This window comes from Zeugodacus cucurbitae, chromosome 3 (genome assembly GCF_028554725.1).
Source record: "Zeugodacus cucurbitae isolate PBARC_wt_2022May chromosome 3, idZeuCucr1.2, whole genome shotgun sequence".
Lineage (NCBI taxonomy): Eukaryota > Metazoa > Arthropoda > Insecta > Diptera > Tephritidae > Zeugodacus > Zeugodacus cucurbitae.
In genome coordinates, this window is record NC_071668.1 from 77,080,223 (window position 1) to 77,618,283 (window position 538,061).

Genomic DNA, 538,061 nt, shown 5'->3' on the forward strand with positions numbered 1-538,061 from the left:
CCCAAAGTGGAAAGAACTGATGACGGAGAAACATGCGAACCGATGAAGGCATCAAAGGGAGATGGTGCGAATTGCGGTGCAGTGAGGTAACCACGCGAGCCATCTAATGGGTTTGGTGATGGCTGACGTCCCACATATTGCAAACTCGCCGGCAAAGTCGCCGATGACTTCAATGGGTGACGATATTTTGTATTGCCTGCGCCATTTGTGAAATGTTTGCGTTTCGATTTCGAACGCAACGAACTGCGGCGCACCGACGAGAGCAAATCAAGTAAGTCGAGACCCTCAGATGGCGATGGTGGTATGAGTACGATCATGAAATTCTCCAAATCGGCACGTATGTTATACTGACCCTCCTGACGCTGATCGTAGGTTATCACACGTCGTTGTGGTGTATCCGTATCGCTGTCGGGTGGCAAAAGCGCTATCGGTGGTGAGGCAATGGGCAGCTCGGTTAGAGTTTCACTGACTGCTTCCTCAACCTTTGCCGTGCTGGAAGCTGGGGCCGCAGCCGGAATCGTAGTTGGTGCGGCTTGTGTGGTGGTAATGGCACCGCTTTCACCTGCAGCTGCGCTCTCCGCTATGCCGATTGACTCAGCGGTGGCGATTGTTGTTGGCGATTCTTTTATGGAGCTAGGGCTTGTTGCTGTTGTTGTGCCAACACTACTGGCACGCGATGCAGCAGCGGCACTAGTGACACTAGCGGGCAATGCATAACTGGCGGACGTTGGTAAATTGCCATATCGGTGACCCGCTGCCGTACTGACAACGACCACGAAAATTAAAAGCACACAGCGCATAACTTTTCCGTTGACACTTTGCTACTTGTTTTGTTTTTCAGGGCAAAAAATTGTAAACTTTTCCCGAGTTCAACCTTTTACTGTTCAATATTAAGTTATGCAAGCACAAAAGCAGAAGCGCGACTGACGAACGTTCTTAACTCTCACGCGTTCCAAACGCAACTGTTCTGTGCTGCGTGCGAGCGTTTACTTAATACTTCGCGTCCGCTGCTACTGTGGTCTGCTCATCTCCACGCTTCGGACCATGAGCACTAATGCGCTCAATTGGTTGCTTTGAGAATGTCAGTTTTCAGTTGCTTCTAATTTGTTTTGTGTTGGTTATTATTATTATTTTTTTTGTTTTTGTTGTTCACCTGTACACAAACGCACCTTGTTTTGGCTCTGGCATGAAAGACTCGTCTCAGCTCATCTGCTTTTTGCTTACATTGGCTTTCTTCTCTGTCGTCAGTGACAAGGCAGTGTGGCAACTTTTCTTTCCAACATGGGAAGAGGTGCAATCTTCCATTTGGTCTCACCTATTTAACACTATTTACTGTTTTTATTTACTTTTTCAATTACATAGCTGTCGTCGTTCTATATATGCTTTATTTGGGTTTCTGTTTGGAATGATTTTTTTTCTATTTTGTTAGCAGTCGATCTTGTAATTAGCTGTATGATTATAAAAAATTTTCACATGTACAAGTAGAATGTTACTTGTTAATTGAAAACTATATATATTTAACGGTAATTTTATTTATTTATAGATTCTGCGATGATTTTTCATTATATACTTCGAGGGGTTAGTTTTATATTACATTTCGAGTTTATTTTAAAAAGATTATAAAGGCTATATAATAATTCTAAAAATTTAGGAGACGCTACAATCGAGATCTTTGAAATATCTCCATTTATGGAGCAATTTCACTGAAATTCAGAATATATATCCGATGGAACTACCCATTTCTAGATCATATAAATAGTGATCCATTTCGAGATTCTTTACTTGTTTAAGGAAAAAAAAATACCCAGAAAATTCAGATTTAATGGGGCCTTTATTTTTTAAATATTATCTATTTCAAATGTTAGTCGAGGCAACGTCTCAGATGACCCATCCGTTGAGTCAAATTTTCGATGACTCGTTCGAGCATTTCGACTTGTAACTAGCGTGATGTTTTGCTCCAAGGCCAGAATCGAAGCAGGATTGTCGGCATAGATTTTCCATATCCCCACAGGAAAAAGTCTAAGGGTGTAATATCACTCGATCTTGGTGACCAATCGACCGGCCCAAAGCGTGAAATTATCTGCTCACCGAAGTGTTCTCTCAATAAATCCATTGATTAATGCGATAGTGGCGCCGTCTTGTTGAAACCAAATGGCGCCGAGATCACGAGCCTCAATTTCAGGCATCAAATAGTCGGTTATCATGGCTCGATAACAGTCCGAGTTGCTGTGAACGGCGCCCAATGGACTCTCCACAGTCTTCGTGTACACTTTTAGCTACGGATGCTATATATTCTTCACTGTGTGCTGGACGAGGTCTATTCGGTCGAATATAATACAATAATCATTGCTGGACCTCAAGATGGGTGATGGTGTTGCGAATAGTACGCTCAGTAGACCGATTATGTTGACCATAATTTGAGTGCTGCGCATTATTTACAGATCAGAAATTTTCGTAATACAGTTGAACAATTTGTAAACGTTAGAGTAAGTCTTTTTAGCATGAAATACCAAACAATACTGAACAAAAATAACATGACATCTCGACAAGACAAGGGCATGATCTGTCAAAAAAAAGGCTATTGAAAAAAGTATCTGTACTCATATTGGAAATAGGTTCTTAAGTTTGACTTTATTGTTCTAACGGGTGTATGGGGAGATCATTAAAACATTAATTTTCGACTTCATATAGAAACTAGCAGTCGAGACAACGTTCGTAGATGAAAATATGGACCTTTGCTATATCTGTTAAGCGTATATCGAACACCACAATCTTGAGGTATTGTGAGTATTTTGAGAAAAATATAGATTTTTACTTTGTAAACTTTGTACTTAACCTGCTGGTTTAATTAGACAAATTGTGCTTTATATCACTAAAAGAGCACGAAATGCAACCCTGTATTCAAAAAAATCCCAAATGAAACATCTTAACCTTCAACAACATGACGTTCCCCAAAGGATACAAAAAAACATTATAAACAACTAATTATATCACACCATCACCACTCCTCGCATCAACAAATTTTACGATTCAGTTATGTTAGTTATATAGCGTATAATCTTCATCTTTATCGCCGCTAAGAAAGCATTAAGATTTCAACTCCAGCGTAAAAAGTGAAGCTTTGGTGCGGAAGGTCGTGTCGGTTCTACCTTGTTGCTGTTGTTTATACAATTAATATTTACTAAGCCATATACGTTTTACGAGCACTATAAAACGCATGTTGACGTTTGAGAAGACGCTCCTCAAAAAATGTGTCACAATAGAATCATTCACAGCGGTGTTGATCCATTTTAGTGTGTTTTACCGTTTAGTAATTATTCGTTTGTTTGAAGTTGAAGGTTGCGTTGTTTGTAGATGAAAATGTACATGAGTGGGTCTTAAGTAAACACGACGATTGTGAGAAAACAAATATTATTAGAAAAAAATATTAGCACTAACACTAATGTGAGATAAGCATATACTTTTTCTAATATTTTTTTAAAAGTATATTTAGTTCATTGGCCCAGTTGTTTTAGTGTAGTAAACAAAAAATAATAATAATTAAAAATAAATAAAATATATTTCTTATGATTTTATGTATTATATTATTTTATTATTTTATATATTTAATTGTAATTTATATTCCCTTTCAACCGTTGCGAGAGCATCTCCAGCTTTCCATCGTAACGTTCAGCAGCCATTGTAAAGTCCCTTGCATTTGACTCACGCCTCAATGTCGCTGGGCTTGCATATGCATTGCTCTGCACATTTCTACAACGTAGAATATATAGAAAACTAGTAAAATGCTAGCGGGAATGAAATATTCTAAATTTGCGCGTCATTTCGTCTGTAAACTCATTTGGTACGTGATGAGCATGCGAAACGTGATTGAAATGCTGTCGAGTTCGTTGTTGAAGTCTTTTGTTTTTTGCGCGCACACCTGCGTTGCGTGCCATAAACATACATACTTACATACAGATATGGATTTGTAATTCACGCGAATTATTATTTTTTGTTTTTGCTTTTGAATTTGTCAAAAAATTGGGGGAAAAGGTAATTGAACTGCGCTTATTACAAGCTTATCTTATGATAATTCGTAATCATGCGACAATAATGAAATACTGGTTTACCTCTCTTGAATGTTTTATTGTCGATTTCGCTCGCTTATCTTTTAATTTAATTACTTTATTAAAACTTTTAATTATGATTTCGCGGAATTGTGTCTTTTTTCGACTCAAATTATTATTATTATTTTTAATTATCGAAGGGAAAGCAGTTTTTATTATATTTTTTAATTTAATTAAAATAATTTTATAAGAAAAATCTATTAAAAAATGTATTATTTTGCTCTGATAATCACAATAGATATTATGGACCAGATGAAAGTTGTTAGCGTCTCAACTTGATTTAGTGGAAAGTGAACCAATGAAACCATTGAAAAATTATGTTGATCTTGTTATCGTAAATTTTGTTGTTGTTAACATTAAACAAACGTGCCATTTCTACAGAATTGTTAGTTGAGGTTAGAATCGACTGGCAAAGCGGTGTTTAGTGTCCAGCAAGGACTGTTATATAACGGGATAGTGCTCATTTGGTCCTCTTAAGTATGTAAAAGCCTCATTTAAGGGGGGGGGCCTGCTTTAGAGGCTTCAAAAAATCGATTTCTTTTGCGTAAATCACTTCCTAAACTATCCAAGAATATGTCTCCAAAATTTCAGAACAAAATTCGGATTATTTCCGGAGATACAGTCGAAATAGTGAGCAAGCGTCGAGCAGGTATACGAGCGACCGGACCGCCTGGAGCCCGCTTACTCCACCACTTGATCTATTATGTATATTATAATGAAAAGGGACTAACGGTCCTTCGAGACAGCTTAACTGTCTATAGAAGGTCTGTGGGGGTAAAACTATGTTGCAAGTCAAAATGCGTTGTATTTGGAATTAAATTCTATTCTAGGTGAACCTTAAGAAAATTAACATTAATCCGGTTTTTAAACGATTTAAAGTATTTTTTTTTTAATCTGCGAAAAATTGTTGAATTTTCTTGGTTCACCTAGGTATTACTCTATTGAAAATTAAAAATTTCTTTTGTTGATGAAAATTGCGACCTGCATCTTGCCCGCCACACAGAAATTACACACTCGAGGCGCCTCCGTAAATTTCTTCAAACATGAAGAATATCTAATGTGTAATAATAAAAAAATTTGAGAAGAATCTTCAAATATATAAGAATAAATCCTAAAAGTTTCATTTCAATCAGACATTTCTTTCCTTTCCAAAAAAATCCTTGAAAATATAGATTTTTTGAAGCCTCTTAAGCAGCCCCTGAATTATCTCACATAAAACAATGGCTATACCAGGGCGACATTTTAAAAAAATCGATTTTTTTTTTGCTTATTCGATATTTATTACTTTCAAAAATATACTGTGAAACCACGATATTTTTACCTAAAAAACGAAATTTTTTTTTCAGAACTACGCCATTTTGTTAATTTTTTATATTTTTCAAAAAGCGTTGGTTATTGTATAGATAATACCTTCAACTACTTTGAATTTTTGAATTTTTTTTTGTTTCTGCTACTCATTTTGGAACTTTTATTTTGGTATCTCCCAAGACAACACATAACTCTGATATTTTTCAATATTTTTGTAAAAAAAAATATTTTTAATATAGCTGAAAATATGCCTTACTATGCCCAAGAAACTTCGAAACATCCATCGAGTACTTTCTTAAGGGGTAAAGGGATCAATAGGAAAAAATAATAATAGTTTTATAAATAGATAGTCCTGGGCCTGAACCAAACTTTTTTTTCAAAAATTAACAAAATGGCGGCCTCAGGAATTTTGTTCTAGATTTTCGGTAAAATATCAAAAGTTAATTGGTCTTAAAAAATCGAAATTTTGAAACAAAATCTCTGGTTCAGGCCTGAGTTTATTATGCATTCTAAAAGCCGTAGAAATTTCATTAAAATCTACAGAGCGGTTTTTGAGTTACAGTTGTCACTAGTTCAAAACAAACAAACATAGTTTTGAGAAAAAAGCATTTAAAGATTCACCTTAGCGTGTTGAGTGCCCGAGCGCTCGTTGTTATTTGTCGAATAACTCTAAAAGCAATTATCGGATATACTTCAAATTTTCAGAGCAAAAAAAATGATTTTTTGAAAATCCTGACTACCCCTTACACCTTAAAAAAACAAGAAAATTGCATAATTTTGCATGGGTTACACTGGTATAGCTCCTTAACGCTGTAACGAACTTAAATTTGAGGTTAGGTTGAAACTTCCAAAGCTTACCCAAGCATTTTCGAAAAAATGTCGTACAAATTAATCAAATAAAGTTCACAATTTGTATCAGCAATGTATGTTTTTTAATCTCATTAGTGTTTGTTTGTACATGTACATATTTATATACAATACATAAATCAAAGTACACATGTACTTATGTAGTTATATTCTGTACATCTGAATATATAATGCATAAATAATTAACATTTCAAGTGTAGTTTACGTTCGAAATTAAATTATGTGGTATGTCTTTTTAGATTACAATGTAACTGTGGTGTGTCTTCACAAATTATTTAATTAGAGTATTGCATGTATGTAGTATGTTTTGGATTTGCACTGCATGTTACACAAAGTTTCAAGTGATAAAAGAGAGCGTTTTTTACTTGATTTTTTTAATTTTATTTTTTTGTAATTAATTCAATTGGAAGTAGCAATTTTCACGCACAAAAATTATAACATTTGTGATAACTAGACCTTTTTTGATAAGCAAATGCATTTAAAACTAATAATTTTTTACGCAAATTGTCATGAGTAAAATTAATATCAAATTGAATTGTTTTCTGTTTTGCAAACTCGATTAAAGAAATTTCGAATAAAATATTATATTTGCACAAAATTTGTCTAGACTTAATAAGATGTTGTCTTGTGTTATGCCCTAAAGCTGTTTACAGCTTCATTCAGTCTAAAACACTATATATTTTCACTTAATTATACAATTTATTTATTTATAGTAGTTTAGAAGACATACGTATGTTTTCGATATATATTTATTATATATATGCACATACACAATATTCGGAAGTGACTAATTTTAACTAACTAAAAACTAAATTAAAACGTACGTCATAAAGCGCGAGTTCAAAATTTTTCACGAACACAGTATGACATATTCACATTTCACTTTTCTATATACACAAGTACACATATGTATATATTGTATGTATGTATGTTTGTTGTATATTTTCATTTAGTTTTGTAAAAATAAAATTTATGAAACTTGCATTAAATTAATATTAATGTAAACAAAAATATTAAGAGGTTCAAGCGGTTATAGGTAAATCGTTTTTTTATAACTTCATTTGAATAAATTATTTTGTTGGCAATAAAATAATACACAAAATAAATACTATGAACTTATGACTAACTTAAAGTGATGTAAAATGAAGCGAAGATTTGTAGGCGAAATAATAGAAATAATAAAAATGGCAAGTGATGCGTGATGCTGAATGAAAGATATTGCACACAGCAATATGTTAAAATGCATTCGGTCATTTTGCAAATAAAATGCATACACTTGAGCAAAGCGCGGTATTCAGTTTTAAGTGAATAAGATTTAGACATAGAAAGTTCTTAGTATTTCAGCACACACTACACTTCGACAGCGAATACGCACGAGAGAGAGAGAGACAAAAATAATAAATTAGAATAAATAGTTTAAATTATATGGCTGTTTAAAATTATTAATTATTTACTATTTATTACGATTGCATAATAAATAATAGTTTCACTCGAAGCCTTTTAGAATTTAATATGAACTTATATGAACTGAGCTGCCAACTAAACTGCCGCTGTTTTATCTGTATTTTATTGACACTAAATGGCATTGCAGTATTCAAAAACTTGTTGTTCCACTTAAAAAAAAAGTTAGCACATTTAGTTATATGGTCTTCACTTTTCGATTTTCCATAGAGAGCACAAATTTACTGCACGCTTTGTAAATGCACAAAATATAAAATAGAATAAAATCTAAATTAAAGTTTAGCACAGTGACAGCACAAGACAAGTTAACCGTACATATGCACCCGCACTTTACCGTTGCAAATATAGCTAAAGATGCTTTGGAAAACACCTTAACATTAGAATATTAAGTAAAGTGTTGAAAAAATTGATATCGAGCCTCCTGTGTTGCTTTTGTTGTTGTTGTTGTTGCCTAACTGAAAAATATGTATATTTTTGTGTAAGCACACTTGTCTTTTTTTTTTCTTTGTTTTTGGTTTAGTTTCAGTTGATTAGTCGGTTTTCTCCATGTCATGCAGGCGTACGTCTTCGGCATGTCGCACAGCTGGTTGTCGCATATTCACGCTGAAGCAAATGCGATTGAAATGCTCACACATTTCATTCACCACATTTGTGCCATAATGCCAGTGTGTTAGTGTGGTAACGATGAACAGCACGTAGAGCATTAAACGTTCGAGCAGCGGTATCCATAAGCCGATGCCGACGAAGATCAAGAATACGGGCATCATATAATGAAAGGCATCGCAACGCGTATTGGACATTTGCGCCACAATCAGACGACACTGTTGAAGAAGAGAATGAGAGTTTCAGTATAATAAAATTATGATTTATGTATTATCTAATTATAGATTTCTTAATGACCTACGTAAGTCTTATTTGAAGTGCCCAAATCTGGCACTTATCAGTTTGCTTGAAAAGCCACAACAAATCAACTATGCTTATCGCACCGCTTATTCGCAATAAGTGTGGTTAGACATATATATATAATGCTTATAAAGCAAAAAACCTCACCTCATTTGCACAATCTAGTTTATCGGATAAGCCATAATTAACGCACTGCAGTGCCAATGACTCAATATTATTGATGTTTTTTATTTGAATTTTTAACTCTTTCGTGTTTGTGTAGAAATGTGAGTGACATTTCAGACATACACACTCAACATGTGCCTCAACGCGCACCAGATAACATATCAGCCCTCTCGTACTCAAAAGAAAATGTAAAATTAAAATAAAGTAATACTATTTGCCATTTAAATGTCTATTTAGACTACCTAGATGATGTAAGCATATATTTTCAAACTATGAAATCAAAATAGAATATTAAATGCAATGCACATATGTAATTGATAACCGCCATGTAGGTCGCATATGAATACGCTCAGAAATGTTCTAACTGACCAGCGATTTCGCATTGGCAATAACACTTGTTCGTCTGTAGTTTCAATATTGAACGCTAACAAGAAAAGGTAAAGGCGCGACTACACTGCTCATATGCAATACAATACAACAACAAAACAATAAATCGAACTATTTAAAGCATTGTGAATGAAGTCAAGTGTGCGTTTGTGATTGTTATCATTGTGGCGATAAGATAGAAAGGTATTACTGTAATGTTAAACACATATATATGTATATATGTATATCTGGGACTGTAAAAATCACAAGAAATTGTTCAACTTTAAAAATCATACGTTAACGCATGCAAAATTAATGCAATATGAATCATCGATAAACGCGCAATCAACAGTTGACGCTAACGAAAGCAATTATTTCCCACTAAACACAAATTTAGTCTGAAACTGGCTTACGCTTTCCACATTATTCTACGTTATTACTTAATTTCCATACTCACACTTATATTCGAGAATATTGTCCCGCTCAACAGAAACATTATGCGTGGATCTTTTTCCATAATATCATTCGGTGAGATGTAAGGCCACAGCAGCATTATGACAATGAACGCCAAAAGTGGCCATAATGGACGCATTGCTTCACTGAAGCAACGCATTTTTCCCGTGCGCTGCACGTAAGAGCTATTAAAGACAACAAAATAATTTAAGAAATGTCGGGAAAACATATACAACTTTTGTCTTACTTGTACACATTAATCACCACCATCGGTGTATTGGCCATTGCGCTGATGTGCAAAACGAACTCCATCATCAGACCGAGCGTGATGCCGAATGGTAGTGTTTGTTGCCAAAATTCATAGCCGAACCACCATGTCAACAGGTACATAGCTGTTGAGCCCCACATGCTCAAATCATAACCCCAGGGTAAATACAAAACGCCGGTATTATACTTTTCCCAGTGAGAGACATAAAAGTTGAAGAACACCATCCAACATACGTAGTACATGCGTATGGGTGCCACAGAGTACTCGGGACTACGTCCAAAAATGCTATACAGGCAAGTGGGTATCAGCACTGCTGTATATGAGTCGAGCCCATGATCGAAGAGTTCACCCAGCGGCCCGGATAAACCAATGCGGCGTGCTTGTTTGCCATCGATACCATCCAATGTGTAGGCCAAGAAAATATTGATAGCGCAGCACAGCCACACCCAATTTGGTATGGGGGTGGTGTTTGGTAAGCCAGAACTCGCATAGAAACTCCAATCATAATAAGATAGCAGCAGCAAATTCACCACCGTACAAAGGAAGCCAAGAAAGGTCATAACATTCGGTGCCAGCCATCGGGGAAAGAACTGTAAATGATATAATATTAAGGTTACATTATGGGTAATATAATCATTCCACATGCAAAGATAGGTTATATTGTATTATGTCACAATATGATATACTAATATTAAATATTATTATTATTTGATGTTATGCTATACTAACACAACAGAAATATTTAAAATACATATATTAGTTTAGTATAAATTTTGTTAAATAGTGCTCTCGACGATTGAATGGAATTTATTTTAACTGTTTGTAGAGCATTATTTTTGCCACTTCATTAAAACATATGATTGTAGTACACATTTTCCACTATAATTCTATTTTTTATCACATGACATTGAGCTGTGTACATACGGCTTTTGTCCAGCAAGCGGTTTGTTTACGATTATTGATTTTCCTATCGCCAGTTAATTACACTTGAACTGTCGTAGTTTTCTTAGACAAATTGATTTTTTACAATTGCCGGCGAAGGCTGGTTCTTGTTACATTAAAATATTTAAACAATTTTTAACTTTTGTGCAAATTGTGCAAAAAACAGCTTTCAATTAAGCTGGTTACTATATATGGGATTGAGCATGTTTTCAATTGCTATTTCACCTTACCTTGACAGTCCAATTCCAGAATGGGTGCATAACATATACGCTCAGGGGCGAGGTGTCGCGTGCGCTGTACTGAAATTATATTTAATTATTATTTGCATTCCTAAACATTTGTGGTTTTAGGTACTTACTTTGTAGTTGTCAAAGCCATTTAGTTGCTCCTTGGTCAGGTATTTGTAATTCAACAACTGTTGTAACGTCATTTTTACTTAGATTTTAGTTTTATGATTCTCTAACGCACTGCAGCTCGACGATCTGTCAGCCAAGCACTGCTAAAAAGCGAGGAAGCGTGTATTGCTTGTAAGCGTTTATGTTATGGAAGCGTTTAGTACTACAAATAATCTGCACTCTATTAAATGTGAAAACCGAAATGCGAAGCAAATTTAATTAAAAGGAATGTATGCAAATAGCTTTGAACACACTTCCCATTTATATTGTTGCTGTTACAAGCACTTTTTGCCCACACACACAAATAATTGGCGGCTTGGTATAATCAAGCAGTTCATAAAGATGCGTTTGAAACTGGCAAGGGATGGTTAATCAACAGCAGGTATGAGGGGTTAGCGCAACAATAGCGCACACACACACACATTCACGTATATATGTATGTAGAGTATGTTGACTTCTTCACTAATCTAAATTCACAATTTTTCACTTGTTCTTAATCGATATTATTTAATTATAATTACATTTTGCGCTTCTGTAGCGCAGTTTAGAAATGATTTCGAGTTGTAGAAAAACCGGATTTATGCACGATTTTATTCATCTAATTAAAAATAAAAATGCGTACGTAATATCACTCGCCGCAAAATCGTGCAATTCACCAGAAAATACAACACACAACCGACCGCTCAACTCGTGAACAAATGAGTGGAAATCAATTTAGTTCCTTCGCAAGCAACGCGGCGATTTTTGACATTTCGCATGAATTGAAGTGAGTGAAGAGAGCGAGAGACGACGATTGAGTGCTGTCAATATTGCCACAGTGATAAATATTACGGAGAGCATTGTAACTACAGTGTTTTTCAAACTGTCTCTCTTTAGCATGCCAGATATAACATGCTATGTTTATCAGCAGTGAGACTATTTTTGTATGTGCGTTGGAACGCATGCTTAGTGCATAGCATTTATTTAAATATTTAGTATTACAATTTATATTTCGTAAACAATAAAACAGCAATTCTTTGTTTACATTTTGATTTATTTATTCAATGAATACTTTATTGATTTTTTCATCACTTTGTGTAGCTAAATTGAATTCGTATAAGGTTTCGCTTTATGTATTTTTGTAGTGTAGTTTTGGATGGTTTTTTAATCGTTTGGACGCAATATAAAACTTATTATTAAATTTAGTAAGTTTCACTTAAAAAGCAACACATACATTTTTGAGAGTATAAAAGTTAACAAATTAGGAATACAATTACCATTTTAACTAAACAGAATAAACTAATTTCAATAAATATTAATTAACAATATAAATATTATTTAAAGGATTTTCTAAACTATACTATAGGTATATACATACATAAACTAACTAGTTTACAAAAAAAAAAAATGTTTAAATTCGTTTACAAAAATTATTAAGTAATTGCGTTTGTAAAAAAAGAGCATATTTATGTGTATATATTCTTACAAAAGCGGTTATAATTAACTTGTTTGTTGTTTTAAAAACGTCTTTTTACGCTTTCGAGAATTAGTTTAACAATTATTTTGCACAAATCCCTAATAGAGTGTACGTACGTAGGTATGTATCTATGAATACGCGCTCAGTTGCAACTGTATGTGTGTGTAAATACTTATTTCGAGTAGTTTTAACACATTTCTTTTAACGATTATTAAATCCGATGTATGAAGGCATTCAATACATACCACTAAATACGAAATTTCGAAATTATCTTTTTTTGTTTTTCTCTCTTTCTAACTTTTTGAGAAAGAGTTTTTGTTTTTATAGTGTTTAATTACCTGCAGTCATCCCTGCAATTCTGCCATTGAAGGGTAGTTCATAATTTTCTTTCTAAACATCACGTAAACTACATAGTTTTGTATGTATGTATGTGTGTGTGTGTGTGTGTAATACTACTAAAATTCGCTAAACATTAAAGTTAGTTTGATTTTTTTGCACGGCGTCTAGTGTTGCCAGGACAACCAGTAGAGCTGAGTAAGTGTAGCTTCCAGCCACCATCCAAGGGCAGATGCACATCATCGTGGCACAGTGGGCAACGCGCTGCGCCTGTCTTCAATTCTGTAAAGCATACAATAAAACAAAATGTTGTTGTTGTAATATTTAATTTCACTTAATGTTACCATACCACGGCAATAATCTTCCATCTGATGCAGGTCATACAACTGCTTGTGCACCGATTCCGTGCAGCGTTCACACATCACATAGCTATCCTTTGCCTCGCACTCCTCTGTAGCATTGATATTTTATGATTTACATTAAATAAAGTAGCGGAGAGTATTTCGATTTTCATTACTTACTTGTCAGATGATAATTTAAGGCCGCCACTTCCAGTACTTGGCTGCATTGAGGGCACTTGGTTAGGAAAGGACAAGACTTCCAGTAATGTCGATCCAATTGGGACTGATCACTGCTGCTGCAGCACCAATCGCAAAATGGGCAATGGCTGAAAAGTCAATGAAAGCACTTAATATAGTTCCAAAGCATAGTAGACGTATACTACAATCGAGATCCAATAGTTCTCGTCATAACAGATCTGTTAGCTGTAATAATTTGATTGAGTACGAACAACCTTCGTTTCACGAGCCTAACCTGATACTCGAAGAATCTATTGGTTCAATCTAAAAGTATTATTCGATTGTAAGAGTCCGAAAAGTGAATTTCTTCAAAAATGCTCGATCGTCGAACCCTTTAGATGTCTATTACAATATCGTTCTCTTCTCATTATCTTTTCTGGCACAATACTCACATTAAATCGGGTGGCTCTTCCAAAGACTCCGAGTTGGAGTTCGAATTCGAGCCCTTCCTCGAGTTGCTTGCAGATATCATCGAACGCTTCAGTTGTTCATTGTATTGTTGCTTGCCATTGCAGTTGGAAAATGTGCTTGCTAGTCCGCCGGCACTACCACTACTCATTCCATTACCGCCGCCACTGCTACCGCTCGCGTAACCATTCGTGCCGCCCAATGCATGACCACTTTTACTTTTCAATATGCGCGTCTCAGAGCGACGCATCGGACTGGATTGCAGATCCGGTGATTTTGTGCTATACATGTAACCATAAGGACTGCTGCGGCTGTCGCTGCCACTCCCAGCACCACCACCGCAACTGCTACCGCCTGCGCTGCCGGTGGCTTGCTGCAAGTGCTCTAAATCATTACGGCCACGATTTGGTGGTGGAGTTATGGGATCACTGTTATTGTGTGCGGAATATTTATTGGCCTCTAGCATTTCTTTCTTACGCTCCAAGTCCAACTTATCGAATTCCGTGAACAATTGACGATAGAGCAGATTACGTCTGGTTATATCATCGTCCGGTGGTAGCTGCTTGCGCACCAAACGTGGATTTACTTTATACACCAGCAACAAAATACGTTCGGCCACCTTACGCACCGGCTCAGCAGGATGATGTATGCCCGAGCAACCGCATTCGGAAAGTGCGCGACAGGTTAAACCGCTATGCTTATCGGTGCCGATGCCTTGACTGAGTACCAGCTGCTCCAGCATTTGCATGCGACTTAGCGCCAGCCGTGGATGTGTGCCCGAACTAACGCTTCGTGAAAGCGCTGGCGCCACCAGATGCTGCTCAATCACCTCTGGACAGGCAGCAATACTGAGTATGGTGTGTTGGGCCAAGGTGTGAATGCGCGCTGATGGATCACCAGACTTAGCCAAGAGTTCGGGCAGCAGACGGTCGACACAACGTGCCACTTCGCTTTGTGACACACGTCCAGGCACATATTCGAGAAAGAGCACGCGTACCGTTTCGGTGGCTTGACTGAAAACTGAGTAGACAGCATCGCGTACAGCGCGGTGGAGCAAAAGCGCAGCGCTGCGTGCCACCTTGTTAGGACCGGCCGTACTCTCGCTACCCGAGTTACAATTCGGAGTGGGGTTTGTACTGGCGTTGGTATTCGATTGTTCGCCATCGATGCCCTTGAGAAAATTTCGCAAACTAATCAAACCATCCTCCCGATCCTGAAATTGACGCGAATAGAACTGTTCAACCTACAAGAGGCAAGTGAGAAAAGAGAGAGACCCCGGGATCCTTTTGTAATAATATTTAAGTGATATATACTTTGAGTTCGTCTTACCATATCATTGCCGAACACGAGTATCGGCAGTGCAGCCTGTCGACGTTCGCGATCATTCAAGCGCGAACGTCCGCGATTGGGATCGGCCTCCAGTAGAGCTGTACCTTGACATTCCCTTAAAAATTCATTAGTATTTGAACTACAGTACGAGAGTGTAATGCAAATACATATGATGGGTACATTGCAACAAACACCGATATAGGATTTTTTCATACAGAATATGCACAATTTTTTACATAAAAAGAAAGGAAGAAGAAAGAACAGAAATCAACTAAAAGTACACCGAAATGTTCATGAGATCGCTCGAGCATAATCTATACGCTACAATATACATAAATACAAAAATATTTTACATATTGATATATACAAAATATCCGGCAACAAGTTGGAGATCATGTCTATACCAAAATATCTCTAAATGATAAGGGAATGAATCGGATGAGTTTTAATTAAATAAGTATCATGCATAAAATTTCCTATGAACTACAAATTATGAGATGATACGGATATCCTTTCGTAAATTACATATATGTTTAGGAAGAGCACTTCAAAATTGCCAAGGATCAAAGTAGTATTGCATAAAACTAGACACATTCGGACCACTTTGATTCTTCCTGAGAAATCGTCTCTGAATCCGGCTCGGGGAGTAAAAGAGAACGGACAAAATCCAAAAACCCCATCAGAAAGTCTGTTCTTTTTAGTGGTCTCCAGTCAACCATTTATAGAGACTACTGGTTTACGAATGTAACCGTACAGGGTTACTTTTCCAATTGAATATTAACCACACATTTTTTTAATACTAAAAGGTCTATAACCTCAACCCGAAAGGGTGCTACTAGCCTACGAAATATTTACTTAACATATTTCAGAAGAGTCTACCACTACAATGTTCTACAATAAATTCCGCGCTATTTACGACCACACAGCTAGTAGAATACCATCAAACTTACTGCCTTAAAGCGGGCACAGCACGCTCTTCATAATCTTCGTAGGAATTACGGGGAGCGCTTTTGTTTCTGCGGCGCAACGAACCCTGACGGCTGGACATGGGTGAACTATGTCGACTGGGACTACGTCCTTTCCCCAATTTGGGCGAAACTGGTATGTCGTCGTGTGATTTCCGCAGATTCACATTTGATGTGAGTGAGAGACTATCATTGGCATTAGTTTGTGCGATACCAGCTGGTGTTGAATTGACGGTGCCACCACAGCCTCCACCACCGCTCGAACTACAACCATCTAGGGAGGAACGATCGTCTTTTAGGCTCTTCGGGCTCATTGTGCTTGTTTGGTAGTGCGCTTCGGCTAGCGCTTGTGCGACGTCTTGCAAACTTGGCGCTGGTGGCAATATCGGTTTACTGGCATACACTTCGCTCGCCAAATCATTCGAAGCATTCAAACCGTTGGCTTCCAGCAAATCGTTGACCAACAAGTGCTTCAGCACAAGCGACTTGTACATTTCGATTTGCTCTTTACGCAACTTAGCGGTAGTGAAGTCCTCCTGTTGCACCGCCTGGCGTTTAGCCAGCGCATAACGACCCAAACGCTCGCCGGCTGTGCGCAGCGCTGTCATACAAAGCTTCAACTTGCGCGCATATTCAAAGCGTTCCGCACCGACCGCCTGCAGTTTCTTCTCCTCCATTTCACGTATGATCTCCGCAATTGATTCCTCAACATACATGGAAAAGAGCAAGTCATCGCAGATGGACACTAAAGCCGGCTCAGCCGCAGACCCAGGCGGAGCTGCCAACTCAGTATTGTTTTGCTCACTGCTTACAGCCGCAGCAGCGTTGCCATTCCCGCCGGCGTTCAGCGACTCAGCTTGCGCGGCGCATTCAGTCACTGCAACCGTCACATTCTTATCCAACTCTTCGCCCAAGACGTTGACTGCAATCAGTGCAACTTGTCCATCTGGGTTGTAGTCGTTGCGGTGCGCGGTGCTTAAGCGCAGCTTCAGATGCGTACCCCGTCGCGGATTCACCGAAACGCTCTGCAGCTCACGCGACTTGTAATTCGTGGCCGCGTTGTCGGAGAGTGCAACAAAGCCGAGAAAATCGAAGCACTGTGAGGATGGTGTGCTCGGTATGCCCTTCGGCGAGTAGTGCAGCCATAGCTCAACTTTTTCAGCTGAAAGAGAAGATTCGGTTAAATTTTTAAGAATAACAATACGTAATCCCATTACTACTTACGTATAAGGAACTGATGCGCCAATATTTGTATGCGGCAGATCTTCGCGGGTCTGTGGAAACGCAGTACGATGTCGTGTGGCGTGATGGTACTACCGGGGGCGCTGCGCCAGCCGTGCACTGTCGGACCATGTGTGTTGAGTTCGCTAGCAGGAAAGGCGGGGTCTTCATCTGCAACCAAAAATAATTTAAATTTTATTAAAAATGTTGGATAACTCAAATCCCTAGCAATATATTGCATACTTTTAGGCGTTTATGGTATATATATCCACTTTATTAACCCAACAACTTGGAAATTAATAAAAGTGACCTCCAACATTTTATGGACTATTAATAAAACAAATACTAGCGATACTGAATTTTTTATGAAAACGCTGTCAGATTAATTATGCATCGTCAGTTCTGTTTATGAGCCTCATTTCCATAATTAAAAACATAAGACCTTATATTACACAGTTGAGATAGAGACAAAAACAATACACTCAGGGGGGCTGAGCGCCTAGCCGGCAAATTGAGTGACTCCAAAATTGAGACTGACACAAACTGCACGAACAACAACAAACTAAATAAATAAACAAACAACAAACGTGTTGAGTTGGCAACATACATATCTACATACGAATAGCAGCAACAAAACAGAGAAACCAGTCATAAACAAAAACTAAACGAGTTCTAGAATCCATGTAAATATGCGCGTGTGGCTGTGTACACAATTTTTCTACGAATACTCAACGCAGTGATGCATATAGGGATGCCACCTACGTTTGAATGTGCACATTTCTAAATAAGGCAGGTAATAGCTCATAAAATGTTGCAATGCAGAATTTCAATAATTTAGTAATGTGATTTTTTTTTATTTCCAACTATTCCGAGCTAACTCGATAATATTTAAGAATTTAATGATGCCTACAACAGATTAACGTAAACTGCTGGGGAATACGTGATGAGGTGTTGGGAATTTTTTTCAAAAGGGAGATTCACATATTTCATATTGAAAATAATCTTAAATATCAATTATCAGGCAAGTTTTGCAATCCGGGTGAAAGTGAAAATTAAAAAAAAATGTGGAAATTGAAGAGTATAACGGATTGAAAGTGAATTTGTTTGAATTTCACTCGGTAGTGAATTACAGAATCTGTCTGTATATTTGAAAAAAATTGAGCTTGTATTTGTGGAGATAATAATAATAGGTGGTCTACTTATATTTGGTGTTCTAAATATGGTCATTACCTATCAACTCTTGGCAAAGATACCCGAAAGATTCGTTCAAATAGTAATAATTTGTTTTGAACTAAAAAGTAAAAGCACCAAATCTAAATGAAAGCAGAGTAAAGTAGAGTTGGCAACCCGGCAATCAAGACTACTGAGCGCAATATTTGTAAACCCAGTAAGAAAATTTGCCATGAAATTACATCCAATGCCGCAATAAGTGATTTTTATTGTTTAACGTAACCAATTAAATGACTAAATTTTTGAACGCAGAATTCAGAAGAGAATTATTATAAAATTCAGAGAGAATTATTTATAAAAACATTTTTCACTATAAACTAATAAAGGGTATCATCGTTTTAAAGATACAGCAGAAAAAAGAGCTGTTCGAAGAGCTGACTTGGCAGCTGGAATCTTGAAATGCGTTTTTCTCACAACAGTGTTTTTCAAACTTTCCTCCATCGTATCTCAAAAACGGCTTGAAGGCATGACTTGCAATTTTTAGGGTACTCTAAGCACATTTAAACGTATAGAATGAACTATTATCTATTAAAATTCCGAATATTTCGATTTTTTATAGCAAAAATCAAGAAAAAAAAAGATTGGAATTCGCTTTTTTTTCAAAATTCCAACAAAAGTCCAATTTTAAGTATATTTATTTGGCGGTAGTTCATTCCATATATTTAAACTTGCAGATCAAAACGCCACAAATGAAAGCCCGTTCTTTCGAGACGGGTGTGTTCTATTATGATATATTTAGTTTCCTAAATTTTTGAATCAATACCCTACTGGTCCGTTTAACACTAGTGCAAACACTCTCTGCAGGGCACACAAGCATTTATGCTCATACGTGGACTTTTTCATATTTGTACGCTCTGGTGCTCTTGATAACGTAACCACACCGCTCACGTTCTCCACCACCTCATCCTACACGCAATCAGCTGAGCAATAAGCAGGCGAATGTATATTACTTATCAATGCCGCACCGCTGACACGTTAGTTACGCTCCAAACACACATCGCTTCTGAACGAACGCGGCGTCTTGCTGACGAGCATATCGCGATTATTTGACACTGTAAATTAGTTTTGATCAAATAACTTTTTTTTTGCTAAAAAAGTGTCTATTTGAAGTTGAAATTCTTTAATTTTTTGCGCATTTACATAAGATAGTTGCAGCAAAATGTCGGTAACAAGTGCAAAAGTGAGCAATGCGGGAGTGGCGCAGTCAGCGTCGCGAAAAGCGCCCTTCTCCATTTGGCTGCAGATACAAAGTCTCCTAAACACTATCAATCACATTTTGATCGCACTAATTGGCATTTACATCACCGCCTTGGGACGCAGTCTGGACTTCCAAAACACCGCTATGCATGCCTTCTTAACCACTATTGGGGTATGTCGGAGACCAAAAGTTCATAAAGAGTGTTGGATAGTTTTCATAGCTAATGTGCTGCCGTAGTTATTGCTTATTAAATTTTGTGTTATTTATTCCAAAGCATGTGAAAACGCGTTGACCTTTGACCTCGTGTAGTTTCTTAGCAGTCATATCTTATCGAGTTATTGACTTTTTTATTTATGTTAGCGGTTTATTGAGTAAGACGTGTGATTACATTCGAGTTGTCACTTGGCATTTGTTTACAATCTGTCGGTATGTAGGCAGGTTAGTGTGTGTAACTACATAAGTGTGTTCCACTTCATTCAAAATCGAAAGATGACGTATACTTATTACTTAATTATCTAACAAAGGTGATGAAATTGCAATAGAACTCATTGTCTGTTTATAAGTGCTTTTTTTGAGTGCTTTTTAACTATTTTCTTGAAGATGACTTGAATTTATTAGAACACACTAACTGAGAAAGCTTAAATGGCCTCAAACCGCCTTAGATATACAGTTGAACTTACCTAACTCGAATCACCATAATCTACAAAAAACTTCGAGTTAGAGAGACTTTGAGTTATGGCAGGTAATTTGTATGAAATTTGACTTCTATTGCCAATTTAAGAGTTCGAAGTTCGACTGTATATAGTATAAGTTAGTTATTTCAGTTGAAAATAATATTTATGACTTACGTATATCGGTTAGAATGAGCAGTAGAAAATTGAGCTTAAGCCCGGCTTTTAAATTACCAAACATTTGATAATATTTATTCTCATATTTTTGGTGTGAGCCTTTGTGTTCTGTGAAAAATGGGTTCTAATATGTTCTAGAACACCCGTGAGGAGCTCGTGGATTTTTATAATATTTTTATCATAATCAGAAAACATGTTCTGGAGCCTTCAGCAGATTTAGTTATTCCAACGAGAAAGGTTAGGTTGAATTTCCTACGAGTTATTCGTAATATTTTGAGAGGTTTTTAGAGTTAAGATTATAATGAGTGAGACTATATAATAATAATAACATAGGTAGGAAAAAATTAGACACCAAAAAGAGTAAATCAATCAGGAATAACAACACATATGTATATCATAGCTCTCAAGAAGAAGTTTTCATAAAATCTATTTTAACCTCAAAACACATTTAATACAAATTCCAACCCCACTTTTACATATATTCTCACAAAACAAAAAAAAAAACAGTTCCACGTCTTAATGGCCGAGGCGCTCATGTCACATTATCCAATCAACTTCGTAACGAATCGTTTCGCACACCGCACTAAATCAAAAATTCACGGTGTCCTACAATTGGTGGGCGGCGCAATGGCTTTGCTGGGCGCGCTTGGTAAAATCTCGCAGACGGAAGTGCACTTCACCACGTTGCATGGCAAAATAGGTAAGAGTCAAGGTTGCAAGTAATAAGCAACCGTTATTGGTATATACACACACACACATAGAAATACCCATTCAATAGCGCCAAAGAGTGCAAAGAATTCTACAATTTCATTGCAATTTCCAGGTCTTGCTGCCACATTCTTCTGCTTCGCCAGCATTACCGGCGGCATTGTCAACTATTTCCAACCGAGTTTCGTGCACAAATTCTATACACCGGCGGTGGTGAAATGCAGGCACAACTTCTTCGGTATGGTCACCTTCACGCTGGGCATGCTGGCCATACTCATCGGTTATCGCACAAAGTTCACCTATAAATATGTGGATCCCGAATTTATTGCCGCCTTAAGTTTGGCGACGCTTTTGGTGTATATTCTGACAATGATTGCGCCGATGCGCTCATTTCTAGATAAACTTAAATATAGGAAGCAGCATCGCAAATAAGTATGTATGTATGAATGCTAGTAGTTTATTTAAGGGTAATTAGTAGATCCTTTCCAACAAATTTTCGAGAAATTTCGAAAGAAATCGACTTCGTTTTTGTATTTTATTTTAGTTAATTATTTAGTTTATTTTATTTAATGTACAAAAATAAAAAAAGTTTATAATAAATTTTTACGATAAACTCTGACATTTAATGTCAAACTTAGTCGAAATTATTTACTAGTAACTGGGCCTGATAAAGGTGAGTGTGAAGAATGATAAATCATGAGACGCGTTCTTGGACTAAACAAAAAATATTATGGAATCCTCATAGGAAGCTAAAACAAAAGTGGCGAGCGAGGACAACTCTATATATCGGTTAGAGAAGTAGCGAGGGTCTTTAGTATAAACGTCCAAAATTGAACTTCCAGTCTATAAAACCATCTATAAATACATTTATACATATAATAATAGGTCTATAACTTTGCTTCCGCCGTTTTCCTATAGATGTCTCTAGGGTCAAGCACTGGTCGATTAAATCGATTAAATCGTTTTATATCGATGTTGGACATTTGTGTCAACATTAACCCAACAAAATTTTTTAGAGATCTGTTTGCATCCCAAACTTATACTCAACTGAAAATGTCACTTTATGAGCCGAATTCATTTCGACATTTGCGGGAAATTTTGCTTTTCTTTTTTAATTCCAAGAAAAGTGCGCTGAGGCTCATCGACATTTGTAACATCGATATTTGTAACCATTTTTATTCAAAAAAAACTTAAAGTTGTAGACCTAATAGGTACATTTCACAAAATCTTCATATGCACTTATATTGTTGGTGAGAGTCTTCTTAAAGGTGAAGAAACTTTTTATTGCTGAAAATACCAAAAACAAAATACCGAAATCGCGATTAAGAAAAACTTGGCCTACGTCCAGGCTGCATTGTCAAATACAAATTACTCAAAAACGATAAAGACGATGCACTTTTTCTCTGCAAGTATGCGCTTTTCATTTTATACAAATTATTCTGTGACATACCTTGCGTATGATTGTGTGTTACATAGCATTACAGTTCCCTCAAAGCAGGCAGGAAACGCCTGAATGTAGGCATAGGCAATGAACTCTCGCAGAGCAATACAAAACTTCCGCTTTATGTACATATATGAATTCAATGATATTACTAACAGTAAAAAACTAACAGTAAAATAATGATACAGCTGCAAGCATTTGAATGTGTGTGTATAGAATGGTATATAAATGACAACGCGCCGCAACTTATGCAGCACTTTCGGGGTAAAAAAGCTGTCTGTTGCATGATTTGAGGCGTAAACAAGCGCATTCAAGTAACATATATGTACACACAATCACATAAAAATATTTCATAATTTAGTGCTTTTGCTGAATGCAAAATTAAAGCGCAGTTTTATTGCATACTTTGCGGCATTTTCGAAATGAATTGCGCACATGCAGTCGCTCCCCGATATCAAAAGTTGGCATTCGTGGCCGCAGAGTGAGTGCAAGTGGATATGCCAAATAAATGGGCTTTAAGTGCCAAACTAACTTCCTTCATATAATGCAGTTTCGTTTTTGCCGCGTGCCCTTAAATGGAGATAACTGCACTTTTTTCGCAGTTTTTTCGTTTTTAACCCAAACCTCAAATCTAGGACTAAAAGGTAGCGCGTTATAATTTGTTTTTGTAAAAAATCTCAAAAGCAAATAAATATGCATTACACCACTAACTAAGGCGTGCAATAGTAGATGCATACATTTAGGCGTTTAAGCTCTTAATAAATATTAAAATCAATTTTTTTTCGTATTTGAACTATTGAATTTTGTTGTTATTCAACTCATGATGGATAAGATTAATATTATTAAGTCTCCAAATACAAAAAAAAATTATATGACAAACTCTCTTATGTTAAAAAAACATTCAAAGATTCGACATAACCTGCAGAAGGGCTATGTGTCTTCGAAAATATATTTCGCTGCAACTGAGACGAACCTACTCAGCCAAAAATATTAAAATTAAATTACTATTAAATTTTGTGTAAGAAAAATGTCTTAAATTATCATCATTTTCCTCCGCCAAAAAATCGTGATTAACTCCTACGTATAATCCACAAAAAATGGAATCCAAAAAAAATATACAATTTGTGCCAACATTATTGAATGCAACATGAATACTGAACCAAAATGCATATACAAAGCTACAAAAGAAGGCCTTGAGCGCATCTGAGTGGCCTTGTTCGGCTGCCTACAGCAGTGACTGTGCATTTACGCCACGAAGTATGCTACGCCCCACACACAATTACCAGAGCGCCAACAAATGACATGTTAATAAAGGCTAATACGAGCTTAATGTTTTCAATTAGGAATTAAATCAGTCTTTTGATTACAAAATTTAGCATTTTCTGACACAAAGCAGTGAATTATGCGGTCGATTTGATTAATATGATTATTATTATATTAAGAGTGTGAGTGGCTACAATGAAATCAAAATGGCTTGCATATATTGCTCCGTTCTACATGTGTTTTTTGTAGATAGTAATCGAATAAATGCAAATATTACACGCACACACACACTCAAAGGCACATACATTTGTTATGAAGTGCTTTGTTTTGGTCGCGCATTCTATCGTACACAAATGCGCAAGCAAGGCAGTCACAGGCACCGCACAGCAGGCGACAAAACAATAACCTAGCCCACTAATTGGCAACTATGTCGGTACCTACGAGTACGTACATATATCAAATACCGTTAGTCGTTTACACCGTCAAGTGGCATTCGATTGCATGACTGCCGTTACACAGAGGCACTTACAGTTATTGCTTTACTGTGTGTTATATTATTTTATACATTTTATTTAATTTCCCACTAAGTGCAACGCTACATGGAACGGAAAGTGCCGTCGGATAAACAATAAAACTGTCATTTGGTAGTAATTGCACAGTTATTTGTAAAATTTCTTATTAATTACAGTGAATGCTTAGTGCAATGAAGAGACCTGACCACATTCAATAACTGTAATACTCAAAGTACTCAAAATACAGTTGAGAATGTAAGAAATTAGATTAGTTAAAGCTTAATTAGTCTGGGAATAGTTCAAATTGCAATTAAAATTATTAAATAATATTTCAGTAAATTCAATTTTAGTACCAAGAATCTCCTGTCATTTTCTTAATAAATTGTATCCAATTCAGTAATTTTTTATAGAATTTTCGACGTTAAAGAATTTTTATTAAAGCAGCCTTTAATTCAGCCATCTTTATCTCAGAGATGTCCTCACATGCGAGTTGTAGTCTCTAAAATGATTAATAATTAAATATTTTCTAGTATTTTCTGCGAATGAGCGGGTTTTTGGGTATCTGAAATATAAGTCCCGTTGAAGCCCTCCATGAGTACCCCTTCCTTGTTGATTACCTATTTTGCCTTGTTATAACCGATGAGTTAAAAATCGCTTAATTCACTTGGCATCTTTTAGGCGCATTTTCCCAGATTATACTTGATTTATCAGCACACTTAGAGAAATGTAATCAAGCAAATGTCTGTAGAATATAATTACAACGTAACTGTATTAACATAAGAAATACTCCAAGGATATCCAATTATCTATATATAAATATATCTAAACACATATGTATACATTATATATTGTGTAAGTGCAATTTGGAAGGGATTGATGTCTACATACGTAAATACATTGAGCGCAAGGGACAATCATACAAAATCAAAAGTTGTGCAATGTAAAAGCCTTATACGAAGCATACAAAGCATTCGTTTTGTATTTGACCAACTAAATTATTTATTTACCGCTGCTACCTTACAAAGGATACAAACGTGCAGGTGCAAGACAAACAGCAGGTGTGCAGAGACAGCACTACCAAATAAATACATACAATTAACTGATTGCATACACATACATATGTACATTTGTCACAGCACTTCCAACGTTAATGTGTTTCATACAAAAAGGTAATAAATCAAAAATGAAATTTGTGAGTGGGTGAAGACTTGCACTTCATACAAGAGCAAACATAATTAACTATTAAATCGAAATCCGTTGCATAAAAGCATTTTTATGTGCACAACAATGCATTATCAAGTACTAAGTGAGAGCGTAAAAACTCTTCATGTGTTAATAAGTGCAGTGGCTGACTGCTGTTAGCCTGAATAACGGCAGTTGCGACAGGAAGGCGTGATTTATCGATTTCTCCAGTTACGAGCGACTCGCTACCATACTCATAACCAAATGATTACGCATCGCGGAGTTGATCTATAGGAATTTTCCGCATAAATGTCGTGTAATTAATTGCTAATCTTCAATGCAATAAGCAAAGCGTTTCAGCTGGTTTTTCAGTTAATTTGCAGTACTCACCGGTGGCGAAAACAACATTGAATGGTATCTTTTTGGCCATTTTTCCTTGTCTCACTGAAATGTTGCTCTAGGCGGAGAATCTTTAGCTAATTTTTAGGGATCTTAATTATATTTATTAGTAAGAGATTTCTTTTTATTTGCCACACTTTTTAAAAGAACTTCTTTATTAAAAAAAAACTATTTATTCACATTGTTGTTGTTTTATTGTAGAATTTTTAAAGCCTCCTGCTGGAATTTTACCGTGCACCCATGCAAGCACTATTTTCTAATAATTTCGACCGTTCCGTAGGTATTAATACGTATCCGCTCCAAATGCAACTACCCGATTGTGTCCCACTGTTAATATACTTTTACCGTCAAAAAGCACGCATGACATTCGCGTAACAACATAATTGACGCATGCGTGCTGTGCGTTATGTTACAAACAGCTGTTTTTGTTTACGTTGTCGCTGTTTTGCTGCTCGCTTCGCACTAGTATGCGTAAAATACAAACAAATAGTGTTTTATAAACTAATTTTATTTGTTGTAATTACACATATCTTTTCGTATATAATCATTATAATTATATTCTTGTTTATATCTGAATTCCAGATATTTAAAGCTGTTTTCATTTTATATAGTTTATTATATATTTTATCACAAATCGCATAAGTTGGCAACACCAGCATTTGACATTCACAAAACACGTCAGCCGGTGGGATTATTTTGTATTTTTCTTCATTAACAACATAACAATCCCCTAAAATTACTAATTATAATTTAAATATCAACATATTATGTCTGCAAGTGAACATAAATACAGCATTTTGCTTCCTACATACAATGAGAAGGAAAACTTACCAATTATCATATGGCTTATTGTAAAGTATCTCAGCGAAAGGTAAGTGCCATACGAAATCGTATAAAAACTGTGCGCTGATGCATTTTTCTCACTTGCAGTGGCCACAAATATGAAATTATTGTAATTGATGATGGTAGTCCCGATGGCACTTTAGATGTGGCTAAAGATTTGCAGAAAATATATGGTGAGGAGACCATAGTGCTTCGACCGCGCGGTTCTAAATTAGGTCTTGGTACTGCGTACATACACGGCATTAAGCATGCGACAGGTGATTTTATTATCATAATGGATGCAGATTTAAGTCATCATGTGAGTATTAGAATTTTATAAAAACCAATTGATTCTAATCTAGTTTCTTATTTGTAGCCGAAATTCATTCCAAAGTTCATTGAACTACAAGCAAAAGAAGACTACGATATTGTTTCTGGTACAAGGTATAGCGGTGATGGTGGTGTTTTTGGTTGGGATTTCAAGCGCAAGCTGATTTCGCGTGGCGCTAATTTCCTTTCGCAAATCTTACTACGTCCAAACGCTTCCGATCTGACGGGGTCTTTTCGCCTATACAAGAAGAATGTGCTTGAGAAATGCATTGCCAGTTGTGTTTCAAAGGGTTACGTGTTCCAAATGGAGATGTTAGTACGCGCTCGCCAGCACGGATACAGTATTGGTGAAGTGCCGATAACATTCGTAGATCGTTTATATGGCTCTTCGAAGTTGGGTGGGACAGAAATTATACAATTTGCCAAAAATTTGTTGTACTTATTTGCTACAACGTGAGAATGTATTAGTAATATATACAATTTTCGTAATAAAAGCGTAAAACTTTAAAAAGAATTCGTTCGTTTTATACTGTTTTTTCTTTTATATCGTAGAGAATATGAATAGTACTATATAATGCAGCCCTGGTTTTATATTAACATCCCTGACTGTTTTAACCTATATGTGTCAAATGACGGAATCACAAGAACAACATAAAAAATTGAATATATTGGCAGTCGCACAAAAATCTAAAATTTGCGAAGTTCAGACATATAAATATAAAATATTTAGATATCGTGTGAAAGAAGGCAACTTTCACGTTTGCGTACTAATTACTAATTTGGGTTTTGATAAATAACTCTTAATATACCACTAATTACAAATACATTCGACTACAAAAAGTCGCGAGTTGTTGCTTTGTTAGCAACAACAATAACAATACTGCGTGGTCGAACACAAATACACAACAGTGAATAAAAAGCACGCGAAAACGAAAATTCGCCTGTAATCTAGAAAATTAATATTTTAATTTCTACCCGCCCAACTGCATTTAAACTCACGGCTCCGGCTTGGATAACGAGGTACTTCCAATTGCCAAAAAATTAAGATGTCTGTAGCAGAATTTCTCAAGGACCTTCCCAGTCACAATGCACAAAACTTTTCGCAATTTAATATGGAACACGGACTGCGTACATCACAGAAAAGGCCTTCCGTATATCTACCTACAGAAGATGTTCCATCGGAGCAGCACATTGTGATGGACAAGCGATGCGTGTTGTTGCGATATCTGAAACAACAATGGGATAAAAAGACATTACCTCGGAAACGTGATCACAGCAACGGCGATGCGAACGTAGGTAATGGTACAGCGAATAATAGTTGTAAAAAACGTCCACGATTGGATATAAACCAGCTTGTTTAAAACAACTTGGACTATGAGCTGTCAAGTGGGTGGGGCAACGAGCGCAGCACGAATAACCAAATTGTGTCTGGGATGCGCTTAAAAGTATGAACAACTTGCTGTTATCATTACTAAAAATTGAATTTCTTTTTGTTTGTATTAAAAGAACTACACTTGAAGAAAATTTATGTTTTAAAATTATATGTTTGTATAGCATTTTCTCCAATGCCGTACAAAATCAACGAATTATAAACGCTAACACAAACCCTATTTTAAATCAATATATTCCTGAATAATTTTAAACCCCCACAAAACGGGGATCCTGTATAAAACACACAAACAATAGTCTGCAGCTTGTTAAATATGGTGCAAATATGCGCCTAGCCATTACACATTAGTTGTTAAGATATTATTTTCTAAATATTTGAATATAAGCAATTTTGTAAGTCGCAACTCACATCAACAGAAACTTGGAAATAACTTGTACTAAACATAAATTTACACATGCACGCATCAACCAGATGAGTTTTATTTGAAAAATTAATGGACACCAAACAAAAGTATCCCTGATTGAATTAAATTATAATTTTGTAAAGAAAATACTGACTCAACATAATCCCTAAAATTGTTATCTAAATCGAAATGTGTGTCAAATACACTCTTGACACCATTAACCCATTTCCAGCAATCCATTTGAACCACCAATTGTTAGTCGATAATATGAAGAAACAACTTCGTTTTTGCAGTTTTTATTTGCTATTCTTAGATTACCATTTGCAGTATATCGGTACTTATTGAACTGAACTTTTTCGTTTTTGCTCTCAAGATTTAATTCAATGCATATTTAATGGTGGCCCAAGTCCTTTGGATCGGGTTTGCCGTACTGCTTCTCCCACCAAGCAATGAATTCCGTTTTGCGTTGTTCTCGTTTCGCAAAATATTCGGGATACTGCGCTTTCTCCAAAGGATGCCAGTAGTCGATAACCCAATCTGGTGGTATTACTTCACGTTCGAAGGCGCAGCCACCAGGACTGTTAGCAACTACAAAAACAAAACAATAATAATATCTTACTTATACATTTCCATCAACGTCCCACACTTACAGTATTTAGGTTGGAAGTGTTTGGTATCGAACAACTCCTGTTCTCCAGCGGCTAGCAAACGAGAGGCTTCAGCCATATCAGATACACAACGATTTTTATCAAATCGTTGACGCAGTAACACCGCTCTATACCGGAAAATATTTCTGGAAATCGCAGTTTAAAAGGAAATTAGAAAATCTGGTAAATTACATAATATTGTTTTGGATATTCCTGTTTGCATTGACACTGGGCACAAACATACTTGCGGTCATACCACGCTTCCAGATTACGTAGTGCTCTCTTGTATAGACTGCATACTTGGCGTGAGTGCGTCCGCACGGTAAACGGTACCGACATTTTCGAAGAAACGCGTCTTTAAATCTTGTGTTTTCAAACCTTCGTAAAAATAGTCTACTAAACTCTACTTTTCACGGTTGTCCAATTTGACTTTTGGTGTACGAACAGCTGACTGCAAATGTGGATTGCCACATTCGTAGTGTTAAGGCTGGCAATAATGGTAAGAGCGTACGTTTTCGGTGCATCAAATGTCACTGAGAACGTATAATTGGTGGTCCAACTATTTCAGATTTACGGTCTATGCATTATTACCGTAAATAAGTGTTTGTCTTTGCTAAAAACGGTCAATGGATTACATTCCATCCACAATCAATTTTGCCCAATATCCACAATCCGCATCAAAAATGAATATTTCCACATTTTTTCCAATTTGCCTCTGCACATTTTCTCTTCCGTGCGCTCAGACATCAGCAACGTCGGCGAATACTACAGATTTCTCAATTAAATTCTGGTGAGTATACACTACAAATAAGTGAAATTACAGAATTTTAGAATTTGTTAACCCTTGAGAAAAAGGTATCCATTGTGGAATAAATTCGCCCGGGTTGTAAAAAAGTGTATTTGCAAACTGCGTTTTTGTGTTTGGTGCCGGCTATGGGCGGGTAGCGTTCATCCATGGCATCGTGCTCGCATTTTTCGTCAGCAACAACGGCTTGGCTCTTAACCGCTACCATAGACTGTATATTATGTTATGAATGTGTTAATATTTTGTTTTAATACATGCATAATTATTGTGTAAAGTTTTGCTGAAAAGTTTATACGAGTTCATATGAGATATAATGGGGTGAATTGTGGGCTAAAGTGCGGAAAATGGCGCGCAGTTCAGTTATTGATGTACTTGATGATAAATCACATTCTCCTTTTTAATGGCATTTTGCTCATCTTCCGTTCTCGTATTTCCTTTTTGTGTTTGTTTTTCTTTTTTCTTCGTGCTTGCAGTGCTTCGTATTTTACATTTCATTGTTTTAATTTCTTTGCAGTTCATTCACATTAAAGTTCGAAAAAATAGCCTAGTCCGCCTGGCTATTTCGAATTGACGGCGTATTTTGTGTCTGTTGTGTCTGGCATTTGGTGTGGCATTGGGGTGTGAAGAAGACAGAAAATTCTCATTATAACAGCACAGCGGAGAACCGACAGAACAAGCATTTAGTCGAACATGTCTTCGGCCGCAAATTCGCCTGCGACCAATTCGAATTCAGATGACGAACAAAGCCGGTAAGTTGTAAGTTGGGGAAATTGTATTGTTTACCGTAGAGAGAAAATTAGTTGCCCTCATCACGGAATTCAAATTTTGTAGCTAAAGATTGAAAGGGTAAACAATTATTTGGTTGGTTTCTTTACAAATAATTAAACATATTGATAGTAAAAACGTAAAGCCAAATCAATGCTACATATATCGGAGTATTATTAATTTAATTTTAAGGGGAAGGGTTTGTATAGCGTTAATGAGCGTGAGTTCTTATATGTTCGCATTGTTCTGTTATGTAAGTACTTATATTAGGAAGTGTTGCCAACTATTAACATTTGAAACTTAAAACTATGGTTCGGCGGGCTTTAAACTTCTTTAGCCAGCGCTCTTTGAGATCATATAAAACATAATTTAATCATTATTTGGATAGACCCTTAATTTGTAAATGTTTTCCTCGAAATATGTATTTGGAATATGAATGAGATTAAATAAGATTATAAAAAGCTTTTGAAAAAAATTTTAATTGTTTTAATTATTAGTTCGAAATGGAATATGCAACTCAATGCGGATACGCCTTCACCAAATTCAACCACACCTTTATCAACGCCCACTTCATTACATTCCAGCGCGGGTGGTGTCAGTGGAGCATCAAAACGCAAAAGTGCATTTCTCCCGTATCGTCCACATGCCACTGTGCTGACAAATTTACAGCGCGGTAATACCGAAGCAACCTTTTGTCCAGTGGAAGTAACATTACCCTTCCACGAACGTGCCGGTCAAGGTGAGATCACCGATGATCAAGTGCGTGCCGAGTTCGAGCGGAATGCACACAATATCGATTTTAAAGATGCGACTGGGTTTACTGCCCTCCACTGGGCGTCCTACTACGGTCAGTTGGCTGCAGTACGTTTACTTATTGATTCTGGTGCTGATGTGAATGCAGAAGCACCTGAAATGGTGACTCCACTTCTGCTAGCAGCCTGTGGTGGTCACAATGAGGTGGTGCGTTTGTTGCTGGAACATGGTGCACGCTCAACACATATGGATATTGTAGGTAACACGGCCTTAATGTATGCCTCAGCTGGAAATCATCCACATACCTGCAACGAATTATTAGCCAAAGATCCAGATATGACGGCCACTAATGAGAACGGCGATACGGCATATTCCTTGGCTGTAGAGAATGGAGCAGTTTTGGCGCAAGCGGTGCTGGAGCAATACTTGAGTGCGTTGTTGTTGCTATAAATCACAATTCAGTGGAGGCAATTAATTCTGAAAATTATTCGGTAAGTGGTCTTCGATACTACCTTGTTGAACTTTTGCAACGATTACTTTTATAAATGGTTTGAATAAAATATTGACTGGCTATCGAACTAAACGAATTTGAGGTTAATGTCACTCATTCGCACACCACAGTTCTACAACTTTTAATTCACATCTTTCTAGTGCCCCATATTATTTACAAAGACCCATCTGCCGTTAAAAATATATACTAATGGTAGAACAGATTACAACAATATGACCTCCAGCTTACAAATGTATGTGGAAAGTAAAATCGACAAATCAAATAGGCACAAAAGCTGATTAAGTGTGCAGAATACTTAATATACATAAATTGAGTTTTCGTTCAAATAGCCGTTTCAATAAGTAGGAATGATCCAAATAAATCGTGACAGGAAGTACATTTTACTTCCATGAGCATACTTGTAAATTCATCTCCGACGCACCCAAAATAACACATCGAAATGTTTTATATTGACTTATTGGCTATAGTGATGAAGATAGTAGTGGCGTTAGTGAGGGAACCACCCATAAGTGCCACTTCCGTTTATCCGTAAAGAACGCAGACAGTCGTTGTGCCTTGACACAGCATCTCCGTTCGTTTCGTACGAGCACTCATCAGTTTGAGAGTAAAAATACCAAGTATTTACGCATTCTATGGCACGATTATGAGCATTCGCAAACTATACACAGACGATTCCAATACAACTGCATCTTCATTTACATATGAGAATGCATTTACGCCACCTCACTGCACTTCTCTACTACACTGTGACCACTATCTAGTTGGTGGATCTCAAGCGAGAGTTTGTAGTATTTATTCAATAGTCTATCGCCACCACCCACATATACACATACATATTTGCACATTGTCTGCACTTGAGGTTATACATTCGTTTTAATTCATTCATTCATTTCTGCATATTGTGCAACCGCCCGCTCGCCATCTCATCCAAGGCTACATGCTAAATATAGTAGATCGCGTATGAGTATATGCAAGTCTCTTCTGATTTCCATTTACTTACTATTGTCTGTACGGAAACTATCTCTCCTATCCGTGGACGTCAGCGGTTGTCCTCTCTACTTCATGTAGCCACTGCAGCTACCAAGAGCTTGTCCGGGAGTTGAATTGTAATAGTGATCGTTTGTAATTGATGAAATGTGTATTGCTAAACTGATTCTATATCTTCGGATGTGAAGTACTGCATATTCAGATTCTGTCCGTTAAGCTGTCTACAATTTATACATATAAACATGGAAATATAAACCAAGACAGGGATTATATTAATATTAAAGTTAAAGCTAATAAACCATATGCTTTGTAAATTTGTTTATTTTCTCATACTTTTTATACTATCACTGAAGAATTCTATATTTCAATTTCTATTTTTTTATTAATGTTGCTTATTGAACCAATCGCTATATTTCTTAACCATGAACTAATAGAACTTATTTTCCAAATGAGAAAGTTTTAGCAGATATTTTCCGCTTGTGGTGGTTTAGTTGGACTCAAAAACAAACAATATTCGCCTTTGCATTTAATACCTACATTTAAAATCTAGTCGAACAAAATAAGTGGCATCAAACATCAGACATGTACTTTCAACTGAACGCTCGACAAATTTGATTTCTGTTTTGTTTACATATTTCTCCTCTTCACTTATGTTCGTTCAATATTTCCCCCATAAGGTTTGAAATGTTTTCTCATCAAAGAGATTAGAGAGAAAGAGAGGTGTTGCCGACTGTTTGTCTTCCGTTTTCGGTTTTGTACGGCTACTTTAAGTTTTTTACGGCGCTCACTGTTTGTTTGGTTCGAACATTCATTTAGGGTGGACGTGTTTGTTGCTGCTGCTCTTGGCCACCATTCGCTTCATTAGTGGAGAGGAAACTCAACTTCACTGCTAGTTGGTAAAATATTGGCTGATTGCCACAGTCACCGCCACCGTCACAGCGACAGCAAATAAGCGTAAGCGCAGCGAAAAATTTTGGAAGGTGTATATCACAATACAGATACTTAAACTGAATTTGTACATAAACAATAAGATTAAGATATGTGAAGAATATCGGTAAAATAAATATTAATATACACAAAAATTGCAAGTGTGTAGCAATAGAAATACCAACATATACCAAAAAATAGATAAACTACTTGTGCTGTGAAAACTGATTTCCAAAAATTTGAAGTAATAACAGAGAACACGAAACTAGAAAATTCGCTACGCAATTTATTATGTGTATATACCAACAGTGCGCGCTGTTCCAGAAACTAACATCAGAAAGCAAGGAAGTGCGTGCGGTTTTACACCATTTACGAATTGGACAAAACAAAATTTCATTGTAACTTATATGAAAATAATTACCAAGTTCGTTTATTTGTTAATTATTCGAATTTAAACTGTTAAAGGAAAAACTTGTGTCGAAGCAGTTGAAAAGTGCGGATCGACTTTGCCAAAGCAGCAGTAGTTCACGTCGTGATCACACATCTAGCAACAAAATGTAAGTTTAATACAGTTTTCCCATACGTTTTTGCTGTTATTTACTGATGTACTCTATATTTTGACACATTTCATATATCTCGTGCTATCATGGCTTAACTTACAATGTAATAATTTTCTTCACTTACCGCAAATATACATACATACATATGTACAAAGGCATTAACGTTTTATTTGCCATAGTGGAAAATGCTCGCTCGTACCGACAAGAACCAACATCTGTACATGCAAAATGTATATTTGTGTATACTAAATACATGGCAGTTGTCTGCTACATACTCTTTCACATCCTATCAAATACCACCCTAATAAAAGAAAGTGCGAACGCAAGCGCCTCAAGAAAATATAAAAAAATGTAAACTCAATTCTCATTTGCGGGTTTTCAGTGGATTTTTGTTGAATTTCAAGAATTGTTAGGCAGTTATAAGGAAAAGGAAAGGAAGACCGCTTTAAACCACAAATTTACTTATATAAAGTGTAGAAAACTGTATACAGAAGTCCAAAAAATATAATTTAAAATGTATAGTTTGTGAAGTTGTTTCCATATTTTTGGTAACAATGAAAAAAACTGTTCATTAATTAGCATTCTTATAATAGTTTGTCATATCCAACTAGCAACAGTTTATCAACAACTCCCACAACAGCCGGTTCTTCGATACCTGAGTTGATCCGAATTTTTTTCCGGTCAAGGGCTGTTATTTTGGCGATCTAACATGTTTGGATCGGTAAGTCATAGATTAATCTTGTCATATCATTTGTTTATAATTAGAGATCTTTGTCAGTTTTACATCTACAAACTGTTAGAAAGTTACTATTGGAATATTAGAAAATAAGGCGACTGTAACTGGCTCAGAAACAAAACGAAAATACTAAATTGTCAAATTAATTTGTTTTGGTTAATTTTCGGTTTTAGTTTGTTTACACCGGTAATAACACTGTAGTTCTATACAAAGACTTATTTTCGAAATGTTATGTTCCCCGTTATAGTCCGTCTTATTTGTAGTATACTAATATTGAAATTTTATTTTTATTGCATTAGAATATTGTTTATTTTTTTATAAATCCCTATAATGAGGTTAAACACGATACCGAGCCCCTTAAGATCCCCTCACGCATATAAGTGTAACGCCCCTGCTAATGTTATTAGCTTTATATGTGTATGTGCAACTCATTTTGCTACGTTCTTTTTCTTGCATTTTGGTATGTGATATAGTTTTTGTTGTTTGCTCTTCTTATTTAGCTCGCGCTGAGTTTGCTCTGCTCATTATGTATTACGCCTTCGTTTATTTCGTTTCGTCGTCGGTTTGGTTGTTTTGCCTTTTTTGCCGTTTTGTTGGCCTTTCGGTTGATTGGTCGGTCACAGCGTAAAAAGTAAAAAAGTCGCTTCGCAGCCGCAGCCGCAGCAGCGGTTGTTGGCTTTTCTGTATTGCTGCATTTTTACGTTTCTCTAAAAGAATGCCAACAGTGGCAAAACACATGCTTGTCATATGTATATATGTATGCTTACGGAGACTGAGAAAATGAATAAATGGCAAATAAAGGAGAATTTTGTACAGCGTAAGAGAGGAAATGTGTCAATAAATGAATTGGGAGCATTTGAGAATATTTAACGACGATTTCGCGTTGCCAATCTCATTTTTTTACATTGCAAATTTTTATTTTGATCATTGGTCCACTGTTGATGTGACTTTTGTACACATTCCGCACATAAAAATAAACTAGCAACAGTCCCGCACTTAGTTCTTTCGTATAACCGAGCTGCTATACACCCCTTTTAGTTTACATTTAAAAGTTAAAATATTTATTCCACAAAGTCAACAGTGATGGCCAATAATAAAGTGAAACTTAAGTAAATTGCCACAGCAGAGATAGTTGGCAACTAAATGCTAATAAGAGTTCGAATACTACACGCTCTCTTTTTCATGCTCGCTGTTATTTGAAAGTTTCTCTCAACTCACTCTCTTATTTATGTGAGGGGAATGATTTATCTAGTATCTTTATAGCGTACGCGACTGCATGCGTATGCGTGTGCAAAGGTGTGCACCGCATGTGTAGTGGTTGAAATCGCTCGTTGGTGTACAAAATACGTTGCCACACGAACAACAAATTTCATTCAGTACTGGTTTCGGGGGGAAATTAAATACCAAATAGAGTACACAAATGAGCAGAAACAAAGTCGTAGTAAAACTAACGAACGGACAACAACAGCGGCGACAACGACGACGCGAATGAGCGTGTTGTATATGTTCTACTCAAGTTCGTACTTATTTTCACTACTATTTTTTCTTGTATTCGTTAATTTAAAATTAGTTCGCCGACCTCCCTACCAACCAACCAAGCAAGCAAGCAACGACCGATTGGCCTGGTCTTCGTCATAATAAAATCGAGACAGGGCGCAAAGAGCGTGTGAAGGTGCATATAAAAAGTATTCAAACTGAAAAGAAAACGCACAGGAAATACTACTCGCATCGTACTACTCTATAAATATGTACGTGTGTGCGAGTGTGTTTATGTGTATATGAGTACACAATAATGGAAAGGTCGTTCAAATGGAATTTTTCTTGCAATTTCAATTTGTGTTGGTCTTCATCGCTGTCTTCCGTCTGTTGGCTGCTACGGATGTTGGTGTGGCAGCGGTTGACGTAGACGCTAATATTGGTGGCAGCGGCGCTATTATATTTATTTAGCGCATGTCTGCTCTGCATCTGTCAGCGTATAGTTTCGAATTCGACGCTGGCGTAATGGTTTGAGGATGTAGTCTACAACTTTTTTTTTGATTCAATATAAAAAATAGTACCCATATTTTGGTAGTTTTTTTGAGAAGACAGATGTTTTGACAGGTGTCATGTATGAACATACTACAGGCGCGTTCGTAATATTGAAATCAATATGCTACATTTTAAATTTAAAAAGTGTAAAATTTACTTTCGGAAATTAATTCATGACGTTTCACGTTAGTCATACGTTGCTGCATAAATAATGTCCATAAAGCATTTATTGAACATAAATTAATTTCAATTTTTATAATCAAACTACTTAATCCAAATTCTCAGCATCCGCCAATGATAGTTTCTCTACGGTCTAATGGCGCAAAATATGAATGCAATATTATCTCCTTCAGTTGAAGACATATCCGAATCACAAGATTGAGGTGATTCGATGTTTAAGACTTGTTAAAACTAATATAATACAGTTGAACTTATTGTTGTTGTTGTAGCGGTTATCTATCCCTGCCTGAAAAGAAGAGCATAAACAGTTGAACTTCCCTAATTTGACTTCTATTGCCAATTCAATAGTTCGAATTATGTAGGACTTCGAGTTATGGAAGGGAAATAATAATAATTATTTTATTTTTCATAAAACGAAGCCTCAACGTTTTGAATTATAATCTTCTTTGTATTATAAATTTGAAATATACAGTTGAACTTCCTTAACCCGAATCACCACAAATCATAAAAAAACTTCTATTTATAGAAGTTCGAGTTGTGAAAGTTCAATTGTATTTTCCTTCTCTCCAGTGACTGTAATTTTGGTAACACTACTCGTCTTCTGTTAGACATCTGTTTTTGACTCAAACTTTACTTTCTTTCTTGAAATAAAATTTCTCTTCTAACTCATAGGAAAAGTGAATACGATTTCATTGTTTAATTGAAAATACAATGTATTACTGTTGTTGCGCTGCGTTAAAATTCTATTTCCTGTTTATATTTAGATCTGTCCCACACTATTTAATGTTTCCTCCAGATGCCGGAGATTTGGTTACTTTGTATTTTATTTGAAGAATAACTGTTGGTCGTAACTAATGTGTGGCACAAATTTGTTGCATCTGTCGATTTGACCAAAGCACGTGTTCTTGAAAATATTCGAGACAAAAAAATTGAAAATGTGAAAACACAATTTGTTTAGTACATTTACAAAACTACAGACAGACATATGAGCATATGAATACCGACACCTTACAGTTTAATCACTTAAATAAATATCTATTTATCTGTACATTTTTAAATGGCGTCCTGTGCGCTTACATTTGTTGTATATTATACATATTATACTCTGTATTGAGTTTTGTTTTGCTTAGGATCTTCGGTCGCTTTATTTTGTGTTGGGTACTGTACGTAGAATCATGTTGTTTTTCATTTCGAAAATATGCTGCATTCCCAGCCAATGCATTCAACAAACAGCAAGCACCGAGCAAGCTAGCAAGCGAGGCAAGGCAATTCCAATAGCGCAGTCAGGCCAATCGACGTCAACAAACCGACCGGCCGTGCATCGAAACAAACAATGGTGCAGCTAGCAGCTAGCTTAACTGGTGGCATCTGGTATGCTACATACACACATACAAACGTACTAGGTAGCTGATGATGAGGCAGATGATGATGATGTTGATGATGCGCATACATCAACAAAAACAAAGCAGCAGGCTGCAGCGTTGTGCCAGTTTATTTGTTGCAGTCGTCGTGCTCGAGCACTGTGCGTTGCATTGCATATGTTTTCCCCGGTGTTCGTTGCAGCCGGCATCTGAAATGTTGTTGACATCTTTGTTGTTGGCATTTTTTCGCCTATTCTCACCATCTCTCTCTCATTCACACTCAATTGTCCCGTGTACGGCTGTCCTGCCTTTTCGAAATTATTTTCTCTTTTACGAACCTATTCGTTAACCATCTGCTTTCGCTCTTTGCATGTTGTGCATTTGTTTTTATTGCATTTCTAAAATTTTTCCTTTCGCCGTTGATTTCCTCATTGCATATGCCAATGCAGCTAAATGTATATAGTAATAGCAACAACAACATTGTCATTTGCCTATTTTTAAGGTATTTGCCTTTTCCGTTGTGCATCTTTTTCTATACATATCCCCCGTTTGTGTTCTTCCTGATTTTTTGATGTTTTTGTTTTGATTTGATTTTTGCTGTACAGTTGCATACATAAAAATATAATAGTACATATGTACATATGTGTAATAAACGGTATTGGACTTGCTCTGTACTGTTATAAAAAGTGCGAAAGTTGATATTACGGGTGTATGTATTTTTATTATTTTTAATATCATAATTTATTTCATTAATTTTATAATTAATTATAAATATTAGTTTTTTTAATTTTTGATTATTATATATTTTTGAATTTCAAAATGGTGGCATCAGCTCATTCGCTCATTTATCCATTTACATGACAGTCGGTTCGAATTAAGCGGGGCGCACTCGGGTTCTTATCTGGATAAAGACGGTCAAATAGGCAGCATTCATCATAATTATTTGTAAATTTTTTATGCCACTACAACAACAACAACATTTACTGTCTATGGTGTTCCGAGTTTTTCTTACGTTTAATAAGCAAAATTATACAACCCTTGGATCTATTGTTGTTTATTAAAGCGTCATAAACCCACACTCAAATAGCTTTGTGTATTTTATGTGAGTTGATAGACTCTGGCCTGCAGTATTTGTCAGTTTCTATTACATAAGCCCGACTATCGCGGCTACGGAGTTTTGGTCCTCAGAGACATGAGCAAAACGTTAAGACTTCCACGCAACGGCGTTCTACAAATGAAAACATCAATTTCTTCTAAACTGAAATAAGTAGCAGATTTGAAATAACTAAGCGTAAATATGGGCTATTACACGTCCTAGTGTTCCTTCAGGATCTCCTTTACATAATGTACAACTAAAATCTACCAACTGAAGTATTTTTTATACACTTTTGTATTTTCTCTTATCCTTCTATTATCCTATTATGTACGTCTATGGAAATATCCTCAGTAGTGCGATGTTTTTTTATTTTATTTTATTTTTTTTTTCATTTCGTGAAAACTTAAGTTTTCGTTTGACAGCGTTTGACAGTCACGTTCCGTTAGCTATGCCATTTTTTGTTTTCCTCCTTGGAATTTATTAATTTCAGTGTTAACAACTGTCGCTGTAATTAAATTTAGTAACAATGTCAATTTGTCTGCCATTATTAATGCTGTCACCAAAGAAAGGGAGTAAAAAAGTCTAGGAAGGGTTCTTACTAACTTTAGCATTAGCATTTTTATTTTTTCTTTTCAGTTTCGATGGAAAGTAAATCGTTGGTTCAGCCAGATCAAGAGGAAACCCCACTTTTTTTAAATACAGACATTTTCAAGCTTATTAGAATGATAACGTGGGTTGTGACAATTTGGAGTTGAGCATTTCAAGCAGTTGCTGGGTTCTTATTCTACTGGTACCAGTCGAATAACTAGCTGTGTGCATAGAAATAAATGCGGAGCAATTTCTGACTTCTGACACAACACATGCTACCGCCTCGGAGTGAGATTTCACACCATGTTCATGTGATCGATTTTAAAATGGGTTGTTGAACTTATTTGAATGTTAAGTCAACAGCGGTGGCGCGGGCAGTGAGTAGTTGCCACTATATATTGGATTTTTCTGCAAATGTATATGTACGTGTGTGTATGTGCAGCAGAAGAACAGCGTTAGTGTGAAGTAATGTTCTTATTTGCCCTGCTACTTTGGCGTGGCATGCCAATGCTGCAATGCTGCTATGGCTCGAGTGTCAGTTTTGTCCGACACACACACATACTTGTAATGCTTGTAAGTATTAAAGTTGCTCGAATGACGGCGATGATGTGAAAGATGTGTTGAGCTCGGTTTTACTTGTATGATTATTTGTAACAAAAGCTTTTCACAACTTGGTTGCTGTTGTTGTAAAATGTAATAGTATTTAATATTTGTCATTGTCACTAACAACAACGCAAATACGCAAGAATAAGTTGTCGACGACGACGACGACAACACGATGACACTTGCTTCTTTTCTTCACACAGCGAAGAGTGCCAGAGTTCCAGCTTACACTTGCAATGTCATGTCAGCTGAGTTTTACGTCTGTCCATGTGTAAAGTGCTGGTGTTGCTTTTAAAATGCTCGTGTGCACGTATTAAGCAAACTTTTGATGTGCTATGGTTCTACTTACAAGCTACAAGCTTTTTACGTTCACTGCTATTTTGACAGTTGCCGTTGTCACTGCTTTTAGAATTATTACATCGAAGCAGTAGCAGCGCGACCTGGCTGCCCTTTGCTATGTTGTTGAAATCAATTTTCCACTCTCTCATCATCATCAACATCATCACTGTCATATGGTCACACCCCACTCCCTTTTTGATTTTGTATTTTGTATTGCTTCAATTGATCTCGGTGTTCAGTGGTGCGTGTACGCCAGTGACCCCCTCCCAGTTGCAATAGATCTATGATTGGATGTGTCTGTATGGAATCCGCTATGTGGAAGTGACTAAAGAAGCAACGAGCGAGGTCTCCAACAGCAAGCAACACCCAAATTGCCCTTATAAAGCTTTCATTATATGACAATATGGGAATTTATTTATGTTCCATTGCGTCTGCGTTGGTGTGATGAAGGGTTAGCTGTTTGGTTGGTTGGCTTATGTGCTGTGCTGTGCGTGAACTTTAAATTCACCAGCCAGCATTTACTGTTACTCATAGTTTTAATTTAGCTGCTCTATTTTGTAATTAGTTTAGTTAGAGCTAAATGTTTCTTTGGTGCGAGTGGATGGAGTGGTGGTTCACCCGCGGATAACTTCCGTTCGTTCGCTTCCTCTACGACTGATTCTTCGTACATACATATGTATATGCTAAAAGTCGTATATACCCACGATGCAAGCGTTGTACACATTTTACAACAACAGCATTTACTTAATGGTACCACTCCCAGTTCTTGACATAGCAGGGTATAACCTGGTTTGTTTGTTTGTTTGAAAGCCTACTGGGCTGTCAGACGCTTGGTTGCTCGGTCGGTCGGTTTGTCTGTCGTTGGCTTGCTCGTCTGCAGCAGCAGCAGCAGTATATCGTCTTGTCTGCGCGGCGCGTTGTGTGTGCTCGTGTGGGAAGTGGTGCTGTGTTTATGAAACCCCAAAGTGCGGCTGAAAAGTGGGTGGCTGTCTGTGGGAGTAGTGAGTCGATGATGAGAGGTCGCCAGTGGCGAAGGCGTTGCGGTGCGCGACTCCTACGCTTTGAACTTTGAAAATTGATTTGTAGCTGCTAAAAGGCCCTGCCGCTGTTGTGTTGTTGGTGTGTGTCGGCGTGCTTCGTCGGTGTTGACAGCCACTTGCTGCGAGTGCATTAAAGCAACCGACCTCAACGCGAGCTTCATTAAAATTACTTCATTCGCACACAGTCACACGCACACACATACTCACTACGATTTACCGCTATATTCGTTGAAAGTGCTCGTTTACTTTGTATCGCATTTAGTTGATTGGTTGTGGGTTTCTTTTAACGCCTCTTAGTTTCTTTTTCACTTGCATTTCTCAATATACATTCTTAGTGGTTTTATAATTAGATTTCATCGCTGTAATGAGTTTTTAACGTGATTTTAAGATTTTATTTTTTGTGGACGGTTGGCATGCACTCCCTGCAAGTGTCATAAGTTATTAAAACATGTTGATTAGATTTATTCGTAATGTCATTGCTGAGAGCTGCGCTAATTGGTTTATATTTAAGATCAAAAGTTTCCGTGACGTTTGCTAATATTTAATAATTTTAAAGAGGTTTGTCGACTAAAGAATAATATTTTATTTTGGATATTGATTAATTTGATATATAATATATTTTAAATATCTTGTCTTTGATTATTTCTGACTTCTTCGACTTCGTCACGAATATACATAGTTGTTTTATAGATCAATAGATCAGATCGTTGATATTTGGTACAGTGGTGGCCATATCATATGCAACTAAAACACGATTTTAGAAAAAGTATGTATATCTTACCGTTAAACTGTTGAGACTGTTGATTGATAATGAAATTATTTTAATTTGGTATTTTTACTATTATTTAGCGCTTATAAACCAAAAGATTTGCATTCTTAAAAAAAAATACGAATACCATTTTGATTTCACCTCTTAAATTACGTGGACAAAACATATGCAACTTTTTGGAAGCAATAGTAAAAAAATAAGTTTTACTAATATTTTTTTGCAAATCCATTGTTTTTCTATCACTTCACGACATCTTCTTGGCATTTAGTCAATTAAGTTATCAAAGATTTTCATTAGAATCGATTTTCAGGCTCCTTGAAGTCTACTTAAAAGTTATCGGTATTTTCAATGTTAGTCCTATCTATGCGCCTTTTAATCAGCTTTTACAAGTTCCCAAAAGGTTTTAGATCTAGGGCTATTCCAAAACATTGATAATATTTGCTTAAACACAAGATTTGGCATATTTGAACGTGTCATTTGGGCCGTTTTCCGGTTCGAACACCCAACACAATGGCATTTCCTATTCAGAAAAAGGTAAAATTAAACTTTTTTAAATTCATTTGTACTCGGACTGACACATAATTTCATAAATTGTATATAATAACCCAACTCAGTTAGCAGAAAAGCAGTCCCACACCATTAACTTATTTTTATATGGCCACCACTGTATATTAAAATCCAACTTTGAGGTTAAAACTGAAAAAAATTTTAGCGCCCAAAGAAATGACTTCGTTTCAACTTCTTGTCTATTACTTTTGCATATTTCCTATAAGTTTTGTTAAAAAGTAATAGTTCCGATGTGAATACCTCTACCAATAACATATTTTGAAAATTGGAATGAAGATGTCTTGCATGATTTCCTAATAGATTTGTTATATGTGATCAATTTCATAGAATTCGTGACTTGCTTTTTTGATCTTAATTTGAGCGCTTCTTTTGCTTTCTTCTTACTTGGCTTCTATTACAATATATACGAGACATGACTTCACATATTTTTTTGTTGTAGTTCATATGCGTACGTGACGATTTTGGCATACGAAATCATCATATAATTCTACATATATTTTTATATGTACATATTGGCCAACAAAAAACTCGTTATTTCATGTATTTATGTGTATTCTGTTTGATTACATAAATAGATGAAATATGAAAAATCTAAAAAATCCAGTCACAGCGTAGAGTTTTATACAACAATGTATAAAATAATCACCAAAATAAATTGCGCAAAATAGTACATGAGCTCTCAAACTGTTTTCATTCACTACCGCGCAAATATTACTCACTCCGAAACAGTTCGTTTGAGTTGTGGTTCGCTCGTTTGTTTTTTTTTTTTTAGCAGAAGTAGACGTTTCTCTTACTCGAGCGCTCAAATTGTATGCTTCTCTAAACGCAATGGCGATTTTTCGTTTTTCCTTCGTTCATGTTACATTTCGGCGCAGTTATCGTCATTTCTCTGTTAATGTTGTCTGTTTTCAAATCATAACATTACTTCTGTTCAGCTCCTTCCAGTATATGACTGCGATGGTTTTATAAATAAAGTATATGTTTCTATAAATATGCATCGGCATAGCTTATAATGTTAAGTTTTCCGATTGTGGTCGTTCAAAAGACTCAAAACCGATGGCGACTGTGATTTTTGGATTTTTGTCCATTAACAACAGTTTGCTATTCTTGAGAAGTTGATATCAAATCAAAGTCAAAGGTACTCACTACTTAGTGTTCCTTTCTTCATCCTACACGACCTAACCTAACTCCATACCGTAAATAGTCAGCTAGGTCTACTTGCACTACCTATCAAACATTCCTTCAGATGACCTTTTCTCCTGTCGTAACTTTAAGTTGGTCGGTGATTTCATATTAACAGTCCTAGATTCAACTTTTAAAGTTTCTCTGTTCAAAAGGTTATGAAATATATATTTTCGATAAATGCGGTACATCTAATCCAATCCTGCCTTACTTTAGAATTGCTAAAATTTTTCAAATAATTATGCTGGATTCCTTACACATTGCCTATCGTGAGATTTTTGTTGTTGCAGTACAGCATAATTTTCCTAAAAGAGTATCGCATCCCATATTCATATAAACTGAAATGGGAAGAAGTCTGAATTCCTTGAAAACATTTCCAACACGTTTTTTTAAGACACCAGTTGAGCAGCACAGTACACTTTTGGCGCCAATTTTGCGCTTTGTGCCGCATCTTCGAAAACAAAGTCATGCTAAGGCCAAAACAAATAAGAAAATATACGCAAACATACATATATATCTACGTTGTAAATATGTATTTTGTTTATGTCTGCTGCAGTGTCCTTCATTGAGTTCAAAGAATTCCTCGCTTCAAAGGCATTAAGTCCACAGCGTTCCTTGAACCCATTTCTCAAAGTCATTTATAAAAGTAACAAAAACAGAGCGAAACTAAAAAAAAAACAAGGAGCATACCAATACCAAAACCAGACAGACAGACAGACAAACAAACAGACAAAAGAACTAATCAAGACTTTGTATGGTTAGTTCGGTAATGGCGGATAACTTACCTATGCGGCAGAGCCAGACAAACATAGTAGTCCTCGTGGGAAGGAATTTCATGGCGTGTTATTGCGATGATGCCTGTGAACTCCGCCTTCAAAATGGGCATTTCACATTGCATACCGCATTTCGCATTTCGCATAGGCACAATGCGCGCTCGTATCATAACAGGAAAGGCAATGTTGCACTGTGGACGATCGTACAATCGTGTGTATGTGTGTGTATCAATTCGTACGCATGCGCTGATGCCTGTGTGGCATTTAGATTTGTGCGCGCGGCAAAGTATGCTTTATAGTAGAACTAATCGGAATCATGCGTTCGTCGGGCGGGCGATCGCGATCTGCAGTCAATGCCTTCTGTCTTCTGCACCACAGCAGCAGAGTACAAAGCTTGTTGATGATCATTTGTCTCCTGTTTTGTTCGATTTTGTTGTTTTGATCACTCGCCTCCTGTGCCGTTCGTTCGGTATGGCGATGGTGCAGGCATTTATACAATTCATGGATTCCATGAACGAATTCCTTTATGCGCGACACACACACACACACACTCACACCCGAAGAATGTTGTTGTTCTTATTGTTGTTGCTGTTGCATTCTTGTTGAGTTGTTGCAACTTCTGCTGCAGCTGCCGACTCGACTCGACTTTTTCTTATTTCTTGTTTACTTCGGTGTGCCAATCGGTGCGGTCGTTGTTGCTTTTGTTGTTGGAGGTGGTGGCTGCTTCGTTTAAAAAGGCAATAGACTTCTTGGAATGCCAAAGTTGTTTACTTGTGTTTTTGCGGCATTTTTTCCGTTTGCCATAAGCGTCTGTACATACATATGTATGTATATAAATTCGATCTGTTTGATGCTAGGCCTAAAAACTTTCTTATATACTCGTATGTGTTACGTGTGTATGCAAGTGGACGCGAATGGTTTTACGACTTACTGATCCGCCTGGTATTAATGGATTTATATTACCATAAACTAAATAATTTTTGCATGCTTCGCTTGCGCTGCGGTACTGTTAATTAGCTTTGATACCCCACTATATAGTCCGTTTACCTTAAGTGATCTATAAAAATTTGGTATGAAGACGTCGCTTTTATAGTTTTTTCACTCCATATTTCCTTATTATATTTTTTTATTGCTACCTTCTTAATTATTACGACGATAGTTCGAAGCCTTTAGTAGCGGTTCTGCAATTTGGTATATTTTTATATTTTTAATGATATGCTGCTGTTGTGCTCTCCCCCTTGCTAGACTTGATAAGTTACTCATTAAACATATCGCGTGCACTTTGCTTTGCATTTGTCTCCATTTTTTCCAACTGGCAGTTTTTGCGGTTAGCTGGCTCCCCTACTTTATTGCAATGCAAGTTAGTTATATTTTTAGCGGCTCTTCTCATTGCGTTATTCGAGTATGAAAAATTAAACTATTAAAAACTGTGCACCTTAACACCGCCGATCCATAGTAGGCACTATATAATTATCATTAAGCAACAAGCTTCAAGCCGCTTTTGAAAAGGGGGAAGTTGATTTTCCAGTACTCCACTTTGCTTTTGCCATATTTTATGTTTTAATGCTGCCACACGCCAAATAGAATATGTGCTGTCAATGTGCCGACGTCGTTGACCCTTCTGCACATGTGCAGCATATTCTTAGCCGCACTCGAAATTGCTTTGGTTGTGGACGGAGTTGCTTCATGATTCCAAGTTAATATTATAAATAAAATAAAGTTGAAGGAACCGGCGTTAAATAATAGTTGATTTTTGAATTTGCCACTTTCCCAAGCAAGCAGTTAATGCTTTTTTCGAAATTATAAGAATAAGAATTAGAGTTATGGCAGGTACGGACTGCTTACGAGAGTAAGGAACAATGCATTCCTGATTCCTATAAGCAAAAATCAATTTCTAAGAACGGCATGTGTGTGCAGATTCTCACATAGGGCTCTCTTGAAAGGATCTCAAACAAATAACTTTACTTGCTTTTCTACCTGGTATTTTCAGAATTGAAGAATTGAAGAAAGTAACAAATTCAATGAGCTCTTATTGTCTCCATTGTCAGCGCACATTTCTAATTTTTCCCACACAAAATTTTTCGTTAAGGAATGTGGTACCTCACACTCACAATGCAATCAATTACCGTTCCATGGTCAATACCAAAAAAATGTTGCGAAAATTCCTCAGCCATTGAATGTGTGTCCACAAGAAACACGTTTTTTGCTGCGCACAACAATTATTTGGCTTGACTTGGCTTAATGGAAAAGTATGCGGAAAACCGTTAAATCGCCACAGCGTGTGCGCAACCACGTCTCTCGATGTGTGGCGAATTGCGAGGTAAAATGCAAAATAAAATTTTTATATTTTGAGTTCAATAATAATCTCTATGAACCTCGTATTAGAAAACATAATTTTAGTTTATGTTCGTTTGCGATTTTTTGAGCTCAAATTATGAACAAAATTTACCATTTATCTTATTAAATTGGTATAACCTTATCTATTCTCACTTTAATTTTTAATACTAGTCTGTTTTAGTAACGTCAGTTGCTTGAGAGACCATCTTGAGAACCGTTCAGATCTGCTTGCTCCTAAAATTATGCTTCTACCAAAGATATTTTATACACCCTATATATGATGGTATTCATACTGGCAGACAGATTGCTATCGGCAGTCAAGTTTGCTGCTATATCTACCGCCTGCTGCCCACTAGCATGCTGTGGCAAGCTTATATCTATATATGTAGCTGAAGAAACGTGTATTTATGCTATTGTGCGAGCATCAAGTCGGATGGCGAGCACTTGTATAAACCGAGACATATGTATGTACGTACATAGGCATGTGGATGTACCTGACCAGCGATCCAAAGTCTTCGTCCCACAAGAATTCTCAGAATTCTTGACAACATTCCATGGAGTGGTCGACCAAGCGTGCTTCTGTTACCACACACACACACACATGTAGAGGCTTTAGCACAAAACATTACCGCTATCAGCACCTTCTACATACACCATACTCATCGCGTCGTCGTCGTCGTCGCTTGTATCTACATCTCAACGGCTCGTTCGACGACATCAAGCTTGGTGTCTTTGATCGCCGATCAGTAATACGCGTGCGCGCACAGAAAATTACCCATAAATATGGCAAAAGCGCGATGAGCGTCATGCGCGCCGAGATAATTATCAATTCGCTGCTTTTTTTTTTTGGCGCGCGCGACAGAATCAAAGTATGCTTGTAAATATATATATGTGTGTGTGTTATGCGCGGTTCTGTAGGGTGTGGAGCCCCCACAAAGTATATGCGCTGCGCATGTGCCGCGCTGAAATGTAAATAAACCTGTGGCGGCGCCTTGTCGATGCTTATTGTTTTTGTTGTTGTTGTATTCTTAAAGCTGCAATGATACTCTCGGTTTGCGGGTAACTGAGTATATTCTTAGTTTTTTACTTGAAGTTAGAATTAATATTTTGAAGCTTTAGCAGGTTTTTGAATCTCAAAACTACGTTTCTCTTCTTCTTATCTCTGCTATAGTTTACTTTGTTAATTTCGAATTTGAAGTGACATGAAACTCTTGGTTTATTCCAGCAGTCTATCCTTCCCGCGCCTTTTAGCTTAATTTAATGTTGTTGTTTACCTTTGTAGTCCAACTGGAGTTGTATATTTTTCCACCAAGCGCGCTGACTTTTATGTTTTACTTGGTGTTATGCGCACTTCTGCTCTTTTATGTGCAATGTTTTTGCTTTGGAGTTCACTTGTGTCTCGGTTTTTACCTTTTCCCCTGTCATTCGCTGCAGTTTTCGCTTGCCATGCATTACTGTTTATTTATTATACACACACACTCTCAATGTATGTATGTGTGTGTGTTTATTTAATTCATTTTTTTATTTTTTATATTTTATTCTGTTGTGTCTTTCATATTCGCATTCGCTTGTGTTTTAAACAAGCCCTTCAACTGGTTGCCAACAACAACTGCATTGCACAACAACACACATCCGCCGCACACACGTGTCTTTCTGTCTGTTTGTATGTATGTGAGTGGTGTATTAAAAACATGCTCACCAAAGTCAGTCATCATCATGTTATGCTTCACACGTATGTATGTACGTTTGTATGGAAATGTATAAACAACATTACCTTGCATCATTATGAACGACGCCGGATTAACTTCATTATGACGTTTGTACAACGACCCATTGCTTGAAATGTGGTGCCTTGTGTTATTTGCCTTGCCTCCTTGGCGTTGGAACAGCAAAACAACAACCCGTAATGGAAGTTTTTTGGAGGGAAAAAATCTTGGCGTCGTTTTTCGAGTTTTGCTTTGTGCCGTCTTTTGTTTTTGTCAAAGTTGCACTGAACGATTATTTTGTTTTCATTTTCTTAGGCTCGCCTTTAATGTTTTTAATTTGTTTTTTTTTTTCGCATTGTTGTTTTATACTGTTCGCAGACTTGGCTTCATGTCTTTGAGTTTGGCTTTCTGTTGGATTTACGGTTGCAAAGGAGGAATTGCAGCAGTTTGCAAATTGAAATGAGTGGATTTTGAGTTCAGTTGCTAGAGTATGAGTTTATATATTTCATGTGGTGATCGTTTATGAAAACCTCGTTGACTGAAAGTCTCATAGCATCATGATAAACAAGATTTCAAGTTTTGATTTGGTAGAAAAAATTGGAGATATCGTGCTAGTAATGATGTTTTGGGTTTTCAAACTGTAGTTACCATAATTTTGAGCTTATAGTTTTGTACAAAAATACTTAATTTGTTTAAAAAAAAAACATACTCAAAACCCAATATATAACCAGTACTATAACCACTTATGCATGTGTCTAGAAATCATGTCAAATTGCGCTTGAGTTACGCCATTTTGTGTCAAATTATACGGAATTATATTAATCTACACATCCTTTCCCCATACCTAGCTCATTCGCTTCTGTTCCCGCGCTAATATACACTGTACATCCGTTTTATGCATTCTAACGGTTGTCATATGTTGAAATATTCAGCTTTCACATTTTATGATTGCACTTGGCTGCCATGTTGATCACAGTTTCACTACAATTTTCCGCATTTTCCTTTTTCTTTACAGTGTCACCAACAATAACCACGCAACATTCCGTTCGATGAAGTGAGTCGAGCGAGCGGCGCGCTGCTGAACATATAACCGAAGGCCGTAAAGTCGATGGCGGCATAGAGAAAGAAAGAAGGCAAGTAAAATAGAAAACATTTGACCTCAGTGTAGACGATTGTTCACTTTGGAAGCCGGCATCACATAGTATGGCCACGCAAAGTATGCTAGCTAGCTACCAAAGTAAAAATACCGAGCTCAAAAAGGATGCTATAAAAATAGCATACAATAAAAACAAAAACAAAGAAGTAGAAGTAGACATACGGGGGAAAAACAAGAAAATAGCAAGCAAGCGAGCAAACAGCGCAGCGGCATTAACAAAGTCAACAACACATTGTTAACATTTAGTACAGTGTTGCACAAAGTTTAAGGCTTTGCGCGTTGCTTTGCGTTGTGTTGCGTCTTCAGTGGCGGCAGCAGCAACAGCACCGGCTCAGGTTTACACTCATTAGCGAGGCAGCACACGCTTCTTTGGCTTCATTTCGCTCGAAATAGTAAGCAAAAGAAATCTAAAGTCAGCAATCGAAGACACCATCGCCACCACCAGTACCACTACCAGCGCTACCAGCCGACAAGTGACAACCGACAACGTAAGAATACCGACGTCTGGCCCGTCCGTTCATCCGTCCGATACAGATAGACAACAACGCTTTCTTCTATGGGTTTCATTGCTTTGCTTTTGCTCACTATGCTCGTACTATAAAAGTGTTGGCGTTCCACGTCTCGTACGCCGGCCGACAACGGTATGTGCACACTACGCACCTCTCTACCTTACTTTTTTATTTATTTTTTTTTTAGATTTTTTTTTGTTTAATTTGCTGTATGCGTGCGTGCCCCCCAAAGACGAACGTCGGCCATTGACTGGTGACTGTCTGTCGTAATTAATGTGTGTGTGTGTGTGATTTGTCTGCGAGTTTATTCTATATGTATGTGTGTACGACTTGAACCTGTGATGCGTATGCGTGTGCGTTAATCGTACTTGTAGAACCCAATGCGTTTTAGTACAAACTCACTGTATTTGTATGCGGTAGAAAACTAGTCTCGCCTGATCTATGATGCTTGTGTGTATCTCGCACGGTCTGTCTGTCTGTCTGTAGGTCTGCTTTGTATTGGTGCGTCTGGTCTTACTCATTTATCTGTGCATCTCGTTTGTTTGTATTGTTGTTGGCATCGCAGAATATTCGCTGCGTGTTTGGCTGATCTAACAAGCGAACTTTTTGTGTAATTACTAGATTAGCATGATCTGCGCTCGAAAATATCCGCCCATAAATATTGCATTGACCAACATATTCGGTAGAACGCAATTTTGATTTTTATCAAATGAATATGAATGCGCAAGTGAGGCAATTAATTTTTATTCGTTTTCTTTGTGTTGCACATCCTTATGTGTTTTCGCAACATTTTTAAAGTTCAAACAAGTCTTTGCGAGTGTTTTCTTGTTTTCAAAATCCAAGGCCTCATTAATAAAATCTAATAAATCGTGCATTGCTCTTTAGAATACGAAATCATGTTCGTCGTATTTCCTGTCTGTGTGATTCATATGCGTTATCAAATATGTTTTCGAAACGCAAATTTCATTCTATTTTTTTCGCGAAATTTAGTGATAAATGCAAATTTGCGAAATACTAAATAGAAATAACTGTACTTAGAAACTAATAACCATATAAAAATTGCATTTTCCAGCAAGCCACACAAGTACACAGGACCCATTTGCATTGCATTCCGAAAATGCGACGCGCAACAACAGTCAAATGTTCGAAAACGAGTAATAATTGCGTAGGCGCAGCGCTTACAACGGAAACAACAAATTTTATATTCGGTTTACAGTTGTATTCACATTTTCGTTTATTTTTATTTTTTCGATTCATTTTACGGACACCACCACTACAACAACAACTCGGCCGTTTTGTCTATGCACTTAACAGTTTAGAATACGCCGCTGCTTGCTGCTTGCGCCTCCGTCTTCGCCTCATTGGCTCTGTGTGTGAGGTGAGACGTGAAGTACGTTGTTATGGGGATTTATTTTTGGTCATTCCCCACTTCCGTTCTCCGCTTTTATGCATTCGCGTCGAGTAAATAGAGCCGAGGCATTTTCAATGCGTCGCCTCACCATTTACCCTGGGCCCTGTGCTATTCCTCCAATCGTTTCGTCTCATTGAATCGTCTTGTTGCTGCTCTTCTGTCGCTTGCGGAGCGGAGCGGCTGAGCGTTGTTGCTGTTGCTCCCCTTTCCAAGCTGACCGGTTGTTGTGCCTCTACTACAACTTGACTCTTTGTGTTGGTTTGTTATTGGCTGTGACGGTGACGGTGGCGGCGGCGGTGGCGGGTGCAGAGACTCATTCATGTGTACGCTGTGACGGTCGCCGCCGTCGTCGTCGCTACTCATTCATTCATTCATTAATCCGTAACTTGTCATAGCGTACACATCGTATTGTCGCGTGGCGCGGTTGAAAATAGTGAGTGGGACGGTGGTGCACCAATGGGGCCGCAAACAAACGATCACTGTTCAGTGTCTTATTTTGTTGTTTTGTTGCATAGCTTCGGTGCGCAAACAAGCCGCACCTTTTAGCGCGTCGTTCGCGTCGCATTATTGTTGTTGTAGCACCAAAGTAAGAAATTTCCGTTATGACTGCATAGTTTGAATTTTATACGCGCGCTGTGCGACCGACTTCGTGTGGCGTTGCGTTGCGTTGTGTTGTGTATCTGAAGTGTTGGTGTTGTTGTCAATGTGTGCGCGCGTGCGCTTGGCATTCCAACGATTCGAGTTGCTCATTCAATACGCATTTTGTGCCGTTTCGTTGGAAGTCGTCGTAAGATTGTGCGTGTGTGTGTGTATGTGGGGTCACAATTTCCTACACCTGAACAACTGCAAAAAAAAACTAAAATAATTTTTAACTAAAAAAAAGTGCAGCAAATTGTGTGAAATAATGTGTGCTGTTAAGCAGAATATGCGAAAGCGAAAAAAATTTTCGAAAAAAAAAATTTTATAATATATTATATTTTTTAAATTTTAAAATTTTATAAAATTGTTTAACAAAAATTAGAAATGAAATTTGTTAAGAAAGTGGAGTAGATCATCAAAACGCTGCAAAACAACAACAACAAGCAAAAGTAGAAAGTGTCCAACTAGCAGCACCCTGTACGAGTACACCTGTCGCTGGAATGTGTGTGCGCCATTAATTTACATATATACAAATATACACATCCCCGCATGTGGTATATTGTATTTCTCGCGTTTTTTGCGTTTCAAATTAATTGAATTGACATTATTAATAGACGTCATTTGTCTACACCTCACCTCACCTCAATTATAATCGCTACGGCTAGCTGTATACGCGTCAGCTATTTAATTAAATACGGTGTGACGTCTATTTTATGCGCCATTTTCGAGGCATTTCGGTGGCTAAAGCAGGGGGGATGTGTTTTCAAGCAAATAGAATTCCAAAATATGCATGCGCGTGTCGCTTTATTAGAGTCGCTTGTTAACCACAAAGCAAAATATCAATGAATATATAGAACAACAACAACAACATTAGCAATATTTGTGTGTCAGTTTTTTTTTTTTTTGTATTTTTCTTTAAATATTTGTTTTTATATTTTTGTTTCTTATTAGTAATTTCGGCAAAGTTCCAGATGCGTGTGGTTTTCATTAGACTATCTGTATGTGTTACATGTATTAATGTCGATTCGTGTATAACTGACTAGCTGTGCTAACAACACGCGTAGGCTACGTTGTTGTTATGAAGAAATAAATATTAAAAATTCATTGAATTAATAAATAGGCTAATGGTATATCTTTTTTGTTTCTTTCGTTGTGGCGGTTTTTGTAACACGCGTTTCATTGTGGCGAAACTACTTAATATGCTGTGTTAAATTTGTGCAAAAACAAAGACGGCAAAAGCAAGGCTATATTAATAAAGTTGTTGTGAAAAAGAAAGAAAGAAACAGAAAAAGACATTAGCAAATAGTTGAGACAGATCATCATCAGCATAAGATCATTCCGATCAACGTGAATTCATACATACATAAATGCCGAGACAACAAGACAAATATGAAGCGTTGGTGAAAGCATGTACAAATATACATACATACATACATACATACATGCATATGCGCGTGTTCGCAGTACAGTTGTGCTGATCTTGACCTACACACACATACATACATGAAATAAATTTCTAATTGTTGCTAAGGGACGCATTAATTGCTTTACTTTATTCATTAAATTAATTTGTAATTTTTTTCTATTGAGAAAAATAAATTTTATTGCTTTGAGAAGCGTCATTGATACGAATTATTAAGTGACTAATCTTTAAAATATATATATTTTACCTAACACGCACTCCATCCTCGTCATCCACACAGCAGCAAACCGAAATTGCGCTAATGACCCAGGTAAATCTGGAAACTGTGACAATTTGCTCAACACATGTTGTTCGCTGGTGCTATGAGTCAAACAGCTACACATTTGACTGAACGTCACATCAATAAATTCAGTTTCTTTTTTCATTCAAGGCGGATGAACAATTCGTTTAGCACATGCACAATCTCAGTCTCTTTTTATGTATGCCTGTATGTATGTATGTTTGGATGCTGTTTGCACATTTAATATGATTTCGAAATCACCAACCATCGCTTGCACGCATTCAGCGACTGTCATGTACGCCTGCATGGCTGATGGTAGGTAGGTAGGGTCAAGTGATGCTTGCTGCCACCGCTCGTGGAATTTGATTGATGCCCGCTCGATTTCAGCTTTACACGGGTTTCTCTCTCTCCTCTCTTTTCTTGCTATCATAATTCATTTTATGGCAAATCATATGGAACGAAATAATTTTCGCTATCGTTTCGGGAAATTGCCTAGCGCCAGCTTAATTATTAACGCTTCACCACCAACCATTAAGCATTGAACATCAGAAGTTGTCTGGCCAATCATACTTGCTCTGTGTTTCTGTATGTTTTGATGATTTTAAATCTTGAATGCATGCAGTATCAGCTTGCGAAGCCCTCTAAATCTTAGACCGTTGTATCAATTTATGTATGCATGTCAAAATGTATGTATTTTTATGTTTTAACGCGCCTCATTACTCGCCGAGTCATGATAATGCCACGAGAGCGCATGCTTCTCATTTTTGAAACAGTGATGATGAAATATTCGTAATTATTTAATAAGAAATATTTAGCATATTTTGCTTTGATGCAATTATTCTTAATTACATTTGTGTTCAAATAAATTGCAGTAAATGTTTGTATGTCGTCATCGAGCAACAGTTGATCCACTTAGACAGACTCCACTCCACTAAGTGGTTCTAAAATAATGCTCCTGTTCGAAAGCCAATAATTAAATATTATTTAATCTATGAGTTTATCAGGACTTTAAATATTTATAAAACCTATTACTAGTACAACAACAATAATAATATGATATTAAGATGTAATTAACTAAAATTATAATGTGATTGTCTGATAAAATTATCTATAGAATATTTTGATCTGTATGTATGTATGTCCAGATAAATAATCATATCTTCTTAATCATCCATCCTCTAGAGCTATGAGCTAAAGCGAAATTGCAAGTGAAATTGTGGTAGTTAAAAGAACCTCTTTTGCTTTCTCTAATTTTGTCATCCTCATTTATGTATGTACGAGTATGCCGCTGACACTCGGTGCGTTGCGTTGACTTGTTGAGTGACAAGCGAAATAATTCATTTTTGTGGTTGCTTTACCCTGGAGCTTATTCCATTTTTTTACTTATCAACTGAACAAAAAATTAAAAAAAAAAAACAGTAAACAAAATTATTCAGACGCTGCGCAGTGAAATGCTGAGTTACCAATTTCTTTTTTTAGAAATTCTTATTAATTTGACTCTAACCTTGTTGTGGAGCATGATTAGGTAGCATTTGCATTCATTTGTTGTTTTCTAAAGTAAAAACTCATCTCAGTACTTTCTAATAGAATTGTGTCATTCTTCAAAGTGGCTGCGAAATGTTGACATTTTCTTCTTAAAATATATTTTTGAAATTCATATCACAGCCAGCTTTGAGGAGCGTCGCGATTCTAAAGCATTAACGGAGACACTAACAATGATCATCGATTTTTGTGAAATTAAAAAAAAAAAATTTAATAAAAAAAATAATTACTTGCAAAAATTAGTAAATGTGAAAAGTGCACAATCAGCATTGAAAATTATATTATTATGTTATCAACAAAAACTTGTGAATTGGCTTGGTAAAAATTAAATATTTGTTTTATTGCTCATTTCATAACCGTAATTCACCATAATCATCATTACAACACACACACACACACACCGAGTAGTTTAAAAGCCTCTTCTAGTTTGTAATGTAACACAACAATAACAAAATACGTTTGTCTAAATCTCACAAAGTGGTTGTGAAATGCTCTATTTGCAACTGCATATCACAGCCAGCTTTGATGAGCTTAGCTGGACGTCTTCTTAAGAGCTGCACCAAACCAAAAACAAAAACAAAATAAAAAAAAAATTAAACGAGCAATCATGAAAATCTGTCACTCAAATAACATGCAATTACATAGTACCTCCATACATTCATACACACACACACATGCGAGTAGTAGTGCGCGTACACACATGAGAGGGACCATTAGAAGAATGCACGAAACGCTGCAGGAGGATATTCCATTCTACATAAATTGCATAAATGTCAACATCATCAACCATCAACTCGGTTAGCTGGCGCTTGCAGCTTGATCATGTCAACTAAAATAATAAGAATGCAAAAACAAAAAACAAAAATATAAAAAACCAAAAACAACAACCAAAGTGGCTATAAAATGTTGCTTATCTAAGCCTCATCAAGTGGTTGTGATATGGATTCTCAACGCATATCACAGCCAGCTTTGATGAGCTAGGATAATCAACGGGGGACAGCGCTATACAAAAATAACAAAAAATGAAATTAAAAATATTAGAAAAATATGTGATGATAAAGAAAATATACAAAATTGGTTTCAAAATATGTGCAAAATTCTAATAAACTGGGTATTTGAAATAAAAATAGAAAATAATTCGCTAGTGATTTGTACATGAAATTAAAAATTAAAAAAAAAAATGACAAGAAAATTTCTTAAAATTTCGAAATACTCATCTCTGCATTTTCATCACACAGTCATCGACACTTGTGTTATTTACAATTCATTCTTCAGTGTTTTTTTTTTGCTTATCGCACATGTGCAATGCTGCTCATTCCACACACATACATACGTCATAACTTAGTCATTGTTAATTTAACGTGAATCGCTGATTGTGGCGCCGAAAGTCTTGCTGCACTTTGCCCCTAAATGCATGAGTTCTTAGTCAGTCGGATGATACACACGGTACTTTCTCTATGATATATCTGTAAACAAACCTATTTCAATGTCAATTATATGTCTATGCCATGACGCATATGATTTTCTTGAAAGATCCTTTACTGCATTATGATTGTGCAAAAATAATTAGTAAATTGAGACTTTAAGCAATTATTACTCTCTATTTGATCTCGTCTTTTTGACATGACATCATCAAAAATGCATTTGTAAATAAATTAAAATAATAATAATAAAATTTAGAATAAAGTCGACAATTTGAAGCCCATCAATTTAAAACGATGAGTTTTAGTATGCAACAAGTGTTCAAAGTCTTGTGCTTTCAGTGATAACCCAGTCTTGGTACCTTTTTCGGAACTTTCTCCATTGAATTTGAACATTTTCAACTTTCACGGAAAATTTTACGAACAGTTTGTTACAGCTCTAAATAAAATGTGTATCAAGTTGTTAATTCTTAAGCATTCAATTTTTTTATTGATTTTCATTTTACCTTTTTTTTTATTAATTTTTAATATATTTTATTTTACAGTTAGTTTTTTATTTATTATTTTTTTTTTTTAATATAAGCCTCTCACTTAGTTTGTTCTATACTTGTTACAGATAGCTTAAAAAATGTAATTCGTTTCATCTTATTTTCGCAGGTATACCACAAGAGCGACAAGGACCAACTGATTTTTTAAAACTTTTCAACAACGAATTTTGCCCGTTTTTTACAATATTTAATAGTTTTAGATAATCTAAGTTTAAAGTGTTTTGTAAACACCTCAGTGTGTAGTTAAGTTCGAAAGTTAATATTTTGTGTGGAAATACCGTTGTACCGTTATATGTGTGTACATGTCCGTCAATTGTGATAGCAAGTTAGTGGTTTAGCAACTTGATTTAACTGTTTTAAATAAAGTCATTCGTTATAGTTACACTACGTACAGCTTGAAGTGTAGAATTTTTTAAACCAAAAATATAATTGTAACAGAAGCGAAAAAGCTGTGAGAATCGTCAACAAAAAACTTTGTATTATTTGTGGACTCGTACATTTTTGTAATAACTGTAATATTAACCTCGAAGCAGCAACTGAAATCAAAGAACTTGAATTTTAAGTAAACGTTACATAAATCTCTAAGTTATCAAAACATATTTAAGTTGTCTGGTATGTTTTTTTAAGTAATTAAAACCAATAGCATTAATTGAATTCCAACTCGAATATTTTCCATTCCAAGAAACAGTATTTTGTGAAGCGAAAACCGAAACTGATACAAGTTTTCAATTCACACATCCTACACACACACTCCCTCGCTCTCTCAAGTATTGAACACATTCTTTTAATTAAGTTACTACTTCTATAAGCAAACTAAACGCAAACTCTCAACATCATGTCTATGCTCAAGCGCAAATGCACGCTACTCTTTAGTGTCTGCACGATGACGCTAGTGCTCGCTTGTCTTTTGAAGCAGCCGAACGCGGTTAATGCATGCTCTAGTCGCTCCATACCGAAGCCACGCACACTCTCCTCGGCAGCCTCATCGCTTTCGCCACAAAAGTCGACAACATCCGCTACGACCACGACCACTACTACCACCACCACCACCACAGAGCCGACCACCACTACCACAACAACACCGCGACCAAACATCACGTTCCCAACGTACAAGTGTCCGGTGAACTACGACGCTTGGTATTGCTTGAATGATGCCACCTGTTTCTCGGTTAAGCTGGGCGATTCGGTCATGTATAATTGCGAGTGCGCAAACGGTTTTATGGGGCCACGCTGCGAGTACAAGGAGTACGATGCATCCTTCTTGCCGAAACGACCACGTCCAATGCTCGAGGAGGCGAGCATCGCAAGCGGCGCCATTTGTGCGCTACTCTTTGTGCTCTTCATCTGTTTGACGCTCTATTTACGCTATGAGCAGCGTAGTAAATTGCATGCGGAGGACTACAAGATCACTGACTCTACGGAGGACGATGAAGAGTGTGAGAACACCTATTTCTCAACCAAGGCATGTCGCTACTGCAATGAGCCGCAATGTTGCGGTGCAGCTAAGGTCAGAGCTGTTGGTGATGCCAGCGGTAACGGCTTGCGTGGTCGTGTCTATGGCGCTGCCGAGGGCGGTGCTAGTGCACCATCGTTGCGCCGTTACATTGAAGCGATTTCTATGTCATTCGCTATCAAGCGCACGACCAAAATGTAAAATTGGAATTAAACGTATATGAAACGTACTTTATATGAAAAAAGAAAGAAAAAATAGATAGTGTGGTTGTGGTGTTGTATTCGTTGAATTTTGTAAATAATGTCGCAAGATAAATCTAAAATCGGTCTAGAGAAATATAAGAAAAATTGAAGAAATAATTAAAATTACTAAATACTAAAGTTAATATCGAATTGGAAGTACAGTTAGAGAGAGATCAAGTTATAGAAGGAAATTTGTAAGAAATTTTACTTCTATTGCCAATTCAAGAGTTCTAATTATGGAGAACTTCGAGTTATAGAAGTTCAACTGTACTTAATTCCAAAGCAATGATTTTATCTGTACTTAAAATTAACAGCTCACACTGTAGAAATAAAAATATTATTTTTCGCAAATACAACACTGTAACCCACTATAAAAATTAAATTAAAAATATTAATATTAAATAAGCTTTGTTAGACATTAAGCTCAGCTAGCAAGCCAATTACATTTTAACTGTACCGTTTTCTGAAACACATCAGTTTTAGACTAGTGATGACTAAATGCCTTCGAGTGCTTTATATACAACACTTACATATATACTCCTGAAATATACTAATATTTCAACTAAAAATAAAATCCTATTTCATAAATCCATGACATCACAGCACATTTACATACATATAAACAAACAAGTATACATTGAATCCATTTAAAACATAACAATTCTACAATTTCACAACTTAACTCCGAAAAAACTGAATTTACGAATTTTTTTTTATAAACATTATTTAGGTCATACGTGATATTTATTTATTTATATATATTGCAGCGTATTTTATGAGAACTCATATTAATTTATATTGCGGCATTCAAAAAGTATTATTTGTGACAACTATTATACACACATTCTTATATTAAATAATATGCAAATTAAATAAAACTGCACAAAGCGATTGCAAAAATAAAAGCTAAACCGTTTTGTTTTCATTTCTAGTGGGCAGGGATAATTAACATTCACTTCTTGCATTGTTTAGAGTTTAACAGCGTTAAAGTAGATGATTTTGTTGTTGTTAATGTGTTTATGTTCGTATGCAGTGTTTTTGAAACTGTAAAAGTCGTGTTAGTCATGCTAACACCATGGAGTTTTCAAGTTTTTTCCTCAGAAAAATTCTGTTATAAATTTCTATTTGTAAAGCTAGAATCTTCTTGTCATCTTTGTGTCACTTTCCAATCTTCAATATCACTAACTATCCCTTCGTGTACTACAAACGACTATAAAACAAGCACCACAAAGGCCCGTAGGCGGTCAACACGAATATAAGAATGGTGATAATCTCCAAGAGCAAACGGAAGTCCATATAAGTCGAGGCATCTAACGAGTAATCGTTAAATAGTTGTGTCTCAAAGGAGTAATACATGCTTAGCATGGCCAATGTAAACGTAATTAGGCCAATAATATTGTGCAATGTTTTGTTAAAACGTGGCTGTAGACGACCCTTCAATTCGGTGGCGTAAAGTGAGCTGAGCCCGCTCAATAAGCTGATGAATAAAATGACCATGGTCGCCAGACCTGGAAGAATAAATGTTTGTATACATATCATTGTTTGTAAATCGGCTCTCTTACACACCTATGATGCCGTGACGCGTGTGAAAGTGCACCTCTTCCAGAAACATTTTAATCACAATGCCAATGAGACCGATTATGGCGCCGCACAACTGTAACACCCAATGCAAACGCGCCTTTTCCGGCCGATGACACACTTGGGTCCAGACGTTGCCGCGATAGTAGGCCATGAGACCCTCGGACATCAAGCAGAGGAACTGTAAATGGTAAATATTTGTATTTCCTTACTAATTCCTCAAGCGATCTAACCACTTTTATCTTTACTTACACCCAGCGTACAAAAGACCGCATGCCACGGAATATCCTTGCTATCCAAACGCAGACTCATCCAACACAAGTAAATTGTTATGAAGCCGATAAGCAAACGATTAACGAGCGTCAATACGAATTCGAGCTTTTGTGTAAGCGTGAGCGTGGGTGGCGGCGGTGGCTGTGTGGCACGCCGTACGCTACAACCCACCTGCGCGGGTGCGCTGCTGCTCACATTGTGGCAGTGTTGCGGTGCTGCTGGACCTGGTGGTGCTGGTGCTGAGTGTGCGTACCTGTTGAAATGTATTCTGGCATTGCTCACTTTGTTTACTACAAATTTGCCACGACGTGTCATTTCGTTGACTACTCAGCTTTTGGTATTTATCTAAAAAGATTTGTGTTTCACTGTAATTTTCGACAAACCTAAATGGTGCCCCGCTTGCGCTCCGGCTGAGAGCTCGTTTCGCTTATTACTGTTTTTGCAAGTCTTCGCATTGTCTTCTATCCGAAATAATATCTCAATATGTAAAAACGCGTTTCCCCGCATCATCGACGCCATTGCATGTGGCTGATTGCGTTCCCACTCCACTACGACATCGACTCGTGATTAATATGATTGTTTTCTTATTTTTGTTTTGTAATTTTTATCTTTGCTTCTCAATGTCTTTATCAGCGTGTCAAGCTGAAGCTCTATATTGGCTGGCATATTGCAGCGCTGATTGATTTTGTGTACAGCCAGAAACTTTGCTACCAACTTATCGGGGGTTGCACCTTTGCCGCTGTTTAATTAGACCACTCTTCCATCGCTGGCGAAATGCTTCGATGGTTTTGTATTTTTGTATAAATAGACCATGCCTTTGAAGAACTTCAATGGTAGAACTTCTCTCGCGGTCGGTTGAAGAACTTCAATGAAAGCTAAGACCTTTAAAAGTATTGCTTGACATTTTTTGTGGGTTAATTTAAGTCCCCACAAAGTTTTACTACAGAAATCAACAACTAGCTTTGAGGGTTACAAGCCAAACAGAATAGTTCGTATCATTCTCATTATCATTATGTGAGATATCCACTAGATTTCAATAGAAATGTTTTGAAATTAGATCTAACCTTCAAAAAAACTAGTATAACTTTCACAGCGTTCGGACAATTCATGACTCCATTAGCGTTTTTAAATGTCGTTTTTTTAATATTTAAATTATAAAATACATGGTCATTCGTATAGTATTAACTAGTTTAAATGGTAATAATAAATACAAATTCATCGAGAATATTAAAATCAGATTATCTACAGATATTATACTTGGTAAGCCAATATGTCTTCTCAACATACATTGTCAAGAAAGTATGGATCATATTATGTAATATTCATGTTTACAATCAGCCTCTTATAATGGTACGGATCTTCTGAAGCAACGCCTTTATCGGTCCAATACAAGTGAACACCAGCGAAATGAGAGTTATGGCCTTCATGCAAATGGGGAGTGTGGATCCATCTTTGTGTGCTCTTTTAAAGAAACCTGTCTCATAACCATAATATTGACTCAGTAGCGCTAGTACGAAGCAAGCGAATCCGATCAAGTTGTGGAATGTGCGATTTAATAATGGACGGACATAATGCTTCAATTTGAGTTGATAAAGCGCAGTCAAACCCGTTAACCAAGACACCAAGCAGAGAATGAATGTGGCGAAACCTGAGTAAAAGTGAAAAATTTGAAAAATTAATAATTTATACTTATTATGAATTAATAAATAAAATAGAAAATAAAATAAAAATTGTTTCTCAATCGCTTACCCAGTTTGCCATGTGTGCTCGTTAGCAGGAAACCCTTCTGTATGCATTTATATAGAGTACCGCCCATGCCCAGTCCACCGCCTGCCAGTTGCAGCACCCAGTGTATGGTGTGTTTCTGATGCCGTTTGTAGTGTGACGTTAGCGGGTTGGCATTGTAGTGTATCATCACCGCTTCGGCCATCAACAACGAGTACTAGGTGAATAGAAATGATAAGTGGGTGGATTTTGCGCAGAGCAATGAAATTCATAATGCGTTTGTTGCATACTTTTAGGCATATAAAAGTGGATGACTATTTTACGCGATCTTTTTTAAGCGCTAACCAAGTACAGGGTGTGAATTAAATGCACTGCTACATAGAAGAGACTTAAACTTTTCTGTATATACCCAATGAACATTTTTGTTGATTCTCAAATTGAGATGCGTTTGGGAATCAGTCTTAATTTCAAATCTAAAATTTTTGTTCTCAAATGCATTTTAATTTAAAAACATAGCCATTCTCAAACTAAAAGGCACATTTTTATACTCTCGCAACAAAAGAAACACTACAGAAACACTAAATTTTGTAGAAGAAATAGCAGAAGGGAGCTGTACTCAGATTTTTTACAAAATGTAAAATGGGCGTGGCATCGCCCACTAATGGGTCAAAAACCATATCTCAGGAACTACTCGACAGATTTCAATGAAATTCGGTACATAATTCCTTCTTGACATCCTGATGACACATGTAAAAAATGTATGAAATCGATTCATAACCACGACAACTTCCCATATAACTCAATTTTGAATTCCATCTGATTCCTTTACTTTATAATATATACATAAGGAACCAATGAAGATAGCGGAATAAAACTTTACACAAATAGTGCATATCATCTCTGGCTTCACTTGAGAAAAAATTGTCGATAACGGACTATAACTTTTCAAGGCCCCTGTTATCGAACATGTTGAACTCTGCGCATAAGGGTAAATTTTAACCGAAAATATGGATAAATCTCTCTGATAATTTAATGTAATTCAGAGGAAATTGTTTTCTTCTAATAGTGTGTCTCTGTTCCAAAAATAGTCTTGGATATAGTGTACCTTGCTGGTGAAAATGAATGAAATCGGTTCATGAATTACCTCAGCCCTCAAAATGCCTAATTTTTGTGTAAATTTGTATGTTATCTTAATAAAATTTCTTCAATAAATTGCGAGAGTATAAAATGTTCGGTTGCACCCGAACTTAGCCTTTCCCTACTTGTTAATATAAAATTTCCCTTTGTTCTCAATTTGAGAATGTCAAAATCTCAAACATTGTCTCAAATATGAATCGAGAAAATATTTTTTCTCAAATTGCAAAATGATGGAAACAAATTTGAGAAATAGCCTTTCAGAAATTTGAATTAACCTTTGAAAAATAAATTAAATATATTTTATTAAGAAAAATCAATTACTACAATACCGATATCAAATAAGAGAGTTTAATAAAGTCTGAAATCAGAAAAAACTATCAAGGGAGTTGTCAACTATTCATAAATATTAATTCTGTAAGGAGTCCCTTTAAACGGTTTTAGCAATATGGACATGAAGTTTCAGAGATTTATGAAGGACTTACGATAAAAAATATTTTTCAGAACCTGTTTAGAAAATTAAATTCCATAAAAAGGACTATTTAATCAATTTATTACAATACGAAGGAACACCGTTTTTTGTCCCAATTTTTGAAGATTACTCCGTCGAAAATTATAATTATAACAAGAAAATTCATTATTGCAAATATGGGCTGCAAATGGAAGGTATTTGCGAAATGTTTGATAAACAGAGATAAATTCAAGAGTATTCTATATATCACACATCAGTTATCACAAGTAATATTCAAATTGAACTAAATACATATGTATATATGAGAACCCATAGAAATTTCACCGAAATCCAGAGATTCATCTAGCAATACATTTTTGTGAAATATTATTCAGAAGTTTATAGAACCTGGAAATTCTGCAAATTCGAATTTTCGACCTCAATAAAACTTCTTTCTCCTTAATAACTTTTATTAAGTGCTAATTATTTCAGCAATCTAAATTGTACCATACTTTCAGATTTCATTTAATATTCTCCGATTTTTCGTAGTAATGTTTTTCATTCACATTTTAATATGGGTTATCTGTGAGGGTTTCCAAAAAAAAACAAAATATGCCAAAATTCCCCACTTAACTCATAGTCTCATTAGGTCACTTAGGTTATCCAAGTATATTGCGTTTGCAAAAATATTAAATATTATCAATCCAAGGGGCGGTAAAACCGCAACATAACATCACATGTGTTTAAATAATTAGTTTGTTAGTTGCACTATACAAAAAAACTAACACAAACGAATGAACAAAGCTCACATATCCGTGCTTTATTCACTACACTACATATTCAGGTAAATCACTTTGTTCACTTACTCCGAGTGTCACCAGCCACGCATGCAACGAGGTCTTCTGCAAGCCGGTGCTGAGGCACAGCCAGTTCATGTAGATGGTTACAAAGCCGATGCACATTTGGTTCAAAATAAACAGAAATGTTTCGAGGCGCTGAAATGCAACCGACTTCCATATGGACTTCTGTCCGGTGGACTTCTCATCGATGTACGTCTCCATTCTACTGTAGGCGTAACGTGGGTAACGTGAGTTTCGTATTTGAAAACGCGCTGCGGGGGAAGCTTTACTCGCAGCTGCGAAGAGACTTGAAGTGTAAGTCGTCACCGGGTTGGAGGAACTCTGATAGGCGATATCGTGGCCACTAGCTGCCGCGCTGTCACTGGAATGATACTGCTCCGCCGACTGGTCACTGCCGATGTGATCGCTGTTCTTCTCGCACGATGCCAGTGAAGCTGCGTCTATGGCAATGGGTATTTCCGCTGTTGTCGATTCTTGACCGTTAGTTGTCGCCGCGCGATTCTTTAACGTTGTGCTGCCATAGTCGCTGTGCTTTGAACTGATCGTTGCCTCGAGGCGTTCCGTTGAAGTCAACATTTTTTGTGTAGAATGCATTCGCTCGTATTTAAATTTCTATGTACGAGTATGTGTCTTTTTAACGATCGTTTATTTTGATAATTTATTTATTTGTATTTTTTATTTATTATTTTTTTTGCTTTTATTTCATACTTATTGTTTTATTGCAGCGCTTAGTGTTCTGTCCGTCTGTTGTGCTTATCAATTGAAAATTTCAAAATTGACGTGTAAAGTAATTCGAATCCCAACAACGTCATGGTGTGTTGATAAGATGTGAGTTCTGGCATGCTTAAATTCCCAACATTATTCTAAGCAACAGTCAGAATAATTTAATTTTGTAGAGAACACCATTTATCTGAGTTCGTACATATTGATAGCTACAACACATACTTCATTCGAGTGGGTTGGTCGAAGATTTTAACTATCGACGGGGATCTTTAACTCTAAAAATATCTCTAATATCCTCTTTTATCATAATAACCAAATTTTGCTGAATAAACTATTTATAAAATATCTTCTTAGTGCCCCTTCCTAGTGGGACTGACCTCAATGTTTTAAAGGTTTCGAAACACTAGCTCCTGAATACGCAAGAAAATTAGATCATCTTAAAATAATTAATAAATAATGTCTTTGTATAAAATACTTTATTTCAATCAAAAAAAAAAAAACTCATTCCACAAAAATCGAATATTGTCTTGAAATTCTCAAAATTTTTAAATATTCCCTAACCAAAAAAAATTTTTTGAATTTCTTCAAAGCTCTTTCTTGAAAGTTTCCATAAATGTTCAAAATTGAAAATTATTTTAAAATATATATTTTTTTTAATATTTTTTCATAAATTTGTTACACAGTGTATGCCTACACACACCCATCATATTCTACTGCATGAGAATTGTAAGCTTTTCGCGTAAGATTTAGCTGTTTTTTATTGCTTTTTGTCATACTAAAGATGTCACGTTTTTTTATTGTTGTTGCTTTGCAAGTCAATATAACGAAATGAATACAATTAGATAAAAGTAATTGTGGACGCTTCTGGGAGTCGAATATCTACAGACAGATGATGTATGTATATATAAACATTGGCGTCTACGAGATGCTATATAATTGCTATTATTGTTGTTGTAGTTGAGTTCTACGAAATGGGCAGCTTTCGAGGCGTCATATGCTAATATTGTGCTACATATAAATGAAAGGAATATACATACATACATACATACATCAATGCTCTCTGTATATCGTAGTACATAAATTTGCATATTTGTTTATCCAAATGCGAGGTGTGTTCAAAAAGTAACGGGAATTAAGATTTCCAATTGCCCAAAAGTCTATATTTTACTGTGTTACTTTTTGCTATTTTCAAAAAATAAACAGTACCTTAAAGAGCCATCATTTTACAGACCTAAACGTTGAAAAAGCTTAAGGCTTTCTCAAAAATTGAGTTTAAAAATGTTTCGACGTTTAGAAGAAGCGCTGACATAAGTCCATAATATCGATTGGATACTATTTTGAAGGAAACTACTTTAATGTAGATGAACGAAAAAATATTTTTCAAAAAACGAAAATTCCCGTTATTTTTTGAATACACCTCGTACACAGTTGGTTATCTAAAAGATCTCTTGATGTTTTTCAAAAACCAAAAATTCCCGTTATTTTTTGAACACACCTCGTACACAGTTGGTTATCTAAAAAATCTCTTTATGTTTTTCAAAAACCAAAAATTCCCGTTATTTTTTGAACACACCTCGTACACAATTGGTTATCTAAAAGATCTCTTGATGTTTTTCTAAAACCAAAAATTCCCGTTATTTTTTAAACACACACCGTACACAGTTGGTTATCTAAAAGATCTCTTTATGTTTGCTGCTAACTTGCTAATTTCGTACAATATTATTCATTCCATTTCAATATGTAGTTGATTTGGTTTTGAAATTTCAAATAACATATGTAGAGGAGTCTCACTATTTTTCCAACAACCGGCGCGCGCACATCGTTTTCCGGCATTTCGAATATTCGTAATTTTAAATGTGCTTGTGATATTGAAGGAAATCTCTTCGAAGTGTAGTGAAAGGTAATACGTTGAATATTGGAATATTTTTGAATTTCTTAAAAAATTTTGAAAAAGTGCTTTGAGTTTATTTTATGAAAATTTACTATTTTTGAGACACTGTGATTTAAGAACTTTGGCTCATTTCGTGAAATGACGCACAGGAGTTTCCAACAAATTAAAAAGTTCTTGTTAAGTGACAATAATAACCAATTCAGTTTGCCATCACAAATTTTAGTTTGAAATATGTAAATAATATTATTATTAATATGAGCATATGCATCTATTTCTGGCATAATAAGAATTAGATGATAACAATTTGCACTAGTTGGAAACGTTTATGCACTCCCCACACACACACACACCCCCAGACATATTTGCTGGATTGTGCAATCCCATTGAAATTCAACAAGTGTGCATATAATATACCTAAATATATAACAAATATGATTCCACAAATCCCATACAAGTGATATTTCCACAGAATTTTTGATAAGCTCGACCGAAGCTTGAGGATTCTTCACATTTGCACGCAATAAAGAGCACTCTTTGCACGTGTTTGTATCAAAAGTGTTGATAATGAAATTGTAGATTTTTCAAAAGCGGAGCAAATTGCATTTACAGTACACAATGAAAACACAAAGAAAACTTGCATAATATTTATTAATGTAAATATTAGTTATCCACCCGCCGAGACTGTCGCGAGAACACTGACAAATGAGCAATGCATCGTACGCCAGCCGCCGATCTCTCTCTCAGCAAAAGGCACACGATGCGCGTTTTTGTTAACTTTATTAATTAAAATCAAAACGGGTTTTTGCAAAATAATAACAAGAATAAAGCACATAAACACACAACCATACACATAAATATACTATGTAAACAAGCAAGCTTACTGACATTATACAAATTCTACAGAATTCAGCTGAGTGGGGATCTCCCGCCGCCACTTGACGGTGTGCATCACAATTCTTTTTACATTAGGTGTGTTGCGATTGTCAATATTATTGAGAAAAGATGAAGAAAAATGAAGAAGAAAATACCGTAAAGTTATTCACCGTGGGGGTTTAAGGAATATCGCAGGGATCCGAGGCTTGTTTACCAATATAATGCTTAATATTGGCCTAAAGATCAATCCCAGCAAACATTTAAGTTAGACAATGATTATATAACTCCAATCTCCAATGTTGGAGAACTATTCGTTAAACAATAGAGAAACATATTGTGCTCAAATAACAGGGGATATCATTATCCACATAGATGTGGAGCTACATATAATGTGTTCAGTCATATTCCTAAAACAAACTATAGACAGTATTCTCTAGTAAAAGCGGTATACTTTTAGTAAAAACCGTTAGTCGTTAGAGGACTCTCCCATTTATCGAGTAATAATATATAATTATGTATGCATGTGATTGGCGTTGAAACCGTTTAGCCGGCTATAGCCGAATCGATGATAGCGCAGCACTTCTCTCTTTCCTCCGCATTTGGAGATCCCAAGTGTAACCAGGTCGCTCTCCACCTGGTCCCTCCAACGGAGTGGAGGCCTTCACCTTCCTCGGCTTCCTCCGGCGGGTACTGTATCGAACACTTTCAGAGTTGGAGTGTTTTCGTCCATTCGGACAACAAAACCTAGCCAGCGTAGCCGCTGTCTTTTTGTTCGCTGAACTATGTCAATGTCGTCGTATAAATCGTACAGCTCATCGTTCCATCGCCTGCGGTATTCGCCATTGCCTATGTTCTGAGAAACATATTGTTCTCAAATAACAGGGGATATGATTCTCCATATAGATGTAGAGCTTTAGATGAATGTGTTCAGGTTGGGACTACCACAGATTTCATATAAAAAAATGAAATGAAATGAGTCCTCAGTCGTTAGAGGACTCTCCCATTTATCGAGGATTGATATATAATTATAAGTTGTCGTTTATAGGAAAGGTTTTGTCATTCAAGAAAATACTAATCATCCAAAAGTATGATATCAGTCAGAATTAATCATCTAACAGTCTAAAATTATAACAACTTTTAAATATGAGCTTCTAATACTAATGGCTAAGTTGTTAATGTTGCAAATATCACTTTTAGGACCTAGCTTTAAGTATTCGTTAGATTTTGGATGTTAACCTATAAATTCATATTATTTTCTTGTTTCTTATTTCACTCTTAAACATACATATTTAAATCTATGAGCACTTGTTGGCGATATTGGAGCGTTTCAACCGCAAAGGTTATTGCAATTTCTTAACCTTTATAGTTCAGTTGCATTATCTCCTAAAGCTTATAAATTAATGCATTATAATCTAGGTCTTTTACTCAAGGCAAATTCACATACAATATCTGTGGTTTCTGTTTTACATTTGTTGCTCTTTGGCGGCAATATTGTTATATTAGTAAGGTAATTCAATATATTAATAAGAGTAAGGAGAGCTAACTAGGTATAGACTTCTATCTAAACTATAACAGCCCCTTGTAATTATTGTTTGTAACTAGCGTGATCTTCCAGAATTTATTAGTAGGGTCGAAAAGCGAACGCCCGAACTTAGCACTCCCAAACTAGTTCAACTTGTTGTTGAAAGTAATATAATATAACGTTCGAGAGGAACAACTCGATGTAAGATCTTGATCACCCTATTTCTACACCTACTAAGTTGGTGTGCCTTTGTTGACAATGATTCACGTTTAGTAAACAACAACTAAGCTATTCTTTTTAATGATTAATCAAGTAAAGTGTATGTGTAATATGAGCAATTACGAGCTGAGAAAGTATTAACCTCAAAAACTGGTTTACATGCACGTGCTGGTTCAATAAAAAATAATAACATAAATGTTCGCAAAGATCAAGGAGATTGGGTGTGAACGTATATGCTTCTGAACTTACTTTTAGTAGTGAGAGTAGTTCGTCTCTCTTGGATTATAGTTTTTTTAGTCATTTTTCCTACTCATTGTCACTGCTTTTAGGTATATGTTTCTATGATCAATGAATTCACTTGATAGTCAGTGTTTTATACAGGTTTCATATCATCAGAGTTTCTGAAATTATTATTTGCTTAGTCAGCGAACGGAAAATCACTTCTCGTTATGTAGATCAAGTTTATATCTATGTTAATTATGTTATCTCTAACAATAAAGCGACAAATGTTGCGAGGCCCATAAGTTGCTTTCGGTTATCAAAATCATAAGAGAACCATTAAGATTCCTTCCTTGACAAGTGAGTAAGCTCCATTCAGAAAAGGTTTTAACAACTGGTCGACGTGTCTGCCGCACGTTTTTTGATAAGATAACAACATCCGTATCGGGGTTTCCTTTGCTAATCGCAATCGTTAAGTAGCACTAAAAATATGTATATCAAAGGCAGGGGGTGGTAGAATGATGGAATTTCAAAATATTCAAGATACTCGAGTGTTAGATGTACAACTTGAGATAAAGGCAATTTATGCACTCGCAGACATACGCAAATTGCAAAATTCCTGAATTAGCATTTCGAAACGAATTGCAAAACTGTCACGTAAAGCAGAAATGCAAAGGAAAAAGCCACGGGCGGACTTCAATTGCTTGACGGTTGAGATTAAAGATTTTTTTTTATTTTGGGGTATAAAGTTTGAAGATCCGGGAGCTAGAGGAAATATTGACCTGATTTTGACCATTTTTAGATCTACTTATCTGAAAATAAATAAGTATTTTTTGCTTGAATTTATTGTATTTACTCCAATTGTTAAATTCTGTTTCTACACACATGATTATAATACACATATAGCAGCTCAGCTCTAAATATGGCTTTTGAGGTCTCTAAACTAACTATACCGTTATACAGTTTTAGCAAACAGAATTAATTGCGTGTGCTTGTCTATATGAAACTTTAGTACAATTCAAAGCACTGGTCGAAATAAAGTGATATATTTTAGATACACAAACAATTCCACATACAAACATATATATATATATATAAATATGTTTGTAATGTTAAGAATATAGTTAATTTACTTTCAAAATACCGTTTACTCATATAATGCGAATGCAATTTGACATTGACGGAGTATTTTGCCTCCAATTTTTTTCTTCCATGTACTTATACATATTATGCCTTTTGTTTAATTTTCGCAATAATTAGCAAATTTCGAAAGTGTTGTACTGGGCACTTGTAAATTTATATGTATAATATATTTGCTTATAATTATTGAATTGCTATCTCACGAAACATATGAGCTTATGAAAACGATTTGGCAAAATCATATGCACAAACATACCATCATAAGTTAAAATGAAAAAATTAAAACTAAAATCGAAAACTAAATAATAGAGCTCTTTTGAGTCCAAATAATTATATATATCATATTATTTGCTGTAAAGTAGATAAGTTTAGAAATATTTAGAAAACCTCGAGACCAAAATAGGTACTTTTCAAAAATGTTATAACCGTACCAAATTTTGACGGAATTATATATAATTGAGCTCTTCTTGAAGGAACAAATAATAAATTTAGTAATAAATGAATAATATTTTTTTAATTATATACAAGGTGTGTTCAAAAAATAACGGGGATTTTTGTTTATTGAAAAAAATAAGAGTGCATTCATTCATCTCGGCTATAGAATAGTTCCCATTCGATAGTAGTACATACGTACGCTTCTTTCAATTGTCGAATACATTTCTCAAACTCGATTTTTGGGATAGCCTTTGGATCCTTTAGCGATGATGTAAAACGAAGCTTTTACCAAACGGAAATGTCAAACTCATATAAAACGTCTAACCTTAGCGGGTGCTACCGACAAAGTAAACAATGAATACAGCTGAAAGTTTTATAGTATTTCTGGAGCATGTATTTGTATCATCTAAATTAAAAAAAAATTGACAATTGGACTCTCTGACCCGCGAAATTCGAAATTTCAAAATTCCTGTTATTTTTATACCCTGAACAGGGTATATTAAGTTTAATAATGTAAATGTAAACATAAGGAACCAATGAAGATAGCGGAATAAAACTTTACACAAATAGTGCATATCATCTCTGGCTTCACTTGCGAAAAAATTGTCGAAAATGGACTATAACTTTTCAATACCCCAGATATCGAACATGTTGAACTCAGCGCCTAATGATAAATTTTAACCGAAAATATGGGTAAATCTCTCAGATAATTTAATGTAATTCAGAGGAAATTGTTTTCTTCTAATAGTGTGTCTCTTTTCCAAAAATTATTAAATTGGGTCATAACATCTCCATATACCTCATTGTAGGTTTTTCAAAAATACGGTGAGCTTTATTCCGCATATATGTATTGGTTAATATATGAGCTATCTTAGCAAAATTAAGTGAGCGTATCCTCTTGGATATAGTGTACCTTGCTGATGAAAATGAATGAAATCGGTTCAGGAATTACCTCAGCCCTCATATACTATATATGACGATTTTCGTTATTCTATTAAACTTTATGCCGAATTTATGGGTAATTTGTATGTTATCTTAATAAAATATCTTCAATAAATTGCGAGAGTATAAAATGCTCGGTTGCACCCGAACTTAGCCTTTCCTTACTTGTTTTTACTTACTTTTACTTACGTCTTTAGATTTGCTTAAACACATAGTTACTAAAAGAAATGCACCTTTGAAGGGTATATTAGCTTCGGTACAGCCGTTAGTTAACGTTTTTTCTTGTTTGAACACACCTTATATACTGTTCCTTTAATTTCTATGCGCTGTTTTCAATTGTGTACAATTAAAATGCAGCAGAGACTATTTTGTGTTGTGAAGGCTTTTATAAATTTGTTTAGGTTAAATCTAATGACTAAACGTAAACTTTATACCTTCCTAAGATTTCAATCTAATTTTTGATGTTGGTACTGGTATTACCCGATAAATAACTCTGGAAATGAATTTTAAGAGAAGCTTTTCATGTCGGAATATCATTATTGACTTTTTCACATTTCCTAATCTTTGATAGCTAAAAATTAACTTAATAACAGAAGTCTTAATACAATTGCCTAGAGGAAATAAAATAAAGCTTAGATCAGCAAACTTAAGGCACGTGAATTAACCAGAATATACGAGTCATCACTTCGTACCCAACTACACATATACAAATAAAATTGATAAATATATCCCGATTTTATTTTTCTGTGCTAATTTGTTGCACACTTTTGCTTATTCATCGAAATAGCTTGGGGTTTACCAATGCCGCGCTCACTGCTCGCAACGAAGCTGACTTGTGACGTCACTTGGTAGCGCGAAATTCTGTGTTCAAGTTTAGCCGATTCTTTGAAACTGTTTCATGCATACAGCATGGTTGTGACGGCAGTGAGCTTTTCAAATGAGGCAAAATTGTTGCTTTTCATTTCTTATTTTTTTGTTATACATGAATTTAAAATGATTATTTGTGGCTTGAAAGGAGCGCTTAGCCAGCTCAGTCGTGTTTCAAACTCAATAAGGGGAAGTCGTTGCTGCGCGAAAGCGTTTAAACGTGAATAAAAATTATATTTGCGGGTGCTTTGTTGGTGTAACAACAAAAATACTGTGATATAAGCAAATAATTTAGTTTAAAATTGCGGAAAATAAGGGTAGATTGCCAAAAAAGTATTTACTAGAGGAGTCAGTCAGCCAAACCAGTGGTAAGTAGAAAGGTTAACCTTGCCTTCGATTGTGCAAAAACAACAAGTGATCGTGCTGTGGCGCTTTAAGTGTGTGCTTGGTAGACACGTGCATGTTATAGAATTATATTCATTGTGTTGCCAAATTTGAAAGTAATTAGCAGCTGACGATTGTCTAGATACATTAAGGAAGTGTTTAATCGACGATCGCTGATTGAACACAAACTATTTGTGTGTGTGTGTGCGCGCGCTTAATTATATCCGTATACGGAGACTAAGGTATTAATGAGAATACAGAACTGTGAAAGCTTCCAAGGTTGGTAAGGTGATCAATACAAGAGAGAAAGTTCCGTAGGGATATTACAATGAATGATCTATTGATGTAATATTATTGATATTGATTTAAAAAACAAATGTATATTCCTTTAAAATAATATTAAATTAATAATTTATTATTAAAAAACACAAGTACACTTAAGCTGCCTTACAATAAAGACAATAAATACATACAAATATTGCAGAATAATATACATAATACTTATTAGATCTTCACTTTCGAGTTACTTCCTTGAGTGCCACCGATATACACTGAGCTGAGCATTTCATTCAAAATAACTCGTAATTTTCTGATAAAGTGCCTTCAGCGGACCAATTGAAGTGAGCACTAGTGAGACCAGTGTTACCACTTGCAAAACATTGACGAAGGACCACAGTATGCTGTGGTGAAAAAACTCATAGCCGTAGTACTGCGCAAGTAGTGCCGTGAGAAATGTGCCAAAACCTACCACATTGTGGAAGCCTTTATTGAGTAAAGGACTAAGTATGCGACGAAGGTTGCGCGAAAAGAGCGCGCTTAAGCCTGACAGCATGCTGATGAGACAGAGTATAAATGCGGCGAAACCTGTTTGGAGACATAAAGTTGCACAATTATTAAGAACTGATTCGCATATAATATTTCTCACCTAAACGATTGTGTATTTGATCCATTTTGAATTTCACTATGACAATCATAACAAGACAACCGGCAACGCCACAACCACCGCCGAGCGTCAGCAGCACCCAATGAATGTTGGTTTTCGATTTACGTTTGAAGCCATTCGTCAGCGGATTGATGCTATAGTGACACATTATACCCTCGGCCATGAGCAGGGAGAACTACGTGGATTAAAAAAAAAATGTATTCACTTTTGATATCACTAAAGGTTCAACAAATAAGTTGGCTCCTTTGTTGAAATAAATTTACAGTTTGCTTACCCCAATGGTCACTAGGAAAGCGTGCAACTGCATGGTATCCATGTCTTGGTAGATACATATCCAGAACATATATATCGTCACGAAACCAATGCAAGCCTGGTTAAGCACCCAGATTAGAATTTCCACTCTTTCCAAAATCTTTGCCCACAGCGAGCTTTCTTTAGCATCTATTGCAACCATTTTAAACTAACTAAACACTTTGCTGTTTTTTTTGTAACAAATATAGATTCTTCTTCACTTAAAAAAAACTGAAAATTCGGTTTTTGCAAGGACTCTCGCGCAGCGACACTGTATGGTGACTGATGAGGCGCAAAGTTAATTGATTTCTCAACTTGTGAAAAGGCACAATGGCTTTTAAATAAAGTCTTAGGTGGTTGTCTGCTCACGTACGTGATTAATTGAAGACTTCGATTAAATAATGATAGATATTAAATAGCGTATATATATGCATATATATTATTGTTATTATCATTTTTTTTTGTATTGTATTGTTACCATTGGCAAGTAGCCGTGCTTATCAAAGATTTCTAAGATAAAATTTTACACAATATTTGCTTTCGAATATGTGCGATACATATAGACAAATATATCGACACTCGTACTAAATGAATATTGATAATTTGCAATGTTAAGGACGTTATCGCAATACCTGAAAATCGCATTAAATCGTTAAATATATCACTAAATTAATCCCCAAATAATTTAGCGGTGCATATTTATATATAAATAATGAGTGTCTGCATTCATTCCGATTGTGTGTATATTATTTGAATAGACTGTATATTTCGATATTAAAAACCTGGAATGATAACAATGTTGTTATTGTTTATACTACAAAAGAAGCAGGCTTTAGCATTTTGAGGATAGACAGAGCGCTTAGCGAATACCAGAGGGAAGCAAACAATTTGTCATACATTTGTGTAGGGGAGTGGTGGAAACCTAAATTTGAAATCATTTTTGTGGTAGGACGCATTCATAAAATATTCACTGCAACACCAGGTGTTGGAGTGTTCGCTACATACAATTGGTGTGCATAGTTTAATTTTATGAAAATTTTACTTTTACTGAATACCGTGGCTGCATGACTAATAGTTTTGAACTAGAAAATCAAAATAGTTAACATTCTAAAATGAAAAGTCAGCACCAACGGCCTTGGCAACAGATTTTTGAAATCAAAACGGTTTTTATTTCCGGTTTTGTTCGAAGTGTCTTTGGTCTTTGTCAGATTTATTTTGCTTACGATCATGCTTGAGAGAAATTTCCAATGAAGGTACGATAGTCATACGGATGTTCACTAAATACCGTACTTTATACATGTAAATGTGGAATAAAAGGTTGTTATGTTACCGTTACTATGCACGAAAATTGTTTCATACTTTTCTCGTTCGTTGTACAGTTACATTAAGAATGTGCATAGTAAATATTTATATGTGCAAAATCAGTTTAGTGGATCTTTCTTACTGATAGTGTCGAATCAAAAACTTTTTTTGTTAAAATTTGTTTTCAAAATTATTGTAGGTGCATTAACTTAATGAATTATTAAACATTTGATTACATTTATTTAACTTTAAGCCTAAAATGCCTCGTGGTACTAGTTTATCAGCCGAGGAACAAGTAATAATCATTGGAATGCTTGAAAGCGGTTCCAAAATGGCTGTAGACCAAAGCGACATCGGAACTGTATCTCAAAATTTCTTTAAAACCCCACTACTTATGGTATAGTGCGACGCAGCGGACGAAAAACCACATTGATGAGCGGTGCGAAAGGATGATTCGACGGCTAGTAGTTGCGGACTTTATAAGCAGCGATCAAAATATGAACCTAGTTAAGACAGAAAATCACAATAAATATAATTTTTCCAATTATACATAAAAAACAGTTTCTGAAACACACCTCCATGGCACCTAAACAACGCTAAAGAAAGACACAATAAAGCACATTTGAGGTTTGCAAATAAATACCAATTCTTTGCCGATGAGTGTTAGAATACAGTCTTTAGTGACGAAAAAAAGTTAAATTTCGTCGGCCCAGGTCATTGCAAGAAATATTGGAGAGATTCGCACAAGGAACGACGGTCCTACTACAAGCGATGTTTTGGAAGCGGTATCTTGATTTCATGGGCTGCATTTTGCTGCTGTGGAAAGCTATCTACTTGTTTTATATTCACTCAAATGAATGCTAATATCAATGTAGATCTTTTGGACAGCGAGTTAATAAAATTTGCAATATTTATGGCATATAACTGGACATATCGAAAGGATAACGCTTCAATCCACACGAAGAACATCTTTAACGACCGGAAAATTCCGGTATTACAATGCACAGCATTGAGTTCGAACCTAAATCCTATTGAGGATCTCTGGGGGAACCTCTCTGCTCCTGTTTTCCAAAACGGAAAGCAGTTTGAGACAGTACGTCACCTTAAATTGGCCATAAAGCAAGAATTTGCCAATATTTACATAACTATTCTACAGTCAGTAGTTAATTCTCTGATTAAGCGGCTTAATTTAGTTTTAAAATATAAGGACAATTCTACTGACTATTAAAATAAACATTTCTTTCAGTTAAACTCAAATGTATAGGCTTTACTGGTAAAAATAGTAAAATGCACATATAAATATTTACTATTAGCCTAAACTTCAATTATGTTTTATAGTTTAAAAAATATTTTTAAATTTGTTATTTTTTTTATTTTTTATATCGTATACATCAATTATAACAAACCTGCATACTCAGAAATATTTTGCAATTTTGTAATCTTTAATTCTTTTTGCAAAAAGTTCATGCACATATAATTATTTGACTGAGGTATTTGAAATAAATCAAAATTTTTTTTAGTTCATAGTTTCTTATGAGTATGTATGTATGAATATGCGCAAATGCAATGTCTTATCTTCTTATCTATTTAACCGTCTAACGCCAAGTAGTTCGGTACACTAGTTATTACATATCGATATGAGAACTAACAGTTATCTCATTTTCATTTCAGCGTCAGTGTGGAATCAACAGTGGTGAAATCGAAACATACGGTTTATTAGATTTGGCGAATTGGAATAATAATTTAATTACTAATTAATTACTAATAAACGCACAATGGTCATCAGCAGCTATACGTGGAATCTCGCCAATCAATGCTTCATTTTGGCCATAACCGTTTGTCTGTCGGTGAAATGTGCGCAAATGAAATTCCAAAAGACCGCAACACATGCCTTTCTCTGCACGCTTGGGGTAAGTACATACATACATATGTCAATCAATGGAAATTAACTTAGCTGATCATGTACATAACTGTACCCATTCCCTTGCAGTTTGTTTTTCTCTCCGCTGAGGGCATGATGGTGCGTTGCAACAACAACTGGCTAACGCGCTCCTTGCATCCGAATACAAAGACAATGTTGCATTTTTGGTTGCAACTAATCGGTGGCATTTTAGGGGTGGCTGGTACGTTGCAGAAATCGCTACCTAAAGAACACCATTTTCGTTCGTGGCATGGAAAACTAGGTATGCACGACGATACGAATATATACAAACAAACTCCGAGTCATTAATCATGGATTATTTACAATTTTGTTTCTAGGTTTAGCTGCCTGTGTGTTCTTTGTGATCAACTGCCTCTCAGGCTCTTTGGGTCTATATTCCTGGAATTATCGTCAGTATGTGTCGCCGTTTGTGAATGACTTTGTACACAATTTTCTTGGTTTGCTAACATTTGTGACTGCAATGCTAGCGCAATACACCGGCTATAACACAGGCTTCTTCCGCCGCAACTTAAAGGAGCATGAAAAGTTCTATAAATACCTAACGGCGGCCGTTTTGGTGCTGACTACATGGGGACCATTAATGATATTTCTGGGGAAACTTTATTAGTTTTAGATAATATTTAAGGATTAAGCAATAAGTCTACCTTTTAAAGGATATGTGATTGTACAAAGTTCGAATTTAGAAGCGTGCTTGTGGCTTAAATTATGAAATAGCTAATGAGTTTGTAATTTTTTATTTTGTAGCAATTGTATTTTATTAGTTATCGTTGTTGAGCATTGTAGTGGTTTCTGTGTATAAGATCTAAGCTAACTTGTTCATATTTTTATTTTACTAAAACGATAGTAAACTAACCTAACAATTGAAGAAAAAAATATTTTAATGAATTAATTAAATTAAATGAGAGAGATGCTCATATGAATGATACTAATATGAATTTATGATATTTAGAATAACTAGACAAATTATTTTTAACACATTGAGTGCCAAGGGGTTTTGACGAAAACCTTCCCCGGGTGCCTAGCACATTTTTTTCTATAAACTGGTGTAAAAGTAGAAAATATTCAGTTCTGCGCCAATTCCGGATGATTTTATGGTTTATTTTGGATTATATAACGGTTTTTTTTGTCGCATGTTTCCTTACGACATGGCACTGCATGATGGAATTGCAAACGTAAAAATCGATGTCGTACGAAAATGTGCGACGCGATTTTTTTACTATTTCTTATTTTTTTCTTTTTACACATTTTATTTAAATTTTTTATCATATGGCTAAAACTGTTTGCGAGATCTGAGAATCTGATTTGAAAGGTCAGGGTCGATCTTTATATGTAGACAACTTTTACACAAGCTATGAATTGGCTCGTTCAATGCTAGATCAAAAAACACATGTGGTCGGTACACTCCGTGCCAACAAGAAACATTTCCCAAAAGAAGTTATGGTTGCTCCTATAAAGAAAGGCGAAGTAGTGGCTAGAGAAGATCCCTATGGTATAGTTGTTCTAAAGTGGAAAGATAAACGCGACGTCAAAATGCTATCCACGAAACATGCCCCGATAATGGTATCCATAACAGATGGAGCACTATTTATCCTGCACAATCCTGCAGAGCCTTCAACTAGTCAAGGAGCGAGACGTAAAAGACGAGCAACAGAAAAGCCACTGGCTGTGGTAGAATATGGGGAAATCAGGCATTGATCTTTCCGACCAAATGGCTTCATACGCAAATACCCTTTGCAAAGGGTTAAAATGGTACCGAAAGCTGGGAATTGAACTTTTACTTGGACTTACCGTGGTATATGCCTATACTGTGTATAAAGCAGCTACGAATAGAAACATTAATATACGAACATTCCGTGAACGCGTTGCTATGGGCCCACTAGATCTCGCATCCCCGCAGCCTGTATCGCAATCATATATTATCACAAAAAGAGTAGATGAAAATAATAAAACCATCCGACGTGCTTGTGTTTTATGCTACGCTGAAGCAAAAAGAAAATTTAGTCGAAAGGAAGCAAGAAAGAATATCAAAAGGACAACTACGTACTGTCCGCAATGCCCCAACACTCCCCAATTGTGCATTGATTGCTTTCCAAAATATACACATCTAAAAAATTAATGTAAAAAATCAATGTAATTGAAGTTATCATATCCTAATTTTAATTTTTCAATATCTTTTTTATACTTTTCTTCCGAAATATCGAATGGGTTCCAATAAGTTTTCAAAATTAAAAAGAACCTCCGAGTTTTTATCATAAAAACCGCAAAATTGAAGATATCTCTATGAAACTTGGACCAAAATTTAGGGCAAACTTTAGGCTACTAGAAATACATTTAAAAACCAACCAACCAGCGTCAACCAAAAACACATGGCAATACCTAAGGCCAGACAATGCCTGTCGCACGAAAACGTGTAGCCATGGCACTCAATGTGTTAACAAAGCCTGTTTTCCCTTCCTCCACATAAATGCTTGATCCAATGTCCAATAAAATGACAACCCTGTTGTGTACAGCTACCATATACGCTCGTATAGTAAGCGTTGGGTCACCAGGTACAAAAATGTACATTATTCATGGCGACCGACTAGTAATCACAGACAAATAAGCAATCCAGTGTTTATTCATTTTTACTATCTCTAACTGGCATACCTCTTCTTCCAGTATATAGAATTGTCAAAATCAAGCTATTGGTCGTGAGTGTTATTGGTTCTCGTACTCGTACAAAATGGCGCGAGTAGCGCTCTTTGAGCACGGAATGGGATGCACTCCTAGCTACCTACTCGTAAGCAAAAGTAATACACCACAGTAGATCTCAAAGTATAATAAAACAGTTTTCATATTTTTTTTACATTTTTATTTTATTAGAACCAAACATTCCTTTATGGATAGGGTTTATCGTAGTTGGTATACATATATATATATATAGTAATTGAGAAAACCATTTTAAAAGCCATTTATAAAGTAAAATGTGATTGTTTGGAAAATGTATATATGTATATGTAAATAATATGAAATATATGATATAGTATATGAAATAAATGAAATAAGAATATATATATATATATTTGTAGATATATTTGAATACGCATTTCAATGTTCGAAGAGAAAAAAAATATAGAGATCTAAAAAATCCTGCTCATGAAAGAGAACACTTATGCGTACATAACGTTTCAGCAAAGAAACGAGTGCATACGAAATTATAGTGAAATTATGATGATTTTTGTTCAGAACGTTGAATTACGCATTATAGAGAGAAAAATTATACTACTATACTACTACTACTAAAAGAGCGACAGACTGTGCTGCTATTATAGACATCTCAATTGTTGCCTTGGCTCTGTGCCGGTGGCATCAAATCCAATGCGGCCGAAATATTGCCATTGACCGACTGCAGTAACTGTGTTAACCAGCCGCCTTCATTGCTAAAGCCCATAGCTACCATAGCATGTATAGCATTATTGATAGTAGGATCTGTTAAGGATGGAAGAATTAATACCAAAAACTATATACTACTTTTGCATTTCAACCTTACCTTTGTGATAAACGAGCACAGCTATATTCTGGGTTTTTGGTGTAGCGCCAGTGTTAACAGATGGCATGGTATTGCTGTTAGTCTGCCCATTTAAGACATCAGAAATTTTAATGTTTCTGTCGATTTTGTTACGCTCCATTTCCCTTACAACATGTTTCTTCAAGTCCATGCTGAGTTGTTCAAAATTTATGTCGGCATTTGGTTTTGCACTTTGTACAATTGGTGTTGATGCAGGCGTTGTCGGTGTTATACCTACTGCACCAGGTAAATCAATTTTCTCAATAGTTTCTGTCGAGCTAGCAACAGAAATATTGACTAAATTTGTTGTGGACTCGGCAGTTTGGTTGTCAATCATTTGCCAGTCATTTTCCTCGCTTTCTGAACGTTCACGCCTTGGAGCACGTGCCTTTTCAGTGATCTTTGTTGTCGTATCAGGATTAGTTGGTTCAACAGTTTTCTCAGTATTTTTGGCTGCTTCGTTTTTATTTGATTTTTCTGCTTCGGCAGACTGCTTACCATTTGCGCTCATTTGAGTGCTTGTGGAAGCTGTTGAGCCCATTGAACTTTTAGCTGAAGCTGAAGAGGTTTTGCGTGCCTGATAGCCTGCACCAGAATATGCAGATGCATAACTGTTGTCATCAGCTCCATCCATTGGATCAAGCATTTTTGCGAACATACCACTGAAATTATTAAGCAACTGTATTCCTGCTTTCATAAATTTCGGATCAATGAATTGAGCGAAATCTTCTAGAGTCGGTGTAACCGGAACCGAAGTGTTGTCGTTTGATTTGTTGTTAGTGTTGCTTGAATCAGTTTGAGATGTAGGCGTTGAAGTTCCAGTAGGTGCCTATATATTTTAGGAAATATAATTTACTTATATAACATTGATTTCTTCACAGAAACTTACCATATTAAAAGTTGGCCTTTCCCCAGCTGTTCCTACATCTGCGTTATCTTTAGCAGGAGCTCCAGCTCCTGTGTTGAACGTTGATTTCAAAAAGTTTGCTGCAATTTGCTCTTCAACGGTTGCTGTTATTTCTGCAGCCTGCTTGTTTACTGTGTTTGCTACTTCAGCTGCTATTTTAGCGGCTGTTTCACAAGCAGCAGCTGCCTCACCGGCGGCTTTAGCCGCTTCGTTTGCAGCATCAGCTTCCTTTGCCTTTGTTGTGTCTTTCTCCCTTGGTGGAGTAGGAGCTGTTGGGGTAATGGGATCACTTTCATCCATTTGCCTATAAGTAGCACCACCTTCGGCGAGATCGGACATCATTTCATACATGTTGGACAAAAAGCCATTGCGCATTTGACGGCGGTGATGTTTGCGTTCGTGATGATGATGTTTCTTAGGTTCTGCCTCAGCATTAGTACAGTTGTCATTTGCTGTAGCAGTTGCAGCTGCTCCAATATCAAAAATTGGACATCCACCTGCAGTTGAACTCTTACGTTCACGCTTTGCACGGCGGCTGTTGCCCCGTCCACATGGATTACTTATCCAAGCTTCAATTACACTTGGCGAGTTCTCTTTTGGCATTCGTACCATCATATGTTCCGGGTGCATGTGTTTGGCTTCACAGTTTTGGCATAAATCGTAATTCGGGCACTGAATACACTTGTAGCGGAAACCAAAAATTGGGGACGAACCACAGGCATCACATTCTACGCGAGCGTGTAATACAGAGAAGGTCGGATCGTCATCGTCATCGGCTTCGGCTTCGGCTTCGGCTGCGGGTTGGGCTTGAGCATCGCATTTGTCCTGAACATTGAACGTTTCCTTCCACTGCTCCAATGGTGTGATGTACAGTTGTAATCTATCCATTCGTTTGAAAAGGAACAAATCATAATCCTCTTGGTTGCAAATGTCAATTTCATCGCCATCTTCATCTATTTAAAGGGAAAATAAAAACCAAGTCATTCCCTATTCTTTACTGGAAATATATTTTTGAGAGCTAAATTTAGAAGCAGTGCACAAATATACATACAAAATATGAACTGAACATCTGTAAATGAGTCATACTATATATAGTATGTATACTTGTTTTGTTATGAAATTGTGATAAGAAAAACGAGGCATACATACACACTTCATTTACACCCGTTGAAAAACATCAATATATGCTAACTTTTCTGTGTGAATCAAACAATTTTACGTTTTTCTAAGAAAAATTTAGAATTATATGCTGAAAACATCTTCAGTTTATGAAATAAAGGTTTTATCCTAGGAATTTAAGCGTATTTTATTAAAAATAATATCTAATGGCTGAACTCAACATCGTTCTTAAGTATTTTTCAACGGCTGTATGTATACGCATTTGTATAAAAAACAGATGTTAACTAGTAGTTCCAAATTTTAATTGCAGCTGTATGTACTCACCAAACCACGCAGTACTAAATTGAAACCTTGTTAAGTGGCGCTCCTCAAACAGTTGTTTTGCAATGGTTTCTTTTAACTCATTATAATCTGTAGATGGATTCTGGATATATATATTTAGTTTATTAGTTCCGTCATCGTAGGTGACTTTCAATAAATTAGAAAAACGTTCCATTTTTTTATTATTTGGTACGGCTTTTTTATGTTAAGGATTCTTTAATAGCACAATATTTTCCTTGGTCTTTTTTTTGGTAAACGTTTGTAGAATTTATATTGAAAATATGAACGCTGATTTGCTGTTGTAAGAAACACTTCCTGACGGATCGAATTACTTTCAAATTATGTGCGTATCCCAGCTCCTTCTGAAGTTTATATACTGCGCAGTTGGGTTCTTGCAACTGAAAACTGCCTATACCTGCTGGTTTTTCTTGATATGTATACCTGCGAGTATTTTCGTGAATGTTCTTCTGTTCAAATTCTGCAACTCACTGAACAATGTTCAAATTTCTCTCTCTTTCTAGTTCAGTATACATATATGTAAAATAACCAGCTTTAAATATGCAACTTCATTTGTTGAGAAGAAAACTATACCGATGATTGTGAAATCGTGTACGATGACGATAATATCAATGACTGCCAACTTAAAATACACCGATAGATATATAAAAAGTTGGTACGAATGTTACGAAGCAGCAGATAAAAGCAAAACATGAAAATGGCTGTTTCAAGCACACCGATTGTGAATGATAATAAAAAACAGAGTTGATATGACGGAGAATTCTGAGATAACAAGTTCACAATAGTACAATATTCTTTTTTGTAAATTATTTAATAATAAGCAAATTTGTTTACTATATTTAAGAAACATACATAAGATCAGTAAGTTAGTATTTCTAAATCCATGAGTGAAGTAAATAATACAAAAAGTTTTCAATAGAATTATCTTTTAAATATTGCGGAGGGTTAATATAAAGCATAGATTAATAACTAATTCATTGTATTTCGGAGGGTTAATATAATTCATAGGCTAATAACAAATTCATGTTATTTACGTTTATTATTAAATATTTTTTGGATATATAAAGAAGAACTGTTTTATAAAACATATAGAAATTATTCTTGTATTCTCGTTGAAATCTATAACATCAAAACATTGAAAAACCGATCGAAAATTTTTGAAAATAAATTTTACAGTGTACAACATCCATAGTGCGAAAATATACATTTCCGGCTGTTAGTTGTTATTGTATTAAGCATACAAGGAAGGAACGGTAGATGCCGTTAGATCGACTATGATTATTTTTGTCATGGCTTTCGTTCTCCCCCAGAGAGGTGTCCGCCTAAGAGAGGTTCATTTGTTTAAAAGTTTAATTTAGTACATGAAAATATGTCCACTCAAGGGAAGTGTCCGTTAAGAGAGGTTTCTCTGTATATACATTACGCCTCTATTGTGGCATTCTATGTCAAATTAGAATTTAATATTTTAGTTCACTGCCGACTGATTTAAAATACCTCATGATTTTTCGAATAATGCCATTTTGTGGGCAATATAAATTGGATAGATTTCGCACATCTCCTCAGATGTGTCAAGAAACACGGAGTTTGTCAGGATGTCCATATTTTTACTGCAGTTATATCTTACACGGATAGACAGTACTCTGGAATTCAAGTTGTCTTGTCATCTTTTGATGTATCGGGGTACAAGTGTTCTTAAAAGGTTTCGGACGGGCGTTGGACTAACTAATTTTTAGTATACAGTTGAACTTCCCTAACTCGAATCACAGTAATCCACACAAAATTTCGAGTTATGGAAGGTAATTTGAATGAAATACTTCTATTGCCAATTCAAGATTTCGAGTTATGGTGCACTTCGAGTTATAGAAGTTCGCTTTATGGAAGTTTAACTGTATATCAATTTAAATAAAATATAAAGCCCGGTGTAAATATTATTTTAAGTTGTCTATCAAAACGTTTTTAGGATATGAGCTTTATAATTCCTAGAGGATTATATTATTAAGTTTGTTTTCCGATTCATATTCACAACTAATTTAATTTTCACATTCGAAACATTTCAAAACAAAACATATTCGAAACATTAAAAAAAAATTAAGCTTTTAAGACAAGACGGAAAAGTAAAGACTGCGCAACACCTTTTGCAGGTGTTTTCTACTATATTCAGATCCTATTTATACAAATACTTAAGTTTAGGCATGTACCACACATGTGGCAATTATAAATATCGTATATAATACTATAAAGTGTCGAAACGTTCATTCCTGCCAATCGTCAGGCAGATGTCAGTTTTTTATATACTGATATTTATATATATACCATATACTGGTATATGAAATGCCGCCTATTTTATTTAATTTTTCACAAATGCCACAGAATGGAGATAAAAAGCTTCTTGTGTAGCGTGAAAATTTGTCCAGAGAAAAAATATATTTTAATGGTATAATCAGTTGGTTGCAGGGGTTTCAATAGCGAGGAGGTTCTTGTATAGACTTCGAAAATTTTATTTTTCAACTTAGGTGTCTAATAAAGTGTGCTGATAAAGTAGAATTGATCTCATAAATTGCGAATTGGCGACTCTTATCAAAAGAATGCTGAAATGTTGCAAATAAAGACATTAAGGTTTGTTCTGCGTTCGCAATCCGGAGGGCGTTACTCTGATTGTATTGAAAAAAGAGAATAAGAAATAATTAGATTATTAATAATGGTAAAATCGGTTTTCAGAAATTTTTTTATTTTTGGAAGTTGCTTTTTAATTGAGAAAAGTTACTGATAATAATGCAGAAATCTTCCAATTAAGGAGAGAGAATAAAAAATATAAATAATGAGAATTAAGAGTATAAATAAATATAACAAAATTGTTTATAGTTTAAATACCAAAAAAAGTGAAAAAAAAAAAATTAAAAAAAGAAAAATACAGATAAAAGAAAAGCGGGGTTATATTTCGCTAATGAGCACAATGAACTCTTTTGTGCGTAAATACTTGTGCAAAAAATAAAGAACTTGAAAAAAATAGATAAATTTGCAATATGCGAAAATTAATTTGGGCGAGGCTGGGATGTGATCATCGCCATGGGATTTGAATACAAACAATTTGTCAACAATTTCCGCGATTTGAGCAAATTGTTTGATTTAGGTGATTACAACAAAAGCTAATTGCATACAAATGAAAACAAAAGTATATATTAATTAAATCGCATTTGTTCACATAAAAGGGTTTTATGAGTCATTTGAATATGTCAAATTACGTTTAAAATTTATTGTTCGCGTTTTAAGATGTGTGAATTGGACATAATGGATTTATCGCCTTTTTGGTAGAATAAAGGCAATTGACTAATTAGAGCATGTAAAAGCAAAATTAGTGCAATCAATCAATGAGTGAGTTTCATAGAAAATTCTTTACTTATTTCATCAAAATAGTGCAACAATGTAGAAGAAAATTTTAAATTATTGACATACACATACTTTATTCGATGACTGTAAGTAACAGCTTGCATTTTTTCAATTCCCATTAGTTTAAAACTACAGCTCTTGCTGTTTTCATTGGCGCTAGTGAGCTTCTCGTATGGCGCCGAGTTACCGTCCTCCCCAAACCCCTCTGAGTCCTCCATAATAGCTAACGGTACGGAAATTTTGAAACCCCTAAGTAGTGGCAATCGAATGGAAAGCTTGAGAAGCGAAAATGTGGAGGAAAATGTGGATAACGATTATGACGAGGAGCAGGATGACGATGATGACGACGATGACGATGAAACCACAGTAGAAAGACCGAGGCACTCACGCAAAAGGCTCATTAGTATAATAAAACGGGTGGGCACAACATATACTTGGGATCGCTGGGAAAAGTGGACTAAATGCAGCAATTCCTGTGTGCAAATTCGTCGCAGAAAATGTATTGAACGGTGAGAGAGAAGAGGGGTCTGAAATTGTTGTATAAACTTTATTATTTTACTTTCATAGATATTCAGTTCCACATCTTTTGGAATTCAAGATAAATATTACATCCACATAATATAATTACCGACCCATTTGGATCGAGATCTCAGTTAAATTTTTGTTGTAATATACAGTTGAACTTCCATAACTTGTAGTTCCCCATAACTAGAACTCTTGAATTGGCATTATAAGTAAAATTTCATACAAATTACCTTCCATAATTCGTAGTCTCCCTAACTCGAAGTTTTTTTTTGTAGATTATGGTGATTTGAGTGGAGGAAGTTCAACTGTAGTTGGTTCAAACCTCGTAAAATTTCAACTTCTAGATTCTTAGTTCTAGTTTTATTATATTTTGAGTCAGAGAAAATCACAAAAGGATGAAAGAACACATTTCGACTAAGGTTCTAGTTTTAATCCCTATCGTAAATTTGGGTATCTGTGTTTTAATATTTTCATCAAGTATCTTATTTTTTAGCAAACTAAATTCACTTGATGCTGCTCCAATTGATCGAGAATTCTATCCAGAACCCAATGGCCCCACCGGCTGTCGAGGTATTATAACACGTTTTCGCCTTTGCAAGGACGAAAAGTGTAAGGCGAATAAAAAGCGGCAACGCGATGAGCAATGCGCCGCCTTCAATAGAATACCATATAAAGACAAGTTCTACAATTGGTTGGGTTACGAGAAAGAACACAACGAGTGTGAGCTGTTTTGTCGTCCAAGTGGTTCGGACGTATTCGTGAGCATGAATCAATCGGTCACTGATGGAACCACCTGTGGCAGACCGGCAGTATATTACACACACTATTATCGACGTAAGGCCGTGTGTGTGGAGGGTATTTGTCGGGTGAGTAATACTAAAGTTTAGTCTTTTAGTATAAGATTAGTATAAGAAAGAGTCCGTAGAAAAAATCAAAATTGATTCCTTAATTTTCCACGAATTTCTAGTAGTAATATTTTCTTATTTAATTTTGACGTCTAATATATCTGTGTACGTCTCCTCTGCCTTCTTAACTAAATTTTGTTCTCACATTAAGTGTTGGTTACAGCTTGGCTTGACCTTTTACACCGTCTGACCTTCGCCGCTTTTATTCTATGGTTGATGAGTTTTCTTGATAAGAATGAAATAACATAGATTATGCTGTAATCAATACTTTAATGATTACTGTATGCGAAATCGATTCATTCATCAGCTAATAGTCGTAAATATAATAAAAATCGTGCGCCTCATTGTCGGGTGAGTCGCCTTGGTCAAGCGATTGAGCTTTGACGCGTTTGATCGCTCCGATCGTTTTGATGATCTCTCAATTCTTCTACACTGAATGAACGTGTAAAAGTTGCTAAGGAAAAATTACACACTTGATTAAATTTGATTGAATTTGGCTGATCGATCAGCTGGTTGAGTCTTACAACTTGGCGTGTCTTGCTTGCCGGCTGCATTCTAAGCATCATTATCATTGCCAGCGTCATGATGCTGAGAGTTTCCAATGCGACATCGGCCTTTGTTGGTGTCTTTTGACGGCCGATCGTCGTGCATCGTCACAAAGCTATCACGATCTGGTCGGCTCATTTGCGCAACGATTATCTCTAATTTGTTAAAATGTACATTACCGTGTACGCTGTGTGGACATGATAGCGTTGATAAGCCACAGGCCGTTTGGTGCAGTTGGTCACGCCGTGGCCGCTGCGGTTGCTGGCCATTCTTTGCGCTACAAAACTGTGCGAGCTGCCGTTGCGTTCGCAAATCATTTAAATGCGGTTTATGATGTGCACACTTTTTTCTTTTATTTTTCCCTTTTTCAGTTTTATTTGGTGGCACTTTGGCCAATTGGCACTTAGCTGCCAGCCGCTCATTTGTTGCGATGGTGCTGATCTCGTGCCGTAGTCGGCAACTAACAAGATCACCCGTCCAATTTCAGTGGACTAAAAGAATATTACGAATATTTTTTTTAGAGTTTTGAACTTTTGATCTCATTGTCGCGTGCGAACGTGTCTCTCGTGGTGTGAAGTTAAGAGTGCTGTGAGTTGGTTAAGTATAAGTGGGTGCAGATTTATTAAATATACATCTGTATGTATTACTCACCGACAAAGCACTACGGCGAGGAAGAAAAGGAACCAATCTTTATAAAATATTCTTCTTTTTAGACTGATTTGGTAAGACATTTATCTCTTTTTCGAGTGGGCTAGATAAGGTTCTATATAAACCTTCTGCCTTTCACTGATTCATTCTTTTACTACTTTGTTCTGGAGTTAGTTTTTACAGTTCGTAATTCAGCACTGAATCAACTTTTCGAAAATTTCTCAGGAATCTCATTTTTTTCATTCCGAAAATTCAGAAGTCTACATAATGAGTGAAAATGCAAACTTGTAACTCGAAATATGATTTTTACATCTTAACTGTAAATGTAAGCTTCAAAATACAGTTGAACTTCCATAACTCGAACTTCTCTAACTCGAAGTTTTTCATAACTCGAACCCTTGAATTGACAAATTCAACTTTCATACAAAGTAACTTCCGGAACTCGGTAGTCTCTCCAACAAGAAGATTTTTTGTGGATTATGGCGATTCGAGTTAGAGAAGTACAACAATCTTTGGGCGTTTTCGGTAGCGGCGACATTTATGTGTACAAGTATACGAGGTGTGTTCAAAAAATAATGGGATTTTTTATACTGTCGCAAACTGTTGCACAGAGTATTATAGTTTTGTTCACATAACAGTTGTTTGTGCCACCAAGAAAGAAAAGAGTTAGATATGGGGTTATATATATATAAATGATCAGGATGACGAGTGGAGTTGAAATCCGGGTGTCTGTCTGTCCGTGCAAGCGATAACTTGAGTAAAAATTGAGATATTTTAATGAAACTTGGAACACATGTTCCTTGGGACCGTGAGAGGGTTGCTTTCGAAAATGGACAAAATAGGTCCACTGCCGCGCCCACAAAATGGCGAAAACCAAAAACACATGCAGTGCCATAACTAAGCCATAAATAACGCTATGGAAATAAAATTTGGGACAACGGATCGCACTATGAAGGGGCATATTTGGATAAAATTTCTTTGGGTAAGTGGGCGTGGCCCCGCCCCAAATAGGTTTTTTGTACATATCTCGCAAACCAATAGAGCTATATAAACCAAACTCTCTGCAGTCGTTTTTTTAGCCCCTTCTTAATACAGTCCAAAAATGAAAGAAATCGGATAGTAACCACGCCCACCTCCCATACAAAGGTTAGGTTGAAAATTACTAAAAGTGGGTTAACTCACTAACGAAAAACGTCAGAAACACTAAATTTCACATAAGAAATGGCAGATGGAAGCTGCACTCAGATTTTTTTACAAAATGGAAAATGGGCGTGGCGTCGCCCACTTATGGATCAAAAACCATATCTCAGGTACTACTCGACCGATTTCAATGAAAGTTGGTTTGTAATAGTTTCCTTACATCCCAATGATATGTTGTGAAAATAGGCCAAATCGCTTCACAACCACGCCTACTTCCTATATACCAGAACTTTGAAGACGATCTGAATCGTTTACTTTACAATATATAAAGCAAGCACTAGTGAAGATATCGGTGCAGAACTTTTCACCAATACTACGTTTATAGTGTGGCAGCCCCATTCAAAAAATCGCCAAAATCGGACCATAGGTTTTCAAGGCCCCATATATCGAACACGACGACCTCGGTGCTTCTAACCTAATATTAGGGTTTCCAACTTTCAATGGACTTTATACAATATATATGACGAATATGTGGGTCAAATAGTTTGTTATATTAATTAAGTTAAATAAATAAATTGCGAGAGTATAAAATGTGCGGTTACACCCGAACTTAGCCCTTCCTTACTTGTTAAATTTTTAATTGTCCAAAAGCTCTAGTCATTGATTACTTTGTCTGTAGGAACCGCCACATTCGCCAGAAAAAGGCTATGCCAAAAATCGAGTTTCGACGTTTGGAAGAAGCGCTGGCATAAGTGCATGATATCGAATGGGGACTATTTTGAATTAATATACACGAATGCAATAAACTATTTTTTTTGAAAAAACGTAGGCTTTAATTTCTGCAAGAGTGAAAGACTATGCTTTACTTGCACTCACAGATTGTTCAACAACGAAGATGCTTGTAATTAACTTACTTATTGTCGTTGCTACTTAGGCCTGATTTACAATAATAACACCATTGTGTTTGTTGCTATTGTTGTTATTATGGTATTATTATTAATGAATACTTTCGAGGCATCTGTGAATTACACGCACTACTTTTTTTACGACTTTTCAATATCATTGTTGTTGGCTTTTTCACACAACCAACACAAACTTGACCTCACCACCCTCTCCCACAAACGGCGCTGGCACTTCAAGTTCACTTGGCGCTTTTTCTCGCTGCTTTTTTTCTGTTAGCTTTGTATGTCTTTCTTTTAGCAGGCGTTGTTGTTTTGTTGTTGCTTTTCGATTTTTCACTCATATGTATTGGCCGCCAATAATTGTTGTGTTACTTGGCTATTGTGGCATGTGCGCTCAGACATACATACAGTTGTTATAGTTGAGATCTGCTAGCGCCTTTGTTGTTGTTGTTAGTTGTTAGCTACAATAGTTTTGGCATCAACTACATACTATGGGATGCTGCATTGCTGCGCTGCGCTGCTCTGCTCTGCTCTGCAAGCGTGCGATTGCGGCTCTTCATGAAGATTTTTGTGTTGTTTAGCCATTGTTGTTGTTGTTATTGTTGTTTTTATTAGTTTTTATGTATTTCTGTTATGATTTGGTTAGCCATTGCTCGCGCATTACAATTGTTATTGTTTTTGCATTTATCTTATGTGTGGATGTATGTATGTATGTATCGCTTTGTGTTTTGTGTGTGTGATTTTTTCGCTTTTAATTTTCTTTCTTTTTTTTATTTTTTCAACGCGCGTAGTAGATACTATATGTTTTTCGTGTTGAAAAATTCGAAATCATAAATTTTTCTCGCAGCCCAACTCATTCGCTGATGTTTTGTCAACCGCTCAACAACGTGTTGTTAGCCAGTGTTCGGTGTGTGTTCCGGTAAACTGTTTGACGGTATTTAGCGGTCAGTGGGTGAACTAATGAGTTATTAATTGAGTTTAGGCGCTAAAATGCAAATGCTGCGAAGAATTAAAATTTTGTGTGTGTGTGTGTGATAAATTGCAGAAATTAAAAATCTCATTAGAAGTCGTTAAGAAGACGACACATTTTCGTTAATAATAAAAAAAAAATGTGATGAAGATTTGAAAAATATACAAATTGATTTTTTCAGAAAGGAATTTATTATTAAAAAAAATTAAGTCATGAAAATATTTCTAAATATTTAATTGCTAAAATAAAAAAAAAGTATTTTTTTTTATAAAATACATGCATATGTACACATAAATATTCAAACGCCTAATCAAATCCAGAATTTTTTTGCTCACGCGATAAAACTACTCTCACTGTGTACTGCTCTGTATATCATATGTGTATATTCAGTATAATAAGTGCAAGCGTTGCGTGCACTTAAACGATCCATTCAACTGTTTAACAGTACGTGCTAACTGACACTAAATACTTCTTTGACAGTTTGATTTCATTATTACATACATACTTCCATACATAGCTACATGACTCTATTTCGATATACGAGTAAATATAATTTTATTCATTAGATATAACTTGTGAGGAGAAACATTTGCATTTTTGTTGCCAGATTTTGTTCCTTTTGCTAAGAATGTTGTTAAATAATGTTTCCTGTCAAGCTGATGCTCACTTCAGAATCACAACACAATGAGACAGAATAGTCAGCGAAAGTAATTCAACGACCAAGTCTAGACTTTAGAGACTTTTAAAGTCCAGCATCAAGTCCAGGCAAGGTTTTAAGCAATGTAACTGTATGATATATATCTAACTTTTTGACTAAATGGGTTGAAATGAATAATATTTGAAGGCGATAATACTAAAAATGTTTAATTTTTCTCATCTCATTCGATATTAGCCGCCTCATAAAATGTGTGATAGGCTCAAAGCTCTTCAGCGTTGTGTAAGGGTCTTCTCTGTGATCTATGTTTAGGAGCATTACAATGGACTGGCACCTACAGTCAGTCCAACGCGAGACTTCTAGTGAGAGTCAACCTTTGCATAACTTAGCCGCCTCATAAAATGTGTGATAGGCTCAAAGCGCTTCAGCGTTGTATAAGGGTCGTCTTTGTGATCTATCTTTAGTAGCATCACAATAGACTGGCACCTTCAGTCAGTCCATCGCGAGACTTTTAGTGAGAGTCAACCTTTGAACCTAACTTAGCCGCCTCATAAAATGTGTGATAGGCTCAAAGCGCTTCAGCGTTGTGTAAGGGTCTTTTTTGTGATCAATGTTTAAGAGTATCACAATGGACTGGCATCTACAGTCAGTCCATCGCGAGACTTGTAGTAAGAGTCAAACTTTGAACCTAACTTAGCCGCCTCATAAAATGTGTGATAGGCTCAAAGCGCTTCAGCGTTGTGTAAGGGTCTTTTTTGTGATCTATGTTTAGGAACATCACAATGGACTGGCAGCTTCTGCTGTCCAAGTGGGATTCATCGCGAAACTTGTCATGAGAGTAAACCTTTGAACCTAAGTTAGGTCCTATAAAAGATCTTCGTTTGGAAAGAACAACACTAGAACTCCATTATAGAGGCGCAAGTTAAATCTAATACTCAAAATTACTTTCAGTTGACAGCAGTTACAGCTAGCAACCAGTATCTCATCCGAGATCTTGGCATTAAAATTCGATTGGATAATTAAAATTTGCTTCAAATCAGATTTAGGTTCCGTTTAATTTGGAAACACAATAATTTTCTTTGTTTCTCGAGTCCTTCTCTAAGTTTAGAGATTAAAGAAAGGCGCCTGTTATCTAATAATTCTCTAGATATTGTGCTTACTGTGTTGTGTTGATGTTGAGGAAACTCTTTATTCGCAAATGAAACTCTCTGTTGTCTACAGAAATCCATTGATTGTACGTATAATAAATATAGGCAGTTATTAATGTGAGCTTTAATGCAATTGCACTAGCAACAATTTTCTTCGACAAACAATTGATATTACAATGGAAATAAAAGCAACTAATTCGACTCGCCCACAATGGAAAGGCGTTCAAATCGGCATCAAAACGCACAAAAAATTTCTTTTTTTACCAAAAATTTTATTTTTCACCTACCACTTCGACAGCGTCTTTACCTTTCGCTTTGCAAGTGAGATTGAGTGCACACATGTACGTACACATAGTATATGTGTTTATGTGCGACGTTGCAATTGAGTCTGCGTGTGTATGTATTTTCGTATAGCGGCTAATTGTGTTTGGTTATTATCTGTTGCTAAATTATCTGTTGACGTAACATCAATATGTTTGGTGAGCACAAATAGCAAACAGACAGAAAACATAAGACAAATGGCTAAACACTTTGACCCACGGCGCAGTTTCACACTCATGCCTATACTTTCCGATATACAAATAAACATTCATCATCTTATGTTGTATAGTATATGTATATATTTAAGTGTCGGCTAACAGTAACAGTTTATCTGAAATATTTATTTCTATTTACCGTTACATTGCCATTTTTACTTCAAGTCTTGAGTTATAATAATAGTGAAGAGTTGAGCTAAGTGCGTTGTCTACTGCTTAATATAGTCTGAGTTATCAGTGCAATCTGTCTGGGAAATTTGTATAAACACGCCGAAAAGTGCGTAATGAAAATACAAAAACAAATACAGCAACAAAACATTAATTCACCTCGATTTAAGTAACATGAAAAAGTAATTAGCCAAATTTTAATTTTTTTTTATTTTTTTAATTTTTTATATTTTTTTTTAATTTTTATTTTTTATAAATTCGTTTAATTTTTTTACCCCAAGTTAAATGCATGTAAAATGTATATCCCGGAACAAACGTTTGTTATCTTTAGTTTGTTGGCAGGTGGAAGCTTAAATATTTATTTGATGGAAAAGATTAAATAAATTTCATATTTAATTTGGCGCGATTGCCAAAATGCCAAAATGTTTCCAATTCGTTTTCGTATAAACTTGCATTAACTTGAAAGCATCCGGGAAGTGGGCCAATGTATGCCTAATAAATTTCATTATTTCTTGTCTAAAAATACTTAAAATATATATGTATTTATTTTTTCGAATGATTCTTATGCTGAAAGCTCTAGAATTTTATCAGTGATTGGTTTCAAATTTGTTGAAATATTCAAAATGTTTAAAGAATGGATAAAAGCCCAATAGATATATAGACTCGATATTATGTTTGCCTTTACTTCAATAATTTCAATCAATTTTGTTTTAATAAATTGCATCAAACCTTTTTGACGATTTTTTTTTCAAAAAATAACGTAAATTTTCGTTTTTTCGACAAAATATAGTTCTGAGAGCGCTTCTTCCAATCGCCGAAACACTTATCAAACTCGATTTTTGAAGTAGCCTCTTGACTCTTTCAGCGATTTCGCGTAGGCTTTTAAAACGACGGCTATTTAAGGTTTTCTTTACTTTTGGAAATCAGAAAAAATCACACGGAGCCATATCTAGTTAATACGGAGGCTGGAATATCGTTACCAATGAAGATAGTATAAAATTGTTTCGGACTTCAGGGAGAATTGGACAATTGGACTCTCCAAACCCGTGAAATTTTAGATTTCCCACTAATTTTTGAACACACCTTATATGTAGCTGAAAAGCTCCTCTTGAGTTCATGATCTCATTCATTGAAGGAGCTTTAAGCTAAAGGAGCTTCTATAAACATAACAACACTGTATAGCTGAGTTGAACGTTCTCGGAGTGCTTTTGCTGAGACCATGTGGAAAATATTTGAAATCATTTAGCATTACTCTAAAGGCTTTTCTAAATCTTTAGGCGTAGCAAAGTGTTCTATAACCATTTCAGTATAATATTTTACTACTTTCTAGAAGGTTCGGTTCTACTGAGAACGATACCATAAAGCTTTACTATAATCTAAAGTAAACGGTAGACTCCATGTCTCTATTTATGAAATTTCTCGCCTTGTAAACATTCTTAAACTATTATAAAAGGATTATTGTAAAAATAGTTCGCAAAATAGTGCTAACAGCAGTTGACATTAACAAATCCCATGCTTAAACGTTTTTTAATCTCCGCAAAGCGAAAACAGCAAATGTCAAATATTTCGAAAACCTTGAAAGCGAAACATTTCTCACATGTTGAATGAGATAAATTTAAAAATAATCTTTATATTAATTCATAAATTTCTATTAAAATACCGACACAACGCACAGAAAGCCAAATGTCATTGTCGAGATGCCAGCGCTGCAGTGGCGGTGGCCGGTGGCGGGTGGTTAGCTCATCACCACCAACCGCTGCGACAAGCGAATTCGGGCGCGTTTGCCGCCTTTGCTGTGCGTAAAGCGGTCAATTTGAATTAAGTCATGCGTATATGCGGCCCGTTAGTCTATATGCCGTTATTAGTTTCAAATATTATTTTCTTTTTGAAGCAGCTAGCCAAAAGTGTTTGGTGAATGGCATTTTAGTGGGCAAATATTTATGCTAAAATTCGGACATTCTTTAGATTTTCGAGACATGAAAAATTAGACAATTTGCTTTAAAGATTTGTATTAAAAATAAACTATTAACATCTGTTGTGTAGTATAAGCCACTTACATATAAAAATAGGAGACAAAAACAAAAATAATTAGAATTTCATTTTTTCCAGAATTTTTTCTATATTAATTTTTTTATTGAATTCACTAAGCTGTAAAATTGCATATTTCAGTGCACACTTGATTTTGAACTAATTTTTCCTTTTTCACTTTACAAATCAGAATTTTTCTATATGGATGTAATATCCAAAACATGCGTGACTGCTAATTTTGTTGACGGAAAACCTTAGTAGCGGCATTTTATGGGCAGCTCATTGAACTTTACGATCGTTGCCGGCTAAAAGCCGACATTTTTTTATTCACATAATTTTATTCGGCAACCATATGGTATAGAAAGAACAACTGTAAACACACAAGTGTTAATATGTACATTCATATTCATCATATATTAAATATGTATGTCCATTTGTATGTATTCATATGTGCGCCATAAAATTGTAGAATTTGTGTTTTGTTTTGAGGCATTTTGAAAGCTTATTAGCTAACAATGTCAGGACAAATTTTATTTTTGAAATTTACGATTTGTTTATATTTTGATGAAATAGCGCATTTGTCATATGAAAATATGGTCTGTATAAAAAAATTAGTTTATTATTGTTTGTAGGGGGTCTTGTACGCTCAAAATATGTCAAATTTTTGTATTCAAGAAATTTTATATTTTTTGTGTCATGTTTTTTTTCAATATTTTTTTATTTACAGATCAAAAAAGTTAAGCTTCTTTGAGAATTTGGATTAAACAGAAACATAGTGGATTGTTTAATTGCTCAAAAATTAAAATTACTCATACGCCCTGTCATCATAATTTTGATATCTCATCCTAAGGATAGGGTCCGTATAATTGCTATGAATAAATATTTTAAATGCGTACGAATGCAAGAGATTTTACTATTTTTTTGCTTTTTGTAGCTGTTGGAGTGAAAGTAATTGATAAACCATAAATTCGAAAGAGCTGAGTTGCTTATAGAAGTGTTTAAGAACGTTTCAAATGCAAGCGAAATAATGAATGTCATCTTTAAGGATAATTGAGAATTTTAAGAACAAAATTTTACTACTGATTGTATTTTCCTTGACATCTTTCACAAGAGCGCGCTCTTCAAAGTGCTTTTCCCACAACAAGTTCGATATTAATACCCTCCATACAGCACTTGAGTTGCTCTATTTAATTACTGTTTAGTTGAACTCAGAAATTTATGAACATTTAGCTCACAGCTGCGTGTCTTAGAATTTGTAATTGAAAACTAAAATAAAATAAATTGCCTATATGACTTTGCTGCCACCATGAGTATTCACTTTCATTTACTTTCAATTAGAAATGCTGACTTCTGTCTAAAAACGCTCCAACTGCGGAGCAATCAAAGAAATTTCGTATCTCGCATAGTTCATGGCACCTTTCAGCGCATGTAAGCACATATTTTTGAATATTTGGTTGTTGTTAGTTAGAAGGAAAGCTTTTCGCCGGTTGGCCCACAGCCAAATTGACTTTTACTCTTAACACAAAATATACATGACCGATAAGTGGATCAAACACGCTGAAAGCAGTACAAACAGACATAATAGTACTCATATAGCTATCGCTAACATACGTTTGGCAAAATGCTTCCTGACCAACGTGCAACGAACGATTGAAATCAATCAAAATTCTATTGACAGCTCGAATGGACATATGGCTGGGCGATCGGTGATAGACGATCTGGTATGCGTTGAACGTGGACTGGCATTTCGGCTAAATATTTTTGCAGCGGCATAAACTATAAGTGTCTGTGGACTATTTTTTGTTTTGCGATATACTCGTATGTATCATACATATAAAGTAATGTATGTGGTAGTGTTTGTGAGACCACTCTATTGTCTCTTGTTGATTGACTTATCACAAGCAACGCATATGAAACGTAGCAGTGTAATATTTGTAAACTTGTAAATTTTGCTTTTTTCATCATCACTCAGTGGATTGAGCTTGAACATTTCAAAAGCGAAAGGTGACTGCACACAACTATTTGTCAGCGCTGTCAAAACAAAATTTGATACTTAAATACATGTTGTACGAGCTACTTACGTACACTTGTAAGTATACAGTAGTCTACATATATGTAAGTATGTCTATTATATTGCATTCGTCGTAGCATTCACCATTTCAGATATTTTGACGGCCAATATTTGTGATACCACCAATTTATGACAAAATATATTTCTGTCACATTTCACTTTGGCCGAAAGGCAGCGCGCGCTCAAAACGGTAACAAAAGAAGAGTCCCTGTGAGAAAAAAACGACAACAGATGTGAAGCAAATATATTTTCATATTTCGAATTTTCATTTTAAAAAGTCTTGATAAAATTGAATTAAAAGTAAAAATTTTGAAAGATTGCATAATAAATATTTTATTAGGTCTACAACTTTGCTACTGCCGTTTTCCAATAGATGTCTTTAGGGTCAAGCTCTGGTCGATTAAATCGATTAAATCGTTTTATATCGATCTTGGACATTTGTGCCAACATTAAACCAAAAAAATATTTGTAGAGATCTGTTTGCATCCCAAACTTATTCTCAACTGAAAAAATGTCACTTTTTGAGCCGAATTCTCGACATTTGTGGGAATGTCGATTAAATCGATTAAATCGTTTTATATCGATCTTGGACATTTGTGCCAATATTAACGCAACAAAATATCTGTAGAGATCTGTTTGCATCCCAAACTTATTCTCAACTGAAAAAATGTCACTTTTTGAGGCGATTGAATAACATTTTTGTAACCGTTTTTATACAGAAAAAGCCTTAAATTTACAAAAAAACGGCGGAAGCAAAGTTGTAGACTTAATAATATTTTAACAATATCAATTAATAGTTACAATTCTTTACCCACTGGGTCCTTGAAATCTCGCACCATTTCAATAGCAAACATGAAAGCACACACGACCATAAGCATCATTAGAAAAAAAATGTCATTGATGATCGTGACATTATTACAAACAATCGCTGACAGCAATGCCATGACATGCCTGTTGTTGTGTGACAGCTGTAAAGCTTTTGATGTCTTCATCTTTTGAATTTCTTCTTCTTTTTTTTTGCTTTTGCTCGCTGCACTAATTATGTGATTGTTGTCATGTTGTTGTTGACGATGATAATGCATATTCGCACTAATCATTTAATGACCTCTTAAATATTTTGTAACACACACTTTTTTCACAAAAATTTCGTTTTTTTCACTTTTTTGTGGTTTTCTTCAATTAATTGTGTGGGCGTCGAAATTTATTGGCGAAGTGGTTTTTATGTTGTGAGAATTTTTTTATTCGACATTTACTCCATTAATTTGTGGGCTAATTGTTCGTAATTAAGTGTGAAATGTGTTAGCGCATGCTTTTCTCGGAAATTTATGCCCGCTTTGATGGATGTACTACTAAGTTGTACTAATAAAATTTATTAAACGACTTAAATTGTTTTTTTTTTTCTTTTTCAAATGCGTTGGAATAAATCTGTTTTCGAACAAGTGGAGAAGTGCGAAACTGCACAAATGCATTATATTGTATTCTTAAATATTCTCCAGTACCAAACCAAAACTTGAGCTAGATGGGGTAGTTATGAAAAACAGTGCATTGTATTCTGCTATCCACATTTCGATGAATTAAAACTCGTTTTGCTTTGCAGATTTTGGACTAATTTTAATAGATTACCAGAGTACATTAGTACTTTGTGCTAGGTTACTGTTCATAGTATTGGTCTACAACTTTGCTTCCGCCGTTTTTTTTGTAAATTTAAGGCTTTTTTCACTTAGGAAAGAAAGCATTTCGATGAGCCTCAGCCGCACTTTTCTTGGAATTAAAAAAGAAAAGCAAAATTTCCCGCAAATGTCAAAAATTCGGCTCAAAAAATGACATTTTCAGATGAGAATAAGTTTGGGATGCAAACAGATCTCTACAAATATTTGGTTGGGTTAATGTTGACACAAATGTCCAAGATCGATATAAAAAAAATCGATTTAATCGACCAGTGCTTGAACCTATTGGACATCTATTGGAAAACGGCGGAAGCAAATTTGCAAAATTGACGGTACAGTGAGTGTAATGAATAACCTTGTGAAGAAGCTTTGGTTGCATGAATTGGAACAATTTGAAGAAAACATTGAGACTTAAGGCGTTAAACGGGTCTAGAACACTCATAAAAAGCGAAAAATGACAATTTATTCTGGTAAAAAAGGAATCTAACTTCACTGATTCAGGTTTTATTAAATTTTAAAATATTTTGATATAAAATCGGGCCTACTAGAACAATCTCCGAAATAATACTTTTCAAAAGGGCTTTCGAGTTTTGCATTTTCTAGAGAAACTGTATGACCTGAATGCTTCGGCACCAAAACGGTTTGAACAGGTATTTTGTCTACTAATCTACCAACTGAATGATAGTTTTGGGACCCTCAAGTGTACTTTAAGTAAAAAAAATCGATTTTTCGAAAATTCTAGGCTGGCGTAACCCTTTACCTTGTGGAAATGGATGGGTGGATTTTGAAAATTATTAATTTTTAATTTTTAAGGAAAAAACGAATTATTTCCTCCGATTCCTCTTAGATAGGTCATATATACTACATATTGTTCAATTTTAAGACTAAAACTCCAATGAGAAATTTTGGAAAATTACTTAACTTAAAATGTATAAAAAATTCGACTGCGAATGTTTTAATTTTCTATGCTAATGTGTTTTTAATACCCCCATAAAGCCATTAAGTATCTGTATGTATGTATATGTCAGTGATGTTGCAACAAAATACTGAAGATGCTCTTACTCTAAGAACTACAGCTGTCAACAATAAAAGCAAATATTCGAGTGTAAATGTAGATGTATATGTATGCATGTATGTTGCCCCAATGTAATCTGAGTTGTAAGTTCACTTGCACTTTGACATAATACAATTTATGAGCAATAATAGCGATATTCAGCGTCAATACTTAAAAGATACTTAGAACTCTTCGACGGTATTGAACTGCACTCTTGGGCAGATATTGAGTTAAATACGAAAAAAAATTGAAAAAAATTAGTAAAGAATTTCAAAATTTCAATATCAGTGAACTGTGCGATGTGCGCATCAATGTGGCATGCTTTTCTGGGCTAATTAACAAGTGATAATTGGGTCAGACCGATTTGCTGATAGGCGGTGGCTTTGCAACAAGTGCCATGGAGTGCCCTATAATGGGGTCACAAGTGGTTGTTGGTGATTTGTTGCTGTTTGGATGTAGTGATGAACTCAAGTGCATATCTATTGCTACAACACCACACTTGCCAATGTTCAAACGTTTTTATTGCCTACAAATTGAATGATATTTCGGCACTTCACGCTTGAGATTAGAAGTAACAAAAGCACTTCGGCTCAAGTGCACCACTGAGTTGTGGACAACGCCAAATATAGGAAGTAGATATTTCCTTACATTTTTTCATATTAGAATCTCTTTGCTCAGGTCTATGAAAATATGCTGAACTGCTGGAAAATATACAAATTTACCTCATGGCATTGCCACCAAAGCGATACTTAATTGAAATGTTAACGTAAATAACTGTATACGCGTTGCCTATAAAAGTCGAAAGCTCCATGCACAATGATTTCTTCGGTGGATGTGTAGCAATTCATAAATTGCCGACTGCTTGTGACATGACAGTCGCGCTTGGCGCTGGCAGTACACCTACCTATTAGAAGAACGTGTCTGTTTGTATGTAAGCCAGTGTGCCCAGCTCTGCCAGCCGGCGCTAAAAAGCGAGAATGGTTTAATTAAGATTTATGCGATTTGGCAAGCATTGGCGCTCAGCAACGCAACGTCTGTTTTTTTTCTTTTCGGTTTTTGCATAACTGAAAGCAATTGAAATACATATTCATATATTCGAATGCGAATCGATGAAATGCTTAAAAGCATACCGCAACGCCGTCCATATCAGCGAGTTACTGCCTCAGCGCTGGCGTGTGTGTGGTCCACACACCGGCCTATGTGGACTTGGCAAAGAATTTGGGGAAGTAGGCGCATTTTAGTGATCACTGGTGAATGCGGTGTGTGTGGTGTGTTGAAGGCGTTCACTGCTGGCTGTTGCCAACTGCGGTTGGTTGGTTGGTTGTTAGGCGGCCTAAGTGAGTTTCTGCATTGTTTTTTGTGCGAATAGTTAATTCATTTCCAACAGATTGCTTAGCGTAATTAATTGCCACCATATGCCACAAGCATGCCATGTTCTCACTTACTACGTACGCGTATAAAAATAATCGCATTTCGTAGGCCAATGTTGGAACATGAAAAAATAATTATGCTATTTGGGTCAGTCTCGATAAGTTAATTGAACCTTTGGTTATATTCACTAAATGGGTATATATTTATAGATTAGCTATATACATTGCATTTGAAAAAAAAAAATTAATGAAAATTTATTTTCCAATAGTTTTAGGAATTTATTAAAATAATCATAATTTATTATGCTTTCATGTGTATAGAAATTCCATGCAAACAACTCAAGCAATCTTAACTTTGACATAGAAGAGGAATGTACAATAGATATAGAATTTCACTGTGACATGAAGAGCCATGATTTCCAAGTTTCTTCTAAATGAGTTTTTTAAAGCTTCAATCATTTAAATCATGTAATTGATTTCATATATTAGGTCTACAACTTTGCTTCCGCCGTTTTTTTCTAAATTTATTTTTTTGGTATAACATCGGTTACAAATGTCGATGAGCCTCAGCCGCAGTTTTCTTGGAATTAAAAAAGCAAAATTTCCCGCAAATGTCGAGACTTCGGCACAAAATGTGACATTTATTTTGAGAATAAGTTTGGAATGCAAACCGATCTCTACAAATATTTTATTGGGTTAATGTTAACACAAATGTCCAATATCGATATAAAACGATTTTATCGATTTAATCAACCAGTGTTTGACCCTAGAGACATTCCCGCAAACGTCGAGAATTCGGCTCAAAAAGTGACATTTTCAGTTGAGAATAAGTTTGGTATGAAAACAGATCTCGATTTAATCGACCAGTGCTTGACCCTAGAGACATCTATTGGAAAACGGTTAATCATATGTTCTATATGTTGTGCCAGTCTTTAGTTCCAAACTGATCTTGTTTGGATCTCTATCCATGAATCTAGCGTTGAAACGAATCATAACACACATCAAAAAGAAAATGTGCTGAGTCTATCCAACAGAGTGGTTAGGCTCTCAACACCTAGGTAATAGGTATACTCGTATATTTCTAATGCTATCCAATTGTTGAACATCTCTAGCAGAGGTGGATTTGGGTGAATACTTGTACTCGTATGAACAATTTTATTCAAACTTCACTTAAATATCAATTGGGATATACCATCCTTTCTAAAAGAACACTTTGATAAAAACTTTTGGCTCCAGTTCAGTCATTATTGATTTAGAGCAGATAACAGTTCGCGATCTCTATATTCTCTAAGTCAAATCAACTTAAATATTTAGTTATACAATTTTCAGAAATTACTTAATTTTATAAGGATAAGTTTAAAGAGCAAAAATATATTCGAGACTTAATAAGGAAAAAAAGTGTTGGAAACGTAATATGATAATTTAAATACAACAACTTCGAAATGTGGAAATTCTTGGCAGTTGTTTTAGTTTTAAACTTGGTAAGTTCATAAACATATATATTACTCGATTATGCTTCTTTAAACTAAATATACTATGTATATTGAAATATTTCTGAACTCACTTGTTTAACTGCATTACTCCCAATTGGTTTTCTAGGCGGTTCATGAAAGTGGTGCCATACGCCCGGCCACCACCAGCGACGCACAAACAAAATGTGGTTCAGTGTTGTGTGAGATGGTCTCTGAGGTGTTCAGCAAAGCCAAGTTGAGTTATGGTTACAATTATGTGCACACAATACCAGCGGGAGCGATGAATTTAACGATCAAACAGCTGGCACGAAGTGATAATTTACTGGGTAAAACAAATTAGAATTATATAAAAACCGAATTTAGAAATTATAGATATAAATAATAAAACAATTCAGATATTATTAAATAACTTAAATCTAAATTTTATTTCTTTAGCACTCAAAACTACCGACGATATGTTCCTGATTAACGGTAACAATCGTGCTTCGGATAGTGGCATATTCGAGTATAATGATGACAGCTATGATTACAATCGCGAATTGAGCATAATCACTTCGAAGGGACCAATAAGCAAATCAGTTGTTCTACTGGTAAGCCTTTAACTGTAACAACAGACTCTTAGAAATAACTGTTATATTCCCCTCACATAGCTCTTTGTGCGCGGTCACAATACCGGCGTCAAATATGACTATACGCTTCCCGTACCGTCGGCTTCGATAACCGAGGACGAGGAGTTGCAGTCACAGTGGAACGAGGTGGGTCAGCCGCTGGACGACTTGGAAGAAAACAACATCGATGGCTCAGTTTCGGCGCAGATCGCACGCGCACGCGAACGCAAACGTCGCAAGTTCTCATGGAAGCTGCTTGGCTTCGGTGAATGTAATCGCTCTTGTGGACCCGGTGTACAACCACCTATTTTCCGTTGCATACGCGATTCACCGACGCGTTACTACTCACCTAAGCGCTGCGCCTTCGTCGAGAAGCCAGTCTTCAGTGAGGATATCTATCATTGCAATCGGGGACTGTGCGCCGCGTATTGGCGTGCTGGTGAATACGGGGAATGTAAGTGTGCTGACGGTGAGGCCGAGGGCGTACGTTCACGTTACGTGAATTGCGTGCAGGAGCAAAACAATGGCAAGGTGGAGGTAGTCTCCGAAGATTTGTGTGAGCAGGAGAAGTTGCCACAGTTGAATGAGACCTGTAATTGCCCGAAACTTAATCGGCGTAAGATCTACGCACGCGGACCCGACAAGACACCACGTGTCTTCTCGCGCTTGCTAGGCGCGCCGACTATGGTGCGCAGCATTTACAACTCAACCACGCCATTGCGGCGTCATCTGCGCGACGATCGTGTGGACAAAGCGGGCGTGTGGCTGATGTCGGGCTGGAATCAAGAGTGTTCGACCGATTGCGGTGCAGGTTTTGAGCATCGCTCGATCTACTGCGATCGCACGCCACCCTATACCGATCTGTGTGATTTACGTTTCACGCCAGAGCAGAAACGTATCTGTAGTGGGAGCCAACAAGCTGCCGCATGCCAGTATGGCACATGGTTCGCTTCCGAATGGAGTAATTGCACCGGTGATTGCTTTAATCTGCAACGCAAGCGTGCTGTGCTTTGCCTGCGAGATGGTGTGGCGGTGGATGAGTCGGAATGCGATCTGCTATTGCGACCGCGTGCTGTTATGAATTGTACACACAAGGAGGTGACGTTCTGCGGACCCAAGTGGCATTACTCCGAGTGGTCGGAGGTGAGTTTTTGGTTTTTATCGAAAGCATAGTGAGCTTAAAGCTCAACTTTTTTGTGTTTACAGTGTTCCCGCTCTTGTGGTGAAGGTGTTCAACGACGTTATGCCAAATGTCTGGAGTTTGATTGGAAACAAAAAGCAATGGTCGAATCGAGCAATTGTAAATATTTGGAACGTGAGCCGGTCTATGGAACGTGTAATGTGCAGAAGTGTGAAGGTAGGGAATCTAAATATTAAAGTCTTGGAATATAATGAAGTCGAAGTGATATAAGGGAGCTAACCTCCAAAGGTTTTTGGGAACGTGATTTTAGCTTGACTGGAAAATAGTCTTTCCAGCTAACTCAACAGTTTGTGTTAAACAATATTTTAAGTTAAAAACTGCATCGGAGCCCAAAATATGAGTTCAAGGTTCAGAATTCCCGACTACATAAATAGTTTGATGAACTGGTAACAACACATTCTCCGACTTTGTTGTCTTTCCTTGCCTACAACTAAGCCGGTACTGATAATCGAGAGGAAAGAAAACCCTCCCTTAATTGGCAAGAATTATACCGTCTCTTGTTGGCCCACACACAATTTTTACTCACGATTTGCAAACTTTACTTTACTTTTGACTTGAGATTAGTTACTTTTACTTCAGTTATTTTTTTCCCAGAATAGAGTGTAATTAATATACGGTCTAGACATACAAATTAAGAGTTCTTACTTCAATTTTTATTGCTTTCATTTAAACCACATGTATCTCTCTCTTCATTCTCTTAGAACTCAACACACTGTTCGATGTGGAGCGTGATACTTTGAAGCCAGTTGATCCACCTGTCAATTGCAAAGATGATGTGAGTAATTGTCAGCGAATAAATCGACAACGATTGTGCAAATTGCACTACTACAAAACTTACTGCTGTGCAACATGCAGCGGATTTGCTTAGTAAATGCGTGCGCCAACAACAAGTAGTGGAAATGTGTGGCAGTAGAGGAGTACAGACGAGAAAGTTTTGCCACAACAGCTGCGGAGAAGCACAACGCATTTAATTGTATTTAAATTATTTGCTTCAACGACAATAACTATAACTCTAACTGTAACAATAACAGTAACTATCATAACATTAGCTTAGCATTTAATGTAGTCAGTTTAGTTGGTAAGTTGCAAGAAAAGTTGAAAATAGAGAATTTTAGCCAGGGTAACAAAATTAAAAGAAGAAATCTATATGAAGCACATATTTGAAATTTTCATATTTAATTAGTATAGTTCAAAAATTGTTTGAAAAAAGTTCTTGAAACGCTAGTAAGTTTCTTCATATTATTAATTCTCGTATTCTCACTAACAATTAGAATTACAACAATTTAAAATGTCTTGAAAAACTAAATGTATGAGTACTAGCCTGCCGTAGCGGCAACTGTACAATCGAATAACTGCATATGTATTTATGTATGTACTTACTAACCCACAATAAGAGCCATACCAAACATATTTATTGCATTTTTACGCGTTTATTTGTAATAAATCAAATAACTGAATAAACAATAAATAAATAAAAATAAAAATATAAATAAATTTTAAAGACTTCTTTCACTTTCTGGGCAGCGACGAAACAATTTGCGACCGCCTTCGCGGTGGTCCGAAAGTGTGGCAAGTACTTTGCCAAATTGGCGCGCCAAAATATGCTTAGCGGCGAGGTTAAGTACCGTTATACGGTTAGTGCGTCGCGTATATTTGTTTTAATTGCTTTTCGCTTTTCAAATTAATATGCAATTTGTTGCGTGCAATTATTGATAATTTATTATTTTTTGCTGTCACAAAAGCAGCGAGCAACAAAAACTGCAACGCAAGTCGTCGACGCCGTCTGAGCGCAATTATTTAATTGTTCACGCGTGTCTACGCTTGTCAGCGAGGGTGTTGCTACACAAAAGAGCCAACAAATGCAGTGGTTATGATGTGACATATTCATGTCCGTATGTACATATGTGTGTAATTTGGATTTGTGCTGTCAAAGTGGGAAATTAAAAGACATTTGAAGCTATTAAATATCAAGCCTGAAGAAAAATACAACGATTATAAAGGAGTAAGAAGAATCTATGATTATTTTTAAACTCGATAGTTTTTTATTTCTTATAATCAATTTATGACATGTTAAAATCTTCGATCGCATTAAAAAATATGTGTGTTCTCTCATCTATGACCTTTTAAATTGATCTTTATTACCATTACACCACGGTTAACTCAGTTTAGATGGTGTTAAATATAATTATTTCATGGCGATTGAAAAATAAATCTATTGAGATGAGTGAAAAGGCATTCCTGAAAAGAGGGGAACAAAGAGAGTATGTAAGTCACAAATGGACGACAGCGCAGATGGAAACTTGAATGTTTAGAATATATCATAAAATAAGTTTCGAATTTTAAATATCCTTACCAATGGCTATACGAGTTTATATGCTAAAACCAGTATTTGCAAGCATAAACGACCCGAGTCGAATTAGAGTCATCTGCTCGAGCGACAGAGTCGGAGTTAGCTAAGTTTAAGCTAAGGGGTTATATACAGTTAGGAGGTCGAAAAAAAGGCATTTTTCAAGAATTTTTTCTAAGCAAACTATTTGGTTTATTGATTTGAAACTTGGCAGGTATATTATGACAACCTTAAACTATATTCATATTTTTTATTGCCAAAAATAATTATCGGGAACGTTAATATTACAAATTTTGCAGAGGTCCGCAAAAAAAAGCCTCTTGACAAAATGGCGGCTACTCAAAGCAAAAGGTTCAATTTTCGACCAAAATTCGGGTTTTTAATGGTTTATAAAAATAAGAAATTTTCATCGGATGAGGAAATCCTTCGATTAACTACTAAAAATTATAGTTAAGAAGCTTGTGTAAAAATTTCCGTTTCTGAGAAATCTTGCTCACCGACTTTGAAAACGCCGTTTCGAGAAAAACGAGTTTAAAGTTTTGAAAGCACTTTACATGTAGTCGGCGCGCCTTCACTAATGTATCTATAACTTCGAAAATATTCGTCAGATCGACTTGAAATTTTGTGTGTGTATACTCAGATATATATATATCAGATATATTAAGAAAACGCAAAAAAAATCGAATTTTTGAAAATCCTAACTGTATATAACCCCCTAAGGTATTGGGCAGAACACTGTGATAAATCCATAAGAGATCTTAATACCACAGCTAAAGTCTACTAAACTTTGTGATTCTACAAACTCCTCGTAATGGATGCCAAAGACCCTAAAGAGCTTGCAAAGCGCTTTGAGGCTACTAATATGTATTCGGAACAGTTCAACTGATTCGTCGAGTTGGGAGGTACTCTTTGAGGAATTAAATTACAATACTCGATTTACATATTTTTGCTTCTACTAAAGGGTGATCCATTTCGAGTTTCCCTACTTTTTATTGTAGGAACATTCTTTGGCATTTAATTTTTAAAGATTATGTCTTTCAAATGTTGTCCGCGGCTACGTCTCAGATGGTTCATCCGTTGAGTCCAATGTTCGGTGACTCTTTCGAGCATTTCGACTGGTAACTGGCAATTGACACGCGTGATGTTTTGCTCCAAGGCCTGAATCGACACGGGATTGTCCGCATCGACTTTACATATCTTCCAGAAACAAGTTTAACGGTGTGATATCACACGATTTTGGTGGCCAATCGACCGGTCCAAAACGTGAAATTATCTGCTCAAGATCAAGATGGGTGATCGTGTTGCGAATAGTACGCTCAGTAGGCCGATTATATTGACAATAAGTTGAGCGAATCGCGCGAACACATTCTTTACAGAACTTGAATTTTCGCAATAAATTTCAACAAGTTGTAAACGTTGTTCAGGCGTAAGCCTTTCCATGATGAAATGCCGAACAATACTGAACTAAAGTAACATGACAGCTTGACACGACTCACGCGTTATATGTCAAAAAAAGGCTATTGAAACAAGTACCTCTACATTGATCACCCTTTATAAATACTAGGAAGAATTTTATGTGACCTGGCAAACGATTCGTATGTGTATTAAATCGCTTAAAATCATCCAAATTCTATCTGGGTAAGAGTTAAGCTAGAAATTTACAAGCAAACCATGATCATTTTAAAAAACTCATTGCATACATTTAGGATGAAAAAATTGAAGAAATTCTTTAAGATAATGTGCATGATAAATATTTTGTCAATGTTGAAGATTCTCAAAGTAGTAATGGCATTAGTATTTGAAACATCAAAGTAGTCAATATCAATATAGCCATTAAACACATAATAAACGAAGAAATAATCATAAATGTACTGTTATTTTTATTTCAACAGATACTACAAGTTGTCTACGCATTCATTGAATGCCTTTATGCGTGTATTCTTGCGAAAGCGAAGAAAACGTTGTGCAACCAATAAAACTTTTCAGTCATTCGCCATTTTCCAGACCACCACCCACTAACCGCAATCTGCAGAGTGCAGCAGACTTCCTTATCACGCGGCGTCAAAAGTAAAAGAAAACAAAATCAATAACAATAGTAATAACAGTTTAAAGCAAGTATTCAATAAAATTATTTTCGCTGTTTATATGGAATAAATTGAATGCGCTCCAAAAAGTAAGTGTTCGGCTTTGTATTTGCAAATAAATATATAAATATATAAAAGTGCAATTTCCTGTGTATTCTATTTTTGAATGAATTTCCCGTGCATATGAGTTGGAAAATGCAAATCAAGTGTCATATCAACACATAACAACAGCACATTTGAGCCCATAAAAGCATGGCGTAAGTCTAAATGCCAACGGATTCAACTGAACGCCATAAGGGGTGGATTGCAGACAATAAATATAAATAGTGGCAACACGCAACATTTACCAAAAACATTGAAAAGAAATTTTAAACGAAATAATTCGAGTTGTGGAAAGCGGAAAGTCACAGCAAACGCACCCACTTTACAAACACACTTGGACAATAGTGCGTTCAATGAGCGGCTAAAACAAAGAGTCTTTTCAAATGAACCAAAAGTTTTGGAATTTTCATTTTTATTGTAAACGCCAAAAATATGCGCCAATCAAGTGTGAAGCATGAAAATGACTAGATATGCCCAGGCGCATTCAGCGTACGCTGTCAGCAAATCGAATGTGTTTAACATATGCGGTGCTGTCGGCTGTCGATGTTATGCGTAACAGTTTTTCTAGTTAACAGTGCACTGTAAAATAATATATGTTAATTGGATTTTGCAGAATTATGGTATGTTAGTTGAGCATGCAAACAGTGGTGGCTATAAAATTAGTGTTTGTAAAATTATGTAAAACTACAGTCATGAAAAAAAAATAAAATAAGTAAGGAAGGGCTAAGTTCGGTTGTGACCGAACATTTTATACTCTCGCAATTTATTTATTTAACTTTATTTATATTATATAATACACAATTTGACCCACATATTCGTCATATATATGGTATAAAGTCCTTTGAAATATGGAAACTCTAATATTAGGTTAGAAGCACCGAGGTCTTCATGTACGATATATAGGGGCCTTGAAAACCTATGGTCCGATTTCGGCGATTTTTATAAAGGGGCTGCCACGCTATTAATTCAGAATTTGTGCAAAGTTCTGTTCCGATATCTTCACTAGTGCTTACTTAACATATTGTAAAGTAAACTATTCAGATCGACTTCAAAGTTCTGGTATATAGCAAGTAGGCGTGGTTGTGAAGCGATCTGGCCTATTTTTACAACATATGGGTGGAGCCCTTCTGTAAACGGCAATTCTCGATAAAAAAAAATTAAAAATACTTCTTCCGTCGTCTATTCGATATTAGGCACTTATGGCAGGGCTTTTTCGATCGTCGAAACACTTCTCAAACTCGATTTTTGGGATAGCTTTTGACTCTTTCAGCGATTTCTGATATATTTTTAAAATAACGGTCCATTAAGGTTCTCTTTACCTTTTGAAACTGGAAAAGCCACACGGAGTCCAGTGAATATGGAACCTGGGTCATCGCTACAGTATGCATTTTGAACAAGACTTCATGAAAAATCAAGGAAGTGTAATCATTTAACAAACGAAAATCGATAAGTTCATAAAATGTAGGCTAACCTTAGCGGCTGCTACAAACAAAGTAACTAATGAATTCAGCTGAAAATTTTATCGTACTACTGGAGCAATCAACATAATCATTAAAATAAGTAATAAAATATAAAAATTTTCACAATTGGACTCTCCAAACCCGCGAAATCGTAAAATTCCCGTTATTTTTTGAACGCACGTTAATATGCACATAAAATTAGGAGAGTTCCTTTATGCCCCCAAAATCGTTTAGTCACTAGTGTAGAACGCTGGAATCAGATTTGAATTGAAGTTGAAACTGTTATGTTAACATCATCTCTAACATTCAACATACTGTAATCACCGATTAACGTTAACATTATGGCTTCTGTTAACCTCCTCAGTCAATGCTCCACAGCGCGACGCAACATTCGTTTGCAGCACTTCATTGTATGACTTTGTTTGGCCGTGCGACTCCAGCTGACTTTGCCACTAAGTGACTTTTCGATTGCCGCCGCCAACACAGCTGCCGCCACTGCTGCTGTTGCTTTTAATGTTGCTGATAATTGTGCTGTTGCCAGTTTGTTGCTTGGCTTCCCCAAACGCATTTCCCGCAATTTCAGTTTTGATTTGCGTACAGCGCGGTTAAGACGGACTTTCCTTCCCAGCATTTTGCGAATTACTACGCAGGCAGCAGACAGCACATACTATACGCCGATTAAGGCTTTGGGATACGTGCGTGCCGTTGTATTAGCGACAAAGCGTGCGCGTAAGTGACACATGTGGAAGTGACGTAGCACAGCACACACACACACACAAATATAAAATACACGGAGACATCATAGATCGTTGTGTACTTAGTGGCGAAGTGTTTATTGTCTTGTTGTGGCGCATTGTTTTTGCTGCGTACGGTCGATTGGTGTGTGGTGCCTTTGTAGGGCGTTTCGTTCGTGTCGCGTGTTGAGGTGCAGAGTCAGAAAAGTCGGGAAAAAAGTTTAACAAAACAAGCGGAGATTAACCGGACACGCGGGAAGTTGGCGCGCCAGTAGTGTGCAATTAATGCAGCAGAAAGTGAAGAAGTGCGAATCGAGCGATATGTGCATGAATGGCCCTTTTTTGTGGCGTTTGTAAAAAAGGGTTAATTTAATGATACGGAAGACTAATAATATAATTTGATTGAAGTGATTTCGAATATTGAACTGTTAAGTGCGAAGTGTAGTTAATATACGAGCAGAAAATTATGAGATTATAACAACAACAATTTGCAATAAATAATTGTTTAGTGCTGACTCATATTTAATTGAAAACTAATTAAAAGTTTATTTGTTTAATTTCAAATATTTTTATAATAACAAAACTACTAAATATACAGTATTAATTAAAAAAATAAGTATTTACAGTGCTTGTCAAACTTTTGTTTTAAATTATTAAAAGGACTGTTAAATTGACTTTCGAATCTGCAGTTAAAATATTAAAAATAATATAAATAATAATAATAATAATAATAATAATAATAATATTAAAAATAAAAGTGCGCCACTCGAAAAAGCTTTTTCATTAAAGGTAAGTTAATTCACAATAATACAGAAAAGATTTTTATTAATATAAAAAATATTTTTTCTATATATCAAAGTCTGTGAGATCTATTTTTTTTTTCCATTTTCTTTGAAAGCTATGTTCACTTAACCTTATAGAAAGATTTTAGCTTTTTATGGGTGTGTTTGTTAATTAATTATACCCTGAACAGGGTATATTATGTTTGTCACGAAGTTTGTAACACCCAGAAGGAAGCGTCGGAGGCCCTATAAAGTATATATATAAATAGCTCACAGATAATTTATTCTCCGAAAAAATTGTTCAGATCGGTTCACTATAGCATATAACTGCCATACAAACTGAACGATCGGAATCAAGGGCTTGTTTTTTACTTACTTTTTCTTACGTATTTAGATTTGCTTAAACACATAGCTTCGGTACAGCCGAAGTTAACGGTTTTTCTTGTTTTTTTTTTATTTTTTTAATATTTATTTTCGATTATATATTTATTTAATTTCCAGTAAAATATGTATAAAAAAAGCCTCTCATGAAATTCCTCAGCGCATAGGACATATGGATATATCTCCATTTTGTCGAATATTAGGTTGATTCTCTGATATAGAGAGGGGTGAAGTTCAGCTCGACTCCAGTTCAAAGCGTACAAATGCTAAATGTAATTTCACGAGTGTACTTGAATGACTGTAGTTATCACTATTTACATGAAAGTCGGCGCTAAATATAATTTATCAAAAATTTAAACGACAAGGTCGCTATTGCACAGTTTTCCGCTGTAGAGGCATATTAAAAATAAATAAATAAATAAGAAAAAAAAATTAAGAAAAAGACTTGTATGAAAAGACTGTGAGAATGTTTGAATAAAACGAAGTAAAAAAATCTCGCAAAAGTACATAAAACAACGTGCTGTTTGTTACTCTACACACAGGCGAATTATTTAGAAAAAATTAATAACAACAAAATTGCTTTAAAATTAGTACTCTCAATACTGTAAGCCGCGTTATCGCTGTTTCAATAAAAATAAAAAAAACAGCGCGACAGTAAAACTGTGACACAAGCGCAAAATTTTATAATAATAATATTGTTAAGTGCTCATTGGAGAGCGCTAAGGTTTCATGCCGGCTCTAAATGTATAATTTTTTTTGAGTTTGAATTTTTCAGAGTTTGTGTCTACTCTGAGGCCTGTGCCGTTGCTTGGCGACAGTTGAACGTGTTTAGAAAATACTTTTCAGCCAAAATAGATTTCGAGTTGTTCTGCTTAACTGTTTGCGAGACACGCAACGAGTACATTTGGTCATAACGATTACGAAGATAAATTTTGAATTGTGTGTAAATATGGTGTTACAGTTGAGATGAAAATAGTTAAGGTGACGCATGGATATTGAAAATCTAGAAATTATTATTTAAAATTAAATGCTGCTGTGGGTTTTGAGTTCATAAATTTCTCCTCCACAAAAAAACGAACTAGAGAAGCTCGGAGAAATTCTATAAATATTTGAGTAGATTGATTTTCTATTTGAGACTATGATAATATTATTATTTTTATTAGTATAAAAATGTATATGCCATGAAGCACACCCACTCTTTAGTAATATCCATATTCTCATTCGATTCTGTCAAATAAGTACACGGAAATTCTCATTTTAGATTTCCCCGCTGAGAGTATTTCAACATTTTTTGTGAATTTCCGGGTACTTATTTGACACAAACGATAACTTCATTTGCTATTGCTCTTATTTCCATCGCCAGTGTATTACACACGTAAAAGTACTTCCAAAGTCATGTTGCTTGTAGTATAATATGCAAAACATTACGCGGTGACAACAATAAAGAAGAAGAATAGTGTGGAAAAGTATCCATAAAAGCGCGTTTAACGAAGAAATCGCCTAAGTGGTAATAAAACAAAAAACGCAAATAAAAAATTTAAATAAAAATACAGAAACAAACAAATTAAAAGTTTTGCTTTAATGTGTGAGGCTCACACAGTGACAATTAAAATAGAATACTTGAGTTTAAGCAATATTTATACTCTCGCAACAAATGTTGCTAAAGAGAGTATTATAGTTTTGTTCACATAACGGTTGTTTGTAACACCCAAAACTAAACGAGTTAGATATAGGGTTATATATACCAAAGTGATCAGGGTGAAGAATGGAGTTCAAATCCGAATGTCTGTCTGTCCGTCCGTCCGTCTGTGCAAGCTGTAACTTGAGTAAAAATTAAGATATCTTAATGAAACTTGGAACACTTATTTCTTGGCACCATAGGAGGTTGAAAATGAGCAAAATCGGACCACTGCCACGCCCACAAAATGGCGAAAACCGAAAACACATAAAGTGCCATAACTAAGTCATAAATAAAGCTATGGAATTAAAATTTGGTATGAAGGATCGTACTATGAAGGGGCATATTTGGATGTAATATTTTTGGGAAGTGGGCGTGGTCCCGCCCCTACTAAGTTTTTTGTACATATCTCGCAAACCAATAGAGCTATATAAACCAAACTTTCTGCAGTCGTTTTTTTAGCCACTTCCTAATACAGTCCAAAAATGAAAGAAATCGGATCATAACCACGCCCAACTTCCATACAAAACTACTAACGAAAAACGTCAGAAACACTAAATTTCACATAAGAAATGACAGATGAAAGATGCACTCAGATTTTTTTACAAAATGGAAAATGGGCGTGGCGTCAAAAACCATATCTCAGGAACTACTCGACCGATTTCAATGAAACTTGGTTTGTAATCCCAATGATATGTTGTGAAAATAGGCCTAATCGCTTCACAACCACACCTACTTCCTATTTACCAGAACTTTGAAGACGATCTGAATCGTTTACTTTACAATATATAAAGTAAGCACTAGTGAAGATATCGGTGCAGAACTTTGCACAAATACTACGTTTATAGTGTGGCAGCCCCATTCTAAAAATCGCCGAAATCGGACCATAGGTTTTTAAGGCCGCATATATCGAACACGAGGACATCGGTGCTTCTAACCTAATATTATGGTCTCCAACTTTCAATGGACTTAATACAATATATATGACGAATATGTGGGTCAAATTGTGTATTATACAATATAAATAAAGTTTAATAAATAAATTGCGAGAGTATAAAATGTTCGGGACACCCGAACTTAGCCCTTCCTTACGTGTTTCTTTTTATTTTTACACTCTTTGTCAGTGATTTTTTCACGCTTTGTTTTCATGAATGGTTACTTGTGATTTTGCATTTCCAAGGGCTGGGTATATATTTTAATTCTTATTTATGTTCGTGAATCAATTGTAAGCTCTTTTCCATTCAGTTCCGTTTGAAAGTGTATAAAGCGTGTAAAATTAATGCGAAAGTACCACAATTAAAATAATTTTTTCGTTGATCTTAATTAATTAAGCTTTACAGTTGGTTTTTGTTTTTGGGCGTTAACGGTTATTTGCTTTTATTTTTTTTAAATAATGAAATGGTGATGCTTCAACAATTCTTTTATGCTCGTTTTTTATTACTTTGCTTTTATTACTTTCGTTATATTATAATAAAACGATTTTTGGGGTGAAATATGAAAATGATGAAATGGTGTGGAAATACGGAAGCACTGCGGACCAGTAGACCTTCAATAGAATATGTTATTGGATTTCCAAAAATTACTATAGAAAATTTAGTGAAATTATAAACCTTTCAGAAATTAAATTTTGTTTGAATGAGAATAAAGGTAAATGTTTAAAATTCCAGTTTGCTAATTAATAAAAGTCAAATTTATAATCAAACGTGCATATAAGCATCATTACAGCAACTGATTGAACTTAAACCTATATAAATTCTGATATTTTTTCACTATTTTATTCTGTAGAGGAGTATCGAACGCTTAACTCTCATTGCACAACAACAATGGGCGCCATTAAGTGCTTACCCACTGATTGAATTTCGTTAATTTCATCATCACTTCCATTAGCAACATTATTTCCACGATAACAATAGATAATAGCGCACAACAACAACAACAACAGCAACAACAACAATAACAGCAATAATATTGAGCAAAAAAAGTCAGTTACGAACAAGAGTTCTTAATTAAAAGTGTTTGTGTAATGTAATTGAAAACCTATGAACTCACACACACGCACCCACCCACGAGCAGTGAGAATGCCAAGCGAAATGTATCTTTTTTATCAGCATCTGTCGTAATCACCTTGTATGTGTGTGTGTACTCACATTGCAGTTTTAGGCATATATGCATACATATTTGTGCTTAACATACAGAAAACAAGCAAATTTATGAGAACGCAAGCTCTTATCTGCAAATAGTGCGTAAGCAAACAGTTACAGCCTTAGCAGCGCTTGTAAATACATAGTACACTAAAAACAACAACAACAATAACAATGTTGTATATATAAATAAATTTGCATGCAATACCAAAGGCGCATACGAAAATAACTCGGATGTTAGAATAAGTATGCCACACTTTATCATTTAAAAAGTAGAATTCTGTTCTCGTTAAAATAAAATAATATTTACCATTGTGAGTAATGAATTAGACGTCGACTTGGTACATACATAGTTGCTTGCCATTTCAAGTACAAATATTTAGAAGCTTTTGAAATAACTTCATATATAGTCTACAGGCATGTAGCGCCATGCCGAAATCGGAACTTTTCGTAATTAAGTTGTACGATGTCGCAAAGCAAATTGAGAAGAAGGGAAAAATATTAAACAAAATGCAAGAGATTAAAGTAAGAAGTTGAAGAAAAATATTTAAAGAAGCTGCAATATTATATATTGTATAGAATGACATCTCCCCATTTTGGAAATAGCCTTAAGGGGTTACATAGGTTTCGTGGGTTTAAAAAATCGATTTTTTGTTTTTAGGCTTATTAATTTCGACAACATCTCAAGAATATTATCCTAAATTTTCTAGTCGATCCGAATAATAATTTCGGAGATACAGCCTTTGAAAGGTGTGCGCACCAAGTCAAGTACTATTGTTACTCAAAACTTTAAACGCGTTTTCTCGGAACCGATCTTGATGAAATTTTGCTCGAGATACAATTTGCTCGTGCTTGAACGAATGATTTTATTTTTTTTTAATTACAACTATTAAAACAAAAATGTTAAGCATATTTGACTGAAATTCTTATTTTTTTTGGAAAAATGTCTGCCAAAATTCCAAATTTTATTTTTTTTGTCTTTCCTTCGTTCAAGCACGAGTTTATGGTCTTACCTAAAACACTTATTTTTGTTATTTTCATTTTGGATGATCCTGTCAAGAGTTATGTTAACCACGCGGACGCACCTTTTTTCCGCGGGGTCACCGGAAATGTAATTTTTTTTGTAAATTTCAGAAATTATTATTTTAATATGTATCTATAAGACATAAAAAAGTTTGAATTATTTAAATAATTTTTTACATAGAAAAAAAATATTGAAAATAGTCCATTTTGTACGCGACGAAACCCATGTAACCCCTTAAGTGGTGCACTTCACCTGTTACAAAAAATTATCTTTCCTTGAATAATTTCTTCATTCAATTGTTGTGTCCAAAATTGTGCTGAGTGTGACCCCACAAACTATTGCAAAGCATCATCTTAGCTGTCGAAGCTATTTATTTTGAAAACTTGTTCTGTTATTAAATATTCTTAGAAACAGGTTATGAAGATCTCTAGATTGTCTCGACGTATTGCTGAATCTCTGCCGCATTTTCCATCTTTCTGTTTTACTATCTAAATTTTACTCGATACTTTCTGATTTTTCAGATTATTTTACTATACTTTACCCTCAAAGTCCCTCATATTCCTCATATTCTTTCTACAGTATTAATATGACACTATTATACATTTCCTTTTGTAATACCCCGCCTTTGTAAGATCTAGGCACACATTTCTTGAATCTCACTTTTTTGAACAAACTCCCGAACCAGCGGATATAGAAGTAAACAAGTAAAGAAGGACTAAGTTTGGTATAGACGAACATTATATACTCTCGCAATTTATTTATTTAATTTTATTAAGAGAAGACACAATTTGATCCAGATATTAGGAATAAAGTCCACTAGAAAACAAAAAATTTTATATAATATATAGTACATGGAGACTGGGTAATTCCTGGACCGATTTCAACAATGTATTTTTGCCACCAAGCTACATTATATCAATTTTTAAGTTTACTTAATCTTGGTAAAATATTTCATATATTAACGGATATAGACGGTATAAAGTCCACCGGAAGTTTGAAAATCCGAATATGTGGTATATGGGAACTAGACGACAATTGGCCTGATTTTGAACATGGAATTGATCTCCTTTGAATTTATTTAGAATATCTTGAAGATTTACCGATATTTACAATATAAAATTTGCCGCAAGCTTCGAGGATCTCTTGTTCGATATCTGAGGTCTTGAAAAGTTATAGTCTGGTCCGAAATCTATTGATGATTTTCAACATGTTGCGAGAGTATAAAGCTTTGTCGCGTCTTAAATCTAATTAAGACTGTAATATTTGGCGTCATAAATGGCTGTTTTTTATAGTCTAAGTGTATTTTCTTCGTGTGTGGAACAGCCATAGAGCCTAATCTAACCTAATAATATAATACCAGGAAGTAAAATGCTCATCAACACTTTGCTGTGTCTAACCCTTGTGTGCTCTTTATAATTACTAAGATCGCCTGCAGTCATTTCTTATTTGAACACTATTTTTTAGGCACATACATCTTTACTTCATATCCACATATCAATCAATTTCCATACGCCCTTACTTCATTTGAAAATCCCTAAAAACGTGCAAGAAAAATAAATTTCATCGGTGAATCATCTCGGCTCAACAAATTACTATTTTCAACACTTGAGCGCATTTATTATGAACATTTGTTTATTTTCTATGCATTGGCCAGAGAAAAATTGGAAAATTATATAGTGCATAATAAATAATAATAAATCAACGCTGAAAAGGGAGGGTTTCGTAATGAGTGCAGATCAAAACTAAAATACAAATAATATTAATAATTGGACCAAAGAAGACCTACTTTCACGCATTCAACACACGCACGTTGTTGTTGTTTTTATTAATAATTTTTATTGTAATTTTTAAGTTGCTGCATGTCAAGGTCAGCGTATTATTTTAGATAAATTACACAGCACTCCAGCGTCAATGCAATGCACCGACAGCTGCCACCGATTGTCCGACACCTTCATTTATCACACAATAGAGATGTTTATATTATCGCTTGGCTGACTTGGCACTTATCATTTAATCCGACAAATAATTATAATGAGAAGGCCTGCCACATTTGTCTATCTGAGCGCAATTAAAATATGACGCGGTAGGGGGTGGCGCACACACACACACGCCACGGCTGTCATACTTATGTAAATGTGAAATATTATGCAAATGTTTGTGGATTAAAGAAATCAACGATACGAAAAACCGGAAGGTACAACAGGTAAATTTGAGTATTTGTATGTGTGTGTGTGTGAAACGCATGCAAAGAATGGTGAACTGAAATTTGTAATTTCAATTATTTGCCAAGTCACTGTTCATTCACAAACGCAACACATAGTTATACTATAATGATATGATAAAATCAAATGATCAAGCCTGCTGCAGCGCCTGCGTTGTGTCATAGACCTGCGCGTACACGCTCGTTCTTCGCTGACAATTTAATGCATGAAGTGTTTATTTTCATTTCAATTCAAATTTCGCTTTCAATTTCGAGTACGAAGTGCCACAGGTGGCGACACTGAAGGATTGAATGCGTTATGTAGCGGCTTGTTGTTTTTGTGCTTGTTTCACTCTGCCGCGCATGCGCGCATGCATCTATTTAAGTAATCAAACAGTCAAAAGTGCGTACTTAAATGTGAGATTTTGTGATTAAGATTTAAGAGATTAAAAATTAAACTATTCGGTGGCGCTCAAATTGTGGCAGTCGACAGTTTTGACTCTTGAGTGATAATCCATTATTTATGAGTGACCTTGTGACCTTCATGTTATTATCTATAAATGAATGTAAATATAAAGAGGTGAGAGCATAGAAAATTATGAATTTTTTAGTGTATTATGCAGATAACTCGAAAGGAGAAGAAGACAGAATTATTAAAAGTTTGCAAAGTCAGGTTATGTGAATAAAAACAACAAAAAACGTTAACTTCGGCTAATATACCCTTCACAGGTGCATTTCTTTTAGTAGCTATGTATTTAAGCAAATCTAAAGACGTAAGAAAAAATAAGTAAAGTAAGCCGGGTTGTTTGCTAGAAACATTAAGGTTATATAGTTAACCGATCTGAACAATTTCTTCGGAGATTATATTATTACCTTAAGCAGTAATCCATGTCAAATTTCGTGAAGATACCACGTCAAATGCGAAAATTTTCCATACAAGCCATTGATTCCGATCGTTCGGTTTGTATGGCAGCTATATGCTATAGTGAACCGATCGGAACAATTTTCTCGGAGATTAAATTCTTTCCATGAGCAGTAACTCACACCAAATTTCGTGAAGATATGTAGTAAAATGCGGAAGTTTTCCATACAAGCCCTTGATTCCGATCGTACAGTTTGTATGGCAGCTATATGATATAGTGGTCCGATATCGGCAGTTCCGACAAATGAGCAGCTTCTTGAAGAAAAACTAACATCTGCAAAATTTCAAAACGATATCTTAAAAACTGAAGGACTAGTTCGTATATATATAGACGTTCGGACGGACAGACAGACAGACAGACAGACGGACATGGCTAAATCGGCCCAGTTAGTTGGGTGTTACAAACTTCGTGACAAACTTATATACCCTGTTCAGGGTATAAAAATATATAGAAGACTCTTCATGAGTAATTTAACAAATATTTTTCAAAAGTTAAAAATAGTTCGCTATCAATATTCTCGATATAACGCCAATAAACCCTTGTGTTCGCCAATTTAGAACAGTTAATGGCGTACCAACAATTGCCAGCAGCGAGCTTTTATGTCGCGTCATTACAATCAGTTTTTATTACCACAGCTATTCCCACAACAAATTTTCACAATAAACTAATCTGCCTATTGTTATTGTTATTTACATATATATACATATTAGTTTTTTCAAAATTTATTGTTTTGGCTTTGAATTTGAACTGACGCTTTCGTTTTGACACCGCCCATTTGGGAGTAACCACATAAATATTTTAGTCATTATATATGACTCATTCTCATATTCGACATGCCTATCTCATATGTCCATACTAATATGTTTTTAACACTTGACGTGTCGCTGGCATTTGTTGAAACGATTTCATGTATTCCCAGCACATCGCTAGCAGCATGTCCAAAATTATGGCAAACACTTAAAATTCCCAAGATATCCTTAAGACACACACAGTAATTACTTAATCAGCGTAATTTCTATAAATTCTTTTAATTAATCACCATGCTTCGAAATACCACGCGTGCGCTGTGTAGCAGCTCTTAAGCACCTCATTCCATATTCCGCGCACGCCAGAAGAGCCGAAATTATGAAAACACAACAAGAATTTGTGGCGCACGGCCAAAGCTTAAGAAGCACCAAAGAACGAACCGATTGAACTAGTCATAAGTCAGGTTCATTTATGCCGCTTATTATGGGTCGCCGGAGTCGCTATGCTCTCATTGCGATTATGATAAATTTCATTTCAAATGCTTTCTGACACATTCGAAATTTATTTCCGTTTGTTCTTTAAATTAGTGCATAATTTCTTTTTCGTTTTTGTTGTATTCTTTTTTTAAGTCTTCGGCGTTTTTTATGAACAACGCTTTATTTATGTGTTACGCTTTTTAGTTCAATTTTCTTTTCTGCTTGTTATAATGAGTAACTTTTTGGTTTTATGGGCAATTGAATGCAGTGAATTATTTTATGAGGAATGCATTTAATGAATAGAAAAAATATTGTGGGAGAATTGTGTTGAATTCGGGCATAAAGATAGAAATTTAAGTGAACAATTAACGGAATGCCGTCATTGAGGTGATTCCCTTTATCTTGAAGCTTTCACAGAGCTTTTGAAGACTTTTTAAAGTTCAATTTTTTTTGAAGCTTTCACAGAGCTTTTCAATAATTTTCAAAGCAGGGTATTTCCTCTTCAAGCTTTCGCAGAGCTTCTGAAGACTTTTCAAAGCAATACATTTCTTCTTGAAGCTTCCACAGAGCTTTTCAACACTTTTCAACTATCCTCATGAAGCTTTTCCAGTGCTTTTCAACACTTTTCAACGGAGTACCTTTTCTTTTCTTCCTCAAATTATAATATAAATTATTGTTGAATACCTTTTAAATCACTATATTTCCTTTTGAAGCTTTCACAGAGATTTTCAACACTTTTCAAAGCAGTGTATTTTCTCTTCAAGTTTTCACAGAGCTTCTGAAGACTTTTCAAAGCAGTACATTTCTTCTTGAAGCTTCCACAGAGCTTTTCAACACGTTTCAATTTTCCTCATGAAGCTTTTGCAGAGCTTTTTAGCGCTTTTCAACGCAGTACCTTTTCTTTTGAAGCTTTCTACGTCATAAAGCGGGTATTCACATATCTTTTTGACAAATTCTAGTTTCATTTCTCCCTCAAATTATAATATAAATGATTGTCCTTTTGATAGAAGCTTTTACTATCTACCTCAAAAGAAGTGGCAAAATTTTGGAAACTCCTATATTTTCTATCAACAAACATTTAAAACGAATGTAGTCCAAATATTGTGAGAGATAGATAAAGATAACACTTTTGAGAATATGTTGGCCACACAACCCACTCACTTTAGCAACACAATAGAGATGCATTGTTCCCAGTCAGTCAAGTCAAATATTTTAACGCAATGCAATTTGAACTTTCTGATAAAACTGCGCTGCATTTAACCACAAATTTCACTAATAACAACAACAACAACCCAAGTAGTAATAACTACAACAAAAGCAAAAGTTTCCACTGACCACACAAAACTAAATTTGAATAAGACAATAGCGGTACTGCATTGTTGTAATTGCAGCTATGAACGGGAAGCGTCGGACGAACTTGCTGGGCAATCGCTTGTTGGTCTGTCAAAACTCGAGTGCATCAATCACTGTGCTTGACGTCTGTGCGCGCCGGTGGAGAAAAGTTCAGCAGAAAATTTGAAACGCTGACAGCCAAAGGTGACAGGTCGCATGCAAAACGGCGTAGCAACGAGAGCAGAGCAAAATATGAAATATCCGATACACTAACAAAAACAAAAACAAACATAAATACTGATTAAGTGCATCATTGCTAAATGGCTAAGCGTAACTTATAAGCAAGTTAACTTAGCAGAAGTTGGTGGAGCTGGAGTTCAGCTCATTACGTCAGCTATTGTGTAATCATAGCTGGATTGAAGAGATTTGCTTTGGTATTTATTACCGATGTTATGCTTAAGTTGTCTTTATTAGAGTTAAGCGATTGGATAAATAAATGCTGTAGAAGATGAAGATTAATTGTTGTATAGAGAGGCGTGTGGCTGTGGTTTTGAACCGCAGTCTTACAAATTGCTACGTAGACACTTTCTGCACAAAGCTATTGCAAGTCTCCTTGCCATCTCATTGCAATATTCGATTAGCATTTCACTTTGTTTATTATTTATCTAGCTATAAGCATTTAGCACATCGCAAACCTAATCTCATTTGCGTGCATTTATTAGGCGCACGAAGATCAAAAGCGAATCCACACTTAAAAACGTCAATAAACTGACAGCTCGCGTCTTTAATTACCAATCTTGCCAGCAAATAACTTTATTGATTGCAATCGCAACAACACTGAAGGCGGTAGAGATTTTAAAGCCTGTTTCGAAAGGTAGAAAACAAACTGACAATTTTTTTCTGTATAGTTCATAATAACTGATGAAAGATAGCTGTGTGGTTTCGTGATAGAAATTCGACTGAAAGAAGAATCGTTTGAATAATGAACTTAAGGAATGGGTATAGAAATTATTTAATGGAGGAACCAGATTATTTACATAAATGGATTTGGTGATACGAAAACATAGCCTATCCCTACCAAATTTCAACTTCATATTCACGTGGAAACCAATGTTTATTACGAACGAGGGTCTGTTGACCGGGTTATAATCATATCATCAGCGTGAAGGAAATTCCTATGCTCTCCCAGCCTAGAGGCAAAACTCGCAGCACCGGAACTAGGCTCTGTTGCAGAAGGCTAATCTAGTTAATCTACTCATCTTCAATCTATTTATTACTGAAACCGATGCGGTCCTAAGTACCTTCTATGAACTTTCGGAAAATAATTTTTAACTTTCAAAAACACTTTGAGGCACCCTTTATAGAGAATTACAATGCAGAACTACTCTAAAGGAGTTGCATTTATGAAACCAATCACTGCACTGCATGAGATAAACACAACAAAATAATTCAATTCTCAGGCGTATCGCTTTAACTATTGTTGTTATTATGCTGATGAATAGGTTATGATTGTTGACTGCGTTACAGCGCTGATGTGGAGTCGACAAATGGCTAGCTGTGCAACATATGCAGGCAGAAGGTTTGCAAAGTAACGCTTAAGAAAGTATTAAAATACAATTTCGATCTACAAATTTAACACTTGAAAGTGTAAGCGCATACACACTTTTGCTTTCGTTTCGAAAGAAAATAAAATTTCCATTGCATCAACCCACATTGCATAATTTCTCTGGAAATGGCACTTGACGTTTTAATGTCAAAATAATGACTGTCTTCACAAGCAAAGACTATGAGAATACAGTCTACTAAAATGTACAAACACAAATAGTAGCATAAGTATCTGATTCATTTCTCATTTTCTATTTGTGTACTTGGTAGACAAACATATTTGGGGGTTTCTTACGCTCTTATCAGTTTCCCATCTTGTATACTCTTGTTTTCAATCATTTCGTCATTTATTTGTTGTTGTTGACAAGTTGAAGTGTGTTTTTAATTTTAGCCTTTTAAATATTGCATATTTCTTCAATGACTCTTCTGTTTTTTGTACCCCCTTACGCTGCGCAATTGCCTTGTCGTATCTTTGATAATTTTCTATTTGAACTTGGCCGGTTTTTGTGAGTAGGTGCACTTATGATATAGGGTATATATGCTGGGGAGCTGAAAGTAAAAGCACTTCAATTACATATTTTTTTAAGAAATACTTTTACTCCAGTTAAGTATTTATTCACACATAGAAATGATAATACAAAATTTATTGTATTTGCATATATTGAGAAATATCTCCTAACGGATACCGCGCTTGAGTGGACATTTATTCATGCACCGAGTAAATTTTTAGAACAAATGATCCTCTTAGGGTCATCGTGGGTGTGCTTACTGCACATTGTCCAATGGGTACCCATGCGATGAGACTTGTGATCGTGACAGATGCAAGTTGCCAATGCTTTATGGAGGAAGGCGAGATGGAATCATCTACGCATTTCCTTCTTCATTGTCCAGCTTTTGCCAGACTGAGGTTGAAACACCTCGGAAGGCCCTTTTTCGGCGATCCTAGCGAATTGGCTAGAATCGATATTAGCCGTCTTAAGAAATTTGTAACGGATTCCAAGCGTTTTGCTGAATCCTAAAGGTCTTTGATCCACAGGGAGTTTTATTGGTACCACAATGGACAGCGCCAAAGCTGTCTAAGTGAGATCTTCTGTTTTTACAGAGATCTGCCTACAAACATAACCTATCCTCTTAGGCAGATACCTTTTGGACGGACAAAAATCGCTTGACGATGAGTGTTCTTCCAAGAGAGGAAAAATGAAACTACAGATGAATTTATCTAAATCGAATCACCATAATTCACAAAGAACTTCGAGTTATGGAAGATATTTTGTATGAAATTTGACTTCTATTGTCAATTCAAGAGTTCGAGTTATGGAGAACTTCGAGTTATAGAAGTTCGAGTTATGGAAGTTCAACTGTATAAGGAACACTTTTAATACATAACGGCACTAGATTAGCTAGCTTAAATTAGTAGTGGTTTGCTTTAGGATCTTTACTACACACACAAACACATTTTCATTAAAATTTGCTTCAAATCATCTTCAAGTTATCTTCATGCTCATATAAAATAGCTAATTTGTCAGATCTATCGAAAGCGGAAGAGTAAGAATTCTAACAGAAAATGTTGTCTTCCAACGTCCATCGAACACAGAGTTCAATAGCAAAAAGTAAAACTTAAATCCATACATATTAACAAATTATTTAAATATTTGTATATATATTTAATATAGTTCAATGTGGATGTGAGCTCAGCTCAAAGTCAACAATTTAGAGTTGTTGAGACGATATAAATATTTCTACATACAAAGACGATGCCTTCATATATACACATGTATTGCTACAAAATCTAACCCTAAGCTATTTTATGTTGAACCACAGACGCCACTGCCACTTCTGCCCCACAGCTGCTGTGTGGTGGCGCGAGCTATCAAAAATCCAAAAACAAAAAAAATCTCCCACATGTTGCGCATGATTAAACAGCTTCTACATAAGCTCATACATGTTTGTTTGTATGTCCAACTGTATGAAAATGCCTCTTAATAAAATTTTTTTTTTATTTTAGATTTTTTGCTTGAATATTTTTTGTTGATTGATTTGCGATGTGCAGTGAAGACAAAATAAATGAAAAAATTGGAGCAAAAAATTGGTTGCAGGAATTCAGCGAATTCTGGCGGACAAAAATACATAATTTTAAGTAACAAATATAGAGGTCTTTAGATATGAAGAAGTCTTTTGCTATGTAGCATTAGCATATTTTAATTCAGTAACCGAGAAACTTTGCTAAATAATCCATTTTGAATCTATATATTTTCACTAAGAAGTCTCTCATATAGTTATGTGTGTTGTGGGTGTTTGAAAAAAGGTCCAACACTGTTTCGTTATCGGTACGAATCCGGTACTATAAAAAATTTCATTCAATTTAGTTTTGATTTAAACGCTTGGAACAACTTTAGAACTACTAGTATTCACGTAGCTTCCTCTGTTACGGTTATACTATAATTCCAACGCTCCTACACCTCCATTAAAAAGTTCCCAGCTGGCGTGAGGTGACGTACCTTTTTTGCCACTTTTTTCTGGATTGTTTGAGTTTTGTTTTGTTTTGTCTCTGCTTTTGTGCTTCACTTTGTTAACTAATTTCAGCGGGAGGGAGTGTCATTCCATAAACAACTATATATATATAGTTATATGTGGCATATAGAGATACCTCTGATGTTACACGCACAAATATCAACAGAGTTATCTACACCACTGTATCTACGGCCACATACCAGATACGCATATCTATCACAGTTTGCCGACTTGACGGCTAACGACAGCCAGACAGTCGATTGTTTTTTGTTGTTAATTTTTTTTTTACCGCTGGACAAATAACGGTTTTTTGCAAATTCTTTTCGTTCGTTTTCATCGTTTATCTAATAGTTGCATTATTTGCTATAAATTCTATGCGCTGATTTCATAGTAAATTAGAAAATCAAATTAAAATGCATGTTTTGAGAACTTATCTGAAATTGATCTTCATACATGAGCTTGCAATACCGTTTAGTTGGTAGAGCTTTTGATAAAGCATTTATTTTTTTTTTTAATTTGGTGTGTCTATTCATTGTCTACATAATCGAAAATTAACTTTTTTGTTCGATATTTAGTATATATTGTCGCTAATATAGGTTCTAGCACAATGTTTCGAAAATGTTTTTAGTAGACTTCCAATTAAGAAATTGTTCGATTGCTATTTGTGTTAAAAATTTAAGATTCAAATACTCCTTATTTTATATGATTGACTTTTAGGGCTCACGAGTGATTCTTTGAAGGCTATTTTATCGATAGTTCCCGAACAAGTTTTTTTGCACGCTTCCCAGTTTTCGAATTCGTCCAAGTACTAGATCGACTGGATAGTGTTGGATTGATTGTTCAATCAATTTCTTGACTTTTACTTGAATGACGCCATGGCACTGAAGGCCTATTCAGCTGCTTTATGATTACGTAATCTTCTCGGTCTAAGTCGCAAATTCTAATATAAACATACTTTTAGTCTACAATGTATTCTTAATTTCAATTACATACCCTTAGTCATCGTGAGAAGTAAACTATCAATAATTATATAATATTTTTTTTTAATACTATCAGTTGAAATTCTAAAAGTCAATGAAATGTGAAAGTTTGAGATTTCATGAACATATGTATGTTTTAAAAATAAAGATGAATTAACTCGCACTTGAGCTGTAATTAGTATTATCAGACAGCTTTAGCACTCAGCGCGATAAGAGATTCGTGTTTGACGCAAAAAAAAAATAATATTAATAATTTTAAAAATTTATTTAGAAAGCATGTAAGCGATAAGGTTTTTATAAACACACGCTATATAACTATATATGTTGGCAATAAAAAAGCCACGCATTGAACCGTTGAACTTTTCTCAAATTTCACTCAACACAAAAGTGCGTTTGGCCCATTTTAAATTATCTATTAATTTAATTCCTTCACTGACAGATGACTAATTTACAAATATTTCGCTTTCATTTCAGCTCGAACGCATGCCGGTGTGTGCGCGTGTGAGTACATTCCGAAGCCAGGCTCAAGAGGTCCCTCGAGTGAGTCAAATAAATTGAACAAAATAAAAAAAGTGAACTCTGTGGCAGCTAATAGAATTGAATTCCAAATTATTATTGATTGAATATTAAAAAAAAAAATAATAAATAAAAAAAAATATTTAAAAAATTCTCATGAATTTAGTGCTGAGTGCGTGACATTAAAGTATTTCCTATAAATTGAGCAATAACTTTACAAATAAATAACAAAAATGTGGTTAAATTGTTGTTGGAATATGATGGGACCAGCGCGTTTACTGAGGTGAGTACAATCTTTAGAAAATAACGGTAAATAATTTTAGATTTGTATTAATTATAACGAAAAGCGTGATTTAGTGATGACACAGAAAATATATAATTATATTAGGTCTTTGGTTCCGCCGTTTTCCAATATATGTTTCTGGGTCATGCATTGGTCGATTAAATCGATTAAATCGTTTTATATCGATCTTGGACATTTGTGTCAACATTAACCCAACAAAATTTTGTGGAGATCTGTTTGCATCCCAAACTTATTCTCAACTGACAATGTCACTTTTTGAGCCGAATTCTCGACATTTGCTGGAATGTCTCTAGGATCAAGCTCTGGTCGATTAAATCGTTTTATATCAATCTTGGACATTTGTGTTAACATTAACCTAACAAAATATTTCTAGAGATCTGTTTGCATCCCAAACTTATTCTCAACTTAAAATATCACTTTATGAGCCGAATTCTCGACACTTACGGGAAATTTTGCTTTTCTTTTTTAATTCCAAGAAAAGTGCGGCTGAGGCTCATCGACATTTGTAACCGTTTTTATACAAAAAAAAAAACTTAAATTTTCAAAAAAAAAAAAACGGCGGAAGCAAAGTTGTAGATTTAATATTTCAGGCTGTAAAAATTTATATAAAAATGCTTTAATTAGTTCAATTAAAAATTAAATAAAAATATTTTAAATAACTCGACGACAATAAAAAAAGAATAAATACACTTTTTTGTAGAGTTATTAAAATTATTTTATGATTTTTTTTATTGTTATTGATTTTATGTTAAATTTTTGTTTTTATTGATTATTATTCAAGCCGAAAATAATTTCTTTAAATCTTTGGTTGACAAAAAAAAAATGAAAATAAAATTATTTGTTCAGCATTAAAATTTATTTATTACTGTATATTCTGTTGTCGATCCACATATAATCAACGACTCATATTGATGACTTAATAGTTGAGCAAAAACAAAAAAAAAAAACATCGCAATAATACTTTCTAAGTAGTTTTATTTTTTTTTTTAATTTTCGACAGCAAACCCAAATTCCAATGACATGTCTTCAATCTTCAGCGAATTGTCGATACTGTTTATGTGTGACAACGGATTTTGTACATTTTACGACTAATTTCATGACTTTTATGATTATTCTATAGACGTGTTGGTGCACTCGTTTAATACTTGTGTGAGCATGCGGTACAATAAATACATAATTTATTAATTATAGCCTACACACCCCGGTCGTGACAAGCAGAGTGCTGTCATAAATCATTGTGAACATCTCAAAACATAGAACCAAAAAAACCAAAAAAAACAACAAAACACACACATCACATACATAAGAAGAAGAGTTGTACATACATACATATATAAAAAAGAAAAGGTTATGCAATGCTAAAGGCAGCTCGAATTACCCAATTGAGAATACCAAGAAATCGCATCATTTTTGAGACACACTTGGAGCACTACGCCCAAAAGTAAGCAGCGAGTTCAGCCTCACCCCCACATACATACATATATGCTCATCTTCTATGAGTATACGAGTATTATTGGCAAGTCAGTGTCTTATCAAAGCTAATTACCAGCAAAGAAGTTGCACAATTTCACAGTTTGGAGAATCCAACCCATCCCTCTCCATTTCAACTGCACCGCCGGCAGAACTTAAGCGCTTAATTGTCTTCAATTGCTTAATAGCGCTGGAGTGCGCTGCATTTCAAGTGGCTGCCATTTCCTAAGCTACAGTTTCCAAATTGCATTTTTGACACTTGCCGAGCTGTCGATAGGCTGCTTGCTGACCGCCAGTCAGCGGCGACCCAAGCTGCCACTGATTCACCCAAACTCTTCATTGACTGTCGTAAGCCCCCAATTTGGGCGCTTTGTGTTGTCTCTTTTTTCTCACAATCCCATTCTTGGATGGTTTATGACCAACGCAGACTCACTTAAAAGCAATCGTGGAAGCTCAAAAGCGTCTTCTTGTTGTTGTTTCAATAATTTATGTGCCATACATTTATGGGTTTGCTAAGCGTTTAATTTTTTGTTAATTTTGCTCGAAAGCGCGCCACAACTCGGCGGTGGGTGGCTTCTGCGGGCGTATTTTGGAATTCGTTAGCACGCGCCTCTTTTTCGGTTGCTTATTTATGAATAATTCTTCATCCAATATGAAATGGGAAACATATTTTTTGTATTTGTTTAAATGTTTTAAATGAATTTATGGCTTCTTAATATGAAAATCGTAGTTGAGTTTTTTGTTTAATTTCGTTTTAATTGCTTCGGCAGTAAGGGCGTGTAAAGAGTTGGGTTAGCAGTAGGTGTGTGTGCGTGTGTTTGTTGCTGTAAAGAGAGTTAAGCTGCTTAGCTTTGTTATTTATGGTTGTTAGTTAGATAAAATAATAAATGTGCTCTTATTTACTATGTCTCCGTGAAGATAAGCGTGGCAGATGTGGACTTCATACGCGTTCATATATTCAATTTAAATGAATTATTAAGAAAGTTGACCCTCGTACGTCAGTCTGGCTTTAAAAAGGTTAAAATAATATTAACTCACTATATAATGGGTTTTAATTAAGATTAGAAATAGAACAATAATTTGAGATCTAGATTCTAAATTCATATAAACCAGCTTCGATAGATTTCCATAATAATAGAATAAAAATAATATTTAACTTTTTTTTTTATTCTGTTGAGATTTTCTTATATATGACAAGTTTGAAGGCCTGATAGGCGGAACTTAAAAAGGGTCTATATCTCAGAATTTTACTCGGATTGATTTGATATTTTTATATAAATAATACTATTTTAAACAAATTGTCAAACAGTCTTTGGAAGGTGTGCGCTCCAAGTCAAGTACCATTGTTACTCAAAATCCTTCTCGGAACCGTGTTTTCAAAGACGGTTGTCAAATTTTATCGAAAACTACTCAACCGATCTTGATGAAATTTTGAACAGGTGTTCGAGATACAATTTACTCGTGCTTGAACGAAGGATTTTATTTTTTTTCAATTACAACTATTTAAAAAAAAAAAATGTCAAGCAAATTTGACCGAAATTTTTATTTTTTTGGAAAATTGCCTGCTAAAATTCCAATTCACTGTTTTGTCTTTTCTTCGTTTAAGCATGAGATTAAGGTCTTACCTAAAAAATTATTTTTGTTTTTTTTTTTTCATTTTGGACGATCCTATGAGGAGTTATGCTGACAACGCGGAAGCACCTTTTTTCCGAGGGGTCACCGGAAATGGCGTCGCGATGGAGGAGTTTTACTTTTTTTTTGAAAATTTCAGAAATTATTTTTTAAATATATATTAAACTTGGGTCATAGTTGAGAGTGGAATGTTGAAGGAATGTCGCCAACTGATAGACCAGCATCACAATAAAATCATTTAGAAGAGTGTGTCATTAAAAACAAAAAATACTTTTGAGGCTATACCTGAAATAACTAAGCTAGACCTCATCATAGGACTCTGAAACAATTCGTAGAGCGTGCTAAAAATATCAATATTGTTTTAAACTACGTGTTTTATGTTTATTAACATCGAAACGATCAATTTTCGCATAAAGTACAGTTTTTCTTGTTTTCTGATAATATTTTTATGAAAATTTTGCTTAAAATGTACTTAAGCACATTTAAGTATTTGCGTTATGTGATATTTACCTCAAACCCAACCCATAAATTCTTGCACGCAACTCATACTTACCATCATCGAGAGTGCTAACCAAGATCAATATCCGCGGAATTCGCGGTTGCGGTCAAACGTCAAGCGGCACCAACTGTCAGCTGTCAATAGCGACAATAGAGATAGACGCAACTTACGGTATGACAATAAGTCAGACTAAGTACACTTAGTATTAGTATTAATTTATCAATGAAAATATTTCTAATATTTAAGCATCAGTAACCAATTGTTTCCCACACACACACATACAATACGCCACTGGCTGCCGATTGCATCGGTTATCGGCTTTCAGCTTAACCCTTTGCATTGCCAAGTGGCATTTTGTGCACACAAGCAAGTTGTACGTGCCAGCGTCAGTGTGTCGCTTTAGTTGTGGTTTTCGGTTGAACATTGCGTGCTCACATGTCATGACAGTGATTTTTCACGTTTCATTATTTCTTGTTGCTATGATTTTTCCTAATGGTGTCTATTCGCATTTATCTCGTTGTATATTGTTGTTGTTGTTACTCTATGTTGGTTTCGTCAAATGTCATAATTCTAACGGTTCGTTTGATTGAAGGTTGGCATAACATTTCCATTGACTTTTGGTGGTCAATAGTAACTGAACATTGCGTGTTCGTCATGCATCTATTGTATGACAAGTGAATTGAGGAGTACTGACGGCAGTCAAGTCTACAAATGAGTGCTAAATATATGCATATGAATCTTAGAGGGTGGGTAAAGCATTGTACATGACATCTCGAAGGAATTTATTTTTTTATATAAGAAGTGTTTCAAAGTGATTTGGAATAATAAATACCCTTTACTATGTCAAACTGACCCTGCGGTTATGAAGAGGGTAGTAATATTTGGAAGATCCACTTATTTAAGCATTACTTACCTTTGAACAAAGAATTCGGAATGTGTTGGAATTTGTATAAGAAAACCGGAGATCCGGAGACGGAATTCTATTTTTGAATACGATCTTCTTGGCAGGTTTTCAAGAGTTTTTTTCGGGGTTTTTACTATTAAAATTTACCTGAAGTACTGCCAGTTTATTTCATCAGATTTGATTAAGTAATCATTTCATAAGTCTATATCTCTGTATATATGTATGCACCAAAGAAACATTTGTTTAAATATTTAGAAAAACAATTTGTTAACTTTATTGTATAATCATTTGGACTTTTTGAACATTTGTCATAACATACTCTTAAATATGTGTGATTTCATATATATATAAACAAATGAATGACGCTTTAAATACACTTATCATATAGCATATCTATATAAAATACTAACACTACAAACTAATTAAGCTATAAATACTTTAAAGTCTTGTGCTCTCAACAGAGTTATCACTTGCGCCAAGCTCTTCTTTCTTCTCATTTTGTACATTTTCTGAATGTTCGATTGCTTTCACTTCGTTGACTTGCTTGCGCACTGTCTTTTCGGCGTCCCTTTCTTGCTGGAAGTCAACGGAGTTCCACGACTGAGTTTCCGAGGTGCCCCAAATTATGTAGACCAGATTGCCCAGGAAGAAAATGACGGCGGAGATGGCAAAGATGATTTGCCATTGTGTGCGATTGTGCTACAGTTGCAAAGTAAAAAGTTCAAGTTAAAATATTAACTTTTATTAAAAGTGGTATTAGTTACCTTATCTGTCACAATGACGCCGACCAGTAGTGGCGAGAGTACGGGCACAATATTCACGATAGTATTCGACAAACCCATTAGTATGCCCGCGTGATTCGGCGCCAGATCGATCGTGTTCAGTGTGCAGCCGATGGTAGAGCCGCCATTTATGCCCACATTGAGTGTCATTAAGACAATGGCCAGTATGGGTTGCGAAGAGTCCAAGAAACCAATAGCAATGAGTAAGAGCGCCGGTATCCACAGTGAGATCGTGTTGATCGTCTTGCGCATCGCTGTCAGTGAAAGTATATTCCTTTTCGTCAGTAGATTCGCTATCGCCAAGTAGACATACAATGAAAGCCACATTGTTAGGTAGGGTAGTGCCGAGAATAGACCGTTCTTCTTGATTTCCATATTCAGTACGCCATTCATATAAGACGGTATTTGTGCTTGTAGTGTGGTGAAGCCCCAAGCTTCGGCACAACGCCCCACGAGGAATGCCAGAAATGGTATTGAAGTGAAGATTGCGCGCCAGGGTACTGGTATTCTTTGTTTATGAAAGTCATCGTGCCGCTCCAGTGATGTCTCAATATATTTGCACTCCTCTGCCGATATAAACTTTGAGGAAGGCGCGTTATCTGAGGCGAACACCAGCCAAATTACGCACCAAGCAAAGCACAGTGACGCAGACACATATGAAATACCCGGCCAGCCCAGTGAACTGCTAGCGATCAGACCGCTTGACGCCAGCGCTATAACTGTGCCGCAGTCAGTGCCAGACAGGCTCAGCGCGCCCAAAAGATTGCGTTCATGCAGTGGCGACCACTTGGCGAGGTGGTCATGTATGGCAGGGAAGATAACACCTTGGAAGAGACCCTGTAACAGACGTATGGCACAGAAGACGGGCCAGCCGCCGAGTCGCACACACGCAGGCGTTATGAAGCTGCAGACAGCGGAGGCGAATGTGGCGACGAGTATGGTTATTTTGGCACCAAAACGACGGCTCAAATAACCACCGGGAAACTGTGTGAGCACATAGCCCCAGTAGAAGCTGGACAGTATGTAGGATTTGTGCAGCTCTTTCCAATCATACTCCTTTAAAAGTCGGTAGAGTTTTTGTCTGTTAGTGGTTTAGTCGAATTATTTATGTGCCGGCACTTACCGGAAAATCTGGATTCGTTGTATTCGCATTCGTCATTGCTACTATCGCCACGGATACATTTAAACGGCTCACATAGACCACAACTATATTTAGAAACAGCAGCAGTGCCTGCAGATGGCGTATTCCGAAGAAAGGCGCTGAAAAATTATTACTGAGTTAGAATCTACACATTTTTTTAATTTTAGAACTTATATTCATTTAGAAATATTATATGGGTTATATCGGGATTTGCACTAAAACTTATGAGATTTTAATATCATCGCATCGCTGTTAGTTAATTATTGTGTAACTAGAAAAAGGTTTAAACTGTCTTGTAGGGTCATCTGCTACCGATATATTTGTAGAAATAAAAATAGTTTTAACGGCACTTGTATTTCTTTTCTTTTAATGAATATCTTATGCGGTCGTATTGATTGTTCTTCCTGTACTGAGTTCTTCCCCAATATTAGAACGATTTGGAACATTAATGAAGTATTTTTGACTTTGTCATAAGATTTCCAAGAGCACACAATGAAAAAATATGTAATTTCTATATGATTACCGTTATTTGATTTAAGAAGTATTCACGGAACACTTCATGTAAATATTTTTATTTTCGCTTACGAACCCTTTGTCGAAGGAGTCACCATTAGTTTAGTATTTTTGGGAACTTTTCACTCTTTGATTTGTTTCAACACAATTTTTCGGAATTTTAAGCGTACTTTTCAACACTGGAATACTCTCAATCAATCATGTTACTTACAAAACATAAACAATTGCAAACGGTGCAAGAGTTTTTAAAAGACTGACGACCGGTCCATGAAATCACAGCCGTGCGTCATTTATTTATTTTGATAAAATTCATTTACCAACGACATGTTTTTCCTGTTAGTACTGATGCCTTTATTTAATTAACAATTATTGTAGAACAAATGTCGTTTGCTTGTTAAACAAGTTCTCAGTTCGGACGAAACCCATTACCACACAATCTCGGAGAATGAGTGACTTTCGAAGCAGTGTAGAAAGGGGTGCACTTTAATAACAGCGTTTATTATGCAGATTCTAATTTTTTGCACTCATTATTATAAACCCAAAAAATGCTTACGTTTTTCCATAATTTAATTTCACGTTCTCTAACTGTAAACCGTTCTGCGTTTGGCGTGTTCTTTTCGCGGCCCCGTTTCGAAACGTTTTAAGTCAAGCATCTGCATGGATGAAGTACTAAAAGCAAGCGTTTGAGCAATTTAAACCTCTTTTAATAGCTAAACATTTAAACAGCTGTCTTAAATCACCAACACTTGTGGGTACAGTGTTCTGCGAAAAAGTACCGCAATTTGTGGTTATAACGTCATTTTATTTTGGTAAATATTAGTACAAAAAAAAAAAAGAAAAACAAAAATAAATTGACAGGCCTCTGTTAACTTTTACTTTCGAGTGGTATATTGCGACGTTTGGATTAAATATAGAGAGTGTCTAAGTATAGCTTCTTCTCCTTTCTTTTTGTTTTATTGAGTCATCTCTTTATGGCAAGGAGTCATCAATGTTTTGAAGGAAAACTTAAATAATATTATATGCATAAATAACAGTTTCCGTTACATATCGGTACAAGTACAGCTCGTCATTAACTTCAATAACATGCGTCATTACTTATAAACAGTTTCATTATTTTTAGTGAGCAAATATTTTTTTCGTAGTTCTTGATAATAAAGTTGTGCTATTAGATAGTTGGACCTATACATATATATACAGTTGAACTTCCATAACTCGAACTGCTCTAACTCGAAGTTCTCCATAATTCGAATTGACAATAGAAGACAAAATTCATACAAATTACATTCTGTAACTCGAAAGTCTCTCTAACTCGTTTGTGGATTTTGGTGATTCGAGTTAGAGTAGTTCCACTGCATATATATTTTAGTTGTTCTATTCAATTTGCGACAACAATTTAGACAATTCTTGCGTAATGCTTTTAGATCTCGAAAAGAGTAATGGGTCAGAGGAGCAGTTGACTAGTCATTTTCTGCAATCTTTGAGCTCGGGATTGGTAGATTATGTCTTGAAATTTATGCTATGCAAAATATCTGCCATAAGGTATGCTTCGGATCTTTATCTTAATATGTGAAACTAAATAAAAGTCAATTCAAATAGTTGGTCTATAAAAAGCGAGGGTTGTATGAAATCGCCGCTAGGAATGATAGACGGTTAGATAGGGTCACACCTAGTGTAATGACATAAAAAAGTGATTTTTGGAAATTTTTATTAAAAAATATACTTTATCAATTATTTCACAATTTTAAGAATATATTTATACACGTTTCAAGAATAGCAGAGAAATTTTTGAAGAAAACAATTAAATATTTTTTATGTTATAGTCGATCTCCAACGGCGTGAAAAAAAGGTCCTCCACTGCTGCAGCGATTCCGGCCTTCTCCGTGGATGAAATCTAAAAAAATTAAATTCTCCTTAAACTAGATAATATTGTCTGTACAATGACCTACGATAAAAAGTATCAAAAATTAACAATATGGCGGCGTTTAAAAAAAATAGTCGAATTTTTCCCAAAATTTTGGTCGTTTTTGGCCAGCCAAAATTCGATTTTTTGATCAGATTAAAAGTCGATAGGTCATTGTACGGAGAACTATATATTGGATCGGATCATTTGTTTTTGAGTTATCACTGCAGCAAATTCAGAAAATGCAGTTTCGAGAAAAACGCGTTTAAAGATAAAATGATCGTTTTCACTGTTACCGAGCGTCTGCTCTTTAAATTGCTATAACTCAAAAACTATTTGAGGTAACGATTTGAAATTTAATATGTTTTTTTTTAAAGGTGTAATCTACCGAAATATGAAACAAACAAATTTTTTTTTTTTTTTTAATTTCACACTACGTGTGCTCCTTAAGACAAGAAATGTATTTGCCAATAGGCAGACATTCGGTATTGTCGATTTCTCAGATTGTTTCGGAAATGGAAATATTGTTTATGGTATCAAATCCGAAGAAGAAGACTTCTAAGACTTATCGAGTAGAGAGAGATTATTTCAAGAGCGAAATCATGTGGGAATGTTACGGTAATGGTTGAAGGTATTTATTTAACACAGAACACTAATTATGGCATGACTTCTTGACTTTTTAAATTAAAAAATTCGCTTAGAAACTGGCTAAATTGTGTGATTTTTTGAAACCAGTCATTTTGAATTATTTTTTGCAACCTTTTCAAAACACATAGAGCAGATATATTTACACATTCTAGATTATCTACGCAAAAGTGAAAACAAATAGGTGAAATGAAAACATTTAAACAGATGTGTGGTGGATACACTAACACCAAACAAGCTTTCTTCTGACTCTATTGCATTTCAATGTGAGTCGCCTGATTTTAGACAAAATATAACAGCATTAACCTCCTTGCCTCCTACGAGTTATGGGGTAGTACAGTATGCGCCATTTAAACATGCTCAACACCACATTAATGGCCGTTGAATTGCTGTGGAGCAGCATAATTTGTCGAGTTGTGTTTTCTACTTGTAGCGCTTGCCATTAGCCCACTTCGTTTCGGCATATTTGTTGCTACAAAATCGATTTTTCTTTTCCGATGCGGAGTTGTGAAGAGTGAGGGAGCAGCTACTCTATTTTTCATCACTTCATTAGTCCAATTCACTTATGATTTCAATTTGCATTGCAACATCTTCATTTTCAGCTACAGCGGCGCATACAATATTTCAGCAGACATTTTTCAAAAACTCTACGCAGCACAAGCAATAAGTAGTTTCTATATATTCATATACATATGTATGTATGTATATAGAACTCCATATATATTGGCATTTATGCTTTGCCGCCGCCGTCACTTGTTGCTGATGATTTTGCAGTTCATTTGCTTGCTCTGATTGAGCGCCTCCGAACAGCTTCCAGCAGCCAATCTACAATACAAACATATTTATAGCGCCACTGCATGCTCCAAAATACCGACTGCAGCTCGGACGTTTTGCAATTTTGGTTATTGATGCATATCTATAAAGCTTATTTATTCATCGGGTCGGAAGAATTCTCATTAATGTCGATATGTCGTTATATACATAGTAAGTAGATAATCTCCGGATGGCTGAAGTGCGGTAGTTTTAAAGTGAAGTTTTTGAATTGAATATGTAGTACAAGTATGAGTACATTAGTATTTGTATTTCATATTTTGCTTAGGTCTTAATACAAAATATTCAAGCCTAGTGGAATACTTTTTTAATATGTCTTATTATAAATAATTTTTTTTTTAATAATAAAATATATTTATATTTTTCATTTCAGATTATGTCTCTTTCTTCTGCTGATCATCACCATAGTTAGCGCAGACATATCGACTGTGGAACGAATACGGGTAAGTGTTTAGAAAGTTAAAATTCAAGTCAATTATTTGGATCTATGGAATATTAAAGGTGGAGACTCGACTTCAATTTGTATATATATTGGGTTAATATATGATATATTATGAAATACCGTTTACCATAGAAGAGAGTGGTCCAATAACCATAAAAAAACGAAAATTGTGGAAAAATCTAGCGATGGTTCAACTTTTTTAACTCATTTTTATCAAGCTGTGAAGCGGATGAGCTAGCTAGACTAGGTACCACTTTACAAAAAAATTTTAATTTAAATAAGGAAATAAGGAATAGATATGCCTCTGGCTACTTGTAGATATTTATACGACAAATATATCATAGTCATAGCCGAGTCTCGATGGAAACAGTCCTTGACTTGCTCAACAAACAGAAAAACGTGGCCTGAAATTTGAAATTTAAAAGAAAAAACGTAAGAACTCTAGTAGGAGTGTTAATAGAAAAGAAAGACAACGATTTGTCACGATTTTCTTGACGATCTCTCCGAAGTTGCTTATATAAAACTTGTTGGATTGTATAACTTCATTAAAACCACAGGATGGTTTAGAGAGGCTATGGTAGTGTGATGGAATTCTAGTACCGGTGAAGTCACAATGGGCCCCATAAAGGCCTAAGTTCGGCGTACGACATCCACTTTACCCACCTACTGATCTAACTCATCGGAATAATAAGTTTTTTGTAGACCTGTAGAGGAAACGTATCCGCCATATCGTCAATTGACTCAAAGAAGTCGCAAGGGTTCGTCGGTTCAGAGAATGAGGTGGATGGGACAGTAGGCTTTTTGGACAAATTTGATACGGCTAGAGATGTTGGCACAGTAATTGAACAAAGTAGAGAAAGGGTCTCAACTTTTGTTTTCATTGTGTTTCAAAATCACTACTCAATTTCTCTTTCAAAATCTTGATTTAATCTATCGACCGATATTGATCCAAGACATGTCCGCTTTCATAAGCGGTGTAGACCAAACAGCAATTCCGATTTTGGCGGAATTAGTAGTCGTGTATGAGAAAGTATATGATAACGTAGTTCTTTAACTATAATGGTGTCAACGGGTGGAAATCTAAATACTTAACGGACTGATCTGATATTAAAAACGATATTTTTGAAAAATTTCGAGTTTGTTTTCAAATAAAAATTTTAATTTTGCTAGTTCACGTTATTTAACTATTCCTAATTACATCATGTATTAGCTTAGGAATTTAGATTCTTCTAATCGAGACTATGTACTCAAAACAAAGCCCACCAGAGTTTGGTCAGGTTTCTTAGTAGTTCGAAACACTTACAAGTCTTTAAATGTCTAGTTCATTTTATATTCCCAAAAGATGCTTCAGTTAAAAATATTGAGTTTCCTAAAAAACTGAGAAATACACCTTCGTTTAATGCTTTCCTAACTAGTTTAAAGCTGCCAGGTAGTTTGACGGTGTTCGTGTGTCAGCATCAGCACACGATCGCTTTACTGTTACTTTTCGTCATAGCGAAACACAAAAGGTGTCGTATATAAGAAACGCTGCAGAATAAGTAGATATAGAATTATTGATCGTACACTTAACTGTTCACAGTTTTTTGTTACATATTTTTAGGCAGTTTCATTGAGCTGAATATTGTTAGCTTGCTTCATATGGAAAAAACTAATACTGTTTATAGTATTTTATGGGCGTATTTGATTTTAATTAATGACTCTGTCAAACGTCTTAATTATACAAAGTTACGCAATTATTATTCGTTTGCTTCTTTTTTTGTTTGTTTGTAGATGTAATTTTACGATCCCATAAACACTTGGCAGTTGCAGTTGTACCTATTACAGCTGACCTTCTCCCACAAAATTACTGAACCTCAAAGAATTCTTGCCACACAAACACAAAAATCGATACGTACATGTGTGTGTGTGTGTGTGCAAATGCATTGGCCCAAAAAGTTTTTGAACTGTGAAAAAACCGGTATAGCCGAATTTAGTCGAACTTTTCCCATGGGTGTGACTGTCGTTGAACAGCATGATATTTCACTCAAAAACGAGCTGAAGCACACACGAACAGCAACAACAATGCCGCAGAACATTACGATCAATATCAACGCTGAAACGCGCCTTGCTCATCTTTCATTGCACGCCCGAGCACATGTAACGAAATCAACTGAAACAACAACAACAACAGAATACAACAAAAAATAAACCAAATAAACAAAAATGGAAAATGCAAATCAATTTGCGGCTAAAATTAAATGTGAGATAAATCGAGCGACAAGTCATTTACAAGTCAATTGACCTTCACAAATATTTACAACAACAACAAGAGCAACAAACATTACAAGAAGCATTACACTGCATATGTTCGTGATGTTCGCATTCGGAGCCCTCTGTATGCGTGACATTTCGTCACAACGTTCAATGATCCATCAAATTTGTTCCAAATTTTGATAATCACTGTCAACGCCAGTCGCTCTAATGGACGCCAAACCCCTAAAATGTTGATATCCAATCTGTTGGCTCTCCGCATTCTTTTGTTGTTTTCATTTGTATTGTAATTCTATGTACCCGTCGTTGTTGTTTTTTTTTTTTTTGCTCGCCAGTGAATGTACTTCCGTTTATCATTAAGATGCTTTGAAGCTCAGTGAATCCAGACATAAATATGTACATACCATGTTGAGCTATGAATGCTGAATGAGGAGCGATGATTGATTCCAGCGATATGTTGGCTGTTGGCATTGAATAAGTTGAAATAATAACTTAGGGGTTCTGGTAGATTTCAATTTCGAGAATTTTTGAAAAATTAAGAAGAAAAGAATTAAGGCGATTTCTGAAACAAATTTATTCAATTTACAAATTTAAAGGAAAGATTTTGATGAAGGGTTCATACAATTCTTCAACTTCAGGTATTTTGAAAATGGTTTTTCACGAAAAATAAGGCTAATACAGACTTTCTGCTTTCATATACTTACAAGAAATTTTATTTCTTCCTCAGAAACACAAAGAATGGCTAAATCAACGAAAGCAACAGAAGAGCGATCGTTTGGCGTTGATCGTGAATCAACCGAAATCTAACTACGAAGTGGCTAATCTGTGGCGCTATCCCAAACAAGGTGTAGAGCCTGTGCTCGAAACGAGTGCAAATGAGGTGTATCCAGAGAGTGAAGCGGTTGCAAAGGCCATACAACAACAACCGCCTACCACAACAACACCGACAACTTCAACGCTACGCATAACAACAACAACAAATGGAGTGGAGACAACACCAGTTGGCACTACAATCGACAACACCGAGCTTCAAACAGTATTAGCCGCCACGCCCACCACAGCGGCAGCCACAACCGCAACCGCAACACCTACAATGCAGCAGCAATCAACAACAGAGTCTATTCAATTTTTAAATGACTACAAAACAGCAACAGCAACCAATGAAGCAGCGGTTAATACGACCACCTCGCGAGTGTTGGTGAGTGGTGTACCTGAAGCGCCTATTATTAGCGATAATGCGGTGACTGATGTACCTAAAATTGTATTGAGTGCAAAATCCACTACTACAGTAAGGACAACAATAACAACGACGACAAGTACTGAGTCACCACCGCGCACAGTGGTTGGCAATGTGTCTGATTTGGCGACAAGCGAAAGCTCAGCGGTGACAACAAGCACGAGGCGTCCAAACACCGGTCCACGTCAACGTGCCTATCCGCGCTGGGGCAACTGGGGCAAATGGAGTGACTGCTCACGTAGCTGCGGTGGCGGCGTACGCTTTCAGCAGCGCAAATGTATCAATCGGTGAGTGACAAGCTTTTAATAGGTATCTTAATTTAGTTTTTCGATCTAATTGAGAATGATCATTGATTTTATTTTGAAAAATGGTGGAGCTTTAGTTAGCACAATTGAGAATTGTATTGTGTGATATGTGATATTTAAAATAACTTAATATATAATAAACAAAAGTATATCTCGAGTGATGCGTCCGTAACTTCATCAGTCCTCTTTGCGAAGACTTTTCAAGATATTGATTTCTTTATAAGCCATATCTAAAGATAAGAAATCATTTCACCTTTCTTGTACTGTATGCAAATGTAGTGTGGGGGAAACCCAGCAATCATAGAAAGTGTTTAACTGTCGCTACAACAACAACAACAAGTATAGTAGAGACCAAAATATGCTTCTATAGATTTTGGAGATGTACTAGTAAGAAAAATCGAAGCCGATTTTAAAAATCGAATTTTAATTATGAATAGCTTGATGTACATATGTACACGTGTCTACATAAATATAGCTGAAGTATATATGCAAATAGATTTATTTATGACATTGCCTCTACACAACCGCAATATGTGCTAATAAACATGCGCTTATATGTACAAATATATTATATTTATTTTTCCAGTGAAAACCTTCAATGGGTCATTTTTGTTTATTTATTTCATTTAATCGCTTTTTAAACGCGGCTTTTGTGGTCGAAGTGTTTTTGCTTGAGCCATAAACGAAATATATAGGTGATCTCCCGCCCGGTTTTGTTAATTGGCACAGTTTAATATATGTATATACATATGTATATAATATATATGTATGTATGTATGTATGTACAAATCTATCAGTTCTATAAATTTTTTATGCAAATACAAAGCATTAATATTCACCGTCATTAATGGTTTTGTTGTCTCGTCATCATTAGTGTTGATGACGCGTATATTCTTTTGTTGTTCTACCACCTCCACCACCATCAAGAGAATCAGCATCAACAGCAACAGCAGAACCTAAAAATCTCTCATCATTATAAAGGAAATAATAATAAAAAAGAACACAAATAAAAATGAAAATAAAAACAAGTAAGGAAAGGCTAAGTTCGGGTGCAACCGAACATTTTATACTCTCGCAATTTATTGAAGAAACTTACAAACATACAAAATTTACCCAAAAATTCGGCATAAAGTTTAATAGAATAACGAAAATCGTAATATATACTATATGAGGGCTGAGGTAATTCTTTCATTTTCACCAGCAGGGTACACTATATCCAAGACTATACACTCACTTAATTTTGCTAAGATATCTGACATATTAACCAATACATATATGCGGAATAAAGCCCACCGTATTTTTGAAAAACCTATAATTAGGTATATGAGAGATAGGAGATGTTATGACGCAATTTTAATAATTTTTTTAACAGAACACTATTAGAAAACAATTTCCTCTGAATTACATAAAATTATCTGAGAGATTTATCCATATTTTCGGTTAAAATTTACCCTTAGGCGCTGAGTTCAACATGTTCGATATCTGGGGCCTAGAAAAGTTATAGTCCGTTTTCGAAAATTTTTTCACAAGTGATGCCACAGATCATATACAGTATTTGTGTAAAGTTTTATTTCGCTATCATCATTGGTTCCTAATGTATATATTAAAGTGTAATGTATTTGTATAAAGTGAAGGATTCAGATGGAATTCAAAATTGAGTTATAAGGAAAGTAGTCGTGGTTGTGAACCGATTTCGCTCATTTTTTAGCCGGGGTGTCAAGAAAATAGTATATACCGAATTTCGTTGAAATCTGTCGAGTAGTTCCTGAGATATGGTTTTTGACCCATAAGTGAGCGATGTGTATTTCTGTGAAATTTAGTGTTTCTGTCGTTTTTCGTTAGTGAGTTAACCCATATAACCGATTTGTGGGCGGGGCCACACCCACTTCGCCAAAAAAACTACACCCAAATATGCCCCTTCCTAGTGCGATCCCTTATTCCAAATTTTTCTTTTATAGCTTTATTTATGGCTTAGTTATGACACTTTATGTGTTTTTGGTTTTCGCCATTTTGTGGGCGTGGCAATGGTCCGATTTCGCCCATTTTCAAAGCAACCCTCTCACTGCCCCAAAGAACATGTGTTCAAAGTTTCATTAAGAAATCTTAATTTTTACTCAAGCTACAGCTTGCACAGACGGACAGACATCCGGATTTCAAATCTACTCGTCACCCTGATCACTTTGGTATATATGACTCTATATCTAACTCGTCTAGTTTTAGGTGTTACAAACAACCGTTATGTGAACAAAACTATAATACTCTCTTTAGCAACTTTGTTGCGAGGGTATAATAAAAACAAATCGGTAAACAGATGACTGACCGCAAAAGCTGCGTCCAAAACAGTTCGCAAAGCGCGTGTCTACTACTCTTGTTGTTGTTGCTACCAGTTTCATAGTGGATGGCGTCTAATTGTCGCTTATATCCAGATACGCTTTCAAATATATCACGCTCGTAAATCGCCCAAAGCCGAACAATCTGAGTCTTTGTAGCGAAATCGTTTATTGGCTTTCTTGAATGTGATTGCTGAAACATATGTTTTTACACGATTTCTATGAAAAAGACTAGGAAAAACTTCAAAACTAAGAGATACATATACGAGCATTGTGTGCGCGCCGAAGTGGAAAAAATTGAATTATAAATGCTAATCGATTGGTCAACATTCATACGAAATTATGTGTTAATTTATCTTCAAAGAGCGTTAGAGCCGGCGAAATGTTGTACCTGACTCCAGCACTCATATGTCTGTCTGTCTGTCTGTATGTATAGAAACATATAAAAAGAGAACCGTAAAAGTACACTTGAAAGTTCAGGTGCTTCCAGTTAGGCTGCTCAATCGCTTCGATCGCTTTTTGTTGCAAACAATATTTATTCATAGATATTTAGTCAAAATAATCAATTCAATTCTCAATTACTTCTCAGCTGACTCAGTTTATTTGCACTTAAATTGAATTAATTAGCTATTATTCTACAATAAATTGCATCATTATATAATTAGGCCGTTACTATGCTCCGTTTGCAGTTGATATAATTGTTGTATACTAAGTCTCATTTGAAAAACTAAACGCACTTCCTTAATTAAACTAAAATAATTAAATTGATTAATTAATTATGGGATGAAGATTAACATTGATTAATCGGACTCATTTGAAAAAGTGTTTAAATAAGAGATGATAATTGAGAAACTTCCTTTATTGAACTAAAAAATGTAACTGATTAATTATGAGATTGATTAATCGGACAACCAGTCGAAATAATCGACAAGTAAAAACATTAATCGCAATAGATTTACTCTAAATATTTTAGATGGACTCAGAATCTAAATTTATTTCAGGGTGTATTTAATGTTTTATTGTACAATCTCACAGTTCTAGGTACTTCTACTCAATCATTTGAAGAGTAAACATTTATTTTTATGTATATTGAGGAGGGGACAACAATTTAGGAACATAGTCCGAGAAAAATGTGTTCCCAGTTTCCTTTTCAGGGACTCATGACAGCTTTATGACAACCAAGTCACTAAGTCATAGAAACTAGTGATCTATTAAGTTTTGTTTAGCTCACTGAGGAGGTTTGTGACACACCCCACGCAAAAATCGGAACTACTCTCTTGAAAGTTTTGAAATTAGATTACGTGATGCTTTGAAATACATAATTAAATCAGATGAATTCGGAATTTCGCAGATTTTCATACCAATCTATCATTTCCTCAACTTTGTTGTATGCCCCGAGTTCTGTGGGGACTCTTATTAGAAACAACTTCACCAAAATTAATACTATTTCATACAGTTCTAGTAATATTGTGAACTCAGTTAGGTTCGTTAAACAATGTCTCTTAAAATCTCTGATGAGTTAGAATGGGTTCCGAAAACAAATTGAAAGTTCTTGATAAGTGGTGTTTAGACCTTACTTCAAAAAGCCTGTTCCCAACAAAACAGAGCTTGAAAAATATAACCCTCTGGTCAGTGGTTCAACTTTTAATTATTTACTTAATAAGCCTTCGTAATATTTGTTGCTTTCCCCAAAGATCTAGCAGTTTTTAAAACACAATTTATCACCGAAATTTATTAAAAATATCGATTTTATACCGTGTAGCGTTAGCTTTTTCCGGGGGTTTTTACGATTCAGTAGAAGCTGACACTTTATAGCAAAAATAAATGTAAATGTGTTTACATAGTATCGAATATGATGATCATCACAACAATGACATTCACAAAACTTCAGAAGTTATAGACCCATAAATATGCAAATGAACGGCAAAAGATAGAAATAAACAAACGGTGCAAAATAAAATGGAGAACAAACAAACCGCAAAAATAAAATAAGAGCGCTGTACAGCCAAGCCGATCTCGAAAATACAGAGTTTGGCAGAATAAACAGTTTGTTTTCTTATTTCTACGATTTCTCAGTAGCGAGACCACATAGATGCGAGTACGAAAATAAAGTTTATAGCCGCTGGCACTATACCGTTATAGGTATAAATAGAGGCGGCGGCTGCGCAAACGATTGTGAGTCTCAATTGAGCTGGTCAAGCGTGTGGACGTACTTAATAATAATAAAATAAAATAAAATGTCGAAATTTTTCCTTGCTGCACTTCTCTGCGTCGCTGCGTGCGCACAGGTGAGTAAAGCGTTGCTTCGGAATTTTATAAAGCAGAGTGAAACAGTAAATTAACAACGGACATTTCGCATTTCTCTTACTTTCGCATAGTTGTCTTTTGCTGCCAGCATTGCCGAAGCGATCGATGCTGATCTGCGCGTAAACCTCGAGGGCTACAACAAGATCCTCGCCGCAGTCGATGAAACACACAAAGCCAATTTGGAGAAATTGATCGCCCAGACCGAGGCTGCGCTCAAGGAGGCCGACCACAAGCAGAAGACCAGCATTTTGGATGGTCTTGCTGGCGCTTTCCCCGAAGAATTCAATCAGTATTTGCACAAGAAATTGCAGGAATTGAATGTTGATGGTGAAATTCAACAATCCGTCGATTTCTACAAGGGTTTGTTGGAAAAGTCCGAGTCCGGTGAATTCAAGGCTGACATTGAGAAGTCCATCGAAAGATTGAACGCCATTGCACAAGAGGCTGATGCCGCTAAAAAGGTAGAAAGCTATTTGCAATTCACCCAAGACCACCGTGCCGGTTTCCAGGAATACTTGAAGAAGCAAACCTTGCCACAAATCGAGACCTCCTTGAACGGTGCCATCAAATTCTTTGACGGTTTGCTCGCTCAAGCCGATATCAAGCACAAGGAAGAAATCACCGCTTTGAAGGTAAAGGCTGAGGGAGGTTTGACCGCCGCCAGCTTGGAAGATAAGCAAAAGATCTACTTCGAAGTTACCAACCCCGAAAACAAGGACGTGTTCAACTACTTGAGAGAGAAATACATCGAAAAGCAATAGAACGTTACTTGACTCAAGTGTTGTGTATCAAATATTTGTATGGAATCGTAAATTTAATTTATTTCAAAGTTGAAGAATGTGTGTCGTTAAAAGGACCCGTCTATTGGCGTACGTGTGAAAATAAAAATTGGAAAAGCATATTGCTAAAATGAAAAAAAATCATTGTTTTGCTTTTCGCTTTTAATGAAGCCTTATGAGCGTGTTAGTGTTACGAATTAATGGCTGATTGAGAGACGCTCAGACATGTCTTTATGCTTATTAGACAAGCTGAAGCTACTGCTCATTAGACAATTTTAATACCATAATATTTATTGAGTTTTTATTGTAGAATGGAATTGTCTTGTTTATTTTTTTATTTCCTTATATTTGTATTGGGTGATTCTCAAGATGCTACTGTCTATTTAAGTATACTCTTAACCTTAATTTGTCTTTGAAAACAAACGTTTGACATTTAATTATGCAAAACAATGTGGAATTCCATGAAATTGGTTTAATTTTGTTGATTTATTTTGAATTAATTATTAATTAGCTGTTTATTAGCTCTAGCAGATTTGCTAAATTTCTCCTCATGTATTATTTGTTGAAATTATTTATTTAAATTAGCTGGAGTATAATTTCTAATCATTTATGAAATTAATTTAAGCACAAAAACCGGTTAAAGATACTGGCGCCAATTTACAGAATAATTATGGCTCGGTATCTGTCACCAAAAAGTTTATTTTGGCATTTCAGTCAATTAGTAAATTGTCTACATTAGCGTGTGTGAATAAAAAATTAATGACTGACTCATTAAGGGGTCCTCTGAAACTCTTTTGGAAAGTTATCGAATATTGTATCTCAGAGTATAATATATATTTTTTGAACAAAAATGATTTCAGTATGTTCTACAAATGTGTTCTATATCTTACGTTGTATCCACATCAGTGATCATCCATATCGTCTATGTTAGATCTCTTAGCTTTCGTAGTACGTGAAATTGTCAATTTTCTCCCGTTGAATTTTTCTTCAATTTTTCAAGTAAGAAAAATATAGGTTATCTTTCATGCTAGACTAGTTACACTTGTACACAAATCAAATAAATATTCAAAGTCATATTTTAAGTAAGCAAACCACTGACTGAGTTCCTGATTGTTTAACTGATGAACGAAATTGCATTAGGATATAGTTGTTTGAGTAACTATAATTTTTTGATTAAGCAATCGGTTGTGTTGTAACACGAATCTTAAAAGCGTTTTGATTTTTAAGAGCGTGCCTTGCAGGTTGCGTGCTTTTGATTGCGTAGTCTCCTATAAAATGAGTAATTAGATATAATTCGAAAAGAGGCGGTATTTACACGTCTCATAAGCGAAAAGCGGAAGGTCCCATGCACTGTGAGGAAATAAAATTAATAAAATTGTGTATGAAATAATTTAATGTTGCATTTAGTTTATATAGCGAAGCAGTGCATTTGTCCTCATTTTGAGTTATAGTAAATCTCCTTAATCTCTTTCAAGTAATTAATTCCATTAAACTAATTTGTATGTGCGTTTGCCCCTACTTGGAACTCATGGAGCAGACAAAACTGAGTCACTTCAATTACTTAGTAGATTGCAGAGACGTTTACCTCAATTTAATTAATTCATAGTCTTCTATGTATATTCACATAGAGGGTGGTTCAGAATGATAATTTTTAAAGACTATATGAAATTTGAAATAGTTTTGGACAACTATTGAGGTAATAGTTGTTGGTCGGTTACAAACCCGAGTTCATGCTTACAAGGTAGATGTCACAGTCCAAGATATAGCGTGATTTTGGTTATAGACTTTTCGGTGAGCCGAAGAAAATGGTTCTCATAAAGCTTGAATTACAATTAATTAGAGTTTTTCTAAACATAAATTGGGTTGCCAACACTAAAAATACATCTATTTATCTTTCGGCTCAGCCTTTATATAGATTAAATCGGATTACCGCAGCGTACTCAAAATATGCATTTAGTGCGCTGCTCTTACAATTGTCATTGAAAATTCCGTACTAGATAAATGTAGAGCTCCGTCTGTGATTAAGACGCACCAAGTTTGATGCAAATTGCATTTGCATGCTGGAAGTCAGTAATAACTTAGCTATCGACCTAGACCTATGCGCTTGTTGAGCAGTTTTTGAGGTGATTTTCTTATATGAAATACTTCCACGGTTTTGAAATAAGTTTTTACGGTGTAACTGGCAATAAAATTGGCTTGCATGCACGCCAAACACACTTTAAGACGCTTGAGTGCATCAAGTCTAGCAGTAAGCAATAAGCTTCGCAATTAGAAAGTTAAGTAAACACAATGCTTTGGCAAAAGCTGCTGCTGATCAATCTTCAAATAATCCTCGCACTGCAGGTATGAAGAAACTGAAAACTTCTGTGAAACTAGATTGAGTAAAAAGTGTGTCTTTCTACCGCACAGTTAATCGCCGCCAACTCAGCCGAAGTGGATGTGGACGAACTGAAGTCGCAAATTAGCAGTCATCTCAGCTACACAGCGCGTCGGCTGGTGCGCCTACAGCAGGACGTCGACGAAAAGTATGCCGTCGAGTTGGAGCAACTGCTGGCGCTTTACTTAAAGGCCGCCAACGCCGAGGATCCGCTGATCGAAGAGAAGCAGCTGCTGGAGTACGAAGGTGAGCAACGGCAGTCATTTATGGCCTATCTAAATCTGCAGTACGACGAGCAATTCCTCAACGAGGACATACGCGTACAGGAGTGGAGCATGCGCACACTGATGACGGAGGTCAGTGGTGCATTAGCCGAGGAAATTGAAAAGGTATTGCCAGCTTATGAGAGTGCGCTGAAGATTGTTGACTTCGATCAGAAATATGCTGCCTTCACGGGTATACAGGAGACATTTTCGCCGGAGTTGTGGCAACTGATCGATGCTGAACCAGAGGGCAAGGCGGTGCTTAATGTACAGCTGAAGTTCTTCAAGGAGTTTTTGCTCTACCTGCAGAAGCAGGACGACTCGCGGCCCTTCGCTCCAATGTTAAGAGATTCATTGAATGTAGTGGAGGCCGCATTAACAAGTGCGGATCTCAAGGAAAAGTTGGAGGTGCTAGACAGTTTTGACGATTTGACGACGAAATTCAGACGGTATTTGGATTATAAGATATTGGAGTTTCAGTTCGATCGATTTGGGCAGTGAGTTCTACTGATTTTGTGTTCAATGTGTTAAATAATTATCGAATAATTTGTATTGAATAAAGTGCGGGCATGAATTTGGATTGATATTCCCATAGGAGTTGTCTTGTTTCAGTGGCATACTCAGATTTCATATTCTATAAAACTGGGTCAGTTCACCCAGAGTGTTTGAAAATCAATCGTCAAGTGAATTTACACATAAGTTCACATTGTTAGTGAAAAAAAATTAAATAAAAATTTCCTTCAAGATGTGGACCAAGAGCACAACAAAGTAATAGTATATATACAACTTTAGAATCAGTACGGAACTGAATATCCGCTTACATTTATGTATGTAAAAGCCACGTACATATGTACATATATTTATATCAATGTAGGGATTATAAAATTTTCCAATTAAATACAAATATTGGCGTATCAGTTGAATATTTCAACCCAGTGACGCAGCTTTATATTTATTTACTTTACTAGTTAATATATGAAAGTGCTTAAGTCGACATAAACGAAAACTGAAATAGTAGAAATTAATTAATTATATTTTTTATTATTTTTACTTGTTGAACGTGAATTACTGAGAAAGGTCGAAATTTGATTTGTTTTTCTCTTTAAATGACTTCCATTCCTCAGTAGACAACAAAGACCAACTTGTTTTGCCAGCTAACTAAAGTTCAATAGATTATGAAGGACTGAATGCGAATATATGAAGTTTTTGTAATATATGTATTTACTCTCATATTAATGAGATCTGGAAATGACTCATATATAAATATAAATATATCTAAATAAAGCGTACGAGAGAAAAAATGCTTCATATAATAGTAGATAACCGTAGGGATAACATAGACGATATTTATTAAACTCTGCGAAAAAAATATTGAATAGGTTGAGCTATTTAAGTGAAGTATTATTAGCTATGGTGACGTCACAATAGCTATATTTCATTTTTCGCACATTTAAAGACTTTGTTTGAGGGTATTATTACCTATGGTGACGTCATAATAGCTATATTCCGTATACAACATACATAGTACTAAAAGTCTTTGTTTAAGGTTGAGTTTGAATAGTATTAAAAAGGTCGATAAAGAGAAGTTAAGCACTCAGCTTCCATTAAAGCTTCTTCACAACTCTTATTTTCCATCTAAACTCTATCGTCTGCTTAGCTTAATATATCTCATTTGTTCTTAATAAAATTCCAAGTAAATTTTTTCCGCTTTTTATTCCGATATATCAGCTTGTGTGGTTCATAAGTAGTAATTGAATTTACTTATATTTATTAATCCTACCATTTGTTGTTAAAACATATTTGCAACACCCATAATAATACTATTTAAGTAAAAGATAATTATAATAAATTAGTGAACAATAAATATGAAAAGAATGTGAAAAGAAGTGCGCCGTAAGTTTTTGGAAGAGTATTTTCGATTTCCTGTCAGAGCATGTCTAGAGGTAACTGAAGAAAACACTATCGGAGTATACGTACATACTACATTAAAACCAACTAAATTCATACAATAAACTTTACAAAATCATTCAAATTTTCGTCTATTCTCTCTATATATTTCGGAAACCCTTCATAGTCAAATAATCCTCCAGATCTCTGGTGCGCTCCACCAGCCAAACGGAGTAGAAAAATTGTCGTTGCATCTCATTGTAGTCGTGCTCCACCAGCGCCGAGCTCACTAAGTTGTAGAGTTCCTGCAGTTCGGCTGCGAATTGCTCATTCTCCTCCTGCAACAGATTGGCGAAGAAGTTGCGATATTTGCCGAGGTTGCGTTGAAAGTGCAGCATCGATGAGCATTTCTCGCTGGGTTCGAGTGTCTCGTTATCGCTGTTTTTGCAGTCCGGATCGCGTGGTATGAGGAAGGCGGTCGAGCGTGCGAACTGACAAGACAAAATATGGGTGGTACAAATGCGATTAATTCAATTGCGTAAATGTGGTTGCTTATGTCTAAATGTATTGCATTCATATGTGCAGTTAGTCAAAACAATAATTGTAAACATATTTTTCGTGTTTTTTTTTTTAAATTTAATGTGGAATTAAAACAAGAAGAATATTTTTTATATATAATACATACACCAAAGTTCAATAAATAATATTTGTATATTATTTAATTTGAAATTTCAAAAACTAATTAAATTGATTTCATAAATTTTTTTTCTTATTTATAAGTATTTTTTAATTATTTATAATAATTTTATGTTCGAATAGAATATTGTGCGAACTTAAAAAATGATTTTACAAAGATTATTTAACTTAATTTACGATCAAATTAGTTTTGTAGTGAAAATATAGGGTGTTGTTTTAGACATATAGTGTTCAATGAAGCAATATTTTTTTCAGAGTTGGTATTTTTGACAGCTGTTATTCGATTTATTCAACCAAACTGAGTTCGCCATTTCATTACACTATACGTCAAAATCGAGGTTTTTCTGAGTATTGAACCAAACTAATTTGTTCCGGGAGATTGAGTCATTAGTAAAAAAGTGTATTCTCCGGTATTCTCGAAGTTAGCCTGCAAAATCGAAATATTTCGATTCGAAGTTCGAAAAATGACATAAAAAAAAGTATTTTTAATTACAAGATACAGGATTAAAAATTCCAAAATATAAATAAAAATACAGTGGAACTTCCATAACTCGAACTTTTGAATGGGCAATATAAGTAAAATTTCATACAAATTTCCTTCCATAAATCGAACTTTTCGACCAGGGCATAATACAAAATTTGAATTTTTGAAAAATGTGTGTTTTAATGAAAATTTCTATAACTCGAAGTCTCTCTAACTTAAGGTTTTTTTTTGTGGATTATGTTGATTCGGGAAGTTCCACTGTAGATCAAATCTAAATTTTCTTCTTAAATCAAAGTTAAATAAAACTTTTGCTCAAGTGGTCGAACGTTGGGCCTCTCGTGTGGATTTTAGTTAGGTCACTTGTCCGAAATTATTTTTAAAACATAATGACAAACCCCTAACTTTATAACAAAACTAAATTCTTGACTATAACATTTAATTATTAGCATTTTATTCCGTCTTGAAAACCACATGTCAAAAAAAAACACCCTTTATTTTAATTTTGAAAATCGAAAGCTCGTATCAATCAAATGATTGTGTAGTATAGCAATAATCTTCAGAAAAAATGAACTTTTCCACAACTTTGAGTAGCACTTTGTTCTCGCGATAAAGCTATTGTTTTTCTATACAAAATACTTATATTAAGTCATAAGTCAATATTTATAAATATTCATGTGTCACGTGCTGCTGCTTTACCTGTTGTAATAGCAAAACACTCAACAAAAACGTTTGTAATTTATTAGCCATCGTTTTTTAGACTTTCCACTATATTATATAACCGTACTAGATTAAGTGCTGCGCCGAAAAGCTCGACTTTTATATTTTCTGTAGAAAAATCCACTCGCGTTCGCTGTTGTTTCGAAACTGAATTGCGTTTTATAATGAAATATAAAATTTGCAGTACCTAAAATCGATTTCTACAAATATATCAGTAAACATATGCCATATATATATAATATAGAGCGTATGGTAGGCATGAGTTATCGCTTAACTTACAATACTATTGATGTGCTGAACTATGTACTTGGAAGACACAAATACACAGCAATAAAAATAAAATAATTACATACATCCATACGCGTATTATATATAATTACAAGTGTATATAAATTAAAAAAATACGCCTTTTAATTTAAAATCAACCACTTGCATGCATTTACGGACATACAGACATACATGCAGAGGCGTATATGTTTATGTGAATATTAAAATGTGATGAGATCAGTGTGTAGTGAGAAATGTAGAACTTGCGGCGCCCCATAATGATCGTGCATAAATCTATATATATATATATATATACATATATCAACACATATTTACAATTGGTCCTTATCAGCTGAAAATGGTACGCAGCTAGTTGGGTATTTTTTAGTCATTAAATTTTTTATTTTTTTTTTATATTTTTGTTGTGGTTACAACACTACGCATTCAACATGCGTTTATAGGAACTACAAATTTTTTATATATAAATTTTATTTTATTTTTATGTGGCAGAGGCTTATAAATAGATTTATGAAGAGAGGTGCGACTATAATTTTCTCATGGCGATTTAAAAATAGGTTGAGTTAGGTCAGAGGTGGTTGTCCCAAGCGTATACAATTAAGGACAAGTATATATTTGGAAGCACTAGATCTTTTATAAAATAAATATCGAATAGTAGTATGGATATTTTTACCGGAAGTCGGAGTTATTCAAAGCAAAGGTTAGAGTAAGTTGAAAAAGGTACGAGTAGAAGTCGATTGTAGAAGAACATGAAATACGATTAAACAAATTTGCGTCAGTTTGCCTATTATTTTTAATTTAATAATTTAATAAATTAATTTTTGTGAAATTTTTTTTGAGATTTCTTTCAAAATAATATATTTTTAGAAATTTTAATATGTGCTTGCATATGTGTAACAAATTTTCTATTCATCTTCGCGAAAAGTTTCGATCGCTTTGCATTTACATTCCCACCAATTATGCCTAATAAATATGAAATTGCTAGAAATTTGTGTCAACAGTGACCAGCTGTGGCCAATGACAGAATACAAGCAAAAGTTGGCGGACGGCTGCTGACTGTCGGCGCTTAGCTTCAATTTCAATTACACTTGACATTCTCATTGGAGAACACAAGATAAAATATGCAAAAAAAGAAAACAGAAAAAAATAAAAATAATAAAAAATAGTAAAAAAATAATAATAAAAAATACAAAAAAAGGAATAAAAAAAAAATAAAATAATGAAAATAACAATAAAAAAAAACAAGTAAGGAAGGACTTAGTTCGGGTGTAACCGAACATTTTATACTCTCGCAATTTATTTATTTAACTTTTTTAATATTATATAATACACAATTTGACCCATACATTCGTCCGATATATGGTTTAAAGTTCATTGAAAGTTGAAAACCCTAATATTAGTTTAGAAGCACCGAGGTTCTCATGTTCGATATATGGGGCCTTGAAAACCTATGGTCCGATTTCGGCGATTTTTGGAATGGGGCTGCCACACTATAAACATTGTATTTGTGCAAAGTTCTGCACGATATCTTCACTAGTACTTACTTTATACGAGTATATTGTAAAGTAAACGATTCAGATCATCTTAAAATTCTGGCGTGGTTGTGAAGCGATTTGGCCTATTTTCACAACATATTATTGGGATGTAAGGAAACTAAGTTTCATTGAAATCGGTCGAGTAGTTCCTGAGATATGGTTTTTGACCCATAAATGGGCGACGCCATGCCCATTTTTCATTTTATAAAAAAATCTGAGTGCAGCTTCCATCTGCCATTTCTTATGTGAAATTTAGTGTTTCTGGCGTTTTTCGTTAGTGAGTTAACCCACTTTTAGTAGTTTTCAACATAACCTTTGTATGGGAGGTGGGCGTGGTAATTATTCGATTTCTGTCATTTTTGGACTGTATAAGGTAGTACCTAAAAGAAACAAATCTAGAAAGTTTCCTTGATATACCTTTAGTAGTTTGCGAGATATGTACAAAAAACTTAGTAGGGGGCGGAGCCACGCCCACTTCACCAAAATAATTACATCCAAATATGCCCCTTTATAGTGCGATCCTTCATACCAAATTTTATTTTCATAGCTTTATTTATGGCTTAGTTATGGCACTTTATGTGTTTTCGGTTTTCGCCATTTTGTGGGCGTGGCGATACGATTTTACTCATTTTCGAAAGCAACCTTCCTATGGTGCCAAGATATAAGTGTGCCAAGTTTCATCAAGATATCTTAATTTTTACTCAAGTTACAGCTTGCACAGACGGACGGACGGACGGACAGACAGACATACGGATTTGAACTCCACTCTTCACCCTGATCACTTTGGTATATATAACCCTATATCTAACTCGTTTAGTTTTGGGCGTTACAAACAACCGTTACGTGAACAAAACTATAATACTCTCTTTAGCAACATTTGTTGCAAGAGTATAAAAAGAACAACAAAAAATTAAAAAAAAAATAAGCGAAAGATGTGAGTAAATGCAGTATATATAAATATATCTGCGAATATTTGTAATTAATTGTAGCAGAGGAAACTAAACTCAACTCTATAGTTTGTATAGAAAAAAACATATAACAAATGTATGTATGTATTTGCATAAACAATTGCATACATACTAATTAAACTGTTATTTGCTTTGATAAATAATTACTCATTGGCGTTTGTGCCTGGTTTCAAAAGAATAAAAAAATCAACAGGGCGTATACGCAACTTAAATGTACCCACACTATTGCATATACCCAGCAGCATGAGTATGTATATTTGTACACTATATACATACATATATGATACAAGAACTATATTTGCTTTAGTCTACTCCGCCGTCAGCTTAGCAGTCACTTCCACTTCCACATCTGCTCATTAAATGCGTGTCTATTTGCGAATTCCACGCTAAAATTCTACCCATCAGCGCTGGCGCCTTCGCATTGTTCTTGTGAATTCCACAATTTCATTGCCCAACTCTATCGTCTACCATTGCTCGAGTGTTAGTAGTGGCAGTGCAAATTTGCTGCTAAGTTTTGTCATTAAACTTTTGTGCGTCTATTTGTTGTTTATTAAACATTTATATCTAAGTGCATGCATATACTTGAAAATAAAAATGCGTGTGTGTGTGTGTGTTCATTCATTGGCTGCCATCTCAAGTGTGTTTCCAAGCGCCCAACGCAGCTACATATAGTCTGACTGAAGTTCTGAGTACTGTAATGCGTGAGTATTGTGCTAGGCATGCGTGGTGTCTGTGTGTGCGTGTGTTGGTGCGTGCGTCAATGGGTCAATTGAAAGTAAAGAAATAAATATAAAGCTATAAAATAATAAATAAATGCCTACAACTGTCACTGTGCGAGACAATGAGCTGTGAATTTGAGTCACATTAAATAAAGTCGGCGCACTTGTGTGTGTTTGTGTTTGTGTGGTGTCTTCGTTGAAGTTCATTCAGAGTTCAGTTTAATTAAAATTGCGAATTTTATGCATACGCAGATTTTCAAGGTTCCACTGTTGATTAACACATATGCGCACTGAGTATATACCATATATATATAAATTAATTAACTAAATATATATATCTATATATATATTGATATATTTATTTACAGTTAAACATAAAATTACAAAATTACTCCATATTTATTTATGCACTTATTACTTTACTACTCACTTACATTATCTTTATGCCGTCTTTTTGTAAGTAGTTTTCGACCCATTTAATATTCTTCTCCTCTTTTACTCTTTTGTTCTTCACATAGCAACTCCTCGACTGGCAAACGTTATATCAGCAATGCGTGCATTGGCGTCTACAGGCGTTATCACATCTGCAACGAGCAGGTATTTGGAGCGGTCATGTACCGCCTGCACTATCATACTCTTTAACATACATACATATTTCTATATTACATATGCACTTGCATATGTGTGTGTGTGTGTATTGTAATCAGTTTGTGGCTTATAATTATTATTCGAGTAAATTTCCTTTTGATCTCTTCATAGCCTTGCCCTGCTGCGCTCGCGGACTTTCACGCTGTGCAATGTGCCGCTTTCAATGAGGTCGATTTTCAGGGACAAAAATACACGTGGGAGCCATATATCAAAGGTTCGTAATTAAGAGAAAATCGTTTTATTTGATTGATAAATATTTTTAATTCATAAGTTTAGTCTTTAGCTTTAGCTGATTAAAAATATATTTTAACTATTCATATTAACAAATTTATGAAAAAATTATGAAATATTTATTAGTTACCCAAAATATTAAGACTTATTGAGTATTGGACCAAACTAATTTTTTCCGCGAGAAAAATTTTGTCCATAAGTAAAACACGTGTATCCCCAAAAATCAAAATATATCACCTCAAAGATCGAAAAAAGGCATTTCCAAAATATGGCTAAAATCTATTTTATTCTCTGAATTCAATGGTGTATACAATATTTTAGTCAGGCAGATGTGATGACGTTAGATCATCCAAAAATAAATAAAAAAAATAAATATCGAAAAATACTAATTTTTATGAGCTTTATTTCATTAGAGTTGAACATTTTTTATATATCGTCCCCTCAATATAACAATAGCGTATAATTTTTTTTTGGGTTTTGAGAAAATCGAGTTTAAAGTTTTTGTCAAATCAGAAAACATGAACAAAAAACATGAACATGAAATTATACACCATTTTTTTCCAATGACAGATTGACCCACTTTGTGGAAGTAGAATTTGACGAAATTTTGACCAGACATAGAATCAATGATGGAGATTCTAAATATGCAATAAAAAAATAATGGCGTATGAGCACATATGCTATTGTTATATTGAAGGGACTATATAAAAAAGATTTAAAAAATTAACCTTTTTTATTATTTTTTAAATTTTTGTGAGTTTGTACTAAATTCAATTTCACAATTAATTCACTGATAACTAAAATTTCATTTTAATATTATTCCTGCCAGATGATGCCGAATGTGAGCTGAATTGCAAGCCGATGGGTATGAAATATTTTGCTACGCTGAACTCGTCGGTCATCGACGGTACGCCATGCTTTCGTCCAGCTGAATATTATCGCTCCAACTATAGACAACGTGCGATGTGTGTGGATGGCGTTTGTAAGGTGAGTGTGGAAGATAAAAGAATAATAGAAGTGTTTAAAACTGAAATACTGAGGTTTTTGAACCATTTTGTGGTTAGAAATATACAGTTGAACTTCCATAACTCGAAGTTCTCCATAATTCGAACTATTTAATTGGCAATAGAAGTCAACATTTATACAAATTACCTTCTGTAACTCGGATGTCTCTCCAACTCGAAGTTTTTTTGTGGATTAAGATGATTCGAGTTAGAGAAGTTCCACTGTATCTCAACTTTGTAAATATAAAATATTGGAGTCTCTTGTTTATATTATGTATTATGTATATTGTATTATAATGTTGGTTGTAACCCACAGTTGAATACCATACATCCAATTCGGCTTTATGACCGATCTACATTTTGTAGACACAACAGAATGTAGTTATTGGAATTTAGAATTTAGATTTCGAATTTAGCGAAAAGTGACAAAACAAAAAAAATTTAAATTGAATATTAATTTGTATAGATATAGTAGAAACATAAATTTAATCATCTAAACTATGAAATTCAGTTAGAATTAGACAGACAGTCAGATAAGACAAATTTCTATGATCAAATAACATAATTTCATTTCATTGCATACTTTTAGGCGCGTTAAAAGAATGCTTGATCGCCGAAAAATTGCTGTTAAATCAGAAAATGTTAATGATCCACATAACATTAACATTTGCGGCTATTCATTTTATTAACATTCTCTGCTGCGGCTGTTAGATAACAGCAACATTTCCTACTGTCTGTTAACATAGAGCTGCGAATAGAGTATGTTAATAAAAAATTCAGACGAAAATGTTGATCTAAATTTCAATTAACATTTTCTGCTGTAAGCACAAATCAGCTGCTCTGTTACTAACAGTAGTAGCTATCATAGCTGCTGCTAATAAATAGTAAAAAATAATTCTGATTTTTGGAGTTTGTGGGCAATTAATTGTTAGCATATTGTGGTACTTGAATGTTTTCTTTTTGCATTGAAAATTAATTTTGTTGCAGTTAAATGTGTATATTCGCGGGACTGAAGAGCCGCGTGACCGCTACTATTTATACACACGTTAAGTGCTTAGCCAAACAAACTTCTAAATGAAAAGCAATCGAGATTTCAAAGTGCCAAGAATTGGCTGTATTCAACTAGAAATTTCTAACTTATGGCGCTGCAAAAAATATGCATGCTTCTTCTATATATACATATGTGATCTCATGAATAGAAAACTTCTTTACTTCTACTTTATTTACTTGTGCCAAGTAGACACTTCTTCAAGCCAGCTTGTGTTCGCTGCAGCTGTTTTCAATCATTTTCCAATTGCATAATTTGCCGCAGCGGTGTGAGCGCTTGTCACTTTCGCCGAGCGCGCATGCAAGTCAAATCAAGTGGAATGGAAAGTGTTTGCCAGCCATTTCGTTTGCGGAAATGAAAAGCGCACAACATACATACATACATACAAACACATATGTAAAGACAATACACGCCGCTTAACCATTTGACCCATATTTTTGTTTGATGAAGACAAATAAATCAATAAAATATCTTGCGCTGCAATTCAAACTCAAATTACATGATTTAACCGCAGATTTTCATTGCATCAACGCCTCAATGTATGCCACACACAAGCGGAGACAAACAAACACACCGACTATTGCGCATTCAAATCAAAATAAATCTGTTGAGGGCGCTCGTGCATGAGTGTGTGTGTGCAGACATTATGTGCCGAGGCGCGCATAATTTGCCATTTTGCGGTTTAAGTACTTTGCAGGGGTTGTCTGGCTGCTTACGAAAAATGGTATAAGAAATATGCAATCACGCCGATAGGTGCCTTTGTCGTCACCTTTGTTGTTGCTTGATTACATTTTAATCGTTTTCGATTTTTTTTATTCAATTTCATAAGCCACAAAAATAGTGGGTGAGGGAGAACATAGATGTGTATTGGTGGGCAAGGTGAAATTAAATTTGTTAAAGACTTGAATAACATTTCGAAAAAATTTAGAAAATTATTATGATTACTTTAAATATAAAGAATATAATAATGTAAATTTGTGGGAAAAGTTGAATAAGATCAATGCGACTGAGACTTCGGTCAAGGTTTCTTAAAAAAAATAATTTTTGTAGAGTATGGGTATCAAATTGATTGACCCACTAAAGCTTTTTCCAACAACGGTATACCTCAGCAAGTAACAGTGAACGTTTGAGCGTATTTTGATCACGAACGAATTCAGTCACGGCATTAGTGATGTCTCCATCAATCTTTATTCAGATCAATAAGCTTCTGCTCAAATATAATATCATTCGAAATCATTAAATATGTACTCATAGAAGTAATTACGATATCCCAGATTGATTAGCGTATAAAAATTATTTTACTAAACAATTTTTTCATGTCTTTTTGATGTCTTTTCGCTTTATTCAACAAATTCCTTAGCTTCTTAACATAATTTAGTCAGCCGCCACATTTTTTCCTCCATTACCTATATAATGATACCCAGCATCGACAGCGCATTTCATTAAGTGTCTCTTTGTGATAGATAAAGTGGCAGTTGCGAAGCGTATACTTAACGAAGACACGTACGTACATGCGTACCCACATATGAAAATCACATAAAATAACCGCAAGTAGCTTTCGCTTTCATGCCCTGTTAATTGTTTCTTCACCTTCAAATTCTTATCGGCAAAAGTCAGTGCAGCAATTTTATGAGGTTCCCTGTTGGCGCTGCTGCATTTTATACACTCTTCTTCGGCTGTGCTAAGTGGGTATATTAAAGGAGAATTTTGTTGTTGTTACTGTTTTTTTATTTTCTTGTGGTTTATGTGTTCTTTTAACTCTGCAGAAGTGTGACATCATCGTGGGAGTTTCTTTTTGCATACAACCTGGTACCATCGGTGTATGTGTACGTGTATGTAAGAAGAGTTTTGTTTTGAAGAAGCATGTACTCGATAAAAATAGATTTTGAATGATTTAATTCATGGGTGTTTATATACAGTTACAATTAATGTGCAAGAATTTTCGTTAAAGCTTCATAGACTATGCGGTTATGGGATTTTGGAACTAGCGATTAAGGACCACCAGATGGAAATCGTTTTTCTTGTCTATATGTTCAGAAGAAATATAAAGAAGAAATAAGTAGCTTGAATCCTTAAACTCACTACAACATTCAACCCATATTCAGTAGGCTGAAATCATATAACTTTTTCAGATTTTTTTTAATTCAAATTTATTGTTCAATATACATTAGTTTGCCATCAGTGGTCTGTTTATAAAAATATGAGTCATATAACCACAAATAGCGTATCTGCGGCTTTCTTAATTCACTCAATGGTCTCTATCGAGGAGTGATGTGCGAATATGTATGAACTCAGCCTTCGCAATCTAGTATTTTAAAGGCAATACGTGACTTTGTGTAGAGGGTATGTTGAATCATTTGCTTAGTAATACTTTTAGGGCTCTCCAAATAATGACCAATATGAAGAGGCATTCCAGAGTAATTGTGGGTCTAACGCTCAGATATGTTATATGAAGGTCCAAAAAATAATAAATATATAAGCGAGGGAGAGTTAAGCTTAGAGGAGGTTCGAGAGTTGAACTCTAAGTGCTTAGACATACACGTATGAATGAATAATTTTTCTAAGAACGTTCAATTAAGGATAATTATATAGTTGACTCTAAGTCAATTTCGAAATCCAGCGCAGAATCACTCTTGCCAACAGGTGCTACTTTGGATTGAGTAAGCAATTGAAAAGTAAAGTCCTCTCTCGACGATCCAAAATTAAACTCTACTAGTCGCTTATCATTGCCGTCCTGCGTTATGGTGCAGAAGCGTGGACGATGTCAACATCAGATGAGACGACCTTAGGAGTTTTCGAGAGGAAAATTTTGCTTAAGATTTATGGTCCTCAGAACATTGGCAACGGCGAATACCGCAGACGATGGAACGATGAGCTGTACGAGTTATATTACATTACGACATTGACATAGTTCAGCGAATAAAAAGACAGCGGCTACGCTGGCTAGGTCATCTTGTCCGCCGGAGGAAGTCGAGGAAGAGGATGGGCTCCACTCCGTTGGAGGGACCAGGTGAAGAGCGACCTGGTTACACTTGGAATCTCCAACGCCGAACAGCGAAGGAAAGAGAGGAGTGGCGCGCTTTCATCGATTCGGCTATAACCGGCTAAACGGTTCAACGCCAATTACATACATACAAGTCAATTTTGTATCTAATATATTCTTAAGTCTTATAGAGATTTGATGCTGTAATAGATAATCTGTCTTATCATTATATTATCTGTATGAGGGATTTATTTGCGGGTTCGGCGCTTGAGATTGACTAGTCCTAATGTACATCTGTTATGAATTTCACGACATTACTCACAACAAAAACACAAGAAGCTAGATGAAATAAATAAAATTGTAATTTAACTTCAAAATTACAACAAAATAAACTGCACTTGCCATCACTAAAGAAACAAGTGGCAAGATCAGCAATGACTGAGTCAGCACTCAGCTAAGGGTGCCCATACTCGCACAGCTGACTTCACAAAAACAACAAGTGTTCGCCTTTAAGAAGCCACTATTCATTTTACGGGCTTCATTTACTCCCTAATGCCAAATTGAGGCAACGCGCGCTCGGCAGCCTGAACGACTTGTGATCAAGTGAATGGATTGTGTGCGTCGTGTGTGCGTAAACCGAAAATCGAATGCTTCGCGCCGTCAACGCTGCGGCAGCGAGGCGCGAAGGTGTGCAAAAGTTGTTAAACGCCTGTGCGTCTCGGGCAATCAGTACGACACTGATAGCGGCGACAGCGCCGCGTTTGCTAGTCCACCGCAGCGCAAAGTGTTCTCCAGCGCCGCAAACGTTGAGCGGTTGTTAGGTCGGCTAAATCGGCTAGATCGTAGAAGCAAACGATTTTCAATTTCAATATCAAAACGAGACTAGCGCGTGCTGGACGTGTGTGTTTTTCGCTGTGCCGAATCGAACGGGCGTGTATTTGTAGAGTATATTTTTGAAAGGCAAATTTATTTTGGCGGTAATATCGAAATTCTAAAGTGTTTGTGTTGGTGCGGTTTCGAAGCTATACCGTTGAGCAAAACTTAACGCAAACGCCAGCTCATGTGGCTGATTGATATACAATTGCTTAATAGATTTTATAAATATGATGTGTGTTGATTGATTTGATTTGATTAGACAGTGATTTCATTGAGGAAGCGTAACTTGATTGAAATAAATGTGATCTGCGGCCCCTCTGCGGTTAACCGACAGTTGGAGAGTAATGCGTGTGGAAGAAATAAAGTGGCATTTTAGAACTGGGTTACGATCGTAAAACCTATTTGATGAACTTAAGTGTTGGAGAATTAAAATTCTAGCAAAAACTTTGGAGAATAGACTCAAGTTCAGTAAAAAACGAAAAATATGATAAATAGATATATGATATCTAGCCTGAGAATCTGTTGATCGTTATAAAAATTTTTATGAAAACATCTTTAAAATAGCCATACTTCGTGTGAGATTTAATTATGTGAAATTTAAATTTTATTGAGTTATTTGCCGCAGTATGAGCCCGAATTAAAAAAAAAATCAAAAAATTTGGTGGCTTGCATTTTTTTTGCTTGTTCCTTGAGATATTTCGGCTTAGTTGTCCAAATTTCGGAAAAATAATTAAAATAATTTTTTGGCTGATTTTTTTCAAAAAACATTATTATGTAAAATTATTCCTAAATATAAAATATTAATATTAAAATATTTTCCATCGACTTTATGCATTTATTGTTATTTTTTAATATTTTTTACAAATAATATTTCCCCATTTTTCCAAACCATTTGGTGTCTATTTCATTTACCTTCCTGCCATTTGACTGATTCTGCGACTACAAATGTGCGTATTTTTTTTTCATAACAATATTTTTGTCAACAGCATGCTTGTTGTTGTTGTTGTGGTTTTTTGCATTGGCATTGTCAGTAGCAGACATGTCAGCAGTTAATTGAAATTTGTTCCACCTTATTGGCAATTATGTTACGATTATTTATATGCTCCCTTTATGCACAACTCGATATGTGCGTGTATTGTTATTGTAGTATTTATTGTTGTCATGTTTTCGCTATCGAAAAGATAAATTGCAACAATGAGAACATCAAGTGTGTGTTTGTGGGTGTGTGTGTAAGTGCGTACTCGTGCGATACACGCACTTAAATGCCACAGCGTACGTAGAAATAGTGCAAGAATACCGGGTGGAAAATATAACGGTTGGCGAAGAGTATATTTGTTCAATATTAAATTTAAAAATTTTCAATTTTTTTTTAAATTTGTATTATTAAATTAACCCTAGAGCAATTTTTAGTCTGAGAAAAATCGGTCTTGTTGGCTGCAGACCCTTTCAACTGAACTATGCTAAACTGATGAACAGAACTTTTTATCTAGTCTGAAAATATGTTATTAATTATAAAAAGTTTTTATGAAAATATCTTTATATCAACTATATTTCGTGTGATATTTATGCTCCCTTTTTCCTACTGGCCATCAGTATGCAGTAATTTTTCAACAAACTACAGTTAACGCGCAACAATTAGTTTATTGTAAAGTATGTTGCACTTTGTGAATAAACACAAAATACCGATGAAAGCATACAAATGCGCTACAATGTATGAATATTTATGATTACGCTCATATTGTGGCAATTATTATACACATTTGCAGTTGAAAATACATGCGGCGTGTCATTCTGATGCATTTGTGTAAATATTTTCTGCTCAAACACTCCAGGGAAGTTACGGGATGTATGCGAAATGAGGCAGAATCACTTAACAGTTCCATAAATATAATTTTAGTACTCGAATTTGCCCTTAAATATTGAATATTTTTCACTCTAGATAGTGAAATAACTCTATTAAGGTGTTTCACCAAGCACTCCGGGTTTATAAGACGGCGATTTCATATCTGAAAAAATTTTTGTTGAAGGTTGGTTTGAATAATTATGGCTTGTCGTCCAGCGAGCGAATCGAATCAACGAACATTTCGTACGAAAATCATATCTTAATGCGTCTTTCTTCGAGAATTCCATCTTAATTTGTCCGAAGCTTGAAATTTTATTAAGCACTTTTTATACTCTCGCAACAAAGTTGCTAAAAAGAGTATTATAGTTATGTTCACATAACGGTTGTTTGTGTCACCAAGAAATAAACGAGTTAGATGTGGGGTTATATATATATAAATGATCAGGATGACGAGTGGTGTTGAAATCCGGATGTCTGTCCGTGCAAGCGATAACTTGAGTTAAAATTGAGATATCTAATGAAACTTGGAACACATGTTCATTGGGACCGTGAGACGGTTGCTTTCGAAAATGGGCAAAATCGGCCCATTGCCACGCCCACAAAATGGCGAAAACAAATAACGAAAAACGTCAGAAACACTAAATTTTACAGAAGAAATAGCAGAAGAAAGCTGCACTCAGATTTTTTTATAAAATGGAAAATGGGCGGGGCATCGCCCACTTATGGCTCAAAAACCATATATCAGAAACTACTCGACAGATTTCAATGAAATTCGGTATATAATATTTTCAACCAGGGTGTCAACCTGATAACACGGACAAAAAATCGGTTCACAACCATGACTACTTTTCTTATAACTCAATTTTGAATTTCATATTATTCCTTCACTTTATAATATATACATAAGGAACCAATGAATATAGCGAAATAAAACTTTACACAAATAGTGTATATTATCTCTGGCTTCATTTGTGAAAAAATTGTCGAAAACGGACTATAACTTTTCAGGGCCCCAGATATCGAACATGTTGAACTCAGCGCCTAAGGGTAAATTTTAACCGAAAATATGGGTAAATCTCTTAGATAATTCAAGTAATTCAGAGGAAATTGTTTTTTTCTAATAGTGTTCTGTTCCAAAAATCATTAAAATTGGGTCATAACATCTTCTAGCTCCCATATACCTAGGTTTTTCAAAAATACGCCTTTATTCCGCATATTTGTATTGGTTAATATGTGAGATAGCTTAGCAAAATTAAGTGAGCGTATAGCCTTGGATATAGAGCACCTTGCTGGTGGAAATGAATGAAATCGGTTCAGGAATTACCTAAGCCCTCATATACTATATATGACGATTTTCGTTATTCTCTTAAAATTAAAATTATTCTCTTAAATAAATTTGTGTGTTATGTAAATAAAATTTCTTCAATAAATTGCGAGAGTACAATATGTTGGGTTACATCCGGACTTAGCCCTTCCTTACTTGTTTATATTTAATTCAAATTATATACAAATATAAGTATTAAGACACTTATAAGCTAGCATAACGAATACGCGAAAATATGCCAAGCTCACTAACAACCAACTTCACTTACTTCAAAAGCCTTACTGGCCTTTACATGAGCGTATATTTGTTGGAAAACATATTTAAGCTGAGTTTAATAACACAAATCTGTGCGGCAGATTTCAATCACTCAACATGATATAAGCTGTCGTATTTAGATTAGTTTACAAGTCTATACAAAATGGTGCAGCAATCGAATTGAGAATTTCGAAAAACTTAGCGGCTTTCGTAGAGGTTTGTGGGACTAGTCTTATCGAAAAAAAGTATAAACATATGCAAATCAAATAGTTAGTATTGCTTAACAAATTCAAAAAGCAATACTAAAAATATCCGTTGGATATTTTATGACTCGAACACGAAAATTGCGGTAATTAAATAATAATTTTGTTTTTTATATAATATTAAATTGTGTTTACCAACAAGTGGCCGTGTGTAGGCGCAGGCCACACAGAATACTTTTGTATTTGCACTAACTCGAATTGATTTTTGTTGGCTTTATGTTAATTTAAACTTTTATTTAAATTATTAAAACGTTTTCAGTTAACAAAACTATGCATATTACATAAATTACTAATGAAATGAGCTGAGTGTGAATACAAAGTAAATTTATAAAATATTTATGATATAGATGTAGGCTCTTCAATGAGCGGAGCTGATTTGCATTTTTATGCGCATTTAATTTTTCATTCAACCACATCCACGGCACGACTTATGACGCAAAAGAAATGCATTAAAAACCGTCTTTTACTACACAAAGTCTAAATGAAGTCTACATTAAGATGATACGTTTTATATTTTTAGTAAAAAATATATTTTTTTCCATTCCAGGCTGATTTGCATATGCTCTTTATATTGTAGTATTTTTAAGTTATCTTGCCCAAAAAAAACTTCAACTAATAAATAAGCCAAACAAGCATATTAAAATTAGCTTAGCGTTGTTTGTGGCATTTTTTTTCAGTAAGCTTTCGGTGTTATTTATGGCTTGAGCCTAAGTATACGAGTATATGTCCATTCGTAGGAGGTGTTAATAATGCCGAGGTGTTAAACAGCCACTACTTATGTGGCTGTGCAGACAGAAATGAAAAATGCCCAAAATGTATATTTAGTTCAAAGTATAGATTATTATTTAATTAGCTCTAGACGCGCTAAGCTTCAGTTTTTTCGTACTTTTGGTATGCGATGAACTAGAATTGTCTGGTTATGCTTCCGCATTGATAAAGTCTTTTAGATACATTCAAATATATACAAATGTATATTATTTCGGTTTTGGGAGGACATGTAGTTGTGTAAATAGCATGTTCTTTAGACTAAGACATCTACACTTCTTAGCTTTTTGATCAAAGAAGACTTGTTGCCAAGTTGAAGGTACCGAATTATTATTTTATATATGGTTAACATATAATAGATTTCCAATTTTATTAGCTTTAAGATCGGAGAAGATTTCTTACCAAGTTGAAGGTAAAGCATAATCGTTTTAAATATTACCGTTAACATAGTAGATTTCCAGTTTCTAGATACGAATAATTCTATCAACTTTACTTTCTGTCGGCTTCTTTGAATAAATATTCTAGATCTAGCTTACTTCATTGAAAGTCGGACCAGGTATCTACAAGTCTCGAGCAAAGAATTTAAATGACGCCTGAAGCTACTTTAAGACATTACTTTATCAACGGATTATATTAGGTCTACAACTTTGCTTCCCCCGTTTTTTGTAAATTGAAGTTTTTTTGTATAAATACGGTTACAAATTTCGATGAGCCTCAGCCGCACTTTTCTTGGAATTAAAAAAGAAAAGCAAAAGTTCCCGCAAATGCCGAGAATTCGGCTCAAAAAGTGACGTTTTCAGTTGAGAATAAGTTTGGGATGCAAACAGATCTCTACAAATATTTCGTTGGGTTAATGTTGACACAAATGTCCAAGATCGATATAAAACGATTTAATCGATTTAATCGACCAGTGCTTGACTCTAGAGACATCTATTGGAAAACGGCGGAAGCAATGTTGTTATCCTAATAGAAAGCATTGCAACCACTTCCTGAGATATTTTTCATTATTCACAAAATTTTCGGGTTTAAGCCTAAGTTTTCGGATTTAATTTCTTACTAATCAAATATTAGTCTCAATGCTGTTAGTAAAAAGAAAAATTCTTCAACGATTTTATTTTATTAAGTATTTTATTTATCATTTATAAATGATCATACATGTGGGTAGCATTTTAACGAAGAAACCTCTGTAAGAAGTACCCAGGAATTAGCGCATAATTTGCGATGGCGCCAGCACTTCAATGACGTCAAATAATTGCCAACTTTTCAAAGACGCCAAAAAGTATTATATTATGATAATAGTATTTTATTATAATAATTGTGCTAGTATTTAAACCGCCCAATAAGCCGACGATTTGCGCAAAGTGCCATGCTAAAAATGGCTCGTAAATTGATAGCTTAGCGTTTAACCATAAATGTTGGCATGAAAATGATGAATGCAGACTGCTAAATGCTGGTGATGTATGCTGAGTGATGAATGATGAAGATGTAGATGTGAACATGTGTGTGGTTTTGTGGTTGTTGACAGATCGATGTTGTCTCCACATTAGCGCTTAATAGCAACTCGATATGCCCGCGATTGGCCATGGCAAGTGCATTGTAATCAAAACCATTACGTTTTACGCAAATGTCACAACCAAAATTGGCGTTTAATGCATTTGAGATGCTAGAATTATTACAACAAAAGTTGAGTTTATAAACGCCGCTGTGGAAAATGCAAATGCGGCTGGAGCACCCTTTCCAGCGAAGCGAGTAATTAACCCAATTTGATCTGGTAAGCGTTGCGAAAATGGTAGAGCCGTTGAATGGGGACCGGCATGCTGCCTACTGCCTTGTTTGGTGTGCTCAGCGCCTCAAGTGGCGGTGACTTATTTGTGGAAGTGTATGCCTTTGTAAAAAGTTATTTTGTAGACAAGCGACTGATGTCGGCGCTGCGTGGGGACTCTGCTATTGGTAGCCTGTCTGTCCGCTTGACGGCCTGTCAGCAAAGTGGCATACATTTATGGTTGATTATAGATAGTGATCGAAAGTATGCAAATAGAATCATGATATGTCCAAACTTGGACCTTTCCATTTTTTGAATTTTCGATACTTAGTTTGTAGAAGGAAAGCTTATACCCAATTTGTTCCAAAACGAACTCCTCAGTGTAGCTTATAACATCCATTCAGCCTCTCTGTATTGAATTAGAACTTTGATAATGAGTCCACAAAAATTAGTTCACCAAGTAGTGTTTTGTTGTTTGTTACATCATTGAGTGATGAGTCAACCACCGATGAGTCAGTCTTGCTATGTTTGAATCTTTGAATTTCGATGATCTCAGATAAGCTGCTGACAACAAAGGAATGCGTTCTAGTTGAGGGAGCACATTGTCAGCGCCTTTCAATTATAAAATGCTTTACATTTACTGGAGATATTAGAACTGGTGATGACACACGCATGGGATAAAGGACTCATAGCTAACGATAATTTCACATAAATTATCTATTAGAAAATAAAATAGTTTTACTAATTAAATGCTTGCGAAACTTATTGCGCATGGAAATCGCTAATTAATTAAGTATGCAAATCTGAATTGAGTGCATTGTTGAATTGTCTTGTTGCCAATAAGCAAATTAAAGTCATAATGGAATTGTTTCAGCTATTATACAATATTAACCGCTTGTCCATCCTTCTGTTTGTATATATTTTCGAGATAATTTATTAACCGTTAAATTTAATATGCCAATTTGGTTTTAGACTTCAGACTTTTAGTTTGAAAACTCAAGATACATGCAGAAAACTATCCACTTTGTGCGAATTATATTATACAATGAATGCTATAAATATGTATTCGTTTATAAATGGTTGTTTATGCAAATATACTGCAGAGTAAATATTTCAATTTGTATTTTGATTTGTTGTTGCAATTTCAAAGAGTTGAAAAGACAATAAAATATTATGACCAATACCGTGGCTAATTAAAATTAATGTGGTTATAAAATTATACTGATTTGTTGGATAACATACCGATAATTCCATAAATAATAATTTCTGCATATTTCTTTAATTTCTTTAATTATGAACGGTACATAAAGTAGCAAATTTATGAACTCAAAGTCGGAAATATGTTCAATTAATGTCTGAATGTTGAAGGAGTCTACAAATATGTATGGGTTGCAGGGGAGCAATTATGGTTTTCTGGTGAAGCTTTCGCTGAAATAGACTCCAAATGGGAAATCATAAACAGATTTTAATGTTTATGATACGATTTGAAGAGTTTGGCTATCACTATTATTCATTTCTCTGATATATATTAGGTCTACAACTTTGCTTCCGCCGTTTTCCAATAGATGTCTCTAGGGTCAACCACTGGTCGATTAAATCGATTAAATCGTTTTATATCGAACTTTGACATTTGTGTCAACATTAACCCGACAAAATATTTGTAGAGATCAGTTTGCATCTCAAACATATTCTCAACTGAAAATGTCACTTTTTGAGCCGAATTCTCCACATTTGCGGGAAATTTTGCTTTTCTTTTTTAATTCCAAAAAAGTGCAGCTGAGGCTCATCCTCATTTTTATACAAAAAAAGCCTTAAATAAAAAAAAACCGGCGGAAGCAAAGTTGTAGACCTAAATTTGTCCATAGTTCCTTGATAGAACATAGGGCCTATCTGTAACGGAACACTGCAAATTGTAGAGACCTGGAATAAAAGTTGTTTTGAAAACCATTAAACTCATCCTTTTACTACTACTACTACTGGTATTTGCAAATTTAAGACGCAATATAGCATAAAGTTAGCTTCGATAATACTAGGAACACTTCTTGGAAAATAATATTCATTTTGGGGATTCACATCAACCGCTATACCTGCCTTCAAAACCAGGGGGTCAAAAGGCAAGTAGTTTAATAAGAATTCTTAGAAAAAAATATAATTTAAAAGAGAACTTGAAATATATGTGTCTATGAGTGCTGCTTTGACTATCATAGATGACAGCATTTTTGTAATCAAACAGAATACCAAATAAGCTATGACTAAAAGTTAAAAATATGTGAAAGAAGACACATATATAAACTCATAAATGGGTGTATGGAAATTTCAATCATAAAAAACAAAACAAAAACAAAAAAAAACGGGTGATAACAAATAATAGCAATAACATATACATATAAAAGAAACAAATATGTGGTTGAAAGGTAATAAAATTTAGAAACCGCTAAGTAGTGTGGAACATTTCAAAACGTACGTAAAAATTGGAAGTGCGAAAATTAAAAACAAAAAGTCATAAATTTTTTTGCAAACACGAAGTGATGACAGAATTTTGTATGCTAAGCTCAAGTTCATTATCGCGCGTTAAAAGTAGACACGCTGCTTAGCATAATATTACATAATTTTTGTTATTACCCGCACTTAGTAGTCGCCGTGCATACTTCTGTAGAAGAATGGAAAGATATGTTATGAAGAAGCATCTCTCTCTCTCTCTGGGGTATAAATATGTCTTGAGTCATAGGATACAAAATTGAAAATGAGTTTCAATATGAGTCAAATTACGTGCTATTTTTTTGTAAGATAATGCCCGGTTTCACAGTTCGAGCTTAAGTTCTGCCCAAATAAAATCTTAGCTAAGCATTGTTGTATACTGAGTAGTCGTTTGCGTTTCACAGTCAACGCTTATTTTCTATAAAATTGTATTATTAAATATGGTAACACAATTGAAAACATATGTTCTACGAATGCCATGTATAAAATTATGTTTGGAAAATTGAAATTTCTATTGATAAAAAATAAATTTGGATTGAAAAAATATTAAAATGAAAATTGAAAATGAAGGTAAACAATAAAAGGACACCGAAATGGACAGCATGTGATTCGGGGCACTTATTATAACTCGTTGGAAATCATAAAACCGCCTTGGAATTCAAGCGAATCCATATTTTCTATTTCAGTAAATAATTTATTATTTTATTCTTTTGACAAATAATACAAAATTCTAAGCATTTCAAAACAAAAATCAGCTGTTACTTAAGCACTGCTTAAGTCTCACATTTTCAGTACTTAAGCACAAGCTAAGTACGAACTGTGAAACCGGGCATAAGTGTTCAGAAAGCAAAGCAAACTGGTATAGAACCCCATAGAAGCTATTGAACGCAATTTGTTTCTACAATAAATCCTTAATTTAGTCAATTAGTTAGTAAATTAAAGACAAAATTAGCTAATTGACTAAGTAATATCTGAAATGCCTGTTCCTCACTATTGAAACCCATATTCTTTATCATCCACACAAAACTCTTTTCTTTCAAATATGGAACCTTAGCTTCCCAGCTTAGCTTTTTTCCTACACTTCATTTATTATATCATATATTACTTTTCTCTAAGTCAACAAAAAGTTCCCTGTAAATGAGCTATTATACTACTAAATACTCTCTCCCTCATTGACAATGAAACAATAAAAGCAAATAAAACCGCAAGGTAACAGCTAACTTAATGCCTTCGTAAACAAATCTCTCGGCAGTTTTATGCTCACACTTCAGTAGTGCAAATAAAAGATTTCGATACACAAATGAACGCGCTAATGACTTTCAACTGCAATCGAAGTATGAAAAAACAAATTTACAGGTAAACAATGGTCCAAACTTGCAACTACTCGTGGAACAAAAAGCACGTGAGCGCTATAAAAACAGTGGCAGAGAGATAAAGGGAGGTGGAAGGGTCGAATGAAGTAGCCAATTCATGACGTCCACCTGCCAAAAATACACTTCAATAAATACTATATGATACATACATACATATGGTACTTGCGTTATTGTTGTTCTCGAGTTAAGCAGCAAGAGCTCGGAGTTTAAATGCTCAAAGTGTTATCGCACTTTAAAATGTAATTGATGGATTTATTATTGTCGATTTTCAAACAAATAATTCTCCTATTACGCGTATTACCTTATTTATGTATATTAGGGTGTGTTGCTAACATTACGTAGCAGAAACAAACAAAAACAATGCCGCACTTTTCATTCACAGTTTCACACACACTTCACCCTCCAAATGGTATTCCATTCTTAAATAGTTTTAATAGGCTTTATAAACAGCTAATTAAAATCAAATAAATTCAAATTGTTAACGCTGACTCTTGTGGGTCTATCAGTTCGATTTTTGTTTTAAATTTCCTATACAAATTAATTCAAGGTCGGTGGTTGCTCATTCTTTAATAGAATTTTGTGTATGGTATATATTTGTAAATGCTTGCCGCATATTGTTGTTGTAAATTAACAGAAATCAAGTGAAATTTACTTAATTGTAACCTTCTCACACTGACAGCTGCCACAATGTCACTGCTTTCATGGTATTCTTGAACTGTTTCAGATACAACCGAAACAAATTTCATTGCTCTGGTTATATTTTAGATCAATAGTAGCTCGCACAAGTTCATAAAATTCCAGAGCATATTTATTATTTTTTCGTTTTGAAAAAAAAAATAGTTGTTTTTCCTTAGAGGTTAAATCGCAAATGTTTACAAATTCGCGAAATAAAAATTTTATAAATTTTTTACGAATATAATTTGTTGACCGTTTATTTTCTTTATCATCCAAATAGCAGCAGTTTCTGTGTGATTTCCTGAACTATTGATTTATGAGGGAAATCGCATATTTATTTGTTGGCAGTATTTCACGCATTTCAGCACCTCCATCATTAGACGATTTTATTACATGTAAATATTTACAAAATCGTTACAATGTAGTATGTTATAGTTGGCGCTTGTGGCATCCGCGTTGGCTAGCCAGCCAGTCCACGATATCCATTAGCGCCGTTACATGCATGCGGCACGTTGCCACTGTGGCCCTTCTGACATTTACATGACAGCTCCCGCAATTGTTGGCAATTGGCGAACGGCAATCGTTTCAATGCCCACAGACGGCTACCACTAAGCAGACATGTCTATCGGGCGATCTGCCTTTACAACTGCCAATCAGACGCGACGCCTGCCTATGCGATATGGTTGATGTGCACGCGCACGTATGTTATTGTTGTTGATTGTTTCGATCGGGTGGCAGTAAATAAAAAATACGCAACTGTCAGTTTCAATGTCAAAATTGACACATAAAAGTGTTACTTTTGCGGTTATGTTTGTCAAAGCCTTTAGTATGCACTTCCTTACATATACCTACTGAGTTCACAACTATTTTTTTTTGCTTCTAAAATGCAACAGATGCTGCTCAATAGTATTGCATGCCTAAGCTTGAAATTTATCACCCATAACAGCATATAGACTTACAGACATCGCCGGCTCTCAACACAATGAATGCGTCGCCACACAGACTGACAGTTATTGAGCTGTAAAGTTGTTTGGCTGTCATTGATGTTGTTAGCAGCGATGATAGTTGTCGTGGAGGTGTCGGAGAGTTGTCTTCCATTAGACAGTGGTGACTGTTGACAGTGCGAGTCGTCAATGTGGGTGCTGGGAAAGTGCTTTGATATTGGTAATGATAATCGACAACATAAAATGTGCTCTAAGATATGTCTAGAAGCTTTGGCTTTGTATAGCAAATTATACCAATACCTTTCATATTTGAAGATCTCTGAGGGCGAGAGCTCTTAGCATTCAAGCGTAAAAAGTAAGAGTAGTATCCAATCGAGAAGATATTAGTTATACCTGAGCGATACTATTATTGGACTAATATACCCTTTTTAAGCCGCTTTCGGTTTCTTCGATCTTTATCATAACATATTTGTACCATGGATATTAGAATGACACAGAAACTTCGACAGCGAATGTACAACTCGATTTCTAACTTTCTGTTGGGATTCAACGTTCATAATATTAAAATGGGCCCCTGGTAGGAGGGTAAATTAAGGTATTTTTAGTACTGAGCCTCAAAAAGTTTCACTAATCGACACCAAAGACTTTAACGTCGGGTAGGTCATAGCTGAGTTCGCTTCTACTGAATATACAGACTCGTGAGTAGTTAGGGTCTCTGTCATGGAGTACCAAGAGTAAGGCCTTCAGGCTACACTTTCGCTGACTTAATTTTGAATCTGTTTTGCAAAATAATCCGTTGCTTTTACAAAATTATATTGTTATATAAAGCTCAAGGATTATTAACTACTTGCTAGCCTTTTACGCAATGGGGCAAATATTTAGATCGCCGTTAAATTAGCGAACCCATAAGTTAACAAGATCGTAAAAATCTGTTGTGCATGTTTTCGACAAGCGCATTCGCGAAACCTCTAATTATGTTATAAATCCATGCTAAAATGCTAATAAAACTGTTCGAACCAATTTAATAAGAAATCAATTTGTAGTTATGTGATATGCCGCAGGCGCAAAGCTATAAAATTGCGCGAACAACTGTTCACAGCTAATCAACAAGCGCTGAACGGCCAACTCAAAATGTAGACTCTGGTTCCAACGTATATAGTATGTATGCCTGTGTGTGCGCGAAGAAAATGAAAACAAATGCTTTGTTTTTAGTCGAAAACTATTAAAAAATGGAACACATTTACGTGACTTACTAAATATAAAGGTCTCTTGAGGCACGTCTTAACAACGAAATTATGCAAATATTTTCAATAATCATAAAAACCGAAATGGAACTAGCTGACTATATGGATTCACCGCTTTAATGTTCATATGTAGATTAACATTTATAGCGCAGAGAAAACATATTCAAATAGAAAATCAAACAAAAATTATTGTAAATAAACATGAAAGCCTCAGCCATTATCGTTGTGGTCTGAAAATGTCACATTCGATTATGGTCAACAAAATTGAAGATGTTATGGCCGAAATGTGGCAGATGATGCATAATATTAAGACTGTGATTGGAGAGTATTGCATTGTTGTTGCATAGAAATCTTATTTAAAAGTCGTTGACGATTTCATGGAGCTCACAAAAGCTGGGAGGGGTCTAACAAGGCAGTTGTTTGATTTCTGAATGAAAAGTTACTGAATGAATAGCAGAGAAAAACTGGATTTTGTGAAGCGGAAATTCACTTTGCAGTACATTTTCGGTTCAACAGATATTTAAAAACGATCTTGAGTTTCTCAAATGGTTACATGCAGTTTGGGTACCCGGTCACCGCGGGATCGTTGGTAACTGTATAGCGGACAAGCTTGCAAGGGAGGGTACCCTAGCTACATTGACGTCGGAATGGGAGCGCGTTGGTAGTCCATGGTCCACCTGCGCAAGAGCGCTGGACATGAAGACTACGTATGAGGTCGTCAAACACTGCTCAACTACCCGTACTTGTGCAGTGGCGAAGTCCTTTTGGCCCTCTGTGGAGCGTAGGCGGTCCTTTCAACTGCTTTCTCTTGGCAAGGCCCATCTCAGCGCGATCATTGCTGTACTTACTGGACATTGTCCAATGGGTACCCAAGCGGTGAGACTTGGGATCTTGGCAGATACAAGTTGCCAAAGCTGTATGGAGGAAGGCGAGATGGAATCATCTAAGCATTTCCTTCTTTCTTGTTCAGCTTTTGCCAGACTGAGGTTGAAACACTTCGGAAGGCCCTTTTTCGGCGATCCTAGCGAATTGGCTGGAATCGATATTAGCCGTCTTAAGAAATTTGTATCGGATTCCAAGGCTGAATTTTAAGGGTCTTTGATCCACCGGGAGTTTTATTGGTACCACAATGGACAGCGCCAGGCTGTCTAAGTGAGATCTTCTGTTTTTGCAGAGATCTGCCTACAAACCTAACGTAGATGCAGTTTTCTGGAACTATCATATAATTATCCGAAGCGATATATGAGCTATAATCTATACTTCCATGAGTAAATTCTGCTCATAATGTCCGCTATCTATCAATATCATATCAAGAATGAATCTTATTTGAGTAATAACGAATTATGAATTAAGGGAGCTGTTCCCCAAGAACTATTCTCAGGAGGTTTTGAATTTTCAAATTCTATTTAACTTCTTTGGAGTATATTTTATCGAAATATTTTTCGATTTGCAGAGTGTAAAACTAAAAATTTTCTTGGTCAAGGCTCTCCTATATTGAAAACAAATGGGAATTTGGAACTAAAGTACTTGCATTTAATACCTTTGTATCACACTGTATATGAGAGGTCTTTAATATTCCTTGGCCAATTGTAATATTGAAATAACAATAAAAATCATCTTTGACAAACCGTCAGTCAGCAACAACAACGTAGTAGTGTTTTCCAATAAATGTTTGTATTATTGAAAAATTATTCCAAACCATTATATTCAACTGGTGTTCAATATGAATGCCTACTTCTTTATATGTTACATGAAACCATAAAAATGTTTGAATGTCATATGGCAAATTGGCCAATAAAGCGATATCGACGCATTCAATGAGCCGCAACATACAACAACAACAACCACAACAATAACATTGAAGTCGCTAGTCAAGCCGAAAAATGCACGAAACGGCAGGAAAATTAAAAAAACTGTATTCTCATACGTGTGTGTGTCTGTTTGTATCGGAGTATGCAAATGTAAATATCTTGTCATGCACCGATTACTTGTAGATGCAGCGATAATCTATTGCAAATTCACAAGTAAACATAAACTGACTAAAGGCCAAATTGTGTTGACGTCAAAAATGCAACTGCCGACCGGCCGACGGATCGATCGCACGGTGTTGGCTGTGCCGCTGGTCAAAATGAAAAATGTGTAAATACCGGTGCACTGCCACCGGGCGCCAACAACAACAATTACAGTAATATTATTACAATCAACCACTATACAACAAGCGCAACAACAACAACACCAACAACTTACAGTAATAATAAAAATTTCAGACAAATTATCAAATACAAACAACAATAATAACTTCAACAGTGGCGGCGGCGGTGCTAGTTTTAGTGCTTAAGTGGCTGATGATAGATAGACGGAGACACGGTCGAACGGATGGACGAACGCATCTAACGTGTGAGCGTCGGCGCAGTCGGATGTGTGAACAGCCAGACAGCTGAGCTGCACAGTGGCAGAGGAGGAGGAGGAGGAGGAGGTGGTGTCACACACGCGTCGTTAAATGGCCACTGAAGCTGCCGTTTTCGTAATGTGTTTGAGTGGCACTAAAAGTTTCTCGCGAAAAAAACGTGTCATATTAGTTAGTTTGTTGTTGTTGTTGTTTTGCTTGAAAATCTCAAGTGTGCGGTCGTTTGTGCGGACAAGCTTAGTTAGACGTGAGAGTATCTACCGCTGTGGAATACTAAAAATGCTCATAAAGTTAACTATGTAAACAAACCATTTTTCGGTGTCCCCGGCAATTAGCTAAATGCTTGGAAATTGTTTTTTTGTCTTTTTTCTAGATATTTCAAATTCGGAAAAAATTCCTTTACCGCTTGGTGTGAATTTGTTGAATATGCGATTGATTGCTCTAAAATGTGTGAGTTTCCTTTAAGCTTGTTGCTGTTGTAGAGTCATAAAACATTCTTTAAATTATTTTGAGAAGTGCTACCGAGTTGATAGTTCATGGCCCTATAAAAATTTCGGTTCGTTCCGGTAATGGAGACCCAACTGCAGTGGTAGCTGTAGTGATCATTCTGAAGTTTAGTAGAAATGATAGAGCATACAATTGTATGAGTTAGTTACAGGCTAGTTCGGCATCAAGGTCTGACGTAATCGATGTTGCAAAGAATCACCTTTACGAGAGAGAAGATAATCTTATAATTAGGTCTACAACTTTGCTTCCGCCGTGTTTTTTTTGTAAAGGCTTTTTTTGTATAAAAATGGTTACAAAATGTTATTCAAAATATTGCTCGTCGTTAGCTACTACTTTTGACCATCTTTCTGGCAGCATGTGTATTCCGTGCAAATGTCGAGAATTCGGCTCAAAAAGTGACATTTTTTCAGTTGAGAATAAGTTTGGGATGCAAACAGATCTCTACAAATATTTTGTTGTGTTAATGTTGACACAAATGTCCAAGATCGATATAAAAAGATTTAATCGATTTAATCGACCAGTGCTTGACCCTAGAGACATCTATTGGAAAACGGCAGAAGCAAAGTTGTAGACCTAATATTTGTCTAATATTCGTAAAGTTGGATAGTTGGAGCTCAGTCTGAGTCGTCTAATAGTTCATAAAATCTCTATTGCGTCCTAAGTAATTCAAATTTATTTTATTTTGCGTATTCCCGAATTTCACACCTAAATTTCTTACTTCCTATACCATAATATTTTTACAACTTTTTTCTTTATTCGATCAACCCATGTTAGTTGCCTGACTTATCAGCTGACCTCACCTACATTTGCTCTGTACCAAACAGACCTAACTGTGCAGACGAGTGTTTCAGGCGCTCAAGTTTGGCGTGTGGCTCAGAGAACATCACTTTCTACGCATTTCTTTGCTTGCGTTTATAAATCACAACAAGCAACAACAATTTAACTGCTGTTAGGTTGTTAAGTGTATCTATGAAGATGTAAATTGCCGGCAAACATACTGTGTGATCTCACTGATTAATTTGTTATGTGTGTGTGGAGTGGATCAAAGTGCAAATGCGGAGAATAAAATGCATTTATCCACACGTTGGTGAGACATTTGTGAACTGTAAAAATAGGCATAGATCATTTTTTATGTGCGATTTATTTGCCATAAAACACAGATAGCGGTAATAAATTCAGCGATTGCGTGAGTGATCGCGCATTGTGTGCGTGTACAAAGAAATTTTCGTGTTCTTTGCGATTTTATGCGAATATTTTTATGACTCCTATTTGTGTGTAATAATTGTAACGCTTCATTTGATGTTCCTAGATTTTTTTCTAACTTTTTGGAAAGGTATACTATATATAAACCATTAATACTTCTAGTCTTCGAATTCGGTAGCGCTTCCTGCTGTGACGCTTGAAATGCATACATTCCCCATTCGGAGACCGTTTATGTAAATTTCGGTAACCCAACATCTATAGTCCATAGTTAAACTGCCTAAATTATGAATGAATAAATATGCGTATTTATAATCTATCTTTTAATTATGCGCGGTTGAGTGCCGAAATTAACACTCTTAATTAAAATGACAATACGTGTGCGCGCAAGGTACCCCCATTGTCCCACCTAGTATTATAAGGCAATAAATTAGGCTGAAACCAAAAAAACCGTCATTAATATTTTATAATAGTTTTCGCAGGCAATAAATGAAAGTATGCTACACAAATACAGCGCCCATGAAAAGCTATAGAGACATCATTTGTGTAGATTTATGTCGGATTTCAAGGGCTCCACTCGCCGGGCTTCGCATTAAAGCCATTAAGTTGTACATGTTACATTTTATGGGCGCTCATGTTTAACATAAGCTCGGCATTTGTTAGGAAATGTTGATTTCATTGATAATGATCTTGCCACGCCAGATTTTAAGCTACTTGTCATTTAATTATAACTAAATCAATTTTCAGAATACGCACAACATAAATTGAAGCGCTTCTTGACAGTTCAGGTTTCGTGAGTCTTTAATATGCTAATAGTTTGCTCTATTCAATGGCTAAGCAAGATTTATTGTATATCTTTGTGAAACTGCAGACCATCGCTAAACGCCGTCGATTTTAGTACGATTTGTGTTAGTTTTTAAGTCGTGTTTTTTTTCTATTCAAACAACTTATGTACGAACATAATTTTAGAAGATTTCATTGACAACATACACAACTACAATTTTGAATCTGAATTTGAAAAGCTTTTGGGCGGTTGAAAATGTTGGAGAAGCTTTTGCTGGCTTACTTGGTGAGTTAATATCTAAGTTATAATTAAATAATATATATAGTATATTTATATATATGTATTATATTTTTGAAAAAGGAAAGGTAAGTCAAGATCTTAAAAGCTTTACCTGACTATTAAAAAAGCTTTGTACTAACTTTTGTTTCGGTTGAAAGCTCTTCTTCATAATAAGCGTTAACTCGAATAGTTATTGTGTTTCGAACCTTGTATAAATCCTATCTAATCTCAACTCAGTCGTGGACGATTAGAACACTGCAACACTGCGATATGAGCTACATAACTTCGCTAAACTTTTCTACTAAGAACAAAAGCTCAATATAAATATCGTTTTTCGATATAATAATATCTTTTATCGTTTATATCTTTTTTCAATTCTTCCAGGCCGTCCATGCCACTGGCATTATCACTGGACTCTCGGCCAACAGCGGTTCAGTCAGCTGCGGCGGTTTGATTTGTCGTCCAATTACGGGTATATTTACGCGCGATCCATTACCGGAAGACGCTTATGTGCACGTGGCCACAATACCAGCGGGATCTTCGAATATTTCTATAACCGAACTGGGAAACAGCATAAATTTACTGGGTATGAGCATAATTTGCTAGAAATAATTCGAATTTGTTCGACAACTTCATTACACATATTACTCTCTTGCAGTGCTGCGTACACCCGATCAAAAATATATATTTAATGGCGATAATGTGGCTTCAGATAGTGGCGCCTACGAAGCAGTGGGTGCGGTTTTCGACTATCATCGCATCGATGGACTACAGCATGGTGCTGGTGTAACCGAATGGATTACTTGCTTGGGACCCATAAGGGACATGTTAGAGTTAATGGTGGGTATTATACTACTTAAATACTTAATATGTTGCTTATTGAAGCCTAATCTTGTCTGCAACAGATATATAGCAGGTCAACGAACCCGGGCATCAAGTATGAATATCTGCTGCCTATAACATCGGACTCCGAGGAGAATGAGTTGTCAGTGGAGAGTGAAGGTTTTCTGAAAAATGGACCGGAAGAAAGTTTTGCCAGCAATTCGCGTTCGGGTCGTCGACGTCGCTTCAACTGGAAGGTGGTTGGCTTCAGCGCATGCTCTAAAACCTGCGGTGGTGGCATACAGACACCAATTGTACGCTGTGTGCGCGAGAATCCCATTCGTTACTATTCGCAACGCCGTTGTATGCATTCGGAGAAACCAATGCTTAATGAAAATCTACTGCGTTGCAACACACAACCTTGCCCCGCTTATTGGCGCATAGAGGACTGGAGCGAATGCCATTGCCAGCAAGGCGAAGGTTATCGCGAGCGTGATATAAGCTGTGTGCAAGAGCTCGCTTCCGGCATTGTTATACACGTGGACAACTCAGCATGCACCGATGAGATGCCCAATCCGCGCAAACCATGCGACTGCCCAAAGACTCGACGTCGATCACATGCTGCACGCTATCGCACGGCACATGCAGGCGCCAACGGTACGCAGCATCGTGGGCGTGACAAGAATGACAAATCCGGCATTTGGCTAATGTCCGATTGGAACCAATACTGTTCGGCCGATTGTGGTGCAGGTGTTGAGTATCGTACGATTTTCTGCGATCGCACAAAGCCGAATACTGAGCGCTGTGACTCGCGTACCACGCCTGAGATCACGCGCCCATGTGAACGAGAACGTGATTGCGAAGTGGGCGAATGGTTCGCTGGACCGTGGTCACCATGCAATGGAAACTGCTTCAATCTGACACGCAGTCGCCTGGTTTATTGCATACACAATCATGAAATAGTGAAGGATGAGGATTGTAAGCCGGAGCTGAAGCCACAATTGGTGGAGAATTGTTTGCACGAGGAAGTGGAATACTGCGGACCTCGTTGGCATTACTCTGAATGGTCGGAGGTATTTTGAAAAATTATTATATTTGGGAGAAGTATAATTCTATGAGCTCTTTTCTCTTCTCTGTTTGGTTTAGTGTTCGAAATCGTGTGATGGTGGCACTCAGCGACGTTCAGTCAAATGTTTGGAGTACGATGAACGCGAAGCGGCAATGCGCGAATCGGCTAAGTGTCGGTACTCGCTGCGCGAACCGATCTATCGCAGCTGTAATACGCAAAGATGTGATGGTAAGTTATATATTTGAAGAAGTGTTGTTTTTGATAATGTTAAGTCAAAAAAATTAATATTTCAGAACCCCATTTGGAGCTGTTGCAGAATGATGTGGCGGTCTCCTGCGTGGACGAGTTCAACAACTGTCAGTGGGCCGTCAAGGCGAAGCTCTGCAATTACGATTATTACAAGCAAAATTGCTGTTACTCCTGCGGTGCTGCCTAATCACAGGCACACAAAACTGCGTGGAGTGTTACTTAGCAATAGAATATGCTGCAAAATTTAGTTTAGCATAATTTTTGTTTTTATTTTATTTTACGTTTTATATGTATTTGAAGAGAAAAAAGTGTAGTATTCTTATTTGCATAGCGTAGCAAACGATTTGTACTCTTTTTTATCTACGAAAAAGCTACGGAAGTAATCGATGCGATTTGTTTAATTACTGCAAATTCTTAAAACAAAAAAATATTTATCCAAAAGCTTTTGCGTGCAATTAAGCTTTACACGTAAGCATTTTCTAAGTATTTATAATTATGAAGTTAGGCATAATTTTATTAGTTGATATTCGTTTTGAGTTCTGTAAATTAATGCTCGTAAATTAAACAAAAACTGAGCTAGTAATTATTTTATATTTTATCTTTGAGTTTAATTAATATTGTATATGTATTTATTTGTAAGGCACATTCCATATACAGACGTACATATACATTTGTACTGGCAGTAATGAAATTTTTCACATAACCGAATAACCGGGTTTGCATTGAAGTGCTGGAATTTAGCTTTAGATCACTTGAAACAGTCTATTTTTTGTAAAAAAAGAAACTTTCTGATGTTTTGTGTCTCATTCAAATCCCGTCACTTACTTAGAATTTAAAGAAATATTTCGAAATTATTATTTTGCTATTTAAAACGAAAATACAATACGAGCGTAATTTTAGTAATCCGTTAACTCAAATGGATCCTAACCTTTAGTGTTCCATTTCATGTTTATATTGCAATTAAAAACACTTTTCACCTACGCTTTACTCGGTAAAGAGTTCGAATTTCTATTAAACCGTGTTATTTATTTTAGAAAGAAAAAACTAAATGCAATAATTTAACTAATGTGTTCTAATAGTTTTATGTTTCTGTCTAATATTTTATATGAAAATGTAATAATTCAGTAATATTTTATAACTAATTTATAAAAAAACATATTTACTCAAATTATTATAATTATTATTTTTCACTTTTTAAGTTTAAGCGAACATTTAGCATAAAACTGACAAACAAACAAAAGTACATACTATAAAAAACGAAGTGCAAAAAAAATAATATTTTACTAATTAATAAATTTCACTCTTTTGTAAGGAAAACTAAAAAAAAAAATCGTTTTTTATTGGTTTTCTAGTGCTTTCGGCAAGCTTTTCTGACGATGAAAGCTTTCGATCGAGATTTTCGCTCTGTTTCAAATATTAGGCCGGCTGCTGTTGAGCTTTTGTGACACTAAATCGCTTTGAGGTATGTTCCCAGCTTCCGCTACTCTCGGAGGAAAGTTTACAGAAAGTTTTGTAAAGTCGAATATAAGCTTTAAAATTTATATCTTCGATTATCGATATAATTATCTTTGATAAAATTTATATCGTTTTGTTTGAAATATTAGTTCCTTTGGGAAAAGTTTACAAAAATTTTTGTATAGCTTAATAGAAGATTTAAAATTTATATTTTCGATTAACGCTCCCGGAAGCTTTGCCGGATGACAGCTTTTGCAGAAGACATTCGTTATGCTTGAAATATTAGGCTCTTTGTGACTCTATTTCGTGCTTTACATATGTTCCAAGATTCTGATACTGTTTGCGGTGGCATGAGAGCTTTAAGAACAATTTTTTACAGAGCAGTTGAACTTTCATCTAGATTTAAGGAAGGCTGAGTTATAATGAACGTTTTATACAATCAAATTATAACCTAAGCTGATGTGACGCTATTGTAGTCCTATTCGATCCCATGTTGATCCAGTTCTATATTTTTCTAAAAATTTTATACATATACAGTTCTTTGGAAGCTTGTTAGATTTTAAGTGTTTTACCGTGTTAAGGTATTCAAACCCGCTGAAGTTTTAAATGATACTAAAATTCATTTCAATGATGAAAGTTCTCTAGTATTTCTGTAGATATGTCTGTATCAGCAATCCATAAAAATTTAATGCACTGCAAAATGTAAATGGATTTCGCTTGTCGTTTTGAATATTTAATTAAACACGATACGATTCAATGAAGTATACTATTTGTTATGGCACCTGAGGTCTATAAGCCCAGTGATTGCATAAAAAGGCATTTGCTGTTGCAGCTAACGGACAGTCAGTCAATATTTCTACGAAATGTACATACAAGTACAGCCGTCTAAACACAAGCCACAAGCGCGAAAACAGGCGTTTTGTGGAAATTTTCGTTGGTTGAAGCGCATTGGACTGTATATAAAAAATTATTTCACCGAAAGTTGCATACACGGCTTCGCATATTTGGTTAGAGAGCAGCTGATTTTGATTGAACAGTAAGTTGGAAAAGAAGACAGTGGTTGAAGTAAGCTTAAAATAATATAATTTAATAATATAATTATTTTCATGAAAACTCCCGAAAGTATTTTTTGGCTGTTACTCTTGATAGTTTCTGTTGGCATGTGCATCTTCACGGGTCTGCAAACGATGGATAAGTATAAGACTAAGAGCACCGTGATGGGTCTAGAGCGTGACTTCTACTTCTGGCGCACACCAGTACCCAGCCTCACTGTCTGTCCTATGCGCCGTCTAAGCCAGGAGCTCTTCGATAAGTATTGTCAGTACGTTAGAATTTTACCGTTAACATAACTTTTATGTAAAGCAAAAAATAAATGTTTTTTCCATTTCTCATTCACTCAAGCAAAAAGAAAATAACCGGTCAGCCGAAAGAGGATTTCTATATATTCCTTGAGACCTTGGCCAATTCGACATATTTCAACTTCGACAATATAACTGTACGTCCGAGCATCGATAGCACGCTGGATCGCTTGCGTTTGCGGCCTGCTCAGTACATGTCCTTGATATATAATCTAACCACCGATTTCACACAGATGGAGGATGAAAATGAGCGCATACGGCTGAATGATGGCTTTAAGGAATTCCTTGTGCGTCAAGTGCTAACCGAATTCGGCATTTGCTATTTGGCTAACAGCTATTTACACAATGAGTATACAGCACGCTATATTTTGTTCGGGAAATATCCGAAGATCAACAAGGAACATGTTAACGTGCTTTTGGGTAGTTACTTCGATAGTATATTGATGATTTTATCGGTACCGAAGGCTTTCGAAAGTATTGGGGTGAGTTGGTGGAGTTTATGAAGAAGCATGTTGTATCCTAAATTATTCAACTCTGCAGGTTTTCATACACTCTTCACATGATGCCTTAAAAATTGAGCAAAAGTTCTTCTATACCAACGAGGCCGTGTACTACAAAGCGGAGACACGAGAAATAATTGCCGAAGACGGTTATGAAAAGTTAGCTTAATCCAATTTCTAAGATCAATATGAAATTTTTTAGTTTATAGAATTATTTTTTCATCTATTTTCAAATGCTTGCAGATCTACCACAGTGGCTCAACGCAATTGCCGCTTTCCGCATGAGTCGAATTTGGTGCATTTTGAAATTTACACTAAAAGCTTTTGCATGCAGGAATGTCGACTAAATCTGGTTTACAAGAAATGCAAATGTATACCGCATTTCTATCCGAATCGAAGTGAGTTGAAAATATAAAGAGACCTTTGATCAGTTTATATATTCAGTTTTACAGTTAAGAATCCGAAGCCGGTTTGCTCGTACACAACGCTAAAGTCCTGCGTGGCTAAAAATGCAGGTATTTACCGTATTATATATGTCCCGTAGTTCCTAGGTGGAACATAGGGTCTTAATAATAGTGTCGAAAATATTTTTTTTTCAAATCCCTATTAATTTTAGAATACTTTCGCCGTTTACACAGTTCAAAAGCTCGGAAGACAACACATTGCCATTGTATGGACTCTTGTTTCAATAGCATTGTAGTGGTAAAAAGTGTAGAGGTAAGACTTCGATATATATTGACAATTGAAAAGGCTAGAAAGGCCAATGACTCTTTGGAAATGTTCACATTTAGGAAACTAAGAAGTGAGCTTCTTAGTGAAATTAATTTCCTTAAAAACCAAAGAGAGAGCAAGCAATATACATGAAAAGAGTATCTTAGTTCATTTAAGGTTCTTAAATATGGTATATCGGTGCGTATTTTCAAAAGAACTTCTTGGCAAATGACAAATGAGCTATCTGAAATTTATATAATATACTCAGTCATATTTCTATGAACTCCAGCCGTTTTGGTAATATAAAAATCCGGGTCTGTTATATAGAACCGATGGTCGTGGGAATGTATCCGCTTGTTGATAGCAGTAAAAGTTAGAAGATCCGGCTCTACAGACTCTTAGAAGAACAGCCACATTCTACTTCTGTTATGGTGACAAATGCCATACATCCGGGTCTTTATTCAAATACACTTAAACGATAGGGATTATCTTTCATTAACTGTTTAAGTCCCAACACGTCCTTTAAAGCCTCATCTGTAAAATTACTGTTTGCTGCCTCTAGTGATACATACAGACATTAATACCAGCGAGTATTTCCAAATTGTAATGATTATTTCTCATTTGAATATTAGGTTTTAGCAAACCTCAATGTGTTTCAGACTGGTTTCACTGTCGGCCTTGAAGTAACCACTTGGCCACTGGAGTTGTTGAAACGACAAGTGATTTTTACTTTTACCGATTTGTTGGGTGAGTGATGGAAATAATGGTGGCGTTTAGTATTTTTGGTTGTGCAATAATTAATTCATTGCAGTTGCTGTTGGTGGCGCGGCGGGATTGTTCCTTGGTTTCAGCGTGTTGGGTGCCATTGAGTTCTTTTACTACTTTTCATTGCGCTTGCTATGGTATCTGAGAGGTTATAGATATTAATAGCGAGGTGAAGTTTATAAATAAACAGCCACTTCCGGTGTTTAGTAGCTACCACTACACATATATAGATTCCTTGAGTATAACAACATTTTACCGATTTTCAACGCAATTTACTACGAATTACTACTATTTACTAAACACTATTATTGTGTGCACCGAAAAGCTTAAATGCGTGCTTAAACAATATTTATTTACACGGCTTCGCCCATCGCATAACTCATCACCGCATAATAAATGCGCAAATCAATACCGTTACTGACTTCCTTTCTAGCTGCTAATGAAAATTTTCGATAATTTGAATCAGTCACTATGAGTTTCTGGGTGAAGAATCACGACGGTTCGACGATTTTGGATAAACCGCCGCGCATTGTGCCGCTCTTCAATCCCGGTCAACGGGAGTTTCTCGAAGATGAGCACCGCCACCGCATTCAAATGCAGAAGCGCGCACAAGAGGGCAGCAAATCCACCGAATACTATATACGCAAACAATCGACACTGGACGATGCACGCCTGCTGGACGAGCACGACTCCTTCTACAAGACAACGAAGAGCTTACTCGTGCTCTTTCAGATTATGGGCATAATGCCCATTCATCGCAATCCGCCCGACAATAATTTGCCACGCACTGGCTTTTCGTGGAGATCGCATCAAATGCTATATGCGATATGCATTTTCTCGCTCGAGACATTCATTGTGGCGATGGTGCTGCGTGCGCGCGTCAAGAGTTTCATCGAACAGCCGGACAAGCATTTCGACGAGGCAATCTATAATATCATCTTCATCAGTTTGTTGTTTACGCATTTTCTGTTGCCGGTGGCGAGTTGGCGTCACGGTCCGGAGGTGGCGATTTTCAAGAACATGTGGACGAATTACCAATATAAGTTTTGGCGTGTCACCGGTGCGCCCATTGTGTTTCCGAATCTATATCGCCTCACCTGGGGTCTCTGCATATTCTCGTGGGCGCTGAGTATTGCCGTCAATGTTTCGCAGTACATTTTGCAACCGGACTTTGAGTTTTGGTACACGTTCGCTTACTATCCCATCATTGCGATGCTGAATTGCTTCTGCAGCTTGTGGTATGTTGAATGAATGAGATAATTTTTTAAGGTGATCGGTTATTGCTTTCGAAAGCTAAATTATTCTACTTCTAAATCTATTTCTATTCTATTTCGAATTTCTGTTTCTCTTTAGGTACATAAATTGCAATGCTTTTGGCACGGTTAGTGAAGCCCTTGCAGAACACTTGGAATTAACCCTTAAAAGCGACAAACCAGCAGAAAAGTTGACCGAGTTTAGATACTTATGGGTGGATCTGAGTCTCATGATGCAGCAGTTGGGTAAGGCGATGACGAACCTATTACTAAAATGGACCCAGTGTTCGTTGATAAGTTTCTAGTGCAGTCTGTCTTTCAGTAATCATATCTTAAATAGTGAATTCTGGGTGCAAGAGGGTTAAACTTTGTTCAACGTTAATAATGTTATTCGACCTAAAAAGTGTGGAATCTAATTTCTTTAGAGAGCTTACGAGACTTCTGATCGTATGTTCAAACAAAATCGTTCCGCAATGTGTTCCACTCTACCTTAAGATTAGTTTTTATCTCAAATAAACAATCCCCACGAACTTTTCTACATTATATCAGTCATAGATCTACCACTTAACTCACAAATGTCGTTTTTCTTTCACTCTCCCCACAGGCAAAGCCTACTCAAATATGTATGGTATGTACTGTTTGGTCGTCTTCTTCACAACACTCACTGCCGCCTATGGTTCGATAAGTGAGATCATGGATCATGGCGCAACGTACAAGGAAATCGGACTATTCGTCATTATGTTCTATTGCATGAGTCTGTTGTATATAATCTGCAATGAGGCACATCATGCGTCGCGCAAAGTGGGCTTGGATTTCCAAACGAAATTGCTCAATGTCAATTTAATTGCTTTGGATACGGCCACGCAGCGAGAGGTGCAAATGTTTTTGCTCGCGATTGCGAAGACACCGCCCATAATGAACTTGGATGATTACGCAAATATTAATCGTGAGCTCTTTTCATCGGTGAGTAGAGAGAGAGAGTGGCGCATGTAATTTGATGTAATTATTTATTGTACCCTTGCAGAACCTCACCTTTATGGCCACCTATTTGGTTGTATTGCTGCAATTTAAGATTACCGAACAAAGAGGCCTGCGTGATAATCAACCAGAGTCGAAAATGGATTATGGCGCATGAATTGGAGAAATGAAAGTGCGAGCTCAATTTGTGCATATATGTATTTATTTATTTGGGAGACCCGCAGCTGCCTCGACCACTAATCTAGTTAATCATTCCACTACAATATATTTCACTTTATACTCAATGCATATATATAGCATGCGAGATTTTCATGTACAACTACATAACTGTATGTTCAAAATATTAACTGCAAAAATCACCACCGTCTTTTACTTCGCTTCAATTGTCTTTCTGCAAAGTGAGTATGTAGGTGCGCATTTCCATTGGACTCAGTTCTATGAGGAAACGATCATCGCCGTTTGCATAGTTCTCCGGCAAAGTCTGCCTTGGCACCTTAAGCTTACGCAGCTTCTCTGCACGCTCGCGATTCAGTTCCTGGGACTCCTCGGTCACACGTTTTAGACGGTTCGTTTGCACTGCTAGTTGTTCATCATCTTCTTCTTCTCCCTTAGAGATTTTCGCTTGGTTGTAGTATTTAGCACCCAGTAGAGGTCGGTCGGCTCTTAACAAAAGCTGGTGCTCAAGTGACTTTTGGTAAATGCCATAAGAGTTGTAGGCTACCTCAGGCGAATCCGGCACGAATTCCATACGTTTGTTATCGCCCAACCAAGCATTTGCTGCCAGCGTAGTTTCACGCATATCAGCGATTTTTAAGCTCGACAATACGCTTTGAACATTGAACTGTACGGCCTTTGAGTACTCGGGGTCTTCATCCTTCTCAAGTATGTGCTCGAAGCGTACGAGCACTTCGTTCTCATACCACGGTTCGTAGGTCATAAGGTGGATATTTTTCGGTAGCTCCAACTCTATGCCGGTGAACTGTAATATTAAGAAAACATTAATTCGGATATTAAAGGACAAAAAGAGACTTATGTACTCACAATATTAGTAAAGTTCTGACGCCAATCATCATAGGCTATATTCTTAGCGTCACTGAAGAAACTCCAGACGGGTAATAATTTGCGCAACTGTGTAAAACGTTCGATTGCCTGTGTTGTTGGACTTTGCCGTTTGTTTGATGAACCCACAACTAGATAGTGTGTGCCACGGGCTACCAAACCCTCTCCGTAAGCGGTCTCATTCAAGGCCTCGTCAACACCGAAGGCATCGTCATGCAATAAACGTCGATGAACCATCAGTTCCAAAGAGCCAGCACCCATGGAGCTGCCGCCCTGTGCGCGGTCCGTTAATATGGCCATGCGTGCATTTTCATCCTCCAATGCGATCTTTGTGGTGATGGGATAATAATTGCCAGCGGTGTGTTCCAATAATTTGACCTTCCAAGTATCGCGATGATCTCGTTTACGCTTAAGCATTTCGCGTCCATTAGAGTCAGTATAGAAGATACCCGCTGAATTTATATCCGAGTTGAAACGACTAACGATCTCTTTGCCCTTACCGTCATCCACTGGTATCGGCCCCACGAGCCATTCAAATTCAGCATAGTGCTGTTGTCGATACACACGCACTACTTGACTGACCCACTCATTGAATTGTTGATGGACCTCTTCGACGAGATTACCGCGGTAGACTTTGAGTTTCGGTTGCAGAGAAATCGAACGGACTTGATCGCGTGCGGGGCGGAAAATATATGCACCCGAAGAACGATTACGGAATTCGCGGTTGTTGCCTATAGCGCCTTCGTAATACACAAATTCTTGGTTAATAATGCGTGTCATGCCGTCAGCTGTGACAGTCACAAGAAATCCGTTTGTGTCGAAGTTGAGTCGAATATACTAAAATACCGAAAATGAAGAACGATGAGCTTTAGTCGCAAATATACAAGAACTTACCTCGTTTCCTATGCTTGTGAAGCTCGACTCGTTTACGGGATCCGCTACTGGTTTCATGCGGTTGCCATTTGTTTTTGTTATATAAAAAGACTTGTAGCCCAGTGGCGGCAGCGAATTTGCAAGGAAAACAAGTTCATAGAGTGCGCTAGATTTTCGGAAGTTGAGATCCTGAACTGGCGTAGGTACTGGTAAGAACTGCGTCTCCATTGTCACGTCTGCGAAATAAAAGTAAAATTATACATTTAATGTACGCGATTTTATTTGCTTCACACTTACCGTCGAAATCCTTAACCTCATAGTTAACGTCCGGCACTGGTACACGTACGAATTCCGAAACCGTTCGCGCCAATGGGTTGTACAAAGTCAAAATAAATTTGTCCGCCTGCTCGGGCACGGCGCACGAACTAATATTGAGCAACGTACACGTTTCAAATTTAAAGGTGTATTCTTTTTTGGGACCAGTAGCCCAACGACGTTCACGTGCTCCAGACTCTGTAACACTTGTGGGCACGGCGGTGTCCACAGTCAACTGATTCAGAACTTCCTTTGTATTGGTGGCACATGCGCGAATAGCTACTTCCAGATGACGCGCATAGTCGGCAGCAACCGCCTGCTTTTCGGTGCCGGTGACTGCGTCGTGATGCTGCATGACTCCCATCATTTCGCGCATGAATGAGAGATGTGGATCGAATTGGCCGGCGGTTTTGGGTGCCATAGCGGTGAGCTGCTTACAAACCTGGAGAAAATGATTGCCAACGCGTTCGTAACGCTTTAGTGTAGGCCGAGAGGTGAAGTAACCCGTCCAATAGGCGTGCGGATCGGAGGCGTACGGGAAGAAATCGTCGTCCTTTGTGGGCCAACTTATACCAGCGTCATGCAGGGACTTCAAATAACAGGAGGGCGTCGAATAGAGTAGATTTACATTGGAACCATTCACTTGTCGCTCATTTGTGTATCTGTGATGTATTAGAAGAAGGTTGTGAGCTGGTTTCTGCTAACTGGTAGACATGAATGTATTTAAGAATTTAGATAATGGCGCCAAAGTTGTTGAGGGTTGCCGAAAATTTTGCTTTAGCTTTGCTTTCTACTCACTTGATTAGCTTATCGAGGTTCTTGAACCAGCTATTCGCATTTTGATAGTGAAAATCTTCACCCATTGTAACGAGTATGTTATCGGTGCGATAGCCCTTGGACATATTGCGTGAAATTGCGATGAATTCATCGACCTAAAAGATATAATATGATGAAAGAAACTCAAAGCTAAACACGATCGGAAATGGTAAAGGGCAGGTATTGGAATATATCGAAAACATAGCAGACAAAACTATTTAAGCCATATGCCATTCAAGATTCGACGTGGATGAGAAATGAGAGAAATGTCTTTAGTTTTCTAAGCTGTTGTCGTGAACTAATTTAATGCTATCCTTCAAAGCTGTAATCATAAATTTTGCCACCCTTTTCAGCAACCTTTTCATCAACTTTTTGCCAATATTGTTTCGAATATGTGTTCTCGCTTAATTCATTAGCAAACCTTATCAGTTTATCCAAGTTTTTGAAATAGACATTCGCATCCTGGTACGTAAAATCGCCTCCCATCGTTATGATTATGTTGTTAGTGCGATAGAATGGTGCTTGTTGATCAATGAATTTCAAAATATCATTCACCTAAGGTACGTATATAATTGCATTCCTTTTTAATTACTTATGATTACATGTTAAAGTAATGATTAACTTACGCGGCGCTTAACATTATTATCTGGACTATGCTTGGCGTCGATTATCGGCTCGTCAGCGCAAAGTATGTCGAAGCAAAAGCCGGGTGGTGGTTGGTATTGATTATATAGAGCGCCAGTGAAGAGATTAGAGGAATCATCTGAAAATGTTAAGTAGTTATATGTACTTATAGTTTTCGATGTATACTTTTTAATTTTAAACAAGAATAAATTTAATTTCAATGCAAATAACACGCACCCAAATTAGCCGAAGCGCGCCATATCATCTCCGCTGTTTTGGTCGTCAAACGCTCCATTTTGTCCTGGTAATCTAGACGTCCGAAGAAGAGACCGTCGAAACCCATTTGCGCAAACATTGAAGCCATTTCACGTGAGTGCCCAAACGGATCGATCTGCCAACCGATGCGTGGACGCGCACACTCACCAAAAGTGTCATTGAGGCGCCTAAAAACATTAAATTTAAATCAAATATTTTATAAATTACATGTAGCCTACCGCAAGCCCCAGGTAAACTGATCGACAATACTCTGATAATGCGCTGTCGCCTCATCATTCATACTCCAGGCGCCACCAATGAACTCCAGCCGTCCCTCGTTCACCAGCATTTTCACTTGCTGCTGTAGTTCGGGTTCCTGTTCACGCCACCATTTGAAGAAGAATGCCGACTCAACATAGATGAAACGCTTTTCGGGATCGCGCAACAGTTCCTGCACTACCGAGTCTAAAATATATTGCACGCCCGCCTTTTGTATAAGTGTTTTGCTGCCATAATAATATTGATCGACTGTCTTCAGCCAGCCCACATCGTCATGGGTGTGTGGCACCAGATGGACATTCAACATGTTGGGTTTGGTTTTGGGGCAGCTCTGTGACATTTTTTGAGTGTGGGAAGAAAATTTATTGATTGAAAATTGGATTATATATGGGTGTAGGGAGTGATGAGGAATAGGGTGTATATTGATCTAAAGGACCGAAATATGATTTCGCAATTAATTTCATATTTCAGATGCATTACAAATAGCATTAAGCACAGCTTTGACAAGCTTATTACGGAAGCATATCGATATGTATTTAGAGATATCTTATAAATGAAGTCAACTATAATATAGTATCAGAGCTGGACGCTCTTTCAAATAATTTTTTAATTTCTTTATGTTTATCTTGAAATTTATATTCGTAATGGTTCGTGTTTGTTTTAAAATAAACCGAAAAAATAAATATGAAGATATTGACTACAAACTACACAAGAATTAAATAAATAAATTTTCAAAACATTTATATTGGAATTCCATGTTTTCGCTGTTAAAGATCTTGTCAATAGATAAAAAAGTATATTTTTAAATAATAATTTAAACAAGCATATATTATACGCTAAAGTATCTGTGATTACATGTAAAGTAAATAAAAAAAATAAATTTATATATAGTTATATACATATGCTGTATTCATAGCACTGTCTTATCACTCACCTCATAACCGCATTTCTTTCCAGCCGCTATTTCTTCATGCTCTGCGCGCTGTGGCCGCGCTTCGCACAAGTTGTTATGCAGCGCACATAATAAGAAAATAACGAAAATCTTCAGGGAACTGCCGAATGGGCAGCTACTTGCAGTCGAATGCATTTTATTCACAAACACAATGGCACGCACATAGAATTTATAGCTTCTAAAACGCGTACACACACGCGCTCTGCGCAATACCAATCAGAAAAGAACTGGAAACTACACAAAAATAAAACGAAAAGTGGAATAATGAAAGTTCACTTAAGCCGCTGATAAAATTGTTTATGATTATTTTTACTTTTTTTCTCGGCTTGTATGTTCTATTTGCTTTCCAGTTTGTTACAGTTGCGCCGTTCTAAACCGCACTCGAGTAATCGCGGACTCACACTAAGCCGCTAAACGCGTTTGCATTTGCATAAATAGCCGGCAGTCTGAGCTGGACATGGAGCGCGCTGCTCAATGGCGATTTGAGCGCTTCAGTTAGAACAAAGAAAGCTGAGTTGGTCAAGTGAGTACTTTTCATTCAATGCGGGGATTTCAATGCGTTGCTGTAAATGAATAATGTGTAGCTGATATGTACTAAACCCGAACAAATATTAATTTTTCTGATTTTCCTTTATTGTGAGTTGCTTTATCCCTCATTGATAGGAAGCGATCCTCTATATATGTTTTTGATTTATCTGATGAGTATTCCTTATTAAATAAGATCAAATAAAGCTTTAAAAATAAAATTTGTATTACAAAGGTAGGACAGTTGCATATTCAAGGTCAATACAATTTGTTTATTGCTCGAACTGAATACCGTGACTTTCTTACTCGCTGCAATTTGCGGTCATCTTTGACTTACTCCCCTACTCAGTCATACTCAACACATTCGTTTGTATAAATAAATAATTGTATCTATTTGATTTTTTCTTATTTTTGTAGCAATACAAAGCATTTCTCGGAAGGTATTGTTGTTTACAAACAAAAATTCATGGAACTACAATTTCAAGTTTTGCATTCTTTATTGTAAAGTATATTATAGTACTGTGTATGTAAGTATGTACCTTAGCTTCCAAATAGTTTTTAATTGAACCTACTCAACACCATTCATTTGCTCAGCTATTAATATTCAAAGCAGTCAGCCGGTCGTAATTTTTCATGTATTTAGAGCACTTACAAGCTGAAAGAAAGCATGAAACCATACATAGTAGCGTTCTTCGGATTTTCACATTTGATTTAAAGCTTAATTTGTCATATGTGAACCGTTCCCATTCATATCATATACTCGTGAAAGATTTTTTCGTAACAGCTTTATTAATTAGTCTTAGAACTATCCATCCACTTAACAATAGAATTTGATCTTCAGTTGTTTTATATACTAGGTTAGGTTAGGTTAGGTTAAGGGGAAGATCTCCGCAAATGCTGAGTATCTCACTGAGACAGATTCGACTGTCCATTGTGACACTCTGTTTCATATACTACATTGATTAAAAAAAGGTATTTGATAACTCATCTTTGGTTGTCAAGCGATCTGAATTGTAATCTTGAGTATTTAAGGAGGTAATAACGGGTGATTTTTTTGAGGTTAGGATTTTCATGCATTAGTATTTGACAGATCACGTGGGATTTCAGACATGGTGTCAAAGAGAAAGATGCTCAGTATGCTTTGACATTTCATCATGAATAGACTTACTAACGAGCAACGCTTGCAAATCATTGAATTTTATTACCAAAATCAGTGTTCGGTTCGAAATGTGTTTCGCGCTTTACGTCCGATTTATGGTCTACATAATCGACCAAGTGAGCAAACAATTAATGCGATTGTGACCAAGTTTCGCACTCAGTTTACTTTATTGGACATTAAACCAACCACACGAATGCGTACAGTGCGTACAGAAGAGAATATTGCGTCTGTTTCTGAGAGTGTGGCTGAAGACCGTGAAATGTCGATTCGTCGCCGTTCGCAGCAATTGGGTTTGTGTTATTCGACCACATGGAAGATTTTACGCAAAGATCTTGGTGTAAAACCGTATAAAATACAGCTCGTGCAAGAACTGAAGCCGAACGATCTGCCACAACGTCGAATTTTCAGTGAATGGGCCCTAGAAAAGTTGGCAGAAAATCCGCTTTTTTATCGACAAATTTTGTTCAGCGATGAGGCTCATTTCTGGTTGAATGGCTACGTAAATAAGCAAAATTGCCGCATTTGGGGTGAAGAGCAACCAGAAGCCGTTCAAGAACTGCCCATGCATCCCGAAAAATGCACTGTTTGGTGTGGTTTGTACGCTGGTGGAATCATTGGACCGTATTTTTTCAAAGATGCTGTTGGACGCAACGTTACGGTGAATGGCGATCGCTATCGTTCGATGCTAACAAACTTTTTGTTGCCAAAAATGGAAGAACTGAACTTGGTTGACATGTGGTTTCAACAAGATGGCGCTACATGCCACACAGCTCGCGATTCTATGGCCATTTTGAGGGAAAACTTCGGAGAACAATTCATCTCAAGAAATGGACCCGTAAGTTGGCCACCAAGATCATGCGATTTAACGCCTTTAGACTATTTTTTGTGGGGCTACGTCAAGTCTAAAGTCTACAGAAATAAGCCAGCAACTATTCCAGCTTTGGAAGACAACATTTCCGAAGAAATTCGGGCTATTCCGGCCGAAATGCTCGAAAAAGTTGCCCAAAATTGGACTTTCCGAATGGACCACCTAAGACGCAGCCGCGGTCAACATTTAAATGAAATTATCTTCAAAAAGTAAATGTCATGAACCAATCTAACGTTTCAAATAAAGAACCGATGAAATTTTATGCGTTTTTTTTTTAAAAAAAGTTATCAAGCTCTTAAAAAATCACCCTTTATATGCATAGTGTGATGGGCTTTGAAGTACACTCATCTGTGAATGATACATAAACACTTATTTGCATGAAAATTATGATTTAGCAATAATTATTTAAATTTAAAAGATTTTTACGATTTTGGAAAATATATTATTCCATTTTATGCCGCTTAAAAGGTCCAAAAACTTTAAAATTCAGGTTTTTTTTTTCAAAAATAATTACAAATAATATTATAACGGATTGATTCAATCTCTCATAATTAACAAATTAGTTTTCAGCTTTCTTTTTTATATTCATTATCGATTGAAGGAGCAATTTATTGCTTAGATGAAGCAGATTAAAATAAAAAAATACCAATATATGTATATAAGTGGAAGATAAGGGAACACACTCAAATTTGAAATTTATTAAGTGTAGTACTCAGTTTCAGTGTTCTCAAAACACAATAACAAAGTGCATTTGAAGTGTCTCTTGTAAACAAAAAAGTCCCGATTGCATTACTTAGAGATACGCGGAAAAGCAGTGGATAGAACTTACTTTTTCACTTTTTATCAACTCACACTCTGAGTAAACTCCTTTGTAAACAAAAAAACTCGACTACTCATTGACGCACCTCTTCTCTCACTTCACTCAATTGATATGAATCACTCGTCGTTAGACTCAAGATTGACTCATTTGTTTTCTTATCAATAAACTTCATGCCTATCTTATTTCTATTGGACTTCAGCGTTCTGGCAAATTACTTTTAGTTTTTATTTAAATCCACACATTGTGTATAAAAAGGTTTCTCTTCTTGATGCCGAGCGGCAGTAGTTCTGAGTGATTTAGTGTTAACGATTCGGCGGTTCTGTGTCTTAATAAAAAAAAAAGAGTTATAAATTGTTGTTGTGCGTAAAAAGTAGAAACTTGCGCAAGTGAAATGCGGTTGTCTTGTGGTTTGGCCACAATTTTTGTGGTGTTCGCTGTGTTGTTGCGAGAGCAGTCGGTCCAAGCTGCATGCGGCTATGCGGTGGGTTGATGACACTGTGTCTTCTTTATGTTTTGTGTAAGATGAAATGAGAGGGAGGCATGGGCAGGTCTTGGGATATCGCTGTGGAAATGTCCCACTTATTGGTTGTTGTGTGTAAATTAATTATATTTTCATGAAAATAATTTTCTAATGACTTAACGCATGTTCTAATGAGTAATGTTCTTCATTTAGAGTTGATTAACAAGCTTACAACCGCCTCTAAAATGGAAATAGGTGGGCCATTTTTGGGTTCTACAGCTGGATTCATCTAAAATTAGTGACGATGATACTAACTATTACCTATGTTCTTACAAGATCCTAATTGAAAACAATCATAAATTATGTTCTATCGCAAAAGGTTGTCTTAATTTTAGACTACCCTTAACAGACTTCCAAATTTAGAAAACACAATATTTTAATGCATCATGATTCATGAATAACTTTTCCATTCGCTATTTAATAATATCAAATATTTTGGCTTGTCACTTCCATCGATGATAGCATACACTTTGTATTTTGTGGCCAATAAATTGGTTTTACTTAGTGCTAACTTTATCTCGAGTGTTCAAACCATGCGGCTACCTATGACAATTTATTACTAGGCCAATCAATTCTTTGGTACTATACCGTTATAATCTGTGAGAAAATCTTATCGACTCATAAATTTTAATTGTTTTTGAAGGGGATTTTAGAGTTTAATATTGATATTTCAAATGCTGCTGATTACGTGAGTCTTTTTTAGATAAAGAGCTACTATTGTTTATTATTAGGTAGAATTTTTTTGCGAACAAATTATAATTTACTTCACCGAAAAGCTAATCTGCGGAAACACTAAGGATGTCAACAAATGCTATCGATGATCGTCATATAAGAATTTAATTTATTGCCTCAATAGCGGAAAAAGCTCCAGGGTGCAATCAGTATTGCTGATAAGGGACCTGCATCAAAAGTGAATGCTATTTCGCAATAAAATCCTCAGTTCAAAATTAATGTCCCTTGTAATGATTTCAAGGTCTATATTGTTTTAGATCTAGTGACAAACATCTCTTAATGGGTAGTTCTTATGAAAGAACACTGTTTCGAGCTACGTGGAAGTAGATCAGCATGACGCCGTTTCCAGAAATTTTGTCGTGAACACCAAGCTGTTGTTCTTAAGAAAGATCAAAGTAGATCACCCTGACACCGTTTCCAGAAATTTTATCCTAGAGATTGAATTTTTCATGGGCGTGTCAAATATATTTTCTTTCTCTACTTTGACATATGTGAGACGATGTGAATGATATTGATCTCTTATAAAGTTTATCCCGCATACAAATTCAACTCGGTATTTTTGTTTTACTTGATTGCTGGTTATGTCAGCCTTTGTTTTCACTAGTCTTCCTGTAGTCGTTAAAAATCAGTACTTAACTGATTATAGCATGTCTCCTACTATAGGTCCTTTGTTATCTATTATCACCTTTTTCACGAAAATTCTTCATCTATTAACAGAACTGTCCGGCGGGTAAGTCGAATATGATCAACGTGCATTTGGTACCGCACTCCCACGACGATGTTGGCTGGTTAAAGACTGTAGATCAGTACTATTATGGATCGCGTAACAACATACAGCGAGCGGGCGTGCAGTATATTCTAGACAATGTGGTTCAGGAACTGCTGAAGGACTCCAATCGACGGTAATTTGGCACAAAAGCAAAAAAACTATTTTCTTCCAATATAATTTATGTATTTCATTACAGCTTTATTTATGTCGAATCCGCGTTCTTCTTTAAATGGTACAACGAACAGAGTGCCGATATAAAATCTAAAGTGAAGACACTGGTGAATGGTGGACGCTTGGAGTTCGCTGGTGGCGCTTGGTCCATGAACGATGAAGCGGCTGTGCATTATCAGTCGGTGGTGGATCAGTTCACAATTGGTTTAAAGTAAGTCCACACACATAAACAATAACCAAACGAGTTACAGCAGTTTTCATACTCGCTTGTAGACTACTTCAGCAGATTTTCGGCACTTGCGGCCGTCCTCATGTTGGCTGGCAAATCGATCCATTCGGTCATTCGCGTGAAATGGCTTCACTATTTGCTCAGATGGGTTTTGATGGTCAATTCTTTGCGCGCATGGATTGGATTGAGAAGAGTGAGCGTATTAAGAATTTAACTGCGGAGATGATCTGGAAAGCCAGCGCTGATTTGGGTGAGAGATCTGAACTCTTCACCGGCTTGTTGTATCAGCATTATTCGGCGCCACCGGGCTTCTGCTTCGATACACTCTGCTCCGATGAGCCCATCATTGATGGTAATAGCTATGATAATAATGTGAAAGAAAGGGTAATATTAGCTCTAGTGTACTTTAAATACGTTTGTACTTACCGTCGTAAAAATTCTAGGTTGACAAATTCATTGAATACATACAAAATGTGACCGCGCGCTATCGTTCTTCGCATGTACTCATTCCTATGGGCGATGACTTCAATTATCAGAATGCGGCGATGAACTTCAAGAATATGGATAAGTTGATCAAGTAAGTTTAAGGCATCCAGCTTCAACTGAACATTCCATAATAAAAGGGTTCTGTACTTCTTACAGATATGCCAACCAACGTCAGTCTGTTGGATCGAAGGTGAATCTATTTTATTCCACACCTGCTTGCTACCTAAAAGCCATACATCAGGAGCCGCTCACTTGGCCCTCAAAGACGCAAGACTTCTTTCCTTACTCCACTGATTGGCACACCTACTGGACCGGTTACTACAGTTCACGTCCAACGCAGAAACGCTTCGAACGCGATGGTAATCACTTCTTACAGGTTACAAAGCAACTCACCACGCTTGCGAACCTCACCGGCACCAATGTGGATGAAAATTTGAACCAGCTACGTCATGCCATGGGCGTCATGCAGCACCATGATGCTATCACCGGCACTGAGAAACAACATGTTGCCCAAGATTACGATCGTTTGTTGGCTGCTGCTATTGAGTCTGCGCAAACGAACGCTCGCTCGGCACTGCAGCGACTAACCAACCTCACAAGTGGTGAATTCGTCAGCTGTCTGCAATTGAATATTAGTGTTTGCGACTTTACCAAAGATGGCGCAAATCAAGTGGTCGTCACATTGTTCAACCCACTTGCGCGACCTTCTACACAATATGTACGTGTACCAGTGAAGAATGAGGCTTACATTGTGACCGATGATACTGGTAAGATATTACGGCTGGGAACTAATTATTGAAATTCTAACTTTTATATAAATTATCTTGAAGGTCGCGTGGTCCAAGCTGATTTGCTACCTGTACCAAGTGATGTGCAGTCTCTCAGTTTCCGTCCTAAGCATGCCACACACGAGCTGGTCTTCTCAGCTTATGTGGAAAAATTGCGCAGCTTTTACATAAAGAAACGAGTTAATCGACGAAGTGTGGACGATCTGGCAGGAGTTGAGCAAAATGAGTTGCTAGAGGAGAATAATTCAGAGGTTGAATTAAAAGCAACTCCGAAGGATATCCAACCAAGAGCAGAGATCATTGTGAAGAATTCGGTAAGTAAAACTGTCAACGAAGATGGAGAATGAATAAAGAACTTGTTCAGTGCTGTCCGCTGTCCGCTGTCTACTATTCCATATTCGCAATTCATTAGAAGCTAGTTATTTAATTAAATTTCTCTATTACATCTCTCTGCAGCTCGTTAAGTTGACCTTCGACGGCACCGGTCATCTCAATAAGGTTGAAATGAATGGTGTCACCGAGAACATACGCCAGGACTTTTATTACTACAAGGGCGCAGCTGGTAATAATGCTGAGTTCAAAAATCGTTCTTCCGGTGCTTACATTTTCCGTCCCAATGGCACCGAACTATTAATTGGTAATACCGTGACCTTCAGCATTTATGAGGGCGCACAAGTGAAAGAAGTACATCAACGCTTCAATCCCTGGGTGTCGCAGGTGATACGCATTTACGAAGGCGTGAATCGTGTCGAGTTCGAATGGCTTGTCGGCCCTATACCGATCAATGATAATATCGGCAAGGAGGTTATCACGCGTTTCACCAGCAGCATCAAATCCAATGGTGTTTTCTACACCGACTCCAATGGCCGCGAAATGTTGCGTCGTGAACGTAATAAACGTGAATACTTTAAACCCAATTTGACTGAAGCTGTTTCGGGTAATTATTACCCAGTCACTTCACGCATTGCCATTGAGGATACAACGAAACGCATTGCTCTGCTGAACGATCGTGCTCAGGGCGGCAGCAGTTTGAAGGATGGCGCACTTGAGTTGATGTTGCATCGTCGTCTGTTGCGTGATGATGCCTTCGGCGTTGGCGAAGCTTTGAATGAGACTGCTTACGGCCAAGGTGTGGTCGCACGCGGCAAAGTCTATCTCATCTTGGGCAAAATAAAAGACACACCTTCGCGTTACGAACGTGTCGAGCAGCAACAGATACATTTGCCTTTCTGGAAATTCTTCAGCAGTGCTTCAAGAGCTAGTAATGTGAAGGTGCCGAAGGTGGCTTCCTTCAATGTCGCGCAAAATGTACATTTACTAACCCTAGAGCCATTCGGCACAAATGAACGTCTCTTACGTTTGGAGCATATCATGGACAAAACTGAGGCTGCTTCAGTTACTTTCAATTTGCGTCCGATTTTCGATCAGCTCGGTGGCGAGGAGATACGCGAAACCACATTGGATGGCAGTTTAGGCTTGAGTGAAATGAGTCGCTTCAAATTCCAGCCTGAGGGCTCTAAGATTCGGAAACCTGAGTATTACAAGTCGTCACATACGCCACTCTCGGCGAAGAAGAAGGACCCGGTGAGCAAATTCAATATAGTCTTGAATCCCATGCAAATACGTACATTTATTATTAAATGGAAATAAAGCTCTTGTTGAAAATAAATGATGTCATTATGGAAGATTTACAAAATAAACTGTAAATAATACAACGAAAGTATGCGAATTTTTAGTGTTAATTTCAAGTTTTCAAATCCCAAAATTAGTAGTCTTAACTAAGTTCGCCGGATATTTAATCCATGATTTTCAATATTTCGTTTTGTTTGTGAAGGGAACGTTCCTCGATTTAGTATAAATAATGGAGACATAAACGTAGTTAAAATAATATAGGCTTAGTGTTAGATCTTGAGACTACAGTTCCTGAATCAGTATGATATCCCCTGTTAAAAAGAAGAAATTAGTTAAAGTGTGTGGGTTAGGTTAGGTTAAGTGGCTGTAAAACGACGCAGCTAGGCCTTTGGGAGGCTCATTGTAATACCACTGGGACTGAGATCCCTCACACTATCGACCCACCATGTGGTCCTGATAAAGTGAAAAAGTTCACACAATTTGACATGAGCAACTTCGCCCACATCCTCGAGAAAACCGTGTGTGTGTGTAGGTTACGTGAGAGTACGCTATGTGATAGACTAGTCGTCCGTGCATATTCTAGTTAGGTTACGTCAAGCGGGTAGACCCTGGCCATGGTATTGATTTTATAGAACGAAAATATATGTATTGAGACAACGATAGGGGAGAAGTTACATTAATGAACAAGAATGAGTTGAGACTTGTGACTTCAATGAAACAGAAGAAAATATCTTTAAAGGGTTGACCTCTTTCGGAAGAAATCTCTAGTGTTACGGGTTTTAAGAGTTTATATGTAATCTTATGCTACAATTGGTCGTATATGTTTCAAATCCTTTGGAAGTGACGACAAATCAGTGGAACTTCCATTATTTCTTCGGCAGCCAATATCTGTTTTCAAAACCCACCAAGTAAGAACAACTTTTTGTAATTTCTACATAATATATTTACGTATATATTTGCATAATGCCTTTTATATGCTAAGATGCTTAAACTAAGCTTCTAAAATTAAAAATCTAATCCATTACAAAAGTTATATTTTAAGCTAAATACTTGCTTGCGTTTGAAGGCGCATCCAATGTTCCTTTTAAGCTGAACTCTCTTAGTAAACACTCACATTTATTATGATTTAGTATATATAGACAAATATATTATATAACAAATTTTGATGAGAGTATGATAAAATAGCAACGGTTAAAACTTATAAAAACCGTTATGATTCTCTGAAGACTATGCTATTAATTGAATTTCATTTACTTATAGAACAAGGCACACAATTTCATTGCAATTTTTCATACAAAATACTTGAGCAAATATTATTCAAATAGTGTTAATAATTAAAGCTAAAAAAATTTTATTTTTACTGTTACATTTTAGGCACACATATGTGCATGTGTGTGTGTATTACATATAGCTACTGCTTTATCACTAAGTTCTTTACTATATATAGAGCTGTGCAAGATGCTTACTACTACTAATACATTAGATTATTTTTATATGAAGTACGCTTTAGTGTCCATGAAGCCGATTTTGTTTAAGAAATGCTTTTAAGAAAAAGACTTAAGACAAATTTCACGGTAAGAATGTGACCAATACGTATAACTTGAGCAAATATGCAGCGCCGCTGCTATAAGGCACTCATTGTTGATCCATAAACGTTTGCTGTGAACCCTTTAGAAATCCGCATCCCAGCCGGAGAATTCATCTAGCGGTTCCTCAGGATCACAGGGGAATTTATCAAAGTAAGTTGTATCCGTTGGATGGGCAATGGGGCGCACAAATGGCGGTATAAGCAGTTGTTGTTCGAGACCGTCCCAATCAAAGCCGAGGAACCATCTACATAGAGGTTAAATAATTAGTAAAGATTTCGAAAACTTTGCTTTAAATAGTCTTTCGAGAATCCTCTCTGACTTTTCGGAACTCATACTCACTTGTGCTTTTTGATATTCTGTATGCCGCCTTTTTGGTAACCCAAACGTTCAGCTGGCACATCGCGGCATAGTTTCTTAATCAGCTGAACAGCCGATCTGGACATGTGCTTCGGGAAGTCTATCATATCAATACCTTTCAGAATGATATTGTACGTCTTCATGGGATCAGTGGCGGTAAAGGGCGGACTGTAGTTAGAAAAATTAATAAATATTTATAATAAAAACAAATTGACTCGTGAAACTTACGTGCCATTGAGCAACTCATGTATGAGTATACCCAGAGCCCAATAGTCGACCGCACGATCGTGTCCCTTGTTTAGAATAATTTCTGGCGCCACGTACTCAGGTGTACCGCAGAATGTCCAGGTCTTGCTGCTATTGCCAATATATTTTGCAAAACCAAAGTCCACCTGAGACGAAATGAATGTGTGTTAGTAAAATCCTTTTAATTGACTGACCACCCATACTTACCAACTTCACATAACCTCTCTCGTCCAACATTAGATTCTCTGGCTTGAGATCTCTGTAGATAATACCACGTGCATGCAAATACTCGAATGCCTGCAAAACGCAGCCGATGATGAACTGTGTTGCGTTATCGTCGAAACAGCCGCGATCGCGCAACATCGTCCAAATTTCGCCGCCCATGCAGGCTTCCAGCAGCATGTACACATACTTCTCATCACGGAATGTGCGATACAGACGACAAATGAAAGGTGAATCGCAGGTTAGCATTATAGTGCGTTCACTGAAGACATGCTCTTCCTGTTTTGTATCGACAATATGCTTCTTCTTCAGGCATTTGAGTGCAAAGGTATCAACGCTGTTCTCGCGATAGGCTTTGACAAGCTCAACACGTCCGAAACCGCCAATGCCGAGTGTGGCGACAACCTCTAAATCGGTGAGCTTCATGTCAGGGAACTCTGTAAAGAAATTATTGACAAATGATGAGTTTTTTCAATTGTCTTCTAATGTGGTTGAGATCAGATTTGAACAGATTACTTCCAATATGAGATGTTTTATACTAATATATTGATGTCTGAAACATTTGTATTGAACAAAGCTTGCCGAATCTTATAGTGGACTCTTTCTTAAGTAAATTCACATCCAAATTACCTTGCTTAACATTAGCGCCGAAAATCTCCTTCGTCTTCTCAGCATACTTCATGGCCAACACACGATTCTCATCGCCATAATTCTTCTCCTTCAACTCGCATAAATCACCAATTAGTTGTGTGAAAGAGTCACGATCCAACGTCAGACACTCAACGCCCGGCGCCATAGCGATAATGTTCGCTGTCCGTTTATCTTCATTGATGAGAGCCTGCTCACCAAAGTAGTCGCCACGTTCCAGTGTACGTATCTCCTTCTCTTCCGAGGTGGGCGTTAGTTTTTGTGTAACCTTAACGCTACCTTGGGAGATGAGGAAGAAAGTGTCACCGCTGGCGCCTTGACGTATGATGTAAGTACCGGCTGGATAGAATTCCTGTTGAAGATGCGTAATTCATATGAATATTCAAGTTTACAAACAATATATTTTAAATTGAAAGAAAGTTCGATGTTAGAGCGAAGATGTTTTGAAGGAACTTTTGAAGAAGTTTAAATTACATCACTATTGCGGATTCTTTTATTCGATCTCCATATTAGCTCGAGTTTCTTTGACACATCTTCCTTCTTTCGTTTGCTGCGTCTTTTCTTGTATAAGATCTGAGTACTGTAGCTTATATAAGTCATTATTCGGATTTTATAAAATTTTGTTTTAATGAATACGTTTTTCTTATGCATTTCAAGTGAGTGAAGGACTTTTTCCGAAAAAATATATTTTTTATGTTATTTGAATAATTTAATATAATTTCAACCGCTGGACCACAAAAATTGCCAACATTTAATATAATTTTGAAATTTAAACAAACAAAAATTTTTTTGTTCAATAAAAACTAATCGAAAGGACATTCGCACAAGTCAAACTAAAAAATCAAATCAATTTTTCATCAGAAATGTCTAGGATTTCAAAGCAAGCTAGAGGATAATCTGATAAATAGTTGAAGACATGAGTTTCCTGCAAAGTTGAATTCAATATAAAATATTGGACAAGCTCAAAGCAGATCAAAAATGCACTGAAAGGACGTATTAGAATTTTCGAATTCGAAAATTATCTTCAATCGCTAAAACATCTTAAAGATCTTTCAAAAATTTATCTATTTCTACTAAAATATTTTTATATACGAGTAGTGTAACTCACCACTTCCAGCACATCGGCGATTTTCGCCAATACCTCCATGCTGAGATTCTTTAGTAGCGGCACTGACTTCAGGAAATTCACACTGTTTTCAATGCGTTGTATGCCAGTACGCATCATGATCTGTTGGAAGACCCGCCGATCGAGCACCCAAACACGTGAGTCCGACAAGACGCGTATGGATGCAGTGCGTGTGCAATTATAGAGAATGGCAAGCTCGCCGAAGGCTTTGCCGGGACCCATAACACTCAATACAATGCCACCTTTGACCACCTCGAATTCACCTTCGGCCGAAACGTAGAGATGCGCGCCTACCTCACCCTCGCGCACCACAAATTCACCCTTAGCGATCGAGAGTGGATACATGGATTCTACCAACTCGCGCACTTGAGACGCATCGATGTTCTTGAGGAAATCATTATCCATAATGGCGTCTTTGATGAGTTGCTTGGAGCTGCAAAGACATAAAACAAGTTGAAAACACAATTCTAATTGAGAATTGAGCAAACATTTTTACGCACCTGAAATCCTTCTCGAATTTCGGTATTGGTATGTTAATCGATTGCTGCATCGACGTCTCACAACTCTCACCGGAGACACCCTGTTTCTTGAGCACTGGCGCCTGTTGGTGCACCTTCAGCCCGTTGCTGGTGAGCGCGGTGGTCGCCGCCTCGGTAGCCGTTTGTGCGGCAGCCGCATCCAAGGCGATCTCCACCGGCTGATTGTTGACGCCATTGCTGGCATTATTGGCCAGTGCACAGGCTACAGTGGTGTTACCGGCGCTAGTTGCATCACTGCTATTCGACTCAACTGAGTTGCTATTCTCCGGCGTGAGTTGTCCAATGCGCGGATTCGAATTGCCGTCTGCCTCGAACTGCTTCTTGCAGACTGTGCAGATTTGATGCGGACTGGCGAGTAGGAAATTATTGGGCGAGGGCGCGAGTGTTGTTGGCGATGGCGGTAGATCCGCGATGGCTATGGGTAGCGGATTGGCCGTTTGCTGGAGCACGCTCTGTGAAGGAAAAAAATGGCTTTTTTAAAATCTCTTAAACAGTAGTTCATATTTCATATTTTTATTATTTGTTTATCATTAAATTAAAATGATAGGGGTTCAAAATAAACAAGCTTTGAGGTTAAATGTGTTAAATTAAACACACACAATTTTCAATTATTTGGACATCTGTCAGCGAAATTTGCACATAACAGATTGCTCTCGTTAAAAAGTAATAATATCAAAGAGTCATCTTCCACAATGTTTATCACGCGTTTCAATTTTATTGCGCGTATACAAAATGCTTCAACTATATTTATAAATTCAATTAAACCGACTTTCAATGATATACCATTGGCTCATACATATAGAAATGTCGTGAATATATATATATACGATTATATATGTACCTACGCCTGTCTACAAAATTGTATGTGCATATGTTTGCATTTATAAATGTTCAATGATTTCAATCACAGCGACGGACATAACAAATTAACACTTCGTTAAATCAGAAATACGATCAGAGCAAATCAAAATGAATTATTACAGTGGCACTCAAACTACGTGTAGTGCGCCTGCTTGGCGCTTGTTGGCTTTGTCAAGCGGTAATGTCTTCACATGGATCACGCGTTGCATTTTTTATGAATATATTGCTTATAACTATTTTTTTTATAAAAAAGCTATGGTTTAATAGTAATGGCAGTTATTTTTATCTTATCAGGTCAGTAATTGCTGGAAATAATAATATTAATTTGTAGCACTTTTTAAGCCCAGAAAATAATGCTTTCGACTTCTGTGGAGTTTACATATGTTATTGAAGTTTAATCCATGGGGCTTTAATTATATTGTTCAATACGGGGCATAATTACTGAATCCGTTTCGACCCAGAAATATTAATTTGAAGTCATCGATAATAAAATTTTCGATCGAAGTAAAGTCACTTATCGACTTGATAAAATGCTTTCCGCTAATTTCGAAATCATTGAATTCGCAAAGTCGAAAACTTTGGTCGAAATCTATCCGTTGGTGAGTGAGGTCCGTCAGCTCATTCAATTTTGAGTTTGACTATAATACAATTTTCGTTCGAAGTAAACTCACTTATCAACTTGATAAAATCCTTTCCGCGGGTCATAAATGTCGCTAATTTCGAAATCATTGAATTCGCGAAGTCGAAAACTTTGGTCGAAATCTATCAGTTGGTGAGTGAGTTCCGTCAGCTCATACACTTCTGAGTTTGACTAAAATCACTGAGGAAACTTGTAGTCATTATGGATAATGATTTCAATTCTGATATATATATACCCGATATAATATATACATATATGTAGCTTCGATTTTGATCTCCTCATCTTAATTTCAGAAAGAATAGCTACAGCTAGAATATTTTTAATAAAATCGGTCCATAAGTGTTAATGATCTAACCCCCCATCGAAAATCGTGTGGTTTGGAAGGGGTTCACTGGTAGTAAGATGAAATCAGAGAGGTTTTTCAAAGAAGATGTTGATATAATATGACTTTAAATGATTATGGATATTCCAGTTTGAGGATCTGGGAACTTCACGGTTAAGGAATACACTTCTTTTTGAATTTTGGAGAAAGAAAAATAGAACAGCATTGGGTGCTGTTGGCTGAAGCACTTAGAAATGACTCATCAGTACCTATCGTTAGTGAGATTCTCATGACGTGAAAAGGAACAATTATAGTTAAATAAATTTTAGAAAACTCTCTCAGAGCCTATGGTCTATTATGTTGTCACCTAGCAATTACTTTCATTGTTCTCAACTAGTTTAAATTTAATTCAAACTTTTTCTTATTAGAATCCATTTTATTTATAGAACAGTCAAGTGAATGCAGCGAAAGTGCAAGCGCTGCAACAGCCTAAGCCTAAGTGATATTGCACTCTCCAAACGTTAGTTGATGGTCTCCAATGCATCGCTTTGAGCATCGTAAAAACTAAATTGAATAGTTTACATTTAAACAAGCGACAAACAAAACACAAACAACGCCGATGCTCTGATAACAAATTTCGAAATTTACAAATAATGGAGGCAGCGCAGAAATAGTAAAGTGAACGAACACGACGGACTATCATAAGGGCAACATCAGCGACTTGCTTGCTTGCTGTGAAGTCTGAGCGCTTAGCAATGCAGATGATAAGAACGCTCATGAATGATTCCGACAAAGGCGGTTTGTATGACAGCGGCAAGTATATTGTTATGTAGGATAATTTGCCTTTACATAACTCGTCAGCGCTTACAAACAATTGTAGATGTATGTGTATGTGTGTGTGACAGTAAACAGTGTTGCATTTGACGTCAGTGACAGCTACAACAATGACAATACATATTCAAATCAAATCGCCGCGGCGTCAGTGTCAATGTGTCAGTGCAAATGTCAGCCAGCAAAATTTACATTTTCCCTTTGCATTGTCGCTAAGCCAGCGCCACTCGCTGTTTACCACTTCAAATCCTATTTTATTTTTGTGTGCGTGTGTGTGCATTTCGTATCATATTTGCATTGATAATTTGCACCCACCGCGAGCTATGCATCACATACATACTACTGTTTGTTTGGGCAGTTAGTTGTAAAGTGTTAAGAATTTGCAAATATGATAAATCTGTTCTATATCTTATGACATTTGTGTCGCACGGACTATCAAAATATTTGCTATACTTTTTGCGGTAGTTTAAATATTTCTAGAATCTACCTACCAAGTTCTCAATAATATTTTCGAAATTATTTGTAGAGACATTTGAAAGTCGAAAATATTTTGCATAACAAGAGACTTTTGTTATTATTATTGTACTCTATTATTTAGGAATTTCGAAATTGTCTTGCGATGACGCAGCTCGATGAATATATATCTACTGAGTTATAGCTAGTCTCCTGTAGTGTTTACAGAATAGTCTTACAGAATTTCTAAAATTAGTCATATTCGCACATAATTAACCTTAGCCCCGAAAAAAGTGGCAAAAAAACGCTGCAGAAATTATGTCAAAATAGTAAAATTGTAAACAAGTTGAAAACACACCCTCAAAGTTAACGGCACCTGAAATATATGTAAATAAGTATCGGCTATTTGTGTTTCCGCCTCAAAGCTGCGCATAAATATTTGCATGTAATTGCGTATGACTAAGGGTACATGTGCCATTTTAAACGACTAATTAGGCGTTGTATCTGAATATTTTTCATATTTTAACCCAGATAAGGAACTGAGTGTGCGCCACAAAAATTTAGATTGCGAACTTCAAGCAGATGCCAACAGAGACACATGCAAAAGTATACAACTGTTATTAAAAGTATTAAAAGAGATCTTTTAATGCTTGTCGATTCTGTCTTTCATATCAGCATAACTCCAGCTGTCGTGTGTTATCCAGCAAAGCCACTTTGCTGCCATATTTGCAATGATTTATTAGGCGCGTTCTTGTGCTTTGCTTGTCATGATAATTATTTGAGATAAATATTTATATATATATAATATCAGATTATATAACATTTACTTTAGAGGAAGAATTCCTAAGGATTGCAAGTAAAGACCCCACCACAAAACAGACAGCTGTTCAGAGCAAGTACCAGTTTATGAATGTTCCGAACCGTTCAAGAATTACTCTGAAAAATATTTCTGTAAAACTATCCACATCGCGCTAATTTTCTCTGTCACTAGCTCTGTAGATTTTAAGCTTTTAAAAAACTGTTTCGTCTAAATTACGCTCTATCTAAATTAAGTATTTTATTATATAGCAGTTGATACAATTTTTATGGTTTTAATGTCTTATCGTCAGCATGAATATTGACTTAAAGACACGTTCCGCTTTCACAGCCATCCTCAATTGTGCGGTGGCTAGTGACACTTCGAGGGTTAGTTTTATTAGAATGCCATTAAGATAACTTATTGCTCAAACTCTCATTTTCTATGTTAAGATTATACACTTCATATTTAATAACAGTACCTTTTTGAAAATTTGACTGTCTAATTTCTCATTACACGGAAAACAATTTGTTAGGTTTTGGCGAATTCCTGCAGCACAAGCAAACATGATTTTTTATTACGAAAACACTGAAGTGAAAAGCGTGCGATTTTATTGTATTTATTTTTAACACTAAATCAAACAATTGAAATTTGTTATATTTGGTTCAAAAGTTATGAGTGGGAGTAAAAGAGAGTTTAGCATTTATTTTGTGGGTGCAGTTTTCTTTATCTAGAGAAAAGGGTTGGTATTGAGTTTATGGTTTTGTTGTTATATGAATATAAATAAAATATTTTTTTATGGCGAAGTGGTTGGCCTCATTCTTATTGGGTTAATTATTTTTATTATTTATTATATTATATATTTATATAAAACTAATAATAATGCGGTACTTAAATATCAGTCATTAATTTGTTACTGAATTTATATTTATTTATTTTTTAAGTAACTCATAACATTGTAAAACACTCGGCTGGGTATTGGACCGAATTAAGTTCTTCCGGGAGATTGTGTTATAAGTAAAAAAAAGGGTTCTCAGTTAGCCTCCAAAATCGAAATATTTAGATTCGAATTAAGAAAAAGGTTTTTGTAAAAAAAAATATCATAGCTTCCATTGTAAAAGCTTGACCGAATTACGAGGAAAATGTTTTTAATAATAATTTGTTTGAATAGTCCTATTTGAGAAAATCGAATTCAAAATTTTTGAATTTGGAGGCAAACTCAAATGTGAGGAAAAGTTTTTTTTACTTCTGACTCAATCTCCTGGAAAAAAATTGTTGGGTCCAATACCCAGAAAAAAAGACGATTTTGTCGTATGGTTTAATAAATCTGATTCTTGAGTTTGACTTTCAACTACTCTGCTGAAAAAATGTTTGATAGACGACGTCAGAAACATTGGTCATTAAGTTTCGTTAGTTCTATGAACTGAAGTGCTGGTGACGTTGAAAATATGATTGTATGACCCAAATTGTGAGCCTAAGTGTTAGTCCAACATGGTCTACATGACCCATATTTCTATTATGTTCAAAAAAGCAAAGAACATGTACTCACTAGCTAAAACATTATTGAAAACTAAAAGCAAAAACTTGCTTGAACAAAAAAACGCCGAAGTCACATCATACGACCGATCGAAATCGGCGCAAAAACAGATGTGCTTGATTTACTGAGACACTGAGGCGCTACGGCGATGCGGCGATTAAATCAGTATAAAGTCGGTATGCTGCTGCCTCACTGGGTGAGACGTTAGCCTCAAGCGCCAGCTAAATCGTGAAATGGATGAGTGTGTTATATGTTTGCTTGCTGTGCGCGATGTTGGCAATGCTAATAATGCTGAAGATCGGTTGAAAAAAAATACAAAAAAACCAAAAAAAAAAGATTGCAACAACAACAACATAAGTACCCAGTAATTGCTGAAGTAGTTATAAAATTGTGTTTACACTGAGCGTGTAGCGAGTCGCGAGTCGCGAGCGCTCATTGCAAATTGGCTGCTTGTGACTTGCTGCAGCAACAACAACTAGCAAACGCTTACGTATGGGCATAAAACAGATTCAATTATTTATTGTTGTTATGTATGTATGTATGTATGTACATAACGAGTGGCTGCTCTAGTGATGAGCTAATAAAATATATGTAAATTATTTTGGTGTTCTTGTTGTTTTGTTTATCCATTTTTTTGGAAACACTTCAATGAAATTGTTTTATAATCACCACTTCGCCAGCACAACAGCTGTTTAAATATTCAAATTCAAAATTTGACAGTATAAGTAGGTAAGTGACACTTGTAATTATTACACTCATCAGCGTTAGTTCTTCTTTATGTTTATAATAAATAATATTCTCGTATTTGTTTGGTTTTGTGTTTAATTAATTACTTGAAGTATGTGGTCCGAACCGCTTACTGTTGGTTTCGATTGGAAAACTTGATTCTGCTGTGCTAGTAGTAAATCTTCGCGGCTAATTTGTTTGTTAAATTTGTTGTTGTTTTAGTGGGTAATTATACAACACAAGTTTGTCTAGAGTCTAGACTATACTAATTTCGATATATTTAACTCGGTTTATGGACATTAAGCTGCATGGGAATAGAACGGGGACGTCATACTAATGACAGAGATGAGAAGGCAAAGTTTGCGACATACTCAGCAACAATAATGCTCTGCGAATAATTATTCCCCAAATAATTTTGAAGAATACTGCCGAGTTGACTGTTTGTGTTTGGATAAAAATCCGAGTCCCTTCCGGTTGCTTAGATCCTATTGTACTGGTACCATTAACACAAAGCATCTTCCGTATTCTACAATGTAGTTTAATATTTGATCTTCGAAGCCTTGATAGAGATCGCTAGAGAGATAGATACTTCAAATTCTGGAATCAGTTTTCTGCTGGTAACATATCAAGCGATCACCAGACAGAGATAACCATCTATTCACGGATATGATCTAATGGGGTAGGTTTTATCTCATTAAAAACACTAAAGATCCTCAATAAGATATTTCTATAGGTAATAGAGTTTTATAGAGGTGTGAAAAAAAAATCGGGTTGCTTCGGTTTTAGTCAAGGGTTGTAATAATAAGCTCAGGGGAGAACAGTTGAGAATCTGTTGCAGTATAAATAGGACCATCGCTTATCTATAAGTTGAAAGCTGTTTTTGAATCTTAAAAATCTATGTGGTAAATTTGCGACAAAAAGGAGAAAGCAAGCAAGAACTCGCCTTTCCTAATGTGATCCATTTTTCCACTTTATATAATATACGCTACAGACATTTAATGGACGTAGAACATAAACTAATCGGAGTGTATATATATAGACCTCCACAAACCCCTGTTACTCACCTTCAATTTGTGTATTTCCCTGCGAAGTTTGGCGATTTCGGCTTCGCGTGCCTTTATGACATCCTTCAGTGAGACGATTTCGCCTTGCATACTCTTAATTTGGGCATCGCGATCGTCGGTGACGTGGCAACTCTTTGTCGTCACATTGGGGCTGAAGCCACAAGTGGTCGCCATGGTGTGCGGTGATTGTGGTGTACTAATGCCGTTAGTGTTTTTGCTGCTGCTGCTGTTGTTGTTATTGTTGGCATAGGTTAATGGTGTGGGACGCTCCATGCTGTAGACATTATACTGTGTGTTAGAGTTATTATGCTTGCTGTAGCTGTTCTCATCGATTGTGTGGATTTTGGGTTTCTCCACGGGCACCACCGCCAAGGAGGGCGCCAATAGCAGTGCTTTCGATTTCGGTGACGTTGGTGAGTGTAGCTTTGGCGTCGCTGTTGCTGGCGTTGTCGTGGTCGCTGATGTGCCGCTGTTGTTGCTGCTGCTGTTGCCGTTGCTTATGTTCGCGTTATTGGCGCTGTTAATGCCGCCGTTGGCACGCAATATCATCGACGTTTTACGAATCTATGAATGGTCGCGCATTCCCGGCCATTTGAGTAATTCAGCAGTGAACGAGTGCGGACAAAAACAGAGAAGACAATAAATATTAATGAAAATGATATGTTTTTTATTGCCGTTTGTAAAAGTGTTGTGGTAATAAACAATTAATGGCGAAGGGTTACAATTTTATGTGCGATTGTTAATCAATAATTTGAGCATTTGGATTTCCTTTTTTACAATTCAACAAGAACTCACGCTATGAAAATTGTAGTTGAAGAAACACAAAGTTGCAAAAAACTGTTTTTGATGTTTACATAATTTCTTGTTATAATTTCAAAAAGTTTTACTAAATAAAGAAATGCCAAAATATGAGCTACACAGTTTCTTAAACTTTTATTTCCAAAAATCACTATTTTGCATTTTCACAACTCACTTAAATTAGATTTACTAAGTTAGCAATCACAGTTCACTTCAGACTCACCTGCTCATGCACATTTGCATCCTGCAAAATTTTTGAAGTCTTCCTGATCAGCGGACTGGCTGTGTTGATTGGACCTAGAATACCACTTTCCACAAAATATTTCTGCGCTGCATCGAAACTGGCATCCTCAACCAGCGCTCTGGACTTGATTGGACTCTGCAACTTCTCCGTCACTTGTGTGGAGTTTTCCTTGCCAAATTGCAATTTTAAATCTTTCGCATTGCCCAAAGGTTGCGTCTCAAAGTTCTTCTCGGACTCCGATGTCGAACCACCAGAGTCGATTTCGTGTGACCGTTGCAGTAACCGACGTCGTTGTTGCGCCGAACGTGGTGTACCTTGCGGTGATGGCGCTTGGTAGTGCGCTCCCGGTACTGGCGAGTGTTTCGGTGAAATTTTCACAAGGATGTCAGGATGTACTGCTACGTCCAACACTTGGTACTGACCTATATTTGGTGAGGACGAACGTTTTGGTTGTTTGAATTCCAATTTGCCGTCACGTGTCTTTATGACCGGCTCTTGCTGGTGTTGCACATGTATCTGTATGAGCGATTCACGCGACGGTTTCTTATTCTCATCGGTGAAGATGTAATCCGTGTCCGGATGCGAATAGGACTGAAAGAACCGTTTGGCTTTGCGTTCGTTTTTACGCGTTATGGTTGGCGAGATCGCCGCGGTCACTACCGGCGCAACTACGGCGGCGTCTGTAATTGTAGCAGTGCCCGGCACTTGTAATGACTTTGCTGTGGCGGTGCGCGTTTGCTCTGCTGTAGCGTGCTCGTTCTCCGTAACGCTTGCGAGTCGAAAGCTGACTGGACTGTGCTTGCGAAGCGGCAGTGTTGCTGACTGTCCACCGCTAGCACTAACACCGCTGTCGAGACTGTTCGAGCGCCCCTCGCCCCCATGGCTGCCGCACCAGTCGAAGCTGACGTTCATGCTCTCATCGCGCGACAGTTGTGCCGATGTAGCGGACGATGTTTGCGTGGAGAGCGAATAGAAGCCGCTCGATGTGTGCTGCGTGGAGGCGCTTTGGCTGGAGAGGTCCGCGTTTGTGGGTGATATCGAAAAGTTGAACATGCAAGGCGCGGTCGCATAACTGGAGCGCTGCGCATTCAAATTTTGTGACGTACTGCCGCTGCTGCCACCGCTGCCGGCAGCATGTATCGTTGGCGGCATTGCGGGTGGACTGCTGCAATTACAATTGGCGAAAAGGCTGCCACAAGTGTGACTTTTGCGAAATTTCAAGCGTAAATTGGTGGCGCGCGGTATGGTGTTAGTGGTGGCGCCAGACATGTCAGGTACGCCGGCACCATAACTGCGCAGATTGGTGGAGAGCAGTGGGGAAATGCGTCCGAAGTGCGTTGGCGTTTCCACCTCCAAAAGTGTGGACTTAGACTCCTCTTCCTGACTGCGCGAGATGCCAAAGCGCACACTAGGCTTTGCGCTACTCACCTCCGGTTGTGTATCAGCGATCATTTTTGTAGTTTTAACTGGTCGTTGTTCTTTTGCTATCAGTGTTAAGTCAAGCTGTTCTGATTCTTGCAGCTCGCTGGCTATGTGCATGTTCGTTTGAAGATAGTTGAGCGAAGATTTATTATTAATAAGCGCAGTAAGCGGTTTGCATTGAAATTTGCGAGGTGCTAAGTGATTTTTTATAAAAGTAGTATGCGATTTAAGTGTTTTCTGGTTGTGAGTTGATTTGGTAGGATTTGAGATTAATTGGTATTAAACCTGGAAATAAAAAAAATGTTTATTAAATTAGGGATCAATTTTTTTAATTGATACTATTGCTAATGTGACAGTAGGCAATTTTAAAATGTTTTCGGGATTAGATAATAATTATAAAGAAAAAAGATAATAATAAGATAAGAGTCATGACCAGAGAAGTTTCCTTACTCCTCACCATAAGGATGTTCTATAAAGTGATAAAGGAGACTGATTTAATGTGAAGAGACAATAGCAGACGTATTTCTACCCAGGTCTTGCAACTTAGACATGTATATTTGGGACATGTTTGCCGATCGTACTAATGAATTGAAAAAAGACTTTTGTACACAGAAAAATTTAAAAAATTCTCTTCTTTTTCTATTATTTTGTTCTCGATGTTTGATCGCCCTTCACAGGGCAATTAACTCCAGCACTTATGCTACGCTTGATCGTGTTGAAGTTTTTGTTGTTTCTACAACTTCCAACCGTCTTAATCGCGTTGCATTTAACACGTAACTCATTCGCTCGCAAATTGGTGCATAATTGCTTAGCTTGTCTAACACAAACTCTACACACACCTTGTATGGACATATGCAAATTATTTTAATTTTTATTTTTATTCTAGCAAAATGAATCTTTTCCGCGCAGTCGTGTCAATTGCAAGTACAAAGTCGATTATTAGCTGGTTCTAAAACAGCATGTAAATTGGAGTTGAGCAGCACTGAGGCTACGATGTTTAAAATTTTGTATATTTTCATACAGGCTTAGACAGAATTGATGCTCTTCTGTGAGAGATTTCTAGAATTTTTGCGGAAGTTTTCTGAGAAAAAAGAAATTGTTGTTCTACGAAACATTTTCAAAATATTTCTTGAAATTTTTCTCCATAAAAAGCGAGAATAAACATAAATATAGTTGTGTATACTAGCGCAACAATGTCGACAATATTTACTTCGCAAACGCGAATAAGCAGCTATTTACATGGTTTCAAGTATTATTCAAACACTTTCTAGCACACACATACATAGTCGTATGTATCTCTGCTCGTGTGTAAATACAAATACGCAGCTTTGAATTTTGACTAAACACAGCAGCAGTAAATTTTCTGAATCCATCACTCATTTCGATCGTGTTTATTGACATAATTCTTATTGGATTTTGCAATTAGCATTCCAGCGCAAATAGTCGTAGCTTTGCCAGCTTTAGCTGCTCAAATACGATTTAATTGGCATATGATTTGTACGAGTACAAGTCGTACAAAATTCTGGAAGTGTGTATTATTGTGGAAAAGTGTATGAGCTATGTGATGTGCAAGTAAAAAAAAAACTGAGAAAACGATAAACAAACAGCAAAGAAAACAAACAATAATATGAGCAAAAAGCGATCGCACAGATACACACACACAAACATTGAAGGCAGGCGTCAATATAAAAAGTGAATATGCGCTTTTTACCCACACTTCGCGCAGTAATTATTGCAGCAATGATGTGATTTCCTCAAAAGATATTGAGTTTTCAAGGTCGACTTTTGGCACAATAAAGGCAGGCATTTTTAAATAAATATTTCAATAACAACGCCGTCTTCAATTCAAAATATATGTATGTAAGCGGCTGTCAGCTGAACGATGCACATGCTTTTGGCAAGGGCTCATGAATGTTGAGTGCTCGATTGGTAAGTTTCAAATATGTCTACAGAATAAGCAAGCCTCCACTGCATAGGATCAAAGAAAATATTTTGGCAAAAAAAAAAAATTGAACATCTTTCACGATTTATTACTCATACGCCCTGTTGTGTAAGGTGCCTTATGATTAATATTGAAATACAATTTTAATTTAATTTTGATTGAATGAATTGACAGCTAGATGAGTTTGGATATTAAATTTGTGCATGGCAAAGCTGGAGAGAGCCACTGATTAAAAGTTATGAGTTAAAGAGTTCAAGAGAGAAACTTTTAAAAAATGTTTAGCATAAATATTCTCCATACAGCCAGTGTTTCTCAGTGGAAAATTTTTATAAAATAAAATAAATATAATCATTTACAAAAAAAAAACTATAATTGAAGCGCTGCCGATTGTAGAGTGCTCGCATGCCAATACACAAGCAAATAAAAGGCACTCTTGAAGTCTCGTGCCTAAAAGTAGGCAATAAGTTTGTAAATATGGCACGTGCCGCCTAAAAGCGCACAACAAGCAACCGTTCTACTCAAAAACGGTGTGAGCGTTTGAGCGCAAAAATTATGGGAGCAAACACATTCAGTCATAATTTGCGACGAAAAATATAAATTCATGAGAACAAGCGATGAGTGAGTTGATAAAACGCTTTACACGTCGGCGCCGCCGAGCGCAAAGTGCGCTGCGAGTGAGTGTGAGCCAGTGAAAATTAGCCACTATATATAGTTGAGTGTTTGTGTCTAAAGTGTAACAGCAATTATGCCGCGGCACGAGACTTGCGACTGACAACACTCTTAAGAGCTAATATTCACTGGCGTTGCTGGCGTCAGTTGCGTGTATGGCTGTCTATTAAATATTTCATTTATTTTATACTTTTTGCATTTTGTTGTTTAAGTATTGTTTGCCGATGGACACTTTAGAAGGAGCTGGGTGTTGAGAATTTGAATTTGAATTTATTGAGCCGCATTGGGGTAGGCAAATATTGTAGCGTCGCACACAATTCACAAATGAATCAAAAATGCGTGGCCAAGCTCATTGACATTGACCGCGTCTGTCTACCGCAACAGCCACTGTGCCAGTTCAAGTGTCATTTGCGTCGCCATCAATCAAATTCTGGCGGTTGGTGGGAAAATGTGTCGACTTGCAGGAGATTATGGCATGCTACGGCAACTATAAATTAATTTTCGCATGCTACTTGGCTATACTTTTTTACATATATGCATAAGCGCTTACACGCCTCTATTGCTTAAATAACAATACATATTTTATTGTCAGTTCTATAATATCTACGTGAGTTAGAAACGCTTAGCGCTCATTAATTTGCCTTCCGCGCTTTTAATATTTTTTCTAGACTCAAAGCTGCTGGAAAGCTTCCAAGCTAAATTGCTTGGAATGCGCGGCTCAAGTGACTAACAATAGGTGACTAGCAGTGACACGATGACGTGTGTGACTTGACAGCACGCAGACACTCGTGTTGCCAAAGCCCGAAAGCTATTATCAATTGACTATCTTCCGCTTTCGCGTGTTTCTAGAGCGTGTGTGTGCATTCACTTAAGTATCTGTTTGTAAGCTAGCATTTGAATTTGAACTGCTAAGATTATCTGACACGCTGGCAAACGTGAGCTGCTCACGCGATGCGAAGCGAGCTTAATTGTAATCAGTTTTACGGGGATGAGGTGTCGTCATCAATGCTGGAAATTAAGGTGGCTTTTTTAATTAAGAACGCAATCGTGGAATTTTTTTTTGCGAGGTTTTGTTTTGAATGTCTAATTTCTGTTATCGCCACTTTTTATCACTTTCGCTTACATTTCAAGCGGTGGAGGTACATTGTGACTCAATAAAAGTGGTGGATACCGAAGCTACTCAATTCAAATGCTAACTGTGTCAATTGTGTAACTGTGTCAATATCTGAAGAATGAGCCGAAATATCGCATTTTCGATGACGTATTGATGACCATTCGTTGGATGTGACATTTGAGAGTGAAAAAGTGGTACACCAGAATTTATTCCCTCTTACTACCTTTACCTTAAAATTACAGTTTTCACTAGTAACCAGGTGGATCCATAGAAATTAAATTACGTTTTAAAAGAAATTTCATAAAATTTTCCGAAAAAATAATCTCTTTCGATTGCAGGATGAAAAAAATAGCAGCGATCTAACGTGGAAGTTAAATTTTTTAAATATTGAACCCCTATAGTGTGTTATTTTATTATATTTAGATAATGAATCAACGATAAAATGGTCCACCATTTACGATGAAAGCGTTTATAACAAAGAAAAGTCCTGAAATTTTTTTACAACATTTCTGAAGTTTTATATATACAGTGGAACTTCCATAACTCGAACTTTTGAATTGGCAATAGCGTTTAGAAATCAAAAAGTACCTTCCATAACTCAAACTGGCTATAACTCGAATTCTCTCTTTTTTGTGGATTATGGTGATTCGAGTTAGAGAAGTTCCACTGTATATTCTCTAACCAAAATTTATATTCACTCCCATGAATTCTATTGAAGCAATCCAAAATAGTTCACCATAAACATTTCACTCAACTAAAATTTATTATTAAAATCTATGGCATGCACTAAAATAGCCCGCTGAATACTATATAAGTTTCATGTCTATGTCGAAGTCATAATTTCAGATTGCATGTAAACAATACTTCAGCAGGTTGCCACATTGCATCAGGCAATCGACACGCATACAAATCTTGGCGGCGAGTGGCTTTCCACTAAAGTGCAGTTCAAGTACATGACAAATATAAATAAATAATGGCAAACAACTAATTTATTTGTTTTAAAATAGTAATTTAAATTACAACCGCTATCTTTCGTAAATTACGTATGTACGTACGTACTATACTTAGCATTGAGCAAAAAAGTTTATTAACCCGCGCTGGTTGTCAGCGATAAGCGCTTCCAGCGCAGATGGCTCAGCATGAGTGACGTGCTTTATGGCATTCTTCTGCGTGCACTATTTATTTATTTAATATATCTATTTCTATTTCGATTTTCATTGAATGTTTTATTAGCGGCTTATTCATTTCATTGTTGTCTATTACATTTTAATACTGTTTACATGCGTACGCATTTCGAATTTTATTCCTCTATGCTGTCGCTCTCTTTTCACTTTTCTGCTAAATAGTTCGCTCGTTTTGTCGTCACACGCGTGTCTACGCTCAACGTTGCTGTTCATTCATTGCTCGAATACTTGTCAGGCTGCCAGAAGGCGAGTGAAATGCCACGTGAATTGGCAACCCCTGCCGCTGATGTTTTGATCTTTCTGGTTATACTTGTTATCGATCGCTGAAGCGCAAGTATTTTTAGTTCGTTTTTTTTATTTTCGGACACACATCTACGCAGGCGGGTGGAAACTATTTTTGATTTGTTAGTTTTAGTTTAGATGCCTTCATTTAAGTGCTCCGTTAATGATATATGTTTGTCAATAAATATAATATTATTCGATAAACCCGGTAGTTCAAGTTGGCAATAGTTTGAATTGCACTCGCTTAAAGTCTATTTACTATTTTTGTTATCTATTTGTAAAGTGTTCTATCAAACATATAAAAAATGATAACAAAATACTATACTGTAATAAAAACTTAAATGTACTCTAGATCTGAGTCAGTACACTCGTACAAAGTAGCTTTAATCCCAGTAAGCTTTTATAGTCTGCTTTGGACTTACGTAAATTACTTGAATAGTGAAAGTACAAGTAACGGAAAAGTACTGAAGTAGGTACTGAACTATCTAACAGATTATTTATAACTATGCTATATTTAGTCACACACTCCTCTAAAAGTAATTCAAATATAGACGCTTTTTCAATTGCCACTTTATAGTCTTTACCGTAGGCTAATGGACTTGAATGAATGAATTGTCGAATTAAAGCTTTATATGTTCAAATGCAACTCGAAAAGAGTTGGATTTATATTTAGTTAAAGGTGATTATATATCTGATAAATCCTTTAATAATGAAACCCCAACCGAAATCGTTACTTAAATTTGGGGTTTTCTTTTGATTTCATCATGATGATAAGAGTCTTAAGTGGTTAAGGGTAGTCAGGATTTAAAAAAAAAATTGCATTTTCGTTATGAGTAAAATCATAAAAAAATTCTCTGAAAATTTGAAGTTGATCCGATAATTACTTTTCGAGTTAAATAACAAAGAGTGCTCCGGCACTCCAACACACTAGTGTCAAACTTTAAATGCATTTATCTCAAAACTATGTTTTTTGAACTGTTGACAACTGTAACTCGATAACCGTTCAATAGATTTTAATGAAATTCATACATAATAAACTCAGACCTGATCCGAAGGATTTTTTTTTTCAAAAATTTCGATTTTTTAAGACCAATAATTGATTTTTTCCCGAAAATCTAAAAAAAATTTCCTGAGCGCGCCATTTTGTTAATTTTTGAAAAAAAAGCTTCGTATCAGGCCTAGGATTATCTATTTATAAAACTAATTTTTTTATCCGATTGATTTTAGATGAATCTCCAAGGACTTATGATTGTCACCGCAAGGACCTTTTTTTGAAACTGGGACAACACATACAGCTATAGCTTTGGAAATTATAATATTATTTTTTTCAACTTTTCGTGACTTTAAGTCAAAACATTGTATAATAATGACTTTTGTAAAATAACAAGAAACAACAGCAAAAAAAAATTACTGAAAATTCTAATTTTTACGTGTCTCTGACTACACGTAACCCCTTAAAGTGATTGATTTATTAGCTCAATCTATTCCACAGTTAATGATAATTAAGTTTTTTAATGTTCGTCTAATTATAACTAATTTAGTTATTTTTGATTTATACAGAACTTGACTATAGAGATTTTCTTGACACTACCTGTCACCCTCTTCTTCACCCTACAACCGAAAATGAGGAAAAGCCTATACAATAATAAATTTCGATTTCAATTTTATTTGATTTGATTTCATTTTCACACATTCTAGATTTCAATTTGTTTTGCACTCAATTAAACAACGCAGTCAGCGCGCCAAGCTCATAACTTAATGGTTAATAAATTACAAATTTGATGAATGAGTTTGTATTTCACGCGATTTGTTCGTGTGCAACAACAACAAAGCGTTTGAATTTATGTTTAACGCTGTTTTCTGAAGCAAAGCAAGCAATTAGTGTCCAAAACGTAAACATATATTTGAATTTTATTGTTGTTGTTGTACGAAAAATTTTAGAAAATTTGCAAAATTTGAAAAAAAACGTTTTTTCTACGATTATGCACATTAAAGAAAAGTGAAAATGATTAATATTAAACGGTATATTTTTTAAAAGCAAAAATTTTAGTTAAAGTAACTTAAAAACAAATTATTTATTTTATATATTACTTTGACCACTTGACTAGCGGTTAGACAGCGCGTGTAGTATTTAACAGCACACAGCAAATGCTAGAATATTTCGCATAAATAAAAATTCTATTTTGGGTAGAGAAAGTAATTTAGTGTGGTCAGCATGTACAAAAATGTCATACATATAGAGAGGTTTATGAGTAGATAAATTATGCAGCTGCTGCAGTGTCAATCAAATAATTAAGACATTTACTGTTATGACTAAATGAAGTCATCCTTTTTGTGTTTACTAGAAATGGTAGAAAGTGAAAGCCAAAATACAAAATACAAATTAGTATTTCAGATTGAAGCGCATAGTATATTTTTGCCCAGTTTCTAAATAGACTTAATTAATTATTAATTAAGCAATTAGTTATTTAATCTTTAATTAAATAATTAGCATAGTAAAAACTGTTAGTAGGAAGCCAATTAAATTATATAAATGACATAATTAAAATTATAAAAAAAATATCAATTTAAGTACCCATAAAAATCAGTAACTAACGCTTTAAACTCACTAGCTTCTGTTTGTTTTTCCGGTAAGTAATTACTAATTGTATTCGACACGAGTGTGAACGAGTGTAGCGGCGCCGACAATTACACGGTCGCAGAGATTTTCGTAGTTCACAGTCAACACCTTGCCAAACGTCATACGGGGAACAAAAAAAAAAAACATAAAAGATAGAGCAACCAACTCGCGGGATAGTCGTCGACAAAGCAGCTGACTTCATTTGCAATTGGCACAGAGCCGGCAGTTGGCTTGACGGTTGTGGGTGTTGGTGACAGATGTCGCAATTACATTTCCAAGAAAAGTAACAACAACAAAATACATTATTTCTAAATTTAATGTATTATAAATGAAAATAGTAGTCTTCGACGTGTAAATTCAAATTCAAGCGTGCTACATTACTTGTGACTACTTCAGCGCTATTTTTAGCAAAGAAAGCTAGATCTTTAGCAAATACAAATGACTCGCATGCGTTGGCAGGAAGTTTGCACTGCGATGACTAGATTTTTTATGATTTATGTACACTTCTACATGCATATGTACTACATGCTTTTACATACATACATACATATGTACTGGCTGATGAACACATGTGTGCGAATCTTCTTCTTTCGCTACTTTATTTGTTTTCCAGTCGCAGGTAGCGCGTCGCATGAAAAATGATCGCGCGTATGTGGTTTGTCAAATTTAATTAACACATTGTCAACGGTGACAGGCGGAAAATGCATAACAACAGCGTCTGCGGTTGACAAATGTGGTTGTAGGTATGTGTGTATGCGTGAACCTCATTGTTGAAGTTACTTTGAGTTGAGCTACTTTTGATTTGGTCCAAGGTATGCGCTATTTTATACTCTAGTCTCTCTTTTATGCTATACTCTTTATGTTAACCTTAGCAGTGAATGATTTTATTGATGAGAGTCGACTGGTCTCTAAGTAATCAGTTTTGTTACTAGTTACAATGCGGTCCATTTAATATTTTAGTACCAATTTTTTTGGATCTTGCTTAGTTCTTTTGAATTTTGAGTGCAAAGCAAGCTGTATACAATTAATATAGAACACATATTATTAGCACGCCAACTAGTCTCTAATTAACTAGAATTGTAACTAGTTACATGGATTATTTAATATATTAGTACCACATTTTTGGATCATGCTTAATTTTTTCGACTTTTGAGTGCAAAGCAAGCTGTATACAATTAATATAGAGCATATATTATGAGATCGTCAACTAGTCGCTAAGTAACTAGTATCGGTACTAGTTAAATTTTGACTGAAGCAAATAATGATTATCATTTTTTTTCGAGCTGTACGCGAATAAAATGGATCATATTATAATTATAATTTCGTAATTTTAGCTTAGTTTTTTAGCTCTTTTTAAATATTTTCTTGCCTTTATTTTTGCATCTACTTCTAAATATAGTCTCCTATAAATAGAGTAAGATTAAAATGTCTGCTTATACATATAGTTGAGATATTTATATATTTGTGGCTTAATTTGAATGCTAAAAATAGCTTTCGAGGTTTGTTAACCAATGTGACTAGCCACCGCCTGAATGTAATCACAAAATCTGAAGACTGTCTGACACTCTAGTTGTTCATATATACTTATGTACGCATATACTCGTAAATACAGTTAAATACAGAGTGATTTACAATAATATATGAGTGTGTGTGTGAGTGCATGTAAACAAATATGCGAATTAAATGGTTTATAAGCGTCGGAGCGTTAAGTGACACTTGGACTGGTGCGCATTTCGTGAAAAAGGCATACACATACACTAATATATATTTGTTTGTTTGTATGTATGTATGCTCGTATGATAAGTACATACTACTTTAAAAGCAAATGAAAATATTAAATTACTTTCTCGTCGCTTTTTTAGGTATTATAAACACAAAGAGTTATAATTAAATTTCAGACAAAAACTGATTAGGTAGCTTTGTTGTTGTAGATTATTTGTTTGTTTAAAGTGCTTTAGAGTAATTGAATGCATATTGCGGTATTATACATTTGTCATGCAATGAACACAGAAAAGTTAAATACGTAGACACATTTTTAATTTTAATAAAAGCAAATTGCTAAATTTTCATCTGTCAGTTTAAAAGGTGATTTAATAATTCCATTAAAATATTAAATTAACTCATTTAGAATATAAACGAAATTTTATTTAATTTTTTCATATCTAAAAACACGAGCAATTTTGAGCGTAGATATTCCATTTACCCCTCTGCTGGGGGATAATTCACTATAGCTTATTTGCCATTGATATCGATTTTCAGCATTGATTGGAAATCACGCAGCGATTTAAGTGCAAATCAGCTGTGAAAATTACTCAAGCATGACTGGCCAGATTAATATGCCATATACAACCGCTTCATATGTAAGTATGTACGTGTTTGCGAGTCCATTAACAGTAGCAGGGATGCATTCGTCGATATGTCAATTAAGGTAATAAGCGATATGAACACGTGCTGATTATCAACAGAAGTATTTAAAGTACACTTAACACATTCGGAAAATGACGGAATAGCGACAGGGGATCGAAATACATATGTACATGTATTAGAGTGAATGGGGAGTGAGTTGCTTGGAACAGCCTTTTCGAAAAAACATTTTGGAGACATTGATGTTTGAAAATACCAGTCGGCTTGTATGGCAGCTATATGCTATAGTGAACCGATCTGAACAATTTTCTCGGAGATTAAATTATTTCTATGAGCAATAACTCACACCAAATTTTGTGAAGATATGTAGTAAAATGCGGAAGTTTTCCATACAAGCCATTGATTCCGATCGTACAGTTTGTATGGCAGCTATATGATATAGTGGCCCGATATCGGCAGTTCCGACAAATGAGCAGCTTCTTGAAGAGAAAATGACATCTGCAAAATTTCAAAACGATATCTTAAAAACTGAAGGACTAGTTCGTATATATAGAGACAGACAGACAGACAGACGGACATGGCTAAATCGACTCAGTTCAACATACTGATCATTTATATATATACTTTATAGGGCCTCCGACGCTTCCTTCTGGATGTTACAAACTTCGTGACAAACTTAATATACCCTGTTCAGGGTATAAAAAATGAAGAAAATTTAGTTCTCTATATTATATATCTTTGTTCTTCTGAGTTTGCTGTCATGCCTAGTCATAACCAAATTCATTTTCGGTATCACTAAATTTCAATTTCTTTATAGTTCTATTAATATGATGAATTGTTTATGGATGAAACTAATTGACAAATCTGCCTGTGACAACTTGTCACTGATTATTTAGGCGTAATGACCGCCCTAAATATGCAAGAGGTCTGCTAAAAAGATAGTAAGCAATCTCAATACACAGAAATAGATAACTACAAAGAACTAGAAAGATAAGGATAATTACTTGAAACTAGTGACAAATTAAACACAGTGTAACACGAAAAAATAATTTAGTATAAATATATAATGGATATATTAAAAAGTTGGAGACACGACTTTTAACAGATATTCACTATTCACTCAGCGTCGATTCGGAAGTAGTGTGGTTCACTGAAATTTACCTACGATAGTTACTCAAAGTTTGTTTTCATTTAACAACCAAGTCTTGCAGTGGTACAAAGAACAATCACAGCCATTTCAGTGCCTTCCAGATAAGAAGCTATAAAATCTCTTTAGAAGTATGTACAATAACACTCGAAAACGCCAGTAGCGGTTATAAAGTTTTAGGGCTGTCATAAATGCTATACAAAGACATATGGTAAGTATGTGGTGAGTCAGTCATACTCTTGGCACGAACGCTTTGATAATGAGGCATGGCGTGAGCGATTAGTCGCGACATTGTCGATTTTAATTGCAGAAAAGTGCAGTGAAAGTCTATAAATTCCTAACAATAAGTGCGCATATGCAATTGGTATTTCTTGCGATTCTAATTTCTTTGAATGAATATAATTATGTGAATATTGATTAATATCTTTGCTTCATTTATAAATCTGGTGACTAAAATTGCAATTGTATATGTGTGCTTCTAATTTTGCATAGATCTAAATTTTCCACGAATTGTAAATGGCTCTTATATATTTTGCTCTATTGACTGTAGTAATTAACTCTTTTCGGTAAATATGCTACCTATTGCGTGTGCTGTCATTCTGTTTGCAGCTCAAAACAAAAAAAGGAAAGAAAGGAAAAAAATAACAATAATAAATAATACAAACATTAGATCTGGCTGCTTTTTAGATAAACATAATATTTACTCATGCGATTAGCAGTGAATTTGTGTAGGTGTTTTGCGGTACAATTGTATCTATGAAGTACATTTGAACACTGTAAATAACTGGGGTGGATTTGGCAAATTTGGAATAACTGGTATACTATTAACTGTTATTTTCATATACAAATAAATTCTTTTTTCAATGATTTCTTATCGGTTTGACTTCCGATAACTATAATGTAGATCAGACTCTCGCTCTCTCTTATATACTCGTATTTTATATATGTCATTGTGATGGTCTTTAAGCACATTGTTCTTAGCATCATTTAAGTATTGCATATATAAGTTCTACTAACCCAATTAGTACCAAAAATGGACTAGTATGCAGCACTTCTAACTCAACACTTTTACTGCTGGGAGAGGCAATGTTCGCAGAAGTCTGCATAGCTTTTGTTTGCTCTTTATGTATCTTCTTTGTTATTTTGTGTTTGTGGAAAAAAAGTTACTTGAATATCCGCTAAAATTTATAGATCTTAATGTTTGATAAGATCTAGATCTATCTGCTAGTCATTGTCATTGCGAAACATTCATTCTTAACAAAATCTAAAACGGATGATGCATGGAAAATTTAAATATAAATTTATATATGATATATATTTAAACAAGTAAGGAAGGGCTAAGTTCGGTTGTGCCCGAACATTTTATACTCTCGCAATTTATTTATTTAATTTTATTAATATTATATAATACACAATTTGATTCACCTATTTGTCATATACTTATATGGTATAAAGTCCATTGAAAGTTGGAAACCCTAATATTAGGTTAGAAGCACCGAGGTCCTCATGTACGATAAATAGTGGCATTGAAAACCTATGGTCCGATTAAGGCGATTTTTAGAAAGGGGTTGCCACAATATAAATGCAGTATTTATGCAAGGTTGTTTCGGAGATATGGTTTTTGACCCATAAGTAGACGGAGCCACATCCACTTAAAATTGTATCAATTTGGGTGGAATACTTCTGTACCTTCCTTCCCTTACTGAATTAAAGCATTTTTAGTAGTTTTCAACATAACCTTTGTATTGGAGGAGGGCGTGGTTCTATTCCGATTTCCTCCATTTTTGAACTGTATAAGGTAGTACCTACCTTCGGTTGTAGAAAGTTTGCTTGATTTAGCTTAAGTAGTTTACGAGATATGTACAAAAAACTTAGTAGGGGGCGGGGCCACGCCCACTTCTTCTAAAAAATTTCATCCAAATATATCCTGCGATCCTTTGTACCAAATTTTACTTCAATAGCTTTATTTATGGCTTAGTTATGGCACTTTATCTGTTTTCGGTTTTCGCCATTTTGTGGGCAATGGTCCGAATTTGCCCATTTTCGAAAGCTCTTACGGTCCCAAGGAACATGTGTACCAAGTTTGATTAGGATATCTCAATTCTTACTCAAGTTATCGCTTGCACAGACGGACGGACGGACAGACATCCGGATTTCAAATCTACTCGTCACCCTGATCCCTTTGGTATATATGACTCTATATCTAACTCGTTTTGTTTAGGAGTTACCGTTATGTGAACAAAACTATAATACTCTCTTAGCAACTTTGCTGCTAGCAACTTTGTTTCGAGAGTATAATAGTAAAGAATATTTTATCCTTCTTTGCCCCTTCTCTGATTTCATTTTAAAGACAATTTGCTTTGAATATCATTTTTATAACATTTTTTTGGAGAGGTTATAAATAATATTATCTGGTGTGTCCAGTTCTTTTTAACTAGATCAGCGCCTTTTGTTGTATTTCCTAGGCAATAGGGGGCTGCTTTCAGGACTAAAGGCTTACTTTCAATAAATTTGCAAAATATTCAACAAAATTGCTGTTATTTTTATACGTTTTTATGCAAATGGGGTACATACTCGTGTATAATATGTGTTTTATTGCGTGCTTAATTTTTGTTGTTTTTTATCTGTGCAAATATACAATATTCGCTTGCTGATTGCCCTTTTATGTGCCAAAGTTAAGTGCTCCACTTAGTGCATTACTATGCAATTATTTATTTTTATAATTAATAAAGCACGTGCTAATGAGACGATTTTCGCATTGCCAGTTGTTATATAGTCAGTTATAGTATATAGCCAGAGGTAAGCGGTTAAGCGGAGAGCGAGCTCATACATATTTTAGCAAAGGAATTTTGTATGGAATGGAATGCAAATGGGTACAGCAAAAAAAAAAAAAGCATTCACTACAATGTAGGTTGTTGTTATACTCTGGCCGATGATTTGAGTGCAAATGAGGTGTTAAGAAATTATGGCAATTACAAAGTTGAAACGGTTTTGCATGGGCAGCTAAATGTTTCATATGCATGCTAGTAAATTCCAAGCTGCTTAGACTGCTGGCAGGTATATTTCCCAACATTATGGCGAATTTCCATAAATTTAGTATATCATAACTCCGCCGCTGCTTGACATTTGCATTTCTAAATTTACCTTAGCACTAGTGTCCAACTTTATGGCCGTGCTCTAATTTTAGCCCCTTTTGTCATTCTGCGACGAGCACTCGAACAGCGCTCAGTCTTTTTAAAGAGTGGTCAATCGGCCGTAGCTTATATTCTCAAGCCACATTTGTATTTGTTGCTTCGCCATGCCGTTTGACCTCATCATCATGGGTACATACCAAAGGCTGCAGCTGTTTATGTGTACCGTTAACCTATTTTGAGCATAAAATGTAAATTTCTTGCGCCGCCATTAGCTGCAAGTGGACTTAAGGCTAAATTCGTTGTAATGCCTTGTAACCTTTTGTGTTAAGGAGTTGCTCAGAAATAGCTACAAAGGCCGTTTATAAGTGATTCAGTAAATCAAATGTGCTATTTGTATTTCATGACGTCACTATTTTTTGCACTCATATAAAAATTATTTGAAGTTTAAATTTATATTTAATATTTCGGCTTAATTTTTCAGTTAGTTAGCTGCTAACAAGCGCTTTAGTAAAAGTACTAATATATTATATATATTATTTGTAATTAATTTTCTATTTTATTATATTTATATTGCGGTAAAAACATGACTTTTACTATAATGAATACTGTAAAATAGCGCTAATTAATTTGTCGCTTGAACTCAGTTTCTCGCTTAGCTTTCAAGTGCATTTCAAGCATTTCAACTCTCCTCAATAATAAATATGAAAATTATGTTTATTGTTGTTTACTCCCACACTCTCGAGTAAACACTCGCTGGCTGACAATTAGCGCGTAAAGCCAACGCTGTTAATTAATAACCGCTTCAAATCGCAACTTTGTTATTTATTTTACAATAATTTTTTAATATTTTTATTTATTTTACGTGTGTTTTCTCAGCAGAGAGCTGAGTCAACGCAGCTTCGCTTGTTTAATTTTGAGCGCTAATTTTCTATTTCGCTTGATTTTTTTTATAGAAGTGTTTGACAATTGCCGTAGTACATATGGTTGGCCATGGCGTATGAGCAATATTATTTGTCTACTTCATTATAAAACAAAATTGTTGTTGGAAAGTATTAGTATATAAGAGAGTATATGACGGCAAAACATGCTTTGTAAACAGCTCATGTAGTTTCACTTGGGAACAAGTAGGAAATATTGTCAAATCGTAACTCTAATTACTTGTTGATCTCAAATAACTTGGAACTTACAAGTAAACAAAAATATTATGACAACAACAATTGGATGTGTTGTAGACATAATTAGCGTCATATGTTAACATAATGTCAGAGTAAATTACTTGAAAATTTTTGATGGAAAAATGTGAAAAATTAAGAAAAAAATGTGAAACTTGCTCATTAGCTCTGTGTAATTGCTACTGTCTAATACGGGTAGTCACTAGCTGTCTAAGAAATCTATATGCGCTTGCCATGCTATACGACCTATAAATGTGCGTCGTGTTATTTTTTGCGCCGCAAAGCAAACATATTTCTTATGTACACAACCTTCGACAAACAAATATTGTCTACAAATACAAATAAACCAGCTTATATATTGGCCATGTGTATATTACGAAAATAAATAATTGAACAATTAATAATAATTTTTAAGCGCAGCAATCGTGACGACAAAATGAAACATTTTCGCGTGCGATAACAGTAGATAGCGACGCCAAGGCAGATTACTGTAGAATAAATAAACTGCAAGGATGGCTTGTTGTTAGTTTACCTTTTGGGGGCAGACTGGCTGCTCGCGCATTGTGTAAAACAAGCAACGCCACAGGCCATACATTGTACGCGACCACAAGCTTTATTTTCTAATCAACTCAGCTGTTTATTTGTTTCCGTTATACTAACAGTTTACTGCCGTTATATTAATATTTGAAATGCATTGGCAACGCAGCGTTTTTCGCATTATTTCGCACATATGCCGCCGAGCTTTGTTTTTGTGCCATATAAAAATAGCAAAAGCGGTGACTTGGTGGTAGGAAATTAACAACGAAACAAAACAAACGAAACTTCGCTTGTAATATACGTACATGTGTACCGTTAACAAATGGGTGCATAGACAAATCCAAATAATTGTGTGTGGTAACTAGATAAAATTGATAAAAATATCATGAGCTGGGTGCGCAGTTTATTATTATTGCACATAGCCAACTGATAAGCGCAGTAAATAGCGCAGAGAACATAAATAGGTTTTATGTATTTGTATGCGACGTAGGCGGCGGTAGTAGCCAGTGCATTAGCTACCGAGAGGAAAATCACCAGCCAACTAAGCGAAAATAGACAAGTGAAGTGTTTATGGAAATATATGCTTTCGATATGCAAATATATATTTCCACAACAACAACAATAAGAGCGCGTGGTAGACTGTCACATATGATTAAATAATTTATATTTGTGACAAAAGCAAAAAATCTGCGTTATGAAATGTCAAATGCGCTATAATTGTAGCTAAAAATAAAATTCTATTTATTTATATACATTCTCGATAAGCGCATTATGTTCATGAGAGACACGTGTGATTGGCCATTAGAGCATCCAAAGCGTATCTAATTTTCTTTTTAATTTGTTGTGCTCATAGCTTTTATATGTATGTATGTACAAGATACATTTCTATACATATTGATGCTTAGTTAAACAAATGCAAATGTTTTTTTTGCGATATTATGGCCGGAAGTGTGTTGTCGGCGCATTAATGCGTATATTATGAAAATTGTATATAATTGATTTTGTGCTAAATGAATAGTAAATCAAGTTGGCGCGAGTTCCTGTAATGATATGCCAATAATGGATTAATTAGAAAATAAATAAATAATAAAATAAAATAAAATAAAATAAAATTAAATTAAATTAAATAAAATAAAATAAAATAAAATAAAATAAATAAAATAAAATAAAATAAAATAAAATAAAATAAAATAAAATAAAATAAAATAAAATAAAATAAAATAAAATAAAATAAAATAAAATAAAATAAAATAAAATAAAATAAAATAAAATAAAATAAAATAAAATAAAATAAAATAAAATAAAATAAAATAAAATAAAATAAAATAAAATAAAATAAAATAAAATAAAATAAAATAAAATAAAATAAAATAAAATAAAATAAAATAAAATAAAATAAAATAAAATAAAATAAAATAAAATAAAATAAAATAAAATAAAATAAAATAAAATAAAATAAAATAAAATAAAATAAAATAAAATAAAATAAAATAAAATAAAATAAAATAAAATAAAATAAAATAAAATAAAATAAAAATTAAATAAAATAAAATAAAATAAAATAAAATAAATAAAATAAAATAAAATAAAATAAAATAAAATAAATAAAATAAGCAACATATGGGTAAATCTATATTTTACGGCTTTTTGAAAAATTTATGTTTTTTTGTGAAATATGGTGAATCGAGTTAGAGAAGTTCCACTGTGACTTCAATATATATTTTCGCAATTTATAATACTTTTATTAATATCGTCAGCATTTTATTAATTTGCATACAACTTCCAGTCGAGACTTTGTTGCCTCGAAAAATATTTATTTAACAAATCTAAAAATAAATGTGTTAGTTTGCCGACAAGTTTTTAGCGCTAGGCTAAATATATATGCTCTGAATAACATACTCCACAGTTAATTACCATTCTAAAAGTAGGTTGTTAATTGCTTATAAAAATGGAGCTCACTGCGCAGATTGAATAAATATTTGTTAATTTTTGAGAGTAAACAGTTGTCGCGTTAAAAATAGCGCAGAAAGTTATTAATTAATGCAGCAGCATGTACGCATACATGCAAATTAATTCGACAGAGCACTCATACGCCGTGTGCGTCGACGCGCGCTACACACAAATTCAGTAGAGACAGACTCAACGCAATGTGACAAATTCAACTACAGCTGTCAATTACTAATTAATTACACTTGAAATTAGCGGACAACAAAAACAACAACAATTATGCGCATAAATATTTATGTGAACGCAACGGCGATTAATCATAATGCCGCCCAGCGCGACGCACAGATCCATATCAATTTGTGCGCACCAACTGCCACTTCACTTAAGTACGGGTGCTTTAAAGCGATCATTTACGAAACAATTATGAGCTGTAGTGGCCGGCGCAGCGAGCGAATTGTTGCTTTAAAATTTGTGCAAATAAGTGCTTATTGTCGGTATGCGCGCACCTAATCATCGAAGGCGAGTACGAACACACTTAACAGCACTCGAGAGTTAATGGCAAAAGCAGGAAAAAATAATAGTAATTGGAGTGTGAGCGGGAAAAAAAGCGCAATTAAAAGCGGTGTAAAAGGCAAACTCATCGTTCGCGTTGTGTGATTGTATGTATGTGTGTGTGTGCGCTGCTGTTTAAATAATTAAAAACGCAAATAAACTTATCGAATCGGTTGGCACAATTTGTACAAAAATTACTCATACAGTGGCGTTTTATTATCATGGCTGCACAGTACAGTTGTCTACAGGTAAATAAGCACACACACACATGCACTGATACAGCTATATACATATATTTAGATTGAAGTCCGTATTGCTTTGGAGCCTCTTCTATCTGATTGTCAGCACTTTATCTTTTTTTGAAATAATTAAAAATTCATGCACTCGTACATATATACATATTTCTAGATCTTGATATATTTTACTAAACATGTTTGTGAGAGCGTGTGTGTTTGCTTTTGTATTCTTATTCTTTTTCGTAGCTGGCGCTTAGGTATTTCTGTGGAAAAAATTTCGTATCTTTCGCTTAGCATTTTTCGCATTGCAATTGTGCAATTAAGCGTTTGTATGTTTAAGACTTATGATATTAGCGTTTTATTACGCACTTCACGGACTTGAATAACGGACTAATAGTACTAATTCAATACTTGACTCATATCAATGCTTTTAAAAAGTTAAAAATAAATCGAGCTTGCTGAGCTTATATCATAGCACATAGATTAGATCTTACTCAAAGTCCGCGGGCTAGCTCGAGTAATATAAAGCCAAGAGATCCAACGAAAAACGTGGTTCAAACTGAGTATATATCATGTAACAGTTGTAATAAAGACCAACTCTGAAAATTGCTTCAGTAAAAACCTCGAATAGTGTCAGAGACCCCCTTATAGACCCCACTAACATATGTATATATTTTAATATCAGAACTCGCCTTCGTGCAAAAGTTTTTGATACAACAAATAAGGCCTGGGTTTATAGCCAGAAGTCATATTTTTCACCAGTCATTCAAACCTCTCAACTCGTTTTTAAAAATATTCGCTTTAAGCATTAGCGTTTCAAATCTTGTGATATCCCAACTCTGATCATTCATCATCAGTCCAAAATACTTATTTATTTCTTAACTCTCTTTTTTGTGGTATTTAACACATTCCTTACCATTGTACACGCTTGTTTTTTTTACCAAGTGAGTACAATGGGATCGAATGAGGTACCATTTTTTTCTGTACCCAAGCGAGTACAATGGAAGGGAATGGGTTTATTATATATCGAATTTCATATAAGATCTCCACTTACTTAATAAATTATGTTTCCGTAAACTGTATAAGCTCCTAAGCCTCGCCTTTAATCCAAGTCGATCACCAGCTTGTAACCCTTCTTCGACTGCGCCTTCCTAGTAGGCCGTTCGCAATCTGTATATCAAATGCTGTGTTGCTGAGGCGACGCCTCGCCACGCTTATCGCCACGCAGCGTTTTAATATGCAAAAACAAATTCTGATCGTCGTCCTCCTCGGCCCACACTTTGATGCGCGAACTGGTGGGCACCGCTACGGTCAACGAAGTGGACTCACTTGGCGTGGAGCTGGGCAGCACGTACTCGCGTGTAATGCGCTTATTGGTGGTGGTGGTGGGACCCTTGGTGGTTGTTGTGGTGGTCGATGTTGTTGTTTTAGCGTTCAACTTTGTAATTGGTGGCAACTTCGACTGTTTCTGCTGCTGTCGTTGCTGTTGTTGTTGTGGTCTAGTTGGCGCCTGCTCCTCCTCAATGGTTATGGTGCGCCGACGCGTGTGCGTCAATGCGAAATTTCGACAAACTCGTTTCGTATGCTCCTCCACAATGGTGATACACAAATCATGCATGACCGTTTCACAGCGTTTTCAACAGACAGTGCAGTGGTGTTCAATGCTTTTTTAAATGTTTTTTTTTTTTGTTTATTTTTTTTTCTTATATTTTTGCGAAATATTTTTTCTTCACTTTTTGTGGCGCTTGTGAGATATGTTCACTGGCTGGTATAAAATTGAAATTCTCTCGTTGTTTATATTAAAAATTTTTTGATAATTTTGTTGTTTTTGTTTTCAGCGTTACGCTTGCACGTTTGTTGTTGTTGTATTTATTTAATTTATAACGCTGCCTTTGCTGATCTGTGGGGAAGTTTTTATTAGGCTTTTTGAATTGTTGTCACGTTTCAATCAGTTTTGTTAATTTGTTGCTGCTGCTGTTGTTTGTTGCTGTTGTTGTTGTTGTTGTATTATATACATATGTATACACATGTATATTTTTTATGGCTTATTAAGCTGTCGCTGTCTGCTTGATATCTCGGATTCAACAAATCGCGTCTACATTGCAAATATAAGATTGAGCGTAAACAAATAATTTAATTGCGAGAAATGTGAATTATTGTAAATTACTATCACGTTTAATATTTGACATAGTTATTTTGTACAACATTTGTTATGCGCGCATGTACATTTGCAACTCTTTTATAACACAATCGCCGCGCTATTAATTTTTTTATGTACTTCCAATTTGCTTTTAACGAGCGTTCATATAATCGCTTTAAAATCCTTCTCGTGATTTTTAACTTATATAAAAGTGGAATTTTTCTTAATTTTTTTAAATTGAATTTAAATTATTATTTTTTTTATTTTTATTATTTTATTTATCGCATTTTTAAGGGGGATTAGTCTTCCAGAATCCTCCATAGAACATATACACTTTGGTACCAAGCGAAATTGTAAGTCTCTGTGCTCTTACTTTATTTTTATGAGAGAAACTAGAATTTCAATAACCCTCCTGGCTCTTTGAATTTATCTAATGAGGTAAAATAGGAATATCTACAAATATTTCTATGCACTTAACTCCTATGTTGTTATATGTTTAGTACGAGGGCTGCTATATATATTTCTGGCCTAGGCAACACTAAGTGTTGCCAGGTGCAATCTGACATTTCCATTGGAAAGTTTGACATTTTTTAGCATAACATCACTCAGAACGTTTTGTCATTTAATCGTGAATTATTTTTTTTAAAAATTCATCTCGGCCAAAAAATGGAATTAACTCGTGAACATTTTCGTGCGATCATTTTTCACAACTTTCGCCGTGGATTATCGCGACAAGAGTGAATCGATGAACTAAAATCTTTGTATGGCTATGAAGCACCATCCTATAGCACTGTGAAAAACTGGTACAACGAATTCAATCGTGGCCGACGCTCGCTCAAAGACGAATTCCGTGAAGGTCGTCCCAAAACAGCCGTTGTGCCAGAAAACATCGATGCCGTACGTGAACTGATAATGCAAGACCGTCGTGTAACATACCTTCAGATTGTGGCATGTCTATGCATTTCTCCCACCAGCATACATACGATATTGCATGAACACCTGGCCGTAAAAAAGGTTTGTTCTCGTTGGATCCCGCACAATTTGACAATCGCTCAAAAAAAGGCTCAAAAAAAGTGCTTCGAAAGTTTGAGCGCATGCAAAAGTGTATAAATCTTGATGGAGAATATTTTGAAAAACAATAAAACCATTTTCGTTGATAAATATTCCTATTTTCATTATTAGGCCAGAAATATATATAGCAGCCCTCGTAGAAGCATTGCAGTTTATTGCATATTTTTGTACATTCTGGACTCAAGGACGACTTTTATCATGCAAAGTATTGATTTATTATCAATTTATTGACAGCGGGCATGTCTGAGTTTTCATGTTTTCTCACGCGGCTTATCAGTAGCAATGTGTTCATGTGCTTTTTCATTAGACAACAGACACTGTTGTGGAAGATTACAGCGCTTTATTGCTTATTTGTGGTAAACAGTAATAAAAAATATATAAAAAATAAATACAACTCATTAAAATAAAATATATTTGTTTAATAATGTGCAAAAATTGAGAGCGAGTCACAAATGCTTAGCTGTCACTTGCACTTTCAACTGGCAAAGTGAGTACTGAAAACAAAAAAAAAAAAAAAATACAAAAAAAAATTGAAAATAAATCCAGGTGCCTAAGTAGCGCAGGCTTTTCGAGTAGATCTTACATTTTCAAGTAAAATTTTTGTTTTCATTAAAATTAGAAAAAATTCACTTGTCGCTGTGAAAAATAGATTCTTTTTAGTCGAAAATCTGTCGAACAATTGCCAAGTTTTGAATTCTTTTTTGACGTAAGCAACGTTTTTTCACTTCTCCTAATTAACTTTCCACTTCTTGCCAACAAATGTCTACACAATTCATCGCTAATGCGTAATGTCTATTGATTTTGCCAAAATATATTCAAAAAATAAATTCGTGTGTCTTTTGTGTTGCCTGTTAGTTGGACTCTAAAATTAGCACCTTTTCGTTGTGTTATTTTGCAAATTCCCTCAGCTCATGTGGCACGGCGAAGGCCTTTATGATTGAAGGCTGTGCGCTTACAACAATAATCAAAAAGTAATAAAGGGAAATGCTCTAATAAACCTACTAGACAATATTGTTATTTTTTTAGCGGAATGTTATGTTTTCAAACGAAACGAATGTGTGTGTATGTGAGTGCACATGATGGAAAGCAAACGAAAAGTACATAGCGGAACACAGTAGGCGGAATTTGTTTAACTCCAGTGTTGTAATTAAGACTTAAGAGACTACAAACTAGAGCTAGCTTCAAAGATCAAAATATATATTTTTTTAAGAATTTCCACGATCAGAGTTCTAACGGAAGAGTGTAGTGATGACCGCAAAAGCGTAAGAGTTATATCATACAAAAATATTCCTATTCCGCTTTATAAATATATACACTCTTTATATATATATAAACACACCACTCTTTCATGTGATTCCTCAATGTTCACCGATTATACAAAATCCGCTAGAAATTTATGAATGAATTGCTCTAGTTGACAGCTGCTTTGACATTTTACATTCGCAGGCAGTGGAAACTCAATCGGAAAGCCTCGTGAGTGAAAGAGAAAAAAAAAAACAAAACCAAACAGAAACTCATTAATGGGAAAAAAAGAGAAAAGTAAACAATGAAATACTTAAAGCTGTCAAACGGCTACACGCGCTTTAAGTATCAGTTACTCATGCGAGGAGATCAAGAAATGGCTAAAAAGAAAAGTAAAATGTATGAAAAGGTAACAACAAAGATTTCTAGAAGTGCGTATATACATCAAGTATTAATTATGATATTTTCTAAGGCCTCATCTGACTGTTTAAAGAACTAACCTCTATGGTCCTGACCCGCTACCCAACAGCTGTTAGTATAGAGAGCATATGTTTCCAAGAGCGCGTATGCATTTTTGTTAGTAAACATTTTTGCATTTTTTGTCGCTTATCACTATTTATGTGACGACGTGTGTCAGCGCTGTTTACAAGTGTCAACTTGTTGTCTCGCTAGATTGATAAGGTAAACAGAGACTGTTGAAGTTACATTTCAGCTGACTAGTTGTATGGCAGATTATGTGACGAAATTCCATGGATTAAGAGGAGACTTGTGTTGGCGACAATTAGTCAGTGGGGAAGCTTGAGTTTTAATAATGAAGCGAATGTAAAAAAAAACACAAAAATGGTTCGTTCCAAATAATCAATTACTTTGCTTTAAGTGAACTCATTTCAGTGTTGCTATGTACAGATTTTTGTTTTATTTTTCTATATAATTATTAAAGCTATAAATCTGTACTTTCAATAAAAATTCAATTTTTCACAGCTTCGAAGGGCTGGCATAGCGACAGAACGTTATCAATAGGTCAGTAAATAATTCCCTTGATTATAGTTTTATTTTGTATTATTTTCTTGTGGGAATCAATGTATTTCTACTTGGTTTCTGTCAATGAACCGCCATATTGCTTTATTACTATTAAATACTATTGTATAGTGTCTCACTAAATTCTTTATTATTAATATTTTATTGCATTATTATTTAATTTATTTTTTTTTATCGTGTGTTCCAACCTAGTATGCGGTCATTATTACTTTGCATGCCTCTACCATTTCATATTGTTCAATGACATTTCTTCTTGTCATTATTATATACTTAAATTTATTTCAAACATGTCCTCCTGTTTGGCTTTGATTAGAGCACAAATGGGAGTGTAATTCATTTAATTTATCACAGCGTTGTTGACATTCGCAGTGAAAGAACCAACACAATGTTATGTAAGAGCTAGACACAGTGTCTTGTTTCGGTATTTATGTTGATTTTAATAATTTTCTTTAATTAATTTTTAATTTTTTAATTTTTTTAATTTTAATTTTTTTAATTTTTTTAATTTTTTTTTTATTATTTTAAATATTTTATTTTGGAATACTAGTATAAAAATCTTTGGATGCTTAAAATGTGGCCGAGTAGTGAGTTTTTGGCTTTAATTAAAATTTGACTGATTTAATTTTTTAATTTTTTTTTCATTAAAAAATTATATACTTTTTTTAAAATATTGTTTTTATTTTTTCTAAAAAAAAAAATTTTTTTTTTGTTTTATATATTTTTAATTTTTTACGAGAATTTTTTATTTAGAGCTTTTCGTTTTCGCCGAATTTTTGTTATATAATTTTAGTAGTAAAATCTAGATATATTTTTTTTAAGTAAATATTAATTAAATAAAATATTTTACTTTTAATTTATATTTTCTCAGCTTCACTTTTATTTTACCGCTTGTTATTTGCTTTTTAAATATATCGAATTATCGTCGAAAATACAACCGGCGTCTGATCGTGCTTTCTTCGCTACTTAGAAATTCAGCTTGCGTTCTCAAATGTCCGTATCGAACTGAAAATGCATTAATTGAAATAGCAACACGAAGTTATTGCATTCTACCGGTTGCAGCGGTGCACACAAAAACAACAAAAAACAACAACAGCAAAAAATGCAAAATCAACAAAAACGTTTGAAGAAGACCGTTAAAAACACACGACAACACAGCAACAAAATCAACATAAAAAGCACAGTAAACACTTGAATATGCAAATATTGGCCAACACTCTACGCTTAGTGGCACATTTCATAGCACTAAATATACCGTTGCTTACTTTACGACCTCCTTTGCTGACGAGCATAAGTGGAGCACGACGCACTTCGCCGCCCGTTCGTCGGCGGTCCTGCTGCGCTCGGCGGCGCGTATCCTTGCGCGTAGTTCGAAATCAAATTTCAAATTTCTTTTCACTTTCGCTCGGTCGGTTGTTTACTTTTCACGGTGTGTGGCGCTTTTTGTGCGCGAAACTCTCCTTTGACAGGAGTTGCACTCATTTACAATGCAAACAGAGTTGCATCAAGACACTGACACACTCTCAAATATTTACACTACGTTCGCTTTGCCAACTGCGCTTTCACTTTTGAGAATCAAATCGTGTTTTTTTTTAGCAAAAAAAGTAGGTGGGAAGTTATTTCAGACCCGACGTTCTGCGAAATTCCGTTAGCTTTTTGAATGTTCCGCCTGCAAAACGCACTTCAAAGCACAAACACAATCTAAGTAGTTCAGAATTTTGTCAAAGCTTGCTGCTGTTTAGCGTTTTTTACGGTGCGCCCAACACGTACGACACCTCAACCGCAACTGAACTGATAGCGGAGCGAACACCACAGTAGCTGCCTCGCGCTGCCTGGTCGTCTAAAGGTGTGCGTGTGTATGTGTGGACAGCACCCTACCGGCGGCGGTGCTTGACGCACGCCAATCGGGGCTGCTAAATTGTCACTGCTGTGGGCAATAAATATTGTGTGAATATATGTGTATTCTACGGGTATGGACACACATACATACAAAAATTTAATGCCGGCAAGCACGACAGGTGTGTTAGCAAAAGCTTTGGCAGAGCTTTCGCAAGCTTTTATTAATTTAAAAGCTCTTTTGTATGGTAAGGCTGTAGACTTTCATTGCAAACACTTGGCAGCACTGTCGCGGATGGTTTGAATGCTATCAGTTTCATTTCGAATATGTAACTCGAGGTGCTAATTCTGTAATTCAATTTGTTTCAAAGTTAGGTGCCAAATTTTACGCTGCGTAATTGTTAATGTCTGTCGCTTGTTGGTCTACTGTGGCATTATTTGTCGACAGGTGGTTGCTCTAATAATTGGTTAGATTGGATAAGATAAATATTTACTTTGATAGTTTGGTGAATTGTTGGTAAGCTTTCGTTATTTGTACGCTTTATTAACAAGAGGGCTGTGCTGTTTATTTGAAAAGACAGCGGAAGCAATTCACTGGATATTGTAGGGACTATGAAGTTTTCGCGAGAAATAAATAAATCAACATTATATTGAAATCATGTAATCATGGTCTACAACTTTGCTTCCGCCGTTTTCCAATTGATGTCTCTAGGGTCAAGCACTGGTCAATTAAATCGATTAATCGTTTTATATCGATCTTGGACATTTGTGTCAACATTAACCCAACAAAATATTTGCAGAGATCTGTTTGCTTCCCAAACTTATTCTCAACTAAAAATGTCACTTTTTGAGCCGAATTCTCGACATATGCACGGAATACGCATGCTGCCAGAAAGATGGTCAAAAGTAGTAGCTAGCGACGGCTAATATTTTGAATAACATTTTTGTAACCTTTTTTTATACAAAAAAAGCCTTAAATTTATACGGTGGAAGCAAAGTTGTAGACCAATAACATAGTCGAAAAAAATTTAATCATAAGTCTTTTTTATTTTCTCACTGGGTTGATGCAAAGCATTTTACCTGGACAAAGCCCTATAAACTGAGCTACTAAGTAGGCGTCGGTGCTATGAAAGTCGTGATTTCTCAGCCTTTGAATCTTAGTTTGAAAACGTTTGAAGGGTTTTTGATATTATTTTACCGTTATGTGTGCGAGGTTCTGTAGAATGTTGAAACATAATTGCCTCTAATATAAAAGAGTACATATTCGACACCATAAGAGGTCTAGATGGAACTTCTCACTGGCATAAAATATTCTAAATGAATAAGATTAACTATAATATAAGACAATTACAAGTTTTTTGCACCAAGAAAATGTTTCAAAAAACTTCATGAAAATGTAGAATTTTTATAAAAATCTTTTTCACAAAAAACTTAAACTGAACGGATAAAAATTAGGGAACATAAGATATAGATATAATCTCAGTTATACTCATTACCATAAAAAGCTTGTCTCCCTTAAATATTTGCTCAACAATAACTGAATTGAAAGCAATTTGAAACTACAACAACAACAGCTAAAAACTTGTTAATTCCAAAAGCAGCGCTGTTGTGTTGCATGCGTCAAACAGACAGCGCAGATTTTGGAAGCATCAAATTTATAATGTAAACATTTGCTTGACATGAAAAATGCCAAAAAAATGAGTTTAAAGATTGTGTGTTATACATTCAATTCGATTGGTAAAAATGATAAATGTCAATATTACGAAGCATTTAGTGCGCACTGTTGACGCTGGACAAGCAAAATCCATGCGCCAAGTAAAAAAGAAATAGCGTCTAATTTCGATCGATGATCAAAGCACGGCTGTATTTACAATTCATAAAAAAAAATAAAAATCGATACAAAAAACGCAAAGAATTCAATGTACAATGTCGCTCGCGGTTTGCTTATGAATTGAATTGAATTCGGTGGAACTGGCAACTGCGGTTGTGCTATTTTAGTTACCATAAATTTCTCTATTTTCGTTGTTGAAGGCCGCATAGTTCAAATGTCAAACAGTGGTACACAGAGAGTACATATGAACGTGTCTTCATGCTTATAATAAAGAAATGTTTGTCCATATGTATAAACGCAATATTCAGTTTAACGTTGTTAGTAAGATTAAATTTGTACTGTACATGCGTGTTGGCATAACTTAAAAACATTTATGTTATTTTTCTACTTTTTCTATTAATCTTTTGTCATGTCCTAAATATTCATTGATTTATTTATTATTCAGGACCTGGGCTTTAAGTACTATATACTTAGAATTATCAAAGTTATTTATTAATAATAGATTAATGGTTTCATGAGGTTTAGTATTCTATATATCGATTAAAATCAGCCAATCTAAACAGGCGAGGAAATATTTATTTTGCATACAGTTGAATTTCACTAACTCGAATTACTATAATCCACATAAAACTTAAGAGTTAGAGAGACTACGAATTATGGCAGGTAATTGGTATGAAATTCAAGAGTTCCTACCTATATCTCTCTCCTCTATATCTACCTACTATAAGACGGGCCTTTTTTAGTTATCGAATGTTCTATCTTTTGATACAATTTCTCACTTTAGATACAATATTGTCAGAAGTATAATATTAAAGTTATACATATACTTAGACTTCATAGACTTCATAGATAGACTTCAATAACGTTTATTAACTCGAAGTCAGAAATATGGTGATCCATTTGTAATTAAACTGGCTCAGACACTAAATTCTAATCACCTTAAAGTCACTTCTACTGCTGCGATAATGAAGCATATATTTTTTTATAAATAATAGATTTAGACTTACCTTTCGCAAATTTCCATATGAATGTGTGCTGAAAGTTTTTCAGGAATCCTTCTTATATCGGATTTTATTTATTACTTTATTTCTCAATTACTTTTATTTACTAGTTTATAACACTGGGTCCTTTCCCAAGTCAAAACAAACCACTTAATGTTAAACAATTTTGTATCAAATATTTATTTATTCATTGCAATTAACCAAGGCTATTATTATTGAAATACCGAAACACACACGCACAAAAGCGCATTCACGTTGATTCACAAGCACTGAAACACAGGAATTTCACGCGCCTCGGCATAGCGCTGCAGAGCAAAGTTCAATCAGAGAGCCCTTCTAATCAACCGCCAAATTTCATACTAAACCAGCGCAGTGAAATTACACCTTTGAAAGCCTGCGACTATTAAATAGCCAACAACAAAGCGAAATCAAAGCACTGGCAGGCGCAAGAACAGGAAGAAGCGGCACGAAAACAAAACATTCAGCTGTCACGGGGGAAAACCAATAGCAAAGCCAACAATCGCTAATCGTTTTGTGTTCGTCAGGTCGTACGCTGCCATCCGTACTCCGGCCACCAACATCGTCGTCGTCGTCGGCGCTTAGAGTTTTCCCTCGTTTGTGTTTGAGTGCTTGTGTGTGTGTGGCGCTGTATTAACAACAATAAATTGTTGCCAACAACAAGGCGTCGGTACGGAGTGGGCCGATAGCTGACATTCCAATTTCACTTGGCCCACCGGCTGCTTTCACTTTCTCCGCGCTTTTTATCAGTCCTTTTTCACTTTCTCACGCGTGTATGTGTGTGCGTGTGAGTTGTTGTGGCTTTTATTGCTCATTGTCATCGTGTAAAAATAACATCAGAAATACCAGTCAATGTCATATGTACCGTTATATGTTTATAACAGTGTTTATACGCTTTTGTTTGCGCTCGCCGCTCATATTGAAGTCGAACGAGCCATTGACATTCTAATGAATGGCTTCTTGCTGCTCCTACTTCGCTTAACTGCTTATAACCAGCGCGCATTCACTGCTGGGCGCTTTAGTCACCTTCCTCCATTTAGAAACGAACAAATCTCAAAGGTTTGCCCCATTTAGTGTAGTTTTAGTGTGAGCGGGGGTGCTTTTGCTTTGTTTTGTTTTCAGCAGCGAGCCTTCAGAGGTCATACCTTGTGTTAGCGGCGCATAAAAAACGAATTTAACGGCATGTTGTCGCTGTCAGCAATGTAGAGGCAATTTTCCACTCAGTGGGTGCCATGGAGGCTCTAATGCTAGACAATGGTCAACACGGTTGGTTATCTTTTTTGATTTAACCATAACTAGTTCGGTGCAGTTCTAGCAGCGCTGATGATGATGATTATTGTTTTGTTTTGGTTTTGCTTTAGCTTTTGGTAATACATACCTGCTCGCGTTGAGTAAGCGCGTAAACGGTTGTGGTGTATTTGTAATGTGTGTCAGCGCTTGCATCATATCGATAAACTTGTGTAATTGTTGGTGAGATTACGCTTTGTGCTTATTTGAAAGCTTAGTCGCGATAATGGTTGTCTAATATGGCACAGTGGGACCGATATACCATAGAAGGAATTTGATGAGATTTTTATAAAAATTGCTTTAAATATATTTGAACAAGAAATTAACTTGGAAAATTTCTTGAGTTTGAAGCGGTAAGCACTTTCACATACCTTGGCTACAAGCTAACAGCGGGCAACGATATAAGCGTTACAATCGATGACAGAACACAAGCAGCAAATAGATCGTTCGCATTTCTTATAAAACTCTTTAAGTCCAAACTAATCAACAGACCATGCAAACTAGTCTTGTGCTATGGAGCTGAAACGTGGTCAATGAGCGAAAAGGACAAAACAAAATCAATGAACTTTGAATGAAAAATTCTCCGAAAAAGAATTTCCGGCGCAGTCAGAATCGGACCTGACGAATGGAATATAGGATGGAATAGCGAACTTGACCAGCTAATTCAGGGCGAAAACGTGGTGCGATTCATCAAAACGCAACGAATAAAATGGCAAGGAGATATTTAAAGAATGGATGATTCATGATCCCAAAAGAAGGTATTGAACGCGAAAACATACATCGTCAGAGCAAGAGGAAGGCCAAGAACAAGATGGAAGGACGAAATAAACGAGGATCTGAAGAAGTTCCGATTAGAAAACTGCAGAGAGACCGCAAAAGACAGAGTAGCTTGGAGGCGTATTGTTCAGCAGGCCAAAGCTCTCAGAGAGCTGTAGAGCCAAATGATGATGGTGATGATATTTGAAAATTAAAAGTATATCCTTCGACTTGATGAAGATTTTAGTTAACTACTTTAAGTCGGAAACTTTTTGTTAATTTTATCGCTTTCAAAATATACTCCAAGAAGGCTAAGGAGACTCGGAGTGTGTCTATTTCCCTTTATGATATACTCGTTTGTAAAAGAACATAATTTTTTGAAGCTTCGGAGAGACGTATGAACTTTTTTAAATCTAATATTTCATCGGTATTATTTTCCACTTTTAAGAGTATTTTTTAATTTATATCTTTCTAACTGTAAATACTTGTCAGTCCACCGTTCCAAGCATTGCACAAACCAACTGTAAATGCTTTGTAGAAAAGCGCAAAATGAGTCGTTGAAAGAATGTTAGTGGAATGTGCTGTGGCAAGTATCAGCTAATCCGAATTTGCCCACCAAAGCGCCTCTGTAAACAATAAAGCCTAGAAACGTGAATAAACAATGCATAAATGAGTAATGGGTGGTCCAAAAGCAACTTCATTCTTGAGTTAAAAAATTGCATAATTAAACCATTTTATTTTTATATATAAATATAATTTTAAAACTCAATAATATTGTACATAATTTTGATATTTCGCTAGAGTTCATCATGTGATATTAAAGGCAATTGCTTCTTCAATGAACTAATTTCGCTCTAAAATCAAATATTAAAACTATCTGCTTTAAATTAACACTTTCTCGTGGATAAGAGATTTACTTACCCGCAGAGAACATAACAACTTTCATTTCATTCGGTAACTAGTGTGCGAACCACCCTGTATATACCTGTCTATGAAAGCGCTATTTAAAAACAATATAAAAAGCTTGCTAACTGCACTTCACCAACAAACCTAGGTACACAAGCGCAATTGCAGTGAGTGGTGACCTTTAGCGTCGCCTTCCCCTCACCCACACCACAGCAATTTGTGTCCTTAATTGTCGCTGGGTGGTGAAGTGAAATAAATTTACCAACTCTACTAAAAATAGCAATGCAGTGGCCGAGCTGGTGAAATGCAAAACACAGCAGCACAATAAGCTACACATACAACACAAACAAACCCGACTCATGCCGCTAAAATTTTGTTGGCGGTTAGTCGTTGCATGTGTGGTTGAGGTGGTCACACTTAAATGATTTCGGTGGCTACTCAAATTAAATTTCCCGTGGAATTGCAAATAAAAATCGATTTTGCAGTCAATTGCTGTAAACAGTTGAAGTCGCGAAAAACCAGTGAATGCCTGGTGTGAGTGTGTAGAGTTGCTGTCAATAATTGACTGAGTGTTTATGCATTTGTAGGCTGTAATTGTAGCCGCCGTGCTTTGAGGTGTTGGAGTGGTGTTTATTGAAATTGGTGTGTAAGTGAGGGTTTAATAGCAGCATTTTTTCATTTTCATTTTGGTTTATTAATTATATAGTTGCCAACAGGATATTGTACTTTTTTAACTCAACTTCTGAATTTCCCTTTTAAATAAATATTGAGGTATTTTTTCACATATCATACAATGTTAATTTATTTTATAAAAAATTGTATACATAACATGTAATATTATTAATTTTTACTATGCGTTTATGATTCTTAAAACAATTCATAAAACATTTATTTTTGAAATTATAATAGTAAACTTTTGTTCGGGAACATCACAGGACATGCCATTCGAAGAAGACTCCTCGCAGACCTAAAATAGAAAATGGATAAAATATATATAAACGAAAATAAATATAAAATTTTTTAAGGAAATATTTAAATATTAGGTTGTCAAATATCTCCTTCCGCCTTTTTGTCTTTTGAATTTTGCGGCTATGTATAACGCGTTACAGTGCTCGTATCTGGCAATACTATACATCTTTGAAAGGTCTTGACATAACCTACAAAACGACGCTACGCATGATTAGTTTGGATATTGCGTTCAACAGTTAGAGACGTGTAAACATGGAGTTCACTAACGCCGAAATTCGCGCTATTTTAAAATTTTCCATCGTTAAAGGCAAATCCGCTGGAGAAACGTTCCGTGAGATTAATGGTATTTTGGGGGATGGTACTCTATCACTTCGAACTGTTTCGTTTTGACGATTCAGAGCGGGTGATCAAATAAAGAAAAATATAGAGTTAGACCGGCATGTGGCATTTCGTAACATCGCCCAGGAGATGCAGAAGGCTAGATACATAAAAAAGCTTGATGTTTGGGTGCCGCATGATTTGATGCAAAAAACCCTTCCGGACCGAATCAACACCTGCGATATGCTGCTGAAACGGAACGAACTCGACGCATTTTTGAAGCGGATGGTAACTGACGACGAGAAATGGGTTATATACGACAATATCAAACGAAAACGGTTGTGGTCGAAGGCCGGTGAATCGTCCCAAACAGAGGCCAAGCCGAGATTGACGGCCAGGAAGATTTTGCTGTGTGTTTGGTGAGATTAGAAGGCAATCATCCACTATGAGCTACTCCCATATGGCCAGGCGTTTAATTCTACCATCTACTGCGAACAACTGGACCGCTTGAAGCAGGCGATCGACCAGAAGCGTCCAGAATTTGCCAACAGGGAGGGTGTAGTGTTCCACCAGGACAACGCCAGACCACACACTTCGTTGATGACTCGTCAGAAGCTACGGAAGCTCAGATGGGAGGTTTTATCACATCCACCATTTAGCCCGGATATAGCGCCAAGTGATTACCTCCTGTTCCCGCCCATGGCGAAAACCCTTGGTGGTGTAAAGTTGAACTGAAAAGGGACTTGAGAAAAGTGGATGTTCGAGTTCTCCGCATATAAGAGGAGGGCTTCTACGTGGGGGGTATTATGAAGTTACCGTCTAGATGGAAACATATTATCGAATGAAACGGCGCTTATTTGAACTAAACTCGTATAAACTAAATTCCCTGTAACACTTTTTATAAAGTATTGAATAAAAAGCAAAAAAGCGGCAGAGAGATATTTGACAACCTAATATGTAGTTCATGTATATGTGTGTGTTGAAATCCTCTATCTTCGGAGTTTAATATTTGTAGTGAAATTAATTAATTTATTTGTAATAGAATAAACATGAAAATCTTTTTTTTTTTTATTTATCAATATCTTTATAAAAAAAATTTGTATAATTGTTATCATACTCACTAGAATACATTTTTTACTGTATTATCATCCGAATTTCTTCACAAAAATATTGCTGGGCTGGTGCTAGGCTTTGAGATCTTGAATGTTGATGGGTCATGCGAATCAATTTGCTCTATAAAAGAATGTCATAGGTAATGTATGAAAGGGTTTCTATTGAATATTTTTAAATAAATGGGTGATGAAGTTGAAAATGTAAATGAAATGAAATGATTCATATTTTTTCAATATATAATTTTCAAACATTTTTGTTTAGAAATCGAATTATTATTGAAATTATTCCATATGAATAACACTTACCAGTTTCCTCATAGGACAGCAAGGAATCATATAAGGGATAATAAATATTAGTTAGATGAGCTAAGTTGGGAACTTTAATGCATGCAAATATACTACGTAAGGTTTAAATATAATGTTTAAGGTTATAAATTAAAAAAAATATTGAAATAATTTTGGAAAAGTATTAAATTAAAATATAACAATTGTGTAATTTCTTAGGAACATTTTCTTATCTCTATTTATAAAATAATTAAAAAATGTGTCTACCTTGTCTACCTTAATGAATGAGTGCTAGGTGTACGGTTTGTGTGTTAGAGAAATTACAAAAATGTTAAATATAATATATGCCAATATATATGTATATATTATAGTTGAGAAACTTTAAATAAACCATTATACACAAAATTTTCATTGTAAATTATTCACCTTTCCTCGGGAGTGTTCATGCCATCTGCTGGATTTTCGTGTGCTTGCTAACTTCAATAATATTTTTTACTTTATAAAAAAAGTGTTTATGAGCACCTTTCAATATTTGTTCAACGTCGAAACTGTGTATGAAAATTACAAGTGATTAGTTTAGTTAAAACGCGTTCGTTGACAAACTGAGCGGACATCAGAATTTTTGGGCGTAAAATTGTCTGCTTTGCACAATTTCTTTGTTAATTTTTTTCATAGTAAAAATTTAAAATTTTTTTCGATTAAAGGCAGAAAATTTTACTACTTTGAATATAAAATTGCACCACTTATTTTACTGATTCTTAGTTTTTGTTTTCTGATTTGTTTTTTTTTTTTTTTGAAAATTAAAGCTAAATATTAGTATTAATTACTATACAGTGTATATATTTTTTACAAAAACGATACTTGTTTAAAATTATATTTGGAGCATAAAAAATTAACAGAACAAATATATTACGAGTATATACATATTTCCTCAATAGAGAATATTTCTCAAATTCTCAAAGGCGATGCACCTGTTACCATTCGCTTGATCCTGAAGCTATTGGCACTCCTCATTGTCACGAACTTCCAAATTCGTTGCTCAAAATTTTAGTCAACTCATTACATTTGCCAAAACCAGTTCGTTGTCCTCGTTCATTCCTCTTTTTGCATTCGTTACAATTTGAAGACTGTGTTGTCTCTTCTAGTCTGGTAAATGACTTCTTGAGCTTTAAGTTCGTAAAAAGCTCGATTGAAAGCTGCTTCTGGTACTCATCTTAAAGCTGTATTCACATGCTTTCGATGCTCAAGATGCTCAAATATATTAATAAACCTGCCTTAAGCTTAAACTGCTGTCAAAGTAAATATCTCGAACGTTGTAAATTTTTTATTATTCTTTATTTTCGTTATTCTCAATTTGAATGTTTTCGCTGCGATCGCCGACACTATTTAAATTCAAAAAATTCAATTCAAAGACCTTGCTTCTTAAACTGCATTCAATATTGTACTGATAATATTTTTGTGTGTTTTCATTTTAAATATTACAGTTATTTAGGTCTTGTTTGGTACATAACTACTAAATTTAAATTAGTCATTAAATCAGCATCAAAAATTTGCAATTCAATTCATTTAGTTTACTAATAATAATTCATTTTTTTTTCATTTGCTTAATTACTTTCTCTTCTTCAAATTTTGCTCATTATGCTTTTTGTTTTTTTTGTGGTTTATTTGGAAATAAACTAATTATGTATTTATTTGAGTTTTTCGGTTTTTTAAAAATGTACAATTTTTTGTTATGTTATTTTCATGTATTTTCTCTTCAATTTATTTTTAGTTAATTTACTGCTAATTAAAGTCAAAATGACTACGTCTATATATTTCTTTATTTATTCTCATTAATTAATTTAGTTTAATTCTGCTTACTGCCTTGCTGCTGCACTCAATCATTCATACAGTAAAGGTTTATGCTTAATTATTTATTAAATTGCGTTTACCACTATTTATTATTAAATTTTTAATTACAATTAAATACTAATAACGACATAAAAAATCAGCGCACGACTTTGAAAATCTTGCAGTATTACACTTTTAGTTTACCATAATATGCCATAGTTTAAATCTGCTTGCAATGCAAGGCATAATTCTCAATTTAATTTAAACTTATTTTCATATTTATTAAAATTCTAGTTAATCAATCCTTATTGTTTTTATTGGTTTTTTGTTTTGTTTTTATTTTTTCATGCGTCTAGCTTAAGGTTCAAATAGAGAAAGGAGTATTTGTTTAAATTGTTGTCCGTATTTTGGTTTTGTTTTGTTTTTGTTTTTAATAAATAGTTATAATTTATTAAAAATTGAATTTAATTTAAATATTTAAAATTTGTTAAATGCAACTAGTTCGCTTATTAATTATTTATTATTATTTTTACAGCATTTCTAAGTTTACTTAATGCTTTAGAGAAAAATTTCACTTTCTTTATATACTGCTTATTTAAAAAAGGGATTTGAAAAACTTGCTGCTTGCTGTCCTGGTATGACACCCAATATTTTCAAATTTTCATACACTTGCTGCACTCTTTTGCTGTTGTGTCGTTTACTTTTTACACCCACTGTCAGTTGCTGTATCGTTCACTGTGTACTTAACTCGGCTTACTTCGTATGCTATGCAATTGTAATCGGTAATTATACTCTCTTATTTGTGTGTGTGTGTTCAAAAGCTCTTTCGCGTTGCTCGGTCCCAATGCCAGATTACTGTACTGTCTATATACTTTGTGTTCTTGCTATTTCCTACTACACGGATTCCAAACATTTTCTAAATTCTGCTAGTTATAATATTTACCTTAGTTGTTACTTATTTTGTATTGCGTCCACTACCGTTACAAATGTACGAGTACGTCTAGTTCCATAAAAATGCTATTGGTTTGCTATCTCATTACACTGACTGGTTGTCTGTTCTCTAAGTTACTGCTATTTCATTTAACCGTTAAAATTATATTAATTACCCTCAAGTTTCATGATTTTTGTTTTCGTTCGTAGAAAAATTAAATTTAATTCTTGTTTATATACTGTTGTTTACTTAAAAAAATAAAAAAATTATCCAAACTCTATTTTCGCCGGATCGCATCGTATAGTACATACATACATTAATATACCGTTATTAATATTAATATTATTATTATTTCTGGTGTGGCAGCGTTTGTGCTTTACTTGCATTAATAGATTTTTATTTAAATTTATTTAAAGTTGATTTTTTAAACCCACTTTTGCATTTGCAGCATTTTGTTTATAATTTTTCATTCGCATTTGCATGGCTACCTCGTGGCTGTGAGCAGCGCGCAGAGGTCGCCATTGTCTCGAATAATTTTCTTTAATACAAATTTAGAATTCTGGCTTTATACCCTTTTAAGCAAAATTTATGTTCACACTTTTTGCTTAAACGAATTGAAACATAGGAATTCACAAATAAATCATATCGAACAAATACATTCATACACTACTACATATTCCCTCAAATCGCTTTTTTTCGTATAAAATGTAATACTTTTTACCTATAATTTGTTGAAATTTTATCCATTACTTATTATAATATAAATTTATTTACGTTTATTAATTATAACTATATGTATATATAAAACTTTATAAATTGTTGATATTTATCATGTGTTTTTCGAAAGAAATTGTACAGTTTGGAAAATATTGTTTTGCTTATGTATATTATTAAGTATGATAATAAACAATGAATGTAAATAGAAATGGTTAAAGACTCTCAGAGAGAAAATAAAGAAAGAATTTTGAAAAAAAAACCAAGAATTGCCTTCAGGAACACTGGTTAAACTAACCTAAAAATTTATAAAAATTTATTAAGAAATACCTTTAAAAATCAATCCCTCTATATTTGCCATACCTCAAAAAAAATACCAAACACCTTACGATCGTTATAATTTCATGTGAAAGCATATTAGAGAATCTCAGCTCAAAAAATTGGAATCGACGGTATAAAAAGAGGCCTTAGTGCCATTTAGAAACTATAAAATTATTTATTATAAATTGTAAATTATTATTATTATAAAATTATTATATAGTTCAGATCTTTGATCAAAGAACAAAGTGTACATTCATACAGCCCGTTAAGAGGCCTTAAAAATCTAAAAAAAAAAAAACATTTAAAACAGATCCGAAGTTAATCTCAGTACGGACAAATGTTTATATTGATTGGATACTCTGCTTTGCAGTATATTTCTCATATTTGAAATTTCAAGTCTTGACATCCAAGGAACTGGTTTGAAACTTTAATCTTCCTATAATTCATTTTCAGTTTGGCAAATACCGCATAAAGATTACAATACATCAAGCGCTTTCTAGTAATCTGCGTCTTATGAAAGAAGTATTTTTCAAATTTTTTTCACTTTAGAACAAAATTTTCTTGGGAGAACGGTGGTTCTGAGCTAGGAGCAGTGATATGCCCATTAGATGCAGGAGAGCATTGAGAAAAACTGAGAGAATATAGAGCTAGGAGCAATGATATGCCTTTAAATGAAGGAGAACATTGAGAAAAACTGAGAGAATAAGAAAGTATTTCGAGTTGAGCTGGTATATTTCGAAGGTAAGATTCATAACTTTTCTCAAGAGCCTCAATAACTATTGCAACTACCAAACTATTTGTAGACCGTGCGAACTAAAGAAACGATTTAAACTAAAAGAAAATTTAGTAAATTAAAATAGAGTTTAAAGTGTGTCGAAAAAAAAACTTAGTGAAACGACTTTACATGAGAAATTTTCACAAATAGATACAAATATACTTAGTACATATATGTATATACACATTTAGGGAATATAATTTTGCACTTCACTGTACCCTTGCGCGTGCTGTAAATGCATAGGTGCATTTGGCAATATAAATATAAAATTTGTTGAGTAATATTTATTTAAAAAAAGTAAACATTTTAGAAAATAAAAGTTTTATAAAAATCGTGAAAGTTGCTTATACTTGAAGTTGACTGCTTTAATTCCATAAATATTACATTGAGCACAAATCTATGAATTCAGTGATGATATTTTACAAACAACATTTGTATAAAATTGCAATTACTTGTATGTATGTATGTCTGTATGAAATATTTGCTATATTTTCGTATATTTTTTTAGATAACTACTACTGCCAATGCAATCTTCGTGGGTATGCATGCTTGTAAGGATTGATTTTCCATTTGTCAGCAAATTTTTCTCAGTGTATTCCTGCTTTGAGAGGCTTGTGGTTTTTGGTTTTTGGTAGCTTCAAAATATTTATGCTATGTATACTTATCTTAGGAAATTACTTATTTTAGTTGTGATTTATGATGTTCATGTGTGATATTGCACATTTCTATTTATGAATTTCTATTACTTCTATTTTTTTCTCAATGCATTTACTACTATTATATGTTTTTGGTTAAAAATTTACGTTGTGATTTTGCACATTTATGTATTTAATTATGACCTTTCCATTTCTTGTTTTATTTCATTTGTTTTAGCCTATTAGTTTTATATTCAAAGCAAATTCTGATTGTATCTATTGCACAAGATTTACAAATAGAAGCAGAATAACCATACTAAACTAAAGAAGAACTATTAAAAAATAAAGCCAAAAACGTTTATTCATGTCACAGCTTTAGTGCAATGCATTTGCCAGCTGTTGCTCTAAAGCTTTCATGCGTTGACAGAGCTTGTGACAAAAGCTGCCATGGCAACAGGTGAAAGCGAAAAAGCTGTAGCACAATGCATTGCAGCTAAAGCTGTTAGCTTTCAGTCAGTGGTTTTGCTTGTGTTTTGTGGTTTGTCTGCTGTCGATAGTTGGTGACATATTTTCACTGAAGCTTTTTTTTGTAGCTGGCTGCGTTGGTGTTAATATGAATTATATGTTAAACGATATAAAAAAGTAAAAGCATAAACGTAGGTATGGTAGAAGCTCTCAATATTTTATTTTTATATTATTTGCTGTACTTTGAAATGAACGAGCGATATTTTGTTCGGTTCCTAAACTATTTTATTATAAGCAAAGTTTGCTGTTTTTAAGACACGCATGAGATTCAATGATTTTTTGGAAGGTGCAGGACGTTACAGTTTGAGCTGTCGATGCATTATTGCAGGACTATAGCAAATCTATTATAATAATATGAATTCGAAAGTTTATATGTGGAATGTACCATACATGAAGCGTTAAAAATATAGTTCGATCAATTTTATAATAAATCAATAGATATATGACAGAAGATTTTGATGAATCAACTATTTACTCTATCAATGAAATACTAAATGATTAATCTGTCTATGAATCTCATTGCTCTCACTAAAAACCGACAAAATTTGCTATATCTTAAAATTTGGAAGTTTCAATCACATCGGTAGCCCTAAACCAAACAAATGTATTGTCAAGTGCCCCCACCTGCAATGCCAAGTTGGTAGCTTATAAACACACCTATAATATATAGGTATGTATATACAGCACCCAACCGTAGCCAAACAATAAATCGCTCGATCATAACGCATTTCATCTCATATACATTGTTGCCGTCATCAACACGCAGATATTATTGCTCGCAACCATTTCTTGCAGTGCATGCTGTTCTTTTATATCAATTCTCTTCGCGGTCCCATAATTTGGGTCCACACACACGCGCCAGCGAAACCACATACGCATATGGTGACGCGTCGTATGTTTTATGAGCCTTATGAGGTGTTGTTATCTTACTTCAATATATGTGAACGCAATTTTCGCGCATGACATTTTTCCCGCATTCATTTTCATTATTTTTGTTTTCATTGCAAAATTTCCCAGTTTTTGGGTTATTTATATTGGTTTTGTACGCTTGTTTAATGGTGTTTGGAGAGGGTTTAATTATCATTTTTATGTCGTAATTGATTTGCAAAATATCGCATGCGATAAATATTCTTTTAATTGTTACATGCTAGAGTTATTAGTTGTTTTCTTTTTGTTTATTATGAATAATTGGCAGTTTTAACGGCTTTTTATTTAACAGTTTTATGCATATTAATGCTTGTGTCTGCTCTTCGTTTATTTATTTTACTTTTAGATTTTCACGCGTGCGATAATTTGCATACAATACGCGTTTATTTTTTTTTTAATTGTTTAATGGAAACCTTTATGAAATGTCACAATAAATAATAAATTGAAATAAAAATTAAAAATAAAATGTATAATTTTGTATTAGTTTCTAACTAATGACATGATTTGCTGTTTTCTTCTAACTGCGATGACATCGATTAATTCTGCTATTATAAAATCTGCTGACTTTGAAATGTGTACGTTTATGAGCCTTATGCAGCTACTGTTTAGCTTAATTAAGTGGTTGTATGCAATTATGCCTGTAAATATGCCTATTAGAGTACAGTTGTCATGCAAATGGTTGGAGCAGTGGTTATGTCACCTTTCATATTTCACTAATTCCATAATGATTCCTATTGTGAAGTTGATTTATATGCATCTATATATAATTAATCTTAATATGCATCCTATTTGCTAGTGAATTATGGTGAACGCTTGTCAATAAACATACATATGCTCACTGCATACATACATACCTATATGATCAGTGTATATTTATATGGTACTATATACAAAAGCTGTTTGTTTGCTCGAAGTGGTTTACAGATTATGCTTATTTAATCTCGCCTCAAATTGTCCACATTGCTTTCACTCAGAGTTTGACGTTGAAAGTTAAGATGCCAGTACTAGGATTATTACATGCTTTAAAACTCCTCGGTTGTTTAAGTCTGCGAGTATTATTGGACTTTATATAAGAAATATTATTTTCACATTTATTATGTTTTTATTTATAGGAAAGTGTATGGTTGAACATGGAGATTGAACAAGAAATAGGTATGGGTAAAAATAATTAAGTTAAGCTACTCAAATGTTGTAAAATCGGCAAGCTTTCACTTTGAATTTTTTGCTTGAGTACTTATAGCGCTTTTTGTGAAAGCTGTGTTCTATTTCAGACATATCCGCTTTAGTGCAAGCTTTCATACTTTGTTTTACGTGAAAAAGCTTGCATATACAAATGTATTCCGGGGATTTAAAGAAATCAAAATTTAATGAAAATATATTTTTTTACTAAATTGTGTACTGATAAGGTAAGTAAATCAAATCATCATTGCTTATCAACTTGTATTAGGGTTTTGGTTCACAGTTTCCTCATATTCAAATTCTTGCTACTAAATTTTCTACACCACTGTCAACTAACTCTAAACCTAGCAGTGTTTTTGTTTTTTTTTTTTGTAGATGGTGAAATTAGCTTAAAGTTTTGTTTTGTGTTTTCAGTTTTTTAATTAAAAAATCTAGTTACGCGCTAAGTTTTTGTTTAGGAAGAGAAAAAGATTTTTTGTTTAAATACTAACAATTTAACTAAAGTTCTTTTTTTGGTTTATAAATTGGGTTTAAATTTTTTACGATATTTGTGTTTTATTTGCTTTTTAGTTGTTGTTTTTACGATTTTTTTTGTTTGTTTAAACTTTGCTGAGATTAAACATTTTTTTATTTAAATTTTCCGATTTTTTTGCCAGTGTATTTGTGTTAGTGTTGGCAAGTCTGTGTGTTTGATTGATTGATTGTTGAAGGTGAGCGTTTTTGTTTCTTAGATTTTTTTGTGTTTTTTTAGGTTTATGTAAATGTGTGTGTGTTTGGGGTTTCGCTTGTTTAATTGTGTTTGTTTTGTGTTTCCGCAACAGTTTTCCCTTTTTTGCGTTTTCTTTGCAGATACTGATTTTCGCTTCGACATTCGTGTTTGTATATCTGTTGTGTGACATTAAGTTGTTGTTGTTGTTGTTGTATAGAAATTGCATTTTATTCGCTTATCGGTGTATATTGTTGTTGTTGTTTGTTTTTATTTGTTTAGTTACGTGCGTGTTTTTTGTGCGTCTTTGGTTGTTGTTTTTGTGATATTTTCCGTTTGTTTGTTTGTGTGTTTAAATTTTTACGTTTTTTTTTTGGTTTTAAATTTTAAAGTTTACTTAAAAATTTTCGTTATTAATTTAATAATTAACAAATTGATTTTATAATAAAACCAATAACAATAACCTCGCTCATATGGCTACGAGACAATAATATGTGGTGCTGATAGTAGTACAGCTATTGTGGCTAATATTGTGAACATTGTGAATATGATAAGGCACAGTCTGTCAACGACCATAGCTGCGAATTTCCAATCATTGGCAATGTCATTTTCCTCGTCTTCTTTGCGTAGCTGCGTTTTTTTTTTGTAAAAAACAATTTCATTTAATTTAATTTTTTTTTTTAATTTTCATACACATTTCAATTATTTTTTGTTATTTCATATATTTCATATTATTTTATTTTGTATTTTCATAAAAATTTATTATTTTTATTTATAATAATATTATTTGTATTAATTTTTTTTAGTTTATAATATTGAAGTGCAAGCGCGTATGGGTTAGAAGTGGTAAAAAGAGAGTATAAAGAGAGAAACGTAAATTATTTGTCTTCAATCGCCATTAGTTACTATTGAGTTTGTACGAAGAAAACTCTCTTTAGTAAGTATATTTCATACAGTTTTAGAAATATGCATATATGTGACTATGTATAAAATCTACTCTTAACTTATTTATACAGAGTTAACTTCTAAGTGTGATTGCAATATCTCAAAAGTGTTTGAGGGTTTAACTATTTATCAAAATCATGCAACTCGAGTTTATACAGTTTTATGAATATATCATATATTAGATTATTGAAAATAATATTATTTAAAATTAAAATATGAATACAAATAAATGCGATCTATTATATCCATTTCTGAAACAAATGTTACATCAAAACAAAGAAATTTTAATACAAAACCATTAAAAAAATTAAATGAGCTTCTTTGAATGATGAGTTAAAAGCACAAGAGCTTTTGAACGAACTTTCATCTGAAAGCTCATACGAGGGCTGCTATATATATTTCTGGCCTAGGCAACACTAAGTGTTGCCAGGTGCAATCTGACATTTCCATTGGAAAGTTTGACATTTTTTAGCAAAACATCACTCAGAACGTTTTGTCATTTAATCGTGAATTGTTTTATTTACAGGGAATTAAAAAATTCATCTCGGCCAAAAAATGGAATTAACTCGTGAACATTTTCGTGTGATCATTTTTCACAACTTTCGACGTGGATTATCGCGACAAGAGTGCATCGATAAACTAAAATCTTTGTAAGGCTATGAAGCACCATCCTATAGCACTGTGAAAAACTGGTACAACGAATTCAATCGTGGCCGACGCTCGCTCAAAGTCGAATTCCGTGAAGGTCGTACAAAAACAGCCGTTGTGCCAGTAAGCATCGATGCCGTACGTGAACTGATAATGCAAGACCGTCATGTAACATACCTTCAGATAGAGACATGCCTATGCATTTCTCCCACCAGCATACATAGGATATTGCATGAACACCTGGCCGTAAAAAAGGTTTGTTCTCGTTGGATCCCGCACAATTTGACAATCGCTTAAAAAAATGGCTCAAAAAAAGTGCTTCGAAAATGGGTTTGAGCGCATGCAAAAGTGTATAAATCTTGATGGAGAATATTTTGAAAAAACAATAAAACCATTTTCGTTGATAAATATTCCTATTTTCATTATTAGGCAAGAAATATATATAGCAGCCCTCGTATCTCGGTTGTCAAACTCAGTGAATATAATTAGACTAAAGATCGTACCCAAGCGTGTAAGAATATTCGCTGGTGGGACTGATACTTTCATAATAATGAAAAACAATGGTGGATTTAGAAAGTTTCACACGATGCGTAAAGAGCTCATATGATGATCCTTAGACGATTTGGCAGTATAATCTTCTTATTTGTATTATCATCTGTAAAAGCTTTCACATTTTTTAAGTGACAGCTTTTTAGTGCTTTGAGTTATAGATACTATAAAGTGAAAGCTCATTTTGATTATGTAATGACAAAAGCTGTGAAAGCGGCATAGCACTCACGAAATGATAAGAAATTTTTGGAATTCACCATTAAGTTAAGAATAGAACTCTCCATAGAGATAATAAATTGTGTTTTGTCTACAAAGTCATTACATTAGTCAGGAATTTATTCTGAAAACGTTTGATTTCTTTCAATGAAGATCACCATTTTTAATATAATTGTTAATTAACTAAAAAATGAGTAATTTTCGTAAGATAAACAAAATTAAATATAACAACAGCGAATTTGTAAAAGTCATCCAACATACCTGATCGGTTATAAAGCGAATTTCCTTCAAAATTAAACCTAGTTCATATTCCGTTGCTGATTTGATGCACGTGTGATGCGTAACGGCATCCGGCATGCGGGTGCTACCGATCGGACCGATGCTGCCATCATCGCCTTGCCTAGAAAGTGGAAATAAATGAATTTAGTAAATGATGCTCATTGCAATAAAAGCGATAAAGAAGAGTGTGGCCACAAGAGATTTAAATTTAAATAAATGCGTTAAATTTGAACATCTGGCCACACACTGCTTTATATGAAATCTCATTTGTTTGCAATGCATTTGCTCATCGGCTTGTTGCCGTTACCCATAAACGGTGCGATAGAATGCGGGATTGTGCGGTAAGGTGCCGCCGGGCGTCATCGGGCGGCAGTTGTGTCGGAAATCATCGTCGATGTCGAGCACGTTGGCGAGCAGCGATTTCGAGGAGCTGCCGATGAACAGGATACAATTAAATAGTAAGAGATTAATTATGTGGATAAAATTATATATAATCGATAATTATATAATAACGGTAAGTTAATTGAGTATGTTATGATTTTGCATAAAAATATTTGTGTTTTTGCCTACCGCTCCTTCAGTTCAACATCGGACAATATCTGATGCTTCCGTTCCGATGATGTGTCCGAGCACGGTGTTGTGGGAAATTCCAGTATCAGTGGCCTACCGGGACGACTCATGCGCAGAATCCATGGCAGCCAACATAAAAATACGATGCGTATCTATATGAAGGTAGCCGGTTGTGTGGATATTTCGTTGTCAAATGAAATTCATGCGGCATTATTAGTAATAAGCATTATTAAATTATTCAAAAATAATTAAATGCAAATGTGTAAAATTTCAATGGGTTTCTTTAAGCGAAATTGGATGCTTTCACAAGTGGCCATAAACTAACTTAGTACTTTGCCATTATTACTTAAGCATATGCTAAGCGTTGTGAATTTCAAGTAACAAAAACAAATTATTTTTCTATGAAAGCGCAAACGCCTAAACTCGAACAGAAATGACAAAAATCTACTTGAAATACATACAAAGTTGCCATTTGCTAGAAATCATGTAAGTGTTGAAGCATACTTGTAGGCGCATGCCAGACTCTATGATTTATGAAGCACCCAAGGCCAAACTTTCTAATTTTGCCTTTACATTACATTAAGCTATAGTGTGCTTTCGACCCTTTTTTGCACTGCTGTTTTCGGTTCGGTTCTTATTTGCCGTGCATGACGTTTACGCCTTCACTTTCCGTATAAATAAAATTCGCCTGTTCTCGTAGGCTTATTTATGTGCTTATTGCGAAAACATCCATTTGATGGATGGTTTTTCTGTTAAAGCAATGAAATACAATATATGGGAATACACAAAAAAATTGTTTTTATCTTTAAGCTTAAGAAATTTGCATGCAAGCATTCTAGTTGTTAAAAATTGTAGCATATTTCTAGGCGCGCTGACTTGAAGCTGATAGACTTTGCTTAATCGCTTTGCTGTTGAAATCGTAAAATAATATATTTGTTTTTGTATTTACAATAGTAAAGTAGTGGGCGATGGGTGCAGTGTTGAGTAATTATAATTTTGTTTATTTGAGTGGGTTATTTGGATTGGATTGGTTGGAAAATTATTTTTTTGCAAAAAAAAGTTTAAGTCTTATATGGATAAGTTTTATACTTTTTTGATTTAAATTTTATATGAAATAATCAAATATTTTTTTTTTATAGTTATAGTTTAAAGTAATTTAATTATTAAGTTCTATATATGTAAAAATTAAAAAATTACTTAAGCTAGGCTGTAGATATCTTCAGGCCGTATGAGCCTTAACCCCTTGACGTATTTCCACAAATCTGACTCGTGGTACAATTTTTGTGCCCAACATGATTATTTCGAGCCTGACTCGTGGTGTGTAGAAGTGTACATTTGATGAAAAGAGCAGTTGGTAGCGAATTTCGTTGCGCTAATTGATATGAAAATGTCTTCGAAAACTTATCTGAGCTTAAAATAATCAGGGAAGCTCATTTACGTTTTTATAAGGTTGATAAAAGCTAAGTATATAGTTAAAGGAATAATGTTATTTACAATCTTTTTTTTAATAGAGTAGCAAACGAATATGTCAAACAAGACTATTTGCGATTTAGATAATATGAATATTTCCGCAAATTTCCACATTTTTCTCGCTTAATTGCTCCCTTTTTAGCTCTCAATTAAAAACTGAATAAATTATGATGAAAAGTGAACAAGGCAATGCAATAAAGCGAGAAATATATATTTCGGCTTCCGACGGATGTGATCAAGTATTTAAGAAACATGCACATATGAGTTTTCATAGGTATACAAATATATATTTGTTTTTAAACAACTCAACTGCGAAATAGCCAATGGAAACAGCATGATAAATCTCTGTGGCAACAAGCGAGCTTTGCACTCTTTTCTATATTTGTTTAGGTATGTTTATGTGTAAACAACTAATAGTCAGCGCCCGCACTGGATTTCAAGTCGCTGTTATGCAACTCCACTGAGCTAAACCTCAGGGATTACTCTGGCGCGAATGCATTAACAGTTGCCACCTTTTTGCTGACGCTTTCAAAGTTGCTTAGGCGCACATGCAGCTATATATACATAGATATGTATATAGACATATATGTAAATATATGCGTTGCAGGTGTCTAAAGAGCGAAATGTTAAATTAACAAATGGCTCTAGCTTGTTCCAGCTTGGGAGCGGCTAGTTGCAAGCTGTTGTGGCTACGCTTAAGCAATTTGTTGAATTTATTTACTAAATTTAAGGTCAAACTATGCAAAATAAATCGTTGGCGTCTTCAATGAAAAGTTTTTTTCTTCTTTTTTGGCAAATAGATCAGTTATAAGCAATTTAATTGAATGAAAAAAATCAAAAATTTACAATAAAAATTCAAAGCAAATCTCTTTGTGCCTTGCGGCAGCCGATTGTTTGGTCTAATTTTTTATATGCTCAAAGTAAGTACATGCAGCTCAATGCAGTTCAAATATAGCGCATACCTTCAACTTCCACACACACAAGCTCAATGCATTGAATATGAAATGTAATTATTGCCGCCAACTGCAAACTTCTGCTGGCCTTTCTTATCGTTGCAGGTAATAGTTTGATGGCTGCGCTGTTCTGCAGGTTGCGCAAAACTCTTTGAAACTTCAATGCAAGAAACTTTGAATTATTGAGATAAATGTTCTTTGGAACTTAGTTGAATGCTAAATGCCAGCGTGCCTTTATTGCATGCGAAAACCACATTTTACAACTTGTAGAAGGTAGTGAATGCTTTCAATATTGATATGTTCGTAATTTATGGCTTACAATTGAACAACAACAACAACTGTTCTTTGTTGCAGTTGAAAATGTAGAATTCTTGATTATTTACCTGCATATGTATATTTGTAGTGCTTAGTGAGAATAAAGGCAACTTTTTTAGGTTTAACTCTCCCTTTACCTCATTGCTTTTATTACTGTAAAATTTTCTATTCAAACAATTTTCTTCAAAAATATGTCATTGTAAACCCATTCAAATTCAGCTTCCACAAATTCTGCTTTAAAGGGCACACCTAGTGTAATGGCCTAAAAAAGGTGATTTTTGGGAATTTTTATTAAAAAAATACTTTATCAATTATTTCAAAATTTAAAGAATATATTTAGACATGTTTCAAGAATATACAGTGAAATTTTTGAAGAAAAAAATTAAATATTTTTTAAGTTATAGTCGATCTCCGACGGCGCAAAAAAAAATCACTGCTGCAGTGATTCCGGCCTTTTCCGTGGATGAAATCTAAAAAAATAAAATTCTCCTTAAACTAGATAATATTGTCTGTACAATAACCTACGATAAAAAAATATCAAAAATTTACAATATGGCGGCGTTTTTAAAAAAATAGTCGATTTATACCCAAAATTTTGGTCGTTTTTGGCCTTCCAAAATTCGATTTTTTGATCAGATCAAAAATCGATAGGTCATTGTACGGAGAACTATATATAGAATATGTAAAAAAAAAATCGATAGTGATAGGATCATTTGTTTTTGAGTAATCACTGCAGCAAATTCAGAAAATGCTGTTTCGAGAAAAACGCGTTTAAAGATAAAGTGATCGTTTTCACTGTTACCGAACTGATGCTCTTTAAATTGCTATAACTCAAAAACTATTTGAGATATCGATTTGAAATTATAATATGTTATTTTTAAAGGTTTAATCTACCGAAATATGAAACCCAAAAAAATAAAATTTGATATTTCACACTAGGTGTGCCCCTTAAACCAACCTACCTGGTCGGTGGTGAGCTTTCTTCGGAAGCTTCCATTCTATTTGAGTCACTTATTAACTGATAAACTATCTTGCAACCCAGAGTTAGCCCGTTGCGTGTGTTGTCTGTGTTGCATGTATGTGAATCAGCATAAAAGCAATTAGCCAAGTGAAGATGCTTAAACGTTGGCTTGTATCTGCCGGAGTCTAACTGAGCATTGCATATTCACGGCAGGTAATTGAAAGCTGCTACGAATTGCATGCCACACCTACGCATATGAGTGCCATAAGTGTGTGTGCGTGCCTTTGTGGGCTTTCTTGGCTCTAATATATGCACAAATAACGGGCTAATCGAAATTTCAATTTCAATATTTGCATGCAAAGCTGCTGGTTTTGTGGTTGGCATATGCCAAATGGCAGACAACAACGCACATACACAAGCAAACGACGCTTAAGGATGTCATAGCGGTTAACTGTAGTCCAATGGCACACAGGCATGCATATAAATGCAGATATTATTTGCAGATATTGTTGCTAGGCGGCAGCTCTGCTAATAGCAAGGCGTCAGTTCACTTTGTTGCAAGCAGTATCACCTTAGCCTCGAGTTGGAGGCACTTACTCAGACGCAAGAATATTCGAGTATTGAAAGGCATTGCGTAATTGCTGCTGAAGGCAGTTATCATTGCAACTTTGCTTCTAATTTTCGACAGAAACACTGATAAGGCTGGCTGGCGCATGCTTCCTCTTTTATTAAAATCGAACATGCCATCAAACCACAGAGAGGCGGTGCGGCACATACATGCTATATATATATAACTGCTATCACTTTATATAATTTATATTTATATATGTGTTTGTACGCAATTGTGCGCTTGCAAATATTTGCACCTGTCAATTTGCACAAAGCTCTGCCGCTTGATTGCCTTTATTGGCGCTGCTGGCACCGCCTGGTGCCATCTACCACACATACAACATATATATGGTTATATATAGATAAATACATTCGATTCTATTCATATGCATATAATATACACACATACATACATATATATGTACAAATGCAAATGAATCCTGTTAGTTTTAGTAAAAGAGGCGCTTTGCATGTTTCTACTCTCGTTGCAATTACTTTTGTACGGATAAGTATCTCTGCGCTGCGGTTTGTAAGGAAACATGAAAATGCACTAAACTGCGGGTTGGCACAACAAAAACACACTCAAATAAATACAAAGTAATTTTATGCCTGTATATACGTAGTGCTTGTAATGTTCGAGTGCATTTCTACGGCTGCCTCCAACCATCATCTTGCAAGATACACGCTTATATAGGAATATATAAGTGTATGTATATATATATGTCTCATATATATATAATGTCTCGTGAAAAATACACATTTTCCCATCTAATCACTTCCTTTTCCACTTGATAGCAACTATTGTTATGCGCTGTGTACTCGATTTGCCTTAGAAAGCGTTAATAAAAGCGAAAGATAGATGTACACTGTGAGAAATTTCAAAAAGGAGTGATTTTTGAAGGAACTTTGAAATTAGAATAATATTTTATTTATTTGGAATGAATAATACGCAGGAGATTGGAACATTCCGAGATTAAAATTTAAGTATTGGGTAGTAATTTTGTTTGATGACAAAAGTTGAATCATTTTTTCGCAGCCAACTTCACACTAAACCGTTAGACCGTTACATATTTGAACAGCTGATATAATAAGGTTTTTTGTAAAAATTTTTAATACAATTTTTTGAATAGTTTTTGGGTATTTGGGTGCCCTATCGAAGATGGAAGATCGAAAACAACATTCTCGGCATATTTTACTGTTTTAATATCAAAAATGTGATGATGTGCATGGCGAAAATGTGTTGACCGGAAGCCAATTCAAAATTTCTTTGCAAATTTCATTCCGCTAATTTCGATGTTTAGAATGCATCCGGAAGCCCTCTTGAAGCCGATATGAATAGAATTAAGGGCACCCCCCCCCCATTCTGGGTTTCAAAAAATGCATTTTTTTTATTTAATTCGAACCTATAACTATTCAAGAATGTTTCTTTAAATTGCATGTGAGAAATTCAAAATCTCTTGAAGATATAGCCAATTTATGTTGGAAGCGTAGATATGTTTTATACCCAAGAATTTGCTTCTCAAAACTTTAAACGCGTTTTTCTCGAAACAGTGTTTTTACGACTGACGCATGAGGTTACTCAAAACCTTTTAATGTAATAGTTCTATATTTTAATACGTTATTCTATACATATATAGCTCTGGCATGAACTAGGATAAATCAAATGGGCGAAGATCTTCTTTACTTTTCAACTTGATTTGTGGCTGAAAAAAATGGTTTTCAAAGGTCCGCCATTTTGTTAATTTTTGTGCGAAATTAATAATCCTAGTTCATACTAGAGCCAAACATGTACTCTTGCTAATCCCGTTGGAATTTTTGGTTTCAGATGTTGCAATGAGCGGAAATCACATGCGCCGCCGAAAAGGAGGGCTTGAGTGAATATTTTTGCGAAGGTATTGATCAAAGTTCGCTACTGAATGCGGGTTTCAAGAAACGTCTTACCGTTTTTGGGTATGTACTGAACTGAAGAACTATTTTCGAATTCATTTATTTGCTAATTTTCACTCTCCACAAAATAATTTTTCATATGAAATCAACGGATGATTTTCCAAGACTTTTTGGAATAGCAGGAACATTTAAGATTATTAGTGAGCTTCGAATCTATCAGGCTGAGAGTATTGATTGAAATTTTCCATAGACACTGGTTTTGCAATAACATGTCAATAGATGAACTGTCTGTTATAAAGAAAAAAATATGGTTTTTTGGTATAACTACTATAGGGGCACTAAATCCAAGCTGAGTTCTTTGATATCTGAAGTTGAAAGCACAACGAAGAAACTTGTCATTTTGAGATCTTAAAGATTAAATTCTCACAGTGTAAATATTGCTTTCTCTACCTCTCGCTTTTTTGCATGTCAAAGGGAACTTACCTGCACACACACACACAGAGACAACTCGAGTGAGACCGCAAAAACACAAATTCAAATGTATGCCATTGTGTGTGTGTGCGCGTGTGTGTTTTCGGAAACACAATGCTACACTTGTAAACACATATCCTTCGTGCTGCTTTCGCCATAGTATTTGCCTACATGCTTTCTTTGCCACTTTTGTGGCGAACGCTTCAATGGGAAATTGATATGTTATCTCATTGTTAGAGCTTGACTGACACAAAACGAATTGAACGGCGCTAGCAGATGGCGTGCGGGCGGGCGGTTGGTGGTGGTTATTATCGGTGACAATCGGTAGCAATTTTGCATGTGTGTGTGCTGCATGGAGCATGGAGCTGCGCTCAAGTATCGAATTCATTCCCGTTAACATCGATTACTTTGCATGCATCTTGACTTGCACTTCAATAAGCAGAACTTCAAACATGCAAGCGGCACCATGCACCAACAACAATGCGACTGTCACAGTGCAACAATGCAAGCCGAACGGCATTGTGTGACGGAAGAATGGTTTCATGTTAAGTTGGTGATACAGTGGTGTGCAGTAGCGAGGAGTGGGGCGAAATTGAGTTGAGTTTGGGAGTTCTCAAGTATTTGCAATTTCATTTTTATTTGCGGTTAACGATATATGAGTGGATGGAGGTGAAACTACTAACTCTGTAATTTTATTATGATTCTTGGGAATTGCATTTCCTTTCGATAATATGCATGTATAGTTAGAATATTTGAAGGAATTATGAATTTAAGAGACCAGTCAGGGATGTGAACACCATAAAAAGACTATAAAAGTAAAAGTTTATTTTGTTCGTTTTGCTGAGTAATTACTTTGCTGTCCTCTCAAATTACCATTACCATTATTATTATTATATGTAATATATCAGAATTTTTCGCTCTTTATGACCTGACTTTACGGATGCCTTTTGCATTTAATTCATTTGTTTGCCATGCGTTTCCTTGTCGATGCTCACGCACTTTTAAGCCTTCACCAGCCTTTTTCGCAATTTTTCAATACACAATGATTGATAAGTCGCTTATTTTTATGAGAGTGAGTGTGTGTACAGGCTGAATAGCAGCAAAAAGAAAGCCAATACGCTGGCGCACCACATATTGCTGACCTCAATTGCTTTTTTGCATTCGTAAATATAATATAATACTTTTTAATACATTTTATGGAATTCCGTTGACTTTTTTGCTTTACCAGTTTATTGTGCTTGCTACCGCCATTTCAGCCATTAATTGAATTGCGCAATGCGTACGCTGTTGCAATTACTTGGCGTTCATATGCATAAATTCCACGCCCTGGCAACGCTCCGCCTTTTAACAACCAATTTCGCATAAATAATTATGCGTAATTTAATTGCAGGTATTTCACTGCCATCAACACAGTTGTCGCCCATAAATGGAAGATCGATGTTTTGAAGCGATTTTTGTCATAATTAATAATTGTGGTAATTGTCGACAATGCATGGCGCGGATGCGTGCAACTCCGCCGGATAGCAGCATATTTAAATGCAAATGTGTTGCAATAATAACGGCATTAATATGCAAGTTGCCATTTTGTAATTGAAATATTGCGATTGATAGCGCTAAGGAACACTGAAGAAGGAGGAGAGGTGAGCGAAAATATTAATTAAATCAAGACTTTTTTTAGTTTTGGGATTGGTAGACGAATTAGGGCACTGACGAGGGATTATTAATCAAAATATTGAAGACATTATATCCATACTATTTTGAATTAATCAAAATATATATTTGTAACATTCTAATTTTTTTTTGTAAAAAGCAAATAATATTATATTTATACTCTCGCAACAAAAGTTGCTAAAGAGAGTAATATAGTTTTGTTCACATAAGGGTTGTTTGTAAGTCATAAAACTAAACGAGTTAGATATAGGGTTATATATATCAAAATATCAAAATGAACAGGGTGACGAGTAAAGTTCAAATCCGTATGTCTATCTGTCCGTGCAAGCTGTAACTTGAGTAAAAATTGAGATATCTTGATGAAACTTGGAAGACGTATTTCTTGGCCCCATAAGGTTAAGTTCGAAGATGGGCGTAATCGGATCACTGCCACGCCCACACAATGGCAATAACCGAAAACATATAAAGTGCTATAACTAAGCCATAAATTACGCTATTGAAAATTTAGTATGAAGGATCGCACTATGAAGGGGCATATGTGTATGTAATTTTTTTTGGGGAAATGGGCGTGGCCCCGCCCCTCCTAAGTTCTTTGTACATATCTCGTAAACTACTTAACCTATATCAAGGAAACTTTCCAGAGTCGTTTCTTTAAGGTACTCCCTTATACAGTCCAAAAATGGAGTAAATCGGATTATAACCACGCCAACCTCCCATACAAAGGTTATGTTGAAAACTACTAAAAATGCTTTAATTCAGTAACGAAAACCACCAGAGACCTTAAATTTCATTATAAAGAAGGTACGGAAGAGCTGCACTGAAATTGGTATACAAAATTTTAAATGGGTGTGGCTCCGCTCACTTGTGGGTCAAAAACCATATCTCCGAAACTACTCGACCAACTTCAATGAAATTCAGTTTATAATATCTTCCTAGCTTCCCAAAATATTGTGAAAATAGTCCAAATCGGATCACAACCACGCCTACTTCCTACATGCCAGAACTTTGAAATCGGTCTGAATCGTGTACTTTACAATATATAAAGTAAGCACTTGTGTAGATATCGGAACAGAACTTTGCAAACATACTGTATTTAAAGACTGGCATCGCCCTTCTAAAAATCGTTGAAATCGGTCCATAAGTTTTCAAGACCCTGTATATCGAATATGAGGACCTTAGAAATTCTAACAAATTTTTTACCGAAAATATATAATAGGTAAGAAATTCAGAGGGAATATATTTCTTCTAATAATATGTCTCTGTACGAAAAATGAGTGAAATCGGGTCATAACTTCCCCTATCTCCCCTATCTCCCATATATTTAATATTAGGGTTTTCAAACTTTCAATGGACTTTATACTATTATGCCAAATATGTGTGTCAAATTGTTTGCTACATAAATAAAATTAAATAAATAAATTGCGAGAGTATAAAATGTACGGTTACACCCGAACTTAGCCCTTCCTTACTTGTTTCAATTTAATTTTAGAAAAAGCCATTATATTAGCAAATATGCTGTAGCTTAAAATAATCAAATATATTTCTCTATTTACAAAATTAATAATTTTAACATTTTACATATAATTATGTTACGAAAGAAATACTACAAAAAGCCAAGTGTTTGTTTAATACGATACATAAAGAGTACAAGCAAAGTGTCAGCACGCCTAGAAGTATGCTTACGCAATAACAAATCACAGGCATAGTGAACTTAAAACTAAATTATACACTAATACGTTAGATTAATTAAGTATTTTGAAGCAGATAAACACCATTAAAAATTTTTTAACAACATTTCATAGAAGCTTTTAGTTTGTTGTTGCTATAAAATGCTATATGGTTTAAAGTAAATGGTGTTTCAGTGGTGGCTGTGTTGAGTTGGGCGCGCACACTCTGCAACGACGGCGAGTGTGCACACACACACATACACATGCCAGCGTTTGTTTAGCGGCAAAGGAGACATACATACAAACAGAATTTTTTTTCAGTTTTTTTCGGGTTTGAAATTTATTAACATGACTTCTCTTCTCATCATTTCTTTTTGCCACGCAGTACGGGGCCCAACATCAACATTACGATATTTTTCATTACATAAATTACATTTATAGTAGGCAGTGGACGTTTAACGACAACACACAAAAAATACACACACACATTAGCGAGCGACTTCTTTGTATTACAAATTTACCACTGATTCTTTCTTACTTTCTTTTGCTATTGTAAATTTTGTAAATAGCTGCATTTTACATTTTAATACTTTGTTGTTTTTTTCATTTTTGTTTTTGTTGGGTACAATAGATATATGTATAGCTAACAGTAACAGCAATATAAAAATAAGGTTGGGAGCCAGAGACACCAAAAATTATAAGCGAATGTGAATTTCAATCAAAAGAAATGAAGAAAAAAATTTTTGAGAAAGGAAATAAGCGTCAACAAAAAACATAAAATTTACTGACTACAGTTTCAGCAATTTTCGGCTCAAGGTATGTGGCGTACTAAGCAAATAAAAATTACTCCCGCTGATAATTACTAGAAGTTTTAATTATGAGAAGGTTTTGCCACTTTAAAACTTTTGATAGATTGTTGAAAACTGATATTCTAATTAGTACTGGTACTACTTCCAACACTTTCCAGCTACTTTTAGGACCTTAGGTTTTTTGAAATAAAATTTTTGATAAACTATGGCATTAAATGACTCTGATTAAGCTTTCTTTTCCAACCGAATAAAAAACATCGTTGAGAACATTTTCGAAACGACGATAACCGAAATAATATGGACCATAATTGAAAACAATAAAATAATAAATTTAATAGCATACTTTGCGGCGCTTAATTTGTGTCATTTTCCTGAAAAATCTATTCAAACCGACGAAACTCCAAATAATATGAATCAAAATTTGAAACCAAATGATTAACAAATTAAAATATCATATTTTACGGCGCTTAATATGGATTTCTTGCAGACATTTCGAAAATCACATAATAACAAAAACATAACTTTTAAATGCAAAAATATTCGCTAGTGACACACAAACAGTAAAAAGCAAAACGAAACAAACACAGTGTAACACAAAACACAAGCATACATTTAGGCGAAAACACAAAAAGTAGGCAAAAAGTATAGATTACGGCATAACCTTGCATACTTTCAGGCGTTTTCGCTACTACTTAACACTTAGTAAGAACACTGACGACTGCAATTCTTATAAGCTGCGCTTAACACTTTCGTGTGATTGACTGACTGATTGATTTGATTTGATTGAATGAATGAATGTTTCTTGTACTTGTAGTAGTAGTAGTAGTTTTTGCTGTTGTTGCATTAACAAAACTTACCCATTCGGACATTTCGTGCGTATCAGCATTTCGATGATGATAATTTAATATTAAAATCGTTGACACAACGGATGAAGCTACCATAAACATTATGCAATTGAAATATGTACCTGTTGGTTGGTTGGGCGTGTGAGTTTCATATTTTTCAATATTTTTTTTTTTTTTTGGTTTTTGATTATTTTCATATATTTTTGATTTTGGTTTTGGAAATGAAAGTTTCGTAATTTTTTATTGATAGTTTGTGAGTAATTGTTTGTGGGGTAAATTGTTTATGATTTTAATGGTGCAAGAAGGATTTTAATATTTTACATTTTTAACATTTTTAAGAAATTGTGAACCGTATCGGAACCGAACGGAATCGTTAGCAATATTTTAAATTTAAAATTTTCGCGAGTTAGTTTAATATTTATTGTTTACATTGCAAGGTTAGTTTTGCATTATAAAAATGTTGCATAAATTTAGGCGTAACAACGTATTTTAGCGACAAAATATTCGAAATTTCAATATTCAATTCAATATGAAACGTTAGTTTGTGTTACATTATTTTAATTAATTAATTAATTCAACAGTGACGGAATGGTGGCATTCAGTGGTCGTGGTTATGGTAGTGGTACAGTGGTTTTTGGGGGGTCACGAGTTATTTTTAGTATTTAGCGAAGAAATGTAGTAGAAAGAAGAATAAAGAAAAAAGTATATACACAAGTTTTACATTAGTAGAGCAATTGACTGACTTGTTAAGAACAAATTTTCAACTTTTACTTCTTCAACAAATTCATATACGAAATTTTAATGAATATAAATGTCTGTAAACAAGTGATATGTGTTGGAGCGTGAGCACTTATAACGGTTTGTAGTGTTTTGACCTAAATCTAAATAGTTTATATACTATTCTATAAATTTTAGGTATTTATTCTTTAATTGCATAATTGGTTTTAATAAACTGTTACAACGAGCAGAAAGTATTTTTTACAGATGTGTTGGAAAAAGTTAGGCTATTTTGGTATAAAGAGTATAGCAACTGGAAGATTAATATGGTGTCTGTTAAGATTACATACATTTCAACGATTCAAACACAGCAATTTTTAAAACTCGATTTGTATCTTTATCATTTGGTTTAATATATTTTTTACGGAATTTAATTTATTGCTTTTCGTAAATTTTCAGTTTGTGGCATTTAAATTCGGCAACAATGAAATGGCAGAGAAAACGGAAAATTCAAACTGATTGCACTAAGATTCCTCGCGCTTTCTGAACTAAATTTAAAAAAAGTTAAGGATTTGTCTTTCTCAGGTCTAGAGAGATTCAACGCAGAATAACTCTTACCAGTTTGGGCTATTTTGTGATCGAGAGGCAATTGAAAAGCAGATACCACTCCAAACGAACGAAAGTTGTGAAAATTCTCTGAATCTCTTACTATTATAGGGGAAGAAACAAGGACGTTGACAAGCCGGGATGAAAGAGCACTTGGAACAATCGAGAGTACTGTTCTCCGCAAGACCTTTGATGATGCTAAGTACCGAAGAAGATGAAACCTTGAACTGTATGAGTTCTGCGGTGACATAGATGAAGTTAAGCGCATAAGAATGGTTGCGATGATTGAGTCATATCTTACGCATGGAAGACGATGCTCAAACGAAAAGCTCATTCGATTCGAGACCCATGAGTGGACGACGGAAGCAAAGACGTCCATGAATCAAATGTAAGGATCAAGTGCATAGGCATCTGTCTACACTTGGGATATACAACTGGCATGACTTCGAGTTCGAGTTTCCTTAGCTAATGGTGTTCTAGTCGGGCAGATAAATTGAGTTTCTTGGCAAGAGGCTAAATACTTTATTCGGTGCCTTGGAAAAGTTGGGATAGGTAACACCTCAGCAATGTTTTCTTAACACTGTCGATCTAGCGAACCTAAGGTTGAAACAACGTTGGTCTTTGGCCAACAAGACTAACGAACCGCAATTCAGAGCAATCACCTATGTAGGTTCGCAATTGTCTCTGAAACCTCTGTCATTTTATGAAGTTTTATTCCTTTATTCTGGAATTTTAGTATAGCATAGGCACTAATTGGTGACGTATTCATTGTTGAATTAAAATTTATTGTCCATTTTGTCAATGAATGAGTCGCCTCCAAAACTGATCGTAGAGATCTTGTCTTATATGAGGTCGGATAATTATGTTGCGACATATGTATATGAAAATTTCATTCTTAAGTTAAGAAGCGCTATAAGTTTTTTATTCATAAGTAAGCTTAAGTTTTTGGAAGAAATAATCTATCGACTCTATTGTTACAACCTACCATACGTTGTCATACATTGCCGCATTTAAATGCCAGAAATATTCATAGTCGTATTGTGCAATATTTTTTCTGTCTATTTCATTAATTTACATTTAATGTTTTAATCACATATTTAATTGAGGTTATACATATGTAGGTATAGATATGTCAAATTTATATTAAAGTTTAAAAATACACATTGATAGTATATTCAAATTTAAATATTCATAAAAAACGTGCAAAAAATTCAAAATGTGCGATTCGGCGACGATATTGAATTGGATAGTTTCAAAGCAAAAAATGGATGCAAGAGAAAAATGGGAATTTTTTTAAAATAACTCTCAAATTTATTTTTAATTTTTTTTGTATCAAAGTGAAATAAAAAAAAAATGTTCAAGAGTAAAAAAATGCAATTTTGTAGCCAGATTACTTTGCTATAATAAAGTTATGAGTTGAAATTAATTAAACTGCATGAATAAATCTCTATATGGTTTTCCTACTTTTTCCATTGTTTTAATTTTCGTTATCATAAACGGTGGTGCATATTAATTAACTGCTATGAGTTTAAACAAAAAGCGCATATAATTGCAACTTATTATGCTGAATTCCATTAAATTATTTAGTTTAACAGCTGCATTGCATGGCGCGAGGCGAGCTTAATGTGGCTTTCATAGAAAAAGTGTGCACTCCTTCCATGCGCACTAAGCTCGAAACGGCCATGCAAAGTGAAAATGTGTCAAAGCTGTCGTTTGAGTTTTTCTCTTTTTAATTTGCTTTAGGCTTTAACTGTTTTTAACGTGTCAAAGTTTTAATATTATAAAATCATCGATATTGGTTTTTAAATATACATACATAGATTGGTATATATAACTGTTTTGTTTTAGATTTTTTATTTTTTTTGTTTTTGTTGAAATGCTTGATAAGGCATCAAAATACGATTATATTAGAGTGGCTGGACGCAGATAGCTGCGCCAACGGCTCAACTGGTTAACACAGCAAACATGAAAATGATACAACGACAAAACTACAGCGAGAACGAGAGTGAACGAGATAACAAATGTTTTTTATTGTTGCTATTGTATGTGTGAGTGTCACTGTATGTAACATGGGTATGAATTCAACGCCAAAATGACGAATGAGTTCTAGAGTTTTGAAGTGAATGTTGCAGATGTATGAGTCAATTGTTTATGAAAATGTTTTCAAAATTTTATAAATATTTTTTCTTGCAAGTATTTTGCAGTGGAAAATGATTTTCAATGTGCTTGGTGTATTAAATATGCTGGTTGTGTAGTTTATTCAGTTTATATTAGTTTCAACTATGAATTTTTCGAAAATAAAAAAAAATTATATATTTGTCTACATTTATATTGCAGTAAATCAACACAGAGCAACATTTAGAACGCACATCAATATTGGAACATAATTTTGGCTTACCTAACAGTGGCACGGCATCGGATGTGGCGGGCATTGTTTCAGCCACCATGTTGAGGAAGACCGTGAGCGAGAGCAGAATGGTAACACCTGAAAGTACACATTATTATAAATAAAATAAAAATATAATTTAGCTATTTGTAAATTTAATAAAAATATTAAGAAACAGGTAAGGAAAGGCTAAGTTCGGGTGCAACCGAACATTTTATACTCTCGCAATTTATTGATGTAATTTTATAAAGATAACACAATTCGACCTATATATTCGGCATAATGTCCATTAGAAAATCATCATAAATAGTATATGGGGACTGAGGTAATTCCTAAACCGATTTTACTCGTTTTCACCACCAAGATATAATATATCGAAGACTATACGCTCACTTAATTTTATATTACCTATAATTAGGTATATGGGATCTGGGGGAAGTTATGACCCGATTTTAACCATTTTTGGTACAGAGACAAACTGTTATAAGAAAAAAATTCAGTGGGAATGAATTACATTAAAATATCTGAGAGATTTACCTATATTTTCGCTGAAAAATTACCCTTAGGAACTGAGTACTTCATGTTCGATATCAGGGGCCTTGAAAAGTCATGGCCCGAGTTTGACAATTTTTCCACAAGTGATGTCACAGCTCAAATACAGTATTTGTGTAAAGTTTTATTCCGATATCTTCATTGGTTCCCAATGTATATATTTTAAAGTGAACGAATCAGAAGAATTCAAAATTGAGTTATATGGGAATTAGGCGTGGTTGTGAACCGATTTCACCCATATTCCACACATGTCATCACAGAAAGTATTATATACCGAATTTCATTGAAATCGGTCGAGTAGTTCTTGAGAAATGGTTATGGACTCATAAGTGGGCCGTGACGTCGCCCATTTTCCATTTTGTAAAAACATCTCAGTGCAGCTTCTTTCTGATATTTCTTTTGTAAAATTCAGTGTTTCTGAAGTTTTATAACATATTCCTGCCAAGTTTAATTCACTGTTTAACTTTCATTGTATTTACACAGAAAAAACTTGACAATGGCTGCTGCAAAGCTGGTCTACAACCAAGGCCTACAGCGGCGAATATTTGCCAACAGTGCGCTGTGATAGTGCGGTTATGGCATAAGATATTTACACTTCATTTAAACAATTGTGGTCAGCAGAGCACACAACCTCACTCACACATACTCCTTCCTTTCCTCTCTACACACACACATACACTCAGGCACTCTTAAGTCACACCGTTGGCCATTAGTTAAATGCGAATGCCTTTATTATTTCTTGCATTAAATATACATGTCTCTATGTGCTTCAAATATATTGGTTACACTCACACACTCACTCAAATATTGCCAACACAACCGCACTTCGGCTGCATGCGGGCAATTCATCATTCGTCCTCGGAGTGTTGTAATTTTAAATGAGTGTCAATATTTGCACACCAAAACCACCACTAATACACCAACTGGCCGATAACCAGCAACCGCACAAGCGAGCCTTAACACACCAACACACCTGCGCCTGAATCCACGGCCCACTCTACCCTTTCGCACACGCTCACAACTTGCTCGCTCCATTTACATACATACATTCATACATTCATTTGGCAAATGCCACACTTTTCACAGTTCACTCTGTGTGTAGGCGCATAAGAGCCGCCGCTGTGTGTGTGGGTGTGTGGCACATTTTAATTCAATCATACTCGGTCAAAGGCTGTGGCAGAGCATTTGTTTTAACTGGCCCTCGGGACATTTTGTCTTCAATTCAACTTTGCTTTTCAGTTATTTTCGTTACGTTGTGTTTCCTTTCCTTCCTTTATTTTACTTTATTTTATTTCACTTTGCCATTTGTGTCGATTTGGGAAAAGTAAAATTTGTGTTCAACTCACAGGCTCACAGGCTCACAGGCTCACAGGAAAGCCAACACACAAAGTCCTCTCGGTGCTGATCTACATTTTGCACAAATCCAATGCATACAATTCAATTCGTGTTTTTTTAGTGTTTTTTCTCCTTAAGAGTTCCTTTGCGCCGTTCGACATTTTCCGCAATGTCAGCAATTCCTTTTTACATACAAAAAAATGTTTTTTTTTTTTTAGTTTTCTGCTTTCTTTCTAATTTTAGCTTAGCAAATTAAACTTTTTAATTCGGCCTGACCTGCATTGTATACTAATGTCGCGGCTACCTTTCGTGTAGCTTGTTGTTTTTATTATTTTGAGCTTGCGAACGTGAGCAACGGAAGTGTGCGCTGGCTCTTCCAATGCTTTGTACGCTTCACTCTTGTCTACCGACGGCACATTAAGCTATTGTTATTCTATGTTGTTGGCGTTGATGTTGTTGTTATTGTAACACGGCAGCGGAATTTATATTGTATAATTTGTTCAGCACATTGTTGTTGCTGTTTGTCTTCCGTTATATACACCATATAACGGGTGATTTTTTTGAGGTTAGGATTTTCATGCATTAGTATTTGACAGATCACGTGGGATTTCAGACATGGTGTCAAAGAGAAAGATGCTCAGTATGCTTTGACATTTCATCATGAATAGACTTACTAACGAGCAACGCTTGCAAATCATTGAATTTTATTACCAAAATCAGTGTTCGGTTCGAAATGTGTTTATCGACAAATTTTGTTCAGCGATGAGGCTCATTTCTGGTTGAATGGCTACGTAAATAAGCAAAATTGCCGCATTTGGGGTGAAGAGCAACCAGAAGCCGTTCAAGAACTGCCCATGCATCCCGAAAAATGCACTGTTTGGTGTGGTTTGTACGCTGGTGGAATCATTGGACCGTATTTTTTCAAAGATGCTGTTGGACGCAACGTTACGGTGAATGGCGATCGCTATCGTTCGATGCTAACAAACTTTTTGTTGCCAAAAATGGAAGAACTGAACTTGGTTGACATGTGGTTTCAACAAGATGGCGCTACATGCCACACAGCTCGCGATTCTATGGCCATTTTGAGGGAAAACTTCGGAGAACAATTCATCTCAAGAAATGGACCCGTAAGTTGGCCACCAAGATCATGCGATTTAACGCCTTTAGACTATTTTTTGTGGGGCTACGTCAAGTCTAAAGTCTACAGAAATAAGCCAGCAACTATTCCAGCTTTGGAAGACAACATTTCCGAAGAAATTCGGGCTATTCCGGCCGAAATGCTCGAAAAAGTTGCCCAAAATTGGACTTTCCGAATGGACCACCTAAGACGCAGCCGCGGTCAACATTTAAATGAAATTATCTTCAAAAAGTAAATGTCATGAACCAATCTAACGTTTCAAATAAAGAACCGATGAGATTTTGCAAATTTTATGCGTTTTTTTTTTTTAAAAAGTTATCAAGCTCTTAAAAAATCACCCTTTAGTAGCTGTTGGCATGCTCTCGTCGCTCATTATGCCTGTGTGTGTGTTTTTCTAATTGTACATTGTTGGCTTTCTAATTAAAGCCAACCGTTTTCGCTTCATTCACGTTTCTTTCGTGCTGTTTTGTTGTTGGAGGCAGCAAAATTTGTATGTTTAGATAGCGCAAATATGAGCTTCCCATTTTCGTTTCTTGCGAGTGGGTTAAAATCATTAAGTAAATACCAATGGAAATATGTGAAAGCAGAGCGAAAGCGCTTTTGAAAAGCTTTACTTTGAAAATATTAAATTCAAAATTCGAATTCCGCTGTCTAGACCATTTAGTATTTTTTATGAACTCTTGCTCCCCACTGTATATTTGACCGACCTTTAAAGTATATATTTTTTTTTAATAAAATAATGTTTTCGAAAACGTAGTCAATTTTAAATCGAGGATGAAATTTCGAAATATTTCGAATATGTATGTTCAACACTATTGATTGTACTAAAGACCATCTGACCACTGAATCGACTGTTGATTACACAGCCACACAAAAAATTATGGGGCTATTACTAGGTGTGCTATATGTTTGTGGGGTCGCTGAATCCGAATCCGAGCTCTATTTAAACCAATATGATGGACAGCGATTCATTAAGGCAGTAGTCGGCTTTAGAAGCCGAAAAAAGCGCGTTTTTTAGCAATTTTTTTTTGAAAGGGATGGAAATGATTGCGGTAAACGGAATTTTAAGACGATAGTGTACTATATTTAAGGCTTAAAAAACAATATTGATTATTAAAAAATATTGAAATTTTTTCAAAGTTTTAAGTATTTTTCTGGAGCGCCTGGAGTCTGCACTTGTTAATCGGTGCCGGTGATGGAGGTCGTGCGATGCATCTGAAACAGTCGAACCATTTTTTTTTTAATTTTTATAAGTTTCTTTTCTTTATGAACTAAAAAAATACCGAAAAAGTTATAAAATTCCAATTTTTTTCGAAGTTTGAAAAAAATATTCACTTTTTTAAGAAAAAAAAATTGACTTTAAGTTGCAAAACAAGTAGTTTAAATAATACTTTTGTCCAACTTTTGTAGTTCAAATAGAATATAATTTAATACTGAAGCTAGATCACTTTGGTTTTTTTCGATCGGACATATATTCTTTTTGCTATCGCCGGCACCGACACTAACTGCTCTAGCTTCGAAAATATGTCGAATTGGTCTCTGGAATTTTAAAGACATATTCTTGGTTAGTTTTGGAAGAGATTTAAAACAAAACAAAAAAATCGATTTTTTGATGCCTGTAAAGCAGACTACTGCCTTAAATTAATCGGATTCGCTTAAAACTCGTTATCGGGGGTCGGGGTTTCAAAGTTCAAAATGGCGGATCCAATTTGACGGACGCTTTTTTGAAAAATTCATCGGAATCGCTTCAAACTCGTTACTCGGGGTCGCTGATTACGAATTTGACGTTACTTTTTTAAATTCAAAATGGCGAACCAGTATGGCGGACATATGTTGAAACTTCCCCATATTGCATCCGACATTTTGAAACATAAAGTACACATAGTAAGATCCCCAGGTCATGACAAACATTTTTTTGTGTGGCTGTGTTATCTACATATTTCGCTGAGGAATCAATTTTTATGTTTTTATTAAAAGACTAGTCTCACTTTAAAATTTTTTGTAAACCTTAGGTCTCTATAAGTTCAAAATAAAATACCGGATCTGTCAGAATTATTTTATAACAAAAAAATTGTTTAATTTTTTAATAATTTTTTGGAGTTTAAACTTTCAAATAATTTGTAGAATTTACAGTAATTAATTCAGCACAATTAGTTGGGAGAGTAAAACCTCGGCGTTACTTAGCAAATTAAAAGCGTTTAATTATGCCCTTATAAATTACAATTGGAAAGCAAAAGCATACACAGACATGCATACCTAAAGTGAGCTCTACGAAGTACAAGTGCACTGCAGTGGAAATGAAGATTTATTAATACGAGTATATACGAATACCACTACACACATACACATACACATATATGTAAATATGCTTGTCCATATGTGTGTTGCTATTAATAAGCGCACTTACATTTGCTGCCTACTTATAGGCGTAGAGACCTTAATGAAGTACGTTTAACTAGCAAATCCTTGAAAATTTTTATGCAAGCACTTGGCTTAATTTTTTTTGTATTATTTTTCCGTTTTTTATTTCTTTTTATATTTTTATGTTGTTTTTCGATTTTTTTACAACAACTCCTGCTTAACGCAGCAGGTAAATGCTTGCAGCCTGTGTTTAAGAGGAGCATGAAAAGTTCAGCTGCATTGTGTGGCAAATGCTAAATGCTCATTATGCACTCGAATTCAATGCGAAAGCGTTCTGAGGCGAACCAATGTTTGCCCGCTTCATTGCGCTCATCAATAAAACAATGCGCACAAAGCGTTCGTTGAAAGCCGTGAAGCCTGCAAGAGTGCGCGCTCGGCAGGCTGTTAAGTTGCCTTTTTTTGTGTTGCTGAGTAAAAATTATGAAATGAAAAATATTTTTAGCAAACATTTCCCAATGCGCGTATAAATAATTTGCTGGTTTTATACATATGTACGGGTATATCATATATATTTGTGTGTCTATGTTGTTGCTTCGGTAGGAATGAGAGAGTCAGCAGAGGTTGCAATAATTTTGCGAAGTTAAGTGGAATGTTGCCGCAATTATGCGTTTACAGTTGTGCGGAATTTCCTCCGCCAAAGTGCAGTTTATTATTTCTTCAAACCGTACGCTAAAACGTCGAAAACTATGCTACAACGCCACTCGAGAAGTCATGTAAAACAACTGGAGTACCGAACACTTGTGCTTCATATATAAATATATACTCATATATATACTCATACTTTGCCTGCTTCGCGGCCACATTTCACTGCCGACAACCGCATATACAGCTGCTGAGATGCAGTTGCTTGTAGATATATGTATATATGGATGAAAGGGTATACAAGTATATAAATTTTACATATATATAGTGTGCGTGTCTGCCTACCATTGGTATTTTAGCGAACCTCAAACTTAAATTAAACTACACTAATTTCAATCTGCTCGAGTACAACAGAAACACAAATACTTGGAAAGAAACAACATGAATGCCCTGCACAAAAGCATTGGTGCCCAGCGCACATAGTTTAAAATAGTAAAAAAGCATAAGCTTAAGAGAATGATGCACTGTGAAAAATAAAGCATTTCAGCTTTTTGAAGCATACAAAGAAGATATCGAATTAAATAAAAAACGATATTTTTCTTAAACAAAAATTAAAAATAAATTTAAATTTTTTCTCTTTTTAACCAATAATTTGTACTAAAACTTTTTTTGGAAAATTAAGCTCATCTACCTAAAAAGCTTTATCTGAGTCTAATCCCAAATTACATATTCTTTGGTCCTTTAGCGCAATATATTATAATTTTTCATATAGCAGCATACCGGTTGGTTTTCAAGAGCTTAAAGCTCGCTAAAACGAGTTGGAACTATTTTCCAGTGCATTGCGCTGCCAGCTAACGCTAAGTCTCTGCTAAGGCACTTGGCTCAGGAATGTTGCTTAACACAAACGTTTCTACGCTGCATTTTTCCTTCGTCCTTACGAAGAATGCGTCTTTAGCTCGCCACAGCGTCTTCCGTGAGTGCAACATTAACCACGTAAACTATTTGCGAAAAGAAACTTCTAAATACCGCGGAGTACTTTAGCTTAAACCCATATAAGTAGACACACATACACATTTGGATAAACAACTAGCGCTCGTACAACTGGTTATAGACGGCACTTTTGAAGTTGGTGGCGGTATATTTTGTTAAAATCTTGTCATATAGCTTTAGTAAATTAGCATACAGGGTGAAGGATATATTTGAGCGGAGCTTTCTTACAAAGAGTGCGCAAATTTGGATTTTTTTTTGGATTTTCTGAACCAAAACCAAACATAATTCGTTAATTTCAATAGTTTTTGACAGCAAAGTGCAGCAAATCCATGCAAGCTTAAAGCTTTTCCTGCAGCCACCCTGTATCCAAATATTTATACGATCTGTTGTTGTTGTACTTAGTTTACAGTTTACAGGCACTTGAACATTCCCAGCTGCTACTCATCTGCATATTTTGCTTAAAATTCTTGTAGCACCGTTAGTTTTGTTTCAGCAAAATATCAAAGTTATTCGCAGAAAGCATTTGCCAACTCCTCCACCTTCCTACGACTGCACGTATGCAAAGAATGATGATGAAGTAACCACTTGAAAATGATAAAATAACTAGGAAACGAAGTTTATGACGATAACGACCTGCCTAAGTACGAAAGACACCGACTTGAAGACACATGCTTCAGCTGTGCGCATTTACTTTACACTTCCGCAGAAGAGATTACCAAACCAACCGTACTAGCAGCCATTAAGTGGTAGACCAACAACTGCAGTGGTACTTCGGTAGTTACGACGTTAACTCATACGTAAGAATACGCAAGAATGTTCGTAATAGTATTTTAGTAATTACTCGTTTGTTGCTAAACGCCGTAAAAAGCTTCGTGGAAATATTTGAATAAACATTATGGAAAGTTTGGATTTAGTTTAGCTTGTGACTCGCAGACAAATATTAATTTAATGCAAATGTCTTGAGTTTGATGAATGGCACCGTAGATTGAAAGCCTTATATATATTGTACCTTTTGTATTTCATAAATCTCATATAAATATTGCGAAATTCCTCATAGTATTTCCCTTCCAGAAAAATTTATTAGTTTTGTTTGAGATGTGGCGTAAGATTAGCTTTACTGTTCTTAAATAAACTTACTGCTTGAAAATAAGATATAATCATGAAAGCTCTTGAAAAGGAATGAAAGCTCAGTATGAAATAATCGTAAATTTAAGATTAGCATTACTGTTCTTAAGCGAAATTTCTTTAAGAAGATATAAAAGCTTTTGCTAATCAAAGCTCTTAAAAGGAGAGTGAAAGCTCAATATAAAACCTTATTGGAATTAATGCAAAAATACATATTATTTTAAGAAATAGATAATATTAGCTTCGATTTGCTATTTAAATCTATTTTATATTCAAATCGTTATAAAAAGTTAAGTTTAGAATATTGAAGTTTCAAGCACATTGCAATAAGTTAAATCATTGAAGTGCATTTCTAAAGCTTTACATATTCTTATAATATCAAATTTTGAATACAATAACTGCACTCTGCTGAATAATATTAAACAAAGTAATTATTTATCTTCTAGTGATGCATGACTGATTGGATTTAGAGGCAGACTGCCATGACAGATTTGCTGTAGCCACTAAGTTATGATGCAAATATTTGTTGCTAGCAATGGTGGCACACTCGCATGCCTCTATGCTCATGTTTATGTGTTATTAATTCGTTCATCTGGTGTGAAAGCTGTCAGACACCTATTGCCATGGACAGATAGACATTTAAGAGTGACATTTATGATTTAAATATTATTACAATGGTATCTCCATTTAGTGATTGTCATTTTACACATTGAACCATTTTGGGAATTAATATGGAAATGTAAGGGGATGTGGGGAAATTCAAAATTAATTTCCATTATGAATTTATGTATATATTTAAGCTCACACATTTTTCATAATTATTTAGACTTATTGAAAGCTCTAAATATGAAAGCTTCGGTGAGAATGCTATACTGAGCTTTATGTCATGAAAAAATCATGATTTCATATCACCAATTTCATTTCTTGAAATAGTTCTTCAATCTAACTTACCCAACGATAGTTTCTCTCCGGAATCCGGTGGCAGCGTGAAACCCAACAGCGCCATCGATGCGATCAGTACGCACGGTATGATCAGATTAAAAAAATAGTACAGCGTGCGACGACGAATGATGATCGCGAATGTGATGTCGATATACGGTTCGGGGCAGCAGTTGTAGTAGATCTCGTTACGTTTGCCTGGAACACCTGTGACGGGGCGAATGGAAGACAAATTAATGACGAAAAGCGACACACGAAAGCACGCTAAGAACATTTTACGACATTTTACTAAAGGATGATATGTTACAATAATATAATATTTGAGTAGAAATGAAAATGTGAACTTTTTATGGAAAGAAAGAGAGGCAGAAAGTTTAAGCGGCGTAACTATTAGAGCGTCTAACATAAGCGAAAGCAGTGAAGAAAGAGTTTGGCATGTAAATGATAAAAATTTATGAAAACAGTTATGTACAGTTAACTTTAATTCGAAAATTCGAAATTGTTTAGGTGAAAAGCAGTCAATGAAACGGCAATGAATGCGAATGTGAAATGGAAGAATGAGAAGTGAGATAAAAGCGAAGTGAATATGTGTGAATGCGAACGAGTGTGAGTATGTTGCTCTGTGTAGTATATATGTATATTTACATATGTATGCTTGTTGGTGTTTTTCTTTGGGAAAGCCAATAATGGTCTTATGAGTAGTGATTTGTGGTTGTTTATTGCATGCATGACTTGTCAATAAATTGTGTATTCGGGAAAAAAAAAGTTGCTGTAAGATTATACTATATTACTTGTAGGGAATTAGATAAAATATTGTTGTATATGTATTATATTTATTTAAGGAAATGCATGAACGGTTGACTGGTATTTTGTGAATTTGTTAAGCAATCTGTGCATAATGTAGCATGTAAATAATTTAGATTATGTTATATTTTATCACAGTGTCTCTTTGCTAAAAATTGCAAAAGCATAAATAACACTGCAAAGGCGCACAAGCATTCACATTATTTACTATGAATTTTTAATTAAAATTATTTACACATTTAAATTGAAAAATTGAGCCATTAATTGAAGCGCAAAAATAGTTGAGCATAAAATTTAATTTGAAATGTTTTGCAAATGACATGGATTTCTCATAAAAAATGGAAATTAATAATATTCTTGGGTTTACATTATATTACCTTTATTTAGAATTTGCTTAAAAATCTACCAGAAATTCACTTAATTTAAAGCAATATTTTATGTACGACTTCACACGTCTGTAAATTTTTTTTCTAAACATTCTTTTCTAAAATTTTGCCTATTTAAATCTAATAGTTTACCAGTAAGGCACTAATTATTTTCCCGAAATCCAATGAATTTCAATTCAAAACGTGATATGCATTGCTTGCTTTCCATGTAAAAGCGAAAAACAAAGCATACTTTTGTGCGCTAATACCATTGTTTGCTTTACACTTTGCTTACAACTCTCTAACAGCTTCAACTGGTCAAATTAATTTCTATTTTGCACCGAATGCAGCTGGCGGGCATACATTTATTGCCGTCGGGATTAAAAGCTGAACACAAAATGGCGAAGAGAAAGAGTAATTGCTGAGCCCGACCATTTATTTCGGACGTTGCAGCACTGCCGTTGCAGTTGCAATGTGCCAGTGCAGGTGATTGATGCGGGCAGTTGAAATGGTAAATGGAATAATATTTCCAATTTTTTTTTTTTGTGTTTTTTGAAACAAAAGTGTGCAAATCGTTGTGGCAATTCAAACCTTTTAGCTTAACAGACGGCAAAGTTCAGCTTTAGTTGCCACAATTTGGAAAATCTGCTAATTCAAATGCAAAAACTTCATGCAAAGTGCGCATATAAGTTTGTGTGAATTTGCAGTTTTTATTAGCTTTTTATTAGTTTCATTATTCGCAAGCTGATTATCAGCTGCATCAGATTGATTTGTGTTTGCCAAAGTGCATTATTCTGCGATTTCTTAAATTTTGTTTCATAATATTCACTGCGGCAAAACTTTGCTCTTCACAAAAAGTCCCTTGGGGCTTCCCTTGCTTTCTTGGCGCTTTTAAGTTGCAGTGGCATGCAACAATTCTTGCAGCAAAAGTTTTGCCAAGGAATTTGCATGCGAAATAAGTTTGTCTGTTTCGATATTTTATTGGCGATGCATTGATTTATGCAATTCAGTCCAAATCGATGGCAAAATGAGTAAATCATTGGGAATATAAAAATACGTAACAGAATTGGAAATGTTGCTGTTTTAGTTTAAAGCCTTTATCGTGATGTAAGGTAATTTTTTTAATATTATTCATGTGGTTTCTAGCATAATTTAGAGTGTAGAGTATTAGTGTATACACAGGGTATAATCAGTAGCTTAAGCAATTTAGAGTAGTCTACTTTTAAAAAATAAATTTTATTATTCGACCAACAGAGAATGTTTCAGACTCTCATAGAAAACTTATATCAGAGGTTTGTATTTGCTCTTATTGTGTAACGGATTTCTAAGAATAGCATAAATATGGCTCCTAGAATGATAATATTAACGGCTGGCTATTTGGAAATTAACTTTGCGCCGAAATGTAGGCAATGTTTTTACTACACTTGATCTTTACAACTTCTCTAGCAAAGATATGTACCTCATACAAATGATACATACATACTGGTCCACCAACTTTATTTAAAAAAGTATTTGCAAGTTTCTCTAATCTTTAAAAACTAAAACAATCGTAATACTATTAGACCCTTGCCGGATTAGTGTGGAATTTGAATAAACTAGCTGTTCTCTCTCTGCATTCTACAAACACTCCAATGTGACAGGGATAAATGCAAATGCTTAGCTCATATTGCGCGCTGGCATTCATAAATATAAACTAAAATATTTCAAATCGGCCAGAACTGGGTCACGCACAATACCATACAATGTATGTACAGGGGTCCGTATGCTATTGGCTGCTTACTTTCAAAACTAATATCGCCGTAGTATATCATAAAGTTTTGCTGTCCTCCCCTCCGCAGTTCACGGTGAAATTCTTTGCAAAGACAAGTCAATTTATTTTCGTTGATATGTTAAAGCATAAACAGGCGGCCATTAATTTATTGCCATACAGAACAAAGCATGTACGCGATGTCAAATGTGAGCGCAGCTAAACCCATTGCGCTGGCTCTGGCTAACAGCGAAGGCAACGAATAAAAGAAAACACAGAGGAGAGCTGAGCTGAAGGAGCGAAGGAGCGTACACTTACAATGACAACTTTATGCTGGTTTGCTTTTAAAACTTGACATTGTTGTTGTTGTTCTTTGTTTTGTTGTTGCTGTTGATTCTTTGGCAGAGTTGTGGTCCACTAAAGTTTAAGTGGCGTACACACACACACACACACACAAACATACTAAGACGAGTGCTCGAGCAATATGCGCCACTGCAAAACCATTGTTCACCAGCGGCGTACACCGCATGACAAGCGGGTTGAGCGGATCGCTGTGAGAGAGCGTGTTGTTTGTGTGTGTGTGTGTAAAATAACGAAAATTGTCATTTGCATAAACTTGTAAAGAATTCACCACAAAAGCTGTTGGATTTGCGAAAAATTTTCCTATAAAATGCTACCCATTGGCGCGTGCTCCGCAGAGAGGAGGAACTATTTTGCAAATGCAAAAAAAGAGAGAAAAAAAAACAAAAAACGCAGGGAAAAATGAAAAATATCTCCAGTAAATAAATAAAATACCGGCGAACACTCGCTAGCTGGTGCGCTCGACTGCGCGGCAATGAAGTAGCATTAGTTAAGGCGAATTGCCTGCGGAGCGCGGAGGGTGTTGTGTGCTGTGTGAGAAGATTGGAGCGCAGTAGCGGAGGGGTGTAAACTGTGATCGGTTTGCAGTGCAGTCGCGCACGAAAATAAACAAGAAGTTACGTAAAGTGATTGCCCTGCCGCAGTAGAAGAGTGCTCTTGGCTGTTGTTGTTGTTGTTATATTTTTGTGTTTTTCCATTTGTTGCACGCAGACTTTACATTGCAGCGCGGCGCACTTCAGCGTACCTGCCACCGAGAAAACACTCGCCTGCAAGCAGCGCTTTGCCTATCCACCTAAAATGTGCCGTTGCCCTCCTTGTTGTTGTTGTTGTTGTTGGTGGTGTTAGTTTTGTAAGCCAACCGACGACTTTAGTGGTATTTTAGTTGCTTATTTTATTTGTTTTCTTTTCTCCCAACTTTTAGTTTTTAGTTTTTAGTTTTACTTTTAATTTTTGTTTTATTTGGTTTAAAAGAACAAAACGTTGCGCAAAACTTTGCAACAGCTGGTGTTGCGCTCCGCTAACCGCAAGTAGTGCCCCTCGCGCTTCCATTCTAGCGCTGCCGCCGTGTATTGAAAAGTGGCGCTTATGCTTGTGTGTGTGTGTTTTGCTATGAACGCTGGTGTTTATTTTTGTGAAATAGTTTATTGTTGCATACAAACAGGCGCCGTGTATGCTCGGCAATCTGTGTATTAGGCGGTGGCGGCGGAGCTCTAAGCCACTGCTTCCATTCTTACAGATAGCAAATGGCACAAGGTCTGCTCTACACATGGGCAAGTGCACAACAACGCTTTGGCGGGCGGATTGAATGCTAAGTTCAGTTTATAAACTTGAAAACGGAGTACTTGAGTTGGTCCACTAACTGTCACTTAAGCAAACGAGTGGCATTAAATAAAGACTGCTTTTAAGTTGAAATAATGTCTAGCGGTGTGTAAGCAGCAAAGTATGACAATTTTATCGAGGAAGCATAAGTTTAACCATGCGATAATAGATACTTAAGGTCAAAGGGAGGAAACTGCTAGGAAGAAATTATTAGCGATTTTCAGAGAAAATTATGATTTTAAAATTTTTTTAAATTCAAAAGAAGTACAGCGAAGTGAAATATAATATATACTTTGGTATAAAACTAGTTCCATTAACAGCGAATTCGCGTGGGCGTGTAGGTGCGCGGGTGCGTATACGCAACCTACCTAGAAGTTAACAAATCAAATAAATTGTATGCCTGTCTACAACAAATGTGCATTTGTATGCGCGCATAGCAATCTAACATATGCACTATTGCCATTCTCAGTCGAATTTAGTTTGTATTTTTAATATACTAATTTTTATGTCAAGGCAAACGCCCGTACGCAAACTCTTTGCTCCATTTCAAAACAAAATAAAGGAAGAATTTGAAAAAAAAAAGTAAACAAATATTGTATTAGCAGTGAAAAACTTTTACTTGTTGGCAAGCAAAGTTGCCTTTGCAAATTAATGCCTACCTACACGGCATGTTGTTGCGCAGCTGTGCATTATTGGTAGTTGAAAATCAGTTTCTAACAATTTTCGGCTCACATGACTGCCGTCGCAGTCTTTGTCAGCGCAACAAAAAAGCCAAGCACATTAGGCTCGTTCAGCTAGAAAGTATTGTTTGTGCATGTGTTATCACAAATATAGTTCTACATATGCGTATATCCATTTCATTGCGAATTATTCAAGGTAGTTTAGTTTTGTGCAAAATCACTTGTTTTCAACAAAAATCCAAACTTTTCTTTTGAGTTGTTTGTTTGCAAAACATAATGCAATTGCAACTGTTTGCAGCACTTTGTTCATGAAAATATGCGAAACTCGCATGCAAAGGAGAAATTAGTAAAATGCATTTGGACTGTATTGCATTTCCCTTGAAAGCGCTTAAGTTGAGTACTGAGGATTTCCATCCCAAAAAATAAATGTAAATGTTTGTTTTTTTTTTTTTTTTGGAAATTACAAAATAATGTCGATAAAAAGGCGAACGGATTGCATAACTATTGCAGAGTTATCAGAAGTGATAACTGCTAAACTATTTTTCAAAGTAAGTCTATGTATTTGATATTTGTTCACACTGTACTTTGGCATTCCTAAGGTCACTTTGGTCCCTAGATTTCAGATGTAACTTATGTTATTGTTATAGATAGAGCAATTCTAGTGTTTCATTCTTTATTTTTGAATCAATATTAATCATTTAAGTTTGAAATAATCCATGAAAATTTGAATGTAGCCGTGTGATTTTTCGTGACCGATTCTAATGAGAAATTCGACCTACATTAGACTACTTTTTGAAGACCTAAAGCGAATTAAATAGTCTCTGCTAATTAATCAGCTATAAATTATCCAGGTATGCTGAAAAAATTGTACGAAATGGGGCCTCATTGATTGAAGCTCATCCTATGGGTAGACTTCATTACTAGTTAAACACCGTTTTGAGTACAATTGTTCTTAATTTTGATTCTTACGACAACTAATGAATATTGGTGACTAATGTTTAAGCTTAAACACATTAAGGGGCTATAACAGTGTGATACTTATGCTAGTTCGATATACTTTAAAAAATATCCTGTGAAAGCGGTAAGGTTGTATCTTGAGGAGTTTTTGAATGGCAGCGTTCTAAAAAACACTCGTCGCACGTATAAGCCGCTATAGTCGCAACTTTAATCTGACATCATAACTCAAAGAGAAACTGATACGAGATCGATTGACCGATCGACTTCAAATTTAAACTGAGTATTCTGGAATATATTTACTCTTTTTGATTTGTTGAAAATTGTCAGTTTGCATTAAAACAATGACCATTTTTAATCTAAAAAACGGAAACTTTTTTTTTAAAACTAGGCCATTTCGTTAGCCTTTGATATTTTTCAAAAATCGTACTCAGCTACTCATTTGACCGGAATCATGTCAGCAGTTGGGGAACTTTCTTTTTTGGCACCTCCGAAGACAGCACATACTCCGTTATTTTTTTTTCAAAATTTTTGTAAAAAAAAACTATTAAAATTTAGCTGAAAATATACCTTGTTATGTTCAAAAAACTTCGAAACATTCGATTCTTTATTAAAAAAAATCACGAAAATCACCTTATTTTTAATGGGTTACATTATATGTATATACTCTTAATGACGTATCTAAAAATATAGTTAAATTCCATGCAAAATGCTTTCTAAATGATATAGTGAAGCTTAAATTGGAATTAAAAAAAAAAAATACGATTTAATTCCATATCGAAGCCAAAAAATGTCCTTAACTACAAAAAAGGTAGAGTACTGTAAGTAATCTCGAATACATACATATTTTAGTATTTGCAAAACATTTCAAAGAAGTAATATTTGAAATTTCACTAAAATAGCTGTTAATTAATTTATTAATATGTAACTGTACTAAAAGTGAAATATTCTTTTTTTAAATTCATTATCTCACTTTCATAGGCACACATGCTATAAACTCGCATACAAAATTTGTCTAGTAGCTATTGATTGATTGTATTTACAAATATGAGTATTTAAGTTAGAAATGTGATGAATTGGTGTTTGGGAAAGCTTACCTCGAATTTAATTATGTTTAGTTTTTAGTTAGTTTAGTTGGTTTTTGGTTTTGTTTTTTAGTTTTGAAAATGGAAAATGCGCAAATGCGTATTCTTTGCCAAATTGAAAATTGAAAAGTGCAAATTTGTGTTGCCGTTTTTCGGCCAGATTTCGAATTCATTCCATTGACATAGAATACACATCAGCCTATTTTCGTTGCAATACATTCATTTATTGCCAAAATCAAAATTTTACAAAGGCGAAACATTTACGCGGCTATTTCGGACTTGAATAGTTAAAGCGCCCTTTGAAGTTTTTTTCAATTTTTTAATTTTTTTTACTTGGTGAGTGGGTAAAGTGGGTGAGTTTTTGTATTCTATTTTTCGTTTTTCGTTTAAACTACAGTTTGGAGAGTGAGTAGTAGTAGGCTTTAGCGCGTTGTGAGCTGACAGTTTAGATGAATTCGATGAATCAGTTTTGAAATGATTTTTTTTTGGGGAAAAAATGTAATGACTTTTTTCTGTGGTGCTTATGCAGGTATTTTGATTGGTTGTGTCTACAAACGACTTGGCTTTCTTGCAGTTGCATTGTATTTGTTTTTGGGACGAATATTTTTATACGAATATATTTTTGTACTCTAAGAGTTGGAAAAAATGTACTTTTATACTCATTCAATGAATCAGCACTAAATTTGGTAACGAATTAATAATTTTAAACCTTTTATAGAACAAGTATGCTATACAAACAACTATTAGCGGTCTACACTAGTTTTATATTTTCACTACTCGCCACTTTTTATATCCCTTCCTCATATTTAGTAATTTCGTACTTTTTGTATGGATTCCAGGAACTTACCACAATCTCATAAATTCAATTAAAATGGCTAAAAATCGGCTATATATCGACCGTTAAATTACGTAAATGCCAATAAAATCTGCAAACCCAATGCCCTATAAATTCTTTCAATAGCGGCGGCAGCGATTTTTGCTGGCTTAAGTTTGCAGCTGCCGCCAGCAGCGTAAAGTAGTTGGTGTGGTAGGTTGGTAAGCATATATTTATGTGTAACTACTAGCTTGAAAATTTACTACCAGCTAGCTAGCACTAAATTTAACGTTTGCTTATGTGTACTTTTATTTTTTTCTTGATAAAAATATATACGCGGTTATGCTTGCTGGTGAATTGTAGCAATTTTGGTGGCAGTAAAGGCAGTAAAGGCTTTGAAAAGGCGTATTTTATACAAAAAAAGCAATTGAAAAATGTTGGATATAAATAAATTTGGAAGCGGTTTAAGTGCCACTTAAATGTTGTGTACAAAAACTCAAACTCGGAGTAGAAAATGTTAAGGAAAAACGCAGGGCATCTGCTTGTGGCTTTCATATGTTTTAGAAGAAATTTTATTTTTATAAGAAATTGCTCTGTAAGCAGAAGAGTTTTAGAACTATTTTGAATTCGAAAATTAGTAAACTTTGAATAGTATACCGAAATTCTCTTAGCACTTTACTGAGCACGAGTCAGGTCATGTTACTCATACGCCATGGCAACTATAAGTAAGTTTAGAACCATCATATAAGAACAAATTATATCGATTTTGAACATGTTTTGGTATCATTTTAAGACTTTTGTGAACTTGTGAACTTATTTCGTATTTTAGAAATTTTAAATAAATAAAAAATTAATTAAATAAATTTGTCTTCTAGTTGACTTCATATTCACAAGTTAACCCTTTCATGCCCAATGTTGTCTATAGGCACAGGATACATAGGACTTTGAAATTTTTATCACTTCATATTTGGGTTAAGACTAATATATATCTGTCCTAAAAACAATGTTAGCTCCGCCCATTTTAATTTGGGCATGAAATAAAATTTTAAGTAATAAAATTTTCAAATATTAATTTTTTATTGAAAATATAGTACTGATTCATTGAAATGTATAAAAATACTCAATTAATACTGCTAGACAAGGTTTTTGATGAAAATTTAGCTACGGAATTTGTCACATTTGAATTTCTGTTAAATTTTGTATGGAACTTCTAACTAACTAACTTCTAAATTTGTGTCGAAGGACTGCTAAATATTCTTAAACTTTTGTCGAATGAATTATGAGTTGGAGAAATTTGGAGACATTATAGTAGAGACAGCGTGAATGTGGTAAGAAAGTATAGCTTTGGAAAGTATCTGTGAAGATAGATTTTGAGCTTTAGAGTGGCAGAGTATAGCTTGTATGCGAATAGAGTTGGCTTATGAGCAATAATGTGTTTGTTGTTGTTAGTAGGAAATTTATTTATTTAAGTTAAGCATTAGGCTTGAAGCATTTTATTTTATTAATTGAAAGTTTTTTTAGAATTCTAATTTATTTCTGTTAATGAGCGTGTGTGTACACATATACATATATGAATGTGGCTCGCAAGGAGTCAACGTGGCAGCAACATATAATGTGCTTGCGTCACCTATTCAGTTACACACACAACAACACAATGTGACACAACAACAACGATTACTACACGCATTTACTAACAGTGCGGCGCTACTCACCCAATAGTTCCCACTCGCCGTTGAGCACGTAACTGCTGATATCACCGCCAGTTTCATCTTGTAATTGCAAGTCCAGCTGTTGAAAGTGCGGAGGAGTATGATTAATAAATACACATTTTCGATTGAATATTTTAAATGAATAAATGAAAAAGCAATAAAAAGTAAAAAAATGACAACAACAACAGCGCAATGATTTGCTGCAAATCATCGAACTCTCATATAAGGTTGATAATCGATGAAAAAACCGTGCGCGCTGCCATCCACAATCAGCTTAGTGTATTCGCAAGTTTTTTAATTGGCCGCATTTTCACCGCGTTGAATTCTGTTCCACGCCACCGCTGATGGTACAGTTATATGTATGTGTGTGGTTGCATAACGGTATTTCTCCTTCGACCATTACAGCAGTATCCAATCGGTTTGCGCACTTCATTTATCATTATAATTCGTTTGTGGATAATGTCGTTTGTTTACAGTTACATTTGTGTGTGGCAATGTGCTTTTGTGTATGTGTGAGTGGTATGTGTGTGTATGTGTGCGTGTGTTTAATTGTTGACAACTGAATTCAAACCTGAAATCCATCGTATGTCCAACTGCCGAATTTCATTTCGCAGCGCTGATCATCGAACGGAAACCACGTAATGTCGATTTTGCAAGTGGACTTGAATATGCCCGGCGGCACATACAGGCACGAACCGTTATTGCGCACCACCACATTCGTTTGATATGTGCCATCGAAACCCTCGTCAGCGCTGTTGTACATCAGCACATCCGGTTTCCATATCCGATGCGGCGGTATGCGTAAATCTTTAACGCCGCCATAATCGGATGTATTCCAACGGAGATTCATGTCATTCCACTCCTATGCGCGGCGAAGAGGGGGGAAGAGAGAGTAAGCGAAAGAATGAAAAACCATTATTATGCATGAATAAGGAAAGATAACTGTAAAGCGAATGGACAGCGACAAATGAATTGCATGAATTTAATAATAAATGAAGTGAGAAAAATTAATGAAAAAATTAACAGAAAACGGGGCGTCGAAATAAAATATAGTAAATGTTAAAGAAAATAGTGCACTTTTAGGCGAAAAAGCTACATAATTCTTGAAGTATTTCGAGCTTTTATTAATAGTGCTTTAGGGGTTTATATGGTTAGTAAAAAGATAGTATCTAAAAGATTTCTTCAATAGACAGGAGATGTTTTCAGGATCACATGATCCAAGTATCGTTCAAGTTATGAATAACAGGAAAGGGAGGACTATGTTCGGGTGTAACCGAAACATTATATACTTCCGCAATTTATTAATTTAATTATATCAAGATAACACCCAATTTGACCCATATATGCGGCATAAAGACCACTAGAATAACGAAAACCAATTTATATAGTCTATGAGGGCTGAAGTCGGTTAAGGACCGATTTCACTAATTTACGTTATTTCCACCAGGCTACAATATATTTAAGACTTCATTTAGTTAATTTTAAGAGATCTCATATAACAATCGATATATGCGATATGCTCACGTGAAGGAGGATGGAGTCATATGTAGAAGTTCACATAAGTGAGGAAAGTTTCTGACTTCCATTCACTTGGAAGTGGCCAGAAACGATTCATTTGCATGTGGCTCAAGCAGCTCACGATTTTCGGTATTAGACCAAGTATCCTCTGGGTAGCCAACAGACATCCGTTTGGAGGCGAGCTAAAGTGAGAAGACGAATCCCGCTTATGTGGTTGTGCGTAGGGTTTGGGACTCATCACATAAAAACGAATAACCAATGAAAAGGAAACAACAGCCTTTGATAAAGAGATTTATGGGCCCTTAAACATTGACAACGGCGAATACCGCAGACGATGGAATGATGAGCTGTATGTGTTATTCGACGAAATAGACATAGTCCAGCGAATAAAAAGACAGCGGCTACACTGGCTAGGTCATGTTGTTCGAATGGACGAAAGTGCTCCAACTCTGAAAGTGTGCGATTCAGACCTCCACTCCGATGGAAGGACCAGGTGGAGAAGGACCTGTCTTCACTTAATATTACCAATTGGCGCCAAACTGCCAAAAGGAGAGATGTGTGGCGCGCTGTTGTGGACTCGGTTATAATCGCGTAAGCGCTGTCTACGCCAGTCAAGAAGAAGAAGAACACCCAATTTGACCCATATATTTGGCAGAAAGTCCATTAGAATAAAGAAAACCAATTTATATAGTATATGAGGGCTGCGGTAGATTCTTTACCGATTTCAATAATTTTCGCCACCATTTTATTAACCGATATATACGGTATAAAGTCCACCAGATACTTTAAAAACTTAATATTAGGTACGAGGACTGCTATATATATTTCTGGCTTAGGCAACACTAAGTGTTGCCAGGTGCAATCTGACATTTCCATTGTAAAGTTTGACATTTTTTAGCATAACATCACTCAGAACGTTTTGTCATTTAATCGTGAATTGTTTTATTTACAGGGAATTAAAAAATTCATCTCGGCCAAAAAATGGAATTAACTCGTGAACATTTTCGTGCGATCATTTTTCACAACTTTCGACGTGGATTATCGCGACAAGAGTGCATCGATTAACTAAAATCTTCGTATGGCTATGAAGCACCATATCATATAGCACTGTCATGTAACATACCTTCAGATTGTGGCATGTCTATGCATTTCTCCCACCAGCAAACATTCGATATTGCATGAACACCTGGCCGTAAAAAAGGTTTGTTCTCGTTGGATCCCGCACAATTTGACAGTCGCTCAAAAAAAGGCCCAAAAAAAGTGCTTCGAAAATTGGTTTGAGCGCATGCAAAAGTGTATAAATCTTGATGGAGAATATTTTGAAAAACAATAAAACCATTTTCGTTGATAAATATTCCTATTTTCATTATTAGGCCAGAAATATACATAGCAGCCCTCGTATATGGGAACTGGGGGAAGTTATTACTCGATTTAACCATTTTTGAAACAGAGGCACAATATTAGAAGAAAGAGAATTGATCCAAGAGATTTGCCGATATTATTAGTAAAAATTATCCATTGGCACTGAGGTCTTCATATTCGATATCTGGTGCCTTAAAAAGTTATAGTTCAATTTTATATAAGTCTCTAATGCAAAATTTGTGTGAAGCTTCTTCATTGGTTTTCGATTTATGTCACACATAACATGTCGCCGTGAGCCGATTTCAAGAAATATCATAAGATTGTACAGAAAATATTATGTACCAAGTTTGGTTAAAATTGGTCGAGTAGTTCCTGAGTTCTGGTTTTTGACCCAAAAGAGCGCGATTGCGCGCCTATTTTTAGTTTTTTTTTCACCGATATGAGAACAGTAGCTTATGATAATTGGAACTGTAGATATGCATAGTGCTTCTTTGAAAATTTTCTTCAATAAACAGGAATATGAAAATATATTTTTTTAAATATTTTGAAATTATCGTTATGAATAAACATTTATAGAACTTCGCCTGACGATATCATGGGTATAATCATAAAGAGTCACTTATTGTCACATTCATATATACAGAGATAGGAATTTATTGCAGTGCTATCACAATCTAAAGATAAGTTCTTAAAAGCCTCAAAGATGAAATGGAAAATAATCTCTAAATTGCTGCAGATATTAGTATGGATGTAAAGATTGAAAGATAATCTAATTTTTACGCTCTCGCCCAAAAACGATGCAAAGGAAAAATCGTTTTAAGAAAGCCACACTTAAAGTCAAAGCAACATTACCGAGAATTTGAATCGAACAAACCAAACCAAACTATAAATGCGGTCAGAAAGCAGAAATAAAATAAATTAAATTTATTATTTTTACTTCACTTGCAAATTATTTACCTAAAATTCGTAAAAGCAATCTACAAGAGATCCTTTGAAGACTCCCATAAGCATAACTTACAAGTTTCGCAAACGTGCAACAAAATATTTGTGCAGCTTATAGCACATATGTTACGCACTCACACAAATTAAAGTGCATAAAACAAATATTCCTTAATTGATTCCGATTGAAAAGCTACAACACACTCCATTTAAGCACTTGCATTTGAGAAAGCCAAAGCTTGTGTGTGTGTGTGTGTGGTCGACTGCATGTATAACGAAAATATTGCTTTTACACATTTTTCAATTATCGAAACATAAAACTAATTTACTTAATATCGGCAAAGGAGCAAGCTAAGTTCAGAGAGCAGACATTTTGCCAATTCAATGGCCAATAATCGATGCATGCTCAAATGTGAGTGAGTGTATGTGATATTCTGATAGAGAATGCTGGAGAATATTCATATTTAAACTCTGGCCGGAAGCTGAAGATAGCCAGGCACACACACACACATATACGAGCACACAAATAGTTGATGAGCAAATGCAGTATAAGTGGCTTGCGGAGAGAGAGTGACTGGCGGATGTGGTTAACTGTATAAAACATATTTTTTTGTTGAAACGAAATTGTGAAATGTGCCAAAAGCAACAAAAACAACAAAAAAACGAAGTCTGAGTGAGTTCACATGGCTATATGTGCATCTGTGTATACTCCCATCAAAACCTTTCTTCGTTGTTCTTGTTGTATTTGTTTGCAATTTGGTGCATGCATATGTCGGCAGTCACCTCCCAGGCATGGCGTGACATGTGATGCGAGTTTTCCATTATCACGAAAATGCAAACAAGATAAGTTTAATGCAGTACCGTTAACCACAAAGTGCAACAATAAAATCAACAGCACAACAAAAATTCAACAACAACAAAAGCCACGGAAAAAAGCTTGTTGTACAGCTGCACTACTAAATGTATTTGTGCTTATAAGCAGCTTCATCATACACACACTCACACATAGACGCCGCCCGCCACATCCCAACGTAATCCAGGATATTGTCAGTGAGTTAGAAAATTTGTTTGCATTTTCCTCTTTACAAAAACAAAAAAAAAAAAAACGTATTTACTTTTTGTCTGCCATTCTCTCTGTAGCCAGCGATGTATCTATGTGTGTGTGCGTGTGCCAGTTTTGCTTTTCGAAATTGCAGTTAATTTTCCCTGGAATCAATTGCTGTTTTTTCTACCAAATAAACGCATTACAACTCGGTTTGGGTACTGGATCTGCAAATATATACCTTTGGCGCTGTGTAGCGCACACTCACACTCACTCACATTTTGGCAAATTGTTGGTGGCGCAATAAAATATTAAATTGGCCACACTTTTCGTGTGGGATTTGGAGTGGAAATGAGTGTAATTTAAAGTGAATGAGGTGGGTATTTGAAATTACTTAGCAGCGTTTAGAAGCGGCTGGGAATTAGGTCAGCAGCCAATTTGGTTAGTTGTTTGCTTAAAATGGAAAAAGTGTACAGTAGGGAGCTTTTAGGCGTTTAAAATGCGAAGTTCGGAAAAATTCGGACAAAAAAAAATTTAAAGTTAAACAAAATGCTAATAGAAAGAAACTATTTAAATGTATGTGATCTTTCTCAAATAAAGTCTAAAAAATTAAAAAAATTAATAAGATAAATGGCATATTAGTATGGTATGAAATTAAAATATAAATGTCTTGGGAAAACTTTAAACGATTTAATGGCTTTGTATCTTATGAGTAAAAATATATATTTATTAAACTAATAAACATCAAACATTTGCTTTTCGAAGCAAAATATCACATTACTAAGTTTTATTTTCCTTATATGAAATTTATCATATATAGAGTAACTCTTTATTATAACTTACCAATTTCAGCCAAACATTCGTGACGAGCAGCTGATTCTTCTCATCCTAAAAAAGACAGACAAAATTATTATATTAAAAAAATCATTATTTAAAATGTACATATAAATGTTGAATATCAAATAATTATTTTTTTTTAATTTTTTTTTTTTTTAATTACAATTATACCTATTTTACAATGATTAAATACTAACAGCAATTTAATTCTAATAAGTTAAAAATTATAATTGAAAGCTAAATGTTAGAAAAATTCATTTGCTGCTACAGTTGCCTTGCTAAGTCTGAAGGCCTCTTACGTTTCAGTCGGTTTTCTCATGAGATGAGTTTGGATGCCTCTTCATTTACATGCTGTATAAGCCTCATTTCGTGTGTATTTGCAATTCACACCAAGATCACGGTGAAGGTCAGCAGATCTAATATACCAAGGAGCATTAACTATACTTCTTAGTAACTTATTTTGGAAGCGCTGAATGCAGGCAATACAGTTTTGACTTGAGCAACCCCATAGTTGAGATCCATGCATGCAATACAGTTTTGACTTGAGCAACCCCATAGGTGAGATCCATGCATGGAATACAGTGTTGACTTGAGCAACCCCATAGTTGAGCTCCATACGCCCAAATTGGCTTTAGTACTTGATTATATATAAACAGCTTGTTTTCGATTGAAAGCGTGGATCTCCTACCTACTAGATTTTAGATCAATCTCACCCCTTTTTTTCTTGACATGATCTTTCCAGCGAAGCTTCGCATCTAGGGTGATTCCTAGGTACTTAGGTGGTATAGGAGTACCATTTATATATAAATGGGATGGTATGATGTTTTTTTTAAGTAAAGTCTACGTGCATTGATTTGGAATGCTTTAATTTGACTGCTGTTTGCACTCGAAGGGCAGATAATGAGGTTGACTCTCCTGCTGCTAACAGGGCTGTGTCATCCAGTGGGGATATCACTTGTAAAAAGTAAAAAGCAAGTAAAGCATTGGCCCCAACACGCTTCCCTGGGGAACATCCGCTTCTATCGGCATGTTTGACTATGCATCCTCTTGTTTTATGCGAAGGTATTTATCTTTTAGATAGGAATCAATTATTTCGCAATATTGTTTGGGTAACATGCATTTCAATTTCAGCAGTAGACCCGAATGCCAAACTCGATCAAAAGCCTGATACACGTCTAAGAAGGCCGCCGAACAAACGTTCTTTTTATCAATAGCATTTTCGAACGAAATTAACGATTCGGTGCACCTGGCCGATTGTTGTATGGTGATCACGAAAGCCGAACTGATGTACTGGTATCTATTATTGATTTCAGCCTCTTTATGAGAACATGCTCGATGACTTTCGATAGAGCTGACAGCAGCGATATTGGCGAAGATGTGACAACATGTAGTGGTTTACCCGGCTTAGGTATCATAATAACTTCAGATACTTTCCAAAGCGATGGAACGTATCTTAAGTATAACGCACTGTTTATAATGTTTACAATTTTTTTATAAAGTCTTTGGTAGATTGCGTAATATTTCTCCGGTTATTAAATCATCCGGTTAAATTAAATAAATTTTAAAAATTTTTATTACAAAAACAGCAGCAATCTGCGGTCTGAAAATCTAGAATCTAGCTAATTGCCTTGCTATACATATTCATACTCAGATATTGTCAAAATAATGCTAATAACATACAATTTTTCCCACAAACCGTAAAAATTACCAATATTGAAATCACCACACTTTAAAACCAAGCATATTTTTAGCGAATAAAACTCGCCCACACATAGAATTGCACGCGTCTCACTCTGCTGCGACCAAGCGCCGTGGCAAACGAGCCATTAAGCTTAACTTCCGGCAATCTCTTCTACCGTGCCACACTTTCCACCAGCAATGCTGCACTGGCGGTAGTCAATCAAATTGAGACAGCAACGGTGCCGATTGCGTTGCGCTTCATTAATCGAATTACAGAATTATAGACGTCCAGCGCGGCTTAAGCGGCATTCATGCACTGCGTTAAAATTCACTAGATAGCGTAAAAGAGGGAGAGAGATTGTGGATAGAGAAGTAGTGAGCGCACGAAAGCGTGTTCTTCCTCAATTCAAGACTATGGTCATAACATTGTGGTAAAGAAAAAAACGAAATACGGCTCGAAAGCGTTTTCGCGTGGCTACTTCCACTTCCACTTTTTTGTTGTTGTTGTTGCTCCGTTAAATTTCATGTATATATAGCTGCTTGCTACAGCTGTGTGTTGTTGTATGTGTGGTCTGCTGACCAATTTGCATCGCTAACCCAATTTCCGGTGGAGCCCAACACATACATGCACATGAGCAAGTTGTTTACAGTGAAAGAAAAAAAAAACGAAAACAATAAAACGAATATTGCGCTTATTGGAGCGGAAAGCTCTCAGCTTGTACGAGGCCGTTGCGGCGGCTGAGAGTACGTTGCCAGGCTTTCGAAATTTCTCACCAACGCTGTATGTGTGTCAATTAGTCTGTGCAAAGTGAAGATTCTCTAAAATGTGATGAAGGAAGTATTTTTTTTGCAATTTAATGATTTTTTTGATTAAGAAAATATACTCGAAAAATAAATCAAAAATTATATTAAATCTATTATATATAAATCTATTGTCCTGCAAAACTAATACGGCTATGTAAGCTGACGTTGAGCAACACCAAAAGCTCCGTCAGGATCGGGAAGGACCTCTCCGAGCCGTTCGATACCAAACGAGGCTTCAGACAGGGTGACTCACTATCGTGCGACTTCTTCAATCTATTGCTGGAAAAAATAATACGAGCTGCAGAACTAAATAGAGAGGGTACAATCTTCAACAAGAGTGTACAGCTCCTGGCGTATGCCGATGATATTGATATCATCGGAAGCAACAACCGCGCCGTTTGTTCTGCGTTTTCCAGACTAGATAAAGAAGCGAAGTGTATGGGTCTGGTGGGGAATGAGGACAAGACGAAATATCTCCTGTCATCAAACAAACAGTCAGCGCACTCGCGTCTTGGCTCCCACGTCACTGTTGACAGTCATAACTTTGAAGTTGTAGATAATTTCGTTTATCTGGGAACCAGCATTAACAACACCAACAATGTCAGCCTTGAAATCCAACGCAGAATCACTCTTGCCAACAGGTGCTACTTTGGACTGAGTAGGCAATTGAAAAGTAAAGTCCTCTCTCGACGAACCAAAATCAAACTCTATAAGTCGCTCATTATTCCCGTCCTGATGTATGGCGCTGAAGCGTGGACGATGACAACATCCGATGAGACGACTCTTGGGGTTTTCGAGAGAAAGGTTTTGCGCAAGATTTATACCGCAGACGATGGAACGATGAGCTGTACGATTTATACGACGACATTGACATAGTTCAGCGAATAAAAAGACAGCGGCTACGCTGGCTAGGTCATGTTGTACGGATGGAAGAAAACACTCCAGCTCTGAAAGTATTCGATGCAGTACCCGCTGGAGGAAGCCGCGGAAGAGGACGACCTCCACTCCGGTGGAAAGACCAAGTGCAAAGTGACCTGGCTTCACTTGGTGTTTCCAGTTGGCGCCAAAAAGCAAAAAGGAGGAATGAGTGGCGCGCTCTGGTGGATTCGACTATAATCGCTTAAAGCGGCAAATATATATATTGTTAATTAATATTATTTATATGCAGTATTTGTTAGAAGATTGCATTTTTCACTCACTCACATGCAACCACTGCCCACACTGTGTACGTTTGTGTGCATTTTAATGACACAACAATTGCAGTAGCCGGAACCGAACATTTATGTTGCTGTGGCTTTTGTTGGTTGTTGCCGTTACAATATTCTTTGTTGTTGTCATAGTTACTGCCAACTGCCAATTCGGTTGCGGTTAACCGAAAATTGACCTGCTAATTGCTTTCATTCTATACTGGCTGTAGCCTCATACAGGCGACAATCAAACGAACGAGCAAATGACTTAAATGTCCTACGCAGTCCAAACATTGTAACCAAAAGTGACATAAAAAGTAATAACACATTGATGTGATTGCATTTACATTGCAGTCCTTATCGCATGGTTATCAATGTAAAAAGTAAAAATACATACTCATTCTACAATATACGAGTGTGTGTATGTGTATGCATATGGCAAGCTTGTAAGTTGAAACTTTGTGTGTTTACAGTTTGTGTGACAATTTTTATGGTCACCAATAAACGCACACAAGCCATTTAATTTCTTTGTTTCTGACAGTTGAAAACCTCATATTTCTTTCGAGTATTATAAAAAAGCGTTTAAAAACGAATAATAGCTTAAAGATTGCGATTCGATTGGCATTGATTACTTTTTAGTGTGGCTGTAAGGTTGTAAGAGTACAACAATCTGCCTTTGATAGTTGTAAGAGCCACAACTATGTCGAAATTTGATGTAAAATTAATGTGGTTTTAAAACTATTTTTATTTGTTAATCTAGTATTTTTCACTCTTAAATGGTCTTTGCAATGCATTCCTTTTTTTCTCATAACTCTAAAGTCTTTAAACTTATGGTATGTCACTAATACGAGGTGTGTTCAACAAATATCGGGAATTCTGGTTTGGAGATTCCAATTGTAATTTTTTTATATTGTTAATTTTCAGGCCCCAGGCCAAGTACGATAACGTTTCAGTTGTGTTCATATCTTACTTGTCTGTAGCAGCCGCTAAGATTAGACATGTTTTTATGAACTTATGGACGATTTTCGTTTGTTAAAAGCTCACACTTCTTTGCTTGTTCGTGAATTCTTGGCTAAAACGATACTGTAACAATGCTCCAGCCTCCTTGTTTGGCAGATATGACCGCGTCTGACTTTTTTCTAATTTCCAAAAAAATGAGAATCTTGAAGGACCAACGTCTTACAAGCATAGATGAAATCACTGAAGGTTCCAAGGGCTATCCCAAAAATCGAGTTTTAGAAGTATTTCCACGGTTGGAAGCAGCGTTGTCATAAAGATTGGTTGTCTTTTTTGCTCTTTATTCAATGCTTTATAAAAAGTGTTACAGTACAGTGAGAGGATTTAGTTCAAATATGCGCCGTTTCGTTTTCGATAATATGTTTCCATCTAGACGGAAACTTCATAATACGCCCTCGTAGAACCCCCCTTCTTATTTGCGAAGAACTCAACTTTACACCACCAAGGCCGCCATGGACAGGAACAGGTGGTAATCACTCGGCTATGTCCGTGCTATATGGTGGATGCCATAAAACCTCCCATCCGAGCTCCCGTAGCTTCTGTCGAGTCATCAACGAAGTGTGTGGTCTAGCGTTGTCTTGGTGGAACACTACACCCTTCCTGTTGGCCAATTCTGGACGCTTCTGGTCGATCGCCTGCTTCAAGCGATTCAGTTGTTCGCAGTAGATGGTAGAATTAAGCGTTTGGCCATATGGGAGCAGTTCATAGTGGATGGTTCCCTTCCAATCCCAGCAAACACACAGCAAAACCTGGCCGTCAATCCCGGCTTGGTCACTGTATGGGACGATTCACCGGCCTTCGACCACGACCGTTTTCGCTTCATCCAACCTTCTGCGGATGGTTTAAAATGTTTTGTTGACTAAATCCCATCTACTGGGCGATGTCACGAGATGCCACATGTCGGTCTAACTCGATGTTTTCCATGATTTGATCGGTATTCGTCGTCACAGGTCTTTCGCCGGCTGGCTTATCCATGGTGTCGTTTTCGATTTTCATGTAGTCATTGTGGTTGAAGCGGCAGAAATCATTTTCCAAATAATAAATAATTGTTTGAAATATTGCTGAGTACACAGTCTTAAGCCGATTAAAATTCTAGGTTATATCCGAATGCGTAGACCTGATTGTTGTAGGAACGGTATCTTTCCGGTAGCATGGGTTTGAGCTTGTACTGTCTCTAGTAAACTATATCAGTCAGTTATTTAGCTAGTTAATTTAGAACTAAGTCTGCTAAGAAAATACTAAGTTTCCAAGCGTTAATGCGCCTAAAACCACACTAATTATCACAAACAAGTTCTTTTGCTTTTAAGTTACTTTAACTTGTTCCAAGGAATTTGCCATAATTTACCTCGCATAAACATATTATCGCTTGCTTTCTTTTCCGCTTTATATACTTCTCCTTGCAATCTACAGTAATCGTACATATTTCCCTTTAAGTATGCAACAGTTATGTTCTTGCCGCTTACATTGCGCCACCACCTGCAGTCAGCGAGTGAATTCATAATTTACATTTGTAGTTTCCTCATTAAAGTTTTAATTTTCTGTTTGCGTTATGCGCCTGCCATTCGTCAGCTTATTTACTTAACTCTTTCGCGCGTTTCGCACAATTTGCTTACTCCATTTCGTTGCATTTTTCTTAGACAGCAATTTGCATTTACATTCAACGGCGATGCTTCGCGGTGAGTGTGGAAGGTTGTTATTTCGCGCTTTTTTGGTTGGCATTTTTCTTGGTTCTGTGGTCTTTAACGCGCGCGAAATTATTCTTGCAGAAAATAGTGGAAATTATGTAATTAATGAGTGCGCCGCCAAGGGAGTGTAAAGTGACAAATGCGAAGACGAGCAGATGTATGTAGTAGAGTGTAGTTCGGGAAATATGAGTATTCCTTTCTCCTTGAAGGAGTTTGCGTCAAAGCCGACGGCGGTTGAAGTAGTCTTTTTTCAGTTTTGAGTTTTCTTTTTTTCGCTTCTCTTTTGCTGCTCAATTAAGTTTTGAACATTTCTTCATTACAACCTTCCGATCTGTTCAGCTTCTGCTTTGGTTTTTTTGCGGTGTATCGCGTGGCGAACCACAAAATGTAATGACACCGCTACACAGTTTGTTTCGCACGCTCTTTCTCTGCTTTCGGCTCACTGCTGTCATGCACTTTTTCGCACTAATTATGCATTGCCTGAGAATTTGTGATTTTAATTAAAGCACTTCGGCTGAAATGCTTTGACGATTTTTTCGTGTGCACTCACCAAGCACCCGTACAAGCATTTACATTTTTTTGAGTTCGTTTTGCGACTCCTTTTTGATTGGCGTGTGAAACTCTGCATTTGCATACCTTCTGTCTTTCCCTGTTAACCTTAGAGTCGCTGCAAATGCCAAGCGCCAAGCGCTCCAGCCAGCACTCGGTCTGTCGCGTTTACATATGTGCGTGTTTGCCTTTGCTAAATTAATCTGCTGCGCCGACTTGGACTTGCTTTACTTTGCTTTGCGCCGCTCTGCAGCTGCGGTTGTGGTCAGAGCTTACGTGCCGCGCTGTAACTTCAGTCCATAAAGATATGTGTCTGCTGCGCCCGTCCCACCTGCCCTAGCGTAGTTCTACTCGTGCGTTGCCATCGTGTGGCAGCAGTACTTGCAGTTACAGTCAAACGAAGCTAATATGGCGTGCAAGCGCCTTTGAGTATGCTACGAATTTACTAAAGTTGCAAAAAATACTAGAAAGAAATGCATGAGGTTTGCGCTTTGCCACACCTGCCGGCAGCAGCTGCTTGCTTTATGGCTTGGCACTCCACATCTGCGGTTAGTGTGGCAACTTCCAAGCCATCTGGCGACTTTGCACTTGCCTTCGAGTTCAATGTGCTGCGCCATGTAGAGCCATGTGCGAGCAGTTCATTGACACGCGTGTGCTCACGTGTGAAGTGTGTGGCAATTGCTATTAGTGGAGTGCGCAATTAAAGTGAACCGAAAAAAGTGGAAATTCAATTTGTGTTCTTCTAATAAATCTGCACGACACATGGCGTAAAGTGAAGATGCAAATCGGACGCTTGTTTGAATCATGGCAGCACTTTTTTAATTATCAAATTATCGTTAGTTTAAGTATCCCACTCATGATCGAAAGTGATTATAATACTTCCGAGGAGCTAATAAAGTCGAGGTAGTTATATATTATTTTGAAGCGAGATAAAATATTCAAGAAAATATGCATGAAGGAAAGTATGATGCCGTGACTCAGGAGTGGATATGATTTGCCCGAAAGAAACGGTTGTTGAAATTTTATATCACCTCGCTACTTTTCGTTAGGTTAGGTTAGTCTGGTGGGCCAACAAGCCTCGCATAGACCAGTTATGGTCCTTAGCGATACCAGATGGAGACCCGTCACGTATTCCCTGAGTAGTAGTCATCTGATAGAATGCCAGCGCTTAACTTTAACGAATTTTAAGAGATGATGAGGCCTCACTAATGATATCTCTTGCAACTTATCGTATCTTTCTAGTGGAGGACAAACACACAACAAGAGAGGCTCAACTGTTTCCCTGGTGCCATGCTCTCGACATTTCCTGGATTACTCCCGATCTGAAAGCCCCAACATATGGGCATGCGCTGCTAGTAGGCTGTGACCATTAAGTATGCTAACCATGGTCCTACAGTCTTTTCTCTCAGTGCTTGTATATTTCTGATCCACAGCTTCGCACATACCCTTTACGGTCATTTACAAATTGACTACAGTAGATACAGCAATTCGTAGATACACATATACATAGAATATTGCACTTCAGGTATTCAGCATTTTTCTAATTTATCAGGTTAACAATTTATTAAGTTGTCATATAAAAAACTATTTTCTTGAAAAATTGTCAAGATATCAAAAGCACTTGACAGTGCTCTTTACAAATAAACGGGGATTTTCATAGTTCTGAAAATGAATTTTTAGCGATGGAATATTATTTAGAATACCAAATAAATACCTTGGCCGCAGCAAAAAGAAGTACAAATCTTGATGAATTATCAATATAGTGCTAATTTATCAAGTGCACTGAATGCAGGCGAAATTATCAATATGAGTCAATAACATGCATCTATCTATTGGAAAGGGAGAGAAATATTGCGAAACATTAAGCTACTTCACTATTCAGTTCAAACAAATTTTAAGCCTGGTGGAGCCTCCTCTGTAGAAATATATACATTTTTAAAATACTCCAAAAAAAGGCAGGCCACAGTGACTGCCAAATGGAAATGAGAAAATTTCATTTTAAACGAATTTTGATGTTACAAATTTTTTCACAAACTATTTTGAATATGCAAAAAATAAATAAAAGCATTTTTTTTTCAAACAAGCCCAATCACCGATCAACGCCAGGCAGATGTCATTAATTCGGACATATTTTGCTTGCGGTCATGGCTGTCACAGTGTCGCGAAGTCAGCGACAGCACCGGTGCCGGGGTGATGCTGTGAGAGACAGGCAATTTATGACAAACCGCTTGATGCACCATTTTTGTGGCATGCACTCGTGTTGTTTACCTTTTTGCATCACTCAATTCAGGCTAACTTGTTGGTGCTCGGTTGGCTGGCAGCAAAACTGTAATAAATTCGTTTCATGACAGCAACAAAACACAAAACAAACACAAACACAAATTTATGGTCGCAAATAGAGGCAGAGGCATGTGAGCGCAACAGCTAAATGCAAATATACATTGCAAAAAGTTTGCTTTATTGGTTTTCCGGCCTACACGTCACACAGACACTGGTAAACACTGGCCATATGTTGGCTGTGGAGGCTTATAAATTTGCATTTGCGTGCGTGTACAAATTTTCGGCGCAGCGACATGTTGCATGTGTCACTAACCTCACACAACACAAACACACTTGCCGCTTGCATAAATAGACAACTCGCTCATGCTCGTGCTCGTGCTCAGTGGCAGTGGCGCATATCCTTGTGTACTCTAATTAAAAACTTGTCAACACACATGTACGCTGGCCGCAGCAAAAACATTTGCGACAAGCCGCAGCGACAGCGACAGCGGCAGCAGCAAAACATTTGGCGGCTGGCTGCTAGGCAGCAGATGTTGGCCGAAAATTATTTGCCAGCTCACTGTGGCGAGAATTTCACTTAGCTGTGTTTTGTGTTATTGTTATTGTTGTTGTACAGTAGGTGGAGGCGATAGTTGTGCAAATGTGTTGGGAAGCGCATTAGCATGTGTGCTTACTGTCACTTACCGCTGCAGACATATAGTTATGCATAGTTTTAGGCGCTTGCCAAATATTCTTGCGCAGCTAAGCCAACTAACTGATACATTTGTGGCTGTATGCAGGCGTCCATGAGTTTTATTGAATAACACACTCGTGAATTTCACATATTTAGCAATTTTTGGCAAAATTATGTGGATTTCAAATTTTCCATACGAAATTCGTTGGAGTTTTTCATAATCTGTTTTTATCAGAGAAAACTGCAGTTGAGATGAGAAAACTAACTGTACTATGATTTTATTATAAATTATTGAAAATTCCACCCAATAAATGCCACATTTAAGGAGCAAAAAAAAAGTACTCGAAGTAGCTCATTTTATAAAAAAGTAACCTAGACCTATGACCTCGACTAGCGGCCACCATACACTCAAAAATATTATTTGTTTACTTTTATAAAAAAAAAGTATTAACTGTTTTCATTAATAAATATTATTGCTTCGCTTCTCATTTTCTCAGCCAATTGAACACACTTTCATCGATATCAACATACATCACATTCGTCTTGTCTTTGCCCAGCATTTTGCACCGCTGAGTTGTCTCAAGTATTTCTTATTTTAGCAATTTCAACACAAGCGTTTTCCAATATCATTTCATTGCCGTTTCTCTTTCTTTCTCTGCACTCTGCAGATGTTGCCCAATGTTTTTTTTTATATTTTTTTCCCATCTTCGGCTATAATTGATTGCATTTTCAGCTATTTTCTCAACCCACTTTCTCTGCGGACAAGTGCTTGCTGGCGTGGCATAATAAATGTAACGGGATATACGAAGCAGGCGTAGAAGGCGTGCAAGAAATGCTGCGCATAATTAATTTCAATTACTTGCCGAAGTGGTAATTAATATGCGGTCAGCCGTGGCTTTATTGGCTGATCAAAGTGATACGCTCTTACATTTTTATTTTTCGAATATGTGGCAGCTTGGAATAGTTGCCGATTAAGGAAATTACTACTAAAACTAGAGAAAATGTAAAGCTTAACATAGATAAGCTATTTTACTAAAATGGAGACTATATAATTATAAGTACTATGTATAACAACCATATGTGTATAACAAGTATGGAAGGGCCATGTTCGGATATCACCGAACATTTTATACTCTCGAAATTTATTTATTTAATTTTATTAATATAGCAAACAAACAATTTTACTCACTTATTGGGCATAATGGTATAAAATCCATTGAAAGCTTGAAAACCCAAATATTAGGTATATGGGAGCTAGGAGAAGCTATGACTCGATTTCACTCATTTTTGGCACGGAGGCGTATTATTAGAAGAAAAATATTTCCTCGGAAATTCTTCAAAATATCTGAGACACTTACTTATAGGTTAGGTTAGGTTAGGTACGAAGGCTGTTTCCCTATAGGGGGAAACCCACTTAGACTATCGAGAGCAGTCCTTTGTGATGCCATAAAAATTCAACCCCCTCACTTATTTATGAATCCACAAAGCGCTTGGAACCTACCACAAATCTGCAGAGGTTTTTAACTTCTGTATCCGCTAGTTCGCGGGGGTGCCCAAAAAAGTGAGATCCAAGGATTTTTTGTCTAGATCTCGCAAAGGCGGGACATTCCAAAAGGAAATGCTGGGAGGATTCTACCTCACCTTCTTCTTGGCAGCTTTTGCAGCTAGCATCCGATAAAATTCTTAATTTGACCGCGTGAGTCCCAATGGGACAATGGCCAGTTAGAACACCTATAACTTGGGAAAGATTGATCTTGTTTAGGGCAAAGAGTTCCAAGCACTTACTTATACTTTCGGTAAAAAATTATTTCGAAGCTCTGAAGTCCTCATGTTCGATATATGTGGACTTGAATACTTATGGTTCCATTTCGGCGATTTTTAGAAGGTCGATGCCATACTATAAATGGAGTATTTGTGCAAAGTTCTGCTCCGATATCTTCACTAGTGCTTACTTTATATATTGATCGACTTCAAAGTTCTGGTATATCGGAAGTAGATGTGATTGTGAACCGGTATGGACTATTTTCATAACATATTATTTGGAAGTTAGGAAGATATTATGAACCGAATTTTATTGAAATTTGTTGAGTAGTTTCGGAGATATAGTTTCAAATTTTATATACTACTATTTCGAGTGTAGATCTTCTCATAATGAAATTTAATGCTTCTGTTGGTTTTCCTTACTGAATTAAAGCATTTTTAATAGTTATCAACATAACCTTTGTATGGTAAGTGGGCTTGGTTATAATCCGATTTCCTCCATTTTTTGACTGTAGAAGGAAGTACCTAAAAGAAACGACTCTAGAAAGCTATAGCTTTAGTAGTTTACGAGGTATGTACAAAAAACTTAATAAGGGGCGGGGCCACGCCCATTTCCCCAAAAAAATTACATCCAAATATGCCCCTTTATAGTGCCATCCTTCATACCAAATTTTACTCCCATAGCTTAATTTATTGCTTAGTTATAGCTTTTTATGTGTTTTGGTTATCGCCATTTTGTGAGCGTGGCAGTGGTCCGATTTCGCCCATCTTCGAACTTAACCTTCTTATGATGCCAATAAAGCCATAAGAAGGTCATTAAGATTAACATTTTACTCAAGATACAGCTTGCACGGACTGTGACAGCAGAAATATTTATTAATACTTTAATAAAAAACTGTAGTTATTACTGTAAAACTTCAGCTTCCACCGGTAGCAAGAAAGATTTTTTTATGTCCCTTCAAAGTCAGTCGATTTGCACGCGCAACAGCTAGCAGCTGCCCTCCCCTTACACACTCACCGCCAATTTACAGTTCACAGCGCATTTATCTATTGAATTTGCATACAAAAGTTTTGCTTTACATTGTTCAAATTTCATTTGTTTTACACACGCCTCCCGCCCAACCCACTTCCATATTTAGCATAAATGCCATTGAATGTTTACTTTAGTGAAAGAAAATGTCAAAAGCTGCACAAATTTGCATATGAATTTCGAATTTCATAAATTTTTCAATTTGTCATAAAACGCCCAGCAACGTTTGCCGAAGCTGTTCACCTTGTCAAGGATCATCTGATGTGAAAAAAGTACTGTCGGTGTATAAATGGGGCAAGGGTAAGCGTTGCGTGAAAAGTCATATGAAGCGTTTATATGCGGCGCGTGGTGGGTTGTGGAGTGTGGTAGCTAGTGAATTTCTGTGTTCAATCGAAGCGTTGGCGATATGCAAATTTTTCGAAGCTCAATGCGCGTTATGCACTTTTCACACTCAAGAGAGACACAAAATCAGTGCATATCCTCACCACAGTAAACGGCAGTGTCAGTGTAAATACTTACAGACACAAATTGACATTTCGGATTTTACACAGCTCCGTACCCCCGCAAGCCAACTCGCATACCTTTCTTATATTGAGTACTTATTGCTTCCACTTGAAATTCACTTGCGTCCTGCCTCGTGCCACCGCTACTCAACAACCAATTTAATTTATCACATTTTCGTCATAGCGCTACTGTTGACGTTTTTTGTGTTGTTGTACTTTCTTGTTTCAGAATTTTCTTCTTTTTTTGTGTGCTCAGATTATTGCATACTTTTTAGCTATTTTGCCACTCTGGCATGTCATTACATCCAACCGAGCGCTGCTATCTGTTTGCGCCGAAAAGTCTGCCTGCTTGTGAAAGGTTCTTATGAAGGATGCGGGACGGCGGCTGGCATAGTTAAGCAGCATATTTGCATACATTTCGGCTACGTTTAAAATTTTCATTTTTCATTTTCACCCGTCACTTTGTTCGCCTACACACATTGCACCGTTTGCTTTTCTGCACGCGTCTAAAACAAACTTCTGCCCGTACAGTTAAAGCCTTAACTCCACCATTTCAAAATCTTTCACTTGCTGTCATTTCGATGCAAACGTATGTTTTCTATGCGCCGAACTTTATTTATTGTTACATAATGCTAGGAGTTTGTAGACGTGTGGAGGCAATTGCTTGTTGAGTGTTTTACTTTGTTGCCTCGTTACGTTTTCTTAAGCTTTCTCTTTGGGTTTTCGACGTTGTCGAACGCGCTGCTCGCATTCGCCGTCTGTCTGTCTGTATGTCATTCTATTTGGTGCTGGCAAATTTTGGCATATTTTACTAGCAATTTCCGTTTGCGCAAACTTTTCGAGATTGCCAGTTGGTTGTGTCGGAAAATTTTGAAATATAATTAAAGTTTGCTGCATACTGTTCGGCGTGCATATGTGAATTCCGCACCTATGCTGCCAAAGTAGGTCGCATGCTTATTGTTTTGCATTTGATTTTTGGGTGGAATATTTCCGGAATTTTTGAAAAAATATTCTGACATTTTAATTTAAGTTCGCATGCCAAAAATACGGGCTAGTTCGAACTGTTGCTTAAATTGTGAATTCTAATGATCAACTTTTGAATTATAAAAATGATTGAAATGTAATTAAATTATATATTATTGACGTATGGAAGTCAGGAAGATGGAGAGATATTAAATATTTAAATTTGTGTTTTAAAATTCTTGACATTTTCACTATTTGAAGAGCTTACGTAGTATACGTTGAAAATACATTCATATAGATAGAGTATATACTCGGACAATATAGTGAGCTAATATATACGTTTTTCTCAACTTTCATTTGTATTTCAGAAAGATATACACTTTCATATAAATAAATATACAATTTTATACATGGCTAGCATACATTTAGGCGCTTGCAGTGACACGCGGCAAATATGTTTCGCCAAATCGTACTGTTGCAACAATATTTATACACGCCTTGCGCAATATTTAGTTGCGCTGTTAGTCACTTAATCCCTTTACCAAATCAAGCTGTTTGCAAACTAAATAAAGCGAAATAAAACTGTATAGCATACTTTTTGGCGCACAATCGTATCATTTGATTGAATTGAGTTGTGGCGCACATTCCGCTCAACTAACTGACTAAATAACATTTGTGAGCGCATAAACTGGTTTTGTTGTTGTTGTACAAATCCTAACTATTCCAATTCTATTTACTTAAATTATGCACGTTAAAGGCGTTTTAGGCGCTGTAGCGGCAGCTTGGTGGCTGCAGCTTACGTAAGCGTTATTAGTGTTGGCAAATCCATTCAAAAACTGATTCATGCGCGATTTTTATCGCTTCAGCGCTAACGGCATGTAGTTGGTATTGTTTTTGTCGAAAAGCAATTAATTGCGATTATTTTGTAGTTAGTGTGTCTGTGTGTAGTTGTGTGTAAAACGTTTCTAAACTTAATAAATTTAAGCCTGATAAATGAAATACGATTTCACTACGATTGTAAGCCAGTCAAACTATGCCGCTTGTTTAATTGTTTTTACAAAGCGCACAAAGCAATTTGCTCATTCGAATATTTGCCTGCCAATCATTCACTGTTTCGGCATTTACTTTCCTTTGACTGCGCGCCGGAAATATCAATTAGGGACAAATAGATTTGGAAGGCAGTCAAGTGCCTGGAGAATTGGGTGATTGCTGGTGCAAGGACTTTAAAAAGTATTCTAAACGAATGAAAATATATAGTAGAAACTATATTATCTATATTATTACTACACTACAATTTCTTCGATCCTGGATCTCAAGAACGAAATATGTAACCTTAACCATTCAAACAAAAAATGAAGAATGCGTCATACTAGATCTCTCTGCTTTGAAATACTATCCAAAACAAGAAAAAACGTTAATTTTAGCTGTACCGAAGCTAATATACCCTTCACAGGTGCATTTCTTTTAGTAACTATGTGTTTAAGCAAATTTAAAGACAAAAGAAAAAGTAAGTAAAAAAGGAAAACATTTTACTAATTCTTTTTAGCCGGGTTGTTTGCTAGAAACATTAAGGTTATATAGTTAACCGATCTGATCAATTTCTTCGGAGATTATATTAGTACCTTAAGCAGTAATCCATGTCAAATTTCGAGAAGATACCACGTCAAATGCGAAAATTTTCTATACAAGCCATTGATTCCGATCGTTCAGTTTGTATGGCAGCTATATGCTATAGTGAACCGATCTGAACAATTTCTTCGGAGATTAAATTATTTCTATGAACAATAACTCACACCAAATTTCGTGAAGATATGTAGTAAAATGCGAAAGTTTTCCATACAAGCCCTTGATTCCGATCGTTCAGTTTGTATGGCATCTATATGATATAGTGGTTTGATATTGGCAGTTCCGACAAATGAGCAGCTTCTTGAAGAGAAAATAACATCTGCAAAATTTCAAAACGATATCTTAAAAACTGAAGGACTAGTTCGTATATATGCAGACGGACAGACAGACGGACATGGCTAAATCGACTCAGCTCAACATACTGATCATTTATATATATACTTTATAGGGTCTCCGACGCTTCCTTCTGGGTGTTACAAACATCGTGACAAACTTAATATAAAAATGCCTGGAAAAGCCTTCATTGAGTCCTCAGCATCATCAATTTTTCAATTTGATATCTTTGTCCCTAGGGTCAATGCAAATGCGATCGTTATAGCGAGCTCTGACGATTTTAAAATTTCTCCTAAATAGAATGAATAGTTAATTTTATGATCATCCGATAAATTCTTGTTTTCTTAATACTGCGATTTCTTCTGAATAAGTCACATTCGCAACGAAACCACTTTGCTATCGTAAATATATTTCATTTTAAAATTCCCCCGCCTCTGACAGCCCTCAGCCGTAACAAAAACAAGCAAATATAGGCAATATTAGTGAATGACAGCAACGATTGCAACACTGCAAAGCGATAGAAAGCTATGACAGCTGGCAGGCAAACAGACGGCGGCAACAAAAACTACTTGCATATAAAAGCAATATACTTCAGACGCTAATAAAATAGTACGCTTGTAGTTTTCCGCATTTATACATGCATGTATATGTGACGTTCCAAGTGCTAAATGTCATTCATTTCGAAAATCATTTCTTTTTCTCTTTTCTTTGATAGTCAGTTTTAGCAAGCTGAATGTGAGTACATGGCATGTCGCCTTCAGTTTTTCATTAAGTAACGGTATTTTCCGGTTACTTTATTATTGCTGGCTTAAAATCATTTTGCTTTGAGTGCTGACATTTTGTGTCTTTTTGGATTTTTAATAATTTAGGAAGAAAAATTACTTTCTTTCAAATTGCTATTTCGTGTTGCCTGTCGCTCTATCTTAAAATCTGACTCATTGCATATTACTTCCATTGACTGCACTCTATTTAAAGTGTTAGGCATACTTTTATTGCAGACTTGTAATTTTTTTTTTTAATTTTGGACAGAGCTGGAAGGAACCTGGAATTTTTCACTTTTTCTTCTATCTCAAAATCAGAATTGATATTCATTATTCTCGTTAAAGCCTTGCTTCTGTACATTGTATCATAAATAATCAGTAAATTTTTGACTGATAATTGCGAGTGAGAGGGAGATCAGAAACAATCCTGAGTACACTAGGATTGAGAACATTCAAAATTTGTCAAAGTTCAAAATTAGTTTCTGATTTCCCTTTCATTCTCACTCTCAATTACTAATTTTCTAATTCTGAGAATAACTCCCATTCATCGACTGATGGGCATATAGAGGCTATGCCTCTCAAGACTCTATATAATAAATATGCTGAGCTCTCTGCACCCTACATATTTATATCTCATAGGATCCAAAACAACTTGACTTCTCCTTAAAAGCTACTGATGATATACCAAAGCAATATAATTCATGCCCTATGAATATCCAATAATATACTCGCCACTAACTTTATAAACACCGTTGTCAACAGCGTTGGCCGATTATCCTTAATCTAGAATTAAAATTAATTGACTGCAAAGTCGCAATTTAATATACTTAATGGCTGCGCCACCGAAAGGATACAAACTTGTTTGTCTTTTCACTGTTTACAGCATTCCACGTCCGCAAAACTAGCACACTTGCTGGTGTCACTTAGTGGAATTTGTTTTTGTAACAAAATGCCACAACCTGTTTGTCTCGTACACGGCTATCGAGCCATCTCTTCAAGCACTCAAACGAGAACACGATTCATCGACTACCGGACTGTCAACAACTTTGGCGATAATGATTTTGTAATGAACTGCTCCATGGCTATACTCACACACACCGGCACACACATATCGGCTATGTTAGTAAGCATACATGTGTGAGCGTTACACACGTGCACTCGTTTATCAACTGTAAATTTACGAGCACTCTCATCTATTGCCCGTTCATCGTTCATAAGGCGGTCTTGAGTCAATGGCTTTGGCTCATGTTGCCTTTACGACTGACACTATCGCCGGCGCTTGCTGTTTGCTGTGGCCATTAATGTCGGTGACAGTAATGGTGTGTTCAGCATGCAACGCTGTCGGTTGTTTACTACAATAATAATGATTAGTTAGTTATTCAGTGTCGTCTATGATTAGGTTTACTGCAGCCATTCAAGGCGTTGATTAAATGCAGTTGACCGTTTCTTTAATTTGTTGGCTTGGCCACTTCGCCTTGTGTTGTGGGTGGGGTCGCACTCATGTGCATATCGTGTCATCGCATGTTGTTGTTGTAGTCATATTCCTTATGCAGCTGATACAAATTTAGACGAGTGCTGTTGTGACACTTTGACGCGATGATTATCGTTTTGTGTGTGTTTATATTGCATTTTACTAGTTAATTAAATCGATATTAAGTGGCGCGTTATGCGTACGTAATGCACATAATGTGCTCATGAAAGTGCGATGAAATTGCAGAAATATTTAATAAATATTTATTGACACACCCAGCTGGCAGTGAGATGCATTAAAAACTTATTTAGCTTGACATTATGCCCGAGATAATGCAATTAACTTATCATTAAGGAGATGTGAAGATAACAAAAGGAACTAATAATATTAAGAGATCATATTTCAAACACAACTATACGATACTTTGGGCTAGACTCTAAGGCTATTCACCACAAAGGAGGAACGCACTTGGACTATAATTAGATTTAAGACTCCATAAAGGCCCTAGAATCTACAAATTTTAGCATATATCTCTCAAAGGCGGGACATTCCATCTCGTCTCCCTTCAAGCAGCATCTGAAACCTACTTCGGATAACATTTTTAGTCTAGCCGCGTGCATCGCTAAGGTACAATTACCAGAAACCCTATAACTAGGGATGTATGGACATTACAGAGGGCGAAGAGTCACTTAGACCTCTTTCGATTTGCATTGGACCAGAAGGATCTTGAGACAGCGCAGGTGCTAGTGACTGTTCAGCGCTTGCGCAACTCAGTTGAGACCCAATAGTCCAGTAGTAGGCCACAGTAGGATAGTGGCGCTACTATTTGTTTCTCCACCAACTTCGACACAACCATAAAGAAGATGCATACCCATACTTGACAGTATCCGCGTTTCTATAGTATTCTTAGTATAAACAAGTAAGGAAGGGCTAAGTTCGGGTGTAACCGAACATTTTATACTCTCGTAATTTATTTATTTAACTTTATTATAATATTAATACACAATTTGACCCACATATTCGTCATAAATATTGTATAAAGTCCATTGAAAGTTGGAAACCCTAATATTAGGTCAGAAGTACCGAATTCCTCATGTTCGATATATGGGGCCTTGACAACCTATGGTCCGATTTCGGTGATTTTTAGAATGGGGCTGCCACACTATAAACGTAGTATTTGTGCAAAGTTTTGCACCGATATCTTCACTAGTGTTTATTTTATATATTGTAATGTAAACGTTTCAGATCGTCTTCAAAGTTCTGGTATAAAGGAAGTAGGCGTGGTTGTGAAGCGATTTGGCCTATTTTAAGGAAACTATTACAAACCAAGTTTCATTGAAATCGGTCGAGTAGTTCCTGAGATATGGTTTTTGACTCATAAGTGGGCGACGCCACGCCCATTTTCCATTTTCTAAAAAAATCTGAGTGCAGCTTCCATCTGCCATTTCTTATGTGAAATTTAGAGTTTCTGACGTTTTTCGTTATTGAGTTAACCCACTTTTAGTAGTTTTCAACATAACCTTTGTATGGGAGGTGGGCGTGGTTATGGTCCGATTTCTTTCATTTTTGGACTGTATTAGGAAGTGGCTAAAAACGAAAACGACTGCAGAAAGCTTGGTTTATATAGCTCTATTGGTTTGCGAGATATGTACAAAAAACTTAGTAGGGGGCGGGGCCACGCCCACTTCCCCAAAAAAATTACATCCAAATATGCCCCTTCATAGTGTGATCCTTCATACCAAATTTTATTTCCATAGCTTTGTTTATGGCTTAGTTATGGCAATTTATGTGTTTTCGGTTTTCGCCATTTTGTGGGCGTGGCAGTGGTCCGATTTTGCTCGAAAGCAACCTTCCTATGGTGCCAAGAAATAAGTGTGCCAAGTTTCATTAAGATATCTTAATTTTTACTCAAGTTACAGCTTGCACAGACGGACGGACGGACGGACGGACAGACAGACATTCGGATTTGAACTCCACTCTTCACCCGGATCACTTTGGTATATATAACCCTATATCTAACTCGTTTAGTTTTGGGTGTTACAAACAACCGTTATGTGAACAAAACTATAATACTCTCTTTAGCAACATTTGTTGCGAGAGTATAAACGAGAGTATAAAAAAGGTTCTCTCACTCTTTATACGGAATACATTAAACCCAAAAAAAAGTAAAACCAATCAGCATCATTTCAATATGAATCTTTACAGTTTACAAACTGATTTAAGGCCTCAAAATTAGCTTCAGATCCTTCAAGGAATTTTATTTTATAGCCTCTATCGATTAATGATATTTTGTAAGGTGTACATTTTTGCTATGCGAATATCGCGTGAAACCTAATTTGGTGCTTCTTTGCTATGCATTAGGTGCACCTTAACTATTTCTTCTGCGACCACTATTTGACGAAGCTGCGTTTTATATCAAACGGACTAACCAATATTTGTTGAGTCAGTCCATGAGAGATCATTGAGCCTCAGTAACCTCTCTAATGCTAACTCAGTTCTTTTAGAGCAGCGCTTTTTTCGTATTTGACAGAGGAGGATGTACCCCACATACGAAAAGAAGCTTTTAATGCTCTACAAAAACATTTAAATCATTCTTCACGCATTTTGAGTAAACTCATATGGAATATATTAGATAGCTACCATTAATAATGCGGTTAGAAGAGGCAAATGACAGCACTTTAACAAATAAGCAACAACACCACACATATTGCTTCGCAACTCATTTGCATATAATAATTTTAAATATGGCGACGGAAGGCAAGAAGCAAATGCTTTTACTGTGGTCAGAGTGTCAATCACATGTCCACATGCCACCTGAAGGAGCTGTGACAGACAGCACGAAATGTTCACCAACTCACTGACCAAACGAACGGGCCAGTAGAAGTAGAAGTAACGGCAAGAAAGAGTGTCCGTGAGTAAAATTAATGAACGCATCCGAACAGCAGCTCTTCCCATGTGCATGTGTGTGTATATAAGTGAATGAATGCCAAACGTAAGCTAAAAAGTCATTAATTTTAAAGTCAGCTTACTGGAGTAGTTGCAAACACTATGCGTGTGTGTGTGTGAGAGACCAAGAGGGCTGGAGGCAAGTTGACATTTACAAGAATAAATGTGCGAATGAATGCAAAATTATAGCAGACAAAGTGCGAAGCGTGAGTAAAGATATAAGATAAACAACAACAAAATAAAAGCAATAACAACAACAATGAGTGCAAATTATAAAGAGTCAACCTGTTCATTGTTACAGTGACACATTCGCTGACACGTCCCCATACGCCCATAAAGCTAACACACACGCACTAATGCACGCTCATGCAACTCTACACTCTAACACATAAATTTCAAATGTATGTACAGTTAAGAGGGCAGCATGAGCATTTTTCTTCGTTCATAAGTACGCCACACACACACACACACACACATCTTCGGCTGTTTTTGAGACTGTTTGTGTGTCTGTGTGTAGTAAGAATCAGTTCACACTTGCTATATGTTTATTTGTGTTGATGCAAGTGTTGGCTGCATGACACCGTTAAGGTGGCGCTGAAGTGCCTGACAACTACAGTTACAGCAGCAGCAGGCGGCAGTGCTGTATGTGACTGCGAGTGCCATAAATTGTGGCATACTCCTTTATTCAAATACAATTTTCAGCTGTCATTTTGGCAGGACATGCGCTGCTTCTTTTCTACACACACACACACACACACACACACACACACACACACACATGTGTATGAATATATATATATATATGTATGCGACTCTTTGTGCGCTGCTCGCCTCATTCGTAACTAACACTTACACGCTGCGCTTTTATCATTGTCCTGCCGTGTTGTTGGCAATTTACCGTTGTTTTTTGTCGTCGTTTCGCGCGCTCGTTTATTATGTCGAGTGTCCTTACGTATGCATGCATGTACTCTTATACTATGTGGGTGCATAAACATATGCTTTTGTTTGTGTCTCATTGCTTGTCTGTGGTTTTTCTTTCGCTTAATGCAGATGTCCTTTTCCAGTTGACCTCTCTAAGAGTGGAAATTGTGCGCATTTGGCTTTGTCTTTCGCCTTGAGTGTCGGCTGTGTTTTTGACGTTGATCCTGATGCATGGACTTGCTTATTTTGAGTTCGTTTTTTGTTTTGGTGAAAGTTGCCACCGAATTTGCAAGATTCGTGGGTGGAATTAAATAATTGAATTGGAATATTTGCTAAAAGTGGCACTAAATCTCAGTATTCTTCACTAAGCGACTTCTTGAATTGGGTATGTACCCACGAACTGTAGAACGTTTGATATTCTGTGTTCCATAATCCCTTTAATAGTGCCCATCAAAACATCGAAGGGTTTGTCAAATTACAAATATAATAACAAGAGTTTGATTAATATTATATATATTTTATTCAAAAAAGAGTTGGCGCTCCAAAGACCCCATAACGGTATTCCACTCTAGGGGCCGGCGCCGAAAAAGTAAGCGTACCCTCTTGCAGCGTACTTGAGTGCTCCCTACAGACAATAAGCATATGCATGAAATGCAACTTTCGCTACTGTTGTTGTAGTTGAAGAAGTTCTCACTTTTCGCTGACACTTCAGCTGTCGCCCCCAACTGGCTTTTGCCTCACTGCAACTTCCGTTCAGCAAGAAATTATTGTTTACCGTCTTTCTTTCCACCTCCGCATAAACAAATTTCATTCCGACTGAAGTGGAGCAACAACTCAGCTGCAAATGTGCTACATACATGTATGGCGGTCATAAGGCGACATGCCGGCGCATGCATCAATATGACAGCAACGCAACGCAACACGTTAAAGTGTCGAAGAGTGTCAACGATTCACTTGGGTTAGTATGTCAAAAGCATTTGCAGCGCAGTCGCTTTAAGATTTCACCCTATTTGTTTTTAAGAAATTTATTGGACTTTAATTTGTGAATTTATATATTATTTTCTCTATACCTTTCTGAGTGCTCAAAAAGAATTGGAATTATTTTAGTAAACTTCAGTCAGGTGGGATTACAACTTTACATTATCAGTAATCAATACATATACATAGATGCCATGGCTTCCTCAGTTTATGGAACATTCAAGTAAATTCTTTAAGACTGTTTTTTCTGGAAGAAGAACAACACTTTCCAAGGTTTTTTCGTAATTTCATTAATGTTTTATGCAGTTAAATGAAGGTTTATGGAATCGTGGATCTGCTCTCTCAAATAATTAAAGCTAGTCTTCGAAGAGTTCGAAGTTATAAAGTCTTATTAACCCTTTCATGCCTAATGTTGTCTATAGGCATCTATATCTATATCTGTACTAAAAAATATGTTACCTCCGCTCATTTTAATTCAGGTATGAGAGGGTTAATGCAGTAATATAAACCTTTCCTTCCTTTCTTATTATTTCATATTTAATACTGCATGTTAAGATATCACAATTTAAATACTGTAAAATCCAGAAGATGTGCAACCACATCGGTCATTAAATAATTCCTCAACTAACGCTTCACACTGAGGTGTCACTGGAAAATTCGAAATAACTGTCAGTGTGCCATTTACAATTTAAACAGGAATCAAAGGTATGTTTGTAGAAGTGTTTTATATAATAATTCAGGACAAACCGTTATTCAGCAATTCACTTTCAACATGTTCACACACCCTGTGGGTAGATCAGGAATAACAAGTCAACTGTCAATGGTGGCAAAGTAGATGGTTGTGCGCACATTGAGTGACATGTAAGTGAATCATTTGCATGTGGAGCTAGTGGGGAGTTGATCATATATATATATATGTGGGAGTTATACAAACTGAGTCCAACGGTTTTCAATTGCACAACTCTCTATAGAAGTTGGCAAACAGTTGCTGAAAGTCTAAATGTATGCTTCATTTGTTGCTGCCGTCAGGATATACGAGTACATGCAGATTTGTGCATATGTAAGTATGTATATGTGAATATTTGACTTGACATGAGTGAGTTGCAATCGCAAGTGAAAATAAATACAAATTACATAAGTGAGCATGACAGCTGTAGTATATGGGTCAAATACATACATTCATTGTATTTTTCATGATTTTTTTTTATTCCTTTAATCATTTTCATAACAACTTGATGTGCATGAAATTGTAAACAAATTTCGTAAGCGTCACCATATCCTTTAGAAAAACATTGAATTTATTTTCGTTTTTGCACAAAAACATTTTTAAATTCATATACACACATACAGTTGAAGTTACTAGTTTCCATTCACAATCGGAAAAAATATTCCCTGCATATAATAATTGAGTGCGTATTTCCATCTGAAGTATGAAAAAGTATTTGTAAACCACGTATGTGTGTGCTGTTGGCATATACTTGTGTCCACAGGCTCCTGAAGGATCCATTGAAATCAACAAACCACAGTACAAACACACACACACACATATCTACACAATCACACAAATGCTTTAGTGAAGCGCATCTAAAGCAGATAAACCAAACTAAAAATCCTGAATGAGTTTGCCTTTGCACACTTAAATACACACACGAACATACGTACATACTCAGTTATGCATTTGCTTGAATGTTGGTGTTTGCACTATGCACAGACAAATCAGGAAGCCCGACTTTGGCGAGTGTGAAGTGTCGTGTTGGTGTTATGCCGCGCGGGATAAAGTAAAAGTGCAACGGGAATAAAAGTTTGTTGTTGTATGTGGTGATGTGTGAAAGCATGAAAGTGAAAGCCTTTGATATTTAGGGCAGTGTTTTACCACCTGCACATAGCATATTGAATATAAAACAAGGCAGATTTTTTCAATATGTGTCAAACAAATAAGCGAGTTACACACAAAGGCGGTTTTTTTCTTGTAAGTGGAAGGATATATTGATGACGCACATATCTAAGCCTGTATATGATTGTGGTTACATTATGTGCAGTTCAAACTCAAGTCTTCAGTTCTACCACTTTGAATCAACTCGGTTGTCTGCTCACTCATCAGCACTCAGTATCTGTCTCTTTGATACTTGTATGCATTGCTATAGGTGTAATCTGAGTTGTTTCGATTCTGATTATTCATTTCGAATAGTTATCCATGTTGAGTGAGTGGACGTGGTCAACTATACTTGTTCAGGAGTGATAAATGACCTCTTTGCTTAACTAATGAGGCATCTGAGCTGGGCATCAGGATTAATAAAATTAAGAACTTTTCTTATTTAATTTGTGTTTTTTCGCTGTATACATAATATGGAGTCAAGTGCGTTTAATATTTTTTCGTAGTCTCAGATTTTAAGTTTTTTCTTTTCCTCTTTTTCCACAACTTCTATGTTTGCCAAAGACTTTAAATATATGCATTGCTATATTAAAATACTAGCAGACCGCTCCGGCTTCGCCCGGGTTCAAACAAACATTTCAAAAGTTATACGTTTTCACATACACATTCTCCCATACATATGTTTCACACAGAGTTCATTTTAAAAAAGTAAAATGAGGAAAATTCGAACATGAAATAATATTTTATTTGCAATGAGCTAAAACACCTCTACCTCTAGTCTTTGGTGTCCGTTGTCTTTCTCTCTAATTATGAATTCTTTGGGAATGCTCAGAGCTCGACGCCCTAGTGGAACCTTGTATATTTATAATATTTTGTTGTTCAAGCCGCTGCACACGCTGCGTACTCGACTCTCAAGTGCGTACTTGGAAGGTTTTGAAATTTTTTTCAGCAAGTTACTCGACTCTCTGGAGAAGGAATGACTTGCAAGACGATTATCAGTTTCAGATTAAGATTCTCCATCTCGGAGTCTTTTTGATGCCCTCACCAGGGAACTATTTCCAGAAAGTTGTGATTCTAGCAATAAACATAGCCTATGTTAGTCGGGATGAATGAAGCTTTCCAATGGTGAAAGAATTTTTGTAATCGGCACAGTGGTTTTTGAGTTTATTAATTACCAACATACATACAAGTCTTTCCTCTTTATTATAGCAGTATAGATAATATTAAAGTTGTCCGAACATCCGAAGAGTTTTAAATTTTGTATGAATCCAACCACAATTTCTTTAACATCCATATAATAACATATATAATTTCTTTAACATCCATAACATCCGAGAATAATTTCAGTTAAATAACCCACAATCTCCTAGTAAAATACACAACTGACATTTCTGTTATAAAACTGGTTAATAGCCATAGATATTGATAGTTTCCCTTGCCTTTATAATTTATTGCCATCGGCAATAAAGTATTTCGCGCAGTTATGTTACTCTAAGTGTCCAACTTTTAACACCTTTCCTCCTTCAAAGCACCACACTGTGTGTAAGTCTCACGCACGAACTAATATGTCTGCATTTACTTTATGCGACACCTAAAAAACACCGTTTCCACTTGCTCATTAAGGTGCAAACAAACGAATTCCACGCGCGTCTATTTGCTTGTCTGATTTTTATTTCCATTTGGTGCTAACATATGTGCAGGTAGGTGTGCAGAACAGCTCCTGCTGGTGTTCACTTCTTCATTTGTTTATTTGCAAAATTCACTTAGTTGCTTCGCTTACTTCATTTATTATGTGATTTGGTGCTGCAACGCTTGTTTCGGTAACATTTTATGAGCACATGAGCGCATAAAAGCGAAATAAAAAACATTTATTATGAATTGAGGTTGGGCTTGGCAGTCAGTGTACCAGTTTGCAACACATTGACAACGCTGAGTAGATACAATATTTATTTTCCGGCATATAACCACGCTTTTGCCTGGTGACTACGTCACATAGTGCCATCGCCAGGCATCTGTGTCACCTGTGCTTTCGATTCACTTTCGTCGTATAGAATTTTTCACCAGCAGCTGCTGCTGGATCTCCGTGGCGCACGGGCGCTAATGCCATTTCCATTCCTTGAATCTGTGACCTACCTTGCACATCGCCTGCCAACTGGCACCTGCTTCAGCTCCTCATTTGCTGCCTATTCAACTCTATTTTATTTCCTCTAATGTTGCTTCGACTCACACACACACTCACACTAACATGCCAACATCGAGTCAATCGCACACGTATGCCGTTACTTTGCTCCCTTTTGTCCCACTATTTGCGCTGCGCGCTCCTTCGGGCTTTGCTTATTAGTCCAGGTGAAGACGACAACGTGACTGCCTGTCACTTGTCGCCCATTCACAGTTTCCATTCATGCTTCTATTGCCAATTGTGCGCAATGGTTGTTGTTGTGCGGCACATGGCAGCGCATACAAATTTCGCTTGACAGCAAACGAAAGTATGAAAGCACACATATATAGTGTCCACAATATTTACCGTTATGTGTGTGTGTGTGTGCCATGTTCATTCAGTAAAGTGTCTGTGAAAATAATTAAGCGGAATTTCACTTTCACTTTTCAACTTCATTTGCTCAGTCATACTAGATAAGTGAAAGCGGCAAGCGAAACACACAGGCACTCCAACATATACATATATGTATATAAGTATATATAAACATATGTACACATTAAAATGTCTCAGCACTTATCCCTGTCACTCCTTGTTTGCTACCCGCTTTGTAGTTGTCGGTAGTTGTGTGTATTTTTGTTCCTTACTTTTGTGCTGTTTATCTTGCTGCTTTTTAGTGGGTCACGTCAGCGCAATTAAACTTGTAGTTGACTAGGTGTTCGTTTTAATTCTTTTCATTTCCTGCTAAGCCTATTTTTAGGCGCACAAACAATTTGCTGCTGCATATTCAATTGCTCGACGGGCTTAGCAGTCACTAACTTTTGCAAATATAGGTGTATATGTAATCCTGTGGAGCGCTGGTGTTGAAAAGTGTCTATATTCTGTTCTAATTATAGTCTTTGTGGTATGCACGGTTTTATATTAAAGTAAGCAAGAAGGAAATTATGCGGAATTTAATGAAGATTTTATGCTTTACGTTTTAATTCTATTTCAATTTCTTAACGATAATAATATTTCTTTAACTATTGCAGTGCTATTGCCAGCAAAGTTGTTAATGCGAAAATGTTGCCTACATTCAGGATGAACGAAGTTTTGAATGTGAAAATGTTGCCTACATTTAGGATACCGCTCAATTTTGAACTGGATTAGTGTTTCCAAATAATCATCATTTAAAACAGCAATATCAGAACCATGACTCAAGGACATTTAACCTTTTCATTTTTAAATTTTTAGTAGAGTTTTTAAATTTGGGAGATTTTAATTTATTTCATTATAATTTGTTTATTGTTTTCTTTATTTTTTTAAAAGTCATACTGTACTTACCACATCGATTATTTGCATTAAAGTTAAACCAAAGCTTAATTGTAATGGATCCGACTCGTTTAAAACCGGACGCTCTAGAGTATTATAAGGATCTAATAGATCATGTAGCAGTCTCTTTTCATGATATCCTGCTAGACCAACTGCAATGAGAAGAGAGATAAAAGAATTAAAATAAGATGAAAAATATTTAAGGTCTTTAATGAGGTGAGTAGTTAAGATATATTCTTCTGAACTCAAAATATCAAAAGAAAATGGTTTGAAAATCAGTAATATTTAAACATAAGTTCAATAAGCTTCAAATAATATGTAGTTCGTTTAATTTCTTTAAGAAAAAGCTCAGTTCTAACTTAAAGAACCTTACTAGATTGGAGTACAAAAAATAGTTCATGTCTCAATAAACTCACACTCATTTTCATACATTACGTACTTTATTTCTAACCCATAATGACGTCTTAAATCATAACAAAGCGCTATAATTAACTGCACTGCAGCTCAGAGCAACATAAGCGTAGCAAATCCGCAAATATGAATGTTCCGCCAAATTATGTGATTAAGCGCTTGTATTGGGTTTCCGCAAATGTTGTTAGACGCGCGCCAAGCTTGGGGTAAAATATGTGAACAATCAATAAATATTGTGTGCAAAAGGCCCGAAAATGCCACACTAACAACAGAAACAACAACAAATTATGGTAGCAAAACCGCTTTACTCTTCAACTGCTGAACTGCTGGAGGGGGTACAGAGATGGAAGAAAAGGAGCTGCAAGAAATATACGCCTGATTGTGCGCACAGATGTGATTGAGCTGTCACAACTATTTACACACAAGAAGCGCACACACACACGCATGTAGGTTTCTTTTCTTTGTTGTTGTAAATATACTCATACGGTTGGTGGCGCGCTTTCAGCTCGATGTGTGCAAACGATTTAAGACCCAATTTAGTGTGGATTTTTGCGGTTGTGTTGTGTGCCTTCATATTTTCACTTTGCCCAACCATATGATGTCATAAATCAAAATTCAATCAGCTGATTTTGACAATGCACATGGCACATGGCTGGAGAGGAGCGCGGCGAGCGGTGAGCATGTGTCTGCTTTTGTGAGCGGCGAAAGTGGTGTTGCCCACGCAAAAAGGGAAAAGACACTTGATTGCCATATTTAACGGCAAAGGGCGAGTCAAAAGGCTGGCTATGCGAGTGAAAGTATGTTTTTGTGCGTTGTATGCGGTCGCTGGCTTGTTATTGCTAACGACCGACACTTTAACGTATGCGTTTCGGGTTTGAGTTGATGGCGAATGGCGTACGGAGGAATGACACAGATGTGAAAATAAATAATAATAATCCACTTGACGTTTGTATTAGCGTCTAAGCAAGAAATAATGAGTGCCTAATTTACGTTATTACCAAATCATATAAGCAGCGATGAGCACATAAATAAGTTTATAACTGTTTATGTAGACGAAGTTAACTGTGTCCACACAAGCACGCACATCTTGAAAGTATATATAAACGGGCGTGTATAAAAAAATAACCACAAGCGCTAAGACGCATTAGTGGCATAAACCCCGCAACACAAGCAACCTAAGCGGCTAACAGCGCTAAGCATGAGTTACACAAGAGTCAAAGTACATTCTTTATGAGCTGTTACTCATATATATCACTACAGCACGCTGCCCACACTTTACTTCATGTCTAGTTTTTGTATTGCGCCATTTCCTCCTTTTCGCTCGCATTTAAAGCCTTAAATTTATACACAAGTACCCTTTTCAATGGAGTACCTTCTTGTGTGTGTGTGTGTGCGGGTATATGCCTCGGAAAATGTATTGGTTTCCACTCATAAATTGTCAAATGTGCGCATAAATTTTCGAACTTGACTGCGGCAAAGTGTAGTGGAAAAATGTTTGAGAGGCGAATAAATTTTATTTGAAGGCATGCACGAACCGATAATACTTAAGCTTAAAGCATTTGTGTGGCATAAACCAAACTGGCTAGCTGGCGTGTGGGGCAAGCTACATAGATTTTATAAGTCAAAAGATATTTCGAGTCATAAAAAAGATATACGGAATTGAATGGCAAAATGGGAAGAGGAAAAATAAACCTTTTGAACGAAAAGCTTTAAAATTTCGGAATATATTGATTACAGTGAAAAGGAACTATTTTATCTTGCGAAATAATTGGAATGTTTAAGGAAAAGTCTAAATTATAAGTTGCGTTTCAATAATTTCTGATAATTTTACTTGTAGCTGGTGGTACATAGATTAAGTATAATATTGGAGAGATATTGAGTCAGACCTTGATTCAATAATAATAACATTTTCAAAATCAATTTCCATAAAATTTTCATCATTATCCAATCAATGTGGCCTACCTTTAGGATGACGCTGATTTTTAAACAGATGTAATTGGTTATCTAGTAAAAGTAGTAAAAAGAAGCATGCAATATCAAAATAACCAGCTTTTAAGAAAAAAAATTTAAAACATTAACGACTCAGTTATTACTTCAATTTTATGGGCATTTTGTTGCTGTTTATTCGATTCTCAAAGTAACATCAAAAGCTCTATTCGAAATGAGTTCCTTTCCACGTTAAGCATAGAATTATTTGTATAATGAGGTAAAGTGTGACGAGAAGTAGGAAAAGAGTTATAAAGAATTTGGGAATTTGGGCGTCTTCTAAACTATTCCTATTTTCCTCATTCTTTGTATTATTTATTCAGCCTAAAATCATACTCTCTTATTCTATCTAATTGTTGACTACCACAAATAAAGAACTTTGGTTTTATAACTTGGATACTGGATAATTTGGTTCTATGTAAAAATAGTTAGGGATTTTTTCATCACGCTTGCCAATGTTATATTGAAGAATATATCTACTAAACTTGTAGTCTCTTCTCACAGCTTGATTCTTTATAAAGGAATTAGCAGAAAACAGAACAGCACAGCTCGTATGAAACTTCCATTTCTTGTCAAACCGTCTCCGTTTCAAATATACCTAAATTCGTCACGTCTTTCCTCTTGCATATTGAAGCGGTGGGTACGAATTATTATTTAAAAAGAAGGTTTTTTAGCTAATTTCTTGCAATGCAATATGTTCCTGGAACTCGAAAAACAATTTCAAAAATCTGCAAACATTATTCACTTACTTCGAGAGGGGGGAAAAATGGGGGAACAGAAAGTCGTTAATAGTACATGTCAAATGCAGCGGCGGCAAAACACCGCAACCTGATCAGCTGGTAGTTTTCTTGCTGAGCTGCCATATAATCGCTCGTTGTTTTCCGCCACCAAACATAAATAATTCATTGAATTAGTATAACGCTTGGCTGGCAAAATAAGCCGAAACACAAAATGTGCAACAACAATGTTGCAACATTACGCTTTAGCGCTGGAAGATTTAGTATTAAGCAAGAAGTAAAATTTATTTTGCGGCGAACACAAACAACGTAAGATAAGTGCACAAACAAACAAACACACAGAGAGAGAGATAGAGATAAAGAAGTGTAAGTGATAAGAAAGTGGCTGCATTTGCAACAGGACGCATGTAAGTGCAGGATGCCTGCGAATGGCAGAGTGGCTACTACTACTACACCGACAACTGCCCGCCTAACTTCGCTCACTGCCACAGCAACATCCACAACAAACAACAACAATTGCAGCTAACAGCGTCAAGTGAAGTGGATAAATGCGCAAGTTTTTGTCGTTTTGCCTAAGCTCGTGCGGAACTAAGTGAATTTTCGTGCAAAAACAAAAACAAGTTGGCTCAAGCTGTCATACTGGTTCGAAAGGAAACTACGAATGCTGAAAAAAACTGCTGTAAAGCAAACAATGAATGCGGTGTGTAAGACGCTGCCAAGCAAACAAGCAGAAATATGTTTCCCACCGAAACGCTTGCACTTGAGTGAAAATGAAGAAAACGAAGACCGAAACTACGGTCGAATTTTGCTGCCACCCATCCACAACAGATGCGTAAATGCAACGGAATTCTGACAGTTGGAAAAACGGCGAGCGAACCAAAAATATAAGTAGAAACGTAAGCACTTCGTCGGCAGCCTCGCTAAAACCTCTCTAAAACCTCGCTCGTTGCTGCAGCTGACGCAGGCAAAAGGTATTTGCAAGTGGAAGTGCAAAAGCATACTTTCTTCGCCCCTTATCTTTCGCTGCGCAATTTCGATGGAACTCTGAGTGGCAGTGATAGTGGCGGATGTGCTACAAGTGAGGAGGGCGGGGCGGGGGGACGAGCGAAGTGCGAAATGCAAAACTGAAGCTTGAATGGTGCGCAAGTGAAATGCACTTTGTCGGTACTTTTGATAGACAGACTCGTGTGCAATTAAATTTTGCCGACACAGCACACTCACTTGACGGCATTTTATGCAAACAAAACTCCTAAGCGGTGCAACAAATGTGTTAATTAAAATTGTGAATATATACGGTGATTTCGAAGTGATTGGAGGGATGGTTAAAGAAAATAGGAAGAGAAGGCTAGATGCACAGAGGAGTGTTGTTTTTTGTCGAAGTGTTGTTTCTGTTAGTTGAAAGGTGCATTTAACGGTCGAGTGGGTTCCACAAGTTCCATTCAAATCTATCAGAGAATTTAGATCTTTAGAGCTCATCAAGGTATGGAACTTTCTTATAACTGTGGTCTTAATTTTTTTCTATTAGCGAAGGAAACGTGCTGTGTTTTATTAATTTTTCACAAAAAAAAAAATTCTTTCGAAAGAGTTCTTCCATGAAATACTTTTGTATAAAATATATGCATTGCAAACACGCTGACCTTTTGAACTCTTGCCCATTCCCATGTTTAATATATTCATTTTTATATTCGCAACCGCACAACTTTCTCTTACACCTGTTCGAAAAACAGGTGAGAGGGGAAAAAACAACTTTCGTACATTTTATTAGGCCAACAAATGTCACCTTTAAGCTATTAAAATGTCAGCATATTGAATAGCAAAACGTAGCTGTCCTTTACCCTTTTGAGCGAAGAGAGTCGGCATAAAAAGCCAGCGCACGTGTAACACCTAAAGTCAGTGAAGCATTAAAGCACGCTCGCCTAACCTAACCTTTTTGCAGCAAAATAATTTGCGAGCGCGGCTCATCGCTCTTAAACGGAAACAAACTGTAAATGTTATTTTTGTTTTGTTTTTGTTGTTTAACTACGGTATCTTTTTGTAGAAATGACACAGCATTCTTGGAAGAAACATTGTCCACGGATGACTCCACATTGCGGCGCATAGTATTCAAATGTGTCGGGCGCACTCGTCGTGCTCACAAATTGCTTACCGTTACTCTTTATTACACTTCATTCGTTTTTGGAATTACAAGCTCAGGCTGTCAAGCACAGAGGCTGGGAAGCAGTTCGGCAAGTGGTTGGCGTTGACGACGCCTTGGTCTGTAACTTTCCTGGAACTCGCTATAAGTTTAGGTAGCTTACTCAGCATAAACAATGGACCTTGTAAATTATCTTTTAAACGTAATTTATTGTTGTTCTAAACACGAATTCTTAGTTCTGAAAATTTCAAAAAAATAACAAAATTCCTCCACCAATTCAACATATTTCCATACTCTGCTTAGGTTTCTAAAGCGTTGAGGAAAATTAGTGTTGTTTTATCCAATGAGAACCTCATTTACTTTGAAAAAGAGTAAAGTTTGTAAAGTCTTCAGTTATCTAAGTCTCATATAGTGACAACTTCAGTCAAAAATGTTTCAAAAACTTTAATGTTTTCATCCACCCTAAGTCTTGCGACCAACCAAAGGCTTCAGAAATAAATTGTATTCACAACTAATTATCATTCTTTTGAAGTTATTACAGTCACTTTTTTAAACGCTTCGAATGACAAACTTCGCATTATATAACTGATTGTTCAAAAGTGTTAAGTCTGCAAGTGCAACAAATTACATAACTCTGTGATAATATTTGCTTTCTCGCACTCATTGCCTTGTGTGGCTGTTAACAAGTAAAAAATATTATCATATTCAATAGCACAGTTTTATTAAAGGGTGATTTTTTAAGAGCTTGATAACTTTTTAAAAAAAAAAACGCATAAAATTTGCAAAATCTCATCGGTTCTTTATTTGAAACGTTAGATTGGTTCATGACATTTACTTTTTGAAGATAATTTCATTTAAATGTTGACCGCGGCTGCGTCTTAGGTGGTCCATTCGGAAAGTCCAATTTTGGGCAACTTTTTCGAGCATTTCGGCCGGAATAGCCCGAATTTCTTCGGAAATGTTGTCTTCCAAAGCTGGAATAGTTGCTGGCTTATTTCTGTAGACTTTAGACTTGACGTAGCCCCACAAAAAATAGTCTAAAGGCGTTAAATCGCATGATCTTGGTGGCCAACTTACGGGTCCATTTCTTGAGATGAATTGTTCTCCGAAGTTTTCCCTCAAAATGGCCATAGAATCGCGAGCTGTGTGGCATGTAGCGCCATCTTGTTGAAACCACATGTCAACCAAGTTCAGTTCTTCCATTTTTGGCAACAAAAAGTTTGTTAGCATCGAACGATAGCGATCGCCATTCACCGTAACGTTGCGTCCAACAGCATCTTTGAAAAAATACGGTCCAATGATTCCACCAGCGTACAAACCACACCAAACAGTGCATTTTTCGGGATGCATGGGCAGTTCTTGAACGGCTTCTGGTTGCTCTTCACCCCAAATGCGGCAATTTTGCTTATTTACGTAGCCATTCAACCAGAAATGAGCCTCATCGCTGAACAAAATTTGTCGATAAACACATTTCGAACCGAACACTGATTTTGGTAATAAAATTCAATGATTTGCAAGCGTTGCTCGTTAGTAAGTCTATTCATGATGAAATGTCAAAGCATACTGAGCATCTTTCTCTTTGACACCATGTCTGAAATCCCACGTGATCTGTCAAATACTAATGCATGAAAATCCTAACCTCAAAAAAATCACCCGTTATTTCCTGCAAAAAGTTGGTGTTTTTTGCGTTGAATTGTTGAGAATTAAAAGTTTTTCCCATACGCCAGCTCTCCAGTGCGCTCATAATAAACGCAGTTCATTTACATGTAAACACACACACACAAACGCGGAGATTTTGCAAAAACTTGCACAACTACTATGTATGACTTCACAAGCTTGGCGTGTAGTGAACGAATTGAAGTTGGTTGGAAAATTAATTTTGCCATTGGCGCATTCCCGCTGCCCGCACCCTCTGTACGCATAACCGCAGCCATCGAGCGAGTGCATTGTTCCTCGGTGTCCCAATTTCAGTCAAACACACCATTTTCGCTGCTCAGCGCTTTTCAACTCTCACGCCAACATAGACACACACACAAGCGGGCGAAGCGCTTGTTGCCTCATATACGACTGCAGCGGCTTTTGGGTGCAGCAACCACCAAACCCTCTAACTAACGGGAACGTTATTTAATCCGCTTAAAATTGTCAAAGTTGTCAAAACTATTAGCAAAAATTGTTAATGACATTTTATATTGTTGACGCTGCAACGGCGGCTGCTACATTGGCTGCAGCTGAGCGGTGGGATCGTTCAAATGGCCCGCGTCATATTCTATAGAAATAATTTGCGGCTTTGAATATAGATAACAACACAAGTGCTGCATAAGAGTAGATATAGATATAGATATAGATATAGATATAGATATAGATATAGATATAGATATAGATATAGATATAGATATAGATATAGATATAGATATAGATATAGATATAGATATAGATATAGATATAGATATAGATATAGATATAGATATAGATATAGATATAGATATAGATAAGGAATAAGCCTTCGAACCTACTGACTTCACTATGACGATTATGCGACCCGAAATGAGACCACTTCTATTAATAAAGAGCCTACTGGGTTCTATGAATTGGAGAATTACGACGCTAGGCATGATTAGTTTGGATATTGCATTCAACAGTTATAGACGTGTAAACATGGAGTTCACTAACGCCGAAATTCGCGCTATTTTAAAGTTTTCCTTCGTTAAAGGCAAATCCGCTAGAAAAACCTTCCGTGAGATTAATGGTATTTCGGGGATGGTCTCTATCACTTTGAAAATGGAATGTTTTCGACGATTCAAAGCGGGTGAAAATGACGCCATGAATAAGCCAGCCTGCGTGAAGACGAATACCGATTAAATCGTCGAAAACATCGAGGTAGACCGGCATGTGGCATCTCGAGACATCGCCCAGGAGATGGGAGTTAGTCACCAAACCATTTTAAACTCCATCTGCAGAAGGCTGGATACACAAAAAAGCTCGATTTTTGGGTGCCACATGATTTGACGCAAAAAACCTTCTGGACCGAATCAACGCCTGCGATATGCTGCTGAAACGGCATTTCATTTTTGAAGCGGATGGTGACTGGTGACGAAAAATTGATCACATACGGCAATATCAAGCGAAAACGGCCGTGGTCGAAGGCCGATGAATCGTCCCAAATAGTGGCCTAGCCGGTATTGACGGCCAGAAAGGTTTTGCTGTGTGTTTGGTGGGATTGGAAGGGAATCATGCATTATGAGCTGCTCCCATATAACCAGACGCTTAATTCTGCCATCTACTGCGAACAACTGGACCACTTGAAGCAGACGATCGACCTGAAGCGTACATAATTGGCCAACAGTAAGGGTTTAGTGTTCCAAAACGACAACGCCAGACCACACACTTCGTACTCACCAGAAGCTACGGGAGCTCGGATGGAAGCTTTTATCGCATCCACCATATAGTCTTGATATAGCGCCATTTGTTTCTGTCTTTGACGATCGCCCTTGGTGGTGTAGAGTTAAACTCAAAAGAGGCTTGTGAAAAGTGGCTGTCCGATTTCTTCGCAAATAAGGAGTGGAGCTTCTTCGAGGGGGTATTATGAAGTTGCCATCTAGATGGAAACAAATTATCGAACGAAACGACGCATATTTGAACTAAATCCGATCACTGTAACACTTTTTATAAAGCATTGAATAAAGAGCAAAAAAGGGAAGGGGATATTTGCCAACCGAATATAAATAATGCTTGACGACTTTAATTATGTTTCTTGCAACTCGTCCTGACAACGACTTCGCAAGCTTTCAAGCCACCGTGTTGCTGCCACGCACAGCCAGAAAGTGGCGCAGGTAAACAATGAAATTATGGCCAGCTTGTTTCCCTTTGAATGGAAGCACAATAAACTTTGCTTGTTTTATGCGTGCATGCATGCTTCTCAGTGTGTCTGTATGTGTGTGCGTTGAAGTTTTATTGTTTGTGCGTGATTGTGTGCGAAATAATAAAACACCAATAAGAGCGCAGCGAAACAGTCAGCGCAGGTGTCATAAAGTCAATAAAAACGCGAGAGCAAAAAATAATTGCAGAAAGCGCGGGCGAAGTGGGGCTTCCGCTGGTGAAATTGGTGAAACCACATTGTCGCATGTGGCATATGTGGCAGCTGCTGCATATTACTGCAAGTTCCCGGTGTATTTGCAACAACATGTCTGGCAAAAGCAAACGCAGCTGCTGCTTCATGCAGCGTCAACATTTGTTTGGCGGAATACATAAATACGGTCACCAACACACACGCATACACGCCTGCATGCATTAATTTGCCAACATGTGCGTGCATGCAACAATATGTAGCGCCACACTGTGCCGTTAAACTTTTAACACGCCGACAAGCGCACACATATGCGTGCGGCTCGTTGTATCGGCGAAGTTTACTGTGCCATTTTGGTTTCCTTGTTCCGTTGTGGCAGACACACTTCCTCTTGTTTTTGTTGTTGTTACTGCCATATTTGAACACTATTGTTTATCGGCTTTGCACATACGCCTCCTTTATCTTTGCGCGTAGCTGCGCCGCGACTGTCGAAAAGTGGCGTATACGCCCCGTGTTTTCGCCGAACAATAAGCAACAGCCGCGCCAGCTCTGACACGCATTTAACAGCTGCCTGCAACAATTTACGAAATCACAACTTAAACCACATAAAGCACAACTGAAATTGGCTTTTTAAGCAAGTGCAGGCAGATAAAAGCCGCGGCGACAGGCGTTCATTGTTGTGAAAACTTGGGGTACAACATGACTGTCGTCGTGCAAGCGAGAATGTTGCTGCCACACACATATGCCGCAAAGTGCTTACGCGAAGTCAATGTGTATTTTAAAATTCATAAGTTACTGCTGTGAGTTTTTTCCAATTTTTCCATGGAGCTGGAGACATGACAATATAAATATTTTTAATTTTTCTCATCTTCCCTACTTCCTTGATTCTCAGTTGATGCATTGTGGCTGGTCGCTTTCGTTTAATAGCTTTAAATTCAACATAAGCTTATTAATTTGTTTTTTTTTTTTAATGAATTCTAAAATCTAATCTGAGAATAATTTTTTTTTTCAAAATTATTGTAACAAAATAGTTGACTGAAATATTAGGCCTACAACTTTGCTTTCGTCGTTTTCCAATAGATATCTCTAGGGTCAAGCACTGGTCGATTAAATCGATTAAATCGTTTTATATCGATCTTGGACATTTGTGTCAACATTATCCCAACAAAATATTTGTGGACATCTGTTTGCATCCCAAACACATTCTCAACTTAAAATGTCACTTTTTGAGACGAATTCTCGACATTTGCGGAAAATTTTGCTTTTCTTTTTTAATTCCAAGAAAAGTGCGGCTGAGGCTCATCGACAAAAAAAAGCCTTAAATTTATAAAAAAACGGCGGAAGCAAAGTTGTAGACCTAATAAATATATTTAATACTTGATTTTTTTTATATATATTTCAAAACGAACATAAAATATTACTAAGAAAATCGAACAAAAATCGTTTTCCATAGAAAAAAATGTTTATTAATACGAACAAGTGCCAATTCCATTACTTTTCTGTTAAGTGTTTGGACCTAAATTTGTTTCATAGACATATTTTACCTCAACGCTCAACTATCACTTCATTATCTTATCACTATATACCTGCATCATCAGAATTAAGCGCTAAAAATTAAAACTGTTGGCTAAACTCTCACCAACTGCTCGCTCAGATGCTCCACAATGTCGCTCCGCTTTGTTTAAGCTTCACACCATATTAGGTCATTCAACTGCGCGCCTCTTCATAGCGAGCGGCGCTTAAATAAATTAACAATTTCTTGTGCAAGTATTTGCTTGGGTTTTCTTCAAATTCGCAGACACACACAATTACACTTCAGACTGCACTGCGACTGTGTACTTTGCCTGCGGTTTTTGCCTTGCTTTGGCAACACTCATTGCATGACATGAGTATTTACCCGCTCGTACTTGTCGGCAGACCGACCAGCGGCAACCAGTAACAGCAACAGTCGCAGTCTCGAATGGCCACTTAAATGGCCGCAAAAGCAACGAAGCGGCAAACACAACTAGTCAGCAAAGCGAGTAGTGAAAATTAAAATGCATGCAAGCCATTTAGAATATGCAGATAACAGTTATACAGCAATACAGGCGAAGCGAATGAAGAAGAGCGCGTGAGACCAAAAAACCCAACGAAGAAGGTACAGGCAAGTACAGGGAAGAGTGAGTGAGTGCAGCACAAAGGGCAAGTGTTTGCAAGGACAAGTGGAAGAGGCAGCAAACTAAGTTTCATTTAAATAAATACAAAAGGTGGATAACTGGAGGACGAGGTGGGAAGGTGCAGTAGAAGGACGCATATATTTGTAGGCAAATTAATGAAAACAAGGCATTGCACTGTGAGAGCGCATGTTGCACATTGTGCTTTATTATGCGTTACGGCGCCTAAAAGCAGACTATGTTTTCATTTCTTTTAATATTTTATTTTAATTTAAATTTTTTTAAATATCAAGCTTTGGATAATTGTAGCAGACGCAACGTCGTAAGCCTTTTTTACTAAATATAACTCTCTATATATGTGAGAAAAAGCGCGTGGCTCTCCATGCTAAATGCAATTAAAGCGATTGCCACTTTTATTGTGTTTTGGCGAAGTTTACTTTACCCTTTTCCACAAAACCCTTTGCGGTCACAGCACAATGCTTAAGCCCTTACTGCAGCGTCGCCACTATTGTTTTTGTTTTTGTTGTTTTTTTACATTCTTTACTTTTTTGTTACGTTTTATTTGATTGTTATGGCGTCGCGGCGTTCTCACTTTGGGCGTTTGCAAATTCTTTTGTTCGAAACTCTGATTCCTTGCACTTTCTTTGTGTGGCAAACCAAGCGCAGTGCAACTGAAAGCTTACAACAACAAAAAAATATGTAAATCCGTGCAGCACAGTGCAGAGTGGCGGCGAAACTTGTGGAGTGCCTGCACTGCTTTGCATGCCAATTCATATGTAAATTGTAACAAATGCAACAAAAATATTGGTTCGGTGTTGAAATTAAAATGGACACGCCGGCTCTACAGGCTCGTGGCAATTTGCATAGGCGTCACACAGAACGGTGTTGCCATGAAAAAGGGCGTCACAATCAAATACGTTGCAGAACAATGAACGGGTAGCAGTCACGACTACACTACCAGCGCATTGGTCAGCAGATGGTGGGCAGCTTGGCGCACCAGACGAAGTTAGTTAAGTCTGGCTTGGTCTCTATACATGCAAATGTTGCAGTCTCTTTTGTAGTAAGAAAAAAATGCAAAACTAGCTGAGATGATTGTCGCACATTTGTTATGCCATAAGATAATGCTTTTTATTTGGGGAAACAAAAAAAAAAATAGGGAAATAACTGTTTTCTTTGACGTTCAGATTCGATAATTTTTTCCAAAGTTTTCCTTAGCTGGATCAAACGGACATATTGTGCACGCTCTCACTCTACCTTTTGATTATCTACAAAACAATAGTGCGCTCGAACAGGCGATAAACTTAATTTCAAATGAAATTTTCAACATTTAATTTACAAAACCTTCAATTATTTAAGCTTTTGATTTAAAAAAATCGAATTTTCTATTTTTATACTCTCGCAACAAAGTTGCTAAAGGGAGTATTATAGTTTTGTTCACATAACGCCTTTTTGTAACACCCAAAACTAAACGAGTTTGATATAGGGTTATATATACCAAAGTGATCAGGGTGAAGAGTGGAGTTCAAATCCGAATGTCTGTCTGTCCGTCCGTTCGTCCGTCTGAGCAAGCTGTAACTTGAGTAAAAATTAAGATATCTTGATGAAGCTTGGAACACATATTCCTTTGCACCCTGAGGAGGTCGCTTTCGAAAATGAGCAAAATCGAACCACCGCCACGCCCACAAAATGGCGAAACCGAAAACACATAAAATGGCATAACTAAGCCATAAATGAAGCTATGGAAATAAAATTTGGTAAGAAGGATCGCACTATGAAGGGGCATATTTGGATGTAATTTTTTTGGGGAAGTGGGCGTGGCCCCGCCCCCAAATAGGTTTTTTGTACATATCTCGCAAACCAATAGAGCTATATAAACCAAACTTTCTGCAGTCGTTTTTTAGCCACTTCTTAATACAGTCCAAAAATGAAAGAAATCAGATAATAACCACGCCTACCTCCCATACAAAGGTTAGGTTGAAAATTACTCAGAGCGGGTTAATTCACTAACGAAAAACGTCAGAAACACTAAATTTCACATAAGAAATGGCAGATGGAAGCTGCACTCAGATTTTTTTACAAAATGGAAAATAGCCACGCCCACTTATGGGTCAAAAACCACAGCTCAGGAACTACTTGACCGATGTCAATGGAACTTGGTTTGTAATAGTTTCCTTATATCCCAATGATATGTTGTAAAAATAGACCAATTCGGTTCACAACCACGCCCACTTCCTATATACCAGAACTTTGAAGACGATCTGAATCGTTTACTTTACAACATATAAAGTCAGCACTAGTGAAGATATCGGTGCAGAACTTTGGACAAATACTATGTTTATAGTGTGGCAGCCCCATTCTAAAAATCGCCGAAATCGGACCATAGGTTTTTAAAGCCCCAAATATCGAACACGAGGAGCTCGGTGCTTCTAACCTAATATCACATATGGTTTCCAACTTTCAATGGACTTTATACAATATATATGACGAATATGTGGGTCAAATAGTTTGTTATATTAATTAAGTTAAATAAATAAATTGCGAGAGTATAAAATGTTTGGTTACACCCGAACTTAGCCCTTCCTTACTTGTTATAACTTAAATTATACCAGGCTTCCCGCTCACCATTAAATTCAGTGCATGAAACCCAGTAGACATTTATTCAAATAGTTTCAATTCTATGTTGTGTGAGTGAATGTTTGCGCTGCCTACTCCCCTTTGTCTACTCATAGGCTCACATCGTCACTTCAACGCCAGAGGACACGCGTGTCGCCATGTTTTTCTTAAGTCTTTTAATTTGAATGTGACCAGAAAATGAAATTATGGTGGAATGAAGCACGGAAAAAACGGAGCACATAAGCAAGGCAGTCTTGCGCGCGGCAAATGAACAGAGAAATGTGTGCATACATGAATAACGAAGCGACAAGAGACAATGACGGCGTGTATATAACACCACGGAGCGCTCAGAATAACACTTGCAACTGAGATGGGTGTCGGTGAACGCGAGGCGAAAGCTGCAAATTTATGTTTGCATAATTTCGCACGCTCATTTTTTATGGTAATTTTGCACCAGCCGCCTTTTTTGCAGCTATATTTCATATTTCATGAATGTTGTATTTGCTTTTTGTTTTTTGCCTTTTGTGTCTATTATTTTTCGATTCACTGCCTCAACAGGCTTACGGCTGCGTAGATAAGACATTTAATAACTCTTAAACGTGATAACTAAGTGAAAATGAAATGGTTTGTTTAAAACATATTTGTACACGCGCCTAGTTTTCAGTCTTAGTACAGCTTTAAAGCGGCGCTAGCTGGTAGTTAATGTTAGTTCTTTAACTTAAATTAATAACCATTTTATTCTTTATCGCATATTTCTTACATTTCCTGTGTACAACTGCCTGTGAAAGACAGTGCGTATGAGTAATATGAGCAGCTCTAGAAAGCATTTGGAGGATTTTTGTATGATTATGGTGCGCATTGTTTTTCTCCAATTTACTTTCACTTATAATAAACAACATTTAATTTTATTTGCATGCGAAAACATGACAATTACATTTTCGCACACCACATAAAAGTGGCGCCACAAAATGTGGCATAAACCAAAATACTGCGGCGAAATTTGCTTAAGTCTCAGTAGTTGGGAACTACGCTCATTACTGGCGCACATAGTGGAATAAGTGGTGCTCTAGTTCATTCGTTAAACTGATGCCAAACGCGGATAGGAAGCAAGATATGATAACTTGTAAATATGAGCAAAGTTGCGAAGATAAATTGAAGGCGGAAGAGCAAAGTCCGCAAGAAACTAATAATTCAAATTAAACGCTGAAATGGGAAACTGTACCGAAATTGGCATATACATATATGTATGTATATAGACACATATTTACATATGTATGTGCTGTGTGATCTGGCCTATATGTTGTACTATCTTGTTGTTTACCTTGAAAGGCTTTGTTTTGAGTTAAACTATAGACACTGGTAAGCGTGTTTTGGAATTTGCTATGAACGAAAATATGAAAATATATGATATTTCTCACATTATAGCTACATAATCCAAAAATATGTCCAAAAAACGACAGAAATGCTCAGAAAGACCACTATTTTATTCCAATAATTTGATTTTTTTAACTATTTTGTATACATCTATAAAACTCAAAATTGTGCTATTTTATTCTTTTAAGTCTACCATAATTTTTATACTCTTGCAACATGTTGCACAGAGTATTATAGTTTTGTTCACATAACAGTTGTTTGTATCACCCAGAAATAAAAGAGTTAGATATGGGGTTATATATATATAAATGATTAGGATAACGCGGGAAGTTGAATGTCTGTCCGCCCGTCTGTCTCTCCGTCCGTCTGTCTGTCCATCTGTCCGTGCAAGCGATAACTTGAGATATCTTAATGAAACTTGGATTCCTTGGCAGCCTGAGGAGGTTGCTTTCGAAAATGTGCAAAACCGATCCACTGCCACTCCGACAAAATGGCGAAAACCTAAAACACATAAACTATAAATAAAGTTATGAATGTAAAATTTGGTACAAAGGAGGGGCACATTTGAATGTAGTTTTTTTTCTTAAATGGGCGTGATCACGCCCTCAAATAGGTTTTTTGTATGCATCTTGCAAACCAAAAAAACTGTATAAACCAAACTTTCTGCAGTAGTTTCTTTTAGCCATTTCCTTATACAGTCCAAAAATTAAAAAAAGAGATCGGATAATAACCACGCCCACCGCCCATACAAAGGTTTTGTTGAAAATTACTAAAAGTGAGTTAACTCACTAACGAAAAACGTCAGAAATACTACGTTTTGCAGATTTTTTACAAAATGGGAAATGGGCCTGGCGACCTCGACCGATTTCAATGAAATTCGGTATATAATACTTTATTGACACCATGACAACACGGATGAAAAATGAGCGAAATAGGTTCATTGCATATCATCTGTGGCTTTATTTATGGAAAAAATTTCGAAATCGGACTATAACTTTTCAAGGCCCCGGATATCTGCATGAAGAACACAGTGCCTAAGGGTAATTTTTCACCGAAAATATCGGCAAATCTTTCAGATATATTGATTTAAATCAGAGAACATTTTTTGCTCCTAATTGTGTGTCTCTGTTCCAAAAATTATTATTATTATTGGATCAATTATTAAAATCGGATCAGAACTTCCCCTACCTCCCATATACCTAATTATGTGCGGGCTTTATTCCGCATATATCAGTTAATATGTGAGATATCTTAGTAAAATTAAGTGAGCATATAGTATATATATATATATATTCGATATAGTGTAGCTTGGTGGAGAAAATGAGTGAAATCGGTTTAGGAATTACGTCAGCTCCCATATACCATATATGATGATTTTTGTTATTCTATTGGACTTTATATCGAATATATGGGTCAAATTGTGTGTTATCTTAGTAAAACTATATCAATAAATTGCTAGAGTATAAAATGTTCGGTCACACCCGAACTTAGCCTTTTCTTACTTGTTCATTTTAATTATTCACAAAAAATTTAGGCATTTAAATTCGAAATAAAATGATTTGCTCTTTGCAGTTCATTAAAATCCAATATGTGACCCACATTCAAATTAAGCGAAAATTAATTTAAATCGTTCAATTGTAATCAAATTTTAATTAATTTATGAAACTGTGTAAATATTTATGAAACTTGTAATTAAATTATTAATGAATCAAAAATAATGTGAATATTCAATTAAGCTTAAATACATATTCATACAAGTGTATACATATATGTACGTGAGTATGTGTGTGTGAGTTGAGATTTTTCTTTCACGCAGGCTAATGACCGCACAAAACCACAGCACACAGCATGCCCTGCCGCAGTGGACTCACAATTTAACGCAGTGTTACGTATGCGCCATGGCGAACGCAAATTTACGACACAGTAGGCCAACGCACAAGCAGCAGAAGCAGCAGTGGTGTGTGGCGCAATAGCGCAAATTAAATATTAATTTCACACAAATCATAATAAATTACACCGCAACACTTGGCGGATAGCGCAAACACACGCTGCTGCACGCTCCAGCACAAATATGCGGATATGAATCGAATGGTGGGGGGGGGGGGGGGGCTGAGTGTGGCGTAAATAGCGTTGAGTGCGCGACTTGCATTAATGAGGAAAGCTGCGAATAAATATGTGTGTTTTAGATGCGCAGAAGTCTATAAATTCGTTGTTGTTATTTTTATGTGACGCTGAAGTTATTGCAGCGCTGAGTGACCCCGCAGGGAGGTGAACTACTGTGAATACTAGCGAAGTTGAAATGGTTTGCGACTATTATTATTGCAACTTTAAGATGTTTTTACCTTATTTTCTGATACTTAGCACATTAGCGCATATAACACAAAGTTCTAAAGACTTGCCCTCTCATTTTAGTTAGAGAGCATCTGTTGTTGGAGCTTTAAAAAAATCCTTTAAATGATTTTGAATAATTTGTTTGCCTTTAAGTTGTTGGAACACTTGAAAAAACTGTCTAAAAGCTAAGTAAATTATCGGACTAGCAAGTGAAATGTTAAGAAAATCACTGCCACCTCCCTTTTCCACTCTCTTTCTACTCCTCAATAAATTCTATTTTGCAGAAAACCAAATTTAAATAGCAAAAAATACCTTTGAGTATTCGCTTTCGACCAGCATTAAGGCAATAGCAGCTTTAGAAAGCAAAAAAAAGGAACAATAAAGAGCATAAGCACGAAAACATGCAAATACTCTGAAGCGATTCATCCGGTTATAAAGTGCATAGAGCTTTAAAAACTCGCACACACTCACTGCTGAATGCACGCAAATGGAATGAAACGGTGCACGTCTCAAAGTAGTTATCCTTTTGAGTGGCTGCACTATGCTAGAAAAAATAGCAACATTTTTTGCGTGTACACTTTGAAGCAGATGGCAGACAAACGCTGCCGGAAGTGTAGAAGATAACTGATAGCAACACATAGTGAAGAAAGTATTTGGCAATTTAAAGAAGAAATTGAGTGACAATTTAACAGCGACACCTGATATGCTACTATTTTTGTAGCATAGTTTGAAGAGGTAAAATTATAAATCTTAAGCTTGATTGGATAACTAAGTGATTTAAATCAAAACTATCGATGATTAAATTTAATAAAATTCACTCTACATATAAGCTAGATTCGTTATTATTAGGCTCATGGTAGGTCTAATATTTTTAAGGTATATAATTTAAATTTTTTTGGAACTAAAAGGCAAAGGACATACATATATCCCGTTTATGTTATAATAAATTCCTCGTACCAAACAACGCAAACATAATTCAAAGATTTCACAACCAATATTTCAGATAAAAATGGGACCTTGAAGTTGGAAAATTGCTGCACATGCTTACCTATCTTCAATGACACATAACTATTTCGGCATGCTTTACAAAGCATCCTCATCATTCTCAAATGTAGATGTGTATTTGTTACAACTGAGTTGAGATTTTTTCTTTCCACATAACACACATAATGTCAATAACAACGACAAAATAATTCGAGAATATAATTTCCGCATGATTTTCCCTTGGCGGCACAACAAAGCCAAGGAAGCTAGTAAGATACAAAAAATGTAGAAAAAATGCGGAAAAAAAATTAAAGGACGTACACTTAGACAAACCAACAAACACAAACGCAAGCGCGTACGACAGAGCATAATAAAAACATGGCCATAAAAGAGTAAAGCAGAGAGAAGAAATTGCTGTGAACGCATCATTGAAGTTAAGTACCGCCTAATAAAATAAAATTAACGTTAACTTAGTGATAGGAAGAGCGCCGCGGAGAGCAGCGCATAAGCATTGGCGCGCAGAGTAAGCTTTGCTCAGGCAATAAGCGAGTGTGTATAAGCGATTTCTTTTTTAACAAGAAATATATATTCGTGTATATATATAAACATATATGTATGCGCCGATAAGCTGCTAGCTTCAACACGAAATTGCGGCAATACACACCAACGCGTCGACAAGTGCGACAAAGCACACACACGCACACACAAGCGCCTGCACGCCTGTAGTTATGCTATATTTATGAAAGTTTGTATGTATTTGTGTGTATATGACAATTCGCGGCAACAGCGTTTGCTTGTAAACAACAATTTGTATGAGGGTGTGATGGCTATGGGCTGCTCCAGTTTGACAAACAAGATGGCGCAAATATACTTTGAGGATACGAGTATTTACAATTGAAAGGTTATTGATTTTCTCAATGAGCACAATAATGTTGGAAAACAAATAGTTCATATATTACCATGAGAGATTTAACTAAACAAAGGGCTATACAAAAATAAATAATTATATAGTTTTTCTTAAATTATCTTGTTTATAACCATAAATAAAAAATAGGTGCCCTTGCTTAGCCAGGGATAGCAATTGAAGAAGATAAACAAGGAGAGAAACTAAATAAAAGACAATAAATATTTTATATATATATACGATAAGACTATGTTGCTATTTTTTTAAATGAATCACATCATATTAATGCAGTGTATTAAATAACATTACAATTTACTGCATAGTTAAAACAATATTCTCTGAAATACCGACAGATGCTAGTTTGGACTGAGTGGACATTTAAATGTTATAGTCCTCTCTCGATGAACCAAAACCAAACTCTACAAGTCCCTTATCATCCCCGTTCTGTTTTATGGTGCAAAAGCATGGACGATGTCAACATCCGATCAGACAGCACTAGGAGTTTTCGAGAAAAAGGTTTTGTGGAAGATTTATGATTCTTTGAATATTGGCAAATGCGAATACCGCAGATGATGGAACGACGACACTGACATAGTTCAGCGAATAAAAAGACAGTGGCTAAGTTAACTAGGTCATGTGGTTCGAATGGACGAAAGTGCTTCAGCTTGGAAAGTGTTCGATGCAGTACCCGCAGGTGGAAGCAGAGGAACAGTAAGCCCTACATTCCATTAGTAAAACCAGGTGGAAAAGTGATTTCAAATTGTCGCAAAGCAGCAAAAAGGAGAGATGACTAGAGCGCTCAAATAAATTCGCCTATAAATAAGATCTGGTTGCCCAGACTTTCCCCATGCCAAATCTTCTTTTGAAAGGGCAGAGGATATATTACTTCTTTAAAAAGTCAGTAAATGTTTTTGAAAGATCTTAAGATTTTATATTTAATATTTGTTCCGTTTATTTAGGATAGAGAGTGAATTTATTGATTTCTTATTTTAATTTTACGGTTTATTCATCTAGGAAAGAGAGTACCTTTAATTTGTAAAACTATTTTAAATTAATTTTTTGCTTTTGGTAAAATAATTATCTACCATACACTTTACGTCTCTCCCCTGGCCGATGTATTTACCCTGGTCGTTGAAAAAGTAATAAAATATGTATTAAATGACTTGCCCTTACTTGAGAAGATAAATAAAAGGAACAAAAATCATAATATACAGGTTTCATGAAAAAAATCCAAAGTTTTTCTTTGGTCGTATTCTCTATGCAATTGAAACGTCTTATCGTAGAATCACCCATAGATCAAACAGCAGCACAGTATATGTAAGGATAGAACATTATTCAATAAAAGTAAAATAGAAAATAATAGACTAAAACCGTGCTGAAAACCATGTACTGACAACAAAAACCTGTTATTTCCATTAACATAATTTAAAATCACTTACTCTGCTATCATTTCTCTCAATAAAGCACAGAAATTATATCGCATTATGCCATTTTTGTACGAGTACAGTGCTGCCTGCCTGCAGACAGACGGCGCAAAACGCTCAAACTGCCAATTACGGTTAATCAGAATTGAAGTGGAGTGCATCGGCAGCAGCACTTTCCAGCAACATTGTGACAAAAATAACTGAAAATATCTGTATACAAATGCTGATTGCCATTTTCGTTGCATGAACTAAATTAGTATTAGATTTAAGTGCAAGTGAATTTCGTGTCAAGCAGCGAGTGTAAACCACTATGAAATGCATGCAAACATACTTTCAGGCGCAATTAACAAATTCAATGTACTTTCAATAATTAAATTAGCACAATAATTCTAGTACCAGCTCCAGCTGCAGCGCCGAGTGAGACAACGAGCAAACGATGTGGTCAGCGCAGCATAAATGACTTAACTGGGTAGAGACGTTGCATAAACACGACATTTTGGGAACTGCATGTGGCGCACACATATTTATATATTCATGCATATTATGCACAAAATGATAATTTAAATGAAAATATAATATAATTCGCTCTGCCAAATGTGGTACAAAATACTTCACGTAAGTAACTTCTAATTGCAAATAGAATTTGCATGCGAGTTCTAGTGGAGCAGCACTCGAGCTGCTTATTATGCTTGAATGGTCATGCAACTACTGTGACGCAATCAGTTGGTTTGCATTTCGTATATATGTATGTATGTATACGTGTGTATGGCAGTGGTGGCAGCATATGCTCATAATATTTGCATAGCGGATATTACAAGTGCATAGCATAACTTCATGCTTGCTTGCCTGCACGCTGACATTGTTAGCTGCTTGCTGCTTGTGAATTTCCACTTGAAGTTGTATGCAGTTCTCATCTAAGTACACCGCCAGGCCAACTGATATGAGTGCATACATACATATATATTATATACTCAAGTGTAGTGCGCTTAAGCAGGCATGTAACTGCAGGTAAATACTATATATGTTGCTGCGCTGCTAAAGCAATGCATTTGCAAAACTTGTAAATATTGACTTGGCTGCCAGCTATAAATTATCAATAAACTTATGAAAGCCAGTATGTGTGTCCAAGAAAGGTAGAATTCGCATCCATCGTTGTTTGAAAGTACCATAACTGTGCTGCTGTTTAAGTATTAGTGAAGACATGAATCGTTGTCTGTACAATATAGAAAACAGCTCCAAATAATGTAAGTCATTAACTGCTTCGTTGCTATGGTTGGTTGGTTGGTTGTTTTGTTGTAAAGAGAGGCAAAGTGAGCCTGATCATTAGGCCCATTGTGTTCCCCAGAGCACCTCCACAATTCGTCACCTAAACTTTTCGGTCGAATTGACAAAACATGTAATATTATTCTATATCAGTTGCCCTATTTTTGTTAGGTTAGTGTTTTGGGAGCCGTGGAAAGTGTCCTTGCACCAACTTCAATATGCCATACTTCAATATGATTATACGCATGCTGAAAATTTCATGACTTCCCGGCAGCATAAATTCTCCAAAGTTATACTAAACACTCTGGCACACTATCAGCTCACCCAATCATTCTAAAAAAACAACGACTTCATTCTTTAACAAGCTTATGATGTGATTGCGCTTCTTCGTATATCGTTAAACTCAAGACATTACCTTATTTTGAGCAGAGCTTCTTAAGCAGAGCATGACTGATATCAGTGGTTCTAGCTCTTAAATCCCAGTTCGATCTGATACGATATCGCAGGTTCTTACTGTCTCGAAATTTAGTGATACTTTTTCGGGTGCTCTGGTTCGATTAGCAACACCAATACCCCTGAATAACTAGGGTCTCTTCTAAGAAATACAGTAGAGAATATTCTCAGGTCAACTGTAGGCATATAGGTCACAAATCCTTCTCCGCATTAAAGTTTAGAGCCAAAAAGCGGCGAAAAGCTAAATTACTGGTGTGTCTGCTCCACTTTCACCAATTAAGCACAACGATAAATTTTCAAGTGGCAAGGCAGACCGCAATGCGGAAAACCGCGCTCAACTTCATTTTGGTCTAACCCCACGACAGGCGACCAAACAGCCAACTAAACAGCGGGCATGGAACGGCCAATGGGTCAGTAATGAATTGCGTTGAATTGCCATTGGTCATTCGGCGGCTTAGGCGCTTCAATGGTTATGCGGGGCGCAAATTTGTGGCACTAGCCTTTTTATGACGACTTTTTTGGTGTTGTTGTACGTCTGTTTGTTTGTCTGTATGTACTCATTGGCAGCAGCTTTAAATAATTTTCAGCTAACTTTGTGTCATACAAACACAGACAAGCAGGAGGCATTTATTTCTATAAAAATGTGTGTGTATATGTGCGTTAATAAATGAAGAGATTTCGTTGAATCTCTGTGTGTATACGCTGTGCGCAATGAGCGCTGGCATGGTGTATATGTATTTAAATAAATAATTATTTAACCTAATTTTCAAACAAATTATATACAAACACATACATTTTCAGTTATTCAAATGCTGCAAATGGAGAGACACCCTAAGAGATATGAATGAATGAGGGTAATCCATTTTCGACGCAAAACAAATATTTGGAAATATTCAAGGCTACAACAACACGAGGGACGCGTTGGATTAAAATCACAGAGTTAATGGAAAACATGTAGCGCGATAATAAAGAAATTAAAAGTAATTAGTTCTGCACTGAGAGCCAACGTTAGAAGCAGTCAGGCATAACTGACATGGCACATCCACGGCGCTCTGTGGTGCCCAGGCGGCGCAGCCACGCAGCCACGCAGCCAATAAAATAGTACACATTTTTATTTGCACAACTATGCGCTGCGCTGCGCTGGGGAGAGAGAGAGAGAGGGAGAGAGTGAGAGAGTGAGGAGTTTTGAATTTTTTAGCAGCGCGCTGAAAGAATCAAATTTTCAGCTTGATGCATAATTAAAACTGCCTTTGCTTAAGTATTTACTTATGTCGAATTAAGGTCAGCGAGTTTGAGCTTTCTCTGCAGCAGCCTAGGGCTGTTGATTATTCAATTATTAAATATGGAAGTGTCCTTGAAGTTTGTCCACTGGGGTTTTATGAGCTAAGAAGTGGAGTGAAGTGTTGGATATATAGAAATTCAGTGGAACCACTGAGACACTTTTGGGTATAACATTGCTGAATGGGCTGATGGAATTTATTACCAGCCTCTAATATCAAAATTAGGTTTAAAACACTAATTTAAACCACCTTTTGAAATTTGCAGCTATAGTTATACGAGGTCAGGGCAGTATAAAAATTAACTGAAAGTATTGTATGTATACATTTGAAAGCTTGACTCCTCATGTGATTATTGCTATAGTAAACTAGTGAATATAGAACTCTTAGCACATCGATTTGAAATGTCCTCTTAAGTCAGTTGATAACCTCAAAGAGATCGATAATAAAAATAATAATAAATCCAACCTATGAATGTTAAAGCCTTTGTAAATTCAAATCAACAACTCTTCAACTTCGATCCCACTTAATGGGAGAGTGGCAAATTCCAGTTGAACATCGCATAAGTTCGATTTCCAACAGCATCTGCCACGCTTTATTTTGCTTCACAAGCAAAGCAGTTTTCTCTTTCCACGCCACAGCCGCACCCCTCAGCTTCCCTCCCTCAGTGGCGCGTCTATCTTTTGACACAATGCAAATTCGTATTGAATTAAAAATTGAAGAGACTTTTAAAGAAAATCTCATAAGTTGTTGTACTTGAGTTGCACTCGCTGGCGCTTGAGTGCACTTCAGGGTAATTTACGTGCGGTGCAGCTGAGTGCCGAGCAAATCACAAAAGCGAGACCCTCAACTAACTTGACTGGCGCTGAACTACGTGGGCGTTTGAGGCGGGTAGGCAGGAAGAAGATGCCAAAGAAATCACGTTCTGCCAAAGAAAAAGGCCAATATGCGGTGGCGTGAGTGCATAACCCGGCGGCGGTGGAAGAGCGGCACTCACTGGCACTTGTCTGTGCGGCTGTATGTGTGTGGGCGTGTTTGTGGTAACTAGCGTTTGCTAGACAATGCGGGCGACTATAACGACACCCTTGAATAATAAACACTGTCAGTGCATGCGAAGTCGACTGCCATTGTTTTCGGTGTGCGAGGACCCATATGCAACCAGCAACAAGTGCGAAAAAACAACAAATTCTAAATAAGCGAAACATATAAACGGTGACAATGTGATGCACGCTGTCAGCTTTGTGTGACAGAAAAATGTGTACAAAAACAAATAAAAATACAAAATTTCGGTTAGTCAGACAACGCTGAAAATGTGTGAAAAAGTTATGCTTTGTGGCACTCACGGTCGGTAAGCGCTAGTCTACTTTTAGGCGCACGACAGCAATGAAATGCATTTGTACAATTGAGCATAGTTTTTGGTGTGATTTATTTTATGAGGGAAAGGTGACAGTTTTTGACATCAACAGCCTGATATTGAGTGTTGAATTAATTTATTATTTAAGCTTTATAACACAGATAAATTTAGAATAATATATAAATTGATGGCTTTCATCATGATTGGAGTGCTTGCTCTCATCCTATCATTGAAAATACCATAAAATATAAACTATTTATTTTCATATGCTTTGAGTACTCACCTCTAGCAGTTAAATTCACGTATATCCATAAAAATATCCATGAGTATTTTGTGGCTGTGAATGTTGTGGGCGCGGTGCTGGCGATCAGCGTTGTCAATGTGGTCAAGAAGAGGCGCAGCGTGGTGGCCGCGTAGAATGCCGACAAGCGTATGGCAGGCGATGCAGCGAACGTTGCTGTTGAAGATGACGACACTGCGGAGCACATGGCTGTTGTTGTTGCGCTTTTATTACCACTTTTTGATTGTTGTTGCATAGTGGGCGCTGGGCCGCTACAACAACTTTTATTGCGGTGCTTATGAGCATCGTTTAATTTTGGAAGTGTCTGCGCGACTGCCAACATATGTGTCTCAAGCTTTGCTGTGCCATCCGTTATTGCTGCTGGTTGTGCCTCCTGTGATTCCTGTGTTGCATTAAATGTCTCTGTTGTTGATGAAAATACGTTTTCTAGTTGTTGCTCGCTAGTTGCAACAAGACAATGAATTTGGTTTTCTGCACGTTGGCATCCCTTTCTTTTTCGACGCCGCCGCAAGCGCCGCTTTTTGCGTGTGCACAGTCTTTCAATGGATTGCGGTCTTCGCAGATAGCTGCCAAATGACGCCCGATTATTGCTTATAATTATATAGTTGTTGTTTATGTCAGTCCATTCGGATCTGCTGCGTTTATTGCTGGCATTGTGACAATTTTCACTGTTGTTGTTTATGTCAGTCCATTCGGATCTGCTGCGTTTATTGCTGGCATTGTGACAATTTTCACTGCTGCGATTGCTGCTGTGCTTTGGCTCAGCTTTCATTGGTTTGCCACTTTCACCACAACAACTCGTCGAAAGCTTCGAAGTACTGCAGCTCCTGCCGCTTAAGCTCGTTTCACTATTGCTTCGCACGATGTCGCAGACTCGCTTCATTTCACAACTATTTTCGACGTTTTCAAAGCACAACTGATTGTTCCATGTACACGTATTGCTTGTGCATTTTGTGGCAGAGCTTTCACTTGTACGCAAGTTCACTAAGCTTTTACTGCGTTGAAAGCTAAGCGCAGCCACATGTGTGGCAATCCGACAGCTTCGCTTTGGCGCGCCCAGCAGCTGCTGCCAATATGCGCTTAGCGCTTGACATTTGCGTGTGTTTGTGGTAGGCGTGGTTGCTTTCAAGCCGAGCTTGTTGCTTTTTCTACGTGTCTTGCGTAAAAAACGTAAATAAGTGATATTGCGTTTGTTGCTATTGCTACTACTGCTGCCGCTGCCGCTGTTGTTGCTATTGCTGGTGTTGTGCTTCGTGTTGTCACTTCGTGTGCTTACGCTGAGCTTTTGCAGTGTTGCATTTTTGCAGCTTCTACTCACATTACGGCGATTGTGTTCGTCTTCGTCGTCGATCGACAACATTTTTTCGCATTTGCGGAGTTGATTCGCTCAGTTGATTTCTTGCAGTTAGTGGCAGCGCTTTGTCGAAAGCTTTCACTACTCAATGCAGCGTCGGTGCTTTAGTGGTGAGTCTCAGCTCTGTATGAAATAATGCACGCGTTATTGCTATATTTAGCGCACTATTGTACTGCTTGTAGCTGCCTAAGTTGTATGGCGAGTATTAGATTTCTTCTTTGTAGATTTTCACCACTTTTAGTTTAGTTGCTTATTTTTCGTGTGCATTTTTAGTACTTACTTCTATTATAGTTAATTATTTTATATTTTTCGGAGTTCCTTTTTTGTTTACTTCAATTACAACCCAAGAGTTTTATGCTGCTGCTGCTGCTTCCATAAGTTTGTATATAACTAATTTGTGCTGTTGCAAGTGTAGATTATTCTTGACGCTTAGCCTTAAAAATACCAATGATCCAGTTTATTTTCTTTGAAATTTCAATATGTTTTTTTTCAGTAAATTTCTATTTCAAGGTTATTGATGGCTGCTTTCAATTCTTTATTTCTATTTTGGTTTCGGTGTGGGCTTGGTTACCATGAAGACTTAATTTAATAATTTTTTTTGTTGATTTTCTGTTTAATATTAGCGCAATTATTGATTAGTAATGGCAGTGATCTGTACCATGGTGAACTGCAATGGGTGTAAACTGCAAGATAAAAAAGAAGAAAAGTTTTATTTAATAATGTGTTAATTTTCATATTAAATTTTTTTATTTTTTTTTGTTTTCATATAATTTTTTTTTAATTTATCTCAAAAATTATTAATAAAAAATAGTTATAAAGCACAAAAAATATATACGAAAATTAATTAAAATAATTCTGATAAAATTTATCAAATTTCGTGAAAGAATTTGTGCTTAAATGAGCTTAAAGCTTTTATTGAGACCTCTTGATTTATATTTCATCTTTAATTTCACACACTTCACATATTCCATTGAGCGTTTTTCTTTAGCCAAGCAGTGCAAATAGTGTTGTTTTGTTTGCTCTCTGAGCTTGATCCAATCCGTTATCCTGACATTTCAATGTCTCCAATGGGGGCATTCATACAATTTGCATAGACTTGACTTATACTTTTTGTGTGTTCGAGTGTGTATGTGTAGATATGTATGAAATCCCTTTTAAATAAAATTCACACAAATATCCACATAAAAATGAGTATAATGTGGGAGCGGATGTTGTTAGCTGCGTGCCTGGCTACAACAACCAACCAACGGCTACAAATTGAATTGTTCATTAGGGTAAAATAAATATATAACGGAATTGCATTGTTGTGCTGCAAAGCAAACTAAACAAACGTGGAAAAACAATAGCGCAACAACAACAACAACAACAAAAGCGTAAGCAAATAACATTCTCATTCAATTTAGAATATCACTGCTCTGTTATAGTTTTGTTTGCGTTTGCATTGGTGCTGTGGATCAAGCTTATACTTGTATGTGTGTGTTTGAACGAATGTTTACAAAATGAGCTTTTCAAAAATTCATTCGAACAAAAAAAGGGAAAAAGTTAATTCCAATTATGCGCTACAATCAGTATAACGTTACCGGGTATGGGCGTCGAGAGGATTTCAGTTTTAAATTAATTTTATCGCGTGCGCGTTGTTGAAGCATACATATACACCATGGTGTAAGTAAAAAAAAGAGCTGAAGGCGGTTGGAAACTATTAATATAGTGTATATGGCGGGTGATATGCTTAATTATCTTCTAAAAAATCTGTTAAAATGACATTTAAGCGCGCAACTAATAATTAAAACCAAAAAAAAAAAAAAAAAACAAATACTTGCCACAATATAAATTACTGGTCGTTTAAATCGATTAAATCGTTTTATATCGATCTTGGACATTTGTGTCAACATTAATCCATGAAAATATTTGTAGAGATCTGTTTGCATCCCAAACTTATTCTCAACTGAAAATGTCACTTTTTGAGCCGAATTCTCGACATTTGCGGGAAATTTTGCTTTTCTTTTTTAATTCCAAGAAAAGTGTGGCTGAGGTTTATCGACATTTGTAACCATTTTAATCCAAAAAAAAGCAAAGTTGTAGACCCAATAATTTTAAAATAATAATTCTAACAGCATATTAGATCATTCCAGGTTAAATAAACAAAAATTTGAAATAAAAATTTTAATAGGAAGTGAAGGTCAAATCTAAATTATTTCAGTATTATATTCAATTTATTTCAAAATTTGTATGCTTTATTTAAAGGCATAATATTTTGGTATTATTATTGCACAGTTCAAAAAGCATATTTCTCAGAGCACCGCAGCCCAACTTTAATACAATCAATCCTCTGTAATATTCATTCATTTCAACAAATTTAAATCGCATGTTACTCATACGCCATGTCAGACTACAACAGCACACTTAAAACGCCCAGACATATCACAATTCATATTCATAATTTATTTGTATCGCTTGCTGATTTATAGCACTTACTACTCGATCAGACGTTTTTATTTGCATTCCTACTTTATTACTATTTCCTTGTGCGCTGTGAGCTTGTAAGCGAGCCCTTGCATGTTGATACGTCTCCTCTTGTATTTGATTCATTTCATTTCAAGTTTGCATTGTTACCACACCCAATGAATTGAGTTTTGCACACTCAGAGACACACACACACACTCAGAGACACACACATCGTTGTAGTTTCATATGTTGTGTGCCATTTTAAGTACAACAAAAATAACAATAGTTGTAATGAACAATAACAGTAGAGACAATGTAAACAGCCAGGCATAATCACCAGCATACGCTATATGCCTAGTCACACACATACATACATAGCTACTTCATGTACATATATAAATAATATAGTTTATCTGTACCTCGGTGGCATACCCTGATTTCGCAACGCTCATTCAGCCGATATATATGTACAACCGTATTGTTTCACTGTCTGTTTGCTACGTCTGTGTGGCGGCTTGTGTAGCTTGCTCTTCACACCTTGCCACCTTGCCTTACTTATACCCTATTTATGCTCTTCAACGCCATGCGGTTGATCTGCCAGTCTGAATGTTACGTGTGCGCCTTTGCTTTGCTTTTGCTTTTGCTTTTGTATTCTTCATGCGACCCGCTCGGGGCATCCACAAAAGCTCGTCATGTTCGTTTGTCTTATTACGACAATTGCTGTTGTTGTTGCAGCGATTGTTGTTGTTGAGTATTCGTTACGAGCATTGTTTCACATATCATTTGTAATAAATAAATACGAACATGTGTCGCCGTCAATGTCTGCACACATACCCACACACACACAGTCACACTCATATGGAAATTTATTACAGCTACAACTACACACACACACACACACTTCCAACCATCGTTGGTTACGCTTGCTTTATCAGTAATATCCTGGCGGGCTTTAAACTTACAAATGTGATAGTTACCGCTTGCGCCTCGCCGCCCAGCCGCTTTTGATATGAGCATTTATTTATTTATGCATACTATTACAACACGAACAACTCATATGGTTTTTAAAGGCACTTCCGGCACGTTTCATATGCTCCGGCTGGCCCGTACGCCCACGCACAGGCCATATAAATACTGATGGCTACACGTAGTACTACATAACGGCTTGCGTATGCATAAAACTACCGCTTTAATATGAATATGGCATATTTATTTATTTCTGCTGGGGTCCTGCTGCTTATCGACGTTTAAATGTAATAAATTTTGTAACGCTCAGCTAAACATATTGATGAGGGATCGTTTGAACTGCTGCAGCGCCATTGCTCGGTTGATGGTTAAGGATAAGGGCAAACGCACAGTCATTTACATATGCGTAGAGACCTTGTGGGGAGCGCGTTGGTGGAAGGTAGATGAACCTACAATAGCAAACAGTTCGGGGCTATAAAATTTCCTGCAGGTCATTTAGTGAGTTCAATGAACTTCACAAGTGAGCACAGGTATCTATAGGTATTTCTAAGCTGCCACTGCGTAAGTAATTTGCATTGGACGAACTTATTTAAGACAGTAATATTCATGCGTAGGTCACATGATCTCATGTAGAATTCATCTACTTTCGTACTAAAATTTCGATTTTGCATATTGGTCGAATCGAACACTTAACTGGCATAAAACATAAAGGCTGTCAAGTTAATAATTTAAGAAAGATAAAAAGCTGCAATTTACTATTGTAATATGATAATGTTTATTAGAAGAAAACACAGATCAAATATAGCCAGATATAGACAGATGTCATACCATTAATTTTTAACTTGAAAATCCTGTTCAAAATTTGGCTCTTTTCCTTTGCTTCTAGATTTGAAGTCACTGGCTTAATCGAAATACCGCATATCAGGAAATAAGAATAAAACTGCGTCATATTCCTCTAAAATGACTATATTTCATACCAATTAAAGATATATTTCTAAGACAAACCAGCACACCCACAGTAAACTCTGGTCTAGAATGGAGCTGGAATATTTTCACTGATTGACTTACTTATAGCAAATAGGTAAGATATTTATATATGAGCAAAAGACAGAAAGAGACTCATGCCTTGGTCTCTTCTTTCATACCCCAACAACAAAAATAACAACTTCTCAGTCACATTTCGGCTTGAAATATGTATACAAACTGCAAGAAACGCTCAGTGTGAAAATACGAGCTACATGTAGAATTAGAAGTATGTTCTAAGTTGCCGTTGGAACATGCTACGAAGCAAATTCCTTATCGGCCAACAGAAAATGCCTGCCAAAGTATGAGTTATGCAGTTATTTGGCAGCAGATTGCTGTGTAAGGCAACAATGTTGTGTAAATATATGCGACAGAAAGATTCAAACACTCACTCGCTTTTGCACGAAGGTAAGCTAATGAACAATTCCATGCAAGCTACTCGCCGCAGAATGCAACTCTGTGCCCCCATACCAACACATATATGAGAATATCTTGCTGTGCATATATATATCTGAAGTGCAAACACAGAAGCGCTTCGTTGGCTCATTTCTTCTGCAAATCCCGGCAAATCTCGTCAGCAATTCCCAGTTGGAAAATCAAATACCCGAAAAGGCAGCTGCTACAGCAACAATACCAATAACAGCATTAACAGCCATGCTGCGCCAATGGACTGGCGTATAAAGCGGCGCACGGAGTGAAGTGAAATAATCAATTTGTAAAATAACGCCACTTGCATGTCAAATGTAATAGTACAAGCAAACACAGACACTTGCGATTGTAGGTGCAAGGGAGCATACTTGAAATATGGTTGTGATCGCTAGCGCATACGGGTGGTGCACTTTTTATGTGAGTTTAAGAACTGAAACAGGTACTAAATATTTCCTTGACATCCATTATGTTGCAGATAGCAAAAAAAAAAAAACGGTTCACGTCTACTTCCTATACAACATAACTCTGATTCGTTCGCCTTGCGATATATATATCAAGCATCAGTAAAGATATCGACAGAGATTTGGCATCGCTAACCTAAAAATTTTCCAAGTTGGTATACATATATCTTTTCTAGGACCCAGATATCGAGCATGAGGTCCTCAGTGCATAATTTTGTACTGAAAATATTTGTTAGATATGATATATCGAAATGAAATACAATATTTTTCTCCGGATATTGCACCTTTATGCCTAAAATAGGATAAATCGGGTCACTACTTCCCTCCCATATACCTATATTTGCTTTTTTAAACATCTAGTGATCTTTATACCATATACACATATAGGTAATATGTGAGATACTATTTGAGATAAATTAATTTAGATGATCCATATCTGGGATAAAAAAAGCTTGACGTCGAAAATTAGTGAAATTAGTCAAGAAAATAACCCAGCTATCACATATTATGAAGATAGCTTGAACTTTCAACACAGAAATGTGGACCAACCTAATCTACTTCTGTTTGTTGCATGTTCCGGAAATTAACCGCTGCGTGTTTATTTCAGAAATCAAATTCTCTTTGGCAGCAATGCGGCAAAATTGCCAAAAATATCCAAATAAGGGGAGAGAAAACACATTGAAAAAGCCAACAACAATAACGGTTACAGACGAACAAACCGACAGCTTGAGTATAGACAAGGCTATATGGAGCTTAAAAGCAACTTTAATTGCTTGAATGTTGCAAAATTACCACTCGGAAATCCATGCTTCGGGTCTATGAACGCTCTAGTGCAATATTGCATGTACAATTGTTGTTGCTGCTGCTTTGTAGTAGTTGTTTAACGACACTTGAGCGTAACCACAAAAAACAATTGAAAATTGCACTGACAATCTGACAGCGTTGTTGTTGTTGCTGTTGCTGTGCAACTGCTGTCATAGCACAGCCAACGCTGCCTTCAGTGTACAACCCGCTCCTGGCGCTCCGTCATTCGCTGCTCGGTTTTGTGACGCCACCAAATTGCACTTGCAAAGTGAAGTTTGCTCAAATCGTACTCCGCTTCAATTGGATTAGCATGTTGTGTGGTAATTACTGCCACATAGTCAGTCAACAAGACGTAGGAGGTCACATGATACGACGTCGTGACGTTGTTGCAAGCAACCAACTGCAACGGAACAACAAAATATCTCTGTGGAAAGAAAGACCCAAGGGTTTCGGCGTGCGGCGTAGCCACTGAAGCAGCTTGCAGCAGTGCTAGAAGTTGTTGTTGTGCTTGTAAATATGTTGGGCTTAGTGTAGACGACTCAAGTCTCTCATTTGCACTGTCAGTTTAGCAGCGGATTCAGTGCTGTTGACAGCAAATAAACAAACTTGAGCGGAAAGGAAAGCTGCGGAGCATTGGCGAGAACTTGTGGGAGGGTTAAAATAGCGAAGAAATAATATTCTTAACTTGTTTGTTTTAATTAATCTCAACTTTTTATTTTGAAATTAATTTGTCACTGCTTCAGTCAGTGGCTTATGATGTGGGTTGTTGATGAAATAGTTAAAGAAAGCAGTAAACAAGCACTAATTTGGCAGCGAAAATATTTATATTGGACTCTCAACAGACGCCAGATTCACTTATGCAATTTTCACTGACTTTATAAAGTCATTCAAAGCAGCAATTTATGAAATGAATTAAATTAGTTTAAGTACACACAATTTCGTGTCTGTTATTAAGTCACATGATGTGCGACATTTATTGTTTACGTAATATAACTTTCAATATTATCTTTAGTTATAGATACCAGTTATGTGTTCATATAAATTCATCTCGCATTTTGTCCTTGTAGTTTTGCTTGAAACATGGTCGCTTATTGAGTAAAATCATTGCTTGAGGCGAAAGCAATTACGAAATTGCCACTGCAATTGCATTAATGGTTTCAAATCAAAGTAAAGCTGTGTAATTCAATTGGGGCGCATTAATGTTTGCATTGCATCACTGCGCTTTGAGCAGCGCTGAAAGCGTTTGACATAAATTTATTTGATTGGAAATTGACCTTCGAAGTGTATAATAATAATATATTTTTAGTTAATAAAAATTAATTTTAGATTTAATTTTTAAGTTGTCGGCATAACATATCCACAATTTGTTTTTTATACCCTGAACAGGGCATATTAAGTTTGTCACGATGTTTGTAACACCCAGAAGGAAGCGTCGGAGGCCCTTTAAAGTATATATATAAATGATCAGTATGTTGAACTGAGTCGATTTAGCCATGTCCGTCTGTCCGTCTGTCCGTCTGTCTGTATATATACGAACTGGTCCTTCAGTTTTCAAGATATCGTTTTGAAATTTTGCAGATGTTATTTTCTCTTCAAGAAGCTGCTCTTTTGTCGGAACAGCCGATATCATACCATTATATCATATAGCTGCCATACAAACGATCGGAATCAAGGGCTTGTATGGAAAACTTCCGCATTTTACTACCTATCTTCACGAAATTTGGTGTGAGTTATTGTCCATAGAAATAATTCAATCTCCGAAAAAATTGTTCAGATCGATTCACTATATCATATAGCTGCCATACAAACTGAACGATCGAAATCAAGGGCTTGTATGGAAAACTTCCGCATTTGACGAGGTGTCTTCACGAAATTTGACATGGATTACTGCTTAAGGTGATAATATAATCTCCGAAGAAATTGTTCAGATCGGTTAACTATATAACCTTAATGTTTCTAGCAAACAACCCGGCTAAAAAGAATTAGTAAAATGTTTTCTTTTTTTTTTACTTACTTTTTCTTACGTCTTTAGATTTGCTTAAACACATAGTTAATAAAAGAAATGCACCTATGAAGGGTATATTAGCTTCGGTACAGCCAAAGTTAACGTTTTTTTCTTGTTCTTTAACAGCCACATCTTACAAAAATGTCAACACAAACAATATCTGCATTCAACTCTAATTACAATGCATGCTTGACTGCCAAAATGCCGGTTGCGCTGACAGCTGACAGGTGACAGACACTTTCAACCGCTAATAAGCGCTCAAACATTTGCATTCGTTAACATAAACACATACCTTTCTAAGAGTTTCTTGTAAAAAGCATCAACAACAATGCTTTTTCTTCTGCTCACAACTTCAAAGCGCATGTTGACATTTTGAGCTGACATCACTATGACAAGACTTTGTGTCGCGATTATGTGACAAGCACATGTGTTGCGCGCGCCATTATGTTTTGAACCTTCCGCGTAGGATGAGTCTAGTGCCAACAACAACAATGTCGTAATGTAAAACGGTGAATACGAAGTGACATAATGGCCGAAAAGTCAAAGTCTAAGTCGTAGTCAAACTCATGTCAACTGCACTAAAAGTGAGTTGAACTGTAAGCTGGAGAATTACAATTTTCAGGAAGCAACGAAAAGTTTGAGTGATAAAATTTTACAGTAAAACGAAATAATTAAGTGACAGTGGCCATTTTGTGAAATTATTCCAGCATTTAAAGGCTGGTTGAGCGCTATAACATACAGATATTATAGACAGAGTTGCCAAGCACTTAAACTTGAAAACTAATGAGTTTTTGATAGCTCAGCAACATATTCATGTTGCACATTCCTAGTAGGACACCTAATGTAATGAATAATCAAGTGATGGCAGACGCGCATTGGCATTTACGTAGACACCACAAAGGAACTAAGGAACTGCGGCTGTCCCTCCATTCAAAAGCGATTTCAATTTACGAGTCTTTTACGCGGATTAGCGTGCAAGTTAATTAATTTAAATTGCAACAAAACGGCGAAACGGCGAAACGCATTGCTGCTTAACGGCCTGCCATGGGCAAAGGCGCATGCATAAATGAGCTGTTACACTCGCCCGCACGACGCACATAAAAGGGCAATTAATGCGCTCACAGACGGCAATGGATTTGCGTGCGACATTAAAAATGCATCAGCAGCATACAGCATAAGCGCCAACAACAACTACGCCGAAAAGACACAAAGCGAAGTAATATACACAGCTAATGGCTTAGCGCCGCTAAGTATGCTTATTATTTCATTCGGCGCGCGATTTTCTTGTGTGCCTTTGTGGAGTTTTCAATTTGAAGCGCGCACACAATCATGGAATAGTTTAATGCACACTCTTACACTAACACTTGCAACATTTTATGCGCCCCAGTGTAAGTGCCAAAGTCAAATCAACTGAGAAACCTCATTAGCGACCAAATACAGCATTACCGTTATTCTCGTTTTTCTGGTAATTCGCCACAGTTCCGCTGCTTTACAACTTTTCTTTGCCAAGCACTTGAAATTGCCAAGCAACAATCATAAAAATAAATTTTATTGCAAACAAACAATTGCAATTGCCATTACGAGTATTAGCGTGCGAAATGCAAAAACAAAACAAAATATCGCAAAAAACTCTCACAAAAGTATTTATATTTGGGTGAAACTTGCTGCAGTAAGAGGTAATAAGAAAAGTTGCAAGTAAATTTTTAATGTCGCAGCCAAGCTCTGAAATCACTGCTTCGGCGCTTAGCTATACGATTCGTTTCGCTTGCAGCATATATATTTTTATACACAACGCGCTCCTGCTGTGTTGGGTGTTGCAGGTTCGAGAATTGGATTGTTGAGTTTCCTTTTGGAAATATCATAGTTATGGCCCGCAATGCCTTCAAAATATTTATCAATTTGTATGTCATATGGATCTACGTAACTGGAAGCGATCCGAGTTTATACTGGATCAAGGTCTATCAACTCAGCAGCATATCTCAAGTTTTTTTGAAGTGAAAGTTAGTTTGGAAAATGATACCCTTCGCAGCAACAACAACCACATCCACAAAAAATAATAATTTTTGTTGGTCAATTTTATACGAAAGGAACTGAAGTGAAATCCCAATTAAATGAAAATACTCAAAAACTGAAATGTGTGCTGTGCATAATTCCCTTCAAAGCTTTTTACTTCGGCACTCATTTTCTACAATATATCCCTGGGATACACTACAATAGTTGCAGCGCATTCTTGATGGTCTGCAATAAATGAAAGTTGCTTAAGTGCCGAAACACTCGAGAAGAAGCAATGAAAAGGAAATTATTTTGTTGCCAATTGCGAGAATAATGTGGAAAGAAATTGCAAGTGCAACAACAACTAAAGGTTTCCTTAAATGTATGTAACTTCGTACCAATTGCATTTCTAAGCTAAAAACACACTACGGCAACCAAACTCCGAAAAGTCAAATTGTTGCTAGAAAATTACTACGCTCCCTTCACTAATTAAGGCATCCGCAAAGTTTTAAAATTTTTTAACACACTCCTGTGTAGACATAATGTTTATACAAAAATAACTTTGCATGCTTTAAGGCGCTTAACCGCTTTTTGACAAGTTCATCTTAAGTGCTTGCGATTAAAAAGTTGCGAGAGAGAGCGTCACACATGACATGCTGAGCGCTGCAAGCGTACATTTTTTCTGTTTTTTGAAGTGTACAGCATTTGACAGCTTGACTACATGCGTTAAAAGTTAATGGAAATCTGTTTGTGTGTGTGGCCGCAACATGTGTTTAAGCTTTTCATCGTTGACGTTGGCACAGGACTTATGATCCCCACTTGTAGAGACTTATGACTTTAGTAATATGCACTTTGCGTAAAGCAAGTGACGTTTACAAATACAATTAATGTCATGCTTGTCATGCCAAGTCGGCTCTGTCAGGTGTGGTTATTTTGCATGAAATCAACAAAAATGTGATTGATCAGCGAGTGTGCATTAAAGCAGGAATTTCAAAAATATTTTTGGCTATTTTTAAATATTTTGAGTTTACACAAGCATACAAGAAGTGCTTAATGTTGCTACTTGGTGCTAATAATGTTGCCTACAATTAGGCGTTAGTTATATTAAATATTTTTACTGGCAAGCTGCAGTCGTATGTTAATATCAATTATTTTTCTGCGATAAATGAAATCTCAACTAATATTTTTATAAATGTATAGAAAAATTCACAGTGAGTAGCATGACGGCACTCTATAATGTATGTAAATAATTAATAAAGCATACATTTAGGAGCACTAGGAGAAATTTGCTTACTACTTTATTTATGAAAAATATTACTCTTTATGCTGATGATTTGAGAGCCAATAAGTTCGATTTTCAATCTATATTTACAGCAATGTTGGAAAAGGTCACTTCAAAGGTCAGTTATTTTAATGAAAATTCACAGATAGTATAAACAATAGAAATCTCTCTGCGTTTTTTCATTTGCATATACATTTTGTTATCGATTATTTATTTCATGTTACCGCTTTATTCGATACACTGTTACTATTTATATTTATTGTTGCAGCATGTAGTAATGTCGAAAAAATTGCTCAGTGCTTTTTCAAAAATTCCTGTTTTTACAACTTCCACATCGACATTTTCAATACAAACAACAATAAAGCCATTGCTAAATTCCATATAATTTTTAAGCATATACGAGAATTTATGCAGTTTGTTGAGCTACAGCGCAAACAGCACACACACACATTTAAATATAACTGGGTCATATAGCCGCACAGTGTTGTTCGTGGTTGTATTTCCTGTTGCTTTGTTGTTGTTTTTGTTGTTTTTTTTTTCTCATCGCAAGCTGCCTCGCATTACAGCATTATTTATAAAATTGTGTTGTTTGCATTGTTATGCATTATTTTGCCTGTCAAGCCTGTCAACATGACCAATAAATGTCAACTTGCTGCTACTTCACTGTCAACAAAAGCTGATATTTTATATTTTTATTGCGTTGTTTTTTAATGCTTATACGATACTCTTTTATCAGCCATAATATGTACATAAACAGAGATATGTGAATATTTATTTTTTGTTCAGAGCATATTTCTAGCATATATTTATAGATGTATTTGGTTGCTGGGCGTTTTGCAACTAAAAATAATAATTGTTATGTCTTTTTATTTTTGCAATATTTTTTTAAACCTTCCGTTACATGTATTTTCATGTTTTGACTGCAAGCTTACACCCTTTAAGCCACAATTGGCAGCCTAGATAGGTGAAGGAAATGCTCTGAATATTTGAATGTGAAGACTCATAAATTGCAAGATCAATAATTTTGTATATTTGTACAAAGATATTTGCTGAAAAGATCTTCTGTTTATTTATTGTCTATTGTAACGCCTAAATGTAGTCTATTTACGAGCTCAATTTACAGCGCCTGAATGTAGGCAACTTTTTCATTCATTCATTCATTCATTGTAAGAAACATCGCGAGCTCTTAATTTATTGATATTTTTCCTAAAATTTACTGTTATAAAACAACAATAATGTAGACTACAAAGTGCCATACTTAATTATTCTTCAGCCCCAACTTACAACCTTGAAAGTGTTCCTTAATTGCTCCCTGTTGGACAGAGTTGTTGCATGAGCATGTGACACAAATGTATATATGTTAAGGGCTGACAACCTGTCAACTGAAGTTTTACCAGGCTGCAAATTCACCAAAAAATCATGCTAAAATACACTGGTGTCTTCTCACATCTCCTTTATTATGGAGGCACATGGCAAAAGAAGAATATTCAAATTTCAACTCGTGCATATATGCAACTCACTTAAAGTCTTTAAATTGATATCGCTTGGGTGGCATTCAATGCACGAATGTGACATGTCAAAATTGACAGCACTTTAATGAAAAATGTTTATCGCAAACTGCATGCCACAAGCTGTTTTCGAAAGTTCTTATGAAGGCCTTTTCAACTTTTTTTCGCCCAAGTTCTCTTTGTCTACCGTTCAGGTGCGAGCGCGCTGGTGTTAAACGCTGAGACAACATTGACAACCTCAAATGTTGGTATGTGAGTGCGTGAAGACCGCATAAAAATTGCCAAGTTCACACATATAACATAAAACGCATATGAGTACAAACAAACTTGCTACGGAGAAGAATAGTTAAGCATATACTCTAAGCGAGCGCCGCAACAGCTGTGACACATGAACGCGTGACACACCCGCAAGCCGAGCGAAATTATGCTGCCAATTTTATGGAAAAGTGAAATTTTCTGCTGTCTGCTGTGAAAATTCACGCTCACTTACACCAGCAGTCTTTTCAGCGCCCTGCCATAAGCCTCAATAAGCAAAAAAAAAAAAACAACGGTGCGCTAGTTTTCTCATCTGCGCCTAAATGTATGCATTTAAAATTTAAAATGAAAAACTAAATACCCGCCATGCGAAGCATGAAGGATGCACAAGGACAACGGTAATACTCGCGCTCAAGCGGCAAGACGAGTTATAACGCTATTCTTTGTACTCGCTTAAGCCAAGGTGCCGCTACGCTAACGCCCGCCCTCTACGCTCGACATAATGAAGGTGCGCTCTTCCACCAAAATCATGTATTATTTAAATACGAAAGCTTGCAGCAGCTGGCGCCGTCAAAGTCAGCGCTCGTAATGCCACTGCAAGAGCGTGTGGTCCATGAAAGATGCATAAAGTGTGCAATAGCAGTGCAACTGAGCGCGGCAGCATGCTACTGCGGCAGGCGAAAGTTTTAATAGGTTTAGTGGGTTTAAGGTTTTAAGCTCAAGTGAGCAGGGCTTTAATGGCCTCATGCATGTGATGTGTGCAGCGTTGTGTGCGCTAATAATGTACTGTGCTACTGACATTTTTGCCTCTGTGTAAGTGTGTGCTGTTTTAGTAATTTATTTATTTAAAAGCCTCGCAAGGTCTGCGGTTGAGTTATTTGCATTTGTTGCAGCGCTAATTTTAAAGGGAAAAGTATTAATGTAGAGAACAAAATATTTATTAAAATTAGATTCGCTTGAAATATGTTTTGAAAAATTATGAGACTTAAAAAGAATTATAATTTTTCATTTTCTCAATCAATAAAAAAATCGCAAAGAAGAATTTTGTTTAATAATTTTCCTATCCTAATCTCGAAATAGTGATTTTGAAACGCAGTAAGAATGTTTTTTCATGGCAAGGACTAAACACTCAACACAATCTTCTTACGCAAATTGCTCGACACAGACGACCGGAGACACCTTTACCCGCTGCGCTGAAATTGAAAGCAAAGTGCAGCTAACAACTTCTGGCTTTTAGGAGCTTTCAACTTTAATTAAGACTGACCCATTTCAACTCAGGCTACAAACTTCATTTGACTGCCGGCGCCCACTTCACCGTCGCTAAGCCAAAAAGTTAAGGGAAACTCAATGGAAATTTGACCAACTCCAGCAGCTAACAACCTGAGTACACATCAATTTAGACAGCAATGACATGGCTCAACAAAGAGTGCTCGACTAATAGCTAGAAATAGCCTACAACCGGTGCGGGTGCGGGAGATGACGCAGCGCAGGCAGGTGTAAAAAATTGACAATTTTCACTTGGCTGGCTTGCTGGCTGGCTGACGTTAACTCTTCTGCCACCTTCATGCCCAGTTCCGCCAAAGGAAAAACACCCTGTTGAGCAACGCAAATTATGTTGGTTACAACGTCATAATGACTTTAAGCCACACGCTGTGTCTGGGCTGAGTTAGAGGCAGGCGGTGGTAGCTTCGGCCATACCGCATTGAAGGCTTTAACTTTATTTCCCTGTTAAAACACTTAACACTGCGGCGAGTGAGAAAATAATAAATAAAAATCAACGGCGGCGTACCCATAAAGCAGCGCGTGAGTGATGAAGGATTTACAACAACAACACAAGCGTACAGGCAAAGGGGTAGCGCCTGCTACCACGAAGATGTTATTGAAACGCGCCGCCATTTTGCGCACGCATTTGGCCGCCTTTCAACTCAACACACACACTCACTTGCCAATAAATGTGCGCAGCGCCGCATTGCAGACGAAATAATTTTACAGTTGTACGCGTCAAGACGAAAGCGGCCGTTGGTGGGGAAAGCGCGGCCCTCTGTACCCGTGTGCAGTGAGCCGCATGTTTATATGCTATATTGGCCCTCATTCTAGGTGTTATTGGCCTCTTGTTCATTCGCACACTTTTTGCGCCCTATTTTCGCGGCTATTATTGGAGCACGTTCCTCCGCCTTTCGCAGACAAAAAAATATGCCTTTTAATATGGACCATTTTTTCACATAGCAGTGCTCATATTTTTCGGATTGTTGAATTTTCAAATACGTTAAATGTAATTTTTGGCTAAAATATCCATAAAATTATTGCTTTAAAGAGAAGCAAAGCACTTTCTATTCAAAATTATTTTGAGGGCCTTTGTTACTCAAGAGATTTATGCATGCTTAACTTCCGTCTTCACCTTCAGAACTGTTTCATATGAAATATTAAATTAAATTATCTCGAATACGCTTCGCAAGCTGCTTGCGTACGGATATAGTATACATATGTGGATAATAGCAAGTTGCTGGATGTCTACTTTGAAATTCATTGGATTTGAATGCGAAATCATAAAGCAACTTCAATTTGCAGCTTGCAAATAGCCGACACGCCTCTCTAAACTCGCCTCTGCTGCTGGTTGCCTATCAAATTACAACGTTCATGATGCTCAAAACAGATGTCACATATTCGGTAATATTTCCTAGACGCACACAGGCACACACACATGCGCTCAGTCTCATACCGGACTGCTGCCATAAACTTCCGAAGTTGTTAAACAATGCTGCCGAATCAAAACCAAGCACATTTGTCTCAGCATTTAGGCAAATCACCAGCTATTTATAACAACAAGAAAGCACAACAAACACACACACACATCTACATATGTATATGTGTATATATAGAGAGAGTAGAGAGTTTCGGTTTGACTGACCATTTGCCGTTATGGCATGTCATTTGTTTGCGTCTCTATCGAACTAAGTCGTTCATAAAGCCCATTCTGTATGTTGAAAGTTGTACATGTATGTATATATGTGTGTGTGTGTGTCTTGTAATATCAATATGCTGAGTTGTTGTTGTGTGCACACTTTATATACTTCATTACAACTATAAGTAAACTCTTTGTTAGATTCATTCAAGCAAAGCAATATTTGCACTTCGCTTCACACACACATACACAAACACATACAGAGGCGCCTTCATCACATAAATAACGGGTGATTTTTTTGAGGTTAGGATTTTCATGCATTAGTATTTGACAGATCACGTGGGATTTCAGACATGGTGTCAAAGAGAAAGATGCTCAGTATGCTTTGACATTTCATCATGAATAGACTTACTAACGAGCAACGCTTGCAAATCATTGAATTTTATTACCAAAATCAGTGTTCGGTTCGAAATGTGTTTATCGACAAATTTTGTTCAGCGATGAGGCTCATTTCTGGTTGAATGGCTACGTAAATAAGCAAAATTGCCGCATTTGGGGTGAAGAGCAACCAGAAGCCGTTCAAGAACTGCCCATGCATCCCGAAAAATGCACTGTTTGGTGTGGTTTGTACGCTGGTGGAATCATTGGACCGTATTTTTTCAAAGATGCTGTTGGACGCAACGTTACGGTGAATGGCGATCGCTATCGTTCGATGCTAACAAACTTTTTGTTGCCAAAAATGGAAGAACTGAACTTGGTTGACATGTGGTTTCAACAAGATGGCGCTACATGCCACACAGCTCGCGATTCTATGGCCATTTTGAGGGAAAACTTCGGAGAACAATTCATCTCAAGAAATGGACCCGTAAGTTGGCCACCAAGATCATGCGATTTAACGCCTTTAGACTATTTTTTGTGGGGCTACGTCAAGTCTAAAGTCTACAGAAATAAGCCAGCAACTATTCCAGCTTTGGAAGACAACATTTCCGAAGAAATTCGGGCTATTCCGGCCGAAATGCTCGAAAAAGTTGCCCAAAATTGGACTTTCCGAATGGACCACCTAAGACGCAGCCGCGGTCAACATTTAAATCAAAAAGTAAATGTCATGAACCAATCTAACGTTTCAAATAAAGAACCGATGAGATTTTGCAAATTTTATGCGTTTTTTTTTTTTAAAAAGTTATCAAGCTCTTAAAAAATCACCCTTTATGTGAGTGTTTCGTAGGCTTCATTTCTACTGTTGCTGCTGTTGTTGTTGCTGTCGTTATCAACGGCCTGGGATTTCCTGTTTGCTGCGGTCGAATTGTTGTCTTCCCTGTTTGCTGTCCATTCTGCTGAAATATTTGTATTCGCACTTTTCACGGAACACTGGAAAACAAAGCGAATTAGTGCTGTGGACAGCCGCTTTTCTGTTTTCATGCCTGATAGTGGTTTTGCTCAACCAATGTACGGATCTTTATGTTACACTTGGCTTCATCTTCATATTTTGTATTAAAGAATGGAAGATTTTCCTTTTCACTTTGAAAGCAAATGTTATTAGAAGGAGTTTGTGACATTTTTATATAATTCAGGATAGAAATATTATGAAAATTAGTATTGACTATATCTTACATATACATAGGATAGAGATATTGTTTCTATATAGAGATATATATGATAATATTATGGAAAAAATACTGAGACTAGTTTGACTTATAGAGTATTCTACGCCTTCACTCATTCTTTCATTATAGAGCAGAGAAAATATCTCGCGGACCATAGCGGCTCTTCTTCACATATAACATTTATATTTGGAGAACCTATCTAAGAATGAAAACTCTAGAATCTAGAATAAAACAGAAAAATATTTTCATAAAGCTCTTAAGAAAAATATAGACGGTGGTGTAGCTCGGATTATCTTCTAAGGGACATTCAAAACGCTTCTGCGGCTTATATACTGTCAATCTAGGTAGATAGGTTTTGTTTTTTCGTTTAATTTGGGTAGTCATATCATATTATTCGTAGTCATATTGAGAGTTTTCTTTGCTAGAGTTGATGAGGACCTCCAAATCGAACCGCTCCTCAGTGAGCGTCAAAGTTTTCTCATATCTGCATGAAACCAAAATTCTTGAATTTTTGCCATATATCAGTTTGTATTTGTAATATTTGAAATAACAATCCTTTTCAAGCCTACTCAATACAACCAGTTTACAACTCGGATTGAACTAGTCATAATAGGATTACTCTGATAAATGGACGTATTTCTTGAGGGCTAACAGCTGTGTGAACACTTGAACACATATACTTTATATGAAAGTAAGTAAGGAGTTAAGTTTTCGTCGCAAAAGTGATAAACTTGCGGATTTGCAGAAAATTGAATGTCTAAGACTATCTGCGCTAACATAACATTAGTAGAGGCCCCTGCCACAACTAAGCAACAAACAAACAGCGAAGCCTATAAGACAAACAAACAAGCATACAGAGAGTGCTATGTTGGCATGCATTAAGCTGCGTAGGTTTCGTATTTGTTTTGCCACGTTTGAATGGTTTTGGTTAAGGCCACCCTGGCCCTCCTCTACTGTTTCTACACGCCATCTGATAGGCTTAAGGACTTTGTTGGTCACCCTTCGTCTTCGTGTATGCACAAGTGCACAAGTGTGTGTATGGGAATGGTTCCCTTTTTCTATGCTTTTGTTGTCTTGTTGCTCATGCCCAAAGTGTAAGGAGAGAAACAAAAGCAAAACTACCAAATTGGCCACTATGTAATTTAAGCGGCAGTTTGCCAGTCTGATTTTTGTTTTTTGTTGGGCCCAACACGACACCCTTTCATTTTCATGCACTCCCTTTTCACTTTCCGCTTTTTCGGCCCCCGACAATTTATGTGCGGCGAATGTGCGCGGTCAGCAATGTTTTCCTTTTAGGCTAACCGCTGACCATTTGGGCAATGGCATTGATCGGCGTCCTCCGAATGGCTTGCATTCGTTTACAATATAGTTACCTAAATGACTGTTGTTTGTTTGTTATTGACCATATTTTTGAATGGGGCAGCTTATGTTGAATGAATGTTCGTGTTGGGTTTCAGGGAATGACTACATATATGTAAATCTTTAAAGTAGAGTAGTGTGTTTGACATTGAAGGGGTGGCGGACTCTGGATCACTACTTCTATAATCGGTGTTGCTGAATTTATTCATATAACAAGTTTTTAAGAAACTGTTTGAAACTGTATAAACTGCTTCGGATCGGAATTTGATACTGTCAGTAATCGTCTGTCAATTCTGTTTTCAAAGACTCAATTTTATTTGAGTTCGAGAGAGATAGGCATATTTTGGACTATTTTTTCTTCATAATATTTCTGTTAAATTTAACACTGAGTTACTTCTCTTAATTCAAACAACAAATCAGGGTTAACAGTGGCACCCGAGTCACCGTCGCCGCTTAAATGCCAGCGCGTGCGGTTGATCGGCCAACTACTTTTACAATTGCTTTGTATTGCCATTCCTCCACACTGCAGCTGAAACAGATTTTTACCTTCACACAGACACACACTCATATGTTAGCCAACGGGGCCATTCAGCCATTACATACACACTTCCTCTTCCTCTTCCCATCCCACCCACTTCCTTACTCCCATTTTTTACTGATTGCATTATTGTTATTTCATTGTGTACCCTTTTTCCATTCGCTTTATTGCCTTTATTGCTAATACACGTATACATATGTATATGTTTTTGTTGTTAGTATTTTGTAGGAATTATGAACGGGTTTTGTTATGCTTAGCACGCATTAAATGAGCTCACTTAACATCACTATTTATGCGTGTGTGTTATCGACATTTTCGACATGGGAGCATTGTAGGCTTTAAATGGGCTTGGAATGGATGTTCAAGCAATTTTGTATTAGGTTATATCGACTGAGCTGGCTAAGCTTTGCAGCAGTACTGATTTCAATTAATTATTTAATATGCTTTTATTATAAACTGCTGATGGATTAGGTGTACTAATGATTTTAGTAGAATGTGTTTATTGCTGGAATTTAAAGACTAAGCTTTATATTGGAGGAGCACATCGGAATTTTTCTCAAAATTTGTTCGAAAAAATTTTATTTCATTCATTTAAATATAATATTTTTTCAATAAAAAATATTTTAGGTTAGGTTAGGTTAGCTTATACTTATTATATTTTCAATAAAAAATAGGTTAGGTTAGGTTAGGTTAGGTTATACTGGTAGGCCAATACGCCACACCTGCATTTAAGTCCTTTGCGATACCAGATGGAGTGCCGTCACGTTGTCCACGAGGAGTAGTCATCCTTTAGGATGCCTGCGCTTGACACGAATTTTAAAAGTTTTTGCGGCCTCACTTTCGATACCTCTTCCAGATTCTCATATTGTGAGGCCTCCAAGTAGCGAAGTCGTTGGCTTGACAATGCAGGGCAGGTGCACAGGTGATGCTTCAATGTTTCTATTGCACCTTGCTCTTGACATTTCCTGCAGTCATCTCGATCTGTAATTCCCATTTTGCAGGCATGTGCCGCCACCAGACAGTGGCCTGTGAGTATTCCTACCAAACTCCTACAGTCCCTTCTATCGAGTCACAATATGAGTTTGGTGTACTTCAGGTCTACCGTTTTACACATGGCTTTAGCGGTTTTACACCCCGGTATATTTGTCCAACGTGTTAGGATTTTTCTTGTCATGCCCCTGTCCAGATCATCGTATAGACAGTGCATGGGTTTGCCAATGACGGTCGCGTTTCCGTAAGACAGTTTTACACCATTCTTGGCAATTTCGTCAACAATCTCGTTGCCTTCAATGCCTTTATGTCCTGACACCCAGCAGAAGTGAAGACACGTGTTCCTAGCAACTCTCTCCACTGCTACCCTGGTATCCAAAACACTTTGGCCAAAATGCAAACCGAGGTTGCTGCCTTGATTGCTGATTGACTGTCTACGTAGATATTGACTTTGGAGTAGCCGGTTGCTGTATTGAGCGCTAGCTCTGCGGCTTTCCCAATAGCAAACACCTCCGCTTGAAAAATACTGCAGTGGATCGGAAGTTTAAAAGGCTGCCTTACATTTAACTCCGGACAGTATATTCCCGCCCATATCCCGTCCTCCATTTTCGAACCAATCGTGTAGATATTCAATGTGCTGCTGTGTTATCATTCCCTTACGCCAGCCGTCTTTTTCCAGGTTCACCCAGAATCTTCTTTCCCTGTTCATGAGTGGGCTCAAGTAGTCGGTACCTGCCAAACCGCCCCTACCCACCGAGCTGTGCCCAAATGTTCTATACGTAAATTCTCCTCCCGCCAGTAGTCGACCCGCAGATTTTGCCGCATATATTTCGGCAAAGAGATCTATTGGCGGCAGGTTAAGTATCCATTCAAGAGCTGCCGTAGGGGTGGTCAATAAAAAATAAGTTGAGTAATATTTCATAATGTTAAAGAATGTACCATATATACTTGTAGTAAGCTATCATATTTTTCGATTAACAAATACAACAAAGAACTTACTAATGCTGTTTAATATGATATTATGCTTTCGCATTACTAACTATTATTCATTTATATTATTTCAAACTATGACATATATAAGTCGAGAAAGTGTTTATTGCATACACCGAACGCATAGAGTCAAATAAATATTAATTTCTCACAGCACACGCTGGTGGCTAATATTAAAAGGACACTAAAGTTATGAGTGCAACAAACGTGTGATGTGCTGCTCATACATTAAGATCTAACATCACTTAAAAGCACGCTGTGTGCCTCACATAACCCACAGCACAGTCAGCGAGCAAGAGAGAAAAGCAAAAAATAAAAATATATAAATAAATGGCAGCGCATTGCTTGCACTTTTATTAGCTGCCATTTAAAACTGCAATTGCAGTTAAAGTGACAAACCACAGCAAGTAGAAAGCAGAAATTACGACTGCAGTTGGCGCAAATGCACAACTGCCAAAGCTGGCAGCAGCCATGAAATGCAATAATAGGAGGAAAACATTTGAGGAAATGGTGAAAAGCATAATGGACGACAAGAAAATGATTGCAGAGATGTGAGTTAATGTGCAAGCGCAGTCAACAACAAGAACAACAGCAGGTGTCAGCAGACAAGCAATAAATTCGTGTTACTCATACCACACGGTGCACCAAATGGACAGCGAGCGCTGCGGAGCACACATATTTTCGTTCACACTTTTGCAAATAAATATTTGTCTGATTTTTTGGAAATGTTCACGAAATTGCGCAATTGTGTCTGCTATGACAAACAAGTGGGGCCTGCGGGCTGCAAGCGAACAGTGATCACATTGTGAGGGCAAATATCTTGCTAGCATTCAAGCCACAAGCCATCACAGACATTCGCACGCATTACAGTTGCATATTTGAGCGTGATGAAGCTGAGCAGACATAAAAGTGCCGGAAAATGCCCGCATTATGAGCCATCAACAGCAATAAGCAACAACGGTGGCAGCGCCGGCAACTGAAGTGTGTAATAGTTGAATTCCGCAGGTATTATTGCCGCGGCGTGCAAATGCAGTGCAATTCGATGTGGCAGCATGCGCGGAATATTTCAAACAGCGAATGAATACGAATAAATGCTCAGACAAAAATGGTCGGAATTGAGCTGCTGCCGCAATGTGTATGTGTGTGTGAGTGTCTGGCAAACAGCGCATACCTGCAGTGTTGATCTGGAGCGAGCGCACGCCAAATAAAGCTATCATATTTTTAGTTAGCTCAGTGCAGTCTAACCGTTGTTTGCCGCGCGCACCGCAGCCACATTAGCGGCTGATGGCTGGCAATGCCGCCCCTGCCTGCCGCCTGTTGTTATCGCATAGCTGTAGCAACAACAACAGCAATGTCAACACGGCAGTCAGGGAGCGAACGAGCGCTGGCGATTGGGCATCAACACCACCAGCGCCACCAGCAATTGTTGCTTGTCATTGTTGTCGGCGTGTTCATTGGCAATTTGCCAAAAAATAAAAATGCCTGCAGCGTGGCGTGCGATTGTTTGCTGGCGAATGCCGTTACTACGGTTTTTATTTCGTTTTCTGACACCTTTGCTCGACCGCTACGCCGCCCAGCGCTCCGCCATCGGTCGCCGGGAACGCCGCGTTTGCGGTTGTTGTTTGTATTGTAGTTAATTTGTTTGCAATTGTTCGGTTGTCACTGCGCAGTTGGCTGCAGTCAGCCATTTTATATAGTCAATTTGGCTTATCATAAAAATAAATCGAAGTCAAGTGGGATTTTTCAATTCTCAATTGCGGACGCGCGGCGCGATATCGTGTTGTGGCGAGTCGAAATGAATATTTTCTGCTATTTTTAGCCAACTCAATAGAATTAGCACGGCGACAAACTCGGTAGTAGACACGGTTATAACCAAATATGAAAGTGTGGGTTTGAAGTTAGGCGTTGCTCCGGCTTGTTATTACGAAGTAGTAGGAAATCTTGCTTGAAAATTTAGTTAAATAATATGATCCTAGTCAGAAATGTTGATTTAGACATACAAAATTCAAGAATGTGATATATTATTTAATGAAAAAAAAAAGAAAAATTATATTTTAGAAATTATGAAATTTTATTAAAGGGTATTTCAAGCATTTTTCAAAAAAAAATTTAGTATAAATTATATATCAGATTGTATGCATTGGGGTATATATATAGGATAACCCACCCATTAAATATATAACAATATAAATCTCTTCCCAATACCACAAATGTCAACTCACTCCCTAATATCAAAAATGAATGTGTAGATGTTACTCGGTTAGGTTAAAATTAGAATACACTGGAGCTGTGAAAAGCAAGGCGCACCCGATTAAGCGACGGTTATCGGTCATTTCGTACGCTTTAAATGCAAATATTGTGTGTGCCATTTCCAACGACGCAGACCATATTTTTTTAATAATTTTCTGCCAGTCATTATTTATGGCTGTGTGCGTATGTTTTTCCACACCGACGCACAGAACACAACAAATTCAAAGGAAGTGGGGTGAAGATGACAACACATTATAGCGAATAAACAAATATGCGAGAGTGTGTGGCGCCGCAAACAATGAGTTGATATACAACCATGGCGGGAGAGCAGGCAAAAAGCGCAAAGCCCACAAGTGATTACTAAACGCAAATAATGATATATCATCATCGCAGGCGCACACACATACGTTGCATTGTTATCTTTAACGCGTCTGAATTCGCTCAGCAGTTTGTATCTGCTTTCTTGTTGTTTTTGTTGCATGCCAACATCGATACAAACGATGAAAATAGAAACTAAACAAACACATAAATGTGGCCAAGGCAACACAGTGGAAATGAAAAATACGCAAACACAGAACACAACACACATAAAGGAAGCGATCTGCTCTACTTCAATCGCCAACAAAGCTTTTTATAGCTCACATCAGTCTGGCGGCAAGTGTCAGCCTTGATGCAACCAGCACCGCCTTAGACGCCATGACTGTGCGTTTGTGATTTCATATTGGAATGCAGTTTATTCGCCTATGCCTCGCCTGATTGTGCTAAATACGCCGCGCACTCCACATGGCCAGCCGACTCGACGCGCCGATTGACAGGTTGGCTCAAGTCCAATGTGTGGAGCCATGTCGACTGACACCCACGTCATTGCAGCTGTGCTGTTGAAATGAAAAAATGTTTAGAGGCGCGCTATTTTTAAGCTCATATCTTTAGTGAGATCTTCCAATTTCTCACTAGAAGTTGGAGTGAAAATATGTTACATAGGAGGGAAAACAGTTTTAAACGCTTAAAGTTTAATTATATTCTATTTTGATTGTTATATATTTTTTATACCTATTTATTGGTGGAGATTATTGATTATGAAAATTGAGCAAAAAAAAATTGAATTTGAAGCAAAGACTTATAATTTTATCCTTAAGATAGTACCACAACGTAGGCTCTTTTACAAAACAAATCTTCATCGCGTTTGGAGACCAAAAGACGGTTTTTGATATATACAGATATTTGTATATAATGTACAGCCTTACAAAAACAACTCAAAAGCTTTAAAATACTCTCCTCAACATAAAAAGTACGAAGTATGTGGTTATCGCTAACTTTGAACAGTAAAATTCTATATCCGCTACTTGCTGAATGTATGAATGTAAGAATTTCATTTCAACAGTATTTTCATTCATCACTCAATCAACAGCAAACTCATACAAAAACACTTGGCAACTGTTGAACCAACGTTATTTATAAATTCTCCCAGTTTCGGATTTTTCCACATTTTGTCTTAATTTATCGATTGCTAGATTTCCAATTCGCTCATTTCTCAAACAATTTGTACGCTGCGATTTTCGTGCTATTTCTGGCAACTTTGACTTGAGTCTGTCAATGATAAATGAATTTACGCTTCAATATGCTGCTTAAAATCGCAGAACTGGCAATGAGTGTGTGCGTATTAGTTACTTACGCACACACACTCTCGCATATATCTGCAAGCACTTGAGGCCGTGTGTGCATATTTGTTGTAACTGAGAAACTCATATATAACGGCATAAGCTCGCTTATTAGGAAAACTGCTTCACCTCCACATGCCCAAGCAGTATTTGCTCAACACTTTTCAACACTGATTTCAACGCTTCGATTGTGTACTCAATGCTTGAACGACAGCTACTAGCTAACAACATGGCACATAACGTCGGCACTCACACACACACAGACTCATATACATGTATGAATGTCTACATTGGCGCAACGTAAATCTAGCGTGGAAAATCACAACAACACTTGCGCTCACATGCCTCCGCGTATCCGCTTATTAGACTCAATTACTTAACGTCACGGGCACAAACGAAAACGAAACGCGAAAACGGATTTTCAGTCATTTTTCAAAATTTATCCGGATTTCCTACAACGAAAAATGTCTGTCAGAGCTACATACATGCTCGTATATACTCCGTTGAGCGTAAGCGCTTGGATTTGAGTCTTTTTTTTTTTGTAGCTTATATGCCCGTTCTATATGTGGCGCTTTAATTCGGAGAAGCTTTGTCGAGGAAAAATATTGTTTCTTGGAATTTTTGGCATTTTTGACTGTGTTTTTATACTTTCTGTATTGTTTGCTTTCTTCAACTATTCTTTGTTGAATGCACTGAATTTTTGTACTAGACCCTCCCGCTGCATTCTTTTAGTCGCCGATTGATTAATGGCTGCGCTATGCATTTTGTCTTAAAGAAATCTCATTCGGTTGATTTTTTCTATCCAGCCAACCAACGCACCAATATTTAGGGAGGTGACGATCCACTCGTATAGTAGAGCGGCGATACTAGCCCTAGTTCACTGACTACGCGCTCAAAGTTGATTAAGGAATGCCTATCCTCTCTGTCGGTAGCATCGTTATACTTTTCATTTATATTAGTCTAGGTTCCTGGCCACTGCGGAATCGCGGGGAATGGTAAGGCTGATGAGCTTGCAAGGTCAGGAACGTCAGACTCACTATTAGAAGCATAGAAGCATGTAGGAGTCCCGTTGTCCTATTGCTGTTTGCTAATGGACAGATGGAGCTCGGCTGAGCTGGGTAGACGCTGGTCCGTCACTAGCACATGCGCAGTCGCAGCCTTCTGGACCAACGTAAACGGCGGAAGGCCCACTGAGCTCTTCGCCCTCAGTAAACCTTACCTTTCCTTAGTCGTAGGGGTTCTTACTGGCCTTTGTCCTATCGGGATCCACGCTGAAAGGTTAAAAATCTTACCGGATGCTAGCTGTAGAAGCTGCATGGAGGAGGATGAGATGAAATCATCTCATCACTTTCTTCTGAAATGTCCCGCCTTTGCGAGATCAAAAAAAAAGGGATTTCTTGGATCTCACTTTTTCGAGAAAACTCGGGAAATAGAGAACATACATAGAATTTAAAAATCTCTGAAGATTTGTAGTAAGTTAAGGACGCTTTGTCGACTCCTTATTGCTAATCTATGGGAGATCCAGGTTTCCAAAGGACTGTCTTATTTCATACTGTTGTGTAAATGATCAAAAAGAAAATCTCTTTTGAATCTTTCATATTAAAGACACCTTCAAGTCATGCGAAAGCAAAAAATGTTGGAACCATTTAGTTGCACTCATGAAGTGAGCACATGATAAGCTAAATTCATATATATATATATTTCCTTTGAAATGCCGCACGCTAAGAAATCTCTTAAGGTCCGGTAAATAGGTCAAGATTTTTAAAACGAAATTAGTTGGTGCTAAACAAGTGAGCATGAGCGCATGAGCTTTCACATTTGGAGATTTCAAGAAATCTCAACGGTCTTAAATTTTTTGGAGCATCCAATGTGAAGTGGATAACATGCTCGGTCACGAGGTAAGAAAGCAAGAGGTTAATAGAATACTCGCTTTATGAAAGCGAATTGATGTCAAAATACACACACTCGCTCATACTTGTAGCGATGCTGCAACTGCTTTGCATAAACATACTCGCACTTGCACTCTGCACTCTGCTCTTGAGCGCGCTATCTTCAGCCAGCAGCTGTCTTCTGCCTGCCGCTGGGCAAATTGATAATGAGTGCATGCATTAATGCGTTGGCATATAATTTGTGATAGCGCTGTGCAAGTGAAAACAGAAAGTATACACAGACGCCCACACAAACACAAACACAAACATTTCATATGTGTGTGTGTGTAAAAGGTGAATCCATATTTGCTTTGGCATTTTCTTGCCCTGCTTTTGCAAGTACAAGCATTAATGCTTTTACGATATGCTTCTGTTGCTGCTGCTGCTGTTGCTGCCACACAAAATGGCTTGCCTTGGCGCACTTTTTGCTTTTGGTGTTAATGCTGTCGCTGTTGTTTGCCGAATACTTCAGCTGTTGTTGGCGTGTACTTTTAATGCACACACACACACACACACAGCAATGGCAGCAACAGCCGAATACTCAGCACTTATTCCACTTTAGTTGGAATAACAAAAACTTGACCCATATTTCCCGAGCCCAAGTACTCGACACGAGCTGACGAGGCTCGAGCAGACGCGCCGCGAACGCTTGAGTGGGAAGCGTGAAAGCTATAAGAGGCAACGGTGATGTCGTCAAGAATGTTGCTGGTGTTGGCAGCGGTGGTGTTGGTGTTGATGATAAGGAAGGATGAAAGAAGTGCATAAATACCTACAAACACATACAGGCATAAGTAAATGTATATTGTTGTTGTTGTTGAGTTGTTGCTGTGAATTTGCTTGCTTTCATATATAACCTTATATATAGTTTTTGTGAAGACAAACCACAACTTATTACATACATACATATATGCATACACTCGCGCAACTACATTTAGTAATTAAAATAACGCGCAGCTCTGTTGCCGATTATGCTGCCACTGTGCTGCACTAACAACAAATTTCGCCATCTTAATACGATCTTAAGCAGCAAAATTCGAGCAGCAGAAGAAAACCATTCCCCGCAAACATGAAAGTGCGCCACATGTTGGCTGTGTGTACCTAGTTATATGTGTGTTGCTTAAGTAGAATTTATGAGAAAATATGAAACGGAGCGCTGAAATTAGATAGTTACACGGAAGCGTGAGCGCCCAAAAGCTAACTAAGCGCAAAGAAAACAAGCAGTAAGCTGTGTTGCAAAAAAGAAGCAGGAAAATTGAGTTAGCGGCACAAATAACTGAGGAAAAATGTGTGCCACAAAAGAAAACATTTTCTATGGAATAATATTTGTATTTGAGTATGTTATATGTAAGAGCAGCAAGTGCTTGTTCGTAGGAAATGAAGAAATTATTGGACTGTTTGGAGCTTTTTTGAGAATAAAATAGTATAATTAATATTTTTTGTTCGAGAAAGTATTGAACTCGAGCTTGATGCGATAAAATATGCCTTCAACTGGTATATATTCCTTAAAAGTATATCTCTCAGAGTACATCATTTCGGAGTATATCCTGTCGAATATGTTAGCAAAATTTCCCATTTTCTTTAATTTAATATATCTTCTCTATTTTTTCATCTGAATCTAATCACATCATCACATATACGTTCCAAACATAATATCATATCATATAATCACATCAGTTCACATCACTAGTTTACATATGAGATTACGTCGCCCCTTAATTCATCATATCACATGAAATTTCTCTTTATAGCAACACACGATCAGAAATATGATATATCACAGAACACCGATCACAACACATGTCTACATATGACGTCACATCGCAACTTAATATATCACACCACATGAGGTACCTTTTTATAGCAACACATTAAACCAAATAAGTTTACATATGACATCACTTCAGATCTCAATCCATTATATGGTATGAGGCTTCTTTTTATAGCAACACGCAGCATCGATATTTATGTAGATATAAAGTATCCCACTTCACTACATCATATCACTATTGGAGACTACAATGACTTGTCGACGCATCACATCATCAAGATAAATAAATTTCTAAACATTATATCAACATTTGAGACTATATACACATCACATCATGATCATGAAATTTTTATAATTAAAATTCATTCGTCAGACCTGAAGGCATCTCATCTCATCTACAAGTAGCTTCCATAGTATATGAATACTTGACACAATAAAAAAATATATGTATCGCTCCTTTTAACATGAGATATCGTTCTCTATGCTTTAATAGAACAGAGAATTGAGTCGAGAAGCCATCATAATAACCAAATATATTGAAAAAAATTACAATCAAATAACATTAAACTGTATAGTTAACCATAAAAAATTTAAATATACCAAAATACTGGTTATAAAAGGGCTAACATCTCTGAGGCTTAGTTCAAGTCCTTAAAGAGCGGCGCAATTTAATTAGTAAAGTGGCACATAAATGCTCAAACAGGTATAAAAATCTATATTTATTGCGCGATATACACATATGGCTATTAAGTATATATGCAAGCGAAGCTGCTCGTCAAAAGCAATAAGCAACGTTTGCTGCGCCTAAAACGCTGCACGAAATTTACGATTGGAAATCAACAATTGGAAAAGCCCACATACACACACGCGCGCGCATACCAATACACATAAAGTGGCACTTTTAAGAGCAACATGCAGAGCTGCTGAGCGAGAGCGGCAGTCTGCGGCAAAGAGAGCATGCGCGCCTAAAAAGCTGCTATTGCAGAATGTCACATGTACCAAAGAAGCAGCACCAAAGCAGAGCTGAGCAGAGAGTAGGTGTCGTAGTACAGCTCGTGCAGTTTTTGTTCACAGCCTGTATTTGCTGCTCGACAAATGCTGCGTGCTGTATGCTGATGCAGCTAGCCGTGATATTTCTGGTGCTGGCCAAAGCTGGATCAGGTCCTGGATGCTGCTACAGCCTCGCTGCTGCTGCTGCTGCTGACATCGCTGCCAATATGATGCTCTTCGCTGTTGTTGCTTTCGTTTTTGCCACTGAAGGTGCGCGTGTTTGTTTTAGCACAGGCTGCTGCGCCTCTCCTGCCTTCACCTTTGTCATACAGCCTCAGCGCTTGCAGTAAAAGTGTGCGCAATTCATCATATTTTCAGCTTTCCTTCTCAGATGTTTCCACACACTTGGCACTGAGACCGGAGCACCGAGCCTAGTGCCAAAGTTGGTGGCAGCTCGCGTGCGTAGACTTTCTTCGTGTTGACAGCACTTGGCAGCAGCTACTTCACGCAGTCACCGCTTTTGCGTAAAATATATTTATTTTCACTTATTTTTTTCTGTGACAAACACATATACATATGTGCGCTTCCTTCGCTTCTTGTATCAGGCCGCGACTTCATTGTTATATCTGCTGTGTGGCAGTGAGGCGCATTCGAAAGGAGGTTAATGGGTCTTTGGCATTTGTCGCATTTGAGCGCGTTTGATGCAGTTTCGCCGCTTGCAAAATTTATGTTCAACGCTCGCACTCACGCGCTTTCTACTATTCGCATGCAGTTTTTATTTCCATTTGTTTGCGCACAAACATTTGACCCATTTTTGCATAAGCCAAGTTGGCTCAACGCGCTGGCAAAGCGCAAATCGAATTGCACTTAACAGCAACGCAACGCAGCGTCTGTCTGTATGTGTGTGTACTCGCATCTGCAAAAGTGTTAAATGCTGCATTTGGCATAGCAGTAAAGCAGTGAACGTGCGAGCGCGTAGCGAAAGTAAAAGTTAATCCAGCTTTTGCCATTGCTCTCCCTGCTGCTGCGTGCTTGTGTTTGTTTATTTATAAAAGTGTTAGCGTTTATGGCTTACTCACTTGCCGTGTTGTTGCTGTTGTAGTTATTAAAATTTTTATGCGTTGACCCAAATATCAACAGTGCAAAACGCTCATGGCTGGTCAAGCCAACACTAAAACCCATACAAACACACGTTGCACATATTCACACTTGGGCAGTGTGGTGTCATAAAGTCACACACACTCACTCATAAGCAACTGCCTTCCTGAACTGTGTGAGCTGCTGCTCACATGTGTATCGTTGTGTTCGTCGCGCCGCCTGGTTAATTGCAGCCCGGAGACTTTGGATTGATGGAAGTCATTTGCTGGAATATGACTCATTAAAATATTTCCAGTTCTCCTTAAGCTGCGACAGTTCGGCATTTCTGGCTTTTAGTGCTCTTTTATAGATCTGTTGCGCAGCTTGGTAGGGATATCTTTTATTTTGGAGACTGTTGTTCGTTGCTAGAGATCAAAATTAAATTGTGAAGCTGTTTGAACTCATTTATACTGAATAAATATATATGTATGTGGCGATTTCATACACCTGAACCTGGTTCAATCAACATCCGTGGTTTTAGTGCTCTATTTTGTATCAGAAATTCAAAGTTGAAGCTTACAAATAAATCGTTTTTTTTTGCGTATTCGATAGTTTATACTCAAAAATATTCTGTGAAGGCGGTAAGGTCGTATCTTGAATTGTTTTTGAATTACAGCGTTTTTCTCGGAGCGACATTTCTCAAAACTGCTGACACCATAACTCAACGCGAAATTGATACAAGATTGATTAACCGATCGACTTCAAATTTAAACTGACTATTCTTGAATATATTTACTATACAAGGACTTACGATATTTTTGATTTGTTGAGAATTGGCTTCATAATCAGAGAGAAAGACATCGGACACCAAAGTCTAGAGTTTTAGCTCATCTTCTAATATATAAAAATTAATCGCAAAATGTGTTGCTAAGCGCATAATTCGAGAACCGCTGAACCGATTTCGCAAATTCTTTGTTTGGAATGTTTTTAGAGGTACCGGGATGGTTCTTACGGAGAGAAAAATTAGAAAAATTGCCTGAAAAAGTCTTAAATCCACAATTTCCCTAATCACCCATACGAACAATTTGTGTCGTTAGTCGTTAGTCGTTTAGTTTTGAAATATTTATGGAAAGCCAGTTAAGGATTAGAACGTAAGTATATATCCAAAAAATGTGAGGAAGATAACAAGAAGATGGTTTTATTTGAATTGACAACAAAATTATAAAAACAAAAAAAAAATTAATAATATTTTGAAAGTTGTCATTGTTGCTTTGTTAAAATATTTTTATAATTGTTCAATTGCATAAGGCTGTGTCGATAGCCCAAAACAATTTGTAGCAAGTAGGGAAAGGCAACCGAACATTTTATTCTCTCGAAATTTATTGATGTAATTTTATTACACACAATTTGAAATAAAGTCCTATAGAATAACGAAAATCACCATATATAGTACATGAGGGTTGAGGTAATTCCTGAACCGATTTCACTCATTTTCAACGCCCAGTTATAATGGGAATAGGGGCAACTTGGCACCTGTTAGTAGGCAGACAAACGGCAATTCGGCCTTGAAATTACTCCTAAATTGCAAATCAACGAAACACCAGTCTGCCACCAAATCGCCAAAAAAAAAGCTATAAAGAAGATTTTCCAGATATTCAAGTCGCTGGAGGTACTGCACAGGACTTTAAAAGATTTACGCGACAACGAAAATATTTTTGGTGAAGCCATGATTCTGTTGGCAGGTGATTTTCGCCAGACTATTCCTGGATCAACTGTTGCTGACGAACTAAACACATTCCTAAAATCATCTAATTTGTGGCGACACATAAAGAATCGCCAATTAACAAATAACATACAAGTGTTTTTCCAACAATATCATACTGCGATTGTAGAAATAGTTGAAAATGGTAGCGACGCAGTTGACACCTCGTTGGATTAATAACATTTTTAACGGGTTTCTGTCACTTCATGGCCTCGAAAGAGGAGCTTATTCATCGTGTTTTTCCTGACATGAAACCATAATATAATAAACATAAATGGCTGATTGAATGACCTATATTGGTGGTAAAAAAACAAGGATCTCTTTGATATTAATGCGACAATTTAGAATTTCTTTAAAGGAGAGTTGACACAGCTACAAATCAGGATGACGTATTCAATTATCACACAGTGTATTTTAAATTGCTGGACTATCCCCACTCACTTGCAATTAAAAATAGTGTGAGTTGTCATCATGCTGCGTAACATAAATCAACATCAAATTTTGCTGTGAAGAAGGTAATCAATATCGTCACCAAAGCCAAGATAAAGCCAACTATAAAATTTGGCCATTTGTTACTTTCTCCAATATACGATTAAAAAATCAAAGTTTTACAAATTATGATGATTTACGCTTAACACAGATCTACAATAATATCTATCAATCATTTTAAAATTTATCGGCTATAACGTTTTCGTCTTTATGCGTAAGAATTTTTTCTCTGCATTGAAAGATTTACTAATTTAATGTATACCTTAGCCACAAAAACGTTACAAATAAAGTATAATTTCATGTTCTTTTTTTAAATGAACCCACCCCAGAAACTGGAAATTACATACATATGTATATAGGTATGTAAAATCTTATAACTTTTGAAATATTTGTTTTAGCCCGTGCGAAGTCGGAATGGTCTGCTAGTGTAAGACAAATTGCTTAATACAAGACTCTTAGCTCATAGGTATAGTAAATCAAACTAATTGAACAGTAATTAAATTAAGTTTTTCTAACCACTTATTAAAATGCTACAATATATTTAGTTCAATACAATAAATCTTTTCAATTTTGCGCAAATAAACAGCCAACAAATTTTCCAACCATTTCAGGCTAGAAATATATTTCGAATATCACTGGAATTTTATGTAATTAAATGTTCGATAAATCTGAATTAAATGCGAATATACATAAATACATACTCAGTTTATAATTGCGCACATTTTGTACATTGCGGTAATGTGATGTGAATTATTTGGCTAAAATGAATGCGAACTTAATTTGCATGCAATCCAAAAGACCAACGCTTACCTGCAATGAGAAGAAATACGGTATAAAATAACGCATTAGTACACAATTAATTTCTGGAATTAATTATAAACTTATTATCTCAACTATCTGTATGTGGATGTAGATGTGCGCGCAATTCATTTGTGTGTTTGTGGTCTACAAATTGACATAATAGAATTCCAATTTATGCTGAAAATAAATTAGAACAATACTGCAATTACCAATTTACCGTACTTCTTTTGTGGCTGCATTCAAATTTGCATTTGCGTTTGCACTTGCCATGTGTTTGTTTGAAACCATTTGGCCAACCGGGCGTATGAGCAACATACATGCAGTCGGACTGAGGAACTGCTGGATTATGTCTCGCTTGTTTATTTGTATTGTTGTTGTGGGTGAGTTAATTGTCCATATTTATAGCGCACATATGCTGCGCGTGTGGAAAACGTCAACGAACTAATGTGGCTGCCACCACGAGCTGCCAGCAAGAGGTCGAACGCTTAGTGGCCTGCTTATGGACACACACAGACACCAGACACTAACATGCACATACACATGTACATAATAACGGTAAATGACTGCGACTAAATTGTGGTGGCAGCATGCCAATGAATGCCGGCTGGCGGCAGTGTGGCTGAAATGCCATGCATAAACATGCAACAAAAATAAACAAAAAAATACAAAAAAATGCAAAATTCAAATTTTAAAAAATATTCAAAACAAGTAAGGAAGGGCTAAGTTCGGGTGTAACTGAACACTTTATACTCTCCCAATTTATTTATTTAACTTTATTTTATTATATAATACACAATTTGACCCACATATTCGTCATATACTTATATGGTAGAAAGTCAATTGAAAGTTGGAAACCCTAATATTAGGTTAGAAGCACCGAGGTCCTCATGTACGATATATAGTGGCCTTGAAAACCTATGGTCTGATTAAGGCGATTTTTAGAATGGGGCTGCCACACTATAAACATAGTATTTGTGCAAAGTTCTGCACCGATATCTTCACTAGTGCTTACTTCATATATTGTAATGTAAACGTTTCAGATTGTCTTCAAAGTTCTGGTATATAGGAAGTAGGCGTGGTTGTGAAGCGATTTGGCCTATTTTCACAACATATCATTGGGATTGGGAACTATTACAAACCAAGTTTCATTGAAATCGGTCGAGTAGTTAGTGAGATATGGTTTTTGACCCATAAGTGGGCGACGCCACACCCATTTTCCATTTTGTAAAAAAATCTGAGTGCAGCTTCCATCTGACATTTCTTATGTGAAATTTAGTGTTTGTGACGTTTTTCGTTAGTGAGTTAATCCACTTTTAGTAATTTTCAACATAACCTTTGTATGGGAGGTGGGCGTGGTTATTATCCGATTTCTTTCATTTCATTTGGACTGTATTAGGAAGTGGCTAAAAAAAAAACGACTGCAGAAAGTTTGGTTTATATAGCTCTATTGGTTTGCGAGATATGTACAAAAAACTTAGTAGGGGGCGGGGTCACGCCCACTTTCCCAAAAAAATTACATCCAAATATGCCCCTTCATAGTGCGATCCTTCATAACAAATTTTATTTCCATAGCTTTATCTATGGCTTAGTTATGGCACTTTATGTATTTTCAGTTTTCGTCATTTTGTGGACGTGGCAGTGGTCCGATTTTGCTCATTTTCGAAAGCCTATGGTGCCAAGAAATAAGTGTGCCAAGTTTCATCAAGATATCTTAATTTTTACTCAAGTTACAGCTTGCACAGATGGACGGACGGACGGACAGACAGACATTCGGATTTCAACTCCACTCTTCACTTTTTGTATATATAACTTTGGTATATATAACCCTATATCTCGTTTAGATTTGGGTGTTACAAACAACCGTTATGTGAACAAAACTATAATACTCTCTTTAGCAACATTTGTTGCGAGAGTATAAAAACTTGTGGACTTGTAAATATACACGCCGCATAACGTGTGCGCTGTTTAGCGGTCAGCTGCTTATATACAATAACCAGCGACCACAACAACAACAATAAGAGCAAAACAAACTAATAATGACAGTTGTGTGAAAAACCCCCGTTAAATATGCATATTTCGTGTGAATTCACGCGCGAAACTAAAAATAAAAATAGTTTCGAGTTTACAAATAGCGCTCAACTCAACTTGCGGGGTCACTGCCCGCGGCTTGCGCCGGCTTTACAGCATATGCATATTAACTCATGCGTAAATTATTATGCGCCCAAAAGTATGCGAATAAATTTGCAGCTGAGCAATTTCAACAAAAATACGCCATTTCACATGAAATATTGCGCCGCACCTGCAATACACGAGCCGCCGGGCCTTTTCACTGATGCAAATCTATGCATATTGCATTATGTTTGCGCAATGATTTAGGTGCTGAACTGCAAGTAATGCCGCAAGTCAACATAGCAGGTGTAGGATATATCCCACTGTATGATATATATAACATTTATGAATATGCAAATTAATGCAGAAATGTTGGAAATTCATTTTGAAGGAGCCTAACAGCTTTTTTTGTAATGCTATAATAGTTAAGTTGGCTCGCTGACATTAACTTAGTGTTATTAGAAAATTTTGAAGAGGCTTTCATTGCCTAGAAATACAATGGGAGGGGTATAAAGTGCTATACCGGGGCCAAAATGGTTCTATTAGAACTTCTTCCAATAGATGTCTCTAGGGTCAAGCACTGGCCGATTAAATCGTTTTATATTGATCTTGGACATTTGTGTCAATATTAACCCAATAAAATATTTGTAGAGATCTGTTTGCATCCCAAACACATTCTCAACTGAAAATGTCACTTTTTTTACCCGAATTCTCGACATTTGCGGGAAATTTTGCTTTTCTTTTTTAATTCCAAGAGAAGTGCGGCTGAGGCTCATCGACATTTGTAACCGTTTTTATACAAAAAAAAACGGCGGAAGCAAAGTTGTAGACCTAATAATTATAAAGTTTTGAATATATAGACTTCACTAATATTACTTACAACTATCGGAGAAAATTTTAGTGTAGAATCTTCTATATACAATTACTTCAATTCCCTTTGAGCTTGATAACAACACTACCGCCACTAAAATTATTTGCTGCTATCTGAGAAAACCTTACATTTCTTGCAATCGCAACCTTTATGTGATCCAAATAATAATTTTGCATTTCCGCTTAGTCACCCTGCATCATATTAGCCTGTACTTATTGTCTCGCTGACCAATTTGTCACAACTTCCTTTGGCATTTGTAGCGAATTTCCTTGACTGCTTGACATTCCTATGACTTACTTTACAGTTAACAGCATAAACAGAACTATTTTTAAGAGCTTTCCTACCAAATTCAAATAAAATGCATAAATTTCCAATAGCGTCTGCTTATGCTTCCGACGATGCCCCCTATGTGTCAAAGGACAGCAGGAAACTGTGAAAATATGAAAATTTGCATTTGATAACTACAACTTGGCTGCGAGGCGAAGCATGCATATCAGCTCACATATATATATATATCTAAGCACATATGTATCTTTATCAGTAAGCATGCGAGAGCTTTGGTAAGCCGGCCATTTACATGCGCAATCTTGCAGCTAATAAAGTTGGAGGTGAAGATCAAGAGCTGCCGCTCCGCTACAAAGCTTCAAAGTATATTTTGAAAAATATTCAATGCTATATAACGGCGTTTGCGCTCAAATGCAGGCGCCACAAGCATATCAAACTTTACGCTAAGCAATGCAGCTGCAATCTGGACGCGTGGGAGCTTGAACGTGTGTTGCTTGAGTGCACTTGTAAGGCGGAATGCTGGTGGCTTTAGTGGCAAGCGTGCATGACCGCCGCTTGTTAGAACGCATATGCGGGCGGGCGCTACGAAACTATCAAAGCAGATTGCCTGCCTTCGCTTTGTCGTACACACACAAAGATTTTATTTTATTTTATTTAAATGCATTTGCGAGCACTGGAGCACTTGTGAGCTCGCCTGTGTGCTTCAGGATGTCAGTTAATATTTTATTAAATCCCCGAGGACAACGCTTTGCATTACTTACGAGTGTTTGTGACGGCGGCTATTTTCCGCATTTCTCTGCATAGTAGCGTTTTATCTCATTTTTCGCTGTGTTTCTTTGTGTTGTTGTTGTCGCTCCTCCGCTTGTAATTCGTATGATATAATAAAAATAGCGCATAATAAAGTAGCACTAAAGCAGCTGGTAATCGGATTAAAAGCAAGCAGATATGCGGCGGCAAACAACCAACAGCACAGCTAAATCTCAGTGAGTATGCTTGCCACTTGCCACCAGCCTGCGCATAAGTAGCCAAAGAAAATGTGCTCGCAAACTAATATGGCCGATCACACTTCGCTGCACTTGAATGCAATGGTCGGCATAGTGCCAAAAATGGCCGCACATACATGCACTCCTTGGACCAACTCACTTAACGCTGGTGATTTGTGTGGCTGTATGCGTGTGCGGAGTTATTATGGTCACTCATATCCGCCGCCATGGCCGCCGCTTTTGTGGTGCAACTCAATTTCCTCATATTTCATGCATTTCCATAAGCGCCGAAGTGAGTTGAGTAGCCGCTGGTGAAATTTATACGCGACCGCCTTTCAAAGGATTAGTGCTGTGGGCGCGACGGGAATGCACGCTTTTAAGTTTGTGCTTGTGGCATTTTAGAATTGTTCTTTTTTTTTGTGATTTTATGAGATTTTTCGGCGCATATGTGCATAATTTATATGGTATAAAGCCAACCGGATGTTTAAAAATCTAATATTAAGTATATGGGAGCTAAAGGGAGTAATTAACCGATTTTACCCATTTTTGGCATAGAGACTCACTATTAAAAAAATGACCACCTCACAATTTTTATAAAATATCTGAATTATTTACCGATATTTTCGATAAAAAATTATCCATTGGCACTGAGGACTTCATGTTCGATATCTCCCACCTTGAAAAATTATAGTCCGATTTTAGTATTTTTTTCACTTTACGATGCGACTAACTCTAGTATTATCTTCGCTGCGGCTAGTACAAACGCCATTATGTTGCTCTGTACAACATTTATAGTGCGCCACTTCTCTCTTTCCTTCGCAGTTCGGCGCCAGTTGGAGATCCCAAGTGTAACCAGGTCGCTCTCCACCTGGTCCCTCCAACGGAGTGGAGGCCTTCTCCTTCCTCGGCTTCCTCCGGCGGATACTGCATCGAGTACTTTCAGGGCTGGAGTGTTTTCGTCCATTCGGACAACATGACCTAGCCAGCGTAGCCGCTGTCTTTTTATTCGCTGAACTATGTCAATGTCGTCGTATAACTCGTACAGCTCATCTTTCCATCGCCTGCGGTATTCGCCGTTGCCAATGTTCTGAGGACCATAAGTCTTGCGCAAAATTTACCTCTCGAAAACACCTAGTGTCGTCTCATCTGATAGTGACATCGTACAAGCTTCTGCACCATAAAGCAGGACGGGAATGATAAGCGACTTGTAGAGTTTGATTTTGATTCGTCGAGAGAGGACTTTACTTTTCAAGTGCCTACTCAGTCCAAAGTAGCACCTGTTGGCAAGAGTAAATATGTGCTGGATTTCGAGGCTGAAATTGTTCGTGTTGTTGATGCTGGTTCGCAGGTATACGAAATTATCCACGACTTCGAAGTTTTGACTATCAACAGTGACGTGGGAGCCACGTGGGGGACGCGAATGCGCTGACTGTTTGTTTGATGACAGGAGATATTTCGTCTTGTCCTCATTCACCTCAAGACCCATTCCCTTCGCTTCCTTATCCAGGCGGAAAAAAGCAGAACTAACGGCGCGGTTATTGCTTCCGAAGATATCAATATCATCGGCGTACGCCAGGAACTGTATACTCTTGTAGAAGATTGTACCTTCTCTATTTAGCTCATCATCTTGCAATCTTAAAATTGGTATGTCAATTGAGTTAAGCTAAAGTAATTATTGTCTGCTGACTCAAAACATGCTACAAATCAGTAAACGGAAGAGATACTTTAGGGGATCTCAAAAATTTTGCTTTTATAAGGATTATATATTGAATAATCTAAGAGACGTGAGACGAAACTTAAGAGAGAACTAAATTAGGAAACAGTTTTAAGACAAATCTTGCCTGAAGAAGTCTTTCAATTCTACTTTCAATTGATTTAACAGTTCATTACCCAGATTATTTCATTTTTTTATTTGATTAAAACCAACTTTGAATTACTTAGAGCTTCTGTAGTAATATTGAAATATTTACAAAAACAAATTTAAATACAATACAATATGATATTAATAAATCATAATAAATATTTGTGTTGTCATATTTCATCAAGCTACAAGCTACGCCAAGGGAGCGAGAGCAGTCACCCACTCAATGTGAAAAAACTGAATGAAGTATTGGCAACCAAAATAGCTACAATAAATAACATCACCGTGGTCTATGTTTATTTATGAACTGTCACCACATACACAAATAAATAAACAAATGCGCATATTTCATCATTTATCATTACATAAATTTCCATAAATAATTTATTTGCAAGAAATATTATGGCAAACGCATTATGGCAATACACAAAGTGCAACTGCTTGTGGAAATTCTGGAAATATTGCAGCAAAATTTATTAGAGAGCGGACACTCGCATTTGCGTGAAATAAGAAATGCTCAATAAGCAATAAATATGAAATGTGAAGTGTAAAATGGCGTGCGGAAATGAAGTGTAGTGTAGCACAGTGTAAAAGAAGCAATAGTCAACGCGCGAAATGCAATACAAATACCAATCAATAATTTATGTGGAAGCAAGGAAGGAATTTTCATGCTTAAAAGTTCGCATAAATTTGTGCTTTTCTACTAAAAATATATGTATGTATATATATATGTCTATAGTTACACTTGTATTTGTGCGCAACAGCGTATAACTGTAAAAAATATAACAAATATTAACCACCAGTTGCATGAGTGGCCGCGACAGCTTAGCTGCTGGCGGACGTTGCACACGTGAATCCGACCAAATGGGTATGCGTGCAACAAAGTGTGGCAAGTATGGTCAAAAAGAAAAAAATTGCACGCATGTATGTCTGTATTTTAAATAAAAATGCTGCCACCCGTGAAGTGAAAATTACAGGGGCAGCAAAGTTGCATGGAAAGTGTGGCATTAGTTGCAGTTTTTGCAAGCCACAAGCCACAGGCAACACTGACACTAATTCGCGCACACGCACACTCTCTCATAACAAGCAGACATGCCTGCATTTCATATTACTTCCGTTGCAGTCACTTGCCACGTACTACGCCTTGCCGCCACCACTCACGGAAGTGACCATCCGCCGTTGTTGCATAAAAAAACAATTTGAATGTGTGTGTGGCATGCCGAGCAGAAAAGTTGCCTCGCCACAAAGTGAAAAATGCACTTTTGTTTACATTAAAGAAATTTCATTGTTCCCTCAAACAAGCGCACTCACACACACACACTCTTAGAAAGAGACTTGTATGCACCTTTGCAGTCGCTGTCGAGCCTTTACCCAGTTATTTGCATTTTTCAGCGTGTTTTGCTCGTAAATTTGCTGTACTTGAGCTACTGCCCCACCTGCCGCTGTCACTTTGTTCCAGTCACCGCATTTTAATTTTCTTGTCTCTAAGCCACCTCTGCAACTGGTTTGGCGCCACAACTTAGAAGAAACCTTGACTAGCTTTGAACCGACACGAGCAGTTGCAAAGAAATGCAACTCGGCTACAGGCATCGTTGCAACAGCAACTCCATGCAAACGACTTGCAAAAACGGTATTTCACAGTTGTAACGATTTTAATTGTGAGTGAAAGAGAATAAACTCTCATACTCGTGAAGGTATATATATATACGAGCGTAGATAAATACATATTATATAGGGAGAACTTACTATATTCTTATCAATGATGCATTCAACATTTCTTGTATTAATCTAAGCTCCTGGTACCGAGTAGGATGAGTATGTGGCTATCGTTTCTACGACAGTTGGGTCTATGTAATGAAACTCAGATTTATATCGATTAGCGACTGTCAACTGAGTAGCGCTCTTACTAGTAAAAATATAGAGTTCGTAGAAAGATCAAATTCCGATCTAGGTTAGATTAGTTGAGGAGGCTGAGCCTTGCGTTTGAGATCACAGAGGGTCCCACATAGGCAGTTAGAAATGCTTGTCGAGAGCACTCCTAACTATGGATCAAAAGGACGCCTACGTATCGACAAAGCTTGGAAAGGCTTAGGGTATTTCACAAATTTCTGAAGTCGTCTAATCTCAATGCCGCCAGTTCGCTGGGATCGCGGAATGTATTACTACTGAGGTGCTTCGACCTTAACCTGGAGAAGGAGGAGGAGACAGTGATCTATAAAGTTTAAAACTCCTAGAGATAGTGTTTTTAAATGGGGATCAACGTACGTTGCACACTGTTGGGACTACAAGTACATTCTGCCATTCAAAGCTGCTTAGAAGCTTCAAAAGAATTATACCAAATCTCAATCCAGAAAAAGTCGAAGAAACTATTTTATATCTATATATTGGCATAAAACTAAATGAACTGGTTTTTAGAAAGCTGGATGGGATATTTTTAAATTTTTAAATTTCCACTCATCTGATTAAAGCAGAATTTCTCACAGCACTCCATCGTCCCCGTAATGCCCCAACCGCTTGCTTGTATGACATTTTTTTTAACCGAGTTGTCTACGCATGCATTTCAATATGCAATGATAAAAATTCTACAATGTGGCATGCATATTCATATACCTACATATACGTATATGGTATGTACAGCTACACCACACCCAGTTCATCCAGGGGCTCCTACGGCAAGTACCCAGTTTTGCTGCCGACACAGGCGCCAGTTGTTCGTGCAGATGTGTGTGTGCAACAAATGGAAAAATCGTTGTTGTTTGTCCCCATTGCCGATCCCCATTGTTTTTTCATATTCTTATTGTTGTTGTTGTTGCTGCTGTATGCCGCAGTATTGCATGCAGTTGACCTATTTCCGAGCGTTGCAAATTAAAAAAGAAACACACAGGCACACACACACACCAACTGCCATAACAATAACAATAACAACAAAAGCAACGGCACACAACAATGCGAATCGCAAATATGCTAAGAAGAGTTGCAACAATTTGTGCAACAAAAACACAATGTAGCAAGCCGAAAGACCGCAGTGGTTGTTGCAAACAACAAAACAAAATCAAAAACAACGTAATAAAAAACATTCAAAAGGGAGTAGAAGTTCTGTGCAAAAAGTTGCAACAACCACAACAACTAAAGCGTTGTTGTTGGAGTGCTGCAAGGCTTATGCACACACCACAACAGCGTTGCTGGCAGCGGGTGTGGCAAGCAAAGTAGATTGGTATTCACAGTAAGCGGTAAAGGCAAGTAAGCAGCGCTGCGATGCGGTGCGGTGCGGCTTTGTATGCTCAAAAGTGAGTAAACAACATTGCTTGGTGCAAAGTATTGCAAATTCGCTGAAACTTTCATGCGCATGCATTGTGGCGTACAACAACAAGTTGACGAGATAAAAACGATTTCGAAATGTGCGAGTATTATATTTGGTTGCAAGCAATTTTTCCTCGCATATGTGGGGGGCATGTACTTTAGTTTTACAGCAATTTTGCTGAGAATTTTGCAGTTTTGTAAACTGCTTGCATTAGATATGCCTTTGTTTAAGATTTTCGAACAAATCTTCGAACATTTCTTTCGAAATTGAAGCATGTTTGCTGGAATGATGCTTAAAGCATTAAATAGTGTTGGAAATATAACGGTAAATGTGTTTTAGTATCTCCAAAAAAATCACAAAAACACAAACCAATAATAAAAAAACGATTTTGAATTGAGCTCCCTTAGAGTGGGAATAAACCTGACCAAAGTCTCAAATCTCAACCCAACTGGATAAGGAAGCGAAGCGTATGGTTCTGATGGTGAACGAGGAAAAGACGAAATATCTCCTATCACCAGTCAGCGCATTCGCGTCTTGGCTCCCACGTCACTGTTGACAGTCATAACTTCGAAGTTGTAGATAATTTCGTATACCTGGAAACCAGCATCAACAACACGAACAATTTCAGCCTCGAAATCCAGCACATATTTACTCTTGCCAACAGGTGCTACTTTGGACTGAGTAGGCACTTGAAACGTAAAGTCCTCTCTCGACGAATCAAAATCAAACTCTACAAGTCCCTCATCATTTCTGTCCTACTTTATGGTGCAGATGAGTGGACGATATCAACATCTGATGAGACGGCACTAGGAGTTTTCGAGGTAAAATTTTGCGCAAGATTTATGGTCCTCAGAACATTGGCAACGGCGAATACCGCAGAACATGGAATGATTAGCTGTATGTGTTAGTCCAGCGAATAAAAAGACAGCAGCTACGCTGGCTAGGTCATGTTGTTCGAATGGACGAAAGTCCTCCAGCTCTGAAAGTGTTCGATGCAGTATCCGCCGGAGGAAGCCAAGGAAGAGGGAGGAGGCCTCCACTCCGATGGAAGGACCAGGTGGAGAGGAACCTGTCTTCACTTGGTATTACCAATTGGCGGCAAACTGCCAAAAGGAGAGATGCGTGGCGCGCAGTTGCGGACTCAGTTATAATCGGGTAAGCGGTGTCTAATCCAGTCAATAAGTAAAAGAAGGTCTCAAATAGAGTGCAATAAAGAAGCTATGATCTCGATAGCAGCTTGTGATAGCAGAGTTAGGGAAATTTGTTTATTTTTTATAATTTGATAAAAAATCATAAAAATATCTCTGATTACAAATATATATATCGGTTCTACATTATCAAAAATTTGCACGTATTTATTAAAGTCGACATTGCATTTTAATTATCTCTTCAAGAAAATATTTTTCTTTCCAATTTTATATATTTTTTTATGAATTTAAACTTCTGGGGATGAAAGTCCCGCAACCACAATGAACTCACCGCACACACGCGCACAGCTTTCAATTAATTCGATTACAAAGGACAATTCTTATTTCTATAATCCTTGTATCCTATTCTTCCTAATAACAAAGTTAATTGATGGCGCTGCCACTTCAAACACACCCCCATTCACCGCCAACCACTTCAGCTTCAGCAGCAGCCTGTGTCGCCCGCTTTATGAACTCTCATCTCATTTCCAAGTGTTTGTTGGCTTACAAACATATTCGCCTTTGTCGTTAAATGAAATTGTAAACAATTTATTGTTTCATTGTTGCTAGTCGAGGACGCGCAGAGTATGCGTGGCATGTAGTCTGTATGTGTCTGTGTGTATTTGTGTGTGCGCGCGCTTTGTCCTTCGCTGTTGTCATTGGATTTTCGCTTTCAGATATTTTATTATATAGATACATATGTGTCTACATATTTATTTTGCTGTTATCTTTTTTGTTTTCACAAGTGTCATCGCACACTAACAGCAATTACAATGACAACAAATAAAACAAAGCAAATTCTTTTTTTCTTCGCTTTCATATCACTATAAAGATTTGTTTTTTCTTCGAATTCGCTTCTTTTAAGTGCAGATTCCAATGCTGCTCTTTATCGCATCTGTGTGCCGTTATTAATAGTAAATACAAATTTTTATCAACACTTTCATGAGCGTTCGCAGTGAGCAGCAACATGACTTTGTGTCTCTAGTACAGTGGCGTGCAAAGAGTTGCCTTAAACGAGGAATCACATATAGAAGCATCAAATTCTATATTCTCAGCGCTTTTTTCGCACTTTTTCTGCAACAAATTGCTTGAAATATGTTTGCAGAAGGTGAAAAATGGAATTGTTGCATTCTCGTATCAGATTTCGTGGCGCAAAAAGTATGCGCAAATCATTTGATAAATCTATGTATGTATGTTTGATGAAAGCGCTTTTGCAAAAAAGCACAGTATCGAATTTTTACAGTTATAAATTGAGTGTCAGAATTCTGCAGCGCCACATGAGATAGAGTTATATGATTACTAGCAATTTATATAAATTTTTTTGTTTTATTTTTTAATGAAAATGTTACAAAAATATCGCTAGAAAAAGCATAATTATTCGATCTCGTAGTTTTGTTATTAATTCGTGCACTTTTGACACACAATTCCTGCAAACTAACTAACTGATTATTAATTATTGCTGCACTTTAATCATAACTCTATATACTGTTAGTTTTCATAATACTTTGATTGTCGAGTTAAATTTGTAATTTCGCTAAGCTTTTAATGCCTAAATCGGCAGCCAGTAGCAATCATAGTCGGAGCAATAAAATCACTTATAAAATAGTACTGTATTGAGAGGAATAATTCATACGCAAAAATGCAGATTAGCATTTTAGTCTTCCAAAATGTTGTAGCTTATGCATTTAATAGACAAAATATTAATTTTTTATAGAGAGAAATTTATTTTTAATGAAGCAGATATACTTTTGGGTAAAAAATATGAGCTCAATGATAAATTCCTACTAAAAACGTTATATCATGTAGTGAAAGCAATTTATAATATAACTGTTATATAATAACGGCATTCAATATATGAATATATGTATGCATATGCATTTGTGGCCAAAGCAGTATTTGAGTAAGTATCTCACTTCCGGAGAAGCACTGCGAGTTTCAGCGATCATTTTCTGATCCCTAATCAAATTCAAAGTCAAAAAATATATCGAGGCCCGCATTATCAGATTCACTTTGTAGTCAGATGGACACGACGGTCTGGTATTAATAGTCGATCTTAATTTTGTAGACCATACTCTTTATTATATATTACTAGTAGTCATAAAAAGCTAAAATTATTATAACATAAAAGGTTCACTCCATTGAAAAGCCTACTGTGGGTCTCCAAGAATTAGAAACATTCCAACACAAATAGGTAGTTGAAATCAGATGATAATTACTCTGACTTATCTATGCTCTGGAAATGTATGCTTGTGAGTTAAAACCTCACCTATCCCAACTTGATCAAAATATACTTTCTTAATATGAAGAGAACCAGCTAACTACTTCATCACAATATCTTCAGTCTAACGGACGCCTATACCGCCCAATTTCTCTGCCACGTCTGTGTCGTGAGAGCGATCGCTTATTCGAAGTTTTTAATTCGAACGCAACCAAATATTGATTTGTAAAAAGTTGCGCTTCGTCATTTTTTTTTTGACGTCTCAACCGATCCAGACGTGGTAAGTGTGATTCCACAATAAAACTATATGTATTATAAGGAAGATTTTGTTCTTCTATTGATTATCTCGTGTGGAATCATTTGTGCCGTCCATTTTCCCACGGCCACGGAACGACCCACACCAGGATCCAGACCTGAATTATCAGAGCAGCTGATAGTGAAGGGCTTAATGCAAGCTTTTTATCTTTTCCTCTCAAGTGGTTTGTTTGTTCAGTCTAGTATTTTCGAATCGATCTATCGAGATCGCCAAATGTTTTTCTTTTATCGAAACAATGAGGTCAGTCAGATTATATTCGTTAAACTTTAAAAAGGTTCCTCAAATGAGACGACTACACTACTCTGATACTTGAAAATTTAATATCGAAGTGTAACTCAGCGACCGACATTTAATACATTCATACATGTTTAATAAAGCCTTTTCGAGAGAATTTCGATAGATTTTTCCATTCCTCCAGATAAAAATATTAATTTTATTTCAGTTATATAGACAGGCTTAACCCTTTATTCCTTTCACATTTACAAACGAAATAATATTTTTAATTACGGTAGTGTTTTATTACAAATTATAACTTCTCAGCAATTATTGGTGCATGTGATTGATAAATATTTGTAATCTATTTTAATTAACGTGGATCCATGAGGCTTACACTATTGTTAATGGCGCTACAGCAAATACATACAAATGAATAATAAAAGTCCGCACATTTATTACCGCGTTAAATGCGCTTAGCACATATTCATGCCACCGCCAATGCTTCCGCATTCGCGGATAACTTTACTTTACGCGCCACCGTTATGCAACGCGTTGTTGTTGTTGCTGTTGGTGTTTATTTTCGTAATATGTACAGCAATGATGTGGCGATTCATAATTTACAAGCCAGCGATTTTCGAGTATGTTTTCACTCATTTGCATTCATTATGGGCGCACTTAATAATTCGCAGAAAATCGCAAAATGCATTTATTGCACATTTACTCAGTGGATCAAGCATAGCTGCAGGTGCACGCACACACTAATATATATACTTTATATATGTAGTTATATATGAAGATATATATGTGCACAACAGAAGTGTGTTGGTAAATATGAATAACTGCATGTGCGTGTGTGTGTTTGAACTGACACACTTTGCTCAGAGCTACGCGCAAGCAGCGCACACATAATTTACTTATTTCAACACACACACGCTCACACAGATACATTCGCTCGTATGCATGCCTACAGTTGCATATCGGGTAACGGCACTTAACTGCAGGGGAAATGCAACAACGCCCAACTGCAGTGCCGGTCACACAAGCGCACGACCCAGTGAGGGCTCAGCAGCGACTGAGGTGGAAATCTCAGAGCCCAAGGTGCCGCAGCAGCAATGCATGCAGACAGGGCGCGCATCAACGCAAAGGAAGCGCCGATAAAAGCTCAACTCATAAATTTCATACATTTACCTTTCGGAAGAATAAAACAGCGCCAATGCCGGGCTATAGAACACGGAAAATATGGTCAAAGCGAAATGTTGCGCACTGACCATTGGCCGCTGGGAGACCACGGTGCAGATGATCCCTTAATGCGGCGCACGAAAGCCGGTTGAAAATTTAATTTACACAATTAAATATAAATGCGCTGACAAAATCGCGTGTTCGAAGCGATGGGAGAGACGCTCAGACACACAGAGGGCAGGAACTTGGCTTTACAAAGGATAAAGAAATCGGGGCCAATTTGTTGCGCGAAAAGTGAAGTGCTGCCGACGACGCGTTAAGTTGCGAGCAAAGTGTAATGGCATGTAAAGTGGCTAGTGGAGCGCGGATGGACTGCTTTGGCCGGAGAGGCAGGAATGTAATGATTTTTTTTTCGCTTTTTCGCCTGAGCGCTGATGGACACAGTTACTTTCTCAGGAATATTGTAACGAACTTTGACGCAGTGCTTGTTTTTGTTTGATGACTTGTAGTTATTGTTATTGTTATTGCTATGCAGTTTGTTACTAAATTTAATATTCTATAATTGGTGATCATTTTTTATTGACTGCGCACAGTATTATTAGGCTGAATGGACAGATGGAAGATTGCAGAAAGGACCTGCGTTGTTTTTAACTCTTCGTGAGCTATTTATACATAGTAAGAAAAAATATTTAAATATTTAATTTTAATATTTATATGAGTGTGTAGTAAATATACTCTATAATATTTAAAAATGTTAATAATTTAGTAAATTTTCAGACAAAATTCAAAATTATTTTTTAGTATTTGCTTGAAGATCTATCCACCACCATTCTATGAAATAAAACAAAAAATGAAATCAAGAAATTTATACTCATATCACACTTCGTACATACCGTTCTATATGGCTACCTTAAACTCATATAACCAAAAATTTGAAATTTTCCAGTGTTTAGTATTCGCTTTTATTTCCCTCAGTTTTTTTTTTTTTATTTTATTCGGCACATTTTTTGTACTGTCTTACTTGTCACACAATTCGACCGCAAGCCAATAAATTCAACTTGAACTAAGTTTGACTTGCAACAGCATTCTTCACACACGCACACATCAAATACATTGCCACACTCACACTTCCTCGACGACCTCTGTTTGACTCTCGAAAAGAAAGCCAAGCCACAAAAAAATTCATCCCTCTCTCTCTCTCTATCTAAGCTCAACAACTCAGCAACGTCAAACAAACTCTAAGCAAGCATCCAAGTCCATGTCCTTGGGCAACTTCCCACGCGCTGCAAACTTGATGAACAATGCCTACACACACACTCGCACGCATTTTGGTTTTTCTTATATGTACATAAGAAAGTCGTGTGAGGCATCAAATGAGCAGCAACAATAGCGGAACCTTTAGTCAAACTGGGGATGAAGAGCAAAATGATATACGAAGCGCTTATATGAATGTACTCATGTGTGTGTGTGGTTGCAACAACTGAGACTCATTTCCCTTATGTATTTCGTAAATATTTTGGAATATTCTACGCATATCTTCCATAAATATGTATATGCCGTTATACTCAAGTTTGTATATTTTTTCTTTTCATTTCTCTGAAGCTTGTCAAGCCAAATGAAGGCGACATATGCGCCAAGCATCACTTACATGGGTGCATAGCTACTTAACTAGATATGTTAATGCAATGAAACTCGTTAATTTGGGGTCTAAGGACCTCAACCCGAGGTATAGAACAGTATTCCGAATTGAGCGCAACAAAAGTTGCTAAGAGAGTATTATAGTTTTGTCCACATAACGGTTGTTTGTAAGTCCTAAAACTAAACGAGTTAGATATAGGGTTATATATACCAAAGTGATCAGGGTGACGAGTAAAGTTCAAATCCGGATGTCTGTCTGTCCGTCCGTCCGTCTGTCCGTCCGTCCGTCTGTCCGTCCGTCCGTCTGTCCGTCTGTCCGTCTGTCCGTCTGTCCATCTGTCCGTCTGTCCATCTGTCCGTCCGTGCAAGCTGTAACTTGAGTAAAAATTGAGATATCTTAATGAAACTTGGAACACGTGTTCCTTGGCACCATAAGAAGGTTAAGTTCGAAGATGGGCGGAATCGGACCACTGCCACGCCCACAAAATGACGATAACCAAAAACACATAAAGAGCTATAACTAAGCCATAAATAAAGTTATAAAATTTGGAACATAGGATCGCATTAGGGAGGGGCACATTTGAATGTAATTTTTTTGAAAGAGTAGGCGTGACCCCGCCCCCAAATAGGTTTTTTGTATATATCTTGCAAACCAATAAAGCTATATAAACCAAACTTTCTGCAGTCGTTTCTTTTAGCCGTTTCCTAATACAGTCCAAAAATGATCGGATAATAACCACGCCCACCTCCCATACAAAGGTTAGGTTGAAAATGACTAAAAGTGCGTTAACTCACTAACGAGAAACGTCAGAAATACCAAATTTTACATAAGAAATGGCAGAAGGAAGCTGCACTGAGATGTTTTTACAAAATGGAAAATGGGCGTGGCGTCGCCCACTTATGGGTCAAAAACTATATCTCAAGAACTACTCGACAGATTTCAATGAAATATAAAGTATATAATACTTTCTTTACACCCTGATGACACTGGTGGAATATGGGCGAAATCGGTTCACAACTACGCCTACTTCCCATATAACTCAGTTTTGAATCCTTCTGATTCGTTCACTTTATAATGTATACATAAGGAACCGATAAATATAGCGGAATAAAACTTTACACAAATACTGTATTTGAGCTGTGACATCACTTGTGGAAAAATTGTCAAAATCGAACCATTATATTTCAAGGCCCCTGATATCAAACATGAAGAACTCAGTGCCTAAGGGTAATTTTTCACCGAAAGTATAGGTAAATCTCTAAATAAATTGCGAGAGTATAAAATGTTCGGTTGCACCCGAACTTAGCTTTTCCTTATTTGTTTATATATAATTTTACAGTTATACATCTGGTGTGAGTGGTGTCTATATCGCGAAAGCTATATAATGGCTTCTACGGTATGTATCTAGCCCCGATAGCATAGTAACTATGTATCTCGGATATTTAGGGATCATTAAAAATTTGGTCATGTTTCAGTGAAGAAGACGTTAAGCTTGAACAGACCTCTAATGATTCGTATGGACTTCAAGACGAAAATGAATTACAATGACCTCTAAAATTTGTGAATAAAATTAGTCTTTAAGATACGGAAAAAAATTAGAGATATGTTTAAAGGCGCTGATATTTGAGCCTTAGGCTGAAGAACGCATTTCTTATGTGAAACTAGAAGAAAAACTATAGACCAACAAAATGTCAATTGCGCATTTGACAGCTACAAAGCCATAATTTCCCACTTTACTATAAGGAAATATCCTCGCAAACACACATAAAATTACTCTGATTTTGACACGGAATAAAATATTTCTATAAATTTGTATGTGAATACGTAAGCGTTCACCAAATGTCAATTTAAAAATGTGTCTGGTATTCATGTAGCTCATAATTATATGAAAGTGTGTGCGTCGCCATGTGTGTGAAGAGCTGATGGCTGTCTGCTTGACAGCATTTATACGCTGAAAATTTCAAAGACTGACATGAAAAGCTTTCCTATTTATAAAATGGCTTAGAATATGTTTACACATGGCTAGCGCCTGAATATATGCTATGAAATGTGTTTTTAATTTTGTCAATAAATAGAAAATTTTTAAACCAAATGAGAGGCATTTAAGGAAAATTCAGTGGAACATATTCTATATATATCTCATATCTATTGCAAGTATTGAGGCATGGCTTACCTAAATATATGGCATAAATAAATATATAAAAAATAAAAAAAAATTTATCTCTTTAAATCCGAACTTTTATTTATAAATATTTCGCATTAATTTACTGTTGCTTTTCCCATTTCGTTTTTATGTTTTTCTGCTTTTGCTGTTGTATAAAAAGATAATTTCATTTAAATTATTAAATGTAGACACCGCCATCTCTCCCACCAACGCATATTAAATGCCACCCGCTGCTCATAATGGCATTCCCTTCATCGCTTATATAATGTCTTTGCTTTGGTTTTTTCTTCGCACACACTTTCGGCGACGTTTTTGAAGGCGTAAACGATGCGTAGCAATTGCCGGTTGTCACACAGCGATTTCCGTTAGAAAATGGAACATCAAACTTTAGCGTACAGAAAAATTACTAGCGCTGAGCGCGGAGAGCAATAGGAGGCAAATTCAGACGAAAGCGTGCTGTGTACAAATTTAATCATCAAAATATTAAATGCACATTTACACTCGTGCCACAAGTTCGGCATGAATGAAAAGTGTTGTTGATAACAGTTAGCCGAAATTAAGTATGTATGTATGAAAGTATGAAAGCGATAACAATTAAAATTTTTTTTTGTATATGATTTTTAATTACGAGCAACAAAAAATTGTGAATTAAATTTCCAACTTAAACTATACAATGGACCTGCAGTCGCTGCAACAACGCTCTATTGTACTACATTATTATATCATATGTGCCACACGCTGTGTGGCACTCTTTATTATTGCTGCGCGTTGGCGCGACTATTGTTATCGTGCATGATGACATATTCTATATTATATATATATATTATATATAAATACACAATAGCATTTATGTATGTAAAGCATGTGTGTGTGTGTGGCTGTCTGTGGCTGTGCAACAGCTAGAACCTTCCTTTCATTATGTCTCCTGCACAAATTTCTTTTGTTTTTGTGCGGTTTTTGTTTTAACTTTCTACTTTGTTGCATTTTGAAGTTCTTCCTTATTGCTTTCGCTTTTGTATGCCACCGCAAACAATGACATCTAGAAAGTTATAATGCTCGTGAGTTTGTGTGATGATAATACATATAGAAGCTGACTTTTTGTCGGAAGTATAAAATTTAATTTTTAACTATACAAAAATTGAAAAATAAATTTTCAAAAAATAAAATAAAATTTGTATTTCACATTTAATTAATTTTGCTTTATATTTTTTTTCTTTTATGATATTGCCGCCGATCATTATTATTGTTATATTCTCTGATGTTTAACGGCCTTGTTATACAAAACAACAAGTGTGAAACACTTACCGTTACTATTTTACAGCTTATTATATTACGATATCTGTTTATTTAAACGAGCAATAGAATAGTAGTGAAAGATGAGCTGATGCAAAAAAATTATTTTTACTACAAAATATTTAATTTTATGATACAGAAAGTAAGTTTCCTGTTCTTTTATTTTTTATTCAATGTAAAATCAAAAAAAGGTGACTGTACATCTCTTAGTGGGCCGCGGGAAGCATTGTAGTGAAGAAAAACGATAATGGATTCAATATCTCATAAATACCGGTGAAACCTACAAGGGAGTGGAAAAACTTGTACAGTGTTCAGCCAAAATGTTTCACAATGCAATTATTTATAAGAAAAAATACAAAAAAAGTAGAAGTGTCTACGATGTCAGCTGTGGAGATTTGGGACGTACTGAATCTGCCCTGCGGTGTTCATACAGTGAGAAAACTTCTACGTCAACATAATTTATATGCTCGCAGTCCTCTAAAAATACTGTTATTAGAAAGAATCATGTAGCACGACGTCTTAAATTTTACCAAAGAACACCTAACTTGACCGATTGAGAAATGACGGAACATCTTGCGGACTGACGACTCGAAAGTGGTTCAATACAGCGGAAAAGGGTACCGCTAGTATATAAGACGCCTCTTTAATACAGAGGACGACCCTAGAATCACCACAAAAATTTTGAAGCATGACGGTTCGAGTGTCATGGTTTAGGGCTATTTTTCTTACTACACCTTTGTAAAGTGTTAGGCCCAATTCACATGATTTCTGCCACAATGAGCGAAACGCATAAGAGGATATAATGCCGAATATTGGATATGCCGCTGAAATGGATATTGCAGCAGGATAATGACCCGAGGTACACCACTTGGTGGCAAAGGAGTGGTTTCGGGTCAATGGAATTGAGGTCATGGATTGACCAGCTCAATCCCCTGACTTCAATCCCATTGAAAACCTTTTAACAAACGTAAAGAAAGTCGGGTTATGGGCCGTATTGCAGCAAGCTTGTATCAAAAATCGTGGTCATGTACTAAGATTTCGTATAAGAGAAACTTGCAAAAACCCTTAATATTTTATTTATTTTTTATTTATATTACTTCACTACTATTTTACTGCTCTCTATAATTTTCATATATAAACACATCTTTGTAAAAAAATTTTGCACCTATGCAAATCAAAATATTTTTATTAATAAACATAGCCTGGAAAATATACTTTACTTTTGCATTTCAATAGTTGTTAAGTTGTGTGGTATTTTATATAACTCAAAAATATGTAAAACTCTAACACCCACTACTATTTCACTGCTCGCAGCTGTATATGTATCATTCAGTGTATGCACAGGAAATTTATATTTCACGCCCATCCATCTATAGTACAATTGGCGAGCACCAAAGAAGACTCGTTTCTATTTAGACAGCAAGTACAATGACGATTGTCAGTTCTTTCCTGCAAACTGGCTGTCAAATTTCGTTTGCTACAAAAAAAGATTCCACTCATACGAATTTATGGTCAAAAGAAAAAATAAAGTTAAATTTCTTGTTTATTTAATTTATAATCTTCAGAATTTACAGAAATAAAAAATTGATTATAACATTAGTGGCTTTTAGTATGTTGCTTCACCGGCGTATACCGTTTAAAATCTTTCATTTTGCTGATAATTATGTTTTATTTCTGTGTTGCTTTCGCTCTCATTGCTTTTGTTGGTATTTACTTGAACCACCTCCACCCTCAACTAGATTTTCTATGAGTCAGCCCACAACTTGCCTCCCTCTGCAAACTCTCTTGGCTAAGGATTCGCTCTCACTAAAAAGTTTAATTTATTTGTGGTTGAAGTTTTGTGGGCGGACATTTATTTGACGTGGTGACAGCTGGTGTTGCCTTAATGGGAAATGAGTGGTGAGGAATTCCATTACACTAGGGCGTCCATACCTATTTACTTTCTAAGGGTACGTTATAGTCGTAAAATTTGTAACTTATCTTACAACTCAGCTTCATGAAATGTTTCGCTGTGTGTTGTTTTTCAATGACATAATACGGGGAAATACATTATTTAAAAAATTTTAGCTTTAATTTGATATTTGAATTAGTTCATAATTCGATAATAGCGCTAAAAATACACAACAAAACATTCCTACGATATTTACATGAATGTTCAAGTGCGATTTATTTGAAATGGTCACAAACAAATTTCTTACTTCATATTACATTTCAAACGCGTGATTAATACGCACATTTCTTTTTCTTTATGCTTCTGATAAGCATTCATTGCTGTGTAGTCAGCGTACTGTTGCGATAAACTCTCCGTATGCAAACAGCAAAGATGACCTTTGGTAATTACTTATCATACTTTTCGAATATTCAACTGAAAATGCTTGTGCTCTTTATCTGGCAAAAATTTAAAAACTATTTACATCGATATTATTTGTATATGTAGATCTGTGAACAAGTAGAAATTGTTTCTTGCCTATGTCTGTATGCCCTATAATGTGTTTTATGACCTTAAACAGTAGGTAGGCGAACTGCTACATAGCATGGCATGTGACTTATACACACATAGCGTGAGAACCCGCATGCACACGTAATTTCTGTACTGCTCTGGCGACAAATATTGAAAGGCATGGACGACTCTTGCTTTTATCACTTCTGGAAATGAGGGTTGAGAAAATCTTTCAATTAGTTGATAGTATTTGTGTGTGGGGACGTGTTAAAGTATGAGTTTATGCTGAAAGTACAATTATTTGTATTTTATTTGTATTTTATTTTATTTTATTTTATTTTATTTTATTTTATTTTATTTTATTTTATTTTATTTTATTTTATTTTATTTTATTTTATTTTATTTTATTTTATTTTATTTTATTTTATTTTATTTTATTTTATTTTATTTTATTTTATTTTATTTTATTTTATTTTATTTTATTTTATTTTATTTTATTTTATTTTATTTTATTTTATTTTATTTTATTTTATTTTATTTTATTTTATTTTATTTTATTTTATTTTATTTGTATTTTATTTTATTTTATTTTATTTTATTTTATTTTATTTTATTTTATTTTATTTTATTTTATTTTATTTTATTTTATTTTATTTTATTTTATTTTATTTTATTTTATTTTATTTTATTTTATTTTATTTTATTTTATTTTATTTTATTTTATTTTATTTTATTTTATTTTATTTTATTTTATTTTATTTTATTTTATTTTATTTTATTTTATTTTATTTTATTTTATTTTATTTTATTTTATTTTATTTTATTTTATTTTATTTTATTTTATTTTATTTTATTTTATTTTATTTTATTTTATTTTATTTTATTTTATTTTATTTTATTTTATTTTATTTTATTTTATTTTATTTTATTTTATTTTATTTTATTTTATTTTATTTTATTTTATTTTATTTTATTTTATTTTATTTTATTTTATTTTATTTTATCCGCCTCATTTTCCTACAGGGTTATTAGTCTAACACTTTGACACCCATACATAGAAAGGCATGTACAACTTGACACCAAACAAGTTTTTTTCGACATGTTACCACAAGAAGCATGACATAATTGCATTTAAAATAGAAATACATTATTTTATTTGTTTGACTCTTGGAAATCCTACGCCGATAAAATAGGGAATGTTATAATACGGGCTTAGTACATTCTGCGGTAATAATTTCTAATTTCGAACAAAGGGGAAATATTTATGATCGCTTCTCTGGTTTTTGCTTTGTTTGATGTGAAAGAGTACCAGTGTTGAATATTTGAAAACTGATTGTACGCATTTTTTGGTAATCACTTCTCAGAAGAACGACAAGCCTTTTGAGGAATATGTTTAAGTATTATATACTTATTGGTCAGAGCGAATTACACAATAAAATTATTTTGTAGATTTGTTGGGTTTCGAATAAATTATTAGTTACGTTGACAGTGAAGCGGTTACTGGAGGTATAAAGACATATTTCTCAATACTGCTTGGTTCATACGGTGTTAATCTCCCATTTTCAAGGTGAGAATAATAAAAGAAGAAAAACTTTACACAATGAAATGAAGAAAGAAAATATGAAATCATGTTCGTTCAGGACCTTATTTTCTTCTTTATTTTAAGCGGAGGGGGGGGGGAGAGGTGTTGACAACTTTTTTGTTTTACATTTTTTTTTATTTTTTTTCTGAACCATCAACATCTCAAGAGTATTGTGATAATGTTTTAGGTCATTCGGAGAAAAACTATCGAAGTTACAGCAGGTTGAAAAACGATACCTCCAGCTACATGCGCTGAGTGTACAAAACTTTGAATCGATTTTCCCAAATATGTAATTTTTAAAGTCGGTGACCAGCCTACAGAAAAAACTACTGCATCGATCGTTTTGAAATTTTGAACAAATATTCTACATATATATAGCTCTCGAATGACGTCGAGTTTTAATTACTATTTAATTACTAACAATTTTACAATAACAAATAGGTCGATTTTCGTCTAAAATCGTCATTTTGGCTTGAAAATGGTACGAAAAATTTAAAAATTGAAGAATTAAGAAAAACTCGACGTCAGTTGAAAGATAAACTAATAAACTAAAGAAAGCATTTTGATTTTTTGGTTTCGGATAATCCAGTGATGCTGTAGGCTGGTCACCGCATAACAACTTTTTTTCGAGGTGCCTGCAGAGATCGACGATAAATCCGTTATTTCTCGCTATTTTTCGATAAAACTTTTTTTAAGTATACTTCAAATGTTGTACTGTCATATAATAATAAGTAAAATAAACCTACAGCAATAATTTTTTCAAAAAAAATTGATGAAAAAAGGTATTTTTATATTTCAGCGTTTAAGATTCCAAAAATAATTTCTGCTCGGACAAGCGAATATCTCTAACATACGACAAGTTCTGTAGATATGTTTGTGTAGATTTTCTCCTCACTTTTATAAGAGATAAGTAAATCATGGAAGCTTTAACATCACCGTCGATCTATCTGCTACTCCAAATACCAAAATTCATGTATGTATGAATGCACAAAACCTCTTTAAGAAGACAACAGTGAGTGTATTTCCCGAAAACATTTTTTTAACTTATATATTTATTTTGTATGCATTTTATGTACAGTGAACTTTTACAACAACTAAAAGATATTATGGCAGACAATTAAAGTATTAAAGCTTACATAATTAGAAAAAACTCAGTCCTCACGTACAAACACAAATAACTCCTGAATACACATCCATCACTCAGCACATGTCGACATGACCGCTGTCTGAGCTCGTACTATTCTTATCATATTTACAACACGCCTCGCTTTTCCCTGCAAAAATAAAATACAAATAACAAACGGTTAATGAATATGGACTCTCTCGCAATGAATCTTTAAAGAAAAATTCACCAAAACGTTTCCCGCTCACCTTCCACATTCAATGAGCCATGCTGGTGGCGCCACAACTTTACCACCAACACAGTCAAAGCGCACATCATTACGGCCACGCCTACAATTATAAAGACGGTGCCCGTCCAACCGCCATCAGCGACACGTGCATTCGTGAGCCCATCCTGTTCAATGGCTGCCATACAAATGGGGCCCACCTCCACACCGTTCACTGGTGCTGGTTGATGGCGTATGAAGCCGTCAGCGCATGCGCAACTGCCATCCAGTTTGCATACAGTATCACCGATGCAGGGCTGAAGTGTACAATTCGTCTCCTCCGCGTTGCTGGGAAAGAGTACAATATCTTCATCATCACCATCACTACTTGAGTTGTTGTCTGCTGGATTACCAGTGCTGGCATATTCGTTTTCGTCGGTAATGCTATCCATCACCTCTGTTTCGGTCATATCCGACTCATTCATATACAGCGCTGTTACGCTATTTGTAGTGGCTTCACCGCTCACGCTGCTCTCAGTGTTGTTAGCTGTTTCTATGCAATCTACCTTGCCACAGTCGTCCAAAGGCACACATTCGCCGGACGCCGAGTCCTTGGCGTAGCCCGCATTGCAACTACACTGGTTCAACGCTATGCAACGTCCATTCAGGCAATCCGAAGCACAAGTGGGTATGCAGCTACCTGCATGGGCGCGATAACCAGGTGCGCACTCGCATAAATCGATCGCTACACACTTACCACCGTAGGGGCAACCGGACGCACAGCGCGGTACGCAATGGTGTGTGGCATTCAGCGCCGACTTGACAGGGTCGTAACCACGTCGGCACTGGCACTTATTGGGTGCACGGCAAAATGCGTTAGCTGGACAAGCGGGCTGACAAACTGGCAGGCATGTTGTGTCGGCAGACATCGCATAGCCGTCGCAGCAGTCGTTCTTTAAGCGCGTATGCGCCACCTTTACCTTATCAGTGTAAGACTGCACCTCTATTTTGCTCTTTTTAAACCATTTAAAAGCTCCGGACGGTTTAATCTCTACTTCACGCGTCTTCTGTACGGTTTCCTCCTCATAGTAGGTCACATTTCGCATGCAAAAGAATTTCTTCTGTTCTAAAGTAAGTGAGCTGTCGTCCACGAAACCGCTGCTGACCTTCGCGGTGGTAACAGGCTCATTACTCAGACAGAGCGTGGTCAGTTGGATCAACCAAAAGATCGTATAGATCACTTTGTTAGTGTGGCTTGACATAATGTCTGTGTTGCAAGCCTTTGGGATTTTATTTTATTTATTTGTATTTTATAAAGAGAGTCACAAGGTCTCTGCAATCCTTGCAAACTTTTTTTATTTATTTGGACACTTTACTTCCTTATTAATTGTATTTATTCAATATATGTTCAGCTTAATGTATCGCAGTGCTCCTTAACGCGTCGAGCACTCAATGCAAACTGATCGTCAATTAATACAATTCTAAGCTGGTCTCCTCAGTTTGTGGCTGTAAGAAACTGCTTATCGGCTATTTTATTTATGCTGCAGCCCAGTAGTCGCAGCAGCAGCTTTGTTGTTTCTTTAATATTTTTCATGCGTCTCAATGCACACACGATCTTCAGTGAACCCTGTAGGAAATGCAGTAGCGTTTGTTGAAAGTAGGAACGTGATTGAATTCGTTTTTAACTTTATCACAAATTCGCAATTCTTAACAATATATAATCGAAACTTTCCTATTAATCATAACAACTGTGGACTCACAGCTTTTCATTTGCCATTGAATTAATTGATTTCAGTAATGAGGAATGCAAATTGTTAAATTCCGGTGCAACAAGTTTATATGGCAACTGTTTATAGCAGAGTTTTTCGATAATCAATATATGGCTTACTCATAGCATGCACCAAGCGTTATTGGTGAAACTCGAGACAGGTAAAGCGCTAAACAAACCAAATAACATCTGATCAGCTGAGCTCAACTGCATGTTCTATAGGATGGAACTTGACGCTCGAAATTTCTGGAAATAACTTCATTCTTAAAAGTGCATATATTTTCATTTTCTTTATAGACATATAATTGAACTTCGAATAGTACGGTGCTAAAGTTTTCCTATAGAACCTTGTTTCAAGCCCACAGCATCCAACGAACAAACAATAACAAAATATAGGTCTATGAGGGTTATTATCCAGCAGCTAGCGACGGACTAAATGAATGGGCTTGTAAGATAAGGACTTAGAGCTGCAATTATGATTACTATTATTTATGCAAGTGTAAGTGGCTACAAGCATTTTGAGCGCCTTTATCTTGAACACTCATATGTCAAACCTATAAGTATATATATTTATCAACATAGGCTTGTGCTATGCGATATCACTGAATCACCAGTTTGTTTTGAATTCCAAATTTTAAGCATGAAAAAAGTGCTTGTTTTAGTCTGCTTATCACGGCCTTAAGTCATCGCATGCCAATGCATTGTTATGTTATTATTTATATTAGTTTGCGGTCCGATAAGTCTTAGTCCACACAACCAAAACCGTAACATATTTTTTCTAATTTTTTAAATAAAGAGTGAAAATGTTTTTTTTTTTTATTTAATCGCATTTTTATTTCGAATAAAGAGTGAAAATATTTTGTTTTACTTTATCGCAAAAAAAATTTCAAGAATCGTTTGAATGTTTTTGTTGCCTACAATTATGTGTCATCGTACATTCTCAGCGGCTGCCTTGCAAATCTTATCGCCCGGAACAACGCTGACTGAAATCCAATTACACCGGGAAGTGATTCATTCGAACTTTGTTCACAAATTAAATAACAATACGATTTACATATGTTGTGTATGTATGTATTTTTGTATGTATGTAGTTGTTTTTAAGTTTTATGCTTTGATTGTTTATGCGCTACCAGATATGCCGTTGAACGGAAATATAATGTATTTATATACATGAAACCATATCTTCAATGACCAAAATGCACGCAGTTATAAATACCATGAACTTCACGGCCCTTCCGAGCATGCATACCCTCATATTCACAGCTCTAATTAATAATAATTGAATCTATAGAATTTTCGCTTCATGAGTGTTGTTAGTAATCAGCAATAGACACGCTCATTCACTTATTGCACTCTCACTTTCTATTTGCTTCATAAGAATGTCACGTTGACTTCCTATGGACTGCAAAAGTCACCACCAATTAAAGACTTTTGTGCATTGTGCCTTTAACGACTGTTGATTTTCTATTGAAACTCATTGTCATCTGGTCTCTGTGCATAAATAAGAAACTCACAGTCAAGACTCAATGTAATTCGGTGGCTTATGAGCGACGTGAGCGACCCTTAATACTCGTAATTACACGATAGTTCGGGAGTAAATTATTTAATTTCTCACATAGTTGTATAACATTTTTATAGTGTTCATACTTTATTTTTTCTACGTTAGATAAGGTTAAGTTGTGAGCTAGAAATGCCGGTCCTTTGTGATGTCAACAGAAAACACTCCTAATTAAACCTTACATATCGACAAAGGACTTTGAGTCTTTCACAAATTTATTGATCTGGCTAATATCAATACCAACCAGTTCATTACAGATGCTATTCCTACCGATGCTATTCGATCTTAGTCTGGCGAAGCTCGACATTGGAGTAGAAAGTTCCACCTCGCCCTCCTCCATGAAGCTTTTCCAGCTTGTACTTGACACAATCTTTAGATCTTTCAACCGTAATAATCTCCAATGAAACGCTATGGAGACGCACGCAACAAACCCCATTGCGTTTCGAAATTCTCAAACGTAAGTGGGCGTGGATTGGGCACACTTTGCGCAAACCTGTAAACGATATAGCAAGAAATGCTATTGATTGGAACCCGCCTGGACAGAGGCAAGTTGGCAGACCTGCTCATACGTGGAGAAGACAGTTGGAGGCTGACCTCCAACCGATCTCATGAAAGTTCCACACGTCCAACGCTCGAATGCATGTTCCCAATCCAATGGCAAAGTGGCTAGGGTGTTCTTTCACTAACTTATCGGCTTTTGAGTTTCCAGCTATTTCTCTACGACCAGGAGCCTGGGACGAATATTGAAGTACCTTGAAGCTAATACTAAAGATGTCAAATACAGACGTAAGGGAGTATTCAAAGCAAGTATTGTCTCTTTGCTGAAGTCGTCTCTGTAGACATACATATTTATATATGAATTTCTAAAATATATAACAAGATGATTTAACCGCAGATAAAGTATAGCAATACTTTGGTTGTAACCCTATAAGTAGGTAGGCTTGGTATTTTAATTGAATATGAATATGTAGGGCGACCCCAATCGTGTTAGGACTGAAGAGAAAAGGCAATGCCACATACAAAATTGTATATATGTAAACAAGTATATGTAAATAACAATAAAATTAATTCAATTATCAGAAAAATAATGGAAAATATGAAAATCTCAGCCAAACTCACAAACTGTGAGCGCTAAATAAGAATTTTAGCACACAACGCCCTGTAAATCATAATGCTATATATGCCTAACAAATTTAAGCTATTGGCAACAATAATAACAATAACAAGTTACAACTCTGTGGCGAAATTTCTCAAGCCCTTACTAGCAACACAGCCTCCGACAGCTTCACAAGGACACTCACACACACCAAAGCAAGAGATTGCAGCATATTCTCAGGGCATTAAAGTCATTATGAAAATCGGTGAAATGGGCAAAAGCAGCCAACGCATGCCAACAAAAACACTGAACGCACGCACTTAAAGCAAATGAGGGAATACATACATATATTAAGGCATATAATGGCGGCACACTTCGGTAGTGGCGGCAACAACATATAACAACAACAACACATTTAAGCGTCAAGCCTTGGTAAACGCACACCATAAAAGACCATTAATTTTCCGAAATCTTTTAAATTAATCATTTTTCGTAATAAAATTAAATTTGTACAAAAGCAACAACAACAACAACAACAACATTAACAATAATCTCGGTCATATTAGCAAAAATAATGGCGCAAGTAGTTAAGCATTTAAGCATTTAAGAATGGAATGTCGTGCAGCAAGTCGAAAAGTGCGTCACTGCTTGAGCACAAAGTGGTGAGTGATAGGTAGGAGCTGTTCTAGGTTACATGTGGGATGAGAAGAACAGCACTGGGAGTAACGCCGAACCACACTGCGTGAAATACGCTACAAATTGTCGATGTATTATAAATTCATGCATACTCGTATGTGGGGATAAGTGGGTAGTGTCAGTCACTTTAAGGGCAAATCACAGGCAAACACTTGAGTTGATATGAGAAGATGTACTATATTAGAAACAAATACCTCGGCAGCCTCTGTGCGATAACTAGATGTGTAAGATTTTGCGGAGTTGGTCATAGGGTTGCTTAGACTGTGGGGTTAATTGAATGTGATTTTGGAAAGATGAATAAAGGTTGGTTGGAAACTTATATAGACTTTCTTGTCTTCCAAACCGAGCATAAAACTAGTAATATGAGTTAAAATATTATACAAAAAACATAATATTTTTAAACTATTTTTTCCAATTTTGAAATTTATTCTGGTAATCGATTCCTTCACATTGGCCTCATATGGTTTTCTGATTTAATTTTTAATTATTAGTTTACTCAAAGATTTCATTTCGACACCAAAACGCGGAACTTCCACTGAACTTGCCTTTCTAGATTTATACTCATACGAAATGGATTCTTAGTAGACACCGCACGAGCACTTTTCCCCGGTTCATTCAGACACCCACACCTGTGACAATTTACACTTTTAATTTGTATCTCATTCGCGCAACTAAATTGCATTTAATTTCACATTCATTGAGAAAGTCTACGACCCAGAAATAAATGCTGGCTAATGTGCAGACCTGCAAACAATGAACGGCGAAATAGTGCAGCGCGCACATACACATGTGTCTAAGAACGTCGTAAATATCGCACAAGTAACATAAAAAACTCCACGCCTCATCACGCACACACACACACACACACACCGAAGTGGCGCTGTACAACAAGTGCCGAGTGGCGCTGTTTTGGCGCATCGCTCGCTCGTTGGCGCTGAAAGGGTGTGATGTCTCCTTCAGCCGCCACTTGCCACTTCACAGCTGCTTTCCTCACTTACTTATTTACACAATTTGCACTGTTGCTGTTGAACCACTTTTCCTCCAGCAACGGATTTTTGTTTCCACACACCCCTTCCCCTGCCGCAGAAACTTCTTCGCCACTACTTTTGCTGCGCTTTACTTTGTTTGTTCGCCACTAATGCGCGAATGTATATACACACATAAAAGCTTTTGTTTGGCCGTGTGTGCATGTGTGTGTTTGTGTAAGCGCCTACAAGTAAGCCCTGCATTGCCGCTTCGCGTGGCATTATCTGTATGCGCTGCTGTTTGGTGTGTATGTGTTTGGTTGTTGGTGTTGTTGCTTGTGTTTCCGTAGTCTGAGGATTTACAGCATTTGTAGGCAAGCTTTAGGACGGCAAATAAAATTTAGTAGTGTGGAATTTATAGTATTGAAGTATGGCTTAAGATATACTCAAGTTTGTGTTTAATGAGGTGAAAGTAAATGACACTCTGTTTGGCCCTTTTAGACGCATGCTCCACTCAGTGGCGCTTTCGTTTACCTCTTTCTTTAATTTTTGCGGTGATATATTCTATATAAAGCCGCGCTCATTTTTCACACATGTTTACATTGTGTGTGTGTGTGTATGAACTGAAGTATACTTTTAGACTGCTCTTTAGTTATCTGCTTTCCTGCTGGCAGGCGCCCTCCGCAGCTGAGCGCGTAGTATGCTTGCTTGGCTTCGTTTTGTCGATTAATTTTTGGCTGTTGCTCTTCTTCTTGTTATTTCGCCCTGTTTTTCTTTTGTTAATCGCACTTTGATAAAGGCCGGCATTTCTGATGAACTTATAATGGCACATACATAGAAATATATTGGGGTTTATGCTGTTAAATCAGCTTGAAATTGAGAAAATTGTGCATATTCTTTTATATTCAGGAAATGCCATTGAAATTGTTATGCGAAAACATTCTTTAACTCACATATAATACACTGAGTGATTCCTTCTCAAAAATAAAAATTTTAATTTTTAAAATATAAAAAAATCAAAGGAGTATTAAATTTATAAATAATTTATTAAAGAATCATAAATTAAAATTTATTAAAAATATAATTAACAAGTAAGGAAGGGCTAAGTTCGGGTGTAACCGAACATTTTATACTCTCGCAATTTAATTATTTAACTTTATTTATATTAATAATACACAATTTGACCCACATATTCGTCATATATAGTGCATAAAGTCCATTGAAAGTTGGAAACCATAATATTAGGTTAGAAGCACCGAGGCCCTCGTGTTCGATATATGGGGCCTTAAAAACCTATGGTCCGATTTCGGCGATTTTTAGAATGGGGCTGCCACACTATAAACATAGTATTTGTGCAAAGTTCTGCACCGATATCTACACTAGTACTTACTTTATATATAGTAAAGTAAGCGATTCAGATTGTCTTCAAAGATCTGGTATATAGGTAGTAGGCGTGGTTGTGAAGCGATTTGGCCTATTTTCACAACATCTCATTGCGATGTAAGGAAACTATCACAAACCAAGTTTCATTGAAATCGGTCGAGTAGTTCCTGAGATATGGTTTTGACCCATAAGTGGGCGACGCCACGACCATTTTCCATTTTGTAAAAAAATCTGAATGTAGCTTCCACCTGCCATTTCTTATGTGAAATTTAGTGTTTCTGACGTTTTTGGTTAGTGAGTTAACCCAACTTTAGTAATTTTCAACCTAACCTTTGTTTGGGAGGGGGGCGTGGTTATTATCCGATTTCTGTCATTTTTGGACTGTATAAGGAAATGGCTAAAAAAACGACGACGAGTTTGGTTTATATAGCTCTATTGGTTTGCGAGATATATACAAAAAACCTATTTGGTGGCGGGGGCCCACTTCCCCAAAAAAATTACATCCAAATATGCCCCTTCATAGTGCGATCCTTCATACCAAATTTTATTTCCATAGGTTTATTTATGGCTTAGTTATGGCACTTTATGTGCTTTCGGTTTTCGCCATTTTGTGGGCGTGGCAGTGGTCCGATTTTGTTCGAAAGCAACCTTCTTATGGTGCCAAGAAATAAGTGTACCAAGTTTCATCAAGATATCTTAATTTTTACTCAAGTTACAGCTTGCACAGACGGACGGACGGACGGACAGGCAGACATTCGGATTTGAACTCCACTCTTCACCCTGATCACTTTGGTATATATAACCCTATATCTAACTCGTTTAGTTTTGGGTGTTACAAACAACCGTTATGTGAACAAAACTATAATACTCTCTTTAGCAACTTTTGTTGCGAGAGTATAAAAATATTAAATTTTATATTCAAAATATTTGATAAACAAAAACTAAAAATATTAAAACGAATTCTTAAAAATATTTAAAAATACAAAAAAAAAAAAAATATACTATACAAAATTTCCCCCAAATGTCGAGAATTCGGCTCAAAAACTGACATTTTCAGTTGAGAATAAGTTTGGGATGCAAACAGATCTCTATAAAATTTTGTTGAGTTAATGTTGATACAAATGTTCAAGATCGATATAAAAGACAAAAATCGATTTATCATATAAATGAAAATTTAATAAAACTTTAATTCCACGAAGAACTTAATCGTTATATACATTTTGATACTGCGAATAACGCGCTTAACTTTAGTCTAAAATTATAAGAATTTTATTGGTTTCTTTTAGAATTGAAATTAATTATTATTATCAGCTCGTTCTAATAATAAAAAAATATGAAAAAATTAAAAAGCACTTACCTCTTCTCTCGCCTATGCGTGCTTGCTGCTCAGCAATTTCTGCTCTAATTTCTATTTAATACACTATAAACTGACACCGTTATTTGTAAGACAAGACAAACATGTTTCTGTATGCGTATGTAGATTATGTTAATATTAATGCAATTAATGAACGATTTGTTGTTGTTTTTTTTTTAATCTGTTACACGATTTTTCATACAATTATTACTTCGTTTGTTGAGCGCCCAAGCGAAAATGCGTCAAACTGGAATGTGGTTGAATGATTTCGAAAACACTTGTTAGACTATTTAATGACGTTATTTATTGCGGTTTCGCTGAATGCTTTCGTTTATGCTTATATTATATGTATGTAACTATGTGTGCGTGTACGTTGCTGCTGATTTCGGTAGTTTTTGCCTTAATTTAGCGAACTTTTATTTATATTATTTTTTATTTTTTTGGTATTAAACTTTAAATGCGAGGATTTCCATAGAGGGACATTGAGAAGTGTTTTTACTTACAATATTATTTATGTTTTTAATTTCATTAATTAATTTCGCTATCAATTAATAGTACGTTCACAATCGCCAATGTAAATATTGTGTTTACTTTAAATGCGCTGAATTACACAAAATCTGCTATGTAAGTTGTTTGTTTATAAAGTGTTTTTTGTTTTTGTTGTATTTTTTTTTTTTTTGCTGAAATATTTAATTTTTTTATTATTTGTTTTTGCTTGCCTCGCTGATAACGTGTACTAATTTACAATTATTTAACCGCTAGTTTTTTGTATGAAATTTGACATTAATTAATTTCTAATTATTATTTATACCGTTATTATGCTAATATTTACTTTTCTGTATGTGTGCGTGATTCTTTGCAAATTACAACTACAATTTGTTTATACTTTACTTTGCATAATATTTGTTTAGTTTAACTACTTTGAGCTGATGTAATCGCCATTTAATGAGAACGTAGATGCGACGCAGTTGTTAGCTGCAAATGACACTTGCTGTTTGCAATTAATTTTAATTAATTTTTTGTGGAATTTCTTTCTATATAATAGAAATAATCTGCATTTCGGTCGATTTAACACAGCTTTTCATTAGTCGTATTTTCTGTTTAGTTTAATTTGAGTGAGTGAAGGTTCACAGTGTTTTGCAATTTATATTTACACAATTGCAAATGTGCGTTTTCCAATATTTTTTTTAATTTTAATATTTTCGTCGTTTTCGTTTTTAATTTAAAATTTTTTAAGTTCGCAATTTTTTGTTTTTTTTTTTTATTATTTTTAATTTAACATAAAGGCTGTTGCTGTTCGGCGTGTTGTTGCCTTGCTTTATGTGCCAATTTCCAACAACACTTAAAATTTTTTATTTTGTTTTCATTTCTTTAACCTTTCAACTGTTTTTAGTTTTATTTACCACTCGGTTTTCACACACGGCAATTGCTTCAGTTTTCACAATACTCCTTCGTTTAAGTTGCCTCAGTTGTATGCTATATGTTTTTGTTGCTTTTTCAGTCATCACTTTTAGCACTGCCTTTCATACCCACTCCCACTGTCGCCTTAATTTCGTGCATTTTCCTCCTTTTCATTCACTGTGATTTGCTGTTTTGTTTTAATTTTTTTATTTATTTTTTTTTTTCAATTTCTTTGCTATTTCTTTCTCTTTCAACTACTCACTGCTGCGTGTCCGCTGGTCACTCTGTGTCCACCTCATGTCCGTTGCCTTTTTTTGTGCGCGTTCTGCAAAGATAAAAAAATAAATATGTAATTTCATCAACTATTGTGCTTGGTTACATACAAACACACACACTCATACAACTGAAAGACTCTTAATGCCAAACGTTTGTTTTTGTTTTTGTGTGTTTTAATAGAGGCACTTCTCATTAATTTTGATGCCTTCATTTGACCTTCAAAGCTGTGCACGCACAAACATTGTGCAAAGGCGACTAGACAAAAACTCACCGAGAGCATGTCCTCAGCTCAAGGATCCACTGGTTGCTGTGTGTTTCATTCATGCTGTGTGCTCCAGCTCTATTCATACTTTTATGTTTGCTCATTGTGTTGGCAATTAACTTTCGAAATGAGCATCATTTCCACGGCATGCTGGGTAAGTGCAATGCACTTAAGTTTATAAAGCTCTGCAGGGGGAGGTAGCTGCAGCATTTGCGGTTTATTAACCTGCCACACTTAGCATTCTATACAAATGTAATCATTTAATTTCTTATTGAAGTTATATTCGGTAATGGAAGCATTAGGTTTTTTTGCCTCAATGTCCTACTTTGTGTTCTAAATTTATCCACAGTTGTGATTGCTGTCGCCTGCGTGATTAATGTTTTGAGGAGAATTGTATGATAGAGCAATACGAATGGTAATCCCGTTAAGTTAGAGTATTTATTTAAGTACTTTAAGTAATTTGATTACAATTAACTTTGGGTTTCATTTGCTCTAGATCTATATCTTCCCGAGGAATCTACTGATCCATACAACCACATATCATAAAATAGAAAGAAAATATGACAGTTGTTCTTCAACACGACAATTAGTAAATGGCACTCAGTAGATAGCAATTTCCTTAGTTCTAATATATGCACTTCATAACATCAGATCGTGCTGATACCGAAAGAATTATCTACAGGATCATATTCTTATTTAGAAAGAACGAAATATGATCTGGGACCATTCTGTTAACTGTATGCTTATGTCTTAGGTCGGGCACTGTTCTCACTTATTTCAAAAATTAAAATTAATGGTTCTTAGATATGCACTATAGAACATTAGATCGTGCTAACGATCTATTGATGGAACTGATACCGAAAGAATTATCTACAGGACCATATTCTTATTTAGAGAGAAAGAAATGTGATCTGAAACGAATCTATGAACTGTACGTTGATGTCTTAGGTCAGGCACTGTTCTCACTTATTTCAAAAATTAAAATTAATGGTTCTTAGATATGCACTATAGAACATCAGATCGTGCTAACGATCTATTGATGGAACTGATACCGAAAGAATTATCTACAGGACCATATTTTTATTTAGAAAGAACGAAATGTGATCTCGAACGAATCTGTGAACTGTATGCTGATGTCTGAGGTCAGGCACTATGCTCACTTATTTCAAAAATTAATGGAGAGATGGTATACATAACTCGAAGATCGTTTGAGCATAAGAATTTAACGTATTTAGCGCTGAATTATACCTAGGAAGACAGTGGTATACCGAATATGTGTTTGATTTGTACTTATACAAATTTTTATAAATGAGTTCTCGAGAACACTTTGTAAAAAAATCTGCAATTCTTGAGTGAAGTTCTTCGAAAAAATTTGTAGTTTTCCCACTGAGTACCGCAATATTTTCCATAATGTGAAGCATAATCACGTTTGCATCTTATCGCCAATTTATTTTTAGCAGCTTTTCTGTTTTGTGGAATCTAATTTCGTCTCTATGGTTTCGCAGCACCAATACACAGCATATTCCCAACGAGTTCGCTCGTTTATGCTCCAACAGCAAGCTTGCAATGAACTTGAAACACTTTCGCAGATGAATGGAGAGGAGTGGTTGGCGCTTGAGCAATTTCACTTTCAATTTTGTGCGTTTTCTGAATTATTTAGATTTTAGTGAAATAAAAGTAAATGCATTGGGCCACACACAACCTAAATTGCGAAGGGAGCAATCGCATAGATACACATATTCAACAAGAGTGCTGTTAGATAAAAAGGTTAAGGCAGGACGGCAAAAAAAATAAAATATTTAATTGCAGGAGTGTGCTGACAGCCTCAACAGTGAAAGCCTGAAATTGAGGGAACGCGCTGTATGGCTGTTAAAGAAGAAGCACCAGAGCACAATCACGTGTGGAGCGCAGAGCGGCGCGGGGGAGTGCGCACAGCGGCAGGCACCTGTTATTCAGTTCGGCAGAAAAAACTTTTTCACATTTCACTTTCACAGCAGCAGCACTCACTTCGTCCTTCACTTGCACTTTGACGGCAACAGCCGGGGGATTTATATGCCGCACTGCAGCTATAAATAACCACAATTAACTGCACAGTTATTGCAAATGAATTTTCCGAAATACATTTGTGCTTTTAGCTGATTTTTTTCGCAGTGAATCGCAACAGATTTGGCTTTTTCCACGCACAACGAAATGCAACAGTATACCGTTGACCGAGACACATGCTAAAGAGGACGAAAATTTTGCGTATACGCTAACGAGCTCATAACACTGGAAACCGAAAACGACATCTCGTCTCGTCGTCATCGTCGTCGTCGTGCCTGTAACGAGCCCGAGCAGCAGCGCGGCGGCCGCTGGGTGGTCGCAGTGAGAGGCGACAAAGAGCGTCGCACGATAACGATGCGAAGCAGCAGCAGCAACAGCAAGGACTTCGCACGCATTTGCTCCTTTATCACTCTGTTTTTCGTGTGTTTTTTCGTCTTCTTCTTCTTGTTGTGTATTTTCATCTTTCTTTTTGCGGGCACAGCAGCTCTCAAGCTCAAGCTCAGCCAGTCAGTCCAACAGTGTTGGGAAATTTCACTTTTCGCCCCTTTGCTGCATGCGGATGGTCGCTCGCTCGGTCGGTTGTGTCAAAAGCGAAAGCGAAACTCAACATCTACACAAAAACTGCACAATCCACACGCACAAAACGACTGACACTGGCACACATACAACCCAACACGCGGCACAATATATCGTTTGTGTGTACACACAAAGCGAGTTCACAGTCACTGGCAGCAAGGACTAAAAGGATAACACGAATGAAAATGGAAATGGGAACAGCAACAGCGGCGGGAACGGGAACGGCGGCGGCAGTGGGTATGTGTCGCTCCGCAGCGCTGAAGTGGCACGGGACTGTGCGTTTCGTTTTGTCTGCTCTCGATTTTGGAAAAGTGAAAAGCAGCAACGTGGACCAGCGCCAACAGCGCACAATGGTTAGCAGAAGTTGGCTTTGTTTGTTGCCGCCAGCTGGCAGGCTGTCATTCCAGTCGGAGCTGATAAGCAGGAGTATGCTTTGAGCCTGGATGACTGGCTGGCTGACTGCTAGGCTTGCAGTGTACGTTGGCTGCTCTCTTCCCATATCAAGCTCCTTGCTTAACTTAATTTATTGTAGATATTAAATTAACAAAATTTTGTTGGTGCAAAAGACATAAACAAGCAGCTAATGCTCAAAGTGCCAGATAAACATGTCACTGTTATTTCAAATTAATTTGCTAAAATATCGCCATGAATTTGAAAAAAAAAATTAAGAACAAAAATTTTACTGTTTGAAAAGCCATTTCAAAGCCAAAAATTAATTAGGCCTACAATTTCACACTGTATTGAAAATGAATTAAACACAAAAACGTTTTTGAAACTTTTTTCGTATTAATGTTTTAGGGTATTGAAGATCCATAACTATTGTAAGGCTTCTGATCTAAATACTGTTTCTCAAGTGTAGTCTATCCATTACTCCACTAAAAGCTTGCACAAGGTAAACTTGTTAAAATTTATGTGGAGTACTTTGAACCACGAGATTCCTTTAAACTTCTGTTATGAAAATAATTCACTAAAGCAGTTGTAATGTATTCTTAATGAAATTCATTCGGCTTACACTTGTTTTCAATTATTACAAAATTTTCCAAATTTTCAAAATTGAAAATTTCGAAAACAGCTTACGATCACTAATTATATTCAGAGCTATAGGTATCTAAAGTGATCTCACTAGCTTTATGCAACCAATATAGATATTTCGGTACAATTTTGTGGGATTTTTATAAAAAAATTCAATATTTTTATATTTTATTATTTTTTATGTTCTTTTTATTTTCATTTTATTTTAAAGATCATTTTTCAATTTCTGTTATCAACATTTTCTTTGAAAGCGATCTTGACACGATCTAAACGTTATTATTCTGTTTTCTTTTGTAGTGTAGAAAATCTAGAAAACTTGTTGTTAATTTTTAATCTGATTAGCACAAAATCAGGCGCGAAATTTTGAACTAAAAAATGGTCGTTTCAATTCTATAATTTCTTTTGAAAAATATTAATTTTACACTAATTATTTTTAAGAACCGTTTAAATATTTTTATTAATTAATTCACATTTTTAAGAAAATTATAGGTAAATAACGGAAATTTTTTGTAAAAAAAAAATATAAATCATTCAAAACTAAATTTTCAATATATATATTTTTTTTACTTTTTTAGAAAAATTTCAGTATTCTTCAACGATACTTAATATGCCACACAAACACACTAGACAACATTTCAAATTTTCAAAACACTTTTAATTAATTAATTTTTTACCCAAATAAATTAGTTTCATGCAGCTCCAAATTTTGAAAAATGTACGCAATTTCGTATGAGTTTCTCGAAAGTCCGTGAGTTTTACTAATTTAAAGCCTTCATAGTTTTCTGCACTTCACATCTCTCCACAACACCTCAATTTCATTTATTTGCCAATTTGTTTGTTTAACTAACACACACACACACATTTAAATAAATGTTTCAATTAGCCTGCTTTCACTTTTTAATGTCCATATTTACTGTTTCAATATTTTTCTCTGTTTTTTTTCTTCATTTGCACTTTAACATCCTTTTTTGTATGGCAACGTTTGTATGCAGCTACACATATATGTATGTATGTTTATATGTGCATGCGTTTGTATGTACATTTGTATGTATGTTTATGTGTGTGTATGTAGATGGATGAGAAAACGACACGTTTGTTATTTAGGAGGAAAAGGCAACGAACAGCACAACCCGAAACCGGAACACCAACTGAAAGGCGTTGCAGTGCTGGCGCTTGGAGCCAGGCACGAACGGCGGCACGCAGCTCGAAGCCTAGTGGAAGCAGAACTCCAACATCCACTTCCATGGCACTGGAGCGGAGTGCAACTCGATGTCTGGCTGGTAGTCCTTTGCAGATGCTGGAAGCGCGCTGAGTTGAGAAGTCTTTCGCTATTTGCCATTTGTGCGTGAGCATGTGTGTAGCCTGGGAAGCTGTACGCTAGAGAGCGCGTGCACAGAAGTGTTAAGAGAGACGACGAGAGCGACTTTTGTTTCATAAGAGTGTAAAGCTTGAAGTTATGTTTACCACTAGCAGAGAGTTTGTGAAAGCTTTCAAAGCTTTCGTAGCAAGTACAAAATTGTGCTTACATATCTATTATGTTTCTTTTTCCAATTTTTATGGAAAGGAATGAAACGGAATAAGTTTGAATATGAAATTAAAATAAAGTTTAAAAATTCACATTTCCATTCCCTAATAATAACGGTGGTAGAGGAGTGAATTGCAAATTTCAATTCTCAAATTTTTTTTATCTCAATTTTCAATTTTTCTTTTGACAAGAATAATGTAATAAAATAGCTTTATACAAAAAATAAAAAAAAATTTTAATTTTAAACTTAAATTTTTTTTTATTTTTAAATAAAAAAAATATTATTTTAATATTTTCAAATTAAAATAAACAAATATTTTTGAATTTGAAAAAATGTTTAATATTTTTAAGAATAAAAAAATTCAAATATTTTTGAAATTAAAAAAAATTAATATTTTAATATTTTTTAAATTTTTATTTATTTTTTTTTTAATATTTTTAAATTAAAAAATCCAAATATTAATCAAATATTAATATTTTAATATTTTTAAATTAAATTAAAATCCACAACACTATTTTAAAAATTTTGACATTTTTACACTAAATTAGTTGAAATTCAAATACCTCAACCAATAAAGAGTTGCAACTTTCTAAATTGCTATCATTTGAAAATCAAATTCTTTTTATCTTAAAATTATATCATGCCTCTACTTATCCATACATATATCCCCGCTCAAGCGTGTAGTCTTTTGCTCTCATTCATTAAATTTTTCTACAACAATAACAACACGATGAAGCCCACACGTGCTTGCGCAGTCAACCGCAAAGTCAATGCAACAACTGAATAGCCGAAGGCATAACCAACAGCTGCCTCAACGTACGTACCAGCCAGCCTCAGTTGTATAAAAATGTAGCGCTGTTGTAGTTGTTGTAATTTTATGCGAATGAGTGTGTGTGTGTGTGCAGCACTCAAAGCACGGAAAATTAATTTAAAGAAAATTCGTATGAATGAAAAATCGCCCCTCTGCCACCAGCAGCCAGCCAGCGAGCGAGCGCACGAGTGTGCTTAGCGTAAAGGAGGCTGCAAGGACAGGCGTAAGCATAAGCATAACAGTGAGGCATTAATAAAATAACAACTACACCCACATTTAATATGGCCAGCATAAAAGCTGCTGTGAGCGACGAGTGCGCGAGCCGTAAATTACAAACATACCGATGCATAGCAGCGATAAATACACAACCCTCCCCGCCATACACACACACACATACACGCACTCCCATACTAACTTAAGTAGATATATATGTATGTATGTGTGGGGCATGTGTGTAAGCATTCATATTATAACGGTACGTGTAAATGATAAACACAGTGCGTTGTATGTGGCATGGCACGTCACGGTTGAACGCACAGGACCTAGCATACAGACCTACATTCAGCGAGATTGGCGTGGGAGTGGATGAGTACCGATACAGGCCGATATAAAAATACACACAGCAATGTATATGGAGAGAGTGTAAATTATATGCCACAGGATACACAGGACAACACTTGTGCGTGCTTTCAACTCGTCGCCAATGACTACATCGAACACAACAACAGCAGCAATAACGCCAAGTACAAAATTACATTAGACTTGCTACTCTCTTGTGTACTGTTGCCTATATTTAGGCGCGTGAGCTTTCCGCTCTACTCAACGCTGCTGCAAAAGCTTTTACACTCTTCGCGCACTCTTCACTGGCGCGCTCTTACAGCATTGCAGAGCGCGTTTGTTTACTTTTCACACAATTCGAGCGTCTGCATTCCAGCCTTCGTGCAGCTTTGAACGCGCTTTCAGTGTCGCTACGCTCGCAAAAGCTCCGTGCTCTCACGCATGCAATCCTGTATCCCAGTTTTTCCTGGAAACTGTGTATCTTCCCAAGCGCCGAAGAGGAATGCAAATTTAAAATAGAGTTTCACTAAAAAATCTTGTTCCACAAAAGCTGCAGATTTAGTGCATTTGGCTTCTGGGTTGTCGTTTTCCAACACGAAATGTGCTCGTGCATATTTCGTTCATTTGCCCTCAAACACATGCGCCTACATACGTACATACATATGTACATACGGTTGCATACTTATTTAGCACACAGCGGGGCAATGCTTAAACAGCAAGAATGTTAAGTTGAACCAATTTCTGTTTAGGATGACCCTGCCGCAAAGGAGCTGGAAATAAAAATTAAGGTGAGAAGAGATATGATAAGAAATTACAAATATTTGTAAATGATGGATCCTGGACACTCAGAACTCAAAACATTTTAAGATCTAATCTCTATTCTGGAGAGAAGATCTGTAGTCAAATAAAAGATGTTCGAAAGTTTTTATTTAGCATACATTTAGGAGTCTACTACAATCTGAAAAGAATCTGAAAATAAAAGATAAACTGTTAGGTGAAATGATAAGAAGAAAAATATTACAAAATTAAGGTTGCGGGAAGCACTGAGAACTCAACGCTGTAACCCATATCAGAGACTAAAATCGAAGATTTACAAACAATTTTATATAGAATACATTTAGGAGTCTAGTACATTCTCGCTCTTCGAATCACACTCTCAAGAACATTATTCTCACCTAAGTGAAGTCATCATCATAGAATTTCCCGAAAAAAGGTCTTAGTGCGAATATATTCTGATAATATTAAAATTTGAATTTACCAAAGCAGTGCAAAAATAACAAACTAAGTAAACAACAATAACAACATAATGTTAACGGTTATGAGAAGCAATGGCCTATTTACTGAATTCTATAAACGAAGCAATGGCGGGATGTGGAAGCAGCAGAGTAGCGACAAAATTGCACACTATCGCATTGCAGCTAACGGTACTCTGGTCCACTCGACGCCGAGCAACTCGTACTGCTGCTCTTTCAACTTTGATAACCAAGGTACGCAATAAATGCAGTGAAATTAAAGTGCAGTCAAACAAGTAAGCAACAACAACAAACAAGCACTGGGAACCAACTTCTTGCAGCAAACAAGTGAAATTGCACATCAGGCACACCAACACCCGCACACATACATGCTACTACAAAAGGCCTGCCGGAATGCAAAGAAATCATTACAGTTTATTGCTAGTTGTTGTCGATGTTGTTGTTGTTTGTAACACAGCACTGTTGCATAGTTAATGGCGCGGAAGCAAGGCAGCGGGCGACTGCAACGCACTGGCTGTCCAGCTAACGGTAATAGTAGTGGCATGCTAGTTAGAATGAGCGCACCGCTCGCTTGACTGCGCCTGACGACTTCTTCCAGCTTTAACTGCTCCCATCAAAATGGCTGAATGTGAAACATAAGTCGCGCTTGTCGCCAAGATTATTAAGTATGTTATTAAAAAGCCAATAAATTGTAATATGACTGCAACTGGGACATGTTTGCAATTAAAATGGTGACTCGAAGCGCAAATATTGTTGCAAAATATGTCACGATTACTCAGTGCGGTCATGTGCAACCTGGTGCCAAGTATGTTCTTAATATAATAATTTTCAGGTTTTCTCTCAAAGTCCCATAGCGGAAACATTCCATTGGATGGATAACATCAACTTTAAGACCACAGATAATCTTGTAAAGACACAACCCAAAGATATTCGATATGATGGCTGAGCCACGGATTTATTTTGGATAACTTCATTAAGGCCACAAAATAGTTCAGAGAGGACATTGTAGGGTGAGAGGTTTTACTCCCAGTGGTTTCACAATGGGACTCTTAAAGACCAAGGTGCGTCATTTAAGATCCACTAAATCTACTTCCTTAAATCCTCGATATTAGAGCCGAGTGTGGTGAAATAGCCCACAGAATACCTTTAGTATTACTTCCCTTATTTGCGAAGAACTCGGGCAGCCACTTTTCACAAGCCTCTTTTGAATTCAACTTTACACCATCAAGTGCGTTCGCCATGGACAGGAACAGGTGGTAATCATTTGGCGCTAAGTTCGGGCTATATGGTGAATGCCATATAACCTCCCATCCGACCTCCCGTAGCTTCTGACGAGTCATCAGCGAAGTGCCGGCTGCAAGCGGCCCAGTTGTACACAATAGATGGTAGAATTAAGCGTCTGGCCATATGGGAGCAGCTCATAATTGATGATTCCATTCCAATCCCACCAAACATACAGCAAAACCTTCATGGCCGTCAATCCCGGCTTGGGCACTGTTTGGGACAATTCACCGGCCTGCGACCACGACCGTTTTCACTTGATATTGTCGTATGTGATCCATTTTGTCACCATCGCCTATCATGCCGGTCTAACACGATGTTTTCCATGATTTGATCGGTATTCGTCGTCACAGGTCTTCCGCCGGCTGGCTTATCCATGGTGTTGTTTTCACCGAGCTCTGTAGCGCTTTATACATAGCCGCGAAATTCAAAAGACAAAAAGGCGGAAGGGAGATATTTGCCAACCTAATATGAAATGTTGCTGTCCATCAGAACGAGTCTTGCCTAACACTAAAAGGAATAAATGTTTGAAAAGCTCACCAAAATGACAAAATGTTTAGCTGAAGAACACGAAAAACAAAAGTCCGAGGTAGCAACAATGTTGCGCGGGGATCTCCCATCAAGCGAAGCGAAAAAAGGTAGCGCCAATAAGATGTACTAAGGATACTTCTTAAAGCAAAAATCAACTAGTTCTTCGCCTGCAGCGCGACCTTCTTGGCGAAAACAAATACTGACAGCAACACACAACTGCACACTGAGTATACGAGTATGTTGAGGAGCGCATATAAATGTTTTACAAACATTGCGAATTAAATTTGATAATCAAAAATGGAAATTTATACACAAAAAGTAGAGAAAGACCACAAGCACCTACATAGGATTATATGGTTTAAGTGATGTATGAGATGGCACGAGCATCATAGAATTTATGCTCAAATAAACGCAGAGTATTTATTTTTCTTTTAAAGCAGAGATAAGTGGAACTATATCACAATATTTAGATGAAGAAGGCAGTGAAGGCATTACTAAAATCGATTACAGGGTTGCTATTAAAATTCCACGAAAATATTCAGCCATGCAATTGATTAGTATGAGAAGGCTCATAGTTGCTGATAAGTAGGCTTGTACGCTATTTGAGCGGATCCTACCTTTGAGAAACGTATATATTTATTAATAATAATAATAAAGCTTATGGATATTAGTTAGTAGCATAAGGTAAATTGTCTTCTATCACCTTAAGCATCTTAAGCGCTATAGTACAATTCTTCACATGATAAAAATAATGCAATAATATGCTAAAAACCATGTTTGCTACTCTGAAATCATAAATAATATATCGTGATTCAACTCTTTATATATTTATTCAGTTCTTATCAATATCAAGTTCTGCATTTTTAAGCACAGCTTGTTGAGCGCAAATTCCATTTACAGCATCGTCACGCCAACCCACGATTCGATTGCATTTCTTCACCATTTTTATTTGACATTTACCAATTGCTGCTTCACTCGAGCAAGCGTATACATACATATGTGTGATTGTATGGGTGTGTGAGTATGGCAGTACATAAAATGGCTAGTGTATATTGATGTCAGCACAGCAGCCGGTATTTGTATGCAAGTAAACCGAGTTGTTGTATAAAAAATGCATTTTCTGCTTAAGAATTTCACCGAAAAAAGCGAAAATAAATAAATAAACACTACACCATGGACAAATAACTCGCCGCTAGACATGCACACACACACACACACAAACACACTCGCACACATATGAATGCTTTTAAAGTAGCAACAAGGATAAACAGTAGGTTAACAGATTTTATTTCATTTGCGAGAGCTTGACGTTGCATTAGTGACCCAGCGCACAACCGACACACACATATAAGTGAGCGAACTAGTTCTACGTGGGGGAAGCAGAGCGGAAAGTTGAAAGTGGTGTATTGGAAGTCAGTAAATGTTACAGCATGTGTGACACCGTCCACATTGTCCGTGTAAACTGTCGAGTACGAGAAGTGAAACTGCTGAAGTGGGTTAGCAAGCGGCGCGTCGCCTTCGTGGTGAGACAGGCACAAGTAACGCAAGTAAGCGGAAGGCGGCAAAGTTCATTCGAATTGTCATTTGCTTTGCTGAAAATCGAAAATATTTCCAAACTACCAGCGGCTTGTCGGTTTAGAGGCTTTCAGCCGGTGACTATGCCTACATGGTGCAGCAATCGATAGCTGTCGTTGCTGCTGCAACAGTTTAGCCTGTAGTAACAATGTGAACAGCAACAACAAGCACATTTAATGCTGTGCTGTTATTGACAGCTGGCGATTTGTTGTTGTACGTGTGACCATGGCTACAATTCAAAGCGAAAGTTACTCCGATTTTAGTATTCTCCGCCAATTTCGCTGCCAACTCGTTTTGTGTCCAATTTTGCTCTCACTTCGTTACTGTTTTTTACTCGTCTTTTATTTATTTTTTGAACACAGTTTTTTTGCGTTGTCCTAATTGCATTTTGCTGGCCACAAACCGCAATGGCAAATCTCTACTGTGATTGCACACTCGCGTCCACGCTCCAACCGAATACCGAACAGCTTGCGGCCTCCATTGGCCGTTCAAATATTTACATTCGTTTTAAGAAGTGCATTTCTTATTAAGATTGATTTAAATTTAATTTGGGCGGTTGTGAAAGAAATTGAGGCGTTCTAAATGTCACACAACTGTGGAGAAATGAAAAAGAAAAGGCTTGCATTTTTTGGCGCTTGTGACTATGCTAAGTCGATGATTGGCCGAACATATTTTTCTCTATTCATTTTATAATGAAGTTATAGATTCGTTATTAGACAATTTGATCTGAATGGTTTTGAGTTTTGTGAGAAATATGTATACTATTTTGGTACCAGAAAGACATTGGAGTTATGCCTTCATAGAGACGATCCCTTATAACATTGACAATCCTTCTCAACGGCAGTCATAGAGCAATAGCTATGAGAGCTGACCTCTCAAGGCCTTCCCTAAGTTTACTTAAGTTTGTTTCTATGGCTGTTCCTAACAAGAGGAAACTCACTTAGACTATAGAAGGCAGTTCTTTTCACTTAAATATATTTAAAAATCGATACAGCGCCTAGAACTTACTAAAAAACTCCATTTCTTGTACTTCTATATGGGCTAGTTCGTGAGGATGTTCAGAAAAAATGAGAGACAATTTGTCTAGGTCTCGCAAAGGGTCTCGTCATTCCAGAAGGAAATGTTGGAAATATTCCAGCTCGTTCTCCTCCAATCAGCTTCTGCAGCTAGTGTCCGAAAAATTGTTTAGTCTGATGGAGCGTCTCGATGATAGAATGGCCCGCTAGAACCGCTATGACTAATATGAGGTCTTCCTTAGCTTTATGTCGCTTAATCTGTTAGAAGGCATAACGATATCTTCTCGGTAGGGTTTTTAGTCTAGTCATCAGTCCCTTCTAAGTGTTCCCATACTCTTTATATTTGAAGTCCAGACACATGCCAAACGTTCACCAATTTCTTCGTACTTTTTTAAATTTGGAATTTTTTGAACCAAAAAATTAATTTCTTGAAAAATCATACCATCATTTACTGCAATCACCACACTCAATGGCCTTAATTCATCATTTCACAGTTGCTAGCAGCAGCTTTGACCTCAAACGAACCGTCAATAAAATCTAGAGTAAAACAACATTCAATGACTTACCAAAGCTAAAGCAATAAAAACTTCTCTTGAATTGCGCACGATTGCAAAGCAGGTAAGAAGGAAAAAGAAGTAGAAAATCTTCACAGCTGGCATCAAGGTAACGGAGTTGTGCTAAAAACGGCAAATTACATAAAGAATGCAAAAGCAGCCAAAGCAAACCTGTCAGCTGTGAGGAAATGCAGACAGCTTGCAAATATTCACACACACACACACACACACACATACGTGCAGTAGTGCAAAAACGCCTCAATTTCAATTTCGCATTTTGTTGCTTTGTTGTGTTTGCATTTCGTTGCGCTGCAGCGACGCCAACACCAACTCACCTATGCACCCACATACCCATGGACAATTGCTAAGGCGCTGCCGCTGGTTGTGTGTAGCATACTTTTCAGCGCTTACCTGCAGTTATTGCGAAGTCATGATTCCGCCAAAGTGGAGTAAATGTTGCAAACGAAAAAATGCGATTTTTTACTTAGAAGAAATAACAGCAGCAGCAAACGCAAATAAATAATAAAAATGCAGGCATAAGAGAATAGCTAAAAGTACAAAAAAAGCGAAAGAAAGAAGCTGCAAAAACTCCAAAATAATGCAGAACACGTCAAAATCGCATTCAACGTGCTTTTGTTTGCCAGCAAACATTTCCTCAACTTTTTGTTCGCCAGCATCGCCTTAATGGCTGCCTTGCACACGAATACGCCAATAACCGAGCGAATGGTTGAAGCTGCAGCTGGGCTGAGCAAAAAAAAGCAGCATTATTATAGCCGCTGCAGCTCCTGCTGCTGTCTACTGGCAACTCATATTGAGCCATTCATGACGAGCGCGCCTCACAGACAGTTAGAGGGTGTGTTGGGGCGTCGTAAAACGCAATCACCGCGTCGAAGTTACCGCTCTCGGCGAACAGCGCCGCCACAAAATCACTTCATTGCGTTTATGTTGATTTTGGAATTTTTTTAGAATTGTTTTCGAGTTCAAAAAAAAGTAAATCTCAATTGCCGATGCTAAATTGAATTAAATGTTGCAGTCAAGGTAGTTTGTCTGACTGTCTCTCACATGGCAGCCGCTTCGCAAGAAATGTTATCAACTGCTATCAATTCCATTTGTTATAAATTTAACGTTTAGGTGCTCACCATATTTGTGCTATAGCATTTACGTGCAATTTTGCTAATGGCTGCAGCAAAGGATTTATTGGAAAATCATCCGTTATGTATGCTCGAATGTTTACCGTTAGTATTGCATGTGATTCAATTTAATTACTGTGATTAGCAGCAATATGTAGCGTTGAAGAATGTCCTAAATCTTTATGTCAATTTTGGAAAGCTGTGATATGAGCTCAAGAAGTCGAGTTCGAATTCGGGTGCACCCTTAAATCCGAGGTTCGATGTTGGCGCTCGAGGTATTCGTTATTCGTTTAAATTTTCGTGATTGTTTGAAGTCTTCGTGCATTCCTTGAGTTACTTTGTCAACAGCTGTATTAATAAAAGCCGTTATTTCAGAGATTTCCGTCACCTTTTATTCAGGAAGATCGGGAACTAGTCAGCAACTAATAGACAGAGATCAAGTATAGTGATCTCTGTTGTATTATTAAATTAAAAATCAAAGTTCTACCGAATACAGCAGCCAGATCTTTTCGCAATATGTGAGAAATGCCGACTTTTTATAACAAAAGAACAACAGAAAACTTAATTTCAACTCCACAGAGCGCAGCCAATAACTCCCACCATAAATCGCAAAAGATATTATCACGTATTCGAGAAATAGAAATTAAGAAAAGTATTTTGAGAATGCGCGGCACGTTTTTAATTCCTTACTTCGGTGGAGTGCAATTGTCGATTGTTTTGCTGCTTTTGCGGTGATCCATGGCAAGGAGAGATGCGGTGTGCTGCAGTCGCATGGCGCGTGAGCTACTCTAAAACACCGGGGCTGCATTGAGGCGGCGTACAAAGCCGCAGAATTCACTTGTTGGCGTTGTCTTGCAATTCCTGCTTTACAACTTCTTTCGTATTTTAGCCACCGGCAAATGGCATAGAATTGCTGCATGCATTCTTACTGTTGTTTTTGTTGTTGTTTGTGTGACAAAAGTCATTGTCGGTTTTTGCTGATAACTTTTGTTGTTATCCTTACGTTTACTGCGTGACATCACAACTGCCAATTCAAGCGATGCGATGCCAAGGCATGTCAGTCGGCTTACAACGCTGCCATTGCTGCTGGGCAGATTATCACCCCGCCCCGCATTAGTCTTACTATTTTCACTCGACTCTTTGCTGTGGCAGACACGCCTTCGTTGACACGCCCTGCTCTCTGCACTCGTGCACAGCCCCTCGGCCGATTTGTAAGCAATCACTTGCAAGTTTATAGCCTGGCAACACTGGAGCCAGCCGTCACCGGAGGCAGGCAAGCAGGCAGGCGGCATCGACTGCTGCCAGCCATAGTCACACTTTTTAATAATTCCCTTATAGCGCACTTTTTCTCTGCTTATTGCACGTTTTCACTTCCACTTCCTGCCTTGTTACTTACTACCTGGCATGCTGATATTCTTTGTAGCTTCCTGTCATCTCTCTGAAGTGCCGTTGATCACCCAAAGGACGAATGCATCTACTTGCAGCAGCGACGGCAAGTGCCATGCATTACACATTGAGGGCGTTGAAGGTGCTGCCACCTGGTAATGGTGACTGACAGCGGTGATAGTGAGTTAAAACAACAACAGCAACAAAAAGGAACTTCGATTAACAAGCAGCAAGAAATTTCAATTTATCTCGACAAAGTAAACGTTTAAGCGAATAAAAGGAAGTGCGGCTGACGAAGAATATTGAAACTGCTCATAATGGAGATGATCACTATCGCCATCGTTGTCGTCATTATTATTATGATAATATTTTGCTTTCATTTTGCCTTTTTCTTCTTCTTGTTTCTTTTCTTTTTTTTATTAAACTGGGTAGTGTTTATGCTTGACACTCCTCTTGGCAAGCAATCTGATGCATATCGGCGCTCACAAACTTTTTAAGCATAAGTCGGCTTAAGATTTCTTTTTCGATGTCAAGAGTTCCTTTTCTTCTTCTTCTATTTTATCACTTTTCTGACATCAATATGTCTGGAAGACTGCAGTTTAGTACAGTTATAGTCTATGTATTTGTCTCAATCAATTTAAATTCCCAAAAGGTTACAATACCAAAAAGGGTGGAGCAATTTCTATAATTTTAGGTTTTATGAACCATCTCCTTCTCTTCTATAGAATATCTGTATTAAATTAGATTATTATATCCAGATTTGCTCTTTGTTTAAATTTTGCTAAATTTTACTCATCATCGTAGCATACATTTCGGCGGATTTCGAATTGTATATCCAATGAGCTTTAACATAAGACATATCATAAAATTGACCGTTAAAAAGTACTGATTTTTGGCACATTATCTAACTCTTACCGTAACTGATGCATGATGTTGCCACATATTAAATTGACAAAAAACATCTATAAAGCATACATACTGTTTCAACCTAAGAAACTAACATACATTAAAAGCAGGAAGAGCCAGATGAAACTTAAAGACCCATGAATCAAATAAATCGTCGCACACACAGAAGTATCGAATAAATAAGAGTTTCGAAGACACAGAGATATCAGCTATTCAATTGCCAGCAGAATTCACATCGACACAAGTCGATTTATAACTGGCGACCAAGCCGACTAGCCAAATGACCAACTACCAAATATTTTGAAGTGAATGTGCGACGAACCAAGCAATGCTTAAAAAGTCAGTTTTGTGGCAACAGCTGCCAGCAAGCGCTACTGATAGTTTATCCGTTGGACAAACAACAATGTGGAACGGCGTTGGCCATCTGCATTAGCATTCGCTGCACATACGAAAACGTAACGCGCCGCGGCTGTGTGGCATTGGGGTGCGCTTGGTACTGCTTGGCTTTGCACCGTCCTGTGCTGCTCAGAGGACAGCAAACACAATAACGGACGAATAGACCACACTGGTAGGACATATTTTTGCACGCGTCACTTGCACATGACGTGTGCCCAATGGGTGGTCAATATGTTGGTACAGTGGGCCTGACTACTTTGTTTGGTGGCATATTTGAAATTATTTGAAAATGAAAATTCTTTAAGCAATCGAGAAACTAGCGCCATATAGACTGTAACAAAAATGAATAGGAAAATATTTTTATTTTCCACTTCAAAATCCCTTGAAATTCACTCGAAGCCCCATTCTATAAAAAATTCAAAAATATTTTTTAATGCCGTTTCAAACTTCTTCTGGCCCACAATATCGAGTTTTTTTGCGCTCCTCTCGGTTATTTACAAATGTGCATCAATTGATCACTTTAGCGCCGGTTGGGTTCATTGCATGGCCAACGGCTTTTACTGGTTCATTTGCTGACCGGAGAGAGTTGGCCGCTCGAATTCGCTGTGCTGGTACAACCCAACTTTAAGTTGATCCAATGTTGTTAGTTGGCCGATTTGAGTGTTGTTGTCATGCACGTAGTACTTGTGGGAATTAATTTTTGTTACGCCATCGAAAATAAACGAAAATGGAAGAAAATAAAATTCGGAAAATATGTGGAGAGTGTGAGCTATATGTTGATGTATATGTGCATTTTACAAGGAGGGGATGGCAAAGTTAAAGGCATTTGTGACATGTTGTTTGTGTTTTTGTATTAAAAAAATAAAATAAAAATTGTCATGTGATTGTCTAAGCAGAAAATATTTTATTTCGAAACTATTTGTAACCAACTAAAATCTGGGTGTGGTTAATCGAATTTAATAGACCCTTAAAATGTGTAACCTTTAATTAAAATTCTTCATACTTCAACTTAATAACTCCTTTCATATTTTTTTAATATCTTGAACTTAACTACGGCATAAGAACATACATTACAGCAACTCACACTTATGTGAACTCATAATATCACAGAACCTATTAAGTGCACCCATTATACAGCGCCACACAACTCCACATCGTTGTTGTTGTTGCTCTATCCTTTATTGCAGTTTATGTCCTTCTGTGCCACATTAGCCATTTTATCCGCTATTATGAGAACTGTTGTTATTTCTAACTGTTTACTATTATTTTATTGTTGCTGCCATTTCTCTCGCTAAACACTATAGTTGTTCTTGCTGTTGTAAAATTATGGAAAGTGAAATATTATTTTATATTTGCGCACAACTTTTGTTTTTAATCGGAGAACTTGCTCTGCAAATAGGAGTTTATAACATCACTGTTGGGCAGTTAAGCCAATAAACATATTTTTTTTTAATGAGTGTGGGAGTCCTTCAAGCAATCTGTGTTGCCTTTGAGTGCATTAGAATCAAATAGTCTCACATATGGGTCGTATAGCATTTTTATTATCAGTTAAGGTAATATATTCCACTTCATGATAACAGATACTGCAACAAATCGCAGGATTTAATACTTTAATTAACGAAATTTGGCAAGCCACTTCAACGTATCTTTTCAACTTAGTGTCTAGACAGCCGAAAACAGTCTTAAATTGTATTCATTAACTTATTATTTCGCTGCCAATGAACAACTCCATGACTGAGTGCATTCATCATTTGATTATGCAACATTTAAGTGCAGCATTTGTACAGTAGCTGCTAAACAACTTACACATAAATAATAGAATAGCATTTGCGCTACAACAAGATTTCGCTTTAATTAGGTGCATAAAAGGAATCACGGAAGGAAAACAGAAATGAAATCGGTTACAGCAAGCAACGGCCAACCATGCACTTTGTCTCCATTTCATTTGAGATAATTAAATAGCATTTTCGAAAAACAATCAGCGTCAGCACGAGGGCGAACGCCGGTTGAACCACAAGCGGGTGGCAGCTGCAACTGTTGCACAGATTTTCTTTTTCACCTCCTAACGTTCGCTTGCCGCTGATAGCAAGCAGCACAAGCTGGTAATTCCATTGAAATGACATTTAGCACAAAGCAACAGCGGCGACAAAAAATTCTAATGAAATTAAAATGCAATGGACAAGTGACGGAGGAGAAAGGCGCTGAACGAAGGCACATGATGCGCTGCAATTGAGCGTCTTTTATCGTTGCTTCATTTCGGGTTGCATAAATACAGCATTTTCCATCCACCAACGCTAACAGCTGTTATTGTACAGCTAACTGAAGATGTATATGTATATGCCAGTGTTCATTTGGTTGGCGTGTTCAACAATGGCGATGTAATCGTTTTCGGTGTTCATTTGGCGGCAGGCCAGTTAATGTGCCGGCAGTGTAAAGAGTAGAAAAAGCCAGCTAACTGTTGACGACTCTTTTACTTAAGATTTAAATGTGCAGTTTGTACTGGCGCTGCCGAAAAGTATACAATGTTTACATAGGCTATCAACACAATTTGCGCCTAAAAGTGTGCTGTGTTATTCTTATTACAGCAAATTCAATTATGTTGCATGCAGTCTTCTATTATAGTACTTTAGAAGTTAAAGGGAGCTTCTTAGATCAAGATACTCGAGCTGTGTGCGGTTGTCTTCTTAGTTTAAGCAGCAAGTAGGAGCAACTGCTGCTATTATCTGTTTTGAGGCTGTGGAGCAGCTTAAACTGATTGGTTTCATACTACGGATTTTTTTATCATTTGAATCAAGAATGATCACATATGGCTAGGGTCTTAGGAGAAATTATAAAGTCATTAACATTGATTTAAAATAATAAAAAAATATATCCAAATTATCCAACCAGCTCTCTCTTTTCTTAAGAAATTTGATTGACTATGAAAGGTTTCGTTATGATGCAATAACTCTATCAAAAAACTAGAATCGATTCAGAGCCGAAGAATGTTTGTAAGCAGTCAACAATCAGTGCTTTAACACTTATCAAATTTACTCTTAGCAAATTTAAATATTAACAAAATTTAAATCAACTTCAAATCCAAAATCACATTTGCAATGCCATTATTAAACTACCCACAAATAGGCAACAGAGCAGTTCCAAGAAACTGCTGGCCTGCATCCAAAATGATTTCCACTAAAACCTTTGAGTTTCATTGATTCAAAAAGACTTGGCGCATTATGAATATGCGCTCATGCAATGCTAAATGCAGAGTTTATTAATTTCTTTTTTCGTTCGTGTTGGAGGGCCGCCAACAAGTGACAGGCGAGCGCATTTTGTAGGTTATTAAATAAGGTTCGCTGAAAAGTGTGTTGACAACAGTCAAAAGTCAGGCAGTCAGGCAGTCAGCCCGTCCACCAGTCAGTCAGTCAAGCAGCCAGTTAGCGTGTGACTGAACGAGGCTTAAAGCCTTAGCAATAGCAATTTTGTTGCCAGTAATGCTAATTTCAATTACTTCAGCTTTGATTCTTTGCACACACCCGCACACTGCTCCCCACCCCTTCCCAAGCGATAGGCTACATAATCCATATGGAATATAGTGAGCTCATTTCATTCAAATTATGTATATTTCATGTGACATTTGACTTTACATTTCACACTGCACTTCACTTGCATTGGCATACATTCCATTTGTTTAGGCACGACTACCTATGTATGGGTGTTCAGCAGAGCTCAGAGGTGGTGGTAGTTGTGCGCTGTGGCGTATGAGTAACGTATTTATGCATTGCTTAACTTTTACGTTATTTAACGTTGGTGTGTGTGTGTGTGTGTGTGTGTGGTGGTGTGCAAACTTGCGATTGTAAAAATAATAAAGCGCCAACATACAAGCACTCTGCTGGCTGCGAGTTAGCTCACTTTTCATAAGCAGGTCATAGAGGTTGCGCAAGTTGTGATTAAATATGAAGCGCTTGCGGACTACTTGTTGGCAATGGCATTTTATTAAATTTAATATTTTAAATTTAATTATGAACTTCAAATGCTTGTTGTGTGGCCAAGTATTACTGCATTTGCTTCATTAAAAATGTGGTGTTGGAGGTTGTGAGGCGAATATAACGCTCGAAATGTCTGCTGCTAAAGACCACAGAAATATTTTTTAAAGATAATTAGAAATTTAGTGATGAAGGTTAGATTTGTTTTGCAGATAACTGTGAGAGGATCCAAAAAATTCGCTATAGGCATCTTTAATAAAATAATTTTTAAATATTTAGTCTTGAATCTTCAAAAGAGGTTTCATATCAGAAATACCTAGAATTCACTGAAGACTTAAAATACTTATTTTTCACTCACAAGCCATTACATATAAAATTGTTGAAGGAATCAGCTAATATTGGTCTACAACATTGCTTCCGCCGTTTTCCAATAGATGTCTCTAGAGTCAAGCACTGGTCGATTAAATCGATTAAAGCGTTTTATATCGATCTTGGACATTTGTGTCAACATTAACCCAACAATATATTTGTAGAGATCTGTTTGCATCCCAAACTTATTCTCAGCTGAAAATGTCACTTTTTGAGCCGAATTCTCGAAATTTTCGGGAATGTCTCTAGGGTCAAGCATTGGTCGATTAAATCGTTTTATATCGATCTTGGACATTTGTGTCTACATTAACCCAACAAAATTTTGTAGAGATCTGTTTGCATCCCGTACTTATTCTGAACTGAAAATGTCACTTTTTGAGCCCAATTCTCGACATTTGCGGGAAATTTCACTTTTCTTTTTTAATTCTAAGAAAAGTGCGGCTGAGGTTCATCGAATGCTTTCGGATACGTACGGTGAGGCTGTCCTAAGTGAAAAAAAGCCTTAAATTTACAAAAAACGGCGGAAGCAAAGTTGTAGACCTAATAAAATTTTCTGAATACTCATGGAAGTAGTTTCTGCAAAAGAGTAACTATAACCAACAAGTTTAATGGCTTTTATATGGACTTGTAGAACTCATACATATTTGGATATAAATCTATAAGGAACGTAAAGTGTCTTGAATAAAACCTGTGCCTCCATCACCTGCATCTCTTCTCTTTTTCTAGAAAGAGAGTGGTCTTCGAATGTCATGTCTACATCATAATATTGCTTCCTACTATCTGCGGCCAGTGTCTATATGTCCCTGAATGCCTTCAAAATCCATAAAAACTAATAACAAATACTTTGCGCTATAATCCACACTTTCTCTAAGGTGATTTTTGACCTCCCTTTCACTTTGCATCAATAAATTGTGAAATGCCTCAGCGAGCGAGAAATTTCCATTGCACTTGATTTACAGTAAATCAAACGCCTGTCCGCCGTGTTAGAGCTGCTGCAAGGCACGTAAAAGCATATGTTTACACTAACATTTAAACAGATACTCGTAAACAGTGTTATCAGCGATCGTGCGCGCAGATCTTATCAAATGTTGTGACTAGATATCGCCGGCAGAAGCAAGCAGTCAAGTAGCACATCCACAGATTTGTTTGATTTAGCATAAATTCAGAAGTTGTCAGATAAGCATTATATTGCCTTGTTTGTCTCGTTTAACGCACGGTAGCTGGAGCCGTGAATTTTGCGTTCGTTGCCGCCAGTTTCAAATCAACTGCAAAGGAATTAGCATAAAGTAACTAAATCGAATTTAAGAATTTAAAGCAACAATAAAATGGCCTACAACAGCTGGCCGCGCGTACTGATACTCTACGTGGTGCTCCTGCTGCACTGTCAGCTGTATGCTGCCACGCCCAATCGGCGCATCATCTACCGATTCACCGATTGCAATGCCGAGCAGCTGCAGCATTTGCCCAAAATCGCCGCGATCTATGAGTTATCCGCTGTGACGTGCAACATCACAACGCTACCGAATGCCTACTTCACACGCTTCACCACACTCACCGCGCTGGAGGTGCGCGAGAGTGGGCTGGCGAAAATCGGCGATTACGCGCTCAATGGACTCGAGCAGCTGCAGTGGCTCTCGCTATCCTGGAACTACATCACCAGCGTCAGGCCGTGGGCTCAGACGCCACTAAAAGCGCTGCAGACGCTCGATTTGGAGGGAAATGCCGTGAAAACAATAAGCGCCGAAAGTTTCATACGCTACCCGAATCTACATTATTTAAGCTTAGCGCACAACATGCTTGAGCGCATCGACAGCGACGCGTTTGCGCCCTTGCCACATTTGCGACACTTGAATTTGGCGCACAATCGTCTCAGCGTGATTGAGTCGCCATATTTCCGTGGCATGCAACATTTGGCACATTTGTCACTGCAGCATAATGCGATTGAGCGCGCGGCCGTCGACAGCTTCGAGACGAACGCACATCTGCGCACGCTGCGCTTCGATGGCAATAAGCTGCAGGATTTGACATTTCTACGCAGCAAAGCGCTGTCACGCCTACTGCATTTGAATGTCTCCCACAATCGCATCGAAGCCGTTGATGCCTTCGCGGCTGGCGAGTGGGCGTTGATAGATTTGGATCTTAGTGCGAATCGGTTGGTGGAGGTGAAGGAGGATACTTTTGATGGTCTGGCAGCACTTTTGGTGAGTTGATATAAGCAAATATAGGAAAAGTGTGAGTCTGCTTTAAATATTGGTGGTTTCAATATAAGATAGTTTTAAGAAATATTACATGGAAGTATGCGAGTTTTTTTACGTGAACTTTCTTAGAGATTATCTGGCTCTGTCTCTCTCTCTGCTTCATAACTTTGCAATACATCCTCTTTCATTTTGGTTGGTTTTTGAAAGAGGTCTCATAGAACTATTTCATTAATTTTTAATAAAAAACACAGAGCAGCCTTAAAGTTACAGCTGGTATGGCAAACTGTAAGCTACTTGAGCTATAGTTATAAAGTTTTACCAGTTAGTTTGTTGGTTACCTTTAACCAACATTCACTCACTTCTTGATTCGATTATGTTTCACTGTATTTCAATACGTGCTTAAATACTAATTAATGTTAATTAATATTAATTAACCGTAATTCTTATTATAATATTTATCCCTTAATCGGTTTAATAATTTTTTGTTTGCGGAAATAATTGCCGTTCGCTGAGTTGTATTTAAATATTCATTCAGTGGACAATAAAGCGAGATTTTCTTTGTTTATAAGCATGAGTGTGGGCATATATGTACACTTGTATGTCTGTATTTGCTTTCAAGTGAAAACTTTGAAACGTTTGTATGTAGCCATATCAGTGGCATATCCACCTGAGTGACAGTCGTTCAAATATTTAGATATTTTACTATTTTGTACAAGGTGTTTCTATGACAATTAAAGCTTAAATTATTAAAATTTATTTATTATTTATTTTTTATTTATTACTTATAAAGCCTAAAGTCACTCATAATTCAAATGTAAATCACTTCGAATTTGTCAACACACATATAAGTACACCCTTTATACGCTTAACCAATTTATTTGCACTTTATTGCGCATTATGACGTGCCGATTATAAATCTAACTGTACACTTACATACACATATGCATAGTTATATACACGCACACACATACGTATGCATGCTTCTATGTTGTTATTTGTAATTTATATGTATTTATGTACTCTTATTTAGATATATGCATGCTTCTATTCACGTGTGCATACTCAGCGCACACACATACATCCATACATATTTACATATTTATTTCCACACAAATTTGTGCGGTTGTGTGTGTGTGTGTGTTTGTGTGTTAAGCGATTAATCGCCTTTATTTATATGTCAACGCACAACTATAATCAAATACATATTTGCATGGTTGTGTCAATAAGCTTTTGTTGCTATTGCTGTTGTTGTTGTTGAGGTTGTGTGGTGCCAAAGCTGCCGGTTACGTTATTTATTTACGCATATGCTGTTATTGTTGTTGTTGTTGCTATTTTTTATGGTATTTTATTGCGTATGTTTATTGGATTTCATTTAATTTCATATCAATTATTTACCGATTTGCCAGCAACCATGCTTATTTGATTATACTATAATTTGTTATGCAACAGGCAATGTGGACTGTGGCAAACATAATGATTATGTGTGGCTGGCCGGACATATTTGATTGTGTATCTGTTCAATCGGAAGGTATTGTTCAAAGAGATATGGAAATATTTTTAATTTTATTTATATTTATTTATGAATGCTCCGAAAGCCGTTAGGCAATAGATGAGACAAAATGTAACCAGAGCTTTACTATTGTTCCACAAACACTTCTATAAAACAAAATAAGACATATTTAGATGTAGAAACAAGTACTCAAACCCCTCCTAAGTTATTTATTTAAGTGAAGAAAAATAAACTTCCACCAAAAAAAGTATTCTAAAGATCTATCTAAATTGATAAACTCAAACTCAAAGTGAAGTCCACTTCAGCGCCTTTGATAAAATACGAAAGTGGCGAAATTCAGTTTCTGTTACCCCTTTTTCCAACTGAGAAAACCGTCCCCAAAGCCGCACGTGCAGAGTGCTCCTTAAGAAATCAACTCAATCGCCGCCTGTCAAAGGCACACAGCACTTGCATTCGTGCATTAAGCTGCACGCCAGCAACAGACACTCTCGTGATATACGCGACGGCATTAAGCTGTCAACCATTTGCTGCTGATCCATTCGACTGCATTTAATTGCACCAAACAAAAACGAGAACCCCAGCAAATATCTATTTGCACTTGAGCTGTCAGCGCTGCCAGTTACGACACTCATCTCCGAAATACTTAACGCGCTTTCTCCACTGATACCACACTCTCTGTTTTCTTTCGTTCTTAGCACCTCAATCTCAGCGGCAATGCCTTGCGTCTGCTGGCCGCGACCTGTTTGGACAAGCTCATCAATCTGGAAGCGATCGACCTGTCCGCCAACAATTTGACGCAGCTACCCACTGGACTCTTCGTGGCGCCCACACAGCTGCAGCGCATCAATTTGTCACGTAATGCACTGCCGGCCATCCACGAGGACCTCTTCGCCCAGCTGCCCTATCTGCGTGCGTTGGACATGTCACGGAATCAATTGTCGTCCGGCGCATTCATCGCTCATCTCTCGCCGCTGCTGCCGCACTCGGCACTTACGTTGGATTTAAGTGAGAATCACTTAACGCGTCTCGATGGCAATGCCATGGCTGCGTTGCAAGTGTGTGGTGCGAGCGTTGATTTGTCGGCCAACCGGTGGCATTGCCAGTGGCTCATTGTTGAGTTGGTGCGCGCTCCGGCGCACGTTCACTTCGGGCGCAACTACTCGCTGGCGTCGTCGTGGAGTGCGGCGCTGCTCAACGTGAGTGGCATTGATTGTTTCGATGCGGAGCGGCAACGCAGTATTGTGGTGCTTGACGCCGCCCGTTTGTGGGAGCGGCGCCATGGTGTGGGCGATGTTGAGTGCACGGTAGGTGCGATAAAAATGCTAATTGGCTTCGCTCGTTGAAATCAGTTTGCATACACACCACACACACACGCGGAATTTTGATTTGTGCTTCATTGCAGACGTTCGTTGATCCTGTTATGCCAACACCGCCGCCGCTGGCTTGGCCGCGGGTGCGCATGGACCGCTTCGACTCACGCTCCATTATCATTTGGATGTTAATTGCCATCGGCTTAGCGTTTACCGGGTTGCGTATAGCGCGTCACTTGCTCGACAGGCGGGAGCAGAGCAAACGTGTGAAGAAATTACTCGAAATGGTAATCGATTGCTATTAACTACTTATTATCTCACTTATCGATACTCAAATTGGTTTTTATACCTTTGTAGAAGACACAGGAGCTGTCGCGACTTACGGCGAAGAACACGGAAGCGAACGATGAGCGAAATTAAAAACTTAAATAGTCTTTGGGAAGACCGAAGTAGACCTTATTGTCGTGAATTGTTAAATTAGGTGTATTATATTATATAAATAAAATAGCTTTAGCTCCAAGATTTGTTTGTTCTGAAGCAATAAGGTGGGTAAGCAGGTAAATAGTTCCAAGACAACCAATATCATAAAATCAATTTTTTTCTATAGGAAGCTAAACCTTGCACGAAATTAATTCCGAGATAGATAAGCTTCCGAAATATATAATATAGACGAAACGAACTGTCAACTGTCAACAAGATCTTTATCTTATTTACCTTATGACGTCACAAACTAATGTAGTCTCAGTCAAACACACTCCAGGAAAGGAAATTTTCGTAAGCTCTATTTCTATTATTCTTGAACCTGAAATTACAGTAAAGAATATGGTAGTCCGAAGGAAAGTTCTAAGGATTGGGTGAAGTATAGATATTATCGAGGTGACACATATGAACGACGGAAAATCACTTGAGATGATTTTTATTTAAAAATCTTAAAAATAATATTTCCTGTGTTTTATTAACTTTAAATGGAATGGAAACATAATAGTATGAATTAAGTAACTTAAAAATATACGATTTCGATATTATATTCATCAGTCCATGGAGCATTTTACTCGTAAATACGATCGATGACTACAGCATATTTTTGTAGAATCACCTTCCGACGCGATTTCAGTGTGGGACCCAACTCGCCGGTGGGTATTGAAAAGTCATGTGGTAGGATTGCAAATTTTTGTACCTTCTGTGCATTCGATAGAGCACGTGTATTGGCACGCTTTAAGGCTGCCTCTATGCTCTCCACTATTTTTGCGTCCGGTTTCACCAATATGCTGGCGGCCTCAGACTCGCTTAGATCGGCGGGTATGTTTAGGACTTCCGATAGGTGCGTATAGTTGAAACCCAAGTTTTGCAGCCAGTCAATGACATCGACATGCAGAGTGTCCAACGGCATGCCGGTATGTGGATCAATATCGGTCTGTAAAAAGTCGTAGGTGATAATCTTTATTTTCAGTGCAATCTTGGTTTTCGTTTACCTTTAGTGTTAGTAGTATGCTAAGATATTTGCGATGATCGCCTACAAGCAGCGCATTGCTTACGCAGGGTAACTCCGCTTTCACCAGACTCTCAACATGCACTGGCGGTATATTTTCGCCACCAGCTGTAATGACCAACTCTTTAATACGTCCCGTGATAACGAGACTTCCATCTGCTTCCAGATAACCCAAATCGCCTGACAGAAACCAACCATCGTCATCTAGAACTTCTTTTGTTTTCTCCAACTCATTTATGTAGCCCATCATATTCGAGCGACTACGCAGGCAGATCTGAATGAGAAGGAGATAAGAGATCAAATAACGAGTATGATTTTAAAACAACTGCCTATATGTATCTACTACGGTCTACTTACCTCACCATGTCCTTCTTTATTGGGGTCCTTGACTTTTATTTCAAAGCCTTCTATGGCTTTTCCACAAGTCGTCAAATTGTTGTAAATTTGATTTACTACCGCAGCACCACCCGTCTCCGACAGTCCATAAGCCTCGAAGAGCGGCATGTCTAGGCTTGTGAAGAATTCCTTCAGTTCAGTTGTAACGGGCGCGCCACCAATAATTCGCCAGTTGCAGCAGTCAAGACCCAAAGCGACTTTAACCTGATGCGTGATCTTTGATGCCAACCACAGTTTGAAAGAATGGGTTCTGTAATGAAATAGAAGGATTATTTTTTAAAGTAATCTATTCGAAAACAGTTTAAAAAAGTATAGTGTACTTACGCTTCACCATTTTTGTTCAGATAGTGTTCCAAAGTCACTCGTCTTGCCCAATCCATTGTATAGCGTGATAGCGCCGACGATTTGGAAGCGACTTGTTTCAGTCGCTCCTGTATCTTTTCATAGACACGTGGCACACCGAATATGCACGTGGGACGCGCCTTAGCAAAGGTTTTCGTGAGCGTACCTCTCAGCGCATCGCGATCAGCGAAATATATACAGCTACCATTATCTAAGCCCATATAAACGTCAAAGATTTGAGCAGCAATATGATTCAAAGGTAAATAAGTAACGGTTCTTTCAGCAGGTAATCGAAATTTACACAGCGTTGCATCGATGTATTTGGCATTCATGATGACGGAGTCGTGAGAGAGCATCGCAGCTTTGGGTAGACCCGTTGTGCCAGACTAAAAGAAAGTAAAGGAAATCACATTTAATTTTACAAATTCGTTACTTCAACTTAAGATATCACATATATCAAAGCCAACGGGGCCAATTGTGGTCTTACATACCGTGAAAATTAGCATTGCACATTCGTTGGCGCCGACAGCACTTTCACGCTTCGCCAATTCCTCTCGCTCTTGATTGTCGAACTCCAAAGCAAACAAATCCGCCCAACTATAGTAACCCTGCTCGTTGCCGACGAATTCTTCGAACGGTCCATGCAATTGTATGACCGCACTTAAAAGCGGCAACTGATCCTTGACTTTACGCACCTTTGCCATCTGCGCTGCATCGTCTACAACGCAAACAGTCGCCTGCGACGTGGCCAGCACATGCTGCACTGCCTCAGGTGAACTGCTTGGATATATGCCAGACACAACGCCGTTGGCGCACAAGGCGCCCAATTCCGCATAAAACCATTCCGGGCAATTGAAAGCCAGTATGCCAATGGAGGTGCGTGGCTGCAGGCCAACATGAATGAGCATAAGTGCAGCCTTTTCCACATTCCGCTCAAATTGGGTGTAGGTGACAGTTGTCCAGTCAGTATTTGGATCTTTCGGCTCATTGGCATAGACGAGCGCTGGCTGGTCGGCATGGCGCGCACAGCTTTTGCGGAAGAACTGCGGTATGCTGTGGGGCTCGTTGGCGGAGATACCCTCCTTGCCGATGCGCAGTTTAATTGGCTCTGTGAGTGAAGTGGAAATATAGCTGCTGGCTGGCTTTACCGTACTCACCGAAGGTGAGACCTCTGTGCTCTCATTCATCATTTTAGTCGGCGGTTCGTTTGTGTGGAATAAATTATGGTTTCACTTTTATTTTAATCAGTGCAGTGCCTTCAACCCGATTCTATTTTTTTCTCCTCCGCTGTGTTAACAATTCAATTCAAAAAACTTTGAGTTCGTTCTATTTGGCTATTTGAAAATATATTGGCAATTAGTGAGTCAATATTTTTTTTGGAGAATATTATTAAACAAAATTTGATTTCTTCCTACTTTTGAAACAATTTTAGCTAAGATCCCTGAGATCTTTCTAAGAAACTGTGATAATTCTACCTTCTAAAAGGAATATTTTCAATTTCAGAATCACTTATTTGTATTTACACTTAAAAATCGCAATTAACACATTAATTCTCAAATTTATTCACTCAACCAGTATAATTTACCTCTTTCCACTCGACTTCACAAATAAATACACCGTCCAATCTGAACAAATATTTTCATAAAAGCGGTTCTTAACTCTATCGGACACAAACGCTTCCTTCGACAGTTGAAAATCTTCTAAAACCTATACTCAGACTGGTGGAATACTTATTGCCGCTGTCAAATACTGATAACGCACTTTACGTATAAAATGTTTATCAGCTGGGCTAGACAAAAAATATAAAAAACCAAAATGTCTATTCTTGTTTTTGTACAAAAACAAATAATAAGCATCGATAGTTGATGTATGGTTTAGTGACATGGTCCACTAAGGATCCAATTCTCCTTCTCAGCGATAACAGCGCCGTAGCATCAACGGAGATGTGGTGTAGGTTTCTAACATTGCCACTGATGCTGGGCTCTTCTTATCGCTGATTCTCTTGTTGCCGCGCACTCAGGCCTCGTGCTCGGCGATAAGACAGTGACGATGCGTGCATAGAACGCCGAACCGGCCAATAACGTTGTGGTCAAAGGTTTACTAAAAAAACAAAACAAAAAGAATTGAGCAAATATGAGTATATAAATATATTACTCACACTGTCATTGTGTACCATTTATTGAAAAATTTAGTTTTATTTCTAAAATGTACTGATTGCAGACTAACACGTTCGATGACTTTTTCGGGTGTCTGGTAAAAAATAAACCCATTTAGCTCTTAGTGTGAATATAAAACAACGAAATCGGATAATATATATAGATCTATATATAAATTTATAGGTAAATTAGTGTGAAAATGTCTAGAATATACCTCGAGTACCAAGACTCAAATTGGAAGCATTAAAATTTATATTTTGAAGACTATTTTGGAGATATCTTTTAAAATATGTTGTAATAAATTGGACAAACAATATAAATATGGATATCAACAATAAAATCATTGCAAGTTCCACAGTTCTTCTTTTAACACCATAGCGAAGCAAAATAATAACAAAGAGCAACGAACAGCGAACTTTGGAAAAGTACTCGTCGTCATCGCTTATCTGACTCCCTGCTGACTACGACAACACAAAGTCGATTAATGGACGTCAGTATGTGAAACAAACAAGGAGCCCCTAGATTTGTGCGGAACCGATCTTACAATTCTCTTGCAATAAAAATGTCCGCAATGATACTGCTCGTAATGGGTACTATTTGCCTCAAATCAGGATATCCTTCCACCTATATCAGCTCAACGCATATATTTCTTCGACGTCTTTCTAGACCGATATCATTCGCGCACCTATTTTCTAATATTATGTCCCAAGCTACACACGTTGGAACACGTACATATATTCAAAGTATTTCAAAGACAAAAATCAACCAAAAACCTCTTTACTCTCACTTACCTTGAACACTGACAAGCTTGTATGGGAATAGAATATTTATTATACATACAGTTTCGATACCTACCAACCAAAGGCCAAAGCAAAATAACTTAAACATTTTAAAGTTCATGATACCACTTAAGTTTTATTTTTATTCATAAAGACGATCGATAACTTTAGCATACTTTTGTAAAATAATATTACGGCGCGACTTCAATGTTGGTCCTAAAAAGAGGAAAACAATTAGTTATTACACATAAAATTTTGATCCTTGGTAAATAACTCACCCAATTCTCCAGTGGGTATTGATAAATCGTGTGGCAAAAGCGCAAACTTCTGCACTTTCTGAGCACGAGACAAGGACTTTTCGTTTGCACGCTCAATACCCTTATTTATGGCAGCCACCACTTTTGGATCTGGGTGGACCTCCACTGTTGTTGCGTTGAAGTCTTGCAAGTTCTCGGGTATACGCAAAACTTCGGAGAGACGTGTGTAGTCGAAGCCTAGTGATTTAAGCCACTCAATGGCAGCTGGTTGCAAAGTGTCCAAAGGCATGCCGGAGTTAACATCCATATCCGTCTGTTGTGATAAAAATTATAATATTTACAACTATCAAACTAATAACTAAGTGCCTACAGATATACCTTAATTGTCAGGAGTATAGTGAGATACTTTCGTTTATCGCCAACAAGTATGGCGTTGCTGACACAGGGTAATTCTTTTTTTACGAGATTTTCCACATGCACCGGTGGTATATTCTCACCACCCGCAGTCACAACCAGCTCCTTCAAGCGGCCCGATAATACAACTTCGCCAGACTCGTTGAGATAACCAAGATCGCCGGTGTGGAACCAGCCGTCTTCGTCAATTGCATTCTTTGTTTCTTGTGGTGCATTCAAATAACCCATAAACACATAGCGACCACGGAAGCAGATCTAAGGTAATACATTATTATTGCTTTCAGAGTAATTGCACTTTGAAGTATTACCTCGCCCTGATCTTCCATGTCGGTCTTTGCGATTTTTACTTCTATGCCAGGGTAGGGTTTTCCAGAGCCACAAAGCTGCCGTGACTCCAAAGATACCGTTGAGCAACCAGTAGTTTCGGAGAGTCCATAGCCCTCAATGATGGGTAGATCTATGCTAGTAAAAAATTTCTTCAGTTCGATGGGAACTGGTGCACCACCGACGGTTACATGTTTACAGCGATCCATGCCTAGGGCGGCTTTAATCTGGTGCGTTAAGAAAGATGCTAACCAATACTTGAAAGAACCTTCCGGTTTGCTAAGAAGTCAAATATATTTCTTTTGTTTAGCTAGTTAATTTGTTAATTTATAACTCACTGCCTTCCTGCTTGCTCTAGGTAACTCTGCAGCGTTGCCCATCGTGCGTACTTCATCATTTTTTGTGTGAGCCAAGACGACTCTGCTTCGACCTGCTGCAGTCGCTCTTTCATTTTTTCGAAAACTCGCGGTACAGCGAAGAACCTTGTGGGGCGCGCTACAGTCAACGTCTTCACCAAGCTTCCACGCAGCGCGTCTTTATCTGCAAAGTAAACGCAGCCTCCATCATTGGCACTAAGCATGATGTCGACCATTTGTGCAACGACGTGACTCAGAGGCAAAAAGCTCACAGTTACTTCGGCGCCTTCCACGAAATCTTTATGGAAGGGAGACGATTTCACATTTCCAATAATGTTGTCATGAGACAGCATAACTGCTTTCGGCAATCCAACGGTGCCAGACTGTGAATGTAAGTAAAACATTGAGTTTGAGACCGATTTTGAACTTGAAACTATATACCGTGAAAACTAGCAGGGCGCACTCATTCGCGACTATTTCTCGTTCGCGCTCAATTAGTTCCGCCTTTAACTGTGCATCGAATGTCAGAGCCATCAAATCGGACCAACGGTAATACCCTTCATCCCGGCCCACAAACTCCTCGAACGGACCAAACAGCTGAATAACGGCGCGCAACTGTGGTAAACTCGCTTTGACCTCGCGTACCTTTGCCATCTGCTTTGCGTCGTCCACCACACAAACGGTCGCTTCCGCCGTTGCGAGCGCATGACGCACCGCTTCCGGCGAGCTGGTTAAATATATGCCGGTAACAATGCCGCCTGCGCGCAAAGCGCCCAACTCAGTGTAAAACCATTCCGGACAATTGAAGGCGAGTATGCCGACTGTGGTGCGCGGCCGCAGACCAACATGCATCAGCGCAAGCGCAACCTGCTCCACATTTTGCGCATATTCTGCGTAGGTAACCATTCGCCCAGCTTGTAGACTCTCATTTGATTCGTTGGCGTAGACCAACGCTGGTAACTTTGCATACTTTTGGCAGACTTCATGGAAAAATTGCGGTATAGTTTGTGGTGCGATCGATGCACTGTCCGTTGTGTCAATGCGCAGCTTAACCGGTTCAGTGAGTGAAGTCGAAGTGTAGCTGGTGGCAACTTTGAGGTTAATGCCTGAAAAACTTTTTAGTGTCTCTGCGTCGCCCATAACTACGGTTGTGTTTGAATCAATGCGTCAATTAGTTTTAATCTGAAATACTAGAAGTAAAAAATGAAACTAAAGAATGAAAATACTCGCTTTCTGCAAAGAGGTGCGAGGGAATCCACCTTTCTATAGTCATATACTTGGACTTAATGAATGTTGCAATCGCAATCCCAAATTTTCTAATTTTTTATTCTATTTTCCTCAGCATGCCAAGATCCACCCATTACTTAGAAATCATTTAATTAGATAGGTATACCACAAAAGTGCTGACCCATAGAGTATAAAACGTGGCCTACAATTAGGAGCATTATCAATTATTTTAAAGACCTATGTTGAAGTACTAATATTGGTATTTAAAGGTATGTATATTCCCCAGCAATAATCATTATTTGAAAGAGCATTAATCGATTGTTTGAATCTGAATAGCTACAGATATTATCTTACACTACTGCGAAATACTCTTTCTCTGACTAAGAGGTTCATATGACGCTGCGCCTATTTAGGCATGAAGCCATGTACTCATATATCTTTATGTGTTTTCTTACTTGCTTGTGAACTGTTACATATCTATGTAGAAATATCTGCGCATATGTGAATTTCATAATTTTTTGCTCACTCTGCTTGCCTGCTCACATAAAAAGTTATATTATGTGTAACTATTTATTTATTTATTTATATGCGACTTATTTGTAGATACATATAGATATCTTGTTTTTGAACAGGCGCACAGCAATTAGCAGCCGAGCGAGCAGTGCTCATAGCGCTGCTTTGCAATTGTACATATGTATGTATGTATTTATTTATTATGTTGTTTCACCATGCACCAAACAACCTAACTGCTTAATGGCATATGTCTCCACATACATACATTGCATTACATACTACGAATCTACCATTGCTCATATTCAAAGTCGTACTTATGTATAGATATTTATGTACCACATATGTGCCACTCGCTCGAGTCCATGCTTAGGCATGTGTGTGTTTAGCTGCGCTTAGTCATATCTAGATACTACTTGTTCTACATAAATGAATACTTGTACTCGTAGTATAAGCCGAACGGCAATTTCTCACGCATAAGCGTAGCTAATGGAGTGCAGAGTGTGAACACAGTCGTAATGTATACGGTTACATATTGATATACATATGTATTTATGTAACACTTGATACCCAACGGTCGCAGTAAATTTGAAACGAGTATATTTTAGTGAATAGCAATTCTCTCTCTCTTAATCAAATGGAACTGATAGGGCAGACATATTTTTGGAAAACTAATAAGACTACTCCTCGAAACGCTTCCTTTGAAACACTTCCTTACTAAGCGCTATCTAACAACACCGCACTTGGTTCCAAGAAAATATTTCCAGATAAAAAATGGCTCTAGCTTCTACACTTATTTTATATAACATTAGTCAGTCCAAATCTTTCACACTCACTATCTAACTTATCCTTCCAATCACTTTGACGCCTGCGATTTATGTGCCTCTAACTAAAATATTTAGTCTAGAGTTTTATTGAATTTAAAGAATTTAAAATTAACAACGTCTTCAATCGTCAATACACCGATAGCTACTAAATGCAAACGAACTCAAATTCCAAACCTAATCGCACCAGAACACATTTGTTAGGCTAGCAATACTCATGAAGTTCAATCAAAGGTTAAATTTCACTATTCAATGTGTGCTCCTAAAAAGCGAACGCGATTTTATAAAAACACACTAAATTAGAGTTTTTGTTGCTTTCCGTTTATACGCATATCAATTTGAGTATTTATTTTTGTTCAATAAAAAAACAAAAATTAAATATACTTGTATTTATATAATTTCACATCAATTTACTTTCGAGTCCATGAGCCAAGATGTGTCAATATTTGAACAGTATTTTTACAAAGTTCACAATTTACATTTTTTTTTGTGGTTTTACATGCATTAAATCACTGCTTGTTAACTGACCTACGTCAATTTTTGTGAGTTAAGCCGCTATCTGCGTTTACCCTCTTGTTGAGAAAAATAAAGCTGACTTGCGAAATTTTCAAAAATTCCACTCAGTCAGCAGTCAAGTTATCAGTGAAATAAACGAAGATAGCGATGAACATCATTCCTTTCAGTATATATATTTTTTCTTTAGTTCCTAGGTGGAACATGGGGCCTCAAGTATTTCAGTATTGACACAATAGTAATGGAATATTCCATAAAACTATGTAATATTGTGTAACAAAAATATTACTTTTCTTAGAATGAAATAAAAATCCGGATTGCCAATGGATTTTGACAGCCTGAAATTCTTATATAGTCAAAACTCAGAGTGCGATGCGGGGGAAAGTCCTACTATAAGGCATTCATATGTTGGAAAGAGATAGAACGATAATCAAAAGTTACAGAAATGTCAGAAGTATTTCTGGCGTGACGTCAGACTAGCAAAGAAGCCGACACAAACAATTGTCAAAACCATCAACGAGACTTTATGTCAAAGTCTCGGATAATGTGTCAAGAAAATGACTACTGGGCTGCTATACTATACAAGATACTAAATTTACCAATTATGTTCTTCAACGGCGTTTGAGTGGCTTAATACAACACTTTGGCCGTTGTCTCAGTCGTAATGGAGCATAAAAATGGACAAAGCACGTATTTTCCTGCTGTGTCAAAGTTCTGGAGAGTGGCACTTTATATAGATCAGCACAGGTGTTTCTCTCAGGAATATTGACGTTGGAGATTTCTTTCATTCCCCGCTCTTACCCTTTATATCTACTAACTAAGATATCATTATATACAATAAAATAATAGATTTACGGTTCCACGCCTTTTAATACCAATTTATTCTTTCTTTAGTACCATTAGTAGTAATTAATAACAATCAATTCTCTGAATTATACAATTGTTCAATTACATCTGCATATTTCTCACAAATAAAAGCACGTCGAGACTTCAGAGTTGGACCTGTAACGTGAAAAAGTGAGTAGTTTACATCTACAGATTGTAATATCTCTTACCTAACTCGCCTGTGGGCACTGTAAAGTCATGAGGCAATATTGCAAATTTCTGCACTCTTTGCGCATGCGAGAGAGCATTTCTGTTGGCACGATTCAAGCCGCTCTCTACAGCTTCAAGCACTCTTCGATCCGGCTTAATAATTAATCTCTTGTAGTCATAGTCAGGTGTATAGGCAGGTATATTTAGAACTTCCGACAAACAAGTATGATGGATGCCGAGCGAGTTCAACCAAGAGATGGTATCCAAATGTAGTGTGTCAAGCGGTAAGCCAGTGGCGCGATCGATGTTGGTCTGAAAGGTCAAGCAACGATTGAAACTAGCTTTAAATATGATAATAAATAAACGACCAACTTTCAGTGTCAGCAGCACAATCAGATATTTACGCCTATCGCCCACCACCAGAGCATTACTAATATAAGGGAGTTCGGCTTTGATGAGGTTCTCGATGTAAATAGGCGCTATATTCTCACCGCCTGCAGTAATCACTATATCCTTTATGCGCCCGGTAATATGTAGACAACCATCAGCACTTAAGCGACCCACATCACCAGTGTGCAACCAACCAAGTGAGTCAATACCCTCGTGGGTCTTCTCCACATCATTTAGGTAACCCATCATTGTGCAGCGTCCGCGCAGACAAATCTGTGAAAGTTTATTTTAAAAGTTATTCTACATTTCTAAGAAATTTCATAAAATATTGATACCTCTCCCTGTCCTTGTTTATTCGGCTTATAAATCTTGGATTCAAATCCTAAAAGTACTTTACCACTGCTGTCCAAATGGCAATAGCTGCGTGTCACTGTCACCGCGCCACCTGCCTCCGAGGCACCAAACATGTCAGCGACCGGTATGTCCATGCTGAGGAAGAATCTTTTCGTTTGTACCGACAAGGGGGCACCGCCAGCCCATAAGTAAGCGCACTGAGCAAGGCCAAGCTGTGCTTTAAACTGACGCATGATCCATGAAGCGCATATGTAACTGATGTTTCTTTTTGGTTCTCTGAAGAATATATGTTATAGTATAAGCGATAGAAAAGCCGTGGATTACTCACATGCCCTCTGCATTACACAAGTAGCTCTTCAGTAATGTCCTCTTGGCCCACCGTAAGATCATGCGCCACAAGAACGAGGAGTTCGCTTCGGCTGCCAAGAGTTGCTCTTGTAGTTTCTCGTAGACTCGTGGTACGCCAAATATTCGTGTTGGCTGCGCAATTCGTAAATTTCTCACCAATGTTCCTTTGAGCGCATCCCGATCCGCGAAGTGCACGCAATCACCGCACAGCAAAGGCATCAGCACCTCGAAGAGTTGTGCGGCAACGTGATTGAGCGGCAGATAGGACATGGTGGCACCTGGCTCCCTCCGAAAAGGTCCAATAGTTGCATAACAGTATTTAATATTTGATATGATGGCGTCGTGGGAAAGCATGACTGCCTTCGGAAACCCCGTTGTGCCGGACTGAAAAAATATGTAACTGTACAATAAACATACTGCAAATTTACGATGTAATCTGTATAAAACCGTGAAAATGAGTATCGCGCATTGATTCGCCGACACCTGCAGCTCCTTACGCAGCAGTTGCTCGCGCAAGTTTTGATCAAATGTCAATGCCATCAGTTGCGACCACAGATAATAGCCCTCATTCACCGTCAAATCTTCCTCGAAAGAGTCTTGCAAGAGGATAACAGCACGCAATAGTGGCAACTCCTTCCGCACCGTACGCACCTTCGCCAACTGTGACGCATCATCGACCACACAAACGGCGGCTGCTGAGGCCTCCAGCGCATGTTTGACTGCCCCCGGCGAGCTGCTCAGATAGATGCCCGAGACCACAGCACCAACCAGCAATACGCCGAATTGCACATAATACCACTCGGGGCAATTATGGGCCAGCACACAGACACAAGTGTTGTTAGTGAGCCCGATGTGAAGGAGGGCAAGTGCAGCCATTTCCACATTTCGCTCGTACTCGGCGTATGTTACTGTCGTCCAACGATTGTTGTTACGATCAAGTTTGTTGTTGTTGTTATGCGGTTCGTAAGTCAAGGCCGGAGAGTGAGGAAAACGCTGGCAGCAATCCCTGAACAGTTGTGGTATGGTTTGTGGAGCTGCTGCTGTTAGACCCCGCCTTCCAATGCGCAGTTGCACAGGCTCAGAAAGGCTGGTAGACACGAAGCTACTGGCTGGTTTTAGATGTTCAAATGTGGCATATTCTTCGGCTTCTTGAGTCATTTCGCTTAACTGTAATTATAATATAGGTAAGGTGGAACTATTATTGAGGTAAATATTATTGATAAGTTGTCTACAAAATTCAAATGTGCGAGTATACGCTAGTTTAAGACTAAGATTTAATCTTTAACTCCCGTTTTATCGGTATTATTAGTAATGAAATTCGAACTCAACTTTTCTATTTCGGTCTATCAAACAAACATTATCATGCCCAGACACCCCCACCTTCCTTCACCGCACCTTTCCGGCATCTGTTGTCATATCAACCAAAAAGTTACGCAATTCACATCCGCTTTTTACTTCCTATTGGCTTCCAGCAGACAGACACACACACACATGTCTGCACTACCTCTACCTATCCCCCCTCCCACTGCTTTGTTGCATTTGGTGTTTTTCGGCAACCCGGCAAATGGGAAATTTTATGTTCTGCGGCTGCATCGGCCGCCACTACATCGGATGCTGCTGCTGTGGTTTTTGCCGCTTTGACTGCTCGGTTATGCTGCTGGTTGCGGCTTCTCGCCTGTTACACATATCGACACTTTTTGTTAAAATTCGCACAGATTTTTACTTAAATTATTTAATAAAAACTTTTGCTAGTGGAGAAAGGCTTCAAATTTTTACTAAATAGAGTTTGCCAAAATTTTGTTATTCCAAAACTATAGTTTTTAATATTTGCTAGCAAATTGAACTACAGTTACATTCGGAACAAACAGTGAGTGAATGACCACAGCTTTAAGCTGGCTTGTTGTTGCTTTTTTGCCATTTTCAGTGAAATCTTGCGGAGCAAATAAACACTCGTTTGTTAGTTGAGCGAAAATTTTGCAACTTTTCATATGATTTATTGCGGTGCTTCGCTTTGCTGAGTACCCACAAATTTAATATTTATTGTTATACTAACTCTAAGACTCTTTTACAGAATCTCTAAAAGAATTTTTAATGAAAAGTTACTATAATCGTTTGTAAATTCTCAGTTGTATTAGTTTTTACTAAATTTGTGAAGCTTATGTGTTTTTGAGAAAATATTAGCACGACTCTTTGTGGTTGTACTGAAAGGGAATCCTCAAACCCTAACGGTATGTTTGCTCTTGAGTCCAAATTTTATTATTTAAATAGTTATTTTCTGATTTATAGTTTATAGTTAAAAAAAAGTACTATACAAAGTAGAATTCATTTTGACATTCTTATATTAGTTATTTAATTGACGGTTATTACAAAACTTGATTATTAGTCCATTTGACATTGACTTCATCCGGAAAGAGCTTAGATTTGGCATGATGAACAACGTTCATTCGTTGAATGATGACTAGAAATAACCCCTCCCAATTCTTATATCAAATGAAGACCTCAATATACCCCTAGAGAGCCGTTTAGTCATTCCACATTCTGTATATTCTACGACCAAAACCATCAAAATGGTTTTTAAAGTATTTTAGTGTCGAAATGGCATTTGAGTTGACAAGATAACTATTTGACGGTTCTTCATGGGACATAGTTCTCAAACGGAATATTACTAATTCATAATCCTTTCATTGGAAGCTATGATCGCTAATAGAGTCAGCAAATAATTCTTTTGAACACGTATATAAATAATAACTAAATTTAAACCACTAATAATTCGGTATATAAGACTCATTATTATTGGTTGAAACATTCTTTCCAGAATAACTCAGAGCATTTGTTTCGGGAGAAACCTTCACCCAACATATGATTAAGGACTCCCACAGTTGAAGCAATGAACCAGATAATTTGACTTTGTCTCCTGATAAAGTGATATCTAGAATCAGACGATTTTTCGAATACAGAAAAATTAAAAGTGAATGTTTTAAAAATATTTTTCAATGTTCAGAACTCGTTCTAAAATTATTTTCTAATAGATTATAATGAGATATTATCTCAATTGCTATTAATACCATATTTATATTCTTATTTATGAACTCATTTTACAATTATCGATCTGAGTAAACCTCAAAGTCCTAACCCCAAAATGTACTAATTGGGCTAAGGCCTTTGGAACAAATATCTGATAGATAATATCAGAAGACAAAAAGTTGAAGGATTCTAACTAAATAGATATATTCTAGCTTATAGTAGATAAATATTTCTAAATATTATATAGGAATTTCAACTAATATCCACACTAATTAACTATATTTATGTATTTATATTTGTATTTAAATACTTCCTTTGGCTTTCGCGCGTATCCGAATTCTCAGCGATAGACATGTCTGTTAAATATGCAAATGAAGTGAAGTACATACATATGTATGTATGATATAATCGCGAGCGGATTTAAATGCGTACACAGTCGTGAGAAATATGTAAAAATGGCTGCACATTTATAACTACATATGTATGTATTCATATCTCATAGCAGAGCACTTACACAAATCTTCAAAGGCAAATATATATTTTTTTAACTACTCATTTACTCTATTTAAATATGTAAAAGATGTAACTTATGTTTACATGAGTACATTATTTATGCATATTTGAATATATATTTATTTGGATAAATCATTTTCGTGTGTGCGTCGATCCTCAGTAGGTACATATAGATTTCTTAAATTCACCAGGCGAACATGAAACAGCAACAGAGGTCGTAATGGCTATATTACTCTGGATTTTCGTGTAAATATACAAAAAATATAGATGTTTATATGCTTATACATATGTATATATGTATATGTTTGCAACAGTTTGCCTCGCTAGCCATACATACAAACAAAAAAATGTTATTCGTTAGTTACTCATCGCCGCATAGCTGCCCGTTGCCAGTGCAACCAACATAAATACATAGATACATTTATTTACGAGTATTTTCGTGCAATATTTTCAACCACAATTTACAATATGTATATGTACATATAGTATATACAAAAATACATACATACATATGTATATTTATGAGTCTCAGTTAAGTGTTGCTTAATTACCGGCAGGCTCGCGCTCTTTGCAAAGACACGCGTACAAATACAACAAATAATAAACTAGCTAAAAGCCTAAATGTCACTATGGTAAGGTCTTTAATGTCATTTGTTTGTTGAATGCATTGTACTTAAATCAGAGTTATTAATCTGAAAGCTTTCAATAAACAGTGTCAACAATCATAATCGACAACTTTGGACTTGGCTGATTTGTTGGTTATCTGCGATTAGTTTTTATATTAGGGTGGCTGTTTTCTAGAGTTCCAAATATAAAGTAATAGAAGGAATATATATACATTCTATATATGAAAAAGCTCAAATGAAATAAAGTAGGCCCAACTACAAAGCAATTTTTTAGTGACTTTGGTTTTTTGCTTCCACAAATTGAGTATTCTACGAAGGATTTATTCTTTTGTCCTACCCGCATTTAACAATACTTATATATGAATAAATATTCACTACAGTATTCACTTTCGAATTGAGTTTTTTCACCCAAATAGAACATGCCTAATATTAATTATCTATCTTGTAACATATATTTGTATATCTTTTGGTGCTCTGTAAGTAGTTCAACATACACCTGTTTATTTGTTTACGTATCTAACTTATTTAAAATATTTTCAGTATAACAATAGATATCTAAGTAGTATATACCAACTTATATGTATGTATACCTATGTATAAGTTAATGTCTAGTTGATATTATGCCATTTCCAATTTTATTGGTATGCCCTGAGTCTATTGCCACATTACCTTATTTACATTTATCGCTTTGTTATGCTCATTCATTTGTGAGTATACCAGTCTACAAATAAATATATGCATTTCCTTCCGGTTGATTGATTGCATTTGACACACCCAGTAGTAAATTAAGTTGCTAGATTTCTTTATACTTTCTCTCTCTCTATATTATTGGTATACAACTTTGCTTCCGCCGTTTTCCAATAGATGTCTCTAGGGTCAAGCACTGGTCGATTAAATCGATTAAATAGTTTTATATCGATCTTGTACATTTGTGTCAACATTAACCCAACAAAATATTTGTAGAGATCTGTTTGCATCCAAAACTTATTCTCAACTGAAAATGTCATTTTTTGGGCCGAGTTCTCGACATTTGCGGGAAATTTTGTTTTTCTTTTTTAATTCCACCGACATTTGTAACCGTTTTTATACAAAAAAAGGCTTAAATTTATAAAAAAAAAACGGCGGAAGCAAAATTGTAGACCTAATCTATATCTATATTAATCTATATGTATATTATTTCTTTCTTTATATTAAATAAAAGGAGTGGAAATATAATTGAATAGCTTCCTAATCACATTTAGTAATTAGTTGAGTTCGAAAAATTTGTTTTCTTCATAATATGAACTAATTTATTTTATTTTTCTTCGCCAACATCAAATTTTCCGACAAAAAGTACTGAAATATATTCAAAAGCAAATCACAATCCTTTAAACTCACTATTTATTCACTGCTTTAGAAGAATCTTATATAAATAAACTCGTTCTCTTTTAAAAGTCTTATTCAACAAAGTTTTAATGGAATACTAAATCCGAAAATATTAAGATTTATATTTTAAATGAAAATTTCTGCTATGAATTGCTGAAGATTTATTATAAATATTGTACATCTGTCAGAATTAATTTTTACTATCCGGTCATTATCTTCTTCAACACTCATTTATATATAATACGTACAAATACAGTGAATAATTTTTATTATATTTGTAAAGGGTGTTTTTTTAGACATAATGTTTTCAAGAAGAAATAAAGTTTATGCTATGGATAAGAATTTAGCTTTATTATAAAGATATGTTAAAAAAATATTTCAGACAAGTGAGCACCGCGACTGACTCGAATAAATTCCAGCCGAGAAGCCCAATTTCTCCAACCACTTTTTGCAGCAATTGGGACCGCATATCAGCAATAAACTTTGTTTCAGGAGTAAGACTGTTCATTACACTATACGACAAAGTCGACTTTTTTCTAGATATTCGCCCAAACTATTATGTAGTATATTATGACTCCATATCCCGGAACAAAAATAGTTAGTATAAAACTTTTTGGTCAAGCTTATATGATAGATGCTATGAAAGGTCAAAGTTTGGTCTTCGGAAAAAATCAAAAAAAAATCTATTTCGAAAAATTTACGAAAAAGTTGTATATACGATTAAATAAAGAAGAAAATTTAGTTTATAGCTATATTTTAGAATTTTAGTAGCTATATCCAGTAATTAATAATAATTATTTTAAAAGTCCTTTTTTCGAACTTCGAATCCAAATATTTCGATTTTGGAAGCTAACTTCGAAAATCGAAGAATACACTTTTAATACACTTTATAACTTAATCTCCCGGAAAAAAAAGTTTGTTCCAATAAACCAGCCGAGTGTTCTGTACAACATTATTATGAAATACCAAACCAAACTGAGTATAACTCCACTGACAGCTGTCAAATATACAAAACATCGAAAAAGTTATTGCCTCATTGAAAACCACATGTCTAAAAAAACACCCGTTACTTATACATTTAACTTGATTAATTGTTCGGAATTTAGTTCAAAGTTATTTGTTCATAAATCTGATTTTATTTATAAAAATAATCTTGAAATTTTGTTAGAATTATTGGATCAGTGGTGAGAGGACAGAACATGCTTATTTAACCAAGCGCCGTAGCTAGTCATCGAAGTTGTTCAGCTTTTGCCAAAATCAGTAATCAGATACATACAAACCCACGAAAGCATATTTGAACTATGAACTCTCTGAACGAGAGCACTAAATTCTAACCTATTGCATAGCAAAATATCAACGCTTAAGAAGTTAGTCAACCTACTAACTCTACATGCATAAAACGACAAATTCGAGGGTGCTCGTTTACCTGCATTGGTTGACATGTAACCACATATACCTACATACATACATTAATAGCTAACCCAAGTGTATATATGTATGAACTTAAATAAATTTGTTGTTATCGTGAATACATTGCGCTTCGTAAAAACGTCTACATATGTATCTTTTAGGCTATTTTACGCTCTCACAGCACTTAGTATGTATATTGCTCTCTGCAATGCGCCATTCACCACCTAACTGCAAATAAGTCACTCGTTTGGCTCTCTTTCATTACCATCATTGAAATTTGCATTTATGATGTACAAGCCTGCACATACCATACATAAATATATATCAACAGCTTACATATGTTTATAGCTAAATAACATGGTGTTTTTGTTTAGTTGCTGCTGTTGCTATTGCTGTTGATGACCACCGACAATCAACCACTAACCGCTGCGGCGACTAATCGTGCCTTGCTGTGCGCCTGTTCCGATGTCTTGTATGTTTTGTATATAATCTGTGTGGCTTCGATGATGATGTTTATCGACTGTTGTTGCTGCTCCTTGTTGTTGTTGTTGTTATACACATATTAAATTCAAAGTATTTAATATTTATTACAAGAGCAAACATAAACATATGTAAATGATATGTATATATAACACATAAATATACTCAATCATAGGCTTAGCATGTACTCGTATTCGTATGTTGACGACACAAACCAACATTTATCTACATATCTCTATATAGATACGAGGCAATGTAAACATTTTCAACTTTACGTTGATATATTTATATGGATTTAAATGTTTAGAGGTGTATAAAGAGCGCCGGTTGAGAGTTGAAAAACAAAAACATTATGGCATGAATGCCTACTGTTACATACACTTTGGACATACTTACGCATTTATATATATGTATGTATGTATGTGCGCATAGAAGAGCACAGCAAGTATAGCAAATTGTCGGTAGACACAAACTACGAATTAAAGAAAATATATTTATGCATTTATATGAGTATATGTATATGTATGTGAGGTATGTTTTAATGACTGTATAATTATTGTGTATTTGTTACTTTTAATAATACGGAATGGAATGTGGGAAGAAAAACGACCTGTAGGAAATGAAAGATGCAAGTTCAAGCACCTTATTTCAACTAGGTCGTAAATTATGTTTATATATATTATTAATTTTGATTTGTCTTCAGAAGGAACATAATTAAATAAACAAAGTTTACGAGATAAAAATAGCTTGTTGAAATTAAGTGATTAAGCAGAATAACTCAAAAACTTAGTTAAAATTTCGTAGAATTTTTTTAATAAATTTTTTATTCAAAGATCTCACCAAAATTTTAACTAGATTGCTTTGAAGCCGTGAAGCTCACTTAAGAGGTTACATGGGTTTTGTCGCGTACAAAATGGGCTATTTTCAAAAAAATTTTTTCTATGTAAAAAAATATTTATTTATTTCAAACTTTTTATACATATTTAAGAATTTTTAAAGAATAATTTCTGAAATTTTGAAAAAAAAAAATTAAAACTACTCCATCATTTCCGGTGACCCCTCGGAAAAAAGGTACGTCCGCGTTGTCAGCATAACTTCTGACAGGATCATCCAAAATGAAAAAACAAAAATAAGTGTTCTAGGTAAGACCATAAACTCGTGCTTGAACGAAGGAAAGACAAAAAAAGTGAAAAGTGGAATTTTGGCAGACATTTTTCCAAAAAAAAATACAAATTTCGGTCAAATTTGCTTGACATTTTGTTTTTTAAAATAGATGTAATTGAAAAAAATGAAATAAAATCCTTCGTTCAAGAACGAGTAAATTGTATCTCGAACACCTGTTCAAAATTTCATCAAGAACGGTTGAGTAGTTTTCGATTCTTGAGATGTTGTAGAAATTAATAAGCCAAAAAACAAAAATCGATTTTTTGAATCCACGAGACCCATGTAACCTCTTAATATAATAAAAAAAAAATTGTTAAAATTTAGAGGCTTTTTTTATTAAATGTAACTAAAAAGCCTTCGTCCAAGCTCTTGTAAATCTTATTTCGGAGATCTGTGTAAAATATCATCAATATCGCTTTTGTTCGATGTTCCAGAGATGTTCTAAATGTTAGAAAAACATTCAGTCCACTTAATGTCTAATATATCCATCAAATTTCAATCAAAAAGGTGTATCAATTTATATAAGATATCCAAGAGAATAGTATTTGTCCATACTCAAAAATCGAGCTTCTTTTACCTGCAGGGTCTTACAAGTTTTAAGCGAATTATGAATGAATAAAAGACTTTTGGACATAGTCAATACTTTTACGATTACTTTTCGATTTATTTTCAGCAGTTATTGACTCCAGACCGTACGTAATGGTAACTACTAACAGTTGTACAAAATCTTGTTTTATTACCTTCATATATATATATTTAAAGGTCAATTGAACAAAGAATGGCATTTCAAAATGCTATATAATTCTTTATCTTTTATCCTATCTTTCATATGAAATAATGTTTTGACAAGTATTCGGAGAATGCTTTGTGAACTTTAAGCACTATTGGAAGTCGAATCATGAGACTACAAGTGCTTACTAATATTAAAAAAAATACATTTTTGCTCAATATTGTTCTCAGTGTATTTGTAATAGCTCAATTTATTAGCATACTTTTAGGCGGTAAGTACTGAAATACAGTTAGCAACATTTAATATATAACAAGACCTAGAAGAAAACTTCAAGGGAATGACATTGCAAGTACACAAAGCACTATATCTTGCTCCATGCAGTAAAAAGGAATTCCAAAATAAGTTAGAACCAAATCTTACCCAATTTCTAAGACGATAAATTTTTAAATAAACACATTAATTATTAACATTTTATCTGTAATTGTTTTATGTATTCTCAACGCTGGTTTTCTTATTTTTCATTATACAATAACAATTTTCATTTACAACTAAAGTAATGGAATTTATTTACACAATTAAATAAAAATGTAATTATATATATTTAACGTATGTACATATACATATGTATGTGTGTGTATAATGGTGAAAATATTAATAAAGGACTTCTATAAAATCATAAAAGGGGAAATTCTATTTTAAATATTTTTTTACAAATTCATAGCAACTACTTTTCTATACAAAATTCAAATAGTGTTTAAAATCATGCGTAAGTCCTTATATAGAAAGTAAAAAAAGCAAAATATTTCCATTAGCAAGACCTCTTTTGTTAGAAGAATAAAATAAAACCTCTGTATGCAGATATAACTGCTTAACCAACTAAAAATTATTTCCAAAACTTGTCTTTAAAATCCTATGTACACTTCTTTAACTACCAAACTTAATTTAAGTCATTAAAATATGTTATTTGTTAAATTCTACAGGCCGGTTGCGTAGCCATCTCTTTGTTCTCTCTTATTGCTGTCTCTCTGTTAGTAATTTGTCTATATATATATTAGTCCATTAGCTAACTAAACTTCTATGATTTCAGCAAAATTTTAGGAATTACGAACAGCCTCGGTTGAGCAACGCAAAGCGCGCTGGGAAGCGCCGGCATCAGGCTTAGGCGTAGAGACCCTCAATAACATCAGCATACTGTTTGGCAACAACATTACGTTTCACCTTCAAAGTGGGACCTAAAATCAAAGTAATTGTTTTAAAATTTACTACTCCGTGGAGATGATGCCAGCACACTCACCTAATTCACCCGTTGGAATGGAGAAGTCGTGTGGCAGGATGGTGAATTTCTGTACTTTCTGCGCATTGGAAATGGCATGCTTGTTGGCGCGCTTAATGCCATCCTCAATGGATTTCCACACCTTAGGACAGGGGCCGGCCTTCAGAATTTCACTCAGAGTTTTGTGTTCCACACCCAAACTCTTCACCCAAGTGAGCGACTCGTGAGTGAGCTCATCAAGCGGTGCGCCAGTTTCGCGATCCATTTCGGTCTGCATGGCACAAGAAAAAATAAGTATACAGAATTGAGACAAAAGTGGTAGGCACTCACCTTGATTGTAATCAGCACAGTCAGATATTTACGCTGTTCACCCACCAAGAAGGCATTCGCAATGCCATCCAACTCTTTCTTGATCAAGTTCTCAATGTGCACAGGTGGTATGTTCTCGCCACCGGCGGTGATGATGATCTCCTTGGAACGTCCAGTTATGTAAACGTAACCCTTGTCATCAATGTAGCCAACATCACCGGAGTGCAGCCAACAGTCTTCGTCGAGCGCCTCATCGGTTTTCTCCTGGTTGTAAATGTAGCCCATGAAGACGTGACGGCCGCGTATGCAAATCTCACCATGACCATTCTCATCCTTGTTGATGACCTTAGTCTCGCAACCGGCCATTGTTTTACCGATCGAGTTCAGCGGCTGTGTATCAGGTAGACACAGTGTGTGGCAACCGCCAACTTCCGACATACCGAAGGCGTCCAAAAGCTTCATGTCCAAGCTGAGGAAATATTTCTTTGTCTCGGGGGACATGGGTGCCGCAGCAGTGACGAGCGTAATGCACCGATCAAAGCCGAGCGCTTGTTTCACCTTGGACATAACTAATTTCTTAGCGAGGTTGTAACCGAAGCCGCCGGAGCCTTTGCTGTAAGCGATAAGAGAGGTGTATATTAGTGAAAAGCTCAAAAATAAAAGATACTACGATAGGTTTCAGACCCAAATAAACACAAAACTTTGGGTGAACTGTTGCCTTAGAAATTATTGACTGTTTCTAGGTTGTTTACTAGAGACTAATCACAATCGAACTCATTAAACAATTAGTAAAGTGCTTCTCATATAAACTTTGTCCATTCGAATAATTTTTCAAAACGTTGTTAATTCTTATATCAAACAATGGACGAACATTTATGAGCAGGGCTACTCTTCTCATGCATCACTGGCTGCTAGATGACAGTTCATTTACGTCGTTACACTCGACACGGCACAGCTGACGGTGTGTTAATTAAGTGCAATTACTCAACGCTTAAATGTTAAACGGCAAGTTAACGGGTAAACGGTAGACAGCAGTCAGTCGGTGCGCCAGACGACAAAGAAGCCGACTGACAAACGATCGGCCGACACCATTTAAGTGAGCACATAACAATAACGTGTTGCACATTAATCAAACGGTGAAAATAGTTGTTCTCTATAAGGACGTGCCCACAAACATATATGGACACACTCAACCAACTGCTACTCATATACAATATATATAGACAAGTGTAGGCGGCTTACCCGTGAGTTTCCATGTAGTGACGCAATGTCACTCCCTTGGCCCAGCTGGCGAGCATTTTCTTCAAACCACCGTTGGAGGAGCCAATGGCCACCATGCGTTCCTGGAATTTTTCATAGACACGCGGAACACCCATAAATCTTGTGGGACGCGCATCTTGTAACGTCTTCACGAGTGTGCCCTTCAGCGCATCCTTGTCGGCGAAATAAATGCAACCGGCTATGGAAGCAACTGTGTAAATATCCACAGTCTGTGCGGCCACATGGGACAGTGGCAGGTAGGACACGACCACCTCAGAGCCGGCCGTAACATTGTACAGCGACTTGGTGATGGCGCGAGTATTAAAGATGAGATTGTCATGGCTAAGCATAACACCCTTCGGCATGCCCACGGTACCAGACTGTAAGTAAGAGAAAATCGAGTGATTAGTGACGAAAATGGTTAGGGAGGAAGCGGGAAGTCATGCATGAAGCTAAAAGCAATTAATTTGAAGCTGGAAATGTATCAAAGTTTCGTCGCGCGTAAAACGGACTGAGCACGACAGACGTCCAAAGGGCAAACCTTGTTTGTATACAAGATGTTAAGATTTGCGTTGGAGACTCTAATACTATTCCGTCTAAAGGTTAACTGCTTATTTGAACCTACCGCAACTAATTACTTACAGTATACACCAGACAGCAGCATTGGTTGATGGCGATGTTCGCCAGACGCTTCTGGTACTCATCCTCAGCATCCGCCACAGCCATCGCCTCGATTTCGGACCACTGCACAAAGACACATTTATGAAGTTGGTTTAATTAGATGCAACTTTCAACTTTATCTCCACTATACCACTTACCCGGTAGTAGCCATCTTCCTTCTTCATGTAGGGCGCATATGGTTCTTGAATTTGAATGGCCGCCTTCAGATGTGGCAACTTGTCTCTAATCTCTTTAATCTTATCCATTTGCTTGGCTTCGTCGACCACGACGATTTGTGCACGCGAATTCTCCAAAACATGCAGACAAGCCTCCGCTGAGTTGGTCGTGTAAATACCGGCGATAATACCACCGGCATGTATGGCCCCCATCGCCGAGTAAAACCATTCGGCGCAATTGAAGGATAGCACACCCACTGAGTGGTGCGGCTCTAGACCGAGCTTGATGAACGCTTTGGCGACTTGATGCACTTTTTGTTCGTATTGCCTGGCGCAGTTCCGGAGCAAAGTCGATAAATTCGGAAAAGAGGAAGCAAAAAATTAGTAAATCTAACAGTGTGAAAATTTGTCTTCGCCTAATGGCAGTGGCGCGTGAAAATATGGCGACAAATGGAGAAATGGATGTTATGTTGGCACAAATCTGCGGACATACGGTGGAAATGCGAGCGGATGGACAGCGGGGAGTGGGTGTGAACGCAGCACAGCACTGCACTGGTGTCATAGTTGGCACGAATGGTGAATTGTGATGAAAAATGTAATCCAGCCGATTCGCTTTTTACACAGTTGGCTGTGGTGCCAAGAAAAAAGTGCGTGAAAGTGATTTTTGGACAGCGTCAACAGCGCACAACAGAGGGATTTATGAATAGCTGGCTCTGAGAGAATTATTCAATTTAACTAGTGAGATAGGATGAGTCAATTGAAACGACCACATTAAAGGCAGAAATACTGAATGTTTAATCCCTAAGACGCGTTTTAGTGTTGTATTAAGACATACGAGGTCTTGAGTGTAAGAAATCCTTTAAGGCAGATTTAGTCCGAAACAAAATTGGTGGTGCAAAGGTTATTTATAATAACATTTTAAAGTTTCTGCGATTACTTCAGTGGTCATTGATTGCACCGCATATCGAGTAATCGCTTTGGATCTAAGGAATGCCGCTTAATTGTCTTAAACGAAACGTAACTGAGACTTGACGTAAGATACTATATCGAGACTTTCACTGTGCGTTTTCGGTTAAAAAAATGATCGTGATCTTGTGAAGCATATTTGATAATGAAATATTCACCTGTAGGTAACGGTTACGTATTCCTTCTTCTCATTCTTCGTGCGCAGCGCTGGGTAATCACCGTAATTATTTACTGTACGCTTCAGCACACCGGGCACGGAAATCGGCTCCTCAGCTGACAAGCCTTCAGTGGATCTACGGATTTTCACAGGCTCCTTCGGATCGCTGGTGCGATATGACTCGGCTTGCAGCAAGCGATTCGGACCGGGACGGTTATATAGTGACTCCCAATTTGACATGTTGGTGGTTGTTTAAATTCAGTAAGAAGTAAAGAAAGCTGAAAAGAGTTAAGTTTTTAGTCATTAATATTTATAAAAATATTTTTTTTTTAATATGGAAGATGAGAAGATACAAGCACAGAGTTTTACAAAATTAAGTTTTCAAATCGTAAAAAAATACTTGTGAGCGTACGTGAGTGCTTTCACTTAATTAGAAAATAATTGTAGGTTAGAATATTGACTATAAATTAAAATCATCTCATCGCCTGATAACCTTTGACTAGCATCGCGTGACTTTCTATTTTATATATACCATGAATGCAACGTTTAAAATAACCTATACTGTGAGCTTTGCAAAATGATAGTAATCTTCTGTGAGATTTGTTCTTTTAAAATATTTATGTCAACAAATACTTAGCGTATCTTCAATTCGTAATCACCTGTTTACTATACTAAATAATCAACTATTTATCGCTAACAATAATTAAATTTCAATGTGTTAGTATTTCAAGCGAAAATGTTGCATCTCTCGTTCGATTTATTTATGTATAATCGCTGTAGCTTTTCTAGTTTAACTTAATCTCTGACGTAGTATTTGTTAAATGAAAACAATAAACTGGTTTGTGGCTGAGGAATTCGATAGTCAATAATGTTAAAGCTCGGAAGCATAATTAATTAAATATAATATAAATGAAGTTCAAGCTTAATTCTTACTATTTGAGAAACCAGTCGATAATTCTATAGGAATGAGAAAGGAAAGCGAATCATACTAAACTTTGTTATGACAACAGCTAAGCAAACAGATCGTATGGAATCTTAAGACTCAAGTACAAGATTTGATAAGAAGACAAGTCGAAATACAACAACAAATAGACTCTCATATAGTACTAGACTCCCATAACTTTTTTGGAGATAACTATTTCCGATCACATCCTAGTACTTATTTTATCTAAGGTAGGGCTAAGTAAAGACTCCCTTTATAAGTTATATATGTGTAATTTCGAAAATCATGAGAACAAATATAGTTTTTGTAGACTTATAATAACAATTATCGCAATCCCATCTATACAAACTATAAAAAGCAACGCAACCGCGCGCAACATAGTTTTTCAAGGCGAAAACTTTCGGACACGACAGAAATTGATAGCAAACATTCTACAAAATTCTACGTCATCTCGCTGATAAACTGTATTTTCAAAATAAATAAATAAATAATATCAGAATCACTCACAACTCGCTTTGTCTCACAAACGACGAGAAGAACATAAGATACAAAATGAAAACAAAGAACTATTTTTAGCCAAAAACACTTGACAGATTTTTTGTTCCACTTCGCATTATCGCTACACTACATGGGGCCAAGTGCTTGACATATTTGCGAAAAAAAATGTAAAGGAAATGAAGAGAGCGGCGACAGAGCAATTCACCATATACTCACGAACGACGGAATTGCACCTGTGTGAACTACCGTAAGCGCTGAGCTAAATGCGATAACTGGTTAGAAGTCAAGTGTACAATGTGCCAACTAAAATGGTAAGCTTTACAAACAAGTTTGGCTGGAAATGGCGGGCGAGCGAGTGAAATGCGAGTGTAGCAAATACTGATTTGGGGAAAGCAAAACACCGACAGCAACAACAACAACATGTTGAAATCAGTTCGAAACTATGAAGATCTAAATAGACAAATGTTTACCAATTTTACTACTCATATCGGCGAAAAGACAAAAACAAAAATAAACTGCGCAACCTGAAGACAGTGCGCAGAAGGTAGGTCACTGAACGTTGTGGCGCTGTGGAAGAGGCTAACATTTTGCAGCGGCGCTCTTCAATTGCAGCCATGTGCTCGTGCTGGTGTTTGTGCGCTGCCGGTTTTCGAGGTATTTCCCAAACTCCGGCTTTGTCAAATGCGAAAGGCAAACGTCACTTTTGCTGTTGTTGGTTTGTGTTAATTTTTTCGATTTTTTTTGTGAAATCATTTGGTGAGAGGAGGCCGCATTTACCTCTTTTGAGTGTTGTTGGTCACACAGTAAGTCATTTGTGCTAATAATAAACTCATTATAAGCTCTTCGCATACTCGCAAAGAGCCGAAAGAGCAACAAATTTGTACAATTTTTATCGTTCCCCCCTTCATTTCGCAGTTTGCTGATAAGCAATTTCTTAATTTTTGAAAAAATATAACCCTTTTCCTCGCTGGACTATGCACTTTGTTAGACTCTCGTTCGATGGGTGCAATTAAACATCTGCTCTTTAACACTATAAGCACACACACGCCTTTATGTACCACTAAAAAATTTTTTATGATGCCCGGCGGTGTTTAAGTTTATTACATACACATATTTTGATAAGCAAACACTTTATTATGCGGCTAATGCAAAGTTATTGTGTGCTCCGGAATACATATGTACATGGATCAGAGTTTAATGACCATACCGGGCATTTACGATATACTCAAGTATGAGGTTATACAAGTACATATTTACAGAAGCAGTGCGATAAGTAGCAGATGATAAATGATGCAAAGTAAAAGATAAATTTTTAATAAGTTTTTTAATTGTTTTAACTTTCCAACGGCTTACAGTTAATTTTTTAAATATTTTTTCCATTATTTTTATAAATTAAACAAAATATTTTCATAAGGATTTCAATACATTTTTCATGTCAAATCTTTAATTTGAGCTCAATAAAAGTTCTTCGAAAAAATTAGGAGGTACCATACTTTGATTATCCTGCTTTGACTTGACTTAAATATGTCGTATTTAAACCCTTAAGTACGGCTTAAGGCCTGAAACGCAACAGCTTATACAAGGCTATCTAAGGAACAACAATAAAATCAACAACAAAATGTTGTCTCTCACTCTCGCCATACTAATGTCTCTGTAGAAAGGCAAAATATTTATACAGAAACTGGGTTTTCAGGGTAAGATACTTGTCTACCTGTTTGCATACCTCACATACCAAGTCAAGAATGCAAAACATAGTATATCAGAACACCATATATGTATTATATAATTATTTGAAATAAATATTAAATTTTCAAGAATCTAAATACTTTTCAACCCAACTGGTTCACAGAAGTGTTAAACAGATTTCAAGAAACAAAGCACCGCCAACACGTGTGTGTCATACGTTGAATAGAGAAATAAAAACAACTCAGCACAACAATACGCTCTTGTTGTTGTTATTTGTAAAATTAACCAAAATATGCTGACTCTGGAAGAACTATGTAACAATACAAGCTGAATAAACGAAAAACAGCTTAAATTCTTCACAAAACAAAACAACTGATCTACAAAAGCTGAACGAGTATATTTTTTATATATATATACCGATTTATTTTGTAAATTTCTTGAACTTTTCAACACACAGACACACACACAATTGCATAGGTTAAATTTTTATGGCTCCGACTTGTGCAGTTAAAACCAAAGATCGGATGAGTTTCCACTTTTTGTTATCGCCACTCATCTTCGTACATCTCTGCCTGTACTTAGGCACTGCATAAGATTCTTAATGCCGCCATACGACGAATGTATTCACTGGCGATCTTGTCACTTTTAAGGTCGAAAACAAAAACTTGAAACACTTTATTTTTAGCACATTTCACCTACCAAAATAAAATCGAAAGTAGTTGGCCTACCAATATTTCAGATACGTAAGAAATGAAGAAAATTGTGAAAAAACTCTTTCAGTAAGCAAAACGAGCGTGGAGACCGCGACCCGCCAAACGAATACGAATAAACTAGCGCTTGCAAGCCACAAATGTAGACTGACACCGCTAACTGGCCGGAAACTTAACAAAACTTCGAATGCCCGCTAACGGCAAATACAATGTGTTCGCATGTCCAAATAATACAGAGAAAAATTCATAGAAAGAAAATAGAAATATTTAGTAGCGCCTTCACGATCAGTCAATAAAAACAACTACCTAACTGCTAGCTGCCCGAGTATATACCAACACACGCTCATACAAGCAGTCAGGCAGGCAGGCAAATAGTCGCTATCAGGCCATTTTCAGGCAGTCACAATGCTTTGCGATCTCTCTTCGCTGCCGCTCTTACAGGCCAACAAAGCGAGTGATTGTACTGCCGCTCTCTCTCTCTCGCTGTTGGCGCTCAGCTTAGTAAAGCACATGTATGGTTGTATTTTATTTTGATCTTTTATGTATTTGCTTTTCTTATCAACACTTTGTTTGTGTTGTTGCTTGACGAATCGATCACACATTTACTTAGCTGCTCGCGCAATAATGCAATTGCTACAGTATTTGCTTTGTTGTTGCAGTGACGATCCTCATACATATAGGGCCAGGGTGAATGCGAAGGGACGCCATCAAAATTAAGATAACATGTAAAGATAAGAGATTAGAATTACACTTTGCCCCTTACCATAATGTTCAACACCGACCGAACTGAAACGAACCGCCTCACTTGTTATTTATGGAACCTAAATGAATGGGGGAAAACTATTTATTTATATTCTGACTAAATTTTATTTAATTTATTTAAAAATTGTTGAGATTTCAAATCAGGACAGAGTAAAAATAAGTTTTGCCTTTGTTGATGTTGCTACATAATCTCAAATGATCTATGTTGGAATGACAGACATATATTTTTCAAAATAGTGCAATACCACTTACTTGCTCAAGACTATCAGTGAGACCTCACATAATACAATCAACATTTCTCTATCGAACTAGTGGGGTATTAAGGAGTCTGACCAGTCCAGAGCACTCAAAAAATGTCCAACTATTTAAGGAGTAAAGAATTTATTTTTTAATGGCGATTCTAGGAGCTATCTGAACCAAAGTGAAAAATGAGTTTTTAATCTACATAATAAGTAAATTATTTGAAAAAATTTATATTTATTTATAACAATTACAAGTGGGTACGTGTGATAGTCTACAAATCGCCGATCGTCGCTCAATTTGAAAAGCGCTGTTTGGAGAAAATGTATTTACAGTTTTAAGTGCTCTGCAGACTGACAAGAGCGCTGTAAAACCACAGTGGATAGCCAGAGAAACAGTTTTTAATGTCTAAGGAGCCTAAAATGTTGTTTAAATTCGAATTTTAAATCATAGACTAATCTATCTTTAGAATCCTTAAGTATAGTTAGATTTCAAAAAAATTATTCCCGTTTCCGATCAAATTTTTTCTAATCTCATCTTTATACATCATTGCTTATAGTTTATTTTTATATCAACAGATTGCCTACATATAATATATAACTACCATTTTCAATGATTCTGCTCTTTGGTTCACACTAACATTGACAATGAAAATAATTTTCTTATCAACACATTACAATAGCCTCGACATCATAGGCTGAGCGAATGCACTCGAATGGCACAGTTTACATTATACTATGTAGTACAAGTGCATTATCCCTCACTCTCCGCTCTGGCACTCTAAAGTCGCTGCTGGCTGTTGCAACAATTGCGATTGTTCCAATGAAAATCAATTTGCTGCAATGCAATGCAATCAGTTTTAAATAATTGCTTTCTACATCTATAAATATATACATCCATATTGGTATTTTTAATATATATATACATATATACTATATATATATTGTGCAACAATCAGTGCAGACCACGTAAGCCCGTTCCTCTTCATAATGCCTATTTTATATTATTCCCTTTTGCTTTCTTATTAAAATTACGTGTATTAAATAGAAACATGTTTCTATATTTACTCACATATTTTCTGGGAAACCTCATGTTGCACTTAATAAGAATTCCCTAGTAGATTCTAGTGTGTTGTAACACACTATACTGAAAGCTTGTTGGAACTGTGAAAGTGAATAGCTTAACGACTTGACATGTTCTTTTCATCCACTATCTACTGCATTTGCTGAATTCACATACACATACACACATATTGCTGAAGTAGTTCAAAGTCTTGGCGCCACATTCACATAAGAATCAACAGGTTGTGAAGATATTTCAAACGGTATAAGTCATTTTGTTGCTGGAAATTTTAACTCACTCGTTTCAGAGACTTCACATTTATAACCTGTTGCATTAGCTCAAAGTCGACTGTTTTTATAAGTTTGTTTTTCTAAATTAGTTGTAAACACATTGGTGACTTTATTTACAAGTTTTCCATATATACGGTGTATATGTTTTGTATATATATATATTTCACTATCAGTATCGAGACTTTAGAACTAGCTATGCAAACAGTTTTAATTTAATTTACAATACAAAAAACATTTGTTTTTGTTAATTGTGGCAATTTTTTATATTCATAATTCCCAGTACTTGTTGTAAGTAAAATATTTCTCACATTCAATCCCTCTAACTTATACTTATAGTGTACTACGAAAAAGTTGCGTGACTAATTGCTGAAACGTGCTAAAGAAAAATATCTATATCTAACAACAATAAAACAACAAAAAATTAATAAAAAATAATAATTTCTGTTGGAAATGCTGTGAATGTCGAATTTATTTTATTGAGTTTAGTTGTGAGTTTACTTATAAGGGGTGTACTATGCACCCTGCTTTACGCGTTAGTTGATCCCAAGTCTCGACTGACCAACTACTCGCATCTCGTTTCTAATTTTAATAAAAACAACTATTATTTTTACACTTTAGAACGGGTTTAAGGTTCTTTATATATTTAATATTTATATAAGTTTATATGCAGTTTTGAGCTTAATTCAGTTACGTCAATGGATACCTAGTTCCGTTGACCGTTATTTGTAGTTCGGACTTAATATACCAATCTGCCACAACGCAATCTTCTTGTTAGGATCTTACATTTTGTTGACTCGAAAGTACCTTCAGAAGACTTTGTGATGATTATTTCTACTAAAAAAGAGTATGAGAATAGAGTATTTATTACCTGGTAAAGAGAAGTACTTATATGCGAAGATACTAACTCAAGTTCGACCTTATTTATTGAATAAAATGAATTTCTAGCTACATATGTTTATTGATCCCTGATTTGTATCCCTGCTAAGTTAATTATGAAATAGCTTAGGACTTCTAGACTTTTAGTAAAATACTGAATATCAATTATGATGCCCATAAATCACAAAAAAATGTATTGACTTATTTGAATTCCCCATTAGAAGGCAATTTATGAATTAAAAAACCAACACGGTACATAAAAATGTTATAGCAATAAAATTTTATAATTTATTATGCAATTTTTTCATTCCATTTTTTTCTAGTTTCTGGAATATCAAAATTATAAAAATTTCACAGCAATTTCGCTATTTATACCCACAAATGGTGCGCACAAAGTCAAATGCCGCTAATGTTTTATTATTTAAAACACAAAGGTGATATCTAACGATAACTGTACATATGTACATTTGTATATACTTACTGTAAAATAAACGGCCAACAACAGCGGCCAGCGATCGTGTATATTACGACGCTTATCGCCAAATGCTTAGCGCCCAATGTACAGCTAGCTTATCATCTGATAAGGAATTGTCAGCGCGGACTTTGTATTCGCTCACTTGAGTGCATTCACATATTGTACATACATATGTATGTGTGTGTGTATAGGTAGATGCAAATGTGTAGGCGTGTGTAAGTTAACATATACACATTTGGAAGTGTGCGAGTGTGTGGTTGTGAGGTTAAAAGTTTTGAATGTAATTTATTGAGTTTGATTATCCTTCCACTCAACTATTGCTGCTGTTCGATTGTATTGCCTTATTGCCAAGATAAGCTGATTATCAGCACCATGTTCTGTGGACTTGTGAACATAAATGAAATATATATATATATATATCAAACAACTAACTGTTGTGATATGAAAAGTGGTATTTACAATTGGAACTGGTTTGAAGTGGTATATTAAAAGTGGACTGATTGGTCAGACAAATAAAATAAATATAAAAATTAAAAATAAAAAATTAAAAAAAAATAAAAAATAAAAAATACAATATTAAAAATAAAAAAATAAATATAAAAATTAAAAATAAAAAAATAAAAAAATTAAAAATAAAAAATAAAAAAAAATAAAAGAATACAAAAAATAAAATAACTTTAAAATATTAAAAATAAAAAAATTAAATATAAAAATAAAAATAAAAAATTACCAAAAATAAAACAAAAAATAAAAAAAATTAAATATAAAAATTAGAAATAAAAATATAAAAAGTAAAAATGAAAAAATTAAGTATAAAAATAAAAAATAAAAAATTACAATAAATAAAATTAAAAATAAAAAAATTAAAAATAAAAGATTACAAAAAATAAAATATTAAAAATAAAAAAATTAAATACAAAAATTAGAAATAAAAAATTAAAAATTAAAAAGTAAAAATAAAAAATTACAAAAAAAATTAAAAATAAAATATTATAAATAAAAAAATTAATTATAACAAATAAAAAAAAAATTAAAAATAAAATATTATAAATAAAAAAATTAAAAATAAAACAAATTAAATATAAAAATTAAAAATAAAAAATTAAAAATAAAAAATTAAAAATTAAAAAATTAAATATAAAATTAAAAATAAAAAATTACAAAAAATAAATAAAAATTACAAAAAATAAAATTAAAAATTAAAATAAAAAATTACAAATAATAAAATTAAAAATTAAAATAAAAAATTACAAATAATAAAATTAAAAATTAAAATAAAAAATTACAAAAAATAAAATATTAAAAACAAAGCAAAATTAAATATAAAAATTAGAAATAAAAAATTAAAAAGTAAAAATTATAAAATTAAATATAAAAAAATTAAAAAAAAATAAAAAATTACAAAAAAAAATAAAAATAAAAAATTAAAATCAAAAAAATTAAAAATAAAAATTAAAAATAAAAAAATTAAATTTAAAAATTAAAAATAAAAAATTAAAAATTAAAAAATTAAATATAAAATGAAAAATAAAAAATTACAAAAAATAAAATTAAAAATTACAAAAAATAAAATTAAAAATTAAAAATAAAAAATTACAAAAAAAATATTAAAAATAAAATATTATTAATAAAAAAATTAAATATAAAAATTAAAAATAAAAAATTCAAAATAAAACAAATTAAATATAAAAATGAAAAATAAAAAAATTACAAAAAATAAAATTAAAAATAAAAATTACAAAAAATAATATTAAAAATAAAATAAAAAAATAAAAAATTATAAATAAAAAAAATAAATATTAAAATTAAAAAATTTGTAATAAATACTTTTTTAGTTTTCTCAAAATCATTTTTTATGATTGAAACTTCATTATATGATTGCGAAACCAATATCCTTTAAGTGCGGAAATTTTTTCAATTTTATTAAGAAAAAGTACGAGTTTTACTTCTTTAGGTTTTCTATTTTACTACTACATCAATCCAATACTTCAAAAATACTTTGATTTTATTTAACAACGATTTCAAGAATTGTTATCTAAAATAATCTAAATATTTACTTTTTATAATCCGACCATAATTCATTGCCAAGAGATTAAGAATTTAATCAATCACTTATACCACTCGTGTACGTCTTTCATGCGCGTAAAATCCCAAATAAAAATTTTATTAAGAAATATATAACCAGACAAAATATTCCGTTATAACTAAGGGTATGTACTATATATTTAAAAAAAAAAACTCAATTGTATAAATCAGGTGTTCAGATTAGCTGAAGAAAACCTGCAGCGGAAGCATGTGCGCGTTGTTATCGATATGCACGGATTTTGATTTATTGAACCCGATCATAAATGTGATGTCATAGGGATTTCTACGAGATAAGCGCTTAATAAAGCCAATTACATTATTTACTAATCGTTCAAAGTGTTAACAGTCAAGTGCAAGGTTTACATCACGAGTGGTGTAACCGTGTAATTATGGACCTTAGTATGCAGTCTAAATTGTTTATAAGACATTTGAATATTTTTAGTTTTTGGCTAATTTGCGAGTATTAAGTTTTGTTTTGCTATAAAAATATGTGTGAGGCACGCACAAGAAACTAAGTCAAATATATGTAAGTACGTGCTGGAATGAGATTTGTATGTATTTTTAATAATTGAATTGAGGCTGAATACAAAGATTATGTATATAACCTGAGTCTAACTGAACAAGCTAAATAAATATGCATTGATTATGTTCATATATTTATTTATTCCCATGCTTAACATTTATTTAAAAACTAAGTTATAAGTGAAATTATGTTGAAGTTTCTTCAAAAAGAACTAGATCGCATATACTCAAGCAACGTCATTCAGTTTCAAACTTCAACAAAAAACATTTGAATGCAAATGTGTGTGTTTATATTTCATTGGAATTCATTTGCTTACTATAACAGTGTTGCGGTCAACTGCCGCTAATACAAAACAAAATCTATACTTAATTGATAAGCTAACACATGCTCGACCCTACTTGCAGCTTTGATTTCAGGCAACAATTCTAAATTAATTAAATTCAAAATATTTACTGTTAATTATAAATTTTTACTCTAGTACGTACCCCTCCTAGGCACCCCTATTGAGCATCGCTTTGAAAATCGTGCACGTACACCAAGTCTTTTTGCACACTTGTGCATTTGCTTATCAGCTGCTATTTTTAGGGGGGGGGGGGGTCAATTGCACAGCACTCTCCGAAAAACAGCATTTGTCAAAACAAAAAGTCAGGCAATAATATTATTTTAATGCATCGCTGTTTTGTGGGTTTTTGCGATAAGAAAGAACGATTATTTTATTATTTATTTAAGGCGCTGATTAGCTGTTGTTTTACTCTAAAAAATACTAAGAAATTTCACTGAGTTTAGTCCTCTTTTTCGTGAAGATTGCATCGATCTCTATATAGAGTTTTATAAAACAGTTAACATCATAACATAAATCAAAAACAAGAAAAAACGGCTCTACCGAAGCTAATATACCCTTCACTGGTGCATTTCTTTTAGTAACTATGTGTTTAAGCAAATCTAAAGACATAAGAAAGAGTATGTAAAAAAAAAAAAGTTTTCCAAACAACCCATTGATTCCGATCGTTCAGTTTGTATGGCAGCTATATGCTATAGTGATCTCCGATTTTTTCGGAGATTAAATTATTTCTATGAGCAATAACTCACACCAAGGCAGTTCCGACAAATGAGCAGCTTCTTGAAGAGAAAATAACATCTGCAAAATTTCAAAACGATATCTTAAAAACTGAAGGACTAGTTCGTATATATACAGACAGACGGACGGACGGACAGACAGACGGACATGGCTAAATCGACTCAGTTCAACATACTGATAATTTATATATATACTTTATAGGGCCTCCGACGCTTCCTTCTGGGTGTTACAAACTTCGTGACAAACATAATATACCCTGTTCAGGGTATAATTATTAGAGACTGACCGATTAATCGGCCTTGGTATCGGCATCGGCCTGTATCGGCCACAAAATTAAGCATCGGCATCGGCCATATTTGGCCGATTCTTTATTTTTAAAAGTTTCGTAATCATCACTTGGTGCTGGCCTGGACTATAAGGTGCATGGAAGAGAACCTCCCAAAAAAGCTTCCGAAGTTTCTATTGAGTCACTATCACTATTTGCCGCCTTTCACAATGTGAGATATAAATGATAAAAGTCATCTCTTTGAAAATAATGGATTCTTTTTGCTATACCTACTATTTTCGAATATTGGCCTTAATGCTCATATTTGTCCTTAAGGGGTAACCCAGTGTAACCCATGAAAAATGGACGATTTTAGTGAATTTTTTCAAAGAAAGAACTCTATCGAATGTTTCGAACGTTTTTGGACATAATAAGGTGTACCTTCAACTACATTTTAAGATTTTTATTTTACGAAAATTTTGAAAAATTAAGGAGTTATGGGTTGTCTTGGGAGGTGCCAAAAAAAAAGTTCCCCAACTGCTGACATGATTCCGGCCGAATGAGTAACTGAAACACAAAAGTTGTTATTGAAGTTGAATATATTCCCTATACAATGACCTACGATTATTGAAAAATATCAAACATTTATAAAATGGCGTAGTTCTGAAAAAAATTTAGATTTTTAGGTAATTTTGTGAAAAGTCGTTTCGAGAAAAACGCGTTTAAAGTTTCGACTATTGTGGCTAATACATGTGTGCGATTGCTCTTTAGAACGCTGCCATTCAAAAACTATTCAAGAGACGACCTTACCATTCACAGGATATTTTTGAAATTATAAACTTTCGAATAAGCAAAAAATAAAAACTCGATTTTTTGAAAATGTCATACCGGTATACCCCCTTAAAGGAAAAAAGCTATATTGCTGATTGCAGATTCGCTTTGAGAAAACGCAAATAACTTATTTGTTCTATCAACATATATCTTATAATAATAATTTATTTGGTTTTGAATATTAATTAAATGATTAAACAACTTCATATTTACATATGAATTGAGTTGTTTACCTATTTTGTGATTTTATTTGTCTTTGTTTTTATTTTGTTACCATACTAATTTACTAAATAATGTTGTTGATGAAAGAATCGGCATCGGCATCGGCCGATTCTTTGCCAACTGGCCGATTAATCGGCATCGGTCGGACACTAATAATTATTGCAGTTTTGATCCTGACTCTATATACTATATATAACTGTGAATACACAGTGGAACTTCTATAACTCGAAATTTTGAATTGGCAATAGCGTTTAGAAGTCAAATTTCATACACATTCCCTGCCATAAATCGAATTTTTCAACCAGGACATACATAATACAGAAAATAAAATTTTACTATCGACTCGAAGTCTCTATAACTCGAAGAGTTAGAGAAGTTGCACTGTACTTGAATTGTAATAGCAATTTTGAATACCCAAGATATTAGATATATATAAAATTAAACAATTACCGAAGAAAGATTAAATTTTTTTTCGTAATAAAATCGCTTCTTAGCTTTTTTATATGGCAAAAATTTAAAATAATTATATTAACATTCTCTGGTTAAATTAAACAGAAAAGTTGCTTGACAACTTTCTTGTAGCAGAGACACCTACCAGTAACGGCTTATATTGACAATATAAAAGATGTGTGTCTTCGCTAAGAATACTAGGGCACAGACAAGGTGTATCAGAGGAAATATAAATTCAATTTTAAAATTCTGTATTTATTTTTTGTTTAAAATGTATGCTTTTTTCGAATTTCAAAAACCAAATTACTTACGAAGAACCTAAGATTATCCACATTTTCTTCAACTGTGTGGAATACCATAAGGATATTAGGATTTAGTCTGTATGAACTGCATGATCCACAAGACGGGGGAATCCCACAAGCTGTGCTGTTGATAGGAGAGAAAGTGATAGACTTCCACTTTCCGAAAGTCATGAGATTTAGGGCTTAATTTTCCGGCCGAATTGACTGTGCGGGTCTTTTTGGACTGAACAAGTCATATTGCTTAGGCGGTTAAGGAGCAGAAGAAGTAGAAGGAGTGATCGAACATATACATAATTGAAGCTTTATTGAAGGAGAGCTATTCTTCAAACAAACATTTAGCTATGGTAGACCAAATGGTTATTGTGACCAAGCTCTGCCACCTAAGCGTGACTATGTCCCTGAGAAAAGCTGCAGCTTCATTACAAAAAATAATTCTACACGCATGCCTATGTATGTGAGGGAGAAATGTGAAAACAATTTGTTTACTCTTGACATTATGTTAAAGATCGAGGCCCACGCTCTGGTCACAACCACACAAACACCTTCAATAGAAAAATAAACTGTATAGTAAACAACATTCAAAAGCTTCCACAGTTAGTTACACCTACGCGCGTGTGTTTGTAGTGTGGGACACTGCTCATGCCTTGTTGGCTTTCAATGATTTTATGGCTTTTGCGACACATTCCTGTTGTCCTTTGCTTTATTTAACACCAGTTTGCGGTTCAATTTATGCGTTAGTGTGTTGGTTGCTATCTTGACTCGCTCGAAGGCTGCAAATAAATAAATATTGAAATATATTGCCACCCGACGTAGTGTGTGAGCGGTGACCAATAGTAATAATCTGTGTTCTAAGAAAAATTAAAATTCTTGCCGAGGTAATAAATACAAACAGGAAAATAAATAAAAGCTGCTGCAGAAAATATAATGGACTAACGTAAACAACTTGACTTCTTAGCCGTGTGATTTATATTTGCTTTGTCAGATGCTTTTAAATGTTTATTTGAGATACTAAGAGTCAATAGAAAATAATAAGAACAACGCTGGAAATACAAAACTAAATGATAATATGAGTGCAATTTCTTAATAATTATTTTAGACTATATTAATTTTATACCCATTAGAATCATCAATAACTAGCGCTTAATGAAAGAGTACTCTTTAAATCTACTCCCTTAAGCATCCGCCTAACACTGACCTACTATATATGCTCACAACTGCTGCCACAGCACTCGCCTCTCTCACACCCTCAGTGTTCCACATACTTCATACATCCGCCTCGCTAGTTCTCCCCCAACCAATACTTACTCATAGCATTTCGCATTTATCTAAAGTTTTCTTCATATACCAACGCGCTATTTTAATTTTTTGTAACCTTGTCAACACATAAGCACGTCAGCAAACATATTCTACGAACTACTTACTCGCATTCCGCTCGCTATTAGATTACATTAATTCACGATATTTCTTGCTTATCACGCAAACAACTTTTTGTCAGCACCGCAGCGCCACCAGCAGCCTCGCCGCAGCATATTGACACCATTCGCTGTGCTAACACACTCGATTTTCTTTGAAATGCATTGGCGAGAGCATTAATTTCCCATCGCAAGCCACAATATAAATGACGCTGGCAGCTGGAGAAACTCACTCGATACTTGCACTGCAATCTCTCATTATATGTGACGTATTTAAAGCGTTCTTCGAAGAAGTGTATGCTAATTATGTGAGGTTAAAAAGCAAATCTACAAGCTAGAAGAAATTCTGTCGAGAGCGTACGTAGAACGAGGTCTGGGTTACTGTTGCAAGTAACACTTAGTCGGCAGTGTTCCTAGAATAATTCGCAAACACTTATCACAAAATACTGTAGGAGAAAAAATGTGACTTGGAGAATATGTTGAATCTGTATATGAAATTGGTCGTTCCGAGTAAAAGTCCCAGAAGACCTAGCAAACTGGCGAAATTTTAATTAGGAAGCTAAAGTATGATTTTGGTACTTTGAAGCAACATCTCTTGATCTCTTATCTTGTTCTTGATAGGAAACCGATTTATCAAGAGTAGTTCAACATCGTCGGAAACCTTCTTCTTGATTGGAAAGAGATTTATCAAGAGTAGTTCAAGAACGGCGGACAATTTCTATGAGAAGATCCCTGATTCAGAAACTAGGAATACTACTTATGTGGTGAAAAGAAAGGCATAACCAGCATAAATGGACGCTGGTTCCCTTATCAACGTTCTTTAACACGGCTGCAGCCAAACACAAGTCCACTAACACTAAGAGACTTTTATTAAAGCCTTTCACTAAAGTGCGCCTGTAATAACGGTAAATTATGCCATGCCTATCAAATGCTTGAGGGAAGTAGCGCATACGTGCCTACGTCCTGTAATCGGAAGCTATTCTAAATGCTTGCGTGAAGGTAGTTATTTTCAAAATGGACGTGCAACAACAACATAAATAACAATAGTTACTATGCAACAAAGCAAATTGCATTCGTGCAACAAGCGTTGCATGCAACAACAACAAACAGCAAATGACATTGTGCAACGTCAACACAAATTAAACATCATTTGGTGTGCAATTGAGACGTGAGATAAAAATGCAAATGACGCTGCGGCGTGAGCGGAAGCAGCGCGTACTGAGTGTGCACTGTAATTGTAGGTGGAGTAAAAGCGGCAGCTTAAAACACACTTAACTCGTTAAATCGTTATTGGAGGCAGCATAAACGGTTGCATTTAATGCGATGATGTGCCGGAGAGTTGTTGACGGCAGAGCTGTTGAGTGTGAGTGAGAGCTTCTTTCCCCCAACTGCTTGAGTGCCTGCAGTAAATATATGCGCTTAGACCCTGTAAGTGGCAAATATTGATACTGGCGGTCTTTAAACCGATATCAGGTCGAGGTTGTCGTGGTAGTGCTACAACTCAAGCAGTCAACCCTGAACACCGCAGCTTACTTACTTGGCACAAATTACAGTGACAGCAAATTGTAATGCTACACTTTAGCCATAATAATCATAAAACCAGCGGCAGGGACTACGAAAGAACGCAGAAAGTTGGAAGCTCTGCATTGATATGACACTAAAATGCACTGAAGCGAGTAGAAGTCAAAATACGCTGCGCGAGGAAGGTGAAAAGGTGACTGCCGCCCGACTTGTGAGCATGAAAAATGCAAAGCTGTACACAAAATTAAAAGCCACAATGAAAATCCTAACAAATTATTGTATGAAAAGCGAGAGATGAAGGGAGGTTGTGGTGTGCGGTGAAAAGTGCAGTTAGCAAGGACAAAGAGCTTGGGCCATAATTACACTTGAATGCATGCTTAGTACACATAACAAAAGGGAAAGCAAATAAACAGGACTTAATAACTGAGTTGACTGCAGCAGAGTACGCAGTGCAGACGACAACAATAGCAACAACTACGAGTACTTGCAGTATGCCAGCACAATAAGTAGCAAAACAGTGAATAACAGAATAAGCGACAGCGCTGCGACCACTTCTCGCCAGAAAAGCACACACACACATGCGAGTATTCGCGCTGAGCTTGAAGGACTCTGACGGATTAGCAGTGGCAAGGCGACAAGCAGGCAGCGCTTGGCTGACTGGTGGGCGTGCATAGTGGGCGTGCGCCAAACGCGTGTAAGTTTAAAGAAAATATATTGCCCGACACATGGCATGTAATTGCACTGGTGTATATAATGTTTGTTCATAATAATTAGAGGGGAATGACAGTTTATCTGATTTTAGTTAATCGCATATTCATGAAATGTCAGTTGTCCAGCGAAATATAAGACAATTTTGCTTTGTTTTAGAAGAAAATATTTTTGTTTAGATTTTTATAAGAGACTTATAGTATTCAGCTACTCTTCAAGGCTACACTTATAATCATTATTATCCCTTTTTTGAAAAAATCTTCTTCAGCCTCCATTTGTAAGCACTTTCCAAGTTGAAGTATCTCTTATATAGATTTATTTCAAAGTTTGTTTATATTTTTTCAGTGTTACGATTAATAATTATGTGATTAATTGCAGCTGTTAGCGAAAGCATGGCGCAGGCATAATGGAGATTATCGTTTATTTAAACTTTCCTACCAAATGGCGTTTAAGAATACAAAGAAATCAGCAAACAAAGATATTAATTTAAGATTGCGGTGTCTTTTATTCATTTATACGACTTGAGTGCAGTGTTGGCGAGCAGATTTGGTTATTAATGGGTTGCATTAAAAATGTAAAAGAATGGTTTTTAAGTTTGTTTTTTTCGGAATTTATTACATTTATTTCATACTAGCTGACCTGGCGAACTTCGTAGCGCCTTAGCGTAAATTTGATGCACTACTTTATTTTGTATAGCTGAGCTATCTTATATATGCGTATCTATTCAATTTGAACTGGAATCTATAATATCCACCATATAAAAATGAGTACCTATTTCCCTGGTCTCGTCATACCTAAAAAGGACTTTACTAATTTTTTTAAATAAAAAACCAAAATATATATTTTCATAATAGTGTTTATTCCGTAGGGTTCAATAATTTCACTTATACATATTTTTACGAATCGCAATTGAACAACTGGGCATTTTGAAGTAAACACTGAGCTCAATATATACTTCACTGTTTCTCTCTATTCTAATGCTTTTTGATAAACTATATTTTTAGTTTTATGTTCTGGAGCGTAAATAAATAATGTTGATGGTTTTCCGACACGGGAACAGGCGACATATAATTGGCCATGTGAAAAACATCGATTTTCTAGGTTGATGCCATATACACTTAGCGACTACCCTTGCGATTTATTTATTGACATTGCAAATGCAAGCCGCACTGGAAACTATAAACGTTTAAAACTGAATGGCATATCGTTCGGTATTATAGGGATGCATGGTATTAAAACATCTTCGCCTTCGTACTTCCCTTTCAAAATCCAACCAACGTCATCGAAGCGTTGTTCAATAATTTCTTCTCCGCAAGCCGGGTGCCATTACACAGACGTGGCTGGTTTATGTTCCGTAACATAATAATAACTGATCCGATTTTTAATTGTAGATTATGAGGTGGTAAGCCGGACAATTCCAGCGAATTTAAAAATTCTGTTGGATAATTGACAACTTCATCTTCTTTAGTAATGGAATCAACTGATATGTAATTCTTCAATTCGCCAGCTATTTTCCCTTGAATCTGAAAATTAGTTTCATTCACATCAACATTTTTTGCGGCCAATATAACACGTTCGCTTAACCAAACGTGATTTACGTAATTTTGAGCAATGTTTGGGAAAACCATCTCCATGACTTCGGTCTTTGATTCACAAAATTTACAAAAATTGGTAGGGAATGTAATGTATCTAGATGATGTATCAACAGCAATAATACCATTACCAATATCGGGCGGTTGTTTGCAAAACACTTCTCCAGACTGGTCTTCCTGCAATTCGACTCTCAAGTTTATACTCAACTAAACTACTTATTTAATTAATAATCTACATGAAAACAAAAAAAAAGATTAATTACTGTGAAACTATTAGAAACAAAGTAATATACTAAAACAAAAAAATATCTACTATATAGAAAACAACTACAAACATATGAATTCTTTCATACATAACTTTTGTGTATCTTGAACCGCTTTCGCAGCGCAAGGAACGGAAGCCCTCAAAGATAAATAATTTCCCCCGTTTTTTTAAACATTTCCCACAGTTTCCTCGCATCCTATCTATATAGCCTATAGCCTTCCTCGATAAAAGGACTATCCAACACAAAAAGAATTATTCAATTCGAACCAGTAGTTTCGAAGATTAGCGCGTTCAAACAAACAAACAAACTCTTCAGCTTTATAATATTAGTATAGATAAGTAAATCCTAGCGATTACTTCGTTCCCTCATTTCTGGATGTACTACTTTTTAGTTGGCATCCGTGATTTTCTTCAATCTATTATAGTAAGAGTGGATTTTTTATTAATATTTAATTACTAATACTAATAAAATTAATTAAGGAAGCTAACATTTTTACAAAATCAAGTAATATTTAGACGCTTTGATGAATAAGTAGTGCACTTAAAAATATTACGATCAATTTCGATAAATCGATATAAAACCATTTAATCAAATAACTCAACTCTCACTGCACTTATTATACACATTTAATTACTATAAAACAAGTTTATTTACTCCAACTCATTTCTAAAAAAATTCACTTAACTTTTTACTTCCTATACTAGCGCTCCTTGTAGAAACCCCATCATCAAGTAAATTACTTTTGCAGAAATTTCTAAATCGCATACATAAATTAACACATTAGACTTTAAATTTTCATAGACACTTGGTAACACATTTATGCGCGCATAGGAAACCGGTAGCATTTTAAACTTTTTCCACGTAGCTTTACGCTGACTTTAATGATTCCGCGAATTTTGCTGCAATACATTAGCTCATACCCGCTGACGGCACAAGCTCATTTATACACAGGCGACGACAACAAATATTAATAACCCAGTGTTGGTACCTTCACACACACACACACACACAGCAACAACCACTCACACTTTCATCATTAATATGTCTCACCTGTCAGCGGGCGCGCACTGAAATTTTAGCTTCCGCCAGCAGCACGTGCTTGGTTGTTCGTCTACATACATATACGAGTATATAAGTTCCATTATGTCCCTATATATTACGTTTTTCAGCACCTACGACTTTGTGGCACACAACAGCAGGTGATAAAACTTATAACTTAAGCAAAGATTTGCGATAAATGTCGCGTAGGAGACATAAAGTACCAGCCATTAAACCCCGAAAATTCATTCATAAACTCATCGACATGTCAAAGTCACTTGTTAGCTTAATTTGTTGTAGCTTGCTTATGCCAGACAAGGTAGCGGGAAGACCCGAATGGAAAATGGAAACGCGCAAAATATTGTGTATATTCTAGGAACTTACTTAGAAAAACACCAGGTTACCTGGTATTACTCAGCGAAGACACCTTTGTAACATTACACACGAGAATTACTTGAGCCAAATACAACAAAATTAAAATTTTCACAAAAACTTGTTTAGATAAAAAAGTTTCGATGCCGCCGTTTAGTTAATTTATCACCCTACTTTCACATCTTTGGCATTTCTGACCAGTGTCAGCTTTCTTTTTGACCACTGTACATATAAGCGGTTCTATGGTGTAATGGTTAGCACTCTGGACTTTGAATCCAGCGATCCGAGTTCAAATCTCGGTAGAACCTTCTGCATAGAATTGTATTATTTTTTTATTATTAAAATTGTTGTTAAAAGTATATCGATGATATTAATAATATGGCTTTTGCAGAGAAAGTACGTCAATCAAGAAAAAAATTGTTGAAAATTATGAATAAATTTTGAAAGTGATTATCGTTTTTATAGTGACGATATTTTAGGGGTTGTTTTTGCGATTTCGTACAGAAATATTTTCAAAAACATTTTAGTTTTTATTGACCTTTCTTTCTAAAAATAGGCATTAGTTTATTCTCTCTTCTTTTGTTTGTATGAAAAGTACCTTTTTAGTACTCACCTGGTATATTTCGTTTTTTTTTTAACTTTCGAGCTCATGAACTTTTTGGTGCCCAGCTCGCTGAATGTCTGCGGCGACATGTTCGCATTCGGTAGCTATAAATACCGCAATATTTCGTCATCTTTGTTTAACAGAGGGTGCGGGGTGGTGTTTTAAACATTGACACATTTCACGGCAGTTTCTGCAAAAGAATACAAAAATATCACGAATGAGTGGTTTGGATACAGCGAAGGCGGACAATAGAGTAGGCGTGGGGAATTACTCTTGGTTGGGTACGCTTTTAAACTTTCTGTTGTTATTTTAAGTGACTTAAAACTTAAAAGTTAAAAAAATATATATTTGATAATATTAATTTCTCACCTAAAATTGAATGAAAAAATCGGCGCGTGTCGAATTTGTGCGCAAACTTCTCTAATTCTCATCATTTGTCAACAATGACACTCGAATAAATTTCCGTGCAGAAATCGCATTAGCCGCATTTATTTTTAATGTTTCTTAGCCTTCTTTTTCAATTATTAACTACAGGAGAAAACTTCTTCAATACTCTAGACGGCGCGCGTGCAAGTAAATATTTTCCACACAATTTACGAAGTCTTCTCGCACGCCGCTCAACATTATCATTCATAGTCGCCGCTAAATAGCGAAATTATGTTAATGAATATTCAAAGTAATCGAAAATTGTGTACAGTCGCTGAAAGCGCCTACCACAAACCAGCAAGTAGCGAAGGTTTTTCGTGTTTCTTGAGGCAAGAGGCCACCGAAAAATTTAGGAAATAAATAAATCACGAAAAATAGCAAAAAGAAACTTGTTCCTTATGATTTTGCATACTCAAAAATACAATGCATTTTAAACAATTTGCCTTGAAACTTTTCTGCCGCGCTCGTTGTCGCCTAATGCTAAATTGATGATGTTTATCGCAAAATTGCAAAAACGAGCGTAACAATTTGCTGTTCTATGCTGAAAGCGTTGCTCGGTTGCGCCATTATTGATGGATCTTCGCGGTGCTGATAATTTCGCTTATGATAATGGCTGTGATGAGTATGAAATTCTATTCAAATTGGCGTAAAGTCAACGTCAAAGTCAAATAAGCCAAAGCAATATTCAAGTGCGCAAAATTAAATTACAACAAATTGCATGTGTGTGCCCACTCACACTTTGAGGTTAACTTTCGATTTCTTTCCGAATGTGTCAATGTTTACATATGGTTCATGGAGCTTGCTTTCAAGTTGGTATTGATTTGTTGGTGTTCTTATTTATTGAAAGGTTGTTGACATATTCTCTCGTATGTTTACAAATATATATATAGATCGTTAATGAATCTTCACAGGGAAAAAATTGCATATATTTATTTACAGTACGGCATGGTTTATACGGTCAATCAGATTTAAAAAAAAAAAAAAACAAAATTTCGTTGACCTTAAATTCTGACATTCTGGAAGCATTTATTAGCAAAAAAATGATTTGTTTTCACTAGCATTGATTTCTTTCGTAATAAATTTGTTTAAACAATTTTATAAAATATACATATACTCGCAATACAAAGTCCTAAAATCTTAACAAATCCATTGTCAGACCCGCTTCTATGACATCAATTTAATATCAACCATATTCATGCAATGTACCAACAATCGTGTACCCACTGTAACCGCAGATAAATTCCATTACTAAGAAACTCGTGTGTGCATGTGAATAATGATTTTGCATTTCTTCTACTGAACTTTGTTGTGTTTTTGTTGTGTTCTTCTCGACAATTTTATCTCCTGCCAATTCACACATTCGCACTTTCTTACAATTGATTTAACGCGCCGCTTTTTGTTTACTTACACACATCATTCATAAATCAACAAGGCGTGCGAAAAGTGTGAGGAAAATGGCAAAAAAGCACAACAAGTCGGGATTTGAATGACGCGGAAATGTCTTAAACGGGTGTCCATCACAGAATATGAGGAAGCTACTATATGTATATATAGGAAAAAGCTTAATTAATTGAAGCTGGTTGTTGCGGATATAAATGCAATATAAAAACCTCAAGGCCCAGTAAAGATCCTAGTGGGTGTGTATATTTAATATTTGGTTTCTTTGATCAATATGTAATTTGACATAATAGTACTCATCTGAGCTTGCACTATGCTCAGACATGTGCCTCATATCATTGTTTGATTTTGAAGTAAAACCGTTACAAATTTTTTTATAAAATACCCAAACCCATACCCAAAATAAGACTATTTCAAATCATAACCCATAAGACAACACTTAAGGGAGGGCGTAAGGTTTGTTTCGTCGAAAAAAGACCTTTTTTCATAAATTTTTGTAAAAAAAATTATTGCTGTAGGTTTATTTTACTTATTATTATATGAAAGTACAACATTTGAAGAATACTTAAAAAAAGTTTTATCGAAAAATAGTGAGGAATAACGGATTTATCGTCGATCTCGCCAGGCACCTAGAAAAGAAGTATTTGTGCGGTGACCAGCCTACAGCATCGCTGGATCATTCGAAACCAAAAAATTAAAATGCTTTCTTTAGTTTATTAGTTTATCTTTCAATTGACGTCGAGTTCTTTTTAATTTTTTTTTTAATTTTTGGTACCATTTTCAAGCCAAAATGACGATTTTAGACGAAAAAATCGACCTATTTGTTATTGTAAAATTGTTAGTAATTAAAATTTTTGAAAAAACTCGACGTCATTCGAGAGCTATATATATGTAGAATATTTGTTCAAAATTTCAAAACGATCGATGCAGAGAGTTTTTTCTGTAGGCTGGTCATCGACTTTAAAAATGGCATATTTGGGAAAATTCAAAGTTTTGTACACTCAGCGCAGATAGCTGGAGGTACCGTTATTCAACCTGCTGTAACTTCGTTAGTTTTTCTCCGAATGACCTAACACTTTAACACAATATTCTTGAGATGTTGATGGTTCAGAAAAAAAAAAATAAAAAAAAATGAAAAAAAGTTGTCAAAGTTGTTGTTAAACAACGACCTAACACCCCCTCATTTTTCTTACTATACGAAAATATCGTTACACAACCTCTTGCAACATATTACTCTGCTATCAAGTAGCAACATGTTGCTAAACATTTCCTATTTGTTGCCTGCAACATTCTCTTATCGCATCGGCGCACTATGACGCATTTGTTGTGACTGAGAGTAACTTGCACTTTGCTTCCGAGTGTGAGGTAACTCAAGTGGGGAGACGTCATTCATAACCGTAACACGTACGAAATACATAAATAGAATTCTCAAACATTTTTGTTTGCTGTAAACACCGACTGTATTCAGCCGGAAATGCCATCATAATTCATATGTGTGTGTTATTGCAAAAACATTCAGCACACTTGTTGCATGCACATCCAACAACAACAGGTGTATGTATATAGTGTGATACAATAGTAAATTTGTTGTTGTTGTTATTAAACAAATGGGTTTAAAGTATAAAGCATTGAAATGTATTATATGGAGTGTATATAGAGTTGTAGAAGCTGGACGGTATTAATTTCTTCAATGAATAAATGTTTGAATATCGTTTAATCTATTGTCCTCTAATAATTTAGATAATAATCGTAAATGTGTGGACTGAGAATTTCTATAAGACAGTTGAACAGCGTTTGAAGTATCTTGTTTTCCGAACCTGTGACTCTATTTTGAACTATTAGAAATTTTGAAAAAAAAATATAATTTATTAACAAAGGTTAAATCCTCCATAAGTAAAGTCCATATTGTCGACGGTTTGATCCTAACACTAAGAAATCTGCACCATAGTAGCTATAGTAACGCAATATAGACCGTCTTGATTCCGTTCCAGACTGAAATTTTCAGCTCTCTTTCTGATCTCATATTCAACTTTTCCGAATGTTTATTATGTAAAAATACTTTTTTAAAGACATCCGAAATCGTTCAATATTCATACAAACAGATTTACATGTATGAGAACCTACATTCTTTAAACCACCACTTAAAGCAGCTGCAAATACTTTCAAATACATTTTACCATCGAAAGTCCTGCTATCTTTGGCGTTTCAAAAAATTTAGCCCACACTCTGTGCAGAGGAATTAGCGTTCCCTCGCCAATAAATGCAATAAAATTTGAGTGCTCTAAATGTTGGAAATTTGCATTTGTCAGCGATCATAAAAATTGTATCGCCGCAAAATGGCAATCATTCGCCAAATCAAAAGTGACACATTTGCAATTTTACAGCCACATTCAGCAATCATAATTTAATGAGACAACTGCTTTTACGATATGCCAGCAGAGCAAGTGAAATGAAAATAAGCGTGCGCCACAAATTTTACAAGCATCTTCGACTTTTTTTTTAGTTTAATATTTGCTTTCTTTTCACTACTGTAAATTCAGTCTTTATGACGTCTGCTTAGTAAAGAGCTAGTCGATGCTAAAAATAAACGCTGCGAGGCAAAGGCAATGCGCGCCATAAATACTCACCACCACCCTGAAACTCAGCGAGCGCCAAGGCAAACACACCACGCTCACAGTTATGCATTTAATGAGCGTTGTGTAAGCATCACGCTAGCGGTGCCACCGTAGAGAGTAGAATGTATATGCTCTGTAGCAGCTCCGCACCATAACCGGTTCTATGGTGTAATGGTTAGCACTCTGGACTTTGAATCCAGCGATCCGAGTTCAAATCTCGGTAGAACCTTAAAATCGAATTTTTTATATATGTACATTGCTCAGTTGTCATTAACAGGTATTTTAAAAGATATGCGGTTAGGGTTTTCCATCCGTAATTCCACAATTAGTGAATTGGGTTTTCTTATAAGATATATAAAAAGATAAATATTTGTTATTGACTGAAAAATAAAGAAATTTGAAGACATGGAACGCATGTTTTATAATTTTTATTTTTGAAAAACCCGAAATAAACCCTTCGTATACAAATACATATGTATATTATTCAGTTCCATATTTATCAATTTGCATATTATTACTTGTTGTTATATTTGTTTTACGAATTTATTTATTGCATATTTTTAGTGTTGAAACTTGAAATGTAAATATTTCCTGGTGATATCTTCAGCCGTTGAAAATATGTGTCTGCTGTTCTCTGGTTTCCATTTTGGCCGCATTACCAACAACTGGTTCTATGGTGTAATGGTTAGCACTCTGGACTTTGAATCCAGCGATCCGAGTTCAAATCTCGGTAGAACCTCAAACCGTAATCGCAATTTTTTTGAATTAAAAATTTGAAAAATTACAATTTGAACCGGGATTAACAAAATTTGTGCTTATTATAATAGATATGATTCATATTTGATAACTAAACTGGTTAATCTTGAAAGATATATAGCGAAACTACACTCAAAAATTTATTTGGATTTTATGAGAAAATAATATTGAACAATTGAATTGAATATTACGAGCTCGATAATTAAAATTTATTCAATTTATATCTGAAATTATTTGATTAAATTATTTCCAACGTGCCTTTTCAAATATTTAAGATAACAAAAATTCCATATTTTCTTCGCTTTGATACTAGAAATTGGTTTTTCTTCTCTCTTAAAGGCATGTCTGCGCTTCAACTTTAATAATAAAGTCCATTCAGTTTGTTATCTCACAGCCACAAAGGCAAATCATTTAAACTGCAGACACTCCTGACCAGTGTCTACCTGTCAGTTACATACCAATACTAGTATATATTCGCACAAATAGAACGTAGCATAATCTTCTTCAACTTGCTGCCAACGGCTTTGCATATTATTTTTGGAATTTGTGGCGCATTGTAGCATTACGCCACCCACAAGAAGGATCCCCCCAGCTTTGGCTGCTCTACTAAATGTCACTTCCGGTTGACCATCGATTGCTTTTCTTTACATACTTGTATTTAAGGTAAGCTCTCATCTCAGCGCATTCCTTATGTCTATTCGCCTATTTACCCACTTTAGCCCTCTTTTGGCAGGCAAGAAGTGCTGGGTTGACTTTTATAAATTTACCTGTCCGTTGACAGACATGTTGTTGGGGTTTCCTTGTTTCTTCACATGCAGAAATAACTGTACGCATATATATGTATGTACGTAGATACATATAAATCAGTTGAGATAGCATCACAGTGTTTATAAATATGCTCAAGGCCATCAGGCTATCGTTTTTGTTACATATTACTTGCCGAAATTTTATTAAAAAAGCTTGTCACTGGGTTTATCCAGCGGAAATTAAAAAATGAAATCACATAAACCATAATACACATAGAGTAAATGGTAAAAAAATCTTTTTGAATTGGTTTATATTCAGTTTTCCATTAAAACGACAGAGTTGAGTAGAAAATATATATGTACATTTAAAAAACTTTATTTACTTTTCTTCGCTTCATAATCGACAAAGCGACAATTTTCAAGCGAAAATTAGATTAAGAATAAAGATTATTTATATTGAAAATTATTTATTGGAAAGCCCAACAGAGCTTACATGCAGCTTAATGGATAAACAAGTTTACATTTCATACGTGCGATAAATAAGAATTTGCATTTCATATAGTGGGGGTTTTCTCTAAAAAATAAGGTCGGAAATAGACGATAAGTTCTTATCACAATTAATAAATAATAAGCATATGTCACTAATACTAATTTAATAAACTTAAGCTACGCTTTCCGTTGACTAAATAGCTTCAATATTCTGATGAATCGCATTTTCCACTAATTGCGCAATTAACGATAAACAATTTAGCGTTTATTTGGGAAAATTCATTCAAAACCTCTGCGTCAGATTATAAGTTTCTCGGGTAAACAAAGAAAGATTTCGGTTATTAACCATTTTGCTTTCTGCACTAAGCTAGATTTCACAATAAAAATTCTTCGTGCTTCTTGCTACAGTTCTAACGTTTGAGCAATTTAGAATAGAAAATATTTTCATTTAACTGCCACAAGCTTTTATTTATTGCATTTGTCCGCTTTATCAGTGCTGCGCTTTCTTTAGTTTTCCGAAATTTATGCGAGCAATTAGTATGAAAAGCACATTAGTCATCGCCACTAATTTATTACAACTAAATTTTTATTTATCGTCGAGGTACTTATGTGCGCGTTCAGCTTATTTTCGCAGCAGCAGCAGCAGGTTTACGCTTTCGACAATTATTTGTGTCATAAAAAGTTCATTGTTCCCACACTTGAGTCGCTGGGGGTGACCACAACACGGAACATAAGGACTTGAGAATTTATTGCGTTGAACTGATAACTGGAGTGTGCGTGTGTGTGAGTGTGTTGGTGGCACACGCATGCAAATTAAATTTATGTTATTAAATATGTTGACTTTGAGCATTCCTGTAGCTCTTTTGCGGGCTGACGAGTGGCTTTTCCTAGAACTCTTCTCAATAAAATGCAGATAAACGCATATTTACATTTGTATATGTATATGTATATTGAAGTTGTAAGTATTTATAAATACTTGTTTATATCACATTAGCTTTTTTTTTTTTTTTTTTGTTTTTTTTTTATAAGTTATTTAAAAATAAATGAAGACTTTTCGTAATGCAGTCAGTGCAATGCTATGAATTGCGCTTGTACACTTTGTGGTCTATCAGTGGTGGAATGAATGCGTGAGCGTGAGTGTGAGTGCTTTGAACTCGTTGTTTTTATCGTTTTCCATGGTTTGAGCATTTCAGGTCACCTATCGCAGCATACTCTGGTTAAGCGTTTATATTCTTCCAAAATGCGCAATAGTAGCGTATCAGCAGCAGCAGCGAGGTCAGGATCGTTACAAATTGTGCCGATTGGTTCCAGAGTGCGCCACTGCCGGAGGGTCGTACACATTCGAACTGGTTGAGCGGTAGCGGCTCGTAGCCTTTAGAGCAAACACACTTATTTGCCGCACTGCAATAACCGTTCACACAACCGCCGTTACACGGTGGCACACAAATGTCGCGACTGTCGTGTTGTTGCAACAGCCAACCTGGCGCACAGGTGCATACATCGTTCACGCATGTGCCGTTGCTGCAGCGTTCCGCGCAGCTTCGTTGTGGCGTATTGATCACAATTGTTGTTGGAATCGGCACACAAGGTGAATGCGGCCCTTGGTGCTTAGTAAATCCTTCATTGCACTCACAAACAAAGGGTTCAATGCACACGCCATTTTCACAACCGTTAAAACAGATTGGACTGCAATTCTCGCCATCTCCCACATAGCCGGGACAACAATATCTGATTTCCTTAGTCTGCAAAGCGAGAGTTATTTGTCATGTATTATTGTAGGAAATATTTTTAAAATTTATATCAAGCACTTCAACACTCACTGGTCCGTGTTTGGTGCAAAAATTGTTTGAAGTTAGAGCTTCAAGGAATGGCGAAATTCCGATTAAAAATATAATTAAATTCACTTTGAACATTTCGCAGGGTTAGGTGTTTACAATTAGCCGGTCGACTGCCAAGTGAACGTCCACAAGCACTGCAAGTGAATCGTTAGCGGAAGAATATGCTTATGCCTCACTTGTTTGCGAGAAAGCTACAGATTGCAGTCGTTTAATACCGCAGTAAGCACAAGGTAGATACCCTATATGGTGTTTTTGATACCCTATATGGCGCACCTAATGATTCTCTTTTTCCGTCCGATATCGTCATGGCTGCATAACAAAATATTCAAGGTAATGACTAATGCTGCGAATTATGTCAGTTAATAGACATTTCAAATTTTAAAATCCTTAAAGTACGTACACTTTCAAAAACAAATTAATTTATTTCGAAATATTGAACATTCATAAGATTTCATAACGTTTATATGTTAATTTCTTACACGCCTTACATAGCAGTTGAGAGAAAGTTCGATAAGCTCTTCTTGAGACAAATGTATGGCAAAGACATACACTATTAGGGTGTTCATCAAAAGTTCGGAAACTTATTTCAAAACTATGTAATGCGTAAAAGACTTTAACATAATTTTTACATTTTCACATATTTAAAGCTCTGATAGATCCCTCAAATTGCCAATTGTAGGGGAATATGTAATTTCATATAAGCAAATGTATATTCCACTACTGTATTTTTTCACACACGCAATGTTGTACATATTAATTAAGATCACTAATCAACATTCAACATGATCGGCGACCAATATATTCCACTAGGTTTGCAAGCTTTCAATAAACAAAGTGAGCTTTAAGTTTCTAGCACGTTTTTTAAGCTTAATGTTTTGTAGTACGTGAGGCATTTTATTTTGCTCGCTAATCACCAGCGATGCTTTGTATTACATTTTTATCGAAGTGTAGTGACATACATATATATTTACATACTACGAGGGGTGTTCAAAAAATAACGAGAATTTTCGTTTTTTTTAATATATTCTATCGTTTACATTAATTTAAATATTAAAATAATCCTCAGTCGTCGAAACACTACTCAAACTAAATTTTTGGATTTTTTGGTTCGTACAGCGACTCCAGGCATGGTTGTGTGAGGTGTAAGGTTCTCTCTATTTTTTGCAATTAGAAAAAGTCATACGGATTCACGTCTGTCGTACTGTTTTGGGTCAAGAATTCACGAAGAAGCAACGAAGTGTGAGCTTTAAAGAAACGATAATCACCAAGCTCTTAACAAACACGTCTAACCATACAAAGTCAAACAAAGTAAGTATGTATATTAATAAAATAAAACAATAATATTAACAATTCCCGTTATTTTTTGAACACACCTTGTAAATACTTATGTTTCTGGGAAACCACTAGACTTGTTATAAACGAGAGACACAATTAATGATCGAATATATAGAGACATATATAATTCATGTTTGGAATGCTTAGGCGAGTGTAATGAAATAATAAGCGAACAACGCAAAGTGAGGTGAGTAATGTCTCATCGATGACGTTTGATAGGTACAGCTAGGTAATCATCGTACGTGATTGAGTGAAATATTTTTTTCATATCATACTGTAGCCATATGGGAAAGATTTCGAAGCTAGGCGATGTGCTTCTTATTAAAATTCACGTTGCATATTTCTAAAATTTAATCATTTTCCTTTTATGAACTTAATTAAAAGTCAATTAGTCTAATATCCAAATAAGTTATTTCAATTATTCACTCAGCTATTGAGACTTAGTAACAAGTGAAGCTACTGCAAATCTAAAGCATTTTAGGTCACTGGCCCTGTTCTACTAAAGTAATTCACATTTATTTCTTTGAGTTTTTTTTACAGTTTTTTTCACTTTCCATACCCTTTATACATGCCCCTTTCTATTTACTGTTATTAGCGCATATAACTCATCTCATTTGCTTTTTCCTTCATTCTGGAACATTACAACTAAGCCTTTGGCTTTATTATTTCAAATGCACTCACTGCTTTCTGTTGGCTTGCAACTGACAATGCAGTGATATATGTGATTTCGAAAACCACCCCCACTTTTCTTTCGTGTTAGACACTTTATTGTACCCACAGTACAGTGTTGCAGCCTGAGTATTAAGCTCTCGTTCAATGCTGAACGGTTATTTAAGCATTTGAGAGCACTAAGGGTATGGAAATGTTTTGTATGAAAATCGGTAAAATCTGCCGAGTGTCTGCCTTAAATTATCGAATTAGTTCTTTTTTCGTACCAAGTATTAGGTAGGCATTTATCTCCCTTCCGCCTTTTTGTCTTCTGAATTTCGCGGCTATACAAATATAAAAAAATAATCACTCTATTACTCGACGATTCAGAGCGGGTGAAAACGACACCATGGTTAATGCAGCCGGCGGAAGACCTGTGATGTTATGGAAAACATCGTGTTAGACCGGCATGTGGCATTTCATCACCCAGGAGATGGGAGTTAGTCACCAAACCATTTTAAACCATCTGCAGAAGGCTGAATACACAAAAAAGCTTGATGTTTGGGAGCCGCATGATTTGACGCAAAAAACATTCTGGACCGAGCCTACGCCTGCGTTATGCTGCTGAAAGGGAACGACGATGATATCAAGCGAAAACGGTCGGGGTCGAAGGCCGGTGAATCGTCCCAAACAGTGGCCAAGCTGGGATTGACGGCAGGAAGGTTTTGCTGTGTGTTTAGTGGGATTGGAAGGGAATCATCCACTATGAGCTGCTTCCATATGGCCAGACGCTTAATTCTACCATCTACTGGGAACAACTGGACCGCTTGAAGCAGGCGATCGAACAGAAACGTCCAGAATTGACCAACAGGAATGGTGTAGTGTTCCACCAGGACAACGGGAGCTCGGATTGGAGATCTTATCGCATTCACCATATAGCCCGGACATAGCGCCTGTTCCTGTCCATGGCGAACGCACTTGGTGGTGTAAAGTTGAACTCAAAAGAGTCTGTGAAAAGTGGCTGTTCGAGTTCTTCGCAAATAAGGAGGGGGGCTTCTATGAGGGGGTATTATGAAGTTACCGTCTAGATGGAAACAGATTAACGAATGAAACGGCGCATATTTGAACTAAATCCCATCACTGTAACACTTTCTATAAAGCATTGAATAAAGAGCACAAAAGCGGAAGGAAGATATTACCTAATATATCCAACAATCGGTTCCACCGGAGCTCGGTACACCCTTACATGTTTCAACTTACCACTGTTGCATGCACAACTGTAATTCTATGTCCCTGCTGCTGTTACATGCTGTCATCGGCACACGACGCCGAACTGTTGCATGCTGCTCACACGCATTTTTCAGCCGCCATTCCTCCAGTGCTTCCACACAGCGCTCACACGCCACGGCGCACATCCGCCAAAGTCATGCACATGTGTATGTGTGTGTGTGAAAGTACGAGTGTTTGTGGGCGCGAATGCCATTGTTTGCTGCATTAATGGTGTCAGCGACTTTTGCATTGCCGTTGGTATGCCGTTGCAAGCATCAACCCTGTTCCCACCTCGTATATATCTCTCCAGCTAACGCTTTATGCCTTTTGACTAACAACCCACAATCATCTCATTTTAATTAACGCAAATTTATGTTGGCTTCTTCTGATTTATATCAAAGCCAAGCATAGTTCAACGCATATTTGCCATGAGCATGCAACTTCAAGTGAGTTGTTGTTGCTGTTGTTGCCTTTATTGCACTTGCTTCATTGCTTGTTTGTTGCAAGTGTACAGATATATTTATAGCTTGTTATCTTAGGGATTTCGTGGGTTAGCAACTTTGCTGCTTTGCCAGTTCAGGTTATTCATTAAGTGTAGAATAGAAGTGTAGAGGAACAAGAAAGAGAAGAAGACATACCCTTTGACTTTGTAGCTTATCCAATTCGTTCATTTATTTTCTTTAGCAAAATTCTATGTAGCTTTGGTTGGCGAGTGTTAAAGGGATTCAAAGTAAATGTACTACTTAGTAAAAATTTAAGATGGAAGGGCTTTTTTGGTATACAATATAAAAGAAGCTTTAGACAATAGAACGCTTCAATGTTGTCTTTCGAAAAGTTAATGGAAATTATAATAAAACTTAATCCAACATACCAAACTGGTTAGAGAGATAAGACTCTCTGAGCTCACCACATCAAGCATTGAAGTCGTTTCAACTAATCACAGAGATTTACCTAAAATAATGAGAGTAATAGAATTCAGAAAAATATTTGTTTGTTAATAGTTACAATTGCACTGACTGCCTGAGAATTCCAAATGATGGCTTTAGAGTATTATATCATATATTAGTCTTGATTAAAAGACCGTAAAGGTCCAGTATAAGTCACCAGCTATTACCGGCATTCCCTTATCTAATCAAACACAGTTAGCCGGCTCGGCCACTGTTTGGGACGATTCACCGACCTTCAACCACGACCGCTTGATATTGTCGTATGCCATCCCTTTCTTGTCGCCAGTCGCCAATCACCATCCGCTTCAAAAATGTGTCGAGTTCGTTCCGTTTCAGCAGCATATCGCAGGCGTTGGTTTGGTTCTGAAGGTTTTTTGCGTCAAATTATGCGGCATCCAAACATTAAGCTTTTTTGTGTATTCAGCCTTCTGCAGATGGTTTAAAATGGTTTGGTGACTAACTCGGATCTCCTAGGCGATGTTACGAGATGCCACATGCCGGTCTAACTTGATGTTTTCCATGATTTGATCGGTATTTGTCATCACAGGTCTTCCGCCGTCTGGCTTATCCATGGTGTCGTTTTCACCCGCTTTGATTCGTCGAAACCATTCCTCCGCAGTTTGAAGTAATAGCTAATCGTGCATAGCGTCGTTTTGTGGGATATGTCAAGACCTTTCAAAGATATATAGTATTGCCAGATACGAGCTCTGTAGCGCTTTATATTTGCGTAGCCACGAAATTCAAAAGCCAAAAAGCGGAAGAGGGCTATCTGCCAACCTAATATATATTATATATATATATATATATATATATATATTCAAACTAAGATTTTTTAGTACCAAAGTTAGTTAGTTAGCATTTTAGTACCATCTAGTCATCTAGTGATGGAGAATGGAACAAATAAGTATCCCAAGGCACCATACCGTGAACATAATTTTACTTAAAAAGGCTTCTTATCAACTTTAATCTGAGCACAAATACAAATCCTTTCCCCATCCCCTCTTCTTCTGTTAATTAGGACTACTTTCCTCCTCAACTATAACAAATGTATCCTTTCTGCATTGAGTTTCCCAAGTATCTTTCTAGTGCTGCCTGTCACTTCCAATATTTCTATTTAATCCCTGTTTCCTTGCGATTCAGCAAATATGTTAGTTTCTGCCATCGAACATCATCAATCATGCAATGAGAAAGTGTTGGTAACTGATTGCAACATCAATTCAGTTTTTTTTTGTATCGAGCAACAAAGTAGCTGAAGTGTTTAGATAAAAGCATAATAGCATCACAAAGTGATAGCGGGGTGATACGGCCGTCGAGCGATTACTCACGAGATTTCGTTTTTGTATTCAACTAATATTTATTAATAGGGTTGGTAGCGTGGAAGTGACACTTAAATTCAGACTTCTCTATCCCTTTTCAATAATCAAGCTAAATTTCTGTTTAAAAACAAAAAAAAAACATATCTTCCTTCTTTAATCTTCTAATTAAAGATTATTACTTCAAAAATTAATGTGCAATAGATATATAAATTCTAAAGGACAATCTTCCAATTTTAGCACTTTACGTACAAATTACGCTTATTACAGTCTTGCTTAAGGGCTTTCATAGGATGCGCCGCTCGGTCTAGCAGTTAAATTGCGCTTCTGTTGACAGCACTTAAATCGCTTATTTTGCTTGATTGCCAGCTTGTCTGCCGACATGTCTGCACTCTACACTATTATTGCAATGTTAAATGCTTTATAGCTGCTTAAATTACCGCTACTCATTGCTGCTGTTGAATGTGAGTCACTGTATTGAACAAGTGTTGTGAAAATAAAAGTGTGGAGATGAGTTAAATGGAAATACCAATTAAAAAGTAAAAGCTCTGTTCGACTTTCTTTCTTTTCTTATCAACACTAAATTAAAAATGCTTTATAAATGTTTATAAAACAATTTATAAAACAATACGTAAAAGAATTCCCTCAAACAGTGCCAAGCTTTATAAGCAGAAATTCGTACGTATATATCTATTTACAGCCCTTCTGAACTAATGATTAATTCTTTAGCTTACGTAATGAAAATATATAACTATGATGCTATTTGTGTTTGTTCGGAAGTCTGAGTAGTTCACACATACATACATATATAGTGCCACGCTCTTACCACATGCCTTATGTATGCATGTATATCCCCACTTATCCTCTCATATTTACAGCTTTCATGCCACTTTCTTATGCAATGAAACTCGATCTACGCCAACACGATTGATGCGATTTGACAGCTCACTCGTTAGCTAAAAGTTTGCCTAAAAGCGTGACAAGTTGTTTGTTCATCGCACAGCGTAGCGACGACTTTTAGTGCAGCAAATAAGCTCATAATACTCGTATGTGCTTATCTTCCTCACGAAGTGCAGTCACAGTAATCTCATCTCGTCTGTCATGTGTATCAGTGATGTTTGCTGGAGGAAATAAATCGATAGCCGAGAGTAGCTACATAGGTAATGATTCAACCAATTTGCTGTGGCATCAAGTGGTGGCAAAGTATTCCAAATATTTATGTATGTAGGCTGAAAAGCTCACATCGTTTAAAGGATATATATAGTTTTTCTTCGGTAAAATACGATTTACCATCATGTTAATTATTGCGATCTGCTAATATATCGTTCCAACTTTTATAAGGCAGATGAGGCTTTAGTTTCAGCGATGACTTTCCAGCGAGCTTTCTCTTGAGCTCTGAGGTTAGGGATAAATCACTGGGTTCGGAGGAAACGTTAGATACAGACACATATCGAAGCCAATAGTCTAACCTTTAAATAGCCGCTACTGACCAGTTTCCCTATAGAAGATAGTCGTTATCAGCGAGGCAGGCTCATCGAGTTATTTCTCCCATCTTTATAGATCTGTGGCATAAATTGCTTTAATTGGTCTTCAATATCTTGCTTAGCTTACTTCTTGATATGTTCTTAAAATGAATAAGGAATTCCAGTAAAAATATATTTTCGTTGATGCAAGTCTGCATTCAAGATAATATCAGATCTAATACGAGGGATGTTATGCTAAAAAATGTCAAACTTTCCAATGGAAATGTCAGATTGCACCTGGCAACACTTAGTGTTGCCTTGGCCAGAAATATATACAGCAGCCCTCGTACTCTATGCGACCTGGTAAATGAGACTGTTGAGGAGATAAACGCAATGTTTCCTTTTCCCAGCAGTGGAGAATGGTCTAATGATACAATTAGCGATAGTACCGACGGATCGAAAGGTGAAATTGGTACGGGAGCAGGGTTCTTCTTTTAAAACCCACATACAGAAAGCAGCTTCAAACTGAACGACTACAATTCGATCTTTTAGGCAGAGATTGTCGGATCCATCGAGTTCCACTCACTTTTTTGTGGATAGCCAATCAGCAATTAAGGCTGCTTTCTATCGGTTAAGGAGAAACACCCTCCACGGCTTCCAATACTGTAACCCAAGAGAAATTGGGCAGCTGGGATGGAAAAAACGTAGAAGGTTTGTCAAATCGACCAAATTCTTTAGGTGACAGTACCTCTGGGGAGCACAATGGGCCTAATGATGACATAAGTGCGACCGCTCGCAGTCAGTCTCACTTTGCCTCCCTTTTAAACCAACCAACCAATACTATATGCAGATGTAGAATGGAATCGCCGTCATCTGAACCGAAATGGAATTCAAATCTATATTTTATAGATTTTATTTTATCAAGAACAAAATAACAATAAAGCTTCCAATAAGACGAAAGGTTTTAATAAAAAGTCCTCAATACAGCAGATCGTTTACATCTTAAACCAAATTGCCAAAGCTATGTTCAATACATTCCCTACCACAGAAACTGAAAAGCTAAACTCTAGCCATTTGTTATTGTAAATTAATTAATTATAAATGCAATCTATTGACACAGTTTCCACAACAAAGCCGAGCTTAATCAGCAAGGAGGGGGCCAAGTAACTCGTATATATGCAAAGCATTCAAGCGTAATCAAAATCGAATTAACCGTTGCGCAGCAGCATCATACAACAAATACTGCGTTTACTTGGCACAAACAATAACAATAAACAATTGCTTTTTTTCTAGTTTTACACGTTTAGTTTTACCGTTGGTTAGAGCGCAATGCTTGTTTTTGTAATGTGACTTCAGTAGCATACAGTTTCTATTTGCTAACGCTTCCCTCACTGGCTCACCAACAGTTTTTTCGACGGTAGTGACGTGTCTGTTGGCACTTAGTGGCCACCGAATGCAAATCAAATATTTGCGCTGCACACACACACACACGCACATATGCTTATATATTCATGCAGTCTTCTGTGTGCCGCAGTAGCTATTTGAGTTGCGCGCTTCCGTGACCCTCCATTGTTTCTGCGCGTGGCGTGTTGTGGCCTGTCTGCTTGCAATGACAATATCCACTGATTGCTTGGTACACAATTGCATGTGGCAATGTAGTGACACCAATAAGCGTACGCCCCAGCAAACTATCAGCAACTCGGGCGCAATAAAGGCGCTTGCTTACGTTGATACCCAGATCATGAACCGGGAGAGCGCGCTGCAAAAAATCACACTGCTGCTGCAAGCCAAAGAAGAAAAAAGCCGTGAAAAAAGTTGAACTGATAAAATTTACGACTCTATATGCGGCGGTTGGCGCAAATGAAATGCATGCAATGGCATTTGAATTGCGGATCAACTGTGACCGGCGTGGGCGCGGCATTTGCATACTGCTGCTATGTGTGTTATTGATGTGGTTTTATGCTAGACCGCGCGCTGCTTTCCATTTCCACTTTGCATATATGTATATCTGTGTATCTGTGTATCTAAGGCAGCGCAAAGTGAAACTACTGTGATATGCGCGGCGTTAAGAAAGCTCTGCGGTGTCAACTGTGGCACTGTGGATTAAGCGAATGCGTAAAAAATGCAGCAAAGCTGACATGAAACGATATTGAAATGGTTTGTCTTTTAAATATAGCTACATGTACAGCGCCTTGTTTACAACTGTAAATGCATAAGGATCCTGCATGCTAATATATGCAATTCTGACAGTGAAGTGAACTTTGATTTGGCTAAGCTGAGATAAAAATAAAAAATGTAATCAACTGTGGAATATCGCTACAAAAAATTGGAAACAAAATTTATATTAGAATAATTTTTTTATGAAATAAATTGCTTTTAAGCTTTAAATATATATAATATTATTAAAAAATTCTATAATATTATTTAAGGGATTAGTGGTAGTCAGGATTTTCAAAAAATCATTTTTTTTTTATTTGCGTTAAGTGTAATATCTTAAAAATGTACTCTGACAATTTGAAGTTTATCCGATACTTGCTTTTAGAGTTATTCGACAAATAACAAAGATCGCTCGGGCACTCCAAAACGCTGGTGTGAAACTTTAAATGCGTTTTTCTCAAAACTATGTTTTTTGAACTGATGACAACTGTAATTCGATAACCGCTCAGTAGATTTTAATGAAATTCATACAGCTTTTAGAATATATAATAATGATCAAGGGATTTTAAAAAATTAAAAAAAAAAACAATTATTGAAAATTCTAATTTTTTCGTGTCTTTGACTACCCCTAACCCCATAATATGTTCAAAAAAAATCAAATAAATTTGCTTTTACTAATGATAAACAGCAAAATCCCTCAAATATACAGCATATATGCAATCAGTGCGCCACTGCGTATACGCAACACGCGTAGTACATGCCAGAAAACACAGCTAAGTGTGTGAGCAATTTAATTATTGTCGCATCAAAATTATACACTGCAGATAAACGCAAGCTGACAGGCATATTGCGATAGCATACACCTTGGCGCATGCAATAACCGACTGTTGCCAACATTTTGGCAGTTCTAAGGCACATGCCGCTGCCACCGTTGCTGCCGCGAGCATAGCAACATTTTCGCAATGCAATTAAATTGCCAAATAAGTTTGTCACGGCGACAATTTAGCTGGCAGCAATTTCATGTACGTGTGCAGCTTGCAATGCACCAACAGAAGAGAGATAGAGATCGCGGGCTGCTGTCATGAAAGGAGCCTTTGCGTATCGCTTTCCGATTTTGATTGCATTTGAAGTGTTTATTTGTGTATCGCTTGACTGTGAGGGGTGCGTTGCAAGTTGTTTGAAGGAAAGAAATAATTATATATACTATATGGTATATATTTTATATATAATATATTTCCGTTACTCTTTGCGGTTGTTGTGGAACGTGAGATTTTTTTGAACTAGAAAAGTTGCAGATAACTGATGAACAGACATATTTGCACTGCAACGCTATGTCAGCTGTCTGCACTGATGAAATTTACTGCGGTTCCCCCATTTCACCCCTCCCTCGTACGTGTCTGTACATATGGTACGTAAGTTATGAGATTTCATATTTTCACCACCCTTTGCAATTGTACCGTTATTTAGGCGTGTTGTTCTTGCTTTTGCTGCGCGCATTGCATGCTGTCGTAAATAAAGTAGGTCGGGGACTGCAAAGTTGACTAAATGTTGACAATAATTGCAATAATAGTGTATTGCCAGCGGCAACTTTGTGCGCGTCAACAACCAACAGCCAACAACAATCACAACCAAAACAATAGCAACAACAACTGCGGCCACAGCAGTAAACATTAACCGCAAATTCTGCGCACATTTGAAAAAAAAAAAAATAGTACAACAACTGTTAGTCGTTATTGTTGTTGTTGCATTGTTTCGACTGACGCTATGCGGTGGCAATGTTGTTGCACTGACTCTGATGAGTAGGACGACGCTGATGTTGACCAGCGTCAGTGTCAGTGACGCCAACAATGAACATGAACATGACAAAATGCCAGCGAATGTGGGCTGGACAATGGTGGTGGAGGCGTGAAGGGCGCGTTTTGAAGAAATTTAAAAACATATGCTGACACAGTTGCCACAGTTAAATGCGGCAAAAAGTTAGTACCAGTATGGGATCTATAGAAATCTCTGTGTTTTGGCAGCAGTTAATGTGTGTTGCGTGCCCAATGATTCGAATCTAAGGGTACTCTGCCCAATCCACAAAAAGGGAGACCCCACAATATGCGCCAACTACCGTGGAATTAGCCTCCTTAACTTCGCATATAAGGTCCTATCGAGCGTACTGTGTGAAAGACTAAAGCCCACCGTTAACAAACTGATAGTGGCTTATGAGTGTGGCTTTAGAACTGGAAAATCCACAACTGACCAGATATTCACCATGCGCCAAATCTTGGAGCAGACCCGTGAAAAGAGAATCGATACGCACCATCTCTTTGTCGATTTTAAAGCTACTTTCGACAGCACGAAAAGGAGCTGCCTTTATGTCGCGATGTCTGAATTTGGTATCCCGCAAAACTAATACGGCTGTGTAAGCTGACGTTGAGCAACACCTAAAGCTCCGTCAGGATCGGGAAGGACCTCTCCGAGCCGTTCGATACCAGACGAGGTTTCAGACAAGGTGACTAACTCTTGTGTGATTTCTTTAACCTGATGCTGGAGAAAATAATTCGATCTGCAAAGCTAAACAGAGAAGGTACAATCATTTATAAGAGTGTACAGCTACTGGCGTACGCCGTTGATATCATTGGAAACAACACCCGCGCCGTTAGTTCTGCTTTTTCCCGCCTGGATAAGGAAGCGAAGCATATGGGTCTGGTGGTGAACGAGCACAAGACGAAATATCTTCTGTCATCAAACAAACAGTCAGCGCTCCCACGTCACTGTTGACAGTCAAAACTTAACAATAACAATGTCAGCCTGGAAATCCAGCGCATAATCACTTTTGCCAACATGTGCTACTTTGGACTGAGTAGGCAATTGAAAAGTAAAGTCCTCTCTCGACTAACAAAAACTAAACTCTACAAGTCCCTCATCATTCCCGTCTTACTTTGTGGTGCAGAAGCGTGGATGATGTCAACATCCGATGAGGCGACACTGGGAGTTTTCGAGAGAAAGGTTTTGCACAAGACTTATAGTCCCTTATAGCCCGTCAAGAAGTGTGTAAAAAGCAGAAACTTTTCAAGGACTTGCCCTTTTGATCCTTGGGCTACTGAATCTCCTAGGAAATTTCAACTTTACTTACCCTCTACCGTCCAGGTTTGGGCATAATAAACTCGGGTTCGAGGAGTTCGATCTTCCTTCTTCCAATATTTATTATATTCTCACAAGTCTCTAACCACAAAATGATCTATTTTCCTAACCTAAAAAAGCTAAACACACTCCGCAGAGTTATTTCTGCGAATGTGTATCCAGAGCATCTAGTACACACCTGAAACCACTGACAGCTGTCCTGACTTAGCGACCCAACTACAATATAAACCACAAAATAAAGCAAAAACAAACTCCCACAGTTGTTGTTATTGTTGTTTTGACAATATGCGCGCTGAAAGTGTGGCTATTAGAAAAAGTTGCTGCAATAATAATTGTTTAGCGCTAGTTGTTGTTGTGCTCTTTTCAGAGGAAGTGCTTTCTGCTAATATTGCACATGCCAAGTGTGTCTTATTGTGTTTCACTTCTACTACAAATGCTTTTTATTTGTTGTTATTACTCACCGTTGCTTGCATTATTTGTTGCTTGGATGGTGTTTAGTTTGACGTTATTGTGCATTGTTTACACAACTGACAGCATGATTGAAGTGCCACTGACCTGAATTGGTAGTTTGTTGATTCTTTTCAAGCTTTGCACGCTTCCGCTGAAGATAAAGAAATGTTTCGCTTTTGTCAATTAATGTGAAAGTTAATTGATGATTTTGCAATAAGAGGGGCGCACCGAGGTGTGATGCCGTGATGGCTTCCTTGGTGCTTACCAATATAATAATTACCTTGAAGAATTTTTATTTTATTTTTTTTTTATTTAAGTATTTTTCAGTTTAAATTGTTGTTTATGACATTAAGGCTGTGATTTTCATTTGCAATACATTAAATTTAATAAATTAAAACGGTATTTGGCTGTCAAATTATTCCTTTTAGCATTTTCATTAGTAAAAAATCGCTTTTTTATTTGTTCGCAGCTCATAAAAGCGATATTTATTTATGCGCAACTAAATCATAAAATCAAATCTGTGCGGAAAAAGGGCGCGAACAAGCATAAATCGTAAATATGCCGTTATAATAAACACACTGCATAAAAGTTGCGTATACGCCCCGACAGCTTTTGTGCCGAAGTCCAAGAATTTATGAGCTTCACGCTTTGCTTTCGCGCTGCTGCGCTCAATTCGCTGTAATAAACACTTTTTTTATACATCACAATACAAGGGTCGAAGTGGACTGGCAGCAACAACAAAAAATACCGCGAAAGCATAATAAAATGCCACAGCTACCGCCGCTGGGCGCGCAACTATGTATGGAAGCATGTGAAGAGTGAAAGTATTGCCGGGAAATGAAAGCGACTTGTGAAAGTGAGAATGAAAACATGTAAATATGCGGACGAAAAAAGCGGCGGTTTGCCGAAAACTAGCAAGCGGATACCCAAGTGATTTGTGCCTGGGCAGTCAGGCGAGTAATTGGCCGAGACAGAGTGCGGAGTCGGGGTGCGGATGAGATCGAAACGTGGATTGCCGAAGGGTATAACTTAATGATTGGCCAGTCTGCGGTCGGGCAAGGCTACAATGTGGTCGGTTCTTGTGTATGTTTGTATGTGCATAAAAAGTGACAAGGAGTTGGATAAGTGATGGCAACAAGCTGCTACATTTTTAATGCTCACTTACAACATTTTTACGATTGAACGCCGGCGCAGCAAGTGTGTGTGTGTGCTAGGGCAGGAAGTGGTTATTCCCTGTTGGTAGGCCCTGATACACTGTTGTAACCACTTCTGGAACTAACGCAGTCCTTTTGGGTTGGTGTGTTGCTGTGACAGCTGTGGTTACATGCAAATCAATTTGTACACTCCTGCCTTACGCTGGGTGTGTTACAAGGCCACATACATATGTACGTCTATGTGTATGTGGCTGCTTGTGGTTTAAGCTCAATTGCGGTTATTAAATTGCACGGAAATTAAGCCAGTTTCGCATCACTGCTATCATACGCAGCAGAGTCTGGATGTGTGACCCAGTTGGCGGTTTGTTGAATGGAGCCAAAGTGATTGTCCTTGCGGGAAGTATAAATACAAAATTAATCTGTGGACAATTTTAAAGCTTAATAAAAATATATTTTATGCGAAATTGAAATTAATTAAACAAACTTTAATGGCCAAACTCAATAAAGCTCGAATTGCAGTTTGAAATGAAAGTATTTCAGCTTTAACGCTGTGCAAAATACTGCAACGAATTTGCCATTCCAAACCATTAAGGTTTTTTACTTTCGATGGCATTGTGTTATGGTGAGCATACTTTTATAAAGTTTTTACACTTTTTAATGCAAATAAACACGCACTTTCTATACGGAATTTCATTTTATAGCTTAGAAATAACCTCCTTCTGTGACCTGCGACTTGTGGCGACTGCAACTTCGGCTATAAAAGGTCGTTTAAATAGTTCCGCTCGATTGGCGCTGGCTTTATTTGTGATTACATCGAAAAATATGCTCGCCATGAAGTTGAATCGGTTTTTTAATTTTTATGTCAGGGCTGTCGCAATGCCTTACGGAAATTTTGTAGATAAATTTTAACTGCGTTTGACATTTCTGCTGGCTTTTATGACAAGCCATATTACTTTATTGTTTTATTTAAAGCATAGAAGACATTGAAAATGCTGTGAGTCAGCGATTGGCAGATATAGTAGCGCTCTTAACAACAAAATTCTATCACAAACTTATCAGCATATCGTCCTTGCTTACTTCACTTCACATTTTTTATGCCTTTCTTCCTTAAATCTAACATTCCACTCACTAATCTCTTTTTAAGAATAGTATGAAGTTTACTGCTGTCACAAGCACAATTGAGTAGGCATATAAATCAAGCACACTTATGACAAATAGCTAATTAAATTACTTGAATTGCCACATAATGCCACATTCATTTCACTTTCACTGTGAAAAAGGGTCAATATCCTTTTGAAACCACACAATTGTTTCTTGTATGTGTGTATATGTGTTAATATTTGCATAAACAAATTCTTATTTCATTTCAGTTGTCAGACGCTGGCAAATACGCATTTTGGACGAGTTTTTGTTAACACTTAACTGTCACTAGGCATTTCATACGCATAAAAGGCATGATTTATGAGGCAAATGAATAGCGATTTTTCTTTGCCTCACTTTGTGGCAGCCTAAACTCCCGGCCCATCATCAAATTGCCCATTAAGAAACATTTTTCATGGCTGTTCTTTGCGTTGGACATTTATTGTTTTTTATTTGCCTCGATAAAAATCTGACACATTAAATTTATATATACATACATATATTAATTAGCTGTGGTTTAGCTCACACAACACTCCACCGAAGGCTTTGGTGCGCTGCGGCAGCCAGTGAGGCGTCGACCATTTCAGTGTGGCTGTAGCAATTTGTGCTCGCGCAAAGTGTTGCTAATGGCGGAAAGCGTAAGTAAATATTTGCCGTCCAAAACTGTCATTAGCAGATACTTCCCGTCACTGGAGTTCATTTGAAGAGGTCAAGTGGTTGAAGGCAATTATGGAAGTGAGAAAAAATGTCCAGTCAAATACAAAAAATGGGATTATCTGAGTGAGTATGATAGAGTAGATTAAGAATAAAATATTAAAATTTCATTAAATAAAAAATAAATAATGAAAAAAAAATACATAAAATAATTCTCTTCTCTAACTCTTAACTCTTTTTACCAAAATTAAGGACAATATAATAAATTTTGCTCAAATGTATTTGACGTTTATGAATAACCTTAAAATTTTATTAACCAATTTACAGGTCTCCCCTACACTTTCACTTCTTTCTCAGCATTCATTGCAATATTGTCGACCTTCATCAACTCATTATAATGCCAAAAAACTGTCTGTATTTAATACACTTTCACTCTTTTATCTTATTGTCACTCATATTTGAGCCACTTATTTCATTCAATTTATTGCCGCATCATTTATCTATACAAAAATAAAACCAAAAAGAGCGCATAAAACTCGCATTCAACTGTCACAAGTAGTAATAAATGAAGCAGGAGAAGAATATTTTATCAAAAAGCAACCTTTTTCTTTTGCCGTTCACGGCTCTTTGTTGCTTACTTCGTAGCATGAGGTCAATGCTCAGTTAATCTGTAGTAAAACACAGCGAGCGAAATCAATAAATGGTGGGGTGGGTCGCAGATCATGAATATACGAAAGCGAAAGCAAAAGAAAAATAAATAATTGAACTAGTAAAGAAATACAAGCCTTTAAATCGTTTTCGGACCACCTTATGTCAAATACATTCATTATATGTTTGTGTTTAATTCCTAAGGCTTTCTTTCATACTTGATTTCGTCCAGTGACTCAATTAAGTGGAAAGTCATTTGGATGACTGTTTTTGATACTTTTGATATAGGCACATTGACTACATATCGTCAGAGGGAGTATATAAATTATGACTATAACTCGTTGCTAGTTCTCCCTTTAAATCTATTATTCTATATAACTTGACGCTGGTGGCATGACCGCCTTTCAGTTGCCTCATTATTCTCACTTCGCTTTGGGCACGTGTCGATATCAAAACTCCATCAAATGTCAAAGCGTACTGCGGAAAGCGAATGTGATCCATACAAAGCACAAAAGAAAAATAATAAAAATAAAGAAAATAATGCTTTCAGTTATGTACGTGCCGCTTGGAGGCATAGGAAGCCAGTGTGGGCTGTACAAATTCGTCAAGGCTATGACTAGTGCTTTTCTTGTTCCTTAGAATTTTTATTATCAACGGAAATGAGCAAAATGTTGGTGGCATTAAATTTTTCTGTCGTGTAATATGTTATTTAATAAAATTGTGGCAAATTGACCGTAAAACTGAAGGTAGCCATTGCATTTTGTTGTGTAATCGCCATACAAATATAATGACTACTTTATATGACGCATACCGGTAGATGGATTAGAGAAGTATTTGACGCACACTGTGACAGTTTTGCGTAAGAACGAAATAAATAAATTGAAATTCAGACTAAAATTTGCTTTGGAGAATGGCTTTAAAGTGCATGAATGTCCACAAACAGCAACATTTTCTCATATATCTATCATATATCATTCTCTAAACGTCGAGTGGCAACACATGTGACAAATTCGCACGAATTTTCATTACTTCTATGACACGCATTTATTTCGATGGCTTTTTATTTCATTACGTTGAAGAGACTTTTCTACACAAAATCACTTCTGGTTGACAACTCACATTGGCTTTAAAAGTGTAATATGAACCACATTCGGTCATTGGACACGTGTGATCCGCAACGAACACTCATTGAGTATTTTATATGTGAGGAGCTACGACTTAAATTGTATTTGGTGCGTTTGTCATTTAAGTACAACTTGCGATTAATTATTTGAGTTTCGAATGGACAGTGCTAATTGCCAGATAAAACTCCCGAAAATGGTCGGTATCAAAACTTTGCTTTAAATAAAGCAAATTTCCACTGAAATATTCAAGCTCAAAGCTCAATATAAGCAATCCTGATCCAGATGCGATCAAGTTCAATATAAATAAAACTAACTTTACATGATCCCAACCCAGTCAATGGTAATTGAGTTCGATCAAAATGTAAACAAATTTTTGACGGGGTGATTGATCTTTGATTGGGGTTTGTTTTGGTCGATATCAATTACAATTTACTTAGGTTTGTTTACATTTTGGACGATATCAATGACCTTTAACATGGTTTTATTTATATTTTGTCAAGGTCAGTGAACTTTGTCATGGGTTTGTTTACATTTTCGTCAAAGTCAACGATCTTTGGCCGGAGTTCGTTGACAGTTTAAGAGGTCACGTACGATGGAATTCATAAAATTTTGATGTCAGGTTTGTTTAGATCTTGAGGGATCACCTAAACTTAAACGTGTTGAAACCGGGACTACCAAAAATTCTTTGAAATATTCTTGTGTTTAACAACAATCTTCATCGAGTAAATTCGTTTTTGCCGTTCAGGATGTTGTTCAAAATCACCACTTTTAACATAAATTTTCACCAAAATACGATATTTTGGGCTGATGTTTTCTTCAAATTCGGTGAGTGATACCACATCTTTAATGCTTTGAGAGTGAACGAATCTGATGGAATAAAAAAAGGGATTATTTGAGAAGTAGGTGTGGTTGTCGACCGATTTCGAAAATTTTCAATAAGATTATAGGTTGAAATTTGTCAAATAATTCCTTCATTTGTGCTTTAGTTATTTATAGTTTATCACTTAGCGACATTTTGTGGGCGTGGCATGGTCCGATTTCGAGCATCTCCAATACCAACCTCCTAAGGGTGCCAAGGAATATGAGTCGAAGAAATATTTATTTTGTGGTCATTAAAATATGTAAATATTTTCTTAATTTATCGATTGTACGGACAGACGGACGGGCTGACTATTATACTCTGTGCAACATGCTGAGAGAGTTTCGTGGATATCTATATATTTATAAGTCTGAACTACTACCTTCTAAACCATTTTCATTCATGCTTTTCCCATCAAACGAAACGAAACTACAAGCAGTAAGTGTTCGCAGAAACCTGAATAAACGAGTGCAAGGCACTTGAATGTGGAAAAAGTACACAAATACTTTCAAACAGACATATCTGCTTT

General features: G+C 36.2%; 35 protein-coding genes and 3 non-coding genes across 57 annotated transcripts in view; 18 read left to right on the forward strand and 20 right to left on the reverse strand.

The window, feature by feature from the left end:
* The window catches only part of LOC105211413 (uncharacterized), a 2,057-nt gene extending 1,055 nt beyond the window's left edge, over nt 1-1,002 (reverse strand). The window contains exon 1 of the mRNA XM_011182818.3: nt 1-1,002. This exon is cut by the window's left edge and continues 1,055 nt beyond it. Within this exon, the coding sequence (XP_011181120.2) occupies nt 1-800 (800 nt within the window). The 5' untranslated portion in view covers nt 801-1,002.
* A 6,206-nt stretch (nt 1,003-7,208) lies between these two features.
* LOC105211414 (ethanolaminephosphotransferase 1) lies at nt 7,209-11,947 on the reverse strand. The gene is made up of 5 exons (XM_011182819.3): nt 11,198-11,947; nt 11,070-11,138; nt 9,877-10,487; nt 9,634-9,814; nt 7,209-8,563 (listed from the first exon to the last, which is right to left on the reverse strand). The coding sequence occupies exons 1-5, from the start codon at nt 11,267-11,269 to the stop codon at nt 8,273-8,275; spliced, it is 1,224 nt and encodes a 407-aa protein (XP_011181121.2). The 5' UTR covers nt 11,270-11,947; the 3' UTR covers nt 7,209-8,272.
* Nucleotides 11,948-12,849: 902 nt separating this feature from the next.
* LOC105211417 (centrosomal protein of 104 kDa) lies at nt 12,850-26,648 on the reverse strand. 2 transcript variants are annotated; one of them, XM_011182822.3, is made up of 8 exons: nt 26,300-26,648; nt 17,531-17,698; nt 16,292-17,468; nt 15,342-15,456; nt 13,997-15,255; nt 13,548-13,693; nt 13,376-13,477; nt 12,850-13,308 (listed from the first exon to the last, which is right to left on the reverse strand). In XM_011182822.3, exons 1-8 carry the CDS (start codon nt 26,337-26,339, stop codon nt 13,169-13,171), a joined length of 3,147 nt encoding a protein of 1,048 aa, XP_011181124.2. In that variant the 5' UTR covers nt 26,340-26,648; the 3' UTR covers nt 12,850-13,168. The 2 variants fall into 2 exon arrangements, with proteins under 2 accessions (XP_011181124.2, XP_011181123.2); XM_011182821.3 differs by having other exon boundaries at nt 15,342-15,480.
* LOC105211416 (uncharacterized) lies at nt 19,732-22,034 on the forward strand. The gene is made up of 3 exons (XM_011182820.3): nt 19,732-20,126; nt 21,311-21,503; nt 21,627-22,034. Exons 1-3 carry the CDS (start codon nt 19,917-19,919, stop codon nt 21,941-21,943), a joined length of 720 nt encoding a protein of 239 aa, XP_011181122.2. The 5' UTR covers nt 19,732-19,916; the 3' UTR covers nt 21,944-22,034.
* Nucleotides 26,649-26,961: 313 nt separating the features above from the next.
* LOC105211418 (dolichol-phosphate mannosyltransferase subunit 1) lies at nt 26,962-27,974 on the forward strand. Its single transcript, XM_011182824.3, has 3 exons — nt 26,962-27,179; nt 27,239-27,449; nt 27,507-27,974. The coding sequence occupies exons 1-3, from the start codon at nt 27,076-27,078 to the stop codon at nt 27,915-27,917; spliced, it is 726 nt and encodes a 241-aa protein (XP_011181126.1). The 5' UTR covers nt 26,962-27,075; the 3' UTR covers nt 27,918-27,974.
* Nucleotides 27,975-28,080: 106 nt separating this feature from the next.
* Nucleotides 28,081-29,317, forward strand: LOC105211419 (DET1- and DDB1-associated protein 1). Its single transcript, XM_011182825.3, has one exon. The coding sequence runs from the start codon at nt 28,507-28,509 to the stop codon at nt 28,819-28,821; it is 315 nt and encodes a 104-aa protein (XP_011181127.1). The 5' UTR covers nt 28,081-28,506; the 3' UTR covers nt 28,822-29,317.
* Nucleotides 29,318-29,533: 216 nt separating this feature from the next.
* LOC105211420 (NADH dehydrogenase [ubiquinone] 1 beta subcomplex subunit 9) lies at nt 29,534-30,387 on the reverse strand. The gene is made up of 3 exons (XM_011182826.3): nt 30,145-30,387; nt 29,904-30,046; nt 29,534-29,841 (listed from the first exon to the last, which is right to left on the reverse strand). Exons 1-3 carry the CDS (start codon nt 30,237-30,239, stop codon nt 29,645-29,647), a joined length of 435 nt encoding a protein of 144 aa, XP_011181128.1. The 5' UTR covers nt 30,240-30,387; the 3' UTR covers nt 29,534-29,644.
* Nucleotides 30,388-30,522: 135 nt separating this feature from the next.
* LOC105211421 (DNA-binding protein RFXANK) lies at nt 30,523-51,651 on the forward strand. Of its 3 annotated transcripts, none has more exons than XM_029039737.2 (4): nt 30,523-30,690; nt 31,220-31,454; nt 31,968-32,714; nt 51,529-51,651. In XM_029039737.2, the coding sequence occupies exons 2-3, from the start codon at nt 31,396-31,398 to the stop codon at nt 32,671-32,673; spliced, it is 765 nt and encodes a 254-aa protein (XP_028895570.2). In that variant the 5' UTR covers nt 30,523-30,690; nt 31,220-31,395; the 3' UTR covers nt 32,674-32,714; nt 51,529-51,651. The 3 variants fall into 3 exon arrangements, with proteins under 3 accessions (XP_028895570.2, XP_054083748.1, XP_054083749.1); XM_054227773.1 differs by lacking the exon at nt 51,529-51,651 and adding an exon at nt 34,399-34,793; XM_054227774.1 differs by lacking the exons at nt 30,523-30,690; nt 51,529-51,651 and adding exons at nt 30,750-30,918; nt 34,399-34,793.
* Nucleotides 51,652-54,050: 2,399 nt separating this feature from the next.
* Nucleotides 54,051-61,120, forward strand: LOC128919699 (protein spitz). Its single transcript, XM_029039735.2, has 2 exons — nt 54,051-54,175; nt 59,552-61,120. The coding sequence occupies exon 2, from the start codon at nt 60,278-60,280 to the stop codon at nt 61,094-61,096; it is 819 nt and encodes a 272-aa protein (XP_028895568.1). The 5' UTR covers nt 54,051-54,175; nt 59,552-60,277; the 3' UTR covers nt 61,097-61,120.
* Nucleotides 61,121-61,682: 562 nt separating this feature from the next.
* On the reverse strand, nt 61,683-63,973 carry LOC105211423 (transmembrane reductase CYB561D2-like). The gene is made up of 3 exons (XM_011182829.3): nt 62,968-63,973; nt 62,704-62,896; nt 61,683-62,645 (listed from the first exon to the last, which is right to left on the reverse strand). The coding sequence occupies exons 1-3, from the start codon at nt 63,301-63,303 to the stop codon at nt 62,338-62,340; spliced, it is 837 nt and encodes a 278-aa protein (XP_011181131.2). The 5' UTR covers nt 63,304-63,973; the 3' UTR covers nt 61,683-62,337.
* A 136-nt stretch (nt 63,974-64,109) lies between these two features.
* LOC105211424 (uncharacterized) lies at nt 64,110-70,463 on the reverse strand. The gene is made up of 4 exons (XM_054227772.1): nt 70,225-70,463; nt 67,165-67,910; nt 64,738-64,930; nt 64,110-64,636 (listed from the first exon to the last, which is right to left on the reverse strand). Exons 2-4 carry the CDS (start codon nt 67,750-67,752, stop codon nt 64,323-64,325), a joined length of 1,095 nt encoding a protein of 364 aa, XP_054083747.1. The 5' UTR covers nt 67,753-67,910; nt 70,225-70,463; the 3' UTR covers nt 64,110-64,322.
* LOC105211425 (uncharacterized) lies at nt 69,544-83,867 on the forward strand. 2 transcript variants are annotated; one of them, XM_054227775.1, is made up of 4 exons: nt 69,544-69,781; nt 80,581-80,819; nt 80,900-81,092; nt 81,169-83,867. In XM_054227775.1, the coding sequence occupies exons 2-4, from the start codon at nt 80,685-80,687 to the stop codon at nt 81,456-81,458; spliced, it is 618 nt and encodes a 205-aa protein (XP_054083750.1). In that variant the 5' UTR covers nt 69,544-69,781; nt 80,581-80,684; the 3' UTR covers nt 81,459-83,867. The 2 variants fall into 2 exon arrangements, with proteins under 2 accessions (XP_054083750.1, XP_054083751.1); XM_054227776.1 differs by lacking the exon at nt 69,544-69,781 and adding an exon at nt 76,139-76,357.
* LOC105211426 (uncharacterized) lies at nt 76,784-77,993 on the reverse strand. Its single transcript, XM_011182833.3, has 3 exons — nt 77,591-77,993; nt 77,299-77,491; nt 76,784-77,237 (listed from the first exon to the last, which is right to left on the reverse strand). The coding sequence occupies exons 1-3, from the start codon at nt 77,768-77,770 to the stop codon at nt 76,939-76,941; spliced, it is 672 nt and encodes a 223-aa protein (XP_011181135.1). The 5' UTR covers nt 77,771-77,993; the 3' UTR covers nt 76,784-76,938.
* A 106-nt stretch (nt 83,868-83,973) lies between the features above and the next one.
* Nucleotides 83,974-87,402, reverse strand: LOC105211427 (protein ref(2)P). The gene is made up of 4 exons (XM_011182834.3): nt 86,749-87,402; nt 85,288-86,258; nt 84,381-85,227; nt 83,974-84,319 (listed from the first exon to the last, which is right to left on the reverse strand). Exons 1-4 carry the CDS (start codon nt 86,918-86,920, stop codon nt 84,168-84,170), a joined length of 2,142 nt encoding a protein of 713 aa, XP_011181136.2. The 5' UTR covers nt 86,921-87,402; the 3' UTR covers nt 83,974-84,167.
* A 1,806-nt stretch (nt 87,403-89,208) lies between these two features.
* Nucleotides 89,209-107,736, forward strand: LOC128920276 (A disintegrin and metalloproteinase with thrombospondin motifs 13-like). Its single transcript, XM_054227309.1, has 4 exons — nt 89,209-89,379; nt 90,273-90,659; nt 91,169-91,541; nt 101,049-107,736. Exons 1-4 carry the CDS (start codon nt 89,357-89,359, stop codon nt 101,070-101,072), a joined length of 807 nt encoding a protein of 268 aa, XP_054083284.1. The 5' UTR covers nt 89,209-89,356; the 3' UTR covers nt 101,073-107,736.
* Nucleotides 95,665-110,792, forward strand: LOC105211428 (thrombospondin type-1 domain-containing protein 4). 3 transcript variants are annotated; one of them, XM_054227307.1, is made up of 7 exons: nt 95,665-95,760; nt 107,813-107,964; nt 108,083-108,281; nt 108,391-108,545; nt 108,606-109,706; nt 109,770-109,920; nt 110,466-110,792. In XM_054227307.1, the coding sequence occupies exons 2-7, from the start codon at nt 107,926-107,928 to the stop codon at nt 110,630-110,632; spliced, it is 1,812 nt and encodes a 603-aa protein (XP_054083282.1). In that variant the 5' UTR covers nt 95,665-95,760; nt 107,813-107,925; the 3' UTR covers nt 110,633-110,792. The 3 variants fall into 3 exon arrangements, with proteins under 3 accessions (XP_054083282.1, XP_054083283.1, XP_028895566.1); XM_054227308.1 differs by having other exon boundaries at nt 95,692-95,750; XM_029039733.2 differs by lacking the exon at nt 95,665-95,760 and having other exon boundaries at nt 107,804-107,964.
* Nucleotides 110,793-117,188: 6,396 nt separating this feature from the next.
* Nucleotides 117,189-192,292, forward strand: LOC105211430 (thrombospondin type-1 domain-containing protein 4). 4 transcript variants are annotated; one of them, XM_054226666.1, is made up of 12 exons: nt 117,189-117,280; nt 133,746-134,070; nt 144,782-144,851; nt 147,828-148,624; nt 164,508-164,586; nt 164,749-164,851; nt 165,698-165,855; nt 189,267-189,468; nt 189,541-189,722; nt 189,788-190,777; nt 190,851-191,001; nt 191,067-192,292. In XM_054226666.1, exons 2-12 carry the CDS (start codon nt 134,021-134,023, stop codon nt 191,207-191,209), a joined length of 2,925 nt encoding a protein of 974 aa, XP_054082641.1. In that variant the 5' UTR covers nt 117,189-117,280; nt 133,746-134,020; the 3' UTR covers nt 191,210-192,292. The 4 variants fall into 4 exon arrangements, with proteins under 4 accessions (XP_054082641.1, XP_011181139.1, XP_011181140.1 ...); XM_011182837.3 differs by lacking the exons at nt 117,189-117,280; nt 133,746-134,070; nt 144,782-144,851; ... (2 more) ...; nt 164,749-164,851; nt 165,698-165,855 and adding exons at nt 170,730-170,880; nt 188,789-188,888 and having other exon boundaries at nt 191,067-192,284; XM_011182838.3 differs by lacking the exons at nt 117,189-117,280; nt 133,746-134,070; nt 144,782-144,851; ... (2 more) ...; nt 164,749-164,851; nt 165,698-165,855 and adding exons at nt 170,764-170,880; nt 188,792-188,888 and having other exon boundaries at nt 191,067-192,285.
* Nucleotides 138,866-141,771, reverse strand: LOC105211429 (putative inorganic phosphate cotransporter). Of its 3 annotated transcripts, none has more exons than XM_011182836.3 (4): nt 141,586-141,771; nt 140,502-140,638; nt 139,361-140,434; nt 138,866-139,295 (listed from the first exon to the last, which is right to left on the reverse strand). In XM_011182836.3, the coding sequence occupies exons 1-4, from the start codon at nt 141,593-141,595 to the stop codon at nt 139,035-139,037; spliced, it is 1,482 nt and encodes a 493-aa protein (XP_011181138.2). In that variant the 5' UTR covers nt 141,596-141,771; the 3' UTR covers nt 138,866-139,034. The 3 variants fall into 3 exon arrangements, with proteins under 3 accessions (XP_011181138.2, XP_028895531.2, XP_054082643.1); XM_029039698.2 differs by lacking the exon at nt 141,586-141,771 and adding an exon at nt 141,109-141,302; XM_054226668.1 differs by lacking the exon at nt 141,586-141,771 and adding an exon at nt 141,043-141,301.
* Nucleotides 153,101-154,190, forward strand: LOC105211434 (uncharacterized). Its single transcript, XM_011182841.3, has 2 exons — nt 153,101-153,260; nt 153,351-154,190. The coding sequence occupies exons 1-2, from the start codon at nt 153,210-153,212 to the stop codon at nt 154,038-154,040; spliced, it is 741 nt and encodes a 246-aa protein (XP_011181143.2). The 5' UTR covers nt 153,101-153,209; the 3' UTR covers nt 154,041-154,190.
* LOC105211433 (uncharacterized) lies at nt 156,069-157,278 on the forward strand. Its single transcript, XM_011182840.3, has 2 exons — nt 156,069-156,401; nt 156,468-157,278. The coding sequence occupies exons 1-2, from the start codon at nt 156,348-156,350 to the stop codon at nt 157,197-157,199; spliced, it is 786 nt and encodes a 261-aa protein (XP_011181142.2). The 5' UTR covers nt 156,069-156,347; the 3' UTR covers nt 157,200-157,278.
* LOC105211432 (uncharacterized) lies at nt 158,393-160,672 on the reverse strand. Its single transcript, XM_011182839.3, has 2 exons — nt 160,462-160,672; nt 158,393-159,076 (listed from the first exon to the last, which is right to left on the reverse strand). Exons 1-2 carry the CDS (start codon nt 160,510-160,512, stop codon nt 158,747-158,749), a joined length of 381 nt encoding a protein of 126 aa, XP_011181141.1. The 5' UTR covers nt 160,513-160,672; the 3' UTR covers nt 158,393-158,746.
* A 1,291-nt stretch (nt 192,293-193,583) lies between the features above and the next one.
* Nucleotides 193,584-195,990, forward strand: LOC105211503 (uncharacterized). Its single transcript, XM_011182954.3, has 8 exons — nt 193,584-193,798; nt 193,879-194,317; nt 194,376-194,494; nt 194,579-194,733; nt 194,788-194,850; nt 194,952-195,052; nt 195,679-195,793; nt 195,858-195,990. Exons 1-8 carry the CDS (start codon nt 193,584-193,586, stop codon nt 195,971-195,973), a joined length of 1,323 nt encoding a protein of 440 aa, XP_011181256.2. The 3' UTR covers nt 195,974-195,990.
* A 165-nt stretch (nt 195,991-196,155) lies between these two features.
* LOC105211436 (gustatory and odorant receptor 21a) lies at nt 196,156-198,371 on the forward strand. Its single transcript, XM_011182845.3, has 4 exons — nt 196,156-197,049; nt 197,165-197,310; nt 197,669-198,027; nt 198,089-198,371. Exons 1-4 carry the CDS (start codon nt 196,283-196,285, stop codon nt 198,197-198,199), a joined length of 1,383 nt encoding a protein of 460 aa, XP_011181147.1. The 5' UTR covers nt 196,156-196,282; the 3' UTR covers nt 198,200-198,371.
* On the reverse strand, nt 198,223-203,677 carry LOC105211435 (lysosomal alpha-mannosidase). 4 transcript variants are annotated; one of them, XM_054226878.1, is made up of 10 exons: nt 203,529-203,677; nt 203,198-203,449; nt 202,224-202,594; nt 201,967-202,172; nt 201,732-201,868; nt 201,527-201,660; nt 200,272-200,951; nt 199,996-200,210; nt 199,084-199,938; nt 198,223-199,021 (listed from the first exon to the last, which is right to left on the reverse strand). In XM_054226878.1, the coding sequence occupies exons 2-10, from the start codon at nt 203,348-203,350 to the stop codon at nt 198,422-198,424; spliced, it is 3,351 nt and encodes a 1,116-aa protein (XP_054082853.1). In that variant the 5' UTR covers nt 203,351-203,449; nt 203,529-203,677; the 3' UTR covers nt 198,223-198,421. The 4 variants fall into 4 exon arrangements, with proteins under 4 accessions (XP_054082853.1, XP_054082854.1, XP_011181146.2 ...); XM_054226879.1 differs by having other exon boundaries at nt 203,198-203,442; nt 203,529-203,652; XM_011182844.3 differs by lacking the exon at nt 201,527-201,660 and adding an exon at nt 201,088-201,221 and having other exon boundaries at nt 203,198-203,631.
* A 3,169-nt stretch (nt 203,678-206,846) lies between these two features.
* Nucleotides 206,847-211,951, forward strand: LOC105211437 (lysosomal alpha-mannosidase). The gene is made up of 8 exons (XM_011182846.3): nt 206,847-207,068; nt 208,557-208,741; nt 208,805-208,990; nt 209,053-209,392; nt 209,452-209,585; nt 209,651-210,261; nt 210,325-210,596; nt 210,739-211,951. Exons 1-8 carry the CDS (start codon nt 206,979-206,981, stop codon nt 211,930-211,932), a joined length of 3,012 nt encoding a protein of 1,003 aa, XP_011181148.2. The 5' UTR covers nt 206,847-206,978; the 3' UTR covers nt 211,933-211,951.
* A 1,062-nt stretch (nt 211,952-213,013) lies between these two features.
* LOC105211438 (cGMP-dependent protein kinase, isozyme 1) lies at nt 213,014-226,537 on the reverse strand. Its single transcript, XM_011182847.3, has 9 exons — nt 224,893-226,537; nt 223,872-224,435; nt 216,603-217,093; nt 216,085-216,535; nt 214,959-215,328; nt 214,314-214,765; nt 214,089-214,252; nt 213,843-214,028; nt 213,014-213,747 (listed from the first exon to the last, which is right to left on the reverse strand). The coding sequence occupies exons 1-9, from the start codon at nt 226,450-226,452 to the stop codon at nt 213,585-213,587; spliced, it is 4,401 nt and encodes a 1,466-aa protein (XP_011181149.2). The 5' UTR covers nt 226,453-226,537; the 3' UTR covers nt 213,014-213,584.
* Nucleotides 226,482-252,638, reverse strand: LOC114803900 (ataxin-2 homolog). 3 transcript variants are annotated; one of them, XM_029039709.2, is made up of 3 exons: nt 251,997-252,638; nt 246,290-247,135; nt 226,482-226,620 (listed from the first exon to the last, which is right to left on the reverse strand). In XM_029039709.2, exon 2 carries the CDS (start codon nt 246,851-246,853, stop codon nt 246,413-246,415), a length of 441 nt encoding a protein of 146 aa, XP_028895542.2. In that variant the 5' UTR covers nt 246,854-247,135; nt 251,997-252,638; the 3' UTR covers nt 226,482-226,620; nt 246,290-246,412. The 3 variants fall into 3 exon arrangements, with proteins under 3 accessions (XP_028895542.2, XP_028895540.2, XP_028895539.2); XM_029039707.2 differs by having other exon boundaries at nt 251,989-252,638; XM_029039706.2 differs by having other exon boundaries at nt 251,979-252,638.
* An 8,476-nt stretch (nt 252,639-261,114) lies between these two features.
* Nucleotides 261,115-443,289, reverse strand: LOC105211439 (neuronal acetylcholine receptor subunit alpha-7). The gene is made up of 14 exons (XM_054227100.1): nt 442,733-443,289; nt 436,472-438,194; nt 367,029-369,083; nt 341,297-341,436; nt 312,784-312,828; nt 307,651-307,941; nt 307,083-307,158; nt 297,254-297,448; nt 288,172-288,258; nt 284,463-284,572; nt 272,793-272,944; nt 272,530-272,652; nt 272,205-272,343; nt 261,115-270,215 (listed from the first exon to the last, which is right to left on the reverse strand). Exons 3-14 carry the CDS (start codon nt 368,404-368,406, stop codon nt 270,063-270,065), a joined length of 2,889 nt encoding a protein of 962 aa, XP_054083075.1. The 5' UTR covers nt 368,407-369,083; nt 436,472-438,194; nt 442,733-443,289; the 3' UTR covers nt 261,115-270,062.
* Nucleotides 427,338-429,132, reverse strand: LOC105211440 (uncharacterized). Of its 2 annotated transcripts, none has more exons than XM_011182851.3 (2): nt 427,673-429,132; nt 427,338-427,594 (listed from the first exon to the last, which is right to left on the reverse strand). In XM_011182851.3, the coding sequence occupies exons 1-2, from the start codon at nt 428,908-428,910 to the stop codon at nt 427,573-427,575; spliced, it is 1,260 nt and encodes a 419-aa protein (XP_011181153.1). In that variant the 5' UTR covers nt 428,911-429,132; the 3' UTR covers nt 427,338-427,572. The 2 variants fall into 2 exon arrangements, with proteins under 2 accessions (XP_011181153.1, XP_011181151.1); XM_011182849.3 differs by having other exon boundaries at nt 427,692-429,129.
* A 17,263-nt stretch (nt 443,290-460,552) lies between the features above and the next one.
* On the forward strand, nt 460,553-464,828 carry Igfals_3 (toll-like receptor Tollo). The gene is made up of 4 exons (XM_011182852.3): nt 460,553-461,519; nt 463,722-464,330; nt 464,429-464,623; nt 464,694-464,828. The coding sequence occupies exons 1-4, from the start codon at nt 460,644-460,646 to the stop codon at nt 464,754-464,756; spliced, it is 1,743 nt and encodes a 580-aa protein (XP_011181154.1). The 5' UTR covers nt 460,553-460,643; the 3' UTR covers nt 464,757-464,828.
* A 487-nt stretch (nt 464,829-465,315) lies between these two features.
* Nucleotides 465,316-468,306, reverse strand: LOC105211442 (long-chain-fatty-acid--CoA ligase heimdall). 2 transcript variants are annotated; one of them, XM_011182853.2, is made up of 6 exons: nt 468,149-468,306; nt 467,055-467,897; nt 466,546-466,949; nt 466,183-466,471; nt 465,809-466,099; nt 465,316-465,750 (listed from the first exon to the last, which is right to left on the reverse strand). In XM_011182853.2, exons 2-6 carry the CDS (start codon nt 467,751-467,753, stop codon nt 465,385-465,387), a joined length of 2,049 nt encoding a protein of 682 aa, XP_011181155.2. In that variant the 5' UTR covers nt 467,754-467,897; nt 468,149-468,306; the 3' UTR covers nt 465,316-465,384. The 2 variants fall into 2 exon arrangements, with proteins under 2 accessions (XP_011181155.2, XP_011181156.2); XM_011182854.2 differs by having other exon boundaries at nt 467,055-467,850; nt 468,149-468,294.
* A 1,308-nt stretch (nt 468,307-469,614) lies between these two features.
* LOC105211443 (long-chain-fatty-acid--CoA ligase heimdall) lies at nt 469,615-473,578 on the reverse strand. 2 transcript variants are annotated; one of them, XM_054227101.1, is made up of 7 exons: nt 473,423-473,578; nt 471,291-471,991; nt 470,832-471,232; nt 470,478-470,772; nt 470,134-470,424; nt 469,777-470,068; nt 469,615-469,714 (listed from the first exon to the last, which is right to left on the reverse strand). In XM_054227101.1, exons 2-7 carry the CDS (start codon nt 471,987-471,989, stop codon nt 469,641-469,643), a joined length of 2,052 nt encoding a protein of 683 aa, XP_054083076.1. In that variant the 5' UTR covers nt 471,990-471,991; nt 473,423-473,578; the 3' UTR covers nt 469,615-469,640. The 2 variants fall into 2 exon arrangements, with proteins under 2 accessions (XP_054083076.1, XP_011181157.1); XM_011182855.3 differs by having other exon boundaries at nt 471,291-472,039.
* A 1,207-nt stretch (nt 473,579-474,785) lies between these two features.
* Nucleotides 474,786-476,756, reverse strand: LOC105211504 (long-chain-fatty-acid--CoA ligase heimdall-like). The gene is made up of 6 exons (XM_011182955.2): nt 476,498-476,756; nt 476,031-476,434; nt 475,684-475,978; nt 475,331-475,621; nt 474,979-475,270; nt 474,786-474,925 (listed from the first exon to the last, which is right to left on the reverse strand). The coding sequence occupies exons 1-6, from the start codon at nt 476,588-476,590 to the stop codon at nt 474,843-474,845; spliced, it is 1,458 nt and encodes a 485-aa protein (XP_011181257.2). The 5' UTR covers nt 476,591-476,756; the 3' UTR covers nt 474,786-474,842.
* Nucleotides 476,757-486,225: 9,469 nt separating this feature from the next.
* Nucleotides 486,226-494,197, reverse strand: LOC105211444 (very long-chain-fatty-acid--CoA ligase bubblegum). The gene is made up of 8 exons (XM_011182857.3): nt 493,990-494,197; nt 490,165-490,441; nt 489,023-489,368; nt 488,847-488,948; nt 488,187-488,584; nt 486,966-487,557; nt 486,657-486,906; nt 486,226-486,594 (listed from the first exon to the last, which is right to left on the reverse strand). Exons 2-8 carry the CDS (start codon nt 490,401-490,403, stop codon nt 486,521-486,523), a joined length of 2,001 nt encoding a protein of 666 aa, XP_011181159.1. The 5' UTR covers nt 490,404-490,441; nt 493,990-494,197; the 3' UTR covers nt 486,226-486,520.
* A 16,409-nt stretch (nt 494,198-510,606) lies between these two features.
* On the forward strand, nt 510,607-510,678 carry Trnaq-uug (transfer RNA glutamine (anticodon UUG)). The gene has a single exon. It is a non-coding gene; the product is annotated as a tRNA-Gln (tRNA).
* Nucleotides 510,679-515,570: 4,892 nt separating this feature from the next.
* Nucleotides 515,571-515,642, forward strand: Trnaq-uug (transfer RNA glutamine (anticodon UUG)). Its single transcript has one exon. It is a non-coding gene; the product is annotated as a tRNA-Gln (tRNA).
* Nucleotides 515,643-516,080: 438 nt separating this feature from the next.
* Nucleotides 516,081-516,152, forward strand: Trnaq-uug (transfer RNA glutamine (anticodon UUG)). Its single transcript has one exon. It is a non-coding gene; the product is annotated as a tRNA-Gln (tRNA).
* Nucleotides 516,153-518,170: 2,018 nt separating this feature from the next.
* LOC105211446 (epidermal growth factor-like protein) lies at nt 518,171-519,379 on the reverse strand. The gene is made up of 2 exons (XM_011182859.3): nt 519,225-519,379; nt 518,171-519,146 (listed from the first exon to the last, which is right to left on the reverse strand). The coding sequence occupies exons 1-2, from the start codon at nt 519,315-519,317 to the stop codon at nt 518,622-518,624; spliced, it is 618 nt and encodes a 205-aa protein (XP_011181161.2). The 5' UTR covers nt 519,318-519,379; the 3' UTR covers nt 518,171-518,621.
* Nucleotides 519,380-538,061: the final 18,682 nt, after the last annotated feature.

Bases quoted from the DNA above. Each gene is read 5' to 3' on its own strand.
- LOC128920276 (XM_054227309.1), top strand. From the start codon at position 89,357: ATGTTGCAAATAAAGACATTAAG. The intron at 89,380-90,272 runs GTTTGTTCTGCG...AATTCCCATTAG, and splicing joins TTGCAAATAAAGACATTAAG to TTTAAAACTACAGCTCTTGC. The intron at 90,660-91,168 runs GTGAGAGAGAAG...CTTATTTTTTAG, and splicing joins CGCAGAAAATGTATTGAACG to CAAACTAAATTCACTTGATG.
- LOC105211419 (XM_011182825.3), top strand. From the start codon at position 28,507: ATGTCTGTAGCAGAATTTCTCAAGGACCTTCCCAGTCACAATGCACAA.
- LOC105211421 (XM_029039737.2), top strand. From the start codon at position 31,396: ATGTCTTCGGCCGCAAATTCGCCTGCGACCAATTCGAATTCAGATGAC. The intron at 31,455-31,967 runs GTAAGTTGTAAG...TTTAATTATTAG, and splicing joins TCAGATGACGAACAAAGCCG to TTCGAAATGGAATATGCAAC.
- LOC105211504 (XM_011182955.2), bottom strand. From the start codon at position 476,590: ATGGCATTGACATTTGATCAAAACTTGCGCGAGCAACTGCTGCGTAAG. The intron at 475,979-476,030 runs GTGAGTAATCCA...TATATTCTTCAG, and splicing joins TTGTGTAATGCAGAGGGCAT to AGAACCAAAAAGAAACATCA. The intron at 474,926-474,978 runs GTAAGAGATATT...TTCACGTTACAG, and splicing joins AGTGCCCACAGGCGAGTTAG to GTCCAACTCTGAAGTCTCGA.
- LOC105211425 (XM_054227775.1), top strand. From the start codon at position 80,685: ATGGTCATCAGCAGCTATACGTGGAATCTCGCCAATCAATGCTTCATT. The intron at 80,820-80,899 runs GTAAGTACATAC...ATTCCCTTGCAG, and splicing joins CCTTTCTCTGCACGCTTGGG to TTTGTTTTTCTCTCCGCTGA. The intron at 81,093-81,168 runs GTATGCACGACG...TTTTGTTTCTAG, and splicing joins TTCGTGGCATGGAAAACTAG to GTTTAGCTGCCTGTGTGTTC.
- LOC105211427 (XM_011182834.3), bottom strand. From the start codon at position 86,920: ATGGAACGTTTTTCTAATTTATTGAAAGTCACCTACGATGACGGAACT. The intron at 85,228-85,287 runs GTAAGTTTCTGT...TAAAATATATAG, and splicing joins AAAGGCCAACTTTTAATATG to GCACCTACTGGAACTTCAAC. The intron at 84,320-84,380 runs GTAAGGTTGAAA...CATCCTTAACAG, and splicing joins TGTGCTCGTTTATCACAAAG to ATCCTACTATCAATAATGCT.
- LOC105211444 (XM_011182857.3), bottom strand. From the start codon at position 490,403: ATGTCAAATTGGGAGTCACTATATAACCGTCCCGGTCCGAATCGCTTG. The intron at 489,369-490,164 runs GTGAATATTTCA...GAACTGCGCCAG, and splicing joins TACGTAACCGTTACCTACAG to GCAATACGAACAAAAAGTGC. The intron at 486,907-486,965 runs GTGAGTGCCTAC...TGTGCCATGCAG, and splicing joins CTGTGCTGATTACAATCAAG to ACCGAAATGGATCGCGAAAC.
- LOC128919699 (XM_029039735.2), top strand. From the start codon at position 60,278: ATGTCTATGCTCAAGCGCAAATGCACGCTACTCTTTAGTGTCTGCACG.
- LOC105211434 (XM_011182841.3), top strand. From the start codon at position 153,210: ATGTCGAAATTTTTCCTTGCTGCACTTCTCTGCGTCGCTGCGTGCGCA. The intron at 153,261-153,350 runs GTGAGTAAAGCG...ACTTTCGCATAG, and splicing joins GCGTCGCTGCGTGCGCACAG to TTGTCTTTTGCTGCCAGCAT.
- LOC105211428 (XM_054227307.1), top strand. From the start codon at position 107,926: ATGTGGAAATTCTTGGCAGTTGTTTTAGTTTTAAACTTG. The intron at 109,707-109,769 runs GTGAGTTTTTGG...TTGTGTTTACAG, and splicing joins ATTACTCCGAGTGGTCGGAG to TGTTCCCGCTCTTGTGGTGA. The intron at 109,921-110,465 runs GTAGGGAATCTA...TCATTCTCTTAG, and splicing joins TAATGTGCAGAAGTGTGAAG to AACTCAACACACTGTTCGAT.
- LOC105211442 (XM_011182853.2), bottom strand. From the start codon at position 467,753: ATGATGAATGAGAGCACAGAGGTCTCACCTTCGGTGAGTACGGTAAAG. The intron at 466,100-466,182 runs GTAAGTAGACCG...CTTCTCATTCAG, and splicing joins ATAAAGAAGGACATGGTGAG to ATCTGCCTGCGTAGTCGCTC. The intron at 465,751-465,808 runs GTAAACGAAAAC...GACTTTTTACAG, and splicing joins GCATACTACTAACACTAAAG to ACCGATATTGATCCACATAC.
- LOC105211426 (XM_011182833.3), bottom strand. From the start codon at position 77,770: ATGGTTGCAATAGATGCTAAAGAAAGCTCGCTGTGGGCAAAGATTTTG. The intron at 77,492-77,590 runs GTAAGCAAACTG...TAATCCACGTAG, and splicing joins CTTTCCTAGTGACCATTGGG to TTCTCCCTGCTCATGGCCGA. The intron at 77,238-77,298 runs GTGAGAAATATT...GTCTCCAAACAG, and splicing joins TCAAATACACAATCGTTTAG to GTTTCGCCGCATTTATACTC.
- Igfals_3 (XM_011182852.3), top strand. From the start codon at position 460,644: ATGGCCTACAACAGCTGGCCGCGCGTACTGATACTCTACGTGGTGCTC. The intron at 464,331-464,428 runs GTAGGTGCGATA...GCTTCATTGCAG, and splicing joins TGGGCGATGTTGAGTGCACG to ACGTTCGTTGATCCTGTTAT. The intron at 464,624-464,693 runs GTAATCGATTGC...ATACCTTTGTAG, and splicing joins TGAAGAAATTACTCGAAATG to AAGACACAGGAGCTGTCGCG.
- LOC105211438 (XM_011182847.3), bottom strand. From the start codon at position 226,452: ATGCACATAGCCAGCGAGCTGCAAGAATCAGAACAGCTTGACTTAACA. The intron at 224,436-224,892 runs GTGAGTCTGAAG...GACCATTCATAG, and splicing joins ATGCAAATGTGCATGAGCAG to ATTCGTAAAACGTCGATGAT. The intron at 213,748-213,842 runs GTGAGTATGAGT...ACCTCTATGTAG, and splicing joins CAGAATATCAAAAAGCACAA to ATGGTTCCTCGGCTTTGATT.
- LOC105211440 (XM_011182849.3), bottom strand. From the start codon at position 428,910: ATGTCAAGCCACACTAACAAAGTGATCTATACGATCTTTTGGTTGATC. The intron at 427,595-427,691 runs GTGAGCGGGAAA...TTATTTTTGCAG, and splicing joins TGGCTCATTGAATGTGGAAG to GGAAAAGCGAGGCGTGTTGT.
- LOC105211435 (XM_054226878.1), bottom strand. From the start codon at position 203,350: ATGCATTCGACTGCAAGTAGCTGCCCATTCGGCAGTTCCCTGAAGATT. The intron at 201,869-201,966 runs GTGCGTGTTATT...TAACATTTTCAG, and splicing joins GCGCGCTTCGGCTAATTTGG to ATGATTCCTCTAATCTCTTC. The intron at 200,952-201,526 runs GTTTGCTAATGA...AATACATCACAG, and splicing joins AACTTGGATAAACTGATAAG to ATACACAAATGAGCGACAAG.
- LOC105211416 (XM_011182820.3), top strand. From the start codon at position 19,917: ATGTCGGTAACAAGTGCAAAAGTGAGCAATGCGGGAGTGGCGCAGTCA. The intron at 20,127-21,310 runs GTATGTCGGAGA...AAAAAAAAACAG, and splicing joins CCTTCTTAACCACTATTGGG to TTCCACGTCTTAATGGCCGA. The intron at 21,504-21,626 runs GTAAGAGTCAAG...TGCAATTTCCAG, and splicing joins CACGTTGCATGGCAAAATAG to GTCTTGCTGCCACATTCTTC.
- LOC105211443 (XM_054227101.1), bottom strand. From the start codon at position 471,989: ATGGGCGACGCAGAGACACTAAAAAGTTTTTCAGGCATTAACCTCAAA. The intron at 470,425-470,477 runs GTAATACTTCAA...GTATTACCTTAG, and splicing joins ACATGGAAGATCAGGGCGAG to ATCTGCTTCCGTGGTCGCTA. The intron at 469,715-469,776 runs GTGAGTTATTTA...TCCTCTTTTTAG, and splicing joins AATACCCACTGGAGAATTGG to GACCAACATTGAAGTCGCGC.
- LOC105211420 (XM_011182826.3), bottom strand. From the start codon at position 30,239: ATGTCGGTACCGTTTACCGTGCGGACGCACTCACGCCAAGTATGCAGT. The intron at 30,047-30,144 runs GTATGTTTGTGC...TGCGATTTCCAG, and splicing joins GAAGCGTGGTATGACCGCAA to AAATATTTTCCGGTATAGAG. The intron at 29,842-29,903 runs GTAAGTGTGGGA...TTGTTTTTGTAG, and splicing joins ACACTTCCAACCTAAATACT to TTGCTAACAGTCCTGGTGGC.
- LOC105211414 (XM_011182819.3), bottom strand. From the start codon at position 11,269: ATGACGTTACAACAGTTGTTGAATTACAAATACCTGACCAAGGAGCAA. The intron at 11,139-11,197 runs GTAAGTACCTAA...ATATAATTTCAG, and splicing joins ATGGCTTTGACAACTACAAA to TACAGCGCACGCGACACCTC. The intron at 8,564-9,633 runs GTGAGTATGGAA...CTTCTTCAACAG, and splicing joins CAATATTCTCGAATATAAGT to TGTCGTCTGATTGTGGCGCA.
- LOC105211429 (XM_029039698.2), bottom strand. From the start codon at position 141,130: ATGGTGACTCCTTCGACAAAGG. The intron at 140,639-141,108 runs GTTCGTAAGCGA...ATAATTTTTCAG, and splicing joins GGTGACTCCTTCGACAAAGG to CGCCTTTCTTCGGAATACGC. The intron at 140,435-140,501 runs GTAAGTGCCGGC...CGACTTTTAAAG, and splicing joins CAACGAATCCAGATTTTCCG to GAGTATGATTGGAAAGAGCT.
- LOC105211424 (XM_054227772.1), bottom strand. From the start codon at position 67,752: ATGCATTCTACACAAAAAATGTTGACTTCAACGGAACGCCTCGAGGCA. The intron at 64,931-67,164 runs GTAAGTGAACAA...CTATTCACCTAG, and splicing joins CGTGGCTGGTGACACTCGGA to TACTCGTTGTTGATGGCCGA. The intron at 64,637-64,737 runs GTAAGCGATTGA...ACTTTTACTCAG, and splicing joins GAGCACACATGGCAAACTGG to GTTTCGCCACATTCATTCTC.
- LOC114803900 (XM_029039709.2), bottom strand. From the start codon at position 246,853: ATGCATGATTTGTGTATCACCATTGTGGAGGAGCATACGAAACGAGTT.
- LOC105211430 (XM_054226666.1), top strand. From the start codon at position 134,021: ATGTGGTTAAATTGTTGTTGGAATATGATGGGACCAGCGCGTTTACTG. The intron at 189,469-189,540 runs GTATGAGCATAA...ACTCTCTTGCAG, and splicing joins AAACAGCATAAATTTACTGG to TGCTGCGTACACCCGATCAA. The intron at 189,723-189,787 runs GTGGGTATTATA...TGTCTGCAACAG, and splicing joins GGGACATGTTAGAGTTAATG to ATATATAGCAGGTCAACGAA.
- LOC105211432 (XM_011182839.3), bottom strand. From the start codon at position 160,512: ATGGCTAATAAATTACAAACGTTTTTGTTGAGTGTTTTGCTATTACAA. The intron at 159,077-160,461 runs GTAAAGCAGCAG...TTGTCTTGTCAG, and splicing joins GTGTTTTGCTATTACAACAG to TTCGCACGCTCGACCGCCTT.
- LOC105211437 (XM_011182846.3), top strand. From the start codon at position 206,979: ATGCGGTTGTCTTGTGGTTTGGCCACAATTTTTGTGGTGTTCGCTGTG. The intron at 207,069-208,556 runs GTGGGTTGATGA...ATCTATTAACAG, and splicing joins AAGCTGCATGCGGCTATGCG to AACTGTCCGGCGGGTAAGTC. The intron at 210,597-210,738 runs GTAAGTAAAACT...ATCTCTCTGCAG, and splicing joins AGATCATTGTGAAGAATTCG to CTCGTTAAGTTGACCTTCGA.
- LOC105211418 (XM_011182824.3), top strand. From the start codon at position 27,076: ATGTCTGCAAGTGAACATAAATACAGCATTTTGCTTCCTACATACAAT. The intron at 27,180-27,238 runs GTAAGTGCCATA...TCTCACTTGCAG, and splicing joins GTAAAGTATCTCAGCGAAAG to TGGCCACAAATATGAAATTA. The intron at 27,450-27,506 runs GTGAGTATTAGA...TCTTATTTGTAG, and splicing joins ATGCAGATTTAAGTCATCAT to CCGAAATTCATTCCAAAGTT.
- LOC105211436 (XM_011182845.3), top strand. From the start codon at position 196,283: ATGAGTTTCTGGGTGAAGAATCACGACGGTTCGACGATTTTGGATAAA. The intron at 197,050-197,164 runs GTATGTTGAATG...GTTTCTCTTTAG, and splicing joins AATTGCTTCTGCAGCTTGTG to GTACATAAATTGCAATGCTT. The intron at 198,028-198,088 runs GTGAGTAGAGAG...GTACCCTTGCAG, and splicing joins ATCGTGAGCTCTTTTCATCG to AACCTCACCTTTATGGCCAC.
- LOC105211423 (XM_011182829.3), bottom strand. From the start codon at position 63,303: ATGACACGTCGTGGCAAATTTGTAGTAAACAAAGTGAGCAATGCCAGA. The intron at 62,897-62,967 runs GTAAGTAAAGAT...TACCATTTACAG, and splicing joins CGGTCTTTTGTACGCTGGGT to TTCCTCTGCTTGATGTCCGA. The intron at 62,646-62,703 runs GTGTGTAAGAGA...TTATTCTTCCAG, and splicing joins CACGCGTCACGGCATCATAG to GTCTGGCGACCATGGTCATT.
- LOC105211439 (XM_054227100.1), bottom strand. From the start codon at position 368,406: ATGTTGTCGATCGACGACGAAGACGAACACAATCGCCGTAATGTGAGT. The intron at 272,653-272,792 runs GTAGGCAAAAAC...GTTCATCGGCAG, and splicing joins GATGTTGAACTGAAGGAGCG to CTCCTCGAAATCGCTGCTCG. The intron at 270,216-272,204 runs GTATGTTGGATG...AAAAAAACGCAG, and splicing joins TTCGCTTTATAACCGATCAG to CTACGCAAAGAAGACGAGGA.
- LOC105211433 (XM_011182840.3), top strand. From the start codon at position 156,348: ATGCTTTGGCAAAAGCTGCTGCTGATCAATCTTCAAATAATCCTCGCA. The intron at 156,402-156,467 runs GTATGAAGAAAC...TCTACCGCACAG, and splicing joins AAATAATCCTCGCACTGCAG to TTAATCGCCGCCAACTCAGC.
- LOC105211503 (XM_011182954.3), top strand. From the start codon at position 193,584: ATGAAAACTCCCGAAAGTATTTTTTGGCTGTTACTCTTGATAGTTTCT. The intron at 193,799-193,878 runs GTACGTTAGAAT...CATTCACTCAAG, and splicing joins CTCTTCGATAAGTATTGTCA to CAAAAAGAAAATAACCGGTC. The intron at 194,318-194,375 runs GTGAGTTGGTGG...TCAACTCTGCAG, and splicing joins AGGCTTTCGAAAGTATTGGG to GTTTTCATACACTCTTCACA.
- LOC105211446 (XM_011182859.3), bottom strand. From the start codon at position 519,317: ATGTTCAAAGTGAATTTAATTATATTTTTAATCGGAATTTCGCCATTC. The intron at 519,147-519,224 runs GTGAGTGTTGAA...CTCGCTTTGCAG, and splicing joins TTTGCACCAAACACGGACCA to ACTAAGGAAATCAGATATTG.
- LOC105211417 (XM_011182821.3), bottom strand. From the start codon at position 26,339: ATGGCCAAAAAGATACCATTCAATGTTGTTTTCGCCACCG. The intron at 15,481-16,291 runs GTAAGTTTGATG...CTCGTACTGTAG, and splicing joins GCTGTGCCCGCTTTAAGGCA to TTCAAATACTAATGAATTTT. The intron at 15,256-15,341 runs GTAAGACGAACT...TGCCTCTTGTAG, and splicing joins TCGTGTTCGGCAATGATATG to GTTGAACAGTTCTATTCGCG.